The 404,558-nt window shown below is 49.7% G+C and overlaps 1 protein-coding gene across 1 annotated transcript; it reads left to right on the forward strand.

Moving 5' to 3' along the window:
* Positions 1 to 316: 316 nt before the first annotated feature.
* Positions 317 to 282,026, forward strand: CASQ2 (calsequestrin 2). The gene is made up of 11 exons (XM_069635701.1): positions 317 to 1,956; positions 121,456 to 121,540; positions 129,263 to 129,363; positions 153,477 to 153,588; positions 160,594 to 160,667; positions 179,664 to 179,794; positions 217,813 to 217,858; positions 224,513 to 224,567; positions 265,456 to 265,556; positions 268,655 to 268,729; positions 279,343 to 282,026. The coding sequence occupies exons 1-11, from the start codon at positions 1,723 to 1,725 to the stop codon at positions 279,586 to 279,588; spliced, it is 1,260 nt and encodes a 419-aa protein (XP_069491802.1). The 5' UTR covers positions 317 to 1,722; the 3' UTR covers positions 279,589 to 282,026.
* Positions 282,027 to 404,558: the final 122,532 nt, after the last annotated feature.

Here is a 404,558-nt window from a genome sequence, read left to right on the forward strand (position 1 = left end):
AGCAGCAGTGCTTGCAGTTAGCTGTTCAGAGCTTGGGCGCTATGTGTTGTCAGGTGGAATGACGGTGCTGTTGGGTGAGAAGAGGTCTCTCTTGTTATCTGTAGCGCCTTCTCTCCCACCCGGGTTTACGGAGAGCCTCTCTCCCACCGGCATCTCCGCAGCCACCGTCACATCTGCCCATTCTTTCCACCCGGGTGGGTATTTTTAGCCTGAAAACAACTGCTACCTAAAAATGGAGCGTCCCTGGGCCGGAGCCACCGGGCTATGTACGGTGTCCGCGTCTCGCTGCCAGAGCAGCCGGCCTATTCTTGCCTATTCTTGTAGTCTCATTGTGTCCTGGTGCCGGGGTCCCAGAGAGATCTCCGAGCCCCCATCCCTGGCCCTCACAGCGAGGGAGACTGGAGGGAGAGAGTGCAGGGGCCGCCTGCCTCCTGCGTGCTTGCTTCCGTAGGCCTGCTTGAGGAGTGAGTCTGTCCCGGCAGCTTGGTGAGTGCCTGCTCTCCCCTGGAGTGTGCAGCTAGTCTGGTCCCCCACTGAGGCGCGCCTGTCTCTTCCTTATGCCTGCTTGAGGAGTGAGTCTGTCCCGGCAGCTTGGTGAGTGCCTGCTATCCCCTGGAGTGTGCAGCTAGTCTGGTCATCCACTGAGGCGAGTCTATCTCTTCCTTAGGCCTGCTTGAGGAGTGAGTCTGTCCCTGAAGCCTGGTGAGCGCCTGGAGTGTGAAGCTTGTTAGGACCCTCCTTTGAGGTGAGTCTGTCTCTCCCTTCAATGTCTTCCCCCTCATTGCCTACCCCCCAAGTGTCTCTCCTGTCAGTCTAGCTGTCACCTCGACACCAATGTTTTAAGCATCCCTCATCCCCAGTGTGTCTGTCCCTCAAGTGTCTACTCCCTGAGCGTCGGTGTCCTGGGAGTCCATTCCCCGAGTGCCTGCTCATTGAGTACCCATCCCCTTTGCGTCTGTCCCTTGACTATCTCCAAACTGAGTGTTTACCCCTGGACTGGCCATCGTGTGAGGTCCATCCCCCGACTGCTGTCTCCTAATGTGGGTCACCTGAGTGTGGTCCCTTTGTGTGCCTGTCTCTTAGTGTCTGGCCCCAGAAGGCCCCACTACTGAGTGTGGTTCTCCTGTGGAGCCGTCCCTGAATGACTGGCCTCTGGGCGTGGTTTCCTGAGTGCCGGTCTCTAAGTGTCGGTACCCTGTTTGTGGGTCTCCGGAGTGTAGGTCATCTGGCTGCATGTCCCTGAGGGTCTGACCCCTGAGTGCCTTGCCCCTGAGTGTGGGTCCTCTGGGTGTCTGTCACCGATTGACTGGCCTCTGGGTGTGGATCTCCTGTGTGTGGGACCCCTGAGTGCCTGTCCCTGAGTGTCTGTCTCCTGAGTGTGAATCATCTGAGTGCCTGTACCTGAGTGCCTGGCCCCTGAGTGTGGGTACTCTGAGTGCCTGTACCTGAGTGCCTGGCCCCTGAGTGTGGGTACTCTGAGTGCCTGTACCTGAGTGCCTGGCCCCTGAGTGTGGGTACTCTGAGTGCCTGTACCTGAGTGCCTGGCCCCTGAGTGTGGGTACTCTGAGTGCCTGTACCTGATTGCCTAGCCCGGGTTGACTGCCCTCTGAGTGTGGATCTCCTGTGTGCGGGGCCTCTGAGTGTGGATCTCCTGTGCGCGGGACCCCTGAGTGTTTGGCCCCTGGGAGCACATCCCCTCCAGACAGTACCTAGGCTCCTGCGATGCTGCGAGCAGGGTGGCTGCTGCTGGCCGTCCTCCTGCCTGTGCTCTGCGGGACAGAGGAGGGTCTGGACTTCCCCACGTACGACGGGAAGGACCGGGTCATGGAGCTGACTGAGCGCACCCTCAAGCAGACCCTCAAGCGCTACGAGGTGCTCTGCATCTACTACCACCGCCCCGCGGGCCTGGACAAGCTCTCCCAGAAGCGCTTCCAGATGGCCGAGATGGTGCTGGAGGTGAGTATGCACGCGTGCATGCAGAGTGCACGCACCTACCACTGCAATGCACCGTCTAGGCTAATCCTAGGACTCGCGAGGCCCTGTGCAGCAAAAGATCGCGAAGCCTGCTAATTTGCATATGTATGCGCCACCATCGCCAACACCATCGAAGCGGTAGGCTTCCCACACCGCATTACTGGCCCTACCCACATTAAAGGTCGAACACTCGACTGGCTGGCAGACCACTTTTGTCAGACTAAGATCCTCTCCAACGCCCCATGCCCGTGGTCTGATCACCACATCATCTCTTTCACCATTACCACCACCTCAAGCCCCAGCCAGAAACTCTCGCAACATAACACCAGAGAACCTATCACCACTATTGACTCAAATCGCCAACTATCAGAAGAACTCCAGCAAAAACCCACCCCCTGTGGTGGAGCTTTATAATGAAACCCTCCTAGCTGTCACTGACGAGGTAGCACATCTTAGCATGCGCAAAGCCCAACCCCTAGCCCACCGTAATGCCTGGATTACCCCCAAACTCAAAACTTTACGTAGCACCAAAAGAACAGCAGAGTGCAACTGAAACAAATCACCTACTGAACTTAACAAAGACATGTTCACCGGCACCTTTAAAATTACAAAAAGGCTGTCCTCCTAACTAAAACCTCCACATACAACTATAGAATTACCAAAGCCAATTCAGGCACCAAAGAACTATTTACTATTTTACGCGAGCTTGAGTCCCCAGTACCTCCCCAAGAATCATGCCACAAAGATGCGGCTTGGTGCACAGATATACAAAAAGCTCTTCTTGGCAAAACTGCCTCGCTCCAATCTAAAATGGAACTAAAAAAGCTGAACCTCACACACAACCAACAGGCCCAGATCCCCATATATTCAGCACAGAACTCGAATTCATACTTCAACTTCGCTCCAGTCTCAATAGCCGAAGTAATGAATATCATCACAAGCCTTAAACCCTCTAAATGTCAAGGTCGCCATATGGCCAGCTTCTCTTATCAACAAATGCGCTCCCCAACTAACTCTGTTCATCACAACATTAATAAATGCCTCCTTTGATACTAACATCGTACCCACCAACCTCAAATATGCCTGGGTCCTCCCACTTCTGAAGAAACCCACAATTGACCCCAACATCCCAACTAATTACCGCTGCATAACAACGGTCCCATTTCTACTCAAAATACTGGCTCGAGCAGCATATCTGCAAATACAAAAACATCTAGAATCCAACAACCTCCTAGGTCTCCGCCAATCAGGTTTCCGCCCAGGACACGGCACTGAAACAGCCCTGCTGGATCTAAAAACTCAAATGGACGAATTTAAAGACAACGGCAAGCTAGCACTCCTCCTCCTACTCAACTTATTAGCGGCCTTCGATCTAGTCAACACAACATACTTTGCAATCACCTCGCCTCAGCAGCCCACTTCTGTACTGATGACATACACTGGATACACTCCTTCCTTACCAAAAGAACCATGAGGGTCTTCTCACCCTCTGCGGCAGCACCACCAGCCCCAGTCTTTTGTGGAGTGCCGCAAGGATCATGAGTCTCACCCGCGCTATACAATATTTTCAATAAACCTCTATTCAACCTCCTTGACGACTTGGGTGTCACCTACACCAACTATGCAGATGACATCCAGATCCTCATACCCCTGACAGGCTCCTACGACCATGACTCAAAATCCCTAAATCAAATTTACCAAACAATATAGGCATGGATGGCCCAACATGGCCTCTGCCTCAAAGATGAAAAGACAGAGCTTCTCCTCATCGGATCTCAACACTGACTAAATAAACTTGACGACACATACAATTCCTTTACGCTAGACGGCATCAACATTAAAGCATCTAAGGAAATAAAAACACTTGCCATCTACCTTGACTCCACTCTCACACTCACAAGACAAGTTAATGCCACAGTTACCGCGGCAGCCACCATATCTAAGCTCATCAACGCTTGTAAACCCTTCCTGTCCCCTGTCAGCTGCAGCACCCTAGCCAGAGCTCTCATCCTATCCAGACTGGATTACTGTAATGCTCTCTACATCGGGATGAACAAGCACAACATAAACAAATGACTGTTGATCCAAAATAACGCGCTAAGAGCAGCACTTAACATTCCGAATAAGAATCCTATCAGTGAGGCAAGACGCTCTGCCCACTGGTTCCCAGTACACGACCGTATCCTCTTCAAAAACCCTCTCCCTGACACACAAAGCATCTCTCAACTTGCCCCCAAATACCTTCAAACAAGTTTGCACTGAACACATCTAACAGACCCACGTGCAGCGCCTACACACACTTACTCACCATCCCCAAATACAAACTTCAGAAAGCAGGAGGCAACAGCTTCCCCGTGCTAGCCACTAAACACTGGAACGCTCTACCTAAATCACTAAGATCTGAATCCTCATTCTGGACATTCCGTAAAGATCTGAAAACCAGACCATTCACTTTAGAGCAACAAATCTAACCAATCCCGTAGAAATGATGCAACCCGCAGACGCCCTTCCCTGCGCGCTCTCTCACCGGCTGTACTACACAATGCAATCCACCTGCCATACCTACGGACGCCGTTCCCTGCACGCTCTCTCACCGGCTGTACTACACAATGCAATCCACCTGCCATACCTGCAGACACCCTTCTCTGCACTCTCCCTCACCGGCTGTACTATACAGTGCAACCCACCTGCCATACCTGCGGACACCCTTCCCTGCGCGCTCTCTCACCGGCTGTACTACACAATGCAATCCACCTGCCATACCTACGGACGCCGTTCCCTGCGCGCTCTCTCACCGGCTGTACTACACAATGCAATCCACCTGCCATACCTGCAGACACCCTTCCCTGCACTCTCCCTCACCGGCTGTACTATACAGTGCAACCCACCTGCCATACCTGCGGACACCCTTCCCTGCGCGCTCTCGCACCGGCTGTACTACACAATGCAACCCACCTGCCATACCTGCGGACACCCTTCCCTGCACGCTCTCTCACCGGCTGTACTATACAATGCAACCCACCTGCCATACCTGCGGACGCCCTTCCCTGCACGCCCTCTCACCGGCTGTACTATACAATGCAAACCACCTGCCCTACCTGGGGACGCCCTTCCCTGCACGCTCCCTCACCGGCTGTACTATGCAATGCAACCCACCTGCCATACCTGCGGACACCCTTCCCTGCACGCTCCCTCACCGGCTGTACTATACAATGCAACCCCCTTCCCTGCACGCTCCCTCACCGGCAGTACTACACAATGCAACCCACCTGCCATACCTGCGGACACCCTTCCCTGCGCGCTCCCTCACCGGCAGTACTATACAATGCAACCCACCTGCCATACCTGCGGACACCCTTCCCTGCACGCTCCCTCACCGGCAGTACTACACAATGCAACCCACCTGCCATACCTGCAGACACCCTTCCCTGCGCGCTCCCTCACCGGCAGTACTACACAATGCAACCCACCTGCCATACCTGCGGACACCCTTCCCTGCACACTCCCTCACCGGCTGTACTATACAATGCAACCCACCTGCCATACCTGCGGACACCCTTCCCTGCAAGCCCTCTCACCGGCTGTACTATACAATGCAACCCACCTGCCATACCTGCGGACACCCTTCCCTGCAAGCCCTCTCATCGGCTGTACTATACAATGCAACCCACCTGCCATACCTGCGGACACCCTTCCCTGCACGCTCCCTCACCGGCAGTACTACACAATGCAACCCACCTGCCATACCTGCGGACGCCCTTCCCTGCGCGCTCTCTCACCGGCTGTACTACACAATGCAACCCACCTGCCATACCTGCGGACGCCCTTCCCTGCACGCCCTCTCACCGGCTGTACTATACAATGCAACCCACCTGCCCTACCTGCGGACGCCCTTCCCTGCACGCTCCCTCACCGGCTGTACTATACAATGCAACCCACCTGCCATACCTGCGGACGCCCTTCCCTGCACGCCCTCTCACCGGCTGTACTATACAATGCAACCCACCTGCCCTACCTGCGGACGCCCTTCCCTGCACGCTCCCTCACCGGCTGTACTATAAAATGCAACCCACCTGCCATACCTGCGGACACCCTTCCCTGCACGCTCCCTCACCGGCTGTACTATACAATGCAACCCCCTTCCCTGCACGCTCCCTCACCGGCTGTACTATACAATTCAACCCACCTGCCATACCTGCGGACACCCTTCCCTGCAAGCCCTCTCACCGGCTGTACTATACAATGCAACCCACCTGCCATACCTGCGGACACCCTTCCCTGCAAGCCCTCTCACCGGCTGTACTACACAATGCAACCCACCTGCCATACCTGCGGACACCCTTCCCTGCAAGCTCTCTCACCGGCTGTACTACACAATGCAACCCACCTACCATACCTGCGGACACCCTTCCCTGCACGCTCTCTCACCGGCTGTACTATACAATGCAACCCACCTGCCATACCTGCGGACGCCCTTCCCTGCACGCTCCCTCACCGGCAGTACTACACAATGCAACCCACCTGCCATACCTGCGGACGCCCTTCCCTGCAAGCCCTCTCACCGGCTGTACTATACAATGCAACCCACCTGCCATACCTGCGGACGCCCTTCCCTGCAAGCCCTCTCACCGGCTGTACTACACAATGCAACCCACCTGCCATACCTGCGGACGCCCTTCCCTGCAAGCCCTCTCACCGGCTGTACTATACAATGCAACCCACCTGCCATACCTACGGATGCCCTTCCCTGCAAGCCCTCTCACCGGCTGTACTACACAATGCAACCCACCTGCCATACCTGCGGACGCCCTTCCCTGAGCGCTCTCTCACCGGCTGTACTATACAATGCAACCCACCTGCCATACCTGCGGACGCCCTTCCCTGCGCGCTCCCTCACCGGCTGTACTATACAATGCAACCCACCTGCCATACCTGCGGACGCCCTTCCCTGCGCGCTCTCTCACCGGCTGTACTATACAATGCAACCCACCTGCCATACCTGCGGACGCCCTTCCCTGCACGCTCTCTCACCGGCTGTACTATACAATGCAACCCACCTGCCATACCTGCGGACGCCCTTCCCTGCACGCTCTCTCACCGGCTGTACTATACAATGCAACCCACCTGCCATACCTGCGGACGCCCTTCCCTGCGCGCTCCCTCACCGGCTGTACTATACAATGCAACCCACCTGCCATACCTGCGGACGCCCTTCCCTGCGCGCTCTCTCACCGGCTGTACTATAAAATGCAACCCACCTGCCATACCTGCGGACACCCTTCCCTGCACGCTCCCTCACCGGCTGTACTATACAATGCAACCCCCTTCCCTGCACGCTCCCTCACCGGCTGTACTATACAATTCAACCCACCTGCCATACCTACGGACACCCTTCCCTGCAAGCCCTCTCACCGGCTGTACTATACAATGCAACCCACCTGCCATACCTGCGGACAGCCTTCCCTTCAAGCCCTCTCACCAGCTGTACTACACAATGCAACCCACCTGCCATACCTGCGGACACCCTTCCCTGCAAGCCCTCTCACCGGCTGTACTACACAATGCAACCCACCTACCATACCTGCGGACACCCTTCCCTGCACGCTCTCTCACCGGCTGTACTATACAATGCAACCCACCTGCCATACCTGCGGACGCCCTTCCCTGCACGCTCCCTCACCGGCAGTACTACACAATGCAACCCACCTGCCATACCTGCGGACGCCCTTCCCTGCAAGCCCTCTCACCGGCTGTACTATACAATGCAACCCACCTGCCATACCTGCGGACGCCCTTCCCTGCAAGCCCTCTCACCGGCTGTACTACACAATGCAACCCACCTGCCATACCTGCGGACGCCCTTCCCTGCGCGCTCTCTCACCGGCTGTACTATACAATGCAACCCACCTGCCATACCTGCGGACGCCCTTCCCTGCGCGCTCCCTCACCGGCTGTACTATACAATGCAACCCACCTGCCATACCTGCGGACGCCCTTCCCTGCGCGCTCTCTCACCGGCTGTACTATACAATGCAACCCACCTGCCATACCTGCGGACGCCCTTCCCTGCACGCCCTCTCACCGGCTGTACTATACAATGCAACCCACCTGCCCTACCTGCGGACGCCCTTCCCTGCACGCTCTCTCACCGGCTGTACTATACAATGCAACCCACCTGCCCTACCTGCGGACGCCCTTCCCTGCACGCTCTCTCACCGGCTGTACTATACAATGCAACCCACCTGCCATACCTGCGGACGCCCTTCCCTGCACGCTCACTCACCAGCTGTACTATACAATGCAACCCACCTGCCATACCTGCGGACGCCCTTCCCTGCACACTTCCTCACCAGCTGTACTACACAATGCAACCCACCTGCCATACCTGCGGACGCCCTTCCCTACACGCTCCCTCACCGGCTGTACTACACAATGCAACCCACCTGCCATACCTGCGGACACCATTCCCTGCACGCTCCCTCAACGGCTGTACTACACAATGCAACCCACCTGCCATACCTGCGGACACCCTTCCCTGCACGCTCTCTGCAGACGCCCTTCCCTGCACGCTCTCTGCGGACGCCCTTCCCTGCACGCCCTCTCACCGGCTGTACTACACAATGCAACCCACCTGCCATACCTGCGGACGCCCTTCCCTGCGCGCTCCCTCACCGGCTGTACTACACAATGCAACCCACCTACCATACCTGCGGACACCCTTCCCTGCACTCTCCCTCACCGGCTGTACTATACAGTGCAACCCACCTGCCATACCTGCGGACACCCTTCCCTGCAAGCTCTCTCACCGGCTGTACTATACAATGCAGCCCACCTGCCATACCTGCGGACACCCTTCCCTGCGCGCTCCCTCACCGGCAGTACTACACAATGCAACCCACCTGCCATACCTGCGGACACCCTTCCCTGCACGCCCTCTGCAGACGCCCTTCCCTGCACGCTCTCTGCGGACGCCCTTCCCTGCACGCTCTCCCACCGGCTGTACTATAAAATACAACCCACCTGCCCTACCTGCCGACGCCCTTCCCTGCACGCTCCCTCACCGGCTGTACTATAAAATAAAACCCACCTGCCCTACCTGCCGACGCCCTTCCCTGCACGCTCTCTCACCGGCTGTACTATAAAATACAACCCACCTGCCATACCTGCGGACACCCTTCCCTGCACGCTCCCTCACCGGCAGTACTACACAATGCAACCCACCTGCCATACCTGCGGACGCCCTTCCCTGCGCGCTCTCTCACCGGCTGTACTACACAATGCAACCCACCTGCCATACCTGCGGACGCCCTTCCCTGCACGCCCTCTCACCGGCTGTACTATACAATGCAACCCACCTGCCCTACCTGCGGACGCCCTTCCCTGCACGCTCCCTCACCGGCTGTACTATACAATGCAACCCACCTGCCATACCTGCGGACGCCCTTCCCTGCACGCCCTCTCACCGGCTGTACTATACAATGCAACCCACCTGCCCTACCTGCGGACGCCCTTCCCTGCACGCTCCCTCACCGGCTGTACTATAAAATGCAACCCACCTGCCATACCTGCGGACACCCTTCCCTGCACGCTCCCTCACCGGCTGTACTATACAATGCAACCCCCTTCCCTGCACGCTCCCTCACCGGCTGTACTATACAATTCAACCCACCTGCCATACCTGCGGACACCCTTCCCTGCAAGCCCTCTCACCGGCTGTACTATACAATGCAACCCACCTGCCATACCTGCGGACACCCTTCCCTGCAAGCCCTCTCACCGGCTGTACTACACAATGCAACCCACCAGCCATACCTGCGGACACCCTTCCCTGCAAGCTCTCTCACCGGCTGTACTACACAATGCAACCCACCTACCATACCTGCGGACACCCTTCCCTGCACGCTCTCTCACCGGCTGTACTATACAATGCAACCCACCTGCCATACCTGCGGACGCCCTTCCCTGCACGCTCCCTCACCGGCAGTACTACACAATGCAACCCACCTGCCATACCTGCGGACGCCCTTCCCTGCAAGCCCTCTCACCGGCTGTACTATACAATGCAACCCACCTGCCATACCTGCGGACGCCCTTCCCTGCAAGCCCTCTCACCGGCTGTACTACACAATGCAACCCACCTGCCATACCTGCGGACGCCCTTCCCTGCATGCCCTCTCACCGGCTGTACTATACAATGCAACCCACCTGCCATACCTACGGACGCCCTTCCCTGCAAGCCCTCTCACCGGCTGTACTACACAATGCAACCCACCTGCCATACCTGCGGACGCCCTTCCCTGCGCGCTCTCTCACCGGCTGTACTATACAATGCAACCCACCTGCCATACCTGCGGACGCCCTTCCCTGCGCGCTCCCTCACCGGCTGTACTATACAATGCAACCCACCTGCCATACCTGCGGACGCCCTTCCCTGCGCGCTCTCTCACCGGCTGTACTATACAATGCAACCCACCTGCCATACCTGCGGACGCCCTTCCCTGCACGCTCTCTCACCGGCTGTACTATACAATGCAACCCACCTGCCATACCTGCGGACGCCCTTCCCTGCACGCTCTCTCACCGGCTGTACTATACAATGCAACCCACCTGCCATACCTGCGGACGCCCTTCCCTGCGCGCTCCCTCACCGGCTGTACTATACAATGCAACCCACCTGCCATACCTGCGGACGCCCTTCCCTGCGCGCTCTCTCACCGGCTGTACTATAAAATGCAACCCACCTGCCATACCTGCGGACACCCTTCCCTGCACGCTCCCTCACCGGCTGTACTATACAATGCAATCCCCTTCCCTGCACGCTCCCTCACCGGCTGTACTATACAATTCAACCCACCTGCCATACCTGCGGACACCCTTCCCTGCAAGCCCTCTCACCGGCTGTACTATACAATGCAACCCACCTGCCATACCTGCGGACAGCCTTCCCTTCAAGCCCTCTCACCGGCTGTACTACACAATGCAACCCACCTGCCATACCTGCGGACACCCTTCCCTGCAAGCCCTCTCACCGGCTGTACTACACAATGCAACCCACCTACCATACCTGCGGACACCCTTCCCTGCACGCTCTCTCACCGGCTGTACTATACAATGCAACCCACCTGCCATACCTGCGGACGCCCTTCCCTGCACGCTCCCTCACCGGCAGTACTACACAATGCAACCCACCTGCCATACCTGCGGACGCCCTTCCCTGCAAGCCCTCTCACCGGCTGTACTATACAATGCAACCCACCTGCCATACCTGCGGACGCCCTTCCCTGCAAGCCCTCTCACCGGCTGTACTACACAATGCAACCCACCTGCCATACCTGCGGACGCCCTTCCCTGCGCGCTCTCTCACCGGCTGTACTATACAATGCAACCCACCTGCCATACCTGCGGACGCCCTTCCCTGCGCGCTCCCTCACCGGCTGTACTATACAATGCAACCCACCTGCCATACCTGCGGACGCCCTTCCCTGCGCGCTCTCTCACCGGCTGTACTATACAATGCAACCCACCTGCCATACCTGCGGACGCCCTTCCCTGCACGCCCTCTCACCGGCTGTACTATACAATGCAACCCACCTGCCCTACCTGCGGACGCCCTTCCCTGCACGCTCTCTCACCGGCTGTACTATACAATGCAACCCACCTGCCCTACCTGCGGACGCCCTTCCCTGCACGCTCTCTCAACGGCTGTACTATACAATGCAACCCACCTGCCATACCTGCGGACGCCCTTCCCTGCACGCTCACTCACCAGCTGTACTATACAATGCAACCCACCTGCCATACCTGCGGACGCCCTTCCCTGCACACTTCCTCACCAGCTGTACTACACAATGCAACCCACCTGCCATACCTGCGGACGCCCTTCCCTACACGCTCCCTCACCGGCTGTACTACACAATGCAACCCACCTGCCATACCTGCGGACACCATTCCCTGCACGCTCCCTCAACGGCTGTACTACACAATGCAACCCACCTGCCATACCTGCGGACACCCTTCCCTGCACGCTCTCTGCAGACGCCCTTCCCTGCACGCTCTCTGCGGACGCCCTTCCCTGCACGCCCTCTCACCGGCTGTACTACACAATGCAACCCACCTGCCATACCTGCGGACGCCCTTCCCTGCGCGCTCCCTCACCGGCTGTACTACACAATGCAACCCACCTACCATACCTGCGGACACCCTTCCCTGCACTCTCCCTCACCGGCTGTACTATACAGTGCAACCCACCTGCCATACCTGCGGACACCCTTCCCTGCAAGCTCTCTCACCGGCTGTACTATACAATGCAGCCCACCTGCCATACCTGCGGACACCCTTCCCTGCACGCTCCCTCACCGGCAGTACTACACAATGCAACCCACCTGCCATACCTGCGGACACCCTTCCCTGCACGCCCTCTGCAGACGCCCTTCCCTGCACGCTCTCTGCGGACGCCCTTCCCTGCACGCTCTCCCACCGGCTGTACTATAAAATACAACCCACCTGCCCTACCTGCCGACGCCCTTCCCTGCACGCTCCCTCACCGGCTGTACTATAAAATACAACCCACCTGCCCTACCTGCCGACGCCCTTCCCTGCACGCTCTCTCACCGGCTGTACTATAAAATACAACCCACCTGCCATACTTGCGGACACCCTTCCCTGCACGCTCTCTCACCGGCTACCATACCTGCGGACGCCCTTCCCTGCACGCTCTCTCACCGGCTGTACTACACAATGCAACCCACCTGCCATACCTGCGGACACCCTTCCCTGCACGCCCTCTGCAGACGCCCTTCCCTGCACGCTCTCTGCGGACGCCCTTCCCTGCACGCTCTCCCACCGGCTGTACTACACAGTGCAACACACCTGCGATACCTGCAAAGTGCAATGCCCTCTACCCACCCATGCTGTCTACCAACAGTGTGCCTCACTATTGTGACCTTATGTTGCTTGCTGGCTCCTCATCTACTCACTATCTATCTATGTCTATGTCTATCACCTGTGACCCCCCCAAGAATTCCAGCGCCCAGATGCCTCAAGGTTAGGTGCGCCTTACACATGCCAAGATAAATAAATAAATACATTGACGTCACCGGAATGGGCACTACAGGAAACGACATCACCAGGAGAGACCTCAGTCTTTCGTGCATGCTCTAGCTTATCACAGGGAGCTGCACTGCACGAATGTAATAGCAAGAGTGTAGTATGCCATGTGTTCCTTTATGACGTCCTGCATGCCGCGAGGTTAGGCTAGGGAATGTTGATGTTCAAAGCAGGAAACGAAACGGAGGCCAGAGAGAGAGATAAGGAGAAGACTGTGAGCGGCATGCAGGGCGCCGGCTGTGATCTATAAAAAAACATACTTTGTTTATTTTAACTTGTGTGGACTGGCATACCTCATTTTGGCGACGAGGACAGCCGGCGTCCCAGAACCCACAGAAACCAGGAAGGATTTAATCCAGAGCGGAGCTCCGAGCCGCTGTGCAACACTGTGCCTGGCTTGTGCTGCATGATAAGAAGAGGGAGGAAGAGCAGATGCTCCGAACTGACGTTAATCAAACGTTGGTTTGTGCTGATATTTCATCATTGTGATGATTTTTTTTTTTCTTCTTGTCTGTCTAACTCGAGTTTGTTAGACACGATCCCATTGGCCACACCACTCCGCTTCAGAGTAAAGGACCGCCGACTGCATACTCACCCTTTGGACTTAGGCAGAATGAGGAGTAAAGAATAGACTCCTCATCCTCTTCACAGTACATATTAAGAAGCAGATCAAAACGCAATTCAGGATAAATAGTATTCTGGTTTCCTCTCATACTGACATAATACAGAAGAAGTATGCAAGGTATTAGCATACAACCCCCGGCATGTTTTCTTCCAACACCTGGACAGCCTGTTGTAAACTGGCTAGAATGGAAAGAGTTTTGGCTAAACTATGTTCAGACCATTGATCAAGAAGGTTTGTCTGCTCATAAAAAGAAATCACTACTGCTTCATGCTTTGGGCCTAGAAGGACAGAGAAAATACAGGGAATTACCGGATTTGCCTGTGGATGAAGCTGGAGATATTGATGAACACGAAAAGGCCATAAGGCAACTAGACAAATATTATACTCCTGAGACCAATGTAGCCATAAACAGGTATAATTTCTATACCAGAACTCAAAAAGAACATGAATCTATTGAAGACTATGTATCAGCTCTAAGGGTACTATCACGCACATGCAGATTTGGCATTGGGATCACACTAGATGAACTCATACGAGATCAAATTATCATACATGCCAAAGATAGTCTGCTTCAAGACAGACTTTGGATGGTAGGAAACCCATCTCTGCCAGAAACAATGGCCATTGCCAAGCGAATAGAACACAGTCAATTGTGCTCTAAAGAGATAAAAAATAAGAAACAAGAAACTGTCATAAACATGCAATTACAGAATGATAAATTCTCATTGGAATCTGGAGATCAAAATATAGTCAATGCAATAAGAACAAAAGAACGTACGGAAAATCACCTGGTCAAGACCAATAGGACAAGAGGATTTGATAATAGAGGCCAGTCAATGAGAGGAAGAGGATGGGTGAGACCCGAAAATAAATCAGCTCCAGCACAATCTAGAGAAGCTGATAGATGCTTCAACTGTGGAAGATTAGGACATTTTGCTTATGCCAAGCATTGTCCTGCAATTGGACAAAAATGTGGCAATTGTGGAGGCAAGGGACATTTTGCTGTCGTTTGTAGACGGAAAAAGAGAATCTCGGCCATACAGGAGGAAGAGGAAGATTCGGACGAAGACAGGGTTTTTGCCATTCGTGAACCACCTGAGGGAGATTTCAAATGCCCAAGTTGTGTCATAATAATTGACAACTGGAAACTCAAAGTAAAAGTAGACAGCTGTTCACCATGGACGATCATAACGAAGAAAACATGGAACAACTTATTGGCATGTGGTCTAAAAAGTAAATTATTTGAACCTGATATTAAAAACCCGGGTGGATTTGAAGGCTCGACAATTAAGTTAATTGGTTGGTTTTCAAGCATCATAGAATTCAAAGACAGGCGAGCGGAAGTGAAGATATATGTTGCAGAAAAAGGAGTTAACGTCATTGGTTGGAGAGATCAAGCTGGTTTACGAATCAGATTGGATCCTTGTGAATCTGAACAGGTTCTGATAGTAAACTCCAGTCATAAACAGAAAGGAGAATCAAAAGCCCTAGAAGATAAAGGAAACAAGAAATTAGGACTGTTGAAAGACTTTTCACACAGAATTCGATTGAAAGATGGAGCAATACCTGTCAGACATGTCAAGTCAAGACCTATACCTTTCGCCATAGCAGACAAAGTGGAACAAGAATTAACTAAATTGGAGTCTGAAGGAGTGATCGAAAAGATTGAGTCCTCGGAGTGGTCAAGCCCCATTGTAGTTGTAATGAAAAAATGTGGGAAAGTCAGGATTTGCGTAGATCTTAGAGATGTTAACAAAAACATTATTGTTGACATCTTTCCACTTCCAGTCATATCAGAAATGCTGAATCGCATAGGTGATGCAAATGTATTTTCAACTTTAGATCTTTCCAGTGCATATCATCAGATAGCTTTAACGGAAGACTGCAGAGACATCACTGCATTTATAACTCCACATGGTTTATATAGGTACAAACGCATGCCATTTGGCTTGGCATCGGCTGCGGCTGTTTTTCAAAGGGTCATGGAACACGTTTTGAAAGGGTTGAAAGGCATTTTTGTGTATCAAGATGACATCATAGTATTTGGTAAAGGTCGAGATGAACATGACATGAGATTGAAAGATGTTTTACTAAAGTTGGAGAGTGTTGGTTTGGAAATTGAAAAGAGTAAATGTAAATTTGGCATGTATGAAGTTGATTATTTGGGACACACGGTAAATGGCAATGGTTACAAACCCAAAAGTGATGCAATGAAAGCAATCAGAGAATCGCCTAATCCCTCTAATAAGGATGAACTTAGGTCGTTTTTGGGCCTGTGTGAATACTATAACAAATTTGTCAAGAAGTTTGCTAACATAACAGAACCTTTAAGGAAATTGTTAAAGAAAGATGCCAAATTTGAATGGAATGACAAGTGTGATGAAGCAGTGAATTGCATAAAGAGAGAAATATGTGACTCCACAGAATTGGGCGGTTATGTGTTTGGGAGGTCAACCAAGGTTACAGTGGATGCGAGTGGAAATGGTTTGGGAGCGGTACTTTCTCAGATTGAAGAAGGTGGTAAGGAAAAGACAATATGTTACGCCTCCAGGGCAATTTCAGATACAGAAAGCAGGTATTCCGTAATTGAAAAAGAACTTTTGGCATGCTCATGGGCAGTAAACTATTTTAGAAAGTATTTGTGGGGTTGCAAGTTTGTTATACAAACAGATCATAAACCACTTGTAGAAGTTTTGACAGTTAAAGGCATGTGTAGGGCTTCACCTAGGTTAGCCAGATTAAGCATTAAATTACAAGATTATCATTTTGTGACAAAGTATGTTCCAGGTAAGAGGAATGTTGTTGCAGATTATTTGTCACGGCTGCCATTAAAGAGTGTGAGTGTAGAATCTGAAAGTATTGAGGAGATGGTGGCAGCCATTCTTGAAGTAACCTCGAAGGAAAAATGGTTAGATGAGATCTCTAAAGATGAGACGTTAAATAAGATTGCAAATTTTACAATGTTAGGTTGGTCTGATAAGAGATCAATTGATGGAGAATGCATGAAGTTTTGGGAAGTGAAAGATGAATTGTCCATGGAGGAAGGATTTTTGATGAGGGGGAATAAATTGATACCTCCAAAAGCATTATATAATGAGCTCATAGAAAAAGCGCATCAGGGTCATCCGGGGATTACTGGTACCAAATGCAATGTGCGATCTGTATATTGGTGGCCAGGAATGGATATTTTGATTGAAAGATTTGTTAGAAACTGCTGGCCTTGTCAAAACAGCGACAAAAGTTGTAAAAGTTTTAAGTCAGAGCCGCTTGTTATAGATAAAGGAGAAGCTCCCTGGATGAAACTTGGAATTGATATTGTCGGACCATATCAGAGACTAATTGGGGATAAAAGGTTTTTAATTGTATTGATTGATTACTATTCAAGTTGGGTAGAATTGAAAGCTGTTAAAAATATTGATTCAAGAGAAATTATTAAATTCCTTAGTGAAATCTTCGGGAGAGAGGGTTTTCCCAAATCCATTATCAGTGATAATGGTGTTCAATTCAAAAGCAAAGAAATAAGAGAGTTTGCCGTCACATCTGGGATTTTATGGAAATATTCTGCTTTGTATCATCCCCAAACAAATGGTCTAGTCGAGAGATGTAACAGAATGGTTGTAGAGACAGTAGAGTTGGCATTGAGGAATAACATGTCTGTGGAAGAGGCACTTAAAGATAGGTTATGGAGCACAAGAATGTCAGTCAAAAGAGATCTAGGAGTATCTCCGTTTGAATTGATGAGAGGCAGAGCCCCTAACACATTACTTACTCCAGAGTGGGTGAATTACAAAAGGACATCAGAGCATAGAGATAAAGGAAAGCATTGTAAATACTCTGAAAGCAAAATTAATTGGAATAATAGTTATAAATGTAAAGTTGGAATTGTACCAGGAGACATGGTAAGGATAAAACTAGGGCGTGCTGTTAGAAAGGGTGAGTCCAAATACAGCAGACCAGTTAAAGTTATACAAGTCCTAGGCAAAGCCATAAGAGTAACGGGTGGATCAGTATGGAATATGAATAGAGTAAGCAAATGGAATTGGGATTTTAAGGATAATAAAAGATTTTATCCCAGGCAAAATCACAGGCAGGATCAAAGTAATTGGTTTGGAAATGATATAGGTTTTCAATATAACATAAGAGACATATTGAATTCAGATACTAACGTCAGACCTCAAGTTAGGGAGAGACACATGCATGTAAGAGAGGACCAAGTTGCCAGAGCGGATAGTCAAATATTGAGAAGCAATGGTCAAGAAGATACTCATTTAGAGTTTGAATCTGTCCAAGAAAGTAATGGCACTGCTACTAATGATGATAGAAACATGGAGGGAAGTCAAGAAGGTTGTGTGGCTAGTGGAAGTATGTACAACCACAGAGATAGAAAATTGCCATTCTGGACAAAAGACTATGTCATGGGAAAATAATTAATTATATTGCACACTACCAATTTTGTTTTATACATAGCAGTTGGGTTAACCTACATTGTCAACATGTGTTTTTATGTTTGTTGTTTTCTTTCACACTTCTGGTTAAAAAAAAAAAAAAAAAAAAAAAAAAAAATTATAATAATAATAATTTAAGGGGGAAAGGATAGGTGTTAGTTTTTACCACCATCCACAGCCACACATGGTTCCCAAGTTTCTAGGTTCTTTCACACTATTTAAAATGTAATGTTTATGGATTGTTCACGGCATATTCCTAAAAATGTGTTTTTCTCTGAAAAGGGGGAGGTGGTGTAGTATGCCATGTGTTCCTTTATGACGTCCTGCATGCCGCGAGGTTAGGCTAGGGAATGTTGATGTTCAAAGCAGGAAACGAAACGGAGGCCAGAGAGAGAGATAAGGAGAAGACTGTGAGCGGCATGCAGGGCGCCGGCTGTGATCTATAAATAAACATACTTTGTTTATTTTAACTTGTGTGGACTGGCATACCTCAAAGAGACACATAACGTTGCCATCTGCCGATAAACAATCTAGCCGGATAAATTATGATTGAGGCTTTTGAAAAGAATGCACAGTACAGACTGAGTCAGCGCTAGGGACACCATTTGGTCAGATAAGGTACAGGAAGCAAACATGATTTGCCCAAGGTCACACCCTTTAGTTAAGCGCAGGAGCTGGCATTTGATCCCTGTCTGCAATGTAGGCCCTTCACTGACCACATGCCTTCTCAGCTCTGGTTGGTCAAACCATATAATAAACAAACATGACTCATTCTATACAGCCTCATAGAAATACATTAAGCAAAAGTGGCGGGAGGGCAGCGTTCGATTCCCACTCAGAATGGAAGTGTGCACGCGCAGGAGTGCTGCTTTCAGGGGTGGACTGGCCCTATAGGGAACTCCGGAGATTTGCCGGTAGGCCTCTGCACCAGGAGCCTCCTTTGTGTGCTGATAGGAAAAGGGTTGGCTTTGAACATTCTTGCCAGGGCCTCTTTTGGTTCCCAGTGCACCCCTGGCTGTTTTATGTTGTTTGAACACGCTTTTGGAGTGCTCCGGCTACTAACCCGCCTCCTCTTGGTTCTGCCACTTAACTTGAAGGCTCAAAGGAGCAGAAACTACAGCCGTCGATTGTGAATAATGTCATGAAAATGTGAAGTTCCCAAAAAATGGCATCACAGCAACATATGAGAGAGTTTGAAGAGGGGGAATGGGCTGTTTTCTCACTCTTTCTGTGAGGAGACATCACTGTGGGGTCAGCTGTGGCCCTTCTCCGCATTATACCAGCCACGTATGCACAGAATCAATTCCTAGCCTCAAATTGAGGCAGGAGAGGGATTTAAACAGTGTTTTAAAAATAAAGATGAGGACTTCTGGAAATACTGCTTGCAGAATCTCTGAGAATGCGCTCAAAGCTGCGTAATGATCCGTGTGTAGAGAGCACACCCCCCGACGCTGTGTGCTGGGAAGAACAAGCACACCCATGACACTAAAACCTAGTTCTTTCTATCATTTCTTTTTTCTTTTGTTAATCTTTTAAAAACACATTTAATAACTGAAATTAAGACACCTAGTGCAGAAACTTGACAGACATTGTACCTCACAACAATTCAGTACCAAAACCTATAAAGTGCAGTTCATACACTAGTACACATACATATAACCATTCAATTACAAAAAACAACAACATACAATGATATTATGATTTACACTGTGTCAGCAATTATAAAGGCGCAATACTAACATGTATTGGCAAACATGCTCTTCAATAATGTCTAACACTATAGACTCTTAAGTTTCTATGTAATAGCTCTCTGCCTTGGGCCTACATGTTTCACTCCCCTACCTTGGTAACAGGACTTTCTTTTTTTTTTTTTATTTCTTTTGGCTTAAGCCTTTACAAAAGAGGAAGGTAATATAAAACATTTGCGTTAGGTAAAAAAGAGATAAAAGTTTGTGTTAAAGTTTCTTACTGTCCACCAACCCTGCCTAGTTTTTTCTGGTCCTATAAATTACCTACTTAGGTACCTCTATCCTTTGGATCGTTGTGTTAGATTGTCACCCCACTTTCTATTAGCACCTGGGTTGCTGCAAACGTAAGTGCAGCATTTTTCCCTGAGATTATTCTGTCCCAGAGGAAGTCTGTAACTATGTCTTCCTCCCTCCGTACCAGATCTCTGAAGAATCTTAATCGCTGAGGCCAGGTGCCTTCGCAATCCATTAGGATATGTTTTAGCGTTTGTTTGGCAGGGTTTACGCAAATTGAGCATAATTTTATTGCCATTTGCCCTTGGTTACGTCTTGCCAGAACCGCCCCACAGTGGACGAGATTCAGTCTCATTCTGAGGAAGTCTGAACGCAATTTTCTATTTGGAGACTTCAGTAGGTAACATGAGAGTGATCCAAGTTTCTTTTCTCCTTTCAAAAATATGTTTTGAGTTGGGTCCTCTCGTACTTTCTCCACTGTTTCAATCCAGTCCCGTTCTTCTAGTCTACGTTTAACTTTAAGAGGGTTTAGAGCCAAAGTCTCTTCATTCAGATCCAGTTTTTTTAGCATTTCCAAAGTTTTCCGTTCCAACGAGATGAGAATAGCGGATTTTTTCGATAATGCTTCGTGTTTGAGGTCGCCATACAACGTCGAGTCCTTACTAAGTGTTATTTCCCTAAACAGTGAAATGAGCTTCCAATCAGCCATACAGTTTAGAGATTTTAGGCCTAATTCAAATCTTAGGCTTTTTAAGGTGGTGCAGTTTGGAAGACCCAAAACTCTTTTCCAGAGGCGGCCCTCATAGTTGTCCCAGTTTATGAACCAGAGATCCGGTTTTGCTTCTAGACCGTATAGAACAACTGGAACCACATTGGCGAGGTAGAACTTTACCAAAGGCAAAATAGAGAACTTGCAGAATTTATAATTTAACTTAATCATCTGTGATGTAAATTGTGTTATTTTAACTGCCACTTCATTTTCTACTTTGTATGTCGCTGGATGTGCATGGATGTTATAACCCAGATATTTTATGGTTTCTACTGTTTTGATCCGTTCTCCTCCCATGGACCAATTTATGATTTTTACTTTTAACAATGGATGTTTAAAAATCAAGATGTTTGATTTAGATGGGTTTACTGTTAACTTGTTTAATCCTACGTATTCGTTCAGTTTGTCCAAAAGGTGTTGTAACCCAATTGGTGTTCTGTCGAGGAGAACTATGTCATCCGCGTATGCCAACCAGCAGATTTTCCTCCCGTTTAGTATTGGGCTTATCAGAGCAGCTGTTTCTAGAAAATGGCCCATGTCTGCCAGAAACAAGTTGAAAAACAGAGGTGCCCCCAGACACCCTTGTCGTACACCTCTGTTAACTTCCACTAGTCTGGACAGGTGCCCCATTGCGTCGAGCCGTATTCTTAGGTTGGTGTTTTTATGAAGTTCCACAGGACTTTCTTCAGGGCTTTTCGCTCGAGAATAGTGCGTATTTGTACCAATCCGTTATGTGGGTGACAGGACTTATCAGGGTCTATAACGTTGACTATGATGTAAGGTGCCTCTACTTAGCTGAAGTCTTCAGAAGTGCTGGCGATCAAGCATCAATTTGTATGTAGCCAATATCTGGATTATTAACCCTTCAGATGCTACTTTTTTTTAATAGAAACTAACAGGTCCGAATGATGCAAATCGCTGCCTGCTACCGGAGGCCTGCTTACGCTGTAGTGGTCATTGCTGCATGTGGTGTGGGTGGGTCAGAGTCCTCGTAATGAGGGGATAGACACTCTAAGCTACTTTGAAATGGCAGTACTTAAGATTCTGCCCTATACATCCGTGTGTGGCAGCTATGCCACCCCAAGACCCTTGCAAAGTGGTGAAAGGGAGATCATTGCCATGGCTCACATGGTGTGGTGGCAGGTGCCATTGTCAGCATGCCACCCCGGTGTACTAAGGGCGTAGTAGGGGGTCCGCAATGTCAGGTGGAGCCAAGGGGGTCAGTAATGGACATGCGTGACATCCTTGTGTGCACCATGTCGTGAAAAGGAAGGTGCGAAGTCGGTGTGAATTGTGTGGGTATGTGTTTAATGTTCCTCGCCGCAGTGATGGAGGCTTTGAGTCGCGCTGCTGCGGGTTTGAGACAGCGTCGAGCAGCGCAGCTCGAATGGATCGCCAGGAGCGGTTCCAGGATCGAGTGCGCTACGAGTCGATGAATGCCACTGGGTCGGGGCAACGAGTGACGCAGCGATCCAGCGCTTCCAGTACAGCTGCGATGCAAAGTCCTGGCGATTTCTTGCTTGATTCAACAGACCGCTAGGGGGCAGCCTAGTGGGCAGACCCCTAGAAGACAGGCCTAGTGGACAGATCCTTAGAGGACAGGCCTAGTGGGCAGATCCCTAGAGGACAGGCCTAGTGGGCAGACCCCTAGAAGACAGGCCTAGTGCACAGATCCTTAGAGGACAGGCCTAGTGGGCAGATCCCTAGAGGACAGGCCTAGTGGGCAGATCCCTAGAGGACAGGCCTGCCGGACAGACCCCTAGAAGATAGGCCTAGTGGACAGATCCCTAGAGGACAGGCCTAGTGGACATATCCCTAGAGGATCGGCCTAGTTGGCAGATCCCTAGAGGACAGGCCTAATGGGCAGATCCCTAGAGGACAGGCCTAGTGGGCAGACCCCTAGAAGACAGGCCTAGCGGACAGATCCTTAGAGGACAGGCCTAGTGGGCATATGCCTAGAGGACAGGCCTGCCGGACAGACCCCTAGAAGACAGGCCTAGTGGACAGATCCCAAGAGGACAGGCCTAGTGGGCAGATCCCTAGAGGATAGGCCTAGTGGGCAGATCCCTAGAGGACAGGCCTAGTGGGCAGATCCCTAGAAGACAGGCCTAGTGGGCAGACCCCTAGAAGACAGGCCTAGTGGACAGATCAGGCCTACTGAACAGACTGCCAGTGGCACTGGCACCTGGGCATCTGGGCATCAGCGGCACTGGGTGCCTGAGCAGCAGTGGCACTGGCACTGGGTGCCTAGGCATCAGCTGCACAGGGTGCCCAACCAGCAGTGGCACTGGCACCTGGGCATCTGCGCATCAGTGGCACTGAGTGCCTGGGCATCAGCGGCACTGGGTGCCTGGCCATCAGCTGCACTGGATGCCTGAGTAGCAGTAGCACTGGCACTAGGTACCTGGGCATGAGCGGCACTGGGTGCCCAAGCAGCAGTGGCACTGGCACTGGGTACCTGGGCATCAGCTGCATTGGGTGCCCGGGCAGCAGTGGCACTGGGTACCTGGGCGTCAGCGGAACTGGGTGCCTGGGCATCAGCTGCACTGGGTGCCCGAGCAGCAGTGGCACTGGCACTGAGTACCTGGGCATCACTGGCACTGGGTGCCTGGGCATCAGCTGCACAGGGTGCCCGACCAGCAGTGGCACTGGCACTGTGTGCCTGGGCATGAGCGGCACTGGGTGCCTTGGGCATCAGCTGCACTGGGTGCCTGAGTAGCAGTAGCACTGGCACTGGGTACCTGGGCATCAGCGCCACTTTGTGCCTGGGCATCAGCTGCATTGGGTGCCCAGGCAGCAGTGGCACTGGCACTGGGTACCTGGGCATCAGCGGCACTGGGTGCCTGGGCATCAGCTGCATTGGGTGCCCTGGCAGCAGTGGCACTGGCACTGGGTACCTGGGCATCATCTGCATTGGGTGCCCGGGCAGCAGTGGCACTGACACTGGGTGCCTGGGCATCAGCTGCACTGGGTGCCCGAGCAGCAGTGGCACTGGCACTAAGTACCTGGGCATCAGCTGCATTGGGTGCCCGGGCAGCAGTGGCACTGGCACTGGGTACCTGGGCATCACTGGCACTGGGTTCCTGGGCATCAGCTGCACAGAGTGCCCGACCAGCAGTGGCACTGGCACCTGGGCATCTGGGCATCAGCGGCACTGGGTGCCTGGGCATCAGATGCATTGGGTGCCCGGGCAGCAGTGGCACTGGGTGCCTGAGTAGCAGTAGCACTGGCACTGGTTACCTGTGCAGCAGTGGCACTGGGTGCCTGGGCATCAGTGGCACTGAGCGCCTGGGCATCAGCTGCACTGGGTGCCCGAGCAGCAGTAGCACTGGCACTGGGTACCTGGGCATCACTGGCACTGGGTGCCTGGGCATCAGCTGCACAGAGTGCCCGACCAGCAGTGGCACTGGCACCTGGGCATCTGGGCATCAGCGGCACTGGGTGCCTGGGCATCAGCTGCATTGGGTGCCCGGGCAGCAGTGGCACTGGGTGCCTGAGTAGCAGTAGCACTGGCACTGGTTACCTGTGCAGCAGTGGCACTGAGTGCCTGGGTATCAGTGGCACTGGGTGCCTGGGCATCAGCTGCATTGGGTGCCCGGGCAGCAGTGGCACTGGCACTGGGTACCTGGGCATCAGCGGCACTGGGTGCCTGGGCATCAGCTGCACTGGGTGCCCAAGCAGCAGTGGCACTGGCACTGGGTACCTGGGCATCAGCAGCAGTGGCGCTGGTGCTTGGGCATCAGCTGCAGTGGCACTGGGCACCTGGGCATCAGCTGCACTGGGTACCTGGGCATCAGCGGCACTGGTTGCCTGGGTATCAGTGGCACTGGGTGCCTGGGCATCAGCGGCACTGGGTGCCTGGGCATCAGCTGCACTGGGTGCCAGAGCAGCAGTGGCACTGGCACTGGGTACCTGGGCATCAGCAGCAGTGGTGCTGGTGCTTGGGCATCAGCTGCAGTGGCACTGGGCACCTGGGCATCAGCTGCACTGGGTGCCCGAGCAGCAGTGGCACTGGCACTGGGTACCTGGACATCAGCTGCATTGGGTGCCTGGGCAGCAGTGGCACTGGGTGCCTGAGTAGCAGTAGCACTGGCACTGGGTGCCTGGGCATCAGCTGCACTGGGTGCCCGAGCAGCAGTGGCACTGGCACTGGTTACCTGTGCGGCAGTGGCACTGGGTATCAGTGGCACTGGGCGCCTGGGTATCAGTGGCACTGGGTGCCTGGGCATCAGCTGCATTGGGTGCCCAGGCAGCAGTGGCACTGGCACTGGGTACCTGGGCATCAGTGGCACTGGGTGCCTGATTAGCAGTAGCACTGGCACTGGGTGCCTTGGCATCAGCGGCACTGGGTGCCTGAGCAGCAGTGGCACTGGCACTGGGTACCTGGGCATCAGCGGCACTGGGTGCCTGGGCATCAGCTGCATTGGGTGCCCGGGCAGCAGTGGCACTGGCACTGGGTACCTGGGCATCAGCTGCATTGGGTACCTGGGCGTCAGCGGCACTGGGTGCCCGAGCAGCAGTGGCACTGGCACTGGGTACCTGGGCATCAGCTGCATTGGGTGCTTGGGCATCAGCTGCACTGGGTGCCCAAGCAGCAGTGGCACTGGCACTGGGTACCTGGGCATCAGCGGCACTGGGTGGTTGGGCATCAGCTGCACTGGGTGCCAGAGCAGCAGTGTCACTGGCACTGGGTGCCTGGGCAACAGCAGCAGTGGCACTGGATGCCTGGGCATCAGCTTCAGTGGCACTGGGCACCTGGGCATCAGCAGTAGTGGCACAGGGTACATGGGCATCAGCAGCAGTGGCACTGGATGCCTGGGCATCAGCTGCAGTAGCACTGGGCACCTGGGCATCAGCTGCAGTGGCACTGGGTGCTTGGGCATCAGTTGCTGTGGCACTGGGTACCTGTGCATCAGCTGCAGTGACACTGGGTGCTTGGGCATCAGTTGATGTGGCACTGGGTGCTTGGGTATCAGTTGCTGTGGCACTGGGTACCTGGGCATCAGCTACAGTGGCACTGGGTGCTTGGGCATCAGCAGCAGTGGCACTGGGCACCTGGGCATCAGCTGCAGTGGCACTGGGCACCTGGGCATCAGCAGCAGAGGCACTGGATGCTTGGGCATCAGCAGCAGTGGCACTGGGCACCTGGGCATCAGCAGCAGTGGCACTGGGTGCCAGGGCAGCACTGGCACTGGGTACCTGGGCATCAGTGGCACTGGGCGCCTGGGCATCAGCTGCACTGGGTGCCCGAGCAGCAGTAGCACTGGCACTGGGTACCTGGGCAGCAGTGGCACTGGGTGCCTGGGCATCAGCTGCAGTGTCACTGGGCACCTAGGCATCAGCTGCAGTGGCACTGGGTGCTTGGGCATCAGTTGCTGTGGCACTGGGTACCTGGCCATCAGCTGCAGTGGCACTGGGCGCCTGGGCAACAGCAGCAGTGGCACTGGATGCCTGGGCATCAGCTTCAGTGACACTGGGTACCTGGGCATCAGCAGCAGTGGCACTGGATGCCTGGGCATCAGCTGCAGTAGCACTGGGCACCTGGGCATCAGCTGCAGTGGCACTGGGTGCTTGGGCATCAGTTGCTGTGGCACTGGGTACCTGGGCATCAGCTGCTGTGGCACTGGGTGCTTGGGCATCAGTTGCTGTGACACTGGGTACCTGGGCATCAGCTGCAGTGGCACTGGACGCCTGGGCATCAGCTGCAGTGGCACTGGGTGCCAGAGCATCAGCAGCAGTGGCACTGGGCACATGGGCATCAGCTGCAGTGGCACTGGGCACCTGGGCATCAGCAGCATTGGCACTGGATGCTTGGGCATCAGCAGCAGTGGCACTGGGTGCCAGGGCAGCACTGGCACTGGGTACCTGGGCATCAGTGGCACTGGGCGCCTGGGCATCAGCTGCACTGGTGTGACCGAGCAGCAGTAGCACTGGCACTGGGTACCTGGGCAGCAGTGGCACTGGGTGCCTGGGCATCAGCTGCAGTGTCACTGGGCACCTGGGCATCAGCTGCAGTGGAACTGGGTGCTTGGGCATCAGTTGCTGTGGCACTAGGTACCTGGCCATCAGCTGCAGTGGCACTGGGTGCCTGGGCAACAGCAGCAGTGGCACTGGATGCCTGGGCATCAGCTTCAGTGGCACTGGGTACCTGGGCATCAGCAGCAGTGGCACTGGATGCCTGGGCATCAGCTGCAGTAGCACTGGGCACCTGGGCATCAGCTGCAGTGGCACTGGGTGCTTGGGCATCAGTTACTGTGGCACTGGGTACCTGGGCATCAGCTGCAGTGGCACTGGGTGCTTGGGCATCAGTTGCTGTGGCACTGGGTACCTGGTCATCAGCTGCAGTGGCACTGGACGCCTGGGCATCAGCTGCAGTGGCACTGGGTGCCAGGGCATCAGCAGCAGTGGCACTGGGCACATGGACATCAGCTGCAGTGGCACTGGGCACCAGGGCATCAGCAGCAGTGGCACTGGATGCTTGGGCATCAGCAGCAGTGGCACTGGGCACCTGGCCATCAGCATCAGTGGCACTGGGTGCCAGGGCAGCAATGGCACTGGGTACCTGTGCATCAGCTGCAGTGGCACTGGGTGCCTGGGCATCAGCAGCAGTGGCACTAGGCACCTGGGCATCAGCAGCAGTGGCACTGGGTGCTTGAGCATCAGTTGCTGTTGCACTGGGTACCTGGGCACCAGCTGCAGTGACACTGGGTGCCAGGGCAGCAGTGGCACTGGGCACCTGAGCATCAGCTGCAGTGGCACTGGGTACCTGGGCATCAGCAGCAGTGGCACTGGGTGCCTGGGCATCAGTTGCTGTTGCACTGGGTGCCTGGGCATCAGCAGCAGTGGCACTGCGTGCCTGGGCATCAGTTGCTGTGGCAATGGGTACCTGGGCATCAGCAGCAGTGGCACTGGATGCTTGGGCATCAGCAGCAGTGGCACTGGGCACCTGGGCATCAGCAGCAGTGGCACTGGGTGCCTGGGCATCAGTTGCTGTTGCACTGGGTGCCTGGGCATCAGCAGCAGTGGCACTGGGCACCTGGGCATCAGCAGCAGTGGCACTGGATGCTTGGGCATCAGCAGCAGTGGCACTGGGTGCCTGGGCATCAGTTGCTGTTGCACTGGGTGCATGGGCATCAGCAGCAGTGGACCTGGGCACCTGGGCATCAGCAGCAGTGGCACTGGATGCTTGGGCATCAGCAGCAGTGGCACTGGGCACCTGGGCATCAGCAGCAGTGGCACTGGGTGCCAGGGCAGCAGTGGCACTGGCACTGGGTACCTGTGCATCAGCTGCAGTGGCGCTGGGTGCTTGGGCATCAGCAGCAGTGGCACTGGGTGCCTGGGCATCAGTTGCTGTGGCACTGGGTGCTTGGGCATCAGCAGCAGTGGCACTGGGTACCTGGGCATCAGCTGCAGTGGAACTGGGTGCCTGGGCATCAGCAGCAGTGGCACGGGGTGCTTGTGCATCAGTTGCTGTGGCACTGGGTACCTGGGCATCAGCAGCAGTGGCACTGGGTACCTGGGCATCAGCTGCAGTGGCACTGGGTGCCAGGGCAGCAGTGTCACTGGCACTGGGCACCTGGGCATCAGCTGCAGTGGCACTGGGTGCCTGGGCATCAGCAGCAGTGGCACTGGGTGCTTGGGCATCAGTTGCTGTGGCACTGGGTACCTGGGCATCAGCAACAGTGGCACTGTGTGCTTGGGCATCAGCAGCAGTGGCACTGGGTACCTGGGCATCAGCTGCAGTGGCACTGGGTGCCTGGGCATCAGTTGCTGCTACACTGGGTACCTGGGCATCAGCTGCAGTGGCAGTGGGTGCCAGGGCAGCAGCGGCACTGGCACTGGGCACCTGGGCACCAGCTGCAGTGGCACTGGGCACCTGGGCATCATCTGCAGTGGCCCCGGGTGCCTGGTTGGCACCTGGGCATCAGCTACAGTGGCACTGGGTACCTGGGCATCAGCTGCAGTGGCACTGGGTGCCTGCACAGCAGTGGCACTGGGCACCTGGGCATCATCTGCCGTGGCCCCGGGTGCCTGGTAATCAGCTGCAGTGGCACTGGGTGCCTGCACAGCAGTGGCACTGGGCACCTGGGCATCAGCTGCAGTGGCACTGGGTGCCAGGGCGGCAGTGGCATTGGGCATCTGGGAATCAGCTGCAGTGGCACTGGGTGCCTACACAGCAGTGGCACTGGGCACCTGGGCATCAGCTTCAGTGGCACTGGGTGCCAGGGCAGCAGTGGCAGTGGCACTGGGCATCTGGGCATCCACTGCAGTGGCACTGGGCACATGGGCATCAGCTTCAGTGGCACTGGGAGCCTGATCCTCAGTTACCTGCACATTGCATCAGAATGAGGGGGTGCAAGTATAATTGGGAAAGATGAGTGTCTTAGACTTCCAAGGGGTATCTATGTACCCGGGGTGGGGTGCGAGAAGGGAGAACTGCATGGTGTTCATGGTGGCAGCACAAGTGCTGCCAGTGCTTCCTGGCAGGAGTGGGCAGAGCCTACAGTGACTCCTTGTGGGACTATGTGCCCAGCCAGCCCACCAGCGTCTGCCACGCGTGCTCCAGTCCTGGATTCCTTCCTTGAATGAGGGATTGGAGTAAGGATGGTAAGACGCTAGGATGGGCATTCCCCGCTCTCCTGCGGATGCATGTGTTCTTGTGATGGTTCAGGGGGCTGTGCACTGGCTCGGGAAGGCAGTGCCATAGACAGGGTGGGATAAGGGGCAGAAGGAAAAAGATACTGGAAAGAGGAGACAAGAAAGGCAAACAGAGAGGAGGACAGAGAGTGACGCAAATCCAGAGGGAGGGGCACAAATACAACGCAAATAGGGAGAGTAACAGAAAGCAGGCATTAGCCAAACCCACCGGTGTGGCTTCTGTGTAGACATGTTCCGGGCACTGCATGATGGTATAATCTGGCCATAAAATGGCAACAGCTGGCAAATGGTGTTGGTACCTGGGATTTTCATAGTAGCGCTTGGCAAATGCCCATCTAATGCCCATGCAAAAGCCAAAACTGTTGCTTGCTTGCTTTTCACAACAAGAAATCAGTGCAAGGAACAGAGGCAATGGCACAAATATTGCATATTATTCACGCGGCTGACGGCGCACTAGGTTACGCCATTTTTTACTTCATTAGAATCCGGTGTGCAACTGCAATGAAGCCATTACCTTTCAGAACACTGCCTAGAAATAATACTGGAAACCCCTTAAAAGCACATAACTAGTTGAAGAAGAACCCAGGTGTGTGTGTGTGTTTGGCAGGGAGAGCCATGAGACCAGCATGAGCATGGGCGATCAATCAGTGGGTGAACAGCCAAATAACATCAAGGTGCCCTGTATCGCTCCTCATAGCCCCTCTCTCTCCCATCTCCACTTGCCATTCCAATAGCTTTGACTGGTATGTGGCAATTACAGCAATTAGAGTGTTTGTGAGAATAAGAGACTTTATTGGAATTTATTGAAATTATTTGCGTGGAAAATTGGGAATTTGCGCACCATTCTGCATTCGAAACCCTGATCGCCAATTCATGGAATCGATTGCACATGCCTTTTTTGTAACTTACGGGGACTTCGCACACGCTCGGCACATCTCTGCGAGCTGTCGAATGCCTTGCGTGATACAACACGCAGAGTGTGGGCGAGGCCTGCGCAGAGGGCGGAGTAGGGGGCGGAACTCGGAAAATGAGGACAAATAAGGGGAAAAGTCATGTGACCGCTGAATTTGTGGCTGCAGAAGAATGCTGTGCAGTGTCTTTGCCATTGAGCAAGATATTAAATAATGGCTGAATTGCAGCGAAACCCTGTGCAATAAATTCAGTATTTCACAGAGTACCCTAGATACTGGAAAGGTTGTGTGTAGATTCACGCAGGGTGTTGGGGGACCCAGGACCCTGGTTACTGGGTGAAGTCATACAAGGTCCTCCTCAGTCTGGCATTGCACATTGGCCAGTATGACCTCTCTGAGATGACCAATGTTTGTAGGGCACTCATACATTACAAGGGCGCCATAAGACAGAACCCCCTATGGTCAGCAACTGACCTTTTGCTGCAGGCTTACTTTGCGTTAGTGGTCAGTGGTAGAGGTCAGTGGAGTGCTATGTACAGAGCATATTTGTTCTTCTGCGTCACCTGTGCAGACCCCATCCTGACTGGTCTGACCACACCACCATCCCTTTATCAGTCACCCACTCAACTGCGGCTCACAAAGGTCAGGATAAGCCCTGAGGATCAAAGAGCTGAGGACTTCACTGTTTGGCTGTGGCGAGTGTCTCTATCACGAGGAGAAGGAGAGGAGTAGAGACTGAGTTGCGTGTGCCTGTACCTTTAACAACTGACCAACTGAACAAGTCACCTGACCTAGGTCACCAGGTACAAAAGGCCACCTCTGCCGCCCTTGCGGCGCTAAGCCCTGAGGATCAAAGTGCTGAGGATTTCGCTGTTTGGCGAGTGGCGCAAGGTGCTTGCCCTGCCGCGCTCCGCGGATGATGGATCCATCCAATCTAATTTCAAGGACCAGAGCCCAAGTAAAACGTATTGCCAATTTAGAAGATCTCCCTGCAAAACGACTGCGTCAACCACCGGTGAGCCAATATTTTTCATGTGGATCAGTGTCTGAAAACACAGGAATATCCAAAGAACCAACTGTAGTGATGGTAGATGATGTTTTTGAACTTTTGTGAACTAAGGAGTGCCTGGCTCCTACTCCTGTCGCATTAGTGCCTACCGTTCACCCAGAAACACCCCCTTCAACCACATTGTTGCCCCCACCCCCTTCTCCCATCATTATTCAGCAAGCTGAGGATATGATTCAGTCCCCGACGCAAAGCATAACATGCACGAAGAATACAATCAACAAGCCTGCCAACGTCATTGATCCCGACTTACCGGCTGGCGGGGCTGGGGCGGCCGCTGTCCCATGGTCGTCGTGTGGGGGTGGAGCGGCGATCGTGGTGGCCGTGGCTCCGGGTTGCACGGAAGCCGCCGCAGAGCGGGCACAGGAAATGGGGATGCTGACTGCGGCCGCTTCTGATGACACTGGTGGGCGGGGCCGGGTTGTTAGTGCAGCATCCGTGTGCGAGCACAGCGTTGCCTCAGAAGCCTCGGAAGCCGCGCAGCATCTGTTGGACTTGGCCGAAGCGCGTCTAGTCAGCCGTTCGCTCGCCCTCTCTGGGTCGGCGTGGCCAAAAGCCGTGTCTGGTGGAAGATGCAATGTTGGATCTGAAGATGATTTAGAAGTAAGTGTAATTCTTGTTTCTCCCAGGGGTGGAAACGCGATCTCGACCATAACTTTAAGTGTTGATCAATGTGAAGCTCCTGCATCCACACTGAAAACCCCTACCCCTGAGGCATACTTAATGGATCCTCACTTCAAAGCACCCATCTTTAACACAGCATTACAAAGTGAATGTGAGCAGAGGGCTGTCGGCGAAGGTCCACCCTACATTAACAAAAGAAACTCTTTAGAGGTGGTGTCTTCTGTATCACAAAATCTGATCAACTTAAACAAATCCCGCTCATGTAAACGGATAGCTGCATCTAACCCGGTGCAGGATTCGATGCATAAAGCCCCCCAGATAAGGCATTGCATTAATATTACTGATGTAAATCGAGATATACGGGGATCTAGCAACTACAAAAGACTTAAGTCACGAGAGATTGTATCTTCGGACGGGTCAGTACCGTCACAAGAGGGCAAGGTGGCTAACTCCCAGAAAAGATTGCCTTCCCACATTAATGCAGCGCGCGATCCTAGGATGAGAAATCAAATCCAACTAAATCAATCCTCAACTTGTGAGGACTCGTCAGATGACCCCACTACAAGGGACTCTTCGCTCGTTGAGCGTCCATTTCCAAAAATTCAGAAAGAACGGGCACGGTTTGTATGAGCCCCATGTGAGCCACAGGGGAAAGCTGGAGTGGGGGTGCCATGCCCCATGTGTACACGTGCCTTCAAATGACCTAATAGCCCTAACATCTGCAATGGCAATCTCTCTTACACCTTTCACCAAGCTGTACGAAACCCTAATGAAAATGTGAAGGATGTTACAACTTTACCGGCTATGATGAACTCAAAATTGATGCACCTGAAAGTAATGCATGGTGCACAAAAGACCAAATAAGAAGACGTGAATCATAAAATATTGGCGGGCATAGAATCAGCTAATGATGCAAAACGGAATGACACGATGGATAAAAAACTGTTTGCAGAGGTTGTGAAAGAAGCGCGGTCTCTTTTTCGTAAATCACATACAGATCAAAGAGGTGAGGAGCTGGGTAATGTTGGCAACATGAAAGATATGGTAACGAAAGAACAATCACCTTTCGTAAAAGTTCCATCCAACACTGCCAAGTTAGCCAAGAAGGCTGCCTGCCAATTGCAGCCAGTGAAACCCCTGAAACAGACTCCCCAGCCCATCATGCTATCTGAAAGTCTTGTAGCGGAAGGGAATAACTCACTCAATCTAGGGCCTAGGGTCGCCTCTCCGCTGGTAGTAATTGAAGTGGAAAATCTGAACAACCTCAGTGAGATACACAGTAATAGTGATGGGCAGCCCAATTTACTGGAAATGTCATTTAATACGGCATTTCTGCAAGCCAAAAATGCATTAAATCCAGCCTTACTGGACTCTCAAAAGGCATCTGGCTCATCTCCTCCAGTGAAAGTGGTGGATCAGGCAGCTGGTATGAAGGAGGTGCCCGTTGTTATCACAAAGTCTGCAGGCTTATTTTCTATCTTTGGAAGTCTAGATGCCGAAGCTCAAACTAAATCAAATGTGGAAGCAAAAAAAAAATCCCCCCAAATGAAAAAGCAAAAGAACTTGCCAGCCCGTAAAAAATCTCAACAAAAAGGAGCTCTAAAATTCCTTTGCAACATCAATATTTTTCAGCTTGTAGATAAAGCAATCACCACCAGTCTGAAATTAGCAGACACAATCAAAGAGAACAAAGTGGCCCAACCAGAAACAGGGGGAACTAACATGAAACTTGCGGAAACTCCGCTAAACAAGGCGGAATTGGCAATTCATGAGGAGTTAATGGAAATATCAACCTATGAAGACCCTGCGCAAGTGGCTGCTGAAGTTGTGAAAGCCCCTCTCGCAGCTCCATGCACTCAAAAAGTCGCTCTACTGCCAACTATCTCAAAAGCGTTCAGTGACCTAAGAACTTGGCAACAGATCCCTTAAACCCCAAACTGAATATGACACAAAAGATCCAGGTTTCACCAACTAACACAACACGAGAGATCAAAGAAAGGTTATGTGAGTTGGTGCCTCTTGATGTAGAAGTAAGGGATGGGGGACCCGAACCTAGGAGCCCGGAGTGCATTACGTTACAAGCAAAATGGGAAAGACAAAGGCCAACCGTGCAGACGAGGCACCAGGATGTTGGTGGACCACGCCAATGTCTTTTGAACGGGGTGAACTTTGCAAGAGGAAATGAAGCGCCTGCATCAGCATCTTCGGCCGCCGTTCTATCTACGCCCCAGAAATTTGACCACCATCAAGTGGAAACGTTTGTAAAAAATCAGAAGATAAGGAACCGGCAGGAAACAGCCCGAACCTTGGAACTGACTCCCTTGATTAAACTAATGCTGGAGAGGCTGGCAGGTGGTGACAAACTAATCTTGAATAAAACAAACGTGTTAAGACTGCTCCATCATATACCTCGGCTCCGATCTCTCAATTCGAAAGACTTGAAAATTGTCGAATTCCCAGACGATTTGTGTACCGATAAGGTGATTCTGCATGTAAACTCTAATATAATTGCAAACGTAATCCTAGATGCAGATGAAGAATTGTTATCATTGGGATTCATACTTACAAAGTAATGGAATCTGAAAGGTGTAAAAAAGTGGAGAGGAAAGATGGAGTAGGCGAAGCATGGCTTACTCAAAAGGGTAAGTCATCGTCTCTCGAGATCTCGCAAAAAACTAAAGTAATCGAACAGAATCAGCAGGACAGTTTGGTCAGATTGGACCAGCTCTTAAAGTTTGACAATCCGCACTCACACCTCAAAGTATAGTCGCTGTTGAGCAGGTGGAGTCACCTAGAACCAGTCCAATGGCGAAAATTAAAATTACCATAAACAATGGTGGTCCAGCCGACAAGTCTGCTGCAACGAAAACAAGTAGCCTAATGGAACACGAACCTACGTAAGAATGGAATTGGCTGGCCTTGGCCTTGAACGCTAAGTCTCACAGCTAATGCTCGAAGTCCAGCGCGGTTCAGGAATGTTCCTTTGCTTCATGGAACATGCGCGGCTTCATACATCTCCTAAATAACGACTGGCTACACGACTTACAACTGATCTGTCTTCACGAAACCTGGATGTGTGATTTGCCAGTGATCTCTGAATTTGAATGTGCTTTGAATCCAGCCATTAATGCCGAAAAGGGACGGCCATTAGCAGGGCTCTTAACAATGGTCAAATGGTCCTCAGGCTACCGGTTGCTAAATTCTAAGAACTATACGCCCTACATTCAAGTTTGTGAGATCAGAAAAATCATTGGTACACCGAAAGTGTACAATGTGATCCACATAACCAATTTATATTGGAACCATCGATGGACTGGGACATATTCATTCATTGATCAGGATACCTCAATAATTGATAACCTGCTAGTGTCAACCAGTAGAAGTGGCTTGATAGTCTGTGGTGATCTAAATATTGACTTTTTCAAACCACAGAGTGTCACCAAAGGTCAATTAGCTAAAACCTGGTCAGAAGAACTGAACGCAAGAGGTCTCTCAATGCTAAAGGGCTGTACCCATGGGGACATTCCGGTGAAGCCTACATGGCAGCGTGAAAGCCAAAGCTCGATCATCGACTATATCTTTGCCTCTGATACAATGCATGCAAGGATAAAGACCATGATTATTCTTGCAATGGTCAACAGTGACCATGAAATGCTGGTATTAAAATCTCAACATATAAGAGACGTGCAAAGCAAAAAATGGGGCACAAAAGTTCAGGTGGAGTCAAATCGCCTACGTGTAAGACTGGAGGAACATGAGGTGGCCAATACATGCTCCCAATTTAAGTCGACACCGGAGGAGATTGAATATGCGCCTATATTGTCGCAATTTAAAGCCAAAAACAATGTAATGAAAAACTGCTCATTTCAGAAAAAACACTGTTTCGATCTAATGGTGATGCAGCGCAAAGGAACTACGAGAGCTGAAATCCGGAAAAATAATCAAGGACCAAAGGAAGAAATAACGGCAAGAAACAAAGTAACCAAACAGTCCTATAAACATTGGATTAAAAGCCATCAATTTGTATTACACCAGAACGATGCGCAGGCTATGTTGAAGACCCTAACAAATAAGAACAGTGGTGAGTTCTGGCGAACCATTAATTGCATGGAAACACTGCAAGAGGCACTGCAAGTATGCCTGGTTCCAGAAACTGAGTGGGTGCATCATTTCACTGCGCTATATCACAAAAATCTTGCTCCGAACTTGGCAACATCTAACCAAGCATCATGGAATTTACACTTTACAAGGGATGACATCTGAGAGGTAATCATGAGAGCTAAAAAAATCAGAGAGCCCATCGAATCAACCTCTCACAGTGTTCGCATCCCCTGCACCCCGGCACCCACACAGCCCCTCGGGACCGAATTCTCTCCTCTTTTTCCCCCAATCTCCTAAAAATGATGGCCTCCCTTAAACCCACTTCTTACTCTGAAGATATAATTCCGGCCTCCATCATAAAGAATTAACAGACCCAGCGCTCAATGCGCTCCTCAGAAACATCAATGCCTCCCTCGCAGAAGGATCATTACCGGACACCCTCAAGACTGGTCTCCTAACGAGGGAGGAAAATGGTGAGCGAAGAGAAGGGGAGGACCTGCAGGATTAATGAAGGGAGGGCGGGAGATGGGGTTGGGGAGAGGTTTACACTTTTTGAGGGGAATGTTGACATTGTTTCCATTATTGTTGGAAAGTTTGTTATGAAATACTCTGTTAAAGTTGGAAAACTAATAAAATGTATACAAAAGAAATGAAGACTGGTCTCATACGACCTCTTTTGAAAAAAACAACCCTAGATCCGGACGACCTGGCCAACTACAGGCTCATTATGAACCTCCCGTTTTTTGGCAAAATCTTGGAAAAGGTAGTTGCTGCACAACTATTCGCCAGAATCTAACAACTCCACCTCCTAAATGACTATCAGTCAGGGTTCCACCCAAAGTGTAGCATCGAGACAGCGACCATCCAGGTGGTGGATGATGCGCTCCAAATCACGGAGAAGGGATACGGCACCTTTGGGGAAGAGCTTTAGATAAACTACCGAGGGTGGTGGGGGAGTCTCTGCCCATGGAACCCATGTTGCTGCTCTTGGGTGTCTGGAGAACGCACGCCTACGGTCTTCTTGACAAACTATTTATATCCACGGCTGCCACGTTGGTCAAAAGAAACGTAGCTGTGATGTGGGGAAGGCCAGATCTGCCCCAATATAGTAAATTGGTTTCTGATATGGATGTTTGTACGTCTTTCGGAAGACGGAACTATAATGCACAGGGGTGCCCGACTAGAAGATATGGCATAAGTAGGAGGAAGCCTCCTGAGGGGCTCTCCAGTAGGACAGGTTCTTTGTATTGTATCTGCCTCTAGTCTGACTTATCCCTTGCCTCCTGTACATCCAACCTCTTTTTGATTTATGTCAAACACAGTGCTGTTTTGATCCTGTTGCTGCTGCTGTTTTATGTTTTAAATCACAATAAAATATGTTATAAAAAAGAAATCATGGATAAGGATGACTCATGCCTCCTTGTCCTGCTTGACCCCTTGGCTGCATTCGACACAATCGACCACTGCATCCTTCTCTCCCTCCTTGCTGACAGGATGGGATTCTCAGGCACTGTCCTGAATTGGTTTACCTCCTACCTCTCAGGCAGACACCAGGCTGTCCATATGAACTTGTAATGTTCTAACCAACTCCAGCTCTCCTGAGGGGTCCCCCAAGGCTCCACCCTCTCACCAGTCCTTTCTAACCTTTACACAGCATTTCGGGATACTCTCCTCAAAGATCCCAACATAGCCATCCACCAATACGCAGATGATACTGTTTGGTACATGTGAGCCCGCAGGACATCATTTGTCTTCGTGATTACCTAGCCATCATCCAGTCCTGGATGTCGACATCCTACCTCAAACTAAATCCATCCAAGACTGAATTAGTCCTCATTGGTCCACCCGCTAAAAACCAACTTGTCCAACACTGGCTCAATGATATGCTCCTAGAAGGATTTGATCCACAACTCTCAGACTCAGCAAAATCCTTAGACTTCACCATTGACAGCAATCTGTCATTCCAGAAACACATAGCCAAGAAGGCCAAAATAGCCTGGCTCAGAATCTCTACCCTTTGAAAAATCAAACCCTTCATTCCGCCGCAGGACTTCTGGACTGTAGTGCAGGATCTAGTGGTCTCACTCATAGATGGGGGAAATGCTCTCCTGACAAGGATCTCAGCTGCTCACTTGGCTCCACCACACTGCAGCACGTCGTATTTCTGTCGCACACCAGTGTACCTGGCGGCTAAGCTCCACACATATGGTGCCACGCGCTCCTTGTGCAGCAAATTAGCCAATCAGCTTGAATCACAACTCATCCGCATACAGAGGACCCGCAAACAATCCTTCTCTCGTCATGCACCCTCCCTCTGGAACTCAATCCCGGTGACGGCTGACAAAGCCCTCACAATTCTCCAATTTCGCAAATCTCTCAAAACATTTCAACAACACCTGACCAAGGACTAATTCCAATGGATGCACATACCGATGCAGACACCTCACAGTGCTGTGCTACTGTTAAAAGATGCCAGCCCGAATTCCGGCTACACACACTCTGTAAAGCGCTCTGCTGCTGTCGAGTTAGTTCTGCGTTTTTTGAACAATAAAATATATATTTTTTTTAAATGCGCGTTATAATGTTCCTTTTTTGCGGCAGGCCATACTAACTCTGATGGCGTTTTGTTTTTATGGTTGACAACTCACGCAATTCTTTCCATTGTATAAACGCTCCCTAAATAAGATTCTTTCTCGTGCAACTCTGACAATCTATAACGTCTATCAGACATCAGAAACAATACAGGTATTGACAGCGACTTGAGGGCAGTGGGACTGAAGTAAGGGCCATCAGGTATTTGACCATTATAATTTGGTGAGTTTCTTGCCATTGAGAAGTAGTGTTTTTCTACTTTGATGCTATTAGCAATGTGAACAAGAGCATAAGGGCTGCCTTCCTTAACTGCACCTCCTACTCGGCCTTCCATAATTGCAGCCACACGTAGGCTCAGACTTGTCTCTGCCTTGCTGTTATTTCATTTGCAGTTCAAGTGGGGACAAGTGTTGAACGCTGCTTCACCACATCACCGGACAGCCCCGCATCAGAGCCATCAATGACTCCAATGGAATTTCAGCCACTTGGCAGGGGCTGTCTTCTGTCGCTCACTTGTCACCAGCCTGCAAGTTCTCTTTGCCCTTCTGATGGGGGCGCGGAAGGACACTACGATTAAAATGAGCCAAAGAACAATACTTCAGTGTGAGCTGGGTGACAGTCTAGACAAAGAACAATACTTCAGTGTGAGCTGGGTGACGGTCTAGACAAAGAACAATACTTAAGTGTCAGCTGGCTGACAGTCTAAACAAAGAACAATACTTCAGTGTCAGCTGGGTGACGGTCTAGACAAAGAACAATACTTCAGTGTGAGCTGTGCGACGGTCTAGACAAAGAACAAGACTTCAGTGTCAGCTCGGTGACGGTCTAGACAAAGAACAAGACTTCAGTGTCAGCTGGGTGACGGTCTAGGCAAAGAACACCTGGCTACCTGGGTGAGTGAAAGTTTGAAGAATTTAGAGGGATGGATTAATGGTTACGAGGTGAACACTTATGAGGGAATGAAGACTCTTGTGATGTTGGTGTCAATTTATGATGCCTGCTCTCCTGAGCTCAGACAGCACTTGGCTGATTCAAAGGAATTAGGTTCCAGGAAGCTAGCTAAGGCTGCTGACTTATGGGTTGCCAACAGGGCTACTCACAATGATTCAGGAGTCACTCAGAAAAAGGATGAGGGAAAGCAGCCACCAAAAGGGAACCAAGAGACTTCTAATACCTCCCAACCTAAAGAGGGCCCCAAACTACAAAATAACCAGGGTAAGCCCCAGGGTAAACCACACAGGCTAGTGTACCCTCTGGTCACAAACCAGAAGGAGGTCAGACCAAGCCACCCTTTCAGAGAGCATTTGGAACATGCTAACTCTGTGGGCCAACTGACCACATCAAAGGAGATCCCAGATGTAAGGGTAAACCTACAGGGATCAGCACAGTCTCCTTAGCCTTCACTCCTGAGGAGGAAGTTCAAATGGCTAGTGCTCACCTTGAAGTCTCTGCTGAAGAACCTTTGGGTCTTCAAGCAAGTGTAACAGTAGAGTCCATGGGTCTGGTTAGTGATCAGAATCGGAGTGTGTACAACTTCATACCAGAAAACTCTAAAGTTTATTATATGGACAGTGTTCTTGTCAATGGCCAGGATACTCCTGCCGGGTGTGACTCTAGGGCCAGCAGAACAGTACTGGATGAAAGCTTTTTCAGTCCTGAGGATGTTGCTAAGGCACCCAAAGGTCCCACTAAGATGTCTGGAGGCCCTGTCCAAATGGTTCCAATTCTACCAGCCCTCATTCAGTGTAATAACATGACAGTGAGGATTCCTGTCAGTGTTCAGACTGAGGTGCCTGGGAGAGTACTGTTGGGGAATGATCTAAGAACTCTAGGAGTAGTATCCAGTACCCCCAGGCCTCCCAGTATGGAGACCCGGAACCAAACCAAATTGGCTAGAGAAGCCACCTTAAGGAACCAATCTAAGCCTGTGGGAACCTCTACTGAGAACCCCACTACAAGCCCTGGTGTTGGTAAATTGACCTCTGAACCAGGCAAATTTCAGGCTGAAATATTAGGGAAATGAGAGCCCGAACCAAGCTCCATCATTATTCCCCCATTTTTAGAGTCTGTGACTCCCCCTGCCTCTGAGGAAGAGGTGGATAGACCAACTGGACCCCTAACTAGGCCTAAGAGAACTGGTAATTCTCAGTGCTGGTGGAAAACCAGGAAAGAAAAGTCTAAGGCCAAAAACCTTCAGACTGTTGAACCTTCTACTGAAGACTCCAACTCAAATCCTAATCTTGGGAGTGAAACTCCTAAAGTAGGTAAGGGTAGATCTAAGAGGAAGGAGAAGCATGTACCTTGCTTATCTCCATCCCCTCCAACCAAGAGGCCCAAAACCCAACCTTCTCCCACCAGAGAAGTGGTGAGGAACTCTGCAGGCCCCTCTAGATCTAAGGGAATCCTTTATAAGGGCCTCTTGAAAAAGCCTAACACAGGTTCAGAAGTTGTACCAACTTCTGAGGGACTGGTCAACCAGATCCCCTATAGTTTCAAAAAGACTGATGTTCCTCAAAGGGTTTGTAGGTCATAAAGCTTACAAAGGAAAACCTTTGATTTGACCATAGAAAATAGGTCAGGGTGTCACCACCAAAATGCCGATGGTCTCTCTAGGATGTATGTCATCGACTAGAGGTATGAGATTCATCCAGGAGTGGATTAAATCCTCCTGTCCCTTAGTCTGGGGGGGGCAAGTGTTAGGGAGAATTCTCTATTAAGGCTAATTTCCCAAAACTAGTGAGTCCCCCAGCAGCTTTGCTGGATTTTTGGGGTTTATTTTGTTCTCCTGCTAAGAGTGAGACTCTTTTTCTCCCACTCTTAGACATGATTTGAGATATCCTTTGACTTTGTAATGTGTTTAATGGGCTATGGGGTCTTTTACTCCAGAGGGTTTCATGTATTTTTGGTAAGTGTGTTACACAGCACCCTCAGTGCAGTAACACAGGGGTGTCATAGTGACCCCCAAACATAGACTCCATACCCTGGGACTGACTACTGTCTCCCAGGGCATGTAAAGTCACCATTGACTTTACTAGTCTTAAATTGGGAACAGAACCAGTGCCAACCATCATATTGTGGAAGTACTGGTAGGGGTAATTAGATTGCCCCTGGGTCTGTTTCCAAGGGGGCACTGTGCAGTCCACCCTCGTTGAGTTTCTGGCTGGTGGCAGTGGTTACCACGCAAAATATTCCACCGGAATATTTCATATGGGATTTTCCCATTCATTTTAAACGCACCACTTTTTGGTGCAATGTTACCGCTGGGTTATTTATTTAATATTTATTCCCTGGTTGGGTCTTTTTGCCAGGACTCAGTTTTAAAATGGCGTTTGTGTTAGCCTCTGTAACTCCAACCCAAGTCGTGCCCTTTGTTCCACTTTTTGGCGGGTTTCTCCACAGAAAGCCTCCAAAAGTGGTGCCACTCTGTCTGGGTCTACAGGATGTGTGGGAGGGGGATTTAGGCACCCTGGACTGAGTTGCCTCGGCAACTCAAGGCGCACTCTTGTGTGATTGGCCCAGTGGTGAGCCGCCCGGCTCACCACTTAGCATGTTTGAGTGACAGCTAGGACTGATGAATGGGGGTTTTGTGCATAAAAGCAGGGCTTTGGGGACTGGAACTTCAGAAGTCGCACCAGGACCAAAGAATCCGAAGAGGGAGAAGCTAAGCCGACTTGCAACGACGACACCACCGGTGGAGCCCTGCTGAACCGTCTCACCACTTCCCAACGACACAGAAGATCTTCATCCCGGAGAGCCTTCTTCCTCTTAGCTGGTGGGGATAACCAGTTCACCTTCTTTTTCACCTTCCTGGATCGTCTCGTGGTCAAATCGCCCGTGCCAAGCACCCCAGCGGCCGGATAGCCATGCTTCACCACTACCGCGAATAAAAGGGTAGTACCTTTTAACCGAGAAACTCAGCGGCTGGTTTCTTCCCTGGCAGTGCAACGACCTCCAGCTTTCCTCCACGTCGAGATCTCCTCTTCCCCTGGACAAAGCACTGACTTGTACCCGCTGTCAAGAACAACTGCCCGCTGGAGCTTTCTCACCTTTTCAGGTACTGAGTTCCACCTGGTCTCCCTTGCAACAGACTGTTCAAGGTGTCCCGTAAATCCTTGACTTTCTATCCTGGGGTGACTTGGAACCTACTAACTAACTTTTCCTGACTTGAGCCAACCCTTTTTGAACTCTTTGCAATGACTCTTTAAAAGAACTAATCAACTGTGTGATCTTGGACACATTCCGCCTTGCTCTCTTCAAGAGTGGGCCTGGCCTATGACTTTCTTGTTCCTCAGTAGATTCTGCCTTTTCTGACTTGCTCTGGTTCTCCCAAAGTGTTGGTGTTGTGTATGTTCCTAATTCTGCCTTTTTCCCTCCCTTTTTAATTAACTTATTGGAGTGCCATCTTAGGTTAAGCGCTCACCTCTGTCCGAAAATAAGTGGTGTTTTAACTAAGACTTGTTCAATAAGTGATCAGGGATGTGTATATATTAATAGTGACTGTGTTTGAACTTGCTTGCCATATTAGTGTTAGTGTATTTTACAAAGTGTGTTTTTAAATAAATGATTATATACTTTTATACCCAAGCTCTGGTCAGTGTTTGCTTGTGCTACTGTATTTTGGTACCTATCTTGTATACTCTATATACTATCTAACTCTTCTTGAGAGAAGTCTGGCTGCTCAGCCACAGCTACCAGGTACAGACTGCTACCAATTGGATTTACTGCCAACACCTGTAGTCTTAAGCCTTTTGCAGTGGTCCCTATGAGAACTGCACAGGTTTCTGCCTAACAGCTGGGTGACAGTCTAGACAAAGAGCAATACTTCAGTCTCAGCTGGGTGACGTTCTAGGCAAAAAACAATACTTCAGTGTCAGCTGGGCAACGGTCTAGACAAAGAACAATAATTCGGTGTCAGCTGGGTGACGTGCTAGACAAAGAACAATGCTTCAGTGTCAGCTGGGTGACAGTCTAGACAAAGAACAATACTTCAGTGTCAGCTGGGTGACGGTCTAGACAAAGAACAATACTGAAATGTGAGCTGGGTGACAGTCTAGACAAAGAACAATACTTCAGTGTGAGCTGGGTGATGGTCTAGACAAAGAACAATACTTCAGTGTGAGCTGGGTGACAGTCTAGACAAAGAACAATACTTCAGTGTGAGCTGGGTGATGGTCTAGACAAAGAACAATACTTCAGTGTGAGCTGGGTGACGGTCTAGACAAAGAACAAAACTTCAGTGTCAGCTGGGTGACGGTCTAGACAATGAACGATACTGCAGTGTCAGGTGGGTGACGGTCTAGACAAAGAACAATACTGCAATGTGAGCTGGGTGACAGTCTAGACAAAGTGCAATACTTCAGTGTCAGCTGAGTGACGGTCTAGACAAAGAACAATACTTCAGTGTGAGCTGGGTGACGGTCTAGACAAAGAAATATACTTCAGTGTGAGCTGGGTGACGGTCTAGACAAAGAACAATACTTCAGGGTCAGCTGGGTGACGGTCTAGACAAAGAACAATACTTCAGTGTCAGCTGGGTGACGGTCTAGACAAAGAACAATACTTCAGTGTCAGCTGGGCGACGGTCTAGAGAAAGAACAATACTTCAGTGTCAGCTGGGTGACGGTCTAGACAAAGAACAATACTTCAGTGCGAGCTGGGTGACAGTCTAGACAGAGAACAATACTTCAGTGTGAGCTGGGTGACGGTCTAGGCAAAGAACAATACTTCAGTGTGAGCTGGCTCACGATCTAGACAAAGAACAATACTGCAGTGTCAGCTGGGTGACGGTCTAGACAAAGAACAATACTTCAGTGTCAGCAGGGTGACGGGCTAGACAAAGAACAATACTGCAGTGTGAGCTGGGTGACAGTCTAGACCTGCGGTATTCAAACTGTGGGGCGCGACCCCCCAGGGGTCCACAGGTGCATCACTGGAGGGCCCTGAGAGCTCAGCATAAAACCTAAAAAATGAAAAATAAAAAATATTCTATTTTTTTTTTTTTTAGTTTGGAAGAAATGGGCAGGAGTGGCTCACATGGTCGGGCTGCAGCATGAAACTGTCTCAGGCAACAATGAAAAAGTGGCCCGCAGTTGTAAATGGATATTAATTCCTTTAGTCACAGACTGGTCCTCATTACAACTATGGCGGTACAGTAACAACGGTGCCGGTAAGCTAGTGGCACCGTTGCTACCGTACCGCCATAGTAAGAGTTGTGCTTGCGGGAGCCTGACAGCCCCCCAGGTCTGACCTGGCAGGCCGTGCGGCACCCGCGAGCACAGTCATTGGATGCACTGGCATCGTTATTAACGGTGCCGGTGCATCCGAGCTCCCCATTCCCACTGAGCCCCATAGGGCTCAAATGGAAATGAGGATCTACCGGTACCGGTACCGGCACCCGCGAAAGGGCAATTATCATGTATGCCCAACTCGGCATGACCCAGTAATTGCCCATTTGCGGGTGCCGGACCCGGATGCAACTCTGGTGGCAGCCGTACCGGTTTTACCGGCACAGCTACCACCAGGGTTGTAAAGAGGCACACTGTTTCAATAGTACCCAAGGGGGTGATTTGTGTTAAAATGTAAGTAAATTGTGGTATATTCAGCAACAATGGTCAAAATTACTAACTGCATAGTTAAGTAACTCGTGAAACTGGTCCACATTGGCCAAAATGGTAGCCCATTTTGACTTGCCTACACTAGTATTTTACATTTCTGGCCAGTCCGAGCCTGGCGGCTCATCCATTATGGAGGAGCTAAGGAGCCAGCCCAGTGAAACAGTGAGCACTACCTCAGCTGCTTTTTCCATCTGATGGAGTGCTCTTGGACTGGCTGAACTGTCAAAGGGAAAACTGTTTCCCTTTGACAGTTCAGTTTAGTTCCCCAGCCGCACATGCTCACAGAGCCATGCAAGTGCTGGGGGCGTTTTGCTTCGCCAGCATTCCATAGCTCATTGAAAATGCTGGCTGGGGCACTACATGTCTGTCCGAGGAGGAGCTCCTGCGCCTCCTCGCACATACGGACAGAGCAGCCTGGAGTTCATTGTTTTTATTTAAACATGTGTATGGATGCGTGTATGGTGATGGATGCTTGTGTGAATGATGGAGTGATTGCTGTATAAATGTGCAGCGCCTTGCAGACACACATAATCATGTTGATTGTGTTAAGCCCAGTGCGGCCCAGGGGACAGGGATGGTATCTTTTTACTGGACATCCATTATAGATGTCCAGTAAAAAATGTCATGCCTGCCCCCTGAGCCCCCCAGCACCAATTGCAAACTGTTTGACTATTTACCCATTTTTTTGTTAAAAGTATGCCCTACAATGCAACATTTTAACCCATTATTAAAAAAACATTCACAGGGGGAATCCCCCCCCCAAGCCCCCTTTTATTGGTTCTGGCTCCCTCACACTATGCTTGGTTGCTATGGCATTTTTGGGGGAAATAGTTATGCCCCTCCACTTAAAAAAATCACCAGCCGCCACTGGCCCTCAGACTGTGTTGGAAACGGGATGGGGGGAACCCAGGTACTATGGTGGGAGCACAGTGGGCTGGAACCATGGGATAGTGGTGGGAGCAGAGTGGGGAGAGCCCAGGGTGTGTGATGGGGTGCGGAGACTCAAGGGACTGGGTAGGAGTGTGATGAGGGAGCCCAGCGACTGTGATGGGAGCAGGTGACGTAGCGCAATATATACTGTCCATTTGACATTTCTGGGGGGTCCCGACCTGCCCAAATGTCGCTCAGGGGGGACCCAGCCAAAAAGGTTTGAAGACCACTGGTCTAGACAAAGAACAATACTTCAGTGTCAGCTGGGTGACTGTAGGAGCGGTAGAACCCAGGCATATTTTAGGTTGGCTGGCACAATGCCCACGGAGAAGGAGGCATTGATGAGGGATGAGATGAATGGGGCTAGCGCTAGAGGGCTGCCTTTGATGATTCGGGCGGGGCAGGTGTCTCCTTGACACCTGGAGGGCTTGAGACCCCATATGCTTGTTATGACTTCACTGAATGAGACAGGTTTGCGCACAAGTGGAGGGAAGTTGATCTGGTTGGCTTGGGGTTTTGAGTTACAGAGGTCATTGGGAGCCGGCAGTGTGTTTCTCTTTGGCTGGATTTTGCCTGGAAGCGTGGAGATTTTGTTCACCAGGGCCTGTTGTATCTCTGTGCACCAGGCGGTGTCTTTGGTGCAGTTAGTGCTGGGTGGGGCTGGGGATTCTAGTTTCCCGCAGCATGGAGAAGAGCTCCCTGGTGCTGGAATTGGCTTTGGCGATGCTGGTGTTGTAGCTAGCACTCTTTGCTTGAATGATAGAATGTTTGTAGGCTTTTGTTGTGGTGGTACATTGGATTTTGCTTGGCTGATTGGGGTTATTTTGTCATGCGGTTTCTGCTTCACGTTTCACGGTGCAGAGGATTTTCATATCTGGGGTGAACCATGTGTTGAAGTGAGCAATGGGTTTGGCTTTTCCGTTAGTTAGTGCGGCTACCGTGTCGATGGCGGTGGCCAGGGTTTGGTTGTATCTGTCTACCAGGTGGTGGGATCGCTGATGGGTATAACTTGCTCCATGAGAGGATTTAAAAAGGGAAAATGCTTGCATAGGTGATGTTTCTGGAGTTTCTTGTTGGTATGGTGGGCAACGGGGAAGGTTTGATGTGCTGGCCCTGGGGACTGGGTATCTGGAAGGTGACAATATTGTGGTCTGACCAGAGGCCGGGTTGTGTTGGATAGGATTGTGATGCCGCAGTTCAGGTCAGCAGGTCAATCTAAGGTTCGCCCCTTTGTTGTGGGTAGGATTGGGATGCGTTGTGTGAGTCCAGCGGCATCCACAGTGTTGGCTAGAGATAAGGCGTTGGCGTCTGAGGCGTCATTGAAGACTGGATTTATGTCCCCCAGGAGTATGGTTTTTGAGGTGGGTTTGGGATTTGTGGAGAGGAGAAGTGACATGTCATCTTCAAAGGAGAGTAGAGGGCCAGAGGGCGGGTAGATCGGGTGGATGGTAGCTAAGGCTGTGTGTGACAGGGGATGTTTGACCGTTAGTATTTCCCCAGATTGCATGGTGTGTGAGTTGGTATCTCGGATGATTAGAGAGTCCGTAGCTATAATGGCAACTCCACCCCCTCTCCCATCTATTCTGTCCTTACAAAGGATGGAGTCTTTTTCAGGAAGCGCCAAAGAGAGAGCTCGGCCTGAGGCAGCGTGGAGCCATGTTTCTGAAATGACTAGCATGTCCAGGTTGTTGGCAGTAATCAGAGCGGCAATGCCCAGTGCATGGGCTGTTCTGACCTAGCATTGATTAAGGCTCCTCTGATGGGGTTAGAGTCCGATGAGCTGACTTCAGGATGAGGGGTGCTTTGGGTGAGCTTGGCTTGGACTATAGGGGGCCTTGCAGGGTGGTTTGCGCAATGTCTTAGATGTAGGGGGTGCCAGTGAATTTTGAGTCCCAGGCAAAGGCAGGCAGATGGGGGTCGTTTCCTTGATGGGTGCTGGTGAGCAGTGGTATAGCATTGTTGTTGAAGGTCTGAGGTTGCCTGCTGTAAGGCATGGCAGGCGTGAGAGAGGACTTAGTTAATATAAGTACAGGAATTAAGGTTGGCCTTGGTGGTGGGGTGTGGATAGGAGAGTCTGGAGAGGTCACATTAGATGTGGGTTTGGTGAGTGGTAGGTTTCCACGTGGAGCATGGGAAGGCTTGGGTATGCCTAGGACGTAGTGCCGCGAGGGTGTAGGAGCAGGTCATGAAGTAAGGCTATTCAGGGGTGGTTTGGTGACCATATGCGCTTTCGGCATGTAGCTGAGGTTGGCTGGGAATATGCACAAGAGATTTGTGTAGCCAGGCGGGCACGCCTGGTAATGCCAATACATTGTGTGGTCAGAACTTGGGAGGCGTGTGCTGGCTTGATGTTTGCAGGCGGCTTCACCAAGAGTTTGTTTATACAGAGCTGTAGGTAGGGTAGTCTGTGTGATCTAACAGGGTTGCAGGAATGCTGATGGGGGTGTAGTACGTGAGTAAGGCAAGATTGGTCCCATAGATGATGTGCGTTTTTCACCTATCAGGCTTGCAAGGCTGTGTTTAGGCTGAAGGTACTGTTGCAGTGGGGGGCCTTAATGGCCTGACAGGGCCAGACAGGGGCTGTGATCACAGGCTTTATTGGTGGGCCTCCGTAAGGGGCCGATATCACCTGCCGGCTCCCAGGCAGGCCGCTAGTATCAGGTAAGGCTACCCAATCGCAGGTAGTTGGTGGCAGGTTGTGGTTGTGTGTCATGGACAAGTCATGTGGGTCAAGCTGTGTGGTCAGGTCGGGCAGGCGATATCGCATCGCATAATAATGCAGGTTAATAGTGTGCCTTCACCATGCACATTGATCACTGTAATTATTTGCTGCTGTGGCATCAAGGAGGGGGGCACACAGCCCACCTGTGCACAATCCTGTATTTGCATTGTGATACGGTCGGCCTATTTGTATATTCGTCTCGCAGTCAGCTTTATTAGCCTGGATAAGTGCCCTTTGCATAGCGGGGATGTGTAAGCAAGTTTGCGACATTGAGCTTTGAGTAGCGACATCTCGGTCGGTAGGACGCAGCCTCGTGTGCAGGGTGTGTGAATCAGCGGGCAGGAGGAAGGGGGATTGAGTCGGTAGGGCGGTTGAGGGCGCACAGAATAGTCGAGGGTAGCGGAGGGGTGGTTCAACAGAGGTGCAAGCTGTATAAATGTATACAACAGGCTTACCTTCTTTCTTGGACTCAGCGGTCTCATTAAGTGGATCCCTCGATAGCAGTGGGAAGCAGCGTGAAGCAGCGAGAAGCAGTGGAGAGCTGCTGTTGCCTTGAGACACAGCCTTCATTTCTTGGTCTTTAGTTGCCATATTAGTGTCCCAGTATGGAGAACCTATCTCTTAGTCTTTAGATGCCAGATTAGTGCCACCAGAATGGAGAACATATCTCTTAGACTTTAGTTGCCAGATAAGTGCCACCTGTATGGAGAACATATCTCTTAGACTTTAGTTGCCAGATTAGTGCCACTGGTATGGAGAGCATATCTCATAGTCTTTAGTTGCCAGATTAGTGCCACTGGTATGGAGAACCTATCTCTTAGTCTTTAGATGCCAGATTAGTGCCACCAGAATGGAGAACGTATCTCTTAGACTTTAGTTGCCAGATAAGTGCCACCTGTATGGAGAACATATCTCTGAGTCTTTAGTTGCCAGATTAGTGCCACCTGTATGGAGAACATATCTCTTAGACTTTAGTTGCCAGATAAGTGCCACCTGTATGGAGAACATATCTCTTAGTCTTTAGTTGTCAGATTAGTGCCACCTGTATGGAGAACATATCTCTTAGTCTTTAGTTTCCAGATTAGTGCCACCCGTGGAGAACATATCTCTTAGTCTTTAGTTGCCAGATTAGTGCCACCCATATGGAGAACATATCTTTTAGTCTTTAGTTGTCAGATTAGTGCCACCGGAATGGAGAACATATCTCTTAGACTTTAGTTGCCAGATAAGTGCCACCTGTATGGAGAACATATCTCTTAGTCTTTAGTTGCCAAATTAGTGCCACCGGTATGGAGAACATATCTCTGAGTCTTTAGTTGCCAGATTAGTGCCACCTGTATGGAGAACATATCTCTTAGACTTTAGTTGCCAGATAAGTGCCACCTGTATGGAGAACATATCTCTTAGTCTTTAGTTGTCAGATTAGTGCCACCTGTATGGAGAACATATCTTTTAGTCTTTAGTTGTCAGATTAGTGCCACTGGTATGGAGAACATATCTCATAGTCTTTAGTTGCCAGATTAGTGCCACTGGTATGGAGAACCTATCTCTGAGTCTTTAGTTGCCAGATTAGTGCCACCCATATGGAGAACATATCTTTTAGTCTTTAGTTGTCAGATTAGTGCCACCGGAATGGAGAACATATCTCTTAGACTTTAGTTGCCAGATTAGTGCCACTGGTATGGAGAACATATCTCATAGTCTTTAGTTGCCAGATTAGTGCCACTGGTATGGAGAACCTATCTCTGAGTCTTTAGTTGCCAAATTAGTGCCCCGGTATGGAGAACATATCTCTTAGTCTTTAGTTGCCAAATTAGTGCCACCAGTATGGAGAACATATCTCTGAGTCTTTAGTTGCCAGATTAGAGCCACCCGTATGGAGAACATATCTCTTAGTCTTTAGTTGCCAGATTAGTGCCACCCGTATGGAGAACATATCTCTTAGTCTTTAGTTGCCAGATTAGTGCCACCAGTATGGAGAACATATCTCTGAGTCTTTAGTTGCCAAATTAGTGCCACTGGTATGGAGAACATATCGCTGAGTCTTTAGTTGCCAAATTATTGCCACCGGTATGGAGAACATATCTCTGCCCCGGTATGTAGAGCATATCTCTTAGACTTTAATTGCCAGATAAGTGCCACCTGTATGGCGAACACATCTCTTAGTCTTTAGATGCCAGATTAGTGCCCCAGTATGGAGAACATATCTCTTAGTCTTTAGTTGCCAGATTAGTGCCACCCGTATGGAGAACATATCTCTTAGTCTTTAGTTGCCAGATTAGTGCCACCAGTATGGAGAACATATCTCTGAGTCTTTAGTTGCCAAATTAGTGCCACTGGTATGGAGAACATATCGCTGAGTCTTTAGTTGCCAAATTATTGCCACCGGTATGGAGAACATATCTCTGCCCCGGTATGTAGAGCATATCTCTTAGACTTTAATTGCCAGATAAGTGCCACCTGTATGGCGAACACATCTCTTAGTCTTTAGATGCCAGATTAGTGCCCCAGTATGGAGAACATATCTCTTATTCTTTAGTTGCCAGATTAGTGCCACCGGAATGGAGAACATATCTCTTAGTCTTTAGTTGCCAGATTAGTGCCACCCGTATGGAGAACATATCTCTTAGTCTTTAGTTGCCAGATTAGTGCCACCAGTATGGAGAACATATCTCTGAGTCTTTAGTTGCCAAATTAGTGCCACTGGTATGGAGAATATATCTCTGAGTCTTTAGTTGCCAAATTAGTGTCACTGGTATGGAGAACATATCTCTGAGTCTTTAGTTGCCAAATTAGTGTCACTGGTATGGAGAACATATCTCTGAGTCTTTAGTTGCCAAATTATTGCCACCGGTATGGAGAACATATCTCTGCCCCGGTATGTAGAGCATATCTCTTAGTCTTTAGTTGCCAGATTAGTGCCACTGGTAGGGAGCGCATATCTCTTAGTCTTTAGTTGCCAGATTAGTGCCCCGGTATGGAGAACATATCTCTTAGTCTTTAGTTGCCAAATTAGTGCCACCGGTATGGAGAACATATCTCTTAGTCTTTAGTTGCCATATTAGTGCCACCGGTATGGAGAATTTATCTCTGAGTCTTTAGTTGCCAGATTAGCGCCACTAGTATGGAGAACATATCTCTTAGACTTGAATTGCCAGATAAGTGCCACCTGTATGGAGAACACATCTCTTAGTCTTTAGATGCCAGGTGAGTGCCCCGGTATGGAGAACATATCTCTTAGTCTTTAGTTGCCAAATTGGTGCCACCAGTATGGAGAACATATCTCTTAGTCTTTAGTTGCCAGATTAGTGCCACCGGAATGGAGAACATATCTCTTAGAGATTAGTTGCCAGATTAGTGCCACCCGTATGGAGAACATATCTCTGAGTCTTTAGTTGCCAAATTAGTGCCACTGGTATGGAGAACATATCTCTGAGTCTTTAGTTGCCAAATTATTGCCACCGGTATGGAGAACATATCTCTGCCCCGGTATGTAGAGCATATCTCTTAGACTTTAATTGCCAGATAAGTGCCACCTGTATGGCGAACACATCTCTTAGTCTTTAGATGCCAGATTAGTGCCCCAGTATGGAGAACATATCTCTTAGTCTTTAGTTGCCAGATTAGTGCCACCGGAATGGAGAACATATCTCTGAGTCTTTAGTTGCCAGATTAGAGCCACCCGTATGGAGAACATACCTCTTAGTCTTTAGTTGCCAGATTAGTGCCACCAGAATGGAGAACATATCTCTTAGTCTTTAGTTTCCAGATTAGTGCCACCGGTACGGAGAACATATCTCTTAGTCTTTAGTTTCCAGATTGGTGCCACCCGTATGGAGAACATATCTCTTAGTCTTTAGTTGCCAGATTAGTGCCACCAGTATGGAGAACATATCTCTGAGTCTTTAGTTGCCAGATTAGAGCCACCCGTATGGAGAACATATCTCTTAGTCTTTAGTTGCCGGATTAGTGCCACCAGAATGGAGAACATATCTCTTAGTCTTTAGTTTCCAGATTAGTGCCACCGGTACGGAGAACATATCTCTTAGTCTTTAGTTTCCAGATTGGTGCCACCCGTATGGAGAACATATCTCTTAGTCTTTAGTTGCCAAATTAGTGCCACTGGTTTGGAGAATATATCTCTGAGTCTTTAGTGTCACTGGTATGGAGAACATATCTCTGAGTCTTTAGTTGCCAAATTAGTGTCACTGGTATGGAGAACATATCTCTGAGTCTTTAGTTGCCAAATTATTGCCACCGGTATGGAGAACATATCTCTGCCCCGGTATGTAGAGCATATCTCTTAGTCTTTAGTTGCCAGATTAGTGCCACTGGTAGGGAGCGCATATCTCTTAGTCTTTAGTTGCCAGATTAGTGCCCCGGTATGGAGAACATATCTCTTAGTCTTTAGTTGCCAAATTAGTGCCACCGGTATGGAGAACATATCTCTTAGTCTTTAGTTGCCATATTAGTGCCACCGGTATGGAGAATTTATCTCTGAGTCTTTAGTTGCCAGATTAGCGCCACTAGTATGGAGAACATATCTCTTAGACTTGAATTGCCAGATAAGTGCCACCTGTATGGAGAACACATCTCTTAGTCTTTAGATGCCAGGTGAGTGCCCCGGTATGGAGAACATATCTCTTAGTCTTTAGTTGCCAAATTGGTGCCACCAGTATGGAGAACATATCTCTTAGTCTTTAGTTGCCAGATTAGTGCCACCGGAATGGAGAACATATCTCTTAGAGATTAGTTGCCAGATTAGTGCCACCCGTATGGAGAACATATCTCTGAGTCTTTAGTTGCCAAATTAGTGCCACTGGTATGGAGAACATATCTCTGAGTCTTTAGTTGCCAAATTATTGCCACCGGTATGGAGAACATATCTCTGCCCCGGTATGTAGAGCATATCTCTTAGTCTTTAGTTGCCAGATTAGTGCCACTGGTAGGGAGCGCATATCTCTTAGTCTTTAGTTGCCAGATTAGTGCCCCGGTATGGAGAACATATCTCTTAGTCTTTAGTTGCCAAATTAGTGCCACCGGTATGGAGAACATATCTCTTAGTCTTTAGTTGCCATATTAGTGCCACCGGTATGGAGAATTTATCTCTGAGTCTTTAGTTGCCAGATTAGCGCCACTAGTATGGAGAACATATCTCTTAGACTTGAATTGCCAGATAAGTGCCACCTGTATGGAGAACACATCTCTTAGTCTTTAGATGCCAGGTGAGTGCCCCGGTATGGAGAACATATCTCTTAGTCTTTAGTTGCCAAATTGGTGCCACCAGTATGGAGAACATATCTCTTAGTCTTTAGTTGCCAGATTAGTGCCACCGGAATGGAGAACATATCTCTTAGAGATTAGTTGCCAGATTAGTGCCACCCGTATGGAGAACATATCTCTGAGTCTTTAGTTGCCAAATTAGTGCCACTGGTATGGAGAACATATCTCTGAGTCTTTAGTTGCCAAATTATTGCCACCGGTATGGAGAACATATCTCTGCCCCGGTATGTAGAGCATATCTCTTAGACTTTAATTGCCAGATAAGTGCCACCTGTATGGCGAACACATCTCTTAGTCTTTAGATGCCAGATTAGTGCCCCAGTATGGAGAACATATCTCTTAGTCTTTAGTTGCCAGATTAGTGCCACCGGAATGGAGAACATATCTCTGAGTCTTTAGTTGCCAGATTAGAGCCACCCGTATGGAGAACATACCTCTTAGTCTTTAGTTGCCAGATTAGTGCCACCAGAATGGAGAACATATCTCTTAGTCTTTAGTTTCCAGATTAGTGCCACCGGTACGGAGAACATATCTCTTAGTCTTTAGTTTCCAGATTGGTGCCACCCGTATGGAGAACATATCTCTTAGTCTTTAGTTGCCAGATTAGTGCCACCAGTATGGAGAACATATCTCTGAGTCTTTAGTTGCCAGATTAGAGCCACCCGTATGGAGAACATATCTCTTAGTCTTTAGTTGCCGGATTAGTGCCACCAGAATGGAGAACATATCTCTTAGTCTTTAGTTTCCAGATTAGTGCCACCGGTACGGAGAACATATCTCTTAGTCTTTAGTTTCCAGATTGGTGCCACCCGTATGGAGAACATATCTCTTAGTCTTTAGTTGCCAAATTAGTGCCACTGGTTTGGAGAATATATCTCTGAGTCTTTAGTGTCACTGGTATGGAGAACATATCTCTGAGTCTTTAGTTGCCAAATTAGTGTCACTGGTATGGAGAACATATCTCTGAGTCTTTAGTTGCCAAATTATTGCCACCGGTATGGAGAACATATCTCTGCCCCGGTATGTAGAGCATATCTCTTAGTCTTTAGTTGCCAGATTAGTGCCACTGGTAGGGGGCGCATATCTCTTAGTCTTTAGTTGCCAGATTAGTGCCCCGGTATGGAGAACATATCTCTTAGTCTTTAGTTGCCAAATTAGTGCCACCGGTATGGAGAACATATCTCTTAGTCTTTAGTTGCCAGATTAGTGCCACCGGTATGGAGAATTTATCACTGAGTCTTTAGTTGCCAGATTAGCGCCACTGGTATGGAGAACATATCTCTTAGACTTTAATTGCCAGATAAGTGCCACCTGTATGGAGAACACATCTCTTAGTCTTTATATGCCAGATTAGTGCCACCGGTATGGAGAACATATCTCTTAGTCTTTAGTTGCCAGATTAGTGCCACCAGAATGGAGAACATATCTCTTAGTCTTTAGTTGCCAAATTAGTGCCACCAGAATGGAGAACATATCTCTTAGTCTTTAGTTGCCAGATTAGTTCCACCGGTATGGAGAACATATCTCTGAGTCTTTGGTTGCCAGATTAGTGCCACCCGCATGGAGAACATATCTCTTAGATATTAGTTGCCAGATTAGTGCCACCCGTATGGAGAACATATCTCTGAGTCTTTAGTTGCAGATTAGTGCCACCCGTATGGAGAACATATCTCTTAGTCTTTAGTTGCCAGATTAGTTCCACCGGTATGGAGAACATATCTCTTAGTCTTTAGTTGCCAGATTAGTTCCACCGGTATGGAGAACATATCTCTGAGTCTTTGGTTGCCAGATTAGTGCCACCCTCATGGAGAACATATCTCTTAGATATTAGTTGCCAGATTAGTGCCACCCGTATGGAGAACATATCTCTGAGTCTTTAGTTGCAGATTAGTGCCACCCGTATGGAGAACATATCTTTTAGTATTTAGTTGTCAGATTAGTGCCACCGGAATGGAGAACATATCTCTTAGACTTTAGTTGCCAGATTAGTGCCACTGGTATGGAGAACATATCTCATAGTCTTTAGTTGCCAGATTAGTGCCACTGGTATGGAGAACCTACCTCTGAGTCTTTAATTGCCAAATTAGTGTTACTGGTATGGAGAACATATCTCTGAGTCTTTAGTTGCCAAATTATTGCCACCGGTATGGAGAACATATCTCTGCCCCGGTATGTAGAGCATTTCTCTTAGTCTTTAGTTGCAGATTAGTGCCACCCGTATGGAGAACATATCTTTTAGTATTTAGTTGTCAGATTAGTGCCACCGGAATGGAGAACATATCTCTTAGACTTTAGTTGCCAGATTAGTGCCACTGGTATGGAGAACCTACCTCTGAGTCTTTAATTGCCAAATTAGTGTTACTGGTATGGAGAACATATCTCTTAGACTTTAGTTGCCAGATTAGTGCCACTGGTATGGAGAACATATCTCATAGTCTTTAGTTGCCAGATTAGTGCCACTGGTATGGAGAACCTACCTCTGAGTCTTTAATTGCCAAATTAGTGTTACTGGTATGGAGAACATATCTCTTAGTCTTTAGTTGCCAAATTAGTGCCACCGGTATGGAGAACATATCTCTTAGTCTTAAATTGCCAGATTAGTGCCACCGATATGGAGAATTTATCTCTGAGCCTTTAGTTGCCAGATTAGCGCCACTGGTATGGAGAACATATCTCTTAGACTTTAATTGCCAGATAAGTGCCACCTGTATGGAGAACATATCTCTTAGTCTGTATTTGCCAGATTAGTGCCACCGGTATGGAGAACATATCTCTTAGTCTCTAGTTGCCAGATTAGTGCCATCGGTATGGAGAACATATCTCTGAGTCTTTAGTTGCCAGATTAGTGCCACCCGTATGAAGAACATATCTCTTAGTCTTTAGTTGCCAGATTAGTGCCACCGGAATATAGAACATATCTCTTAGACTTTAGTTCCCAGATAAGTGCCACCCGTATGGAGAACATATCTCTTAGTCTTTAGTTGCCAGATTAGTGCTACTGGTATGGAGAACATATCTCTTAGTCTTTAGTTGCCAGATTAGGGCCACTGGTATGGAGAACATATCTCTTAGTCTTTAGTTGCCAGATAAGTGCCACCTGTATGGAGAACATATCCCTTAGTCTTTAGTTGCCAGATTAGTGCCACCGGTATGGAGAACATATCTCTTAGTCTTTAGTTGCCAGATTAGTGCTACTGGTAGGGAGAACATATCTCTTAGTCTTTAGTTGCCAGATTAGGGCCACTGGTATGGAGAACATATCTCTTAGTCTTTAGTTGCCAGATAAGTGCCACCTGTATGGAGAACATATCTCTTAGTCTTTAGTTGCCAGATTAGTGCCACTGGTATGGAGAACATATCCCTTAGTCTTTAGTTGCCAGATTAGTGCCACCTATGCGGAGAACATATCTCTTAGTCTTTAGATGCCAGGTGAGTGCCCCGGTATGGAGAACATATCCCTTAGTCTTTAGTTGCCAGATTAGTGCCACCGGTATGGAGAACATATCTCTTAGTCTTTAGTTGCCAGATTAGTGCCACCTATACGGAGAACATATCGTTCTCTTGGACCACGGGAACACTGAGGTAGGACGATTCGTCTTGCTCAAGCCTCAGACATGGACGATGTGTGTGCTCAGGAGTTGCTAATTATCTCATTATAGAAAAGACAAGAAGACACTAAGAACTGTAGAACAAGACTCATTCTGCTCTAGTGCACACCCTCTTACTATGAAACCCCTGTCTGCCTCAATGACTGGCTGCCTGGTTCCCTCTGGGTTCTAAAGGGCGCCAGCCCCCCCACCCAGTCCATCACCCTCCTCGCACTTAGCATGTGGGCCCTCAGCCACTGCACCCAATGCAAACCCTGGCACTTGTCTAGCCCCTGTGCCCCACCCCTCTTCCCCCCTTTCACTTGTACTCTCTCCTCTTTACCCTGCACTCCCCCCTCGCACTCCTTGTTACTGCACTTGCACAATCTGAATGTCACAAGGCCTAGTAGGACCGTTATTGCTATCTTCTCCCTTGCACCCCCCTTTTTTGTCTTGTGGCGCCTCGAAACATCATTTGCTGTATAGGCGCCTTCCAAATACCCTATAAATAAATAAATAAAAATAAAACCATTAACAGCTTCAGAGTAGTTTAGTACCAGCTTCAGAGGCCTGGAAGATCTAGTTAGCAACTGAGGGCCTGATTCTTACCTTGGCACCGCGAGCATGCCAAACAGCATGTTTCACTGCGTCTTTTCCTGATGCCCGGGCACCAAGCGAAGTGGGCCTGGGCATCAGCACAGTGCATGACAATGCACTGTCTGCAATCCGCCTGTTTTCTGTGATAACAGGCGGATTGCAGTCCATGCAGCATTTTCGTTAAATTGCATAGTAATCGCAATTTAACTAAATTGCTGCCAAGATCACAGTTGCCTTCGAATGTGCGTGGTGGTCATTAATTGGACTTGGCAGGGTTGTGAAACACGCTGACGTCACGCGCTGTGAGGGTTGAGATCATTCATTATTTATGATTCCCCTGCAAGGTCATGCAAGGCCTATCTGCGGAATCGAATATTGCCTCAGTGATTATCCTTCCTGGTATGATATGATAGGTTATTTATAACACCCTTCATACCCCGAGGTTTCTAAGCGCGGACCCGGGCATCAAACCTGTGTTGCTCCGCCTTGTCTTGCTTCCAAGGCGAGCACGTTGCCCCTGAGCTATCTGCCCTTCACTAGGAACAGCTCACTATTGTGCGCTGCATGGCTGATGAGACACATTGTGTGTGTGTTTCCGCTGTCTTTCTGCCTCCTTTCTCTATTCTGGTGTCACTCCTCCACAACAGTGATACAGACCCGCACCAAAGAGGTACTGTATATCTGCGGCTGTTCCAGCCTATCGCTATTGCGGGGGAGAGTACCACCAGAATAACCATAGAAAAGAAACGTTTTACGTAAATACTGATTTCTATGTTGGTTTCCAACCAATCCTAGCGACCTGTGCACAGTTTCCAAAAGTGGCACTTTCTGTGCAACCTCAGGAAAATGCACACTCTGCAGAATAGGTGTTAATGGCTGACAATGTTGAAAAGCCTTTATACGACTTTTTCAGTAGTTAACACCTCGATAAGAATCGGGCCCGAGTCTCTGATTACGCTCTACTTCTCTGGCTGCGGGAGTGGGGAAGGCAACTGTCCTGAACACAGATTTACTCCAGCTTGCCACTGGGCTTCAGACCTAGAGTCTTTCTGTTATGCTCCGCCCTGAGTCAAAGAGCTGCTCAGCTGCTCATGTGGCCTGCTCTTGCTGACCAATAGCCAGCGAAACACAACTGGATCTGGCCAAAGGGGAACCGGCAGTACACCCGCTCCTTGCGCAAGGGCTGTGAACAAAAATGTGGTCAAGATGTCCAAGAGGGCGCCGTTACCATATATAGACGACGCAGACTATCAAGGACACACACAGCTCCCTCTGGAGCCTGGAAATCCCGAGGCAGAGTGACCACTCCAGTGCTTAGCATGACCACAAACTCGGACCAAGCCCAACCTGATGACCTCGGAGGCGTAGAATGGACCATGCCGCCAGGCTTTCCAAGCAAAGCAAAGTCATTGGTCCCTTAGTCTCAAAGGCATCAGTGATCAACAACGAACCAAGCTGATTGAGGACTTGGTACAAATGTTCAAAGAATATAGCATAATTTCCCTTCGTCCACTTGTTCAGTTCAGACTCTTATGGTTCTGTGTTGTTACAGAGAATGCTTTTTCAGTGAACAAAATAACAGTGAAAGAATATTGTGTTTTTCTTTTGTGGGGGGTGCCCCCCCGCAACCCTCTTGTTTCTCTATGTGCTTAAACCAACCCAACCCCATTCTCACCCGTTTTGCCCCCTTCCCCCACACCCATATCTATTTTTGAACATGTTGGATGTTTTTATCTCTGTTTTTGTTTCTCTGTTATAGCTTTCTCTGTAATTGTATTCTCTAGTATCACTGGATACCACTGTTATAGGCCACATTATAATGTCATAACCAATTCAGCCATGGACTGGTCCTCAAAAAGAAAGGCTCTTTTATGAAACTATATCGTTTGCTAAGCCTGTATCGGACCCGGGGAACCAATCCGGCCTCTTTGAAAGCAAGCATAAGAAACATTTACACATGAGGTATTTATTACTTTTTATAATGTGTCACCTAACAGTGGTGTCCCTTCAAAGAACCTGGACATCAATACAAAGGTACAAAGTGTATCCAAGGAATAAGGTGGCGCGCCCAAGCTAGCGCGTTTCAGAGGTCTGAGCTGGCAGATGGGTCACAAGGGTGGCTGATGCTTTGGCAAAGGCGTGATTGGTTACAAAGGTTCTGGTGCTTGGAGGTTATTCATATTACAACAAACAGAAAGCAAGAGGCTGTAGGAACAAGGTAGGACCCGGGCAAGTGAATTCAAGGTTATCAGGTAGAGTGCAGCCACGGGACGGAAGTGCTAGCTCTATGTAGGCGAGGTAGAGTCGCGCATCGCAGTCATTGGGGAGGGGAGGTCATTTGCTTAGTCTACGTGGGCGTATCTGAGTCTTCTGTTCATGGAGCCAGTTTTTCACATCGCTTTTGATCAATACATTTCCAAAATGATCAGAAGATTGATTGGTCTTTCTCAGTTTCAACTTAGTCTTGGTTCCAATTTATTACATCAATCTCAGCAGGTGTGCAGGTGTCAATTTGCAGATAGTGCAGCCAAGCAAACCTTACAAAAGTGTAAACTAGCACACGTCCCAATCTTGTGTTTAGTCCCCTTCAAATTTCAGAAACATAGTTCGATTAATCTCTTAAAGGAGTACTCAAGCAAGGCTCTCTTGGACGGGTATCACCAACCCCCCAGATGGGAGACTCGTGACCCAATGGCAGAGTCCTGGCCCACAATGCATCAGTGCTGCACACTACGAGCCCGATGCCGGAGTCCTGGCCAGCAATGCATGAGCGCTGCACACTACAAGCTCATTGCCAGAGTCCTGGCCAGCAATGCATGAGCTCTGCACACTACAATCTCATTGCCAGAGTCCTGGCCAGCAATGCATGAGTGCTGCACACTACAAGCTCATTTCCGGAGTCCTGGCCAGCAATGCATGAGCGCTGCACACTACAAGTTCATTGCCAGAGTCCTGGCCTGCAATGCATCAGCGCTGCACACTACGAGCGCAATGCCAGAGTCCTGGCCCACAATGCATCAGCGCTGCACACTACGAGCCCAATGCCAGAGTCCTGGCCTGCAATGAATCAGCGCTGCACACTATGAGCCCAACGCCGGCGTCCTGGCCAGCAATGCATGAGCGCTGCACACTACAAGCGCAATGCCAGAGTCCTGGCCCACAGTGCATCAGCGCTGCACACTACGAGCCCAATGCCAGAGTCCTGGCGCGCAATGCATCAGCGCTGCACACTACAAGCGCATTGCCAGAGTCCTGGCCCACAATGTATGAGTGCTGCACACTACGAGCGCAATGCCAGAGTCCTGGCTCACAATGCATGAGCGCTGCACACTACAAGCTCATTGCCAGAGTCCAGGCCTGCAATGTATGAGTGTTCCACACTACGAGACCAAAGCCAGAAGCCTGGCTCGCAAGGCATGAGCGCTGCACACTACGAGCCCAATGCCAGAGTCCTGGTTTGCAATGCATGAGCGCTGCACACTACGAGCCCAATGCCAGAGTCCTAGCCCGCAATGCATCAGTGCTGTACACTACGAGCCCAATGCCAGAGTCCAGGCTCGCAATGCATGAGCACTGCACACTACGAGCCCAATGCCAGAGTCCTGGCCAACAATGCATGAGCGCTGCACACTACGAGCGCAATGCCAGATTTCTGGCCTGCAATGTATGAGCACTGCACACTACGAGCCCAATGCCAGAGTCCTGGCGCGCAATGCATCAGCGCTGCACACTACAAGCGCATTGCCAGAGTCCTGGCCCACAATGTATGAGTGCTGCACACTACGAGCCCAATGCCAGAGTCCTGGCCCACAATGCATGAGCGCTGCACACTACAAGCGCAATGCCAGAGTCCTGGCTCACAATGTATGAGCTCTGCACACGATGAGCCCAATGCCAGAGTCCTGGCCCGCAATGCATGAGCACTGCACACTACAAGCGCAATGCCAGTGTCCTGGCCCACAATGTATGAGCGCTGCACACTACGAGCGCAATGCCAGACTCCTGGCCCACAATGCATGAGCGCTGCACAGGACGAGCCCAATGCCAGAGTCCTGGCCCGCAATGCTTGAGCGCTGCCCACTACGAGCTTAATGCCAGAGTCCTGGCCCACAATGTATGAGCGCTGCACACTACGAGCGCAATGCCAGACTCCTGGCCCACAATACATGAGCGCTGCACACTACAAGCCCAATGCCAGAGTCCTGTCCCGCAATGTATGAGCGCTCCACACTTCTAGCCCAATGGCAGAGTACTAGCCCGCAGTTCATGAGCGCTGCACACTACGAGCGCAATGCCAGAGTCCTGGCCCACAATGCATCAGTGCTGCACACTACGAGCGCAATGCCAGAGTCCTGGCCCACAATGCATGAGCGCTGCTCACTACGAGTGCAATGCCAAAGTTCTGGCCTGCAATGTATGAGCGCTGCACACTACGAGCGTAATGCCAGAGTCCTGGCCCACAATGCATGAGCGCTGCACACTACGATCCCAATGCCAGAGTCCTGGCCCACAATGCATCAGTGCTGCACACTACGAGCCCAATGCCAGAGTCCTGGCCCACAATGCATCAGTGCTGCACACTACGAGCCCAATGCCAGAGTCCTGGCCCACAATGTATGAGCGCTGCACACTACAAGCCCAATGCCAGAGTCCTGGCCCACAATGCATCAGCGCTGCACACTACGAGCCCAATGCCAGAGTCCTGGCCCACAATGTATCAGTGCTGCACACTACAAGCTCAATGCCAGAGTCCTGGCCCACAATGTATGAGCACTCCACACTACTAGCCCAATGCCAGGGGTCCTGACCCACAATGCATCAGTGTTGCACACTACGAGCCCAATGCCAGAGTCCTGCCCCGCAATGCATCAGTGCTGAACACTACGAGCTCAATGCCGGAGTCCTGGCCTGCAATGTATGAGCGCTGCACACTACGAGCCCAATGCCGGAGTCCTGGCCCGCAATGTATGAGCGCTCCACACTACTAGCCCAATGCCAGAGTCCTGGCCCACAATGCATCAGTGCTGCACACTACGAGTGCAATGCCAGAGTCCTGGCCCACAATGCATCAGTGCTGCACACTACGAGTCCAATGCCAGAGTCCTGGCCCATAATGTATGATCGCTGTACACTACGAGCCCAATGCCGGAGTCCTGGCCCGCAATGTATGAGCGCTGCACACTACAAGCATAGTGCCAGAGCCCTGGCCCGCAATGTATGAGCACTGCACACTACGAGCGCAATGCCGGAGTCCTGGCCCGCAATGTATGAGCACTGCACACTACAAGCATAGTGCCAGAGCCCTGGCCCGCAATGTATGAGCTCTGCACACTACGAGCGCAATGCCGGAGTCCTGGCCCGCAATGTATGAGCACTGCCCACTACGAGCCCAATGCCAGAGTCCTGGCCCACAATGCATCAGTGCTGCACACTACGAGCCCAATGCCGGAGTCCTGGCCTGCAATGTATGAGCGCTGCACACTACGAGCCCAATGCCAGAGTCCTGGCCCACAATGCATGAGCGCTGCACACTACGAGCCCAATGCCAGAGTCCTGGCCAGCAATGTATGAGCGCTGCACACTACAAGCATAATGCCTGAGCCCTGGCCCGCAATGTATGAGTGCTGCACACTACGAGCGCAATGCCGCAGTCCTGGCCTGCAATGTATGAGCGCTGCACACTACGAGCCCAATGCCAGAGTCCTGGCCCACAATGCATGAGCGCTCCACACTACTAGCCCAATGCCAGAGTCCTGGCCCACAGTGCATCAGTGCTGCACACTACGAGCCCAATGCCAGAGTCTGGCCCACAATGCATCAGTGCTGCACACTACGAGCCCAATGCCAGAGTCCTGGCCCGCAATACATCAGCGCTGCACACTACGAGCCCAATGCCAGAGTCCTGGCCCACAATGCATCAGCGCTGCACACTACAAGGCCAATGCCAGAGTCCTGGCCCACAATGCATCAGCGCTGCACACTACTAGCCCAATGCCAGAGTCCTGGCCCACAATGCATGAGCGCTGCACACTACGAACGCAATGCTAGAGTCCTGGCCCACAATGCATCAGCGCTGCACACTACGAGCCCAATGCCAGAGTCCTGGCCCGCAATGCATCAGTGCTGCACACTATAAACCCAATGCCAGAGTCCTGGCCCGCAATGCATCAGCGCTGCACACTACAAGGCCAATGCCAGAGTCCTGGCCCACAATGCATCAGCGCTGCACACTACGAACGCAATGCCAGAGTCCTGGCCCGCAATGCATCAGCGCTGCACACTACGAGCCCAATGCCAGAATCCAAGCCCGCAATGCATCAGTGCTGCACACTACAAGGCCAATGCCAGAGTCCTGGCCCACAATGCATCAGCGCTGCACACTACAAGCATAATGCCAGAGTCCTGGCCCACAATGCATGAGCGCTGCACACTACGAGCGCAATGCCAGAGTCCTGGCCCACAATGCATGAGCGCTGCACACTACGAGCGCAATGCCAGAGTCCTGGCCCACAATGCAGCGCTGCACACTATGAGCCCAATGCCAGAGTCCTGGTCCGCAATGCATCAGTGCTGCACACTACAAGCCCAATGCCAGAGTCCTGGCCCACAATGCATCAGCGCTGCACACTACAAGCATAATGCCAGAGTCCTGGCCCACAATGCATCAGCGCTGCCCGCAATGCATCAGTGCTGCACACTATAAGCCCAATGCCAGAGTCCTGGCCCGCAATGCATCAGCGCTGCACACTACAAGGCCAATGCCAGAGTCCTGGCCCACAATGCATCAGCGCTGCACACTACAAGCATAATGCCAGAGTCCTGGCCCGCAATGCATCAGTGCTGCACACTACAAGCCCAATGCCAGAGTCCTGGCCCACAATGCATCAGCGCTGCACACTACGAGCCCAATGCCAGATTCCTGGCCGGCAATGCATCAGCGCTGCACACTACAAGCCCAATGCCAGAGTCATGGCCCGCAATGCATCAGCGCTGCACACTAGAAGCATAATGCCAGAGTCCTGGCCCGCAATGCATCAGCGCTGCACGCTACAAGCATAATGCCAGAGTCCTGGCCCGCAATGCATCAGCGCTGCACACTAGAAGCATAATGCCAGAGTCCTGGCCCGCAATGCATCAGTGCTGCACACTAGAAGCCCAATGCCAGAGTCCTGGCCCGCAATGCATCAGCGCTGCACACTAGGAGCCCAATGCCAGAGTCCTGGCCCACAATGCATCAGCGCTGCACACTAGAAGCATAATGCCAGAGTCCTGGCCCGCAATGCATCAGCGCTGCACACTAGAAGCCCAATGCCAGAGTCCTGGCCCGCAATGCATCAGCGCTGCACACTAGGAGCCCAATGCCAGAGTCCTGGCCCACAATGCATCAGCGCTGCTCACTACGAGCCCAATGCCAGAGTCCTGGCCCGCATTGTATCAGCGCTGCACACTACGAGCCCAATGCCAGAGTCCTGGCCCACAATGCATCAGCGCTGCACACTACGAGCCCAATGCTAGACTTCTGGCCCGCAATGCATCAGCGCTGCACACTACGAGCCCAATGCCAGAGTCCTGGCCCACAATGTATGAGCGCTGCACACTACAAGCCCAATGCCAGGGTCCTGGCCCACAATGCATCAGCGCTGCACACTACAAGCTCATTGCCAGAGTCCTGGCCCACAATGCATTGGCGCTGCACACTACAAGCCCAATGCCAGAGTCCTGGCCCACAATGCATCAGCGCTGCACACTACAAGCCCAATGCCAGAGTCCTGGCCCACAATGCAGCAGCGCTGCACACTATGAGCCCAATGCCAGAGTAATGCATCAGTGCTGCACACTACAAGCCCAATGCCAGAGTCCTGGCCCACAATGCATCAGCGCTGCACACTACGAGCCCAATGCCAGAGTCCTGGCCCGCAATGTATGAGCGCTGCACACTACAAGCCCAATGCCAGAGTCCTGGCCCACAATGCATCAGCGCTGCACACTACAAGCCCAATGCCAGAGTCCTGGCCCACAATGCAGCAGCGCTGCACACTATGAGCCCAATGCCAGAGTAATGCATCAGTGCTGCACACTACGAGCCCAATCCCAGAGTCCTGGCCCACAATGCATCAGTGATGCACACTATAAGCCCAATGCCGGAGTCCTGGCCCGCAATGTATGAGCACTGCACACTATGAGCCCAATGGCAGAGTCCTGGCCCACAATGCATCAGTGCTGCACATTACGAGCCCAATGCCAGAGTCCTGGCCCACAATGCATCAGTGCTGCACACTACGAGCCCAATGCCAGAGTCCTGGCCCGCAATACATCAGCGCTGCACACTACAAGCCCAATGCCAGAGTCCTGGCCCGCAATGTATGAGCGCTGCACACTACGATCCCAATGCCAGAGTCCTGGCCCACAATGCATCAGTGCTGCACACTACGAGCCCAATGCCAGAGTCCTGGCCCACAATGCATCAGTGCTGCACACTACGAGCCCAATGCCAGAGTCCTGGCCCACAATGTATGAGCGCTGCACACTACAAGCCCAATGCCAGAGTCCTGGCCCACAATGCATCAGCGCTGCACACTACGAGCCCAATGCCAGAGTCCTGGCCCACAATGTATCAGTGCTGCACACTACAAGCCCAATGCCGGAGTCCTGGCCTGCAATGTATGAGCGCTGCACACTACGAGCCCAATGCCAGAGTCCTGGCCCACAATGCATGAGCGCTGCACACTACGAGCCCAATGCCAGAGTCCTGGCCAGCAATGTATGAGCGCTGCACACTACAAGCATAATGCCTGAGCCCTGGCCCGCAATGTATGAGTGCTGCACACTACGAGCGCAATGCCGCAGTCCTGGCCTGCAATGTATGAGCGCTGCACACTACGAGCCCAATGCCAGAGTCCTGGCCCACAATGCATGAGCGCTCCACACTACTAGCCCAATGCCAGAGTCCTGGCCCACAGTGCATCAGTGCTGCACACTACGAGCCCAATGCCAGAGTCTGGCCCACAATGCATCAGTGCTGCACACTACGAGCCCAATGCCAGAGTCCTGGCCCGCAATACATCAGCGCTGCACACTACGAGCCCAATGCCAGAGTCCTGGCCCACAATGCATCAGCGCTGCACACTACAAGGCCAATGCCAGAGTCCTGGCCCACAATGCATCAGCGCTGCACACTACTAGCCCAATGCCAGAGTCCTGGCCCACAATGCATGAGCGCTGCACACTACGAACGCAATGCTAGAGTCCTGGCCCACAATGCATCAGCGCTGCACACTACGAGCCCAATGCCAGAGTCCTGGCCCGCAATGCATCAGTGCTGCACACTATAAACCCAATGCCAGAGTCTGGCCCGCAATGCATCAGCGCTGCACACTACAAGGCCAATGCCAGAGTCCTGGCCCACAATGCATCAGCGCTGCACACTACGAACGCAATGCCAGAGTCCTGGCCCGCAATGCATCAGCGCTGCACACTACGAGCCCAATGCCAGACTCCAAGCCCGCAATGCATCAGTGCTGCACACTACAAGGCCAATGCCAGAGTCCTGGCCCACAATGCATCAGCGCTGCACACTACAAGCATAATGCCAGAGTCCTGGCCCACAATGCATGAGCGCTGCACACTACGAGCGCAATGCCAGAGTCCTGGCCCACAATGCATGAGCGCTGCACACTACGAGCGCAATGCCAGAGTCCTGGCCCACAATGCAGCGCTGCACACTATGAGCCCAATGCCAGAGTCCTGGTCCGCAATGCATCAGTGCTGCACACTACGAGCCCAATGCCAGAGTCCTGGCCCGCAATACATCAGCGCTGCACACTACGAGCCCAATGCCAGAGTCCTGGCCCACAATGCATCAGCGCTGCACACTACAAGGCCAATGCCAGAGTCCTGGCCCACAATGCATCAGCGCTGCACACTACTAGCCCAATGCCAGAGTCCTGGCCCACAATGCATGAGCGCTGCACACTACGAACGCAATGCTAGAGTCCTGGCCCACAATGCATCAGCGCTGCACACTACGAGCCCAATGCCAGAGTCCTGGCCCGCAATGCATCAGTGCTGCACACTATAAACCCAATGCCAGAGTCCTGGCCCGCAATGCATCAGCGCTGCACACTACAAGGCCAATGCCAGAGTCCTGGCCCACAATGCATCAGCGCTGCACACTACGAACGCAATGCCAGAGTCCTGGCCCGCAATGCATCAGCGCTGCACACTACGAGCCCAATGCCAGACTCCAAGCCCGCAATGCATCAGTGCTGCACACTACAAGGCCAATGCCAGAGTCCTGGCCCACAATGCATCAGCGCTGCACACTACAAGCATAATGCCAGAGTCCTGGCCCACAATGCATGAGCGCTGCACACTACGAGCGCAATGCCAGAGTCCTGGCCCACAATGCATGAGCGCTGCACACTACGAGCGCAATGCCAGAGTCCTGGCCCACAATGCAGCGCTGCACACTATGAGCCCAATGCCAGAGTCCTGGTCCGCAATGCATCAGTGCTGCACACTACAAGCCCAATGCCAGAGTCCTGGCCCACAATGCATCAGCGCTGCACACTACAAGCATAATGCCAGAGTCCTGGCCCACAATGCATCAGCGCTGCCCGCAATGCATCAGTGCTGCACACTATAAGCCCAATGCCAGAGTCCTGGCCCGCAATGCATCAGCGCTGCACACTACAAGGCCAATGCCAGAGTCCTGGCCCACAATGCATCAGCGCTGCACACTACAAGCATAATGCCAGAGTCCTGGCCCGCAATGCATCAGTGCTGCACACTACAAGCCCAATGCCAGAGTCCTGGCCCACAATGCATCAGCGCTGCACACTACGAGCCCAATGCCAGATTCCTGGCCGGCAATGCATCAGCGCTGCACACTACAAGCCCAATGCCAGAGTCCTGGCCCGCAATGCATCAGCGCTGCACACTACAAGCATAATGCCAGAGTCCTGGCCCGCAATGCATCAGCGCTGCACGCTACAAGCATAATGCCAGAGTCCTGGCCCGCAATGCATCAGCGCTGCACGCTACAAGCATAATGCCAGAGTCCTGGCCCGCAATGCATCAGCGCTGCACACTAGAAGCATAATGCCAGAGTCCTGGCCCGCAATGCATCAGTGCTGCACACTAGAAGCCCAATGCCAGAGTCCTGGCCCGCAATGCATCAGCGCTGCACACTAGGAGCCCAATGCCAGAGTCCTGGCCCGCAATGCATCAGCGCTGCACACTAGAAGCATAATGCCAGAGTTCTGGCCCGCAATGCATCAGCGCTGCACACTAGAAGCCCAATGCCAGAGTCCTGGCCCGCAATGCATCAGCGCTGCACACTAGGAGCCCAATGCCAGAGTCCTGGCCCACAATGCATCAGCGCTGCTCACTACGAGCCCAATGCCAGAGTCCTGGCCCGCATTGTATCAGCGCTGCACACTACGAGCCCAATGCCAGAGTCCTGGCCCACAATGCATCAGCGCTGCACACTACGAGCCCAATGCTAGACTTCTGGCCCGCAATGCATCAGCGCTGCACACTACGAGCCCAATGCCAGAGTCCTGGCCCACAATGTATGAGCGCTGCACACTACAAGCCCAATGCCAGGGTCCTGGCCCACAATGCATCGGCGCTGCACACTACAAGCTCATTGCCAGAGTCCTGGCCCACAATGCATTGGCGCTGCACACTACAAGCCCAATGCCAGAGTCCTGGCCCACAATGCATCAGCGCTGCACACTACAAGCCCAATGCCAGAGTCCTGGCCCACAATGCAGCAGCGCTGCACACTATGAGCCCAATGCCAGAGTAATGCATCAGTGCTGCACACTACAAGCCCAATGCCAGAGTCCTGGCCCACAATGCATCAGCGCTGCACACTACGAGCCCAATGCCAGAGTCCTGGCCCGCAATGTATGAGCGCTGCACACTACAAGCCCAATGCCAGAGTCCTGGCCCACAATGCATCAGCGCTGCACACTACAAGCCCAATGCCAGAGTCCTGGCCCACAATGCAGCAGCGCTGCACACTATGAGCCCAATGCCAGAGTAATGCATCAGTGCTGCACACTACGAGCCCAATCCCAGAGTCCTGGCCCACAATGCATCAGTGATGCACACTATAAGCCCAATGCCGGAGTCCTGGCCCGCAATGTATGAGCACTGCACACTATGAGCCCAATGGCAGAGTCCTGGCCCACAATGCATCAGTGCTGCACATTACGAGCCCAATGCCAGAGTCCTGGCCCACAATGCATCAGTGCTGCACACTACGAGCCCAATGCCAGAGTCCTGGCCCGCAATACATCAGCGCTGCACACTACAAGCCCAATGCCAGAGTCCTGGCCCGCAATGTATGAGCGCTGCACACTACGAGCCCAATGCCGGAGTCCTGGCCTCCAATGTATGAGCGCTCCACACTACTAGCCCAATGCCAGAGTCCTGGCCCACAATGCATCAGTGCTGCATACTACGAGCCCAATGCCAGAGTCCTGGCCTGCAATATATGAGCGCTGCACACTACAACCTCATTGCCAGAGACCTGGCCCACAATGCATCAGTGCTGTACACTACGAGCCCAATGCCAGAGTCCTGGCCAGCAATGCATGAGCGCTCCACACTACTAGCCCAATGCCAGAGTCCTGGCCCGCAATGCATCAGCGCTGCACACTACGAGCCCAATGCCAGAGTCCTGGCCCGCAATGCATCAGTGCTGCACACTACGAGCCCAATGCCAGAGTCCTGGCCCACAATGTATGAGCGCTGCACACTACGAGCCCAATGCCAGAGTCCTGGCCCGCAATAAATCAGCGCTGCACACTACAAGCCCAATGCCAGAGTCCTGGCCCACAATGCATCAGCGCTGCACACTACGTGCCCAATGCCAGAGTCCTGGCCCGCAATGCATCAGTGCTGCACACTACGAGCCCAATGGCAGAGTCCTGGCCCGTAATGTATGAGTGCTCCACACTACTAGCCCAATGCCAGAGTCCTGGCCCACAATGCATCACCGCTGCACACTAAGACCCCAATGCCAAAGTCCTGGCCCACAATGCATCAGTGCTGCACACTACGAGCCCAATCCCAGAGTCCTGGCCCACAATGCATCAGTGATGCACACTATAAGCCCAATGCCAGAGTCCTGGCCCGCAATGCATCAGCGCTGCACACTATAAGCCCAATGCCAGAGTCCTGGCCCGTAATGCATCAGCGCTGCACACTACGAGCCCAATGCCAGAGTCCTGGCCCACAATGCATCAGCGCTGCACACTACGAGCCCAATGCCAGAGTCCTGGCCCGCAATGCATCAGCGCTGCACACTACAAGGCCAATGCCAGAGTCCTGGCCCACAATGTATGAGCACTCCACACTACTAGCCCAATGCCAGAGTCCTGGCCCACAATGCATCAGTGCTGCATACTACGAGCCGAATGCCAGAGTCCTGGCCTGCAATGTATGAGCGCTGCACACTACGAGCCCAATGCCAGAGTCCTGGCCCGCAATGCATCAGCGCTGCACACTACGAGCCCAATGCCAGAGACCTGGCCCGCAATGCATCAGCGCTGCACACTACGAGCCCAATGCCAGAGTCCTGGCCCGCAATGCATCAGCGCTGCACACTACGAGCCCAATGCCAAAGTCCTGGCCCACAATGCATCAGCGCTGCACAATACGAGCCCAATGCCAGAGTCCTGGCCCACAATGCATCAGCGCTGCACACTACGAGCCCAATGCCAGAGTCCTGGCCCACAATGCATCAGCGCTGCACACTACGAGCCCAATGCCAGAGTCCTGGCCCGCAATGTATGAGCGCTGCACACTACGAGCCCAATGCCAGAGTCCTGGCCCTCAATACATCAGCGCTGCACACTACAAGCCCAATGCCAGAGTCCTGGCCCACAATGCATCAGCGCTGCACACTACGAGCCCAATGCCAGAGTCCTGGCCCGCAATGCATCAGTGCTGCACACTACGAGCCCAGTGGCAGAGTCCTGGCCCGTAATGTATGAGCGCTCCACACTTCTAGCCCAATGCCAGAGTCCTGGCCCACAATGCATCACCGCTGGACACTACGACCCCAATGCCAGAGTCCTGGCCCACAATGCATCAGTGCTGCACACTACGAGCCCAATGCCAGAGTCCTGGCCCACAATGCATCAGTGATGCACACTATAAGCCCAATGCCAGAGTCCTGGCCCGCAATGCATTAGCGCTGCATAATACCAGCCCAATGCCAGAGTCCTGGCCCACAATGCATCAGCGCTGCACACTACGAGCCCAATGCCAGAGTCCTGGCCCGCAATGCATCAGCGCTGCACACTACAAGGCCAATGCCAGAGTCCTGGCCCACAATGTATGAGCACTGCACACTACGAGCCCAATGCCAGAGTCCTGGCCCGCAATGCATCAACGCTGCACACTACGAGCCCAATGCCAGAGTCCTGGCCCACAATGCATCAGCGCTGCACACTACTAGCCCAATGCCAGAGTCCTGGCCCACAATGTATGAGCGCTGCACACTACAAGCCCAATGCCAGAGTCCTGGCCCACAATGCATCAGTGCTGCACACTAAGAGCCCAATGCCAGAGTCCTGGCCCACAATGCCTCTGCGCTGCACACTACAAGCCCAATGCCAGAGTCCTGGCCTACAATGCATGAGCGCTGCACACTACGAGCCCAATGCCAGAGTCCTGGCCCGCAATGCATCAGTGCTGCACACTACGAGCTCAATGCCAGAGTCCTGGCCCGTAATGTATGAGCGCTCCACACTACGAGCCCAATGCCAGAGTCCTGGCCCACAAAGCATCAGCGCTGCACACTACGACCACAATGCCAGAGTCCTGGCCCACAATGCATCAGTGCTGCACACTACGAGCCCAATCAAGAGTCCTGGCCCACAATGCATCAGTGCTGCACACTACGAGCCCAATGCCAGAGTCCTGGCCCACAATGCATCAGCGCTGCACACTACGAGCCCAATGCCAGAGTCCTGGCCGACAATGCATCAGCGCTGCATACTACAAGCATAATGCCAGAGTCCTGGCCCACAATGCATCAGCGCTGCACACTACAAGCATAATGCCAGAGTCCTGGCCCACAATGCATCAGCGCTGCACACTACAAGCATAATGCCAGAGTCCTGGCCCACAATGTATGAGCGCTGCACACTACGAGCCCAATGCCAGAGTCCTGGCCCGCAATACATCAGCACTGCACACTACGAGCCCAATGCCAGAGTCCTGGCCCACAATGCATCAGCGCTGCACACTACGAGCCCAATGCCAGAGTCCTGGCCTGCAATGCATCAGCGCTGCACACTACGAGCCCAATGCCAGAGTCCTGGCCCACAATGCATCATTGCTGCACACTACGAGCCCAATGTCAGAGTCCTGGCCCACAATGCATCAGCGCTGCACACTACAAGGCCAATGCCAGAGTCCTGGCCCGCAATGCATCAGCGCTGCACACTATAAGCCCAATGCCAGAGTCCTGGCCCGCAATGCATCAGCGCTGCACCCTACAAGCATAATGCCAGAGTCCTGGCCCGCAATGCATCAGTGCTGCACACTACGAGCCCAATGCCAGAGTCCTGGCCCACAATGCATGAGCGCTGCACACTACAAGGCCAATGCCAGAGTCCTGGCCCACAATGCATCAGCGCTGCACACTACTAGCCCAATGCCAGTGTCCTGGCCCGCAATGCAATGCATCAGCGCTGCACACTACTAGCCCAATGCCAGAGTCCTGGCCCGCAATGCATCAGTGCTGCACACTAGAAGCCCAATGCCAGAGTCCTGGCCCGCAATGCATCAGCGCTGCACACTACTATCCCAATGCCAGAGTCCTGGCCCGCAATGCATCAGCGCTGCACACTACAAGGCCAATGCCAGAGTCCTGGCCCGCAATGAATGAGCGCTGCACACTACGAGCCCAATGCCAGAGTCCTGGCCCACAATGTATGAGTGCTGCACACTACAAGCCCAATGCCAGAGTCCTGGCCCACAATGCATCAGTGCTGCACACTATAAGCCCAATGCCAGAGTCCTGGCCCGCAATGCATCAGCGCTGCACACTACAAGCATAATGCCAGAGTCCTGGCCCGCAATGCATCAGTGCTGCACACTACGAGCCCAATGCCAGAGTCCTGGCCCACAATGCATGAGCGCTGCACACTACAAGGCCAATGCCAGAGTCCTGGCCCACAATGCATCAGCGCTGCACACTACTAGCCCAATGCCAGAGTCCTGGCCCGCAATGCAATGCATCAGCGCTGCACACTACTAGCCCAATGCCAGAGTCCTGGCCCGCAATGCATCAGTGCTGCACACTAGAAGCCCAATGCCAGAGTCCTGGCCCGCAATGCATCAGCGCTGCACAATACGATCCCAATGCCAGAGTCCTGGCCCGCAATGCATCAGCGCTGCACACTACAAGGCCAATGCCAGAGTCCTGGCCCGCAATGAATGAGCGCTGCACACTACGAGCCCAATGCCAGAGTCCTGGCCCACAATGTATGAGCGCTGCACACTACAAGCCCAATGCCAGAGTCCTGGCCCACAATGTATGAGCGCTGCACAGCCACAGTTTCAAGAGACACCACCTGACGCCTCCTAGCTTTCACATTAGAGGATTACGCATTTAAGGTACTACGTATTCAGCCATTAAGATGCCCTCCATCAGATACCTGAGATGTGTGATGACTGCACGGTGCCAATGGCAATTGTGTGCTGTTACCTTTGACCTCGGTCCCGCCTGTCCACAGAGCACGACTGCGGAAGTCTTGCGGATCAGGTATTAATTCCTCTTTTATGTGATGACGCGCTCAACACCAGGGACCGGGACGGGAATCGAACTTAAGTTGCTCTGCGTTAACCCACACGTTGCCCCTGAGCTATCCTCTTGAGTGAACTTCATAGGAGTCTGCAATATCTGTATGGGAACTGCATGTAGGGCATCTCTTGAAGCTCTGCATCTTTGGTTAAACCCTTGACTCCTATTATCCAGTCGCATTGAGGCGACAGGGCCGGGGTCTCCCAGGTGCGCTCACCGGGATGCTTAACTACGTGTTGTTTCTCTCATTCATAAGTCACTGTATTTGGAAGAACATGGAAATAGTTCCTATGAGCCTCACTGGATATGTAAGAAAATGCTTTTTTAATCAAAAAGGCTCCGTGGAAGGGCTTTGGAATGTGTGCAATCATCAGTAGAGTTTGTAAACTTTTTCTTGACTTCTTGCGTTCCTGGAAGACCTTTGTAGAAATATCTATTGTGCAAGAGTTTTAAAGATCTAATGTCTTACTTCTTTATGTGAAGCCCAGAATGAAACGGTGCAATCCTTCTGAGTAGAGCAAGGAGGGTGGGATCCTGCAGGAAGCGATGGGTGGATCCAGCGCATTGAAGCCACCTTGACCGTAATGTAGCGCGTTGGCTGATGAGCAGAGGGAAGGCCTTTGTATGGACTTATCCGGGTGGTCAGGCCACCAGGCAGCGGCAGCAGCTCGCCTTAAGACCCCGTAAGCGCCATATTCAGTGTCACCACATCTTCTAATAACATCTCCCCACAGAGCCGGCGTGGATTAAGTTTCTTCCATCCAATTGTAGTGGGTGATGCCCTTCCCCTCAGACCATTCACCAAATAAGGCAGTCCGTCGACTTGCGATGAGTGCAGTAAGACCCCCCTGTTTCTCCTGGGGGAGGAACCCCGGTTGAACTCGGTCCATACTCTTTTGTTTCGACAGCTATATTGGGCAGTGACTCTTGAGCAATGTCCCGCTTCCTCGTCTTCCCATAACCCTGGCCAGCTGCCCTCCCGCCGGGGCATACGGGGTCCCATGGAGTGATTCCGGTTGCCCCAGAAGCTGGCCAAGCCGTGGGCAGCTGGCAGGCTTCCTCCTATGTTCTGCTGGGCTAGTGTCCTACAGGAAGGAGTGATGCCACAGGGCACAGGGCGTGCCAGAGGCCACACATTGGCGTGTTACCGCGTGCCAAGCCTGGGCACTGGCAGATTTCCCGCCAGCTCTCCTCCAGTGGATTCCCGGGGTAAAGCCAGTGCAGTGCAAACTTTAAATACAGTCCTTTCCGCAGGTGCAAAACCGCCAGATGGTCATGTCATATCATGTCATGTCATGTCACGTCATGTCATACCATGTCATATCATATCACTCTAAAAGGAAACCTCCGTGAAAAAAGGAAGGCAGAAAAGAAAGTGGGAGGAGAACATTGAAGGAACAGGGGAACTGCAGACGAAGGAACTGAGCTAGAAAAAAGGGCATGGAAAAGGCCAGGAAATAAAAGACCGTCAAAGAGCTAGAATTTGTGAAAGCAGAAAGTGGAGAGGAAGTGAGATAAAATGAGACACAGGATACACCACACAAACTTAATGGGAGAGAGAAAGGGGGACAGGAATAACCAAGTAGCAGACGAAACTGCGGAGACAGAAAAGTCAGAAACATGTGGGAAAGTCGAGGAAGAAAATACAAACAAAAAACGGAGAGAAAATGAATAAATGGAGAACGAAAGCCTCAGAAAATCAAACAGAATGCAGGAGCATGAAAAGGACGACCCCGAGCAGTGACCTGCCTTCTGCTCCCGGCCTCTGGCCTGTACCCTCGTGACGCGCCCTGGGCGATGCCGCGCGGCGAGTGCTTGAAAATCACATTTTCCACACTACACTGGAGGGTTGGATTGGACCCTCCGCCTTTCGACCATGGGGAGTGGGGGCCGGTTTCTGCCCAGGCCTGGGTCTGTTTTGAAGAAAAAATAAAATGTGAAGAAAAAAAACATTTTGAAAAAATATATATATTTTTGAGAAAAAGAATAACGCCTGCAACGGCATAATTCATCAAAGCAAGGTAACAGATGTGATCTTGCTTTGATGATTGACTTGCATGCATGATGCATGCATCATTCACATGCTGCTGCAGCATGCATCATTCACATGCTGCTGCAGCATGCACCATTCACATGCTGCTGCAGCATGCCTCATTCACATGCTGCTGCAGCATGCCTCATTCACATGCTGCTGCAGCATGCCTCAGTCACATGCTGCTGCAGCATGCCTCAGTCAATGCCTCAGTCACATGCTGCTGCAGCATGCCTCATTCACATGCTGCTGCAGCATGCAAAGTGGAAGGGCCGGGGCCACTGTGCCGCCACTCCAGGGGGCACGATGCCCCCTGAAGTTGCTGTGCTGTTGATTTAGTGATTAATATGTGTTAGTGATATTAGTGATAAACTACCAATTTTAGAGCAGAATAAGTATCCATTTCGGACTATGGAGGTCATTACGACCTTGGCAGTAAGGGGTTAACAGCGCCGGTAAAGGTGCCGGAGCCGTCAACCCCTTACCGCCACATTACGAGTCTGCTCACAGGGACCGGCTAAGGACGCCTGGTTTTACCAGGCGTCCTTAGAGGGTCCCGCGAGCAGACCAACATGCTAACAACGGGCCCGTCATTAACGGCCCCATTGTTAGCATGCTCCCCATTGAGCCCTATGGGGGCTCGAATGGGAATGGGGATGGGTTCCTGGAATGGGGAAATACCGGGCCCTCCAAGGTCGGAATGGCCCGGTATTTCCCGATTCCAGGAACCCGGACCCGGTATCCGGAATGGGGGTAGCCAGGCCACTAATAGCGGCATGACTAGCTCCTATGTATTTTGCCTTTCTCAAGTTGCAGTAATAGCATTTTTTTCTGCTGTTGTCTCTTTCTCGATCATCACAAGACATTCCATCTCGGTGTCCCCGGTCACTTGACAAAATCCTTGTGCCTAAAAGTTTCTGTACAGTGTACAAATATTTGACCATAGCACATCAAGTGTCTATTGATTTCATTGTGTCACAATGAATCCTTTGTTGTAATGGGCTTCATTACAAGTTTGCCGGGACTGTACCAACGGTACCGGTAAGCTTGGTGGTACTGTTGTTACCGTACCGGAAAACTACGAGTTCTGCATGCGGGTGCCTTTTTGGCCGCCAGGTTTGACCTGGCAGGCGTACAGGCACCCGCGAGCAGAGCCTGTCGGATGTAGCGGCACCATTCACGAATGATGCCGGTGCATTCCGCCTCCCCATTCCCATTCAGCCTTATGGGGCTCAAATGGGAAGTCGGAAAAATATTTTCTGGCACCCGGGAATGGGCAATTACTGGGTCCGCTGGGGTTGTAATACCCCAGTAATTGCCCATTTCCGGCGTCGGAAAAATGTGCAAGTTTGGCGGCAGCCTGCCGGTTTTACCGGCAAGGCTACCGCCGAACTTCTAATGAGGCCCAATGTGTCTATCTTTCCCATCTCCCTGGCATGCTGTTCAGGATGTTGGTTTGCATGTATGAGGTAACGAGTGCTCAGAGTATAGGATGTCCTGTGAGTGTGCTGATTTCCCTATTTTGCCCACTTCTGAAGCCTGAAAGTAGATGCATGCAGGCTTGACATGCGGCCAACTTTGCACCTGATCTGCAGATGAACTTAACTGGTCTGCTGTTAAATCTCAGTTACCAGTTTAATGGTATCCACTACAGAATCATTGTTCATTTTACTATGGCCGAAATTATAGCTCAGTGGGTTGAGCCCTCCCTCCTGCGATGTGTGTGTGATCTGTAGGTTCAAATCCCAGCAAGACCATCTCTGCCTTTCATCCTTCGTAGGTCGATAAATGAGTACCAACACAGGCTGGTTGATATTGTATGCATATTTGTTCGCTTAAAAAGAGCTCAAGCGTAAGTGCTATACAATAACATATTGGGCCTCATTACGACCCAGGCGGTAAGTTACCGCCTGGGCCGTGACTTTACCACCATGGCGTAAACTATGTTTACGCCATGGTGGTTGGCGGACTTACCGCCCCATTCCGACCTTGGCGGGGCGGTAAGTCCCCAATCCCCATTTACCCTTCCCCATTCCCATTTTTGCCCCATAGGGCATAATGGGAGTGGGGAAGGCGTTAATTACGCCACCGTAAATTACGGTGGCGTAATTAACTCCATGGTCCCTTAGCGCCATGGATTTTAACACCTGCTAAAAGCAGGTGTTAAAAGCGCCATGGCGCTAAGGGACCTCGTAATTGGCGGTAAGGGGTCGGCGCAGCTAACGCTGGCGTAAACCCCTTACCGCCAGGGTCGTAATGAGGCCCATTGTCATTTGGCCTTGGACGCCCGCTTGCATTCACAGTAATTTGACAATATGGATCTATACACACAGTTATTAATGATACATATGGTGATCCATTCTTGTATGAAACGTACATCACATTAGTGATATAGTAACCATATTTTTTGTAGTGTACTTAGGAACAATGCTATTTGATGCCATTTCCTGTTTTGTCAAGGGGTGAAAGGTCACGTTTCATCGCTTCCTGGGATGTCACTTTTGGGCGGGGTCAAATGCTATCACTTCCGGTTATGTCATCAGAGGTCAAGAGTCGTGAGGCAGGCCACTTTTTTTGGGGTGTCTGGGCCTATTTCTTGTCCTAGTCCGACCCTGACCAGAGCAGCAACGGTGTCTGTGTCTTCTTTTTCACGCCTGCCCACTGCGCGTCCCAGCCCTGGCTGCCTCCGAGCACCGAGGCAGGGGCGCACACCACACTGGACGCTTCCTGCTGCGCACCCTCCCTCCGTGTCATGTTATAAGGTTTTTTGTATTTTTTTTATAACGCGCATAATACCTGAGTATCGGGGATTCAAACCTCTGTCGCTCTGCGTGGTCTTGCTTCCACGACCAGCCCGTTGCCCCTGTGCTGTCCTCCGTGCGCCTCTTACAGGGGACACTCTATCAGCCACCGCCCTCTCTTGGCTGCATCATGGCAGCCTCCACCCCGCCTCCCTCAAGGCCTTCCTCGCCGACGTCAGGTCGTTCCGAAGAAAGCCGCCAGGCCCACCTCCCACATTCATCCTCCCAGTTAATGCTGGCATTGGCCTCAAGGCCCTTTGCCCTATCCTCTGAGCCTATTGGGACACTGCCCCAGGCTGCCTTATGTGAAAGCTCAGGAAATACTCCCTGTCCGGACACAGAGGGAAAGGAAGAAAGACTGCCCCTGGGGCCGGAGACAGCCAGAAAGCGGCCGCCTGGAAATAGCGGGTCGTTCTTTCATGGCAAAGAGTGTCCATTCTGAAGGTTCCTTCAAGTTATGGAGAAGGGCCCCTGCCCCCCCTGCCACCCACAGACCTCGAGCTGCGTGGGTGGGAGCCCCTGAATCATGGGGTTCTGCTGGAGGCCACACGCATGGCAGTCTCCCCAGCTGCAGCGAGACTCACTGGAGAGCTTCAGAGGCGGCCCCCGCCTCCCCCCCCTTGCCACAGGAATGCCCACCTCTCTGCGGAGGTAGAGGGAGGGCACAGAGCAAGCAGCACTAAGCCTCCTCTGCCGTTTGTCTGCTCTGAGGACTAAACATGCCAGCCGTGTATGGGCACAGTGTTTATAATTATCTCCGGCTCATTACAGCTGGATTGAATGTTTGGCCGTGTGCCCAGGCCGAGCCCAGCTCTGCAGGATGAATGCTGGGCATGTCCTGGCAGCTGCTGGGCTCAGTACCAGTGCAGTGAAGTCCGAGGCTCGTCGCTCCATTAGACAGCTGCAGCCACTGAACAAGGCGCCTTAGACCACTTCTGTCACCCCATATAGCGCCCACTGCTGCCGGCAGCGTGTCCAGGCTCGTAGCATGGCGCCACAGCGATGTGATGCCTAGGACTGGAGCTAGAAGAGGCTGCTGGGTATCTCCTACCACAGCAGGCGCTATCTCTAGGGAACGAGGAGCTAGCCCGTGACATAGAGCAAACCCAACCTCTTCATGAGATCTGGGCTGGGGGGCTATAGTGCTGGGTCTTTTAGTTCTAGCCCCGGATAGAAGCTCAGGGGCTACAACCAAAGGGCTACCTAGCCCCCCTGAGTCCCAACAGTCCCAACATTAGCATAGCCCCGGATCCTTTCCAGACCTAGCAACACCCCTTATCCTTTACGTTGATTCTAGGTGGTTCCTAAAGCACTTCTTTCATACCTCTCAACTCGCCCGCTTTTGGCAGGTGTCGCCTGCTAGAGAAAGTGATCACTCACCCACCAAACTCTTTATGTGTCCTTTCTCTTCAATGGACTCACACCCGCCTTAAACGGAATTGTGTCTTTTCACCCGCCTTTCTGACTCAAAAGGTTGAGACCTATGGTATTTACACATTCCCAAATTCAAGTTAATGTCTCATTGATATTGATATTGGTATTTTATTTCTCTCGCGCTCGTACACAAGTGTTTCAGAGCGCGACAAGGCAAGGGAGGGGAACTGGGGAGAACAAAACAGCGATCTTACTAGGCCCAGTGACATTGAGAACGTGCAAGTGCATGGGAGAGGGAAGGGGAAAAGTGCATGGAAGGGGGGAGAAGTGGAAAGTACGAAGCAGAGGAGAAACAGATAAATAACAATAAATAAATAATAAAGGCAACAAACAGTGGTAGTGCAGCCAGCAAGTGGCAAGTGCTGGGTTTAAGGCAGCAGGCAGGGTAGGTCTGATAACGGCAGGAAGAAAAAGGGGCGGGGTGCTATATGAGTACAGATACAGACCCCTATGCAAGGGGTGACACAGAGGCAGTGTGGGAAGGTGGCAGGGTGATCAGGTACCTTGGCCCGGAGGACAGAGAGAGGCCAGGTGCACGGTGCCAAGAGAGAACAGATCAGCAGGGTAGAGGGGGAGCGAAGGCAGAAGCAAAGAGGAAGGTCTTGAGGTGCTTCCGGAACCAGAGATGGTTCTTCTCAAGTTTTAGAGTGGCAGGGAAGCTGTTCCACAGGGAGGCCCCAGCCGAAGATAGAGATCTACCCCCAGCTCGTTTCTTTGAAAAACGACTGACCCGGAGGGAGTTAGAGGTAGAGGAGCGAAGAGCTCGAGAGGGGAGGTATTTGCGGAGGGATAGCTGAAGGTATTTTGGACCCAGGCCCCAGAAAGCCTTGTGGACAATGCAGAGGGTTTGAAATTTAATCCTTGCATCCACTGGGAGCCAGTGGAGAGATTTCAGAGCTGGAGAGATACGATCCCAGGGCTTGCAGGCAAGGACAAGTCTTGCAGTCCTGTTCTGGATGAGTTGCAGAAGGCGGAGAGTAGAGGCAGGTAGATTGAGAAAGAGGCTGTTGCAATAGTCCAGCCTAGAGAGAACCAGAGCTTGGGAGACAGTGACATCAGACATGTGGGCAGAGAAGGAAAGTGTGGAGTTAAGATGACCCCGAGGTTCTTAGCCTCGCAGGTGGGGGTAGGAGGAGGGCCAAGGGAGGCCGCCAGAGAGTGAGGGGAAAGGATGGTGAAGGTGTGCCGATGAGGAGGGTCTGCATCTTGCCGGCATTCAGACAAAGATCATTGGTGGCACACAGTGGAGATACTTTGCTGAAAATGTTGGGGGGGACATGACCGCTGAAGAAAAGGTGCCCCATTCAAATGAATGGGGACAAAATAGTGTGCCATGAAAGTTGGGGGGGACAAACACCCCCGTCTCCCCCTAAAATTACGCCCATGGCGGCACACCAATCTTGAATAGCAGTTAGGCAATCAGAGATGAGAGAGGGAGAGGAGTTGGCCGAGGGCAGCTGGAAAATGAGTTGAGTGTCGTCAGCGTATCAATGCAGTGGGCGAGAGTTGCCAGGTATTGGTTGAAAAGCCAGGGTGAGAGGTTAGACCCCTGGGGAACACCACAGGTAGAGAGGAAGATAGAGGAAAGGAAGGACCCAAGTTGGACCTGGGAGGGTCGATCAGAGTGGAAAGAGATCAGCCAGGCCAGAGCCTGATCAGTGATACCAAGGTTATCACAGAGACGGTTGAGCAGGATGGTATGGTTGACCGTGTCGAAGGTAGAAGAGAGATCGAGGAGGACGAGGACAGAGGGAATGTTAGAGTCAAGGTTGGAGAGCAGATCTTCACTGATGTTCAGGAGAGCAGTTTCTGTGCTTCTGGCAGCTCTGAAGTCAGACTGGTGGTCATGGAGACAGCCAACAGAATCGGAATGAAGGTTAAACTGAGAGATGGCCAACTTTTCCAGGAGTTTGCCCAGAAAAGAAGTAATGGAAATTGGGTGATAGTTGGGTGGACAGGAAGGATCAGCTGTGGGTTTCTTGATAAGACGATGCACAAGGGAGTGCTTCAGAGGGGAGGGGAAGGATCCTGAGGCAAAGGAGCGGTTGCAAATATCAGGTATGCTTGTATGGCACCAGGGGACCCTGGGTGGCAAAGGTAGCTCCAACTAGGTGTTGGTAAGTCTCCAGGAACTTGCAGGCTGCAAGCAGGTGCTAAACAGATCCCAGAACTTCCAATCGCTGCTTCGCACAGCTGGCTGAGACACTACCGGCCCAGATATAAGGGTGCCAGTAGCAACCTACCGGCATCCTTTCTGGACCGGCAGACAACAACTCTGCTTTCAGGGGCCTCTGCGCCCAGCCCCGGAAACCAGATTTGTCACAGAAGTCCCCCATGGGACTCCATGGGACTGGGGACTTATCAAATCCGCCGTCTGACTTCCTGCTCTTCCAGGACCAGTGGCATCGGGAAGTCAGATAAATAATAATAAATAATTAATACCGAATGGCAGATTTGGTATTAAGAGGATGGCGGCAACACGCCAGTAGCACCAGCGGGTTACTGCTGTCCTCGTAATGAGGCCCATACTCCTGGAATCTGCTGTAAAAGCTGCATGCTCTCAGGAGACCACGACACATCACACAGCATATCATGCTATCACGCTGGTCTGGAATCACACAACCTGCCGAGACATAGTCCTGGAATCTGCTGTAAAGCATGCAGTCTCTCAGGAGACCACGACACATCACACAGCACATCATGCTATCACGCTGGTCTGGAATCACACAACCTGCCGAGACATAGTCCTAGAATCTGCTGTAAAGCCTGCAGTCTCTCAGGAGGCTACGACACATCACACAGCACAGCATGCTATCACACTGGTCTGGAATCACACAGCCTGCTGAGACATAGTCCTGGAATCACCCAGGAGGCTACGACACATCACACAGCACAGCATGCTATCACACTGGTCTGGAATCACCCAGGAGGCTACGACACATTACACAGCATATCATGCTATCACACTGGTCTGGAATCACACAACCTGGTGAGACATAGTCCTGGAATCTGCTGTAAAGCCTGCAGTCTCTCAGGGGGCTATGACACATCACGCAGCACATCATGCTATCACACTGGTCTGGAATCACACAACCTGGTGAGACATAGTCCTGGAATCTGCTGTAAAGCATGCAGTCTCTCAGGAGACCACGACACATCACACAGCACATCATGCTATCACACTGGTCTGGAATCACACAACCTGCCGAGACATAGTCCTAGAATCTGCTGTAAAGCCTGCAGTCTCTCAGGAGACCACGACACATCACACAGCACATCATGCTATCACACTGGTCTGGAATCACACAGCCTGCTGAGACATAGACCTAGAATCTGCTGTAAAGCTTGCAGTCTCTCAGGAGGCTACGACACATCACACAGCACAGCATGCTATCACACTGGTCTGGAATCACCCAGGAGGCTACGACACATTACACAGCATATCATGCTATCACACTGGTCTGGAATCACCCAGGAGGCTACGACACATTACACAGCATATCATGCTATCACACTGGTCTGGAATCACACAACCTGGTGAGACATAGTCCTGGAATCTGCTGCAAAGCCTGCAGTCTCTCAGGAGGCTATGACACATCACGCAGCACATCATGCTATCACACTGGTCTGGAATCACACAACCTGGTGAGACATAGTCCTGGAATCTGCTGTAAAGCATGCAGTCTCTCAGGAGACCACGACAGATCACACAGCACATCATGCTATCACACTGGTCTGGAATCATACAGCCTGCTGAGACATAGTCCTGGAATCACCCAGGAGGCTACGACACATCACACAGCACAGCATGCTATCACACTGGTCTGGAATCACCCAGGAGGCTACGACACATTACACAGCATATCATGCTATCACACTGGTCTGGAATCACCCAGGAGGCTACGACACATTACACAGCATATCATGCTATCACACTGGTCTGGAATCACACAACCTGGTGAGACATAGTCCTGGAATCTGCTGCAAAGCCTGCAGTCTCTCAGGATGCTATGACACATCACACAGCACATCATGCTATCACACTGGTCTGGAATCACACAACCTGGTGAGACATAGTCCTGGAATCTGCTGTAAAGCATGCAGTCTCTCAGGAGACCACGACACATCACACAGCACATCATGCTATCACACTGGTCTGGAATCATACAGCCTGCTGAGACATAGTCCTGGAATCACCCAGGAGGCTACGACACATCACACAGCACATCATGCTATCACACTGGTCTGGAATCATACAGCCTGCTGAGACATAGTCCTGGAATCACCCAGGAGGCTACGACACATCACACAGCACATCATGCTATCACGCTGGTCTGGAATCACACAACCTGCCGAGACATAGTCCTGGAATCACCCAGGAGGCTACGACACATCACACAGCACATCATGCTATCACACTGGTCTGGAATCACACAGCCTGCTGAGACATAGCCCTGGAATCTGCTGTAGTTTAGGAGGCCACGACACATCACACAGCACATCATGCTATCTTCATAAAACTTCATAACATTTCATAAAATACCCTCAGTAATCACATTAAATAAATATATTAGTTAGAAGCGAAATCGAAGTAGTAAAAGTAGTGCCATGTAGCTGGGGCTGTCAGAGTCATTCTGTAGCTCTGAGGCTTTCCCGAGGAATCATTGTTAATATCATTCCCAACATTGCTTTTACCATTGCAATATACAAAAAGCAAAAACAAGCTATAATTAATACAATTAACTCTCAATGTTCAAAATTCAAGGATGGACATCATAATCCACTTTAGGGCTTATTGTTGGAAGTAATTTCAGGATACGCCGCCATAGCCGCACTTCCAGCCAAGTGTGGCCAACATTCACAATCTAGTATGGGTCTGGGCAGGCTAATGTGCACGGTTCTAACTAAGGGCAGAAGTGCAGCATTGCTAACATTCACAATCCTATCTAGAAGTGACCAAGCTACTGTTTACAAATCTAACAAGTGTGGCATTGCTAACATTCACAATCTAGTAAGGGCTGTGCAGGCTAATGTTCACAATTCTAACTAAGGGCAGAAGTGTGGCATTGTTATCATTCACAATCCTGTCCGGGTCTGGCGTAGGCCAACGTTCACAATTCCAACTAAGTGGGGCATTGCCAGCAATCACAATCCTGTCCGGGTCTGGGGCTGGCTAATATTGATGATTCTAACAAAGTGTGGCATTGCGAACATTCACAATCCTGTCTGGGTCCGGCGCAGGCTAATGCTCACAACTCCAACCAAGTGCGACAGGAGTCTGAATGTTGGCAACGCCGCACTCGGTTAGAAGTGTGAACATTAGCCTGCGCCAGACCCTGACAGGATTGTGAACGTTAGCCTGAGTCGCTTCTTGATAGAAATGCAAATGTCGGCATGTCCTACACTTGGGTGGAGCTTTGAACATTAGCCTGAATCGCATCTGGATAGAAATGGGAATGTAAATGTTAACATGCCCCACACGTGTATAACTGTGTACCCTGCTTTAATGCTTCCCATACTGTTGCCATATACCCGTGTCCCCCCTCCTGTCACTCTAAGCCCAGCCCCATGTTGTGTCCGTGTGTCGCTATGTTCCCTGCCATCCTGTTCGCGTGCCTGGTCCCGGGCGTTTTAAAGATAACCATCACATGATATCACTACACTTACTCTCTACTCTACACCATCCTGCTCAACCGTCTCCGTGACAACCTGGGTATCACTGATCAGGCTCTGGCGTGGCTGACCTCTTTCCTCTCCGATCGACCCTCCCAGGTCCATCTTGGGTCCTTCCTTTCATCTATCTTCCTCTCTACATGTGGTGTTCCCCAGGGGTCTAACCTCTCGCCCTGGCTTTTCAACCTATACCTGGCAACTCTCGCCCACTGCATTGCCACTTTCTACTCAAATTTCCAGTGCTACGCTGACGACACTCAACTCATTTTCCAGCTGCCCTTGCCACCTCCTCTCCCATCTCTGAGTGCCTAACTGCCATTCAAGATTGGTATGCCGCCAATGATCTTTGTCTGAATGCCAGCAAGAGGGAGATCCTCCTCATCGGCACACCTTCACCATCCTTTCCCCTCACTCTCTGGCCGGCCTCCCTTGGCCCTCCTCCTACCCCCACCTGCGAGGCTAAGAACCTCAGGGTCATCTTTGACTCCACCTTTTTCTTCTCAGCCCACATCTCTGAGGTCTCTAAAAAGTCAAATTTCCTATTGCACCTCTGTGAAAACAGAATCAAAATATCGAGGCTGAGTACCCCAAAAGGAAATACACCGAACACGGGATACAAAGGAGCATACAAAGTACTTTATTTTATACTGAATCCAGCTACAAAAACAGAGCAATATCAGATAGCTATCGGCCCTCAGTACAACACAACGAACTCCAGCATGGTTCAGAGTGTTCAGTGAGAGACGTTGTACATTAGAATGCATTCGCTTTTTATACACTTGGCGGGCACGATGTCCAGCCCCACTTCGCGTTAATATTCCATGTAATATATCACCGATCTAGGGTTCGTGCCAAGTCTCGAACAACCGCATATAAGTGGTTTGCCTTTAATACATCTATTAACAAGCCTATGCAATAACTGTGTATTCTCAGATTTTCCATGCAGGCCTTCTCAAACATTAATACAATGTAGTAAAACAAGTGTTCCACGTTCAGTATTTGAATACATTGTTTCAACACATGGTCGTGGATTAGGTTTGTTGCACGAGTAATCCTTTTACACACAGGTCAACGAAGGACAAGGTCTCAGTTCACGACCTCAACAAGTGGCCTGCAGGCAAGTTACATATTAGCTATGTACAGAGGTCAAGACGGCCATGTTGTATTTTGGAATGACATCGTCCACCATTTTAATTCACAGGGTGACTTTTACAAAGTAAATCCTAAAATGGCAGATTGGCCTAAAATGGCGCCTTACATTGATTTAAGGTCAGGACCTTGCAACACGGTTTCTCTCGTAAGCGACTTTCGAGCAGCTTGGCGTAGGCCAATATACATATATTTATTGCAATAGGAGGCACGATATAATTTCTCTTTTGACACCTCATCAGAGGTACTCAGCCTTTCCTCTCCTTCCCACAGAAGAGCATGGTATCCCAAGCTCTGGTTCTCTCTAGCTTCGACTATTTTAACAGCCTCTTTATAAATCTACCTGCCTGTACTCGCCGCCCTCTGCAACTAATCCAGAACAGGACTGCGAGACGTGTCTTTAACCTCAAGCACTCGGATCGTATCTCTCCAGCTCTGAAATCTCTCCATTGCCTCCCAGTGGATGCAAGGATTAAATTCAAAACCCTCTGCATTTTCCACAAGGCTTTCTGGGGCCTGGGTCCAAAATACCTTCAGCTATCCCTCTGCAAATACCTCCCCTCTCGAGCTCTTCACTACTCTACCTCCAACTCCCTCAGGGTCAGTCGTTTTTCAAAGAAAAAAGCTGAGGGTAGATCTCTGTCTTCGGCTGGGGCCTCCCTCTGGAACAGCCTCCCTGCCACACTAAAACTTGAGGAGAACCATCTCCAGTTCCGGAAGCACCTCAATACCTTCCTCTTTTCTTCTGCCTTCGCTCCCTCTCTCCCCTGCTGATCTGTTCTCTCTTGGCACCGTGCACCTTGACACCCTCTATCCTCCTGGCCAGGTACCTGCTCACCCTGCAGGTACCTGGCCAGGAGGATAGAGGGTGTCAAGGTGCATAGTGCCAAGAGAGAACAGATCAGCAGGGGAGAGAGGGAGCCTCATACCTCATGCAGGTAACCTCCCATTGCTTGGTGCGGATTTACTGCACATCTCACCCAGTTCCCCTCCCATCTCTTGGTGCTGACCTGCCACCCTCCCGCACTGCCTCCGGGCTACCCCTTGCACTGGAGTCTGTATCTGTACCCATACAGCCCCCCCTTTTCTTCCTGCACTTATAAGACCTTCCCTGTCTGCTGTCTTAAACCTAGCACTTCCAAATTGCTGGCTGCACTACCACTGTTTGTTGCCTTTATTATTTATTTATTGTTATTTATCTATTTCTCCTCTGCTTTGCACTTTCCACTTCTCCCCCATTTCATGCACTTTTCCCCCTCTCCCTCTCCCATGCACTTGCGTGTTCTCAATGTCAGTGGGCCTAGTAAGACCACTGTTTTGTTCTCCCCTGTTCCCCTCCCTTGCCTTGTCGCGCTCAGAAACACTTGTGTACGAGCGCGATAGAAATAAAATATCAATATCAATAGAGTTGAAAGATACTATAACGAATACGGTAATGATGGGTGCTAGTGTGAAGGCACAGTCTTTGACTACTTTAGCAGGGAAGCCGTCACCTTTGCAGTTTGATGGCTTAAGAGATGCTATTGTTTTAAGGACCTGGTTATTGGTAACTTGAGCAAAGTGGAATTCTGGCACATCAGACCTTGTATTTATACGTGAAGGCTGAGGTGGATTGGCTGTGGGTTCTAGGAGCTTTTTGTGCGAGGCTATTTTGCTTTGGAGTGTATTCACTTTAGAGGACAGAGCATCCTGAATGGTGGAGCACCAAGCTTTGCTAGTATTGATGGGGCCGGTGGGTAGGATGGGGGATTTGAGTTCTCTGATAATAGTGAATAGTTCTTTTGTATTAGAAGCCACGCTGGAGATGCGTTTGGTAAACGATTAAGCTTTGTGGGAGAGTACACTAAGGTTATAAGCTTTGTATAGTTGTTGGAGTTTGATTTGGAGTTCTGGGGAGTGTTTTTCTCAGGATAAATGTTCTTAGGCTCTTTTTCTCCTTCTGAGTTCTATGAGTTCATCGTTGAACCAGGGGGAACTACGTTTGGGCTTAGACAGCTTGGTTTCGAGAGGGGCTACTTCGTCTATAGCAATTTTCAGGCATTGGTAGTAGTGATCCGAGATGCTCTCTATATTAATACTATCTAGCGCTTTGGCATTTAGCAGATCGTTAAGTAAGGGATTTAGGTTCTCAGGGGTGAGTTCGCATGAATTTCTGACCTGAATGGGTGCTGGGCTACGTGTTTTAGCTAATGGGTCTGTGTCTAGGTTTATGTTAAATTTGACTAGGCAGTGGTCTGTCCATTGCATCTTGAGGATGTCTACTATGGTTACTGCAGTATTCAAGGTGAGTATCCAATCAAGGATTCTGCCTTCGGAATGGGTGGAGGCATTCACAATTGGAATGCATTGTGGCAGGCTGTTGCTTTGCTGTCCATTGGGTCATTGTAGCCTAGCTTGAGGTCTCCTAGGAGGATGGACTTGGTTTTTGGTTTGAGAAAGGGTGTAATTGAGAGAGGTAGGTCTATGTCTGGATTATTTGAGGCGCTCTGCGCTCTGTATACTATTGGGAAGTTAATTGTTACCTTAGGGCTGATGGCTAGCTTGAGAGAGAGGAGTTTGTAGCCTGTAAGCGATTCCATTTTACAGTCCCTAAATTGTAGTGAGGTTTTGTAGATGATTGCCACTCCACCACTTATGCCATCTAGTCGATCTGCTCTAAGGAGGGTATACTCGGAAGGAACGGCTAGTGTTATCTGTGGGCCTGAGGCTGTATGTAGCCATGTTTCGGTGAGCATTAAGAAATCAAGTTTGAATTCTACACCTCCACGCAAAGCAAAAACAGCTAGAACTGCTACCTTTGCATGCTCCACTGGGGTGCAAATACAAGCGACCCTTTAAACAGTGTAGGGGCCCCCCCTTCCAATCACGTGTGCATCTCAGGGGCCCTGTGCAGGGTCCCCCATAACTGTTATCGGCACCCACGTCAACATGTGTATGATTTATCGTAACTCAGGTAAAAATCTGCATGCGAACCCCCGTAAACTGTTCCTACAACCCGCTATACTGCGTACATACACCCGTAAGTCAGATCAGAACCACGGCTGTGTACATGCACCCCTAAATCCAACTCCCGATTTTACTCCTGCACGGTGAATCCTATGCGCGAGTGTCTGTATGCCTGGCTTCGGTTAGCGGATAGTATGAGGGCTTTGTGTGGCAATTTCCCAGCGGAGAGGTTGCACACTCGGTTCCATGGATACGTATCATTCCATACAATGGTGGGCCTGCAATGGACTGCTTGCAGGCCGTCCCTCGTAATGGCCACTTTTTGCCTTGTTCTTCCTCATTTTCCATGTTCTGCCCCCTACCCTACCATCTGCGCAAGCCACGTCCACGCTCTGCGTGGTTTCTCACTCAAGGCACTTGGCCTCTCGCAGTGACATGCTGAGCCTGCGCAAATTCCACGCAAAGTACGAAAAAAGTGCAGCACAGTCGATTCCATGAATCGACAAACAGGATTTTACACGCAGTTTGGCACGCAAAGTCCCGATTTTTTGCTCAGATAATTCCATGAATTGGGACCCAAATATCTCAATACTGGATTGTCCCAAGTGACAAGGTAGGGAAAAGGCCACAAATAGGGAAACCTTTGGTCAGCATAATACGTTAAGGATTTTTTACTAGCTCGATAGTCTTTGCTAGTTATTCCGTCCCAATTATAAGCTTTCTTCACTAGTAGTTTTTTTACAATCGTGATGTTTTTTTTCAAAATCCATACACAATCCTATCTCCTTGTGAAAGTGTTGGAAAGCAGGCCCCCATTCTTTCATCTGGGGGGCATCACCCAAGGGACCATTAACAAGGGCTCTATACCACCCATATTTCGTATCTCCTGCTTCCGTCATTATCTTAAACTACAGCAAACCTCTCTTGATTTTAATCTTCGTCATAAGGGAAACACCTCCCAGTTCTCAACAGTGGCAAGCCCAGAGCAGTAAGCCAAATGTTCCCCTGTAAGATCTTCAGCCTCTTGAATTCACTGCGCGTGCGCATCTCCAGTCCAGACAACAGGCCGGGAATATTTATTTATTTTATTTGCATTTATAAAGCGCACAAAACTGCCCTGGGGCATTGTGGCGCTGTTACAGCAGACTTAGTCTTGAACACAAACATAGGAATATGTTTACAGATGAAAACCGAGTTACAGAGTACGTTTCACATTGGTAATAAACATTGAGCTTAGAGGTTATGCTATGCTGTGGTTACAATGCAAGCATGAATGTGCATGTGGAGGACTTTAGCGGAATAGGAGGGTTTTGAGGTTTTTACGGAAGGTGTGGTATGATTTTTCGTTCCTTAGTGAGGTAGGTAAGGAGTTCCAGTTTTTAGGTGCGAGGTGTTGGAAGCTGGTTCCTCCCGCCCTGGATCTTTGAAACGTGGGGACATCAATCATGTTGGTGCGGTGAGCTCTGGTGGGTCTGATGGAGGCTTTCGGTGTGATTCTTTCTGCGAGATAGGGTGGGGCATCCAGGGAGAGGCATCTATGGGTGATGGTCATGGCTTTGAAAAGTATGCGTTCTTTCACGGGTAGCTAGTGAGCATCTTTCCTTGCTTGCGAGATGTGTTCTCTTTTTGGAATGGACAGCGCTGCCCGGAGCGCGTTGTTTTGCGTGATTTGGAGTTTTTTTAGGTTGTGGGCGGAGGTGCCTAGGAACAGGGCATTACAGTAGTCTAGTTTTGTACCTATAGTGGCTCTGGCGATGGACAGGCAGTTTTTAGTGGAGAGAAAAGGCTTGACAGCATTTATCACCTTGGTGGTGAGTGCTGAGGAAGAGGCTATGGCGTTGACCTGGCGAGACTTAGATAGTGAGGCATCTAGGTGAACACCTAAGGTTTTAACAGTCTTGGAGACTGTGATGGTGGAGTTGTCGATGTTGAAGGATTTGTATTGGGGGGGGAGTTTGTTGAGAATTTCATTGGTCCCTACTATGAGGATTTCGGTTTTGTCCCCGTTTAAGCAGAGGCCGTTGGCCGCCATCCAAGTTTGGATGGCTGTGTAGATTTTGGTTAATGCTGTCGCATCTTCTTCGTAGGTCCCAGTTAGCGGGAGTAGTACCTGCGTATCGTCTGCGTAGTTGGTGTACGCTATGTTACGACAGTCGAGGTCATTGAAGAGAGGAAGGGTGAATATATTGTAGAGAGTGGGGGCGGTGCAGGAGCCTTGGGGGACGCCGCAGTGGATGGTAGTAGGGGTTGCCGAGGCAGTGTCTGAGAAGACTTTCATGAGTCTGCCATTTAGGAATGAGGCCACCCATGCAATGGCTTCCGGGGAGAAGTGTGCTTCATTTTTTAGGTGCATGCCTAGGATATCGTGGTTGACAAGGTCAAAGGCGGCAGATAGATCCAGTAGGAGAAGGAGTGCTGGTTTGCCTTTATCCATAGTGTCTGCAAGTTGTATTTTCAGATCAAGTAGGGCTGACTCTGTTCCGTGACCTGGTCGGAAGCCTGACTGTCTTTTTCCTAGGATATGGTTGGTTTCGAGATAATCCTGGATTTGTGTGTAGGCAATTTTATCCAGAATCTTGAGCAGGAAACGCACAGTGGTGATGGGCCTGTAGTTGGTAGCTACTTCTGGGTCGAGGGTGGTTTTTTTTAGAAGCGGGCGCACCCAGGCTTCTTTTAGACTGTCAGGGACAGTATTGGTATTGAAAGAGGCATTAATGAATGATTTAAGGAAGGGGGCGAGTGTTTCAGTGCAGTCTTTGATCAGACTGGCGGGGCAGGGATCTCCTTTACAATTGGATGGTTTGATCTTGTTCATTACCTCAATAACTTCGTGTTCTGTGACTTCCCTGAATTTGAACGGGGTGGTGGAGGGTTTGGTGGATGGGGTCCCCGAGCTAGGGGTGGGCATGTGGCTCGTGGTGGTGGGAGATTTGAGGTGCTGAGATAGGTTTTGTGGTGCTCCTTAATTTTTGTTTGTAGGAGTTCAATTTTATTTAACAGGGCAGATTGTATGGAGTTGCACCAGATTTGGTCTTTAACAATGTCTTGTGATTTGGTGGCCGGTGTGGTGAGTTCGTTGAAAATGGCGAAGAGTTCTTTAGATTCGGAGCTTGCATTAGCAATTCTATCATTATAAGAGACTGATTTAGCTGTGATTATGGCTTTTTTGTATTGGGCAGTGATTTTTTTGTAGGAGGATAGGGTGGCTGGGGAAGGCGATTTCTGCCAGGAGTTTAGTGCTTTTCTTTTCTGTGAGCGGAGTTCTTTGAGTTCAGTGGAGAACCAGGTATTTGAGTGTTTGATAGTTTTGGCTTTTTTGGTCTGCAAGGGGGCAATGGCGTCAATGGCGGTGCTAATGTTCCATTCTCTTGCCTGTCATTTTCCGGCAATTCTACTTGGACCAGATCTTCGGTGGTTAGTACTCTCAGGCGAGGAAATATATACAACAGTTTAAGCACTTCTTGTCTGGTTAGATAGGGGCGTCTCCATGTTGGCAGAAATGTCGGTAATTGTAATATCCAGTTTTCCCGTTTCCGAGAGTCAAGGGGAACATGTGGGATGATTCTCATTCCTCTTTCTACTGCCATTCTTGATTGGACGAGCTTTCTGTCACTCTATTACGCCCCTCCCCGTGTTCCTCTTCCTCATCCCAGGGTGCATAGGAACTGTCTCTTTGGTCCGGAGCTTCCTCCCTCCTATGGCTGTTACCATTGACTTGGACTCTAGTAGACACTTTATTTGAAGATGAAATAATCCAGTGATCAAGGGTGCCGGCTTTCCTGGCCGTAGCCATTTCCTCAGCTCTACACCATCTCGCTTGCGGATACAAGTGAACCTCAAGGGATCCCCTTCGGCCGATGAACACACATTTTTCCTTGCTTGTACTTGATCACTTAATACGTATTTTGCCGAGGGGTTTTGTTTAGGCGTTCTGTGTCGGCAACAGCGTCTTCGTCTAGGGCGATAGAAGTCTAGACCAATGGGTGCTACAAGCTCCTCAGATCTTAATGATTCTACTGCAAGGGCCGGTTCCTCGCCGTATTCTTGGATCTCATTGTCAATAGGCCTCCTGGGTAGGTTTAACTGCCCGCTTATTTGCTGGGTCTGTCCTACCTCATGCAGGCCTTCCATCAAGTAATTACTACTCTCAGCGGGGACCGCCATGATTGAGAGCCATTCTTCTCCATCTGGGATTATCTCTCATACTCGGCAGTCAACAAAAGTAAACGCGTGGACCGGGGGAGGGTCCCTTGTATTTTCCATAGCGTGCAATCTTTCTGTGCAACGTTTCTGACCTTTACCTATTTTAGTGCAGAGTTCAAATAGATTTTAACAGTGGGCGCAACTCTTCGGTGGGAAGAGAATTCATCTGCCTCACACTATTCAGAGGTGAATACGTAGCGCTCAATGTACATGCACTGGTTTCGGCCTCTTCGCCCAAACTAGAAGGTTCTGCTAAATTGAAGCCAATGATGTTTTGATCATTTACTCGGTGTTGCTCTGTGCCAACGGTTACCTGAGCCTCCGAGTTGTCACAGGCTTCCCTCTGGAGACCGTAAGAGAGGTTGATGAGCGAGATGTTGTCTATGGGAGGGGACTTGGATAATCCCTCTTGTGCCAATCTCTCTCTCGTTCCTCCAGAGGAAGGGGTCGTCCTACTTCTCCGACATTCGATCGCCTGCTTGTTGGCCAACGCTGCCTTCCAAGTGAGGGAAACAAGCCGCCATTTCTCGACTATGGTCGGCCTTGTTTGCTGAGTCTGCCTCTTACTCCGCTGGCCTAGACCCTCTATTTCATTCGTATGAGCCATCAATGGTTGATCAGACATAGTGATGGCCAGTCCAGCCATTTCACCGGGGACCTTGCTTCCAGTAACGTATTTATTTTCACAATTACTCACCAGTAGGGTAGTTCAGGAAGTTAGGATGCCAGACGTCTATACATCTGATAATGTAGAAGTGGGGTGGGGTCGCACCTGTCGATGCTCATGGACCACCTCACCTCCCACACTGTGACTGACTGCAGAGTGCACTCCTCCACAATCGCTTTCCTTGTAATATATGTATGTATATATTGAGGCTCTTAAGAACCATGCTTACCTTACAAGGAGGAATGCACGTAGCCCCCCCTGCCGCTTTCCAGCCTCCACTGAAGAATAGCAACGTCCTGTGTCGATAAGACCACGCAGAACCGTTACATGTCCGATCCCAGGGCAGGGCCGCGTGCAGCGCTGAGGTCACGGAGGTCGCTCCCACCAGGTACCAGGCACAAGGCATGCAGGAAGTTATATTAATGCCGTGAAGTCAGCTTCAGGGCACTGCTGGAAATGGAAACTATTTATTGGGGCTGTGGGGTCAGGGTCGTGGCCCCTAACTAGGTTGCACAACACAGTAGCTCTTCATAGAAGCCAACCCTAGCGATTTGCATAAAAGCGAACAGCATTATGGGAAGTTGAACATCATAATGTCCACAATTTTAAATGTTAAACATGGCTTAGAGTGATTTAGTAAGGCGCCCTTTCAAATGAATAAGCATTATTTTTATTTTTTATTTTTTTATTGGCACATAGTTTGAAACCAAATCTTTACCTTCAAAACAGTTACATAATTTCTCACTAGGTTTAGAAAAGGAAAGAAAAACAATAAAAAATGATTACACCAATTAAAAGAAAAAAATTAAAAGTGAAAAAAACAAGAGAAAAACCAAAGCAGAGCATAGTCCAACGTGTTTCGCTTGACATAACCTCTCCATCGCAACCGCTTTTCAAAAAAGTCCCACAGATTACAGATTGTGCTTCGAGGCCCTCTGTGAGTTCAAAGACGATCTTTAGGAGGGCAAATAAGGCCAATGTCAGTGATCCTTTTGCTCCTGCTGTCGACATGGGCCAGCCAGCCTCAGCATCCAATGTTCTATATTCCATAGGGATTTTCCCGGGACTCGGTACGCTGGTCCCTTAGAGCTTGAGAAAATATCCCTCAATGAATAAGGGAGTCTTCATCAGCACCACAAGTTTCTCTCTGCTGAAGAGTCCCTGACCTCTCTGACTGCTCTTGTAGGAAACAAGTTCAGTCTGAAGCGTATACATTACTAGCGAATTTGGTAATTGACCTCTTGCCCTTATTTCCGGAATGGGCCTGCCATAGACTTTACATTTGTTCTTGCCTCCAATGAGGTGATCCAGTCTAGGTCCATCCGTTTGCGGTGGCATTCACACTCGCCAAATGTAAAATGCATGTCCTGCTCCATTCATCTAGGAGCGGCTCCCACTGACCCTCATAAGCCACCATCGCCTTCAGCGCTCAAACATTTACTGCAGAGAGCCACGTTAAGTGAGTTCAGGCCCATTTCTACTCTTCTGGCCTGGACGGGCGTAGCATTTGAGTGAGCAATGGACTCTTCTGTTCTGATTGCTCACAGTATTCACCCTAATAAAGAGATGTCTGTAAATTGCAGGACATATATGCCAGTTTGGACAGCCGCCACACTGCGTGTGAGGCATGGGCAGTGCTGAGTCTTGGTGCTCGGGGATCTGCATCTGGGGGAAATCCAGCCCAGTTGTGCCCTCCCCTGCACTGCTCCAGTGGAAAGCTTTAGTGTTCCCAAATAAGTCATGGAGGGTCGGCGGCAGCACCATATTTAGGGCCTGATTCATGGAATTATCTGAGGGGGTGGGTGGTATTTGTGGAATGACTTGCATGGAGTTCTTGCTGGCTCGGCACGTCTGTGACGTTGTGCGAGACTTCAAGCAGAGCATTTGCAAAGGGGGCAGAACTCAGAAAATGGGGAGAACATGGGAAAAAGTGGGCGTTATGAGGGACGGACCGCAGGCTGTCCCTCGCACACCCACAATTGCACGGCATAAGATGGATTCTATTGCGCAAACTCATGGATGGGAAATGCAGAGTTAAGACCGAGTTACGATTTTTCAAACACAGGTTGTCAGGAACAGTTACGGGCTACCCTGTGCAGGGACCCCGAGATGCAGGTCTGCTTGCGGGGGGACCCCACATATTGTTTGAAGGATGCATGTATTCATGCCAGGGAGTGCCATAAGGTAGCTGATCTGACGTGTGCATGCGTGTCAGGAGCGTTCCGGGCCATGACTTGCGAATATGGTTACTTTGTGTGAACAATTCCATGAATATGCGGGGAGCCCATTAGTTTATTCTGCGCGCAGGCTCACACAGTGTCCTTCTTGGATCCTGGCCCTGTAGGATTTCTTCACACATTTACATGAATCATGCCCTAAGTTTAAGACTTTGGCTTACAGTTAGCTCCTTTGCTCATCACACCCACGCTACGGAGCCGCAGACGGCTGCGCGCCCGCTTCGCAGTGAAGGTGGTATTTGAGTCCCAATGGGTGGAGATATAATTCTTGGCACTCTGTTTCAAAATAAAGGAACTCTCCATTTCAAGAGAAAGGCACTCTCTCTAAGTAGATACGACGTTCTCTGCTTTCTCGGAGCAACGGAAAGATGAAACTACCGACTACTTCTCCACTTAACGACCAGTTGCTTATTTTGTTCACTGAGTAATTTTTACAGGTCTGTGGAAGCCCCTCTATCAAGAACGAACATGGCTCAAATAACCTGTTCCATGAGATATACGCCACTCGGGAGGGTCCATACCCACATTTGAGCTCATCCGACCCATTTGCAAATGAGTGTGGCGCTACCCACCGGGGCAGCCCAGCACCAACATGCTAGACATATCTCTGATACCATCAGCAACACCAGACATGTGTTTCGGCCTGGTTATGCCTCCTCAGAGAGGTGAAGCTAAGCCTCTCTAAGGCACAGTTAGCAAGGGGTCCATGTCGGATTACCCTGGATAACTTAAGGTAAACCCCAAGTGTTGCACAATTTACAGGAGTGTGGGAGCCCCTCTACATAGAATGAACATTGTTCAAATAATCTGTTTTATGGGATGTGTCCCACCTGGGAGGGTCTACAACCATGCCTTAGTCACTGGACCCTTCACAGGGATGGAATGTCCATGTTCATATCAGACTGCTCCCATTCGCAAGAGCGGTCCAGCAACGAAATGCTAGGCACATGTCCTGTGAACAAGAGTACCATCAGATCTTTGTGGTGTTGATTGGCTGGATGAGGTGTTCCTCTTTCACAAAGAGCAGATGTCACAGAAGACCCAGTCACCATGTGACACAGGAACTCCCCTTCCAGCCAATGAAACAACACAACGAGCTGATGTCATGTTATGTTATGTTATGTTATGTTATGTTATGTTATGTTATGTTAGGAGCTCTTATAAAGCGCAACTGTGACCCGCAGGCCTCCTGGCACTGTCAAAGACCCTGAGAAAGAAACATAGTACCTGAGCGAAGAGACCACCAAAGAATAGGCTAGAGCACACTGCGAAAGAAGTAAGGTCTGAGGGACTTCCTAAACAGGTAATGGTCATCGATTGTGCAGAGGGGGAGAGAATTCAGGAAAGTGGCAGCTGCCACCGAGAAGGCCCTACCCACACGGTAGCTCTGTGGAACCTAGGAACCACAAGCAGCCAAAGGTTCACAGACCGAAGGTTTCTAGACAGGATGTATTGTCTAAATGTATCCCTCAGATAGAAAGCGCCCAGGCCATGAAAAGCATGATGGACAATGCAGTGCGATTTAAACAGGCAGCCAATGGAGGTTTCACAGCCCTGGGGAGGTGTGAGCAAAGTTAGCCAAAGCCACAACTAAACGGACAGCAGAAGTTTGCAAACTCTGAAGTCTGTTAATGTAATACTTAGGCTGTTCTGCAGAATAGCGTTGCAATAGTCTAGAGTCCCAGAAACCGCTGCTGAGAACACAGGCCCACGAAGGTCAGTGGGAATAAAAGGCAAAACATTTTTCAAGATCTTGAGCTTGAACTTCCCGAGCTACGTCTTGTTTTAATTTGAAGATATGGCAAAAGGGAAGCTGAGATTTGCTCTCCCAAGTTTTTTGCAGATTCTACTGGCATGGTAAAAGGGTCATTGGCCAAAGGCCAGAACTCTGTAGACCATGGTGACTGCTCAGCTAAAATGCCCAAAGTTAAAACGTCCTTTTTTCGCCATTTAGCTTAACCCAATTACAATTCATCCATTTCCAGTGTCTTCAGTGCAGATGTTCAACCAGGCGTGAGCCAGACACTTGTCTTGATGGACCCAAAAACTCAACTGGGTGTCGTCCGTGCAAGAGTAGAAACGACACCCTGTACAATTTTGGTCAAAAGAAGGCCATAAACATTAAATAGCAGGGGCAAAATGGCTGAGACCTGTGGAACGCGGCAGGACCGGCAAGAAGAAGAAGAGCGATAAGGAGATAAAGAGAGCGGTTGTGAATGCTCAAGGAGATACGATTTGAACCAAAGCAGCGCAGCGCCAGTGACCCCCACTTCCTCAAGACACAGACACAGGGTGGACTGGTCGATGGTGTGAAAGCCATGGACAGATTCAAGAGGATCAGTAAGCCAACTCCACCCTGATCTACGATCATGGTAAGATCGTCAATCACCAACACCAGCAGTGACTCAGTGCCCACAGCAGGGCAAAAGCCAAACTGAAAAGGGCCAGAAAATCTGTAGCTTCTAAAAAACCTGTATGCTGCGGAGTGATAATGGCTTCCAAAAGCTTCATAAGGAACATCAGGAGAGGGAGGGGCTGAGAATTGTCCAGGAGAGCAGGATCCAGGGAGGGTCTTTTCAATAACGGGGAGACCACTACGCGATTAAGAGCAGGGCAAGTGAAACCAGTCCTCAAGGAAGAATTCAGTGCCGTAGTAAGAATCGGGACTAGTTCCAGACTAATCTTTTGCAAGACCTTAAGAAGGATAGGATCAGTCGGAGAAGCTGACCTAAGGTGAGATACCATCATACAGACCTGGTCCTCAGAAGTCAACCGAAAAGCTGATAAAGAGACCTGCGTATTAGCAAGAGGTGCGGTACCCAGGCTCCGCGAGTCAGGGACATTCTGAGCTGAGGCCAGGTTACCGTACCGTATATTGACTATTTTCTGCATACAAAAATTTGACAAAGAATGCATTTTATGTATTTGTTTATTTATTTATTAGGAGTCAAAAGCCCACAGGCATCGGGGCGCCATAACATAAACACAGAAGGCCGACCATGAAGAAAACAGGACACAAATGCAATTAGATTAGGCTGGAAACATTAATTTGAACAGATGAGTTTTACCGAGATTTCCTGAATGTAGCAAGGGCGGCTTCATACCGCAGGGGGCGATAGGAAGTTGTCAAAAGAGAAATTATATCGTGCTTCCTATTGCAATAAAAATATGTATATTGGCCTACGCTAAGCTGCTCGAAAGCCGCTTGCGAAAGAATCCGTGTTGCAAGGTCCTGACCTTAAACTCAATGTAAGCCGCCATTTTAGGCCAATCCGCCATTTTAGGATTCGCTTTGTAAAAGTCACCCTGTGAGTTAAAATGGTGGACGATGTCATTCCAAAATACACCATGGCCGTCTTGACCTCTGTACATAGCTAATATGTAACTTGCCTGCAGGCCACTTGTTGAGGTTGTGAACTGAGACCTTGTCCTTCGTTGACTTGTGTGTAAGGGATTACTCGTGTAAAGAAACTAATCCACGAGTATACTATAAAAACAATGTATTCAAATACTGAACATAGAACACTTGTTTAACCACATTGTATTAATGTTTAAGAAGACTAACATGGAAAATCCCAGAATACACAGTTGCTGTATAGGCTTGTTGATACATGTATTAAAAGCAAACCAGTTATATGCGGTTGTTCGAGACTTGGCATGAGCCCTAGATCGGTGATGTATTAAGTGGAATATTAATCCGAAGTGGGGCTGGACATCGTGCTCACAAAGTGTATAAAAAGCCAATGCATTCTAATGTACAGCGTCTCTAACTGAACACACTGGACCACGCTGGAGTTCGTAGCGTTGTACTGAGGGCCGATAGCTATCTGATTTTGCTCTGTTTTTGTAACTGGATTCAGTATAAAATAAAGTACTTTGTATGTTTCTTTGTAACCCGTGTTCGGTGTATTTCCTTTTGGGGTACTCAGCCTTGATATTTTGATTTTGTTTTCACAAAGTGAGTTCCAAAAAGTTGCTGCCTTAACAGGCAAAGATCTTCCCAGTCTGTTTGCATGTTTATGCTCCGGGCAGATAATCTGCCTTTTGTTGGAGGAGCGAAGGGTTCTATTAGGACAGTACTGGAGAATAGAGGTCTTCGGGTAGGGGGCTTGACCAAAATAGCATTTGTGCACCAAGGTTCCGATCTTGAACAGGATTCTCTCCTTGATGGAGAGCCAGTGAAGATTCTGGTGGTGTTTAAAGATATGGGTACGCCTGTATAAACACTTTTAACAAGGCTTACTGCATCATTTTGCAGAATCTGGAATTTTTCGATATTGGCGCTAGACGCACCAATCAGCAGGGCATTACAATAGTCGAGCCGAGCAATGATGGTAGCTTGAGCTGTGGTGGCAGTATTCTCTTCGGAGATGTACGGGCAAATATTTCTCAGGAGACGAAGATGGTAACTACTGTTTTTACTCAACAGATTGGCATGGACCTCAGAGTTCAAACTGGCTTCCAACTGGACGCCCAAAGTCTTTACCTTGGTTTGAACAGGAATGGTGTTATCACAGATTGAGAAACACTTAAAGGACGGACTTAACATTGTTTGGACCTGTTTGGAGCCAAAGATAAGAATCTCTGTTTTGTTGACGTTCAAACACAGCCAGTTGGACGACGTCCAGAGTTCAATCTTTTGGGAAATATTAATGAGGAAAGTGTTGTCAATTAAATGATCCCCAGAAGACTCGAAAACATGCTGCATGTCATCAGCATAGCTGGTGAAAAACACACCTAAATCCTCCAAAAGAGAACGCAATGGTCTTATGTAAAGATTGAACAAAATGGGGGAGAGGCTAGCCCCCAGGGAACACCACACCAGGTAGGGATTGTTGGAGAAGCACAAGTTCCCCACTGGATTTTATATTCACGTCCGGATAAGAAGCAGTGGAACCAACCAACCGCCCCATCTGAACATAAACCCGGTTGATTAGGCAGGGCAGGAGGCGTTGGTGGTCCACCAAGTCGAACGCTGCGGACAGGTCCAAAAAGACCAATAGACCTAAGTTACCCCTTTCCATCAAACCCAACATATGTGTCTGCAGATCTAGCAAGGCTGTTTCTGTACTATACCGAGATCGAACGCCTGATTATCTATTATGTAGAATGTTCTGTTTGTACACAAAGGCTTGAAACTGCACAAAGACCAGTTTGTCAAGGATCTTAAGGAAACACTGGCAGTTTGTTATGGGTCTAAGGTTGCCAGGGTCCCTAGGATCTAAGTTGTTTTTTTTGTTAACAAAGGTAGAACCACCACAGATTTAAGTGACCTAGGCATCATGCCATCTCTAAAGGAGGCATTGACAAATCTGGTCAGGAAAGGGGCAAACAGATCTATATTTTTCTAGAACAGCTTGGGAAGGAGTATATTTTCAGAGAAGCCCAGAAAGCCTGAGAAGAAGGAATGATTGAAGAAATTGTAGCAGAAGAAAGCTATCTGAGACAGCAGGCTCTCACGGAAGCACCGCCCATATCCTGATAGGCTAAACACTGCCTGCGTTCCGCTTGGTTAAAGTGGCGTTTGAGAGAGCAGAGATAATGAGTAAACCAGGGAGCTGAGGGTCTAGACAACTTTATTCTACGCTTAATGGGAGCTAGCTTGTCAGCCACTGCCCTAAAGGCGAGTTGCAGTGAGCTTAGTGGATCGCAGTAAGTCATGGAAGTCCCCTTCACCATGTGACACAGGAACTGCCCTTGCAGCCAATGAAACAACGTAAAGAGCTGATGTCACGGAAGGTCCCCTTCACCATGTGACACAGGAACTGCCCTTGCAGCCAATGAAACAACATCAAGAGCTGATGTCACGGAAGGTCCCCTTCACCATGTGACACAGGAACTGCCCTTGCAGCCAATGAAACAACATAAAGAGCTGATGTCACGGAAGGTCCCCTTCACCATGTGACACAGGAACTGCCCTTGCAGCCAATGAAACAACATAAAGAGCTGATGTCACGGAAGGTCCCCTTCACCATGTGACACAGGAACTGCCCTTGCAGCCAATGAAACAACATAAAGAGCTGATGTCACGGAAGGTCCCCTTCACCATGTGACACAGGAACTGCCCTTGCAGCCAATGAAACAACATAAAGAGCTGATGTCACGGAAGGTCCCCTTCACCATGTGACACAGGAACTGCCCTTGCAGCCAATGAAACAACATAAAGAGGTGATGTCACGGAAGGTCCCCTTCACCATGTGACACAGGAACTGCCCTTGCAGCCAATGAAACAACATAAAGAGCTGATGTCACGGGAGGTCCCCTTCACCATGTGACACAGGAACTGCCCTTGCAGCCAATGAAACAACATAAAGAGCTGATGTCACGGAAGGTCCCCTTCACCATGTGACACAGGAACTGCCCTTGCAGCCAATGAAACAACATAAAGAGCTGATGTCACGGAAGGTCCCCTTCACCATGTGACACAGGAACTGCCCTTGCAGCCAATGAAACAACATAAAGAGCTGATGTCACGGAAGGTCCCCTTCACCATGTGACACAGGAACTGCCCTTGCAGCCAATGAAACAACATAAAGAGCTGATGTCACGGAAGGTCCCCTTCACCATGTGACACAGGAACTGCCCTTGCAGCCAATGAAACAACATAAAGAGCTGATGTCACGGAAGGTCCCCTTCACCATGTGACACAGGAACTGCCCTTGCAGCCAATGAAACAACATAAAGAGCTGATGTCACGGAAGGTCCCCTTCACCATGTGACACAGGAACTGCCCTTGCAGCCAATGAAACAACATAAAGAGCTGATGTCACGGAAGGTCCCCTTCACCATGTGACACAGGAACTGCCCTTGCAGCCAATGAAACAACATAAAGAGCTGATGTCACGGAAGGTCCCCTTCACCATGTGACACAGGAACTGCCCTTGCAGCCAATGAAACAACATAAAGAGCTGATGTCACGGAAGGTCCCCTTCACCATGTGACACAGGAACTGCCCTTGCAGCCAATGAAACAACATAAAGAGCTGATGTCACGGAAGGTCCCCTTCACCATGTGACACAGGAACTGCCCTTGCAGCCAATGAAACAACATAAAGAGCTGATGTCACGGAAGGTCCCCTTCACCATGTGACACAGGAACTGCCCTTGCAGCCAATGAAACAACATAAAGAGCTGATGTCACGGAAGGTCCCCTTCACCATGTGACACAGGAACTGCCCTTGCAGCCAATGAAACAACATAAAGAGCTGATGGCCCTGACGTCTCATTCAAGCGGCACAAGAGCTCTGAATCGAGCCAATGCAACAGTAGAGAGAGTTCATCCTGCAGGAGGCCACTCCCACAACATCAGCTCTTTGTGTTGTTTTATTTGCAGAGCTGGGAGCTCAAGTGCCACATGCTGAAAGGGCCCTCCGCTCCATCATATCAGCTCTCTGTGATGTCTTTTAGTAATACTGTTTACTCCCTGTTGAGGTTAATTTGAGTATTATGTAACAAAGAGCACCTTTCCTGCAGTGCCCCTTTGGTTGAGAGGCACTTACTGACAGGAGCTGGCATTAAATATAGCTTACACTGATAGTTCCCTACTTACTTTATAGGACCTGTGCCATGCACGCCACCCTTATCAGCTGGCTACTCCTTTCACCTTAGAGTCATAGCTCTCGGTTCCTGCCATGGGTCATCACCGCGTGTGATCTTGGGAAACTAAACAAGCCACGGAGGCCTAGCATTGTCAGGAGACTGACCACCACATCTTCCCCCCTTACCGCATCATGTCTTTTTTAACACACCCTTACTCTGCTGGTGTTTTCTACACAGACCCCAATGCTCCAACCACCAGTCTGTCAGGACTATTCTGCACTGACCATCCTTAATAAGGCGTGTTTCTCGGCTGCCATGAGAAATGTCAGTCTTGGGTTAATTAAGCTATGCAGAAAATAGCACCGCCCTCTAAAATAAATACAATTTTCTAGAGCAAAAGGCTTGCTTTTGGGCTTATTCGAATACCTACAACGCTTCACGTACGTGCCTCTGAACTGGCGGTGATCTGCCTGCGATGTTCAAGCAACTTAACCATAACTACAGGGTCACTACCAAAGACCCTACAATTCACTGAAAAACCCTTAGTTAAGGTGCAGTTAAATTGTGCAGAGTTAATGCAACAAAACTCTTGGAATTCAGCGGATGTGGGAAGCCATGACCAGCTTACCTCGGCATGCTCCCGTTGATGTCCCCCATAAAGGGCATTTTGTATCTCATTGTTAATCCTGTCTCTTATAATATGTGCATGCTCATGTGCTTTGCGACGGGAACGCAAGGCCAAAGGTCCATGGCTTGTTGTACTGGAAGAAAGCTACTGGTGCAACGTGTAAAGGGGTGACGGCCGAAGGCCATGGGCAATGGACAAGGCCAAAGGTCCATGGCTTGTGGGACTGGAAGAAAGCTACTGGTGCAACGTGTAAAGGGGTGACGGCCGAAGGCCATGGGCAATGGACAAGGCCAAAGGTCCATGGCTTGTGGGACTGGAAGAAAGCTACTGGCGCAACGTGTAAAGGGGTGACGGCCGAAGGCCATGGGCAATGGACAAGGCCAAAGGTCCATGGCTTGTGGGACTGGAAGAAAGCTACTGGCGCAACGTGTAAAGGGGTGACGGCCGAAGGCCATGGGCAATGGACAAGGCCAAAGGTCCATGGCTTGTGGGACTGGAAGAAAGCTACTGGTGCAACGTGTAAAGGGGTGACGGCCGAAGGCCATGGGCAATGGACAAGGCCAAAGGTCCATGGCTTGTGGGACTGGAAGAAAGCTACTGGTGCAACGTGTAAAGGGGTGACGGCCGAAGGCCGGGGGCAATGGACAAGGCCAAAGGTCCATGGCTTGTGGGACTGGAAGAAAGCTACTGGTGCAACGTGTAAAGGGGTGACGGCCGAAGGCCGGGGGCAATGGACAAGGCCAAAGGTCCATGGCTTGTGGGACTGGAAGAAAGCTACTGGTGCAACGTGTAAAGGGGTGACGGCCGAAGGCCATGGGCAATGGACAAGGCCAAAGGTCCATGGCTTGTGGTACTGGAAGAAAGCTACTGGTGCAACGTGTAAAGGGGTGACGGCCGAAGGCCATGGGCAATGGACAAGGCCAAAGGTCCATGGCTTGTGGGACTGGAAGAAAGCTACTGGTGCAACGTGTAAAGGGGTGACGGCCGAAGGCCGGGGGCAATGGACAAGGCCAAAGGTCCATGGCTTGTGGGACTGGAAGAAAGCTACTGGTGCAACGTGTAAAGGGGTGACGGCCGAAGGCCATGGGCAATGGACAAGGCCAAAGGTCCATGGCTTGTTGTACTGGAAGAAAGCTACTGGTGCAACGTGTAAAGGGGTGACGGCCGAAGGCCATGGGCAATGGACAAGGCCAAAGGTCCATGGCTTGTGGGACTGGAAGAAAGCTACTGGTGCAACGTGTAAAGGGGTGACGGCCGAAGGCCGGGGGCAATGGACAAGGCCAAAGGTCCATGGCTTGTGGGACTGGAAGAAAGCTACTGGTGCAACGTGTAAAGGGGTGACGGCCGAAGGCCATGGGCAATGGACAAGGCCAAAGGTCCATGGCTTGTTGTACTGGAAGAAAGCTACTGGTGCAACGTGTAAAGGGGTGACGGCCGAAGGCCATGGGCAATGGACAAGGCCAAAGGTCCATGGCTTGTGGGACTGGAAGAAAGCTACTGGTGCAACGTGTAAAGGGGTGACGGCCGAAGGCCGGGGGCAATGGACAAGGCCAAAGGTCCATGGCTTGTGGGACTGGAAGAAAGCTACTGGTGCAACGTGTAAAGGGGTGACGGCCGAAGGCCATGGGCAATGGACAAGGCCAAAGGTCCATGGCTTGTTGTACTGGAAGAAAGCTACTGGTGCAACGTGTAAAGGGGTGACGGCCGAAGGCCATGGGCAATGGACAAGGCCAAAGGTCCATGGCTTGTGGGACTGGAAGAAAGCTACTGGCGCAACGTGTAAAGGGGTGACGGCCGAAGGCCATGGGCAATGGACAAGGCCAAAGGTCCATGGCTTGTGGGACTGGAAGAAAGCTACTGGTGCAATATGTAAGGGGGCCACGGCCGAAGGCCGGGGGAATTGGTCGTGGGTGGAGGACATGGCTAGTGAGCGGAAAAGACAGGTAGTGTTTTAAAAGATACAGTGGGCACGGCTGATGACCATGCTCAATGGCCAGGCCCTCTGGCCCTGGCTACTGGGCCCAAAATACATTCACAGTGGCCATGGCCTACCTAGTGGGTCCAAAGGAATCATATTGGAGGAACATGTATAGAGGACAGGGCCAAAGGCCATGACTAGTGGTCTGAAAAAAATGATGGTAAAACAAAGCCCTTGAAATTCACTGAAAAAACCTTTTTTAAAGTGCAGTTAACTTGTGCAGATTAAATGCAACAAAACCCCTGAAATTCAGAGCATGTAGGACGTCATGACCAGCTTAACTCAGTGCGATCGCCTTCGCCCATGGCCAGTGGCCGTCAGCTGTGGGTACACCACTAGCTTTCTTTTGGGCACACAAGCTGTGGCCACGTCCTTTTGCTGTGGTCCTTTGACATGCTGCACCAATAGGTTTCGTTGGGGCCCACTAGCCATGGCCTTTGCCTGTACCACGTTCCATATTAGACCATTTGGGTCCTTAAAGTAACCCAGTAGCCACACTCTTCGGCCACACCCATTACCTCCCGACCTCACTATAGCTGTGACATTCCACTTTTATTTGCATTAATCACTCTCTCTTTTCTTATAACCTCGATTAGTATAAACCCGATTATACTAATGTACTACAAATAACCCTGGTTATTCATGTGACGCACTTTTATTCCCAATCCCCTTCTCTACTATAACTGGGCTTAGGCGAAAATAACCCCAGTTATGAGAAAATGTTCAAGCTCTGAACTTGGTCCCCAGCTCCCACCCCAACCCTGCAATTTCACCTGGTGTCCTCTTGGGAGGGACGGGCGGTCGAGCTGCCTGCCCTGACCTAACTTGCCCCAGTAGTATCTTAGTATTTCCCTCTTAACTGCTGTTCTGATAGGGCTCTATGGCTTTGGAAGACAGTGGGCCTCATTACGAGGTTGGAGGTATCCATGCCGTCATTACCGGCATGGCTACCTCCAAACTCGTGTCCAGGTGCTGAAAAAAGGGAATTACCGGACCATTCTGACATTTGCGGGCCTGGTAATTCCCATTTTCGGGTCCCGGACCCGGTACATCCCCATTCCCATTGGGAATGGGGAGGATGCTAACAACGGAGCCGTTAATGACGGATCCGTTGTTAGCATCCTGGTCTGCTCGCGGGTGCCGGAATGCACGTCTGGCCAGACCAGACGTGCATACCACCACCCGCGAGCAAGCTCGTAATGTGGCGGCCCGGTATGAACGGTGCCGGTACCTTACCGGCACCGTTCATACCGCGGCCGCCAGGGTCGTATGAGGCCCAGTGTAAAGAAGTGAGGTTATTAAAAATAAGCCCCCTGTTTTGTAACACTGTTTTCCTTTCGTGCAATACATCGATCAGGCTATAATTAGCGGTGGCACCGAGTGCATTGTGTGTGGCTTTACTTATGACTGGTGATTTAATGTCCCCGTTGAAGTGACGTGTAGAGTATTTCATTTGAACAGTTTCAGTTGCCTCTACAGACAGACTGTCTGCCTTTATTGTGCCTGTGTCAAATTCAACCAGATAGACTGGTTACCTGGTTCACGTGTGTAAACACTGCTTTCACTGCATCTCACGCACTTCAGAGTAAGCTGCTGGCATTCCTGTTTGTGCATTAAGTCTCCCATCACCTCTCTCCATTGGGAATGTGTTTCATTTGCTACAGTTAGTTTGCACTGGTTCCTCATTGCCCATTGCATTACTGGTTGTGCATCCAGGTCACCAGCCCCCCAGTCTACTTCTGCCCCCACCTGCATGTCCCCCATTGGTGGGGTGTGAACAGTAGCTGTCCCCTCTGCCCCTCTTGCAGTTTCCCCCATTGGTGAGGATTGCACAGTAGCTGTCCCCTCTGCCCCTCCTGCAGTTTCCCCCATTGGCGAGGAATGCACAGTAGCTGTCCATTCTGCCCCTCCTGCAGTTTCCCTCACTGGCGAGGATTGCACAGTAGCTGTCCCCTCTGCCTCTCCTGCAGTTTCCCTCACTGGCGAGGATTGCACAGTAGCTGTCCCTTCTGCCCCCCCGTGCAGTTTTCCCCACTGGCGAGGAATGCACAGTAGCTGTCCCCTCTGCCCCTCCTGCAGTTTCCCTCACTGGCGAGGATTGCACAATAGCTGTCCCTTCTGCCCCTCCTGCAGTTTCCCCCATTGGCGAGGACTGCACAGTGGCTGTCCCTTCAGCCCCTCCTGCAGTTTCCCCCCATTGGCGAGGACTGCCCAGTGGCTGTCCCTTCTGCCCCTCCTGCAGTTTCCCCCATTGGCGAGGATTGCACAGTAGCTGTCCCTTCTGCCACTCCTGCAGTTTCCCCCATTGGCGAGGATTGCACAGTAGCTGTCCCTTCTGCCCCTCCCGCAGTCTCCCCCATTGGCGAGGATTGCACAGTAGCTGTCCCTTCTGCCCGTCCCGCAGTTTCGCCCATTGGTGAGGATTGCCCAGTAGCTGTCCCTCTGCCTCTCCTGCAGTTTCCCCCATTGGTAAGGATTGCACAGTACCTGTCCCTTCTGTCACTCCTGCAGTTTACCCCATTGGCGAGTATTGCACAGTAGCTGTCCCATCTGCCCCTCCTGCAGTTTCCCCCATTGGTGAGGATTGCACAGTAGCTGTCCCGTCTGCCCCTCCTGCGGTTTCCCCCATCGGTGAGGATTGCACAGTAGCTGTCCCCTCTGCCCCTCCTGCCGTTTCCCCCATTGGCGAGGACAGCTCAGTAGCTCTCCCTCTGCCCCTCCCACAGTTTCTCCCATTGGTGAGGATTGCACAGTAGCTGTCCCTTCTGCTCCTCCTGCAGTTTCCCCCATTGATGAGGATTGCGAAGTAGCTGTCCCCTCTGCCCCTCCTGCCGTTTCACCCATTGGCGAGGAATACACAGTAGCTGTCCCTTCTGCCACTCCCGCAGTTTCCCCCATTGGCGAGGACTGCACAGTAGCTGTCCCCTCTGCCCCTGCTGCAGTTTCCCCCATTGGCGAGGAATACACAGTAGCTACCCCTTCTGCCCCTCCTGCAGTTCCCCCATTGGCGAGGATTACACAGTAGCTACCCCTTCTGCCCCTCCTGCAGTTCCCCCATTGGTGAGGATTGCACAGTAGCTGTCCCCTCTGCCCCTGCTGCAGTTCCCCCATTGGCGAGGATTACACAGTAGCTACCCCTTCTGCCCCTCCTGCAGTTCCCCCATTGACGAGGATTGCACAGTAGCTGTCCCTTCTGCCACTCCTGCAGTTTCCCCCATTGGCGAGGATTGCACAGTAGCTGTCCCTTCTGCCCCTCCCGCAGTCTCCCCCATTGGCGAGGATTGCACAGTAGCTGTCCCTTCTGCCCGTCCCGCAGTTTCGCCCATTGGTGAGGATTGCACAGTAGCTGTCCCTCTGCCTCTCCTGCAGTTTCCCCCATTGGTAAGGATTGCACAGTAGCTGTCCCTTCTGTCCCTCCTGCAGTTTACCCCATTGGCAAGTATTGCACAGTAGCTGTCCCTTCTGCCCCTCCTGCAGTTTCCCCCATTGGTGAGGATTGCACAGTAGCTGTCCCCTCTGCCCCCCCTGCTGTTTCCCCCATTGGCGAGGAATACACAGTAGCTACCCCTTCTACCCCTCCTGCAGTTCCCCCATTGGCGAGGTTTGCACAGTAGCTGTCCCCTCTCCCCCTGCTGCAGTTTCCCCCATTGGCGAGGACTGCACAGTAGCTGTCCCTCTGCCCCTCCCGCAGTTTCCCCCATTGGTGAGGATTACACAGTAGCTGCCCCTTCTGGCCCTCCTGCAGTTTCGCCCATTGGTGAGGATTGCACAGTAGCTGTCCCTCTGCCCCTCCTGCAGTTTCCCCCATTGGCGAGGATTGCACAGTAGCTGTCCCTTCTGCCCCTCCTGCATTTTCCCCCATTGGTGAGGATTGCACAGTAGCTATCCCTTCTGCCCCTCCTGCAGTTTCCCCCATTGGCAAGGATTGCCCAGTGGCTATTCCTGCTGCCCCTCCTGCAGTTTCCCCCATTGGTAAGGATTGCACAGCAGCTGTCCCTTCTGCCCCTCCTGCAGTTTCCCCCATTGGTAAGGATTGCACAGCAGCTGTCCCTTCTGCCCCTCCTGCAGTTTCCCCCATTGGTGAGGATTGCACAGCAGCTGTCCCTTCTGCATTGTGGATTTCGAGCCTAGGAACATGTGCCAGGCTGCCCCTATCTTCATTCTGTACTTATTACTTGTGAGCACTCGCTGGCAAGAAGTCTAGTTGTCCTGGTCCTCGTCCAGTGAGGACCCTGGAATATTGTCACTCCTTACACAACCACCTAGTACACTCCAGCAGAGCACTGCCACCTTGGCCCTCATCCTTTATTCACTCTTTCTTGGCGCTGTTTCTTGGTCCTTGACACCACTTCTAGACTCTGGGTCCCGGAGTCTCCTTCTCCCTTGGAGTCCATTTCACAGGACAGATGCCCCAGCCATCAGTCTGCCACAGCCCTGCCAGCAGAGTGTGCAGGTGGAGGTAGGAGGCAGGTAGAGGCAGGAGAGATGCCCCAGCCATCAGTCTGCCACAGCCCTGCCAGCAGAGTGTGCAGGTGGAGGTAGGAGGCAGGTAGAGGCAGGAGAGCTGCCCCAGCCATCAGTCTGCCACAGCCCTGCCAGCAGAGTGTGCAGGTGGAGGCAGGACAGATGCCCCAGTCTCCCTTCTGCCACAGCCCTGGCAGCAGAGTGTGCAGGTGGAGGCAGGAGCCAGGTGGAGGCAGGACAGATGCCCTAGCGTCTGCCAGCAGAGTGTGCAGGTGGAGGCAGGAGGCAGGTGGAGGCAGGAGAGATGCCTCAGCCATCAGTCTGCCACAGCCCTGCCAGCAGAGTGTGCAGGTGGAGGCAGGAGGCAGGTGGAGGCAGGACAGGTGCCCCCGCCATCCGTCTGCCACAGCCCTGCCAGCAGAGTGTGCAGGTGGAGGCAGGAGGCAGGTGGAGGCAGGAGAGATGCCCCAGCCATCCGTCTGCCACAGCCCTGCCAGCAGAGTGTGCAGGTGGAAGCAGGAGGCAGGTGGAGGCAGGACAGGTGCCCCCGCCACCCGTCTGCCACAGCCCTGCCAGCAGAGTGTGCAGGTGGAGGCAGGAGGCAGGTGGAGGCAGGAGAGATGCCCCAGCCATCCGTCTGCCACAGCCCTGCCAGCAGAGTGTGCAGGTGGAGGCAGGAGGCAGTTGGAGGCAGGAGAGATGCCCCCGCCATCAGTCTGCCACAGCCCTGCCAGCAGAGTGTGCAGGTGGAGGCAGGAGCCAGGTGGAGGCAGGGCAGATGCCCTAGCGTCTGCCAGCAGAGTGTGCAGGTGGAGGCAGGAGGCAGGTGGAGGCAGGGGAGATGCCCCAGACATCCGTCTGCCACAGCCCTGCCAGCAGAGTGTGCAGGTGGAGGCAGGAGGCAGGTGGAGGCAGGACAGATGCCCCAGCCTTCCGTCTGCCACAGCCCTGCCAGCAGAGTGTGCAGGTGGAGGCAGGAGCCAGGTGGAGGCAGGGCAGATGCCCTAGCGTCTGCCAGCAGAGTGTGCAGGTGGGGGCAGGAGGCAGGTGGAGGCAGGGGAGATGCCCCAGCCTTCCGTCTGCCACAGCCCTGCCAGCAGAGTGTGCAGGTGGAGGCAGGAGGCAGGTGGAGGCAGGAGAGATGCCCCAGCCATCCGTCTGCCACAGCCCTGCCAGCAGAGTGTGCAGGTGGAGGCAGGAGGCAGGTGGAGGCAGGAGAGATGCCCCAGACATCCGTCTGCCACAGCCCTGCCAGCAGAGTGTGCAGGTGGAGGCAGGGGACAGGTGGAGGCAGGGGAGATACCCCAGCCATCGGTCTGCCACAGCCCTGCCAGCAGAGTGTGCAGGTGGAGGCAGGGGCCAGGTGAAGGCAGGACAGATGCCCTAGCGTCTGCCAGCTGAGTGTGCAGGTGGAGGCAGGAGGCAGGTGGAGGCAGGAGAGATGACCCAGCCATCGGTCTGCCACAGCCCTGCCAGCAGAGTGTGCAGGTGGAGGCAGGGGCCAGGTGGAGGCAGGACAGATGCCCTAGCGTCTGCCAGCAGAGTGTGCAGGTGGAGGCAGGAGGCAGGTGGAGGCAGGAGAGATGCCCCAGCCATCCGTCTGCCACAGCCCTGCCAGCAGAGTGTGCAGGTGGAGGCAGGAGGCAGGTGGAGGCAGGAGAGATGCCCCAGACATCCGTCTGCCACAGCCCTGCCAGCAGAGTGTGCAGGTGGAGGCAGGGGACAGGTGGAGGCAGGGGAGATACCCCAGCCATCGGTCTGCCACAGCCCTGCCAGCAGAGTGTGCAGGTGGAGGCAGGGGCCAGGTGAAGGCAGGACAGATGCCCTAGCGTCTGCCAGCTGAGTGTGCAGGTGGAGGCAGGAGGCAGGTGGAGGCAGGAGAGATGACCCAGCCATCGGTCTGCCACAGCCCTGCCAGCAGAGTGTGCAGGTGGAGGCAGGAGGCAGGTGGAGGCAGGGGAGATGCCCCAGCCTTCCGTCTGCCACAGCCCTGCCAGCAGAGTGTGCAGGTGGAGGCAGGAGGCAGGTGGAGGCAGGACAGATGCCCCCGCCATCCGTCTGCCACAGCCCTGCCAGCAGAGTGTGCAGGTGGAGGCAGGAGGGAGGTGGAGGCAGGAGAGATGCCCCAGACATCCGTCTGCCACAGCCCTGCCAGCAGAGTGTGCAGGTGGAGGCAGGAGGCAGGTGGAGGCAGGAGAGATGCCCCAGACATCCGTCTGCCACAGCCCTGCCAGCAGAGTGTGCAGGTGGAGGCAGGACAGATGCCCCAGCCATCAGTCTGCCACAGCCCTGCCAGCAGAGTGTGCAGGTGGAGGCAGGGGGCAGGTGGAGGCAGGACAGATGCCCTAGTGTCTGCCAGCAGAGTGTGCAGGTGGAGGCAGGAGGCAGGTGGAGGCAGGGGAGATGCCCTAGCCTTCCGTCTGCCACAGCCCTGCCAGCAGAGTGTGTAGGTGGAGGCAGGAGGCAGGTGGAGGCAGGGGAGATGCCCCAGACATCCGTCTGCCACAGCCCTGCCAGCAGAGTGTGCAGGTGGAGGCAGGAGGCAGGTGGAGGCAGGACAGATGCCCCAGCCATCCGTCTACAATAGCCCTGCCAGCAGAGTGTGCAGGTGGAGGCAGGAGCCAGGTGGAGGCAGGGCAGATGCCCTAGCGTCTGCCAGCAGAGTGTGCAGGTGGGGGCAGGAGGCAGGTGGAGGCAGGGGAGATGCCCCAGCCTTCCATCTGCCACAGCCCTGCCAGCAGAGTGTGCAGGTGGAGGCAGGAGGCAGGTGGAGGCAGGAGAGATGCCCCAGCCATCCGTCTGCCACAGCCCTGCCAGCAGAGTGTGCAGGTGGAGGCAGGAGGCAGGTGGAGGCAGGAGAGATGCCCCAGACATCCGTCTGCCACAGCCCTGCCAGCAGAGTGTGCAGGTGGAGGCAGGGGGCAGGTGGAGGCAGGGGAGATACCCCAGCCATCCGTCTGCCACAGCCCTGCCAGCAGAGTGTGCAGGTGGAGGCAGGGGCCAGGTGGAGGCAGGACAGATGCCCTAGCGTCTGCCAGCTGAGTGTGCAGGTGGAGGCAGGAGGCAGGTGGAGGCAGGAGAGATGACCCAGCCATCCGTCTGCCACAGCCCTGCCAGCAGAGTGTGCAGGTGGAGGCAGGAGGCAGGTGGAGGCAGGGGAGATGCCCCAGCCTTCCGTCTGCCACAGCCCTGCCAGCAGAGTGTGCAGGTGGAGGCAGGAGGCAGGTGGAGGCAGGACAGATGCCCCCGCCATCCGTCTGCCACAGCCCTGCCAGCAGAGTGTGCAGGTGGAGGCAGGAGCCAGGTGGAGGCAGGGCAGATGCCCTAGCGTCTGCCAGCAGAGTTTGCAGGTGGAGGCAGGAGGCAGGTGGAGGCAGGGGAGATGCCCCAGCCTTCCGTCTGCCACAGCCCTGCCAGCAGAGTGTGCAGGTGGAGGCATGGGGCAGGTGGAGGCAGGACAGATGCCCTAGCGCCTGCCAGCAGAGTGTGCAGGTGGAGGCAGGAGGCAGGTGGAGGCAGGGGAGATGCCCCAGCCTTCCGTCTGCCACAGCCCTGCCAGCAGAGTGTGCAGGTGGAGGCAGGAGGCAGGTGGAGGCAGGACAGATGCCCCCGCCATCCGTCTGCCACAGCCCTGCCAGCAGAGTGTGCAGGTGGAGGCAGGAGCCAGGTGGAGGCAGGGCAGATGCCCTAGCGTCTGCCAGCAGAGTTTGCAGGTGGAGGCAGGAGGCAGGTGGAGGCAGGGGAGATGCCCCAGCCTTCCGTCTGCCACAGCCCTGCCAGCAGAGTGTGCAGGTGGAGGCAGGAGGCAGGTGGAGGCAGGAGAGATGCCCCAGACATCCGTCTGCCACAGCCCTGCCAGCAGAGTGTGCAGGTGGAGGCAGGGGGCAGGTGGAGGCAGGGGAGATACCCCAGCCATCCGTCTGCCACAGCCCTGCCAGCAGAGTGTGCAGGTGGAGGCAGGGGCCAGGTGGAGGCAGGACAGATGCCCTAGCGTCTGCCAGCTGAGTGTGCAGGTGGAGGCAGGAGGCAGGTGGAGGCAGGAGAGATGACCCAGCCATCCGTCTGCCACAGCCCTGCCAGCAGAGTGTGCAGGTGGAGGCAGGAGGCAGGTGGAGGCAGGGGAGATGCCCCAGCCTTCCGTCTGCCACAGCCCTGCCAGCAGAGTGTGCAGGTGGAGGCAGGAGGCAGGTGGAGGCAGGACAGATGCCCCCGCCATCCGTCTGCCACAGCCCTGCCAGCAGAGTGTGCAGGTGGAGGCAGGAGCCAGGTGGAGGCAGGGCAGATGCCCTAGCGTCTGCCAGCAGAGTTTGCAGGTGGAGGCAGGAGGCAGGTGGAGGCAGGGGAGATGCCCCAGCCTTCCGTCTGCCACAGCCCTGCCAGCAGAGTGTGCAGGTGGAGGCAGGGGGCAGGTGGAGGCAGGACAGATGCCCTAGCGTCTGCGAGCAGAGTGTGCAGGTGGAGGCAGGAGGCAGGTGGAGGCAGGGGAGATGCCCTAGCCTTCCGTCTGCCACAGCCCTGCCAGCAGAGTGTGTAGGTGGAGGCAGGAGGCAGGTGGAGGCAGGGGAGATGCCCCAGACATCCGTCTGCCACAGCCCTGCCAGCAGAGTGTGCAGGTGGAGGCAGGGGGCAGGTGGAGGCAGGACAGATGCCCTAGCGTCTGCCAGCAGAGTGTGCAGGTGGAGGCAGGAGGCAGGTGGAGGCAGGGGAGATGCCCTAGCCTTCCGTCTGCCACAGCCCTGCCAGCAGAGTGTGTAGGTGGAGGCAGGAGGCAGGTGGAGGCAGGGGAGATGCCCCAGACATCCGTCTGCCACAGCCCTGCCAGCAGAGTGTGCAGGTGGAGGCAGGAGGCAGGTGGAGGCAGGACAGATGCCCTAGCGTCTGCCAGCAGAGTGTGCAGGTGGGGGCAGGAGGCAGGTGGAGGCAGGGGAGATGCCACAGCCTTCCGTCTGCCACAGCCCTGCCAGCAGAGTGTGCAGGTGGAGGCAGGAGGCAGGTGGAGGCAGGAGAGATGCCCCAGCCATCCGTCTGCCACAGCCCTGCCAGCAGAGTGTGCAGGTGGAGGCAGGAGGCAGGTGGAGGCAGGAGAGATGCCCCAGACATCCGTCTGCCACAGCCCTGCCAGCAGAGTGTGCAGGTGGAGGCAGGGGGCAGGTGGAGGCAGGGGAGATACCCCAGCCATCCGTCTGCCACAGCCCTGCCAGCAGAGTGTGCAGGTGGAGGCAGGGGCCAGGTGGAGGCAGGACAGATGCCCTAGCGTCTGCCAGCTGAGTGTGCAGGTGGAGGCAGGAGGCAGGTGGAGGCAGGAGAGATGACCCAGCCATCCGTCTGCCACAGCCCTGCCAGCAGAGTGTGCAGGTGGAGGCAGGAGGTAGGTGGAGGCAGGGGAGATGCCCCAGCCTTCCGTCTGCCACAGCCCTGCCAGCAGAGTGTGCAGGTGGAGGCAGGAGGCAGGTGGAGGCAGGACAGATGCCCCCGCCATCCGTCTGCCACAGCCCTGCCAGCAGAGTGTGCAGGTGGAGGCAGGAGCCAGGTGGAGGCAGGGCAGATGCCCTAGCGTCTGCCAGCAGAGTGTGCAGGTGGAGGCAGGAGGCAGGTGGAGGCAGGGGAGATGCCCCAGCCTTCCGTCTGCCACAGCCCTGCCAGCAGAGTGTGCAGGTGGAGGCAGGGGGCAGGTGGAGGCAGGACAGATGCCCTAGCGTCTGCCAGCAGAGTGTGCAGGTGGAGGCAGGAGGCAGGTGGAGGCAGGGGAGATGCCCTAGCCTTCCGTCTGCCACAGCCCTGCCAGCAGAGTGTGTAGGTGGAGGCAGGAGGCAGGTGGAGGCAGGGGAGATGCCCCAGACATTCGTCTGCTACAGCCCTGCCAGCAGAGTGTGCAGGTGGAGGCAGGAGGCAGGTGGAGGCAGGACAGATGCCCCAGCCATCCGTCTACAATAGCCCTGCCAGCAGAGTGTGCAGGTGGAGGCAGGAGCCAGGTGGAGGCAGGGCAGATGCCCTAGCGTCTGCCAGCAGAGTGTGCAAGTGGGGGCAGGAGGCAGGTGGAGGCAGGGGAGATGCCCCAGCTTCCGTCTGCCACAGCCCTGCCAGCAGAGTGTGCAGGTGGAGGCAGGAGGCAGGTGGGGGCAGGAGAGATGCCCCAGCCATCCGTCTGCCACAGCCCTGCCAGCAGAGTGTGCAGGTGGAGGCAGGAGGCAGGTGGAGGCAGGAGAGATGCCCCAGACATCCGTCTGCCACAGCCCTGCCAGCAGAGTGTGCAGGTGGAGGCAGGGGGCAGGTGGAGGCAGGGGAGATACCCCAGCCATCCGTCTGCCGCAGCCCTGCCAGCAGAGTGTGCAGGTGGAGGCAGGGGCCAGTTGGAGGCAGGACAGATGCCCTAGCGTCTGCCAGCTGAGTGTGCAGGTGGAGGCAGGAGGCAGGTGGAGGCAGGAGAGATGACCCAGCCATCCGTCTGCCACAGCCCTGCCAGCAGAGTGTGCAGGTGGAGGCAGGAGGCAGGTGGAGGCAGGGGAGATGCCCCAGCCTTCCGTCTGCCACAGCCCTGCCAGCAGAGTGTGCAGGTGGAGGCAGGAGGCAGGTGGAGGCAGGACAGATGCCCCCGCCATCCGTCTGCCACAGCCCTGCCAGCAGAGTGTGCAGGTGGAGGCAGGAGGCAGGTGGAGGCAGGACAGATGCCCCCGCCATCCGTCTGCCACAGCCCTGCCAGCAGAGTGTGCAGGTGGAGGCAGGAGGCAGGTGGAGGCAGGGGAGATGCCCTAGCCTTCCGTCTGCCACAGCCCTGCCAGCAGAGTGTGTAGGTGGAGGCAGGAGGCAGGTGGAGGCAGGGGAGATGCCCCAGACATCCGTCTGCCACAGCCCTGCCAGCAGAGTGTGCAGGTGGAGGCAGGAGGCAGGTGGAGGCAGGACAGATGCCCCCGCCATCCGTCTGCCACAGCCCTGCCAGCAGAGTGTGCAGGTGGAGGCAGGAGGCAGGTGGAGGCAGGACAGATGCCCCCGCCATCCGTCTGCCACAGCCCTGCCAGCAGAGTGTGCAGGTGGAGGCAGGAGGCAGGTGGAGGCAGGAGAGATGCCCCAGTTGGAGGCAGGAGGCAGGTGGAGGCAGGAGAGATGCCCCAGACATCCGTCTGCCACAGCCCTGCCAGCAGAGTGTGCAGGTGGAGGCAGGAGAGATGCCCCAGCCATCCGTCTGCCACAGCCCTGCCAGCAGAGTGTGCAGGTGGAGGCAGGTGAAGGCAGGAGAGATGCCCCAGCCATCCGTCTGCCACAGCCCTGCCAGCAGAGTGTGCAGGTGGAGGCAGGAGGCAGGTGGAGGCAGGAGAGATGCCCCAGACATCCGTCTGCCACAGCCCTGCCAGCAGAGTGTGCAGGTGGAGGCAGGTGGAGGCAGGACAGATGTCCCAGCCATCCGTCTGCCACAGCCCTGCCAGCAGAGTGTGCAGGTGGAGGCAGGAGGCAGGTGGAGGCAGGAGAGATGCCCCAGACATCCGTCTGCCACAGCCCTGCCAGCAGAGTGTGCAGGTGGAGGCAGGAGGCAGGTGGAGGCAGGACAGATGCCCCAGCCATCAGTCTGCCACAGCCCTGCCAGCAGAGTGTGCTGGTGGAGGTCTCTGAAAAAGTCTCCTGCCGGTTGGCTGGCTTTGCTGGCCATTCTCTATTATATTTCACAGGCAAATGCGATCTACTGAAGTAATCACGCCCGCATTGGTGGTGGAACATGGCCAGTAACAACCCATTAGCCCGAGGCGAGGGCGATGGGCCATTACTGGACGTGTACACCCCCGAGAAGGGGCTGATAGCTATTCACAACCCAAGGTTCACCCAGGGTGCAAATATATATATATATATATATATATATATATTTTTTTTTTTTTATTATTATTTTTTAGGGGAGATAAGCTCTACGCGTATTGTACAAGCCCAATCTCCCATAGAAAAACAAGGTGGCCACCACTGTAGGAAAAGGAACTTAGTTTCTTAGTGCAGAAAGCTCCAGTCCAGCAGGTAAGTAGTGAGGGAGGGGATAAGGGTGCAGGATGTCTTTGCGGGTGCGGGGAGGGTGGGGTGGTGCCTCTCCACAATCAAGATGGCCCCACACAGAGAAGGGCCTCTGCTGGCTGGAACAAGCGGCCGTACACAGTGTGTTCTCGCCCACTTTTCCAGCCACCTCATTGGCTTAGTTCCCTTCACCGGACGTCCAGTTCTTGCCAGTGTCCTAATGCAGCCACTGATACCCACTCCCCTACGATGCTGCGCACATCCCAGTGAAGCTCACCCTCTCCCCTCTTCTCTTTCAGCTCGCTGCCCAGGTCCTGGAGAACAGAGGCGTTGGCTTTGCTTTGGTAGATTCCAGGAAAGGTGCAAAGTTCGCCAAAAAGCTTGGTAAGTCGGACAGTGGGACAGTGGTGTGGACTCCAGGGCAGGACACAAGCTATTACCTGGGACTGGTCCAGGGTACAGACCCACACCTAAAGGGAATGCAAACCTTCTGAGAGGTGGAGTGGTCTGCTGCCTACCTTGCAGCGTGTTCTGCTGTTCCTCTGAAGGGACCTGTGCAGGCCTGGAAGGTCTCCCAATGCACCTCAAAATCAAGCACACCCCGGACAACGCACCTCAGCACTGTCCTGATGCATCCCCTGGTACCCGCACAGAGCCCTGCCAATCCACATCCATCCTGGCCTTCATCACCATGGGCATTTCCAGTAGTGAGACCCACACAGAGCCCTGCCAATGCACCTCCATCCTGGCCTTCATCACCATGAGCATTTCCAGTAGTGAGACCACACAGAGCTCTGCCAATGCACCTCCATCCTGGCCTTCATCACCATGGGCATTTCCAGTAGTGAGACCACACAGAGCCCTGCCAATGCACATCCATCCTGGCCTTCATCACCATGGGCATTTCCAGTAGTGAGACCCACACAGAGCCCTGCCAATGCACCTCCATCCTGGCCTTCATCACCATGGACATTTCCAGTAGTGAGACCCACACAGAGCCCTAGAGCCCTACCAATGCACCCCCATCCTGGCCTTCATCCCCATGGGCATTTCCAGTAGTGAGACCACACAGAGCTCCGCCAATGCACCTCCATCCTGGCCTTCATCACCATGGACATTTCCAGTAGTGAAGCCCACACAGAGCTCCGCTAATGCACCTCCATCCTGGCCTTCATCCCCATGGGCATTTCCAGTAGTGAGACCCACACAGAGCCCTGCCAATGCACCTCCATCCTGGCCTTCATCACCATGAGCATTTCCAGTAGTGAGACCACACAGAGCTCCGCCAATGCACCTCCATCCTGGCCTTCATCACCATGGACATTTCCAGTAGTGAGACCCACACAGAGCCCTGCCAATGCACCTCCATCCTGGCCTTCATCACCATGGACATTTCCAGCAGTGAGACCCACACAGAGCCCTAGAGCCCTGCCAATACACCTCCATCCTGGCCTTCATCACCATGTACATTTCCAGTAGTGAGGCCCACACAGAACTCCACCAATGCACCTCCATCCTGGCCTTCGCCTTCATCACCATGGGCATTTCCAGTAGTGAGGCCCACACAGAGCTCCTCCAATGCACCTCCATCCTGGCCTTCATCACCATGGGCATTTCCAGTAGTGAGGCCCACACAGAGCTCCGCTAATGGACCTCAGTTCTGGTCTACCTCCGGCACCGGTCGTGCTGCAGCAGCACCTGGTAATGATGTATGCACACCTCTGCATGCGTAAATGCACACAATTCAAGGCCTAGAACCTGCAGGTATTGCAGTAATGGGGTCTGCATGCAGTTCTGCTGATGTTTATGTTTCTATAACACCTCGACACTAAGCATACTTGTCCCTTATTATCCTGGTACCGCAGCCCGTGTAGAGCTCTGTCAATGCACCTCCTGCATGACCTACCTCCAGCCCCAGCAATTCCAGCAGCATCTGTCCTGGAAGGAGCCCGCTCTGTCTCCAGCGGTGTTGTGTTATCTTATGGTAGATGCGCAGCCCGGGACCTGTGTGAGAGAAACTTCCCGTCCAAGTGAGATTCCTTTCCAAAGCACCTACTAACAGGAACATGCCTGAAAGACGGCCCTACACACATGAGAGCATGGCAGATCATGTAGAGTTGGGCTTCTCATGTCATGTTTTTCCCACGCTGCCAATACAATAAACCTAGTTTAAAAACATACAATGCGATATTTAGTCCAACTAGTGATGAAACAATGTGTAGGTGTGAAAGGGAAGATCAGGGTAGGGCTTTCAGGAACAGGAACAGTGGCAACATGTGTCTGTTGTCATTGAGAATCATTGTACTTCCGGTTGCCCAGAACGTCATCAGGGAAGGATATGGTCAATGCAAATCAATGGCAAAAGCCTTGAGTGGAAACGTTTCTAAGTCCAAATGTAGCCATTTTAGACCAGGGTAGGACCCCTATAAGGGTTTGAGTGAATAGAAAGGAGGGAAGGATGTCGGAATAGGGTCAGGTGGTTCCAAAAAGGGTTCGGGTGGATAGGAAGGAGTCTCAATAAGGGTTAGAGAGGATAGGAAGGAAGGAGGTCACAATAGGGGTTAAAGTGAATATCAAGTGGTCCCTATAAAGTTTTGGGGTCCCAATACGGGTTCGAGTAGACATGCAGGAGGTCAGAATAAGAGTGTGTGTTTACAGAAAGGAGGTCCCAACCAGTTAAGGGGGTTCCATGAAGGTAAGGGGGTCCCACGAAGGATTAGAGGGGATAGGAGGGGGGTCCCATGAAGGGTTAGAGAGGTTAGGAAGGGGGTCCCATGAAGGGTTAGAGGGTATATGAAGGGAGTCCCATGAAGGGTTAGAGGGGATAGGAAGGGAGTCCCATGAAGGGTTAGAGGGGATAGGAAGGGGGTCCCATGAAGGGTTAGAGGGGATATGAAAGGAGTCCCATGAAGGGTTAGAGGGGATAGGAAGGGAGTCCCATGAAGGGTTAGAGGGGATAGGAAGGGGGTCCCATGAAGGGTTAGAGAGGTTAGGAAGGGGGTCCCATGAAGGGTTAGAGGGGATAGGAAGGGAGTCCCATGAAGGGTTAGAGGGGATAGGAAGGGAGTCCCATGAAGGGTTAGAGGGGATAGGAAGGAAGTCCCATGAAGGGTTAGAGGGGATAGGAAGGAGGCAGTAGTAAGCGTTAGGGGGCACAAGAAGGAATTTCACGGTATTGGTCATTCGCGCTTACGGGAATTACAGGTATAAATTATCTTGTAGAAAAAAAGTACTCCATGGCGTTTGTGTAGTTTTCCTGTAGGTTTTTGTAGTTTCAGCTGGTGCCACCCAGTCCGCGATGTGGATGCAGTCTGTGGCCTGCCGCAGTCCTGGGGGTGCTGGAGGGGTGTAGATAGTGCCTCGATGCTTGAGACGCTTAGAATTAGGAGTTAGAACGCCGCTCACCGGGGATCGGAGGATTTGAGTGTAAGACAGAGATACGCTGCACGTGAAGCCATGAAACCTGTGGTGCGTTTGCGAGCTTGCTTTCCCTCTCCCTGGACACCTGGAGTGCATTTGCGAGCTTGCTTTCTCTCTGCCTGGACACTGGGGTGCATTTGCGAGCTTGCTTTCCCTCTCCCTGGAGACCTGGAGTGCATTTGCGAGCTTGCTTTCCCTCTCCCTGGACACTGGGGTGCATTTGCGAGCTTGCTTTCCCTCTCCCTGGACACCTGGAGTGCATTTGCGAGCTTGCTTTCTCTCTCCCTGGACACTGGGGTGCATTTGCGAGCTTGCTTTCCCTCTCCCTGGACACCTGGAGTGCATTTGCGAGCTTGCTTTCTCTCTCCCTGGACACTGGGGTGCATTTGCGAGCTTGCTTTCCCTCTCCCTGGACACCTGGAGTGCATTTGCGAGCTTGCTTTCCCTCTCCCTGGACACTGGGGTGCATTTGCGAGCTTGCTTTCCCTCTCCCTGGACACCTGGAGTGCATTTGCGAGCTTGCTTTCCCTCTCCCTGGACACCTGGAGTGCATTTGCGAGCTTGCTTTCTCTCTCCCTGGACACTGGGGTGCATTTGCCAGCTTGCTTTCTCTCTCCCTGGAAACCTGGGGTGCATTTGGGAGCTTGCTTTCTCCTTCCCTTGAAACCTGGGGTACGTCTGCGAACTTGCTTTCTCTCTCCCTGGAAACCTGGGGTGCATTTGCAAGCTTGCTTTCTCTCTCCCTGGAAACCTGGGGTACGTCTGCAAGCTTGCTTTCTCTCTCCCTGGACACATGGGGTGCATTTTGTGAGCTTGCTTTCTCTCTCCCTGGACACCTGAGGCCCATTTGCGAGCTTGCTTTCCCTCTCCCTGGACACCTGTGCTGCATTTGCCAGTTTGCTTTCTCTCTCCCTGGACACCTGGGGTGCATTTGCGAGCTTGCTTTCCCTCTCCATGGAAACCTGGGGTGCATTTGCGAGCTTGTTTTCCCTCTCCCTGGACACCTGGGGTGCATTTCCGAGCTTGCTGTCTCTCTCCCTGGAAACCTGGGGTGCATTTGCGAGCTTGCTTTCCCTCTCCCTGGAAACATGGGGTGCATTTGCGAGCTTGCTTTCTCTCTCCCTGGACACTGGGGTGCATTTGCGAGCTTGCTTTCTCTCTCCCTGGAAAACTGGGGTGCATTTGGGAGCTTGCTTTCTCTCTCCCTGGACACTGGGGTGCATTTGCGAGCTTGCTTTCCCTCTCCCTGGACACCTAGGGTGCATTTGCAAGCTTGCTTTCTGTCTCCCTGGACACTGGGGTGCATTTGCGAGCTTGCTTTCTCTCTCCCTGGACACTGGGGTGCATTGCGAGCTTGCTTTCTCTCTCCCTGGAAACCTGGGGTGCATTTGGGAGCTTGCTTTCTCCCTCCCTTGAAACCTGGGGTGCGTTTCCGAGCTTGCTTTCCCTCTCCCTGGACACCTGTAGTGTATTTGCGAGCTTGCTTTCTCTCTCCCTGGACACTGGGGTGCATTTGCAAGCTTGCTTTCTCTCTCACTGGAAACCTGGGGTGCATTTGGGAGCTTGCTTTCTCCCTCCCTTGAAACCTGGGGTGCATTTGCAAGCTTGCTTTCTCTCTCCCTGGAAACCTGGGGTGCATTTGCAAGCTTGCTTTCTCTCTCCCTGGATACCTGGGTACGTCTGTGAGCTTGCTTTCTCTCTCCCTGGACACATGGGGTGCATTTTGCGAGCTTGCTTTCCCTCTCCCTGGACACCTGAGGCCCATTTGCGAGCTTGCTTTCCCTCTGCCTGGACACCTGGGGTGCATTTGCGAGCTTGCTTTCCCTCTCCCTGGACACCTGGGGTGCATTTGCGAGCTTGCTGTCTCTCTCCATGGAAACCTGGGGTGCATTTGCGAGCTTGCTTTCCCTCTCCCTGGACACCTGGGGTGCATTTGCAAGCTTGCTGTCTCTCTCCCTGGAAACCTGGGGTGCATTTGCAAGCTTGCTTTCCCTCTCCCTGGAAACATGGGGTGCATTTGCGAGCTTGCTTTCCCTCTCCCTGGACACCCAGGCTGCATTTGCAAGCTTGCTTTCTCTCTCCCTGGACAGTGGGGTGCATTTGCGAGCTTGCTTTCTCTCTCCCTGGAAACCTGGGGTGCATGTGGGAGCTTTCTTTCTCCCTCCCTTGAAACCTGGGGTGCATTTGCAAGCTTGCGTTCTCTCTCCCTGGAAACCTGGGGTGCATTTGCCAGCTTGCTTTCTCTCTCCCTGGACACCTGGGGTGCATTTGCGAGCTTGCTTTCCCTCTCCATGGAAACCTGGGGTGCATTTGCAAGCTTGTTTTCCCTCTCCCTGGACACCTGGGGTGCATTTGCGAGCTTGCTGTCTCTCTCCCTGAAAACCTGGGGTGCATTTGCGAGCTTGCTTTCCCTCTCCCTGGAAACCTGGGGTGCATTTGCGAGCTTGCTTTCTCTCTCCCTGGACACCTGGGGTGCATTTGCGAGCTTGCTTTCTCTCTCCCTGGACACCTGGGGCATTTGCAAGCTTGCTTTCTCTCTCCTTGGCAAGACACTGAGAGCGGGACCTGGCAGGGAGGGACTTCAGTAGCACAGGCTAGCATGGAGGTCAGCTGAGGCTGACGCAGGAAGGGACTTCAGTAGCACAGGCAGGCATGGAGGTCAGCTGAGGCCAACGCAGGGAGGGACTTCTGTTGCACAGGCTGGCATGGAGGTCAGCTGAGGCCGACGCAGGGAGGGGCTTCAGTAGCACAGGCTGGCATGGAGGTCAGCTGAGGCCGACGCAGGGAGGAACTTCAGTTGCACAGGCTGGCATGGAGGTCAGCTGAGGCCGACGCAGGGAGGGACTTCAGTAGCACAGGCGTAGAGGTCAGCTGAAGCCGACTTGGACATGGAGATCTAGGGCAAACCCGGGCTTCAAAGGCCAGCTTGGCTTCCATGAAGATAGCTCCGTGGTCACAGGGGACTGCTGGGGCCAGGGTCCAGTCTGCAGGGATGTAGTACAGGTGCGGGGGGGGGTTCACCCTAATTACTTTCCCTTGGCAGAGTCAAGGGGCTCGCCTAGACTAGCAAAAAATCTCTGCCATGCAGCGCCTTGAGCACTGACTTCAGGGTGACAGCTTCATCCCATGGGGGTCAATTGGGGCCTTCTGGGGCCTGGGACCTCAATACCTTCAACTCTCTCTTCTTAAATATCTTCCTTCTCGAGCTCTTCGCTCATCCGCCTCCAACTCCCTCAGGGTCAGTCGCTTCTCCAAACAACAAGTTGGTGGTAGATCTCTTTCTTCTGCTGGGGCCTCCCTCTGGAACAGCCTCCTGGCCTCTCTGAAACTTAAGGAGAACCATCTCCAGTTCTGGAAGCACCTCATGACCTTCCTCTTTGCTTCTGCTTTCCCTCCCCCTCTCTCCTGCTGATCTCCTGGCTGAATCTGAAACTGCACTGGCCACCTGACTACCCTCTGATCTCCAGCCCAGGTCCCCCCCACCAATTGCACACCTGCATTGCCCTCCTGGCAACCCTTGCACCCGAGGACTCTTCTGTATCCCTACAGCCCCCACTAGCACTTGACACCTGATGTCTGCACTTACCCTTGCACTTGCCACCAGCTGGCTACACTTTTATTTATTGTCTTATATATTTTACTGTTATCCTATGTACTGCACTGCCCCCTCTCCTTTCCCACCTGCACGTTTCCCCTTCCCACTTCCCCTGCACATGTGTGATCTCAATGTCACCTGACCTAGTAGGATCGCTGTCTTTGTCCTCCCTCTGTTTCCCCTCCCTTGCCTCGTCGCGCCGCGAAACACTTGTGTATAGGCGCGTTATAAATGCCATATCATATCATGGTAACATTTCAGTGTTCCATTGTCTGGACTCGGTTTAGTGTCTCGAGCTAACAACAGACCAGACTCTGTGTCCACCTTTGCTGGTACCCACCGCTTCATGCCAGAAGATGCCCATGGAGGTTACAACTACCCCTCGTTTCCTCACCTCACGTGGATTGATTGTTTATTTATTATGCGCTTATGCACAAGTGTTTCAAAGTGCAGAGACTTCCTGGAAGCATGTGTGTGCAACTCGATCCTGTTTAGATGCACACTTTTGTAACACATATGAAAATGGGGCCGGGAGGATAGTTCAGGGGCAATGTGCTTGTCTTGGAAGCAAGGGTTCAATAGCCTGTCCCATGCTTAGAGGTTCGGGTGCCTGGGCCCGTGCTTAGAGGCTGGAAGCATGATGTTAAAGAATGTACTTATTTATTGTGATGTTCCAGGTCCCCCTCTGTTGCATCATGTGTGTACATTTGCAGGTCCTGCACTCAAATCAAGAATGCAGAGTGCTTGCTCTGCACATTTGGCTCTAAATGGACTACAATGCCCATGATATCTGGCTATTGACTATGCTTTTTAGGGATGATGGGAGTTGTAGTCCAAACATCTGGAGAGCCAAAGGATGCAGACCCCTGCGGTGTGCTAAAGCTCTGACCCTTCACCCTATTGACCAAGTGCTGTAGTGTCAAGGCTCTGTAGGAAGTGTGTGAGGCCAGTAGGCCTGCAGGGTCCAGGGTCCACAGCTTCCACGGGCTAATGTGTGTGGGAATTGTAGTATCCAGGACCTGTGCCTCTCTCCATGTGCCTGTCCCAGCCTGAGGGTCTCCCTTTCATCCTGTTTCTGTTTTTGTCTGCAGGGTGCACAGAGGAGGGGAGCCTCTACGTCTTCAAGGGGGACAACGTGATTGAGTTTGACGGTCATCTGGCGGCAGACGTTCTCGTGGAGTTCCTTCTGGATGTAAGTGGGGTTCTGGGGTGACTATTGCTCTTCTCTCATGGGGGTCCAACTATTAATTATTAGTCCATGGTGCTCTTTAAACACGTTCTGATGACCTCGCCCAGGTTCATCCGGGATAATTGGATCTAAGTATGTGTTTGCGCTGTGCGTCCTAACGGCTGGTACTAACAAGACAGCCGTCAGTGGGGCAGGGTCATGGCTGAGAGGGGGACAGCCTGAGTCACCCTCCAGCGACCCTCCTTAGTGTAATTCATGACGACAGACATGGCTGTCGGTGGCAGTGAGGACACATTCGTGCTATTCATATTTAGCTGAAAGAAGACCCGGCCTCCATCGTGACCAACCTACCAACAGATGCAACAATCTGGACGAATGCCTAGTGCTGAGCCGCTGGAAAGAACAGAAATAAGTATGGTGAACGGTGACAGAATTGCTTCTAAAAAGAAAAGAAAACATGATTTTCCAAACCCAATTTTTAGGACCAGAGTAAACCCTGAACCATCTAGCACGTTGTTGCACCCACCAATGGAACACCTTCCTAAGAACTAAAACACGGGTGGAGGCTGCAAGTGCCATCACTAAACTGAGCCTGGCTGCTGCATAGATTAGCAGCATTTAAGTGCATGCTCCTTCAAGGGCGTTATAAGTGTAATGGAGCAGTGATGTTATCCATCAGCGAATTATATTTACTTAATTGCGTGTAATCTTCGCATTGAGGTGTCAGTGGCCTAATGAGCTGAATACTGTACACGGCTGGAGCTCCCATCGAGTGCACGTTTCATGTGCTGTGTTATACTGTCCAGTCATGTGGGGCTGATGGTATTACCAGTGCTTTAAGTGGGCCGGGGCTAGCCAGGGCCATGTCCCAGCAGTCTCCAAAAAGTGAGGTTGAAGCGGGGCCTGCGACGGGTCATTATCCCGCCACAGCCGCAGCCACAGCGAGAGGTGAGCCCGCCACCATGATTGAAACAGGCAGCTGGGACTGACAGAAGTGCCAGCCAGTCACAGTGTTACACAAAACTGTTTGAGCGACGGCGTGGCTGGCTGGCACTTCGGTCAATCACAGCTGCCTGCAGGAAACACTACATCTCCAAACTGTAACTTCCTCTCCTGACCCCTCGATGGGTCAGGAGACGAAGTTACAGCCCCTTTGTTGCATGTGGGCAGAATCATGCCCGTACCCCCTCCCCAGGTGACCTGGAGGATGTGTTCTGCAGGTTCGACCACGGAGCCCACGATTAAACAGACCCGGTCTATTGAGTTATTTATGCATTGTTTGTCAGATACACGTGACGTACCCGACAAAAAAATGCATGAATAAATAAACCGGGTCGTGGTCTGTTCCCGCTCTGCGCCCGACGTGGTTAATTTATTTATTTATGCACCGTTTGTTGGATACACTTATCCGAAAAACAAGGCATAAATAAATGAACCCGGTTTGTTCAAAGAGCAAAACGAAAACCGGTGAAAAGCAGCGATGTAAGGAGAGGAAACACGGAGGTTTATTAATTTATGTATGCAGTGTTCCGGCTGATTCATCTATTTAGTTTTTACCAAGCAGAGTGTGTTGCTAGGCACTTACTGGCCACGCCCATCATGCAAGCCACGCCCCTGAATGAGGGACCCCCCCTCGATTTCTTACCCCCCTTACAGCACTGGGTATTACACTGGGTGGCCCTGCGCTTTTCCAGCCTGTTGAAGCCTCTTTCTCAGGCGAAGCCATCGAAGCAGTTTCTTCAAACTTTGATGGCAGAAAGTTGCCAACAAAGCACATTCTCATTTAGAAAACAAGACCCTCTCTTGGATGCCAGCCGGAGGAACGTGTAGTCCCGTGGGGGCGGCGGAGTGGAAGGCGTACACAAGGACACCGATGGGAGACACAGCGTGCACCTCATTCAAAAGCATTGTGCGCTTCTGCATAATTGACCAAAAAAGCCCAAATTATTCGCTCACTCTTGGCTGTTTCTCTAAATTATTCATGCGTATTTCAACTGGGCTGAGAGCAGCCTCGAGCTAAGCACACCGCCACCAGAGACACGCCTTTCAGCTGCATGAGGCTGCCTGCAGAGGTCAGGGGACTACAAGAACTATCCAATGACGAGTGACCTCTGACCCCCAAGCCGCCATTTTTGAATGGTCTTTCCATCATCAGAAGGGGCTTCAACTGGGCTGAGAGCAATAGCGAGCTCAGCCCAGCTCCTGATCTGCCGTCTGCTGTTGCCGCCCTCCTCCTCCCACCGCTTGAGGCTCTTTGCCACCCCTCCTACTTTACTCCTCATTACTGGGGCATCTTAGTCCCCGGCGACCAAAGAAACAGATGAACATCTAAGGGCAATCTCCTAACCTTTACTGCCAGCTGCTTTGCCTCTATGCCTGTGAGTCTTTATGCCACCTCCTCGCCTGCTCCACCTGGTAACACCTAAATCCACCTAGTACATTGCCAGCTGCACCTGACTACTACTGAACTGAAATGCACTCTCTCTTCATCCTCCTCATCCTCCTCATCCTGCTATTCACTCCTTATGCTCTCTCCAATCGCTCTACACCCCTCCTTTCCTGTCCCTATCATCAATCTCACAACTCGCCACTGTCACTACATCATTTCCATACCCCTCCTGCTTCTAACAAACGACGCCAGTAACCAGACCGCCCGCTCCGATCGCCCACCCACCCCACGTCTCCTACGCCGCGCTGCTGCATCAACTGAACATTGGAGTTTGGAACGCTCAGTCTGTTTGCATAAAGGCTTCCTTCATCACTGACCACTTCACTCTAGCTCTGCTCCCCTTGATCTCCTTGCTATCACTGAAACCTGACACTGCTACCCTGGCGGCCCTTCCCTCTCTCACTCTCCTCATCTCACAAGCAAGCGTGCTGCTGTCCGGCACCTATTTTCTTCCCGCCTTAACATCTGAACCCCTCCAATGCCACATCCCCTCTTACCTCCTCTGAATGTACACACTCAGCTATCTATCGCCCCCTGCTGGACCCACTGGACCATTCTTTGATGACTCAGACATTGCCCGTATTTTCTCTCCCCAACACATCACCTCATCCTCTTAGGTGACTTAAATATTCCTTGTCCTAACTCTCTTCAAAAATATGGCCTTCAGTTGTTTCTCGATGAAAACGCATGCTCTCCACTCTATTCATAACCGACCCACTCACTCAGTGGGCAACGTTCTTGACCTCCTGTTCATCTCCACCTCTCCATCAGCAACTAACGTTAATGTCACACTGTTTCTTTCGATCACTTCATTGTATCCACAACCATTATTGTTGCTTCCTCCAACCTTTTCTCCCCACCTACCCCTACCATTTCCAAGAGAAGATGTAAACCCTCTGCTTTTCCTCCCTTCATCTCAGACCTTCAGCTCTCACTCTCCTCTACAGAGCCTTCCTCCACTGACACTGCTTCCTCCACTGACACTGCTTCCTCCACTGACACTGCTTGCTCCACCTTCTTATCCCTACTTCACAACTCCTTCTCTTCTCACTTCCCACAGCTAACTTTACCCCCTAAATCCCAGTGCCCTCAACCTTGGGGCCCCCCATTTGTATGCAGTCTACGCACCAACCTGCAATGGTTCCTGCACAGATGGAGGTGTGCCCACTCTCGTGAGGACCTGCAACTGTACCTCTCAGCCCTTGAGTCTCTCAACACTTCTCTTGACAGTGCTAAAAGGAATTTCTACCTGTCTCTCATTAACACAGACTCCAACCATCCTCGCCAACTCCAAAGCACCCTAAACCTTCTCTTTACTCCTCCTAAACCCAAAACCTCTAACGCTACTCTTTCAGCTAGTGACCTTGATGAATTGCTTGCTTGCAACATCTCTGATATCAGGGAATCTCTTATCACCCTTCTCTTACTCCCTCCTCTTACATTCTTGACTCCGCCTACTCTACCATCTTTCACTGCCTCCATCTCACACTTCAGACCAACACTGAGGAAGACCTTGCACTACCGATGAAGGCTAACACTCCTGTGCCCCAGCAGATCAGCTTGTCAAACCTATTGGCCCTCTAGTGGCCTCTCAAATCGCTAACTCCTTCAACCTGTCCTTCGACTCCGCCTGATTCCCCTCTACATTCAAAATGGCCACGGTCATCCCTCTCCTGAAACAGCAGGATGCTGCTCCACTGATCCAGACCCACCGGCCAACTTTCAACCTGCGTCACTTCTTCCTCACTACTCAAAGGTGTTGGAAAGAGGTGTATTCAACCACCTTACTAACTTTCCTGACACGCACAACCTTTGTGACCGCCTGCAAGCTGGTTTCCACTGCTGCCACTCCACTGAAACTGCTCTCATGAATGTCTCCAGCTTTGTTGCCTCAGCTGAGCATTCCAGCCTATCCTGCTCGATTTATCTGCTGCCTTTGATACCGTCGATCACTCTGATCGACTCAATACTCTCTGTCTACTTGAGATTCGTGTTCAAGGACTTGTCTGGTTCGAGTCCAACCTGGCACCTCATCAATTCTCTGTTTCACGGAACAACACCTCCCAACTCACTCCTCTTACTATTGGTGTTCCGCAAAGCTCTGTCATGGGTCCCCTCCTGTTCACACTGCACACTTCTGCCATGGGTCCCCTCCTGTTCACACTGCACACTTCTGCCTTCAGTCCCCTCCTATTCACACTGCACACTTCTGCCTTCAGTCCCCTCCTATTCACACTGCACACTTCTGCCTTCAGTCCCCTCCTGTTCACACTGTACACTTCTGTCATGGGTCCCCTCCTGTTCACACTGCACACTTCTGCCATGGGTCCCCTCCTGTTCACACTGCACACTTCTGCGTTGGGTCCCCTCCTGTTCACACTGTACACTTCTGCCGTGGGTCCCCTCCTGTTCACACTGCACACTTCTGCCTTCGGTCCCCTCCTGTTCACACTGCACACTTCTGCCTTGGGTCCCCACCTGTTCACACTGCACACTTCTGCCATGGGTCCCCTCCTGTTCACACTGCACACTTCTGCCTTGGGTCCCCTCCTGTTCACACTGCACACTTCTGCCGTGGGTCCCCTCCTGTTCACACTGCACACTTCTGCCTTGGGTCCCCTCCTGTTCACACTGTACACTTCTGCAATGGGTCCCCTCCTGTTCACACTGCAAACTTCTGCCTTCGGTCCCCTCCTGTTCACACTGCACACTTCTGCCTTGGGTCCCCTCCTGTTCACACTGCACACTTCTGCCATGGGTCCCCTCCTGTTCACACTGCACACTTCTGCCATGGGTCCCCTCCTGTTCACACTGCACACTTCTGCCGTGGGTCCCCTCCTGTTCACACTGCACACTTCTGCCGTGGGTCCCCTCCTGTTCACACTGCACACTTCTGCCATGGGTCCCCTCCTGTTCACACTGCACACTTCTGCCGTGGGTCCCCTCCTGTTCACACTGCACACTTCTGCCGTGGGTCCCCTCCTGTTCACACTGCAAACTTCTGCTTTCGGTCCCCTCCTGTTCACACTGCACACTTCTGCCATGGGTCCCCTCCTGTTCACACTGCACACTTCTGCCATGGGTCCCCTCCTGTTCACACTGCAAACTTCTGCCTTCGGTCCCCTCCTGTTCACACTGCACACTTCTGCCTTCGGTCCCCTCCTGTTCACACTGCACACTTCTGCCGTGGGTCCCCTCCTGTTCACACTGTACACTTCTGCCGTGGGTCCCCTCCTGTTCACACTGCAAACTTCTGCCTTCGGTCCCCTCCTGTTCACACTGCACACTTCTGCCTTGGGTCCCCTCCTGTTCACACTGCACACTTCTGCCATGGGTCCCCTCCTGTTCACACTGCACACTTCTGCCATGGGTCCCCTCCTGTTCACACTGCACACTTCTGCCGTGGGTCCCCTCCTGTTCACACTGCACACTTCTGCCGTGGGTCCCCTCCTGTTCACACTGCACACTTCTGCCATGGGTCCCCTCCTGTTCACACTGCACACTTCTGCCATGGGTCCCCTCCTGTTCACACTGCACACTTCTGCCGTGGGTCCCCTCCTGTTCACACTGCAAACTTCTGCCTTCGGTCCCCTCCTGTTCACACTGTACACTTCTGTCATGAGTCCCCTCCTGTTCACACTGCACACTTCTGCCATGGGTCCCCTCCTGTTCACACTGCACACTTCTGCCGTGGGTCCCCTCCTGTTCACACTGCACACTTCTGCCGTGGGTCCCCTCCTGTTCACACTGCAAACTTCTGCCTTCGGTCCCCTCCTGTTCACACTGCAGACTTCTGCCATGGGTCCCCTCCTGTTCACACTGTACACTTCTGCCGTGGGTCCCCTCCTGTTCACACTGCAAACTTCTGCCTTCGGTCCCCTCCTGTTCACACTGCACACTTCTGCCATGGGTCCCCTCCTGTTCACACTGTACACTTCTGCCATGGGTCCCCTCCTGTTCACACTGCACACTTCTGCCATGGGTCCCCTCCTGTTCACACTGCGCACTTCTGCCGTGGGTCCCCTCCTGTTCACACTGCACACTTCTGCCATGGGTCCCCTCCTGTTCACACTGCACACTTCTGCCATGGGTCCCCTCCTGTTCACACTGCAAACTTCTGCCTTCGGTCCCCTCCTGTTCACACTGCACACTTCTGCCATGGGTTCCCTCCTGTTCACACTGCACACTTCTGCCATGGGTCCCCTCCTGTTCACACTGCAAACTTCTGCCTTCGGTCCCCTCCTGTTCACACTGCACACTTCTGCCTTCGGTCCCCTCCTGTTCACACTGCACACTTCTGCCGTGGGTCCCCTCCTGTTCACACTGTACACTTCTGCCGTGGGTCCCCTCCTGTTCACACTGCAAACTTCTGCCATGGGTCCCCTCCTGTTCACACTGCACATTTCTGCCGTGGGTCCCCTCCTGTTCACACTGCACACTTCTGCCATGGGTCCCCTCCTGTTCACACTGCACACTTCTGCCATGGGTCCCCTCCTGTTCACACTGCACACTTCTGCCATGGGTCCCCTCCTGTTCACACTGCACACTTCTGCCGTGGGTCCCCTCCTGTTCACACTGCAAACTTCTGCCTTCGGTCCCCTCCTGTTCACACTGCACACTTCTGCCTTCGGTCCCCTCCTGTTCACACTGCACACTTCTGCCATGGGTCCCCTCCTGTTCACACTGCACACTTCTGCCGTGGGTCCCCTCCTGTTCACACTGCACACTTCTGCCGTGGGTCCCCTCCTGTTCACACTGCAAACTTCTGCCTTCGGTCCCCTCCTGTTCACACTGCACACTTCTGCCATGGGTCCCCTCCTGTTCACACTGTACACTTCTGCCGTGGGTCCCCTCCTGTTCACACTGCAAACTTCTGCCTTCGGTCCCCTCCTGTTCACACTGCACACTTCTGCCATGGGTCCCCTCCTGTTCACACTGTACACTTCTGCCATGGGTCCCCTCCTGTTCACACTGCACACTTCTGCCTTGGGTCCCCTCCTGTTCACACTGCACACTTCTGCCATGGGTCCCCTCCTGTTCACACTGCACACTTCTGCCGTGGGTCCCCTCCTGTTCACACTGCACACTTCTGCCATGGGTCCCCTCCTGTTCACACTGCACACTTCTGCCGTGGGTCCCCTCCTGTTCACACTGCAAACTTCTGCCTTCGGTCCCCTCCTGTTCACACTGCACACTTCTGCCTTCGGTCCCCTCCTGTTCACACTGCACACTTCTGCCATGGGTCCCCTCCTGTTCACACTGCACACTTCTGCCGTGGGTCCCTTCCTGGTCACACTGCACACTTCTGCCGTGGGTCCCCTCCTGTTCACACTGCAAACTTCTGCCTTCGGTCCCCTCCTGTTCACACTGCACACTTCTGCCGTGGGTCCCCTCCTGTTCACACTGCACACTACTGCCGGGGGTCCCCTCCTGTCACACTGCACACTTCTGCTGTGGGTCCCCTCCTGTTCACACTGCACAGTTCTGCCGTGGGTCCCCTCCTGTTCACACTGCACAGTTCTGCCGTGGGTCCCCTCCTGTTCACACTGCAAACTTCTGCCTTCGGTCCCCTCCTGTTCACACTGCACACTTCTGCCGTGGGTCCCCTCCTGTTCACACTGCAAACTTCTGTCTTCGGTCCCCTCCTGTTCACACTGCACAGTTCTGCCTTCGGTCCCCTCCTGTTCACACTGCACACTTCTGCCATGGGTCCCCTCCTGTTCACACTGTACACTTCTGCCGTGGGTCCCCTCCTGTTCACACTGCAAACTTCTGCCTTCGGTCCCCTCCTGTTCACGCTGCACACTTCTGCCATGGGTCCCCTCCTGTTCACACTGTACACTTCTTTCATGGGTCCCCTCCTGTTCACACTGCACACTTCTGCCTTGGGTCCCCTCCTGTTCACGCTGCACACTTCTGCCTTCAGTCTCCTCCTGTTCACACTGCACACTTCTGCCGTGGGTCCCCTCCTGTTCACACTGCACACTTCTGCCTTGGGTCCCCTCCTGTTCACACTGCACACTTCTGCCTTCGGTCCCCTCCTGTTCACACTGCACACTTCTGCCATGGGTCCCCTCCTGTTCACACTTCACACTTCTGCCCTCCGTCCCCTCCTGTTCACACTGCACACTTCTGCCATGGGTCCCCTCCTGTTCACACTGTACACTTCTGCCGTGGGTCCCCTCCTGTTCACACTGCAAATTTCTGCCTTCGGTCCCCTCCTGTTCACACTGTACACTTCTGCCGTGGGTCCCCTCCTGTTCACACTGCACACTTCTGCCGTGGGTCCCCTCCTGTTCACACTGCACACTTCTGCCGTGGGTCCCCTCCTGTTCACACTGCACACTTCTGCCGTGGGTCCGCTCCTGTTCACACTGCACACTTCTGCCGTGGGTCCCCTCCTGTTCACACTGCACACTTCTGCCGTGGGTCCCCTCCTGTTCACACTGCACACTTCTGCCGTGGGTCCCCTCCTGTTCACACTGCACACTTCTGCCTTCGGTCCCCTTCTGTTCACACTGCACACTTCTGCCTTGGGTCCCCACCTGTTCACACTGCACACTTCTGCCATGGGTCCCCTCCTGTTCACACTGCACACTTCTGCCATGGGTCCCCTCCTGTTCACACTGCACACTTCTGCCTTGGGTCCCCACCTGTTCACACTGCACACTTCTGCCATGGGTCCCCTCCTGTTCACACTGCACACTTCTGCCTTGGGTCCCCTCCTGTTCACACTGCACACTTCTGCCGTGGGTCCCCTCCTGTTCACACTGCACACTTCTGCCTTGGGTCCCCTCCTGTTCACACTGTACACTTCTGCAATGGGTCCCCTCCTGTTCACACTGCAAACTTCTGCCTTCGGTCCCCTCCTGTTCACACTGCACACTTCTGCCTTGGGTCCCCTCCTGTTCACACTGCACACTTCTGCCATGGGTCCCCTCCTGTTCACACTGCACACTTCTGCCATGGGTCCCCTCCTGTTCACACTGCACACTTCTGCCGTGGGTCCCCTCCTGTTCACACTGCACACTTCTGCCGTGGGTCCCCTCCTGTTCACACTGCACACTTCTGCCATGGGTCCCCTCCTGTTCACACTGCACACTTCTGCCGTGGGTCCCCTCCTGTTCACACTGCACACTTCTGCCGTGGGTCCCCTCCTGTTCACACTGCAAACTTCTGCTTTCGGTCCCCTCCTGTTCACACTGCACACTTCTGCCATGGGTCCCCTCCTGTTCACACTGCACACTTCTGCCATGGGTCCCCTCCTGTTCACACTGCAAACTTCTGCCTTCGGTCCCCTCCTGTTCACACTGCACACTTCTGCCTTCGGTCCCCTCCTGTTCACACTGCACACTTCTGCCGTGGGTCCCCTCCTGTTCACACTGTACACTTCTGCCGTGGGTCCCCTCCTGTTCACACTGCAAACTTCTGCCTTCGGTCCCCTCCTGTTCACACTGCACACTTCTGCCTTGGGTCCCCTCCTGTTCACACTGCACACTTCTGCCATGGGTCCCCTCCTGTTCACACTGCACACTTCTGCCATGGGTCCCCTCCTGTTCACACTGCACACTTCTGCCGTGGGTCCCCTCCTGTTCACACTGCACACTTCTGCCGTGGGTCCCCTCCTGTTCACACTGCACACTTCTGCCATGGGTCCCCTCCTGTTCACACTGCACACTTCTGCCATGGGTCCCCTCCTGTTCACACTGCACACTTCTGCCGTGGGTCCCCTCCTGTTCACACTGCAAACTTCTGCCTTCGGTCCCCTCCTGTTCACACTGTACACTTCTGTCATGAGTCCCCTCCTGTTCACACTGCACACTTCTGCCATGGGTCCCCTCCTGTTCACACTGCACACTTCTGCCGTGGGTCCCCTCCTGTTCACACTGCACACTTCTGCCGTGGGTCCCCTCCTGTTCACACTGCAAACTTCTGCCTTCGGTCCCCTCCTGTTCACACTGCAGACTTCTGCCATGGGTCCCCTCCTGTTCACACTGTACACTTCTGCCGTGGGTCCCCTCCTGTTCACACTGCAAACTTCTGCCTTCGGTCCCCTCCTGTTCACACTGCACACTTCTGCCATGGGTCCCCTCCTGTTCACACTGTACACTTCTGCCATGGGTCCCCTCCTGTTCACACTGCACACTTCTGCCATGGGTCCCCTCCTGTTCACACTGCGCACTTCTGCCGTGGGTCCCCTCCTGTTCACACTGCACACTTCTGCCATGGGTCCCCTCCTGTTCACACTGCACACTTCTGCCATGGGTCCCCTCCTGTTCACACTGCAAACTTCTGCCTTCGGTCCCCTCCTGTTCACACTGCACACTTCTGCCATGGGTTCCCTCCTGTTCACACTGCACACTTCTGCCATGGGTCCCCTCCTGTTCACACTGCAAACTTCTGCCTTCGGTCCCCTCCTGTTCACACTGCACACTTCTGCCTTCGGTCCCCTCCTGTTCACACTGCACACTTCTGCCGTGGGTCCCCTCCTGTTCACACTGTACACTTCTGCCGTGGGTCCCCTCCTGTTCACACTGCAAACTTCTGCCATGGGTCCCCTCCTGTTCACACTGCACATTTCTGCCGTGGGTCCCCTCCTGTTCACACTGCACACTTCTGCCATGGGTCCCCTCCTGTTCACACTGCACACTTCTGCCATGGGTCCCCTCCTGTTCACACTGCACACTTCTGCCATGGGTCCCCTCCTGTTCACACTGCACACTTCTGCCGTGGGTCCCCTCCTGTTCACACTGCAAACTTCTGCCTTCGGTCCCCTCCTGTTCACACTGCACACTTCTGCCTTCGGTCCCCTCCTGTTCACACTGCACACTTCTGCCATGGGTCCCCTCCTGTTCACACTGCACACTTCTGCCGTGGGTCCCCTCCTGTTCACACTGCACACTTCTGCCGTGGGTCCCCTCCTGTTCACACTGCAAACTTCTGCCTTCGGTCCCCTCCTGTTCACACTGCACACTTCTGCCATGGGTCCCCTCCTGTTCACACTGTACACTTCTGCCGTGGGTCCCCTCCTGTTCACACTGCAAACTTCTGCCTTCGGTCCCCTCCTGTTCACACTGCACACTTCTGCCATGGGTCCCCTCCTGTTCACACTGTACACTTCTGCCATGGGTCCCCTCCTGTTCACACTGCACACTTCTGCCTTGGGTCCCCTCCTGTTCACACTGCACACTTCTGCCATGGGTCCCCTCCTGTTCACACTGCACACTTCTGCCGTGGGTCCCCTCCTGTTCACACTGCACACTTCTGCCATGGGTCCCCTCCTGTTCACACTGCACACTTCTGCCGTGGGTCCCCTCCTGTTCACACTGCAAACTTCTGCCTTCGGTCCCCTCCTGTTCACACTGCACACTTCTGCCTTCGGTCCCCTCCTGTTCACACTGCACACTTCTGCCATGGGTCCCCTCCTGTTCACACTGCACACTTCTGCCGTGGGTCCCTTCCTGGTCACACTGCACACTTCTGCCGTGGGTCCCCTCCTGTTCACACTGCAAACTTCTGCCTTCGGTCCCCTCCTGTTCACACTGCACACTTCTGCCGTGGGTCCCCTCCTGTTCACACTGCACACTACTGCCGGGGGTCCCCTCCTGTCACACTGCACACTTCTGCTGTGGGTCCCCTCCTGTTCACACTGCACAGTTCTGCCGTGGGTCCCCTCCTGTTCACACTGCACAGTTCTGCCGTGGGTCCCCTCCTGTTCACACTGCAAACTTCTGCCTTCGGTCCCCTCCTGTTCACACTGCACACTTCTGCCGTGGGTCCCCTCCTGTTCACACTGCAAACTTCTGTCTTCGGTCCCCTCCTGTTCACACTGCACAGTTCTGCCTTCGGTCCCCTCCTGTTCACACTGCACACTTCTGCCATGGGTCCCCTCCTGTTCACACTGTACACTTCTGCCGTGGGTCCCCTCCTGTTCACACTGCAAACTTCTGCCTTCGGTCCCCTCCTGTTCACGCTGCACACTTCTGCCATGGGTCCCCTCCTGTTCACACTGTACACTTCTTTCATGGGTCCCCTCCTGTTCACACTGCACACTTCTGCCTTGGGTCCCCTCCTGTTCACGCTGCACACTTCTGCCTTCAGTCTCCTCCTGTTCACACTGCACACTTCTGCCGTGGGTCCCCTCCTGTTCACACTGCACACTTCTGCCTTGGGTCCCCTCCTGTTCACACTGCACACTTCTGCCTTCGGTCCCCTCCTGTTCACACTGCACACTTCTGCCATGGGTCCCCTCCTGTTCACACTTCACACTTCTGCCCTCCGTCCCCTCCTGTTCACACTGCACACTTCTGCCATGGGTCCCCTCCTGTTCACACTGTACACTTCTGCCGTGGGTCCCCTCCTGTTCACACTGCAAATTTCTGCCTTCGGTCCCCTCCTGTTCACACTGTACACTTCTGCCGTGGGTCCCCTCCTGTTCACACTGCACACTTCTGCCGTGGGTCCCCTCCTGTTCACACTGCACACTTCTGCCGTGGGTCCCCTCCTGTTCACACTGCACACTTCTGCCGTGGGTCCGCTCCTGTTCACACTGCACACTTCTGCCGTGGGTCCCCTCCTGTTCACACTGCACACTTCTGCCGTGGGTCCCCTCCTGTTCACACTGCACACTTCTGCCGTGGGTCCCCTCCTGTTCACACTGCACACTTCTGCCTTCGGTCCCCTTCTGTTCACACTGCACACTTCTGCCTTCGGTCCCCTCCTGTTCACACTGCACACTTCTGCCTTCGGTCCCCTCCTGTTCTCACTGCACACTTCTGCCTTGGGTCCCCTCCTGTTCACACTGCACACTTCTGCCTTGGGTCCCCTCCTGTTCACACTGCACACTTCTGCCTTGGGTCCCCTCCTGTTCACACCGCACACTTCTGCCGTGGGTCCCCTCCTGTTCACACTGCGCACTTCTGCTCTCTGGGCACTTCTCTCCTCCTTTGGGTTCTCGTACCAACTCTTCTCAGATGACACCCAAATATTGTTCTCCTTTCCTGAACTCTCCACTGACCGATCTACCAAAATCTTTGACTATCTCTCTGCTATTAAAAACTGGATGGCCTCACCCTCTCTTACCTTGAACTCCTCCAAAAAGGGAGTGCTCTTCTTCCCTGCCAAATCGTCTCTCTCGTCTCCTCCCTTGCCTATCCTTTTCCCACCCAACACTCATCCCTACTCCTCTTCAGCTAGAAATGTTGAGGTCATCTGAGACCCTTCACACACATTCTCTGCCTTCATATCTAAAACTGCAATGGCGGCTCACCCCAACCTCCTAAGTATCAGGAAAATCAGGCACCTCCTTCGCTTTGATACCGCCACACATCTACTAACCACTCCTGTCTTCTCTCAACTGGACTACTGTGCCAGTATCCTCTTTGGGCTTCCAAACTATGCACTCTGTCCCCTTGACAACATTATTAACTTCGCTACCAGGACTCTCGGCTTCACCCCGACGTCCTCCTATTGCCAGCAGGCTGGCTGGCTAACAATGTAAAGCAGGGCCAAATTCATGTTTCCCCGACTAGTGCATAAATCCATCCACGGTAAGTCACTGCCGTATCTATCCCCTTCTATGAACCCCTTTCATAGAAACCATCTCGCAGCCTTCACTCTGCCTCCGCCACCACCCTTGTGGCACTTCGCCCACCCTGTGTTCCTCTCGCTTCTGGTGGTCACTGTTCTTGCTCCGCCTACTTGGAACTCCCTCCCCCCCCTGCAATTCGAAACATGGTTCACATCGATGTATGCAAAATCCCACTTCTAAGCTTCTGAGCTATCCTCTTGACTCGCTTCTCAAGCCTTACTAATGACACCTTCGGTCACTGCTAACCGGACTCTTCCCCCTCTTTCCCCCACCACAGTAGCACTAAATAGTTTGAGGTCACAGCTCATGCTTATCTGGCTAGACTACCTGCCCGCTGATTCTTACTTGCCCTAGGCTTGTCTACCATATTGTTCCCAGTATCTGTCCAATATACTCTTTCTCATGATGGGCCATCATGCCACTCGAACTCTCTGCATTATACGAGCCTCACTGACACCCGTTTATCAGCTATCTTACCTTGTGCATGCTCCAGAAGAGCTTGTTTCCCTGGATGTATATATGTATGCAAATACATAACATTTTCAACACACGCCCTAGTCCTCTTCCATTTGGAGCCAACTCTACGTGTAAATGATACCGGCCATTCATTAATTTCACAGCAAATGATTAGCAATACCAGTGATAATGCGACCAACAGGTGTTTCACAGAGTACAAAGGTGGACAACAAAATAATCCCCCACTGTGGCATGATTGACTCCAGTATGGGGGTGTCAAAGAAAGGACCTGCGGGTCAGATCAGGCCCCCACACCACTTCCTCCGGACATAGCAGCAATAGTATCCTCTTACGGTGTTCTGCACTTCTCCAATACCGCTATATCATCAAGATAGATCCGAAGGTCCTGAGCCAATATATCTCACTAGAATCTATTAAAAACGCGCTAGAACGCGGCTGGAGTGTTGCGCAGTGTACAGTGCATTAACAGACACCATTCATTTTATTTATTGGGTATTTATAATGCGCCTATGCACAATGTGTTTCAAGGCGCAACAAGGCAAAGGGCAGGAGGTAAACAGATGACAAAAACAGTCCTACTAGGCCTTGTGAAATTTGGATCGTGCAAGTGCAGTAACAAGCAGTGCGGGGGGGTGCTAGTGAGGGCGGAGGCCCGTCAGAAAGCCAGTTCCAGGGGAGGACCGGTGGACAGGTCCAGGGGAACGCAGAGAGCGCAGGGAAGGAAGGTCCACGAGGTAAGTGCAAGGTAGGGGGCTGGAAAGGCTGAAGTGGTGCAGGCCAACCAGGCTAGCGCAGGAGGGGTCCCAGATGGGCAAGTGAAAGATGAGGGGGGTCTGAGGGGAGACCAAGTGCAGGAGAAGACTGGACGAGGAGGGCCTGCTGCCCTGTACGAATCTGAAGGAACCAGGCAGCTAGTCAAGAGGCAGAGGGGACATTAGCTGGGGAGGGGGAAAGGGAAGGAAAAGGGTCTTCAGAAGCTTCCGGAACTTAAGGAGATCCGGCCCAAGTCTGAGAGGGGCAGCGAGGCCATTCCAGAGGAAGGCACCTGCGGAGGAGAGAGATCTACCCCACTCTCTGCTTATAAAAGCGTCTGATCTGCAGGGAGTTGGAGCTAGAAGACAAAAGGGCTCTAGCAGGGAGGTATTTAGGGAGGGGGAGTTGGGTGTAGTGGGTCCCAGGCCACATAAAGCATTGTGGATTGATTGATTGATATTTTATTTCTATCGCGCTCGTACACAAGTGTTTCAGAGCGCGAAAAGGCAAGGGAGGGGAGGGGAACAGGGGAGAACAAAACAGCGATCTTACTAGGCCCAGTGACATTGAGAACACGCAAGTGCATGGGAGGGGGGAGGGGAAAAGTGCATGGAGGAGGGAGAAGTGGAAAGTGCGAAGCACAGGAGAAACAGATAAATAACAATAAATAAATAATAAAGCAACAAACAATGGTAATGCAGCCAGCAATTTGCAAGTGCTAGGTTTAAGGCAGCAGACAGGGTAGGTCCGATAAGTGCAGGAAGAAAAAGGGGGGGGCTGTATGGGTACAGATACAGACCCCAGTGCAAGGGGTGGTCTGGTGTCAGTGCGGGAGGGTGGCAGGATGAGCAGGTACCTGGGCTCGGAGGACAGAGGGTGGCCAGGTGCACGGTGCCAAGAGAGAGCAGATCAGCAGGGGGAGATGATACAGAGGGTCTTGAACTTGATCCTCGGACAACCGGGAGCCAGTGGAGAAAATGTTGGGGTTGGAGAGATGTGGTCCCCGGGCTTGAGGCCAAGGGCAAGTCTCGCAGTTCTATTCTGGATTAGTTGAAGGGGGTGAAGGGAGGAAAATGGCAGATTGAGGAAGAGGCTGTTGCAGTAGTCCAGCCTGGACAGGACCAGAGCTCTAGAGACATTGAGCTTCTGGGGGAAGGTGTGGAAAGGGAGAATGCCTCTGAGGAGGTGCAGCCGGTAGTGCGACCTCTTGGCAAGGTCCGATATGTGAGGGGAGAAGGAGAGAGAGGAGTCGAAGATGACAACAAGGTTTTTTACATCAACGGAGGGTGAAGGGAGGAGACCCATGGAGGTTGGCCAAAGTGTGGGAGAGAAGGAGGGAGCAGGGTTCCCAATGAGAAGTAACTCTGTCTTACTGGCATTAAGGCATAGATTGTTAGCAGTGTGCCATGCCTGAATAGCAGTCAGGCAGTCAGGGATGAGAGAGGAAGAGAAGGCGGCAGAGGGGGGAAGTTTGAAGGAGAGTTGTGTGTCATCAGCATAATACTGGAGGTTAGGAGAGAAGGTGGAGATGAAATGGGCTGGAGGGGCCATTTCATGGCAGAACATTGTGTTCCTCTCATCCCCTGCGGGAATCATTCTGGTCTTTCTGGTGAATCCTTGCATCGGATTCAGAAGCTGTTTGTCGCGGTTTCACAATGGAACCCCAACATAGAGTAGGTTGGATGGCATGCTGAGGTGACTGTGGTGGACCCCAGCATCTGTGCAGAAAGAGAATAACCCTAAGAGATGCCAGTCCCCAGTAGTCAAGGGCAGCAATGTACAACTCTGCCTTGAACATGCAACTACTTGCACAAGTGCTCCTGGGTCTGGTGTACTACTGCTTCTAGAGTGCTCCAGATCCTGTGTACTACTGCTTCTAGAGTGCTCCAGATCCTGTGTACTACTGCTTCTAGAGTAGTCCGGATCCTGTGTACTACTGCTTCTAGAGTGCACCAGATCCTGTGTACTACTGCTTCTAGAGTAGTCTGGATCCTGTGTACTACTGCTTCTAGAGTGCTCCAGATCCTGTGTACTACTGCTTCTAGAGTGTTCCGGATCCTGTGTGCTACTGCATCTAAAGTGCTCCAAATCCTGTGTACTACAGCTTCTAGAGTGCTCGAGATCCTGTGTACTACTACTTCTAGAGTGCTCCAGATCCTGTGTGGTATTGTTTCAAGAGTGCTCCAGATCCTGTGTGCTACTGCATCTAGAGTGCTCCAAACCCTGTGTGCTACTGCTTCTAGAGTGTTCCATATCCTGCGTACTACTGCTTCTAGAGTGTTCGGGATCCTGTGTGCTACTGTGTCTAAAGTGCTCCAAATCCTGTGTACTACAGCTTCTAGAGTGCTCCAGATCCCGTGTACTACTACTTCTAGAGTGCTCCAGATCCTGTGTGGTACTGGTTCAAGAGTGCTCCGGATCCTGTGTGCTACTGCATCTAGAGTGCTCCAGACTCTGTGTGCTACTGCTTCTAGAGTGTTCCATATCCTGTGTACTACTGCTTCTAGGGTGGTCCGGAGCTTGTGCACTACTGCTTCTAGGGTGGTCCGGAGCTTGTGCACTACTGCTTCTAGAGTGCTCCAGATCCTGTGTACTACTGCTTCTAGAGTGTTCACGATCCTGTGTGCTACTGCGTCTAAAGTGCTCCAGATCCTGTGTACTACTGCTTCTAGAGTGCTCCAGATACTGTGTACTACTACTGCTTCTAGCATGTTATTATGGAAAGACTTGCAGCCGGTTTAATGCAACAAAGCTCAAGCATTAATTCAGGCTTAATAGTGTCTAGTGCAAGCAGGTGCAAGGTAATGATTGCAGCACTAGAGGCTGTACACACTGCCCACTGTGCTGCACTTTCATGTTCCCCACCCTGTGGCCGGGCATTTCATGACACCCCAGTCGCCTCCCTTTGCACTGCAGACCGTGCCATCTATTTTCCCACAAACGGTGTGTTCTTGTGGCCTTTTTTTGAAGTTTTTCTTTTAATATTAAAATACTTGACAAACCTCCATTTTCCCCTGCACCCACACAACCTCTTCCTCGTAATTAGATATTCCATTCTACTATACACCAATCTACTGCTTTCTCTCCCTCTCTCTCTCTCGCTCGCTCACTCCTTCCCTCCCTCCTCCCCTCCCCCCTCCCGCGCCCTCTCTCGCTCTCTCTCTCTCCCTCTTTCTCTTTCTTTCTCTCTCTCTCTTTCTCTCTTTCTCTTACCCTCCCTCTCTCTCTTTCTCTCCCCTTCCTCTCTCCCTCTCAATCCCTCCCCCCCTCTCTCTCTCTCTCGCGCTCTCTCTCTTCCTTTCTCTCTCTCTCTCTCTTTCTCTCTCTCTCTCTCTCTCACACTCCCTCTTCCCCTTTCTCTCTTTCTCTTACTCTCCCTCTCTCTCTTTCTCTCTCACTTTCTCTCCCCCTTCCATGCTGTCTCCCTCTCTCTCTCTCTCTGAGTGGATTATCAATTGGTAATTTGCTAGGATCCTCCAGCTGTTTCTGACAGCTGGCTGAATAGTGAAACAATGATATACTAGGAAAGAGGGAGGGGCTGTCCTTCTTTTGCAAAAGCAGCTGCTCAGAAAAAACAAAACAGGACATGTTTGATTGCACTAAAATTGCACACTGGATATTATTAACCTGTTCATTTCCAGTGTATAGTGTGTCATAATAAGAATGTTGCACTTGTCTCACTGAGCATAACACATTATGAAAGCCTAGACTAACTATATACATTCTGAGAGACGGTTGTTCATCTAAAATGGACAGATTGATATAGTCATATTGCGCTGTTCTGAAATACCCCTAGAGGAAAGGGGAAGGGCATAAATAGCACCAGTGATGGTTCATGGCTGATTAGCACAAACCATTATGGAAACATAAGAATAGCCAGAGACCTTAACATTTGAGAAACATGTCTGTAATAAAAGGATTGCATGCTCGAATCCCTGAGTACATGATGCACACTTCCTGGGCCTTGTGCTCATTCCATGTTCCACAGCATTCGCCCTGACATTGAAATGTTTGCAATATGGAGCCATGGACACTGATTCGGACAGGCTCATTATCTGGGTGCCCAACACTCACTTGCTGGGGGATAATGTTTCCTTTCCCACATAGCATGTTAGACTTGTCTCAGGGTTAGGATGTGAGGACTTCTGTGCACTTGTGCAGTTCCCAATGCACAGATATATACAGAATTATACATAGGAAGGTTGCTTCCGGTATTTTAAATTGTGTTTTTACGAAGCATTGTTTAAAACGTTCATCGATCTGCATACGACATGTTTAGGGCCATATGTTTCCATAAATCCAATGGAATTGGATGATCCCTGTTGTCCTGGACAGGCAAGTCCAGCTGCAAGGGCTTCTCTGAGCGAGAAGAATGATGTGGTGCCAAGGATGAGTATCCAAAGACAAGAGCCAGCATGAAAGAGCGGCGGAGAAGGCCACACCCCAGAAGGCCCGTGCTGGGGGGTCCAGTATGCATCTCCGGCCCTCCACATACGGCCCAAGGTTAGGTGGTAGTGACACGAAGGTCCAGCCCTCAGGTAGCTAGCAGATTCCCTGGGGTACCAGTGCCAAGCCCCAGGATCCGGGGTCAGGTGGTAGTGACACGAAGGTCCAGCCCTCAGGTACATTCCCTGGGGTACCAGTGCCACGCCCCAGGATACGGGGTCAGGTGGTAGTGACACGAAGGTCCAGCCCTCAGGTAGCTAGGAGATTCCCCGGGGTGCCAGTGCCACGCCCCAGGATCTGGGGTCAGGTGGTAGTGACACGAAGGTCCGGCCCTCAGGTAGCTAGCAGATTCCCCGGGGTACCAGTGCCACGGCCCAGAATCCGGGGTCAGGTGGTAGTGACACGAAGGTCCAGCCCTCAGGTAGCTAGGAGATTCCCTGGGGTACCAATGCCACGGCCCAGGATCCGGGGTCAGGCGGTAGTGACACGAAGGTCCAGCCCTCAGGTAGCTAGGAGATTCCCTGGTGTACCAGTGCCACGCCCCAGGATCCGGGGTCAGGCGGTAGTGACACAAAGGTCCAGCCCTCAGGTAGCTAGGAGATTCCCTGGGGTGCCAGTGCCACGCCCCAGGATACGGGGTCAGGCGGTAGTGACACGAAGGTCCAGCCCTCAGGTAGCTAGGAGATTCCCCGGGGTGCCAGTGCCACGCCCCAGGATCTGGGGTCAGGTGGTAGTGACACGAAGGTCCAGCCCTCAGGTAGCTAGCAGATTCCCCGGGGTACCAGTGCCACGGCCCAGGATCCGGGGTCAGGTGGTAGTGACACGAAGGTCCAGCCCTCAGGTAGCTAGGAGATTCCCCGGGGTGCCAGTGCCACGGCCCAGGATCCGGGGTCAGGTGGTAGTGACACGAAAGTCCAGCCCTCAGGTAGCTAGCAGATTCCCTGGGGTGCCAGTGCCACGCCCCAGGATCTGGGGTCAGGTGGTAGTGACACGAAGGTCCGGCCCTCAGGTAGCTAGCAGATTCCCCGGGGTACCAGTGCCACGGCCCAGAATCCGGGGTCAGGTGGTAGTGACACGAAGGTCCAGCCCTCAGGTAGCTAGGAGATTCCCTGGGGTACCAATGCCACGGCCCAGGATCCGGGGTCAGGCGGTAGTGACACGAAGGTCCAGCCCTCAGGTAGCTAGGAGATTCCCTGGTGTACCAGTGCCACGCCCCAGGATCCGGGGTCAGGCGGTAGTGACACAAAGGTCCAGCCCTCAGGTAGCTAGGAGATTCCCTGGGGTGCCAGTGCCACGCCCCAGGATACGGGGTCAGGCGGTAGTGACACGAAGGTCCAGCCCTCAGGTAGCTAGGAGATTCCCCGGGGTGCCAGTGCCACGCCCCAGGATCTGGGGTCAGGTGGTAGTGACACGAAGGTCCAGCCCTCAGGTAGCTAGCAGATTCCCCGGGGTACCAGTGCCACGGCCCAGGATCCGGGGTCAGGTGGTAGTGACACGAAGGTCCAGCCCTCAGGTAGCTAGGAGATTCCCCGGGGTGCCAGTGCCACGGCCCAGGATCCGGGGTCAGGTGGTAGTGACACGAAAGTCCAGCCCTCAGGTAGCTAGCAGATTCCCTGGGGTGCCAGTGCCACGCCCCAGGATCCGGGGTCAGGTGGTAGTGACACGAAGGTCCAGCCCTCAGGTAGCTAGGAGATTCCCTGGGGAACCAGTGCCACGGCCCAGGATCCGGGGTCAGGTGGTAGTGACACGAAGGTCCAGTCCTCGGGTAGCTAGCAGATTCCTGGGGTACCAATGCCATGGCCCAGGATCCGGGGTCAGGCGGTAGTGACACGAAGGTCCAGCCCTCGGGTAGCTAGCAGATTTCCTGGGGTACCAGTGCCACGCCCCAGGATCCAGGGTCAGGCGGTAGTGACACGAAGGTCCAGCCCTCGGGTAGCTAGGAGATTCCCTGGGGTACCAGTGCCACGCCCCAGGATCCGGGGTCAGGCGGTAGTGACACGAAGGTCCAGCCCTCGGGTAGCTAGGAGATTCCCTGGGGTGCCAGTGCCACGCCCCAGGATCCGGGGTCAGGCGGTAGTGACACGAAGGTCCAGCCCTCGGGTAGCTAGGAGATTCCCTGGGGTGCCAGTGCCACGCCCCAGGATCCGGGGTCAGGCGGTAGTGACACGAAGGTCCAGCCCTCGGGTAGCTAGGAGATTCCCTGGGGTGCCAGTGCCACGCCCCAGGATCCGGGGTCAGGCGGTAGTGACACGAAGGTCCAGCCCTCGGGTAGCTAGGAGATTCCCTGGGGTGCCAGTGCCACGCCCCAGGATCCGGGGTCAGGCGGTAGTGACACGAAGGTCCAGCCCTCGGGTAGCTAGGAGATTCCCTGGGGTGCCAGTGCCACGGCCCAGGATCCGGGGTCAGGCGGTAGTGACACGAAGGTCCAGCCCTCGGGTAGCTAGGAGATTCCCTGGGGTGCCAGTGCCACGGCCCAGGATCCGGGGTCAGGCGGTAGTGACACGAAGGTCCAGCCCTCAGGTAGCTAGGAGATTCCCCGGTGTACCAGTGCCACGCCCCAGGATCCGGGGTCAGGCGGTAGTGACACGAAGGTCCAGCCCTCAGGTAGCTAGCAGATTCCCTGGGGTACCAGTGCCACGCCCCAGGATCCGGGGTCAGGCGGTAGTGACACGAAGGTCCAGCTCTCAGGTAGCTAGGAGATTCCCTGGGGTGCCAGTGCCACGCCCAGGATCCGGGGTCAGGCGGTAGTGACACGAAGGACCAGCCCTCAGGTAGCTAGGAGATTCCTTGGGGTGCCAGTGCCACGCCCCAGGATCCGGGGTCAGGCGGTAGTGACACAAAGGTCCAGCCCTCAGGTAGCTAGGAGATTCCCTGGGGTACCAGTGCCACGCCCCAGTATCCGGGGTCAGGTGGTAGTGACACGAAGGCCCAGCCCTCAGGTAGCTAGGAGATTCCCTGGTGTACCAGTGCCACGGCCCAGGATCCGGGGTCAGGTGGTAGTGACACGAAGGCCCAGCCCTCAGGTAGCTGGCAGATTCCCTAGGGTGCCAGTGCCACGGCCCAGGATCCGGGGTCAGGTGGTAGTGACACGATGGTCCAGCCCTCAGGTAGCTGGCAGATTCCCTGGGTTGCCAGTGCCACGCCCCAGGATCCGGGGTCAGGTGGTAGTGACACGAAGGTCCAGCCCTCAGGTAGCTAGCAGATTCCCTGGGGTACCAGTGCCAAGCCCCAGGATCCGGGGTCAGGTGGTAGTGACACGAAGGTCCAGCCCTCAGGTACATTCCCTGGGGTACCAGTGCCACGCCCCAGGATACGGGGTCAGGTGGTAGTGACACGAAGGTCCAGCCCTCAGGTAGCTAGGAGATTCCCTGGGGTGCCAGTGCCACGCCCCAGGATCTGGGGTCAGGTGGTAGTGACACGAAGGTCCAGCCCTCAGGTAGCTAGCAGATTCCCTGGGGTACCAGTGCCACGGCCCAGGATCCGGGGTCAGGTGGTAGTGACACGAAGGTCCAGCCCTCAGGTAGCTAGCAGATTCCCTGAGGTACCAGTGCCACGGCCCAGGATCCGGGGTCAGGTGGTAGTGACACGAAGGTCCAGCCCTCAGGTAGCTAGCAGATTCCCTGGGGTACCAGTGCCACGGCCCAGGATCCGGGGTCAGGTGGTAGTGACACAAAGGTCCAGCCCTCAGGTAAGTGCCACGGCACGTTCAAACATCTAAGAGAAAGTGGCTGAGGGCAGGTCAAATACACAACAGACAGGGTCCAGGGCAAGAGAGGCCACCAAAGGGTGGGCGGCAGGGGAGTGGGCGGGTCCTCCTTGACAGCTGGTAGGAGCACTTCCAGTCAAACTAGCAAGGTCCTTCCTTGGACTCTACTGCCATAAGATGAGGATAGTCCAGGCCGAAGCAGCAAACCTCCTAGGATGTCGGTGCTGCGGGGAGGGCGCACTGGGCAGGCAGCTACAGAGTGGTGAGTTGCTGAGTCCACTTCCTGGACCCCAGCGGCCTGCCTCCTGAGCTAATGTCCGGAGCCAGCATTCACTCCTTGCATGGTCTGCGCTCTCTGCAATTGCATCGCTAAAATGTCTCAAAGGTCTTGTGCAGCCCCGCAATCGTGGAATTGCACCACCGAGTCTGGACAGATACATGAGCAAAGCCGCGGCCCGCTCAGGCTCCTACCACCTGAGTCCACGTGGAGGGTGCTCCCACCTGTATCTCATTTGCATTTCCCAATCCAAGAGTGCTGAAGAGGTGGTGATCAATTAGCATGACCTCAAGCTGGTTTTTAAGAGGTGGCTGGAGTAATTCCAGGCAGTTAATCAGGGGTCATGGGATTTGGGGCATCAGCAAGTTACTGGGTGCCACCCTCTGCTAACCTGAGCTTCTTGACTTCCTTCCCACAGCTGGCAGAGGACCCCGTGGAGGTCATCAACAGCAAGCTGGAGCTGAAGGCCTTCGAGAACATCGAGGAGGAGAACAAGCTCATCGGCTTCTTCAAGAACGAGGAGTCTGAGCGTGAGTATGAGTGTGCACCAAGGTCATATATGTGGGCTACTGGAGTAACAAAGGACACTCAGGGTAACACTCAGCAGTGCGGAGAAGAGAGGCCCTGGGACTAGAGGACCATAAGGAGAGAAGATGTAGGACCCGGGAGCCTAGGACCTAATATGCAGAGTTTGCAGGACTCAGGAGGAGCTTGGAGCCCAGCAGCTCCTAGAGTGAAGACAGAGTAACACAAACAGTGGAAACACAGACCCATGACCGTCATATAGAGATGACACGATGCCTCGGGGCACAGCACCACCCAACCTTCCAGGGCAACATCCAAGGGAGCACACGACTAGGGCAGTGGAATGATAGCCATGCAGGGCGTAATGAATTCCTTAATCTTCTATAGCGCCCTCAATAACGGAGACCAGTCTCTAGGCGCAGGACCTGGATTTGAACCTCTGTTGCTCTCTGCTGTCTTGCTTCCAAAACAAGCGCCTTGCCCCTGAGCGATCCTCCCAGTGTAGCACACGCAGAGCGTAATTAATTCCTTAATCTTTTATAACGCCCTCAATAACGGAGACCAGTCTCTAAGAGCGGGACCTGATTCAAACCTCTGTTGCTCCGTGTTGTCTTGCTTCCAAAACAAGCGCCTTGCCCCTGAGCTATCCTCCCTGTGTAGCACAGGTGTGTACACACGATTCAGGTTCTAAAAGGGTATGACTTCTAGAAAGCAGACTAGTGGCTAATGCCTGGGGTAGCTGGGCCGCAGCATGTCGTTAATCGTGCATAGTGGAGTGGAAAGTGCTGATTGGACGTGGTGGGAAGTGAGAGTCAAAGGGGCAGTGGGTGTGGGATTTAATCCAAAGGGAAGGGTTCTAATAGAAAAAAAAACTAATTCTAAGAGCTCACATTTGCAAGGACCAGAGTTAGTTGAAAACGCATATATACAAAACCCCCACAGACTATACATATATAATACTTAACCCGAGAGCTTTCTGGCATTTCCACTGCAAAAGAAAGGTGAGGGCTGGAAGGTTTAGAATGAATCTTAACCTCTGGCATTGCTCTGGGCAACCCTCCAGACCACTGCTCTTTAGCCCGCCGAGCCATTACAGAAGGGGAAAGACCATATGCAGATCAGGCGTGGTCCCACACCTTCTCCACTTGACATTAACCTGTGGCTTTGGGAAATGGCTGCAATGCCTCCTGATATGGGCTAGAAAGCCCCATGTATGCAGAACCCATTTGAAAGTATTGCCCTTAAAACAGGGGTCTGCAACCTGTAGCTCTCCAGATATTTTAGACTAAAACTCCCCCGACCCCTCACCATTGAATATGCTGTGTAGCGCTGAAGGCAGGTGTAGTCCAAAACATCTAGAGAACCAAAGATTGCAGACCGCTGCCCTATGAGACTACATTTGTCTTCTAAACCTAAATGCCATCAGTGTTCTTAGTGCCTCCCCCCGAATATGCGTCTGAAAGTTAGGGAAACACACGTGGCCTAGACACTCCCTTCATGCACTGCGGTGATCCCAGTGGGGAGATCTGAACTATCAGAGCTTAGAGACTAGCTAAATCGGGGGATCCGGGATTGTGCTACACACAGGGTTCATGGGTTGTTGAAGTTGTACAAACTACCTCAAGCAAACATTAAATAATGACAATATGGCCGTCAGATGAGCCGCGCCGCTCGCAGGAAGCTTTGCTGGCATCTCATGAACACCTGCCCCTTAGTGTAGACTCCCTGGGCACGAGATCACGGTCAGATGAGGGAGCGAAGAGGCAGAGCTCTTAGGAAACCCATGGGGCAGCTCGAGCTCTATAGCGGCCCAGGACGCTCTGTTCCTAAATTACTTTGCTCCTAAATGGAGCATGGAAGGAGAATCGGGCTGTAATGGTTCGTTACCTAAAGTGACCTTTTTGGGATAATATAACCTCATTGCTTCTTTAATGTTGCTTCCTTTCTCTGGAGGGGGAGATGGCCACCAGCCAGATGTGCTGTTGCAGGGGTCTGCAACCTGCAGCCCTCCGGATGTTTCCGGCTGCACCCCTTCTGAGCCCTCAGAATTGGCTATGCTGGCTAGGGCTAGTGGGAGTTAAAGTCTGAAGGGTGGGGTCCCCGTGCTGTTGGTAAACCTGAACCAAGTGCACAGGCCACAGCTGCGCGATTCTGATTGTAAAAGTGAGCTCTGGGTGGACATTGACCTCTGACACAGGGGTCTCGTGAGGGATTCTGATTGGAAAGCGATGCTTGTGTGCCTTTGACCTCTGACACAGGGGTCTCGTGAGGGATTCTGATTGGACATTGATGCTTGTGTTCCTTTGACCTCTGACACAGGGGTCTCGTGAGGGATTCTGATTGGACAGCGATGCTTGTGTGCCTTTGACCTCTGACACAGGGGTCTCGTGAGGGATTCTGATTGGACAGCAATGCTTGTGTGCCTTTGACCTCTGACACAGGGGTCTCGTGAGGGATTCTGATTGGACAGCGATGCTTGTGTGCCTTTGACCTCTGACACAGGGTCTCGCGATTGATTCTGATTGGACATTGATGCTTGTGTGCTTTTGACCTCTGACACAGGGTCTCGCGATTGATTCTGATTGGACATTGGTGTTTGTGGACCTTTGACCTCTGGCAGAGGGGTCTCTCGATTGAACATTGATGCGTGTGTGCTTTTGACCTTTGACACAGGGGTCTCTCGATTGATTCTGATTGGACATTGATTCGTGTGTGCTTTTGACCTCTGACACAGGGTCTCGCGATTGATTCTGATTGGACATTGGTGTGTGTGGGCCTTTGACCTCTGGCACAGGGGTCTCGTGATTGATACTGATTGGACATTGATGCTTGTGTGCTTTTGACCTCTGACACAGGGTCTCGCGATTGATTCTGATTGGACATTGGTGTTTGTGGGCCTTTGACCTCTGGCACAGGGGTCTCGTGAGGGATTCTGATTGGACAGCGATGCTTGTGTGCCTTTGACCTCTGACACAGGGGTCTCGTGAGGGATTCTGATTGGACATTGATGCTTGTGTTCCTTTGACCTCTGACACAGGGGTCTCGTGAGGGATTCTGATTGGACAGCGATGCTTGTGTGCCTTTGACCTCTGACACAGGGGTCTCGTGAGGGATTCTGATTGGACAGCGATGCTTGTGTGCCTTTGACCTCTGACACAGGGGTCTCGTGAGGGATTCTGATTGGACAGCGATGCTTGTGTGTCTTTGACCTCTAACACAGGGTCTCGCGATTGATTCTGATTGGACATTGATGCTTGTGTGCTTTTGACCTCTGACACAGGGTCTCGCGATTGATTCTGATTGGACATTGGTGTTTGTGGACCTTTGACCTCTGGCACAGGGGTCTCTCGATTGATTCTGATTGGACATTGATGCGTGTGTGCTTTTGACCTCTGACACAGGGGTCTCTCAATTGATTCTGATTGGACATTGATTTGTGTGTGCTTTTGACCTCTGACACAGGGTCTCGCGATTGATTCTGATTGGACATTGGTGTTTGTGGGCCTTTGACCTCTGGCACAGGGGTCTCGTGATTGATACTGATTGGACATTGATGCTTGTGTGCTTTTGACCTCTGACACAGGGTCTCGCGATTGATTCTGATTGGACATTGATGTTTGACCTCTGGCACAGGGGACTCGTGATTGATTCTAATTGGACATTGGTGTTTGTGGGCCTTTGACCTCTGGCACAGGGGTCTCTCGATTGATTCTGATTGGACATTGATGCGTGTGTGCCTTTGACCTCTGACACAGGGGTCTCTCGATTGATTCTGATTGGACATTGATGCTTGTGTGCTTTTGACCTCTGACACAGGGTCTCGCGATTGATTCTGATTGGACATTGGTGTTCGTGGGCCTTTGACCTCTGGCACAGGGGTCTCTCGATTGATTCTGATTGGACATTGATGCGTGTGTGCTTTTGACCTCTGACACAGGGGTCTCTCGATTGATTCTGATTGGACATTGATGCGTGTGTGCTTTTGACCTCTGACACAGGGTCTCGCGATTGATTCTGATTGGACATTGGTGTTTGTGGGCCTTTGACCTCTGGCACAGGGGTCTCGTGATTGATACTGATTGGACATTGATGCTTGTGTGCTTTTGACCTCTGACACAGGGGTCTCTCGATTGATTCTGATTGGACATTGATGCGTGTGTGCTTTTGACCTCTGACACAGGGTCTCGCGATTGATTCTGATTGGACATTGGTGTTTGTGGGCCTTTGACCTCTGGCACAGGGGTCTCATGATTGATACTGATTGGACATTGGTGCTTGTGTGCCTTTGACCTCTGACACAGGGGTCTCTCGATTGATTCTGATTGGACATTGATGCGTGTGTGCTTTTGACCTCTGACACAGGGTCTCGCGATTGATTCTAATTGGACATTGGTGTTTGTGTGCCTTTGACCTCTGGCACAGGGGTCTCGTGATTGATACTGATTGGACATTGGTGCTTGTGTGCCTTTGACCTCTGACACAGGGGTCTCTCGATTGATTCTGATTGGACATTGATGCTTGTGTGCTTTTGACCTCTGACACAGGGTCTCGCGATTGATTCTGATTGGACATTGGTGTTTGTGGGCCTTTGACCTCTGGCACAGGGGTCTCTCGATTGATTCTGATTGGACATTGATGCGTGTGTGCTTTTGACCTCTGACACAGGGGTCTCTCCATTGATTGTGATTGGACATTGATGCGTGTGTGCTTTTGACCTCTGACACAGGGTCTCGCGATTGATTCTGATTGGACATTGGTGTTTGTGGGCCTTTGACCTCTGGCACAGGGGTCTCGTGATTGATACTGATTGGACATTGGTGCTTGTGTGCCTTTGACCTCTGACGCAGTGGTCTCTCGATTGATTCTGATTGGACATTGATGTGTGTGTGCTTTTGACCTCTGACACAGGGTCTCGCGATTGATTCTAATTGGACATTGGTGTTTGTGTGCCTTTGACCTCTGGCACAGGGGTCTCGTGATTGATACTGATTGGACATTGGTGCTTGTGTGCCTTTGACCTCTGACAAAGGGGTCACTCGATTGATTCTGATTGGACATTGATGCTTGTGTGCTTTTGACCTCTGGCACAGGGGTCACTCGATTGATTCTGATTGGACATTGATGCTTGTGTGCTTTTGACCTCTGACGCAAGGGTCTCGCGATTGATTCTGATTGGACATTGATGCTTGTGTGCTTTTGACCTCTGACACAGGGTCTCGCGATTGATTCTGATTGGACATTGATGCTTGTGTGCTTTTGACCTCTGGCACAGGGGTCACTCGATTGATTCTGATTGGACATTGATGCTTGTGTGCTTTTGACCTCTGACACAGGGTCTCGCGATTGATTCTGATTGGACATTGATGCTTGTGTGCCTTTGACCTCTGACACAGGGTCTCACAATTGACTCTGATTGGACATTGATGCTTGTGTGCCTATGACCTCTGGCACGGGGTCTCGCGATTAATCCTGATTCGACATTGATGCGTTTGTGCTTTTGACCTCTGACACAGGGTCTCGCGATTGATTCTGATTGGACATTGATGCTTGTGTGCCTTTGACCTCTGGCACAGGGGTCTCACGATTGATTCTGATTAAACATTGATGCTTGTGTTTCTTTGACCTCTGACACAGGGTCTCGCGATTGATTCTGATTGGACATTGATGCTTGTGTGCCTTTGACCTCTGGCACAGGGATCTCGCGATTGATTCTGATTAGACATTGATGCTTGTGTTTCTTTGACCTCTGACACAGGGTCTCGCGATTGATTCTGATTAGACATTGATGCTTGTGTTTCTTTGACCTCTGACTAGGGTTACCAGATTTCCAAAACGGAAAACCGGGACAACCAACAACATAAAAGAGGGACTACCCCATTGCAGCACACCAATTACCGCCCCTCCCCCAACACGCCCCGACAACCACCACACAATCATATTTCCAGCACTTCTCCTTTTTATAAACTGTATATGATCTCATTTGTGCAGTTTTGCCTGTGAATCATGGCATGTGAATTCTACACAGGGCTTTGCTCTCATTGATATAACATGGCTTGCTGTGCACTTGTTTTCAAGCCAGTCTCAGTGGCGCAGTCAGTACTTGTTGTGACTTGTACATGAAGAGTCAGGGGTTCGAGCCGATCCTCCAACTTCCAAATTCTGAAAGAGTTGTGAAAATAAATTACAGTTTTAATTACCTTAGCCACCCAACCATGCAAACCCTGGATGGGGTTTCTAAAATGAAAAAACTCCTGGGACACCGGGACGGAGGGTGATTTCCTCGGACTGCCCGGGAAAACCGGGACGTCTGGTCACCCTACCTCTGACGCAAGGGTCTCGTGATTGATTCTGATTGGACATTGATGCTTGTGTGCCTATGACCTCTGGCACGGGGTCTCGTGATTGATTCTGATTGGACATTGATGCTTGTGTGCCTTTGACCTCTGGCATGGGGTCTCGTGATTGATTCTGATTGGACATTGATGCTTGTGTGCCTATGACCTCTGGCACGGGGTCTCGTGATTGATTCTGATTGGACATTGATGCTTGTGTGCCTATGACCTCTGGCACGGGGTCTCGTGATTGATTCTGATTGGACATTGATGCTTGTGGGCCTTTGACCTCTGGCACGGGGTCTCGTGATTGATTCTGATTGGACATTGATGCTTGTGTGCCTTTGACCTCTGACACAGGGGTCTCGCGATTGATTATGATTGGTCATTGATGCGTGTGTGCCTATGACCTCTGGCACGGGGTCTCGTGATTGATTCTGATTGGACATTGATGCTTGTGTGCCTATGACCTCTGGCACGGGGTCTTGTGATTGATTCTGATTGGACATTGATGCTTGTGTGCCTTTGACCTCTGACACAGGGGTCTCGCGATTGATTATGATTGGACATTGATGCTTGTGTGCCTTTGACCTCTGACACAGGGGTCTCGCGATTGATTATGATGTGACACAGTCGGATCTGATGTCCAACTTTCTTGTCTTTTTTTATCTGGTCCAGATTATCAGGCATTTGAAGAGGCGGCCGAGCATTTCCAGCCGTACATTAAATTCTTCGCCACCTTCGAGAAAGCGGTGAGTGCCTCTCCACCCTGGTGTATGTCTGTGCATGGTGAGTACAGGGTAAAGGAAAGGGTCAGGGTTCACCAGGGACAAGACGCTATCACAGAGCAGTCTCTCCAGAGTAAGAGAAAGTTCTGAGCGATAGACCTCCATCTCATAATACGGCTGCCCGACCATGAGACCATGGGAAGAGGAGTGGTCAGGGCGGCAGGGAGGCTCCTCCCCTGAGAGAGAGAAACCTCTCTAAGAAACACAGGAGCGAAACCTAGCTGACCCTCAGACCACTCAGGAGACCTGCTAGCAGGTGAACATCTCTCCGATGAGTCAGAAACCACTTCAACATCTACAGGCAGTAAGGATATCTCAGCTCTCTCCCTAAATACCTCCCTGCTAGAGCCCTTCGGGCATCTAGCTCCAACTGTCTGCAGATCAGAATCTTTTTCCAACCAGAGAGTGGTGGGTAGATCCCTCTCCTCTGCAGATGGTTCCCTCTGGAATAACCTCACTTTCCCACTCAGGTTTGAGCTGGATCTCCTTAAGTTCCGGAAGCTTCTCAATACCCTCCTTTTCTCTTCCTCCTTCCCTCTCCCCCTCCTTGCTAATGTCCCCTTCTGCCTCTTTGACTGGCTGCCTGGTTCCTTCAGATCCTTACAGGGCACCAGGCACCAGGCACCCCCTCGAACAGTCTACCCCTGCACTTGGTCTCCCCTGGTCCCCCAACCTGCACTTGCCCTTCTGGGCTCCCTCCCCCTGCACTGGCCTGGCTTGTCTGCACCCATGCGTCCCATCCTCACACTTAGCACGTGGACCTTCTCTCCCCTGAACTCTCCCCATTTCCTGGCACTGTCCACGTGGCCTCCCCTGGCACTCGCTTAACCCATGGGCCCTTCCGCCCTGACCGGCACATCCCTCCTCCCCTCTCCGCCACACTTTATGTTACTGCACTTGCACGATCCGAATGTCACAAGGCCTAGTAGGACCGTTTTTGTTTTTCTTCTTCCCTTGTCTTGTTGCGCCTTGAAAACCTTGTGTATAGGCGCATTATAAATAACCAATAAATAAATAAAAAAGTGCCAAGAGGAATACTCAGGGATCTGCTGGCAGTGAAGCTCATGGAGATGCTGGTTTCCGCAATGAAGGTGACAGCTTTGAAACTGTCCGTCTATGGCAGTACTCAGACCCATTCTGAGCGAGTGAGTGAGATTGCATTTTGGTTCTGGCTTTACCCAAAGCATCATCGAACCCAGTGCTAAGCGATATCCATAAAGGCAGCCCCGGTATAAGAGTGCAGGACTCCGCCATTGGGGTGAATGACCGGTCCCACCACCCACTTAAAGCAACATTTCTATGGCGTGAAGCCTTGTGCAAGCAGACCGAGAAAACTCTCACTGAGCCTTTCCAGAGTGTGCGTGAACCGTGGAGAAAAGGTGCGTGTGTGCTTGAAGTACCCTTAAGCCAGGCCACATGAGAAGTGGTTATCGACAGCAGTGTGCTTTTGAACCAGTCTACACTACGTTATTGTTCAACATTGTTCATTTCACTGTCTATGCTATTGGCCGTCCTTTAAACATCCTTTCTTTATTCCTCAGTATATGCATTGATCCTCCATAAGAGCTAGACGCACACCCTCCGCTCGCCACCGTACCCAAGACTGGGTGATCTGATCCCAACTGTTTCCTCGGTTGGTTAGTAGGTCCATACATCATCCACTCCCCACTCTACCTGAGAGTGGGTGATCTGATTCCCACTGTTTCCTCCACTGGTTACTAACTCCACACACCCTCCGTTCCCCACCCTCCCGGAGAATGGGTGATCTCATCCACACTGTTTTCTCCGCTGGTTACTAAGTCCACACACCCTCTGCTCCCCACCCTCCCAATGGGTGATCTGATCCACAATGTTTCCGCTGCTTGTTACTAAGTCCACACACCCTCCGCTCCCCACGTGCACCCTCCCTGAGAATAGGTGATCTGATCCCCACAGTTTCCTCCACTTGGTACTAAATCCACACACCCTCCACTCCCCACCCGCCCTGAGAATGGGTGATCTGATCCCCACAGTTTCCTCCGCTGGTTACTAAGTCCACACACCCTCCGCTCCCCACCCGCCCTGAGAATGGGTGATCTGATCCCCACAGTTTCCTCCGCTGGTTACTAAGTCCACACACCCTCTGCTCCCCACCCGCCCTGAGAATGGGTGATCTGATCCCCACAGTTTCCTCTGCTGGTTACTAAGTTCACACACCCTCCGCTCCCCACCCACCCTGAGAATGGGTGATCTGATCCCCACAGTTTCCTCCGCTGGTTACTAAGTCCACACACCCTCTGCTCCCCACCTGCCCTGAGAATGGGTGATCTGATCCCCACTGTTTCCTCCACTGGTGACTTGTAGATCCATCGCTGACAATTGCCCCCTTGCTCCGTTGTTTGATTTGTATGATTGTAAAGTGCTCTGTCGCTTCCCAAACCTAATTTTCCGATCAATAAATACCGTAATTATAATAATAATGTGATTTGGATTTGGAGCAATACAACAGACACCAACCGTACAAGTGCCAACGGAGGGCATCGAACTAGAGTCTTGCATGCGAGAGGGCCAGTCTTGGGAGAGGGATATCACTGAAGAGATAGGGGGATATCTTGGAAGGGAGAGGGATATCACTGAAGGGATAGGGGGATATCTTGGAAGGGAGAGGGATATCACTGAAGAGATAGAGGAAGATCCTGGGAAAGGAGGGATATCACTAACGAGATAGGGGGATATCTTGGAAGGGAGAGGGATATCACTGAAGAGATAGAGGGAGATCTTGGGAAGGGAGAGGGATATCACTGAAGAGATAGAGGGAGATCTTGGGAAGGGAGAGGGAAATCACTGAAGAGATAGTGGGATATCTTGGCAGGGAGAGGGATATCACTGAAGAGATATAGGGAGATCTTGGGAAGGGAGAGGCATATCACTGAAGAAATAGGGGGATATCTTGAAAGGGAGAGGGATATCACTGAAGAGATAGAGGCAGATCTTGGGAAGGGAGAGGGATATCACTGAAGAGATAGAGGGAGATCTTGGGAAGGGTGAGGGATATCACTGAAGAGATAGGGTGATATCTTGGAAGGGAGAGGGATATCACTGACGAGATAGAGGGAGATCTTGGAATGGAAAGGGATATAACTGAAGAAATAGGGGGATATCTTGGAAAGGAGAGGGATATCACTGAAGAGATAGAGGCAGATCTTGGGAAGGGAGAGGGATTTCACTGAAGAGATAGTGGGATATCTTAGAAGGGAGAGGGATATCACTAAAGAGATAGAAGGAGCTCTTTGGAAGGGAGAGGGATATCACTGAAGAGATAGAGGGAGATCTTGGGAAGGGAGAGGGATATCACTGAAGAGATAGGGCGATATCTTGGAAGGGAGAGGGATATCACTGAAGAGATAGAGGGAGATCCTGGAAGGGAGAGGGATATCACTGAAGAGATAGAGGGAGATCGTGGGAAGGGACAGGGACATCACTGAAGAGATAGAGGGATATCTTGGAAGGGAGAGGGATATCACTGAAGAGATAGAGGGAGATCTTGGTAAGGGAGAGGGAATTCACTGAAGAGATAGAGGGAGATCTTGGGAAGGGAGAAGAGTAAAATAAGAGGGGAGAGAGATTGAGGCATAAGGGGGGAGATCCTGCTGTAGGAGGAGAGATGTTCTGAAATATGGAGGGAGCTGTGAGGTGGGAGATCTAATCGTACCTGGAGTCAGACCTCACAATAGGGAGGTTTTTGGAAACTGGGATAAGAAGAGGTAAATTTGGAGATTAGAGAAAGGCGAGTAGAGGATAAAACCGGCGTTCATATTGGGATTAGGGAAATTAAATGGCGAGGATAACGGGATGGTGGGATTGGAGGACGTAGCTCGCGGTGTAAATTGTAGGATTATTTTATAGTATAGAAGAAAACAGTTCAAATTCACATTTTAATGGGAAGGAAAGGTGTAACACACAAAAGCTATATCATTAAGAAAAATATTTTTATTATAGAAAAAAGACATAATTCTCATTAAAACTGTGTTAAATAATACACAGATTAAGGAACAACCCTAAAACCATGTTATCAAAAAACAGGACGATTAAATACACAACATCAATGTAAAAATAAAAAAAACAACCATACCACATTAACTAAAAAAGCAACATTTACCATACAAATATCAGTGAAAAATTCATTTGTTGCAATCTATATATAACCCAACATGTTTCTGTCTGTTGACTCTTAGATGTCTGACATTCATCAGGGGTAGCTCTTCTTAAAATTCTACAGTGATCGTCCCCTCCAGTCCTGGTGGGCATGAATCTGAACTTGATCCTTAATGCAATCTATAAAAACATACAACCATATTAAAAAATTGTGTGTGCACCAACATTTCCCAAGATTTACCTACTTTAATGTCATATGTCAACATTACACAAACACGGAAGCCTGAATTAATAAAGCCACCCGTACCTAGTCCCCATCCGGGAACCCTTAGCACCAAAAATCTGCTGTAAACATATATACCTTGGGATCTGTGTATTCCAAGGATCCAATGTCGCCAATAATACAGTCACATCCAGCCGGATATCAGCCGCTTATATTAGTAATCCTTTTCAATGTATTTGAGTAAGAACACACTAGAGAAGAAAACATAACAACACACTGTGTCACACTATAATCATGCCGGAGTATAAAAAGTCAAAACACCCCCTAAGGAACATGCATGCGGTAGCCAAATGTGTTCCCAAAAGAGAATAAACCTTTGAGGAGAATAATCAGTCTTTAACGTGAAACGGCTACTGTGTCAAGTTCTAACTCTTCAAACACAATCTGTGGACATTAAACACAATAAGAAGTAATCAACCGCTGTGTTCACTAGTGTTCACTGGGGTATTATTTAAACAAACAATTTTTCTGCAGTTCCAAGGCCACGAAAAAAGGCACATAAATGATCTACAAAGTGCGTCCCCAAATAAAGGCATATACGCCAATAGTGAGCCTCAATATATACATCCTAAGCCCGAGCTCAATATGTTATTTAGCCCAACAAAAACGCATCTCAATTTGGCCTAGCATAATAAAATGCTACACACTGCTGAGCCTCCGTATAGTGTTTATCTCAAAAAAAGGGTTTACATGCCGCCTGTCAAATGTTGTAAAACTTTGTGCCGCCTCCAAAGTGCAATATCACTCCGTTTGAAAACAACACATGCACGTTATGCTCCACACTCGTGAGCCTCTGAAAACTGTTTAACTCAAAGACTCATCTCCATACTGCATCGCAAGAATTCTTAAAATCAGTGCTGCATCCACTGTCCAGTTTCTACTCAGTTTCAAAAAAGAGCCTGCGTGCATGTAACCACATTACCTAAGAACTACTGCATGCATCCCCAAAACAAATCACAAGTCACAACACCTCATAACGGTAAACTTACCCGTAATGGACCAACAAAAGCCCAAAGTTCTTTTTCAACCGCCGATTGCCGTGGTTCAGGTGCCACCATACAATCCTCTCAACGCCATTGTTGTAAAGACACAAAAAAAGCCAGGAAGAACTGTCTACAAGTAGCTTTTACCCATAATGCAAATGGCAAGGTAAAACAACACTAAAAAGGGACTCATGAAGTAGAAAACTAACTGTGAAAAAGGCACTTAACACTTCTACATTTTGAAAATTCATGCCAGCCTACAAACTGACTAAAAAAGAAAATAACTTGGACAAGGAAGAAAACAACCACTAATGGAAAATACTCTGTCAAGGCAATCTCCCACAACAAAGGGCATGGAGAAATACCACACTTAGTCTAAAAAAACAGGGGGGTGGGGGGAGAGTAATCAAAAAATGTTTTTTTGTCCGAGTAATTCAGAAAGACAACTCCTTGGCTTCTCTATACCAATGAGAACAGTAAGACTAGAGCCCCAAACAGGCATGAAACAGGGAACAACATAATTAATCATCTTAACCCAGGTTAGTATAAGGCAAAGAACTGTATATAAATATACAGTCATTGACATGAGAAACAACAGAGCATGACAGATGTGTACAATGGATACAGCCAATAATGTCCATTATAACTCGCATGATAAGAAAAGCACGGCAAGCTGCACAGGGAGGACAAGGGCACCCAGAAGCATGGGCCCTCATCATTACATAGCCCTAACATTATGCCACTCGACATCTTCATTTAATCCAACCAAATGGCTGCAGGTTTTAAAGATGAGTTTTTGTTCTGAGGTGACTAGTCTCTGATCTATAACTTCTTTGCTGGGTCCATTGACCCGTCTAAGGATCACCCACCTCAAATCTTCGTGTGAATGGCCATTAGCAATGAAATGTTTGACCATGGGTGCCTGTAAAGTCTTGGCCCTGATACAGCTCCTGTGCTCTATCATGCAAGTTTTACATTTACGGTTTGTCTTCCCAATGTAATGCAGACCGCATGGACAAGTTATCATGTAAACCACATTTGTGCTGTTGCAATTACAAAATTCAGTAATGTTCCATCTATTTGCCAGCCCTATGTCTACGTCCGTCGTGGAAAACGTAAGGTTACACATTACACAGTTACCACATGGGTAATTACCAACTACCGGAGGGAAACCCCACAAAGTTGTTTGTTTGACTATTGGTTGTTTTTTGGCCGAAATGTTATTCCTGATGAGAATGTTTCTCAAATTTTGACTTTTTTTAAAAGCCACAAGGGGGGCGCCATTCTCCTTACTATACACTTTCTTCCAGTTCTTGTAGAACACACCTTTGATCTTGTATGACAGGTCAGAAAAAGTGTTGACAAACACCAAATTATTTTCTCTCTTGTTTTCCTTTGGGTCTGTTCCAGCAAGGCTTCACGGTTATTATTGTACGCCCGCTTAGCTGATTGTTTAACAAGACTCTCCATGTACCCTCGTGCAACCAATTTATTGTGGAGAATGTTGGCACTTTCCACATAATGTTGCTTCAAACTGCTATTACTTTTCAGTCTCAAGAACTGACCAAAAGGTAAGTTGCGTCTGATGTGTTGTGCATGATGGCTAGAAAAATGTAAAGGCGCATTGCGGTCTGTCGCTTTGCTATAAGGTTTGACTCGCAACACACCTGCTTGATGGAAAATGGTGATATCAAGAAAATTGATTTCAAAATCTTTGATCTCTTGCGTAAATTTCAAAAACCTATTTTGCTGGTTTAGCCAAACCACAAATTGTTCTGCTGTAGCTCTATCCCCTTCCCAAATGATGAAAATATCATCAATATACCGCGACCGTTGTTGCAGGTTGTTCTTAATGGGGTTAGTGTCGGCATAGATGGTCACGTTCTCGAACATCTCCACATATAGGTTAGCCAAATTAGGCTACCAGAAGAATTTGTGGTTTGGCTAAACCAGCAAAATAGGTTTTTGAAATTTACGCAAGAGATCAAAGATTTTGAAATCAATTTTCTTGTCTTGATATCACCATTTTCCATCAAGCAGGTGTGTTGCGAGTCAAACCTTATAGCAAGGCGACAGACCGCAATGCGCCTTTACATTTTTCTAGCCATCATGCACAACACATCAGACGCAACTTACCTTTTGGTCAGTTCTTGAGACTGAAACGTAATAGCAGTTTGAAGCAACATTACGTGGAAAGTGCCAACATTCTCCACAATAAATTGGTTGCACGAGGGTACCCGGAGAGTCTTGTTAAACAATCAGCTAAGCGGGCGTACAATATTAACCGTGAAGCCTTGCTGGAACAGACCCAAAGGAAAACAAGAAAGAAAATAATTTGGTGTTTGTCAACACTTTTTCTGACCTGTCATACAAGATCAAAGGTGTGTTCTACAAGAACTGGAAGAAAGTGTATAGTACGGAGAATGGTGCCCCGCTTGTGGCTTTAAAAAAAAGTCAAAATTTGAGAAACATTCTCATCAGGAATGACATTTCGGCCAAAAAACAACCAATAGTCAAACAAACAACTTTGTGGGGTTTCCCTCCGGTAGTTGGTAATTACCCATGTGGTAACTGTGTAATGTGTAACCTTACGTTTTCCACGAAGGAGGTAGACATACGGCTGGCAAATAGATGGAACATTACTGAATTTTGTAATTGCAACAGCACAAAAGTGGTTTACATGATAACTTGTCCATGCGGTCCGCATTACATTGGGAAGACAAACCGTAAATGTAAAACTTGCATGATAGAGCACAGGAGCTGTATCAGGGCCAAGACTTTACAGGCACCCATGGTCAAACATTTCATTGCTAATGGGCATTCACACGAAGATTTGAGGTGGGTGATCCTTAGACGGGTCAATGGACCCAGCAAAGAAGTTATAGATCAGAGACTAGTCACCTCAGAACAAAAACTCATCTTTAAAACCTGCAGCCATTTGGTTGGATTAAATGAAGATGTCGAGTGGCATAATGTTTGGTCTATGTAATGATGAGGGCCCATGCTTCTGGGTGCCCTTGTTCCCCCTGTGCAGCTTGCCGTGCTTTTCTTATCATGCGAGTTATAATGGACATTATTGGCTGTATCCATTGTACACATCTGTCATGCTCTGTTGTTTCTCATGTCGATGACTGTATATTTATATACAGTTCTTTGCCTTATACTAACCTGGGTTAAGATGATTAATTATGTTTTTCCCTGTTTCACGCCTGTTCGGGGCTCTAGTCTTACTGTTCTGATTGGTGTAGAGAGGCCAAGGAGTTGTCTTTCTGAATTACTCGGACAAAAAACATTTTTTGATTACTGTCCCCCCACACCTCTGTTTTTTTAGACTAAGTGTGGTATTTCTCCATGCTCTTTGTTGTGGGAGATTGCCTTGACAGAGTATTTTCCATTAGTGGTTGTTTTCTTCCTTGTCCAAGTTATTTTCTTTTTTAGTCAGTTTGTAGGCTGGCATGAATTTTCAAAATGTAGAAGTGTTAAGTGCCTTTTTCACAGTTCGTTTTCTACTTCATGAGTCCCTTTTTAGTGTTGTTTTACCTTGCCATTTGCATTATGGGTAAAAGCTACTTGCAGACAGTTCTTCCTGGCGATGAGTCCCTTTTTAGTGTTGTTTTACCTTGCCATTTGCATTATGGGTAAAAGCTACTTGCAGACAGTCTTTCCTGGCGTTTTTTGTGTGGTTTTACAACAATGGCATTGAGAGGATTGTATGGTGACACCTGAACCATGGCAATCGGCGGTTGAAAAAGAACTTTGGGCTTTTGTTGGTCCATTACGGGTAAGTTTACCGTTATGAGGTGTTGTAACTTGTGCTTTGTTTTGGGGATGCATGCAGTAGTTCTTAGGTAACGTGGCTACATGCATGCAGGCTCTTTTTTGAAACTGAGTAGAAACTGGACAGTGGATGCAGCACTGATTTTAAGAATTCTTGCGATGCAGTATGGAGATGAGTCTTTGAGTTAAACAGTTTTCAGAGGCTCACGAGTGTGGAGCATAACGTGCATGTGTTGTTTTCAAACGGAGTGATATTGCACTTTGGAGGCGGCACAAAGTTTAACAACATTTGACAGGCGGCATGTAAACCCTTTTTTTGAGATAAACACTATACGGAGGCTCAGCAGTGTGTAGCATTTTATTATGCTAGGCCAAATTGAGATGCGTTTTTGTTGGGCTAAATAACATATTGAGCTCGGGCTTAGGATGTATATATTGAGGCTCACTATTGGCGTATATGCCTTTATTTGGGGACGCACTTTGTAGATCATTTATGTGCCTTTTTTCGTGGCCTTGGAACTGCAGAAAAATTGTTTGTTTAAATAATACCCCAGTGAACACTAGTGAACACAGCGGTTGATTACTTCTTATTGTGTTTAATCTCCACAGATTGTGTTTGAAGAGTTAGAACTTGACACAGTAGCCGTTTCACGTTAAAGACTGATCATTCTCCTCAAAGGTTTATTCTCTTTTGGGAACACATTTGGCTACCGCATGCATGTTCCTTAGGGGGTGTTTTGACTTTTTATACTCCGGTATGATTATAGTGTGACACAGTGTGTTGTTATGTTTTCTTCTCTAGTGTGTTCTTACTCAAATACATTGAAAAGGATTACTAATATAAGCGGCTGATATCCGGCTGGATGTGACTGTATTATTGGCGTCATTGGATCCTTGGAATACACAGATCCCAAGGTATATATGTTTACAGCAGATTTTTGGTGCTAAGGGTTCCCGAATGGGGACTAGGTATGGGTGGCTTTATTAATTCAGGCTTCCGCGTTTGTGTAATGTTGACATATGACATTAAAAGTAGGTAAATCTTGAGAAATGTTGGTGCACACACAATTTTTTAATATGGTTGTATGTTTTTATAGATTGCATTAAGGAACAAGTTCAGATCCATGCCCACCAGGACTGGAGGGGACGATCACTGTAGAATTTTAAGAAGAGCTACCCCTGATGAATGTCAGACATCTAAGAGTCAACAGACAGAAACATGTTGGGTTATATATAGATTGCAACAAATTAATTTTTCACTGATATTTGTATGCTAAATGTTGTTTTTTTTAGTTAATGTGTTATGGTTGTTTTTTTATTTTTGCATTGATGTTGTGTATGTAATCGTCCTGTTTTTTGATAACCTGGTTTTAGGGTTGTTCCTTAATCTGTGTATTATTTAACACAGTTTTAATGAGAATTATGTCTTTTTCTATAATAAAATATTTTTCTTAATGATATAGCTTTTGTGTGTTACACCTTTCCTTCCCATTAAAATGTGAATTTGAACTGTTTTCTTCTATACTATAAAATATTGTCTTGGGGTCCCCAGACAATGAAAACAGTAGGTCTATGTAACGGACCTTGCTGTGGGGATTGTTTTTGTTTTGATTTGACCTCATTTGTACTACTGTAAGTTGTAGGATGAAATTTGCTAATAAGGGGGCTCATGATATCTGATGAACGGTAGTAAAACACAACAGAATCTTCTGCTTTAGGAAACATCCAACATTGAGACAGAAGGAACACGAAAGAGAAGACACTTAGATTAAAGGCTGTTCCCTCAATGTGAAGAGGACTGTGACAAGGACTGCGAAGAGGACTGTGAAGGGGACTGTGACAAGGACTGTGAAGAGGACTGTGATGAGGACTGTGAAGAGGACTGTGACAAGGACTGTGAAAAAGACTGTGACAAGGACTATGACGAGGACTGTGAAGAGGACTGTGATGAGGACTGTGACGAGGACTGTGAAGAGGACTGTGACGGAGACTGTGACAAGGACTGTGAAAAGGACTGTGAAGAGGACTGCGAAGAGCACTGTGAAAAGAACTGTGACGAGGACTGTGAAGAGGACTGTGCTATAAGAAGGGACTTTTGATATCAGCGATGCAAGATCATGCGCCAGGAGAAGGATATTTATTTGATGTAAGATATCTTGATAGTAGAAACCTTCCGGTCCTTAAGGTACCACAGCGTTTTTCAAGTAAACACACACAACATGAGCAAGAAACAATGGAACAGAAGGAAAAACAGTACTTGAGAAAGGATTAAAGGAAGGCACTTGCAGAGTAGGCAAAGTGCACTGATGTGCCGCAGAATCTGCAGTGCTGCACGCCTGGAAGATGTGTTCCCAGGAGAGGGAAACCAGCACCGGGTGATGGTACGACAAATTCAGCACAGTCTCATGTTCACCCGTGCAGTAGAATGGGTGCCCACTATTTGTGATATGGAAAACTATGACCCAAGCACGAGATACAGTGAAGACACAGAAGAGAGTGCTCCCAGAAGGGTGTCAGGGGCACCGTTCCACAGAAGCACCCCTCTTTGGCACCGCATAGGTTCAGATACTTTTCCGGGCATTCAAGAAGACGTGCTGCCCTTTTCTGGCACTTTGGTAGAGTTACGAATCAGCGGCACGAGAAAGATGGCGTAGTGTAATGCTCTTTTCATTTCCATGTTTGCACAGACTACGGCCTTCCGAAGGGCCTTGATCCACCAAAGCACTTCTAAGCCATCACAATGGCAGCAGGCGCTATACAAATATCAAATGGCAAAACTATTACTTCCTGGGTGCTAAACCAATACTGCAGTCACAGTACAAGCTAAGATCTTGGGTAAATAATCTCAATGTAAGGATGTCAAATCGCAAGTGCCTGATTCACGAAGTTAAGTATTTACAAGTGCATTTTACACAGCTATTAAATTAAGCTAGTTGGAAATAAAGACTGGAGTAACTCGTGTCTAATAGGCAGAAATGAAGCATACCATTGGTTAAATTCCGGCTACCTGTCATATGTATGTTGGAACTGTATTTGACAATATTTGCAAATATCCCTGTTAATTACAACTGGTTGTTCAAAAACATGTGTAATGCCCACACTTGTACCCCTTTCGCAACACTCTTTTGTATGCACATCTGAATACAAGTTAAGATTGTGTACTGGACGATTTGTAAAGATGTTATGCGCGTGTGAGTTAAACCAACTCCTAAAGGGCTTCACCTTTTGTCACTATTGCAGATGTCATGGTACAATGTGCTACCTTACTCGGTTCAACTCACGCGCGCAGTCTCACACATAGAAAACGCTTTCAAAATCCGACCCGATGGCAGTCATTTTCTCAACTGCAATTAATCTGCAAGTGTTTGAATTCCACACATTGCGGTGCAGCGCCGACTTCTTGATTCTTAGTGACCCCATAGCAATTCGGCATAGCACTTTAGCCGCTCTCAAGGTCATGCATCACTGTTAAGATTGATTTCTGAACTCTGCCCTGGTGGGCAGAGGTTCAGAAGGCCAGCCTATTTTCTTGGAACAGGGTAACCTTCTGAACAAGCCCGACCAATCAAGGTAGCAATGGCGGCGGTCAAGACTAGGTCTCAGGAGGGGTGAGGGTGACTGAAGGACCTCAATGAGCACACAGAGTAAAGGACACTTACAAATCACTCTCAATCAGGTGTATCTATGTCAAAAATACAAATACATTTATTCAAGGCCTTTGAGTTTCACCACAATAGTTATTAACAGTAACACTTTTAAAGCAACGCAATCCTACTAAAATACATATATACAAAACCAAGGGGCCTAAAGGGTTAATGCACGAAATGGGCCCACAACCTAGAAAAGGGAAGGAAGCAGGTAGTGCAGAGAGTCTTTAGGAAATTCTACAGAAATCACAGTCATAACTGAAAGTCAATCCAAACCCTAAGAAGAGGGGAGCCTATTGCTCAAATGTACTTGAAATGCTGGTTCACACGGTAATGCAGATGGGCGAAACAGGGTCTCTTGTAGGGTCTGTAGCAGCTTCAGGAAGGTGGGTGAGGTGATGCAGAATAAGTTCCCACTATTCGGGGAGGGTCTTCCTGTGATGGCAGAGCAGGTTCCAAGAGTTGGGAATAGTTTGATAGCTCATGCTATCTGTGGAAACGATAGGGGCCCTCAGGGGCCACTCGTGCATAAAAATGAATGGATGCACTAGGGGCCACCAGTAAGGGTTGCAATTACTCATCGACCCTGGTGCACTCCGGACCAAACTTCAGCAGTCGAGTCCAATTCGGTTGCAGGTTTAAATGTGGCACTTCTGCAGCTATGTGGCTTTCTGCAACAAAGTTACAGTGTTGATTCCCAAACGGGACAGTGGCAATTTCTCTGCTCCTGGAGGATGGATCAGGCCAGTTTCACTGTAGCAGGCTTCAGGGCACAGAGGGGCACAGCTGCAATGCACGTAACTGTGTGTACTCCGGTTCGGGCGCACTCTCTTTTCTCCAGAACTGGGAATGCTAAGTGTATGAAATTCGGTGTGAGAGTGCCGAGAAACACAGAGCTCGCGATTTCCCAAGTTTCAAGGGTCTCCTCAAAACGGCAGCGGTATCAGAGCAGAGATCCTGCGCAAGCTGGCCAGCCCACTGGTTGGCCCAGGGACACTTCCGAGAAGGCTTACTTTCAGTGTTTGATGAAGGTGCCGAGAATAGTTGGTCCCACTATTCCAATGGGTCGAAGCGTCTTTACAGACCTTGCGGGCTCAGGGTACCAAACCTTCCAACGGGTCACCAGCGGTTCCTTGACTCGGCTTCTTAGTTTCAGGATACTTGGATCCTATCCTTTGTTCAGTGAGAACTCAAGATATCGACCTGGTATGGGTGTTTGGAGCCTTCTCTTAACCAGAATCTCCTTTGCACCAAAACGAAGAGGACCCAATGGGAGATCTGCTCTCAGACAGGCATACCATATGTGGACCAATCATGGACCACTGTGGTCCCAGGCATTCACAGCACACCAGACCCTCTGGCACCCAGGATGAGTATTGGAACCAGACATGTTAAACGGGAAATCATATTGTGCCTCCTTTCTAATATATATTGGCCTAAACCCAGTCGCTCTGTGAAGAAAACCGCGTTTCAAAGTTCTGATTTTAGATCGACTTCACCGCCATTTTGGGATCATCCGCCATTTTGATTTCTGTTCAAATGTAACTCTGTGTTCAAAAATGGTGGGCTGTGTTTCCAACTTGCAACCGAGCCTTCCCGACCTTTGCACCTAGTTAATGGTTACTGTCCGCGGGCCGAATGTTTAGACTGGGTAATGAGACCTTGTCCCATACATAACTTGAGGTCTTAGGATTGTCTGTACCAACAAGCCTTATCCACAAACATACATCGAAGACAAAGTAAAGCAAATGTCGAAAGTGGACACTGGCTGAACTGCATTGTGAAGGGATATGTGCTAAGGCTTACTGCTAAATCTGGGAATACACTTTGCCATTGTAACTTGTTTGAATGTAAACCAAATGAATCAGTGTGCATATTGTTGTATGAGCCATAAGCGAACTCGGCACAAACTCCAGACCATGGAATATTAACTTGCAGAGGGGCTGGACATTATTACTGAACTGTATAAATAAGCAAATGTCCAGATGTCCAGTACCTCTCACTCCTCACACTGAAGGGCTGGTACTCAATGTGATGTACTGAGGGCCAGATAGCTATCTGTTTTGTTTCTTTGTAACTGTGCCGTAGAATAAAGATCTGTGAATCTTTATAAGCCCATGTTTGGTGTACTTCCTTTTGTGGTACTCAGCCTCGATATTACCTCTTGTGTTTACAGACAGTCCAACACACATCCTGGAAGCACACATACAAGGCATGCAGTAGCCAGCGAAAGCTTGTCGCTTTGTGGGAAATGCATGACCAAAGGAGGACTGTCCCGGGTCGGCTCGACCTGGAAAAGGCAAAGGGGCAAAATGGCCAAAGGACAGGACAAAGAACCTGTGGCACAGCCATTTTGGAGCCAAGCCACCTAACCGTGCCAAACGCGGTTTTGTTGGCAGGAAATGGTTCAAAATACATGAAAAGATAAGCTGCCACCAGCCCTGTCCATGACACAACTGCACATCTCCTAAAAAATCCTTCAAGGGTGTTAGGGTGTCTAGGGCCTTTAGAAATGACAGGAAGACCTAAGTGCACTCTATTGGAAGGTACATTGTGCACTTGCAACATGTTGCAGAAAAGCTGCAACATGAGGAAAGGACTAAGGGAAACAAAGTCTCCCAGTACTGACTGTCTTAAGGGCATGTCAGTTTCCCCCTAAAAAGTGAGCGAAAGCCCAGAGGAGTGCAGCTGAAGGCTGTGCTCCCCTGGCAAAGTCAGACTATGGTGTTTAAACAAAGCAAAAAGTTGGGGGTACACAACTGGAGGGAAAATTAAACATGAAATGGAAATCTTTCCTAACAAGCGCCCAATGTAAACATGGGCCGCAATAAGGAAAGTTGTTGCTGCTGCTCCTGGTGCTAGGCTAGCTATGCATTGCTGGCGCCCATCCCCTGCCAGCTGCTGTGTGCTAAATGAGCCCCGACATAGAACCCTCACTCCTTCTCTGAAAGAGTCCTGTTATCCACTGCTGTTGTTCAGTGCACGAGTCGAGTGTCAAGCTGCCTGGGGCACAGTAGGAGGAGGAAAGCTGAGGAAGTTGCGGGAGCACCTGTACAGTGTTGTGTACCTGTGCAAACACCGGCCAGTTCAAATTCAGCGCACCAGCATCCACCTTGCCACGAAGTCAAAGGCCCTCATTACGATACTGGCGATAAACCATGGCGCTATTAGCGCCATGGTTGGTGCCGGTATCGTAACGAGTCCGCCAATGTTCAATGGGGAATTACCACCCCATTCCAAGGTTGGCGGAGCGGTAATTCCCCATTGAACATTGGCCCTTCCCCATTCCCATTTTTGCCCCATAGGGCTCAATGGGACTGGGGAAGGCGCTAAGTACGGTACCGCAAATTGCGGCACCGTAATTAGCACCAAGGTCCCTTTGCGGGTCCCTACTTTAACGGCTGGTCTAGACCAGCTGTTCAGGTCGGGTCCCGCAAAGGGACCTCGTAGTAAGGCGCTAATGGGTTAACGGCGCCGCAGCCTTTTTACGGCGCCGTTAACCCATTAGCGCAAGTGTTGTAATGAGGCCCCAAGACTCTGAGGGTAAGATACAGTGAGCGCGGGAAGTCGCTAGCAGAGTCTAACTATTCTACTTTCGTACACACGCTGAGAGTGGGTGCTGAGAACATATAACGCACATTGCACAAAGGCAAAGGGCGCAAACAATAACCTAGAATGAGCGCTTTAAGCAGGGAGTCTGACACGTGTGTTCCATGGGGCCTTGCGTTCCTGGCAATGATGTACATCTGAGCCAATTGCAAAACAATAGTGTGTATAGCATAAGATCTAGTATACTATGCTATAGTGTAGTACTGGATGGATACTCCCACCTGGGCAGTGAGTGCACGGTCTGAATGACACCAGGCCTAGTAGGACCGTTGTCTGTCTTCCCTCTGTTCCCCCTCCCTTGCCTCGTCGCGCCTTGAAACACTTGTGTATAGGCGCGTTATTAATGCCATGTCATATCATATCATATGATGGCTATACAAGGATTGTGACGCTAAATTGTAAGCAACAGTTACACTTCAATGCTTTTTTCATCCGCTGCTCCTGTTTGGAACAAGAGCTTGGGAGCCTGTGACCATTTCATCCACATAAAAGCACATAATGCAGGTTATCCTTTCTCATATGTAGAAGCGCCTCCTCCGACCCGCCCCTGGGTTTGTACAATTGGGTATTAATATTCGCCACCTGGTGTGAATGTGCATGTCAGACGTGCACCATCTCACATGTCTTGTGTGAATCAGACTCGATTTTCTTCATTAAGTGATGGGAATGTGCACACGGTGGTGAGGGAAGCTTGCAGGCATGCCCTCCATGCAGCAGGTGGGGTGTTTTAAACAGTGCTGTATTTTCTGCCCGCTTTGATTAGGTCCCCCCCTCCCAAGTTCTACATATTATGAGGAGGCCGTGAAATCTTAAGTCTCATTTGATTCAGTATTTAAGGACTCTAGGCTTGGAAGGTGGCAGACTGCATATGCACCAGCGCTGCCCCTTCTGGGCCTGCCAGGGGCCCACGCCGAGGTTGGCAAGATTAACATTAGACACAAAATATAAAACAAGAAGACGGATATCAAAATGCAAATGCCCGCACTCGGCTCCTGCTGGTGGAGGGCATTTGAAATGCCTCTCTCCTGAAAATGATATGATATGATATGGCATTTGTAACGCGCCTATACACAAGTGTTTCAAGGCGCGACGAGGCAGGGGGGGAACAAGGGGAGACAGACAACGATCCTACTAGGCCAGGTGTCATTCAGATCGCGCAAGTGCAAAGGGTAGAGGGACAGGGAAAAGTGCATGGGGGAAAGGGAGAGGGGAAAGTGCAGTACAGGGTTATTAGCATACAGCAAACAGGATAAATAACAAGGACCAGCTGGTGGCAAGTGCAAAGTAAGTGCAGACAAGTGCTGGGAAGGGGGGCTGTAGGGATACAGACACAGTCCCGTAGTGTAGGGGTTGCCATGGAGGCAGTGCAGGGGAGAGTGGCTGGGCCAAGGACAGAGAACGGTGAGTGGCCCAGTTTCAGATTCAGGTAACATATTACCGGTCACGCCGGGACACGCCATCGCCACAAATGTACATTCAATTAGCCAGTTGGTTTTTGGGCGGGAAATTCGTTGAAGGGGAAGAAGAAGGGTTTTGTGTGCGCTCTGGCAACAGGCTTTATTGGCATGCAGCATGCATGCAGGTATCAAAGACTGCGTGCGCATCGTGGTGATACATGCATCTGCTTCACGAGTGGCGCTCGCGCACCACCAACCGCTAACGCAGCACAGCCTGCATGCAACAGAATCGGGCTGCGACGCAAACCCAGCTTTCACCTGCCTCCCATATTCCGCCAACACGGCTCGCTCCTTCCGTAACTTCACGTGGGACGACATCCTTCTCCGTTTGCAAAGCCTCTTCTTCCAGAAATTAAGTATAAGTCGGTGTTTAGTTTCCACAGCTCCTTGTAAAAGAAACGTTGTACCCCCTCGGTGTCAGACGCTTCCCAACACCTTTTATGTGGTCTGAATGTTAACGGCGGGATGGTGGCGAGAAGCAGAAATCCGTACACAGCCTTTCCTGCTTAAGTCCCAGAAAAAGATCCATTCATGTCGGATGCTCCGAGTGGGGCCCCCGCCAACCCTGTGGAAACCGGCCCCGACGGGGGACGCCCCGGCACCAGGGTGGAGACAGAGGGGGCAACCGCACTCCCCAGCCCCCACTTGCTCCACCACTGTCCCAGCATAGCAGAAGGGATAGGATTAGAGAAGAAACACGTTGTGAGTAAATAGGATCAACATTCTGGGAGAAGAGGTAGTCGTTGGGTTGGGAGAAAGGAGAACATATTTGGATATTTAGGAAGTCAGAAGAAGGAATGGCTTGCAGTAGGTCATGGAATTAAAAGTCATGTGAAAATATAAAGTTTGAAATGAAAGAAAACTTCGATCCCAGGGTACCAAAATGTCAGAAAATGATATTGCAGGCATGTGTGTTTCACTTAGGTGTGCATTCAGTTGTGTGCCGTTATTTCGTACATTGTGATTGTATTTGTTCAGGCGTTGTGAGGCGTTGAATGCTCCCAGTCGTGATAAGTGGACCTTGGGAGCGGGGTCTTTGCGTGCACTGATGAAGACCTTTTCATCCACAGGTCGCAAAGAAGCTGGACTTGAAGCTGAACGAGGTGGACTTCTACGAGGCCTTCACGGAGGAGCCCGTCGCCATCCCGGAGAAGCCGTACACCGAGGAGGAGCTGGTGGAGTATGTGAACGAGCACAAGAGGTAAGATGGAGGATGGAGACGTGCAGCTTCCGGGTTCTCTCCAAGGCGCTCCAAGGGCTATTTTATGTTTGATAAAGTTCAAGCTTTTCAGTGCATTTTACAAGGCACTCACCGCTTCACCACAGGCGTGTAGTCAGTGCCAACCCCATTTCATTGCACATAGCAGGTCTAGACTCAATTATTTATGAATTTACTGTGGATGTATTCCATTTGAAGCACATTTCTATGCAGACATCACTCACACCGGTTCTTGGTTTCCTTCCTTCTCCGACTCCAGCTCAATGCTGATCTGCCAGCGAGTCTTGCCAGGCTCCCCACTTTTCACACTTGAAACCTACGAGGACACCATTTTAGTTTTTTTTCCTGATCTATCTTTGATGCCAGATCCTTTATTGATTTCGTTTCCGCCTCTTTCAATAGTTCTGACCTCTCTGCTTGTGATCTCTGATTTATTTTGTACATGTCAGCTTCAGGTTTTGCAAGATTCTTGCTCATGTCACTTGCATTTCTGCAACATTCCGAAAAGTCATCCTTCCACTAAGGCACTCATTCAAACTCTAGCTCTTTGACTTGTAAATGATTGCTGTTCTCTCCTTACAGGGTTACCTAGATACGCTTTAGTCTTCATTCTGTGTCGATATTCGCTTTCATTCAGGCTTGTCTTGCCATGTGCCACTCGGACTGGCTGTATCTTGCTCGATTAAAGTGGCTGCCAGTGATCAGAGTGCAGCACCCGCTTATCCTGCAGGGCCCGTTATTTCCCTGCATCCACCCAGAAGACAGCTAAGCCCCTCCACTCATGGGCTACTCTCTACTGAATGTCAGCCCGGGATTGGGGTGTCTCCTCATTTCCCCTAAACCTTGGACTGCTCAAGCTCTGGGCTGACGCGCATGCGCTACTCTGACATTGCTCGACTCACCTTTAAAGGAACATTTCCTGAAATCTCACGTTGCCTGCCCATGACTCGTTTCCATTCGCTTCCGCCATTCTTATGCGTTTTTTCTCATAGCTACTCTGTCGTCGTTTCTGCCCTCATTCAGTGCTTTGGCTATAAGCAACATATACATTTAAAAAAAGAAATAAAGCTGTGAGCACAGTCGCCTTGCAGAGCTACAAGAGGAAAGGGAAGAGAGAAAAGGAAAAGGGACGGGAGCATCTGCCCATCCTCAGCCTTGGAACACTTCAGATGTTAATGGAAAACGAAAGGGCGTTAATAAATCAGGCGAAGTGCAGTGGTAGAAGTGCAGTGGCAGAGGTGCAGTGGCAGAAGTGCAGTGGTAGAAGTGCAGTGGCAGAAGTGCAGTCGTATTAAAGGTGCGCTAAAGGCAAGGCCGTCTGTGCCCGTCCGGGACCCAGCTGGGGGGCAGGGACAGAAGTACTCATGACCCGGCTGGGGCTTTGAACAAACAGGATCCATTTTTCGCGTTGGCCCCTACAGTGACTTGCTGGCCCCCTGGGTTTTTACTTAAATCTGCTGGTATCGCGCATGCAGAGGTGGCGCATTCGGATTGTCCGAATTGCCTACTGTGCAATGCAAGATCTTGAGCCGCTCATGCGGCTGACTGTTTTCATTTACTCTCTGATTTCAAGCCTGATTGTTTGCTGGTCAGCGAAACTTGTCTCTCTTCCTCGTCTGGACCAGCCGTAGTTGCTATGCGTCCGGAAGGTTATAGTATTCTGAGGGCAGATTGGGCAGCCAGCCATCCTGCTGGTGGCACTGCCTTTCTATATAAGTCTTCATGTGTTTCTACTGTTTTACCTTTACCCTCCCCCTCCCTTTGTAGGCTGGAGGCACTTTTAGCGCGCATGACTTTGTCTGCCTCTAAGACTCTTTATTTTCTCACAGTATATCCCCCCCTGGATATGACGCAAATTTCGTTGATTCTTTTACGGACCTTGTGGCATCTCTCCAGCTACAATATGGGGATTTGGATATTGCAGGTGATTTCACCTTCAAGTGTAACGATAAAAATGTCCCTAAATTCATGACCGCAATGGAGGATCTGCTCCTGATGCAGTTTGTTGCTGAACCGACCCATGCTTTGGGTAATCAGCTTGATTGGGTTTTTGGAAAGCATGACTCTCTGACAGTTTCTTCCCCGATATGTATCACCTGCTCTGATCATTTTCTTATTCCTTTCAAATTGAATGATGTTGTCCATCCTCCTATTTCTGATAAACCCAAAGTCAGGAAGCGCAATTGGCGCAATGTCGATACTTCTACGATTGCTGCATGTATTAATACCAGTTGCTGTGCCTTACATTCTGTGGATTGTGATACTCTATCCCAAGTTTTTACCATTACGGCTGATTCCCTTGCTCCTTTGCTGGAGATTCAAGCTCGTAGGCGGCCCTCTCAACCCTGGTTTAATGAAGATTTAAAAGCTCTCCGCCTTAAACGCAGGCAAGCAGAATGCAAATGGCGCTCCTCCTACTCGGTTAGTGATCGAACTGCTTTCTGTGCTACTACTTTTTTATACCATTTGGCCATTAAGCAAGCAAAACAAAAGTATTTCACTTTTCAAATTGAAAATGCGATCTCACAGCCTAAAGAGCTTTTTAAGGTGGTTGGCACTTTGCTGGTTAGTGAACCTGCTGATGCTACTCCTGCATCTCAAGATCACTGCGATTTCTTTGGCTAAATATTTTATTTGCAAGATTGACAAGCTTAGGGATTTCATCTCAACTAACTGTAATCTCTCAGTTGGCAGGCCGGTCTCCCATGCAGCTGCCCCCTCGGTGACTATGCCCTCTACTGCTGCATTGTGGGATTTATTTCCGTCCTTTATGGACACTGTTATTGCTGCGGTCACTAACATGCAATCTGCTTTCCTTGCAGATTCTTCCCCTCTGTCTGTGGGGAAGGGTGCTCTCCCCCAGATTCTGCCTCACCTGACATCTGCAGTGAATCTTTCCTGCTCAACAGTGATTATTCCTTCTGTGCTTAAATGTGCGATTGTGATCCCTCTATTGAAGAAGACGGCTCTCGACCCTCTAGTCCTTGCTAATGTTTGCCCCATTTCTCTTTTTCCTTTTGGCATGAAGTTACTTGAATCTTTGGTGTCCCCATTGTTGGTGAGGTTCTGTGAGCCTACATCTCTGCTTGATGACTTCCAGTCGGGCTTCAGACCTGACCAGGGCACTGAGACCGTCTTGGTCTCGGTGCTTGACGATCTTACTGCTTATTGCTGATCAGGGTGGAGTAGTGGTTTTGATCTTGTTAGATCTGTCAGCCGCTTTTGATACCATAGATCACTCCATCCTGATCAGTCGTCTAGCTGCTGCAGGCATGGCAGGCCCGGCCTTGCCTGGTTTCATTCTTTTCTGTCTGATCATTCAAAGCGTCTTTTACTTCAACCTTTCCTTTCGGCGGTCTCAGCTCTGATGTGTGGTGTTCCGCAGGGCTATGCCCTGTCCCCCACTCTTTTCAATATTTACATTCAACCTCTGATCACTCTCATCTGCGCTTATGGCTTTCGATGCTACTCGTACGCTGACGATACACAGATCTTGGTTAGGCTGGATCTTCTTTATCCAGCCCATGCGACACAGCTGCGAGACTGCTTAACGGCCGTGGGTTGCTGGATGGCCGAAAAATTGGCTTAAACTAAACAGAGACAAGACTGAGGTCCTGGTTGTGGGTTCTTCATCCGTTTCTTCTTCCTGGACCTCTGCTTTCTAGCCTTCTTCTTTTGGCTCCTTCCCCGCTGCTGCCTCAGTAGTAAAAAACCTAGGTGTTAAACTTTCCACTTCTCTGTCCATGGCGCCTCAGGTTGGTGCAGTCTGCCAAGCGGGCCATTTTCAATTGAAAATTCTTAGGAAGGTCCTCCAATGTATTCTTGCCCATCTGCGACCCCCAGTGGTCTCTGCATCAGTCCTCAGTAAGACTGACTACTGCAACTCTCTTTATCTGGCTCAGCCAGATTACTTGATACAGAGCCTGCAGGTTGTCCAGAACTCGGCCACCAGCGTTCCCACTGGCACCCTCTATTAGAAACATATTTCTCCAGTTTTGATATATCTCCATTGGCTGCCGGTGGCTAAACGTGTTCATTTTAAGTCTTTATGTCTGGTGCATAGGGCATGCTTTGGTGTCGACCCGAAGTACATGCAGCAAAAAGTTCAGACGTATATTCCTGTCCACGCACTGAGATCTGGGGGCTGCTCTCTTCTGGCTGTCCCTTGGGTCCATCGTGCCAAAACTGGAGGTCGCTCTTTCTCAGTCAGAGGTGCCGCTCTTTGGAGTGCTCTTCCTGCCACCCTGCGTATGGCATCTGCGCACCTGTAATTAGGAAGGCTCGTAAAACGTTACTGCTCTAGATCTTCTCCTACTTTTCTCTTCTCGTGATCCTCGGTTTCAGCTTCAGCGCCAGGTTGCCTTCTGGTGTTGGTTGCGCTACACCCTTTGGGGTGTGAAAAACTATAACATAGCAGAACCATAGCATAACATAGCATGTGCTGCGTAAGGCAGCAGCTGAGATGCAGGAGTGCGGGAAGGAATCGATGAAAATGCCAGATCCATGGGACTAGAACACAGCCAGCGGGAACTAGCATAGAAGCACTGCAGTAGACTGGCGGCACAGAACAAACAAGGCACAGAGGACCCCTTTCCTGCGTCAAGGGTCAGGAGATCATTAAGTGGGAGTGGATACCCCACCATGTATCCACGCACCCCCCATGAGGAAGAACTTCTGCTCGGACAAGGGTCTGAAACGTACCTTCTACCTTCTGAGCGTGTGATTTGTATAATTGTATCATTGTTTACACGTGCCTAGTACCAGAGATTGGTTTCTTTCTAAGCGCAGGGTCGGGATTGGAACCTGTGTTGCACTGCATTGTCTTGCTTCCAACACAGACGCGTTGCCCCTGAGCTATCTGCCCTCACTTGAGTGCCTTGAATGAGGGAACTATTGATGGTCAACAGTACAGTCACCCAGCGCTCTGAAACTGTCATTTCCGGTATGCAGTGCGGTATAGAGCACCACCTGTGATTATTATAAAGTGTGGGATAATAGTCTTCTGGAGCAGCAGGAGGGTCCTTTCCTCAGAGAGACGTGGGTCGTACCATTTCCTGAGCTTTGCAGGAGGCCTTTCTCCGACTCCGACTCCGGTCATTTGGCCTCATTGTGGGTAATTACACAGAAAAGAGGGACTTTCTGGTTCACTCCAGAATTGGCTTAGCAGAAACCTGAATGACAACAGCTACTAATTCCTTAGCAAAAGTATTTCTGTTCTGCCGATCTTCTAATTTAAAGTCCTCTTTAAAAACAGAGTGTCTGCTTTAGGTAAACCAGGCGAGCTGTTTTAAATTGCTCTGTGTTTTTACCCCTTTATGCAATCAGGGTTTCCTTGAATCCTCTCAAAAACTATTTGAAGCTTTGAATATTTTTATAGATAAAATTAAATCTTTCCAGCCTGAGATGGAGGGGAATATTATGAAGAGATGGGGGCTGTCCCGGATGTAATACCAGTATCCTTTTCTGACAGATTCAAATGTTGGGGGTACATCGCTGCACATCTTCCCATTACTTATTTATTTACACCCCACATGCCGACCTGAAGATGCCCCTCCCACAATAGCGGCAAAGGGGCATCCGGGTAGAGTGGACCCATTGAACGCTCCTTTTATCAACCTTTCTCTACCCTCTGGGGAGGTGCCTGCTGCCCTGTGACCATCGGGGTTGCCCACATTGCTTGAGACACTACAGACGTGGCTGATTTTAGACTTCAGCAGGTCTGTCCTGGCTTTTAAAGATTTTGGAGAAAGTGGTGACCTTACAGCTTCAGAGTTTTACTGGACAGAAGGAAGTACTAGCATCTGCCACTGGGCCTTCGTCCCTGGCATGGCAGCGAGACGGTCCTGTTAACCCCGTGTGGCGGCACTGTTTCGGCATTCCCTACTGATGAAGGATTGATTAACTTGTAAGATTTTGTTTCTAACTTTGGAGGCAGGACATCTGAAAAACAAGATTATCTGTTATATTCCTATTCCGAATCTCTGATCATGCCAAACACCACTGTTAGTTTTCTCTAAGTCTAGGTCTTCTTCTCTAGGAGGGAGGCGTTTTTCAGTGGGAGCGCCCTTGCTTGTGCAATGTCGTAGGTTCTAATATTCAAGGAATTTCAAGATCTTAGAATATTCCAAAGAGCTTTGGAAAGCTGGTTCTTTACTTAATACATGGTTACGTCACGTGAATACCCATCCTCTGTTGTGGCGTAGGTTTACTTGTGCCTAGAAGCAATTGAGTTTGCGCTGTTGCGCTGTTGCACTGTTGCACAATACAAAGGAAAAAAATTCAATGAGACAGGAGTGGAAGGAAGATGATTCCAAGAGAAGCGGCAAGTATCAGCGTTGCGGGATTGTCAATGAGCCTGTAATGAGAGTCAAAGGGTTAATCAAAGCGGCTTACGCCTTTTCCAAAACAATACATGGGCTTGTTCAGCCATGAGGGTGGTCTGGAGATCCTGTCCAATCTTTTCCCTCCCAGCTCCTTTATTCCTTGCGGGGTCGGCGAAGCCTCGGGCGGCAGTAGTTCAGGGTGGCTGGTGCCTGCACCCCAGTACAGCCTGGTGGATGACAGAGAGGGCTTTGAACATGACCCCAATATCCACAGCTAACCACCGCCTCCACTGCCGGCACTAATCCCGATCGGAAGGGCATAGTTCGGCCCGTCTCTTGCACCAATGGGGGCGGTTACTTGGGCATGGATAGGAGATCACATTTTGTTGAGGGTTGTCCACCTTGGTATAAAGGTCAAGAAAGATTAGCCTTGAAACACTTGTGTACAGGCGTGTCATAAATGCCATATCATATGATATCATGTCATGGACATGGCACTGGAATCAGCCTGTTCCAGGAGGCCATCCCAGCAGCTGATTAGGGCTGTTTTGGCACCACATATGGGTGGGAAGCTCGATTGGCCGTTGTGTCTCTGTTTTTCCACACACCCACACTTTGGTTTATTTGGGATAGAAGACATGTTAAGGAAGACGGTTTGGGAGAATGCCAGGCCATGGGAGAGCAGCAAGAGGCAACACTGAGAATTATAACACACACACACATGACCCAATCAACACTTGGAGTAGTTGCATGCTACGACATTGTGGATTAGCAGTGTCTACATCTGCATAGGGTAGGGAAGGACAGGGGATCATGGGGGGATAACGGGGGATCATGGAAGGGAGACGCCATCAGACAGCTAGACGCCCTTCCTGGGAAACGAGGTGCATCTTCAGGGCAGATTTGAAGCCTGAGGCAGGGTTGCTGGACTTGGGTTCCAGAGGTAGAGAGCCAGTTGGGGGAATGGGCTGGACCCGGTCCAGGTGGCGGGACGGCTGCAGCGCTCAGAGTCTCTGGGTTGAGTAGCGAGAGATGGAGTTAGACTTACTATTTTCCATACAATAGCAAAATAATAGATCAGATCAGCAAGGGACTCTGTTATGTTACCTTTCCTTATGTGTCATTTGTAATGCGCTCTTCGGCTAGTGGTACGGCCTCGCAGCACCGTGGGATGTCTCAGTGTGCAGGGCTGGATGAGTCTGGGCTTCTGGTGGATCGTAGTTTGCCATGTAAAGTGTGAGCCAGTGGTATGGGCAGGCACGGCCACTGGCAATTGAATGGGAATTCCGGTGATATGGGCAGCACGCCCACTGGCAATTGAATGGGAGTTCCATTGCTATGGGCAGGCGTGCCCACTAGCATTTGAATGGGATTTCCGGTGCTATGGGCAGGCGTGCCCACTCGCATTTGAATAGTATTTCCAGTGGTATGGGCAGGCATGCCCACTGGCAATTGAATGGGATTTCCGGTGCTATGGGCAGCACGCCCACTGGCAATTGAATGGGGAGTTCCAGTGCTGTGGGCAGGCGTGCCCACTAGCATTTGAATGGGATTTCCAGTGCTATGGGCAGACAAGCAGACTGGCAATTGAATGGGAATTCCGGTGGTATGGGCAGGCACGCCCACTGGCAATTAAGTGGGAGTTACAGTGCTATGGGCAGGCGTGCCCACTAGCATTTGAATGGGATTTCCAGTGCTATGGGCAGGCACGCCCACTAGCATTTGAATGGGATTTCCAGTGGTATAGGTAGGCACACCCACTGGCAAATAAATGGGATTTCCGGTGCTATGGGCAGGCACGCCCACTGGCAATTGAATGGGATTTCCAATGCTATGGGCAGGCACGCCCACTGGCAATTTAATGGTATTTCCGGTGCTATGGGCAGGCACGCCCACTGGATATTGAATGGTATTTCCATTGCTATGGGCAGGAATATCCACTGGCAATTGAATGGGATTTCCTTTGCTATGGGCAGGCACACCCACTGGCAATTGAATGGGATTTCCAGTGGTGTGGATAGGCATGCCCACTGGCAATTGAATAGGATTTCCAGTGATATGGATAGGCACGCCCACTGGCAATTGAATGGTATTTCCATTGCCATGGACAGACACGCCCACTGGCAATTGAATGGGATTTTCGGTGATGTGGGTAGGCACGCCCAATGGCAATCGAATGGGATTTCCAGTGGTGTGGATAGGCACGACCACCGGCAAATGAATGGGATTTCCGGTGCTATGGGCAGGCACACCCACTGGCAATTGAATGGGATTTCTGGTGATGTGGGCAGGCACGCCCACTGGATATTGAATGGTATTTCCATTGCTATGGGCAGGAATGCCCACTGGCAATTGAATGGGATTTCCTTTGCTATGGGCAGGCACGCCCACTGGCAATTGATTGGGATTTGCAGTGATATGGATAGGCACGCCCACTGGCAATTGAATGGGATTTCCGGTGGTATGGGCAGGCACGCCCACTGGCAATTGAATGTGTTTCCAGTGGTGTGGATAGGCACACCGACTGGCATTTGAATGGGATTTCTGGTGCTGTGGGCAGGCACGCCCCCTGGCAATTGAATGGGATTTCCAGTGGTATGGGTAGGCACACCCACTGGCAATTGAATGGGATTTCCAGTGATATGGATAGGCACACCCACTGGAAATTGAATGGGATTTCCAGTGTTATGGGCAGGCACACCCACTGGCAATTGAATGTGATTTCCGGTGCTATGGGCAGGCACGCCCACGGGCAATTGAATGGGATTTCCAGTGGTATGGGTAGGCACGTCCACTGGCAATTGAATGGGATTTCCAGTGCTATGGGCAGGCACACCCACTGGCAATTGAATGGTATTTCCATTGCTATGGGCAGGCACGCCCACTGGTAATTGAATGGTATTTCCATTGCTATGGGCAGGTACGGCCACTGGTAATTGAATGGTATTTCCAGTGATATGGGCAAGCATGCCCACCGGCAATTGAATGGTATTTCCAGTGATATGGATAGGCACACCCACTGGCAATTGAATGGGATTTCTGGTGCTATGGGCAGGCCCGCCGACTGGCAATTGAATGGTATTTCCATTGCCATGGGCAGACACGCCCACTGTCAATTGAATGGGATTTCCGGTGATGTGGGTAGGCACGCCCAATGGCAATCGAATGGGATTTACAGTGGTGTGGATAGGCATGCCCACTGGCAATTGAATAGGATTTCCAGTGATATGGATAGGCACGCCCACTGGCAATTGAATGGTATTTCCATTGCCATGGACAGACACGCCCACTGGCAATTGAATGGGATTTTCGGTGATGTGGGTAGGCACGCCCAATGGCAATCGAATGGGATTTCCAGTGGTGTGGATAGGCACGACCACCGGCAAATGAATGGGATTTCCGGTGCTATGGGCAGGCACGCCCACTGGCAATTGAATGGTATTTCCATTGCTATGGGCAGGCACGTCCACTGGCAAATGAATGGGATTTCCGGTGATATGGGCAGGCACAGCCACTGGCAATTGAATGGGATTTCCAGTGATATGGATAGGCATGCCCACTGGCAATTGAATGGGATTTCCAGTGGTATGGGCAGGCATGCCCACTGGCAATTGAATGGGATTTACAGTGCTATGGGCAGGCACACCCACTGGCAATTGAATGGGATTTCCAGTGGTATGGGCAGGCATGCCCACTGGCAATTGAATGGGATTTACAGTGCTATGGGCAGGCACACCCGCTGGCAAATGAATGGGATTTCCGGTGCTATGGGCAGGCACGCCCACTGGCAATTGAATGGGATTTCCAGTGATATGGGCAGGCACAGCCACTGGCAATTGAATGGGATTTCCAGTGATATGGATAGGCATGCCCACTGGCAATTGAATGGGATTTCCAGTGGTATGGGCAGGCATGCCCACTGGCAATTGAATGGGATTTACAGTGCTATGGGCAGGCACACCCACTGGCAATTGAATGGTATTTCCAGTGGTATGGGTAGGCACACCCACTGGCAAATGAATGGGATTTCCGGTGCAATGGGCAGGCCCGCCCACTGGCAATTGAATGGTATTTCCATTGATATGGGCAGACACGCCCACTTGCAATTAAATGGGATTTCCGGTGATATGGATAGGCACGCCCAATGGCAATCGAATGAGATTTCCAGTTGTGTGGATAGGCACGCCAACTGGAAATTGAATGGGATTTCCAGTAATATGAATAGGCACGCCCACTGGCAATTGAATGGGATTTCCAGTGGTATGGGCAGGCACGCCCACTGGCAATTTAATGGGAATTTCGGTGTTATGGGCTGGCACGTCCACTGGCAATTGAATGGGAATTACAGTGTTATGGGTAGGCAGGCACGCCCACTGGCATATAAATTGAATTTTCGGTGCTATTGGCAGGCACGCCCACTGGCAATTGAATGGTATTTCCATTGCTATGGGCAGGCATGCCCACTGACAATTGAATGGGATTTCCATTGCTATGGGCAGGCAAGCCCACTGGCAATTGAATGGGATTTCCGGTGATATGGGCAGGCACGCCCACTGGCAATTGAATGGGATTTCCAGTGATATGGATAGGCACGCCCACTGGCAATTGAATGGGATTTCTGGTGCTATGGGCAGGCACGCCCAATGGCAATTGAATGGGATTTCCATTGGTACGGGCAGGCATGCCCACTGGCAATTGAATGAGATTTACGGTTCTATGGGCAGGCACGCCCACTGGCAATTGAATGGGATTTCCGGTGCTATTTGTAGGCACGCCCAATGGCAATTGAATGGGATTTCCAGTGGTATGGGTAGGCACGCCCACTGGCAATTGAATGGGATTTCCAGTGGTGTGGATAGGCACAGCCACTGGCAATTGAATGGGATTTCCAGTGATATGGATAGGCATGCCCACTGGCAATTGAATGGGATTTCCAGTGGTATGGGCAGGCATGCCCACTGGCAATTGAATGGGATTTACAGTGCTATGGGCAGGCACGCCCACTGGCAATTGAATGGGATTTCCAGTGGTATGGGCAGGCATGCCCACTGGCAATTGAATGAGATTTACGGTTCTATGGGCAGGCACGCCCACTGGCAATTGAATGGGATTTCCGGTGCTATTTGTAGGCACACCCACTGGCAAATGAATGGGATTTCCGGTGCTATGGGCAGGCACGCCCACTGGCAATTGAATGGGATTTCCAGTGATATGGGCAGGCACAGCCACTGGCAATTGAATGGGATTTCCAGTGATATGGATAGGCATGCCCACTGGCAATTGAATGGGATTTCCAGTGGTATGGGCAGGCATGCCCACTGGCAATTGAATGGGATTTACAGTGCTATGGGCAGGCACACCCACTGGCAATTGAATGGTATTTCCAGTGGTATGGGTAGGCACACCCACTGGCAAATGAATGGGATTTCCGGTGCGATGGGCAGGCACGCCCATTGGCAATTGAATTGGATTTCCGGTGCTGTGGGCAGGCCCGCCCACTGGCAATTGAATGGTATTTCCATTGATATGGGCAGACACGCCCACTTGCAATTAAATGGGATTTCCGGTGATATGGATAGGCACGCCCAATGGCAATCGAATGAGATTTCCAGTGGTGTGGATAGGCACGCCCACTGGCAATTGAATGGGATTTCCAGTGGTATGGGCAGGCACGCCCACTGGCAATTTAATGGGAATTTCGGTGTTATGGGCTGGCACGTCCACTGGCAATTGAATGGGAATTACAGTGTTATGGGTAGGCAGGCACGCCCACTGGCATATAAATTGAATTTTCGGTGCTATTGGCAGGCACGCCCACTGGCAATTGAATGGTATTTCCATTGCTATGGGCAGGCATGCCCACTGACAATTGAATGGGATTTCCATTGCTATGGGCAGGCAAGCCCACTGGCAATTGAATGGGATTTCCGGTGATATGGGCAGGCACGCCCACTGGCAATTGAATGGGATTTCCAGTGATATGGATAGGCACGCCCACTGGCAATTGAATGGGATTTCTGTTGCTATGGGCAGGCACGCCCACTGGCAATTGAATGGGATTTCCAGTGGTATGGGCAGGCATGCCCACTGGCAATTGAATGAGATTTACGGTTCTATGGGCAGGCACGCCCACTGGCAATTGAATGGGATTTCCGGTGCTATTTGTAGGCACGCCCAATGGCAATTGAATGGGATTTCCAGTGGTATGGGTAGGCACGCCCAATGGCAATTGAATGGGATTTCCAGTGGTGTGGATAGGCACGCCCACTGGCAATTGAATGGCATTTCCAGTTATATGGATTGGCACGCCCACTGGCAATTGAATGGGATTTCCAGTGGTATGGGCAGGCACGCTCACTGACAAATGAATGGGAATTCCGGTGCTATGGGCAGGCACGCCCACTGGCAATTGAGTGGTATTTCCGGTGCTATGGACAGGCACATCCACTGGCAATTGAATAGTATTTCCATTGCTATGGGCAGGCACACCCACTGGCAATTGAATGGGATTTCCGGTGATATGGGCAGGCGCACCCACTGGCAATTGAATGGGTTTTCCAGTGGTTTGGACAGGCACGTCCACTGGCAATTGAATGGGATTTCCGGTGCTATGGGCAGGCATGCCCACTGGAAATTGAATGGTATTTCCATTGCTATGGGCAGGCACGCCCACTGGTAATTGAATGGGATTTCCAGTGATATGTGCAAGCACGCCCACCGGCAATTGAATGGTATTTCCAGTGATATGGATAGGCACGCCCACTGGCAATTGAATGGGATTTCTGGTGCTATGGGCAGGGCCGCCCACTGGCAATTGAATGGTATTTCCATTGCTATGGGCAGACACGCCCACTTGCAATTGAATGGGATTTCCAGTGGTGTGGATAGGCATGCCCACTGGCAATTGAATGGTATTTTCAGTGATATGAATAGTCACGCCCACTGGCAATTGAATGGGATTTCCAGTGGTATGGGCAGGCACGACCACTGGCAATTGAATGGGATTTCCGGTGCTATGGGCAGGCACGCCCACTGGCAATTGAATGGGATTTCCGGTGCTATTGGTAGGCACGCCCACTGGCAATTGAATGGTATTTCCATTGCTATGGGCAGGCACGCCCACTGGTAATTGAATGGGATTTCCAGTGATATGTGCAAGCACGCCCACCGGCAATTGAATGGTATTTCCAGTGATATGGATAGGCACGCCCACTGGCAATTGAATGGGATTTCCGGTGCTATGGGCAGGGCCACCCACTGGCAATTGAATGGTATTTCCATTGCTATGGGCAGACACGCCCACTTGCAATTGAATGGGATTTCCAGTGATATGGGTAGGCACGTCCAATGGCAATCGAATGGGATTTCCAATGGTGTGGATAGGCATGCCCACTGGCAATTGAATGGTATTTTCAGTGATATGGATAGTCACGCCCACTGGCAATTGAATGGGATTTCCAGTGGTATGGGCAGGCACGACCACTGGCAATTGAATGGGATTTCTGGTGCTATGGGCAGGCACGCCCACTGGCAATTGAATGGGATTTCCGGTGCTATTGGTAGGCACGCCCACTGGCAATTGATTGAATTTCCAGTGCTATGGGCAGGCACGCCCACTGGCAAATGAATGGGATTTCCGGTGATATGGGTAGATACGCCCACTGGCAATTGAATGGGATTTCCGGTGCTATTTGTAGGCACGCCCACTGGCAATTGAATGGGATTTCCAGTGGTATGGGCAGGCACGCCCACCGGCAATTGAATGGGATTTCCGGTGATATGGGCAGGCACGCCCACTGGCAATTGAATGGGATTTCCAGTGATATGGATAGGCACGCCCACTGGCAATTGAATGGGATTTCTGTTGCTATGGGCAGGCACGCCCACTGGCAATTGAATGGGATTTCCAGTGGTATGGGCAGGCATGCCCACTGGCAATTGAATGAGATTTACGGTTCTATGGGCAGGCACGCCCACTGGCAATTGAATGGGATTTCCGGTGCTATTTGTAGGCACGCCCAATGGCAATTGAATGGGATTTCCAGTGGTATGGGTAGGCACGCCCAATGGCAATTGAATGGGATTTCCAGTGGTGTGGATAGGCACGCCCACTGGCAATTGAATGGCATTTCCAGTTATATGGATTGGCACGCCCACTGGCAATTGAATGGGATTTCCAGTGGTATGGGCAGGCACGCTCACTGACAAATGAATGGGAATTCCGGTGCTATGGGCAGGCACGCCCACTGGCAATTGAGTGGTATTTCCGGTGCTATGGACAGGCACATCCACTGGCAATTGAATAGTATTTCCATTGCTATGGGCAGGCACACCCACTGGCAATTGAATGGGATTTCCGGTGATATGGGCAGGCGCACCCACTGGCAATTGAATGGGTTTTCCAGTGGTTTGGACAGGCACGTCCACTGGCAATTGAATGGGATTTCCGGTGCTATGGGCAGGCATGCCCACTGGAAATTGAATGGTATTTCCATTGCTATGGGCAGGCACGCCCACTGGTAATTGAATGGGATTTCCAGTGATATGTGCAAGCACGCCCACCGGCAATTGAATGGTATTTCCAGTGATATGGATAGGCACGCCCACTGGCAATTGAATGGGATTTCTGGTGCTATGGGCAGGGCCGCCCACTGGCAATTGAATGGTATTTCCATTGCTATGGGCAGACACGCCCACTTGCAATTGAATGGGATTTCCAGTGGTGTGGATAGGCATGCCCACTGGCAATTGAATGGTATTTTCAGTGATATGGATAGTCACGCCCACTGGCAATTGAATGGGATTTCCAGTGGTATGGGCAGGCACGACCACTGGCAATTGAATGGGATTTCCGGTGCTATGGGCAGGCACGCCCACTGGCAATTGAATGGGATTTCCGGTGCTATTGGTAGGCACGCCCACTGGCAATTGAATGGTATTTCCATTGCTATGGGCAGGCACGCCCACTGGTAATTGAATGGGATTTCCAGTGATATGTGCAAGCACGCCCACCGGCAATTGAATGGTATTTCCAGTGATATGGATAGGCACACCCACTGGCAATTGAATGGGATTTCCGGTGCTATGGGCAGGGCCACCCACTGGCAATTGAATGGTATTTCCATTGCTATGGGCAGACACGCCCACTTGCAATTGAATGGGATTTCCAGTGATATGGGTAGGCACGTCCAATGGCAATCGAATGGGATTTCCAATGGTGTGGATAGGCATGCCCACTGGCAATTGAATGGTATTTTCAGTGATATGGATAGTCACGCCCACTGGCAATTGAATGGGATTTCCAGTGGTATGGGCAGGCACGACCACTGGCAATTGAATGGGATTTCTGGTGCTATGGGCAGGCACGCCCACTGGCAATTGAATGGGATTTCCGGTGCTATTGGTAGGCACGCCCACTGGCAATTGATTGAATTTCCAGTGCTATGGGCAGGCACGCCCACTGGCAAATGAATGGGATTTCCGGTGATATGGGTAGATACGCCCACTGGCAATTGAATGGGATTTCCGGTGCTATTTGTAGGCACGCCCACTGGCAATTGAATGGGATTTCCAGTGGTATGGGCAGGAACGCCCACCGGCAATTGAATGGGATTTCCGGTGCTATTGGTAGGCACGCCCACTGGCAATTGATTGAATTTCCAGTGCTATGGGCAGGCACGCCCACTGGCAATTGAATGGGATTTCCGGTGATATGGGTAGATACGCCCACTGGCAATTGAATGGGATTTCCGGTGCTATTTGTAGGCACGCCCACTGGCAATTGAATGGGATTTCCAGTGGTATGGGCAGGCACGCCCACCGGCAATTGAATGGGATTTCCGGTGCTTTTGGTAGGCACGCCCACTGGCAATTGATTGAATTTCCAGTGCTATGGGCAGGCACGCCCACTGGCAATTGAATGGGATTTCCGGTGATATGGGTAGATACGCCCACTGGCAATTGAATGGGATTTCCGGTGCTATTTGTAGGCACGCCCACTGGCAATTGAATGGGATTTCCAGTGGTATGGGCAGGCACGCCCACCGGCAATTGAATGGGATTTCCGGTGCTATTGGTAGGCACGCCCACTGGCAATTGATTGAATTTCCAGTGCTATGGGCAGGCACGCCCACTGGCAATTGAATGGGATTTCCGGTGCTATGGGTAGATACGCCCACTGGCAATTGAATGGGATTTCCGGTGATATGGGTAGATACGCCCACTGGCAATTGAATGGGATTTCCGGTGCTATTTGTAGGCACGCCCACTGGCAATTGAATGGGATTTCCAGTGCTATGGGCAGGCACGCCCACTGGCAATTGAATGGGATTTCCGGTGCTATGGGTAGATACGCCCACTGGCAATTGAATGGGATTTCCGGTGATATGGGTAGATACGCCCACTGGCAATTGAATGGGATTTCCGGTGCTATTTGTAGGCACGCCCACTGGCAATTGAATGGGATTTCCAGTGGTATGGGCAGGCACGCCCACCGGCAATTGAATGGGATTTCTGGTGCTATTGGTAGGCACGCCCACTGGCAATTGATTGAATTTCCAGTGCTATGGGCAGGCACGCCCACTGGCAATTGAATGGGATTTCCGGTGATATGGGTAGATACGCCCACTGGCAATTGAATGGGATTTCCGGTGCTATTTGTAGGCACGCCCACTGGCAATTGAATGGGATTTCCAGTGGTATGGGCAGGCTCGCCCACCGGCAATTGAATGGGATTTCCGGTGCTATTGGTAGGCACGCCCACTGGCAATTGATTGAATTTCCAGTGCTATGGGCAGGCACGCCCACTGGCAATTGAATGGGATTTCCGGTGCTATGGGTAGATACGCCCACTGGCAATTGAATGGGATTTCCGGTGATATGGGTAGATACGCCCACTGGCAATTGAATGGGATTTCCGGTGCTATTTGTAGGCACGCCCACTGGCAATTGAATGGGATTTCCAGTGCTATGGGCAGGCACGCCCACTGGCAATTGAATGGGATTTCTGGTGCTATGGGTAGATACGCCCACTGGCAATTGAATGGGATTTCCGGTGATATGGGTAGATACGCCCACTGGCAATTGAATGGGATTTCCGGTGCTATTTGTAGGCACGCCCACTGGCAATTGAATGGGATTTCCAGTGGTATGGGCAGGCACGCCCACCGGCAATTGAATGGGATTTCCAGTGCTATGGGCAGGCACGCCCACCGGCAATTGAATGGGATTTCCAGTGCTATGGGCAGGCACGCCCACTGGCAATTGAATGGGATTTCCAGTGCTATGGGCAGGCACGCCCACTGGCAATTGAATGGGATTTCCAGTGCTATGGGCAGGCACGCCCACTGGCAATTGAATGGGATTTCCGGTGATATTTGTAGGCACGCCCACTGGCAATTGAATGGGATTTCCGGTGATATGGGTAGATACGCCCACTGGCAATTGAATGGGATTTCCGGTGCTATTTGTAGGCACGCCCACTGGCAATTGAATGGGATTTCCAGTGGTATGGGCAGGCACGCCCACCGGCAATTGAATGGGATTTCCAGTGCTATGGGCAGGCACGCCCACCGGCAATTGAATGGGATTTCCAGTGCTATGGGCAGGCACGCCCACTGGCAATTGAATGGGATTTCCAGTGCTATGGGCAGGCACGCCCACTGGCAATTGAATGGGATTTCCAGTGCTATGGGCAGGCACGCCCACTGGCAATTGAATGGGATTTCCGGTGCTATGGGTAGATACGCCCACTGGCAATTGAATGGGATTTCCGGTGATATGGGTAGATACGCCCACTGGCAATTGAATGGGATTTCCGGTGCTATTTGTAGGCACGCCCACTGGCAATTGAATGGGATTTCCAGTGGTATGGGCAGGCACGCCCACCGGCAATTGAATGGGATTTCCAGTGCTATGGGCAGGCACGCCCACCGACAATTGAATGGGATTTCCAGTGCTATGGGCAGGCACGCCCACTGGCAATTGAATGGGATTTCCAGTGCTATGGGCAGGCACGCCCACTGGCAATTGAATGGGATTTCCAGTGCTATGGGCAGGCACGCCCACTGGCAATTGAATGGGATTTCCGGTGCTATTTGTAGGCACGCCCACTGGCAATTGAATGGGATTTCCGGTGATATGGGTAGATACGCCCACTGGCAATTGAATGGGATTTCCGGTGCTATTTGTAGGCACGCCCACTGGCAATTGAATGGGATTTCCAGTGGTATGGGCAGGCACGCCCACCGGCAATTGAATGGGATTTCCAGTGCTATGGGCAGGCACGCCCACCGGCAATTGAATGGGATTTCCAGTGCTATGGGCAGGCACGCCCACTGGCAATTGAATGGGATTTCCAGTGCTATGGGCAGGCACGCCCACTGGCAATTGAATGGGATTTCCAGTGCTATGGGCAGGCACGCCCACTGGCAATTGAATGGGATTTCCGGTGCTATTTGTAGGCACGCCCACTCGCAATTGAATGGGATTTCCAGTGGTATGGGCAGGCACGCCCACCGGCAATTGAATGGGATTTCCAGTGGTATGGGCAGGCACGCCCACCGGCAATTGAATGGGATTTCCAGTGCTATGGGCAGGCACGCCCACTGGCAATTGAATGGGATTTCCGGTGATATGGGTAGATACGCCCACTGGCAATTGAATGGGATTTCCGGTGATATGGGTAGATACGCCCACTGGCAATTGAATGGGATTTCCGGTGCTATTTGTAGGCACGCCCACCGGCAATTGAATGGGATTTCCAGTGCTATGGGCAGGCACGCCCACTGGCAATTGAATGGGATTTCCAGTGCTATGGGCAGGCACGCCCACTGGCAATTGAATGGGATTTCCGGTGCTATGGGTAGATACGCCCACTGGCAATTGAATGGGATTTCCGGTGATATGGGTAGATACGCCCACTGGCAATTGAATGGGATTTCCGGTGCTATTTGTAGGCACGCCCACTGGCAATTGAATGGGATTTCCAGTGGTATGGGCAGGCACGCCCACCGGCAATTGAATGGGATTTCCAGTGCTATGGGCAGGCACGCCCACCGGCAATTGAATGGGATTTCCAGTGCTATGGGCAGGCACCCCCACTGGCAATTGAATGGGATTTCCAGTGCTATGGGCAGGCACGCCCACTGGCAATTGAATGGGATTTCCAGTGCTATGGGCAGGCACGCCCACTGGCAATTGAATGGGATTTCCGGTGCTATTTGTAGGCACGCCCACTGGCAATTGAATGGGATTTCCGGTGATATGGGTAGATACGCCCACTGGCAATTGAATGGGATTTCCGGTGCTATTTGTAGGCACGCCCACTGGCAATTGAATGGGATTTCCAGTGGTATGGGCAGGCACGCCCACCGGCAATTGAATGGGATTTCCAGTGCTATGGGCAGGCACGCCCACCGGCAATTGAATGGGATTTCCAGTGCTATGGGCAGGCACGCCCACTGGCAATTGAATGGGATTTCCAGTGCTATGGGCAGGCACGCCCACTGGCAATTGAATGGGATTTCCAGTGCTATGGGCAGGCACGCCCACTGGCAATTGAATGGGATTTCCGGTGCTATTTGTAGGCACGCCCACTCGCAATTGAATGGGATTTCCAGTGGTATGGGCAGGCACGCCCACCGGCAATTGAATGGGATTTCCAGTGGTATGGGCAGGCACGCCCACCGGCAATTGAATGGGATTTCCAGTGCTATGGGCAGGCACGCCCACTGGCAATTGAATGGGATTTCCGGTGATATGGGTAGATACGCCCACTGGCAATTGAATGGGATTTCCGGTGATATGGGTAGATACGCCCACTGGCAATTGAATGGGATTTCCGGTGCTATTTGTAGGCACGCCCACCGGCAATTGAATGGGATTTCCAGTGGTATGGGCAGGCACGCCCACCGGCAATTGAATGGGATTTCCAGTGGGGGTACATTTATATCGTACTTCATGCCAGGCTCCAGATTATGTGGTTATGTGAACCCATACATTTAAGATTAAGGGGGGCTGAGGGCAGAATTTTCCAAAGACATATATGATTTGACTGCTGCATGGAGGCTGGCCCAAATATCCAAATATTCTCTAATAGTTAAAGCAAGCAGCGGAACAGTGGACCTCCAAAGTGTTCCCCTAGACTTGACTGCAAGCTTGCTGATGCTAATGAAGAAAAAAGAGATGAGTAAGCAAAGGACAGGGGAAGGCAAGCCCCCCCCTCCTTCCTCCATGACCACCCGGCTTTCATTTCCAACAAGAGATGGTCAACTTGAGCCTTACAAGTGCAAAAACCATGAAATTGCACTTGCTCAAAAAAGCCACAAGTGCCTCTGCAAGTAAAGTGCAAAATGTATTCAGTGCTTGAAGTCAATTGCAAGAAAGGATTTTGTTCCGAAAACCTTCCTAGCCCTATAGGGCAAATCCCCCCCCTTGTACACATTGCACGAAACCGCGGGTATATGGGGCGCAAGGCCTTCTTCAGGTGATGACCAATGACCTGCTTCAGCGATGCCCAAAACCGGAAGACAAGTCACAGCTACTACCGGAAGACAAGTCACAGCTACTAGCGAGGTCCAAAAACCGGAAGACAAGTCACAGCTACTAGCAAGGGCCAAAACCGGAAGACAAGTCACAACTACTAGCAAGGTCCAAAAACGGGAAGACAAGTCACAGCTACTAGCGAGGGCCAAAACCGGAAGACAAGTCACAGCTACTAGCGAGGTCCAAAAACCGGAAGACAAGTCGCAGCTACTAGCGAGGGCCAAAACCGGAAGACAAGTCACAGCTACTAGCGAGGTCCCAAAACCGGAAGACAAGTCACAGCTACTAGCGAGGTCCAAAAACCGGAAGACAAGTCACAGCTACTAGCGAGGTCCCAAAACCGGAAGACAAGTCACAGCTACTAGCAAGGGCCAAAACCGGAAGACAAGTCGCAGCTACTAGCGAGGTCCAAAAACCGGAAGACAAGTCACAGCTACTAGCGAGGTCCAAAAACCGGAAGACAAGTCGCAGCTACTAGCGAGGGCCAAAACCGGAAGACAAGTCACAGCTACTAGCAAGGTCCAAAAACCGGAAGACAAGTCACAGCTACTAGCAAGGTCCAAAAACCGGAAGACAAGTCGCAGCTACTAGCGAGGGCCAAAACCGGAAGACAAGTCACAGCTACTAGCAAGGGCCAAAACCGGAAGACACAAAAACAGTGAATAGGCTGATTTCCTCTTCAGAACAGAACAGCCCAAGAGTCCCTTTACATGGCGCCGCACTATCTCACTCCAACCCAAGAAGAAGGGAAGATTAGAGGTGGAATAACACATTGAAAGAGGGATAAAGTCTACAAGGAGTGGGAACAACGCCGTGAAAGGTTTGTGTAGACAACAGGAATTCCCCAGAGAAAACCACCACATTCCTGTGGCCTCCCGGCTGCACCACGCCTGCAGCCCAAACTCTCCTGCTGGTGCTGGCATTGAAGTGTCATTGTGCGGCATGACAACACTGTTGGAATATCCACCATATTCTAATGTTTTGCCAAAGAGGTGTTAAGTTCAAATGTGTTAAGTTCGCTTTCTGGTCTGGGGAGTGCGCTTAGGTAGGGAAGCATTTCCCCAACAGAATGTTTTGGCCACGTTCTGCTGTTATCCTGGCTTTTTTACACACACGTTACATACATGCAAACGCCTGGCACTGGGCTGGCAGCGGAGACTGGCCAAAACTATAGTTTCAACAAGTAGTGTGTGGTGTTCCTGTGCTGTATGTTGTCGCACAGGGTACAGAGGCAGAATGTTACTGTTGACATCTTCCTAACGTTTGTGAAAGGCTGAGCATGGGCGCCATCTTGTTTATTTGCTGAATAGGGTCTATACTGTCTGAAAATAGGGATTTTCAGGCATTCCCCCCACAGAGCACATCAGCAATGCTCTGCACCATTTAGAGAAAGGCACCTTGCATGGAAGCCATGCCGCCATTGGAAGTGTGTGGCAGCGCTGACATAGTGAACTGTCACCATACTTGGTGCGTAGCTGTGATCACAGTGCCCAGCCCCGTGCTGAGATCCGTGTCGGACCCTCTCCTGTAGCCTATCCCGACAGCTTGACCTTGCCACATATTCAGAGATCTTCAGTTTAGGCCAGGTGGTCTTGGTGTTGGCGTGTCACCCGGCTCGGTGGGCGGGTATGCGGAATCAAAACACGGGGAAAATAGTTGGTCACTCTACGCTATTGGCTATAATGATCAACCACACGCCCCTTTAATGATCAACCACACGCCCCTTTAATGATCAACCACGTGCCCCTGTAATGATCAACCACATGTCCCTTGAATGATCAACCACACGCCCCTTCAATGATCAATCACACGCCCCCTCAATGATCAACCACATGCCCCATGAATGATCAACCACACGTCCCCTTGAATGATCAACCACACGTCCCTTGAATGAGCAACCACACGCCCCTTTAATGATCAACCACACGCCCCTTTAATGATCAACCACGCGACCCTTCAATGATCAACCACACGGCCCTTCAATGATCAACCACACGCCCCTTCAATGATCAACCACGCACCTACAATGATCAACCACACGCCCCTTCAATGAACAACCCACACGCCCTTTCAATGATCAACCACATGGCCCTTCAATGATCAACCACACACCCCTTTAATGATGAAGCTTGGGATCTGTGCAAAATAGGTTATAGGAGATGTTCTAGAAATCTCCGGTTGGACACCAGCGTGTGTAATGTGTGTGAAACCTGGCTTACCTCCTGTGCCCATCCAAGCCTTTGTGGCACCAGTGAGGTTCTTCCATACCAAATGGGTGAGTCACTTCCGTTCACTTGAGTCCTTCTATGAAGGGGAGTAGGGCTAATGAGATGGGTAACACAAATTGCCCCAGGGAGAAGCTCCCCAGAGCACCACCCTAGATCAGTTACTAGAGTGGCCAGGTGTGATGCTGGAAATGCATTGGAGGGACAGGGCCTCCCTGTCCTTGTCCTGTAGTCCTTTTTCATTTGTGTTCTGTATTGTTTTCTGCCCAGGAGTCCATTTGGGATTCCTGCCAGTGCAGTTCTTCCTGTTTTTGGTTTGGTGTACAGACCCATGGGATACCCTTATGACACCCATGGGTGGGGGTGCAACTCTGTGCTCCTATTGTATGTTTGATTCCTGATAGGAAAACAAGAATGGCCCCTGTGGCCTGTTGCTTTCTATTGCCTGTTACCTTGTTTTCCCAAAGTCCTGGGAAGCCCTGACTCTGTCCCTTCCCCCTGACTGACTGTTGGGTGGAGGTTCCATATATGGTGTTGTTGTGAAGTCCAGGCCAGACTGGCTGGAGCCTTCCCAGTGACTGTATGTTGTGGGTACACCCTGTAGGTGGGACCTGGGTGAATGGAGTGTGCGACCAATATGCACTTCTTGTTGTGGCTGTCTGGTTTCTGGTATGAGAGACAAAGACTGAGACAGCCCTGCCCAATACTGGCATGAAGGCAATGTGTAGTGTTGAATGGCTGGGTACTTGTCCTAATCCACATTTCTTGTTGTGAGTGTCTGAGAGGGAGGAGTATGGCCTGAATGCACTGTATGCCTGATTGGCTGACTGACTGCATGAATGCCCCTCTGTATGATTGGCTGCTGAGTGTGTGCCAGCAGTGTGGATGAGAGACAGAATAGTATATCTGGGGACCTCTCACCACTGGAAATTGTTCAGATGCTGAGTTGACACTTGAAGAGTAACTGGAACTGCTTATCCTCGACGCCCAGTTGGAAGAAGAAGAACTGCTGCTGCATTTGCTATCCAACCCGATCCGAAAGCTGTCGAGTTTGTCGAGGACTGATCCGAGAGAGGACCTGGTTAGGCACCCTCTTCCCATGCTCCAAGGGACCATCGAGCACCGCCAACCTTTGCTGAAGCTCCCTGGAAATCAGACCCTCGAAAGGCTGCCGACCGGAGACGGGGACCGCCAAGGAGAACAGAGTGAAGCACCCGGACATCGAGGCCGTCGAAGTCCGTTGCTGTCGACCAGGGTTAGGAGTATCGCTGTAACCGCTGGAGGCCCGTCAAAGCCATGTTGCCCAAAAGAGGGGACCTCTTGACGCCGTGCCACCGACGACCGGAGCCGCCCGCTCCTTTGCATAAGACTGTTGAATCGAAGGACTCCCTTGTCCGCACCGTCGACCACTTTATCCCGCCGGAGAAAGTCGAGGACGCCGATGTGCCGAAGAGAATCCGCCGGTGGGTTTCCCGCCACCCAAAGACAACAAAGACATTGACGACTCAACGCCCTTGTCGGGCCACAGTTCTTCAGAAAATATTTGCGGTGGTGAACTATCAATCACTGAGGTGCCCCGCACACTTCATCCTTGCAGAACGTCGCCGACGAGCACCGCCTGGACCCTTGAACTTTTCATTGATGCCGTCAACGCCAAGTTCACCTTCTTCAATGCCTCTCGATGATCCGTGGCTCCTGCTTGAAAGGGAGTCACTCAAGAAGGATCCATTGACGCCTCTTCGAAGAACTCTGCTCTACCAGGTTCATTGGGGGGGTAGAAACATTATAGAAGGAAATAAGACTTATAGAACAATATATGGACTGGGCTTGTGTTATACTCTTATTTTACAGGTTGCCAATGTGGGGGGGATCTCCACACAGAACTCTGTCTAGTGGTAGGGGCCAGTATTCTGCCAATTGTTCTAACCAACTGCTTTCCTCCTATGTCTATTGTTGGTTGCCTTTATTAATTGATCTGTGTGACATTTGACCAGAGTATAGTTGATGCCCTTTAATGGAATCTGATAATAATTGTGGTACCACTTTAGAACTGTATATATTTACCATTGTTGATTTCCTGGCAGTAGGAGCTGCAGTTACCAGGGTCACAAACTCTGAGCAGGGAAACGACCTCGCCCGACAAGAATAGAGGTCCTCTTGCCGAGCGTTAAAACCAGTTCCGTGACCTCGCATTTCGTGATACCTATGGTCCTCATTAGCCCTGAACATCCGGATCGATTACATGCGATTGAAGCTTACGTCGACAGCGGTGCCATCGGCAATTATGTGGATCATGAAATGGTTTTGAGGATGAATCTGACTCTTTGTCCAAAGGCTGTAAAGGACGTCATTACTACGGTGGATGGTACGGAGATAGCCTCCGGACCAGTAACGCATACCACCCAAGAAGTGATGCTAGTAAGTCAAGATGGACACCATGAGAAGATCGTGTTCGATGTGATCAAGGCCCCTCAGTTCCAGATTATTCTAGGAATTCCTTGGTTAGAGAAGCACAATCCTCAGATCGATTGGCGAGCAAGAACGGTTCAGTTTCCAGAATGTGTCTCTACTTGTCACTCTCGACCTGGTGTTGCACTGGCAGCAATTTCCTCGGAGGCTCCTCAGTTACCTCCTGAATACCTAGAATTCCAAGATGTTTTCCGGAAGGATCAGGCTAACTCTCTACCTCCTCATAGGTCTTATGACTGCCAGATAGACCTGATACCTGGATCTACTCCTCCTTGTAGTAGAATTTATGCCCTCACCGAGCCTGAGAATCTTCACCTCCGACAATACCTGGATCAATACCTAGCGAATGGGTTTATTCGTCCTTCCAAGTCCCCTGCTTCCTCAGCTTTGTTCTTCGTTCCAAAAAAAGAAGGGGACCTTAGAACTTGTATAGATTATCGCGCCCTGAAAAAGATCACTGTTAAGAATAGATATCCGTTACCTTTGATCCCTGAACTCCTGGACCAAGTCAGAAAAACATGCATATATACAAAGCTGGATCTTAGAGGAGCCTACCACTTGGTACGAGTAAAAGAGGGCGATGAATGGAAGACGGCCTTCCGCACCAAGTATGGGCTATTTGAATATCAGGTCATGCCCTTCGGACTTTGCAATGCCCCGGCCGCCTTTCAATATTTTATGAACGATGTCCTCAGAGAACTCATACATGTGTGTGTTGTTGTTTACATTGACGACATCCTCGTTTATTCTTCATCGGAAACTGAACATCGGAAACACGTGAAAATGGTCCTCGAGAGATTGCGTCAACACAAACTTTTCGCTAAGTTGGAAAAATGTGTTTTCAACGTGACTGAAGTTGAATTCTTGGGATTCATATTATCACCTAGCGGAGTGCGTATGGATTCAAAGAAGGTCGATGCAATTCTCAAATGGCCATCGCCATCCTCCGTAAAAGGTGTTCAAAGCATGTTAGGCTTCGCTAACTTTTGCCGCAGGTTTATCCCCGAATTCTCTCGAATAGTCCAGCCCATCACCGCCTTGTTAAAGAAAAACAAACATTTTGAATGGTCTACCGAGGCGGAACAAGCTTTCCAGAATTTGAAGACTAGATTTATCTCTGCACCGATCTTAAAACATCCTCGCCCAGAACTCCCCTACATCGTTGAAACTGATGCTTCGAGCCTTGCCATGGGGGCAGTTCTATCACAAAAGGACCCAGTAACCAATCAGTTGCATCCCGTGGCATTTTGGTCCCACAAATTCTCACCTCCTGAAATCAATTACACTATTACTGATGAGGAACTTCTAGCTATCAAGTTCGCCTTTAAGGCTTGGCGGCATTATCTTCTGGGGGCCCGACACACCGTTACTGTGATTACAGATCACCGAAACCTGCAATATTTGAAAACCGCAAAAGCTCAATCCTCTAGGCAACTCCGTTTGGCACTATTCTTTGCCGAGTTTGACTTCATAATTACCTATCGACCTGGTACAAAAAATGGTAAAGCTGATGCCCTTTCTCGGATGGGAGTGGAAGAACATTTGATCAATCCTAAACCTGTACCTATCATTCCCGAACAAAGAATTCTAGGTGTAATCGCCACACAATCCATAGAGGAAGTTAAGGATAAAGTCAGGCTACTGGTAACTCCAGCAGACATACAGAATTGGCATCTGCAGGGAAAGGACTTTACAGTGAAGGACAACCTATTATATTTCCAAGAACGGTTATACCTGCCCAGCACAGATTTACAGAAAAAGGTAATCTCTTGTTATCACGATTCTTTAATGGAAGGACATCCCGGTATGACCAAGACCTCGGAAAAGATCAAGCGCTACTTCTGGTGGCTGTCTTGGAAAAAAGATATCAGAGACTTTATAATGTCCTGTGGAGTATGCGCCCAAAACAAGAGTCAAAAGGAAAAACCAGCCGGCCTCTTACGCCCTATTGACATCCCGCCTCGCCCTTGGCATACGCTTTCTATGGACTTCATCACCGATCTACCTCCATGCTCTGGATACAATACGATCCTAGTAATCGTGGACCTATTCTCCAAGATGGCGCATTTCATTCCACTCAAAGGCTTACCAACAGCAGCAACTCTGGCCGGAGAATTTCTCGAAAACATCGTCCGACTGCACGGTTTTCCTTCAGTTCCAATTTCGGATCGAGGTAGTCAATTTATTTCTCATTTTTGGCGAAGTTGCTGTCGGTCGGCTCAAATTGATGTGAGACTTTCGACCAGCCACCACCCTCAAACCGACGGACAAACCGAGAGGACCAATCAAACTCTGGAACAGTATTTGCGCTGCATGCTACAACAAACTGCAAAAACTTGGAAAGATATCCTTTGGATAGCCGAATATGCCTACAATAACTCTGTCCACTCGGGAACTGGGAAGACCCCGTTTTTTCTTTTATACGGTAGTCACCCTCGAACCTCGGAGTTGGATCCACTCCAAGATCTTGGAACACCAGCAGTAGACCTCCTGCATTCTACAATCACACAAGCCTTTAAGGAAGCCGTTTCTCACCTTCAAAGGGCTAAAGAACAATACAAGAAAGGAGCAGACCAACATCGGAAGGAAGCCCCCCAATATCAAGTAGGAGATCAAGTCTGGTTATCCACCAAAATATCTACCTCTAAAAGGACCACGCACATTCAACCCAAGATACCTTGGTCCCTATTCCATCACTACCATAGTAAATCCAGTAGCGGTCAAGTTGGACTTGCCCCCTCGCATGAAGATACATCCGGTCTTCCACGTCTCTCTATTAAAACCCGTGCAACCTCAAACCCGACTAACTACATCTCCAAAACCTATTCTAGTTGATGGAGAACTCGAGTTTGAAGTCAAAAGCATCCTGGATTCCAAGATCTCCAAATCTAAACTATTTTACCTGATTGACTGGAAAGGCTACGGTCCCCAAGAAAGATCCTGGGAACTGCAGAATATGTCCACGCGTCTCGTCTAATCAAAAGATTTCATCGAACATTTCCTAACAAGCCCAAACCCCCGGAGAAGCCCGGTTTGGGAGGGGCCTTGAGGGGGGGTGCTGTCATGATCTCTGCTTCCAAAAGATCAGGACTTGCCCGACTCCCTTGGAAGCAGACCCATAACCCCGGTTCCGAGTGCCAGCCAGTCCCAATTGGGACCTTTTGGACCCTGTCCTGGCGCCAGTGGCACCAGGCTCATAAAGATGCCCAGTCCCAGCGCTGGAAGCGCCGGGCTCATAATGCTTGGGTGGACTTACCTGCAGCAGACCATGCTGCTTACTTACCTGCCAGTTGAACCCCTGATCCTCTTCTGTTTGGGACTACTTTTCCTGTTGGGTGGGGCAGGAGCCACTCCCTAGGTTCAGAACACTGGAACTCTTCTGGAAAGCAGGAACTCTTTTCTTACCTAGGCGTGGCTGTGGAAGGAGACACCCAAGCACTAGAGGAGGCTATTTAAACCACACCCGATGGATTAATCTTGCTTTGCGTTATTCTGCATTCTCTGCAGCAGAACGCTCATCGTGTCTTCTGCTTCTGATCCTGGGCCTAAGGGAACAAAGGCTTACCATCCTGGAATCCAGTCTTCAGCAGCACCTGTAAAGACAAAGAAAGAACAGGTTAGCACTACGGTCTTCAGTGGCAGCTCATCTCTTACCTGGTCCATCGGTTGTCACCAACGCCTCGCGCTGCATTCCGGCATCTGAAAGACAAAGGCTTACCTACTCTTCACATGCTCCGGAGGTCTTCGCACTGCATTCCGGCATCTGAAAGACAAAAGCTTACCAGCTCTTCGCACGCTCCGGAGGCCTTCGGCGCTGCATCCCGCATCTGAAAGACAAAAGAAGGTGCGTTTAAAGACATTGGGCAACTTTATTACTCACGTGCCATTACTCCTTCCCACGCCGAATCCAGTGGGTATTCCAGCACCCTTCAGCTTCTCTAAAGCTCCGAACTTGTACCTGCAAGATAAAAGGGACAGTTAGTGCGCATCGTGAAGCAGGCTACAAGCGCTTACTTACGTGCTTCCAGGCGCTTCTATTCCTCACGCGGGTTCGATCCTCAACTCTCATCAGCCCGCCATCCGCCATCGCCGGAACCCTGCAAAACAAAAGATATCATTACAAAAGACTTTTAAGACATTTGAAGTGCCCAGAACTTACCGTTCGTGCAGTTAACGACGGACAGCAGTCCTCTGAGGTCAAGAGGCCTGCACCCTTATCCAGTGAAGAAACTGGTTACAGCACCCTGCCCCGAGGCAGATGGAGAGCTCGGCGTTCACTTACCTAAGGTGAGGGTGTTAACCTTTGGGGTTCTACAGGAGAAGAGAAAGGGAAGAGGAGAGAGGCACCCAATAACCCCAGTTCATTAATCCCATATTTTCTATCTGCAGACATCTTACTCTTCGAGTCAGACATACAGTGCACAGAGGTCCAGCCCAAAGAGCCCACCGTGTGTTACACATCACCTTTGAAGATACGGCATTCACCCAGTCAAGACTGGCGCCTCTGCGGGAATCAGGTGAGCGTTACATTTCCTGAGCACAAAGTGAGTTATTGTGGTAATGTACATAACCTTGAATATTAATTATATAAAGACTGTGTTTTGACTAATACAGTGTGTGGACATTCCTTTGTCGGGGCTTGGGGACTACACTGTACTTAAGAACCAGCCTGCATCACCTCCTGAGAAGCTAGGCCTTGATTGTTCGTCCATTGCTACCATAATAGAGAATCTTGGCTAGGGTCCTCTGTGCCTCTCCTCTACCATATAGAGAGCAAAAGTACAGACCCCCCCTCCAGTCTTTACACTGGTGGCAGCGGTAGGATGCTTATGATTTTAATAATCAGTGTATAACCGTGCCACTTACAAAATATCTGCACTTTGTTAAATTTAGGTTAGTTGTTTACAAGATAACAGCATTACAAGCAATGGACTCTATTGCAAATGGTAAATTGACTAGGATGAGCTTAGAGACTCTCGAGAGTGCTTGTGAAGCAAGGGAGTTAGACTTTGTGGATAAGTCTTGGGCTGAGCTGATAGCTGCCCTGGTGGACTAACAGACTAATGGTGAAACTCTTGAAGGGGGGATGCAACCAATGAGGACTCTGCCCCTGGGATTGTTGCTGAATCTGTCTCTGGGAATGCCACCCTTCCTGCTGCCTCTGTTCAAAACCCCAGCAATTCCTTGGAGCTTGAGTTATTAAGGATGAAATTGGCCTTTGAATACCACAAGTCGGAAATAGATGCTGAGTTTAAGAAGGAGGAGTTGGCTTAATAAGTGGAGCTCAAGAATAGGGATCTTGAACTCAAGAATAAGGACCTTGAACTCAATAACAAGGACACTGAATGTCAGAGAATCCAGCTACAGAAAGCTAGAGTGGAGACTTCAGCTAATCCCAGTGAGAGTGTCAGGTCCCCAGCCACCAAGTTTATAAAAGATTTGGTTGGTGTGTTTGTGGAGGGTTCAGATATCCTCCAATGGATTGAAGCGTTTGAAATGGCTTGTGCAATTCATGATGTTGGTAAGAGAGATTGGGCTAAGTGTTTGTTAAGCAGAGTGCCTCAAACTGGATATGACTGTATTCTGAAGCTGAGTGTGGAAGAAAGGGGTCAGTATGAGTGTATGAAGTCTGCTTTGATTGCCAAGTTTGGCAAGACACCTACCCAATACCTTAAAAGGTTCAGGGATTTTAAGAAAAGAGAGAATGTGTCTTGGGTTGACTGGGTGAGTGCCGTGCACATGAACATGATGGGGTGGATCGATGGGTACAAGGTTAAGACTTTTGTTGAATTGTCCCACCTCTTGTTTTTGAGCATTTTTCTGAAGCCTGTTCACCAGAGCTGCGTCAGTATGTTGCTGACCAGAACATTTTGGATCCCTTTAAGCTGGCTAGGTTGGCTGACAAGTGGGTCTCCCACCAGGTGTCCCCTAAGGACTCCAGTGGAAATGACAAGGGCAAAGAAAAGGGGACCTCCCAGAAAGCTGAGGAGTCCCAAAAGCAGTCACAGTCAGGTAAACCAAAACCTTCCTCTGCTAAAACCCAAGAATCTAGTGTCATCTGTGAGTGGGACTAAGAGTAGTGGTCCACCTGCTACAAAGCAGGCTCCCAGTGGTTCCAGTACCGTACCCCACATTCCTGGCACCTGTTGGGAATGTGGGGCTCTGGATCACAAGAAGGGTGACTCCAAGTGTAAAGGTAAGCACTTGGAGTACAGACTGTCAGCCTGACCTACCCTTACCCCATGTCTGAGGTGGAGGCCACTGTCCTCCCCTCCTCTGCAAGGATCACCTTTGGTGCTCCTGTAGAGATTTCCTTAGTGTCCTCTTGAATGGCAAGCCTTATACAGGCTTGAGAGACACTGGGGCAAGCTGACAGTGGTGGACGGGACCCTGCTCAAGCCAGAGGACAATGTAGGTGTTCCTCTGAAAACCACCAAGTTAGCTGGTGGGCCTCCCAAATTATCGCCTGTAGCCTTAGTCACACTCATGATTGGAGACAAGACAACAAAGCTTCCTGTCCTGGTTCAGGAGAATGTCCCTGCTAACATTCTGTTAGGTAATGATCTAGTAGAGTTGGGGTTGATCTTGGATGGTCTTCCCATGACTGCTGCGGCAGTCACTAGGTCACCAGTGACACAGGGTCTGGCTGTGAGTCAGGTACCCAAGCCAAAGGTGAGGCCTAAGGCAAGAAGAAGGAAGAACAAGAAGACTCACTCTGCGAGGGGGGCTACTTCTCTTCCTGCTGTTCCTACAGCACCCATTGGCATCCATGCTCTGGACGGCTCAGTCCAGTGGAAAACCCAAACTCAACCCTGGAGGGAGAAGACACAGAATACTCTCCTGTGGGAGAGGTCCTCAACCGGAGGACCACCCCGACCTTCAATGCCTGTTGGCTGAAGGGGGACCCTCCCGGGCGGACTTCTGTAAGGGACAGAGTGAGTGCCACTCTCTCGAGGGCCTGAGGAAACAGGCCCTGTCCCAGGCACAAGGAGAAGTGCCTAGGACATTCCGGATCTATTGGAAAGGTGAGCTCCTTGTTAGTGAGCCCACTAAGCCTGAACCTGGTACCCTCAAGAGGTTGGTGGTACCCCAAGTTTACAGGCCCTCCCTACTGCAGTGGGCGCATGAGGTGCCCTTAGCTGGTCATTTTGGTACCAAGAAGACTAAGCAGAGGCTCTCTGCCCATTTCTACTGGCCTCAGATGGGAGTAGAAGTGTAGTCCCACTGCAGGACCTGCCCAACTTGTCAGTTGTCTGGCAAGACTGGAGGCAGTGTCATTGCCCCACTGCAGCCTTTGCCAGTGGTTGGCACACCGTTTGAGAGGGTGGGCATTGACATTGTCGGTCCCCTTGACCCTCCCACTTCAGGTGGACATCGCTTCATCCTGATCTTGATTGATCATGCCACCAGGTACCCTGAGGCTATACCCCTTCGGACTGTTACTGCCAAGGTGGTTACACAGGCTCTCCTGGGCATTTTCACCCATGTTGGATTCCCTAAGGAGGTTGCCTCTGACAGAGGATCTAACTTCATGTCTAGTTACATGAAAACCATGTGGAAAGAGTGCGGGGTAACCTACAAGTTCTCCACCTCTTACCACCCCCAGACCAATTTTCTGGTTGAGAGGTTTAATAAAACTCTCAAGGGCCTGCTAGGCACTTTGGAAGAGCCCCTAAGGAGGAAATGGGATCTCCTCCTGCCATGTCTGCTGTTTGCTTACAGAGAGGTACCTCAAGTGGGTGTTGGTTTCAGCCCCCTTGGGTTACTCTTTGGACATCCCGTGAGGGGGCCCTTTGCCTTGATCAGAGAAGGTTTGTAGGCCACCCCTCCAGGTCACGCCAAGCAAGTGGGGGACTATGTGTTAGGCCTCAGACGAAGGATGACACTGATGATGGGTCAAGCAACAACGAATCTCAAGGCCAGCCAGGACTTGAATAAATACTGGCATGACCTTAAAGCCTTGCAAGTGGATTGGACTCCGGGACAGGAAATCCTTGTGATGGAGCCTACCAAGCCTCGAGCTTTGGCAAACAAATGGACTGGACCCTTTAGGATAATCTCCAAGATGGAAGTAAATTATCTGGTTGACATGGGAGTCCCTGCGGTAGCCCCTCAGGTATTCCATGTTAACAGGCTCAAGCCTTTCCACAGGCAGCAGAAGTCTCATGTCTCTTGCTAGCTTCAGAGCAAGAAGAGGATGAGAGTGAGCCCCTTCCTGATTTACTGCATAGCAACCCTCAGGATGGCTCAGTGGAGGGAGTGCATCTCTCTCCGATCTGACGACAGTGCAGCAGAGGGCCTGCAGGGCTTTGCACCAGCAGTACGCCTCTCTGTTCTCACTGACACCATTCCTTAGACCGTGGTGTAGGCACGAAATTAACACTGGTGACAGTGTGCCTGTCAAAAGCAGGTGCTACCATATGTCAGATACAGTTAAGAACCACATCCAGGCTGAGGTCGCCAAGATATTGGATCTGGGTGTTATTGAACCCTCAACCAGTCCCTGGTCCAGTCCAGTGGTCCTTGTCCCGAAGGCAAGTTCCCAGGCACGAACCAAGGATTGGAGGTTCTTTCTGGACTACAGAGAAGTCAATGCCGTCACCAAAACTGACACGCACCCATTGCCCAGGGCTGATGAGCTTGTGGACACCATAGGTGCTGCCAAATTTGTGAGCACCTTTGACCTTACCTCAGCCTATTTGCAAATAGCTCTGACGGACCATGCCAAGGAAAAGACGGCGTTCTCAACACCTGAGGGACTCTACCAGTTTAGGGTCATGCCTTTTAGGTTGAAGAATGCCCCTACCACCTTCCAGAGATTGGTCAATCATGCGCTCAGTGGGCTGGAGGCTTTCTGTGTGGCCTACTTAGACAACATTGCCGTCTACAGTTCCACCTGGGAAGAGCATTTGACACATCTGGATAAGGTGTTGCAGGCCTTGAAAAGGGCTAACCTCACTATCAAGGCCACCAAGTGCCAGATAGCTCAGGGAAAACTCACGTATCTTGGTCATGAGGTAATAGGGGGTCAAATCCAACCTCTCCCCAGAAAAAGTACAGGATGTACATGACTGGGATACTCCCACTAATCAAACCCAGGTGAGAGCCTTTTTGGGCCTCACTGGGTATTATCGCAATTTCATGGTGGACTATGGAACCATAGCTGCACCACTGACAGCTCTGACTTCACCCAAACAGCCTAGGAAGGTTAATTGGACTGAAGACTGTCAGAGGGCCTTTGATGGCTTGAAAGAAAGTCTGTGTAGGGCAACTATGTTGTGTGCGCCTGACTACAGCCGACCCTTTATCGTCCAGACGGATGCCTGCGACACCGGAATTGTCTTGTCCCAGTTAGATGACAAAGGGAGGGAACATCCGATCATCTTCATCAGTAGACAACTCGAGGTAGATAACTTAGGTGGGCTACTGTTGAAAAGGAATGTTTCAGTATAGTTTGGAGCCTTAGGCGTTTTAGGCCCTACCTTACGGGGTCTACTTTCAAGGTCCAAACAGATCATAAGCCCCTGAAGTGGCTTATGCAGATGAAGGGTGAAAACCCGAAACTGCTTATGTGGTCCGTTAGCCTTCAAGGGCTAGACCTCACCATAGAGCATAGACCAGGGAAGAGTCACAATAATGCAGAAGGCCTTTCCAGAAGGTATGTTGACCATCTGGATGAGGGTGTCTATCCCGTGGGAGATTAGGCACCCTAACCTCAGTCTGGGGGGGGGCACTGTGATGCTGGAAATGCATTGGAGGGACAGAGCCTCCCTGTCCTTGTCCTGTAGTCCTTTTTCATTTGTGTTCTGTATTGTTTTCTGCCCAGGAGTCCATGTGGGACTCCTGGCAGTGCAGCTCTTCCTGTTCTTGGTTTGGTGTACAGACCCATGGGATACCCTTATGGCACCCATGGGTGGGGGTGCAACCCTGTGCCCCTAGTGTATGTTTTTGGGTACCTGTGTGTGGCCCACAGAACAGGGTATGGGCTGGTGGCAGCTCCATGCTGAATTTGACAGGTGTTCTGAGTATCCTCCATTTTGGGATACCCAGGCCCTGTCATTGGAATCAGTTGATTCCTGATAGGAAACAAGATGGCCCCTGCGGCCTCCGTCGAGTTCATCAAGGACTGATCTGAGAGAGGACCTGATTAGGCTCCCTCTTCCCGTGCTTCGAGGGACCGTCGAGCACCGCCAACCTTCGCCGAAGCTCCCTGGAAGTCAGACCCTCGAAAGGCTGCCGACCGGAGACGGGGACCACCGAGGAGAACGAAGTGAAGCACCCAGACATCAACGCTGTCGAAGTCCATTGCCGTCGACCAGGGTTTGGAGTATCGCCGTAACTGCTGGAGGCCCATAAAAGCCGTGTTGCCCAGAAGAGGGGACCGCTTGACGCCGTGCCGCCGACGACGGAGCCGCTCGCTCCTTTGCCTAAGACTGTTGAATCGAAGGACTCCCTTGTCCGCACCGTCGACCACTTTATCCCACCGGAGAAAGTCGAGGACGCTGGCGCGCAGAGGATAATCCGCCGGTGGGTTTCCCGCCACCCAAAGACCACAAAGACTTCGACGACTCGACGCCCTGGTCAGGTCGCAGTTCTTCAGAAACTCTTTGCAGTCCTGAACTATCAATCGCCGAGGTGCCCCGCACACCTCATCCTCGCATGACGTCGCCGACAAGCACCGCCTGGATCGACGCGTGGTCTCGGCACCCTCGAACTTTTCATCAACGCCGTCGACGCCAAGTTCACCTTCTTCGGCACCTCTCGACAATCCGTGGCTCCTGCTTTAAAGGGAGTCACTCAAGAAGGATCCATCAACGCCTCTTCGAAGAACTCTGCTCTACCAGGTACATTGGGGGGGTAGAAACATTAAAGAAGGAAATAAGACTTATAGAACAATATATAGACTGGGCTTGTGTTATATCCTTATTTTACAGGTTGCCCAGGTAGGGGGATGTCCACACAGAACTGTGTCTAGTGGTAGGGGCCAGTATTCTGCCAATTGTTCTAACCAACTGCTTTCCTCCTATGTCTATTGTTGGTTGCCTTTATTAAGTTATCTGTGTGACATTTGACCAGAGTATAGTTGATGCCCTTTAATGAGATCTGATAATAATTGTGGTACCACTTTAGAACTGTATATATTTACCATTGTTGATTTCCTGAGCACAAAGTGAGTTATTGTGGTAGTGTACATAACCTTGAATATTAATTATATAAAGACTGTGTTTTAACTAATACAGTGTGTGGACATTCCTTTGTGGGGGCTTGGGAACTACACTGTACTTAAGAACCAGCCTGCATCACCTCCTGAGAAGCTAGGCCTTGATTGCACGTCCATTGTTACCGTAATAGAGAATCTTGGCTGGGGTCCTCTGTGCCTCTCCTCAGGGGTGTTGCTAGGTCTTGAAAAGACCCGGGGCTAAGCTGATGTTGGAACTGTTGGGACTGGGGACTAGCTAGCCTTTTGGCTGTAGCTTCTGAGATTATATCCAGGGCTACAACCAAAAGACCAGGGGATATAGCCACCTTAGCCCCCCCTAGCAACGCCTCTGCCTCTCCTCTACCATATAGAGAGCAGAAGTACAGACCCCCCCCCCCCCTCCAGTCTTTACACCAGGTTTTCAGGCTCGCGAGTCATGCACAATTCTTCTGGGAGGGAATTCCACAAAATGGCGGATTGGATGCTAAAAGAGCGGGCCATGGCACAAGTACATTTAAACCGAGCTATCGCTGCCAGTGGTTTTCCCAGCGACACCTGAGGGTCTTCTTGGGGTATCAGTGCTAAAGTGATGTTTGGAGTAGCTGCAGCAATCCACTCGAGCTTATGACTGCGGGAGCTGTGAGTTCTGGAAGATCCTGTGTTAAGAATGGTTGGACCTAGCAGTCGGGCAGCGCATTGCTCACTGATTTGCATATTTGGCCAAATTGGAATTGAACACGACTCCTAATTCTTTTACTTTATCTGGCGCCAGAACATTTGTGTATGTAAAGGCTGAACCCTGTGTGAGCTCTACGCAGTGACCCTGTTTAAGGAGGTCAGTTATGGCTATGATTGAGTGGATGATGCGAGACAGGACCTGGACCTTGAAGCGGATCAACTTTAAATACCTCTTATGTTTTAAAATACCACCTAATTATGAGCTGGGAGACGCGTGGGAAATTTACCACCTGGGTTGCAAAGAAAGTGCTGCCGGGCATAGTTGACCAAGACTGCTGCCTCGGGTTCATAGAAAATGCTGCTTGGGGTAAAATGTGCATGTACCCCTGGCAACAGTCTTAGTCCGACCTTGCCCCTGCCAGGCCAATACTGCCAGCACATGAGGCGCCATCGTTGCATCAGGGCACCTTGTTATTACTAGAACTGTTGTCCCAGAACCCCAGCTCTGTTTCTTATATTGTTCACATGGAGCTCACCAAACCATGGCTTTCTGTTTTTCAGATCCACGTTGCGCAAGTTACGTCCAGCGGACATGTTCGAAACCTGGGTAAGGAACAACCTACAGCTCTGCAGGTACAACTCTTTACGCTAACCCTCCAGGGCACACACTAAAGATGTGGGCACTATAGGGGAACAGGTCCATGCCATATGTGTCCCGGCTGCTGCTCCTGATGTAGCCAGATCCTTGTGAATAATTGCTGTGTGTGCGTGCGTGCGTGCGTGCGTGCGTGTGTTTAAATATGCATTTAATTTTAACAAAAAAAACAGACCAATATAAAAAATTAAATAATGAAAACCTCAATAAATATACTGTGCACATGAGTACATCTTGCAACAAACATGAAATTCCAACAGGTAAATGAATAGAAAGGGCTTACTAACAAACCCCTAAAGCCGTGCTGCGACACAAACAATATTGCAATTCCAAACATGTTGTGGATCAGAGAAATATTAATGATATATAACAATGCTATATTGCTTTAAAGCAGTGGTCTTCAAACTGTGCAGTGCAGCGCGGCCGCATCCCCGGGTGGTGCAAGAGCCCAGCATGAAAGGGGTAAAAAAATATATGTGTTTGAAAAAAACAGCCCGCCGGCAATTAATTCTCAGAGGATCAAACGCACTCACACCAACCCACACCCCTTAACCCCCTTCCCCACTTACTTGTTTGTCCACTGCCTGGCCCACTTCAGCCCTGCGGCGTCAGATCCGGCCCTCTAACGCAGGTTGGACGTGATGCCGCAGGGGCCCTTTTTCTTTTTTTTCTGATCCCCGCCTCCCATATTGAGGAAGCGCAGGGCACCCCTGCAAACCCCCAAGGCTAATACATACTGAACATGGGGACCGGGGGACACCCTTGCAACCCCTGCTCCCCATGTTTGGTATATATTAGCCTAATTGTTCGTTTTTTTTCTCGATCGAATGGTACTGACTAAATTCGGTCAAATGTATCATTCGATCCATAAAAACAAACAATTATGCTAATACAGTGTAAAATAATTCATATAATAGAAACACAATAAAAAATATGAATGCAAACACTTTTAAGGGCTCAGCAGCAAAAGGGGCCCGATTAATGCCATAGGGGAGAGCTGGTAACAGTCTACATTCATATCCATGCTCGCAGCCCCAGAGGTCCTATCTAGTCCCAGTGGCGACTGGCCCTTTTATCTGTCTGTGCCTCTAGTCACAGTGGCTACTGCTCCTTTTCTCTGTCTATGCCTCTAGTCATAGTGGTTAACGACCCTTTTCTCTGTCTATGCCTCTAGTCATAGTGGTTACCGGCCCATTTCTCTGTCTATGCCACCAGGCTCCAAAGATGAAGCTTGAGGTAGCTTTGGTGATGTCAGTGCCGATCCCCCAAAAGAGAGATCAGGGCATCGGTTTGGCTATCCAGAAGACATTTTCTTCATAGGAGTGGTAAAATGCATTGTGCCCTCAAAGAGTTGTAGGCGAGGTATGCTAAAAGGAAATGGGACGGGTCCTCTCGCTCCGTCCTACACACTGGACATTTTGGATTCAACTCATCATTCCATTTGTTAGTGATGGCAGCTAGAGGTAGGGTATTGGCTCGGGCAAAACGGCATCACATCTGCAGGTTGGCAAGTGTCGATAGGTACGGTTGGTGGCCTCCCCCACCACAAATATGTCAGCCCAGGGTATACATGCCAGGCCAGCCAACTCCTCCTCCCTCAGCCTCCCTTGTCTTTGTCCTTGAGCTTCTTTAGGTTCATGCAGTAGGGTCCTGGAACCATCAGTTACATGACAATCTTGCCCCAATATATGCCCAAGCCCAGTTCAGTCAGGTGCTTCGACACAGTGTTCCTATATTGGGAGATAGAGGATTCTGAGAAGTGTTTGCAGCATGGTAGACACATCGATTCTCTTGTCTCCGGGGACGCCCTCTTGCGTGTGTATCTAGCAGGGCTGTCCATTTCTCTTCCTTCTGGAAGTCATCTTCTGCATGAGGGGCGGCCGATGCAAAGCTTTTCGGTAGGTACAGAAGATTCTTCCAGAAGAGCCGTTCGCATGTGCCTGTTTGGATGGTTGATTTCTCGAGCCCCCGCAGCTCAGCTCCATAGGCAACTGTTCCTCCAATCTTTGCACAATAGACCTTCTAGATGGCGGCTGCAAAGTCCTCCCTGTGTTTGCGATCTAGCTCATCGATGGTTCTGCTAGCAGGGCAGGATCTTCTAGAAGCCAGCCCTATGGGAGCTTTACAGCAAGGATTTGAGATGAATAGGACCCCTAAATGGGAGACGCTGTCCACCGCATCTAGCGGGTCCCCTCTAGCATGAAACGGGGTTTGGACCTGCCCCGGTTCGTACTTCTGAACATCATGACTTTTGCCGTGCCTGTGTTCAGAATGAGATGCTTGTGGGAGCAGTAAGAAGAGACTGGCTGTAGTTGGGCTCTGAGGGCATTGGGCGTCCTGGCATGGAGGACCGAGTCATTGACATATAAAGAGCATGGGAACAGGTCTCCCCTCTGTATTAGGGATGTCTCCTACTGCTTCCTTGACATTTTTCACCATGTTGTTTATAAATAAGCAGAAAAGGATTGGGGCAAGTAGACATCCTTGGTTGACCCCTCTTGCAGTCTAAATTTATTTTTGTCAATTTTCCAAGTCCGAACCTTATCTGGCCAGTGTAAGGGAAACCACCCCTGGGCAGGCGCTCCACACTCAATTATTAGCCGCATAGTCCAACAACCAATAAATGCCAAAGAGCAAAGGCGTGGTACCCAGGTGAGAGCCCGGATCTGAAACCACATTGCGCCAGGTCCAGGATCTCATGTTCAGCGATCCACCTGTTCAGTTCCTGAAGGAATATGGTACAGAAAATGTGCAGTCTATGTCGCCCCGACTGATGGGGCAATGGGGCTTGGCCTCACCGTCTCTGTCGCCCCTGCTGATGGGGCAATGGGGCTTGGCCTCACCGTCTCTGTCGCCCCTGCTGATGGAGCAGTGGGGCTTGGCCTCGCCGTCTCTGTCGCCCCGACTGATGGGGCAGTGGGGCCTGGCCTCGCCTTCTCTGTCGCCCCGGCTGGTGGGGCAGTGGGGCTTGGCCTCACCATCTCTGTCGCCCCAGCTGATGGGGCAGTGGGGCGTGCCTCACTGTCTCTGTCACCCTGGCTGATGGGGCAGTGGGGCTTGGCCTCGCCGTCTGTCGCCCCGGCTGATGGGGCAGTGGGGCTTGACCTCGCCGTCTCTGCCGCCTGGCTGATGGGGCAGTGGGGCTTGGCCTCGCCGTCTCTGTCACCCCGACTGATGGGGCAGTGGGGCTTGGCCTCACCGTCACTGTCGCCCCGGCTGATGGTGCAGTGGGGTTTGGCCTCACCGTCTGTTGCCCCGGCTGATGGGGCAGTGAGGATTGGCCTCACCATCTCTGTCACTCCGGCTGTTGGGGCAGTGGGGCTTGGCCTCAACGTCTCTGTCGCTCCGGCTGTTGGGGCAGTGGGGCTTGGCCTCACCGTCTCTGCCGCCCCGGCTGATGGGGCAGTGGGGCTTGGCCTCACCGTCTCTGCCGCTCCGGCTGATGGGGCAGTGGGGCTTGGCCTCACCGTATCTGTCGCTCCGGCTGATGGGGCAGTGGGGCTTGGCCTCACCGTCTCTGTCACCCCAGCTGATGGGGCAGTGGGGCTTGGCCTCACCGTATCTGTCGCTCCGGCTGATGGGGCAGTGGGGCTCGGCCTCACCGTCTCTGTCATCCCAGCTGATGGGGCAGTGGGGCTTGGCCTCACCGTATCTGTCGCTCCGGCTGATGGGGCAGTGGGGCTTGGCCTCACTGTATCTGTCGCTCCGGCTGATGGGGCAGTGGGGCTTGGCCTTACTGTATCTGTCGCTCTGGCTGATGGGGCAGTGGGGCTTGGCCTCACTGTCTTTGTTGCCCGGCTGATGGGGCAGTGGGACTTGGCCTCGCCGTCTCTGTCACCCCGGCTGATGGGGCAGTGGGGCTTGGCCTCACCGTCTCTGTCACCCCGGCTGATGGCGCAGTGGGGCTTGGCCTCACTGTCTGTCTCCCCAGCTGATGGGGCAGTGGGGCTTGGCCTCAACGTCTCTGTCACTCCGGCTGTTAGGGCAGTGGGGCTTGGCCTCACCATCTCTGTCGCCCCGCTGATGGGGCAGTGGTGCTTGGCCTCACCGTATCTGTCGCTCCGGCTGATGGGGCAGTGGGGCTTGGCATCACCGTCTCTGTCACCCCGGATGATGGGGCAGTGGGGCTTGGCCTCACCATCTCTGTCGCTCCGGCTGATGGGGCAGTGGGGCTTGGCCTCTCCGTATCTGTCGCCCCAACTGATGGGGCAATGGGGCTTGGCCTCACTGTCTCTGTCACCCCAGCTGATGGGGCAGTGGGGCTTGGCCTCACCGTATCTGTCGCTCCGGCTGATGGGGCAGTGGTGCTTGGCCTCACTGTATCTGTCGCTCTGGCTGATGGGGCAGTGGGGCTTGGCCTCACCCTCTCTGTCACCCCGGCTGATGGGGCAGTGGGGCTTGGCCTCACCGTATCTGTCGCTCCAGCTGATGGGGCAGTGGGGCTTTGCCTCACCGTCTTGGTCACCCCAGCTGATGGGGCAGTGGGGCTTGGCCTCACTGTATCTGTCGCTCTGGCTGATGGGGCAGTGGGGCTTGGCCTCACTGTCTTTGTCGCCCCGGCTGATGGGGCAGTGGGGCTTGGCCTCACCCTTCCCAGAGCAGATCCAATCATAGCGCTCCGCCCAGCCTACCTGCGCAGTATCAGGCTCGTTGCCTACTTCACCAATCAGGAGTCTGCCCTAAAGTCCTGTTTATTGTAAGGGAGACTTGCACTGTGGTTCAATAGTGACGGTCTAAACTCTCGTCCCCATACCATTCATGGTTCGAAATTGAGGGGAGCTAGGTGCTATTTAGTCCTACTTGTAGCCTAGAAGAGCCTGGTTAGCTTGGCACCAAAAACTACCAGGAGCTAATGTTGACTCCCAACTGATGCCAAACATACCTGTATGAAGGAAACTTTGTGTATTTACGGCAATGTGTAAATACACATTAGGACTCGCCTGCTGGAGATTTGAAGTATAAGGGGCCATACACAATGGACAGAATTATATGTTTCCAGTAGTTATATTTTTGGAACTCTAAGTACCAGCTGATGGTTCCCCAGTGGCAGCTCCTGGTCACTGGTTAATGCTGGACACCCAGGAGCTGCTTTTAGCTGCCGATTCTCCAGTGGTAGCTCCTGGTCACTAATGCTGGATACCCAGCTGCTTTTAGCTCCTGCTTATCCAGTGGCAGCTCCTGGTCAATGGTTAGTGCTGGACACCCAGGAGCTGCTTTTAGCTGCCGATTCTCCAGTGGTAGCTCCTGGTCACTAATGCTGGATACCCAGGAGCTGCTTTTAGCTCCTAGTTCCCCAGTGGTAGGTCCTGGTCACTGGTTAGTGCTGGATACCCAGGAGCTGCTTTTAGCTCCTGCTTCACCAGTGCTAGTTCCTGGTCACTGGTTAGTGCTGGATACCCAGGAGCTGCTTTTAGCTCCTGCTTCTCCAGTGGTAGCTCCTGGTCACTGGTTAATGCTGGATACCCAGGAGCTGCTTTTAGCTCCTGCTTCTCCAGTGGTAGGTCCTGGTCACTGGTTAGTGCTGGATACCCAGGTACTGCTTTTAGCTCCTGCTTCACCAGTGGTAGCTCCTGGTCACTGGTTAGTGCTGGATACCCAGGAGCTGCTTTTAGCTCTGGCTTCCCCAGTGGTAGCTCCTGGTCACTGGTTAATGCTGGATACCCAGGAGCTGCCTTTAGCTCCTGCTTCTCCCGTGGTAGGTCCTGGTCACTGGTTAGTGCTGGATACCCAGGAGTTGCTTTTAGCTCCTGCTTCTCCAGTGGTGGCTCCTGGTCACTGGTTAGTGCTGGATACCCAGGAGCTGCTTTTAGCTCCTGCTTCTCCAATCTTAATTTCGGGCCCGGCCATTCCATCTGCTCTGTGACGGTACCGAGCCCAGACACACTAAAACTGGCTTTGACCACACGGTTGACCCTTATCCTGGAGTTCACGAGCTAACAACTTTTCCATGTAACAAGGTGGGATTTCTCTGTTTATACTTACCTTTAGCTCGATAGCGCCATTCTCTCTGTTTGTGGACATTCCTATATTCAAGGTATTATTTAACCTGTTCAGAGTATTCTGGTCTGCCCACCTCATTATTTGGGCTTTGATTGCCTCCCCACTCGAGCTAGTAAAGCAGCCACGTGTAGCCATGAGTGAACCCTGACCTGTCCACATCGGTGGTCTATTTTTACCCCACACCTGACCTCAGACGAATGCCCCAGAGAGTGTGTGTCTCCCATAAACGTCCACCCTGTATTTTCATCCTCTTATTTGTACCGGAGCCCTTCAAGCCCAGTACCCCTTATCCTATGCACAGGTCATTACTGCTGATTAAATGCATGGTTCTTGGGGAATGTACAAACATCTGGTTCCCCTTCAGTTTATTTTCTAACTTTATTGAACCACATTCACTAACCACTTATCTTGGTGTTCTTCTAAAGAGAAGCTCTTTGCTGGGCCGCAGATTCAGAAATGGCGCCTCTGCGATGGGATCCGCCCCAAGGACTGGGCAGAAACAGCCTTCGCCTGCTGTGTGCTGTGCCCACACCACACACTTGGCGCCATTTACACCTATTGAGGCCCTGCAGACATCAAACATTGTGTCCTTGTGTTTCTGTGCAGGAGGACGACCTGGAGGGGATCCACATTGTGGCGTTCGCAGAAGAAGACGACCCCGGTGAGCATTCTCTTCACCTGCGTGGCGCGAGCGCAAAGGCTGGCGTAGCATAGCGCACTGAAGCGTGTGTAGTGTAGCCTGCCTTGCAGCAGCTGGTTTATTATGGTTTTTGCTTTCTGGTGTTAGCAGGGATGTCCCTGTGCCTATGGAAGGTAGAAGGCCTACAGGGCTTCAGTGACCCAAGTTCTGAGCAGTCGGGTGATACATGGGCAGCGTCTCCAGGGGGATCTGCCCTCTGCACTAAAGAGAGGTCAAAGTGGCAAAGCCACTAAAAGGTGGCAAAAATATTCTTTGCATTTGTATTCATGTCTAGTTCAGTCTTTCTAGCACATCATCACCAGTTTACATTATGTCCAGTCAGCACAATATTGTTATGCCCAATTATCACATTACCCTGCACCCATTTAGAATTTGACAGAGAACTCAAACCATTCAGGGGGTTATTTAAAGTCTGGCAGAGCGGCACAGCAGGGCATACCAGCAAGATGTGAAATCCCGCCTTAGTTAGACTTTTTAACAGTGTTCGGAGGCGGAGAGGGAGACGGGCCAGCGAATATGTTCACACTCCGCCTGCAAAATCTCTAGGGGTCATTTTAAACTTAGTGGAGTTGTAAAACAAAGGATAAAGGCAAGGAGTGATGGTTTTACACCTTTCTTTACCACTCAAGCCCATGTTTGCCGGCTTCCAAGGGAGAGAAAAGCCCCGAAGCGGAGTGTGTCTCTCCAGTGTACTTCCCTGTGCTGCTTTGCAGGAGCACAGGCACAGAAGAGGCCCGAAGTGGGGTTTGTCTGTCCTCTGTGCTTTCTGCGCTGCTTTGCAGAAGCAGAGGGAGAGAAGAGGCCCGAAGCGGAGTTTGTCTCTCCGGGTGTGCTTTCCTGCACTGTTTGGCAGCAGCACAGGGTGAGAAGAGGCAGGAGCAGAGAGGGAGAAGAGGCCCGAAGCAGAGTTTGTCTCTCTGGGTGTGCTTTCCTGCGCTGCTTTGCAGGAGCACAGGGAGAGAAGAGGCCTGAAGCAGAGTTTGTCTCTCCGGGTGTGCTTTCCTGCGCTGCTTTGCAGGAGCACAGGGAGAGAAGAGGCCTGAAGCAGAGTTTGTCTCTCCGGGTGTGCTTTCCTGCGCTACTTTGCAGGAGCACAGGCACAGAAGAGGCCCGAAGTGGGGTTTGTCTGTCCTCTGTGCTTTCTGCGCTGCTTTGCAGAAGCACAGGGAGAGAAGAGGCCCGAAGCGGAGTTTGTCTCTCCGGGTGTGCTTTCCTGCACTGTTTGGCAGCAGCACAGGGTGAGAAGAGGCAGGAGCAGAGAGGGAGAAGAGGCCCGAAGCAGAGTTTGTCTCTCTGGGTGTGCTTTCCTGCGCTGCTTTGCAGGAGCACAGGGAGAGAAGAGGCCTGAAGCAGAGTTTGTCTCTCCGGGTGTGCTTTCCTGCGCTACTTTGCAGGAGCACAGGCACAGAAGAGGCCCGAAGTGGGGTTTGTCTGTCCTCTGTGCTTTCTGCGCTGCTTTGCAGAAGCACAGGGAGAGAAGAGGCCCGAAGCGGAGTTTGTCTCTCCGGGTGTGCTTTCCTGCACTGTTTGGCAGCAGCACAGGGTGAGAAGAGGCAGGAGCAGAGAGGGAGAAGAGGCCCGAAGCAGAGTTTGTCTCTCTGGGTGTGCTTTCCTGCGCTGCTTTGCAGGAGCACAGGGAGAGAAGAGGCCTGAAGCAGAGTTTGTCTCTCCGGGTGTGCTTTCCTGCGCTACTTTGCAGGAGCACAGGGTGAGAAGAGGCAGGAGCACAGAGAGAGAAGAGGACTGAAGCAGAGTTTGTCTCTCCGGGTGTGCTTTCCTGCACTGTTTGGCAGCAGCACAGGGTGAGAAGAGGCAGGAGCAGAGAGGGAGAAGAGGCCCGAAGCAGAGTTTGTCTCTCTGGGTGTGCTTTCCTGCGCTGCTTTGCAGGAGCACAGGGTGAGAAGAGGCAGGAGCACAGAGAGAGAAGAGGACTGAAGCAGAGTTTGTCTCTCTGGGTGTGCTTTCCTGCGCTGCTTTGCAGGAGCACAGGGTGAGAAGAGGCAGGAGCACAGAGAGAGAAGAGGACTGAAGCAGAGTTTGTCTCTCCGGGTGTGCTTTCCTGCGCTGCTTTGCAGGAGCACAGGGAGAGAAGAGGCCTGAAGCAGAGTTTGTCTCTCCGGGTGTGCTTTCCTGCGCTACTTTGCAGGAGCACAGGGTGAGAAGAGGCAGGAGCACAGAGAGAGAAGAGGACTGAAGCAAAGTTTGTCTCTCCGGGTGTGCTTTCCTGCGCTACTTTGCAGGAGCACATGGTGAGAAGAGGCAGGAGCACAGAGAGAGAAGAGGACTGAAGCAGAGTTTGTCTCTCCGGGTGTGCTTTCCTGCACTGCTTTGCAGGAGCACAGGGTGAGAAGAGGCAGGAGCAGAGAGGGAGAAGAGGACTGAAGCAGAGTTTGTCTCTCCGGGTGTGCTTTCCTGCGCTGCTTTGCAGCAGCACGTTTTACGCCTACATCAGATTTTCATTCAGGTGTAAAATGAATGGATTCCTATGGAGTCCGCCTGGCATTAGCACCTGCTTATGAGCAGGTGGATCCCATAGGAATCCATTAGTAAACGCTGCCAGCAAAGCGTAATTTCAGGCCGTGTTTACATTTCAACAGAACTGTGCATAAAAGTAAAGAGGAAGGCAATCCTGCCCGTTTTACTCTTCCCTTTTGCACTCTGCGGTGCAAGAGTTGAAAACTGCTTGTATGACAGACATGGAAGTGCAAGCATTGGCGTTCCCCTGAGTGCAATTAGCATATGTTTTTAAATGACCCGCTCTCTGTTTTATGCCAGCAAGAGGTATTCATGCTGGCGTAAAACGAGTGCATTCCTGTGAATCCCTCCTGCAATCAGCCCCTGCTGGAAGCATCTGGATTCCGCAGGAATCCATGACAGGGACCATCTGCACAGTATCACGTGCAGACAGCATTTAGTAAGTAACATGTTAAAGTAAAGGCGATTTCACCGGTTTCTAATCTTCCATTCTCCACTGAGTTCCGGGAGTAGTGAAGGTTGCATGCGATGGGCCCGGAAGCAGGAAGCTTTGAATATTGGTGCATGGTCTCCTACATGCAAAAGGTGCCCCGACTCAATGTGAACATTCTGCACACAGCGCCATGAAGCGGCTCAAGCAGCACTGAGAGCTATGCAAACAGCAAACAAAGCATACCTGTCACTCTGATGCCAGCTGAGGGGCGCTGAGTCACTTCCCATTGTAAATCTACCTCCCGATGAGAGGCCCAGCCTAACTCCCCAGTCTAACTCTATCTCCCGCTGAGAGGCCCAGCATCACTCCCCAGTCTAACTCTACCTCCCGCTGAGAGGCCCAGCATCACTCCCCAGTCTAACTCTACTTCCCGCTGAGAGGCCCAGCATCACTCCCCAGTCTAACTCTACTTCCCGCTGAGAGGCCCAGCATCACTCCCCAGTCTAACTCTACCTCCCGCTGAGAGGCCCAGCATCACTCCCCAGTCTAACTGTACCTCCCGGTGAGAGGCCCAGCATCACTCCCCAGTCTAACTCTATCTCCCGCTGAGAGGCCCAGCATCACTCCCCAGTCTAACTCTATCTCCCGCTGAGAGGCCCAGCATCACTCCCCAGTCTAACTGTACCTCCCGGTGAGAGGCCCAGCATCACTCCCCAGTCTAACTCTACCTCCCGCTGAGAGGCCCAGCATCACTCCCCAGTCTAACTCTATCTCCCGCTGAGAGGCCCAGCATCACTCCCCAGTCTAACTGTACCTCCCGGTGAGAGGCCCAGCCTAACTCCCCAGTCTAACTCTACCTCCCGCTGAGAGGCCCAGCATCACTCCCCAGTCTAACTCTATCTCCCGCTGAGAGGCCCAGCATCACTCCCCAGTCTAACTCTATCTCCCGCTGAGAGGCCCAGCATCACTCCCCAGTCTAACTCTATCTCCCGCTGAGAGGCCCAGCATCACTCCCCAGTCTAACTCTATCTCCCGCTGAGAGGCCCAGCATCACTCCCCAGTCTAACTCTACCTCCCGCTGAGAGGCCCAGCATCACTCCCCAGTCTAACTCTACCTCCCGCTGAGAGGCCCAGCATCACTCCCCAGTCTAACTCTACTTCCCGCTGAGAGGCCCAGCATCACTCCCCAGTCTAACTCTACCTCCCGGTGAGAGGCCCAGCATCACTCCCCAGTCTAACTGTACCTCCCGCTGAGAGGCCCAGCATCACTCCCCAGTCTAACTCTACTTCCCGCTGAGAGGCCCAGCATCACTCCCCAGTCTAACTCTACCTCCCGCTGAGAGGCCCAGCATCACTCCCCAGTCTAACTCTACCTCCCGCTGAGAGGCCCAGCATCACTCCCCAGTCTAACTCTACCTCCCGCTGAGAGGCCCAGCATCACTCCCCAGTCTAACTCTACCTCCCGCTGAGAGGCCCAGCATCACTCCCCAGTCTAACTCTATCTCCCGCTGAGAGGCCCAGCATCACTCCCCAGTCTAACTCTACCTCCCGCTGAGAGGCCCAGCATCACTCCCCAGTCTAACTCTACCTCCCGCTGAGAGGCCCAGCATCACTCCCCAGTCTAACTCTATCTCCCGCTGAGAGGCCCAGCATCACTCCCCAGTCTAACTCTACCTCCCGGTGAGAGGCCCAGCCTAACTCCCCAGTCTAACTCTACCTCCCGCTGAGAGGCCCAGCATCACTCCCCAGTCTAACTCTATCTCCCGCTGAGAGGCCCAGCATCACTCCCCAGTCTAACTCTATCTCCCGCTGAGAGGCCCAGCATCACTCCCCAGTCTAACTCTACCTCCCGCTGAGAGGCCCAGCATCACTCCCCAGTCTAACTCTACCTCCCGCTGAGAGGCCCAGCATCACTCCCCAGTCTAACTGTACCTCCCGGTGAGAGGCCCAGCATCACTCCCCAGTCTAACTCTACCTCCCGCTGAGAGGCCCAGCATCACTCCCCAGTCTAACTCTATCTCCCGCTGAGAGGCCCAGCATCACTCCCCAGTCTAACTCTACTTCCCGCTGAGAGGCCCAGCATCACTCCCCAGTCTAACTCTACTTCCCGCTGAGAGGCCCAGCCTCACTCCCCAGTCTAACTCTACTTCCCGCTGAGAGGCCCAGCCTCACTCCCCAGTCTAACTGTACTTCCCGCTGAGAGGCCCAGCCTCACTCCCCAGTCTAACTCTACCTCCCGCTGAGAGGCCCAGCATCACTCCCCAGTCTAACTCTACCTCCCGCTGAGAGGCCCAGCATCACTCCCCAGTCTAACTGTACTTCCCGCTGAGAGGCCCAGCCTCACTCCCCAGTCTAACTGTACTTCCCGCTGAGAGGCCCAGCCTCACTCCCCAGTCTAACTCTACCTCCCGCTGAGAGGCCCAGCATCACTCCCCAGTCTAACTCTATCTCCCGCTGAGAGGCCCAGCATCACTCCCCAGTCTAACTCTACCTCCCGCTGAGAGGCCCAGCCTCACTCCCCAGTCTAACTGTACTTCCCGCTGAGAGGCCCAGCCTCACTCCCCAGTCTAACTCTACCTCCCGCTGAGAGGCCCAGCATCACTCCCCAGTCTAACTCTACTTCCCGCTGAGAGGCCCAGCATCACTCCCCAGTCTAACTCTACTTCCCGCTGAGAGGCCAAGCATCACTCCCCAGTCTAACTGTACTTCCCGCTGAGAGGCCCAGCCTCACTCCCCAGTCTAACTCTACCTCCCGCTGAGAGGCCCAGCATCACTCCCCAGTCTAACTCTATCTCCCGCTGAGAGGCCCAGCATCACTCCCCAGTCTAACTCTACCTCCCGCTGAGAGGCCCAGCATCACTCCCCAGTCTAACTCTACCTCCCGCTGAGAGGCCCAGCATCACTCCCCAGTCTAACTCTACCTCCCGCTGAGAGGCCCAGCATCACTCCCCAGTCTAACTCTACCTCCCGCTGAGAGGCCCAGCATCACTCCCCAGTCTAACTGTACCTCCCGGTGAGAGGCCCAGCCTAACTCCCCAGTCTAACTGTACCTCCCGCTGAGAGGCCCAGCATCACTCCCCAGTCTAACTCTATCTCCCGCTGAGAGGCCCAGCATCACTCCCCAGTCTAACTCTATCTCCCGCTGAGAGGCCCAGCATCACTCCCCAGTCTAACTCTACTTCCCGCTGAGAGGCCCAGCATCACTCCCCAGTCTAACTCTACCTCCCGCTGAGAGGCCCAGCATCACTCCCCAGTCTAACTCTACCTCCCGCTGAGAGGCCCAGCATCACTCCCCAGTCTAACTGTACCTCCCGCTGAGAGGCCCAGCATCACTCCCCAGTCTAACTCTACTTCCCGCTGAGAGGCCCAGCATCACTCCCCAGTCTAACTCTACCTCCCGGTGAGAGGCCCAGCATCACTCCCCAGTCTAACTCTACCTCCCGGTGAGAGGCCCAGCATCACTCCCCAGTCTAACTCTACCTCCCGCTGAGAGGCCCAGCATCACTCCCCAGTCTAACTCTATCTCCCGCTGAGAGGCCCAGCATCACTCCCCAGTCTAACTCTACCTCCCGCTGAGAGGCCCAGCATCACTCCCCAGTCTAACTCTATCTCCCGCTGAGAGGCCCAGCATCACTCCCCAGTCTAACTCTACCTCCCGCTGAGAGGCCCAGCATCACTCCCCAGTCTAACTCTACCTCCCGCTGAGAGGCCCAGCATCACTCCCCAGTCTAACTCTATCTCCCGCTGAGAGGCCCAGCATCACTCCCCAGTCTAACTGTACTTCCCGCTGAGAGGCCCAGCCTAACTCCCCAGTCTAACTCTACCTCCCGCTGAGAGGCCCAGCATCACTCCCCAGTCTAACTCTATCTCCCGCTGAGAGGCCCAGCATCACTCCCCAGTCTAACTCTATCTCCCGCTGAGAGGCCCAGCATCACTCCCCAGTCTAACTCTACCTCCCGCTGAGAGGCCCAGCATCACTCCCCAGTCTAACTCTACCTCCCGCTGAGAGGCCCAGCATCACTCCCCAGTCTAACTGTACTTCCCGCTGAGAGGCCCAGCATCACTCCCCAGTCTAACTCTACCTCCCGGTGAGAGGCCCAGCATCACTCCCCAGTCTAACTCTACCTCCCGCTGAGAGGCCCAGCATCACTCCCCAGTCTAACTCTACCTCCCGCTGAGAGGCCCAGCATCACTCCCCAGTCTAACTCTACTTCCCGCTGAGAGGCCCAGCATCACTCCCCAGTCTAACTCTACCTCCCGGTGAGAGGCCCAGCATCACTCCCCAGTCTAACTCTACCTCCCGCTGAGAGGCCCAGCATCACTCCCCAGTCTAACTCTATCTCCCGCTGAGAGGCCCAGCATCACTCCCCAGTCTAACTGTACCTCCCGCTGAGAGGCCCAGCCTCACTCCCCAGTCTAACTCTACTTCCCGCTGAGAGGCCCAGCCTCACTCCCCAGTCTAACTGTACTTCCCGCTGAGAGGCCCAGCCTCACTCCCCAGTCTAACTGTACCTCCCGCTGAGAGGCCCAGCATCACTCCCCAGTCTAACTCTATCTCCCGCTGAGAGGCCCAGCATCACTCCCCAGTCTAACTCTACTTCCCGCTGAGAGGCCAAGCATCACTCCCCAGTCTAACTGTACTTCCCGCTGAGAGGCCCAGCCTCACTCCCCAGTCTAACTCTACCTCCCGCTGAGAGGCCCAGCATCACTCCCCAGTCTAACTCTACCTCCCGCTGAGAGGCCCAGCATCACTCCCCAGTCTAACTCTACCTCCCGCTGAGAGGCCCAGCCTCACTCCCCAGTCTAACTCTACCTCCCGCTGAGAGGCCCAGCATCACTCCCCAGTCTAACTCTACCTCCCGCTGAGAGGCCCAGCATCACTCCCCAGTCTAACTCTACTTCCCGCTGAGAGGCCCAGCATCACTCCCCAGTCTAACTCTACCTCCCGCTGAGAGGCCCAGCATCACTCCCCAGTCTAACTCTACCTCCCGCTGAGAGGCCCAGCCTCACTCCCCAGTCTAACTCTACCTCCCGCTGAGAGGCCCAGCATCACTCCCCAGTCTAACTCTACCTCCCGCTGAGAGGCCCAGCATCACTCCCCAGTCTAACTCTACCTCCCGCTGAGAGGCCCAGCATCACTCCCCCTGCATTTTCTAAGAGGCCATGCTTCGCTCCCAGCTGCTCACCGACATGTGAAATAGTTCTAGGCGCTGTAGCACACAATCTCGCGTGCGAAATCAAAGCAGCTGCGTCCTCCAAGGCACCAAATATGTCCAGGAAATAATGTGTTTGCTTCATATTTTCAGCGGTCCGTCTGATTTCATCTTAACTTAGATTTGAAAAGACCCATTTGATTTGCAAAAGGTTTTTGATAGTAACTAATACTCGCCATTTAGTCCTCTTTGTGTGAATAGTGAACAGTACATTGTTAGGCAGAATCCAGTACAGTTCCCTTAGGGAGCACTACAGAAGATTAACACTACAGGTGAGAGCAATCAATCCCCTTTGTTATCCGTCTGTACCACAAAGATTTACAGGCCGATTCATGTAATTCCTCTCAAAAGTGTCGCACGCGGCTGGCGCACAGCGTGCCCGTGCGAATGTCTGCGCCAGCCGCGTGCGATAAAATCAATTTCCGCGCACAGCATATTCATGGATTCCCACCTCCAAAAGCAGACGTGGCGCAGAGTGGCGCAGCGACCCTGCAGCAGCGCCAGTTACGCCCCCAAGAACGCCCTCGCGCAAGGAAAAGCCATCAAGATCGCAAAACCATTGCAAAGGGCTGCGCCAACCCTGTACCAGTTTACCGGACTGGCAAACAGCAAACGCAAAGCGGGGAACGCATATTACGGGTGTCGGGAACACGCGTGCGCGAGAAGTTTCACACGCGACCTGGCCTGGGGGAGCGTGTGCGTGTATTTCAGGGGTGCGCGAGAAGTATTACACGCGAATGGCCTGGGTGCGTGTATTTCAGGGGTGCGCGAGAAGTTCCACAGGCGATTGGCCTGGGCGCGTGTATTGCAGGGGCTCGCGGGTGGTTTCACACGCGATCGGGCCTGGGGGAGCGTGTGCGTGTATTTCAGGGGTGCGCGAGAAGTATTACACGTGAATGGCCTGGGTGCGTGTATTTCAGGGGTGCGCGAGAAGTTCCACATGCGATTGGCCTGGGTGCGTGTATTTCAGGGGCTTGCGGGTGGTTTCACACGCGATCGGGCCTGGGGGAGCGTGTGCGTGTATTTCAGGGGTGCGCGAGAAGTTCCACACGCGATTGGCCTGGGCGCGTGTATTTCAGGGGCTCGCGGGTGGTTTCACACGCGATCGGGCCTGGGGGAGCGTGTGCGTGTATTTCAGGGGTGCATGAGAAGTTCCACACGTGATTTGCCTGGGCGCGTGTATTTCAGGGGCTCGCGGGTGGTTTCACACGCGATCGGGCCTGGGGGAGCGGGTACGTGTATTTCCGGGGCTCGCGGGTGGTTTTACACGCGATCGGGCCTCGGGGAGCGGGGTACATGTATTTCAGGGGTGCGTGAGAAGTACCGCACGCAATTGGGCTGGGTGCGGGTATTCTAGGGCTGCGCGGGAAGTTTTACACGCTCGCCTACAACACGTATTCATGGAAACGAAGGTGGCCAATCCGGAAACACGTACGCCAGCAGGAAGTAGGCGTACGTCCACCCGCACAGCATAAAAGTGCACGCAAACAACAAACAAGCTCAGACGCCAGGATGAACATACCGTTCCTAGCAGCAGTGGCCGTGGAATACCGCAGGAGGAGGAGGAGGATAGTCCGGGCCAGAATTTTTACACCCAGAACCAGCCTTTTTGGGATGCCTGATGACCATGTGTATGGGAAGTACAGGTTTCCACCTCACATAATACTCGACCTGGTCAGTGAGTGGGAAAATGACCTCACATCAACCACCCTGTGCTCCCAAGCACTCAGCCCCCTGGAGAAGGTCCTCAATGTACTGCACTTCCTGGCCACTGGATCATTTCAGCGGACAAGTGCCATAGTGGGGAGGGTGTCACAGGCCACGCAGTCACACTGCCTACACCAGGTCTTGGCCATCATCACTGCACGCCCATCAGTCCGCAGGCACATATACCTGCCCAGAACACCTGCAGAAAGGCAGGCTGTTGCCCAGGACTTCTACAGGGAGGCACAATTCCCCAAAGTGCTAGGTGCCATTGATTGCACCCATGTGGCTCTACGTCCCCCCAGGGCAACTGAGCACATCTATAGAAACCGCAAGCACTGGCATTCCATCAACGCCCAGGTAGTATGTGATGCCAAGGGAATCATCACCTCAGTATACGCCAACTATCCAGGCTCCACCCATGACAGTTTCATCTACAGAATGTCTACCCTAAACCGGGACATAGAAGCTGGGCGGCATGGCGATACATGGCTGCTCAGTGAGTATAAATGCCACTGCGCATGCATGCATGTCAGATACTGAGTAATGTCACAACCCCACTAATGATACCCATCACCACCTCCCCAGGGGACAGTGCCTACCCTCTCAGCACCCACATGATGACGCCAATTCGGAACCCCACCACGCCACCCCAGGTAAGATACAACACAGCCCACATTGCAACCCGGGGCATCGTGGAGCGCACATTCGGAGTGCTCAAGTCACGCTTCCGCTCCCTTGACCGTTCTGGCGGGCAGCTGTTATACGCTCCCCCAGTAGTGTGCAGGATCATAGTGGCAGCATGTGTCCTGCACAACGTTGCAACACGCCGGGGCCTGGCCGTGGACATGGTGGTGACCCCACATCCCCAACCACATGCATGCCCACTGCGCATGGGAGGGGAAAGGGCACGGGGTGAGGCAGCCCGTACGCAGCTCGTGGCTAATTACTTCACATAAAATGACACCCCTGTGGAGTGCACACAGCCCTGGAACATACCAGCTGACAATCAATGATGATTGTTACTGACAATTATGATGTGTCAATGGACAGTCAACTGTCACAACCATACCAGCCTGAGATTGTACATCTGGAAGTGTTCCATTGTGTGCTTCCCAACCTACACAAACAGCACCAATGCTGTGTTCAAAAGACACACTTCTATGCTGCTAAAATCATTACCCCCTTGCAAGACACAACATGACAACAGTGCCATGTCACCCAACCCCTCCCCAGCACCGCCACCCAACACACCATGGCATGACACGCCATGTGAGAGCAAACAAAGTCATCCCCCAAACATGACACGTGTCACAAAGTACAGTGTCCCTAATGGAAACTGGCCACACACAATATGCCCACATGAATGTAGAAACAACAACACACATGACCAAATACTTACCACAATACAATCGACATAGCATAAACATGACAGTACTAAGGCAAAGGATACGTAGTCTTACAACATGAGAATGCCAGCACATCCACCACCTCCATCTGTACAGTGTTGTTGCCACGCACATCAGGAAGTCCACTGCTCACAACATGAGCTCCATCTCCAAAGTGGACGGCCTTGTGAAGACATGAGGAATGAACCTGCAAATCAGGAGGGAGACATGGATGCACAAGCACACATCAATACACCATGCAGTGCACAATACAACAATATGCACTAGGAATGTATACACAGTATTGACTACAGACTGCCCACACAGCTCATGGGAGTCCAACGTCACTGTGTAATTCACTGTCACTTGGGCACACCCTTTGCAAGCCCATGGAAACGGGAAGCAGGAGGGGTGTGTGTCTCACTGACCCAAGCATCTAACCCAAACTCAGGACAAGCCTGCATGTGCCCAGCCGGAATACAGTGGATGCCCACGGGAGCCACACAAGGCAACACACTGCAACAAAAAATCAAAAATGGCCATGTGTGGGCCAGGGGGGGTGGGGGAGGCCACCCAGGAGGTCCGAGGACAGGGTGCCCACCAACAGCCACCTGCGTGAATGTTGCGAAAAAAAAACACCTCCATGGGCTCATGGCCTGCACAGCTACTAAATAGTGGGAGATTCACTGCTGGATTCGCTCTCCTCAACCTCTGCTGCTGCTGCCACAGGAGGTGGTGGTGCCATGGGAGGCAGCCCACGCAATGCCCTAGTTTGGTCCTCCATGGCAGCAAGCATGCGGGCCTGGAAGGCCTCGTTCTGGAGGGATATGGTGCGGAGATCCCCATGCAACACCCGACGTGTTGCCCGGACCTCCGCCGAGTTGCCTGCATCTCTGCTGAGAGCGTACGGGTGACGCGCTCCAGCAGCTGTTCCGTCCTGGTGACAGTGGAAGCCTCAAGGTCCACAAGAGTCTGCCTGAGGTGCCGGACCTCTCCCCTCAGGGCTTCCCTCTGTCCCTGGGCATCTATAGAAATTGATTCCCTCAGATTGTCCAGGGCCGCCTGTCTGTCCCTGTTGGACGCCAACATGTCCTCCCTGACTGATTGGCAAATGGAGTCTGTTGCCTGCTGTAGTAGCTCCATCTGCCTTTCTGGGGGGACAATGGAAGTGGCTACCCTCTCCATGGCTTGAGCAATCATTTCGGATGATGCTGCCTGTTGGTTGGCCATACCGTAAATGGATTGCTCCCATGCGGTATTGCCTGGTGGCGGACGGCCCCCGCGTTGGCGGGCACCACACCTGTCTGGGGCAAGGGGAACTGCGCCTTGCTGTGTCGGCACTGCCTGAGGCTGCAGGACTGCATTTCCCCTCTGAACTGCTGGCCCAGGAACAGGATCAGATGTTGCGGAGTGTGGCCCTGCATCCATAACCACCACAGGCGCACCTACCAACACTGACATCCCCATAGTGGGCTCTACCCCTGGTGCAGGTGGGTCGGACAGAACAGTATCCCTTCCATGAACACATACCTGCGAATCCACATAGGCCTCATCCGAATCAACACCTGAAAAGAGTTCTGGGGAGGTGCAGCCAGGGACACCCCGGGACAGTATGGCCTGCAGCAAGAGAGGGCTCTCCCCCACCACCAAACCACGTCCCCCACTGGTGCCTGGTCGTGCTTCAGATCCCTCCTGGGCCTGCACCATCTCCTCTCCCTCAACAGCATCAGGTGCGTCATCCTCTGCAAAAACAAGAAAGACAAAAAATGGAAACAGGCATTAGCACCATGGCACGCTATTAGGCCAGACAGGCTACAGTACCAGTACTTGATTTACACATGTCCCACATGACTATAACCCTCCCATGCATGCACTGTCCATGAGTTGGAAGGGGAGGAAAATGTCAGACACTGATGACACCAAGATGGGAGAGCAACACATCGGCTGCATGCTGGCTAGCAGTGCCATCACACATTGGCCTGTGAGTGGCATGTCCAATACACATACATGACACATGCCATCACACAGATGGCATGTACCATGGGCATGTTGTATATGTGACAATGGGGCAGAGTGATGCGCAGTAGAACCAGGTGAATTCCTACAATCAGCCTGACTGAACACAGCTAAATACGGAACAATGTGGTAGCAAGATGCCACTTCAAGGGCAACTGGCGCAATGTAGTGCAAAACGCCTACTGTGGCCAGAAGGGATACTGTAATACACAAATCCCGGGGCGCAGAATGCATTGGATGAAGCACATGGGTGGGACAAAACACTCAGGCACACACACCCTGACCTGGCACTCAACCAGATCCCCTCCCACAAACTACATACACATGGATCACACACACATGCATGTGCACTCACCGGACAATGCCTCGTAATCTGGCAGTTCTCCCACACCTTGGATCTGCTCCTCTGTGACGTAGGTCCCAGCAACATGCTCATGTAGAATGAGTTCTATGTCCTCTTGTGGAGACCCACCTCCAGTCACCAGAGTTGCGGCATGACTTGAGGCCAGCTTTTTCTTTGCCCTACGCTTAAGGTCGTTCCAGCGCTTGTAGCACTCAACAGCTGTGCGCCTCATAAACCCAAGGGCACTTATGCTGTCCGCGATGGACTGCCAGTGTGCCTGACGTCGAGCAGGTGTAATCTTACACCCTGAAGTGACCAACATTTCGGCGTCATGTTCGGACACATACTGCACAAGTGCATCCAGTTCGGCATCATTGAAGCTAGGCTTCCTTGGCGTGCCAGACCGTGTAGCCGTGTCGGGGTCATCAGCCTGTACTGGACGAGCACTCTTCCTCTTTCTTTTTGTGGGTGGTGGGGATCCGGAGTGCCCTACGCCGCTCTGGACACTAGAGGCAGGAGCACCGGTGGACTGTGTAGTAGTAGTGTGCGATGGCACATTGACCACATGTCTTTCTGGAGGCATTAGCTGAAGTGTGATGATGGCAGGGGGAACCTCAGTCTGATGTACCGGGACCAACACTGTCCTTGCTGGGGGAGTAAGAGCTGGGGTGGACGGAGCTAAAGCTGCCCCTGCAGCCTCCCCACCCCGCCTACTCGGGGCAGCAGATGACATGGCTGCCCCTGTACCACGTGGCCTGGTGACACTGGCTTGCGCCGCCACCCGTGGCCTAGACTTGGCGACCTGGAAGTCAGCCTGGGAGTCACCCTGTGCTAGGTCAGGTGCCACAACGGGCCGTCCAACAAGGGCTGAGCAGGGATGGTGTCAGCCACGTTTCCCTCAACCATGGGGGGGGGGAGTGTGTCCCTGACTGGACCTCCACATGTGGGGGGCTTGGGGGAGTCTGCAAATCCTGGCCACGTCCCCTACCGCGCCCACCACGCCCACCTCTTTAGGCTCGGCCACCTTTGCCACCCTTACCACTTGCTCGCCTCCCAGCCATGGCACTGATGGAGTTGTGCGTATGGGAGTTGCAGTGGACAATTGTCCTGGGCAATTGGGGGTCAAAGGGGTAGGGTACTAGATGGAATTCGTACCCAAGTGCTCTAGCAAGGCTGTATGTAACCCCTGGGGAAAGATGACGGGTCACGCAACGCACAGGCACACCTAAAACAGAAAATGCGTGCACGCGACCCCTCGTAGACCACGTGCGTGGGAAAAGGAACCTGCACTACGCTGTGGCACCCAGAAACACAAAAATGAACGTATGTGTGTCACACGCAGCCTACAATGACCTCTGAAGGGGTATGCTACACACGGGGCTAGCACAGTTGGTAAATACGTGCGCGACTCACCGTCTGCCTGGGAAAAGAGCGTGAAAAATACGCACGTGTGCGCGTTGGCAACACCCCCGCCAAAAGAAGAATTGTACACTGTCTGAGGAGACAGGACAAAAGGAGAAGTCAACGCTGTTTGAGGAAACAGGTCGAAGAGAAAATCAGAAAAATACTGACAGAGGTAACAGGGAGTACGAACTAGAAACGCTGTGAAGTAAATCGCGTGTGAACCGACAAGAAGTACAGATTTCACCCACTCGCTCTCCACGGGAAGCACGTACAAGGAAATGACGTACTACACGCACCTTTTAAACCGCACCACACGTCCAACGTCACTTCCGCGTATACGCACTGAGGCACTATCCTCCAATCACGCGGGCTGACACTCGGACGTGCAGTTTTTGGTCTTGTAACATTCCCCCGGGTACAGGGACACGCCCGCGCGTGTCACGTCACAGACGCGCCTGCGCTGTCAGGGCCTTTGGTCCAATGGAATCGCGTACACAGGCCAATCGCGCGTGGAACTTCTCGCGCACCCCTGAAATACACGCGCCCAGGACAATCGCGTGTGAAAACACCCGTGAGCCCCTGAAATACACGCACACGCTCCCCCAGGCCCGATCACGTGTGGAACTTCTCGCGCACCCCTGAAATACACGCGCCAAAGACAATCGCGTGTGAAAACACCCGCGAGACCCTGAAATACACGCACCCATGCCAATCGCGTGTGGGACTTCTCGCGCACCCCTGAAATATACGCACATGCTCCCCCAGGCCCGATCGCGTGTGGAACTTCTCGCGCACCCCTGAAATACACGCGCCCAGGACAATTGCGTGTGAAAACACACGCGAGCCCCTGAAATACACGCACCCATGCCAATCGCGTGTGTGACTTCTCGCGCACCCCTGAAATACACGCACACGCTCCCCCAGGCCCGATCGCGTGTGGAACTTCTTGCGCACCCCTGGAATACACGCACACGCACCCCCAGGCCAGATCGCGTGTGGTACTTCTCGCGCGTGTAGAACTTTGGTGCACATTTTTTTCCTGCGCAGGGACGCTACCGCCTGCTTTCGTGTGGCGGACATGTATGGGCCTGTGCGCGTCTTTGGCCGTGCGCTGTTTTTCCCTATTCGATTCCATGAATATGTGTTGTAGGCGAGCGTGTGGGCGTTCTGCGCACTTGCCTCCTGTACTTCTCCCGTGACGCCCACATTTTCACGAGTTGTTCCCCATTCTGTGTGTAACGCCCCGTGTTACGCCTACTTTTGTTATGTGCGCCGCGCTATGTGCGAATTCACTGTGGCCTTATCGCACGGCGTTCGATGACCTGTGCGCCAGCGTGCGCCAGCGTGCGCCAGCGTGCGCCGCGCACTTTTTCAGCGCACATCCCACATTTTGCGCGTGCACGGCCTTCCATGAATAGATGTGCGATGTTTTCTGTGCGATAATCGCACTTGCACTGCGATAATCGCACTTACACTGCGATTTTCGCTATTTCACTGCGAATCGCACGTTTTCGGACGCGTGCGCCGTTTTTTCGGCGCACGTTGATTCCATGAATCGGCCTGTTAGTTGGTAGCTGTGGCTGAGCAGTCAGACCTATCTCAAGAGGGAGGTGAGCAGTATTCAGGGTTTACACAATAGGTATCACACTACTATGGCACAAGGAAACACTGACCAAAGCTTTGTATTAAAAAGTAGATATATATTTATTTTATACACTTCTAGTTAAAACACATGTATCACAGTCATCAAGCAAGTAAAATTAAGTCAGAGGAAAAATATACACACTCCCTAGTTAAATTGTAGACCAAGGGAACCAGAGTGACAACTGAGCAAAACGGCACAGTGAAAACCACACACAAGGGAATCTCTAGCAATTTCTCACAAGGGAGGGAAAATACAAGTTATATAGAAATAGCCTCTCGCACACCCTAGCAACACTTCCCATAAGTTTGTGGGCCAGTTTAAGCAAGGCAATGCATCAGTATAGGCAATACCTAAATGAAAACTGAGCAAAATGGCATTTCACAAGGTTTAAAAATGGGAAGGAAAGGGTAGTTGTAAGAATTAGGTGCACCACACAGTTCTTGATGAAACTCAATCTAAAGAAGGCAGGCCTAACAAATGTGACCAGGAGGCCTGTGCCAAAGTCAGTTGGTACAGGGCAAGGGCCCAGGAGCAAAAATGTTCTCGTAGCTGCAGTCAAGTCTTTGGTTAACGATTTCGAAAAGGTGGATGCAGAAGGCGAAAGACAATGTTAGACGATAGGGGCGGCCAACCCAACAGGTAGGTAAAGGATTTAAAACACCTTTAGTGCTACCGCAAAGAAAGGGCGGCCTGGAGGAACACTGTACCTTTGAATGAAGAAGTGGCTCCTGGGTGGCAGTTGTTCCTGGTAGTTCCTGCTGTTCCAGTGATCCAACAGAGCAAGAGAGGCTCTCGTCGTAGAGGAAGGTTCGAGTTACTGCACTACCCAGGGATGAAACCAGCCGCGGTGCTGCCCGACGAATAAAAGGTACGCTCCTTTAAATTACTGTCCGGGTGGACTGGTGCCTGGCTATCCGGCCTCAGAGTACAGGGTACGGGAGATTCGACCAAGGCAGGTCCGGGAAGGCGATTGGCAAACTGGTTGGCCCCACCAGCTCAAGGGAAGAAGGCTCTTGCAGGTGACGATCTTCTCTCGTTGTGTGGAAAAAAGTGGTGAGACGCTGCAGCAGGGCTTCACCGGTGGTTCAGTCGTTGCAGATGTCTTTGGCTTCTTTCCTCTTTGGCTTCTTAGTTCCAGTGGCGACGTCTTGCTCTTCGACTCCTCGGGTCCCTGCTTTTATGCAAAAAGATACCCATTCATACAGCCTAGCTGTCACTCACACAGTGGAGTGGTCATCTTGGCGGGAGACCCTCCAGCCTATCAGGATAGAGTGCGAGATGGGTTGCTGAGGCAACCCTGTCCAGGGGTCCTACTCCCCCTCCCACACAATGGACCCACCCCAGACTCAGTGGCGCCGAAAGGAGGGCTTCTCAGTAGAAGCCCGCCAAAAGGACAAACAAAGGATCCCCGACCTGGGTTAGGAGTTTAGAGAAAGACACGAGAAAGAAGTTATATTAAAGTTCTGGCAATAAAAACCTACCGGAGTAAAGTTAATATTAAAATACACCAGCGGTATGTTAGAGGCTGTCAGAAAAAGTGGTAGCCTCGAACAATGGTAAAATCCCATAGGAAAATATTTGCGGTCGAATATTTACGGTAGTAACCACTGCCACCAGCCAGAAACTTTTGAGAGAGGAACTGTATGGTACCCTCTCAAAAATGAACATAAGGGAAAAACAATTAACCCTTTCCAGTACCTCCATAGTAAGATGGGTTGTACTGGTTTAGTTCATAAAAATTGACTATTCAATTGGGACTTTACATGCCCTGGGAGACAGTAGTCAGTCCCAGGGTATGGAGTCTATGTTTGGGGGTCGCTATGACACTCCTGTGTCACTGCACGGAGGGTGCAGTGTAACACATGTGAATAAAGATGCTTCCTATGGAGGTGAGAAAAACCCCATAGACATTCAACACAAAAATAGCCTAGAACACACATAGCAAAAATGCCTAAGAGTGGGGAAAAAGAGTCTCACTCTTAGCAGGAGAAAAAAAAACAACCCTTCAAATCCAGCAAAGCTGCTGGGGGACTCTATAGGTAAGGGAAATTAGCCATAGAATGAGAATTCTCCCTAACACTCGCCCCCCATACTCCCAGACTAAGGGACAGGAGGATCTAATCCACTCCTGGATGAGTCTCTTACCTCTAGTCGGTTATAAACATCCTAGAGAGACCATCAGCATTTTGGTGGTGACATCCTGACCTGTGCTGAATAGTAAAATCAAACCCTTGAAGGCAGATTGACCATCTTAGCAGTTTTGGGTTCTCCCCTTTCATTTGCATCAACCATCTCAAGGGTTGGTGGTCTGTTTGAATGATGAAAGTAGATCCATACAAGTATGGTCTAAACTTCTTCAAAGCCCACACAATGGCAAAGCATTCTCTCTCAATAGTTGCCCACCTTGTCTCAGGTTCCTTCAGTTTCCTACTGATGAAGCAAATGGGGTGCTCCCTATCTTTCGAATCCAGTTGACTGAGTACTGCACCTATACCTATATTGGAAGCATCTGTCTGTACAATGAAGGGTTGCTGGTAGTCAGGAGCTCTGAGAACTGGAGCTTGACAAAGGGCTTTCTTCAGGCTTTCAAATGCCTGATTGCACTCCTCATTCCATTTGATCTTTTTAGGGAACTTAGGAGAAGAGATTACATTCAGTGGAGAAGCTATGGACCCATAGTTCTCAATGAAATTCCTGTAATATCCAGTGAGGCCTAGGAAGGCTCTCACCTGGGTTTGAGTAGAAGGGGTTGTCCAATTTTGCACAGCTTTAATCTTGCTGAGAAAAGGCCTTATTTTACCACCTCCTACCTCATGCCCAAGGTAGACCACTTTACTCTGTTCAAGAGCCTGCAAAACATTTCCTAAGTGGTCAACATGATCTTTCCAAGGAGGGCTGAACACTGCAATGTCATCCAAGTATGCCATGTAGAAGTCCTCCATCCCATTCAGAACCTGATTAACCATCCTTTGGAATGTAGCAGGTGCATTCTTTAATCCAAAAGGCATAACCTTAAACTGGTATAAGCCAACTGGGGTGGAGAATGCAGTTTTCTCCTTGGCATGGTCAGTCAGGACTATTTGCCAATAGTCTGACGTGATATCAAAGGTGCTGAGGAACTTGGCTGAGCCAAGTCTATCCACCAGCTCATCTGTCCTTGGCAAAGGATGGGAATCAGTCTTAGTGACTGCATTTAGAGCTCTATAGTCCACACAGAATCTCAACTCCTTGGATCCTGCCTTTGGTACAAGCACAACTGGGCTAGACCATGGACTAGTAGAGGGCTCTATCACCCCGAGATCAAGCATCTTGTTGACCTCTCCTTTGATGTGGGTTCTTACATTTTCTGACATCCTGTAGCCCCTGCTTTTGACAGGTAAACAGTCACCAGTTTGGATATCATGTTGGCCCCAAAGGGTCAAGCCGGGTGCTAGAGAAAACAGGGAGGCAAATTGATTCAATAAAACTTTGCACTCCTCCTGTTGCTCAGGTGTCAGATTAGAAGAGAGATTAACTCCTTCTGTTTCCTCATCTAAAGGTTTGCCTCTGAGGAGTTCAGGTTGAGGTTCACTCTCCTCCTCTTGAGCTGAAGCTAGAAGCAGAGCTCCCAGTTCTGGTCTCGAGACATAAGCTTTTAAACGGTTGATGTGAAAGACTCTAGGAGCCTCCTTAGGGTTGCCTAAGTCCACCAGATAGTTCACCTCTCCAAGTTTTCCCACAACCTTGAAGGGTCCCATCCATTTGTCTTGCAAGGCCCTCTGCCTTGTTGGGACCATAACAAGAACTAGCTGGTCTTGAGCGAACTCAACCATGTTGGCCTTCTGGTCATGACAATGCTTGACCAGAGCCTGACCTGCTTTCAAGTTATCACTTGGCTCAGCCATCATGTGTGACATTCTCCTCTGGAGTCCTATCACATAGTCAGTGACCCTGACTGGCGTGGGGGAAGGAGCACTCTCCAACCCCTCCTTGATCAGGGCCAATGGACCTCTGACCCGATGGCCATAGAGAAGTTCAAAGGGACTGTAACCCACTCCCTCCTGAGAGACTTCTCTATATGCAAAGAGAAGGCATGGCAGTAGAAGATCCCACTTTTTCTCCTATCATGCTCTTTATGGTGCTATTAAACCTTTCTACCAATCCATTTGTCTGAGGGTGGTATGCTGTTGAGAACTTGTAGGTAACTCCGTAGTTTTTCCACATGGCCTTCATGTAGTGGGACATTAAATTTGACCCCCTGTCGGATATTACCTCCTTAGGAAACCGAACCCTGGTAAAGATAGCAAGGAAGGCCTTAGCCACAGCCGGAGATGTAAGAGTCCTCATAGGAATTGTTTCAGGGAACCTAGTAGCACGGTCTACTACAACAAGGATAAACCTGTTGCCTGAAGAAGTTGGAGGATCAAGGGGGCCAACAATGTTGATTCCTATCGTCTCAAATGGTACTCCCACCACAGGGAGAGGCACTAGAGGTGCCACGTTCTTGGAGCCACTTTTACCAGAGGTTTGGCAAGTGTGGCAACTCTTGCAATACTTATCTACCTCAGCCCCCATTTTAGGCCAATAAAAGTAGAGAGAGAGCCTTTCCTTGGTTTTCTTGAACCTCAAGTGACCAGCCAAAGGTATCTCATGGGCTAGTTGCAAGAATTGGAGTCGGTTTGCTTGGGGCACTACAAGTCATGTGTAGTCCCCGGGCGTTGCCTCTGTTGGTTCACTATAGAAGAAGCCATCTTCCCAGTGTAACCTATACTTCCCAGGTTCTTGCCCTTCAAGCTGAGAAGCTGCCTGGTGGCGAAGACCTTCCAGAGTTGGACATTCTCTTTGTCCCTTACCGAAGTCTGCCCTGTTGGGGCCACCTTCTGCCAGTAAGGACTGCAGCTCAGGATGGTCCACAGGATCAAGATCTCCAATGAGTTCTTGGCCTCCTACTAGATCTGAGTCCTCAGGCTCTAGTTCAACCACACAGGGTTGTACCTCACTCTCAGCCTCAGCTGGAGGAGGAATCACAGGTGTGATTTTTGACAACCTAGGAGATCTCCTGGTTGGCAGCACTGGAGTGCTTCCTGCTGGTTTCTTCTTTGAAGTCTTGGGTTTCCCCTTTGCTTCTGGTTGCTTTGAAATAGCAGTTAGTAACTCCAGTGGAGTAGGAGTGATTTATTTTTCTATCATCTCCTCAGGAGAGCCCCTCAAGGTCCTCTTCCTTGCAGGTCTGGTAAACTCCCTGTAATCTCTTACTAGGTGGTCTCGGAGTACTTGACACTACTCCCAGGTCTTTCAGATCATTGCCCAACAGAACCCTTCCTGGTACTTCAGATTGTACACTCACAGGTATCCTGACAGTCATTTCATTGCACTGGATGAGAGCTGGTAATTGGGGAAGCATCTGCACAGACCCTCCAGCTAACTTGGCGAGGTGTTTGGGTGCCTTAGCAAAATCCTCCACCTTGAAAAGAGATGTGTCCACAACAGTTATGCTGGCCCAGTGTCTCTAATGGCAGAGGTCTCCTGACCATTGACTAGGACACTGTCTTTATAATGCTCTTTAGTATTAGGAGGGATAGAATTATACACATCTAAATTCTGTTGTCCCCACAACCCTAGAGAGACTAAAGATACACTAGTTGAGACTCCAATGGGATCTTCAGCTAGTAGTAGAAAGTTTCCACTGGCCATATGTACTTCCTCATCTGGAGCGAAGGCTAAGGAGACAGTGTGGATCCCTGAAGGTTTACCCTTACATCTGGGATCCCCTTTCACATGATCAGTAGAGCCACAAACATAACATTTTCCAAATGTCTTTATGAATAGTGGCTTTTTCTGACCTCCTTCTGGTCTGGGACCAGAAGGTGCACTAGCCTGATTAGGTTTCCCTTGTGGCTTACCCTTAGAATTTTGTTTGGGGCCCTCTTTAGAATTGGAATTATTTGAATTCTCTTTGTTGTCTTTCTTTGGCTGCTTTCCCTTATCCTTTTTCTGGGTTACCCCTGAATCCTTGTGAGTAGCCCCGTTGGCAACCCACAAGTCAGCAGCCTTAGCTAGTTTCATAGAATCCAGTTCTTTAGAACCAGCCAAGTGCTGTCTGAGCTCAGGAGAGCAGGCATCATAGATAGACTCCATCATAACATGATTTCACATTCCTTCATAAGTGTTAACTCTATAACCCTTAACCCATCCCTCTAAATTCTTCAAACACTCATTCACCCAAGTAGCCCAAGGGGTACTATCATGCTTTTTGAGGGTCCTAAACCTCTTAAGGTACTGGGAAGGAGTCTTCCCAAATCTAGCTATCAAAGCTAGCTTTACACATTCATAATCCATACTATCCACCTCCCCCAACTCCATTACCACATCAGATGCAACAGGGGGGAGCCTAGAGAATAACCAGGGGATCAACTGATTCCCTGTGATATCCTGGAGCCCATGATTATATTCAAACATAGCTAACCAATCTAATACATCCCACTTAGGTTCATGCATACCCACAATCTCTTTAGGCATCCAGGGGCTTTTTGGACTGGAAGATCTAGAGGATTTGGGGAGAGAAGCATTTTCCAAAGACAATTTCTTCATCCCAAGCTCATGTTTGAGCTCCATTTCTTTGAGCCTTAGTTCTTGATGTCTCTGTTCAGTTTGGGCACTAATTCTTTTGAATTCTAGTTCAAGTTTCATTTTTTCTAGTGAGATAAATTCAGGACTTAATGTGGGACCTGGTAAGGGACGAGTAGCCATAGGTTGAGGCCTTTGAGCAGGCAGAGGGCCAGAGGGGGTGACATTGTTATCCTTCTCTTCCTCATCTGTTTCAACAATAACATCTTCAACATTATTTTCCTCAAGATTTGCTACATTTGCTGGAGTAGTGGGCACTACAGCACCACTATTCAGACTTTGTTTCACTAACAGTCTATCAATCATTTCTAATTTCTTGCCTTTGACAGGAAGACCTTTCCGTCTACACAGATCCCTTAAATAATCAGCAGTATTAGTAAGGAGGGTCTCCTGGCTCTAACTTTGCATATTTTTGACTTTTGTTTAAAATAAACTTGTTGTGATAGTTAGTCTTGTGGTTATTTGAACCAAGGTACTAGCAGAACTCTAAAGTGTACTTTTATCCTCACCACTGTACACCAGTGTTAGGCAGAATCCTGTGCAGTTCCCTTAGGGAGCACTACACCAGATTAGGACTACAGGTGAGAGCAATAAATCCCCTTTGGTATCAGTCTGTACCACAAAGATTTAGTTTGTAGCTGTGGCTGAGCAGTCAGACTTATCTCAAGAGGGAGATGAGCAGTATTCAGGGTTTACACAATAGGCCTGCAGTACTATGGCACAAGGAAACACTGACTAAAGCTTTGTATTAAAAAATAGTTATATATTTATTTCATACACTTCTAGATAAAACACATGTATCACAGTCATCAAGCAAGTTAAATTAAGTCAGAGGAAAAATATACACACTCCCTAGTTAAATTGTAGACCAAGTGAACCAGAGTGAAAACTGAGCAAAACGGCACAGTGACAACTACACACATGGGATACTCTAACAATTCCTTACAAGGGAGGGAAAGCACAAGTTATCTAGAAATAGTTTCCTACACACCCTAGTAACACTTCCCATAAGTTTGTAGGCCAGTTTAAGCAAGACAGTGCATCAGTATAGGCAATACTTAAAAGAAAACTGAGCAAAATGGCATTTCACAAGGTTTAAAAATGGGAAGGAAAGGGTAGTTGTAAGAATTAGGTGCACCACACAGTTCTAGATGAAACTCAATCTAAAGAAGGCAGGTCTAACAAATGTGACCAGAGTCAGTAGGCCTGGCCAAAGTCAGTTGGTACAGGGCAAGGGCCCAGGAGCAAAAACGTTCTCGTAGCTGCAGTCAATTCCTTGGTTAACGATATTGAAAAGGTAGATGCAGAAGTTGAAAAGACAATGTTAAGAGAGAGGGGCGGCCAACCCAACAGGTAGTTAAAGGATTTAAAATACCTTCAGTGCTACCGCGAAGAAAGGGCGGCCTGGCGGAACAATGTACCTTTGAATGAAGAAGTGGCTCCTGCGGTGGCGGTTGTTCCTGGTAGTTCCTGCAGTTCGGGTGATCCAGCAGAGGAAGAGAGGCTCTTGTCGTGGAGGAAGGTTCGAGTTACTGCACTACCCAGGGATGAAACAAGCCGCGGTGCTGCCCGACGAATAAAAAGTATGCTCCTTTAAATCGCAGTCTGGGTGGACTGGTGCCTGGCTATCCGGCCTCCTAGTACAGGGTACGGGAGATTCGACCAAGGCAGGTCCGGGAAGGCGATTGGCAAACTGGTTGGCCCCACCAGCTCAAGGGAAGAAGGCTCTTGCAGGTGAAGATCTTCTCTCGTCGTGTGGAGAAAAGTGGTGAGACGCAGCAGGGCTTCACCGGTGGTTCAGTCGTTGCAAATGTCTTTGGCTTCTCTCCTCTTCGGCTTCTTAGTTCCAGTGGCAACGTCTTGCTCTTCCAGTCCTCAGGACCCAGCTTTTATGCAAAAAGATCCCCATTCATACAGCCTAGCTGTCACTCACACAGTGGAGTGGTCATCTTGGCGGGAGACCCTCCAGCCTATCAGGATAGAGTGCGACAAGGGTTGTTGAAGCAACCCTGTCCAGGGGTCCTACTCCCCCTCCCACACAATGGACCCACCCCAGACTCAGTAGCACCGAAAGGAGGGCTTCTCGGCAGAAGCCCGCCAAAAGGACGAATAAAGGATCCCCGACCTGGGTTAGGAGTTTAGAGAAAGACACGAGAAAGAAATTATATTAACGTTCTGGCAATAAAAACCTACCGGAGTAAAGTTAATATTAAAATACACCGGCGGTATGTTAGAGGCTGTCAGAAAAAGTGGTAGCCTCGAACAATGATAAAATCCCATAGGAAAATATTTGCGGTCGAATATTTATGGTAGTAACCACTGACACCAGCCAGAAACTTTTGGGAGAGGGACTGTACGGTACCCTCTTGAAAATGAACATAAGGGAAAAACTATTAACCCTTTCCAGTACCTCCATAGTAAGATGGTTTGTACTGGTTTAGTTCATAAAAATTGACTAGTAAAGTCAATTGGGACTTTACATGCCCTGGGAGACAGTAGTCAGTCCCAGGGTATGGAGTCTATGTTTGGGGGTCGCTACGACACCCCTGTGTCACTGCACGGAGGGTGCTGTGTAACACATGTGTATAAAGATGGTTTCTATGGGGGTGAGAGATTGTCCCATAGACATTAAACACAAAAATAGCTTAGAACACACATAGCAAAAAGTGCCTAAGAGTGAGTAAAAGAGCCTCACTCTTAGCAGGAGAAAGAAACAAACCCTTCAAATCCAGCAAAGCTGCTGGGGGACTCTATAGGTAAGGGAAATTAGCCATAGAATGAGAATTCTCCCCAACATACATCTAAGGAGGACAGGTCAGAATGAAACCCAGGGGAAAAGTCACTTACCTTTTTACACTGGAAAATATGCAGCACATGTGCAGAAAAACAAACTAATCGACACCTTGCGATTAGTGTGAATGTTTTGCAGGTAAACAAGCCTGGGGCCTCAATAGCTACAACTCTCTCTTCCTAAATATCTTCCTTCTCGAGCTCTTCGCTCATCCGCCCCCAACTCCCTCAGGGTCAGTCGCTTCTCCAAGCAACGAGTTGGTGGTAGATCTCTTTCTTCGGCTGAGGCCTCCCTCTGGAACAGCCTCCCTGCCTCCCTTTAACTTGAGGAGAACCTCCGGAAGCACCTCAAAAATGTCCTCTTTGCTTCTGCTTTCTCTCCTCCTCTCGCCTGCTGAATTCCCGGCTGAAACTGCACTGGTTACCTGGCCACCCTTGGATCTCCAGCCCAGGTTCACTCCCCCACCAGTTACACACCTGCACTGCCCCCCTGGCAACCCTTGCACTTGGAGACTGTTCTCTGTATCCGTACAGTCCCCCACCAGCACTTGACACCTGATGTCTGCACTTAATGTTGCACTTGCCACCAGCTGGCCCTACTTCTCTCATTGTTATTTATTCTTTTACCCCATGTACTGCACTGTCCCCACCCCCTATCTGACCCAGCACTTTTCCTCTTCCCCCTTCCCCTGCACTTTTGTGATCTGAATGACACCTGGCCTAGTAGGATCGTTGTCTCTGCCTTCCCTCTGTTTCCCCCTCCATTGCCACAGCGCGCCTTTAAACACTTGTGTATAGGCGCGTTATAAATGCCATATCATATCTCCCCCTGTTTCCCCTCCTTTGCTGCGTTGCGCCTTGAAACACTTATGATATGATATGGCATTTAGAACGCGCCTATTCACATCATATCCCCTGTAAGAACACATTCAAGGTGGCTTTGCCGCAACATGCCAGTATTTCCTCTGGTAGGCACACACCTGTGATGGTTTTTCCCCCACGTACCAATATGTGCACCTCTAAGAACACACCAGTGATGGCTTTGCCCCAGCATGCCAGTGTTTACCCCTGCAAGAAACACACCAGTGGTGGCTTTGCCCCAGCATGCCAGTGTTTACCCCTGCAAGAAACACACCCGTGATGGCTTTGCCCCAGCATGCTAGCAGTTACCCCTGCAAGAAACACATCAGCGGTGGCTTTGCCCCAGCATGCTAGTAGTTACCCCTGCAAGAACCACTGCAGAGATGGCTTTGCCCCAGCATGCTAGCATTTACCCTGCAAGAAACACACCAGTGGTGGCTTTGCCCCAGCATGCTAGCATTTACCCTGCAAGAAACACACCAGTGATGGCTTTGCCACAGCGAGCTAGTAATTACCCCTGCAAGAACCACTGCAGAGATGGCTTTGCCCCAGCATGCTAGCATTTACCCTGCAAGAAACACACCAGTGATGGCTTTGCCACAGCGAGCTAGTAATTACCCCTGCAAGAACCACTGCAGAGATGGCTTTGCCCCAGCATGCTAGCATTTACCCTGCAAGAAACACACCAGTGGTGGCTTTGCCCCAGCATGCTAGCATTTACCCTGCAAGAAACACACCAGTGGTGGCTTTGCCCCAGCATGCTAGCATTTACCCTGCAAGAAACACACCAGTGATGGCTTTGCCACAGCGAGCTAGTAATTACCCCTGCAAGAACCACTGCAGAGATGGCTTTGCCCCAGCATGCTAGCATTTACCCTGCAAGAAACACACCAGTGGTGGCTTTGCCCCAGTGTGCTAGTAGTTACCCCTGCAAGAAACACACCAGTGACGGCTTTGCCACAGCGAGCTAGTAGTTACCCCTGCAAGAACCACACCAAAGATGGCTTTGCCCTGATTGCTAGTAGTTACCCCTGCAAGAAACACACCAGTGTTGGCTTTGCCCCAGCATGCCAGTATTTACCCCCGCAAGAAACACACTGGTGACGGCTTTGCCCAGCATGCCAGTATTTACCCCCGCAAGAAACACACCAGTGGTGGCTTTGCCCCAGCATGCCAGTATGATCCCCCGCAAGAAACACACCAGTGGTGGCTTTGCCCCCAATGCTGTATGGATCAGAGTTGTCAGAAATTGAAACCCACTTATAGTCCGTCTGGACCATAAAACCAGTGTAAATACAGCCCAAGTACCCGCTGGCCAATCAGCTTCATTGCTGCCACTGTGTCAAATAATGACAAACAGATATGATAAGGTGGCTTGGGCTCTGCCTCCAAGTCTAGACAATAGATCTGGAAGCCTCAGAGAGCATTGATTAGGCTCACATTGCTTTGCATTGTGGGACGTGTAGTCGTCCATTCAAGACTGACATCACTTTAGCTGCACTCCTTTCATGTGCCACATTCTCTAAAGATGTCCATATGTGTCAGGTTGGGCTATTAGGGTGTGTGTACTTTTCAGGTCATCGCTATTCCCCATCCCCCACCCTGATCCAAGCACTCACCTCCAACCTCACCCACGTACCTCCTGCTCCCCACTCCGCCAGCAAAGGAAGAACACCAATAACAACAGAAAGCACTCAATGAGGGAAGGGTACAGTGAAGAAACAGGCTGGCATCAGCCAGGAGCAGCGGTGCACTCTAAAAACATGCTGTTGCTGCTTCGTGGGATTGCTGTTGATATTTAAAAAAGTGGTAAGAGTAGAAAGGTGGCAACCTCATGGCCATGACGTATCAGCTTCGTTTCGCCCCCAAGCACCCCCCAAAACACTGTGCCGTCCCCCTCTCTACCTCGATGAAGCGAGTTCCTCCTAAGGGACATTTTATACTGCCGTTAAGGGCAAAAATAACACTATGAGTGCTCTTATATGGCAGGGAATGTGTGCAGCCAGCAAGGACACGTTTTCTTACGAGGCTTCGTTTTACTGGCATTGAGGTGAAGCCAACAGGACAGGAGTATTTTCTTATGTGGGAATACTGGCCTATAGTGCTGTACCAGAATAGACAAGGGTGGGCAAAATCAGTATTAAAATGTTTGTTTTTTTACACTTGAGAACTGGCATACAGTGGGCACACCATTATGAGAATGCTCCTGGGCAATGCTGGTGGACATGTGTGTCTTACCCTACAAAACAAAAACAATTGTGAACTGTGTGGCAGAAAGTGTTCTGTAAAATGCACCATTTTAACCCATTATTTCAAATGTGCTCAGGGGTGACAACCCCGGCCCCCTTGACTGAATTGCGCTCGGTCGCTATGCTGTGTCGCTGCTGCGCATTCGGCTGTGGGCAGCACAAGCCCACTCCCCCCTGTGGGCTCCCCTTAGGGTGGGGCAGGCCGCATTAGCTCAAGCACCCGCTTGTTACACACTCCTGGCGACGCTTCTGTCTGTGCGCCTCTTCAGCCCCACCCCCCTCCCTGGGCCCTGGCAGGGCAGTCTTTCTCCTGTGCCGTGGGAGGCAGAGCACACTGAAAGGAAGCGTGACTGAGGGGCCTGCAGAGGAACAATGCCCGCTGGTGGCACTCTCAGTCTAAAGTTGTACCCATGCTCGTCTCCATTTTTTTAAAGCACCCTCTTTCCTTGTTTTCATTTTAAACACCCCTTATTCCCGAAATCAAGGAGTCTGTAAAACAGTCGCAACACCCTGATGCTTGAAATGCTCTTCCCTGCAGAAGACTACCAGGCATCTCTGTGCATTGCCCGACTTGACTTCTCCTCACAGAAAGTTTCCACACAAGCATCTTCTGAATAAAACGTGCAAGTGTGTAGGCATTATTACCTCACTGTTTCATGTCAACTTACACACATTGCAGACTAGCTAGAAACCAATCATTGCAGAGTACCTAGAAAACAATCATTGCAGAGTAGCTAGAAAACAGTCATTGCAGACTAGCTATAAAAAAAATAATAGCAGAGTAGCTAGAAAACCATCATCGCAGAGTAGCTAGAAAACAATCATTGCAGACTTACTAGGAAACCATCATCGCAGAGTAGCTAGAAAACAATCATCGCAGAGTAGCTAGAAAAAAATAATTGAACAGTAGCTATAAAACAACCATTGCAGAGTAGCTACAAAACAATAATTACAGAGTAGCTACAAAACAATCAGGCTTATGTGGTGCGGCATTTGCTGTGCAGTATACACAGAATGTGGGGGTTGGGGGTGATAATGGCCCCTTCCCAGTGACTGGTCAGAGAAAGGGGTCTTTAGCACTCTCCATTTCACACTTGTGTCTGCCCAGGCCAGTAACCAAAGATAGGACTATGCACACAAAAACAACGCCTCCTCAGGATTTCACGGAGGCAAACGTCTGCGTTTTAAAAGCCCCCTTTTCCTAGTTTTCTGGGACGAGGATGCGCACCACACAGCAGTGTAAGTGCTGCCGCCAGGGAACAATGGCGGCTATAGATCTGGGCTTGTGAGCCTGCTGTCTGCCCTTCTTCCCTGGGACTGATATATGGCCAGCCTCACTGCGGTTACACCCGCCCCTAGAAACGGCCTTGCACCCGCCAACACAAACACACAGCAAGGAAACAAAGATGGCCTCCATCACCAAGGCCTGTAGGCAGGCAGGCCGGCCCCTGGAATTCACACCAAAGACGCTTCCCAGAAGTTCCCGGCCTGGAGGCATTCTCCCCTGCATGTTTTGTCAAATTAATGCATTTAAACATGTCCTGTTGAATGATTTCTTTTATTATGGAGAAATGTACACTAAGAATGAAAGCGGTGTGGAGTAAAAGAAGCACACTTTCAGAGTTCTGAAATATTTGCCTCTGGCGGGCAAAGAAGCCCAAAATAGCTCCATTTTGATCATCCCGGACGCTTCCATTTTTCTCTCCAGAACTGTAATTTTTTTTTTCTTAAACTGATTGTGTAGGAAAAGGCACAATATGACAACCCTACCCGTGCCGTCACTGCATCGCCCAATATTGCAGTGTTTAAATTATGTGACATCACACCCTTTCCCCGCCCGGGCATGCGCGCACACACACACGCGCACCCACATACGCGTGCCCACACACCCACCCAAACACACGTGCACGCGTACACACACACGCAGGCACACGCCAGGCACTTCAGCCCCCCTCCATACACAGGTACACACACGCAAAGACATAACACTTCACCCCACCCCCTCTCTCCACCTTACGCATTCCATGTTTGAACACACACCCACAGTCACCCACACTCACGCACACTTTCTTTATTTTAGGAATCGTGAAGGTTGGTCGCCTGCCAGGCCCCCTCAGCTTCTATTCTTTTCTATTCTAATTAATTGTTATATAGCGCTAGCTAACCCGCATGCCTCAAAGCGCTCTGAGAGACAGATAGAGGAGGGCAGCAGCAGCACGCAGTAGTCACCGGGTAAGCAATGTAACAGTCGGCTGACAAGCCGCCTCTGTCCAATAAGAGAGTCTTAAGGACTTTCCTAAATTGGGCCAGCAACAGCATGTGTCGAGTATGCAAAGGGAGAGCGTTCCCGATTCTGGGCCCGCAAGCGTCAAAGCTCTGGTCCCCATGTGTCCTCAGCTTGAAGCAGGGTTGGTATAACAAGTCCTTGTTATTAGATCGTAAAGTACATCTAAACTGTTGCTTCATGATCCGTGACATGAGATACCTTGTGGCAGTGCCTGCAAGGCACCTACAGACAAGAATGAGGTCTTGAAATGAATTCTTTCACGGATGGGGAGCCAGTGCAGCTTCCGCCGTGCATGCGTAACATGATCTCTGCGCCTCAAACCATACACTGCACAAACTGCTCCGTTTTGTGTAGTATGCCCTTTATTTATGTCATCTGCTGTGGTGCCAAGCAGAAGGCTCTTACGTTAATCAATTTCCGAGTTGATAGTCGCTGTCGGTACCATGGCTCTGTTTCCTTCCGAGAGGTAAGGACAGATTTGCCAAAGGCGGTGCGTGGTATAGGGACAGCTGGAGCTAATATTAGCAACGTGCTCTTCAAAGTTTAAATTCTATCAAAAAACACACCCAGGGCTTTAAGAGAACTGGCGAACTGAATGGTGGCTCCTCCCACTAAAAGGACTCCTATTATGGGTCAAGAGCCTTCAATTTGGCAGTAGTGCCAACAATCAAAATCTCTTTTTTTTGTTGTTGTTGAGTGTCAGAAAATTATCCTGCATCCAAGTTTTTATAGTATCATAAACTTTCATAACCGAGAGTGAATTTGCCTCGCATGAGCTTGTAACTTCCAAGACGATCTGGGTGTTATCCGTATAATTTGCAAAATTGACACCGAGATCGTCTAACACATCAAAGCAAAGCTTTAAGTAGAGGTTGTAAAGCAGGGGTGGAACACTGGAGCCCTGGGGAACTCCACAATCAAGAATAGATTCCTCTGACTTATAGTCCCCCTGGATGACCCTTGATCTCCTAGGTCCCAGAAAAGATCTGAACCAGGAAACCACTGATCTTGAACATCCAACCACTTCCATTAACCTGTGGCTGTCTGCCATCCTGTCATGATTAGCAAGATCAAAAGCGGCAGGCAGGTCTACCAGCATCACCATGGCCACTTTCCCTTTGTCGACTATTCCAGATAACAGGGACTTGGCATCAGTCACCGCTGTTTCTGTGCCGTGGTGTTCCCTGAAACCGGATTGTTTAGCTGACACTAGACCTCTCAGCTTTCTCTTATACACTCTGGGACAAGAGATGGAGGGATGGAGGGATGGAGGGATGGAGGGATGGAGGGATGCCGGGAATAGGTCCCCGCTGCAGGAGGTAGGTATAAGATTTTCCACAATAGTGGCTAGTTCACTCACTGTGACTTGCCTGAAGGGAAACGTGTCCCTGTTGCTTTCAGCTTCCCTATCTACTATACTAGTTTCCAAAGCAGCTTCAGGGTGTCGAGTAGAGCTATTCTGGGTAGAACTCTGGTACTGTTTAACTTTTTGCAGAAAGCAGTCATGAATATTCTGACACCAAGTGCCATCAACATCAAGCTGGAATTCCTGGGGTTTTCCCTTCAACTCTCCAAGAATGTGAAATAATTCCCTAGTGTGGGATTTGGCCCCCAGGATACGCTCCTCTAATGTTGCTCTTTTTGCAGGTAAGATGGTAGCTTTTATAGTACTTGATTGCATCCTTATAGAGGGACATTGTATCTGCTGTCGGAGATTTCCTCCAATCTCTTTCAATTGTCTAGCTGCAAGGACCTCAGGCGAAAATCACTGGTTTCTTGGGCCCTGTGTATCCTTTTGTGCAAGTCCTTTAACTGGTGCCAGTTGAGCAAATGCATCATTAAATGATTGCTCTGTTCTGCAGTGTACGAATCTAAAAAAATAAAGGTGACGTGATTGCCCAGAATGATTCCAGTGTAACATTGTGGACACTCCTGCGCAGGATAGGCAGTGTTGGCGTGTATACTTTTTTGCGTTTATCACCAACAAACATAATTGAAAAGGAGAAGGTGTAATTACCCGACCAGCAACAGAGTTCCACCTTAATGGCTGAAATAACTTGCATTCTAGTTAAGATCCAATCAATGGTGTTACCCCTTGATGTGTGGGGACTTTAACACATTGTGTAAAGCCCAGGGTTTCAAAAAGATAGGACGCCGCACAAGCCTCTTGATCTGCCAAATTATTGACCCAAAGATTGAAGTCTCCAGCAACAAGGAATGGAGTTGAGAGCTTAAGATGAGGACCCAAAAAGGCCAAAAGTTGTTCGGGGAAATCAGGTAGGGCAGAAGGTGGGTGGTAAAGTACAAAGAGACTGAGGGTGGGAATGGGACTGAAGTGAAGTTTAGCTAAAAGGTCTTAACAGGAATTAATAGAGGGAGTACAAGAGACATAGAAATTAAGGTTATCCTTAAAAATAATAGCAACTCCCCCACCCCTTTGACCCTCACGGTCTACATGTAAGACTTTGAAACCTGCTGGAGTAGCCAACTGCAGGTAATGTAAGTTAGTGTTACAGATCAAGGTCTCTGTGATGAGCATAATGTCTGTATGTATTCTGCTACTTCTAGAGCGTGTTTAGCTAAAGAGCAGGTGTTAAGTAGCACCGTTTTCAGAGTCACACTAGTGCTGGTAAAGGTTTTTGCTCTACTGGCAATGCTTAAGTTGTTGGCGCCTTCCACAGGTGGTTCCACCATAAGTATGTCCTGTGGGGCTTGGGCAGGTAACTGGGGTTCTCCTAGTGGTTCCGACGCCAGAGGTTGAATCCGCTGAAATGTGGGATCTTCAATAGAACAGTTGCACTTTTCAGCCTGAAGCCTCAACAAACGATTTTATTGAATACGCTTAATTAGGTAATTGTGCGACATAATACCTGCGAGTCAGATGCCTAAGTTAGGAACACAGATATTAATGCAAGCAAAAGAAAGAAGGTCCAGAGGCTGGAAATATCAGAGTGAAGGTACGTGCCCTCCTGCCCTTACCAGCACAAACCAGGACAAACCGGCACCCACGCGCCAGCGCTTACGCGCCTGACATGAAAATAAATACATGTGGGAAACTAAAAAATAGATGGGATTTGTAGTTCCCAGCAGTTACACGGCTCGTAAGGAGCAGGAATGCTGGAAGCTCAACGTTGGCTGATGCACAAGAAATACACAACATTGCCTAAAAGTACAGTTTAAAAGCAGCACAAGAATTTGCGTCCCACTGATAAAACTGATCGAAATGCCCTACTGCTTCTAGTTGGCTCTTCTCGGTCCAGGTAGTAGGAAGTAGGGAGGGAAGTTGATTGACATTTCCTGCCTTGAGTCCCAGCTCCAGCAAGCCCTGGAATCCGTCGGCCGATAGGATTCAATGGTAGGTTGAATGTTACCACTGAATCCTATGGGGAGGAGACTGCAAAGAGTGCCAGTGATGTCATTAGCCACTAAGATTGGTGCCTAACAAAACCTTTTCAAATACTACTCGTGGTTTCATTATTGAAAATAATATTTGTGGAAGACAGGATCATTCGGACCTGGGAAAGGGTGCTTAATGTTTGTACCGCACACCGTCACCACTACTGTGGTCCCCAGGCGCTCGGGTGGATCTGAAAAGGAGGATGTCAAGAGGAGAGGAGAGGGGGTGGAGGTGTTAGTAGGGTTCAGTGGGAATAGGAAAGTGAGAGTTATGATGACCTGTTGGCTGCTTCAGTTCGGTTTGCACCGTTCCCTGAGCTTAAGTGAGGTTTTTGATCTGTGCCAGAATTCCCATGTGCTGTTGTGGCAGGTTATGTGTTGTTAGTCTGTTGTTGCAATGTGTTGAAGTGCGTGAGGATTGCTGTGCAGAGAGATGGTTGTGCGAGTTTCTGTATGTTGAATATGCAGAAAGTTGAACATTTTACGGTACGTTATAATGTTTTTCTTGTAGTTGTTGGGTTCTGCACTCAACCTTTATGGTTATCCTGTGTGTTTGGTTTTCTACTTTGACCCCCTAGTTGGCAGGCATGCTGCGTAGTGGGAGCTCTCTTTGTGTGGCCTCAGTGGTTTGTGTATCTAGCTCATACCTGCTACTTCCCATGCCCCGCGGCAGGTGCCGTTTTGGTCACAGCACTTGTCCCTTATTGTCCATCCTGTTGGTTGTCACCACCTATCCAAGTACCCTTTAGTATTGGTGGCGTGTGGGTCTGGGAGGGTGGTGCGTGCCTACCCCTGCTTTTATAATAGAGGGGTAGGTTAGGGTTTTTTGTTTCGTACAGGGGTATTCCAGGTTTCGTTGTGGACCTTTCTTCCTAGTTGATGCCTGCTGAATCTGGAGCAAAGAGCCGAGTTTTGAGTAGTTTTCTGACCTCCAAATGACCTCTTGTGTTGCGTATGTTTTTTGGTAGGTCATTCCAGGTTGAGGTTGCCAGGTGAGTGAAAGATGATCCTCCGAGTTTTCTTTTGTTGTAAATCTTTGGAACTAGGCGAATGTCGTTGCTTGATCTGAGTGACATTGTCGGGTGGAAGATGGTTATTTGTTTCTTTAAGAACTCTGCTCCCTGGCCGTGTACTGCTCTGTGCGTTATGCACATCGTTTAGAACTTTATTCTTTCGTTTGTCAGTCAGTGTAGCATTTTCAGCACTGGGGTAATGGGTTCCCTTCGTGATAGTCTGAGCAGGAGTCTTGCTGCAGCGTTCTGGATGCACTGACGTTTTTTTAACAATCGTTCTGGCGTTCCTTGGTATAGGCTGTTGGCATAGTATACTCTGGACATGAGTGCAATGATGGTGAGTGTTTTGTGGGTGAAAGAGAGGAATGGTGGGATCCTTTTTATTGCATGTATCAGGAATAAGACTTCTTGATTATGGCGTTTACTTGTGGTTCAAGTGTTAGTTCATTGTCCATCAAGACGCCCAGATTTTTGATGGAGTTGGTGCTGTACCCAGATCCGTTGGCCATGGGATGTAGTGGTTGTTTTCTTCGCTTTTAGCTATGATCATTATTTCAGTTTTGCCCTGGCTGGGTTTGAGGATATTTGTGTTCATCCAGCTATAGAGCTCTTGCAGGCAGCTGTTCAGCATTTTATTCTCTTCCTGTGTATCTTGTATTTTGAGGATCTGAGTATCATCTGCTTAGTTGTAGCATGTGCAGCGTGTTTCTTTACGAGTTTGTTAAGTGGCATCAGGCATATATTGAAGAGCAATGGGGAGAAGGATGTTCCTTGTGGTACTCCGCAGTTGGATTCTCTTGTAGTTGATTTGAATGGTTTGATCCAGATAGGTTCTGTCCTATTTGTTAGGACAGACTTAATCCATAGTAGGGCTGTGTCCGTGATTCCTATTTCTTCTAGTCTCCCGATGAGGATTTCATGGTTGACTGTGTTGGATGCTGCAGAGAGGTCCTGAAGGATTACAGCTGTGCTTTTGTCTGAGTCTGCATTAGCCTTTAGAGGAATGCTGTTTCCGTTCCCCTCATCTTTCTGAAGCCTAGTTGTTCTTGGTCCAACAGTTGGTGCTCCTCTATGACTTCTAGTGTTATTCTGTAGACGTATGTCTCTAGAAGTTAGGGTAGTGGATGTTGGAAATGGGTCTGTAGTTGGAGAGGTCTTCCACGTTGCCTGCTGTGTCCTTAAGGAGCGGCTTGATGTATGCCGCTTTGAATGATTGCGGTACTTTCCCAGTTGAAAGTGATTGGTTAAAAAGGTTTCTGTAGTGTTCCATTGGCGTTCCTTGTGTGAGAATTGATATGTGTATGTCTGGGGGACATGGATCCATGGGGGACCCTGCTTTGTTGCTGTTACTTCTGGTGCAGTTTGTTCTGTTGATCCTCGATTGTCTGGGTGGGTTGCATGTTGTAGTCGATTGGGCTGCTTTGTATGATTTTTATGGGATGGTGGTGATTTTGTCTTTGAAATGGTTGCATAGATTCAGCGAAGGTATCGGAGCGCTCTTGCAGCCTGGAGGATTTCTCATTTCGTGTATGATTTTGAACAATTCCTTTTTGGTGTTGGTGGCTTTGGTGATTCTGTTGTATTTCTTTTTGCCCATATATATTTCCTTCTTATATAAGAGAATGTGTCGCTGGAGTTGTAGTTTCTTCACCTGATCGTTTTTTTCCTCCATTCTAATTCAAGTTTCCTGTTTTTCCTTTTCATGGCGCAGAGTAGTGGCGTAAACCATGTTGCTGTCGCTCTTTTGCCTGATGGTGTGAAAGGTTTTTCCTTTGAGATCCCGTCGATCGTTCCAGCAATCCATTTATGAAGTAGTTCTGTTTTTAATTCAATGTTAGCTTCGTCTAGTGTTGTTGTCTGTGGTTTGTTAATTTCTAATTGCTCTGATAGGTTGCTAGCTCTCATGGCTCTCCAATTTCTTTTCATGATAGTTGGCAGTTGGACTGTTTTTTTGCCATTGTCATGGGGAGTGTGATCACAAATGGAATGAGGAGGTGGTCACACCAGAGGATCTATAGTGGTGGCATCAAGGCAATGAGATTTTTGTTGGCAAAGATTGCGTCTAGCATATGTCCCGCAGTTTGGCTTGCTCCTTTGACCAGCTGATGTAGTTTCATTGTCTTCAGTTCTTTGGCTGGTGATTTTGGTGAGTTAGTGGATTCTTCATCAAACCAGATGTTAATGTCTCTGAGGATTACCAGGTGTTCCAGCTCGCCGGCTAGGCTGGTGATGGCTTCAGAGAATACATCGGTGAAGCTTGCATCGTATGTTGGTGGTCTGTAGACCAGGATGAATTTGAGGTTTGTTTTGCAATTTGCTGTTAGGTGAAGGATCATGGCATCACAGTTTTTGATGTTTAGTGGTTCATCCGTTTTAATTTTGAGGTGTTCCTTGTATGCTATCTCCAGTCCTCCTCCTCTTTTGTTTTTCCTGTTTAATTGTGAACACTTGAAGTTGTCAGGGATGCAGTTGTGCAATGTGGTTTTGTAGTTGTTGTCTAGCCATATTTCTGTTATGAATAGGATGTCGATACCACCTCTCTCTGGCATGTTTGGACATTGATCTGGCAAAGATGAGGTTGCAGTGGATCTTATTGACGCAGTTTGGATTGTTTTTTAATCCTGGCTTTGCCTTGTGGTTGTTCTGTTGGGCTTCTTCTTTGTTTGCGAGATAGTTTGGTTGGTGCTCCATGTATTCTGCTTCCTTGCAGAAGCGATCTGTTAGGCTGATTGGCGGGTTGGTGATCAATTCTTCTGCTTCTTCGTCCTCTATGTTTTTCTGTGGTTGCTTGTGGTGCCCTTGAGGTTTTGTGATGTAAGGGGTGGGACGTTGGTTTAATTCCTTCCCCTTCTTGGGTCATCTCTTCTCTTCCTGTGGGGTTGCGGTCGGTTCTCGGCGTGCCTGGACGTATTTGCGCTGATGAGTTGTCAAGGTGATGAGGTGGTTGCGAGATACAGTGTTGGATATAGTGATTTATCTCTTCTTATGATAGTGGTTTTGTTTGCTGGGGTGTTTTAGCCATTCAGGTGGCTGGAAAAGTTGGCAAGAACACATTGTGTACTCCCAGCCTTTTCCAACCACCTGCAGCCCTTCCTTAGGTGGCACCATCTTGATTGTGGGTAGGCAACAGGGAGCCTCTCCCTGCTGCCTCCCCATTACCCCATCCACCCACCCCCAAAGATTGCCCACATCCTTTCCCCACCCCTCTCCCATCCTCCCCACGTACCTGCTCGACCAGAGCTTTGTGATCCGGTCCCGGCGCTCCTCCTGCACACAGCCAAAATGCAAATAAAAAAGGCACTACACCCTTTTACAATGGAGGTGGCCATCTTGTTTTTTGGTTACCTAGGCTCAGACTGGTGGGCGCCCTGTCCGCCCCCCTGAGCATGAGTGATTGCTACATTGCCAGAGAAATTGCATGTAAATAGGAAGTACAACTCTCAATCCCCATTAATAAAAAAACACAAAAATAAACCAACTAAAAGAAAAACAAAGTTCTTTGTGACCACTTTTACTAAAAGTATGTGCAAAACGATTTAAAGAAATTGGAAAGTATTGAAATAGAATAAACTATGGTGCCTGTTTTGTTCATGTTGAGCAAGAGTGCAAACCTGACAAAAAGAATAATATATATTGAGGGCCCGATTCATGGAAAAGTGTGCAGAGATTCTACAAAGCCTGTGCGACGAGAACGACTCTGCGCAAGATTGCAGGCAGAAGGTTTTCTGAGCACTTAATGTATTCATGGAATTGTTTGTGCAAAGTAACCGTATATGCAAGTCGCAGCGGAAACGCCCCAGCGACACGCCCCCACGCAAAGCAAAAGCAGTCAGAAACAGCTACGTTTGCGTCCTCCTCAGGAACAAACACATGCACCCTTGAAACAGGGTGGGGGATCCCGTGCAACAAGGTCTGCACCTCAGGAACACTGCACGGGGTCCCCCATAACTGTTACCGACACCCTGACAAACATGCATACAAATTTCCGTAACTCAGGTAAAACTAAGAAAAATCTGCGTGAGATCCCCTATAAACCATTCCTGCACCCCAATACACTGCATAGGTGCAATCCTAAGTTAGATCAGAACCCCGGCTGCGTACATGCACCCCTAAATCCAACACGCAAACTCACCTTTGGGCAGTGATTCCTATGTGTAAGTGTCTGTATGCCTGCCTTCAGGTGGTGGATAGAATGAGGGCTTTGCATGGCCATTTCCCAGACCGAGAGGTTGCACGGTCGGATCCATGAATATGTCTCGTTCCGTGTATTTGTGGGCATGCGTTGGACTGCCTGCGGCCAGTCCCTCGTAACGCCCACATTTTCCCATATTCTTCCCCATTTTGCATGTTCCACCCCTATACTGATCTCTGCACAGGCCATACCCACACTCTGCGAGGTGTCTCCCACAGGGCGATTGACTGCACGCAGCGATGTGCCGAGCCTGCGCCAAGTCCACGCAAAGTACGCAAAAGTACCGTGCAGTCAATTCCATGAATCGACAAATGGGATTTCGCTTGCGGTTTGGCAAGCAAAGTCCCTATTTGCCGCCCAGTTTATTCCACGAATCAGGGCCTGAGTTTGTGAGTCACATCAGATATTTAAAAAGTTATTTGAAATGTAATGTCACTCACTTCAGTTGAAAACCATATTTTTGCCTGCGTGACATAAGAGAAAAATGTCTGGGCAAACTGAATAAGTAAGCAATAGCCGGGTAAGTATCCATCACTCTGCTTATGTCTAACAAGGTACAACGCCCATCAGCTTGCGCCGTCAACGCCAAAATGTCGATCATTTTTAACCGACATGAAACTTGATGTCGAGCTGTGGACCCTTTACTGGCTGTGGGGGTCCATGCTGTGTCTGGGAGGGAAGGGATGTGTTTACAAGTGTCCCATCACCTTGAGCTAGCGGGCCATTACCAGCCGGGTAAGCCCTCCACCCTCCAACCTGCGCTGCGGCCATTAAGGTTTCTGACTCCATAGTGCCCCTTGAGTCTCACCTTTTGGGCCTGTACTCTCCTTTCAGATGGCTTCGAGTTCCTGCAGACCCTGAAGCAGGTGGCAAAAGAGAACACCAACAACCCAGACCTGAGCATCGTATGGATCGACCCCGATGACTTCCCCCTGGTAGGTGGCACCGCAGAGACTCAGTGCAGCTGCGCGTAGAAGGCGCGCAGCGTGGTGGTCAGCAGAAAGAAGCCTGTATCTAGCAACCATTACTGCAAAGGTCTCAAGCCTCCCAGGCCAAGTTTGAGATGCCCCAAAACGTTAACCCTTTCCCTGCTGGGACATCAACGCGTTCCTATGAAGATTAGGCCATGTAACTGTGTGGAGTCTACCTAAGTGCAGCGAAAGGCTTTATACTAGAAACACCAGGATGCAAAGTTACCTGAGCTGAAAAGCCACGCCTCTTCACCTCACACGTGACGTGGCACAGCTTGGCTGCCCCATCTTGTGTACCGCAGGAAGTCAGGGAGATATAAGCAGTCGTCCAACCGAGTTTGGTGGCGCTGCCATTGGCCCTACTTGAGCGGCCGCCATTAGGGGCTGCCTCTTGGGCCACGGCAGCAGCTGGGGGGGAAAGGGAAGGTTGGGTTTGGGTTTTTCCTCCACACCCCAGTGAAAACACTTTTGGGAGAAAGTGGTGCCGGTGAGGGTGCGAACCCGAGGGAGGCGGTGGGCAAATGGGCACTTACCTCAGCTGCGGTGCTCACCCTTGAAGAAAGGGGTTCCCTGGCACCTCTTTCCGCCATGCACCTTCCGGACGTTTGACTAGCTGCCCACCCCATGTTGGCTGGCTCTTAGTGGGGGAACTTTGGCATGTGCATGTATGGGGCACCTGAGGCATTGAGGGCTCTGTTGCCGTTGCTGACGGGACCCTCACAATCTTATATGGACATTTTATGACCATGAACCATTCATAAACTTGCAGTATGAACTATGCAGGTGTTTCAAAGCGCTCATTATCACCAAATGGTTGTAACTGTAGCTGCCTGTGTTGGTGTGCCTCTAGGCCATGGTCACGCGCGAGTGCGCCCCATATGGGTGCTACTTGAGCAGTGCTTCCATTGCTCCTTCCCGCCTTTATCCCATTCCTGGCTTTGGTCTCGCCCATCTAGGTTCTTTTCTTTGATCAAGGCGAGGCTAGTGCGCCTGAGCTGGGCCTCCAACAGGGTCTCTGATCTCCAGAATGTGCACTAGAAGAAGGCAGCGCGCGGGATAGTCCGCACGCCGCATAAGCGCGCCACGCTCTGCTGTGGTGCCAGCCATTAAATCCCCATGAACACAATGTGCCCAAAGGTTTTTTTATGTGGGTTATCCTGTCTCTGTCCCAGTCACAATGCAAGGCATGTCTTAAAACTTGACTAAACCAGCAAACTCCTTCCAAAATGCAATATATCAACATTTGCTAAGCGCTTCCCAGACATGTATAGGGCGCGAAACAAAACAGTCAGCAAAACGTTTCCAATCGATTTACGCAATGCTTAGAGAATGCATGGACTGCTTGTAGAAGAGAAATGCTTATCCCTGCTTGGGAACTGTTATTTGAACATTGCAAGCCCTTGAGAAGCGCTTGATAAATGCTAAACATGCTTCTTGTCTGCCTGATACGGTGCACGGCCTTCCCAAATCCTCATAGGATCTCAGTTATGGTACCTCCCATCCTAGAGACCGGCCTGTGGCCAGAATGTGGCCCTGGTCCTACTCACCACCCTGTGTCTACAGAGGAGGAGTGCATGGTTCCTCCACTTGGCGCCGCTGTGGCAAGAGAAGGCAAGGGTCCTGGCATCTAGTCACCCATGATGGGTTCCACCGCCGTCTGCAGGGCACGGGGCGAGCACTGCCCTGCGCCTGGAGACGTTCAGATCAAGGGAGGACATTCAGCGACGGGGGAAGAGAAGCAGGGCGGGGAGAGTCTAGGGTCGGAGGAAAGTTTGGGGAAACCCACCCCACACATTTACCTCAAATAGAGGGCATGCGCCCCTCACAGAAGGGGGGCCTATTTTCAGTCTAAGAATGTGGCTTTTGCTTTGGCTAACACTTGCAAGACTATTGCATTGCTCTGGACTTTCTGGGCTTAATCTGTGAAGGTGCCCCCTTTGGGTTGAGGACAGCTGCAGGGTCTCAGCCCTAGCCGACAAGTAGTGAGAGAAAAGGGGGTTCTTAACTCCACGCAAGAGTAGGAATCCTGTACAACTGTGAGCCGGTGTCCAACGATAGGAGGGTGGAAACTGATAGAAGTCCAACAAGAGGCGGCTGAAGATTGACCAATGCCCAACAGCAAAACAACAGAGGGCAAAGACCTGCCAGTGCCCAACAGTCAGAGAGTGGTGGCTAACTGATTGCCAACACCAAGTGGGCGAAGAGTGACGAGTGTCCAACAATAAGAGGGTGAACACTGGCCAGTGTCCAACAACAGGAGGTTCAGTATTGGCGGGTTTCCAACAACACAACTGCTGGTTGACCAGCGTTCCACAAAAAGGTAGAGACTAGTGTCCAACAAGAAGAGGGGGGAAGAGTTGGCACGAGGAGGCCGAGTGTACACAAGAGAGTCAGTGAGTAAGAGGGCCAATTCCTCCACTGTGAGCAGGATTTCAGTGCCCCCCAATCCGTGCGAGGAGGAGGGGGCAGGTTTCCTACGGATTGCAAAGAGTATTTATGTATTTATTTATATAGCGCACCAAGCCCCGGGGCATCTGGGCCCCAATGTCTGCACTAATCCTGGGGCAGCTTTCCAGCCTGGTTCTGGGAGCTGCCCTCTCTGTCTCTCCAGCAGGTTGGCCCTGAACGATTCTTAACCCCTTAACTGCCAGGCCATTATGCAAGCCTATGCAAAAAGGATGAGCATACTTGTCCTTGGCACTTAGGTTTAGGGGCTCCTGAGGGTACCCCGTGCAGCTGCTTCCACCCGGGGGGTCTCTCTTGGCCCCACTCATGTATATCCTGAAGGAAATGTCCGTGACCCTGGACCCCCCTGCATCCGCGTGCTTAATGTTTAAACAAGTGATCTTTCATGAGCAAACTTGGCTGCATTTTCCATCACGTTTATAAACTTTCACAGGAGACATTTTCCCAAAATGTTGATTTTGTTAGCGAGCCAGCTGTGAACCTGTGGATTCCTCTTCCGGCACGGGGTGGGGTTGCTCCCTGGTTCTGTGTGCTGTCATGTCTATGTTCATGTCTGGGGCGCTGCAGATCACACAATGCGCTCTGCTTCTTTGCAGCTCATCACCTACTGGGAGAAGACCTTCAAGGTCGACCTCTTCAAACCCCAGATCGGCGTGGTGAACGTCACGGACGTAAGTGTGAGACACGCCCGGGGGACGGGCTGCTGCGCAGTTACTCCCGCACTGTTTGGTTACTAAGGGTAGCATTATGGTATGGTATTGTTTATTTATAAAGCGCCTATACACAGGCAAGTGTTTCAAAGCGCTCAAGGAGGGTGGGAACATGGGGGAGGTGGAAACAACATTCGCTCACAGCCCTTGAATTTCTGAGACGATAATAGTCTGCACAGGCCGAGTAAGTGCGTAAAATACATTTAACAGTTGAGACTCAGCAAATAGGCCTGACGGCGATTCCGCGGTTTTATGACGTGCAATTAAGGGGCGGGGACAGGGGAGAAACAGACAGATGATCTTCAGGCATGTTGCGTTCGGATCGTGCAAGTGCATAAAAGGTAACAGGGGGAAGTCCAAGTGCACCGGGTCTGTGGGGACTGAGGTAAGTGCAGAGAGAGCCACTCTCTTGGGTTATTTCTCAAGTGCCGTGAAGGTGGGTGGGGTGTGTGGCCCTGAGGCAGGCATGAGAGAGGACAACAGAAATAGCGCCACACTCGTTTACTGTTACGCCACTCGTTCTGGCAGGAAATTCACCCTATCGTGAGTGGCGGGTGGCGGTGTTGATCCCCATTGCGATTCAGAGCACATATTGTAGCTGTTAATTCTGCTGCTGGTAAAGCCTCCATTTTATTGGGGGATATGCCCCCTACTCAGTGCAGGAGGCAGGTCCTCCAACTTACCGCCAATGCCATAGTATTGTAGCACAGTAAAAGTGGAGGTGTTCTGGTACCGCCACTTTTTTCCGGCCCTGCCATACTCTCAGTGTGACTTTGCAGACATCCCAGACATCCGCCCAACTGCCCCTGCTAAACGCGAGTGCAACGCTCCAGTCCTGCGCCCAAGTGGCCGCATTAACACCGTGACGGAAGGTGGCGGCTTGTGCGTGTGTGCAGTGAAGTTCTTTATGCGCTGCACAAACAAGAGGCGCCATACAGTGAGGTCTGCTGTGCACCCCTTACTTCGCAGCAAAAGTCTTGCGGCAAAACACCCGTCGTAAAAACAGGTGTCAGCGAAATGACATGGATCCCAAAGCCCAGCAGTGGGTCCCTGAAAGCCCCCACAAGGCTAGGTGCGTGCCCAGAATGTGTCCATCCCGGTGGGAACCCTAAAGACTCAAGGGCATGGTTTAGAGTGCCCCTTAGAGACGGCTCTGAACGCACTGGAAATGTGTCCCAAAGGCACCCCTAGCCCACAAAGTCTCAGCCTATGACTACAACACGCCCCCCACCCCCATAGGGGGGCGTGGCCGGTCAGTCCCAGAGTTCCTTATTGCCCTGATTTGATGACCCAGGGCAGTGGCCATTTAGCTCACCCCTGGAGCCTCCTAGTTCAGTCCTATGGTGCCATAATGGGTTCAAGTGGGAGAGCACAGGGGATTCGCTCATTTCCGTGGGGGGGGGTGAGCGGGGGAGCAGGCAGCATGTAAATGAGGGAATGGCACCTTGGCAGAGGGCGGGAGCATAGTAAGCCCTGCAGAATCTTATTACAGAAAGGGAAGCGTAAACAGAGGAATAGACCTTTCAGTGAGAGGAACCTGTGAGAGGAGGGAGGGCCAGAAGGGAGACAGACATGTTACATTCCCGGCACAGTTTGAGGAACATGGCCGTAGATAAGGTGCCAATTTAGGAAATTGCCTTCTGGGGCGGAACAACAGTTTCATAAATAGCTTATTCTGCAGCAATACCAAAGTGGCAGCTGGAATGGAATCTGCCGCCTTGATGCCCGGATTCAGAGGTGCATGCAAAAACAGGAAAGTGTAGTTCCATGAAGGAGCAACACTTTTCTTAAAAGCACCATATTCTGTTAAACTAATAATGTGTCGGCGGGGCCCCAGTGAGCTCCACTCATTCCTTCCGTGCAGACACTGCAGGGCTTTCTCCTCTGCAGAGAGGTTTTTGTTGACATGTTTATAAGAATGAGTTAAAAGACTGCACTTGTGAGGTGCCATTAACATTTCACACTAAAAGCTAGGCTTTCCCTGGGGGTAACACCTCTTTTCTAACTTACTGGAGGCTCTAGAAATCCACGGAGTGACGCTGGTGCACACGCTGCTCCCCCAATGAAAGAGTTTAGAAGAACAGCTCCCCTTCCAATCCTTCCACAAACCCCAGGATATGTTGGCTGGAAACTGGGGGGAGGGGAAAGGGGATGTCGGCTTTCTTCACTGCTTTTATCACAAGCTCAGAATAATGCCTTGTTCCAAAACCTTGTTTTACGGCATGGCAACGATCCTAGTGAGCACAGAAAGTACAGAGCTGCTGGCGGAGCAGATTCTGAAGCACAGCAACACTTCTGCAGCATGAAAAAAGGGGGGCAAAACTACGCCACCCCCACCCCCAGGTGTCATTAATGCACAATAGCTGCTTTATTCGTGTTAACAAAATAAGACTTCTATTAAGCAAGATAAGCAGTCCCTGCACACATGCAATGCACGGAGAAGCCGAGAGGTGGCAGTGTGAGGGCACAGTGAAACAAAGAAAAGAATCGATTCACTTTACATTTTGTGGCTCTACCTCTGCCCTAAAGAACAGGTCCACACGTTCCAATTCACTGCAAGCAGAACACAGTGTTATTTTAGCAAACTGCAAAATCCAGGCCACATTTCCCCTTCACTGAGAGCCCGATTCTGAGCTCGTGATGAAAGCACTGAAGAGCGCCGGCCTTCTCCCTGCCAGTTTCCAGCACCGCCATTCTGAGGGGGTGGCAGGATTGGAGAGGAGATGATATGATCTGATATGGCATTTATAACGCGCCTATACACAAGTGTTTCAAGGCGCGATGAGACAAGGAAGGGGGAACAGAGGGAGGACAGAGACAACGATCCTACTAGGCCAGGTGACATTGGGATCTCGCAAGTGCAGGGGAGGAGGGAGTGAAAAAGTGCCAGGGGAAAGGGGAGGGGGCAGTGCTGTACATGGGATCAAAACAATAACAAGAAGTGCGGCCGGCAGGTGCAAGGATAAGTGCAGACAGCAGGTGTCCAAAAGTGCAGGTAGGGTGACTGCAGGGTTACAGATACAGACCTAAGGGCAAGGGTTGCCAGGGAGGCAGTGCAGGTGTGCAACTGGGCGGCAGGGACCTAGGCCCGAGATCAGAGGGTAGCTGGGTGACCAGTGCAGTATGAGACACAAAATCAGCAGGGGAGAGGAAGAGAGAAGGCAGAAGCAAAGAGGAAGGTGTTGAGGTGCTCCAGGAACCAGAGATGGTTCTCCTCAAGTTTCAGAGAGGCAGGGTGGCTGTTCCAGAGGGAGGCCCCAGCAGAGGAAAGAGATCTACCCCCAACTCATTACTTGGAGAAGCAACTGTCCCTGAGGGAGTTGGAGGTGAAGGAGTGAAGAGCTCTAGTAGGAAGGTATTTACGAAGACAGAGTTAGAGGTATTGAGGCCCCAGAAGGCCTTGTGTATAATGCAGAGGGTCTTGAACTTAATCCTTACAGCAACTGGGAGCCAATGCAGAGATTTCAGTGCTGGAGAGATATGGTCCCTGGGCTTGAGGCCAAGGACAAGTCCTGCAGTCCTGTTCTGGGTGAGTTGCAGAGGGCAGGGAGTAGAAGCAGGTAGATTTAGATAGAGGCTGTTGCAGTAGTCCAGCCTAGAGGGAACCAGAGCTGGGGGCAGTGAGCTTCTGGGGGAAGGAGAGGAAAGGAAGAATACCTCTGAGGAGGTGCAGCTGATAGTGTGACTACTTAGTGACGTCAGAGATATGAGGAGAGAAGGAGAGTGTGGCGTTGAAGATGACCCTGAGGTTCTTAGCCTCACAGGTGGGAGAAGGAAGAGGGCCAAGGGAGGACGGCCAGAAAGTGACAGGAAAGGAGGGTGCAGGTGTGCGGATGAGGAGAATCTCTGTCTTACTGGCATTAAGGAAGAGATCGTTGGTGGCACACCACTCCTGGATAGCAGAAAGACAGTCAGAGATGAGAGAGGGAGAAGAGGTCTCAGAGGGGAGCCTGAAAACAAGCTGAGTGTCATCTTCATAGCACTGGACGTTGGAGCAGAGAGCGGCAAGGTGGTGGGCGAGAGGTGCCCGGTATTGGTTGAACAGCCAGGGAGAAGGATTAGACCCCCGGGGAACACCACAGGTAGAGAGGGAGATAGAGGAAAGAAAGGACCCAAGTTGGACCTTGGAGGGTCGATCAGAGAGGAACGAGGTTAGCCAAGCCAGAGCCAGCTGGAATATGGCCAAGGGAGGCCAGCCAGATGTCGTGCTTTCCAGCAGCAGTAGCTGCTAATATCTACAGTTTGGGGTTGGGGAGAAACCTGTGTGCCAGTGGCTCTGCGATGTTTCTTAAAACACTGCTACATTTCTGATTTAAGAAAGCTTTCTTAACTAGAAAAGTGGTGCTGCAGTCTAGGAAATGCTACTTTCATAAAGGGAAAACCTGTGCAGTACAGTTTAACAGCACCCCACTGATGCCATATTTTAACTCCTTTTTTTGAAGTCTAAACCTGTGCTTTTGGAAGGAGAATCCCCTTGCAGTGCCCATCCTGCATTCCTGATGGCTGCTAAGGCTGTTGAGGATTTCTTGTAGATGCAACTCTATTTTCCTTGGTTCGCCTAAAAGTTTTCTTTCAAAAATAGATAGGCAATATTAAAAAAAATATACTCGCACTTTTTTAAAAAAAATTCCTATGTAAAATTTTGAGCTATTCAAGCTCAAAATTTGCAAAAGCAAGCACATGGGCGGATCCATTTTGTGAAATGGAGGCCCTCCTGTGCTGGCTTTTGCTTTTGCGGCACTAATGAAGGAAAAGCCAGAGAGCTGTAGTAAACAAAAGCTACCACTGGGTGGCTTTTCCTTCATTGGTGCTGTACGCGGAGGACGGGGACCGGAGACTACAGGCAGAAAAGCTGCAGCTGCATCTCGGTAAGTGCTATTTTTTTTATAAAATAAACACTAGCTGTGTTTTTTTTTCTAAGTTTTCCAGGCTGGAGGAGCCCGGAAAACTTAGAAATAAAACCACAGATTTAAAAACGTTGTATTTATGTTTGCGGTCGCTTTTGAAGCGACCGCAAACATAAATACAACGTTATTGTGTTTGAAAACTCTGCGGTTTTTCTTTCCAAGTTTCTCAGGCTCCTCCGGCTCGGAGGAGCCTGAGAAACTCTGAAAGAAAAACCACGGCATTTTCAAACACAACCGCGTGTGTTTCTGTCTGCCTTGGCTTTCACTTTGGGTCTCCGGTGCTCCCCCAGGAGAGCACCGGAGACCCAAAATGAAAGCCAAGGCAGGCAGAAACACACGCGGTTGTGTTTACATGCCGCTGTGTTTCTGCCTACAGCTGATTTCACATTTGGGGCTCTAGGGCTCAAGGGGGGCCCAAGAGCCACAAATGGGAAATGCTAAATGCTGCAGTGTTTCTGTCTAAATCTGCTTTCCCATTTGGGGCTCTAGGGCTCCCCACGGGGAGCCCTAGAGCCCCAAATGGGAAAGCAGATTTAGGCAGAAACCCAACGCGGTTGTGTTTGAAAATGCTGCGGTTTTTCTTTCCAAGTTTCTCAGGCTCCTCCGAGCCTGAGAAACTTGGAAAGAAAGACCGCAGTGTTTTCAAACACAATAATGTTGTGTTTATGTTTGCGGTCGCTTCAAAAGCTACCGCAAACATAAATACAACATTTTTAAAGCTGCAGATTTATTTCTAAATTTTCCGGGTTCCTACAGCCCAGAAAACTTAGAAAAAAAAACGCAGCTAGTGTTCATTTTTATTTAAAAAATAGCACTTACCGAGATGCAGTTGGCTGGCTTTTCCTTCATTAGTGCCGCAAAAGCAAAAGCCAGCACAGGCGGGCATCCATTTCACAAAATGGATGCGCCCATGTGCTTGCTTTTGCAAATTTTGAGCTTGAATAGCTCAAAATTTTACATAGGAATAAAATAAAAAAAGTGCGTGTATATTTTTTTTATATTGCCTATCTATTTTTGAAATAAAAATTTTAGGCGGACCATTCCTTTAATAACTCCGGTTCGCAGTGTCCCAGTCACGCCGCCTTCATTTTGATTGCAACTTCTAATTAAGTGAATTTTCTCCACCAGGCCATCCTTAGCCTGGAGAAAGGCATGCATAAACCGTGCTATTCTTACGAGTCAGGAGAGCCAGTGCTCAGCAATGGACCTGGGTGGCCTAGGACCCCAGCACCGGTCCGCTGCCAGACATAATGTATTGTATTGGCTCCTTTCCTGGTGATTTCTGCCTTGTTTTATAGAGCACTAGGAGGAGAAGGCAGGTGTTTGGAAGGATGAGCTATTGGGTTTACTGGGATGAGTACCATGTGGTGAGATGATAAATCCCTCCAGTGAGGGCAAGCATTGGGTCACTGCGGGCCTGCAAGCGATGGGGAGCCTCTCAGGGGTTGGACTGCTTCAGAAGCAGCGGGATGGGGGGGATGGGACCCCGGAAGCTGGGTCCGCGCTCAATGAATACCCTAAGAATAATAATAATAATTATTATGAATGGCCGTGATTGGACAATCTTGATCTGCGGCAAGGCCCGGCCAGAGTACTGCTCGCTCTGCCGCCTCCTCTACCACACCGCTTGCTGCATCCCTTGTAGTGGGGGAGGGCGATAGGGGTGAGAAATGGTAGGTGGTGAGATGGACTGTTCACCAGAAGGCTATACCAAGAAAGGCTATAGCCCTGCTCCACAACCCTTAGATCCACTGGAAAGCTGGTGTAAGGGTGGGGCTCTACTGCAGCATCAACTGATGAGGATGATGGCAGCTCATCCATGAACACGGGTGGGGGAGGAGGGTGCACAGTCAGAGACAGGCAGCCAAGTTCAAAGAACAGAGTATGGCCAAGACCAAATAAGAAATTGGCATAGGGAGGGTCAAACAAGGGGTCCAGCACAGGCCAGGCAGTTAGGTAGGGTAGAGAAGCAGGGTGGGCCAAGGTCATAGGAGAAGTTAGGGTGGTCGCACAAGAGGGGAGTTGGCAGTAAACCAGGAATGTTGGCAGGTTGGAGACAGCGCAACAGGAAACAGTGTGCCAAGAGCTTAATAGAGGCTACAGGTGGGGAAATAGAGGGAGCGGGAGAACAGTGATTTGAGGAAGACCGAGGGGCTGCGTGGTACAGGTGAGATTCATGATCGCTGCTAAAGGGAGAGGGGGCAAGCCCCACCGCTGGAGGCAGAGCAGGGGCAAGCCGCACCACTGGAGGCAGACAGGGGGGGGGCAAGCCCCACAGCTGAAGGCAGAGAGGGGCAAGCCGCATCACTGGTGCCAGAGGGAGGCAAGCCCCACAGCTTGAGGCAGAGGGGGGTAAGCTGCATCACTGGTGCCAGAGGGAGGCAAGCCCCACCGCTTGAGGCAGAGGGGGAGCAAGCTGCATCACTGGTGCCAGAGGATCACTGGTGCCAGAGGGAGGCAAGCCCCACCTCTTGAGGCAGAGGGGGGTAAGCTGCATCACTGGTGCCAGAGGGAGGCAAGCCCCAGGCTTGAGGCAGAGGGGGAGCAAGCTGCATCACTGGTGCCAGAGGAAGGCAAGCCCCACCACTTGAGGCAGAGAGGGGGCAAGCTCCATCACTGGTGCCAGAGGGAGGCAAGCCCCACCGCTTGAGGCAGAGGGGGGTAAGCTGCATCACTGGTGCCAGAGGGAGGCAAGCCCCACCACTTGAGGCAGAGAGGGGGCAAGCTGCATCACTGGTGCCAGAGGGAGGCAAGCCCCACCGCTTGAGGCAGGGTATTCCAGCTTATCTGAGCTATTTGTGGAAGGGATTAGTTCAGTGTTATCATTTGCATAAGCTGGGGATTCCCCAATAGAGTTCCACATTTCTGGGTCCATATCAGGAACTCCCTGAAATATGATGTTTGGCCAACAGATGTTTTGGTATTGGCCTTTTACATTAGGAAGTCAGCAGGGATGTTGCTAGCTCTGGAAAAGACCTGGGGCTGTGCTAATGTCTGGACTGTCGGGGCCAGGGGGTAGCCTTTTGGTTGTAGCCCCCGTGGCTACAACCAAAAGACACTGGGCTATATCCCTCCCCCCTTCCCTAGCAACGTTTCTGGAAGACAGTGACTTGGGTGCTAGCGACTCTAATACAGTGACTTTGACGCTAGCAACTAATACAGTGACTTGGGCGCTAGCGACTGTGATACAGTGACTTTGGCTCTAGTGACTGTAATACAGTGACTTGGGCTCTAGCGACTGTAATACAGTGATTTGGGCGCTAGCGAGTGTAATACAGTGACTTTGGCGCTAGCGACTGTGATACAGTGACTGGCTCTAGTGACTGTAATACAGTGACTTGGGTGCTAGCGAATGTAATACAGTGATTTGGGCGCTAGCAAGTGTAATGCAGTGACTTGGGCGCTAGCGAGTGTAATACAGTGACGTGGGCGCTAGCAACTGTGATACAGTGACCTTGGCTCTAGTGACTGTAATACAGTGACTTGGGCTCTAGCGATTGTAATACGGTGACTTGGGCTCTGGCAACTGTAATACAGTGACTTGGGCGCTAGCGAATGTAATACAGTGACTTGGGTGCTAGCTACTGTAATACAGGGACGTGGGCTCTAGCGACTGTAATACAGTGACTTGGCCTCTAGAGACTGTAATACAGTGACTTGGGCTCTAGCGACTGTGACACAGGGACTTTGGCTCTAGTGACTGTAATACAGTGACTTGGGCTCTAGCGACTGTAATACAGTGATTTGGGCGCTAGCGAGTGTAATACAGTGACTTTGGTGCTAGCGACTGTAATACAGCTCTAGAGGCTGTAATACAGTGACTTTGGTGCTAGCGACTGTGATACAGTGACTTTGGTGCTAGAGACTGTAATACAGTGACTTGAGCGCTAGCGAATGTGATACAGTGACTTTGGCTGTAGTAACTGTAATACGGTTACTTGGGCGCTAGCGACTGTAATACAGTGACTTGGGCTCTAGAGACTGTAATACAGTGATTTTGGCGCTAGCAAATGTAATACAGTGACTTGGGTGCTAGCGACTGTAATACAGTGACTTGGCCTCTAGAAACTGTAATACAGTGACTTGGGCGCTAGCGATTGTAATACAGTGACTTGGGCTCTAGAGACTGTAATACAGTGATTTTGGCGCTAGCGAATGTAATACAGTGACTTGGGCTCTAGCGACTGTAATACAGTGACTTGGTCTCTAGAGACTGTAATACAGTGACTTGGGCGCTAGCGACTGTAATACAGTGACTTGGGCTCTAGCGACTGTGATACAGTGACTTTGGCTCTAGTGACTGTAATACAGTGACTTGGGCTCTAGCGACTGTAATACAGTGATTTGGGAGCTAGCGAGTGTAATACAGTGACTTTGGTGCTAGCGACTGTAATACAGCTCTAGAGGCTGTAATACAGTGACTTTGGTGCTAGCGACTGTGATACAGTGACTTTGGTGCTAGAGACTGTAATGCAGTGACTTGAGCGCTAGCGAATGTGATACAGTGACTTTGGCTGTAGTAACTGTAATACGGTGACTTGGGCGCTAGCGACTGTAATACAGTGACTTGGGCTCTAGAGACTGTAATACAGTGACTTTGGCGCTAGCGAATGTAATACAGTGACTTGGGTGCTAGCGACTGTAATACAGGGACGTGGGCTCTAGCGACTGTAATACAGTGACTTGGCCTCTAGAGACTGTAATACAGTGACTTGGGCCCTAGCGACTGTAATACAGTGACTTGGGCTCTAGCGACTGTGATACAGTGACTTTGGCTCTAGTGACTGTAATACAGTGACTTGGGCTCTAGCGACTGTAATACAGTGATTTGGGCGCTAGCGAGTGTAATACAGTGACTTTGGTGCTAGCGACTGTAATACAGCTCTAGAGGCTGTAATACAGTGACTTTGGTGCTAGCGACTGTAATACAGTGACTTGAGCGCTAGCGAATGTGATACAGTGACTTTGGCTGTAGTAACTGTAATACAGTGATTTGGGCGCTAGCAAGTGTAAGACAGTGACTTGGGTGCTAGCGACTGCAATACAGTGACTTTGGCATGAAGACCATGGAGTGGCAGGTGGACTCCTTCCACCACTTTTCTGAAGCAAAGGGAAAGGTGCAATCCCTTGATTTTATATTTGGGACTAGGGTTGTGAGGATACCTGCAGATCCGAGAGCCGTTATCCATCATTGCATGCAGAGTTTGGAGTGGGATGATAAGAGAAGTAGGAACCTTTCTTTCTTGGCGAGGTTTGGTTCCCCACGGTATTATATTATCGAGTACTGGATGTATCCGTATGTAGCCCTAGAGGGGGGCACTTTCTTCTGAGCACTACCCTGTGGTAAAGCTGTGTATCATCTGCATGCCGGTGGGGGCAACACCTGCATTCCCGAGCAGGGCCCCCGGGACCCCTTAGAGATACTCCACCATTTTCAGAGATTTGGGGAACACCAGGTGAAATGGGTACTGCCGGGCAGGGACTGTACATAAGTCTTCAACCTCTACCATTTGGAGGTGGTGTGTAGGCAAGCAAAGAGCCAGCACTGCCTTGGCTTCCCATGGCCAGGTGTTCACTGTTGCCAGACAGTAGTAATCGCTGCAGACCCTGGGAGCATAAGACATGCTCTTTGGGGGCCTTCTGACCTGTGCCTTTTCTGCATTACAGGCTGACAGCGTGTGGATGGACATCAAAGACGACGACGACTTGCCCACAGCTGAAGAGCTGGAGGACTGGATCGAAGATGTTCTCTCCGGGAAGGTAAACACTGAAGATGATGATGAGGAAGGCGACGACGATGACGACGACGACGACGAAGACGAAGACGAAGACGATGACGATGATGATGATGACGACGACGATGATGATGACGATGACGACGACGATGACGACGATGACGACGACGACGATTAAATCAGAGCAAATGGGCCACGGATAAAAGAGGATGCACTGCCCCATGGCTCCACCGATAGGGAAAGATGTTCTGGGAAGAGTCATTATTTGACCAGATCCATTCTCTTTTGTTAAGACTAGTTATATTAGGTCATTGAAATGCGCTAATGTCCACAGAATAAGAAATATTAGCGTCACATTGGTTTTCTAGGTCTTGTTCCTTGTCTCTTCACTGTATGGCTTTCTCTCTTCTAACACTTCTGCTTCACAGGCATTTCTTCTGGGCACAAAGATTCTGTTTCAAACTCTAGCTCTCACTCCAGTCTTGACTGAAGCTTCCACCCACTCTGGCACAAGGTTCCCTGGTTGTCATTGTTTTCCCATTGCTTCCCCCAACTTGTTACCTGCATGGGCCGTCATCCGAGTCATCCCAGTGGGGATGTCAGATTCCTGCGTTCTGTGGGGATGTCAGATTCCTGCGCTCCGTGAGGATGTCAGATTCCTATGCCCCGTGGGGATGTTCGATTCCTGCGCCCCATGGGGATGTCAGATTCCTGCAGCCGTGGTGATGTCACATTCCTGCGCCCCGTGGGAATGTCACATTCCTGCGCTCCAGGGGGATGTCAGATTCCTGCGCTCCGTGAGGATGTCAGATTCCTATGCCCCCTGGGAATGTCACATTCCTGCGCTCCATGGGGATGTCAGATTTCTGCGCTCCGTGAGGATGTCAGATTCCTATGCCCCCTGGGAATGTCAGATTCCCGCGGCCGTGGGGATGTCAGATTCCTGCGGCCGTGCGGATGTCAGATTCCTGCGCTCCATGGGGATGTCAGATTCCTGCGCCCCGTGGGGATGTCAGATTCCTGCGGCCGTGCGGATGTCAGATTCCTATGCCCCGTGGGGATGTCAGATTCCTGCGCTCCATGGGGATGTCAGATTCCTGCGCTCCGTGAGGATGTCAGATTCCTATGCCCCGTGGGGATGTCAGATTCCTGCGCCCCATGGGGATGTCAGATTCCTGCAGCCGTGGTGATGTCACATTCCTGCGCCCCGTGGGAATGTCACATTCCTGCGCTCCATGGGGATGTCAGATTCCTGCGCTCCGTGAGGATGTCAGATTCCTATGCCCCCTGGGAATGTCAGATTCCTGCGCACCATGGGGATGGCAGATTCCTGCGCACCATGGGGATGGCAGATTCCTGCGTGCCGTGGGCATGGCAGATTCCTTTGGTTAAAGCTGCGCCACGTGGATTATCTTCCCTGTGTGAATGTCCTTCCACAGCTGGCTCTTTGGGTTCCACTGGTTGGAGATGGCCTGCTGTACCTGGAGGTTGGCCCTCGCAAGATGTCGTTCAGCTAGACTGCGTTTGTACGGGTGAGGCACTGGGTATATGGATCTGGCCCTATATGGTCATTATGGCTTCTGCCTGTCTTGAGGAGTTGCCATGGTGGTTTGTGACCAGTTTGTGGATGGCGTCTGGGACTAACACATGACTCCACACCGGAGGGAAAGCCTGGGCGGGAAGAAGCCTGCGAACGTTGAATGTGGCTCCCCCAAAGTGATTCAGTGGGCACCACTAGGTCTGTATGCGTGCAACAATGGGCTGGGCTCCAACCTCAAGTCCACATGAATATGCCAGGACCGCTCCGGTAGCTTGCTGACCCTGGTGATGAGTTCCAAAGCAACCAGCCAGAAGATGCCAACACAAAGAGTGATCAGGAGGACGCTCTGTCGGAACCTGCGACTTTCCAAGGCCGCCCAGATGACTGAGCAGACGCCTGGAGCTTCCCTTGACCTGGCATCACCAGCAGAGTCACAAGCCACCAGTAGCCTTGATGGCTGGTCCATGTGTGGACATGGACACCAAGAGGCGAGATCACCAGACGCAGAGTCTCAGCGTCTGAGACCTGTGGATGCTAAAGACCCAGAAATTAAGATAGCTACACCGGGATCCGTACTTCTGCTCCCTGAATTGCACCGCGACTGCCCCTTCGGCCCCAGAAACTGCGCCTCCACTAAACTAGACATTGTCCTACAAATCCAGCTTCATCAGTTCTCCTTCTGCCGCTCTTCATCTCCAGAAGGTTCACAGCTGTCCTTCTTGCTTCTCCTCTAGCGCCACCATAATGCGCAGATGCACCGCCACTGACCTCTGACCTCCTTCCACCTCTGCAAATGACCTAGAGCACGGGGTCAGTCTTCAGCGTTAGGCCCCCACTTACCAGTGGGGGCCACACAGCATCCGGAGCAGGGAGGCAATTAATGCCCGCTAAATCCCAAGAGAGAATAAGCAGTGGCAGAGCAAGTACAGGCCCTGCAGTGCCCAGGAGAAACCTCAAATAAACCTCTTACTCTAAAGCACTGGGTGACCTTTCTTCATCTAAACCTGAACTACATGCCTGTTACTCTCCATGTATTCTTACCTACATGCTACGACGTATAAAGTGCATTGAACGGCTGTGTGGACATCCTTTCATTCAAGGTAATACTTTAATAGCGTGTGGTCCTGCAGAGCTGATTGCCACAGTAGGGGACTTCATGGCCGGTAATGGCCCACCAGTGTCAGGTGATAGCCATGAGCAAAAAAATGGCGTTTACCAATAGCTGAGGGGCATCCCTGCACTGCGGGACCTAATCCCATGGGCGTCATTTTAGAGGGGGTGGGGGTAACGGTGCTTGTCCCCCCCAACCTTTGTGGCACACCATTTTGTCCCCCTCATTTGTCCCTTTCCTTTAGAAGTCATGCCCCCCCAACATTTTCAGAAAAGTTACTCCACTGAACTATCCCATTAGCAACCACAGTGGAGACCGAGGGGACGTGTAGGAAGTAAAATGCAGGAGGGCCAAAGAGGTGAGGGGCACGTGATGTACCTCAAATGACATACACATACATACATACCCCCCTGCGAGCCATGCTGTGGGAGCCCCCCCCAACTTGGCAACAAATCACGGGTCGTGCCACGCTCTGGGCGGCCTAGATTACCAAGCTTGCGCAATACGCACAAACGTGCTGCTGAAGGGCTATGCCTATGCATATGTGGTTTAATGCAATGAGCAGCACTCTTTCTGAGAAAAATTGGCTAAAAAGCCACAGTGTTTGCAATAGTTGTGTAGGGTAAGACCAATCCAATAGATGCAAGTCACCAACAGTGCACAGGAACATTAATGCTTTGCTATTAAAAATGCCATGCCACATTGAAAACATGTCCCACTGGCTGCACAATGTAGACCAGTGTAATAGCATTACAGTAAAGCATGCCAGGCCACATTTAGACATACCTAGACTGGCTGCACCAAAAGGCCAGTCAAAGCAATGGTATTGTTTTTGGTATGGTATTGTTTATTTATATAGCGCCTATACACAGGCAAGTGTATACATTAACACTCATCAAGAAGAGAACACACATTCAAGCCTGTGTCTCTGTGAGCCTCCAACAACACAGCTGATCTCTTTAAAATCTGCAAGGAACTGGCCAGTCCTGTTGTGGTCCCTACCTCTCCTATTCCCTCCCAGGCCCTCTGTATGGATCTGGCATCTCATTTCGCTGCTATAACTCAGGACATCCTGCCCTCCATCTCCTCTTCCTCTCCTTCTTCCTCTCTCAGCCCACCTTGGCCATCTCTCCCTCTCCTCCTCCTTTCTCCGCTTTCTCTCTGACAACACCTGAGAAGGTTACTAGACAAGTCCGATCTATGAAAGTGTCGTCCAGAGAGGTGCTCCCCTGCTCCTCCAGAACCATCAGGGATCATGTTGACATCCTCGCTCCAGCCTTTGCCAATTTCTGTAATCACTCTTTCGCCACTGGAACCTTTCCCTCTCCCCTTAAGTACTCCCTGTGCACCCCCTCCTCAAGAAGGTGTCTGGCGATCCTCCCAGCCCCACAAACCTTCACCCAATCTCCATCATCCCTTTCCTGAGCAAACTCTTGGAAAAGCTGGCCATCTCCCAGCTTACTCTCCACACTGAATCTGTTGGTTGTCTCCATGACCATCAATCTGGCTTCAGAGCTGCCAGAGGCACGGGAAATTGCTCTCCTGAACACCTGTGAAGATCTGCTCTCCAACCTTGATTCCAGCATTCCTTCTGTCCTCATCCTCCTTGAGTTTTCCTCTGCTTTCGACACGGTCAACCACGCCATCTTGATCAATCGACTCAGAGTGAACCTGGGCATCACCGATCAGGCCCTGTAGTGGGTGACCTCCTTCCTCTTGGACCGCCCCTCTCAGTCCAACTTGGTCCCTTTCTCTCCACCAACTCTCTCTCTACCTGTGGCGTTCCCCAAGGCTCTATCCTCACACCATGGTTTTGTAACCTCTACTTTGCCTCTTTGACCGACCTGATCTCTACCTTCTCCTCTAACTTTCAGTGTTAGGCAGATGACACTCCACTTTCCTCAGGCTCTTCTCAGCCTCTTCTCCTCTCTCGCTCATTCCTGACTGTCTATCCACGAATTCAGGAATGGTGCGCCTCCTTCGATCTCTGCTTAATACCAGTAAGATGGAGATCCTTCTCATTGGGATCCCAGCCCCTGCTTTCCCTCTCTCACTCTGGCTGCACGCCTTAGGCCCTCTTCCTTTGCCTTTCTGCAAGCCAAAAAACATTGGTGTCATCTTCGACTCCACTCTCTCTTTCTCTCTTGATATGATAGGTTGTTTATAATGTACTTAATACCCAGAAGTTTCTAAGTGCAGACCAAGGGATCGAACCTGTGTTGTTCTGTGTCGTCTTGCTTTCAAGGCGAGCACGTTGCCCCTGAGCTATCCTCCCAAGACGTCACATCTCGGACGTCGCCAAGAAGTCCCACTACCAGCTGCACCTCCTCAAAGGGACTTTTCCCTTTCTCACCTTCCCCCTAAAAGCTCACTGTCTCCAGAGACCTGGTTCTCTCTAGACTGGACTACTGCAACAGCCGTTTCCTCAATCTGCCGTCCTCTACTCTCCGCCCTCTGCAACTAATTCAGAACAGGACTGCAATACTTATCCTTGGCCTCAAGCCCAATGAGTGTATCTCTCTAGACATGAAATCTCTCCACTGGCTCCCAGTGGCTGCAAGGATCAAGTTCAAGACCCTTTGCATTGTCCACAAGGCTCTCTGGGGCCGGGGCCCACACTACATCCAATGCTCTCTTCCAAAATACCTTCCTTCTCAAGCCCTTCACTCAGCTATCTCCAACTATCTAAACGTTAGACGCTTCTCCAGGCAGAGAGTGAAGGGTTGATCCCTCTCCTCTACAGGTGCCTCCCACTGGAATGGAATCCCTGCCACACTCAAACTTGAGCCGGACCAACTGAAGTTCCGGAAGCAGCTGAAAACGTTCCTCTTCTCCTCTGCTTTCTCTCTCTCCCTCCCCTGCTGACCTACCTGTCCTACCTGTCTACTGTGCCGACTGGTTGCTTGGCTACCCTCAGAGTCTGACTGAGTCCAGGCTCTTTCTTGATCAGTCACCCTTGCACTGCCTCTGGGCCTACCACGCACTAAGGGGCTATAACTGTAACCCTACAGTCTCTTGTTCGCCTTGCACTACCAAGAGCCGTGCTGCACTGGCTGCACTTACTCAGAGCATTGCTGCCCTGTTTCCCCCCTCTCCCTTGCACCACCCATCCCTCCCTTTCCCCTTGCACTTCTCATCCTCGCACTTGCATGATCTGAATGACACAAGGCCTAGTAAGATCGTTTGTCTTGTCCTCCCTCTGTCTTCCCTCCCTTGTCTTGTCGCGCCTCGAAACACTTGTCTACAGGCACATTATAAATTATATCATATCATATCATTTTATCACAGATGCCCAGAAAAAATATACAATGCTTCAGTAAGAAACAGCTAGACTGGCAGCACCCAAATGCCAGTCTAGCCAGGTAATTACACTTAGCAGGACTGCTTTATTAGAAATGCCCAGTTAAAAAAAGTCATACCAAACTGAGGAATGACTATACTGGCTGCACCAAAATGCCTCTGTAGCCACTAATACCACATATCATTCCTGCTTTGCACGGACATGTACGACCATTATGGTTTATCGCACAATCCTGCAGTTCCAGGTATGATGTCCCTGCAAAAATGCTGCCTGGCAAAAAAGTCACCTAAAAATTGCTGTGTTTTGCAGGGAAATTATTACATTGAACATGCAGGGGACACCCCCTCAGCCCCCAAAACCTTTTATTTTTCAAGGGAAGCGGAGGACACCCCGCAATACCCGACCCCACTTGACCCCTTATAAATGGTCACCATATGTAATGTTGCCACAACCTTTTCCCACCGACATTCCTGACACCAATACCACCCCCCACACATCCCCTCTCCCTCCCACCCCGTACCTCAAACTCCAAAATCAGCTCCTTGGCCCAAAATTACCTCCATTTCCGTATTCCTTGTCCCAGTGCTTACGTATGAGGCTATTTGCCTCATAGGTAAGTACTGGGATGAGGAAGAATGGGACTAGGAGTAATGAGTATTACAGGTAGCTAAGTCAGACATTACCTCCATGTACCTCTACCTCATCCCAGTACTTGTATATGAGGCAGAGGGACTCATACAGAAGTAGTGCCTCATACACAAGTACCGGGATGAGGAAGAATTGAACTAGGAGTAATGAAGATTACCAATAAATAATAAAGGCATTAAACACAAGTAGTGGCGCAACATCATTCAGCTGACTGGGCTTCAGCACTCCCCACCCCCCTGAAAGTTTGGCCTATGTTGACTCGACCTGGCTGACCTACAGAGCAGTTGCCGGACAGAACAGGACACAGATGTAAATTCTGGGTTTCGCTGTTAACAAGGGCCCAGCAATTACTAGTGTGAATCATTGCACTGTTAGTACCTGCATTCAAATGCCGAATTGTTTCAGCAATTGAAATCGTGATGTGGGTTTAGTACTTGCATGCCAGGGAAGTGATTGGAATGGTAGAGAGGGAAAGGGAAACCGCTCATTCTCACAGCAGTCCATAAGTGGGTGCTTTCAGATGTAAAGGAGAGAGTTAACTGCTTGTAACATTGAAACTGCACTAGAATAGTCTAATTAAAATGCGCAAGGAAGTTAGATGCCCCCACACATGATGTTTCCCCCACCCGCCCCCACGTTCCAAGAGCCACTAGAGCAGTTGTGTGCAACCTGCAGTTCTACAGATGTTTTCCCCCTCAGCCCCAACGTTCCAAGAGCCACTAGAGCAGTGGTTTGCAATCTGCAGTTCTACAGATGTTCCCCACCACACCCACGTTCCAGGAGCAACTAGAGCAGTGGTTTGCAACCTGCAGTTCTACATATGTTCCCCCGCCCCCATCCCCAGGTTCCGGGGGCCACTAGAGACATGGTGTGCAACTTGCAGTTCTACAGATGTTTCCCCCCCACACCCACGTTCCAGGAGCCACTAGAGAAGCGGTCTGCAACCTGCAGTTCTACAGATGTTTACCCCCGCCCCACGTTCCAGGAGCCACTAGAGTGGCAGTGTGCAACCTGCAGTTCTACAGATGTTTTCCCCCTGCCCCCACATTCTGGGAGCCACTTGAGCAGCAGTCTGCAACCTGCCATTCTACAGATGTTTCCCCCCACCCCAACGGTCCGGGAGCCAGTTGAGCAGTGGTCTGCAACCTGCAGTTCTACATATGTTATCCCCCGCCCTCACGTTCCGGCAGCCACTAGAGCAGTGGTCTGCAACCTGCAGTTCTAGAGATGTTTCCCGCTCACCCCCAGGCTCCGGGAGCCACTAGAGCAGCGGTCTGCAACCTGCAGTTCTACAGATGTTTCCCCCCCACCCCACACTCCGGGAGCCACTGGAGCAGTGGGCTGCAACCTGCAGTTCTACAGATGTTTCCCCCCCATCCCCACGTTCCAGGAGCCACTAGAGCAGCAATCTGCAAGATTCAGTTCTACAGATGTTTCCCCCCGCCCCACGTTCCAGGAGCCACTAGAGCAGTTGTCTGCAACCTGCAGTTCCACAGGTGTTTCCCCCCATCCGCCCCCACGTTCCAAGAGCCACTCGAGCAGTTGTCTGCAACCTGGAGTTCTACAGATGTTTTCTCCCCTGCCCCCACGTTCCAGGAGCCACTAGAGCAACAGTCTGCAACCTGCAGTTCTACAGATGTTTCCCCCATCTGCCCCCAGGTTCCAGGGGCCACTAGAGCAACGGTCTGCAACCTGCAGTACTACCGATGTTTCCCCCCTCTGCCCCCAGGTTCCGGGGTCCACTAGAGCAGTGGTCTGCAACCTGCAGTTCTACAGATGTTTCCCCCCTCTGACCCCAGGTTCCGGGGACCACTAGAGCAACAGTCTGCAACCTGGAGTTCTACATATGTTTCCCCCCTCCGCCCCCAAGTTCCGGGGGCCACTAGAGCAGTGGTCTTCAACCTGCAGTTCTACAGATGTTCCCCCCCACCCCCATGTTCCAGGAGCGACCTGAGCAGTGGTGTGCAACCTGTAGTTCTACAGATGTTTTCCCCCGCCCCCACGTTCCAGGAGCCACTAGAGCAGCGGTCTGCAACCTGCCATTCTACAGATGTCCTCCCCCCACCCCAACCCCAACGTTCCGGGAGCCACTAGAGCAGCAACCTGCAACCAACAGTTCTACAGATGTTTCCCCACCCCCACGTTCCAGTAGGCACTAGAGCAGTTGTCTGCAACCTGCAGTTCTACAGATGTTTTCGCCCTCCCCCACATTCCAGGCACCACTAGAGCAACGGTCTGCAACCTGCAGTTCTACAGATGTTTTCCCCCTCCGCCCCCAGGATCCGGGGGCCACTAGAGCAGTGGTCTGCAACCTGCAGTTCTACAGATGTCCCCCCCCCCCCGCTCCCACATTCCAGGAGCGACTAGAGCAGTGGTCGGCAACCAGCAGTTCTACAGATGTTTCCCCCCTTCCCCCCCCAGGTTCCGAGGGCCACTAGAGCATCGGTCTGCAACCTGCAGTTCTACAGATGCCCCCCCCCAACCCCCATGTTCCAGGAGCGACCAGAGCAGTGGTCTGCAACCTGCAGTTCTACAGATGTTTTCCCCCTCCCCCACGTTCCAGGAGCCACTAGAGCAACGGTCTGCAACCTGCAGTTGCTTTTGGACCTGGACTCCTATGATCACTCAACATTGGCTATGCTGCTACGTGCTGAAGGGAGTTGTAGCCTTAAACACTAAGAGAGCCAAAGTTTTCAAACCGGTGCACTAGGATATCTACCTTGTACCCCCTTCCTGACTTGGAGAGAGCTCCACAGCTTTCAAGCTGGGCGCGTGCCATACATACATCACCCGCATACAGACCAGGCTGAAGTCATGCCTAAAAAGTCCTCTTTCTTTGTTCATGAGCTTCTTAACCAAGTGATTCAAAAAGCTACGAAACATGAACGATTGACCTCCATTATACAGGTCACAACTGGAAACCAAACTCCAATGAAGATACCATAATGTTCAGTTAATCGGTATCATGCGATGTGGGGGTTGGGGGTGCGATGGGGGTGGTGGGATAACACTATGGGCTGTTTTTCGGCAAGGCGTACCGTAAATTGAAAGTGTAAAAGTCCTGCGTTTCAATTCATGATGCTCCCCATTTTCATCAATCAGACGAGCTGCAGAACGCACTTGCGATTGCGCCGCCTCCCTTCCTCTCCGCCATACACATGCCCCAACATTTCCACCGGCACGCATTCTCATGCCGCCTACAATGTGGGGGATGCCCATGCAGCCTGCCCGATATATCATAAAGAAGGCAGACTCCATAGGGATCCATTGTAAACGATCCCCGCCGCCATTTTGGAAAAGTGCACGGTTGGCGTGCACATGGCGGTGTACACAGCCTTTTGCCCTGCACATTTGCACTCTGCCATGCAACTGAGTAAACAGTGCCTGCTATGCTCATGTGAAAGACCGCAATTCAGCAGCGGGGCGCTGCCTATGCGCATGTCTACATGTATCGCCCCCGCGCAGCTAAAACTGACAAAACTGAGCAAAATAAGCGCCTCTGTCTTCAATATGGTTGGGATTTTAAGTCACACGATTGTTCGGGAAATAAGATTTTTATCGCAGGACCAGATGCTTGTATAATGCTTGCAGAAAGCAGACGGATTAACCCCTACCTGGGAGGGGTGGGCGGGACTGCGAGCTTGAGATTCGAAACTTTGAAAGTCGAAGCGCTAGACACAGAGGTGGTCTAACAAATCCCCTTTAAAAGGGCATCGCCCAAAAATGACTTTGCAATCCCCCAGGCAGAGGGGGCTGCAAAGGCCGCAGTGCCAAGGCCTGCCCAGGGCCTGCCCAGGGCACGACACGCCAGGCTCCGCAAAGTCAGGGCACCTGGAGAACCCTGAGACCGCAGGGTACTCTTTTCAACATTAAACTTACTACCGAGGAACACTGGGTAGACGAGTAGCATTTGTGGTTCTACTTGGAGTATAAAAGGAAACACCTTCATGAGTAAAGAATTAAGGGCAACAGCCAAAGCATGAGGGCTTTAGCAGACAAGCTTTTTCACAAAAGACATTTGCAAACGTTGCACTAGAGATGAAACAACCTTATGCCTGGACATTGCAGGGTTTCTGTATGAGTTAGTGGTTTGCACGAGCAGTGCCATGTGCAAGGTTCCATTGGACTGCCATTGCGGGGGTCATTACGCGCAAGTGACCCTTGATGCAGAAATTGGAATTCCTTCTGGGTTATGCAGCTAGGGAATAACCCCAGTGTGGTGGTAAATTTAAAGGGGGTGGGGGGCACTAGTTAGGGGGCGTGGCCTAAGTAGAGTGATTAGGCCACGCCCCCCACCCAACAAGAGCGTACCCCAGCACTTGCATTCGGCCATTCGGCTCCTTGAATGCAATGGGCTACCTGCTGCAGGAGGTCTCTTTATTCCATAACCTGGGCATTTGTCCATTTGCTCTGCCATATGTATCACCCATTTCTCGTTCTCGCCAGCCCCTTTTTCCTTCCCCTCCCGTAAGGTGCTGAATGAGACGTTTCCTTTGGTTTTGGCATAACAAGGCCGCAGATTTATGTTCACTTATATACAACCACAGCAAACAGATATTGAAAATAGCTCCAAAGATGTGGCGACTGCTCCCCATCCAGATGTGGCGACTGCTCCCCATCCAGGTGTGGCGACTGCTCCCCATCCAGGTGCGGCGGCTGCTCCCCATCCTGCTTCCCCCTTTTCATCCATGTCCATTGCAGGCCCAGCTCCCGCAAGACCTTCGAGTCTGAGAACCGCCTGTCCTTGCACATATTAGCGGACTGGGGGAGCGCCGTTTGTTCGAGGAAGCAGAGCCCACGTTGCCACCACCAGACGCCCCTGCCGTTTTAGGCTCCCAAGAGGCACTGGTCCGACTCCGTTCCTTGCCTTGTCCAACCATCTCCTTCGTAGACACAACTCTCTCAATCCTCCATGCCTGATACCCCCTGCCTCTGTAGGTGTTTTTTGGGCTGAGAGAGTACCATTTGTTCGAGGAAGCAGAGCCCTCGTTGCCACCACAAGCCTCTGCGCACCAATCTCAATAAATCCACTCTGCCCCTGGCATTCCTCCTGAGTTAGTGGAGTCTAAACACGAGGCTACTGTACATACTGACTTGTATTCTGCATCGACACTTCTCCCACCTTTTGCTTCATACTACTGGTGTTATATTATTTCAACTTAACTGATCCACATGCACAATCCCCAATAAATTGCGTTGTGTATTAGTATCCTTTGTGGCCACCTCTGCAGCCCAGTGGATAGCCTGAGCCCTCTCCCCTGCTTTGGTGCCCTTGCAACTACCAGGTCTATGCCGTGATAAGGTACCCCACCATGCTCCAAACCTGGACAACCTGCCTTGTAGGGTATGCCCTCTCGTGCATCCACCTTGGTGGATCAGTAACCGACCTGAGCGCCCCAGCAACCTTCACCCCCTGGCCAATTCAGATATACCCCATACCGAGAACACTAGTTTCTGCTCAAATATGGAAGCCTACAAGGGTATCATCTACCTCTGTGTCCTTATTACCTCCCCGGGTGTGGGTGGAGCAAAGGAGGGGCCCTGAAAGCCAAAGCCCTAACCGCAACTAACCGAAATCCATTGGTATATGCTATGATGCGTTATTTATAACATGCTTAATACTCAGAAGTTTCACCAAGCGTATTCGGTGCCTGACCCTGTGCTGTTCCGCCTCCTTTTGCTCGAAGGGTGATAATGTTGCCGCCGAGCCCAGACCCTTTGAGATATATGGGAGCGAAGTTTGTCCAATTAGACTTGCGCTACAAAGACGTATTCTCCACCAGCAGACCATCCCCAAGCCCTGCTTACCTTAGGCCCGCTGCGGGTCCACCTAAACTCTGCTCTTCACCCCTCCTTAGTTAACAAACTGCGTCTAACAATGGAAGCTGGACAATCTGCCCGCAGCAATGAATACTTTGCAGTCCCCGTGGGTACATCTCGTAACCTGTACTTATTAAACAAACATGCCCGTTAAGTTCACCTGTCCTGGGCCTCTCCCGTACAGAGGGGATGATGTGCAAGCCCTCAAAAGCTCTAAAGCAGCCGCAGAACAACAGTAAAAAGGGGGGAACCCCAAATGTTCTGAACAATCACAAAAAGGGATATGTCTGCAGCTACCATTCCAGCAGGTTGGGTGATATTAAAACCCACACGACCCGAGGCTTTCGCTGCCCATTATTTCCCATGGCCTCTTCTGGTTGGAGTTGTACGCCACTGTGCACGCTAAACCCCATCCCGGCCGGTCATACTTTGCAACCCAACTACCACCTCCTGCCCTTATTTACCAATACATTTCTTATGCCCCTGCTGCAAACCATGGAGCCATAAATCTAATTTACCCCCCTCGTTTACCAAAGCCTGCTAACTGCTTCCCAAGGGTGACTATTAATTCCTGGAAGCCCACGTCCCACTGACTGTAACCAAGACCCAATTATATGTCCCGTCGCACCGTTCCTTGCATCTGAATTAATAAATACACCAATTCTTTCACCCTTTCTCCCCATGGAAATCTTCTCTGCAACGGTGGTGAACCAGAGTTGTCAGCATGCTGCTGTTATTTGTCCCCCACTACCAATGCGGAACAGCGCCCCTGCGCCCCTTCCCTCATGTAACTGTGGTCACTGTCGAAAACGGGCCTTGACGCACAGCGCCCCCCACCGTGCACTTTCACAAGTAAGAACTCCGTGAGCAAAGGCATCCTGCCTGGAGTTTGCCGCCCCGCAATCAAAAAATAGCAGTAGAAAACCAAATGCTGGGCCGACCAGAGAAAATGTAATAGTCGAACAAATAGGACCAAGAAAACAAGGAGGGTGCAGCGTCCTACAGGATTTAAACCCCAACGCTTGCCATAAATTAAGTCTTCCATCCATTAACAGCGCTCAATCAACCATTGAATCTTCGTAAAAAGGCTCCCTTGAACCCCAAACAGCAGTGTACCTTCCATTTCTTTACAAAGCACCTCGCCAAGATGAAAACAAAACCCATGGGGGCCATCAGCACCGGCAAATGAAGAATCTAAGCACCGCTTTCTAGAACACCTTAGCATTTCTTTCTGGAATGTGTAAACAGTGATTGGTGAAGCCCTCAACTTTCCCTGAGCGGTCGGAGCCGACAAAAGGTTAACCTCAACCATCTGGCTGACCAGCGTGCTGTGTACCCTGATCCCAACTGCAACATTCCCCGCATCTGTGCCCTGGGTGGGCATACGATCCATAACCCTAGCCCGACAGCCCCAGGTGCAATATGCAAAATAAAATGCACGCTCTGCTGCATTCCATACCGTGCATACATTCCTCTAGGAACACTTGCGCATTGATGCTTTATATCTGCTCATATAGTGCATACCTTCACCTGTGAACCCCTGTGAGCGGGCTCGCTATAAATGACCCCAATGTTCCTTATGTTGATAGTGTGGACACTCCTGCCTGGGCGCGTTATCCTTTACCATAATGTAGGGAGATGTTATAAATGCCTCTTCCTCGCATTATTAGTAGACCCGGCGTCCTACCCTATGCACCCTGCTTACCCCAGCCGCGCGTTCCTACACATCGAATACAGGAGGAGGTGATCAGGAACACAAGGAAAAGAGGAATTACCAAGGTACAGGAGGAGGTGTTCAGGAACACAAGGAAAAGAGGGATCACCAAGCAGCCGAATAGAAACAGGTTAATGCTCTGAAGAATACAGGAGGAGGTGATCAAGAACACAAGCTAAAGAGGAATCACCAAGGTACAGGAGGAGGTGATCAGGGAGACAAGGAAAAGGGGTGTCATAAAGCAGCTGAATAGAGACAGGTACATGCTCTGAAGAATACAGGAGGAGGTGATCAGGAACACAAGGAAAAGAGGTATCACCAAGCAGCTGAATAGAGACAGGTCCATGCTCTGAAGAATACAGGAGGAGGTGATCAGGAACACAAGGAAAAGAGATATCACCAAGCTGCTGAATAGAGACAGATACATGTTCAGAAGAATACAGGAGGTGACTAGGAACACAAGGAAAAGAGATATCACCAAGCTGCTGAATAGAGACAGGTACATGTTCTGAAGAATACAGGAGGTGACCAGGAACACAAGGAAAAGAGATATCACCAAGCTGCTGAATAGAGACAGATACATGTTCAGAAGAATACAGGAGGAGGTGATCAGGAACATAGGGAAAAGAGGTATCACCAAGCAGCTGAATAGAGACAGGTACATGCTCTGAAGAATACAGGAGGAGGTGATCAGAAGCACAAGGAAAAGGGGTATCACCAAGCAGCTGAATAGAGACAGGTACATGCTCTGGAGAATACAGGAGGAGGTGATCAGGAACACTAGGAAAATAGGAATCACCAAGCAGCTGAATAGAGACAGGTATATGCCCTGAAGAATACAGGAGGAGGTGATCAGGCACACAAGGAAAAGCGGTATCACCAAGCTGCTGAATAGAGACAGGCGCATGCTCTGAAGAATACAGGAGGAGGTGATCAGGAACACAAGGAAAAGAGGGATCACCAAGAAGCTGAATAGAGACAGATACATGCTCAGAAGAATACAGGAGGAGGTGATCAGGAACACAAGGAAAAGAAGTATCACCAAGCGGCTGAATAGAGACAGGTACATGCTCTGAAGAATACAGGAGGTGATCGGGAACACAAGGAAAAGGGGTATCACCAAGGTACAGGAGGGGGTGATCAGGAACACAAGGAAAAGAGGTCTCACCAAGGAGCTGAATAGAGACAGGTACATGCTCTGAAGAATACAGGAGGAGGTGATCAGGAACACAAGGAAAAGGGGTATCACCAAGCAGCTGAATAGAGACAGGTACATGCCCTGAAGAATACAGGAGGAGGTGATCAGGAACACAAGGAAAAGGGGTATCACCAAGCAGCTGAATAGAGACAGGTACATGTTCTGAAGAATACAGGAGGTGACCAGGAACACAAGGAAAAGAGATATCACCAAGCTGCTGAATAGAGACAGATACATGTTCAGACGAATACAGGAGGAGGTGATCAGGAACACAGGGAAAAGAGGTATCACCAAGGTACAGGAGGGGGTGATCAGGAACACAAGGAAAAGGGGTATCACCAAGCAGCTGAATAGAGACAGGTACATGCTCTGAAGAATACAGGAGGAAGTGATCAGGAGCACAAGGAAAAGGGGTATCACCAAGCAGCTGAATAGAGACAGGAACATGCTCTGGAGAATACAGGAGGAGGTGATCAGGAACACTAGGAAAATAGGAATCACCAAGCAGCTGAATAGAGACAGGTATATGCCCTGAAGAATACAGGAGGAGGTGATCAGGCACACAAGGAAAAGCGGTATCACCAAGCTGCTGAATAGAGACAGGCGCATGCTCTGAAGAATACAGGAGGAGGTGATCAGGAACACAAGGAAAAGAGGGATCACCAAGAAGCTGAATAGAGACAGATACATGCTCAGAGGAATACAGGAGGAGGTGATCAGGAACACAAGGAAAAGAAGTATCACCAAGCGGCTGAATAGAGACAGGTACATGCTCTGAAGAATACAGGAGGTGATCGGGAACACAAGGAAAAGGGGTATCACCAAGGTACAGGAGGGGGTGATCAGGAACACAAGGAAAAGAGGTCTCACCAAGGAGCTGAATAGAGACAGGTACATGCTCTGAAGAATACAGGAGGAGGTGATCAGGAACACAAGGAAAAGGGGTATCACCAAGCAGCTGAATAGAGACAGGTATATGCCCTGAAGAATACAGGAGGAGGTGATCAGGACCACAAGGAAAAGGGGTATCACCAAGCAGCTGAATAGAGACAGGTACATGTTCTGAAGAATACAGGAGGTGACCAGGAACACAAGGAAAAGAGATATCACCAAACTGCTGAATAGAGACAGATACATGTTCAGACGAATACAGGAGGAGGTGATCAGGAACACAGGGAAAAGAGGTATCACCAAGGTACAGGAGGGGGGATCAGGAACACAAGGAAAAGGGGTATCACCAAGCAGCTGAATAGAGACAGGTACATGCTCTGAAGAATACAGGAGGAAGTGATCAGGAGCACAAGGAAAAGGGGTATCACCAAGCAGCTGAATAGAGACAGGAACATGCTCTGGAGAATACAGGAGGAGGTGATCAGGAACACTAGGAAAATAGGAATCACCAAGCAGCTGAATAGAGACAGGTATATGCCCTGAAGAATACAGGAGGAGGTGATCAGGAACACAAGGAAAAGAGGGATCACCAAGAAGCTGAATAGAGACAGATACATGCTCAGAGGAATACAGGAGGAGGTGATCAGGAACACAAGGAAAAGAAGTATCACCAAGCGGCTGAATAGAGACAGGTACATGCTCTGAAGAATACAGGAGGTGATCGGGAACACAAGGAAAAGGGGTATCACCAAGGTACAGGAGGGGGTGATCAGGAACACAAGGAAAAGAGGTCTCACCAAGGAGCTGAATAGAGACAGGTACATGCTCTGAAGAATACAGGAGGAGGTGATCAGGATCACAAGGAAAAGGGGTATCACCAAGCAGCTGAATAGAGACAGGTGCATGCCCTGAAGAATACAGGAGGAGGTGATCAGGAACACAAGGAAAAGGGGTATCACCAAGCAGCTGAATAGAGACAGGTACATGTTCTGAAGAATACAGGAGGTGACCAGGAACACAAGGAAAAGAGATATCACCAAGCTGCTGAATAGAGACAGATACATGTTCAGAAGAATACAGGAGGAGGTGATCAGGAACACAGGGAAAAGAGGTATCACCAAGGTACAGGAGGGGGTGATCAGGAACACAAGGAAAAGAGGTATCACCAAGCAGCTGAATAGAGACAGGTCCATGCTCTGGAGAATACAGGAGGAGGTGATCAAGAACACAAGGAAAAGGGGTATCACCAAGCAGCTGAATAGAGACAGGTACATGCTCTGAAGAATACAGGAGGAAGTGATCAGGAGCACAAGGAAAAGGGGTATCACCAAGCAGCTGAATAGAGACAGGTACATGCTCTGGAGAATACAGGAGGAGGTGATCAAGAACACAAGGAAAAGAGGAATCACCAAGTAGCTGAATAGAGACAGTCGCATGCTCTGAAGAATACAGGAGGAGGTGATCAGGAACACAAGGAAAAGAGGTATTACCAAGCAGCTGAATAGAGACTGGTACATACTCTGAAGAATACAGGAGGAGGTGATCAGGAACACACGGAAAGAGTTATCAGCAAGCAGCTGAATAGAGACCGGTACATGCTCTGAAGAATAAAGGAGGAGGTGATCAGGAACACACGGACAGGGCTATCACCAAGCAGCTGAATAGAGACAGGTACATGCTCTGAAGAATCCAGGAGGAGGTGATCAGGAACACAAGGAAAAGAGGGATCACCAAGCAGCCGAATACAGACAGGTCCATGCTCTGAAGAATACAAGGGGAGGTGATCAGGAACACAAGGAAAAGAGGTCTCACCAAGGAGCTGAATAGAGACAGGTACATGCTCTGGAGAATACAGGAGGAGGTGATCAGGAACACAAGGAAAAGAGGTCTCACCAAGCAGCTGAATAGAGACAGGTACATGCTCTGAAGAATACAGGAGGAGGTGATCAGGAACAAAAGGAAAAGGGGTATCACCAAGCAGCTGAATAGAGACAGGTACATGCTCTGAAGAATACAGGAGGAGGTGATCAGGAACACAAGTAAAATAGGTTTCACCAAGCAGCTGAATAGAGACAGGTCCATGCTCTGAAGAATACAGGAGGAGGTGATCAGGAACACAAGGAAAAGAGGGATCACCAAGCAGCCGAATACAGACAGATACATGCTCAGAAGCATACAAGGGGAGGTGATCAGGAACACAAGGAAAAGAGGTCTCACCAAGGAGCTGAATAGAGACAGGTACATGCTCTGGAGAATACAGGAGGAGGTGATCAGGAACACAAGGAAAAGAGGTCTCACCAAGCAGCTGAATAGAGACAGGTACATGCTCTGAAGAATACAGGAGGAGGTGATCAGGAACAAAAGGAAAAGGGGTATCACCAAGCAGCTGAATAGAGACAGGTACATGCTCTGAAGAATACAGGAGGAGGTGATCAGGAACACAAGTAAAATAGGTTTCACCAAGCAGCTGAATAGAGACAGGTCCATGCTCTGAAGAATACAGGAGGTGATCAGGAACACAAGGAAAAGGGGTATCACCAAGCAGCTGAATAGAGACAGGTACATGCTCTGAAGAATACAGGAGGAGGTGATCAGGAACACAAGTAAAATAGGTTTCACCAAGCAGCTGAATAGAGACAGGTCCATGCTCTGAAGAATACAGGAGGTGATCAGGAACACAAGGAAAAGGGGTATCACCAAGCAGCTGAATAGAGACAGGTCCATGCTCTGAAGAATACAGCAGGTGATCAGGAACACAAGGAAAAGGGGTATCACCAAGCAGCTGAATAGAGACAGGTACATGCTCTGAAGAATACAGGAGGAGGTGATCAGGAACACAAGTAAAATAGGTTTCACCAAGCAGCTGAATAGAGACAGGTCCATGCTCTGAAGAATTCAGGAGGAGGTGATCAGGAACACAAGGAAAAGAGGTATCACCAAGCAGCTGAATAGAGACAGGTACATGTTCTGACGAATACAGGAGGTGATCAGGAACACAAGGAAAAGGGGTATCACCAAGCAGCTGAATAGAGACATGTACATGCTCTGGAGAATACAGGAGGAGGTGATCAGGAACACAAGGAAAAGAGGTATCACCAAACAGCTGAATAGAGACCGGTACATACTCTGAAGAATACAGGAGGAGGTGATCAGGAACACAGGGAAAAGAGGTATCACCAAGGTACAGGAGGGGGTGATCAGGAACACAAGAAAAAGGGGTATCACCAAGCAGCTGAATAGAGACAGGTACATGCTCTGAAGAATACAGGAGGAAGTGATCAGGAGCACAAGGAAAAGGGGTATCACCAAGCAGCTGAATAGAGACAGGAACATGCTCTGGAGAATACAGGAGGAGGTGATCAGGAACACTAGGAAAATAGGAATCACCAAGCAGCTGAATAGAGACAGGTATATGCCCTGAAGAATACAGGAGGAGGTGATCAGGCACACAAGGAAAAGCGGTATCACCAAGCTGCTGAATAGAGACAGGCGCATGCTCTGAAGAATACAGGAGGAGGTGATCAGGAACAAAAGGAAAAGAGGGATCACCAAGAAGCTGAATAGAGACAGATACATGCTCAGAGGAATACAGGAGGAGGTGATCAGGAACACAAGGAAAAGAAGTATCACCAAGCGGCTGAATAGAGACAGGTACATGCTCTGAAGAATACAGGAGGTGATTGGGAACACAAGGAAAAGGGGTATCACCAAGGTACAGGAGGGGGTGATCAGGAACACAAGGAAAAGAGGTCTCACCAAGGAGCTGAATAGAGACAGGTACATGCTCTGAAGAATACAGGAGGAGGTGATCAGGAACACAAGGAAAAGGGGTATCACCAAGGAGCTGAATAGAGACAGGTACATGCTCTGGAGAATACAGGAGGAGGTGATCAGGAACACAAGTAAAATAGGTTTCACCAAGCAGCTGAATAGAGACAGGTCCATGCTCTGAAGAATACAGGAGGTGATCAGGAACACAAGGAAAAGGGGTATCACCAAGCAGCTGAATAGAGACAGGTACATGCTCTGAAGAATACAGGAGGAGGTGATCAGGAACACAAGTAAAATAGGTTTCACCAAGCAGCTGAATAGAGACAGGTCCATGCTCTGAAGAATACAGGAGGTGATCAGGAACACAAGGAAAAGGGGTATCACCAAGCAGCTGAATAGAGACAGGTACATGCTCTGAAGAATACAGGAGGAGGTGACCAGGAACACAAGTAAAATAGGTTTCACCAAGCAGCTGAATAGAGACAGGTCCATGCTCTGAAGAATACAGGAGGTGATCAGGAACACAAGGAAAAGGGGTATCACCAAGCAGCTGAATAGAGACAGGTCCATGCTCTGAAGAATACAGCAGGTGATCAGGAACACAAGGAAAAGGGGTATCACCAAGCAGCTGAATAGAGACAGGTACATGCTCTGAAGAATACAGGAGGAGGTGATCAGGAACACAAGTAAAATAGGTTTCACCAAGCAGCTGAATAGAGACAGGTCCATGCTCTGAAGAATTCAGGAGGAGGTGATCAGGAACACAAGGAAAAGAGGTATCACCAAGCAGCTGAATAGAGACAGGTACATGTTCTGACGAATACAGGAGGTGATCAGGAACACAAGGAAAAGGGGTATCACCAAGCAGCTGAATAGAGACATGTACATGCTCTGGAGAATACAGGAGGAGGTGATCAGGAACACAAGGAAAAGAGGTATCACCAAACAGCTGAATAGAGACCGGTACATACTCTGAAGAATACAGGAGGAGGTGATCAGGAACACAGGGAAAAGAGGTATCACCAAGGTACAGGAGGGGGTGATCAGGAACACAAGAAAAAGGGGTATCACCAAGCAGCTGAATAGAGACAGGTACATGCTCTGAAGAATACAGGAGGAAGTGATCAGGAGCACAAGGAAAAGGGGTATCACCAAGCAGCTGAATAGAGACAGGAACATGCTCTGGAGAATACAGGAGGAGGTGATCAGGAACACTAGGAAAATAGGAATCACCAAGCAGCTGAATAGAGACAGGTATATGCCCTGAAGAATACAGGAGGAGGTGATCAGGCACACAAGGAAAAGCGGTATCACCAAGCTGCTGAATAGAGACAGGCGCATGCTCTGAAGAATACAGGAGGAGGTGATCAGGAACAAAAGGAAAAGAGGGATCACCAAGAAGCTGAATAGAGACAGATACATGCTCAGAGGAATACAGGAGGAGGTGATCAGGAACACAAGGAAAAGAAGTATCACCAAGCGGCTGAATAGAGACAGGTACATGCTCTGAAGAATACAGGAGGTGATCGGGAACACAAGGAAAAGGGGTATCACCAAGGTACAGGAGGGGGTGATCAGGAACACAAGGAAAAGAGGTCTCACCAAGGAGCTGAATAGAGACAGGTACATGCTCTGAAGAATACAGGAGGAGGTGATCAGGAACACAAGGAAAAGGGGTATCACCAAGGAGCTGAATAGAGACAGGTACATGCTCTGGAGAATACAGGAGGAGGTGATCAGGAACACAAGGAAAAGAGGTCTCACCAAGCAGCTGAATAGAGACAGGTACATGCTCTGAAGAATACAGGAGGAGGTGATCAGGAACAAAAGGAAAAGGGGTATCACCAAGCAGCTGAATAGAGACAGGTACATGCTCTGAAGAATACAGGAGGAGGTGATCAGGAACACAAGTAAAATAGGTTTCACCAAGCAGCTGAATAGAGACAGGTCCATGCTCTGAAGAATACAGGAGGTGATCAGGAACACAAGGAAAAGGGGTATCACCAAGCAGCTGAATAGAGACAGGTACATGCTCTGAAGAATACAGGAGGAGGTGATCAGGAAGACAAGTAAAATAGGTTTCACCAAGCAGCTGAATAGAGACAGGTCCATGCTCTGAAGAATACAGGAGGTGATCAGGAACACAAGGAAAAGGGGTATCACCAAGCAGCTGAATAGAGACAGGTACATGCTCTGAAGAATACAGGAGGAGGTGACCAGGAACACAAGTAAAATAGCTTTCACCAAGCAGCTGAATAGAGACAGGTCCATGCTCTGAAGAATACAGGAGGTGATCAGGAACACAAGGAAAAGGGGTATCACCAAGCAGCTGAATAGAGACAGGTACATGCTCTGAAGAATACAGGAGGAGGTGACCAGGAACACAAGTAAAATAGGTTTCACCAAGCAGCTGAATAGAGACAGGTCCATGCTCTGAAGAATACAGCAGGTGATCAGGAACACAAGGAAAAGGGGTATCACCAAGCAGCTGAATAGAGACAGGTACATGCTCTGAAGAATACAGGAGGAGGTGATCAGGAACACAAGTAAAATAGGTTTCACCAAGCAGCTGAATAGAGACAGGTCCATGCTCTGAAGAATACAGGAGGAGGTGATCAGGAACACAAGGAAAAGAGGTATCACCAAGCAGCTGAATAGAGACAGGTACATGTTCTGACGAATACAGGAGGTGATCAGGAACACAAGGAAAAGGGGTATCACCAAGCAGCTGAATAGAGACATGTACATGCTCTGGAGAATACAGGAGGAGGTGATCAGGAACACAAGGAAAAGAGGTATCACCAAACAGCTGAATAGAGACCGGTACATACTCTGAAGAATACAGGAGGAGGTGATCAGGAACACAGGGAAAAGAGGTATCACCAAGGTACAGGAGGGGGTGATCAGGAACACAAGGAAAAGGGGTATCACCAAGCAGCTGAATAGAGACAGGTACATGCTTTGAAGAATACAGGAGGAAGTGATCAGGAGCACAAGGAAAAGGGGTATCACCAAGCAGCTGAATAGAGACAGGAACATGCTCTGGAGAATACAGGAGGAGGTGATCAGGAACACTAGGAAAATAGGAATCACCAAGCAGCTGAATAGAGACAGGTATATGCCCTGAAGAATACAGGAGGAGGTGATCAGGCACACAAGGAAAAGCGGTATCACCAAGCTGCTGAATAGAGACAGGCGCATGCTCTGAAGAATACAGGAGGAGGTGATCAGGAACACAAGGAAAAGAGGGATCACCAAGAAGCTGAATAGAGACAGATACATGCTCAGAGGAATACAGGAGGAGGTGATCAGGAACACAAGGAAAAGAAGTATCACCAAGCGGCTGAATAGAGACAGGTACATGCTCTGAAGAATACAGGAGGTGATCGGGAACACAAGGAAAAGGGGTATCACCAAGGTACAGGAGGGGGTGATCAGGAACACAAGGAAAAGAGGTCTCACCAAGGAGCTGAATAGAGACAGGTACATGCTCTGAAGAATACAGGAGGAGGTGATCAGGAACACAAGGAAAAGGGGTATCACCAAGCAGCTGAATAGAGACAGGTACATGCCCTGAAGAATACAGGAGGAGGTGATCAGGAACACAAGGAAAAGGGGTATCACCAAGCAGCTGAATAGAGACAGGTACATGTTCTGAAGAATACAGGAGGTGACCAGGAACACAAGGAAAAGAGATATCACCAAGCTGCTGAATAGAGACAGATACATGTTCAGACGAATACAGGAGGAGGTGATCAGGAACACAGGGAAAAGAGGTATCACCAAGGTACAGGAGGGGGTGATCAGGAACACAAGGAAAAGAGGTATCACCAAGCAGCTGAATAGAGACAGGTACATGCTCTGAAGAATACAGGAGGAAGTGATCAGGAGCACAAGGAAAAGGGGTATCACCAAGCAGCTGAATAGAGACAGGAACATGCTCTGGAGAATACAGGAGGAGGTGATCAGGAACACTAGGAAAATAGGAATCACCAAGCAGCTGAATAGAGACAGGTATATGCCCTGAAGAATACAGGAGGAGGTGATCAGGCACACAAGGAAAATCGGTATCACCGAGCTGCTGAATAGAGACAGGCGCATGCTCTGAAGAATACAGGAGGAGGTGATCAGGAACACAAGGAAAAGAGGGATCACCAAGAAGCTGAATAGAGACAGATACATGCTCAGAGGAATACAGGAGGAGGTGATCAGGAACACAAGGAAAAGAAGTATCACCAAGCGGCTGAATAGAGACAGGTACATGCTCTGAAGAATACAGGAGGTGATCGGGAACACAAGGAAAAGGGGTATCACCAAGGTACAGGAGGGGGTGATCAGGAACACAAGGAAAAGAGGTCTCACCAAGGAGCTGAATAGAGACAGGTACATGCTCTGAAGAATACAGGATGAGGTGATCAGGATCACAAGGAAAAGGGGTATCACCAAGCAGCTGAATAGAGACAGGTGCATGCCCTGAAGAATACAGGAGGAGGTGATCAGGAACACAAGGAAAAGGGGTATCACCAAGCAGCTGAATAGAGACAGGTACATGTTCTGAAGAATACAGGAGGTGACCAGGAACACAAGGAAAAGAGATATCACCAAGCTGCTGAATAGAGACAGATACATGTTCAGAAGAATACAGGAGGAGGTGATCAGGAACACAGGGAAAAGAGGTATCACCAAGGTACAGGAGGGGGTGATCAGGAACACAAGGAAAAGAGGTATCACCAAGCAGCTGAATAGAGACAGGTACATGCTCTGAAGAATACAGGAGGAGGTGATCAGGAACACAGGGAAAAGAGGTATCACCAAGGTACAGGAGGGGGTGATCAGGAACACAAGGAAAAGAGGTATCACCAAGCAGCTGAATAGAGACTGGTACATACTCTGAAGAATACAGGAGGAGGTGATCAGGAACACACGGAAAGAGTTATCAGCAAGCAGCTGAATAGAGACCGGTACATGCTCTGAAGAATAAAGGAGGAGGTGATCAGGAACACACGGACAGGGCTATCACCAAGCAGCTGAATAGAGACAGGTACATGCTCTGAAGAATCCAGGAGGAGGTGATCAGGAACACAAGGAAAAGAGGGATCACCAAGCAGCCGAATACAGACAGGTCCATGCCCTGAAGAATACAAGGGGAGGTGATCAGGAACACAAGGAAAAGAGGTCTCACCAAGGAGCTGAATAGAGACAGGTACATGCTCTGGAGAATACAGGAGGAGGTGATCAGGAACACAAGGAAAAGAGGTCTCACCAAGCAGCTGAATAGAGACAGGTACATGCTCTGAAGAATACAGGAGGAGGTGATCAGGAACAAAAGGAAAAGGGGTATCACCAAGCAGCTGAATAGAGACAGGTACATGCTCTGAAGAATACAGGAGGAGGTGATCAGGAACACAAGTAAAATAGGTTTCACCAAGCAGCTGAATAGAGACAGGTCCATGCTCTGAAGAATACAGGAGGAGGTGATCAGGAACACAAGGAAAAGAGGGATCACCAAGCAGCCGAATACAGACAGATACATGCTCAGAAGCATACAAGGGGAGGTGATCAGGAACACAAGGAAAAGAGGTCTCACCAAGGAGCTGAATAGAGACAGGTACATGCTCTGGAGAATACAGGAGGAGGTGATCAGGAACACAAGGAAAAGAGGTCTCACCAAGCAGCTGAATAGAGACAGGTACATGCTCTGAAGAATACAGGAGGAGGTGATCAGGAACAAAAGGAAAAGGGGTATCACCAAGCAGCTGAATAGAGACAGGTACATGCTCTGAAGAATACAGGAGGAGGTGATCAGGAACACAAGTAAAATAGGTTTCACCAAGCAGCTGAATAGAGACAGGTCCATGCTCTGAAGAATACAGGAGGTGATCAGGAACACAAGGAAAAGGGGTATCACCAAGCAGCTGAATAGAGACAGGTACATGCTCTGAAGAATACAGGAGGAGGTGATCAGGAACACAAGGAAAAGGGGTATCACCAAGCAGCTGAATAGAGACAGGTACATGTTCTGAAGAATACAGGAGGTGACCAGGAACACAAGGAAAAGAGATATCACCAAGCTGCTGAATAGAGACAGATACATGTTCAGACGAATACAGGAGGAGGTGATCAGGAACACAGGGAAAAGAGGTATCACCAAGGTACAGGAGGGGGTGATCAGGAACACAAGGAAAAGGGGTATCACCAAGCAGCTGAATAGAGACAGGTACATGCTCTGAAGAATACAGGAGGAAGTGATCAGGAGCACAAGGAAAAGGGGTATCACCAAGCAGCTGAATAGAGACAGGAACATGCTCTGGAGAATACAGGAGGAGGTGATCAGGAACACTAGGAAAATAGGAATCACCAAGCAGCTGAATAGAGACAGGTATATGCCCTGAAGAATACAGGAGGAGGTGATCAGGCACACAAGGACAATCGGTATCACCAAGCTGCTGAATAGAGACAGGCGCATGCTCTGAAGAATACAGGAGGAGGTGATCAGGAACACAAGGAAAAGAGGGATCACCAAGAAGCTGAATAGAGACAGATACATGCTCAGAGGAATACAGGAGGAGGTGATCAGGAACACAAGGAAAAGAAGTATCACCAAGCGGCTGAATAGAGACAGGTACATGCTCTGAAGAATACAGGAGGTGATCGGGAACACAAGGAAAAGGGGTATCACCAAGGTACAGGAGGGGGTGATCAGGAACACAAGGAAAAGAGGTCTCACCAAGGAGCTGAATAGAGACAGGTACATGCTCTGAAGAATACAGGAGGAGGTGATCAGGATCACAAGGAAAAGGGGTATCACCAAGCAGCTGAATAGAGACAGGTGCATGCCCTGAAGAATACAGGAGGAGGTGATCAGGAACACAAGGAAAAGGGGTATCACCAAGCAGCTGAATAGAGACAGGTACATGTTCTGAAGAATACAGGAGGTGACCAGGAACACAAGGAAAAGAGATATCACCAAGCTGCTGAATAGAGACAGATACATGTTCAGAAGAGTACAGGAGGAGGTGATCAGGAACACAGGGAAAAGAGGTATCACCAAGGTACAGGAGGGGGTGATCAGGAACACAAGGAAAAGAGGTATCACCAAGCAGCTGAATAGAGACAGGTACATGCTCTGAAGAATACAGGAGGAAGTGATCAGGAGCACAAGGAAAAGGGGTATCACCAAGCAGCTGAATAGAGACAGGTACATGCTCTGAAGAATACAGGAGGAAGTGATCAGGAGCACAAGGAAAAGGGGTATCACCAAGCAGCTGAATAGAGACAGGTACATGCTCTGGAGAATACAGGAGGAGGTGATCAAGAACACAAGGAAAAGAGGAATCACCAAGTAGCTGAATAGAGACAGTCGCATGCTCTGAAGAATACAGGAGGAGGTGATCAGGAACACAAGGAAAAGAGGTATTACCAAGCAGCTGAATAGAGACTGGTACATACTCTGAAGAATACAGGAGGAGGTGATCAGGAACACACGGAAAGAGTTATCAGCAAGCAGCTGAATAGAGACCGGTACATGCTCTGAAGAATAAAGGAGGAGGTGATCAGGAACACACGGACAGGGCTATCACCAAGCAGCTGAATAGAGACAGGTACATGCTCTGAAGAATCCAGGAGGAGGTGATCAGGAACACAAGGAAAAGAGGGATCACCAAGCAGCCGAATACAGACAGGTCCATGCCCTGAAGAATACAAGGGGAGGTGATCAGGAACACAAGGAAAAGAGGTCTCACCAAGGAGCTGAATAGAGACAGGTACATGCTCTGGAGAATACAGGAGGAGGTGATCAGGAACACAAGGAAAAGAGGTCTCACCAAGCAGCTGAATAGAGACAGGTACATGCTCTGAAGAATACAGGAGGAGGTGATCAGGAACAAAAGGAAAAGGGGTATCACCAAGCAGCTGAATAGAGACAGGTACATGCTCTGAAGAATACAGGAGGAGGTGATCAGGAACACAAGTAAAATAGGTTTCACCAAGCAGCTGAATAGAGACAGGTCCATGCTCTGAAGAATACAGGAGGAGGTGATCAGGAACACAAGGAAAAGAGGGATCACCAAGCAGCCGAATACAGACAGATACATGCTCAGAAGCATACAAGGGGAGGTGATCAGGAACACAAGGAAAAGAGGTCTCACCAAGGAGCTGAATAGAGACAGGTACATGCTCTGGAGAATACAGGAGGAGGTGATCAGGAACACAAGGAAAAGAGGTCTCACCAAGCAGCTGAATAGAGACAGGTACATGCTCTGAAGAATACAGGAGGAGGTGATCAGGAACAAAAGGAAAAGGGGTATCACCAAGCAGCTGAATAGAGACAGGTACATGCTCTGAAGAATACAGGAGGAGGTGATCAGGAACACAAGTAAAATAGGTTTCACCAAGCAGCTGAATAGAGACAGGTCCATGCTCTGAAGAATACAGGAGATGATCAGGAACACAAGGAAAAGGGGTATCACCAAGCAGCTGAATAGAGACAGGTACATGCTCTGAAGAATACAGGAGGAGGTGACCAGGAACACAAGTAAAATAGGTTTCACCAAGCAGCTGAATAGAGACAGGTCCATGCTCTGAAGAATACAGGAGGTGATCAGGAACACAAGGAAAAGGAGTATCACCAAGCGGCTGAATAGAGACAGGTACATGCTCTGAAGAATACAGGAGGAGGTGACCAGGAACACAAGTAAAATAGGTTTCACCAAGCAGCTGAATAGAGACAGGTCCATGCTCTGAAGAATACAGGAGGTGATCAGGAACACAAGGAAAAGGGGTATCACCAAGCAGCTGAATAGAGACAGGTACATGCTCTGAAGAATACAGGAGGAGGTGATCAGGAACACAAGTAAAATAGGTTTCACCAAGCAGCTGAATAGAGACAGGTCCATGCTCTGAAGAATACAGGAGGAGGTGATCAGGAACACAAGGAAAAGAGGTATCACCAAGCAGCTGAATAGAGACAGGTACATGTTCTGACGAATACAGGAGGTGATCAGGAACACAAGGAAAAGGGGTATCACCAAGCAGCTGAATAGAGACATGTACATGCTCTGGAGAATACAGGAGGAGGTGATCAGGAACACAGGGAAAAGAAGTATCACCAAGGTACAGGAGGAAGTGATCAGGAACACAAGGAAAATAGGTATCACCAAGCAGCTGAATAGAGACCGGTACATACTCTGAAGAATACAGGAGGAGGTGATCAGGAACACACGGAAAGAGTTATCAGCAAGCAGCTGAATAGAGACCGGTACATGCTCTGAAGAATACAGGAGGAGGTGATCAGGAACACACGGACAGGGTTATCACCAAGCAGCTGAATAGAGACAGGTACATGCTCTGAAGAATACAGGAGGAGGTGATCAGGAACACAAGGAAAAGAGGGATCACCAAGCAGCCGAATACAGACAGATACATGCTCAGAAGGATACATGGGGAGGTGATCAGGAACACAGGGAAAAGAGGTATCACCAAGGAGCTGAATAGAGACAGGTCCATGCTCTGAAGAATACAGGAAGAGGTAATCAGGAACACAGGGAGAAGAGGTATCACCAAGGTACAGGAGGAGGTGATCAGGAACACAAGGAAAAGAGGTCTCACCAAGGAGCTGAATAAAGACAGGTCCATGCTCTGAAGAATACAGGAGGAGGTGATCAGGAACACAAGGAAAAGAGGTATCAGCAAGCAGCTGGATAGAGACAGGTACATGCTCTGAAGAACACAGGAGGAGGTGATCAGGAACACACGGAAAGAGTTATCAGCAAGCAGCTGAATAGAGACAGGTACATGCTCTGAAGAATACAGGAGGAGGTGATCAGGAACACAGGGGAAAGAGGGATCACCAAGCAGCCGAATAGAGACAGATACATGCTCAGAAGGATACAAGGGGAGGTGATCAGGAACACAGGGAAAGGAGTTATCACCAAGGTACAGGAGGAGGTGATCAGAAACACAAGAAAAAGAGGCATCACCAAGCAGCTGAATAGAGACAGGTCCATGCTCTGAAGAATGCAGGAGGAGGTGATCAGGAACACAAGTAAAAGAGGTTTCACCAAGCAGCTGAATAGAGACAGGTCCATGCTCTGAAGAATACATGAGGAGGTGATCAGGAACACAAGGAAAAGAGGGATCACCAAGCAGCTGAATAGAGACAGGTACATGTTCTGACGAATACAGGAGGTGATCAGGAACACAAGGAAAAGCGGTATCACCAAGCAGCTGAATAGAGACAGGTACATGCTCTGAAGACTACAGGAGGAGGTGATCAGGAACACACGGAAAGAGTTATCACCAAGCAGCTGAATAGAGACAGGTACAGGTTCTGACGAATACAGGAGGTGATCAGGAACACAAGGAAAATAGGTATCACCAAGCAGCTGAATAGAGACAGACACCTGCCCTGAAGAATACAGGAGGAGGTGATCAGGCACACAAGGAAAAGCGGTATCACCAAGCTGCTGAATAGAGACAGGTACATGCTCTGAAGAATACTGGAGGAGGTGATCAGGAACACACGGAAAAGAGGGATCACCAAGCAGCTGAATAGAGATAGATACATGTTCAGAAGAATACAGGAGGAGGGGATCAGGAACACAAGGAAAAGAGGTATCACCAAGCAGCTGAATAGAGACAGGTCCATGCTCTGAAGAATACAGGAGGAGGTGATCAGGAACACAAGGAAAAGAGGTATCACCAAGCAGCTGAATAGAGATAGATACATGTTCAGAAGAATACAGGAGGAGGTGATCAGGAACAAAAGGAAAAGAGGTATCACCAGGCAGCTGAATAGAGACAGGTACATGCCCTGAAGAATACAGGAGGAGGTGATCAGGCACACAAGGAAAAGCGGTATCACCAAGCAGCTGAATAGAGACAGGTACATGCTCTGAAGAATACAGGAGGAGGTGATCAGGAACACAAGGAAAAGCGGTATCACCAAGCAGCTGAATAGAGACAGGTACATGCTCTGAAGAATACAGGAGGAGGTGAATAGGAACACAAGAAAAATAGGTATCACCAGGCAGCTGAATAGAGACAGGTACATGCCCTGAAGAATACAGGAGGAGGTGATCAGGCACACAAGGAAAAGCGGTATCACCAAATAGCTGAATAGAGACACTTACATGCTCTGAAGAATACAGGAGGAGGTGATCAGGAACACAAGGAAAAGAGGTATCACCAAGTAGCTGAATAGAGACAGGTACATGCTCTGAAGAATACAGGAGGAGGTGATCAGGAACACAAGGAAAAGAGGTATCACCAAGTAGCTGAATAGAGACAGGTACATGCTCTGAAGAATACAGGAGGAGGTGATCAGGAACACACGGAAAGAGTTATCACCAAGCAGCTGAATAGAGACAGATACATGCTCTGAAGAATACAGGAGGTGATCAGGAACACAAGGAAAAGGGGTATCACCAAGGTACAGGAGGAGGTGATCAGGAACACAAGGAAAAGAGGTATCACCAAGCAGCTGAATAGAGACAGGTACATGCTTTGAAGAATACAGGAAGTGATCAGGAACATAAGGAAAAGGGGTATCACCAAGGTACAGGAGGAGGTGATCAGGAACACAAGGAAAAGAGGTATCACCAAGAAGCTGAATAGAGACAGGTACATGCCCTGAAGAATACTGGAGGAGGTGATCAGGAACACAAGGAAAAGAGGGATCACCAAGCGGCTGAATAGAGACAGATACATGCTCAGAAGAAAAAATACAGGAGGAGGTGATCAGGAACACAAGGAAAATAGGTATCACCAAGCAGCTGAATAGAGACAGGTACATGCCCTGAAGAATACTGGAGGAGGTGATCAGGAACACAAGGAAAAGAGGGATCACCAAGCAGCTGAATAGAGACAGATACATGCTCAGAAGAAAAAATACAGGAGGAGGTGATCAGGAACACAGGGAAAAGAAGTATCACCAAGGTACAGGAGGAAGTGATCAGGAACACAAGGAAAATAGGTATCACCAAGCAGCTGAATAGAGACAGGTACATGCTCTGAAGAATACAGGAGGAGGTGATCAGGAACACAAGTAAAAGAGGTATCACCAAGCAGCTAAAAAGAGACAGGTACATGATCACAAGGATACAAGGGGAGGTGATCAGGAACACAAGTAAAAGAGGTATCACCAAGCAGCTAAATAGAGACAGGTACATGCCCTGGAGAATACAGGAGGAGGTGATCAGGAACACAAGGAAAAGAGGTATCACCAAGCAGCTGAATAGAGACAGGTACATGCTCTGAAGAATACAGGAGGAGGTGATCAGGAACACAAGAAAAAGAGGTATCACCAAGCAGCTGAATAGAGACAGGTCCATGCTCTGAAGAATACAGGAGGAGGTGATCAGGAACACAAGGAAAAGGGGTATCACCAAGCAGCTGAATAGAGACAGGTACATGCTCTGACGAATACAGGAGGAGGTGATCAGGAACACAAGGAAAAGAGGTATCACCAAGCAGCTGAATAGAGACAGGTACATGCTCTGACGAATACAGGAGGTGATCAGGAACACAAGGAAAAGGGGTATCACCAAGCAGCTGAATAGAGACAGGTACATGCTCTGACGAATACAGGAGGTGATCAGGAACACAAGGAAAAGGGGTATCACCAAGCAGCTGAATAGAGACAGGTACATGCTCTGAAGAATACAGGAGGAGGTGATCAGGAACACAAGGAAAAGAGGTATCACCAAGCAGCTGAATAGAGACAGGTCCATGCTCTGTAGAATACAGGAGGAGGTGATCAGGGACACAAGGAAAAGAGGTATCACCAAGCAGCTAAAAAGAGACAGGTCCATGCTCTGAAGAATACAGGAGGAGGGGATCAGGAACACAAGGAAAAGAGGTATCACCAAGCAGCTGAATAGAGACAGGCACATGCTCTGGAGAATACAGGAGGAGGTGATCAGGAACACAAGGAAAAGAGGTATCACCAAGCAGCTGAATAGAGACAGGTACATGCTCTGGAGAATACAGGAGGAGGTGATCAGGAACACAAGGAAAAGAGGTATCACCAAGCAGCTGAATAGAGACAGGTACATGCTCTGGAGAATACAGGAGGAGGTGATCAGGAACACAAGGAAAAGAGGTATCACCAAGCAGCTGAATAGAGACAGGTACATGCTCTGGAGAATACAGGAGGAGGTGATCAGGAACACAAGGAAAAGAGGTATCACCAAGCAGCTGAATAGAGACAGGTACATGCTCTGGAGAATACAGGAGGAGGTGATCAGGAACACAAGGAAAAGAGGTATCACCAAGCAGCTGAATAGAGACAGGTACATGCTCTGGAGAATACAGGAGGAGGTGATCAGGAACACAAGGAAAAGGGGTATCACCAAGCAGCTGAATAGACACAGGTACATGCTCTGTAGAATACAGGAGGTGATCAGGAACACAAGGAAAAGGGGTATCACCAAGCAGCTGAATAGAGACAGGTACATGCTCTGGAGAATACAGGAGGTGATCAGGAACACAAGGAAAAGGGGTATCACCAAGCAGCTGAATAGAGACAGATACAGGTTCTGACAAATACAGGAGGTGATCAGGAACACAAGGAAAAGGGGTATCACCAAGCAGCTGAATAGAGACAGGTAAATGCTCTGGAGAATACAGGAGGAGGTGATCAGGAACATAAGGAAAAGGGGTATCACCAAGTAGCTGAATAGAGACAGGTACATGCTCTGAAGAATACAGGAGGAGGTGATCAGGAACACAAGGAAAAGGGGTATCACCAAGCAGCTGAATAGACACAGGTACATGCTCTGTAGAATACAGGAGGAGGTGATCAGGAACAGAAGGAAAAGAGGTATCACCAAGTAGCTGAATAGAGACATGTACATGCTCTGAAGAATACAGGAGGAGGTGATCAGGAACACACGGACAGGGTTATCACCAAGCAGCTGAATAGAGACAGGTACATGCTCTGAAGAATACAGGAGGGCGTGATCAGGAACACAAGGAAAAGAGGGATCACCAAGCAGCCGAATAGAGATAGATACATGCTCAGAAGAATACAAGGGGAGGTGATCAAGAACACAAGGAAAAGAGGTATCGCCAAATAGCTGAATAGAGACAGGTACAAGCTCTGAAGAATACAGGTGGAGGTGATCAGGAACACAAGGAAAAGAGGTATCGCCAAATAGCTGAATAGAGACAGGTACATGCTCTGAAGAATACAGGAGGTGATCAGGAACACAAGGAAAAGAGGTATCACCAAGCAGCTGAATAGAGACAGGTACATGCTCTGAAGAATACAGGAGGAGGTGATCAGGAACACAAGTAAAATAGGTTTCACCAAGCAGCTGAATAGAGACAGGTCCATGCTCTGAAGAATACAGGAGGAGGTGATCAGGAACACAAGGAAAAGAGGGATCACCAAGCAGCCGAATACAGACAGATACATGCTCAGAAGCATACAAGGGGAGGTGATCAGGAACACAAGGAAAAGAGGTCTCACCAAGGAGCTGAATAGAGACAGGTACATGCTCTGGAGAATACAGGAGGAGGTGATCAGGAACACAAGGAAAAGAGGTCTCACCAAGCAGCTGAATAGAGACAGGTACATGCTCTGAAGAATACAGGAGGAGGTGATCAGGAACAAAAGGAAAAGGGGTATCACCAAGCAGCTGAATAGAGACAGGTACATGCTCTGAAGAATACAGGAGGAGGTGATCAGGAACACAAGTAAAATAGGTTTCACCAAGCAGCTGAATAGAGACAGGTCCATGCTCTGAAGAATACAGGAGGTGATCAGGAACACAAGGAAAAGGGGTATCACCAAGCAGCTGAATAGAGACAGGTACATGCTCTGAAGAATACAGGAGGAGGTGATCAGGAACACAAGTAAAATAGGTTTCACCAAGCAGCTGAATAGAGACAGGTCCATGCTCTGAAGAATACAGGAGGTGATCAGGAACACAAGGAAAAGGGGTATCACCAAGCAGCTGAATAGAGACAGGTACATGCTCTGAAGAATACAGGAGGAGGTGACCAGGAACACAAGTAAAATAGGTTTCACCAAGCAGCTGAATAGAGACAGGTCCATGCTCTGAAGAATACAGGAGGTGATCAGGAACACAAGGAAAAGGGGTATCACCAAGCAGCTGAATAGAGACAGGTACATGCTCTGAAGAATACAGGAGGAGGTGACCAGGAACACAAGTAAAATAGGTTTCACCAAGCAGCTGAATAGAGACAGGTCCATGCTCTGAAGAATACAGGAGGTGATCAGGAACACAAGGAAAAGGGGTATCACCAAGCAGCTGAATAGAGACAGGTACATGCTCTGAAGAATACAGGAGGAGGTGATCAGGAACACAAGTAAAATAGGTTTCACCAAGCAGCTGAATAGAGACAGGTCCATGCTCTGAAGAATACAGGAGGAGGTGATCAGGAACACAAGGAAAAGAGGTATCACCAAGCAGCTGAATAGAGACAGGTACATGTTCTGACGAATACAGGAGGTGATCAGGAACACAAGGAAAAGGGGTATCACCAAGCAGCTGAATAGAGACATGTACATGCTCTGGAGAATACAGGAGGAGGTGATCAGGAACACAGGGAAAAGAAGTATCACCAAGGTACAGGAGGAAGTGATCAGGAACACAAGGAAAATAGGTATCACCAAGCAGCTGAATAGAGACCGGTACATACTCTGAAGAATACAGGAGGAGGTGATCAGGAACACACGGAAAGAGTTATCAGCAAGCAGCTGAATAGAGACCGGTACATGCTCTGAAGAATACAGGAGGAGGTGATCAGGAACACACGGACAGGGTTATCACCAAGCAGCTGAATAGAGACAGGTACATGCTCTGAAGAATACAGGAGGAGGTGATCAGGAACACAAGGAAAAGAGGGATCACCAAGCAGCCGAATACAGACAGATACATGCTCAGAAGGATACATGGGGAGGTGATCAGGAACACAGGGAAAAGAGGTATCACCAAGGAGCTGAATAGAGACAGGTCCATGCTCTGAAGAATACAGGAGGAGGTGATCAGGAACACAGGGAAAAGAGGTATCACCAAGGTACAGGAGGAGGTGATCAGGAACACAAGGAAAAGAGGTCTCACCAAGGAGTTGAATAAAGACAGGTCCATGCTCTGAAGAATACAGGAGGAGGTGATCAGGAACACAAGGAAAAGAGGTATCAGCAAGCAGCTGAATAGAGACAGGTACATGCTCTGAAGAACACAGGAGGAGGTGATCAGGAACACACGGAAAGAGTTATCAGCAAGCAGCTGAATAGAGACAGGTACATGCTCTGAAGAATACAGGAGGAGGTGATCAGGAACACAGGGGAAAGAGGGATCACCAAGCAGCCGAATAGAGACAGATACATGCTCAGAAGGATACAAGGGGAGGTGATCAGGAACACAGGGAAAGGAGTTATCACCAAGGTACAGGAGGAGGTGATCAGGAACACAAGAAAAAGAGGCATCACCAAGCAGCTGAATAGAGACAGGTCCATGCTCTGAAGAATGCAGGAGGAGGTGATCAGGAACACAAGTAAAAGAGGTTTCACCAAGCAGCTGAATAGAGACAGGTCCATGCTCTGAAGAATACAGGAGGAGGTGATCAGGAATACAAGGAAAAGAGGGATCACCAAGCAGCTGAATAGAGACAGGTACATGTTCTGACGAATACAGGAGGTGATCAGGAACACAAGGAAAAGGGGTATCACCAAGCAGCTGAATAGAGACAGGTACATGCTCTGAAGACTACAGGAGGAGGTGATCAGGAACACAAGGAAAAGGGGTATCACCAAGCCGCATGAATAGATACAGGTACATGCTCTGGAGAATACAGGAGGAGGTGATCAGGAACACAAGGAGAAGAGGTATCACCAAACAGCTGAATAGAGACATGTACATGCTCTGAAGAATACAGGAGGAGGTGATCAGGAACACACGGAAAGAGTTATCACCAAGCAGCTGAATAGAGACAGGTACAGGTTCTGACGAATACAGGAGGTGATCAGGAACACAAGGAAAATAGGTATCACCAAGCAGCTGAATAGAGACAGACACCTGCCCTGAAGAATACAGGAGGAGGTGATCAGGCACACAAGGAAAAGCGGTATCACCAAGCTGCTGAATAGAGACAGGTACATGCTCTGAAGAATACTGGAGGAGGTGATCAGGAACACACGGAAAAGAGGGATCACCAAGCAGCTGAATAGAGATAGATACATGTTCAGAAGAATACAGGAGGAGGGGATCAGGAACACAAGGAAAAGAGGTATCACCAAGCAGCTGAATAGAGACAGGTCCATGCTCTGAAGAATACAGGAGGAGGTGATCAGGAACACAAGGAAAAGAGGTATCACCAAGCAGCTGAATAGAGATAGATACATGTTCAGAAGAATACAGGAGGAGGTGATCAGGAACACAAGGAAAAGAGGTATCACCAGGCAGCTGAATAGAGACAGGTACATGCCCTGAAGAATACAGGAGGAGGTGATCAGGAACACAAGGAAAAGCGGTATCACCAAGCAGCTGAATAGAGACAGGTACATGCTCTGAAGAATACAGGAGGAGGTGAATAGGAACACAAGAAAAATAGGTATCACCAGGCAGCTGAATAGAGACAGGTACATGCCCTGAAGAATACAGGAGGAGGTGATCAGGCACACAAGGAAAAGCGGTATCACCAAATAGCTGAATAGAGACACTTACATGCTCTGAAGAATACAGGAGGAGGTGATCAGGAACACAAGGAAAAGAGGTATCACCAAGTAGCTGAATAGAGACAGGTACATGCTCTGAAGAATACAGGAGGAGGTGATCAGGAACACAAGGAAAAGAGGTATCACCAAGTAGCTGAATAGAGACAGGTACATGCTCTGAAGAATACAGGAGGAGGTGATCAGGAACACACGGAAAGAGTTATCACCAAGCAGCTGAATAGAGACAGATACATGCTCTGAAGAATACAGGAGGTGATCAGGAACACAAGGAAAAGGGGTATCACCAAGGTACAGGAGGAGGTGATCAGGAACACAAGGAAAAGAGGTATCACCAAGCAGCTGAATAGAGACAGGTACATGCTTTGAAGAATACAGGAGGTGATCAGGAACATAAGGAAAAGGGGTATCACCAAGGTACAGGAGGAGGTGATCAGGAACACAAGGAAAAGAGGTATCACCAAGAAGCTGAATAGAGACAGGTACATGCCCTGAAGAATACTGGAGGAGGTGATCAGGAACACAAGGAAAAGAGGGATCACCAAGCGGCTGAATAGAGACAGATACATGCTCAGAAGAAAAAATACAGGAGGAGGTGATCAGGAACACAAGGAAAATAGGTATCACCAAGCAGCTGAATAGAGACAGGTACATGCCCTGAAGAATACTGGAGGAGGTGATCAGGAACACAAGGAAAAGAGGGATCACCAAGCAGCTGAATAGAGACAGATACATGCTCAGAAGAAAAAATACAGGAGGAGGTGATCAGGAACACATGGAAAAGAAGTATCACCAAGGTACAGGAGGAAGTGATCAGGAACACAAGGAAAATAGGTATCACCAAGCAGCTGAATAGAGACAGGTACATGCTCTGAAGAATACAGGAGGAGGTGATCAGGAACACAAGTAAAAGAGGTATCACCAAGCAGCTAAAAAGAGACAGGTACATGATCAGTAGGATACAAGGGGAGGTGATCAGGAACACAAGTAAAAGAGGTATCACCAAGCAGCTAAATAGAGACAGGTACATGCCCTGGAGAATACAGGAGGAGGTGATCAGGAACACAAGGAAAAGAGGTATCACCAAGCAGCTGAATAGAGACAGGTACATGCTCTGAAGAATACAGGAGGAGGTGATCAGGAACACAAGGAAAAGAGGTATCACCAAGCAGCTGAATAGAGACAGGTCCATGCTCTGAAGAATACAGGAGGAGGTGATCAGGAACACAAGGAAAAGGGGTATCACCAAGCAGCTGAATAGAGACAGGTACATGCTCTGACGAATACAGGAGGAGGTGATCAGGAACACAAGGAAAAGAGGTATCACCAAGCAGCTGAATAGAGACAGGTACATGCTCTGACGAATACAGGAGGTGATCAGGAACACAAGGAAAAGGGGTATCACCAAGCAGCTGAATAGAGACAGGTACATGCTCTGACGAATACAGGAGGTGATCAGGAACACAAGGAAAAGGGGTATCACCAAGCAGCTGAATAGAGACAGGTACATGCTCTGAAGAATACAGGAGGAGGTGATCAGGAACACAAGGAAAAGAGGTATCACCAAGCAGCTGAATAGAGACAGGTCCATGCTCTGTAGAATACAGGAGGAGGTGATCAGGGACACAAGGAAAAGAGGTATCACCAAGCAGCTAAAAAGAGACAGGTCCATGCTCTGAAGAATACAGGAGGAGGGGATCAGGAACACAAGGAAAAGAGGTATCACCAAGCAGCTGAATAGAGACAGGCACATGCTCTGGAGAATACAGGAGGAGGTGATCAGGAACACAAGGAAAAGAGGTATCACCAAGCAGCTGAATAGAGACAGGTACATGCTCTGGAGAATACAGGAGGAGGTGATCAGGAACACAAGGAAAAGAGGTATCACCAAGCAGCTGAATAGAAACAGGTACATGCTCTGGAGAATACAGGAGGAGGTGATCAGGAACACAAGGAAAAGAGGTATCACCAAGCAGCTGAATAGAGACAGGTACATGCTCTGGAGAGTACAGGAGGAGGTGATCAGGAACACAAGGAAAAGAGGTATCACCAAGCAGCTGAATAGAGACAGGTACATGCTCTGGAGAATACAGGAGGAGGTGATCAGGAACACAAGGAAAAGAGGTATCACCAAGCAGCTGAATAGAGACAGGTACATGCTCTGGAGAATACAGGAGGAGGTGATCAGGAACACAAGGAAAAGGGGTATCACCAAGCAGCTGAATAGACACAGGTACATGCTCTGTAGAATACAGGAGGTGATCAGGAACACAAGGAAAAGGGGTATCACCAAGCAGCTGAATAGAGACAGGTACATGCTCTGGAGAATACAGGAGGTGATCAGGAACACAAGGAAAAGGGGTATCACCAAGCAGCTGAATAGAGACAGATACAGGTTCTGACAAATACAGGAGGTGATCAGGAACACAAGGAAAAGGGGTATCACCAAGCAGCTGAATAGAGACAGGTAAATGCTCTGGAGAATACAGGAGGAGGTGATCAGGAACATAAGGAAAAGGGGTATCACCAAGTAGCTGAATAGAGACAGGTACATGCTCTGAAGAATACAGGAGGAGGTGATCAGGAACACAAGGAAAAGGGGTATCACCAAGCAGCTGAATAGACACAGGTACATGCTCTGTAGAATACAGGAGGAGGTGATCAGGAACACAAGGAAAAGAGGTATCACCAAGTAGTTGAATAGAGACATGTACATGCTCTGAAGAATACAGGAGGAGGTGATCAGGAACACACGGACAGGGTTATCACCAAGCAGCTGAATAGAGACAGGTACATGCTCTGAAGAATACAGGAGGGCGTGATCAGGAACACAAGGAAAAGAGGGATCACCAAGCAGCCGAATAGAGATAGATACATGCTCAGAAGAATACAAGGGGAGGTGATCAGGAACAGAAGGAAAAGAGGTATCGCCAAATAGCTGAATAGAGACAGGTACAAGCTCTGAAGAATACAGGTGGAGGTGATCAGGAACACAAGGAAAAGAGGTATCGCCAAATAGCTGAATAGAGACAGGTACATGCTCTGAAGAATACAGGAGGTGATCAGGAACACAAGGAAAAGAGGTATCACCAAGCAACTGAATAGAGACAGGTACATGCTCTGAAGAATACAGGAGGAGGTGATCAGGAACACAAGGAAAAGGGGTATCACCAAGCAGCTGAATAGAGACATGTACATGCCCTGAAGAATACAGGAGGAGGTGATCAGGAACAGACAGAAAGAGTTATCACCAAGCAGCTGAATAGAGACAGGTACATGCTCTGAAGAATACAGGAGGTGATCAGGAACACAAGGAAAAGGGGTATCACCAAGCAGCTGAATAGAGACAGGTACATGCTCTGAAGAATACAGGAGGTGATCAGGAACACAAGGAAAAGGGGTATCACCAAGCAGCTGAATAGAGACATGTACATGCTCTGAAGAATACAGGAGGAGGTGATCAGGAACACACAGACAGGGTTATCACCAAGCAGCTGAATAGAGACAGGTATATGCTCTGAAGAATACAGGAGGCGGTGATCAGAAACACATAGAAAGAGTTATCACCAAGCAGCTGAATAGAGACAGGTACATGCTCTGAAGAATACAGGAGGAGGTGATCAGGAACAGACAGAAAGAGTTATCACCAAGCAGCTGAATAGAGACAGGTACATGCTCTGAAGAATACAGGAGGAGGTGATCAGGAACACAGGGAAAATAGGTATCACCAAGTTGCTGAATAGAGACAGGCGCATGCTCTGAAGAATACAGGAGGAGGTGATCAGGAACACATAGAAAGAGTTATCACCAAGCAGCTGAATAGAGACAGGTACATACTCTGAAGAATACAGGAGGAGGTGATCAGGAACACACAGAAAGAGTTCTCAGCAAGCAGCTGAATAGAGACAGGTACATGCTCTGAAGAATACAGGAGGAGGTGATCAGGAACACACGGAAAACGTTATCACCAAGAAGCTGAATAGAGACAGGTACGTGCTATGAAAAATACAGGAGGAGGTGATCAGGAACATAAGGAAAAGAGGGATCACCAAGCAGCTGAATAGAGACAGATACATGCTCAGAAGAAAAAATACAGGAGGAGGTGATCAGGAACACAAGGAAAAGAAGTATCACCAAGCGGCTGAATAGAGACAGGTACATGCCCTGAAGAATACAGGAGGAGGTGATCAGGAACACAAGGAAAAGAGGTATCACCAAGCAGCTGAATAGAGACAGGTACATGTTCTGAAGAATACAGGAGGAGGTGATCAGGAACACAAGGAAAAGAGGTATCACCAAGCAGCTGAATAGAGACAGGTACATGCCCTGAAGAATACAGGAGGAAGTGATCATGCAAACAAGGAAAAGCGGTATCACCAAGCAGCTGAATAGAGACAGGTACATGCTCTGAAGAATACAGGAGGTGATCAGGAACACAAGGAAAAGAGGGATCACCAAGGAGCTGATTAGAGACAGGTACATGCTCTGAAGAATACAGGAGGAGGGGATCAGGAACACAAGGAAAAGAGGTATCACCAAACAGCTAAATAGAGACAGGTACATGCTCTGAAGAATACAGGAGGAGGTGATCAGGAACACAAGGAAAAGGGGTATCACCAAGCAGCTGAATAGAGTCAGGTACACACTCTGAAGAATACAGGAGGAGGTGATCAGGAACACACGGAAAGAGTTATCACCAAGCAGCTGAATAGAGATGGGTACATGCTCTGAAGAATACAGGAGGAGGTGATCAGGAACAAAAGGAAAAGGGGTATCACCAAGCAGCTGAATAGAGACAGGTACATGCTCTGAAGAATACAGGAGGGGTGATCAGGAACAAAAGGAAAAGGGGTATCACCAAGCAGCTGAATAGAGACAGGTACATGCTCTGAATAATACAGGAGGAGGTGATCAGGAACACAGGGAAAAAAGGTATCACCAAGCAGCTGAATAGAGACAGGTACATGCTCTGAAGAATACAGGAGGAGGTGATCAGGAACACAAGGAAAAGAGGTCTCACCAAGGAGCTGAATAGAGACAGGTACATGCTCAGAAGACTACAAGGGGAGGTGATCAGGAACACAGGGAAAAGAGGTCTCATCAAGGAGCTGAATAGAGACAGGTACATGCTCAGAAGAATACAAGGGGAGGTGATCAGGAACACAAGGAAAAGAGGTCTCACCAAGCAGCTGAATAGAGACAGGTACATGCTCTGAAGAATACTGGAGGAGGTGATCAGGAACACAAGGAAAAGAGTTATCACCAAGCAGCTGAATAGAGACAGGTACATGCTCTGAATAATACAGGAGGAGGTGATCAGGAACACAGGGAAAAAAGGTATCACCAAGCAGCTGAATAGAGACAGGTACATGCTCTGAAGAATACAGGAGGAGGTGATCAGGAACACAAGGAAAAGAGGTCTCACCAAGCAGCTGAATAGAGACAGGTACATGCTCTGAAGAATACAGGAGGAGGTGATCAGGAACAAAAGGAAAAGGGGTATCACCAAGCAGCTGAATAGAGACAGGTACATGCTCTGAAGGGGAATTAGCAAGTAACCAAATATAGATATTAGAAGCGGGGACAGGTGAGACAATGCAAAACATGGAACCACCATTCAAGGTCTAGGCAACCCCCAGGGAACTGCTGCTATCTTGGGAAGCTTGGAAGGATCTATTCAAATTTTATTTTGTGACATCCGTGGTGGAGGGGAAGTCGGGCGGTTTCCAGATGCAAGGAAGTTCTTATGCTAATGTGTTGCTTGGGGACTGAAGCCATAAGAATTGTGAAGAAGTTATCTGATATGGAGGCGGGTGGTGAATGTGGCGAGGATGGAAGAGGTGTGGGAGGGGGACTTGTATAATAAGGCCATGAATGAAATTGATGCACAGTTCGGGAAACAGATTGATGTAGTATTAGGAAGGTACACGATTTTCACGAGGAGGCGAAATGTTGGGGAAACAGCGGATGCGTTTATAGCCTATTTGTGAGGATTGATGCCATCATGCAAATTCACTGGCGTGGAAGATCAATGTATAAGAGACCAGTCAATGATGCACACATCTAATCCTGAAACACATGAATGGGTCTGGCAAGCTAAAAAACCACCACTGCAGGAGGCAGGGGCCAAAGGGAAAGGTATGGAACTCAGGGAGTCGACGCCAAAGCTGGGAAGATCAATGCATAAGAGACCAGTCAATGATGCACACATCTAATCCTGAAACACATGAATGGGTCTGGCAAGCTAAAAAACCACCACTGCAGGAGGCAGGAGCCAAAGGGAAAGGTATGGAACTCAGGGAGTCGACGCCAAAGCTGGGAAGATCAATGCATAAGAGACCAGTCAATGATGCACACATCTAATCCTGAAACACATGAATGGGTCTGGCAAGCTAAAAAACCACCACTGCAGGAGGCAGGGGCCAAAGGGAAAGGTATGGAACTCAGGGCGTCAACGCCAAAGCTGGGAAGATCAATGCATAAGAGACCAGTCAATGATGCACACATCTAATCCTGAAACACATGAATGGGTCTGGCAAGCTAAAAAACCACCACTGCAGGAGGCAGGGGCCAAAGGGAAAGGTATGGAACTCAGGGCGTCAACGCCAAAGCTGGGAAGGACAATGTATAAGAGACCAGTCAATGATGCACACATCTAATCCTGAAACACATGAATGGGTATGGCAAGCTAAAAACCACCACTGCAGGAGGCAGGGGCTAAAGGGAAAGGTATGGAACTCAGGGCGTCAACGCCAAAGCTGGGAAGGACAATGCATAAGAGACCAGTCAATGATGCACACATCTAATCCTGAAACACATGAATGGGTATGGCAAGCTAAAAACCACCACTGCAGGAGGCAGGGGCTAAAGGGAAAGGTATGGAACTCAGGGCGTCAACGCCAAAGCTGGGAAGATCAATGCATAAGAGACCAGTCAATGATGCACACATCTAATCCTGAAACACATGAATGGGTATGGCAAGCTAAAAACCACCACTGCAGGAGGCAGGGGCCTAAGGGAAAGGTATGGAACTCAGGGCGTCAACGCCAAAGCTGGGAAGATCAATGCATAAGAGACCAGTCAATGATGCACACATCTAATCCTGAAACACATGAATGGGTCTGGCAAGCTAAAAAACCACCACTGCAGGAGGCAGGGGCCAAAGGGAAAGGTATGGAACTCAGGGCGTCAACGCCAAAGCTGGGAAGATCAATGCATAAGAGACCAGTCAATGATGCACACATCTAATCCTGAAACACATGAATGGGTCTGGCAAGCTAAAAAACCACCACTGCAGGAGGCAGGGGCCAAAGGGAAAGGTATGGAACTCAGGGCGTCAACGCCAAAGCTGGGAAGATCAATGCATAAGAGACCAGTCAATGATGCACACATCTAATCCTGAAACACATGAATGGGTCTGGCAAGCTAAAAAACCACCACTGCAGGAGGCAGGGGCTAAAGGGAAGGTACGGAACTCAGGGAGTCGACGCCAAAGCTGGGAAGATCAATGCATAAGAGACCAGTCAATGATGCACACATCTAATCCTGAAACACATGAATGGGTCTGGCAAGCTAAAAAACCACCACTGCAGGAGGCAGGGGCCAAAGGGAAAGGTATGGAACTCAGGGCGTCAACGCCAAAGCTGGGAAGATCAATGCATAAGAGACCAGTCAATGATGCACACATCTAATCCTGAAACACATGAATGGGTCTGGCAAGCTAAAAAACCACCACTGCAGGAGGCAGGGGCTAAAGGGAAGGTACGGAACTCAGGGAGTCGACGCCAAAGCTGGGAAGATCAATGCATAAGAGACCAGTCAATGATGCACACATCTAATCCTGAAACACATGAATGGGTCTGGCAAGCTAAAAAACCACCACTGCAGGAGGCAGGGGCCAAAGGGAAAGGTATGGAACTCAGGGCGTCAACGCCAAAGCTGGGAAGATCAATGCATAAGAGACCAGTCAATGATGCACACATCTAATCCTGAAACACATGAATGGGTCTGGCAAGCTAAAAAACCACCACTGCAGGAGGCAGGGGCCAAAGGGAAAGGTATGGAACTCAGGGCGTCAACGCCAAAGCTGGGAAGATCAATGCATAAGAGACCAGTCAATGATGCACACATCTAATCCTGAAACACATGAATGGGTCTGGCAAGCTAAAAAACCACCACTGCAGGAGGCAGGGGCCAAAGGGAAAGGTATGGAACTCAGGGCGTCAACGCCAAAGCTGGGAAGATCAATGCATAAGAGACCAGTCAATGATGCACACATCTAATCCTGAAACACATGAATGGGTCTGGCAAGCTACAAAACCACCACTGCAGGAGGCAGGGGCCAAAGGGAAAGGTATGGAACTCAGGGCGTCAACGCCAAAGCTGGGAAGATCAATGCATAAGAGACCAGTCAATGATGCACACATCTAATCCTGAAACACATGAATGGGTCTGGCAAGCTAGAAAACCACCACTGCAGGAGGCAGGGGCCAAAGGGAAAGGTATGGAACTCAGGGCGTCAACGCCAAAGCTGGGAAGATCAATGCATAAGAGACCAGTCAATGATGCACACATCTAATCCTGAAACACATGAATGGGTCTGGCAAGCTAGAAAACCACCACTGCAGGAGGCAGGGGCTAAAGGGAAGGTACGGAACTCAGGGAGTCAACGCCAAAGCTGGGAAGGACAATGTACAAGAGACCAGTCAATGATGCACACATCTAATCCTGAAACACATGAATGGGTCTGGCAAGCTAAAAAACCACCACTGCAGGAGGCAGGGGCCAAAGGGAAAGGTATGGAACTCAGGGCGTCAACGCCAAAGCTGGGAAGATCAATGCATAAGAGACCAGTCAATGATGCACACATCTAATCCTGAAACACATGAATGGGTCTGGCAAGCTAAAAAACCACCACTGCAGGAGGCAGGGGCTAAAGGGAAGGTACGGAACTCAGGGAGTCGACGCCAAAGCTGGGAAGATCAATGCATAAGAGACCAGTCAATGATGCACACATCTAATCCTGAAACACATGAATGGGTCTGGCAAGCTAAAAAACCACCACTGCAGGAGGCAGGGGCCAAAGGGAAAGGTATGGAACTCAGGGCGTCAACGCCAAAGCTGGGAAGATCAATGCATAAGAGACCAGTCAATGATGCACACATCTAATCCTGAAACACATGAATGGGTCTGGCAAGCTAAAAAACCACCACTGCAGGAGGCAGGGGCCAAAGGGAAAGGTATGGAACTCAGGGCGTCAACGCCAAAGCTGGGAAGATCAATGCATAAGAGACCAGTCAATGATGCACACATCTAATCCTGAAACACATGAATGGGTCTGGCAAGCTAAAAAACCACCACTGCAGGAGGCAGGGGCCAAAGGGAAAGGTATGGAACTCAGGGCGTCAACGCCAAAGCTGGGAAGATCAATGCATAAGAGACCAGTCAATGATGCACACATCTAATCCTGAAACACATGAATGGGTCTGGCAAGCTAGAAAACCACCACTGCAGGAGGCAGGGGCCAAAGGGAAAGGTATGGAACTCAGGGCGTCAACGCCAAAGCTGGGAAGATCAATGCATAAGAGACCAGTCAATGATGCACACATCTAATCCTGAAACACATGAATGGGTCTGGCAAGCTAGAAAACCACCACTGCAGGAGGCAGGGGCTAAAGGGAAGGTACGGAACTCAGGGAGTCAACGCCAAAGCTGGGAAGATCAATGCATAAGAGACCAGTCAATGATGCACACATCTAATCCTGAAACACATGAATGGGTCTGGCAAGCTAAAAAACCACCACTGCAGGAGGCAGGGGCCAAAGGGAAAGGTATGGAACTCAGGGCGTCAACGCCAAAGCTGGGAAGATCAATGCATAAGAGACCAGTCAATGATGCACACATCTAATCCTGAAACACATGAATGGGTCTGGCAAGCTAGAAAACCACCACTGCAGGAGGCAGGGGCCAAAGGGAAAGGTATGGAACTCAGGGCGTCAACGCCAAAGCTGGGAAGATCAATGCATAAGAGACCAGTCAATGATGCACACATCTAATCCTGAAACACATGAATGGGTCTGGCAAGCTAGAAAACCACCACTGCAGGAGGCAGGGGCTAAAGGGAAGGTACGGAACTCAGGGAGTCAACGCCAAAGCTGGGAAGGACAATGTACAAGTCTTAAGGGAGGGCTGAAGCAAGTATGTGGCAGGAGGTCAAGAAGAAAAGGTATATGTTTTGATAAAAGAAGGGGAAGAAGGGAAGACTGAATCAATACAGGATATCAGGAAGGATAATGCCTCCTGATAAACATGGAAATAACACAAAGTAACTTCCTGCAATGAGTGTTACATGCAGCAAATGTGGGAAGGGGAAGGAATCCGCGAGATCATGGCGGGGAAGGAAACAAGTGTGACACACGTCGGCGAGTAGCGCAAGAAGTTTGTGGACATTGTGGGGATGGTGAAGGATGACGACAGGGGTGATTAGGTCCCGCCAGGAGTGGAAATTAAATCGGCGGGAGTGGTGGTGTCAAAAGATGGCCGGAGGACTCATCCTGGGATGGTGGAGGCCATTCGCAAAGTAACGACGCCTGAGGACAAGGACGAGTTACGATCATTGCTGCGGTCGATTGAAGATTATGGAAAATGTGTAGAGAATTGTGACGCTAAGAAAACAGCCTTGCGTGATACATTCAAATTAAGGAAGGAATCTGTGTGGGGAAAGGAAGAGGAGGGGTTGTTCAAGGAAAATGAAAAATGAGGTTTATTTATTTAGTTGTGTTGCAGTTCAAAGAACTTTTCACATAATATATTATACACATTCAAATATGTTATATTATCACAATTCATGAGCCTCACAATGAATAAATCCCTCATCCACATCAATTAGTAGATACAAATCATGCACTTATGTATTCCATCCTGTATCAATGTTACATGCGAGTATATATACACTGATAAGTAGGAAGTTCCTGACACCTGATCTTCATTAACGTTTATCCGTTTTACAAACAATTTCCAAATTCTAAACAAGGCAATTTTGACAGGAATACTACGTGAATTTAGACACTACAGCCAGAACTCGTGCGATGTACTGCTTTCGTAATCGTGGGCAGGCGTCCCTAGGTTACACATGTAAGTCTCCCATAGTTATACACACGGTCAAGACAGGTCTACAGGTCTCCAGAATCTTCTCCTTTTCTCTGTGGGAAGACCCCCTTGGGGCCTCGTATTGATAATGTAGGTAATTGACCTAACCTCACCAAGAGCACACGTCTCCTCGGAGAGCATAACTCCAAGTAACATTGCATCCATGCCTGGATATGCCCCACCTTGTATTCGCGGTACGACTTTACGGTAGCTAAGTTCTACACCGATCACTAGTTCTCAACTTCTTCACACAGCATATCTTCTTTACCCCAAAGTCCTCAGCCCAATCTGGCACCCAGCCAATACTTTAAAACATTTTCTCATTGATGGATTCAAATTCCCTTAGTGCCGGCCCTGCTGAGGGGTTCAAGGCAAGCCCTAGTTGTTTAAGAAGCGGATAAGCTGGCTCTTTCATCATTTTTAGGTAGAAGAACCCATGCTTAAAGATGGCCTGTCCAACTAAAGAGGTCAAGCCCAGTTCGAATCTACCTGGAGCCATTCTGGGTCTTATCCAGCTGCTTGTCATCCTTTATACTATGTGCTGCTGCTTGTCAAGCACTGCTTATATAACATCATCGCCCCTTCATACTATGTGCTGCTGCTTGTCAAGCATGGCTTATATAGCATCATCACCCCTTCATAGTATATGCTGCTGCTTGTCAAGCACTGCTGCTATAGCATCATCGCCCCTTCATACTATATCCTGCTGCTTGTCATCCTTTATACTATGTGCTGCTGCTTGTCAATCACTGCTGCTATAGCATCATCGCCCCTTCATACTATGTGCTGCTGCTTGTCCAGCACTGCTTATATAGCATCATCGCCCCTTCATACTATATGCTGCTGCTTGTCAAGCACTGCTTATATAGCAGCTTGCCCCTTCATACTATATCCTGCTGTTTGTCAAGCACTGCTTATATAGCATCATCGCCCCTTCATACTATATCCTGCTGCTTGTCAAGCACTGCTTATATAGCATCATCGCCCCTTTATCCTCTATCCGGCTGCTTGTCAAGCACTGCTTATATAGCATCATAGCCCCTTCATACTATATCCTGCTGTTTGTCAAGCACTGCTGCTATAGCATCATCGCCCCTTCATACTATATCCTGCTGCTTGTCAAGCACTGCTTATATAGCATCATCGCCCCTTCATACTATATCCTGCTGCTTGTCAAGCACTGCTTATATAGCATCATCGCCCCTTCATACTATATGCTGCTGCTTGTCAAGCACTGCTTATATAGCATCATCGCCCCTTCATACTATATCCTGCTGATTGTCAAGCACTGCTAATATAGCATCATCGCCCCTTCATACTATATACTGCTGCTTGTCAAGCACTGCTTATATAGCATCATCACCCCTTCATACTATATGCTGCTGCTTGTCAAGCACTGCTTATATAGCATCATCACCCCTTCATACTATATCCTGCTGCTTGTCAAGCACTGCTTATATAGCATCAACGCCCCATCATACTATATCTGCTGCTTGTCAAGCACTTCTTATATAGCATCTACGCCCCTTCATACTATATGCTGCTGCTTGTCAAGCACCGCTTATATAGCATCATTGCCCCTTCATACTATATCCTGCTGCTTGTCAAGCACTGCTTATATAGCATCATCGCCCCGTCATACTATATGCTGCTGCTTGTCAAGCACTGCTGCTATAGCATCATCGCCCCTTCATACTATATCCTGCCGTTTGTCAAGCACTGCTTATATAGCATCATCGCCCCTTCATACTATATCCGGCTGCTTGTCAAGCAATGCTTATATAGCATCATCGCCCCTTCATACTATATCCTGCTGTTTGTCAAGCACTGCTTATACAGCATCATCACCCCTTTATACTGTATCCTGCTGTTTGTCAAGAGCACTGCTTATATAGCATCATTGCCCCTTCATACTATATTCTGCTGCTTGTCAAGCACTGTTTATATAGCATCATCCCCCTTCATACTACATCCTGCTGTTTGTCAAGCACTGTTTTTGTAGCATCACCCCCTTTATACTATATCCTGCTGTTTGTCATTCTTCATACTATATGCTGCTGCTTGTCAAGCACTGCTTATATAGCATCTCGCCCCTTCATACTATATCCTGCTGCTTGTCAAGCACTGCTTATATAGCATCATCGCCCCTTCATACTATATCCTGCTGTTTGTCAAGCACTGCTTATATAGCATCATCGCCCTCTCATACTATATCCTGCTGTTTGTCAAGCACTGCTGCTATAGCATCATTGCCCCTTCATACTATATCCTGCTGTTTGTCAAGCACTGCTTATATAGCATCATCGCCCCTTCCTACTATATCCTGCTGTTTGTCAAGCACTGCTGATATAGCATCATCGCCTCTTCATACTATATCCTGCTGCTTGTCAAGCACTGCTGCTATAGCATCATTGCCCCTTCATACTATATCCTGCTGTTTGTCAAGCACTGCTTATATAGCATCATCACCCCGTCATACTTAATTGCCTTATCATTCAACATATCGCAACCAACATCCACATCATAACCAAGTTGACGAATGGGATCGAATAGCTCCACCATCGCACTCGAGTAGCAATGGACTAATGAAATCTTATTACTAGAATGTTCCAAAAGCTCAACGTAGTCGATTCACCAGAGTGCAAAACCTGCAGTGATGGAATCATCTGGAAGAGGTGATATAGCTGTGAACGATTTGACACACCTATGCTTTAGTATATGCTGCTGCTTGTCAAGCACTGCTTATATAGCATCATCACCCCTTCATAGTATATGCTGCTGCTTGTCAAGCACTGCTTATATAGCATCATCGCCCCTTCATACTATATGCTGCTGCTTGTCAAGCACTGCTTATATAGCATCATCGCCCCTTCATACTATATGCTGCTGCTTGTCAAGCACTGCTTATATAGCAGCTTGTCCCTTCATACTATATCCTGCTGTTTGTCAAGCACTGCTTATATAGCATCATCGCCCCTTCATACTATATCCTGCTGCTTGTCAAGCACTGCTTATATAGCATCATCGTCCCTTTATCCTCTATCCGGCTGCTTGTCAAGCACTGCTTATATAGCATCATCGCCCCTTCATACTATATCCTGCTGTTTGTCAAGCACTGCTTAAATAGCATCATCACCCCGTCATACTATATCCTGTTTGTCAAGCACTGCTGATATAGCATCATCGCCCCTTCATACTATATCCTGCTGTTTGTCAAGCACTGCTTATATAGCATCATCACCCCGTCATACTTAATTGCCTTATCATTCAACATATCGCAACCAACATCCACATCATAACCAAGTTGACGAATGGGATCGAATAGCTCCACCATCGCACTCGAGTAGCAATGGACTAATGAAATCTTATTACTAGAATGTTCCAAAAGCTCAACGTAGTCGATTCACCAGAGTGCAAAACCTGCAGTGATGGAATCATCTGGAAGAGGTGATATAGCTGTGAACGATTTGACACACCTATGCTTTAGTATATGCTGCTGCTTGTCAAGCACTGCTTATATAGCATCATCGCCCCTTCATACTATGTGCTGCTGCTTGTCAAGCACTGCTTATATAGCATCATCGCCCCTTCATACTATATGCTGCTGCTTGTCAAGCACTGCTTATATAGCAGCTTGCCCCTTCATACTATATCCTGCTGTTTGTCAAGCACTGCTTATATAGCATCATCGCCCCTTCATACTATATCCTGCTGCTTGTCAAGCACTGCTTATATAGCATCATCGCCCCTTTATCCTCTATCCGGCTGCTTGTCAAGCACTGCTTATATAGCATCATCGCCCCTTCATACTATATCCTGCTGTTTGTCAAGCACTGCTTACATAGCATCATCGCCCCTTCATACTATATCCTGCTGTTTGTCAAGCACTGCTTACATAGCATCATCACCCCGTCATACTATATCCTGCTGCTTGTCAAGCACTGCTTATATAGCATCATCGCCCCTTTATCCTCTATCCGGCTGCTTGTCAAGCACTGCTTATATAGCATCATCGCCCCTTCATACTATATGCTGCTGCTTGTCAAGCACTGCTTATATAGCATCATCGCCCCTTCATACTATGTGCTGCTGCTTGTCAAGCATGGCTTATATAGCATCTTCACCCCTTCATACTATATCCTGCTGCTTGTCAAGCACTGCTTATATAGCATCATCACCCCTTCATACTATGTGCTGCTGCTTGTCAAGCATGGCTTATATAGCATCATCACCCCTTCATACTATATCCTGCTGCTTGTCAAGCACTGCTTATATAGCATCATCGCCCCTTCATACTATATCCTGCTGCTTGTCAAGCACTGCTTATATAGCATCATCGCCCCTTTATCCTCTATCCGGCTGCTTGTCAAGCACTGCTTATATAGCATCATCGCCCCTTCATACTATATCCTGCTGCTTGTCAAGCACTGCTTATATAGCATCATCGCCCCTTCATACTATATCCTGCTGTTTGTCAAGCACTGCTTACATAGCATCATCACCCCGTCATACTATATCCTGTTTGTCAAGCACTGCTGATATAGCATCATTGCCCCTTCATACTATATCCTGCTGATTGTCAAGCACTGCTTATATAGCATCATCACCCCGTCATACTATATCCTGCTCCTTGTCAAGAACTGCTTATATAACATCTTTCCCCTTCATACTATATACTGCTGTTTGTCAAGCCATCTTTTCAGTCATTTTTGCCAGCAGCAAAGCTTTCTGCTTTTTATGTGCTAGCACGACATTGTGTACTTTTGTGGTACTGATGGGAAGCCCAAGATAACAATAACAAGAAAGTTGCTCAATGGGCCCAGCTGAAGTGTGCATTAAACGCAACGGGTGCTTTTTTCCACCCAAAGTGCATGTACTTTTCTACGTTTAAAGTGAGTCAATTTTCACAGGCATAACAAATCAGCTCTCCCATCAACCTCTGCAGACCCACGTAAGTGTGGTCTGCCAGAATGGTGTCATCGGCCTATGATAGCCAGACAATGGGCCTCGTTACGGGGTTGCCGGTAACCCGTCTGTGCTACCCGCAAGTTACTGGAAACCCACCTTACCTTTACCGGCACTCTATATCCCGTTGTTACCAGGATATTATGGCTCCATGGTAGTAACGGTGCCGGTGATTGCAGCAATTCTTTGCTGGTAGGGGCCTGAACTCCTGGCAGGTCAGGCCTGCTGGTAGTTCACTGCCCATACCAGCAAACCAAGTGTGCCGGGCTGGCAAAAATGCCAGATCCAGAATCACTGGCCATTTAACTGTCCTTTGCACCAGCCCGGCACACTCATGATGAGGCCCCAATACGTTTGCTATTTTCAGAGGGCAATTTCTAATGTTTGTTAATCGAATGGTAAATTCGCCAGATATAGATTAAATAGCAGGGGCGCGAGCACACAGCCCTGCTTCAGACCTTTACTGGTGGGTAGATTTGCAGTGCAATCACCCATTGCTACTTAATCTAACACACTTGCTAGTCCCCTCGGACGGCTGCTTTATTACTTTCAGAAGTTCTACAGGGACTCGCCAACTTGCCAGCTTTTGCCACAACAACTGTTATGTACGTAGTACGTACCACACTGAGTGCGCATGCGCGGCCTCACAAGCCGGCGCATGCGCGGTTGAAAATAAAGGCGGCGCCCGGCAGTTGGAGCCGGAGCGCCGGAGCAATCAGACGTCTCCGGGTCTGTTCCTGCGCGGCGTTGCAGCGCGCAGGGCCCATACGCCGGAGGGGCCCGCCTGAGACACCTGGCGACCTCGTGCAGATGGGCCGACGAAGAGGAGATGGTCCGCAACCAACTACTGCAGGGGTGCAGCTCCAGTAAACTTCGGAGGCAAGTGTTGAGGGAGCCTGGCCTAACCCTCCAGCAAATTCTGGACCTGGGCAGAGCCCATGAACTGGCAGAGGCCAGAGGCGCGAAAATGGACGCTGCCTCGCGACCAGGACAAAACGAGGACGCTTTTGCAGTAGGACGGTCGGCTGCGAATAGGTCGAGATGGGCGCCGAGAAAACCCGACACTGCGTCCACGCCAAGCACCGCCACATCGTGCTCGAACTGTGGGTACGACCTCCCCCACAGCGGTGACTGCCCAGCCAAGTTAAGAACATGCGCCCGGTGCGGCATACCGGGTCACTTTGCCAGAACGTGCCGTGCGGCTGCCCCTGTCACAACGGCGAGAGGACCAGAGAGAGTAGGGCGAAGCAGTTCCCGCAGAGTGAGGGGCATCTCCTCCATTGATCAAGGCCTGCAAGACCTAGACCTCGCAGAAGAAGAAGAGGAGGAGGAGGAAGAAGTCTTCTTCATCTCCAGCATCGCGAGATGTTCCAGCACGAAACGCCAACCCAAGTGCACCGTCGACATCAAGGGCACTCCCACCCCCATCCTCATCGACACCGGAGCTTCAGTCTGCGTGCTGGCCACCAAACACTACGTAGCCCTGCCGGGCCCACCAGAACTGTCGACATCAACAGCGAGGATATATGCGTTTGGTAGCGACACCCCCTTACCCATCCAAGGTGCATTTGTCGCCCCAGTATCTCATGGACAGAACTCCATCAAGGCAAGATTCTTCGTCACCGACGTCAGCCCCCACTCGCTGCTGAGCTGTGCTGCGTCAGAAGCGCTTGACATTGTGCATTTCACATTTGGGGTATACCATGCAGATCTAAAGAGCCTGCTACACAAGTTCGCGAGTCTCTTCAAGGGCATCGGCAAACTGAATGCAGACCCCATTCGCCTGCACATCGACAAATCCGTAAGGCCGACTGCCCTCAAACACCGCAGAATTCCATTCCACCTGAGGGCACAAGTAGAAGCAGAACTGCAACAGCTAATGGACCGAGGTATCATTGAACGGGTAGAAGGGCCCACCCCGTGGGTTTCGCCCATCGTAGTGGCCCCGAAGCCGAAGCAACCAGGGGCTGTGCGCATCTGCGTAGATATGAGGCTACCTAATGCTGCCATTAAAAGAGAGCGCCACCTCACGCCCACCCTGGACGATATCGTCGGCGAACTCCAAGGCGCCAAAGTCTTCTCCAAACTGGACCTCAGATCCGGCTATCATCAACTAGAACTGCACCCCGAGTCGAGGTACATTACTACGTTCACGACGCACGAAGGCTTGTACCAATACAAGAGACTCAACTTCGGGATCTCATCCGCGGCTGAGGTCTTCCAGAACGCCATAAGAGGAGCGCTGTCCGGCCTGAGGGGTGTCATTAACATGTCCGATGACATTCTGGTCTTCGCCAAGTCAGAGAGCGAACACCTTAAAAGGCTAGAACGCACGTTTGAGAGACTCCAGGCGGTAGGTCTTACACTACACCAAGAAAAATGCGAATTCCTGAAAGATCGGCTGGAATTCTTTGGGTTCACCTTCCATGCGAACGGCATCTCACCCGATCCCGGCAAGGTAAAAGACATAAGAGATGCGCCTCCGCCCACATCTCCTGCAGAAGTTCGGAGCTTCCTGGGGATGGTCAATTACTGCGGCAGATTCATCAAAGACCTAGCCTCCCTATCGGAACCATTGAGGGCACTCACCAGGAATGACGTACCGTGGCAATGGACAGCGGCAGAACAAAGGTCATTCAACGCCATCAAAGAGGCCCTGTCGGAGCAGGAGACGATGGCCTACTTCCACCCCAGCCGAGAATCAGAGATCGTAGTTGACGCCAGCCCCGTAGGACTAGGGGCAGTCCTCTTGCAGGCCGATGAACGGGGAGCGATGAGACCCATTGCCTACGCTAGCAAGGCCCTCACCGACACGGAAAGGCGCTACTCGCAAATCGAGAGAGAGGCCCTTGCCATCCTGTGGGGATGCAAACACTTCAGGATATATATCCTCGGCAAACCCGTCGTCGTGGTCACTGACCATAAACCCCTGATTCCAATCCTGTCCGGCACTTCCTCAAAGCCGCCTCCCCGGATTGAAAGATGGATGCTATCACTCATCGAATACAGCGTCAAGCTGGTGTACCGCCCAGGAACCCACAACCCCGCAGACTACCTGTCTCGCCACCCCGGCACGAGGGACGCCCAGAATCCGGTAGAATTATCCGACGCGGGGGACGCTGTGCACCTCGTCGTGGAATCAGCCCTGCCAGTGGCCCTGTCGAGGGAGAACATCGCAGATGACTCAAACTCTGACGAGGCATTCTTGCGAGTAAAAAGAGCGATTGCCACAGGAGAATGGCGAGACGTCCTCCTGAACAACGCCAGAAGAAACCCAGAGACGCAGAGGGACCTGCAACTGTTGTGGAAGGCTCGACACGAGCTCTCGGTGTCCACGGACGGCCTGCTACTGCGGGGAAATCAGATCGTGATCCCCAGGTCCCTGGTCACGAGGGTTCTCCAACTAGCCCACACAGGACACCAAGGCATGGCTAAAATGAAAGCGCGCCTGAGGCTGAAAGTCTGGTTCCCCGACCTGGAACACCGGGTGACTGAGTTCGTAAAGGCCTGCATCCCGTGCCAGGCCGCAAGTCCGGCAGAAAAGGGCCCGCCCATCCAAGCCATGCTACGGAGCGACGTGCCGTGGGGTACCGTCCACGCAGACTTCGGCTCGACCGGCAGAGGCCTACACTTCGTAGTGGTTACGGACCAGTGGTCAAGGTACCCGGAGGTGGAACTAGTAGAATCCACCGCCAGTGATCACACCATCCTGGCCATGGACAAAATTTTCGCCACCCACGGCTTCCCGCTCGAGATCTGTTCGGACAACGGCGCTCCGTTCCAAGGGCAGCGTTTTGCCAGATACTGCGCAGAACGAGGCATCAAGCACCGTAAAGTGACCCCATTGTGGCCAAGAGCCAATGGAGAGGTTGAACGTTTCATGCGGACACTCAACAAAATCTTTCGCATCTCCGTCAATGGAGGGGAAGACCTGCGCCATAATCTGATCGAATTCCTCCGTGAGTACCGGTCCACCCCACATCAGTCCACCGGGATCGCACCCGCCGAAGCACTATTCAAGCGCATACCCAGAGGGTTGATACCAGAAGCGGGAGAGCGACGCCCAGGGGTGATTGATGACACACAAGTGGCGGCGGACAGGGCCGCGAGGAACGAGAAGGAGACAATGAGGCGGAGGCTGCCGGAAAAAGAGATAGCGGTAGGAGACACCGTCCTAGTCCGGAACAGGAAACCAGAGGGGAAACTCTCAATGACATATGAAACACACCCGATGGGAGTTACCCACGTCAAGGGGTCCATGGTCACGGCGGCGAACGCGCGCGGGACAGTGACCAGAAATGTGTCTTTCTTCAAACGCATAGGACCTGCAACCTCTGAAGAAGAACCGGATCCTGGCCAAAGGCAGGCGGCGGAAGAACCACCGGAGAACGTCGACACGCCCAGAGGCCCTGCGGAGCCAGAGAATGTCGAAAGAGGACCGCCCAGGTACCCCCGCAGAGAGGGGCGACGCCCTCCACAAAGGTTCCAAGACTTTATTATGGACTCAGCGACCTGAGCAACGAAAGTCTGTTAAGTATATAATGTTTGAGCCACGTTGGCCCCATGTTTAATGTTTTGCTGTTTAAGGGGAAAAAGGAGGGATGTTATGTACGTAGTACGTACCACACTGAGTGCGCATGCGCGGCCTCACAAGCCGGCGCATGCGCGGTTGAAAATAAAGGCGGCGCCCGGCAGTTGGAGCCGGAGCGCCGGAGCAATCAGACGTCTCCGGGTCTGTTCCTGCGCGGCGTTGCAGCGCGCAGGGCCCATACGCCGGAGGGGCCCGCCTGACATCTGCGGCCCCCCCCCCATCACCACAACAACTGTCTATCTACAGAATCGAAGCTGCCCTTAAGACGATACATGCCAAAGGGGGGGATGTTCTTCTTACGAGCTGCCCTAATCAAGGAATTAAGGGCAGAGGTATTATGCAAGGCCGACGACCCACTTCTGAACCCTGTTTGGATCATACTCATGACGTTTGCTCCTTCAAACCATAGATCGAGCTCTTGCATAGTGATCAGCGCTAATAGTTTACTGGGGACATCGAGAGAGGTTGATCCTTACAGGCCCCCGTCTAGAGTTCTGTTTGAAGACTGCGATAAGGATGGCCTGTTCCCAGGAGTCAGGAATGATGCCTTCCTGGCAGGCGTTTGTGAGTAGGAGGGTTAAGATGGAGGCGCACATCTCGTTCCTTTTGAGTACCACGTTCGCCAAACCATCTTGGCCGGGGGCCCTTGATTTCTTTCAGTCTGCCAACGGCCAAGATAATGGTGTCCAAGTTTAGAAGACCGTTGCTCACTTGCGGTTGTCTCCCAGTCGCTTCCTCCAGCGCGTCTTGTGATTATTTGGTATAATCATGCCAGGTCATCTCAGTTGAGCATTCAATTCTGAATATTTTCCTCTCTTAACTCATCCTCTATACGCATTCTTACTTTCTTTTAACAGCCTTCTCTTTTACTGCATTGCCGCCACTAGGGCTCCTAGTATTTCATACCCTTTTCCTTAAAGCACACGTTGGGTCGCGGATCACCTTGTAAAACCGTCCTCTATGAGTCGTGCCCTCCTTGATGCAGTACATTCCGCTCTGTAGTGCAATGCCAGAGGTAATAGACTTAGACCAACCCACAATGTCTTCAGCCCTCATACTCTTTAACTTCACATCCCGTTCGTTGTCAAATGACACCAAAAGCATCCTAATGTTTGCTAAATTGCTAGCACACCAGGATATCCTATTGCCGTTATTGCTAGCACACCAGGATATCCTATTGCCGTTATTGCTAGCACACCAGGATATCCTATTGCCGTTATTGCTAGCACACCAGGATATCCTATTGCCGTTATTGCTAGCACACCAGGATATCCTATTGCCGTTATTGCTAGCACACCAGGATATCCTATTGCCGTTTACATCCATATCCACAGTTTTGGGAATATCATTACAACAGTCGATGATTATAGACAATCTTTCTGCAGCATGGTTGCTAAAATCATTTGGGCACACCCTCAACTTGGGAGTCCACAGCGGCCAACCCAGGATTTAAAAAAACAATATTCAAGGTTGGCCACACTAGAACCACTATGCCAAGTACACTTATCGGGGACATCACTCTCGATCTGCCCATTCATCATTATTAGATCACAGTCCTTCATAAATCCCAACCAATTCAGGCCTTGTTTACTACCACATATTTGCAACACATAACTAGCTGCACTTGTTTAATTCACTGCTTCCACCAATTCATCCTCAAGACAGTGCGCATTGACATCTCCACCGACTAAAACCAGTCCATCGTTATTCAGGACCTGACAATCAAGCAGGGCTTCCAACATGGTCTACTGGATACCATCTTTAAATCATCCACTGGCGGGTCATAGATCATCATCACAATCAGTCTTTTGTTCTCAGAATTGATAGTCATAGTGACTTCGACCGCTAGAACATTCTTCTCGTATGAGGGCAAATTAATCAGGGAGACGACTAGAGATTTATTTTACTCCAATCAGCAACCCTTTGTACCTTTTCCAGCTAAATTATGGAATGTGCTTTAGCCACCCAAGGAATAGTGACTTAACAAGCAACTCTCTTGGATCATAAAAATATCCACGTCAGCAAGTGACGCTAGTGATCCGCCTTGGGTGCAATAATGGCTATGACCCCTCGTATTCCAAGAGAGAATGCTCCAAGTTCAAGGTCTTTCACTTGGCCTCGCTGGCAAAAAGCCTGCCAGCCAATTCCAATCACATTTCTTTTCATCCTCCGCATTATTTAAATCCTCACAACCATTCTGCCTTGATGACTGGATGTTATTCTAAGGTCCACGGAGCCCTCACCCATCATCTTAATTGCCTTATCATTCAACATATCGCAACCAACATCCACATCATAACCAAGTTGACGAATGGGATCGAATAGCTCCACCATCGCACTCGAGTAGCAATGGACTAATGAAATCTTATTACTAGAATGTTCCAAAAGCTCAACGTAGTCGATTCACCAGAGTGCAAAACCTGCAGTGATGGAATCATCTGGAAGAGGTGATATAGCTGTGAACGATTTGACACACCTATGCTTTGGATCCGACAGCTACCGCAGTGGTATCTGTAGATGCATGAATGCAAGGTTTCGGTGCTGGTTTGAGTCAGATCCGAGAAGGTACGGAAACACTGATTGCGTTTGCGTCAATAGCGTTTCTAGAGAGCAAGTATTCCGGTTTAGAGAAGGAGGCATTGGCGTGCTAGTGGCCTTCAAAATATTTTAGAACATTCTTATGGAGTGTGCCCTATACAAATTAAAAATGACCACAAACTGCTGATGCATATGTTCACAACACAAGGCTCAGGGATGACAATTCCTAGAATAGTAAGATGGCCAGCAGCAATGCAAGAATATATCTTTACAGTGGTGCATATTCCTGGGAAATGCAATCCGGCAGTAGATTGCCTGTCCAGATCACCAGGTGATGAGATTCACACAGTGGAAAATGTGAGTGAAGAGCGGCTTGTGCAGGTGGAAGCGATTTATGAATATCATGGAAAGGTCAACATGGCTGAATGAGATGGAGGTGGATTAGAAAATAGTAAAGGTAATGCTGCATTACCTCCATAACCATCAATCTGGATTCTGAGCCTCCAGAGGCACGGAAACTGCTTGTCTGAACACCCATGAGGAACTGCTCACATCTCTTGACACTAACTCTCAAGCTGTTCTCATTCTACTTGATCTCTCCTCTGCATTTGATACTGCAGTCAACCATTCCATCCTCATAAAACGGCTCCATGATACCCTAGGTACCTCGGAGCGGGCACTGGACTGACTGACCTCCTCCCTCAGTGACAGTTGATCCCAGGTTCTTCTGGGCTCTTTCTCCTCTCCCACCTCCACCTGGGGTGTCCCTCAGGGCTCCAACCTTTCTCCCTGGCTCTTTAACAATTACCTTGCTCCGCTTGCAAACCTCATTTCCACCTTCTCCCAAAATTTCTAGTGTTATGCATTCCTGACTGCCTATCTACCACACAGTCCTGGTGTGCTTCAAATGATCTCTGCCTCAATGCCAGCAAGACTGAGATACTTCCTATCAGGACCCCTGTTCCCTCTTTCTTTCCCTGACTCTGGCCATCTTATATGGGCTCTCCCCCTTCTCTTGAGTCCAGAAACCTTGGAATCATCTTAGAACCTCTCTTTCTTTGCTCCCTCACATTCAGGACCTTGCCAAGAAGTCCCACTTCCAACTCCACCTCCTCAAAGGAATTCTTCCTTTCCTCACTTTTCCCCAGAAACTCAATGTCTTTAGAGCTCTGGTTCTCTCTAGGCTAGACTACTCCCTTTCCTTAATCTACCCTATTCTTCTCTATGACCCCTCCAGCTAATCCAGAAAAGGGCTGCAAGACATATCCTTGGCCTCAAGCCCAGGGACTGCATCTCTCCAGCCCTAATACTCTCCACTGGCTCTCGGTTGCTGCACAGATCAAACTCAAATCCCTTTGCATCATCCACAAGGCTGTCTGGAGCTGGGGACTATGCTATCTACAACTGACTCACACTAAATATTCTCCCTCCAGATCTCTACGTTCCTCCAGCACCAACTCACTGTGTGTTAAGTGCTTCGCTAAACAGCGAGTTGGTGGCCGAGCTCTCTCCTCAGCAGGCTCCCTCCTATGGAACAGCCTCCCTCTTCCTCTTCATCTTGAGCCGGATCTCCTCAAATTTCAGAAGCTCCTCAAGACTTTCATTTTCACCACCTCCTTCCCTTCCTCCCTCCTCTGAAAATGTCCCCACAGTTGCTGAGAATGTTGACCAGGGCCCTTATGTGTCCTCCTGGGTGCTGGCCTCCCACACGCAATCGCTTACAGCCTCCACACTTCCCACCACTTTGCCTTGGCACCCTTCAGCCTATGTTCCCACTGGCCTGCACTCATTTATTTAGCATACTAAGGTCATTTTTGCAAAAAGGTTAACAAAAAGGAGATTGAGATCAAAGTTTTGGTGGTCGAGGATGGATGCCATGGTAGAGGAAGAGGACAGGGCATGTATTCCGTGTGTGATGAGTGACAAATTGTTGAAAACACAAACCCAGGAAACGGTTAGAGTTGAGATACCCAGGTGAGTATGGGAAAAACGTGGAATAGATTTTATGGGGGTGACGAGTGTGCTAGGTCAGGAGTGTCGGCTCACAATTGTAATTGTAGATAATGCACCAACATGGTTTGAGGTGGTGTTTGTGGACGATATTACAACATGTGTGATTGAGTTAATAGGAGAGATATCCTGGAGGGGTGCCCCAAAACTATTGTGTCCGATAACGGTGTGCAATTAGTTTCGCATGAGCAAGTGTGGAAGGCCCTCTACTGAGAAAAAACATCGGTCAAATACCCTGTTCTATGGAATTGCTTCCACTCAGGAGGGCCTACAACCACATTCTAGTTCACTGCACCCTTCTCAGTAGAGGGGCTCCAACAACCTTGCCTAATTTGTAAAACTTGGGGTTTCACCCTAAGTAAACCTGGGTAATCCCGATGTGGACCACTTGCTCACTGTGCCCCAGAGAGGCTCAGCTTCACTTCACTGAGGAGGCCCAACAAGGCCGAAACATGTGTCTGGGGTTGCTGATGGTACTCTTGTTCAGAGGAGAATTGCCTAGCATTTCGGTGCCCAACTGCCCTTGTCGGTGGAACCAGACTGATATGCAAATGCATATTTCTCCTCTGTGAAGGGTGCAGTGAGCTAAAAACTGGTTGTAGACCCTCCTGAGGTGAAGACATTCCATAGAACAAGTCATTTCAACCATGTTCATTCTCAGTAGAGCGGATCCCACAACCTTGACTAGTTTCGCATGAGATTCAATATTTTGGCGAGCATGGTATTGAAAATCACATGGCCGTGTTTTAGAAACCGAATGCAAATGGATTGACAGAGTGATTGAATAGAATAATCATGACATCTATACAATTGCTGTCTGCTAATGGAATGGATTGGAAGTGGACAGTGCGTGTGATGATGCTTGCATACAGAGATACAACCCATGTGATGGCAAGGTGTCTCCATTTGAGAAGATAAGATGGATGACAATGCAATCAAAGGTGTTCCCAGATTGGATGGTGGTGGGGGTGAGAGAGAACGGACAGCAGTAATGGGGAGAGTAAGGGTAGAAACGGTGGCAGAGGATAATATGAGGGTAGGAAGAATGGGGGGGGAAACCGGTGTGTGTAGGGGACATAGTGAGAGTGAAGAAGCCATTTAAAGTATGTGAAGGCACCATGAAGCAGACACAGACACAAGAGATATAGTTTTGGCTATAAACGTTTATCGAAAGAAAAGTAGGGGTTGGGAAAGGGCCTACCATGTCCTATTCTAAGTGGGACTTCTCCTACCTAACTCAAACTAAGGTCAGTCTATGTCAGGAAGTCCAAATCGAATGTTCTGTGTCCAAACCTATTCTTTCCCTCACATACTACTTGGATCAAAATGTGTAAGGGACGAGTCTCAAAATGATAAGTGTTCAACAAATGTTCCACTGGCTCTTCTCAACTCGTGGCTTGAGAAGGGATTCCCTTCCCCAAGCTTTCAGGCACTTCAAATGACAAATAGGGGTGCGTCCCGGCCCATTTTGTCCAATGAAAGGTTCTTTCACTTGCCTCAAGACGGTTCTCAAAAGTTCCCACAATACTTTCAACTGACAAGCAGGGAGTGCATCCCAGCTCCCATGGCCTGGCAAAGTTCTCAAAAAGTACACAAAGCAAATGTTCCTTCGCTTGGGAACTGGTGTATTCTGCTACCATATTTCTCAAGAGTCCATCCATGTCAAACACAACAAAACTGTTCCTCGTCTGGCTAGACTACAACTCGGAAATCCTTGCTCTCTCTTGGCAACACTTGCTCTCTTGGGCCTTGGCAATGCTTGCACTGGGTTTTAACAGTTTGATATTCATACGACTTGGATGCACTTTGTTCACTCACACACGAGTGAAAGGATCGGCGCAGCACACGCAGACAACATCAGATTGCCCGGGAGGCATTTACTTGCCTCAAACTCACTGGGTAAGTTGTTTCTCGGTGTCCCGCTGGGTGTGCGTAGGACCCCCAACACATGCAGCTCCTCCCAACAAGGCACCCAACCTGAGAGGGTCGCTGTCGCTTCAACCCCGCTGAATTTTGAGCCACCTTGGCTCCCTACAACTCAGCTGCATTCACCGTCCCGGCATTCCACTGCACAAGCTCTGGATGGGGGACAATGAGAGGTACAGACCTTCTCAGGACCCGTGGTGGTCCCTGCGTCCTCTTGCCTTTCCAGCACTGCTTTGAACTGATTCTCCAACTTCTCCGGCTCGCTTCCCTTCTCCTTGGTCTACACCCAAGAGGGTTATTTATATGGCCCAGTCTCCCTTCACTCATTAGCTGATTATCACGATCCTGGTACTCTGTATCCCTCATTTACGTCTCAGTACCTAAGTGGTGTTTTGTCATCTTCCCAGTACCAAAGTGTGAGGGGACGAGAAGAGGGGGTGGTGGGGGGAGGGGGGGTGGTGTGTGTGTGTGTGTGTGTGTGTGTGTGTGTATGTCTGTCTCCCTCGGGGTGTCCATGGGGAAAAAGGGAAGGGACTTGCAATAGCCCATGAAGGTTTGTGGAGCAGAAGGGACATCATGGAAGGGAACAGGGGTATACTGTGTCTCATCTTCAGCACCCCATCTTCTCTCCCATGTCACCTCCCCCAGGTAGTCCTCCCTCGGAAATCAACCCACAGGGTCAGGATCCGGCAGCTTCAGCCTTTCCCTGGCCACCTGGCTGGAGGCTGGTTTAGGGAGAGGAGCGAGGATGCCCTCAGATTCCTCACAGGTTCCAAAAGGTTGTTCACAATGTTATGATCCTAGTCAAGTAAGAGAAGTGGGAAAGAGGCATGTTGAGACCATTGACCTGAAAAAATGGAACAAGGATTGGGTGGCAGTAAGAAGAAACAATGAGATGGGGAGTTTGGCCTGTGAAGATGCAGGAAACGGCGTGGATGGGTAAATGGAGGATGAATGGTTGAGGAATGGAAAGGTCAGGGAGAGTTATGTACAGACTCGCTGGAGCCATGGAAATGAACATGGAGGGATGGGTGACTATTGTGCAATAACTGCGTGTGCAGAGAGTGACATCACAGGTAACGTAGCTTTTGGTGCACAATCCGGCGCACAGTCACCAAAAACCTCACAGTACCTCCTTACCCAGGGGCCCCCAAAGGCCTGGCCTTCTCCCGGTGCTTCTTGTGAAACAATTGCATTAGCCGAGGTGCATGGACAGCCTCCGTAGGTTCCCAAAAACAATCCTCCAGGCCATAACCCTTCCATTCCACAAAATACCACAACCTTTGTCGCCGCCTCCTGGAATCCAAGATGTGTTTAACTTTGTCGTACTCCTGCCCTTCCTTCACGATTGCCAGTGGCCTCTGGGGTCGGAGCCCCTGCAACTGCGGGTTTAACCAAAGATTTGTTAAACACTGGATGTATCTTCAAAGTCTTGGGTAACTTAAATGTAACCGCAGTGTCAGAAATGCATTGATCAATTACATAAGGTCCAATAACGTGATCCTCGGTGAAAGGGAGATTGTGTCTGCTGTCCCCTTAAGCAGACTACCCAGAAGACTGTGCAAGCTTTAAAAGGCGCCCTGAAGGCCAATGCAGAGTCATCCTCGGTGATCCTCGTGCGCTGAGGCAGCTGAGGTCCTGGCCTGAAAGCAACTGTAAAATATAGACTTTAGCGGCTCCCCAAGTGGTTGAGCGTTCCTCGCGCCGTTTGCGTTAAAGTAGCTCTCTTTGCAGGCATCTGGTTAGTGCGTGGCACGCTCATGGCTGGGGGTTGCCAGGTTTCTCTCCCCCCTTGGATTTGACTTTGTGGGAAATTCTGAAGTTGAATATTGCCGTTTGACATATCCTTTCGGGAGTTGCCAAGGTTTATTCTCCCCTTAAGCATTGCTGGTGCTGCAAGACTCCTGTGTATATTTTTTACACTTTACAGATTAGATTAAGAAATCTGAATTTAAATCCAGTATACCCAGTATTTTCAGATGGGGGAATTGACCTAATTCTTACAGGTCACCGAAATCACTAGAGCTAATTAGCATCGCGGATACTGGCATTTTGCGGAGGTTACATCGAATTTTTAATGCAAATATAGATATGCATATCATGAACTTTCATTGTTTATAATATTGAGATATTCCAGGGTGCGTTTGGGAACTCGGGAGGACTTTTGAAGTAGCTGCAAGGTGTGTAGCGAGCAGAGTGCTTGTCCTTGTTCAAACTGTCCTTTGTATGCTGGGTTCAATTTGCTTTCTGTAATTATTGACGATTGTACGGGCAAGTAAATCATTGATATCATTGGTGATTGTTAATGCAGGCTCATTTACTACAAGTTTACATGGCGCCAAGTAAAGTAGTCACGCGAGCTCTGGCCGGTGGTGCTGCCAAGACACCTAACACTTTGACTAAAAGCAATACAAAGCCGAGTGGAATTCTTAAAACCAAACCACCGGATGTTGACATCCGCGAGTTCCGTATGGCACGTGCGGTTATAACATCTGTATCCTCTGAAGCCGATTGCTACATTACACCGTCTGAAATTACGAGTCCCGCCTTTTTCGCTACACAGATAGAGGTAGACGAAATACCTGTGACCTGCTGCGACACTGTCACAGACTCTGTGTTACTCGACACTAAATACAATGCAACAACAATAGCCAATGACTCTCGTAAGGACTTACCGTGTCCACCACCAGCAAACTCCTTAATTACTAATACTTTTTTAATGAGGGAAACTTCCATCCTAGACATACCTGCAACTGAAAATACTCCTGATCTAGAACAATCATTGGAACATTCTGTGACTAGAGATCCTCAGGCAAATCATGCCAATTCTAACCAGATTTTGCCTCAGAACATAAGATCTTTGTCGCAGTCCCCAGATATATTTGGGACGTCCATCCGAGAGTCACTTGAGCTGTCCTTTATGCGACCTTCACCGCGCAAAAGTGACTTACCTCATAGTGAATTACCGTTAGCAACCTCCTTTAAGGAATCACATACTTCACAACCTCCCTTGTAGGAAGTAACATTGACAGCCATGAATTCAATCATCCTGTCTCTAATTATACTATTTGAGACTTTAGATTCTAAAATAACCAAACAATCAATACAAATTGATCAGATAGTAAACTGGATGCGAGACATACAGTGTAAACAAAAGAAATAACAAAATATGTCTATGTATACGGAACATGAGCTCCAACAGAAATTGTCCAAAAATCATTACATAGAACCCAAGACCTTGAATGCACGGGTTGATAACGTGGCGCCATCCTTGGCCATTAGACGAGCCGAGTTGCCAGTCAATCCAGCATTGCATAATAATAAAGACGACAATGTTGCTTGTAATAAAGATCGTATGACACATGACAAAGTTACCAGAGGCCTCAACGGGGCTACCTGTATTGATGCCTCACTCAATATTTAATTTAGAAAATGTTCAAACCAAATTTAAAGGTCCACAAAAACCTATAGCAATACAGAAAAAAAGTCCCAAAATGAGAAAGTTAGTAAACCTGCTTTGTCTACTTTAACGAGACAATTAGTATGGAAAAATCAAACTCCCAAGACACGAAATGGAATTGCTAGTCTAGCGGTAGTAGCCAAGTATAAAAACATGACTAGTGGTATTAACATGAGTCAGAACTCCAAGAAAAAACAATCAGATGTTTACCAGCCCTTGGACGACTCAGTTAATAATATTTAAGAAGACCAAAGAACTCAGGGCAAAGCTCCAATGATGACGAGAACATCTGCTAATACACAGGCTCTTCTTCCAGACCCTAAAACTAAGAGAGATTCTGATGATTCACCCTTAACTGAAATACTTTTATCACAGATAACAGAGGAGATACAAAAATCGATTCAAGATTATTTGATAAAGAAAGTACAACAGTCGACCTTGGAGAAGGCCTCTGATAACATCCCCTTGCAGACCTCCAGCATAATATGTCACAGATAGAAAATAAGGTAAATCAATACCTGGCAAACCATGATATGGCTCTGAATCTCAGAGTTGGGCCCTCGGTAGTCGATTATTCCCTGAATTATAATTCGCCAACACTTGATCTTAAAAATGCAAGCCACTTTCATCGCTTGATAGTGAAATGTCAACCAGCCCCATTCGACCCATATTATCTTTGTCGTTCAAACATTCTAGCTATAATTAGTGACATACCACAGTTAGAAGAAATTGTATCTTCTGATGGAGTTCTTTAATGGCAAAGATCTAACTATAGTTCGACTATGGATTCGATCAGGTCTGGTCAGAAACACCCTATGGTTGGCCAAAATGGAGTTCTTTCGTCTGGGATTCCTATTGGCCCAAGACCCGACGATTTTCCAGCCGCCATTCTCTAAAGGTGGACCGAAAACCGCCGAATATGCCCCAGATATCGAGGGCTTACCAATAAGCGGTATGTATCCTCTAATAGTCACTTGAATCCAGTTGATAAATCTGTGGGAAATTCGAGTAGGGGTACCAACTGTTAACTAAGTGGTCTCATTCCAAATAAAACCATTCTTCAGGCCAGCTGGAATACAAGGGGCCATGTTCATCTCTTCAATGAAAGTGCAAACTCAATTGGTAACATTGATATCTTAGTACTGCAAGAAACTTGGTTAGTCGAGCAGCCGGTGTGGGCAAATCATAGCGTTAACCTTAATCCAGTTTCAAATAAGAACAAAGGGCGCCCAACTTCAGGCCTTATGGTAATTACCAAGAATGATACAGGTCTCAAATTACATCCTTGGGCATCCCCAAATTATCATCTGCAGATGGTCAAAATCCACTATTTAAGGGGAGGGGAGTAATAGCCTTGATCAATATGTATAGAAACCCGGCTGCTTTGACTGACCAAAAATTCTTTTACGAGTTGGAATCACTTCTGGAGGCGATAAGTGACACCACTGAAATTACTAACATCATCATTGCAGGAGATTTGAACTCACAATGCCTGGCTGAAGATAAAAATAAACATTAAAAAAATGTAGTAGTTGAAATATGGACCATCATTATGGAGAGGTGGCAATTACATATGTTGAATGGCGCAATTGAGGGAGATGTACCTCCAACCTCGACAAGGCGTAGAGGGAAAAGTCATTCCATCATAGATTATATATCTATGTCGATTCCCTAATTTACTCCAAAATTGTGCATTTTGAAGTGGTCAAACAACGGCATAGTGACCACGAGTTGCTTTTAGCGCAATGTAATCTTGGCCTAATGGAAGAACCATCCATACGAAATTGTCATTCTGCATCCTTGTTTGTTTGTTTTATTCACTTATAATGCGCACCAAACCCGAAGGTAACCGGGCGCAGCAGTACAGAATATGCAAGACTTAAAGTTACATGGTTACAAATTATGAACAAAACGGAATTTATACAAAGGCAATGATAAATCAAAAGACAAAAGGGAACATGTACAGATGGGCAACAGGACGGGGCATATGTACAAACAAAGTAGTATGGGAAATCTTGTATAAGCTATTAAGAAACTAGTTGTCGGAAGCCTTCAGCAGAGTGATATAGTTGGATCTGAATTTGAGATAAGGCTGCTCCTCTCGTAGAGGATGTGTCAATGAGTTCCATAATTGGGCCGCTCGGACCGGGAAGCTGGTGCCCCCGGCCTTGGTCATCTTGGTATGATCAGGCTATTGACATTGGTAATTCTTGACGGTCGGGTGGAGCTTCTCTTTAGGAATCTATCTGTAAGATAGCTGGGTGCTGCATTATTCATGCCTTGTGAGTAAGGGATGCAACTTTTAAGTAGATTTTGGTTTGTGTAGACAGCCAGTTATTTTGTCGCCTTATCTCAGATATGTGAGATCTTTTTGGCACGCCGAGAGCTGCTCTCAAGGCATTATTTTGTAGGATTTGAATTCTGTGGGTACTAGATGTGTTAGCACCGATGTATAGGACATTACAATAGTCGAGCCTGGACAGAATAAGGTCTCTAGCTAAGATAATGCAGTTGTTATCTGAGAGAAAGTGTTGACCTGCTCTGATGAGCGTACATGTGTAAGCTGTGGCTGATGCCAGGGATTTCACCTGTTTGGAGAAGAAGAGGGTGGAGTCCAGGTAAAAGCCAAGTGTCTTCACCTCGTTAGCCACCTTGATGATATTGCCTTCAATCTCAACGGAGGTGTAGACTTGGCCTAGTTCTTTAAGATTAAAGTGAGTACCCAGGATGATTAGCTCTGTTTTATCATCATTCAGGCATAGACAGTGGGTAGCCATCCATGCCTGAATGATGAGATACACCGTATTTACCAAGGCCAAATCCTTATTGTAGTCCCCAGAAAGTGGGAGGAGAATCTGGGTATCATCTGCATATTTAGTGTAGGTGATACCAAGAAGGTCCAGATCATCAGAAAGGGGCCTAGTAAATATGTTGTATGGGGTAGGGGAGACATAAGAACCCTGGGGAACTCTGCACTGTATGTGGATCGGGTCTGCTGCTGCCAAAGGGGAGAACACCCTCATAGTCCTATCGCTAAGGAAGGACTCAATCCAGGTGATAGCCTCTCTGGAAAAATTTGCAGCTGAGTCTAAGTGGCTGCAAAGGACCTTGTGGTCGACATGGTGGAATGTGGCCGAGAGGTCGAGCAGTAGGAGAAGGGCTGTTCTACCCTGGTCTCGTAAATCATCTATTTGTGCCTTCAAATCGATGAGGGCGGTCTCAGTGCCATGTTGGGGTCGGAATCCTGATTGATGTGTGCCTAAGAGCTTATGTTGTTCCAGGAATTTTTGAATTTGGTTGTAGTCAAGGATTTTTAGCAAAAATGGGACTGTCGTGATGGGACGGTAGTTTGTGGGTCTAGCGTCTGCTTTTCAAGCAGAGGCCGTACCCAAGATTGTTTCAAGTAGGTAGGCACCGTGCCCGATGCAAATGAAGCATTGATAAGTTTAGATACAAATGGGGAGAGATCTCTGGCAGCATCATTTATGAGCTGGGCAGGGCAGATGTCACCTTGGCATTTGGATTGCTCGAGAGAGAGGATGACTTTCTCTATCTCAAGGATGGAGGTTTATGTAAACATGAATCGAACAACTGAGTCATGTACCTTTGTGGGGGAGTCTGCATTCAGATTGTTAGCCTGGGATGGTGGATTGAGTGAGGCTTTTTTCTTAGCTATTTTGTTTTGGAGCATAGTTACTTTATTTGATAATGCCTGTTGTATATCTGAGCACCAGGTTTTATCTTTGGAGCATGTATCCGGAATGGGGATGGGTGACTAATTCCTTGAGGATGGTGAACAGTTCCCTCATACTCGAATTAGCATTAGATATACGCTTGTTATTTGAGTTTCGCTTGGCCAGGTGGATTCCCTTTTTGTAGTGGGAGGAGATTTCCATTAGTTTATTTTTGTGATCTTCTGATGGATTAGTCTCCATGAGGTTTCACAACTCCTCTTAAATTGTCGTAAATCCTTTAATTTGCGGGTGAACCATTTATTTAGATGGGATTTGGGTTTACTCGGTCTGAATTTTAGAGGGGCAATGTTGTCGAGTGCAGTTAACATCATTTTATTGTACTCGTCAACGAGCGTTCCCGTGTCCAGGTGATCAGCTAATTGGTTAAGACTAGGTAGAATGGCGGGAATCTCTATCTATTGTGATACTCTTTTTATTCCTGGTTAGACATGGCGGGCCATGGTAGGAGCTAGAGGGAGTGGTCTAGAGGTGGAGAGTTCAAACGACAAGAAGAAATGGTCTGCCCATATTTGAGGAGAGATGGATGTGATGTTGGCAGTGCAGTTGTAATCTGCCAGCCAATCAAGAATTCTCCGTTTAATATGGGTGGGTTCAGTAATGTTTTGCGCTATGCCCAATTCAGAGAGGGTATTGGCAATGGTGGTGGCGTGTTTGTCTAGAGGGTCATTGTACTCCAGATTAAAGTTCCCCAGGACGAGTAATTGTGTAGAGATTTTAAGATTATTGGAGAGTTAGTTGTTAATATCCTCCTCAAATGTTCCGATGGGGCCAGGTGGTCTGTAGATAAGGTGGATAGTCAATGTCTGGGAGCTAAGTAGTGGAAGTTTGATAGTGAGCAATTCACATGAATCAGTAACTAGGGTATGTGTCGTTCTGATACCTAGGCTGATTTTAGCGATGATGGCAATGCCGCCGCCTTGCATCTTATTTCTATCCTGTCTCAGTATGGTATAGGCATCGGGATTGCTAATGAGAGTAGGGGTCCTGCTGCTTTGTGCAGCCAGGACTCTGTGATAGCGAGAAAGTCCAGATTATCGGCCAATATCAGGTCACAGATATCCGTGGCATGCACAGTCACAGATCTGGCATTCATTAGTGCTCCTTTAAGAGGAGGAGCCACTACGGCAGAATGAGTAGGTTTTGTTTTAGTGGTAATGGTTTGAGGCCTCAGGATATTAAGGTGGGTGATATTTACCTTCTGTGTATTGGATCTTTTGTTGACAGAAGGTAAGGATCTGGTAAGAGGCTCGTAGAGTCTTGTAAGTCTCGATCGGAGTCTAGAGTTTCTGTAGGGTAGACTGCATGGGTTACTTTGAGGCAAGCTTGAAGGGCTCGGATCAAGGCGATCCATAGTAGTGAGGGTAACTAGATGTATATTGGCTGAATTGTGTAGAACTCTTTTATTGGTTGTTGGATGGCTAATGCGCAATGTCGGGTGGATGCTAAACAGTAGACATATAAGGGTCAAAAGGTCAAAAGGCTATAATGCTCATGATACGATAATGCTCAGGATGTGGCTTATTATAAGTTCTGGTGCACCTTCTAAGTAGTGCAGGTGGTTAAACTAGGGTAGGCATATAGACTGTAGAAGGGCGTGCGGAAGTCACGTGAGGGAGAAGCTAGTTTCGCTTATGGTGGATAAGGGTCCACCCTAGTCGCTAATACGGGAATGCGAATAGGCTAGTTCACTTTCTATCAGTGGCATGCTAAACATGAATACAGTGATGCAAAGATCACGCGCTAAACATGAATACAGTGATGCAAAGATCACGCGCTAAACATGAATACAGTGATGCAAAGATCACGCGCTAAACATGAATACAGTGATGCAAAGATCACGCGCTAAACATGAATACAGTGATGCAAAGATCACGCGCTAAACATGAATACAGTGATGCAAAGATCACACAATAGACTAGTTCACTTTTTGTCAATAGGCATGCTAAACATGTATACAGTGATGAAAAGATCACGCAATAGACTAGTTCACTTTTTGTCAATAGGCATGCTAAACATGTATACAGTGATGCAAAGATCACGCAATAGACTAGTTCATTTTTTGTCAATAGGCATGCTAAACATGTATACAGTGATGCAAAGATCACGCAATAGGCTAGATCATTTTAATTATATGCACACAATCTGTGGTCACATACAGTAGTGCACAAAATGTGGGCTAATTCCAAGAAAACAGAGTGCAGGGCATGGGTTAGTTCGGTAAGTTCTCAGGCGAGTTCGGTATATAGGATTTTTTGGCTAGTTCGGCGAGATCAGGTGCACACAATACAGCACACAAAGGTGGTCAGAGGATATCTAGCATAGGGCCATAGAGTTTTTGGAGCGGTCGCTGTAGATTAGGCTAGGCAAGAGCTTGTTGTGTAAAAGAGTTACCTTAGGTCATGAGGCTGGTGCCTTATTTGCATAAGTAGGCACAGTTGGAGGTATGGGCAACACTAAGGGGACAGCGGGCGGCTAACACCTATGGCAAAAATAGGCTAGTCCAACATTGGCCTAGATAGGATAAATCAGTGGACTAGGTTGGCCAAAGCAAACAGTGGAAGGCTGATATATTGGCAGTGTAAGCACATTCAATATGAGCATAGGTTAGTACAAGCAGTAAAATAAAATATACAGATCACCAGGATGAGCTAGTTCAGAGGTAGATACATCAGAATAATTAGTATGCGGCTGTTCCTAATATAGTGGTGGTCGGACAAATACAATGTCCACCTAGTCGGCTATGGGTGAAGATTGCTAATGAGGGCCACATTGAAGAGCTGCCAATATTGTTATATTAGGGCAGATAGATAGAAAAGGCAAAGGGGCCGAGGGCCAACAGAGAAAAATAGGCAGAGAAGATGAGGAGAATTTAGCAAGGTTTAAGTCAGGATAGATGGCGCGAATTGGTTGTTCGTAATTAAATAGGTGTTTGTCTGAGTAAACAGACTGGGCAGCTCGGAGTAGGGTTCTGGTGAGCTACATGTGCGTAGCATCGTAATACATAGTTCAGCTTGATTTTGGCTCGTTGGGATCAGAACGCCAGATAGATAAAAGGTAGATCTTGGATGAGGAAGGCAATAATATTTGTATTTTGTATTTTATTGAATTTATATAGCCCTTTAATCCAAAGTGCATTCCATGAGAACAAGAAAAAATACACCAAGCATAAAATGGCAATTGAATCACAACTCGAAAACAGTACAAGGATCAATTTACATTATTGCTGAGGTGATGAGGGAGTGGAGAGGGACAGAGGTGTGAGAGGGAAAGTGAGGAGTTAGTGGAGGTAGAAGCGGAAGTAAGAGGGAAGGAGAGAAGGTGTGAGGAGGAAGCGAGGAAAGAATAAGAATAGATAAGAGACGGAGGTGGGGTAGAAGGGAGTAGAGAGGAAGGAGAGGGTAAAGAAGTACAGGAGTAAGAGGTGAGGCATGAGGCATGGGAGAAGTAGGAGAGGAAGCGAAAGGTGTTAGGGAGGGGAATGGAAAAGATAAGATTTTAGAGAAGAGCGAAAGGAAGGGTAGGAGGGAGAAGAGCGGATGGGTAGCAGGAGGCGGTTCCAGTGGAAGGGAGCGAGCAGTTGGAAAGAGTGGAAACGCGAGGGGGCACAGGGTGGTGGAGTAGGAGAGAGTAGGAAACGAATAGCAGAGTGGAGAGAACGAGAAGGGGTATAGAAAGTAAGAAGGGAGAAAAGGTATGGGGGGGCAAGACCATAGAGGGATTTTAAGACTAGACAGAGGAACTTGACTTTGAGCTGTGAGTGAAAAGAGAGCCAGCCTAGAGAGGTGAGAGAAGAGGAGATGGAGTCAAGAGGTGAGAGAAGGCAGAGGGAGTGGATGGCAGAGTGGTAGACAGATTTGAGTGGGGAGAGGTGAGCGGAGGGGAGTCCAAAGAAAAGGAAGGAACAGTAGAAAAGTCTGGAGAAAATGAGGGAGGTAATTAAGAGTTTAGTAGCGTGAAAGGTTAGGAGGGGTCAAATTTTATAAATGTTGTAAAAGTGAAAGCGACAAGACTTGCAGTAAGAGAAATGTGGTAAGATAGGGAGAGGTGAGGGTCAATATGAAGACCAAGGTTACGGGCATGGGGAGAGAAGGAGAGTTGGGAGGGGGGAACAAGAATGAAAGGGGGAGGGAAGGGAGGAGGAAGAGTGTTGGCAGGGAAGAAAAGGAGTTCAGTGTTTTCAGCATTAAGAGTAAGGAAGTGAGAGGACATCTGGGATAATAGTCAGATCTGCTCTCTTACCGTGTGCAAACGGGCAGCATGGATGGCCCCTTACAGGTTAATAATGCACAGACACATCTCTTCTGGAATTACAACTCTCTTCATTTGTTCAATGATAATGTAACTAAATTACAAAATAGACAAACTGGTGTTTACACATCCAGTGATAATTATATTGATGCCATGCAGTTATTTAAAATTCACTCATCTGTAAAAGCAGTACACACTTTCAAAAAGAGACACACATTTGATGGTGAATTGCAGAATCAAAAAGAGAGATGAGAATTCTGAAGAGACGAGCCCTGCTAAAACCACCACTGGAGAGGGACACTTTACTGAGATCTATAAAATGCAAATACAAAAAGTGGAGACGATCCAGGAAGGCACATTTATATCAGCAAGATGGTGAGCTAATGCTGAAGACACTGAAGGAGAAAAACTCGGCTCAGACTTGGAGATACTTAAATATAGCTAATCACAACACGCAATTTCAGATACAAATTAATGGAGTCATTGAAGAGCGGTGGATTCGATATTACACTGAATTGTAAGCTCGACCAAAGATTTCTGTTGAAATGGATAATTCTGCAGATTCCATAAGGATGTACCAAATGAATATTAATGAAGAGGACATTTTAAATTACATAATGAAATCGAGTAAATCGGGAGCTCCTGGGCCTGATGGCTTAAACAACAAGATGCTTAAACAGCATCCTCGGGAATGGGCCTCAATACTTGATAACATCTTTCAACATGTCCTCACTTCTGGAATCTTACCGGACTCATGGCAGCATTCTAAAATTGTGCCTATATTCAAGAAGGGCGATCGGTCTTGTCCTGCCAATTATCAACCGATCGCCCTTCTTGATGTTTTGGGTAAGATCTTTTTGAGATTTATTCTTAGAGATTTTAATCGGTGGGCAATAAATTTCCACCCAATCCATTTCAAACTGGGTTTGTGCCTGGTTTAGGCACGTCAATCAACGTGCTGACTATTAGAGCTAACCAAAGTCATCATTTTAGAAGTGGCCTACCTCTTTACAGTACTTTCGTGGACTTTCAAGCCGCGTTTGATTCGGTATCCAGAGAGATTCTATTAAAAACATTGAAAAAGGCAAATTGTCCTCCAACTAGCTTTGCCTTGATTCAGTCTATACACATAGGTACAGAAATACAAGTTAGGACTTCTATTATGGGGATGTAACACCATTAACTGAGACCTTCCGAGGAATGAGGCAATGATGCATACTTGCCTCTGCAACATTTAACTTTTTTATTGCAGATATGAGCAACGGATTCTATGACATTAACAGTGATGCACAGAAACTTATCGATCGACAGGCACCTGCACTATTTTACACTGATGACCTAGTGTCAAAGACACCACAGGGTCTTCAGCGACTACTAGATGCTCTATCACTGTATGTCGATCAGAATTTATTGTCAGTAAACGTGAGTAAAACAAAGGTACTAATATGCAACAGAAAAAAAGGAACAACTAGTGATAGAAAATGGGTCTTGCAAAAAATCGTGCTCGATACTGTGCAGCAATGTACATATTTGAGCACTTTACTTAACAATGACAGAAATGATAGACCATATCTAAGAAATCTAGAAACAAAGGTGTCTACTGGAATATCTCAGTCAATATTAATACAGGCAAAATAGGGGACATTTTCCCTTTCCCCGATTATAACCTTTTATAGACAATAAATCACACCAACACTGTTATACGGAGCTGACACAAAACTAAGAGTCTCTGGAAACCTAATGCAAACACTTGAGCGGTGATATTGGAAATATGTTTTAAATCTCCCCAAATGTGTGCCAGTTGTCTGGATTCGATGCGAAGTGGGTCTAATCTCCTTGCACTGTCGGTACTTGTGGCAAGTAATCTCTTTATTTAGAAAGTGTCTGTTGTCTCCAGAGTCAGAATTGCTGATAAATATATTATCCCAATACATGTTTACATCAACACACACATTTGTCAAGACATGGATTAACCTGGTAGTTCAGACACTGGCCCTAGATGACATTTCGATACAAACTTTATTGGAGAACTCTGTTTAAGCTAAAACCAAGTTATTCCAATACGACTGGTCACAGACTAGGGTGAAATGTCTCAAAAACAATAATTTAAAAAATAATCAATTTCAAGACAAAAAATATAGCACTGTTGAACCATACTTAATGCAGTCAGCTTCAGTATCACACAGGTTAGATTTTCTTCTTTTAAGGTTTGATTTGTGGCCAACTCAAGATATTTTATGTAAGTCCTGGCAGCTAACAAGTGGTGAAAATGTTTGTCGATTTTGTCTACACAAAGGAAGTAAAGAAACCCTTCAGCATTTAATCACCAGGTGCGAGAGGCTTGAGGATTTATAGCTAGAATGTTCAAATTTGCTATACTCCAATTCTTGTATACTTTAAAACTCAGTGGCTAGAGACATGTGGTTTTAGAATACTTAATATTTTCATTACAACATATTAATTCCAAACAGAAGATATAAAGTTTTATGACCTTTTTATTCATAGCTTGAATTTTATGAATTACAAATTATGAATTGTGATTTTAAGCCATGATTGGATTAATGGTTTTAAAATGTTTTGTATTTTTTCTCTTGATGATTATAATGTGAACATTACAAAATTTAAGTTTAAAATTGTAAAGTTGATTTTACAGCTAAAACAATAAAAAGAAAAAAAAGGAGGCAGAAGCTTACGTAACCCCCTCATTCAAACATTTTGTGCAGACAACCACACCTTGCCACCCACAGCACACTGAGGAGCCTTCCGCCTCTTCTTGTCCGCATGCATCTTGTATGTTTCCTTACCTTTATCTGGATTTTGGCATGCTCTTTGCCCGATGACAACAAGCATCTGTCTGTGCTCTGCTACAGCTGGCATTTCTACCGATGTAGGTATATGTTCTGGAAATATATTTTGCTCTTGCCCGTGAAAACACATTCGGTGACATACCCAGCGAGGAATGTTTGGTATTATTATAAAAAAAACTCTGATAACCACAGAGTTTACACCCAAGAACGTATTCCATCAGCCCAAAAACACAGTAGAAGCTCTGCTATCATTTAATTCACCCGTTTGGTTTGACCATCTATCTCTGGGTGATAGATTGTGGAGAGCACACAGATGATTCACAATAATCTACAAAAAGCATGCCAAATCAGGACGTAAACTGTGGACCCGATCAGACACTATGGTTCGAGGTAATCCATGTAACCGTACCATGTGTTGGAGAAATAAATCTGCGAGGAGACTCGTACATGGTATTTCAATACATGGTCAAAAATCTGCTTGTTTTGAGAAGTAGTCCATTACTACCATAATGGTCGTGTGCTTGTTATCTTTGGGCAAGTCATTGACTAAGTCCATCGAGATGTGTGACCAGGGCACCTCAGGCATGCAACAACCTCATCTTTGCTTAATGATCAGCCTTGTTTCTCATGCATGTGTCACATTGTTGTAAGTACGCACGTACTCATCCCTGGCCACCAGAAGTATTTCCCCAGCATTTGTCTTGTCTTTCATTCTCCTGCCTGGCCTGCAAAGGGAGACTTGTGACACCACCGTAAGGCATTGTGTCTCAACTGTGAGGTCAGGAGGAACAATCTATTGGCATAGTAAGGTAATCAGTCTTATACGGTTCAGAGCGAATCCAAGGACACCCATGCCTGTGGTTGCCTTTCTGAGCAAAATAGAGATTGGGGAGACAAAAATCAGTTGTAATTCACTGATAAAGGTTTGCAAATCCCAAAGACTGCACATCCTTTACACATTGTGGGGATCGCAAAACCCGTGACTGCCTGCACTTTCTTGTTGTCCATGACCGGCCCTTCAGGTATGAGTATGAAATCCAGGAATTTGACTTTACAGGCATGAAAAACACATTTCTCCAGTTTGGCATATAACCGATGCTCTCGGAGATGTTGCGGCACAGCTTGAACATGCGATTACCTATACATGGAGTATATCTAAATGTCCTCTATGTATACGATCACAAATACATCTATGTAATCTCTGAATACATCCTGCATAAAGTTCTGAAAAAACACAGGTGCATTGCATAATTCAAACAGCATCCGCAAATACTCAAATAAACCAAACTTTGTCCGGAATGCTGTTTTCCACTCATCTCCAGCCTTAACACAGATCAAATTATACGCCCCTCTTAAATCTTACTTGGTATAAATCACTGTGGATTTCAACTGATCCAAAAGAACCAAAATCAAATGCAATGGAAATCTGTTTTTAAGGGTAACCTGCTTCAATGCCATGTAATCAATGCAAGTCCTAAGGAGGCCTTCTGACTTCGGTACAAAAAACGAAACACCGGATACTTGGAAGCCCAAATAAATCGACATGCTAGCATGTCATCAATGTTTTGTCTAAAGTGTTGATTCGTCTTTTCCGTTAATGCATAGATCCTACTGCATGGCAATTTTGTGCTGGGTTCGAGATCAACGACCCAATCATATGGCGTATGTGGCAGTAATGATTCCGCTTTTCCTTTGTCAAAGACATCTGCATACTCTGCGTAAACATCTGGAAGCACTGTCTCTACTGCCCCAATGCTTATCGGACATGCCGCCCCTTCCACTAAAAAGGTGGCCGGGTCTGTCATGTCCTGTACATTGTCAACACATTGTTTAGCATTGAAAGACAAAGTGTGTTCTGCCCAATCTATGGCGGTATTGTGAGACACTAACCTGGGCATTCATAAAATCACCCCAAATTGAGGGGCTGCAATTAGGTGAAATGTTACCTCCTCCTCATGCTCTGGCAGACACCGCATTCGCAGCGGTTGGGTCTGTCTAGTGATGGGGTCTAATGTAAACATAGAACCATCCGCAGATCGAACTGGCTCCGTGACTTTTTTAGCTTGTGTAGGCAACTCTACTTTTCTGCCAACAAGACATCCACAATGTCACTGGTAGCCCCTGAATCAATCAGGGCCAAAACGGTAACTTTAGTAGAATCAAAGAACAGCGTCACATGTAAGTACAAGTGTGGCGTCTTGTTCTGTACTGTGTTTGCAATACTATTTGAGAACATTGTTTTACTCCAGCTCGACAGGGCGGTGCCCTCTATTGCTGAGCCTGCTCGTTTTCCACCTCCGATCTCGGTTTCGCAAGGACACCTCTTCGTTTGAGGAGTGTTTGGGTAATTACACATCAAATTACCTCCTTTTCCACAATACAGACAGACTGTCTTTTCGTCTCTTTTCCTTCTCCTCAGATGCCAGAGGCTCTCGAATGCTCCCATCTGCAAAGGTTCACTCTCCAATGCTGTTTAGTAGTCTCTCTACTCTTATCCAGGTGAATGAAAGGAACCTCTGGCCTCCTTTCTTCACCCTTTCACTCACTTATCCTATGATCCAACCGTAGTGCCAGATCGATTAACGCTGTACAGGTGGTCAGTTGCGGTTCCACCTGAGAAATGGTGTCCTTTAATTCTTCCTGAAGTCTTTGATAGGACTGACTGTTTAGCTTCTGGCCAATCTGTCTCAATAATAAGCCTATTGAACTGGGTTTTGTACGTAACCAAATCTCTAGCTACCTGAAGGTGCGCAAGTAATTCCTTATCCTGTGCAAGGGACACATTCTTACGATCAAACAGACAACCGAACTCTGTGGGGAACATGTCCCAATTATATAGCAGGTTATCCTTTTGGACCAATGGTACTGCCCAAGCAGCCACATCGCCAGAAAAGTAGGAGATAACAAACTCAGTCCCTTGCTTGCGTGGTATCAAAAGTTGCTGGCTTACGCAAAAAGTGGAATTTATATTGGGTCAGAATGGCCAAATATTTCTTAGGATTACCTGAAAACCGATCTGGTCGGGCCAATGGCACATTCAACGGTTGATTAACTACCACGGTAGTGTGTCTCCCTGCTGAAAATGATGTAGCTCCCTGTAATGGTGTACTCTGAGCCACTAACCCGTTCACCTGCAATTTCAGGGCAACAGTCTCCTGCCTCATATGTGTGAGTTCAGCTTGTATGCTCTGCAGCACCTTTAGCACATCGGCTAAAGGCAGGGAGGAAGTCTCCATTTGGCTTGGGTGGTTTTATCTTTCCCTTATTTGGGCTGGCAATTATGTCAGCCAATGGAGGGAAGAGGGCTAGGGAGAGGTTGTGAATAGGTCAAGGTAGTTGGAAGCACCGGAAAAAGGATTAGGGTAGCACAATTGGATAGGTAGGGGGGCATAAGTGTAAACTCTTGGCATGCGCCTAGCTCCTCACCGGCAACTCTCACTTTGATTGCCAGAATCCACTCATGTTACCTGCCCTGCAACTACTTACCTACCTACCCAGAGATGTCTTTATGGGAGGGCAAAAGGGGTACTTGCCCCAGGCCCCCACCTTGGAGGGGGCCCCACAAGGCTGCCTACTCTAAATACATCAGTTCACATTGTTTATCCAACTTAAATAGCACATTTCAGGATATTTAAAGGCTTGCTGCTGGGACTCCAATCCTGTTGCCTGACTGTTGTTGAAAAGAACATTCTGCTTTGATCCATTCATCATGTAATGCTTTGTGTTCACTGTGATATTCATAGTTTGTGTGTTCACTAAGACACAATTATTGTACCATTCTCACCCTTCTGTTGTGATTATATTGATCATGTGCAATAGCCCCAGGTCAAATGTGTATTGATAAATGTGTTATTTCTTTCCAATCTACCTCTGCTGTCAAACTACTCCTCACCCTCAGCGTTGGCAGATAGATCGTACAAATCAAAGTATAGCTTACCTTGTCTTCGGAACTGCTAGAAGTTATGAGAAGTTCACCTGCCAGACTCTCCTTGTGCTCACAAATAAAGCACCCAGAGACCGCGGCAGGGAAACCCTCGAAAGGGGAAAAACCCTGTGTGGTTTGAGTGCGCTGGTCTGGAGGAACTAGAGAACGTTGCTAGTGAGCAGTGATTTCCCCCTTGGATTGTAAGTATGTAGGATAAGGTATGTTCTACTTCTCGTGGATGTGACTAGAATAGAAAAGGAGATTTAATAGGGTGTTTCCAATGAGGTACTATCAAAAGGGAAAGGGAAATGAAGGTACCTTTCCGGGGAGGCAGATTTGATGACAAAGAGTGTAAACTGGCAGGAAGTCTTGCTGTTGGTAAACACACTCGATTCCTTTAAGAACAGAGAAAGGGAAAGGATAGGTTTCGAAAGCAGTTAGAAAGCTTGACTCTATCACTACTCTGTTAAGGACTTCCATTTACCCAAAGCATTAATGATACTGTCCGGGGTTTGAGCGGAAAGGGTTATAGGTAATGTAGTCTTGTATCCACGAGTCTTCGTTTGAAGCAAAGGAAGGTAACATGAAAGGTGAAAAGTCTATTGAATGCGGGATATCAGCAAGACACAAATTAGATATCAGATAAGTAACGGAACCTACGTTCTGAAAAGGGTACCGCGTTCTCTTAGTAATGGCAAGATTTGCGTCTGCGCTTGGCAGGCACGTAGAAGGGAATTGCCTGGAATCACAAAAGGAAAGTAGGTAAGGAACGAAGGAGGTTGGCGGAAGGGTGAGAATTCAGTAGAAAGTTTGTAAACTATTCCTCGATTACTCATGTAACGTAACTACAATAAGCAGTAGCAACGCAGTGCTGTCCTGGCTTCTGGTTCAGATGTACTGTTTCCGGGTTTGAGGGAGGTGCTTCCCGTTTTCCGTCCTGCAGTTTTAGAATGGAACTCTCGTTAAGATGCGCCATCTTGGGAGTATGGTACGCCATCTTGGGTGTACTCCGATATACTGACGAAGTGTGACGCCAACAATGCCAAATCGACCAGGTCCGCCTGTGATTCATAACAAAATGCGAGCGCTCCAATAGTTCAGAATATAGCTCAGTGTGTTAAGCACTCATTGCAGAGGTCTGTGTTCATATGCAAGATTACAGTAACAAATCACAGCAAAGTCAACTCAGCATTTCCTATATCTGAATCTGATAACATCTGTGTATTTGTAGTTTGTTTTTTAGCACAACAGGTGCTATTATTAGCAATGTACCTGCACCATAAAGTGGTTGCTGTAAAAGCAAACAACGCATCAATATGGTGAAGGTCTAGAAATTGGTTTGTTCAGATGGGGTTTTGTAAAACCTAGGCAGCAACCCCAAATGATGAACATAAAGTGTTAGTTTCGAGAGGTGATAAGCTATCCATATTCAAAAATGTGCAACCAAATTGTTCATGCTTGTATCCTGGCTATGCCAGCTATGCCAGCAGATGGTACAGGGATCCTCCACAAATCATTTATATCACGGACATTACTGTTGTGTCTTCTGTGAAAAGGAATGCCTTTTTAAATGCTGCTAGCATTGTTTAGCCCTTTACCCGATCATTATTCTTTTACTTAGGTCACTTGTTTGGAAGAGGACCAGATATTGAAGGCTTCTGGCAAGCATATTTTAAAGTCTGCTTCTTTGACATAAAAACGGTTGGCTTTATTGTACAACTCAAAGGTGCGTCTGCTCATTTATGAATAACAATTTCACAAGCCCGTGTTTTTGGTGAATTTAAAGCATTATAATAGAAAAGAGAAATCCAGAAAAAGTATTTTAAGATCATGTAAATTACTTCCCTTGCTGATTGAGACAATGACGCAACAATCCTTACCATTTTGCATAATACGCTTCTACATCATTTTGTTTTTCAAAGTTGACATGTTAGTTATACAATTTGTCTTCTTTCCAAGTCAGTTCTATACAATGTGATTATTTTAGTTCATTATAAGTGCTGAAAAAGAAAGTGGTGAAGTGTAGAAATTGCAGAGTGGGGAAAAATCCCAGCTTCATATTTTAACCAATGTGTGATCCTTGGCATCCCATTCAATCTTGTATTGCCTAACCTATCAAAATTGCATGTCTCTTAAAGCTTACAAAATTGTCGGCATTTATAACTGGCTATAGTGCTGCTTCCTCTATATAGTAGGCATTGATATACTGCACATCAAATCCACTTGTTTATTTGCTATATAATGGCACTTCTGCTTGAAAATCATGTCCCTCTTATAATCTCAATCTGTCTGGATAAAGACACCTCTCTGGTAGCCTCTAATCCCCATTCGCTATCTACTATATGGTATGTGTAGTTTACTCCTTGCATCCAATGTGTCTCCTGTAGCCATGCCTGAGCACTTAGGCATTCTGTGAGGCAGCTAATCTGAGTTGTCTGTCTATTCTGGATTATGTGCACATTTTTCATATGATCTGTCCCGCATTTATACTATGGCAGGTATACCTTCCTCGTGACAGCTATTGATGAAAAGTGTTCTGTACTTATGATAGACCATAAGTACCCTCATCATGGACTGCTAATGTTGGCCTTGAAATGCTACTTGTTTATCATTCTGATTACAGCAAGCATGAAGAGGGTAAGAGGACTGAAAGGGTACCCTTGCCTATTTTGATCGCTTTGAGGCAGCATATCAACCTTTGTGTTGTCACCGCAATGTTGGGGGGGCGACCAGGTACTCTGCACAATGCTATACCCCTTAATATACCAAAGGGGTCTGTGCACCGGGTCCCAAAAGTGCCTAAAATGGCCCTGTACCTACCTACTTCTGCATATTCCCTCACTCAAACCTGCAACCCTTAGCACCCTCACATAGACACATGGAACAGAAACATGGTAGCAACAGTACATAAGCACATAATGGAACACAACATCAAGCATGGAACATCATATCATGGAATGAAAACGTGCAGCATGGAATGAAACGCGTGATTGTGAATGCTGTACACATGGAACATGTAAGCAAATCATAGACACACAGTGGAGCTCCGTTTCCTCCCACAATATACAGAGTAACACAATGATGCTTCTCAGAGCTGTGGTTAACTTGAGAACACACTCTTATGGAGTTCTGCTGCCCTCACATTAACTCATGTTCTGATGCCTCTCAGAGCAATGGTTAACTATAAAACATAACTCAGAACCCCATAGTATCAGAACACTGTTGCTGCTGCTTCTCGGAGCAGTGTTATCAAAGAGTACCACACATACACAACACAACCCCTGCACTTAGCTCAAGCACGGGGAACCTCTCAAGGCTTCCTCAGGACATGCTGGTGGCGCCGGGGATCTCCTTGGGCGACGGCCTTTGTACAAACACTCAGCGCTGTCCACCATTCATCCAGCATGCTCCCAGCGCCTTACCCGCCCTGGCTGGCACGGGCAGCAGTGACTTTTTTAAAGACCCAGCAGCACACACCTGCTGCATGTTGCCCCCGGGCATTATGGGTAAGGTAATCTTTGGTGTGCAATCTTGTATGAAGCCCTAAAACCCTCATACTGGACTAGCTGAGAAGCAGGAGGGTCTGATGGGGCACAAGAGGGTTACGCCTTCATCAGTATTAGTGTGACTAATGTGGGAGATAGAGGCAGAGGAGGATGATCATGATGATGATGATGGTAAAGTAGGCGGAATGCAGAATGCAGGAGGAGGGACTGTGAGGAAGGTCAGGAGAGGGTCCCTAATTTTGGAACTTTTTGCAGCAATGTATTCAGCTAGGCCATTAGCTGTGAGAGTGAATTTGATAGTCGTAGACTTACAAGGACTGAGTTTAAGATGGCCTGTAGCCGGCAAGGATGGTAGGAGCGAGAGTCAATGAGGGTCTGGTCAAATTCCCTTTTCGCTCCATCAAGAGTGGACTTGAGAGAGTTCATGGTTGAGAATGGGAGTGGGTATACCTCCATTTGTGCAGCAGCCGGCGTATATCCGTGCAAATAGAGCTTATGAATGGGGTGACCCTTGGTTGGGGATGCCGGGATTTAGGGGTGAACGTAAGAAGTGGGATGTGAGAGGAGAATGAGTCATAGGGTAGGGATTGGAAGCTCGAGAAGGCAAAGTTAGTAGAAGAGGCATCAGTTCAGAGAGAAAGCAAAGAATGGCAGAAGGTTTACATTTCTTGTAGTAATAGGTGAGGGAAGTGGTAAGGAGAGGTCAGAGGGTGGAAAGGAGATGGTGGTGGAAACAATTGAGTGATCAGATATGGATGGTGTGACAGTAGTATTAGTGGCTGAGAGAGAGGTGGAAATGAATAAGAGATCCAAAGAGTTACCCCCTGTGTGGGTAGGTAGGTTATGGGTGGAGTGGAGAGCGTTGTCACTAAGAAAAGAGTGAAGCTCAGATTTTTGAGACGTATTCGAAGAGTGAAGGTCAAAGTCACCCTAGAGAATGAGGTGATGTTTAGTGGAAAGAGAATCAAGGAGTTTCCCAAGATCATCAAAGAATGGTCCAGTGAGACCAGGACTGAGATAGATGGAGATGATGTGAACCGAGTGAGGCTGAGCAATAGTAGAAATGGTAGGAGAGGACGTGGCATTGGAGATTTGTGAATCACTGAGGCTACACAAGAAAGAAGGTAGCTTTCCGATGCCTACACCTCTGCCAGTCAAGTCGAAGAGAGTGAACAAATGATAGTTTGGATCCGAGTGGCAGTGTCAGATTGAGGAATCCAGGATTCAGTGATAGGACGGTGGTCTGGGGGGTGGAGGGGAGAGCTGGAATGAAAGTAGTCAGTGATAAAGGAAGTTTTGTTTCATACAGGCTGAGCATTCCAGAGTGCAATGTTCAGTTGATACAGTAAGGAAGAGTAGAGAAGTTGAGTCTCAGAAGAAGAAAGGCAAGGTGGATAGGCGTTAAAGGAGGTACGGTTAGCTCATCAGCTTCATTTGTTGGAAGGCGGTGGAAGAGAGATGGAGTAGTGAAAGTTTCGAGTTGAGTTTTCGAAAAGGGGTAGAAAAGGAGAAAGCTTTAGCACGATTAGAGAAAGCACAGGGAGAGGTGAGTAGGAGGAGCAGCAGAAGGCACAGGAGTGAATGCATTATAGATGAGTAGCACAGGGTGGAGCGAGAGTACAGTATTTTGGAAGCTTGGGGTACTCACAGATGCAACTGGGAGAAAGGCAAAAGCAAAGGCTATGAGGCAAAGAGGCTGGTCAATGGCTGGTCTTCACCCTTCACTGTTCTGCCCTTACCTGAACGTCCATAGGGAGTTCAGAAGGGATGACACATGCTCCTTTCACCTGGTCGCCTAGTCCATCAGTGGTTGGTCTCTCTAATATCGTCCCTGGTGTTGCTGGGATGACATGATTTCTTCTTGATTGGTGTTCCCAGTGGAACGCAAAATAGTTCTGTAGAGATTCCCCCATCCCTACTCTCTGCACTGATCACAGCAATACATAAACCGGGAAAAGATCATATGTTGTGCTCGGCCTATAACTCTACTTAATATAGCCACCAAGTTGTTTGCAAGGGTCCAAGTGTCCAGACTAGAGCTTCTCCTTCCGAGGATGGTCCACCCTGACCAGGCCTGCTTTGTTCAGAACAGACAAGATTCGGACAACCTGAGGAAGACTCTCCATATACTTGCTTTCCCGATGGTAAAGCATCAGGGAGCCCTCATTTTATCTTTAGACGCCGAAAAAGCATTTGACCGCATCAATTGGACATTTATGACGATGGTTCGTACAGCAATGGGATGGGCTGGATTGAGGCTTTATACTCTGCCCCTTCGGCTAAAGTGCTGGTGAATGGGGAGGAATCAAACACATTCTCACAGAGGAGGGAAACTAGGCAGGGCCGACCCCTATCGCTTCTTTTATATGCGCTAGTTATGAAGCCATGAGTGATAGAGGTAAGGGATAATCTTAGGATTTGTGGGGGGTCAAGTTTGGGGGGGTGGTACAAACTGACCTTTTTGCAGATGACGCATTTCTCGATGTACCGGAACCAAGGGACTCCATCCCACACTTGCTTCAAGGACTCAACATGTGGCAAGTTATAAGGGTTTAAAATAAATCTAGGTAGGTCAGTGACATTCCCTGTGGGTCAATTAGCAGTAACAGACCGGGAATATATTGGGGAGCTTACAATCCAGATTCAGGCAGAAGGATTTTGGTATTTGGGTGTATGGATCCCTTACGATTTAGGAACTCTGTTTACTTTGTCCCTTTGAGACAGGCGATACAGCTGGACTTGCCCTGATGGGAGCAGCTGCATCTCTCATGGATAGCGAGAATGAACTGTATAACAATGACACTAATTCTTGTTCTTATTCCAAATGCTACTGGTACTGATCCCACCTTCATTTTTGGCCACTATTAAGGGGGCTCTACTGAAATTCCTCTGGGTGAGATCCAAGCCCAGAATAGCCTAGAAGACTCTCCTTCTACCACCACCCCAACCCAAAGACTACAAAGCAATGGGTAGACCTGGAAAATGAGACCATGAGACTGGTAACGTTAGCTGAATGGTTTTGGGCAACCCAAAGAGAGATTCCCAGAAGAATAGTTGGTCATCCAATTTTGGGAGTATTTTGGTCCATCTGGAGGAATGGAAATATTACAGGATGGCTAACATCATGCCCACCCCCCTGCCCCTCCCCCGAGCTGTATATGCGCTCCTTCTCTGATGAGCCGTATTGCGGATCCACTCCAATTCCTGGTATGAGGCGGGCCTCAGTAGAGCGGGACAGCTATGGGTTGATGGCAGTGAACTGGGAAACTCCAGCCCTTTAAGAGGAGGTAGCAATACCTTTGAGATGAGTGGAGATGCAGAAGTTACTCAAACATCAATAATCGAAATGACTCAGGTAGTTGGCAAAAAGATAACTGTTTTAATATCAATTATCTAAAACAGGGAGTACAACGGACATCAACGGATGTCTCATACCATGGTCTCTCAATGCATCATAAAAAACGCTTTCTTTTATAACACAAAATCGTCAATGATGATGTCAACCTACGTATTTACTAACATCATCATACGTGGCAAACTTCAAAAATCTAGTGGCTATTGTGATTGGTTCTTAAGGAACATCTAAGTATACGATCCATACTACTCTAACAAAGTGAAAGAAGGTGATAGGTTTATTAACATCAGGTCGGGCAACTAAGCCCTCCCTTAAACAGGTCACTATAAACATCACTAAATACACGATGTCCCATTGGTTACACAAACTATAGGACCCTTAATCACGCAGCCCCCTACAATTGGTTGGCATTCTAACCTTCGTCAGTACTTTTCCACCTACGTTAGCAGCCCGCAGGCTGGGCCACAAGGTGTTGGTGAGCTAGTCTTAACCATAGCTTCTCACCAATTAGCATATCATCTATCATCACCTCAGTGGTCAGCTGACAATTAAGGCTTTGAACTTGTCCTTGGGAGTGTTCTTTTGCTCTGGAGAATTCAGGGGAGTGAAGGCACGCTCTGCCCTCATGTGTAGGTGTGATCGTCATGTTCGTCCAACTTCATCCTTCCACGTGACTGAAGACCACAAAATGGAGCTCTAGTACATTAAAAATACTATTTTCTAATAGACCTCTGGTGTCTTCCTTGTTTTTGTCCATGTCCTCTGAACCAGAGTTTCATTCTTTCACACAATTTGTATACAATGTCTGCTCACCACAGCCTCATAAGACCTTGGCTTCATTGGGCTCATCCAGCCTCGCCTTTCTGAAATGTACTCCTGTTAATTCATTCAATTGTTTTTAACTACGACACACTGGAAAAGAGGACTTACTTTTTTAGTCCAGCTCTTCTATAATACGTAGTGGAAACATCCATTCTTTACTTGTGCTTATATATGTATACATTGGCGCATGGCACAATCTATTCACTATAATGCTAGCCTCACGAATACTTAGTCTGCTTGCATTTCTTTGCATATGTACACGTGTAAAATGACTTGATATCTTCATCGTTTCTGTAGCATAAGTTTCTTCATTCTCATCCCAAAATGTCAGTTATCTTTTATACTTTCTGATGCCTTATAGAATATTTTAATTCTCTTGTCTCTTGTCTCTGCATCTCTTCTATGTACGTTCGCTTGCTTCATGTGGTTTTGACGTCACCATTCTTCTCTTCCATTCAGCTGTCCTGTTTCATCTGGGATTTTATTCAAATGGCCATCATACTATCTCGTATGCAAGTATGGTTTTCTCAATGGGAACCTTGCTTCCAGGATTCTACTTGGTATCTGTATGTTTAATGGCTTTGCTCGTGTCTCACACTGTGGTTCCCAACATATAGGCAATATGGGCAAAGTGGTTGAGGTGGGGGTACTTGGCTCCTTCTTTACACTCCCCGCTCTGGGTAATTCATCGACCACTCTTCCATCATCCTTCATATCTAGACATCCTTGTCTGAAGAAATGCTTCTTTGGGATCCATATCTTTATGACTCTCTTCAGGCACCCAGCTGATTTCACATGCTCATCCTTGTTCCAAGTCATGGGCATGCACTGTCCACTTGGGCTGCAATAGAGCCACTTTCCCACATACTTCTTATGATTCTTTGGATACAGGAACGGCGTTCCCTCAGGTGCATGGATGTTGGGCTTCACAAAGTCTCTGATTTCTTCATCTGTCAAGTCTCTGGCCTTTCATCCTGATTCAGCATCGATCTTGATTTCCATCCCAATGGCTTTCTTTACTGTCTTCTTGCATTGTGTGATTATAATTTTGATCACACAAAATCCAAGCAATACCAACACAATCGGGGCTCCAAGGAACTTGAACATGTCTGCCATCCATTGTGGAACCCAAGAAAAAGATTGATCCAAACCAACTGTCATCAGCAATGTCTTCTACTTCGTCTATAATCTGGATGTGTAGTTTCGTCAGCATCTATATGGCCTCTGTCAAGGTGCCATTCTCGTCATCATGACTAGTAAGTATTCGGCCGAATTCCGGCTGAAATAAAGCTATTCGGTTCCGGCCGAATAGTTTCTTGCTATTGGGCTCTTGCCGAATACTTTGACATTCTCATTTGAATACAGTGCAACATGAACTCAGAGAGGCATATATAGCCTTCAGTTTGCAAAACTGAATAGAATTAGACCAGACAAATTGCTATCACACAGCTGAAAAATATCTTATATTGTAATCTGCTCTTTAGGGGATGTTTTGTTAGAGATTCTTAGACATAAAAGGTGCTTATCTTTTATACCTAGCCTCAAATAATACAGAAAAATCTTTTCTTTTGGTGAATGTTTATATGCAATGTGCACTTTTTTCAGTTGGAAAAGAAAAACTGAAAGAAATGTGCATAGCTACTTTCAGTTCCTGTCATTTCGCTTCCCATTGCGTACGTCATAGTCCCCCCTATTCTTTAACGACTTGAGTCCTGAGTTTAACATTATGTGATATTTTATCAGGAATTATAAGTTGCATATGTATGTGTATTGGCGAGAAGGAGTGGCTAAAATAAGTGAAAAGTGAGCAGCATTTGTTTGGGTGGGGTGAATAGTTGTGAAATGGAGTTCACGTATTTCAGATTTCCTCTTGACTTGTGTCCTGCATGAGCCGACATGAACCATTTTATAAATTTCTATGGGCCTCATTACGACCCAGGCGGTAAGTTACCGCCTGGGTCGTACCTTTACCACCATGGCGTAAACTACGTTTGATATGAAAATATCATATGGAATGGAGTCAAAAGCTTCTATCAGTATTAACGATGATCTTCATGCTGAGAAGCCAGGTTGGAGCAAATATCAAATGGCTGCAGATTACCAGATGGGATTTGCTGCAGACAATCAACACTACCATAAAGGGGTTCAATGCTATCAGAGAAGATCCATATGAGCACAGACTGTCTGGCTGAACAGTCTGTGCTCATATAGAATGGAGTCAAAAGCTTCTATTGACTGGGCTGAGAAATAGTTTTCCCTCTTCATTCGATTAATAAGCCTCACAGATCTTTTCTTCCTCCGGTGAACATCGGCTTTCGGGAAACTTTCAAGACTTAAGTCACTTTTAGGAATCACCAACACTGGAACATGGACATTCACTAGTGAGCATCGTTCTCCCCAATCCTAGGGTAGCTTCAAATATGCCCTGGATCCACAAGCCCAATAGTGATCCATGATCACTTCTGTTCCAGGTTTCATTCCTGCTACATCAAAGATTCGACCGCAGTTCTGGTTCTCTCCAACTTTTCTTGTGCCATTGTTTCTGAAGCATAGCTTTGCAATCTCCAAAGGCACTATCTTCAAGGGTCCTCCTCTATCTTCGACCCAGGTCAGTAGCTTAGCGAGTCTTTGCCATAGAGGTTTGCAGCCATTCTGCACTATGTCAATGGCTGGTTGATAACCACTGATGACCACCCAGGATCTGCAGATCACCACTCCTTCTTCCCATCCATCTGGTGATAGCACTGATCCCCAAATCTGCATTTGGCCTCTGTTCTTCCATCTACAAATTTCTTCTGCAGATTTTCCTGGACTTTCCAGACTTTTGTTTACTTCCCATCTGATTCCAGCTCCTTTCACTTCAGGTTTTTCATATCTGATCATGTGATTCTTAGTATGAGCTCTTAGTCTTATCTTTGTATCTTGGATATAGTCGTCTTCATCTGGATCTGTCCATTCAGTTGCCCACTTGAGATAGGCATCTCGGCCCATGAACTGACCACTTGTACGACAGATTGCTACGTGTGAAAGACAATGCGCTGTCTGGACGTCTTTTTCAATAGCTATGAAGATCTTAGACTTCCCCATGTTTTAAGGCAGGAGTGCACATACAAAGCACTCCTCCTTTGAGGTTCTTCTTCCCACTGCTTTCATATGCTGATACCATATGGTATTCCCCAAGTGTGCTGTACTGTCCAGGTCAGGTATTTGTATTTTTTTTATTTGTATTGCGCTCCTTGCCCAAAGGCTTGCTGGCGCATATTTGGTAGGCAGTAGCAAGTTACAGAGAGGACGTTTCAGGTTACAGACAGGGTGATACAGTATACCATTACAGATGCAAGTAACATAGATAGTAACAACAAAGTAGCAGTACCCGGAGGTTACAGAATAGGGGTACGAGCTGTGTGCAGTTATAAGTTACAAGCTGTCTTGTTCCCGTAACCAAAGTTTAGCTTTAGCTTTGAATGCGTGGCATTGCGGAATGTTCCTTAGGGCATTGGGAAGTGAGTTCCAGAGCTTGGCAGCAAGGACCGGAAAACTCGACCCTCCTGCCGAACGTAGTTTGAATCTGGGGATATCCAGTGTGTGCACCTGGGCGGCTCTCAAGGGTCTAGTGGTTGTGTGTTGCGAGAAGCGTGATACTAAGTAGGCAGGAGCTGCATTGTAATCACTCAACTCATGATCATCCTCCCTAGCACTTCTCTTAGGTCACATTCTTTTCTTCTGAGCTTCTCTAACCATCTCATGCAATATGTCAGCATAGTTCTTCCTTACTGGACCAATCATAGAAACATTTGTTAGTGTGCTGCATGTTTTTACATGTGCTACCTGTGTGGGAGAGAGTTCCAGAATCTTCATCCTATTCACATAATATGCGGGCATAAAGATGTCTCGCATAATCTCCATACGTGACCTCACTCTAAAAGGTAATCCAGGCTTATCCATCATAGGACCAGGTGCCCTTGTGTGTATCTCTAGAGTAGGTACAATTACATAAGGTCCCAGCTGCCTTGTAGTTGCCACATCTGTACCCTCCTTCTTTATGGGAAGATTCACAGAACTCTTTGCTCCATTTGCGTCTATGTAGTAAGCAGTGCGCACTGTAAGTGAGAGCAGTATCACCATGAACAAAATAAAAGTGTAAATTATATAGAAGTATGTCCATTTACAACAATAGCTTCTTGCACCTCGTGGATGTCTCTCATGATCTGTCATGATGATGTTGCTTTTGCTGCTGCCCATTCTTACTCTTTTTTTAAGGAAGGAAAAACAAATCTTTATTTGGGCAACACCATGCAATACTCTGGAAGCTGCGGAGTCTTCTTCACAAGTTCCTCAAACAGCTTAAGCTGGTTAACTATACGACGATGAACACAAATTCCCAATGTAGATAACAAATCATCCTTTCACCAGACGACATGTGGATGCCTTTTCAGCAAGACGTAGAAAACTTCAGTTAGTGATCTCTGGATCTCTTCCTCCAAAAGTCTCATTCAATTCTTAGTGTTCTCTCAGAGTAAAGGTTCACCTGTGATATTATGTCTCTCAGTATTTCATTAAGTGCTACATTATTCCTCGGATCCCTCAGGAACGTGCAGACATCAATTTGTCTCCCAATAAGGTGCGGGAACTCCTCAATCAAATAATAGAACCCCAAGCCAACAAGTCTATGCGCATTATCAGCCGATAGGGGCATTTGTGTTTTCCCCACTGTATTCAGGAAGCTGAAGAACCTGCTCTTTTATAGCTGCAAGCAATCTCCTCATGATTGGACCAGACTTAGGATCTTTCAGGAACAGATGAACACTAGTAGTTCTCCCTACAAGCGCAGGGTATGTGCGCAAAATGAACAGGAAAAATGCAAGAACAATCCGTGAAACATTTTCATTAGGCACCTCCAAAAAGATATTAAGTAAGAAAGGAATCGGGGAACTGTTCCCTCTTCCAGTCATTGAAAATGAACTCCAAATATGGCATGCTATCCTTCTTGATCAAGACTTAAATGTGTCTCAGTCCAATGTCAACAAACTCCTGTGGCTCAAGAACAAATAGCTTCCCGTAACTCCTTTTTTAGTGACTGAAAAGAGTGTCCCAAAATAAGATACTGTCCAATATAATCCGTCTGTTTATTCAACAGCTTCTGCAGCCTTCTTCCTCATCAAAGACCTAGTTTGCACATGCTATGGTTCTTCCCTGATGCTTGCTTCCGATGGGGTTGGGGGTGAAGGGGTTCTCCAGCATAGATTTTCACATCTCTGAGAAATATCCAAGCGCGTCTGCCTTGTACTTTGACGGCTGACAGTGTCACGTCTTCCACTACGAATGGGCCATTAAAGCACGGCTCTTGCCACTTCCTTGTGAAATTACAAATCAAGACCTGATCACCAGGGGAAAGTTTGTGAAGACTTAGTTCTTTAACTCCGGTTGGTGTAACATCTCCTTCTGTGTTCTGAGTAGCACCACACACCTTCCACTTGAGCTGATCTGAAATGACAGAGATAATTGAGGTCATGCATGTTAAGTAATCATGTACCTCCTTTCCTAACAATTCTGCTGTTGTCTGGGCATCAATTCTAGGAAATTCTAGATGGTAGTGTGAGAGGTGTCCTTATTCGCCAATTAGGTCTCGGAATAACTCTTGTAATTGTGCGCAGTGAGTGCCCAGCAGTAAACTTTTGACATACGATACAATTTACTACATAAAATGCAATGTGTTCTACTAAATTTGGAACAAACTATTCCCCCACAATTGTTGCGGCGAGGCTCTCTCTAGTTGCATGTGCAGGGTAGTGTAGCTGCTCTAACACCACCCTTAAAAAGGCTACAGGCAACACCAGTTTACCAGTGCTGTCTTGTCACCACAATGCTTTGGAAGGGTTCAAAGAACAACCCCTATGTGTCCACAGATCTTTCTCATCCTGAGGTGCTTCCCCTTGGATCTCTACTAGCTGAGTACTAGACAGATCACTATAACAATCAGACACACTCATCATCACCACCATGCTTTCATTCACATCTGGCGTGTTAAACTCTATAGTGTTTTCTGAACATGCAACTCGTTTTGCTTCCTCATCTGCCTTTTGATTTCTATGTGAGATAAAGTCTTTTAGTGTGTGCTGCACACTTTACAACTGCGATGGCTACTGGGAATTGTAGTACTTTAATAAGTGTGTCAAATAAGGCTGCGTGATGCACTGGAGTGCCGTCCACTCTGAGGCGGCCCCTCCTTTTCCAACGTGCTAACCCTGGGTGCACTGTCAACGTCAACATAGGCAGAGTCACTGTACACTGTTACTTCCTGGTTTGTATGATTCTCAAGCGTGACAATCAGCGCCACTAATTCTGCAGCCTGTGCCAAAAAGTGAGATCGTAGTCGCACACTTTATCAATACTTCAAACTTTCCATTGGCCATGTGCTTCACTACAGTGGCACCTGTATATCTTTGTCCATGATTTTGTTCGATTCTAGAAGAAACGTCAATAAAAAGAATCTCCCCAGCTGCCAACGCGTTTTCCTTCATCCTCGGGAGTTCATAGAATTCCTCATAATTCGAGCAATCATGTGTATGCTCGCCCTCTGCCAGTGGGTCTGCTACAAACATGGCAGGATTGACTATTCAGCATCAAACTATCTTAATAGCTGGATTTGATATGACTACCAAATAGGCAGAAGCCCTTTGAGAAATCAATGTGCCTTTAGGCTTTTCCAAAATAGCAAACAAAGCATGTTCAACAAATAACATCATGGAACATCCCATTACTATGCTGGCAGTCTTCTCAATGGTGAACGCGGCGGCTGCCAAAGATTTTTCACACGGAAAATGCCCCTTCATTACTGGGTCTAGAATACCACTGTAATATGCAAGGGGCTTGTATTTGTATTTATTGAGTTATATATAGCGCTCTTAACCAAAGCGCTTTACAGAGAACAATATGCAATACACAAAAAATGATGTGGGTCAAGGTTTAGGATTGGTAAGTAACAAAGAACAAATAACCGTGCCATTCGTGTGTGAAAACAAAAAGAATTCCTCAACATAATTGGGAATCCCTAAAACTGGAGCTGTGCAACTTGCCTTTTTCAACTCATCAAACCCTTCTTCCATTTCCTCAGTCCAGACAATTCTTTTCCGATTTGCCTGTGCTTTCTTCAGAGCTTGCAACAAGGGCCTTATGTATGAACTATAATCAAAGACACATGCTCTTACATAGTTACACAGTCCCAAAAATCTCTGCATATGCTTTATCGTGAGTGGCTTTACTGTTTTCAAAATAGCCTCAGCCCTCTCAGGAGTAACTTTCTTTCCCTCATGCGAAATTAACTGGCCTATGTACACTACTTCTTCTTGACAATACTGTAATTTCTCCCTGTCTCCTTTATATCCTTTGTCTGCAAGAATAATCATTAGCTGAACTGAATCACGTCTGCACTTGTCCTCTGAGGTGCTACAGACCAATATGCCATCCACGTACGGCAACACAAAACTTTCCAAATCAATATTGCTCAAGTCCATCTGCAGGACTCTATTGAAAATCAATGGAGACTCACAGTACCCCTGGGGCAGGCGAGTACTTTTCAGATGAGGTTGTCTGAACGTAAATGACAACAGATCCTATGAGTCTTTATGCAATGGAATTGAGAAAAATACATTCTTTAAGTCAATCACAGTGAAATATCGTGCCTCAACAGGGATATTACATAAGATTTTCGCAGGATTAGGAACTAGACGGAACTCGGCCTCTACAATCTGGTTAATCGGGCGAAGGTCTTGCACTAAACGCCATGACCCCCCTTTCCCTTTTTTCACAGGATAAATCATGGTATTATACGGTGACTCTGACGTCACCAAGATACCCTCTTCATATCGGATATCGTCTTAAAATACCTTCATTTGCCTTTCGAGATATGGGATACTGTCATGCTCGAGGTAAAATTGCTCCTGGTTTCAATTTAATCCTCACTTCTCCAACCTCCTTCAATAGGCCTATGTCATAGGGGCCTGTTGTCCATAATGAAACTGGTACTTTCGCCATGTCTTCATCTAAATACTCGGGGGGTTTCTGCGCTAGAATGATTTTCTGAGGAACCTCACGTTTAATTGATCTTACCAAATAAGTAATGCTCATTTCGAATACTAATTTGTCATCTGACAGATGGTCTCTAAACATACTCTCATCAGTGATGTCATTCAATCTGTAACCTTCCCCAATGGCAATCACTGTGCACCAACATCTGCCTTTATAATCATTCCCATCAAGCAAAGCCATTTCTCCTCGCACTATGGCTGCTTGTAATTCTAAAGGAAAGACTCGCCCTTCCTCTTCATCCATAGTTATCTTTGGCCTGAATAAAAATTCATCAGGTATTCTCAAAGTTCTGCCCACTAAACCTGGTAGCCATGTCAACAGAATGCGTACCCCATAGCAAAAACTTCTGGTTCTAACGGAACTCCTCTTATGGCCAATTGTCCCGCAAATGCCATAATAAATTCACGAACGTTCAAATAATGCATTCTTGATGTTGAACACACTATTCTTTCATCAGTGAACAAAATCGTCATATTCAATTTGGTCATTAAATCTCGACCTAATATATTAACAGGTGTCTGCCTTGAATATAGCAATGGCACAGACATGTCACACTCTCCTATAGAGACTGGCAATTCTTCATTAAAAGGAACTCTACTTGTAGCTCCTGTGAAACCTTGAGCATTCATGGCATTTCCAGACATCGAAAATTTCCCCTCTCGTATACATGAGCATGTTGCACCCGTGTCTACTAAAAAAGAAAAACATTTGCCTCCTATATTGATGTCAACTCTCGGTTCCTCTTGAGGATTGGGTGTCACTGAGCGTATTGAACACATCAAGTTTCCCAGTGAGCGGTGCTATTGTGGAAACATTCTCATTCCCGTACCTGTGAAAGGATTCCCTCCATCAACAGTAACACCCCCTATTCTAGGAGTCATTAACAGTCCCGTGCTTGTGCTTTGCTGTATCTGCATGGGTGAATGCTGTGACTGTCCTTGTGGCAGATTCATTGTTACCTGCTGTGTTTGTAAATCTTGTTGCATTCTCAGAACTTGTGTTTGCTGCACTGTCTCATTCTGAGCAAACCCATCTCCATTCTGCTGCAAATATGCAGGCGGGTTTGTTGTCCCCCTCTTGAGAATTGCCCATTCTTCACAAATCCTTGCCTTCTATATGTGCGGGCAAAGTGCCCTGACATACCACATGTCCAACATATAGGAGGAGGTCTCCTAGTTTGCCCATCCTGCATGATTATCGTTCTGTGTGTTTTGAAACCCACTTTGATTATTCTGGAATGTTCCCCGATTATTCTGGAAGCCTCTAATTCAAAAGCCGCCCCTTCCCTGTGGTGCAAATCCATGAATACCTTGATCAAACTGCTTTTGGTTATTCACAATCAGCATGCTTGCTGTGAACCGGATCCGTCTCCACTAGTAAACATCGCCCCTTCAATGGCGTACTTTGATCGGTTTTTCTGCACTAACGTTGCCTCTTCACCTTTCCTAACATGGTCTTTCTTTTGATTCTTCTTTTGCAGCAGCCTGCAATCACGCTCAATGGTCAGCTGACTCTCTGACCATGGCTTTGCTTCCATGCTCACTCATTTCTTGAGCTGCTTTTGTACTGCTTCTGGCAGCCATTGGCACAATATATGGTAACATACAGGTATTGATTTTTAAGATGAGCCAACTGCATAATTTGGAAAATGGCTGAGTGCAGTGGTTGAGGCCAAGCCCAGGAACGCTTTTGATCACATTGGCTAGCATTTCTTTATTCTATCCTCTGAAAATAATTGGTTACGTTTCCTCACAATCTAAGATCTCATTTGTGCAACTAACGCAGGATCCTGTTCACCTCTGATCTTGGACAAGTTCAGTATTCTCAAAGGTACAAGGTAGGGATGCCCGGGTCACCATTTTTGTTTAACCTCTCTATGGGGCTGTTGGCTCAGTCCATTCCTAATAAGGGTATTAGTGGCCTTTCATTTCATAATCACATATCCAATATTCTGCTGTATGCAAATGAGCTTCTGGTGTTTGTGTCAAACCCAGAGGTCATGGCACATTGTAAATACTCACAAAGGGAGCAGTGGGATGGAATGTTCACCTGCAGTACAGCCAGGGAACCCCAGTCGGTAAAGACGGGGTCTCCTAAATGAGGACGACCTTCCTCTTGAAGCATCCCTCTGTTCGTTTAAATTAGGAGAAAGGTGCTAGTCAAGCGAAAGAGCATATATACCACCAGGTATGCACCAAGCTGAGAATAAAACAGATCTCAGTACCAGTAATCCAACTTCAATAAGGCATCTACTTGAGGTAAAGCAACACCGACCAGGAGAATTGGTGCTTTCTCAAAATGTTTGGGTTCGTCTGATGGCAAAAAGAACTGTGGCCTCAAACTAATAGAAACAAAAACATGAAGATAATTAAGCCTCCAGGACGGACGGAAGGACTCTCAGAATTCGGGTCTAATCTACTGGGTTTCTTACCTAATAGAGAAGGAGTGAGGACCCACAGATAGAAGCAGTAGATTGTCAAGGAATTTCCAGGGAGATGAGAACAAATGCAATGACAATAAAGTGAAAAGGGAAAGGGAGGTTAGTGAGATTAGTCGTGACCTGCCCAGGGCTGCACGAGAACAAAACAAAGCTACTGTAGCACTAACTTCAATCAGAAGCGCCAGCGCCATGACATTGCTGTTCTTTAGGGGGGTCGGGTAACCATGACTACAGAAGGTTCTACCCAACACGAGCGTGCAACAACCGAGGAGCGCCAAAAACCGAACACGGCGGGGGCATAGGCACCATGGCAACTGCCACCGCCGTATGAGGGGAAAGGCATAGCTATGCCGTTTGCGTGGCGCAAATACACATAGTCTTCGAATCATGACATTACTTGATTGGTTCAGCGTAATTTCAGAGTTAAAAGTGAATAAAAGTGAGAAATGTCTTCACGATTAATGTGGCTTGTTCTACTGCAATGTTCTCAGGCCTGGACATAAATAGGAGTAAGGAACTTCCATACTTGGGCATCAGGTTGTCACATGCCAATATAAGCCTACTAGAGCCTAATGTCAAACATGTGTTTAAGAGAAATGTGCCACTGACTGCAAAAGGTGGAAGGTCCTTCACCTGAAGGAGTGGGGGAAGGGGCAGTCTATTATGATTAATATTACGACTAAGTATTCTGCAGGTCCTTTTGTGCGATAACACTATTTGAGGTAGGAGCCTGCTCTTAATGCTCCGTAGGGGGGGCAGGGGTGTAGCTCAGGGGCCACGTGCTTGTCTTGGAAGCAAGACAACGCAGCGCAACACAGGTTTGAATCCTGATCCCGTGCATAGAAACCAATCTCTGGTATTAATCGAGTTATAAAAGAACAATTATAATTATGAATGTATGGAGAGAGGGATTTGGGTTCCCAAATGCATACTAACAAGCCTTTCCTGCTTCCTCCACACTTGGCTCTAACACTCTCGAAAACCCAGGTGTGGGTTCTGCATCACCTGAATGACAAGTAGAGGCCCCAATCCTCTGGAAGCCTTGTCCCGAGAAGCCCCCCCCATGGTTCATCACTCATCACCAATAAGATTAAGGAATTTACGAAATAGACCCTAGAAACGCCAGATCCATACAGGAATTGTGTGGAGAAAGGATGCTTAGTTAGATGGAGCCTTGATGTCCTTTTAATTTTTGAAGTTGAAATATAAGTTTAAAGAGTTGGATAAAATCAAATATATGGCTGGAGCATGCATTTACCTGACAGGTGTTCTGGAGCTTACCATTTATGGCAGACCTCAACCCTATATAAACAGTTTGATGCCAGGGTGGACAGCCTACATGTACAGACCGCACCGAGGCACTACCCTTAATATGAGAAAACTTGAGGGTGTTTGGTCATAGACATGCTCAAGTGTCCCAAATGGAGATAAACCTCTCCAGCAGAGGATCACGTTCATGCTATGCTGGTCCCAGTGGAAATGTTTTTGTGATGAATTAACTAGTAATATTTGCAAGCCACGTAACATGGCTGGAGGGTGCTTAGTATACATGCTGTACTCATGTGATAAGGGTATTATGCATGGTCAGAGGTGTGGAATCAGATAGAATGAGTTACTGGCTCTGTGATGAACTCCCCTTGTACCCCCCTTCTTGGTGTACTGCCTCACAACTCTACCCTAGTATTGAACATTAAGTAGGGTGTTCTTGTGACAAGTGCTGCAAAGAAAGGAGAGCATGGGGCATCCGGGAACATCTACTTTCTATGCTAGTGGAACTCCATAAAGACACTTCAATAAGAGTGAGACTGGATGAAATGGGGCATCTTTACAAATCCATTAAGGTGGAAAGAGGAGTGCGTCAGGGTTGCCTGGGTGCACTCCTATTTTTCAATCTCTACCTGGCGGATATGGGTGACTTTTGGAGTTCATCGGCATTGGCCAGTCCAGTGATTAATGGTGGTTGAATTCACTGGCTGGCCTATGCCGATGACATTGTCCTGTTGGACAAAACTGAAATAGGGCTCCAGCACCTTTTGGACAAGTTGAATGAGTACGCAATAGAGAACAGACTCTCGATAAACCCCACTAAGTACAAAATAGTTGTTGTTAGGCACCCGCATAAAAGGGTTGTCTACTCTCAGTGGAAACTGGCGGGCCAGGTAATTCCAAGAGTAGAGGAAGTGGTTTATTTGGGGTATAAAGTGTACGCCTCGCCTTCCATGTGCAAACTGGAGTATGATTTAAGGAGTATTATCGCACTATTGGTGCCTTAGTTGAAAAAGATCTTGATGAAATATTGTAAATTCTCCATCCTCCCTGTAATTATATTTTACAAGGCGAAAGTTGTCCCAGTGCTTCTTTACGGCCTGGAGGCCAAGCCCCTTCTATGGAATCTGGACTGGCAAATAAGTGAGGGCCTTGTGTGGAAGAAAGCCCTCATTCTGCCAATGTGCCTGCCCATTTCTAGTCTTAGATTCCAACTGGGTTTAAGATCTTTGAAGGCCCATGTAGTTTGGCAGTTGCGTTCTTTGTTCCGGCTGATCATCACTGCCCAGGACTTAACATTGTATGCAGACATTAGATGTCATCTAGAAAGCAAAAGGTCAAAGATGTTGTCATCTTTAGAAGAATTGGCGGGGTGTGCACTCGCCAATGCCAATTCGAACACTGGGACTTTGATCCAGAACCCCATGAAGGCCAAGAAGGCCCTGGAGGAAATGGACTGGGTTAAAACTATTGACGGTATGCTTGTTATTCCTCCCGCGAACTCATTCCAGAAGGTTGGTAAAAAAGTTGGAACCAAACCAAGATATCTGCTAAAGTTCCCAGATGGGAAGTTTAGACAGAACATTCTGAGAATGCGTTTGAATATTGTTCATAAGGGGGAAATTGTGTCTAAAAGGGGGGTGGGAGAGCTCTCAACCGCATTGTGTAGTGTGTGTAAAGTTCCATCTGATCAATCATTACATCATCTACTAATGGAGTGTGAAGGTACCTGGGCAGTGAGGGCTTTAGTGTTTGCCCCTTTTGGAGTAACAATGTCAGGGTTTTGCCTGACATGTTCTGGGATAGAGCGATTTCTGGCCATGACAGCGCATTGACAATAGCAATGATCCAGGTCCTGGAAAGATCCAACATTATCCAGTGATTCATTACAACAACTGTGTAGTTGTTTTATATAAAGGTTATCTCCTCTCTCTTGATCTGTTCACGCGGCTGAGTCTTGTGCTACTCTTGGTTATGCTATTACTGTTTTAATTGTTCTAAAATGTGAGATAATTTATTCTTGGAAAATCTTAGGCCACTAGAGCTTAGGGGTCTTAATTATCGTGAGCTACGTGAGTTATGCAATTTTATTGGGTATTCTTTTTACCCTATTTTTTTATTTCTTTTTTCTATTTTGTATCTTTCATATTTTGGTACTGATTGTACTGTCTTTTATACAAGTTTATAACCATATACAGAAAAAGAAATGCATTTTGAAGGCCTGTCAAGTGGGAAGATTTCCCTGTGATGTTTGGACAGACAGCCTGGAGTCTTCTTATGCCTTGTTAGAGGAAGAGCTGTGGGGAGAAATAGGCCCGATTCCCCAGTGGGGAGTGGAGGGTGTGTGGACCTAGGAGTTCGGAAGCAGTCATTCCTTTAAGAGGAGGGTCTTGAGCTCCTTCCAGAACTGTAGAAGAGACAGGGCGATTCTGATGTTGACAGATACCGAAATAATTCTCATCTAAATTCCATGTCCAGTATCTTGGCCCAGACTTATGGCCTATCGCGAGTGAACTTCATCCAGCCAGGTCTTCTTAAAATCGCTCCATTGGTGAGTTGGCGAAAGCCAGAATCTACAATATCCACTGCAGCATCAACTGATTGATTTGAGGCGCTCTCTCTCTCCACCGATTAGCTTCTTGGCCTTTGCTTGAGTGCCAGCTTTTTTCTTCATGGCATTAAGCTTTCTTCCCTCAACATTTCTGAAAATCGTTAAGGTGGATACCCGGCACCTCACTGCACGTGCATCTGTGCACCATTGCTGTTAAAACAGAGCCCAGTGGCAGTGGGTCAGTAACACTAGTTCTAATCCAGCCTTGGAGTAAGTGAAGACTTGTTTCAATGCCTACCTTTCCCCCAGATTTACTCAAGAATCAAAGTCGTGGCTCACCTTAGTTTCTTCCTCCTTTCATTAGGAAGAGTTTCCTTCTCCACCATGAGGAAAATCTAGATTGAACATGGCTGCAAGCTTTGACCTTGGTGGACCAAGCCCAAGGTATGGGAAAATTGTGAGAAAAGTTAGAATGCGTGTGTGCATTTGGCCAAAAGAAAAATGGGTAGGATGGCCAGGTCCCCAGTTAGCTTCCCATATCGATCAAGCACGTGGATGGGTGCTGTTAGGTGGGTGGAGGGGTCCGAGTGTACGAGTGTAGGAAATTCATTGTGTGGAGCTAGTCCACATTTCTGTCATGGGACATACCTGCATTCTGATGGCAGAGATGTTGTGTTGTTTTTTAGACTGGTGAATGGAGGCAAATGTGTGCACGTGGGTGAAAGAGGGTCCTCCTATTCTAGTGGAATTGTAGGGGGCGAGGGGGAACACAAGCAGGAATGCAGAGCCAGATCAAAGGTTTCTGATGGATTGGCAGCATGTGGGTTTGTGCTGGAGGAATTTAGGGCCCGTCTTGTAGAGGGCAAGGTAGGCAATACACATGGCCTTGAAAGTGGCCCATCGGCCGATGGGAAGGCACTGGAGCACCCTGAGGGCAGGAGTAATGGGTTCTCTGGGGGAGAGGGCAAAGAGGAGCCTAGCTGCAAAGTTTTTGATCCGTTGGAACTGTCTGAGCTGATGGGCATTGGTGCCCAAATGGAGGGAATTCACGTAGTCTAGGCGGGAAAGGATTGATAGCTAAAATTGCTCAGACTATGAGGGCAGGAGCGATGAGGAGGGGGAGATTCATCTGAGGTGTAAGTGACATGATCTAGATACAGAATTGATGTTTGAGAGAGTTTCTGATCTGAATCCAAAGTGCATCCCAGGTTCTTTATTGAGCTAGATGCTGCGGGCAGAGGACCTAGGGAGGACAGCCAGGGGGTGGGTTGGGGCAAGAGTGCAGTTTTACTGCAGATCACTGATCAGGATTTAGGTTTTACCAGGATAAAGGAGGTGATGGTTGGCTGTCATCCAGTGGTCGATTTCTGTGAGCCAGGAGGAGCTCAGGATGGGGAGAAGCCAGGGGTTTGGGAATCTTAAAAATGATCTGCGTGTCATTGCCGTAGTTGTAGCAGGTTAGGTCATGTGGGCGGATGAGGGTGTTAGGCGGAAATCTGTGCAGTTCCCTCTGGGATCACTGCAAAAGATTTAGGACTACAGGTGTTTGGCAGTAAACCCACTTGGTAGCAGTCTGTACCACACAGATTCACTTGGTAGCTGTGGCTGAGCAGTCAGACTTCCCTCAAGAAGAGTTAGGCAGTATACAGAGTATTCACAATAGGTCAAAAGAACATAGTAGAACAAGTAAACACTGACCAGAGCTTGGTGTAAAAGAGATATAATTATTTATTTAAAACCACATCTAGAAAAACACACAGGCACTAATAGTAAGCAATTCAAAAACACGGTCACTAAAAGATATACACTCCCTTAGAAGAATATTAGACAAGTCTTAAGTAAAGCCCCACTTATTTTCAGACAGCGGTGAGCGCTTAACGTAGATGGCACTCTAATAATTCGTTTAAAAAGGGAGAGAAAAGCAGAGTATAATTTGAAACAGATCCCAACACTTTCATAAGAACAAAACAAGAGAGGGAGGCAAATAAAACCGTGAAGTTATAGTTCAGTAGGTCGGATCCACTTTAAGAGGATCAGAACGAAATGTGTCCAAGGTCACACGGTTGAAGTGCACAAGAGTCTTGCAAAGGTTCAAAAAGAGTTGGACCAAAAGAAAGGAACCAGTTACAAGGTCAAGGCGGCCAGCCCAGTCCAGAAGGTTAAGGGGTTATTATTACCTTGTAGCAATCTTTAGAAAGGGAGGCCTGGCGGACACAGTACCTTAAAGTGGTGAGAATACTCCAGCGGGGGCAGTTGTTCCTGGCAGCGGATGTAAATCGGTGCTTTGTCCGGGGGAAGAGAGGATCTCGTCGGGGAGGAAGACGGGAGTCCGTTGCACTGCCAGGGAAGAAACCAGCCACGAAGTTCTCAGGTAAAAGGAGCAGTCCTTTTATTCGCGGTCCAGTGGTAAGTGGTTATCCGGTTGCCGGGGTGCTTGGCACGGGCAATTCAACCACAAGACGGTCTGGGGTGCGAAGAGAAGAAGGTAAACTGGTTGTGCCCACCAGTCAGGGGAAGAAGCCTCTCTAGCCGGGAGATCTTCTCTGTCGTCGGGAAGTGGTGAGTCGGTTCCGCAGGGCTCCACCGGTGGTGTCGTCGTGGTAGGTCGGCTCAGCTTCTCCCTCGTCGGATTCTCAGGTCCTGTGGCGACTTCTCAAGTTCCAGTCCCCAAAGCCCTGCTTTTATGCAGCACAGCCCCATTCACTCAGCCTAACTGTCAATCAAACATGCTAAGTGGTGAGCAGGCCGGCTCACCACTTGGGCCAATCACACGAGAGTGCGACTTCAGTTACCAAGGTAACTCAGTCCAGGGTGCCTAAACCCCCTCCCACACCCACTGTGGTACCTAGACAGAGTGGCACCACTTTTGGAGGCTTCTGTGGAGAAGCCCGCCAAAAAAGTGGAACAAACGGCTCGACTTGGGTTGGAGTCACAGAAGAGAACACAAACGCCATTTTTGAATCGAGTCCTGGCAAAAAATACCAACCGGTGAATTAATATTAAATAAATAAACCGGCGGTATGTTCGAGGCTATGAGAATTAAATAATTAAAGTTGGTAGCCTCGAACAATGGGAAAATCCCATAGGGATATATTCGCGGTCGAATATAAAAAGTAGTTTCCACTGCCACCAGCCAAAACTCGATCAGGGGGGACGGAGACGTGCCCCCTCGACTAACAGACCCCGGGGCAATCGAATTGCCCCGACCAGTACGTCCACAATATGATGGTTTGTACTGGTTTCTGTTCATAATTTGGGACTAGTAAAGCCAATGGTGACTTTACATGCCCTGGGAGACAGTAGTCAGTCCCAGGGTATGGAGTCTATGGTGGGGTGTCACTATGACACCCCTGTGTTACTGCACAGAGGGTGCTGGGTAACACGCATAGTAAAAACACATGAGACCCTATGGAGTAAAGACCCCATAGCCCATAAAACACATTAACAGTCAAAGGAACACCATAAATCATGTCCAAGAGTGGGAGAAAAAGAGTCTCACTCATGGCAGGAGAAAAAAACAAACTCCAGAAATCCAGCAAAGCTGCTGGGGGACTCACTAGGTTAGGAAATTCAGCCTAAAGCGAGAATTCTCCCTAACAGAGGGATAGGGCTTAGGAAGAGGTTGAAGAGGAGGGGGGGAGAGGCCCCCTGTAGGACACTGTTGGAGACAGGACAAGGGGAGAGAAGGGTAAGAGGAGGGTGATTTGTGAAGGATTGGAGAGGAAAAAGGAGATCCATCTCAAAGCAGTGGCCCTGATGCCTAGAGAGTGGAGTGTGACACTATCGACCACGAAATCTCACAGAGAAAGTCTGCCGATAGGTCGAGAAGGATAAGTGCACCACAGCCTTCTGAGTCCCTGCCGTTTTTTTCAAGCCATCCCAGATCGAGACAGAGGAAGTTTCAGTTCCTCCGAGGGGTCTGAAACCAGACTGGGCAGGGTTGAGTAGGCAATTGATTCTGTGAAAAGATACAGCTGGAGTATGCTGTGCGGTGGAAGCGTTTGACGATGAAGCGGTTGAGATTTGGCGGTAGTTGGGCGGAAGGAGGGGATCAAGGGAGGGCTTTGTGAGTAAGGGTTTGACACGCAATGTTTTGAAAGCTTCAGGGAAGATGCCTGATGTCAGTGAATGGTTCAAAGTGTATCTTGCTATGCACCTGCACAGGTTGAGGAGAGTGTTTCTGGAGGGATGCAGGGGTATGGGGTGGGCAGTACTGGCTAGTAGCTCCAGGTATTCTGGATGGGGAAATGGCAGAGAAGTAGGAAAGGAGGGGGTGCGGGTGAAGGAATAGAAGAGTCAGCAGGAGGAGATGAGTAATGGGAGATTGTTGCTAATTTGTGCTGTTGGAGTGCTTTCTTTCTATAGCAATGTTGTAAAAGTGATCTGACCGAGCATTGCAGAGTACTTGGGCGGAGGAGCAGAAAGGGGCTTTGAAACCTGCAATGATCCTGTGGAGTTCAATGCTGGAATTATGGGTATTAGTGATACAGTTTCCATAGAGGGATCGTTGGGCTTTCCTAATTTCTGCCCTGATCTGTCTGCCATAAGTGGGGGGGGGGGGGGGGGGGGGGGGGGAGAGGCCCTCTATTTGTGCTCCAGGTAGCATTTAAGGGAATTGAAGGAGGGTGTGAACCACTTGGGAGAATGGCCTAGTCTGAGACGCGGATCTAGTCCGGGTGAGGGGATTAGAGAGCCATCGATCAAAACGATTGACAGATGGTAGTCCTCTTTGTAGAGGGAGGTTGGGAAGGGAGGAAAGAAGGGAGTCAGCCAGGACAGGGTTTACAATGACCTTGTTCCAAAGAGGTACACAGGAGGAAGGGTTGGAGCTGGTGAATCAGTGCGGAAGGGGTGAGGGGGGATGGGGTTGGTGGTCGTAAGTGAGAAGATGGCAGCGTGATCAGTCCATATTAGTGGATGGGGAGGGAGTCTGGGGATCAAATTGGTGGCGTTGAATATTGTTATCAAGGGTATGCGCTGCTATTTGAGTGGGGCTTGATATCAGCTGGGAAATTTTGAAGGCATCCATGTCGATGAGTGGAAGCGTCATGGGGCCGGGTAGGGACATCAAACCAGACGTTGAAGTCTCCTAGCATGGTGAGGGAAGGGTGAGATCAGGATGGCCGCCAAGGAGTCACAACATGTGTCTGCAAAGTTTCTGTTGTAGCCCGGGAGGTCTGTAAAGAGTTTGAAGCTGTCGGTGAGGGAGGGAGTGATTTGGAATTTCACTAGCAAAGATTTGCAGACAGCGTTGCAGGGTTGTTTCTTCGAGTGCAAGACTGTGGTGTAGTTTGCAGAGGATGGCCCACTCCTCTGCCGGGTCTGTTGTGCACGATCAGGGAGTAGCCAGTGGGGAAAGCTTGGTGCACTACGGATTGAAAGTTGTTAGAGAACCAGGTTTCAGTAATAAAGAGGATGTCTGGGCTTTAGGTTGTGTTTGCTTTTGGCCACTGATCTGGAGTTAATAAGGATGCAGGAGAGTGGGTAAGGTGGGCAGGGGTCGTTGGGTCTTGGAGAGGAGGGACAGAGTGTGAGCTGGGAAGGAAAGCTTCTAGGGAACGTCCTGGTGGGGAGGTCAGAGTGAGGAAGGGCTTGCATGGTGGAGGTGGGTACGGGGGATTGAGAGAAGAAGGGAAGAGTGAAGGGGGTGTTTCTTGGGAGGGGCATCTGGATGTGGTCCAAGATTGAGAGGCCAGAGAGTTCATGAGGGAAGGGTTCGTAGGAGGGAGGGTAGTCAGGGGTGCTGTGACAAAGGCCTATCTGAGGGGGAGAGGAGCGGGCTAGAGTGGCTTGTGGAGGGTGTTGGAACAGTAGCTAGTGGGGAGGGGGTGGTAGATGGTGGGACAGGAAGATGAGGAGGTGGGAAGGGAGTACGTGTTCAGCAGGGAGTAGGGTGGGTTTGGGGGCAGAGCTGGGAGAGTTGGCAGAGGAGAAGTGTGGATGGACTGGGTTGGGCGAGGGCAGTGAGAACATGATGGTATAGGAGACAGGTGAGGAGAGGGGTCTGGGCGGGAGAGGGGGTAAATAGTGATGTGATGGCAGCATATGGTGGCTGTGGCATCTGTGTTTTGGGTGGTGTGCGGGTGCCAAAGCTGTATGTGTGAGTTTTATTCGGGCTGGCAATGGGGGGGGGGGTAGATTTGTCAAGGCAGCCCGCGCTGTGTTTAGGGATGAGAATGTGGGGGGGGGGGGGGGTTGGGTGGAGGGTGTATGAGGGAGAGCGGGCAAGTGCTGGGAAGGTTAGGAGAGATGGGAGTGGTGTGCATACTGAGGGGACTGAGGAATAGGGGGAGAGTGGGAGGGGCAGTGGTCTGGTTTCTGGATCACCATAGTGGTGGAACGTTGCTGTTCATGTTCTGAAAGAAGGACCAGTGGCCCGTCTACTCAGACCACCTGGAGAAAGGGTGGCAGAAGTCAAGCGTGGGTGGAAGCAGGGACAGAGTCAGGGGAAGACTTCAGAAAGGAGTGTGTGCAAGTGCTGTAAGTAGGTGTACTGCTGTAATTACATGCCAAAATGCGGCTAGTTTCAGTAACATTTGCTGTACCTAAAATGCAACTAGATTGCGTTTGATGAAAAGTATCAACTTCGGTTGGGGTATATTGCATGCAACTATGTACTCCGTAAAGCTCTTTGGAAAATGCGCTGCTATAGGAATACATGATAACTGACATCAGTTTGTTTATCGAAGAGGTCGGAAACGGGAACGTGACGTGTAAATGCAAAGCTATTGGCCACTGTTTGCTTCTTGCTTGCTAGTGCGGTGTGAGCAGGGTTAGGGTTAGGGTTTGCTTCTTGCTTGCTAGTGCGGTGTGAGCAGGGTTAGGGTTTGCTTCTTGCTTGCTAGTGCGGTGTGAGCAGGGTTAGGGTTAGGGTTTGCTTCTTGCTTGCTAGTGTGGTGTGAGCAGGGTTAGGGTTAGGGTTAGCTTCTTGCTTGCTAGTGTGGTGTGAGCAGGGTTAGGGTTTGCTTCTTGCTTGCTAGTGCGGTGTGAGCAGGGTTAGGGTTAGCTTCTTGCTTGCTAGTGCGGTGTGAGCAGGGTTAGGGTTTGCTTCTTGCTTGCTAGTGCGGTGTGAGCAGGGTTAGGGTTAGCTTCTTGCTTGCTAGTGCGGTGTGAGCAGGGTTAGGGTTTGCTTCTTGCTTGCTAGTGCGGTGTGAGCAGGGTTAGGGTTTGCTTCTTGCTTGCTAGTGCGGTGTGAGCAGGGTTAGGGTTAGGGTTTGCTTCTTGCTTGCTAGTGCGGTGTGAGCAGGGTTAGGGTTAGGGTTTGCTTCTTGCTTGCTAGTGCGGTATGAGCAGGTTGGATTCTTCATCGTTTGAATGCTTTGCCTCAATTTCCGCGTGAATCTGGCACCTTGGCCCCATGCAGTCTCCTGCTTTCATCGCGTTTTCTTATCAGGGTGCATTATTCATTACACAGGCTCGAAAAACTAAATACACATCGCTGTTGTGGTAATCTGTGCATTGTTAAAGGCTTGGAAATGGTTACATTTACTGCATGATGCAGGGTATCCGATTTCCTTGTTTCAAGTTGCTCTTTGCATAGTCGCAACACCCCACACCGGCTTCCCTGGCCCCCGCATTTGGTTTAGCTGGTTTCCAATTCCCCTTTGTTTACCCTGCGGCCCTCCACACACTTCCCCTTTGCCATACCCTCCAGTCACAACCCCCGGAAATAAGACACTGACTCGGGTTGTGGATGTACAGGCCGCAGTTGCTGTATTAAGCAGGAGGTAATTTACAGGTGCTCCGATACTTGCTACTTGCTAGTACAGCATCAGGTTTTTCTGCTCTGAGCTGCACGTCGTTACATTCCCCACTTGATGGTGAGCAGCATCCGTTAAGCGGAACTGACTCTGTTACTTTTCCGCTTTACTTTGTACCAACTCCAACTTGATGGCGAGCAGCATCCGATGAGCGGAACTGACACTGTTATTTTTCCACTTTAGCTTGGCATGAACTCCAATTTGTTGGCGGGCAGCCTCCATTTGTGCGGAGCTGACCCCGTCAACTTTTTCACTTTATTAACTTGTTAGCTTGTACTTCAAACACTCCCCCTTTCGGCACCGGCTTTATTTTCAGCCGGTTCCACTTTTACTACTTTCCCAGGTGCAGGATCGTTAAACCTTTTTCACCCCCTGTTGCCTGCCCCCACCCCTTGCTCCCCGTTGGCTAGGTGTACATGCTCTAAACTTTCCCTTCACCCAACCCCTTCCTAACCCCGGCTTCCAGGTTCCTATCATATTCCTCGTCCCCGGGGTCCCGCCGCTCTCTCGCCTCCTCACCCCTCCCTCCCTAGGTACCTGACCTCTGCCCCTTCCACCCGGTCGCCAGGCCTACTACTCGCTCCCTGTTGCTTGTGCCACTCCCCCATTGTTGTTCCTCCATTAGGTTTCTGTTCTTCATTCCCCGTTGCACATGCCCCCTTCCCTTACCCCATTACCTGCTCCTTGTTCCCCGGGGGATTGTTTCCCCCACTCTCCTTCCCCTTTCCTCCCCCCTTGTACCCGACCACTAGTCCTCTACCAACACCCCAAGTAGCTGCGCCACTTTCCGTACATTTGCCCCTTTCCCCCTTTACCGACTAACTGGATTCCACTGCGCCCTGTTACCTTGTGCCTGCTGGCCCCTACCGCCAGCCTTGATCCTTGCACCTATCCACCTCCCATTCCTTCCCACCACCCACACATACCCTCACCCATTCCCCTGGCTTGCTAAGTTAAGTACGCCGCTGCCAACAAACTCGGACCCTGCCAGTCCCTTGTGGATTCCAGCAGGCCTACCAGCCTGGAGCACCATGTACCTTCACTGCGACAATCCTGCTGTAAAATTCAAACACATATTAATACATTCAACAATGACAACATTTTTTGTTTATATAATTTGGGTGGGTGGGTAACTATCTTCCTTCTGCGTAGCGGGAAAATGGGACTGCTTTCCTACTTTGCCCAACATAGGGGGTGGTCTAGCTCGCACCCCCTCCATACGCCCCTTTTCTCACCTTGTTGTTCCCTCCCTTCTTCCTGCTCCTAGGATTGGTGCCAGCTAACCTGAGGAGGCCCCCCCGACCCCAGCAGCTTCCAATTGTTGGAGGGGTACATAGGCCCCAGGGGTGTCCTGCTGTGTGTCGCGGCTATGGAATTGTATGCTACATGCCCACTCGGCACATCCCCTGGCTTAGCTGCAACACCCCACACCGGCCTCTCCCAGGGCCCCGCATTTGGTTTACCTGGTTTCCAATTCCCCTTTGTTTACCCTGCGGCCCTCCACACTTCCCCTTTGCCATACCCTCCACTCACACCTTCCGGAAATAAGACACTGACTCAGGTTGTGGATGTACAGGCCGCAGTTGCTTTATTAAGCAGAAGGTAATTTACAGGTGCTCCGTTACTTGCTACTTGGTAGTGCAGCATCAGCGTTTTCTGCTCTGAGCTGCAAACCCTTACATTCCCCACTTGATGGCGAGCAGCATCCGTTAAGCGGAACTGACGCCGTTACTTTTTCACTTTAACTTGGCATGCACTCCAACTTGATGGCGTGTAGCCTCAGTTTGTGCGGAGCTGACCCCGTCAACTTTTTCACTTTATTAACTTGTTAACTTCTACTTCGAACACTCCCCCTTTCAGCACTGGTTTTATTTTCAGCCAGTTCCACTTTTGCTACTTTTCCAGGTGCAGGATCGTTAAACCTTTTTCACCCACTGTCATATGCCACCCCCCCTGCTCCCCATTGGCGAGGTGTACGTGCTCTAAACATTCCCTTCACCTAACCCCGGCTTTCAGGTTCCTATCATATTCCTCGCCCCTGGGGTCCTGCCGCTCTCTTGCCTCCTCACCCCTCCCTATGTACCTGACATCTGACCCTTCCACCCGGTCTCCAGGCCTACTACTCACTTCCTGTTGCTTGTGCAACTCCCCCATTGTTGTTCCTCCATTAGGTTTCTGTTCTCCTTCATTCCCTGTTGCACTTGCCCCCTTCCCTTACCCCCATTGCCTGCTCGTTCCCCTGGGGGTTGCTCCACCCCTGGTACCAGACCACTAGTCCTCTACCAACTCCCCAAGTAGCTGCGCCGCTTTCCGTACATTTGTCCTCTTCCCCCTACCTTGTGCCTGCTAGCCCCTACCGCCAGTTGCCTAGTATACCGCCAAGACTCTTGGGTGGCTTATGGTGCCCAAGAGTTCCCCCCACCTGCCTCTTCGTAGGCCTCTTTGAATGTCCGGTGTCCATCTCCTTTCTTCTCTGTGCCCCCCTTTTCTATTTTTGTTTATTTATTTTATTTATTTATTGCGTTGATGGCCGTTGCCCCCCTCCTCCCCATGACTTTCTTTTTCAACCCCTCCATTTTGTTTATATATATTTATTTATATATATATATATATATATATATATATATATATATATATATATATATATATATATATTCACTACAAAAAAAACTTTAAGGGGACGTTATGGTTAAGTTGCTGTACCTAAAACCTGTGCACTTCGCTAAAAAAATCTTTTCCAGCCTGCCATTACGGTTCACATTACAACCTAAAAACCCCTGAAATTCGCCAGTTATGATATGCTAAGCACCCACTCCTGCCATTAGCACTGTGCACTGCTACCACTACCACCCAGAACTAACGTTCCTTGGCAGCATAAACAAATTCGTCCAGAAGGACTTACGTACCGTGATGCATCACCTACAAAAGAACACATTACGACCTGCAACGTAGCACGCCACATTTTGAAATAGGGGAGTAAATTAGTAAAGTAGTTTTATTTCACAATAAACTGTGCGAAATCATCACCCTATGGAATTAGTAAAGTAGACATTTGCAAATGCAAGGTGGGCTCAACAGATCCCAAGTGCTTCAAGTAACCCTTTCTGGCCATAGAAGGAACAAGTTTCACAGAAAACAAGTGGCAAGAAGCAACTTCATGTGTAAAGCAGAAGGATGGCGTGTTATTCTGAAGAAATATTAGCATTTGCAGAGAAAACGTGCACAAATATGGACAGAACACATCACAAAACTGGCATGGGTTACTGCCATCGAGAAGCCAGTGAAAGTACAACAAGAACAAAATTATGATCTTGGTTTGTACGGTGAAGGAACTGTTTCTGTGGGGTACAACAAACACTGTAACAGAACATTGATCATTCCAGATCTCTGAACTGCAGCACTGATGGACTACTACTGGGTCTGTGGCAAAAAGAAGTATTTGCACCTCCCGTCATCATGGAGAGGTTATTTGCTCTCAACGCTACATTCAGCCCCGTTGGTAGTACCCGAGAAACACCTAAAGGGGGGACCATTGCCTGACGACGTACAAACAACATCTGAGACTACAGAAGTAATGCCTACTGTGTCACCCCAGACTTCCGTGTCCTTACCGAAGAAGAGCGCCATGATCGCCTGATAAAAAAGAAGCGGTCCTCCAATGACCTGTTGCAAGATTCCACTGATCTGCTTGCACAAATACCCGACGAATATAAGATCTTCAGCACAGACATTTTTTTTGCATCTCTCGTGCCCAGCATCCAAACAAGGGCTAACGCCAAGTGGCTCCAGATCGTTCACTGGGAGCTGATCCAGCTAGCAAACGACACAGAAGAAGGGTACAATGTTATCAAGCTGGAAATGAGCGCACTTAGAATAATGACAATGCAGAACAGATATGTCCTCTACCTTCTCACGGCCACAGAGGGCAGGGTCTGCAAAAAGATTGGGAGCTCATGTTGCACATTCATACTTTTTACCGACGCTGACAATGGAACATTATCACACGTAATAGCAGCAGTGCACAAACAGAGTGAAAATGAAAAAGGAAGCAGGAATACAGGAGGATGACTGGCCAAATCTGGCATTCGGCTGGGTACCATCATGGCTTGAAACGACCGTAAAGATGCTGATCCATATCCTTGTGTTTCTTTTGGTGATTTTTTGCGTGTGCCAGTTGGGTCTCCGGTGTTGTGCCAAGGCAGTACCTAATGCAATGATGATGGTGACAATTGGGAATAGTAATAAGAAGGTACTTCATAATACACGAGAAGAAGAGGTTAGTGCCGCCAGGTAACCCTTATTGGTACCCACTTGCAAGCCCTTGTGGTCTAACGAAAGCAAAAAACACAGAACCACAGGAATGTCACATGAAAAAGGATCCACATTCTTAACCCTGCACCAGTCGCTGAACTTTCTCCAATGGCAATGGTACAGGGACTTTGTTGCTGGCCTTCTGGCCGAGAGCAACACCTCCATCACGTCTTCAGAGAGGTCCCAATCCTTGTACCTCAACCTTTCAGAAACCAAGCATGAAGGTTGAGCGACTTGAGCTGGATGGAGAACTCGACCCCCCTCCTGTGAGAGCAGATCGTCTCGATAGGGAAGACGACGTGGAGGGCAGATGGACAGGTCGAGAAGTTCCGGTACCACACTCTCCTGGCCCATGCCGGAGCAATGAGGATCATTCGAGAACCGAACCTCCGCAACACTTGCGGGATGACGGGGACTGGAGGAAACGTGTACAGCAGTGGGAAGGACCACTCCACTACGAACACGTCCCCTAAGGCTCCTCTCAGAGGAAATTCCCACAAGCAGAACCTTTCGCACTTCTGGTTGTCACTGGTGGCGAAGAGATCCACTTGCGTGGTCCCCCAAAGGGCAAAGATCTCCAGGAGAACTCCTTGAGCCAGCTCCCACTCATGAGAGACTGTGCCTGCTCAGAGCGTCCACCACCTCGTTTTCGTGTCCGGCCAGACGAACTGCTGAGATCGAAATTTCCTGCTGGATGGCCCAGAACCAGAGCTGCATCGCCTCTCTGCACAGAGGGAGAGACCCTGCCCCCCCCTTTTTGTTGAGGTAGCACATGGCCACTGTATTGTCTGTCAGAATCAGGACATTCTTCCCCCGCACAGACAGGAAAAAAGCCTTCAGAGCTAGCCTGATGGCCCTCAGCTCCAACAGATTGCTGGAGTCTGGACGCCGACAGAGACCAACGACCGCTGACTGTCAACTCGTTGGCATGAGCTCCCCATCCCGTGAGGGATGCGTCCGTCACGATCGTTCCCTCTGGCGAGGGTAGCCAAAATGGTGCACTCCACATCAGATTGCCTTCGACGGCCCACCACAGAAGGTCCTGGGCGACCGAGGGCGGCACCTGAACGGGATCAGACATCCTGCCGGAGGACTGCGACCAATGCATCTTGAGAACCCACTGCAGAGATCTCATCTGCAGCCTGGCCTCTCGCACCAGTAGAATGCAGGATGCCATGAGGCAGAGCAACCTCAAGAACTCGAACGCCGGGAGACTCTGGGCATGTTGAAACTTGTTCACCATCTGCAGAATGTGATGAGCCCTCACCTGGGGAGGCGAACACTGCCCCAGGGATGTGTCAAGCACTGCTCCGATGTACTGGAGCCGCTGGGTAGGTGTCAAGTGGGACTTCTTTAAGTTGAGGGAGAAGCCCAGCTTGTGAAGGGATACAGGTGACTGACAGATGATCCAGGACTAGCTCGGGAGAGCGCGCCCTGATCAACCAATCGTCCAGGTAGGGGTAGATGTGAATCCCCCCTTTCCTGAGGTACGCTGCCACCACCACCATGAGCTTGGTGAAGACCCTCGGGCGGAGGTCAATCCGAACGGCAGGACTCGAAACTGAATGTGTGAGTCGCCAACCGCGAACCTCAGGTACTTCTTGTGCTTGGGATGAATTGGCACATGAAAGTAAGCGTCCTTGAGGTCGAGAGACACCAACCAGTCCTGAAGTTGAAGGGCCTGGAGGACTTGAGAGAGAGTAACCATCTTGAACTTGTCCTTCCTGAGGAGCTCGTTCAAACCACGCAAGTCCATGATGGGTCTCAATCCCCTGTCTTTTTTCGGGATCAAAAAATATGGGGACTACCATCCCTTGTTCCTCTCCGGTACAGGCACCAGTTCTATGGTGCCTTTCTCCAGCAGGGATTTGATTTCCTGCGCAAGGAGCAGATCCAGACTCCTCAAAGAGAACCGAGGTGCGGCGAGATCTCCAAAGCGGACACGTTCACGGAAAAAACGGAACTGAGGCTACTTGTGTCGTGCGACCTACTTATAACATCCGGTGACGTTGGCTCGACAGAGGCCCTCGAGGGAACGTATCGACGTAGAAATGTTTTCCGAAGCAGCACAGCTGTGGTGATTACCTGTCATAGATGTGGAATACATCGGAGGACACAATCCCCTCGAAGTAGAAATACAGACAAAAGATAGCCAAAATATTGTATGGTTGCAGTCTAGCAAAGGTCAAGGGGATGAGGTGGACACTATACCACACAAATACTGTACACCTGACCAGTATGCGCAGCACATAGAAACCCGCCATGGGAGGAGGCAGAAAGACAGGCTAACAAACAAAGAAATGGGGGGGTGAATTTGTTACTGTAGAAGTAACGAAAGGGGGGAATGTTGGGATGGAAATTAGCCCATCTCACCCCCTAGGTGCTTCCAAGTCAGACGAACCCCATACAAAGCGATATAACCAACAAGGGGAGAGTACCTCCCACCCCAAGGAAGCATACAGCGGCCCCATAACGCATAGATGCAGGTGAAGAGTACCAGTCATATCCCTGCCCCATGACTCCATTTAGTATTAGGCCCAGAACAACCACACTGAGGGCTGCAGCGCTCACGTCCTGAGTTCACACCGAGGTGCCAAGCCATCAGCACACCAGACCAGGTCTGCACAAGCCCTGTTCCCACGGAAGTCAATTTCCTTTTTGTCCATCCAGTGTTGAAAATATTGAGTATCATATTCAGGAATGCGCACTGCTCCGAGCGTGAGACAGTACCAGGCTGTGCGCTGCATTCATCCATCTCCACTAAACTGTAATTGGGGCGTCTGACCCCCACCCAGCCAGGCTGCAGCCAGCCACACTTTACTGACCTGACACCAAGGCCCTAACCTCCCAATGGTGGCCCCCCAAGATCTAAAGCTCACGCGAATGTATATCTTCCCAATATCAACACACGTCTCCTGTAACATGAGGGATCAGGAAGGGGTCAACATAACTGTATTTTATCCTCATTTCTCTCTGGCACCCCTTTCCTGTGGTGTCCAGGAGCCTGCCATAATGTACGAATAACCAGTTCCTGTTGTTTAGCTTAGAATGTTTCTAATACTTGCCCTGACCTTCACCGCAAGTCTGTGCCCAGCTGACCCACATGTACCAAGATTGACAGGGGAAGAAGCAGCCAATTAGCGCCTGGCATCCCCTATGGAACAGGCCCATCTATATGTCTGCCCCAACCAGCCATGTGGATTTCTACTGCATATATAATGTCAGTGATTATGCTTGTGGTCTTTTTAATGTGCTGTCGTGTAATTTTTGGCAGATCACTCTTGGGCAGCAGAGTTCTCTGCCGACACTTATGTAAAAGTAAAACCTTGTTATCCTTGTAAAGCTATCTCTTGGCCTTATTCCCTAGCTGGTTGTATTTGCTTTGGAGTGTACATTCAGAGGTCCATGCCTTCATTTATCAGGCAAATGCAGGTCATCATTCAAATATTGTAAAAAACATTTTGGCTCATAACTCTGAAACCATACCAGTTACAAACACAGGCCTGGATGCATATCATATATATTCATTTTGCATGTTCAGACGTGAGCGTTCGACAGAGTAGAGCAAGCCATACCTCAATGTGGCAGGTTGCTGCCACCAATTATATAATAAAAACTATTTAGAATTGTAAAGACTGGTGGGTGGGGGTTATCTGTACTCCTGCCCTCTATATGGCAGAGTAGAAACCCAGAGCACCCCAGCCAAGATTCTCTATATATGACAACGTTGGTTGAGCAATCAGGGCTTAACCTCTCAGGAGTTAATGCGGGCTGGTTCTTAAGTACAGTTTAGTCCCCAAGCCCCCACAAAGGAATGTCCACACACTAGGTTAGTGATAACAGTTCTTTATATACATAAGGCTCAGAATATATACACCCACAATAACACACTTTGTGCTCAAGCAATACTAAAATGATAAATATGTACAATCTATGTGGTACCACAGTTAACTCTTGACTCCATTAAACTGCATCAACTGTTGACAGTTGTAAATGACTTACAAGTCTAAATAGCAATCGGAACCAACACCAGACACAGGAGGGAACCAAGTGGTTAAACAAATGGCAGAATACTTTGTCCCGTTACCCAGACACGGTTCTGTGTGAGGATCCCCCCCACCTGGGCAACCTGTAAATAAAGTATATTGACAAGCCTAGTCCATATATTATTTAGCAGAGTCTTGTTCCCTTCTAAAAATGTTCTACTACCCCAATGTACCAGGTTTAGCAGTGATCGTCGACGCATCCTTTTTGAGTGAGCTCCCTTTAAGGCAGGAGCCATGGATCATCGAGATCCCTCGAAGAAACGAGAACCGTTTAGGCGGCAGCTTCAGTTCTTGCGCTGCTCGTCAACGATCGGTCATGGACATCCTGCGAAGATAAACATGCGGTGCACCTCGACGGTGATAGTTTGTTGCCGCAAAGAGTCACTGAAGAACGTAGGCCCAGCAAGGGCATTGGGTCATCTGCGTTTTGGCGTCAGGGATCGGATCTTCGTCAGAGTCTTTGAGAACTTCAGGTGGCAGGAAACCCACTGGCGGGTTCTCATCGGTTCGTTGGCGACCTTCACTTTCTCTGGTGGGACAAAGCAGTCGACGGTGATGAGCAAGGGAGTCCTTGATTTCCAAGTGTCTTAGGCAATGGAGCCTTGTGGCTCCGGTCGACAAGGTTACATCGGTCCTATGAACCGCAGCCAGCGGTTGTCGATGGCCTCAACATCCTGTGGCTTCATTTCAGATTCCTCGGCGATCCCAGTCTCCGGTCGGCAGCCTTTCGAGGGCTGACTTCCAGGGAGACTTGGTGAAGGTTAGCTGGTGCACAATGTTCCCTCGTAGCTCGGGAAGAGGTCTCCTAGCCAGGTCCTCTCTTGGATCAGTCCTTGAAGGCACGACAGCTTTCAGATTGCGGAGAAGGAAAGCAGCAGCAATTCTTCTTCCAGCTCGGCTTTGAGGTTAAGAATCAAGTTTCAACTTCAGCTTCTGAACAATTCCAGTAAGTGAGAGGTCCCCAGATATACTGTTCTGTCTCTCATTCACACTGCTGAGCCAGGCTCAGGCAGCGTATCATTCAGAAGGGCATTCAGCAGGCATCCAATCAAGCGCACAGTGCATTCAGGCCATTCTTCTCCATCCAGACACTCACAACAAGGAATGTGGATTGGGACAAGTACCCAGCCATTCAGCACTCCACGCTGCATTTCGGGCAACGCTGTCTCATTCATTGTGTCACACATCAGAAACCAGACACCCATAACATGAAATATATATTGGTCACAAACTCCATTCACCCAGTTACCACCCCAAGGGTGTACCCACAACATAGTCATTGGGACAACTCCAGCCAGTCTGGCCTGACTTCCCCCACAATACCATATATGGAACTTCCACCCAACAGCCAGTCAGGGGAAAGGACAGAGCCAGGGCTTCCAAGGACTTTGGGAAAACAAGGTAACAGGCAATAGAAAGCAAGGGGCCATTTTGTCTCCTATCAGGAATTAACTGATTCCAATGGCAGGGCCTGGGTACCCCAAAAAGGAGGATACTCAGAGCACCTGTCAAATTTAGCATAGAGCTGCCACTAGCCCATACCTTGCTCTGTGGCCCACACACAGGTGCCCAGAAACATACACTAGGGGTACAGGTTTGTACCCCCACCCATGGGTGCCCTAAGTGTATACCAAGGGTCTGTTCACCACAACCAAAAAGAGGAAGAGATAAAGAAAATGCATGAAAAAGGAGTAAGACAGGGAGGCCCTGTCCCTCCAATGCATTTCCAGAATCACAAGCACATAAGGTCTTAAAAGTGGATGGGGGCCCCACATTTTTCTGGTCACAAATATATACATTATAATCATCCAATGAAGACTGGAGCTGTGTATTCTATAGCCATGACAGGAAGGCCAATGGAAAGATCGGGCCAGTCAGTGTGACATAATTATGACATAAGCATAGTAATATTTACATTGTGAAAAGTGAGTGCATAGCAGGGATAGTTCATTATGACTGAAAAGGTTGCAGGTAAGGCCACCCATTCCTATTGGATTGATGGATGGATGGCTGGCTGGATTGCTTGCCCAATTTAAGGACTGCATATGGGAAGAATCCAGATCTAAGAGACTGAATCCTAACTACAAGGGGACCTGCAGAGAAATGAAACCCATAGGCAGTCCAAAATTCCTTGAAGCAGATCAGAAGGGGCGCTGACAGACCTCCTTCTGTATACATTACATTTTTGCTGTCTCCATCCCGTTTAAGACTAATTGAAACAGAGTATAAATCCCCAAATGAGATATCTTCTCTATACCCACCATTTTTATTTAGACTGGGTAAGGGGGGTGGGTTTGGGAAGGTCATACCAAGATACATTGATAAAGGGAAAATGTACTGTGCATTCTCACTATATTTAAATTTAAGATATTTCAATCCAACTCACTTTTTTATTCTTATTGCTGTATGTACAGTGATACAGATAGCATTTTATGCTGTATGTGTGCACGTCTTTGGATACAATTTTAAGTGGAGATTTCCAAAGCATTTTCACAGAAATTGATTTATTCGCTTTTATTTTATTTATACCACATACAAAACAAAGCACTGAGGCATAGGGGTGCCAACAAAACAAAACAAAATTTACTCAGAAGTGGAGGTCAGGGGCAGGTGGAAAATCTAGCATGGTTTATCTAGTTGCTCGAATAGAGGGAGCACAAAGATGTTGAAAAGAGTGGGTGCCACCCACGAACCCTGCAGGACTCCTCAGCCCTGGCATCCTTGAAGAAGACCATTGCTCGACGACCTGTCAGGATGTCAGGAATGATTTCACCGATTCAATCGCTGGGCCAGAAAAATGCAACTATGTCCGTAGCCTCTCTGCCAGAATAGAGTGATTCACAAGATCAAACGCGGCAGAGAGATCAAGAAGCATAAGCATGGAGATCTTGCCCTCTGCCATGGACTGCAATATGTTGGACTTAAGCTCAAGAAGAGTAGATTCCATACTATGAGCTATGATAACATTAAGCTGCAATTTGAAGACCTCTCGACCATAGCCTAATGAAGAAATGATTGATAATGTGTAAGACGTTCGCCATTTAATAAGGAATGGGAAATGAGTGTACGTTTCGCATGTGTACATCCATATAAACCATGCAAACGTAAAATCCTATATACCTTTCATAGCTGAAACTGCAGTCGCACTGTATTAGTGAGGGACACTTAAAACATTTAACAAAATCCTTGTGTTCTAAATTAGCAGCACTGCATCCTTAGCTCAAACCTGCAAAATTCACATGCAGTGCATAATCGCCTACATTAAATTAAATGCATACGCTAGAAACCTGCATCCCCACACTTACATTAGGGGGAACGAATAGAAAATATAAATATGTACATAAATGTCATTTTTTCTATGCAACAGTTCTTCGAATCCAGATATTGCTGGTTCTATTGAGGAAAGCAAAGCTCTATATCATTTTCAAATTTAACATTGTGTAGCCTGGTAATGATTTGGTGGATAAGGAAGAATTTGATGCATTAACCGGCCAGCAGAAAAAGTGAAATTAGGAGCAGCCATAATGCTATTCAGAACTTAAATATATTGGACTATTTCCTTAAATGCATGTCTGCGAGAAATAGCAAAATTCAATCAGTTAGGTTATTTTTGTTTTTGCGGGCAAGCTGCCTGGGGTTGTATAATAAAGCAGTGTATTCCCCAACAAAGGTATGGGACAACCTTTGATTCATTTGTTTCTTTCCCAGAATTGTGGGGGATTGCATGCTGGGAGGCATTAAATCAGTGATGCCTCCTTAGTGAAGAAGGCATACGTTAACCAAAATATCTTTACAGAATGTCTTCTCTGCACTTTGAAATATATATATATATATACATATATATATATATATTGAAAAAAGATATATATATGGACAGGCTCGTCAATTCCTCGGTATGATGGAGGTGGCTTCCTGCCCTGGGTAGTGACCTCATG

The sequence above is a fragment of the Ambystoma mexicanum genome, chromosome 7p, assembly GCF_040938575.1.
Source record: "Ambystoma mexicanum isolate Mex_15411 chromosome 7p, UKY_AmexF1_1, whole genome shotgun sequence".
Lineage (NCBI taxonomy): Eukaryota > Metazoa > Chordata > Amphibia > Caudata > Ambystomatidae > Ambystoma > Ambystoma mexicanum.

Bases quoted from the DNA above. Each gene is read 5' to 3' on its own strand.
- CASQ2 (XM_069635701.1), top strand. From the start codon at position 1,723: ATGCTGCGAGCAGGGTGGCTGCTGCTGGCCGTCCTCCTGCCTGTGCTC. The intron at 153,589-160,593 runs GTGAGTATGAGT...TATCTGGTCCAG, and splicing joins CAAGAACGAGGAGTCTGAGC to ATTATCAGGCATTTGAAGAG. The intron at 217,859-224,512 runs GTAAGGAACAAC...GTTTCTGTGCAG, and splicing joins CGGACATGTTCGAAACCTGG to GAGGACGACCTGGAGGGGAT.